Here is a 576716-nt window from a genome sequence, read left to right on the forward strand (position 1 = left end):
GATGCGTATTTTATTTTATTCAAATTAAAACAATGTTTCTATATGAACTCTCGTTCTTTGGCGATATATATATATATATATATATATATATATATATATATATATATATATATATATATATATATATATATATAGTGGCGTAAAAAAGAAGTCCACACTTGTCATTTTTTCAAAAACCGCAAATTTAATCTAAATTGAAGGTAACTGTCTAAACAAACAATACCTCATTTGATTCGCCTTTTATTCCTCTATAACTTTACCTGTTCATATTTGACTTTTAATGGAAGTATCCTAGTGTTCATGTCAATTAAAAAAATTAGCTTTATATATATATATATATATATATATGATTGCAACGTCTTATCAGACGAGTGCCACTCCCACAGACATTTAAAATCCATGAGCCCAAATGTCTGAGGGAGTATCTATACAAATATGATGTTACAGAGTCTTAGCTTTGTACGACAGCTAAGTCTCTCCCTCGGTTCAAAATGCTGAGATCCAGCAACAAGCAAGAGCAAGATAGCCAGCAACAAATTAAACTGAAGACCAGCTTAATGCGGGTACTGGTCTTCCGCTTTATAGTTTTTTAAATCAGAGATTTGCTTCTCCTGGAAAGGTTGCCTTCACCACGGCTTACGGGAGCCCTCTCTACCCCAAATATATATATATATATATATATATATATATATATATATATATATATATATATATATATATATATTCGGTTCAAATAATTTTGAACTACATACTGGTTTTGGAGATTAGATTTTCAGACTTTGTAGTATTTCTTGTCGATTAAACGTCAAAAAAAAAAAAAGAAAAGAAAAAAGTCCTCAATTTCAATAATGGCTTTTCCCCCAGTGCTATTAAACCCCTTTATATATATATATATATATATATATATATATATATATATATATATATATATATATATATATATATATATATACCAGGTTTATCATGTACGAATATATATACCAGGTTTATCATGTACGAAATTAACTTTTTGTTGGTAACATCGGATTCAAATAGAGAAGTCAAAAAGAAACTCTGCAGCAACAAATGAGCTTAAAACCAGCTTAAAATATCCACCTTTTTGGCAATGAAACATCTCTAATCGCAATGTCGTTCCAGGTTACCATATGCCTTAATGATCAGGAGCTCATTAATCTCCACCGTTCTGGTTTATCCAATCGCGAAATCGGTCGCAGATTGAAATGTGATTAGAAAAAGACATGAATGACTGAGCAAAAGCACCAAAACACCCGCAGTATTCGTGATGCTCCTAAATCTGGTCGTAATAGAGTTACTTTTTACAGGGAAGACAATGCTATCAAGATCCGCAGTCCCAGAACCAGATTTGAAGCGGCTCTCCAAATTCAATAGCAGTGTAATCTTGTTAAAAAGTGTTATCCTTCTACAGCTAAGAACATATTGAATTGAATTTAATTTGCAAAGCTGTTTTACGAGAACACAGGCCATTATTTTTGTAAAGAACAGAAAACACTGTCTGGACTTCGTCAGAAGAAATGTAGTTCATGAGCCTTCATATTGGTCGAAAGTGATTTTTAACGACGAATAGGCTAGGCAGTAATGGGAGGCAGTTACGTCAGTTGAATGAAGAACGAAGAATTAATCCCAAGTGCACAGTTTCAACGATGCAAGGTGGTGGAGGTTCAGTTTTTGTGTGGGGCATTATTGGTGCCAATGGTCCAGGGCCTATAGTTCGCTTGCAAATTCGAATTAATTCGACCAAATACATTAATATGGGGTTTGAGCATTTTCTACCCTACTTTGGGCGGAGTTTAGATGATAACCCCATCTTCATGCATGATAATGATCCCATTCACACAGTTGGCAATGTCAAGAGGTTCCTCGGAGAGCATGATATTCTCCTGCACTATCTCCAAACCTCAATCCTATCGAAAACGTATAATATTACATCAAACAACAGTTACGCAAAATTTGGAAGAACTTTGGACAAAAATTAAAGAGAAGTGGGATGTCCTTTCACCGGAATATGCTCAAAATATTGCAGGCTGTCAAATTGCAGAAGGGCAATTCCACGAAATAATAACTAGTCCATTGAGTTCCTGATGAATTTGTGTTGTATTAATGTTCAAAAGTAGCATTTGATTAACAATTTTTTATTCTGCGGAGATTCGTTTTGTCTTCTTCATTTGAAGTTAATTTTTTAAACTGACGTGAACACCAGGATACTTCAATTAAAAGTCAAATATGAACAGGTAAAATTATAGAGGAATGAAAGGTGAATCAAATAAAGTATACGTTGTTTAAACAGTTATATTCAATTTAGCTTAAACTTGCGGTTTTTGAAAAATGAGAAGTGCGGACTGTCTTTGTGGCGCCACTATATATATATATATATATATATATATATATATATATATATATATATATATATATATATATATATTTATGTATATATATCCCATATATACATGTATACATATATATATCCCATATATATATGTATACATATATCCCATATATACATGTATACATATATATATATATCCCATATATACATGTATACATATATATATATTTATGTATATATATATCCCATATATACATGTATAAATATATATATATATTTATGCATATATATATCCCATATATACATGTATAAATATATATATATATATTTATGTATATATATCCCATATATACATGTATATATATATTTATGTATATATATCCCATATATATATGTATACATATATATATTTATGTATATATATCCCATATATACATGTATACATATATATATATATATATATATATATATATATATATATATTTATGTATATATATCCCATATATACATGTATACATATATATATATATTTATGTATATATATCCAATATATTCATGTATACATGTATATATACATATATATATTTCTCATATATACATGTATACATACATACACATATATATATATCCCATATATACATGTATACATATATATATTTATGTATATATATCCAATATATACATGTATAGATATATATATACATATATATATTTCTCATATATATATGTATACATACATACATACATATATATCCCATATATACATATATACATATATATATACATATATATATTTCTTATATATACATGTATACATACATACATATATATATATCCCATATATACATATATATGTATATATATATCCCATATAAAAATGTATATATATATATATATCCAATATATACATGTATACATATATATATATATATATATATATATATATATATATATATATATATCCCATATATACAGGTATACTACATATATGTAACCAAGTTATGGGGTTGATATGGCGTTTTAGTGAAAAAGCCAAAAGAACGAAAAAATAGGCCGATCAAATGACTCTTTGGTTAGAACAGACAAAGGAAAAAGTATGTCAAGAGATACTTATTGTTGTAACGGTCAGAGTTTTGAGTGAGCTGGCTGTTTATTTTGAAACACAGAATTCGAGATGAAATGACAGGCGGTTGTTTATTTTAGAAAACAAGGTTTGAAAGCTGATAACAGGCAAGTTTTCTTGTTGTAAACAAATACAAATTCGTGATGTTTAAAGGGCATTGATGGATATGTATATATTCCTCGAACACAGAGAAAAGAACAGAGGAGGGGAAGAAGGAGAAGAGAGAAGGAGAAGAAAGGAGGGGAGAAGAGAAGGAGAAGAGAGAAAAAGAGAGAATTCGATTTTGGCGAATTCAGATGGTGTTAAAGTCGGGCAGAGATGGCTTTTGACTTAAAACACGTATCTCCAATGGCCGAAAAACTTATCTGAACTCGAGTCACAAGCTACCGTTTTAAAATAGCTACAGCCAACTTCCTTCAAACCCTGAAATATTATTAGACCATTATTATTGTGAATACACCCAGATTAATTGTTTATTCGTGTGTGGAATCGTTTTTATTTCCTTTTTTCACCACACTAAAATCAACAGCTCTCTTATCGGCGATGTTCGCCGGTAAGTGAGTACACAACGTCAGGTCCGGAGTATAAATTTAGACGACCAACTGATAATTCTGTCACTACCAATACCAGCAACATTAAAACGGCTAAGAATTATCACCGGCAGTGGTCACTGGAAGGACGAAAATAGTGAGCTGCAAACCACCAGAGTCGGGTCGTTTTCAGGCTGCCGTATTTGGAGTGGAAGAGTTCTGAGGTCGACGATCGTCTCAACCGACCGGCTGAAGGGGGTGACATATATATATATCCCATATATACATGTATACATATATATATATATATATATATATATATATATATATATATATATATATATATATATCCCATATATACATGTATACATACATATATATATATATCCCATATATACATTTATACATACATATATATATATATATATATATATCTCCCATATATACATATATATATGTATATATATATATATCCCATATATACATGTATATATACATATATATATCCCATATATACATGTATATATACATATATATATCCCATATATACATGTATATATATATATCCCATATATACATGTATATATATATCCCATATATACATGTATATATATATATCCCATATATACATGTATATATATATCCCATATATACATGTATATATATATCCCATATATACATATATATATATCCCATATATACATATATATATCCCATATATACATATATATATATCCCATATATACATACATATATATATATATCCCATATATACATATATATATACATCCCATATATACATATATATACATCCCATATATACATATATATATATATATCCCATATATACATATATATATATCCCATACTTACATATATATATATATATATATATATATATATCCCATATATACATATATATATATCCCATATATACATATATATATATATCCCATATATACATATATATATATATATATCCCATATATACATGTATATATATCCCATATATACATGTATATATATATATCCCATATATACATGTATATATATCCCATATATACATGTATATATATCCCATATATACATGTATATATATCCCACATATATATGTATATATATATCCCATATATACATGTATATATATATATATCCCATATATACATGTATATATATATCCCATATATACATGTATATATATCCCATATATACATGTATATATATATATATATATATATATCCCATATATACATGTATATATATCCCATATATACATGTATATATATATCCCATATATACATGTATACATATATATATATATATCCCATATATACATATATATATCCCATATATACATGTATACATATATATATATATCCCATATATACATGCATACATATATATATATATCCCATATATACATGTATACATATATATATATATCCCATATATACATGTATACATATATATACATATATATATCCCATATATACATGTATGCATATATATATATCCCATATATACATGTATACATATATATATATATATCCCATATATACATGTACATATATATATATATATATATATATATATATATATATATCCCATATATACATATATACATATATATATATCCCATATATACATATATATATATATCCCATATATACATGCATACATATATATATATCCCATATATACATGCATACATATATATATATATCCCATATATATATGTATATATATATATCCCATATATACATGTATATATATCCCATATATACATGTATATATATCCCATATATACATGTATATATATCTCCCATATATACATGTATATATATATATCCCATATATACATGTATATATATATATCCCATATATACATGTATATATATATCCCATATATACATGTATATATATATATCCCATATATACATGCATATATATATCCCATATATACATGTATATATATGTATATATATATATATATATATATATATATATATATATATATATATATATCCCATATGAGTGTGGATTAAATAAAGGTTTCATTCTAAATCGCGTGCAGATTCCCGAGTTCAACAGAAAGATTTCCGAGTTTGACAACATAAACCGGGAGAAGTGAAACGTTGAGAAAATGAAAATTACACTCACGATGACAGTAGTAGTCCGCAGAATCCAAATAAGACCAATAATCAATCCTTCTCTCAAAAATTCAGAAACGTACATTAATCTAGATTATCATTAACTTATCGGCCAACAAGTTCAGGTCCTGGCATACATATAGAGAGAAGATCTACAGGCAGTATCTACGAACGTTAAAACGTGCCCAGAAATACATAGATGTGAACGGTGAGATCTTCCAGCACCTTTTATAGCACTACATGTAATTTAAACAATGCTACAGGTAATTTAAAACATAAAAGAATGTTTCTCCTCTACTAAATCTTTTTTTATGGCTTATATAAGTGGTTCACCCTGTACTTATTAGTGAATTTCTGTACAAAGCATATCTAAGATTATTGCCAGACATATAAATTAGATTTGTGTTTCTTTTTTTTATTTTTTTTACAAAGGAGTCCAAATTTATCACAGCCCAGAGGCCACTCGAGGATAAGGGTTAATCAGTGTACAGTGGTCAATGGGACAGTGACGTAGTAATTTTTAGTAGTGGAAATTTGGTAAATTGGATTACTTAATGGGAACGACTCGTCAAGAACTTGTTTACATTGGACTTGAAGAGGACTATATCTTAGTCAGCCGGAAAGCAAGCAAATTGAAGAGAGTTCCACAGATGTGCAGTTCTAAGAAAAAAAAAACTTTGTTCATGGAATCTAGGTTTAGGTACGGATAAAGTGTGGGGTAAATTATTGATAGTGCTTTCAGCTAGACGAGTGTTTCTTGTGAATGTTTGGCGAGGAGGGACCATAGATTGGAGCTCAGACGAGCACTTGTCATGAAAATAACGATAAAGCAGAGACAGGCTCGCAGCGTCTCTTCTGTGATAAAGAGGTTGCAGGGAAGGGAAAAGGGCATCCCTCACTAGACTACGAAGTCTATTTTGAACTATTTCAAGGCAGGATAAGATCTTTCTAGCAGCTCTTGCCCAGATGTGGCAACAGTACTCCATCCTTGGACGTACCTGGCTCTTATATGTTAAATGTTCTAAAGATACGCTCAGCCGTTTCGGAACCTATAAGGAAGGAACTCACACACACATACATACATACATACATACATACATACATACACAAAGTTATTTTTATATGATAGAAAAGATATATTCTCCAGGCGCCATCACCTTTAGTTAGTTAGATAGTTCAATATCCTCCACTGCTTTCAGTTTTCCATTTTCAAGACCAGCAGTGTACAATTTCCATTCCACATTCCATTTGAAGATTATACTTGTGTTTATCAGATTTCCCAGTTTCCTTTTTTGCTTTATTTTATTTTAATTAATTTATTTATTTTGCAAATGGCTTCAGGCTGTTTATTCTTTCTCATCTGTTGGTGAACCTGAAAATCTGTCCATGTGAAAACTCTCTGAATAGTAATGAAAACAGTAGTCTTTTATTTCTATGAACATGTGCGCGTTCATCGCACCGTGATTAACTGTTAAGAGCAAATAATTACTTTGCCCAACAAACTTTCAAACCCAAATAAAAATCTTCTTAGTTTGTAAAGTAATTATACATATTGAAAACATTATATATATATATATATATATATATATATATATATATATATATATATATATATATATATATATATATATAAACTAGCTGATGCACCTGGCGTTTCCTGGTATTAAATGTAACGTTAAATTCCTTTAAAAAAATAAGTAAAAACAAAAAAGCTGAAAGGAACTGAGGCATGTGCATGCGAGTATTATGTTTTTTCTAAACATTTCAATTCTTGTAAGTAAAAAAAAAATATTTGAGCTGAGATCGAAACCAAAACCTAAAGACAGTGGGTCAAGTACAATGACCATGATGTCAGTTTATAGTGGTGAAGGTTTTTTTGCAGAACAAACCCCACTTTTTGGTACAACTACTAATCCCTCCCGGCTGTCACACGACAAGATCTCAGGTTTTACATCAGAGTTTTCCTTCTCCTAGATGTACGTCTTAACGAACACTGAGGGTGCATATTTTCAAGTGAATTAAACGCGCCCCTTAGACACCAACCTGGAAATTTCTATGTCACCAGCTCGCTACATACAGCACCTAGCTATATACAGGGGGATGCAGAAGTAGGTATACAGTGGTCAAAAAAAGAAAAAACGTATAAAGTTTAAGGCATTTATTATACAGACAAACAAATGTTGCATAAACAAGTAATAATTAGCACGTATAATAAGAAACACGTGTAATAGGAAGCCCTATTTCCGCAGGTATTCAAATTGCTTGCCGTCAGCGTTAACACATTCCTCTAATCGAGAACGAACACTCATGCACACTCTAGAGCAAAGATCTTCATCAGCATCAATTTCCTGACAAGCTTCCAAAATTAACTGAATCATGTTTTCGACGGTGCGAGGCTTGCGTGCAACAACCTTATCTTTTACTGTGCCCCCAAAAAAGAAATCCATAGGAGTTAAATCTGGCGAGCGTGGTGGCCAGTCGATGGCGCCACGGCGTCCAATCCATCTGTTGGGAAATTTTAAGTCAAGTAGTGCTCGCACAGTGAGTGTAAAATGAGGTGGGGCCCCGTCTTGTTGAAAATAAAAGTCATCATTTTGGTATTGTTCACGTACTTGGGGTATTATTGTATCCTGCAACATGTTTTAGTACACAGTTTGATCAATGCTTGTGTGAAGAATAATGGGGCCAACAACACCTTTGCAAGAAAGCCCGGCCCATACTGTTACCCCGGGTTGATTGAGTTGTTTTTCTATAGTGATGCTAGGGTTTTCGGTTGCATAATAAACGCAATTGTGTCGATTAACGGCATCTGTTAATTTAAAGTTTGCTTCGTCAGACCATACAATTTTATTTAGAATACCGTTACCTTTAAGTTCCTCGCTCAGGATGTTTTCAGAAAATTGTAAACGACGATCCGAGTCATCTTCCAATAAACCATGTATCAATCGAGGCGTGTACATCTTTAGACCGGCACGATTCATCAGGCGCCCCAATGATCTACACTCAATACCAAGTTCAGATGAAGCTCTGTATTTCGATTTCTGTGAGCTCTGAGTGAATGCCTGAGCAACTTTGAATTCATTTTCTTGTGTGGTGACAGTAATTGGTCGACCACTTCTCGGTGCATTGTGGATACTCCCTGTCTGTTCAAATTTGTCACGCAGTCGATAAACCGTGAGCCTTGTTGAGGAGGTGTTGCAAAGGTTTTGACCCACTGTTCTCTTACGCGTTCACTATTTTCTGTCTTCCAGTATTGTTTTAATATCCATTTTCGCTGTTCGTCAGTCAAATTACCGGCCATGGTTAAATTGCCAATTTAACTGAAAAAATAAAAATAAATGATTCAAAGTACATGCACTTTAATTGAAAGGAAATTTAATTAATAAAAACAAAAGACTAAAAGTATATGCATTTTTACTTTAAGGTATGTAGCTTTCAGTTCAATAAAATGTCAATAATTTCAATAGTGTATACCTACTTTTGACCCCCCCCTATATATATATATATATATATATATATATATATATATATATATATATATATATACTTGTAGTCATCGACATACAGTCCTGTTTCGTTGTATCACAACTCATCAGTGCCGCTAGACTAGCATCGCTCCCTAGCCAAGGATTGAACCTAGAACCGTCGTGTTATGTGTATATATATATATATATATATATATATATAACTACTTCATTTACTCACATAAAATTAATATAGGAAAGTATAGATTTATGCGTGAACTTTAAGTATTTACTTCAAAGGTGCTCAATACGTAGGTAGAGCTAGTTAGTAATTTATAAAATATATATGGCGATTAAGCTACACTGAATATTCGGCGTTTCATCCACTCTAGGATTCCTTAGCCTGAGGAATCCTAGAGTGGATGAAACGCCGGATATTCAGTGTAGCTTAATCGCCATATATATTTTATAAATTACTATATATATATATATATATATATATATATATATATATATATATATATATATATATATATATATATATATATATATATAGCGCCGGAAAGAAGGTCCGCACTTGCATTTTTTTCAAAAAACTGCAAATTTAAGCTTAATTTAATGTAACTGTTTAAACAACCAATACCTCGTTTGATTCGCTTTTTATTCCTCTATAATCTAATCTGTTCATATTTGACTTTTAATTGAAATATTCTAGGGTTCACGTCAATTTAAAAAATAACTTCAAATTGAGGAGGTAAAAAGAAAGTCCGCAGCAACAAATTTGCTTAAAACCAGCTTAGATTATCGCCTCTAAATCAGTTAAAAATCAACCAACAGTCAACAAAGCATCTCTAATCGTGATTGTTGTTGTTCCAGGTTATAAAACGTAACATTTAGTCCATATGCCACGACTTTCTCTTTGTAATCGTCAGGAGCTCATTAATCTCCACCTTTCTGGTTTATTCAATCGAGAAATCGGCTGCAGATTGAAATGAGATGAGAAAACGTTACGAATGACTGTGCAAAACCACCAAATCACCGGCAGTGTTCGTGATGCTCCTAAATCTGGTCGTACTAGAGTTACTTCTAACAGGGAAGACAATGCTATCAAGATCCGCAGCCTAAGAAACAGATTTGAAACGGCTCCCCAAATCCAACAACAGTGCAATCTTGTAAAAAGTGCTCTCTTTCTACTGTCAAGAACAGATTAAAGGAATTTAATTTGCGAGGATATGTTGCAAGACGCAAGCCAATGATTTCTGTAGAGAACAGAAAGCGCCGTCTGGACTTCGTCAGATGCAATGAAGATCATGACTCTTCATATTGGTCAAAAGTGCTTCTTAGCGACGAAAGCAAGTTCAATAGGCTAGGCAGGGATGTTAGGCAGTATGTCCGTCGGAGGAAAGACGAAGAAGTTAATCCTAGGTGCAGAGTTTCAACTCTGCAAGGTGGTTGAGGTTCAGTTTTTTGTGTGGGGTATTATTAATACCAATGGTCCAGGGCTTATAGTTCGCTTGCAAGGTCGAATTAATTCGACCAAGTACATTAATATGTTGACTGAGCATTTTCTACCTTTGGTCGGAATTTGGATGATAATCCCATCTTCATGCAGAATAATGCTCCCATTTACACAGCTGGCAATGTCAAGAGGTTCCGTGATATTCCGTGTTTGGATTGGCCTGCACAATCTCCAGACCTCAATCCTATCGAAAACGTATTGCATTACATCAAGCAACAGTTATGCAATGATAAAATTTCAAATTTGGAAGAAGTTTGGACAAAGAAAAGCGGGATGCCTTTTCCTCTGAGTAGTAGCTGCAGTCTAATTTAAGGAATTCCCAAAAGATTGCAGGCTGTCAAATTGCAGAAGGGTTATGCTACTAAATATTAACAAGTTCATTGTGTTCCTTTTGTATTTGTGTTGCATTAATGTCCTAAAGTTACATTTAAATAACAATTTTCCATTGTGCAGACTTTCTTTTTGCCTCATCAATTTGAAGTTATTTTTTTAAATTGACGTGAACACTAGAATATTTCAATTTAAAGTCAAATATGAACAGGTAAAATTGTAGAAGAACAAAAGGCGAATCAAATAAGGTATAGATTGTTTAAACAGTTACATTAAATTTAGCTTAAATTTGCGTTTTTGAAAAAATTACAAGTGCGGACTTTCATTTTGCCGCCTGTATACACACACACACACACACACTTTTTGAAGTCTTGATTGATTATTAAATAAAATGCTATTTTCAAATAGTAAACTCCTAAATTAACCCTCTTAGGGAGGCAAGTAAATTTCAAAGTTTCTTTTTTTGTTTTTTTTTAAGTAAGTTATTAAAAAATTGTTAATAAAATGTATTTTTAAAAATGTTTTTCGTTTGTTTGCAAAAAAAAACGCAAACTTTTATTTAATTTGAAAAATTTAAAAGGCATAAATGTATATATTATTTTTATTATTCTGTAAAGTGTACACAATCAAAAAAATATTTTTAATAAAAAAGTTTTTGCGTATTATCCATTTTTGATTGATCATTTGTCTTTGTTATATATTTGATATTTATTTAAATGCTTGTTTATTATTTGATTAAATATTTATTTCTATATTCGAATTTCTTGTACACGATATTAAAACAATACGTAAAAGTTTTGAAGCAGCACCCCCACTAATCTCAGGCACGAGCCGCCACTGAAAGTAACTACTGTTTATTTTGTTGTTTGATTCAATATGACCGACATGTAACAACATGGTCATGGAATTTTTCTCCTAAAAAAAGTGCACCAGGTTTTATGATGTACAAACGACATTTTTTTTGTTAATAATATCGGAAGAATCGCATCTGATGAGTTGATAGGCTGGAAAATCTCGGTGAAAACATAAGATCATGGACTTGACTACTTGTTAACGAAACAGCTGTAATGGGAAAATCCACAATGGAATAAAAGAAAGTTATGAAAAATTGTAAGTCTTCGAGTTTTAGCAACATTTTATACTATATATATACTAGCAGGGGTGCCCGGCGTTGCTCGGGTGTTTGGAGGTGTATGCTGTGCAAAAAAAGCAAAAAAAACAAAAAATGTTTTTTAATTTTTTAAAACTTTGACCCCTATTATGACCCCTTAAAGTTTATAGTTTCGGGCTCAAATCACTTTATTAAGTTAGATCCAGGTTCAAGGAACCTATATCTAAAATTTCAAGTGTCTAGACCCAAAATTGTCGGAGGAGTTTGGTAGAGTTCTTAAAGGTCAAATCGTTGAAATTCGACCCCTTAACAGCCAAATTTCTGGCTGACACCCGTCACATCGATTTTCCCAAATCTCAGTACCCGGTATTTCAAATTTCGAGTCTATAGACTAAAAATTGACAGAGTTATTGCGTAGGGAAATGTACACAGACAGACAGACACACAGACACACAGACAGACAGACAGACACGTTCACTTTTATATATATATATATATATATATATATATATATATATTATTGTTGGGATGATTAATCGGAATCGGGAATCAGAAAAATCGACAAATTTGGGGGTATCGGAATCGGTATTGGAATCGGAAAAATTTATTCCTATTTTCCGATTCCAAATCGATTCTTTTAATTGTCTTTTTTATTTGATTTTGTTTCAAATAAAATCTTCCATCGCTCGTAATAATGATAAAATAATAAATATGCTTTTTATTTTAAAATTCTAGTAAAGCTAAAGTCTATAGAACCTCCATCCACAAATGTATTTTTACGCTTACGAAAATATCTGCATATTTAACGTGTGCTTTTTATAGAAATCGAGGAAAATAACAAATCTATTGGTCAATATTTACAGATTTATCAAGAATCGGAATCGGGAATTGTATCGAAATAGTGTTTGCCCCCCCCCAAAAAAAACGGGCCCCAACTCTAATTAGGCCCCGTTTCTTAGTGTTTTGTCTGAATGAAATGAAAGTTTGGTCATAACTAGTTTATTATATTCAAAACATCACATCAAAACACTAGGGTCTTTGACCTTTTTTTTCTCCGTTCTACAGCATATGTTCTAGATGGCCTCCATTTAGCTTTTGTTGTTTTTTTTGGGGGGGGGGGTCACCCTGTATATATATATATATATATATATATATATATATATATATATATATACATATATATATATATATATATATATATGTGTGTGTGTCTGTATGTATATATATATATATATATATATATATATATATATATATGTATATATATATATATATATATATATATATATATATATATATATATATATATATATATATATATATATATATGTATATATATATATATATATATATATATATATATATATATATATATATATATATATATATATATATATATATATATATATGGTCAGGTCATGTCATATGCTGTACCATGTAACTCAATACTACCTGCCTCATGGCCGGGTCACCGGTGATTAAACTGGTTCCCCCACAAAACTTGTTTGGTGAGGAGGGTGGCTAGTCTCCCTGAAGGATTAAAGACAAGACCCTCCAAAGGGTGAATGAACCCTTTTTCGGGGTCAACCGCCAACTAGCACTGTATATATATATATATATATATATATATATATATATATATATATATATATATATATATATGTGTGTGTGTGTGTGTGTGTGTGTGTGTGTGTGTGTGTGTGTGTGTGTGTGTGTGTGTGTGTGTGTGTTGGGGTAGAGAGGGCTCCCGTAAGCCGTGGTGAAGGCAACCTTTCTAGAAGTAAATCTCTGATTAAAATAAAAACACAAAGCGGGAGACCAGTACCCGCATTAAGCTGATCTACAGTTTAACTTGTTGCTGGCTATCTTGCTCTTGCTTGTTGCTGAATCTCAAAGTTTTGAACCGAGAGAGAGACTCAGCTGTCGTACAAAGCTAAAACTCTGTAACATCATCTTTGTATAGATACTCCCTCATGCATTTTGGCTCATGTCTGAGGGAGTGGCACTCGTATGACAAGACGTTACAATCGTCATATATATATATATGCTATGATGTCATTGTGAGCAAACAAACGGACAGGGTACGGATTTATTGGGATAGATAAAGATACATAATTTTTTAAATGCCATTTATTTGCTTATTTGTTATGCTTTAATTTGTCATGCCCTCATTTGTCGTGCCTAAATTTCACACGTATAGATAATCACCAAGAGCCATTGGCCATACTTTAATTTGTCGTGGTTTAATTTGTCGTACCTTCATTTGTTGTGTCTAAATTCCACACGTATAGATAATTATCGGAACCATTTGTCATGCCTTAATTCCGCGTTTTGATTTGGGTTGCCTTAATTTGTTGTGTCTTAATTTTCATGTCTTAATTTCATACGAATAAATAATTATCAGGAGACATTTGTCGTAGTTTCATTTGTCGTACCTTAATTTGTCATACATTAATTTGTCGTACATTAATTTTCTGTTTTAACTTATTTTAACGTGTTTTTTTCTTGCAAATAAATCTAATTTAATCATGTTGAGTTAAAAAACTGATTTAAATCTCTCTCTCTCTCTCTCTCTCTCTCTCTCTCTCTCTCTCTCTCTCTCTCTCTCTCTCTCTCTCTCTCTCAAATATAAATACAAATACAAAATACTATTTTCCTGGATGCCATAATACAAATACAAATACAAATTACTTTTTCTTGTGATGTTAAAATACAAATACAAATACATTAAAATTGTATTTAAATACAATTGAAATACAAATACGATTGTATTTGATCCAACCCTATCTATAACATGCGTATACTAGCATGGATATGTCTTATCAGTAGCAAGTATATGTGAAAAGTTTACTGGCAGTCAGAAGTTTTAATTTTAAGGATGATTAAGGAAAAGAAACAGTGATAAATTGAATATTTAAATGTCTAAATCAGGAATCTCTCTCTCTCTCTCTCTCTCTCTCTCTGTCTCTCTCCCTCTCTCTCTCTCTCTCATATATATATATATATATATATATATATATATATATATATATATATATATATATAAACTCAAATCGTCTTGCTTGAGCATTTAAACTGTCTATTCGGTTTGTGACTTCAGGTTGTAAAAAATTGTCTTCTTACCTATTTCATGACCGCCTTATCTTAAGTCCGATATTAAAAGCATACACAAGGTCAACAGTATTTTTCTGTTTTAACTTATTTTAACGTGTTTTCCTTACAAATAAATGTAATTTAACCACGTTGAATTAAAAAAAAACTGATTCAAATAACCATAATCATATTTATAACTATATTTAGCGCTTTTAGTAGCACTCTTATGGATTCTGACAATTTATTTTTTTAGGCCTTACTTAAAAATATTTTCTCTTCAAGGAGGGGGGAGGCAGGAACTTGGTTTTAGTAGTGCCTTCAGTATGGTCTCCTTAATTGTAATTAGTACTTGCAGTAGTGCTCTGGGGGCTTCCTGAGTTTTATTTTTTTCACTCGTCACATAAAAATGTTTTCTCAAGACAATAAAAGACAATATAATCTCAAGATCACTTTTTATTTTGAACGTCTTTCATCTTACCCTTTAAAGGCCAACGGGTAGACTAAATAAAAATAATGACGAAGGAGGAGCAGACCAAACTTTTCTCAAAGTGAAAAGTCGTAAAAAAAAAAAAATAAATAAAATAATAATGGCGGGGGAGGGGCTGAAGGAGCCAACGTCAAATCGGGGTTGTAAATCGGTTCTGAAAATTGGGGATCGATTTACTAGAACGTTGTATGTGCAACTGAATCTCCTTCACAATCTTTGAATATTGATTTCTTTCCATTATTTTATAATCTGATAGCCTGGTGCCCAATAGTCCACAGAAATAATTGAAAAAAGACAAAAAATTGTAAGTAGGGTGCCGATTGTTCAGGTGCACCTACATATTTTAAAAAATATTTTCTGTACCCAAGTTCTGCGTGATTAAAACTAGAACTTGATTTAAAGAAAATAAGTTTTTCGTGTCCAAAATTATTTATTTACTATTATTTTATTTGCAGTTTTTATTGCAAGTTGGAATTGTTTAAAAAATAAAACAAAACAAAAAACAAACAAAGCAAATATGTTTTTCTAATATAAAAAGAAAACTACTTAATCAATTTACATACTTAAAAAACTATTTTTTTTTACGACACAACCCAGCGTAGTTTACCTCTTAAAAAGAAATTAAAATCTACTTTTTGTGCCTAATACGTTTGAACGCCCTTTAATCTAATATAAAAGAAGAAGTTGTTTTTTTTAATAATTAAAAATTAAATTAATTTTAGTGTTGAGATCACTTCCCTATATAAATAAATGTAAAATTAAACCCCACTTCTTGGCGACGTAGCGAGACATATAATCGTTAGCATTTTTTCAAGTTTGATGGCAAGGGTTGGGCAAAAAAGGGAAATAGAATGGGGGCGGTGTCATAAGTTCCAAACATTTTAAAAATATGTAGAAACGTGTGTGTGTGTGTGTGTGTGTGTGTGTGTGTGTGTGTGTGTGTGTGTGTGTGTGTGTGTGTGTGTGGAGGGAGTTTTCACGTTTTTAAAGATTTGTTTTGAAAAGGTCTCATTATATATATATATATATATATATATATATATATATATATATATATATATATATATATATATATACTTAATCAGTTAATTATTATTTCCTGATATTTTAAGGCTGTTAACATACACAGGCGCACAAAAAACTTGGGTGAAACTATACAATGCACACTCTCTCACTGTATTTTTTGTTTTCGTTTTTTTTTTTTCAATTTTTAAAAAAATATTTTTTAATAATTTTTAATAATTTTTAATTAATTTTAATTTAATTAAATTTTAATTAATTTTTAATAATTTTTTAAAAATTAATTTTAATTTAATTTTTAAAATTGATTTTAATTCAATTAAATTTTAATTAATTTTTTATAATTTTTAAAAAATATTTTTTAATAATTTGTAATAATTTTTTTCTTATATAATAGATCTTTCATTTAAGCTAAGAGCAATAATGTATGTTAAGATATTTATTATCAAATATATTCCGTATTGTTTTCACTGGTGGCTATGTTTGTTTACGTGCGCATGTTATGTGCATTCAATTTTTGCACGTGCATGCGAAATTGCGTATTGTGTTCACTGGTCGCCACGTTTGTTTTCGCGTGCGCGCGTATTCATATTTTTGCGCGTTTATACATTAATTCTGTATACTCACTATTCCATAGCTAGCTATAACGTATACTGAGCAAACGGGTCACGGACAGTGTAGTATTATTATAGAGTCGTGATTTCAAAAATAAAATAAAAAGTATTTGGGTGTCAACATTTAGATTCGAAACCGAAACTGTAACATTCAAAGCTGGTAACGTTACCACTGTACAAATATGACACGCACGAACTAATTAAAAATTAAAAATTTTAAATAATTTAAGATGAATATACAAAATGTATAACTATTTTTTCGATTTTGAACCCCTTTTTAATCCTTTAAAAACTATTTTAATCGGCTAAAGACCCATAAAAGAATGTCCGTAAAATTCCAATCAGTTGAGACCCTTATTGCTGCTCTGCGACTATAAGTTCCGGGGGAGATAGAGTTTGAAAATATGGATAAAGACAGACAGACATACAGACAGACATATAACCTTTTATATATTAGATTAATAAAATTGGGTTTAATTACTTCCTGGGTCTATTATGTACTCCTTTCTATACTCCTTTCTGGTTTCACTTTCTTTATGTAGGATTTCCTAAAAATGAACTTTGCTAACGACCCCCACAATTTCGTCACTTTGCTTTTGTGGCTTTTGCCAGAGCATGTAAAGTGTCTTAATTTTCCATGCCTAAATATCACAAGAATCAACAGGAACAATTTGTTGTGTCTTAAGTTGTCGTGCCTAATTATCACATGAACAGAGAATCAACAGGGATTATTTGTCGTGCCTTAATTTGTCGTGCACAAATAGCAAAAGCGTAGACAAAATAAATGAATAGACAACTAACTAACTAAATAAATAAATAAAAATAACGAATAAAAAACGCGCGAAAGATCATGTTTCTCTCGTTCGTTTCTATAATGCGCTTTGCAAATGACACCAGATAAAAACTTCCCAAAATCGAATAAACAATGTATAAGGAGAAGATTTAAAAAACTGACAAAAAAAAAAAAAAAAAAATCGGTGAATCCGATTAAATATTTCAGTTGAGAAATTACAAATAACGAGACAATTTTAATGTCGCCGTAAACCGATCATTTTTGAGCGACATTAATCCGTTATATAACAAGTCGTTTTATTTTTATTTTGAAATCTGATTCTGTAATCACAACTAATTAATCTTTTGAACTAAATAATGTGAAAAAAAAAATAATAACACGGGATTAATAGGTTCTTTATTACAATTGACTCGATTAGCGAAAACAAAAAAAAATCGGTTAATTTACACAAAGTTACGTTAATTTTAAACTCAGCTATTGATAATGCGTCTACAAATGTCGCAGACAGAACATTTTGAAAGTTATATATCTACCTCACACGACGGGATGATGTGACACAAAGTTTGGAAAGTGGGATTGATTAGTCAACAGAGGAAGGACCCTCTGACTCGCAAAAAAAAAAAAAAGAATGTCTGAGAATCCCCGTCGGCATTCCCCGACAGGAGCGCTTCAGGCGATTAGCAATAAGGTGAGTAGAAAGTGAACCGTGTGTTAACTTTTCGGCGGCATCCTAACCCTCACTTCCCTTATTTTGTTTTTTAGTCCATGAGCGAAGTTTCTGACGAAGGGGGAAGAATTGCTGTTTTCTGGGTTGGAATCTATAAAACTTGTCGGTGGCTAGTTTTTGACTTTAAGTAGTATTTTTCTTTGCTCCTTTCATCAAGTGGTTTTATGCCTTGTCCGAAGTAATTTCCATAAAAAAATTAACCCATTCTCAAAGAGAGAAGACAAAGCCCGGGACGATGAACTTCTAAGGACTGCTTAGGACTAGCAATATACCTCAGTCAACAAGGAAAAAAAAACATTTAAGATATTGCTTAAACTCTGTTGGCTTTGGCGACGTGAGAAAATTTGAAAACTGACCAAATTCGCCACACTCAAAATAAATTAATTAGACAATATATATATATATATATATATATATATATATATATATATATATATATATATATATATATATATATATATATATATATATATAAATATATATACATTTTTAAATCTTTAAGAAATTATGAATACATTATTATTTTGTTGACAAGAGATTTGGAAACATTTGTTTCAACCCTTTTCACCCGAATCCTAACCTTAACCCTAACCTTAACCACTCCACCTTTCCTGCAAAAAATGTAAGAGCGACAATAGACTTTTTTTTGGGGGGGGGGAGAAAAGTAAAGATATTCAAGATTAAAAGATATTCAAATTTAAATTCAAGCATTGAAAGAGCCGGACGATAACTTTTTTCCCCCAGCCAAGGAGGTTATGTATTCGGTCGAGTTTGTCACTATGGTTGATTGCATAGAGCCCAGCATCCACATGGCACGCCTTTGCTGTTGACGATTCTCGTTTGGTATTTTAATACAACAATATTTAATCCATATTCGATTAATATTCAATTAGTATTCGATCAGTATGAGAAATAGTGTGGCTATGACAACGCATTTTTGTAGAAAAATATCAAACACAAAATACAGCTCAGACTTCAACAACAACTAAACGGTTTCTGTAACGGACATTGCAAGGGACATTGTAACGGACATTGCAACGGACATTGTAATGGACATTGAAACGGACATTGTAACGGGCATTGCAACGGACATTGTAACGGACATTGCAACGGACATTGCAACGGACATTGCATAATTTCCGGTTTTGACCTCTGAGTATCTATTTTTACAGGCTAAAACCAAATCGAACGTTTTCCCGATGTCCAAATACTCTATACATAACGTTGTAGACCAAATATTCAGGGAGAAGTTTGGTAGAGATACATTGCACACACATCGATAAGGTCACTTTTTTATATATGCTAGCAGGTCCGGTTGTAAAATACGGATAAATATTATGTATTAATTCATGCAAATTTTATTTATTTATTTATTTATTAATAGCAGGACTCGTGTACCGGCGTTGCCCAGTGGAAGCATGGCTTCCAGCCCACCTGAAAAGAAAAAAGAAAAAAAAAAACAATTAAACTACGGTTGTTAGTGGGGGACACTTAGGTCCATGAAATAGCGGGCACTGGCGCCCGTGGCCAAAATAAAAGTAGGTGGCGAAGTACCGACGCATTTCATATAGATATATTTATATATTGAAGTGTTTAGCTTCCAAATAATAGCGTCTTTTATGTTATGATTTGTTCCGGAAAAAATACGGAATGTTATAAAAAGAAATATGTTGTAGAAATAAAATTGAAGGCAACAAATAAGTTCGTTTTATTTAGTTCAATAAACTTTTATATTTGTTTCTTTTTCCGTATAATAATTTTTAAAAAAACGCAATTGTTTGGGAGCTAACCTCTTCAATTTAGTCACGAGTTAACATGTTCAATATAGCCATATTAGACTTCCGTATTTTTTCTACATCGGCATAATAATAAAAAACGCAAATATGCAGGAGCTAACCTCTTCAATTTAGTCACGAGTTAACATTCTCAACTCTCTATTTACCATGAATGTAGGTAATGTTCAAGGTTAAAAAAAAAATTTAAATTAGTTGTTTCTCGCCGCCTTTCACATTCCTCCTAATTTGGCAACATTTATAACTTTTCTGGTAATCTGTAAACGAATAACACATGTAAAATTGTCGCTGATAAATAGTCTTGCCATGAGTCAAACCAAGTGCGCACGTGCGTTGTTTGGCTGGACGTCGGAAAGCAAAACGTTTTATTTTTTTGCGACAATTGTAGATGCGGTATTCAGTATTATAATACGATAGAGAGAGAGAGAGAGAGAGAGAGAGAGAGAGAGAGAGAGAGAGAGAGAGAGAGAGAGAGAGAGCATATAAAATATCGTAAAATCGCATGGAAAAGAGAAAATAATTTACAAATTACACTTCCGCAGTTTGTTAATTGTTTTCTGTTATTTTTTTTTTTATTTTTTAGGAGAAATATTGATACAAAAGACGAAAATATTTGGAAGCTTAACTCTTCAAATGCATAAAATGCGACAGTTTTAAACAGCACTAATGTACACTTAGTGTGTTTGATAGTGAAAAAAATTCGAGAAACTGTAATTTTGTTGAGGTTTTGACGAAGTCGTCGTAGTGGTAGTCGTCGTCGTCGTAGTCGTAGTCGTCGTCGTAGTCGTCGTCGTCGTAGTCGTAGTCGTCGTCGTAGTCGTCGTCGTAGTCGTCGTCGTCGTAGTCGTAGTCGTCGTCGTAGTCGTAGTCGTAGTCGTCGTCGTAGTCGTCGTCGTAGTCGTCGTCGTAGTCGCGATAAAATTGTGATTGTTTGTTCTTTTATCAGAGAAATCTTAAAATAAAAACGCAAAAATCTTGGAGCCAAACTTTTCAATATATGAATATATATGAAATGCGACGGTTTGAAACATCACCAATACACATGTAGTGTGTTTAATGGTAAAAAGAACTCGAGAAAGTGTAATTTTGTTGATGTTTTGACGAAGGGGATTCTTATAGTGGGTAGGGTGTTTTAAACTTTGTATAAGAAAGCAAATAAATGGTTTATTTAACGTTCGTTTAATGATTTTCTCTCTCTTGTAATTTTCGAGCTTACATGCCTGAAATGGCCTATGCAATAAATGAACTTGACATCGGACGCAATGATGTCTGTTAGTGACGCCATATTTTAATTTTAGTAAGCTTCTCGAACGGCTGTGCTTTTACTGTTGTCAAAGTGCCATTTTTACCTATTTATTCACAGTTGCCATTTTTACCGGTGCCATTTTTACAATGCCATTTCTACCGTGTTATTTTTCCGATGCCATTTTTACCGGTGCCATTATTACCGAGCACCCATAAATATCAATATCATAAATGTCAAAAAGACACCATTTATAGAAATGTAAATAATAAAAATTCTCGGCACTTCTGCAGATCAGCAGCATGCCAGCAACGGGTACGAATTATCGACACCTGTTCTTTGAATGAGAAACGACCTCTATCGGCCGTTCTGTGAACCTCAAATATAAACAAGCTTCTCTGATAACAAAAAAAATATAAAATAACGAAATAAATAACACAAAAATATATGAAAATCGAAACATTTATTGTATAAAAATGTATCAAAATATAATTTTGATGTTTTAATATTATCGCTTTTTAATGAGGGATTTATAACTGAAAATAAATATGATAAAATCATGAAACATTTATAGATTGTTTTTAGATTTTTGGGGGGGTCCCCCGGCAAAAGGAGGGTGGACCTGTAAATTCACCCTTCTCCGTTCGTTCGTTCGTCCGTTCGTCTGTCCACACTATTCTCTTGGAATATTTTTAAATTTTGCACAAACATTAAACATGATATGAGTAAAAAAAAAGTAACAGAACGGATTTAAAAAAAAAATTGATGCCTTGGGTTTTTATAAAACTATAGAATAAAAGATAACGAACTGGAGTTTCATTCTATATTCAAAAGCAACTTTATTTGTCATCCTCGTTAGTAGCATTAGTAGAAGACAGGAACGGGTTAGTAGGTTGAAGTGTTCTTGTGTAAAGATAGAATTAATATATTGCCGGCTTGTTGAGGAGAGAACAGTTCAGTCAACACGTGCTTGCAGTTAGCAGTCGTTGGGAGGAAGAAGGCTGGTTAACGGAGAAAGAAAGAGCAAAGTCTTCAGTGTATTTAACTGTTGTAGTGTGTGTGTGTGTGTGTGTGTGTGTGTGTGTGTGTGTGTGTGTGTGTGTGTGTGCGTGCGTGCGTGTGTGTGTGTGTGTCGGTGTATCGACAAAGGCAGTTCTACAGCATGATAAAGAATGCTCGTTTAGGTACCGCACGTGGAAACAAATTGGAGTTAGAAGGTCGCCATGTTAATCTGTTGTACTAACGTTGGGCCTGGGGCCAAAGGCCCAGGCTTATGTCTGCTGCCAGCTGAAGCCAGTGAGAAAGAGGAGTAAGAGTTTCAGATTTCGCCTTTTATGTACTCGGTCACGTGATTGAGAGCTGGTTTGTGATTGGGTAAGCCAGGGAGAAAATGGATTTTAAATCTCGAGCCACGAGAATTAGCTCCTGCCTGTGTTTGTAGCAAGTTTTGGCTGCTACAAAACTTTCTGAAAAGTTGCAAATAACTGATTTCTATATAATTTTGTTTGTCTATACTTCGCGATAACTCTTGGGTGTACCCCAGGGGTTCTTTTAGGGCAAATAAAAACACTCAATTTTTGGGACTATTTTACCATATTTGTCCCAATTTTTCTGTGTATGTCTATTTAGCAGTTTTGCATGGTGCTGAACTCAAATTTAAATATGTTAAGGCCTTCGGGACTTTTGGGGCTAAATCGGGGGTGGGTGTAAATGATTGAATTAGTTATTTCTTTTTTTGCATGATGCAGAACTCAAATTTACAGATGTTAAAGCCTGAAACTGCACCATTTGTTTATTTTCACTAGGATTTGACATCACCTGGGAGCTTTTGGGGCTAAATGGGGGTGGTAATTTTTTATGCCTCGTTCACTGTGCACTCACGGGGGGCCATGTATGCTTCACTTGCTTTTGTTTTTACGGTAAGTTTGAATATAAATATAGCAAAATATAATTTAAAAAACATTAAACATTTACAGAGCTTTAAGTTTTTTTTTTGTATAGTAAGATTGTATACAAACGTATCAAAATATTTTAGCGTATAAAAATGTATCAAAATGTATTTTCAATTTTTTAATATTTTTTTTTCAATGAGTGATTTTCATTGAAAACTTTTTGGAATATATTGTCATTTATTACATTTGCACAGTTATAAGGGATATAGTCCCCTTATTTGTCCAAAAAACCCTTTTCACCACCTACTTTAAAATGTTTTTTCTTTTTTTTATCTAGTATGGGTTATATGTTAGAAGCTTAGTTTTAGTAGTTGTCTGGAATCTCCCTTAATTTTATTGAGTGCTTTCAATAGAGCTCTGGATTCATCCTGAGTTTTCTTTTCATTGATAACTTCTGAAATTGTTTTTGTTTTATCTACTATATAATAAAATGATTACAGAAATTCCCCTCAGGACCAAATTATCTTAGATTTGCAGCAAATTTATTATGTGTAGACTATTAGCCACAATCTTATGTAACTTTAGAATTTCATTATAGACACATTTACTTGTTATAAAATCCGACATTTCATCCGAGAAGAAACATCACGATTACATCTATAAACGAAACAACATCACGATCGCAACATCTACAAAGGAAGCAGTTCCGATTTTCCCTTCTATTTCTAAAGTAATCCTACCGCCACCTCTCTATACTGAAAGGAAATATACGCATTGGGCAGATATTGTGTTGCGCCCTTATAAGCTGGTTTGCAAAATCACAGAAATAACATATCAATTCCCTTCTCCGATCTATATATAATACTGTCTCCCCACACTAATTCCGCTTAATCTGATTGGCTGAACTAGGAACATTCTTATATTCCAGATTAACGGTATTAGAATGTTAACACTATTTCCCGAATCTAACATGGCGTGCCAATGATACCTATTTTCTCCTATGCGAAATTTGCTGCTTCATATTACGAATTATGAAAAAAAAAAGTTACGAACGAAAGACAGAGATAGAGAGAGAGATAGAGAGAGAGAGAGAGGTGAGAGAGAGGTGAGAGAGAGATAGAAAGGGATAGAGATAGAGAGATAAATATACTACTAACTGGGGTGTTGATATTTTCCGGCATGCTCTGCATATTCGCACACACACACACACACTCTCTCTCTCTCTCTCTCTCTCTCTCTCTCTCTCTCAGTAGATAATATTCAGCTGTGAAATGTTTATTTATATGCCTTCGACATAATAAAAACTGAAACGACCGATACAGCGAGAGAACGAGTAAGAGAGAGATAAATTGACAAATAGAAAGCGAGAGAGAACAAAAATTACCAACCAAGAGAGAGAGAGAGAGAGAGAGAGAGAGAGCGTGTGCAAATTACAAAAGGATATATATATATACAAAAGGATATCTATCTCTCTCTATCTCTCTCTCTCTCTCTCTCTCTATATATATATATATATATATATATATATATATATATATATATATATATATATATATATATATATATATATTCTTCAGAATAAAATTACCTAACAATCAACTGGTATGGAAACCTGTGATTATGTCTTAAAAAATATTATTGGCAGTAATATTCTATAAGTACTATCCCATCTAAATAAAAATTGCTTGATATACAAGATAGAAATTTTTTTACCGGATTCATTATATAAGCAAAGAAAATTTCTCCATGAAAATGCCTACTTCGGACTATTACCTTGTGATGTGGATAACTAAAAATACAGATTGGATCATTTTACCACACTACTATCAAAGACATTCACTTCGAATTTTACCATGCAATTTGGATGTGTATTATTCTCATTAACTTCCCTTACTCTATGATATTTAGATACTTAAAAAAAAACTTTTAATCGTGATTTTCCATGTCTCACTGACTTTAACAAATAAGGTTTAAACCATTATAATTATTTGCTAATATTTTCTCCTCTGAAGAGATGGTAGACATCGAAATCCTATAGGATAAGGAGTTATAATATTTCAAATGTATTCTTTGCTTACATAGAATAATAAAACATCTTTTGATTTGAAATTTAACCATTTCACGTCATAGATTTTAAAATTTATTGAATGACTAAAATTTATATAATATATATATATATATATATATATATATATATATATATATATATATATATGTGTGTGTGTGTGTGTGTGATCTAATTATTTCCACAATCAAACAATGCCGCAATTCGCAAAAACTATGAAGGCGCAGATCAGAAGTCAAAGACTCTAGTTTCACCTTCGTTTGGGCTCATCAGCTGAACATATTTGAACTCAGGATCTGAAACTAAAATCACCTGCAGTGAGGCGAGCACCTTGCCACCTGAGTCCAGATATATTCAACTGATGATCCCAAAGGAGAGCGAAACTTAGATTTTAAATTTGAAACTAGTTTTTAAATTTATTTAATTTTTTATTGTTATTCCAATTAGATTTACTTTTACATTTTTTTGCTGATTAACTACGCTTCAATCACATTATACTTTTTTAGGGGGTGGGGAATAAATTTTTACATTAGGTCCACCTCCATTAATTTTTTTTATATGACGCTTTTTATACCTTTACGACTATTAGAAGTTGGGAGGTTGGTAGTGTCTATTCCGAAAGCCTGTTTATTCCGAAAGCCGTTCTTAACATGACATTTGGTTGAAGATTGAAGAAGTGGGAAGTAATATTGTTAGTACTCGTACCATACACCGCACTCTACATCAAATTGGTGTGCATGGCTGTCAACCCAGGGGAAAGCCTCTTCTGAAGACGATACACAAGAAAGCTGTGAACAGTTTGCTGAAGACATGTCAACAAAGTACATGGATTACTGGAATCATATCCTATGGTCTGATAAGATGAAGATTCATTTGTTTGGTGTCAATGGCTTTAAACATGTGTGGCCGCGACCAGATGAGGAGTAAAATGATAAGTGAGTCGTGCCTACAGTCAATCATGATAGAGGGAATGTCAGGGCTTGGGGCTATGTGAGTGCTGAAGATGCTGGAAAGTTACATTTCATTGAGAGAAACATGAACTCCAACATGTATTGTGAAATAATGTAGTAGAGTATGATCCCCTCCCCCAGAAATTGGATCGGAGAGCAGTGTTCCAGCATGACAATGACCCAAAACAAACATCCAAGACAACCACTGCTTTACTGAAGAGGCTGAGGGTAAAGGTGATGGACTGGCTAAGCATGTCTCCAGACTTGAACCCAATAGAATATCGGTTGAGGGATCCTCAAGTAGGAGATATTGATAGCTGACACAGTGTACGTTACTACTGACAACTTTCCCTAATGGTGTGTACTCACTTTTGTTGGAAGGAGTTTAAATTTTTATGAGTTATTTTGTGGGGAAAATAAATTAACTCTGCTATGTTAGACAGGCTATTTTTCTCTGTATCAAAGTGTCATTTCTTCAGTGTTTTCCCATGAAGAGATATACTTAAACAGCTGCAGACATGTGAGGGGTGTACTCACTTTTGGGATACACAGTATATATATATATATATATATATATATATATATATATATATATATATATATATATATATATATATATATATATATTGATTGATTGATTGATTGATTGTTGGAGAGCTATTGGCTACACATTAGCAAACGTGTTTCAATGACCCCCTAGCAGGGAAAATCACCTCATCAGGCCAAAAACCGTCCACCTTTTTTTTCCCTGCTAGGGGGTCATTGAAACACGTTTGCTAATGTGTAGCCAATAGCTCTCCAACAATCAATATATTGCTCTGTTTCATGCATTGAGCACTCTTTGGAATGACATATTGTGTTGTTGTTATGAGTTACTGAAAAATTCTACCAAGAGTATAAGCACATATATATATATATATATATATATATATATATATATATATGCTTATATCTTGAGATGTCTGATCGTTAAAAGCACATTCATAATATCCATAACGTTTTTATAGATTTAAAAACTGAGCAGAAAACGAACTCTAAAGCATCAAACGTTTTTACGAGTGTGTTATTACCTCTCCACGTGTCATTAACGTTTCGAAAGCATAAAGTAACAATATTTATGAAAAACTGGTTTCATTTTAGATTTTATCTGATTTCGAACATTTGATTTTTTGTATAGTTTTAAAGGTTAAAAACTTCAAAGACTATATATTGAGTATTTGAATATGTATGGCTAGGTTCCCTTCCTCTCATTTGGATACTTTTCTGGTACCAAAGGTACGAAAGTTTTTTTTCTGATAAAATACAAAAATAATCATAAAATAACTTTAAATATGGTCACTAAAACTAGATTGCAAGCTAGGTCTTGGCAGTCCTCAGAAATAGTGAGTTCCCCTAGGGCTTACCACCCAAGGAGGTCGGATATATCTCGACAGGGTCAAGTCGTTGTCATGAGTAATATAGAAGTAGGAACTCCTTCTTTCGAAGTGGTAAATGGGACTTGTTCGTCCGAAAATAATTTTAAGGTTGCTCCTTGTGGAGCACCCTTATGTAAAACTTGTAATATTCTTATAACATCGAATGAATATAAGTAAAATGTGACTAATAAAATTTATTCTGTTATAAATCATTCTAAAGAAGATTTGTTATGTAGGTCCCAAAATTTAGTCTACCTGTTTTCCTGTAAAAACTGTAATTTACAATACGTAGGAGAAACTGTAATGCCTCTAAATAAACGCATGAATTTGCATAGGACTAGCACTAAGGGATGTATTCATGTTGTTAAACATTTTAAAGAAACCTGTAGTCAGTCGTCTTTTTCCGTACAAATAATTGAAAAATTTAAATGTGATGGATATAATAGTCTAGGTAATGTAGATAACGATATCCTAAGGATGCGCCAGGATAAGGAAGACGAAATAATTAAAAGAAATGCGAGAAATTTACGCATATGGGTTGAATATTAAAGTTAAAAAAATAACCTACAAGATTCTGAAATTATAGGTAGATTATATCCAGTTTTGCCTCGCTACGGTATTAGAGATAGAACTTATGTTAATAGAAATAATAGAGAATCGGCTATTTCATGCGAGGACTTTTTTTTTAGTAAAATTAAAGATATTATTATTAATCAAATTTCTGAGTCGTTCAATTATTTAAAAAAACTTCTTAATCAAACAAAAGGTTTTGAAGGAAATAGCATCGAAAATATTATTACAACCGGATACGATATATAAGAAGGACTATTTCATTCAATGGTATGGTTATATTCTCGATATAATCGACACTAAATTATATAAGTCACCTGAAGACGGTATAAAAAAGAAATTTAGAAATGTTTGTGTAGTTGTGTATGAAAATAAAGGTTTTGATGATGTAAATTTACCTAAAATATTTAATAAACAAACAAAAATACAATTACTACCTAACGGGTTACAGATAAAAGATCAAAAACCAATAGTTACATATAAACTAGGGCCAACAATACGCAATAAGGTTTTCGATTATAAAAAAACGGCAGAACATATGAATATAAATGATAATATTATAAATATTCCAGAATGTGAATTCAATTCCTCTCCTTTCTGTAATAATGAGTTAAAACGTGTAATTACAGGAGATTTAAAGATAGTAAATAATTCTAAATTAAGGAAACTCCTTAGTAAGGGTCCGAATTATAGAGAGCCTAAATTACACTAAATGCGTTAAAGAAGTAACTAAAACACTAGAAGGTTTTAGTTTAGCTATGGTAAAGAAATATAAATTAGCACAGTCTACGTTTGAAGCATGGAAAAATAGTATACTTGAATGCGTAAATGAAAAGGTTAAACATATAAAAAAAATTTAAACACTCGAGAAAACGCAATCCTCTTTTAAAAATTCAGAAATACTGGAGGAACTTAAAATACTTCAAGACAAGTTTGTAATAGTTCCGATTGATAAAACGGCAAATGATATAGCTTTTATATGTAAAAAATATTATATACAACGTTTATTGATAGAAGTAGGAATTATAGGTAACGTTTCAGATACCTATAAATTTAGTAATATTAATTTAGATAGCATTATTATGAATAATAGTATTATTAGTGAAAAAGTAGGATTAAAGTTAGATGAAAAAAAAACAACAAAAATCTTCCATGTATGTATTGGATACCTAAAATGCACAAGAATCCAGTTAGTGCTAGATTTATTGTAGAATCAAAGACGTGCATTACTAAACCTTTAAGTAAAGCTATATCTAAAATATTTAAATTAATTATAAATCAAATAAATAATTTTCACATGAAAAGAAAATTCTATAGTAATATAAATCTATTTTGGGTAGTAAATAATTCCCAACTAGTGAAAGAAAAATTAGATAAAATAAATTCCGGAATAAAAGCAAAATCTATAGCTACTTATGATTTTAGTACGCTATATACTAAAATTCCGCACGAAAAACTTATAAAAGGATTAAATGATACTGTAGATTTAGCTTTTGAAGGTGGCAAAGGTAAATATATAGACTTTTCTAACTCTAAAGCTTTCTGGTGTAAAAATAAAAATAGCAAAACGAGTGTTTCTAAAGGTATTTTAAAAATACTTATAAGTCATTTTATTAAAGAATGCTATTTTCAAATAGGGAATAAAATATTACTCCAAACGATAGGTATCCCAATGGGATTGGATCCTGCACCATTTTGGGCAAATTTTTATTTACATAGACTCGAGTATATGTTATCACTAATAAAAACTGATATATCTAAAACATAATTTTCATGGGTGTAGGAGATTTATAGATTACCTTATATGTATAAACGATAATGATGAATTCGAAAAAAGATAAGCATCTTATATATCCAGATGAATTAGAATTAAATTGTGAACTCTATGACAACAGGCTACATTTCTGGATTTAGATATAAAAATTGAGGATGGGAGGTTTCTTTATAAAATATTTGATAAAAGAAACGCTTTCCCCTTCCAAATAGTACGTATGCCCCATAAAGATAGTACCTGCCCTGTTTTTATGTTTTATGGAACCATTATGTCTGAGTTTTTGAGAATAGCTCGCGTTACTTTAAAATTAATAGATTTTATACCCCCAGTTTCTAGTTTTGTAATAAGGATGATAAAACAAGGTGGGATAAAACTAAAATATTTTAACAGTTAAAGAAAGCATTTTTTCGTTTTCCTGATGCTTTTGAATCGTTTAAGATTAATCAGAATATATTAATAAAGGAAATCCAAAATTATACTAGTAATGTATAAAATGTATTTATAATTACATTAAAAAAATGTATATATGTATAAATATTTTTAACCTTTATATATTTAATTTTCAATAAATAAGAATGTAAATATACAAAACACTAATCATAGTGGGGGCGATAAATAGTCAAATCGATTAATCCTAATCTTATAAATACAAGACTGGTAAATTAAAAAATATATCCATTTTAAAATTTGGAAACAGGTAAGAAATTCATTTTTATAGCATGAAAAGGTTAGATAATGCAATTAAGAATAGGAAATTAGATTAAATATTTGTAACATGTCTTCTTCCTAAGATTAAGGGAGGTGGTGTTTGATCAACACTGCTGGGGAGCCATGATGTAATATGCTGTTTTGTTTTTAAATCCCCGAAACAGTGTTTCATGGAAAGCAACTGATGATCCTTTAAAAAAATAAAATTATTAGTGCTATGATAAATTCTAGAGCCGTCTGATCCAGTGATTGCAGGTGATTGAATGACTTACTGACGAGATGGTTTTCTAACGAATGATAAAAAATTATATTTTTTGTATAGTTTTAAAGGTTAAAAACTTCAAAGACTATATATATATATATATATATATATATATATATATATATATATATATATATATATATATATATATATATATCAAACAAAAAATAAATGAGGATAAATATTAGTATTTAATATATTGAATTTTTAAATTTATTTTTGTTTAATATATATATATATATATATATATATATATATATATGCCCTAGTGATGGAGCGATTCCAATATATCTTCCGATTCCGATTCTTTATCTTCTATATTTCTATACTTTTTTGTGTATTGATATTTGTATTAAAACCCCTGTTTTCTTTTTATTTAAAAAGAAAATACAACTTTTTTATATATGGGTCGCGGAGTTGCATTCACTAGCAAAAGTATTAGCTAATTTGCATATTCTTTTAAACATTCATTTTAATTAATTTCTATTAGTTTTTTCGGGTTTCTTATGAGATGATCGTCTTTAGTTAACTATTACGTGTAATTATATTCATGCAGATATTCTACATGAGTTATACTTGCGTAATATTTGCGTAAAAACGTTATAGTTAACACAAAACTCTTTCCGTATATATTTATGTATACGTATATATTTTTGTTTAAAAAATTTTGACTACTAAACTCCTCCTAGAGATTTTGGTCTACAGACATGAAACTTTATATATAGGTCTTTAAACCCACGCGAAAGATTATGTGTTTTAAGCAAAATATCATATTTAAGCGTATTTTACGACCGGGCAATGCTGGGCACCCTGCTAGTAAATTTCTAAATATTTAACTACTAGAAGTACCTGCTTATCGGCATTGCCCGATGGAAGCGTGACCCCTCCTCTTCGAAAAAAATTAAAGTACTGTTGTTGTTGTTGTTGTTGTTGTTGTTGTTGTTGTTGTTCTTGCTTCCCAACCTCCTCATGCTGCGAACGGCTTTCGGAATAGACACCCCCAACTCCTTATGGTAAGAACGGCTATTGGAATTTCAAGAACGGGTGGAGAGAGGAGGTGTAGTAAGGGTAATGAGCAACATCCGGCCGTAAAAAAAAAAGTAATTAAAAAATAGACGCAGTAGGTAGCCCGGATGGAGAGGGGTGAAAACACTCCTGTCCAGTTAGCCGTTGAAACTGGTAATATTGACTAGTTACTTACCGACCGTGACTAAATATAGTTCGTCTCTATGTTTTACTAAGAAGCAGAAATTTATATAAGAAAGAAAACAGGGAATCCTATCCTGAGGAAATGAAACGAGACTTCTTTTGTGTATTTATCATTTATTATATTTTTTTTATTAATTACTACAGTACTTGGTTTCAATTATTTCACTTATCATCGTTAAAAAAATCATAATAAATAAAACCAAAATAAAAATAAAACCCAAAAAACAAATGAAGGTGTATCGTTTCATTTCGATACTAATAAAAAAACAAATAAAAAGGAAAACAAAAACAAACAATAAAACTGTTTGAATTCGATTATAAAAATAACTAAGAAAAATGGAGAAAAAAAGAGAGAGGGCCTACATGAGAGAATGGAGGCTGTCGACAGGAAGAATTTGTCAAGTCATTAAACTTATTTGGGGATATATTTTAACTCTCTCCTTTGTCCCGACGTGCACATATATTTTATATAATAGTAAATATTTTATTTTATTCGTATTCCCACCCGTCTCGCTCTTTTTTCTCTCTCGATAAAATTTACACGCACACCCAACTAAGTCTCTGCTCTTACGTATACGGCATAATTGCATTGAAACACCGATTCTCATTAGGTTATCGAAGTGATGTGGAGCCTAGCCAGTGCCAGATGAGTGACCATTTGGGAATGCTGGGCGCTGTATGCCATTTTCCGTTGACCAGGATATACATGCGATTGGAGACCACTTGTGAATTTGATGTTCCTAGAAACTTCCTTATTCGAAGGAAGCCGGTATAGCTTTCCAGGACTATGTATAATGGGTTCGGTATTGGTAACACTACTATGTAAAAGTCTTTCTACTTAAAATGCAGTTTTTGATTCAGCCCCCTGAATTTAGTTAATTTCTGCGACGCTAATTGGTTGGAAGATTTCATATATATATATATATATATATATATATATAGTAATTTATAAAATATATATATAAATTACTAACTAGCTCTACCTACGTATTGAGCACTTTTGAAGTAAATACTTAAAGTTTACGCATAAATCTATACTTTCGTATATTAAATTTATATGAGTAAATGAAGTAGTTATATATATATATATATATATATATATATATATATATATATATATATTACATTTTTTTTTTTGCCGCTTACGTTCGCGAAAGTGTTTAGTTTTCCAGAAGCTTCATAATATGCTTTATAAGAACGCACGAGTTGTAAATGTATCGTTTAATTGTATGTTTAAGGTGTAGGCTATATATGTATATAATTGGTTAATAAATATTTTGAAGACGCGTTATATATATATATATATATATATATATATATATATATATATATATATATACTAGCAAGACTCGTTAACCGGCATTGTCCGGTGGAAGCCCCCCCCCCCCGCAAAAAAGTAAACTACGGTTGTTGATAACCCGCAGGTACTATTTGAATCTGAAAAAAGCAAATAAGGTAATGCTTAAATTCGTATGCAATAATAAAATCAGGAAAAATGTTCCATTAGAATAAGAAGAGAAAGTGTAAACAGATTTAGAATCTAGGGATTCTCAGTGTATATGAATTGTTTAGATTGATAGAAACTCCCCATGTTAAGAACGGCTTTCGGAATAGGCACCACCAACCTTCCCTTCGAATAGACACCCCCTACATGCCCATATAAAGAACGTATATCGGAGCAAAGCACCTCTTTTTATTTGGGAGTGGTAGATAAATAAATCCTCCAAATTTAACCATGAAAATCGTAGGCAGCATACTCACCCGCCATTGATATGGTTGTGACATATCGATAAGAGAGAAGTGGATTTTTGTATCGCGCAGGGGAGTACAAATCTGGCAGACATTAAATTAAAGTGCAGAATACATGTGTTTATATCTCTAGAAGTACTTGTCTGCGCAAGATTTTCGTAATCAGAATAGACGAAAACATCTAAAAGTGATCATTGTAACGAAAAATGTGGAGGTGGACGAAATGTAAAAATTTAGCCTCGCAAAAATGTTAAACAAATGTTAAACGCATGTAAAACAAATGTAACCATCAATCTAGTAAATGGCAAAAGGCAAAAGTCGTGATTGTAACGAAAAATGTGGAGGTGGACGTAATGTTTTAATTACCCCCCCCAACAAATGTTAACTTGTGTACGTGTAAAGAAATGTAACCGTCAACCTTACTAGTAAATGATAAAATCAAAAAACAAAAATAAACAAAGGTGAACATGTTTTAGTTGATTGTGCACCTTTGCAACTTCGTTATTTATATAGGTTAAATTCAAACCTCATGATCTCTTTTTTTATATTAAATTATTAGGTGGAAGCACAGAATAGTTACCAAACACCCCCTTCTCCCCATGTTACGAATGGCTTTCAAAATGATAATGTTATTATTTCAGCACGGTTAAAAGAGCACAAGTACCCATGTTTATTTTCTATGGCAGGTTTTTATTTGAGGGGGTAGGGTCGGTACCGCTGTGTCGGTAGTTCGAACATCTTTACATTTTTAAATGATGCTGCCCGTGCACTTTTGCCCCGCGCTATTTCTAAATTTTTTATTCAGGTTAAATTTAAGCTTGCTTCACGATATATATATATTTTTTTATTGAATTTAGGTGAAAGCACAGAATAGTTACCAAACACCCTCCCCTCCCCATGTTAAGAATGGTTTTCAAAATAATAATGTTGTTATTTCAGTAAGGAGAAGAAGAGCACAAGTACCCATGTATTTGTTTCATGGCATGTTTTTATTGAGGGGGTTTGGTCGATACTGCCACCTCGCTATTTTGAAATATTTTATTCAGGTTAAATTCAAGCTTCACGATATCTTTTTTGTTTTTGTTATGAAATTGTTAGGTGGAAGAACAGAATAGTTACCAAACACTTTGCCCTCTTTGAAGAGGTGAGGCGATATTACCGTGTCGGTAGTTCGAAAACGTAGATTCCATGAACAAAGCTTCTTTCTTAGAACTGCACTCCTGTGGAATTGTCTTTCGTTTTCCTGCTTTCCAGCTGACTACAATATGGTTGTCTACAAGTCCAACGTAAACAAGTTCTTGATTTGCCGTTCCACTTAAGTTTATCGAATTTCCATTACTAACGATTACTATATTGTCCAATTGACTACTGCACACTCTTAACCCTTATCCTCGAGTGGTCTCTGGGCCTTGATAAGCCTTTGTAAAAAAAAATGTGTACTTTTACCACCTCGCTATTTTTCGATATTTCATTCAGGTTAAATGCAAACTTCACGATATCTTTTTTTTTTTTTTTATGAAATTGTTAGGTGGAAAAACATTTACAAAACACTCTCCCCTCCCCATTTTTTTTCTTCATGACAGGTTTTTATCTGAAGAGGTGAAAGCGATATCGCATGGGTAAATGTCGATATCGGAATACCCTGGCCAAAATCATCGCTAAAAAATCGTCCACATCCATCAAACTTAAACATCGAATTGGAAACTCAAAAACAAAATGAAACAAACTTTATTTTATTATTACCAGAAAAGATGTATTTCTCCTGTTATTATTTTAGTAAGAACGAATTACTAATTCATTATCTTTCTTACTAAAGTGAAATAAAATTATTAATTCTTTTATTTTTTCCCGTGCGCACTTGAATACAATTCACTGAAAATAAAATAAATAAATAACATGACGTTATTTGTCAACTAACACGACAAGTAAACAAGATTATATGATTTTGGCCCGAAAGCCAATGAATGAAAAGCTCTCAAAACTTTCAATCTTTTAATTAAATGAGAATTTGCTAAGAATTTTAAAGTCGTGAATTTTTAATCGACAGTTCACAGGCTTTTCCTATTTCGCTTAATTTTTGTAAACAAAGCAATTTTAATTGTTTCTAATAGTTATTTCGTGACTACTCAAAAACATTTGAACTGTCGAATAAAAAGCCATGGCCTTAAAATTCTTAAAAAATTCTCATAATATAAAGTTTGTTTCATTTTGTTTTCGAGTTTCCGATTCGATGTTTAAGTTTGATGGACGTGGACGATTTTTTAGTGCTGATTTGGCCAGGGTCTCGAGATTTAGGCGAACATGTTTTGTAAACCAGGTATATGTTTAAATTTGTTTTGAGATTTCCTGACGTGCAAGGATAGACGGAGAAGACTGTGTTTGTATATAAATTATTTTCCTTACGCACGTTAGTTCCATGAAGTAAGGCTATCAGTAGTTAACTGTGTGTTTATGAGCGGCTAATAGTTTTTATTTTCTTTTTAGCGCGCGCTAGTGTGTCCTGTGGCTAGCGGCAGAAGTGAGGTAATCGATATAAGAAAATCCGACCGTAATTATGACAGTTTTTACCTGTGAATGTCTGTGTTATATGAGGTTAGCAATATGTAAATGTCGGTTTTTGAGTAGTTAATATCCTTTAAATGTTGTTCTTTTTAGCGTTAGTATCTCTTGTGGAGGGCGATGCCATGTTTGTTAATTTTTAGAAGTGTTCGTTAAGGTAGGAATTCGTTTCATTTTAGAATATGAGAATGTCCGGTTTCAGCCAATCGTAAGCGCCGGAACATGTCGGGGAGAAGTTATTTATTTGGATTCGGAAATCAGAAAGTATATGTTATCATCCAGTTATGGAGAGTGTAATCTCACTGTACTGTGATAACTGGTCGCTGTGGTAGGACTAAATATATAAAGAGGAAAGTAGTGACCCCTTCCTCTTATAATGTCGCGAATGTGATGGTGGTTCTCTACGGATGAAACGTAACATTTTGATATCACGACTGAATGTGTATGTAACAGTGTTCAAGAGTTACATAAGGTGGTCGGTAATAGTTTAGATATAATAGGATTGTATGTGGCATCTGTTAATGCAAATCTATGGTAATTTGGTTTCTATTATATACAGGATATATATATATATATATATATATATATATATATATATATATATATATATATATATAGTCTGAGTAGGATTATCCATTAAAGGCATTGAGTGAAATTTGAAAATAAAATAAGAAACGTGTTACATTTAACACTTCACAGCCAAATAACAACGCGATTTTTTAAAAACTTTATAAAATAAACGGATGTTTATTTTTAAAGAGAGATATATTTCGGAGATATACACTCCTTTTTCAATCTGTATATATATATATATATATATATATATATATATATATATATATATATATATATATTATTCTTCGTCATGATGTTGAATGGAAGAATTTTAAGTTAAGTTCACTTGATGTTAGCTGTGTTTTTTTTTCTGTAGTCGGATAATTACGCGTGGTCGCGCGTGATTTGAAAGTCTGGGTAGGTTTATCCATTAAAGGCGTTGAGTGAAATTTGAAAATCAAATAAGAGACGTGTTACATTTAACAAATAACAACGCGATTTTTTTTTTAACTTTAAAAATAAACGTTTCTTATTTGATTTTCAAATTTCACTCAACGCCTTTAATGGATAAACCTACCCAGACTTTCAAATCACGCGCGACCACGCGTAATTATCCGGCTACAGAAAAAAAACCCACAGCTACCATCAAGTGGAGTTAACTTAAAATTCTTCCATTCAACATCATGATGAATAATAAGAAATATATATATATATATATATATATATATATATATATATATATATATATGTATATATATATGTATATATATATATATGTATATATATATGTATATATATGTATATATATGTATATATATGTATATGTATATATATATATGTATATATATATATATGTATATATATGTATATATATATATATATATATATATATATATATATATATATAAACTATATGTACCCGGCCACGCGTTGCTGTGGCTCAGTTTGTTAAAATGGAACACATGTGAAAGTAGAGAAAAGTGTGATTCTTTTTTTTCAAGAGAATGTACAAATTATTTTTTTAACAGATGTTAAGAAAATAAACAGAAAAATACTTCCATCATTAATTATGCAAAAAAGTAAATAAAATGTTGATTTAGTGTTTCAATATGCTTATAAATTACGATAAAACTTGCTGAGTATGCACTGTTTTACGGTTGTTGTAAAAATGGAACGGAAACTTCAATTTTGCTTCCTTTTAATCTTTCTTAATTTTTTAATTGTGCCCCCCCAAACGAATATAATGAAAACAGTAACATTCAACAATTGTACTTTATGTATATAAAACACAAAATATTTATTAAAAAAAAATTTTTTTAAAAGTTAATAACGAAAGGGAAATAATTCCATTTTTAAACGAAAAAGTCAGTTTACCTAATTTACTGTATTAATGCTATTTTTTTTTAAGCAAGAAAAAAAAAGGTAAATATCCAGATACGCTACTACAGAACACCGACCACTCTAATTTGTTTTTTATAGGTAATTGAGGTCGCTGACAACGAATCTGATAGTCAAATTTGGGGCAAATTTACCGTTTGCATGGTATTTACCCCTGAACCCACGAACTTCTTTCCACCATTTTGCAGCATCCGTTTATGCTACGCGCATGCACGCTGTAGCATAAACGATGGCTTCACCAAGCAAACTATGTTGGGGGAGGGGATTTTTTTTTCCAGGACATAGAATTTTCTAATTTTCAAAAATACATTATAGCGCTTTTTGGGTGGAAAATTTAAAATTAGCTGAAAAAGAAATAAAATAAGAAAAGGAAAGGACGCCAAGTTGGAGTAGGGGGGTAATTTATCTGTTTTTTTTTTACCTGGAACATCGAATTTTCAAATTTTCCGTAAGTAACGCACCGACATTTACCAATTAGAACACCATTTAACATTTTCCAAAGATTTTACTTTGTACATTGGGGGCGCGAGCGGGGGGGGGGGAGCGGATGTGATGTTTGCGCGCGCGCGCCCCAACATCACATCCCCCCAAACAAATTAGAGTGGTCGGTGTTCTGTAGTAGCGTATCTGGATATTTACCAAAAAAAAAATATTTAGGTTTGGCTATAAATTCCTAAACTCATTTCACCCTAAATAATTTAGGTGACTGAAATAGGAATCTAATTGAATCTTTAATTTCCTGAATAGTATCCGATAATTCATTTTTCTTCGAGTTATATCGAATACATTAATACGGACTTTAGGGGCTTTTTTCGTAATGTTACTGTAAAAATTATTTTTTATTGTTACAAATTACTATGCTTTAAAAAAAGCAAAAATAAATTCTTGCGTTTTTTATTCACTACTGAAAACCATAACTTTAGTAAAGGTATTTTTTGTTTGAACAAAATAAAACATTTTCACCGAGAGTTAAGTAAAAATAATTAGTTCATTATATTCTGCGATCATTATTTGAAAAATACTGCAATTTTCATTAAAATTCGTTAATTTCCTGATTTTTGGTGAATTTTTAAGTAAAGGGAGGAATCAAAATGTGTATACACTTTGAGCGTCGGCATTCATTTTGCGACCACGTGTGGTTAATTTAAATTAAAGTTCAATCACATGGTTACATTATCAATAAACCCATTGAAAATTTACCGATATTGTAAACACATTCTGTTTACATTAAGCCTGTGGTGTTTTTTTAGTGATGCAATGTTGTCAACTGAGATTTTTAAAAAACTGCGAGATCAGGAGAAAGAAATGTCCAGAAAATCGCTAGCCAGTTTGGCAGAAAAGTAACTTGTCTTGCCTTTGATAACATTTATTTGTTATATATTTGTTTTTTGACAACTTTTTCGAATCTATGTGTACAGTAATACAAACCCGTGTACAGTAATACAGACCCCTTCGGGGAGATTGGAATGCCCCCCCCCACCTAAAATGTACTTGGAAAAATCGATTTTATAGTGAGATTTAAGAATGGTTAGTCGAAAAAAAGGTGAAAAACAAAACAAATAATCAATAAATAATTGTTACCAAAGGCAATAAATGCTACTTTTTTTTACTTACATGAATGAGTTTATTTTATGTTTTAAAGTATTTTCAAGCAATCTAATGCGGGTATCTGGGTGCTAAATACCTCCAGATTTTCTAGAATTTCCCGCTAGATTGTAAACGAAATCTCCAGATCTAGCAGGAAAACCGCTAAATTGTAACACTGATCACGTGACAGGAAGCGGTAATAAATAATTGTCCCTAAATAAAAAAAATGGCCTCTCCGTACAAAGAAATCCAGCTATTTATCATAGAAAAATTAAGTATAATGTTATAATTAAAAAGGAATATATAAAAACACACATGGATATAGTAAACATATTATATCAAAACATGGAAGCCATCCGTCCAGTGGTTTTTTAGACAATTAACTCCGAACGAACCAACATTTACATTTTTATATATATAGATAAGTCGATAAGCTAATATATAATAGTTCTCATTCCTGCATAATTACTTTGAAGGAAGGATAAAATTCACTTACATCAGTTATCTCCAAGAGTTGTCGGAATCCTCTTGAAAATTCTGAGATTTGCTAAAATTCTATTTGTTCGATGATGGATGAATGAATTTATATAAATAAGTCTGGTATTGCCAAAAGTTTAATGTGAACTGCTTTGCTCCTTGCCATGTGTATATTTTATATATAATCGCTTCTTTCTAAAGTATAGCGCATGTAACCAGTTCTCTTTATAAGATTGTCAATATTTTGCTTTCTTAATAAAGTAAATAACTTTTTCCTTTCCATTTCTGTATTCTAACCCATTTTTAGTCATTACACATAGTTTAAAGTCAACGGTAAAAACTTTAGATAACCTAGGATTTGATGGGTTAACAGCAACTCTGTCATATGGAGCATTCCTGCTCAGCACTGCCTTCAATAGCAGCAGTTAATCCGAAGTGAACTATCTACTATGTATGAAGCACTCAAAATCATACAGTACCAAGCGCTAAGAAAACACACACACACACACACACACACACACACACACACACACACATATATATATATATTATTTTTATTTATTTATATAGACAGGTATTAGATACTTGTTACACTGAACATGCTAATGTTTAGGAGAAAATTGGTTTATTAAAAAACCAACTGTTCCTCATCAGGCGAGAGAAATAAAGTTTATATTTGCTATTCAGAGCATCTTGTCCTCAAATGATGAAGTGAAATATATATATATATATATAATAAAAAATAAAATATTAAAACGCTATGAGAGGTGTGCAATAAGTAATGCCCCTGATCCACTTCCCATAGCAGTAGAGCAACGAAACTTGGCACAGTTATTAGTCTTTCTCTACATAGGAACCACCCAGAGTTATGCATTTCTCCCATCGTTTGATGCAGTTTTGGAGACCGTTTTTGTAAAACACCCCAGGTTGGTCCTCCAACCACGACGTGACTTCAGAAATCAAGGCTGCATCATCTGGATAACTCTTTCCTTTCATGGCTGGGAAGAGGTGAAAGTCAAAGGGTGTAAGGCCAGGAGAGTAGTGAGGATGGGGGAGACTTCATAACCACACGCCCGTGCTTCTGATCTCGTGACATGCGAGTTGTGGACCGGAGCGTTGTCCTGCAGGAGGAGGGTACTTTTGCTGATCTTGCCCCGCCTCTTGATTTTGATAGCTTCCCTTAATTTCCTCAAAAGTGAAGCATAATAGGCTCCTGTAATTGTGGTACCCTTTGCCAGGAAATCTGTCATCACTACTCCGGCCTTGTCCCAGAAGACTGTGAGCACCTTGCCAGCGGAGGGCAGCACCCTTGCCTTCTTTGGAGGTGGTGAATCCAAGTGCTTCCACTGCATTGACTGGGCTTTGGTCTCTAGATCACAGTGATGGACCCAGATTTCATCCTGTGTAATCAGTCTTTTGAAAAACTTTGACTCATCTTCTTGACACATCTCTGTGCACTCGAGCACTCGACACGTTCTCGCTTCTGGAATGGTGTGAGCGACCTGGGAATCCATCTGGCAAACACCTTATGCATATACAAATGGCCATGAATGATAGTTTCTACAGACCCTGTACTAATCTTGACATCTTGGGCTATTTGGCGAATAGTAATGCGCCGAGCTCCAAAATGGCAGCCTCAATTTGACGGACAGATGCCTAATCAATGGCAGAAGGGGGGCGACCAGGTGTGGAAGCTGTTTTCACAGACTTCCGGCCATGTTTGAATTCACGATGCCAGCGTTTTACAAGGCCATATGATGGGGCATTATCACCATAAGTTTCTTTCATTTCATCAAAAGTCTCCTGTGGTGTGCGTCCTTTCAAATACAAAAATCGGATCACTGTTCGACATTCAACAAGATCTATTTCACACCTGACTCAGTTCAAACACCTGTAAAACAGAAACCACAATTAGTTCAGAGCTGCAATTTGCCATATAACCCGTAGAGATATAAATCATTGTACATGCAAAATTTCAGCTTGATCAGACAACTGGAAGTGGGTCGGGGGAATTACTTATTGCACGCCCCTCGTAACTTGGAGTGGGGACATTTTAGACTTAAAAATAGATGGTGGTGTGGGGAAAGAGGATGCTAAAACTTAATAAGATAAAGAAGAAGGGTGTAAAGATATTAGAAGGAAGAGTAAGTGGCAGCTAAAAAAGAAGAAGAAAAAGGGGGAAAAAGAAAGAAAGAAAGAAGAAAAGGAAAAGAAAAGAAAAAAGGAAAACGAGAGGAACCGAAATGCGTAAGGGATACGTGTATATATATATATATATATATATATATATATATATATATATATATATATATATATATATATATATATATGACAACGAGACGAATGCGGATGCTTTTTTTGTGTCCCTCAATAATGTTCATACAGCCCTTAAGTTTACGGTAGACAAAAAAAAACGAATTCTACTCTTCCGTTTTTTGGATGTTCTTGTGTCCAAAACATCTTCGTGTTTTCTTACTTCTGTTTATCGTAAACCAACCTTTACCGGTCTCTATACGCGGTGGGACTCTTTTTGTCCTACAAACCAAAAATATAATTTAATTAAGACATAGGATCTTGATGATTCGTTCTAAAGTTAATCTGGATGACGAGTTTAAATTTATTACTAAGACCCTTTGTAATAATGGTTACCCCTTATATATTGTTGAAACTACAATTAATAAGAAAGTTTCCAATTTTTATAAACCTAAAGAAATCATAGTTAATACATGTTCTGTTTACCTACGTCTACTTTGGCTAGGTAACATCAGTGACCGCTTTGTTAAGCAAATCTCTTTGTCTGTGCAACGGTGTTATTTTATAATATATATATATATATATTTTATATATTATAGAATTCACATATTGTTTTTTCAACTAGACCTATGTTGTCATCCATTTGCAAAGATCTTCTCCCCTCCCCCATAATAATTCTGTTATTTATTTATTTAAATGTAGTTGCAGTGCGCACTATCTTGGGCGAACATCGCAAAGATTAGATTTCCGTTTGAACCATGTTCCATCAAAGATTCGTGATGCAAATTTTTCACCATCGGATGTTCTGAATGATACGTATGGTTCTGCGATTTGCGACCACCTTATAAATAACCATACGCGTGCGACGAATTTCAGTGCCGACATGTTTACGATCTTGAGTAAGTCGCACTCCTCATTTCATTTAAAAATTCTAGAGACTCTTTTTATTATGTCTTTGAGACCTCTTTGCAAGCAAAAAGAAAATCTTTTAGGACTTAATTTAGTCTATGTAATTTTTCCCCCGTTTATTTTTCGCCCCCTCCCGCCATATTCCTGAAGTTTTTTTTAAATCGTATTGTCCTCGATTTAGTTCTGATGAGCGAGGAACGAAACCTTTATTTTCATTTTTTTTCTTTTTTAAATCATTATGTTGATTGGTCTGTATTACGCCATTATTAAATTCTGTACCTCCCGAAAAGCTTCCATATATATATATATATATATATATATATATATATATATATATATATATATATATATATATATATATATATATATATATATATATATATTCTTTTTAAATCAATTTTCACCCCAAACAAGCCACAGTGCCACTTTGAAGGTATTGGGCTACTATCGGAGGCGTACGTTGCAGGGATATTATGAAGGGAGATGAGTAGCAAGATGTCTGTTCACATTACACTTTAACTTCTGCATGTATACTGCAACTATGTAATTTTTGTCTATATAAATAAAAACATTATATATATATATATATACATATATATATACATATATATATATATGTATATATATACATATATATATATATATACATATATATATATACATATATACATATATACATATATATATACATATATACATATATACATATATATATACATATATATATACATATATATATATATATATATATATATATATATATATATGTATGCATGCAGAAAAAATAGTCAAAAGTAAAGAAAACAACAAACTGAAGTACGAAATTTTCTACAGCTCAGATGACCAAATTGTCTTTTCATATTTATATTATTTTGGGAGTTATATATTGTTGTCTTTCTAGCCGAATGCTTCCATAACTTAACGACTCCCTATAAGCCCAGAAATTGGCTGTCCTGTCTTCTCGTTCCAATACGTAAGCTCAAAATTCAGGGACTAACTCCTCAAAAACCTACGTGCATTTCGAAACATTTCAATGTTCCCTTAAAGTCGATTTTCAATTCTTTCAATATTAAAATATGTTGGAATTTTTAATCTACAATGATCGAAAATCGCTGACAGTGGATCATTTCAAATGCTTTATTTTTATCGTAGGGTTACAATCTCCAGAAGACGCGGACATACACACACGTCTACTGTCTATGGTTTAAAAAGACAAGAAAATAACAGTACAAATTTTGACCAAAAAATGTCAACGACTAATGAATTTAAAACGAGACACAACAATGGTGCAACAACAGAGCTCATCGGTTTCAAACAGCATCAAATCGGTAGAGAAACTCCCGACTAGAAATAGAAAGAAGCCTACAACACTCTATTTGGCTTGTGGAGAGATGCACTATGTTCGTTTTTGCCCATTTAAAAGACAAACATGTCAAAATTGTTCACGTCGTGGGCACAAGAATGCAAGAATGTATTTTGTGGTAAAAAGTACTGCAACACGTCCAGAATGAATACTGCATAGCCAAGAGGCAAAAAAGCACAGAAAAATGCCGGGACATTTCCAGAAAGCCACATCGAATTCGATTTTTGACACTTTCAATGTAAATTTCTAAACTACATGCATTTCGTTACGTCATTAATTTTAAGCGACTAAAGATACAAATCGGATGATCTTCATTTGTCATGTATTTTGTTAGTTAACATTCTTTTCCACCAAGTTAACATTTTTGGAAACCATTTTAACATAAATAGTTTTATCTTTAAATATTTATTTCGATATTATTAGTTTCGATAACATTCTTTCTATTATTCAAAGATTTTCTTTGTTATCAAAATATTTGTAACCTAAATACTGACAATCAGCCATGAGCAGGCTAACTGGCATTTTCCGGGGGTCAATAACATAACAGGAACACCAGCATCTGTAAAACCACCCAGGGCGGAGTCCTTGTCGTATACACGGGCAAGAAAACGTACACTAACCCTACGCTTTGATCTCTGTATGTCGGTCTCTCTCTTTCTCTTCGTTTCTGTTTTTTTTTTTTTTTTCTTAACAAAAAAAAAAAAAAATTTTATCGGCTTTTTATTTTCCTTTCTAATCTCTTTTTTGCCGCGTAAGGAATTTCTTCTAATCGACTATTTTTTTCTAGATAATTTCAGACATGAAAAGTTCCTTACAACCGAAATAAACACGATAAATGCCCCTTTTATTTACCATTGAGAAAAAAATTTGGACTCCTCCTCCCCACACACACAAAAAAAGAGAAAACATTTCCTTTAACTCGATACACACGATCAGACATTTTGTCTCCTCTTGCCACCAACGATTACGGTTGAGGAAATCATCCTTTTCTCAATATTTTCTCAAAAAGAACATAGACTGTTCGCTGTCGTTCGGGATGCAGAATATTTGCATATTTCGACTATAACACTCCATTACCATATATTACCGGATTACTATTGGAAACTGTAGCAAAACCCACTCAGCTACTTCAAACGATGCATATCCCTTTTGATCATATCAAAGGCAATCAAACGTTTCGCGCAATTATTATCAAGCTATTCAGATCAATGAAATCCGGCGAATCTCATTTAGCTTCATAAGTCATATAAAACAATCGCTGTAAACCACAAGTAAATGCTCTATGCATATAGACAATGTTATTTAAAGCAAAGAAAAGAAAGAACGAGTACGAGGCAACCAAACGTTTCACTCAATTGCCCCACAGTCACAATTACGTGAAAGGGACTCAACGCCGACCATGAAAATGATCACAAAGAGATGCGGCATCCGCATGCAATAAACATGAGACTTGCATAAATTGCGACATACTATGTGAGTACACGATACTCCAGGAAAATACCGGGTTAATCTCCTGGTTGTAAATCAATTGAATTGAATGTAAGATTAAAAAAAAAAAAAAAAATGGAGCAATTTTTAAGCGATTACCGACAATGGAAATATTATTGCATGAAAACCGCTAGAAGTCAGTTCACACAAACCTGTCGCTTTCATCGACAGATTTTATTAAACGTCTTTATCCATAATGAATAAGGCTTTCATTCTTTTTCGGTCGGTTCAGATTTGAGGCCCTTCATCCTAATTGTTTTGAGAACCAATCTCCAATCTCTCAGTTCGTCGTTGTCCCTTGATCGATATGTCACGCTTTTCTATGAGATAGCATTTTCAGCATAAATTTTTTTTTTTTACAAGGGAGTCACCACTTATCAAAGCCCAAAGGCCACTCGAAGATAAGGTTTAATGAATATAATGGTGTTAGTGTAGCAATCGTTAATGATGTAAGTTGAGTAGAATTTTATTATTTAAGGGTACGATACAACAAGCACTTGTTTACATTGGACTTGAAGCCTACGATATTGTAGTCGGTCAGGGAGCAGGCCAGCGGAACAGTGTTCCACAGGCGGACAGTTCTAGGAAAAAAACTTTGTTCATGGAATCTGCGTTTTAAGATACGGACTGAGATTGGGGAAATTGTTGATGGTAGTTGTAGAAAGTCGAGTGCTCTTTGTGAAAATCCAGCAGGGAGGGGGTAGGAGCTCAGACGAGCACTTGCCATGAGAATAGCGATAGAGTAGATACAGGTTTGCAACGGTTTTTATGTGTGAAAGAGGTGGGAGGAAAGAGAAAAGAACATCACCTATTAGATTTTGAATTCTGTCAAGGCATGATAGGGCGCGCCGCACAGCTCTTGTCGAGATGTAGCAACAGTACTCCATTCTAAGGCGTTTCTTGGCTCTTATATCGATAGAGGATTGCATCAGCAGTGAGATACCTACTAGAGCAGTAGAATGATTCAACCATTTTCCAGCGATCTTGGCAACAGATTTGATGTGTGTGTTTCATTTCAGATCAGGAATGAAGATCAGTGCCAGAATCTTGTCAAGACATGTTCAGAGCAATTATAATGAAAAGAAAGAAACTGGGGTTTAGCTGCATTCAAATTAACCAGCCACCTTTTTCCTCATTTCACCACGTGCTCAAGATCAGAAGAGTTAGAATGACTCTAAGAAGCGCTGTCCGTCAGTCGGTCGGTCGGTCTGTTATACTCACATTTGAAATAGGCGCTTCGTTAATCCGTCATGCTAACGTCCGAATCACATTTTTTCATCCCTCATAGAAAAAGACAAAAAAAAAGCAATAAAAACAAATTGCATACTCTTCTCAGAGAGCTTCGCCACATGATCAAGAACAGAATTTCTGGGCAGTGGACAGTTTATCTACTACTACTACTACTACTACCACCACCACCACCACCAAGCGGAAGAATTCATGTTTAGTAGATTGCCTTGCTGCATGCTATGAATGACCGGCATGAGAGTGGGAAATAGTTAGTAGAGGGAAGACAAACTGAGAAATGGTTTTACTGCCCCAATTTTGATTTCTCCAATTAGAAAAGGTATTAACTCTTGATATGAGGGAGATATTTAGAAATTAAACTAATTGAAGTCCTTGAAAAAATTATGCTCTTTTAGATATGAGGCTCTATGTTATGATTATTGCCACTTGAGATTTTCTGAAATTAATGTGCATATCATAAAGTGAACACCGTGGTCAGTTAGTTTTTATGTCCACAGATGAACAACTAACAATCTTAAGATATCTTTTTTATATATATACTAGCAGTTCAGCCCGGCTTTCCTCGGGCCCTATGTACTATTCATAACTTTATGTGTATATGTATATATATTCAAAAGCTTGACTCATGTCCAGGTAACCTACATCTAAAATTTCAAGTGTTTAGACACAAAATTGGTGGAGGACTTTAGTAGAGTCTGCAAAGGTCAACTCTTTCAACTTTGACCTTTTGGCAGCCAAAATTTCGCCCAAAAACTGATTAAAAAGATTGCTGTATATCTTAAATACTATTTATGCAAAATTTCAAATGTTTAGACCAAAAATAAGCTGAATAGTTTGCTAGAGACCGCAAAGATAAAATCTTTTGACCTTTGACCCCTTGACAGTCAAATTTTCAGCCAAAACCCGATTAAAAAGCTTGCCCTATGTCTGTACACTTTATGTAAAATCTCAAATGTTTAGACCAAAAATTGGCCAAATAATTTGGTAAAGACCGAAGAGGTCAACTTTTTAAATTTTGACCCAAAATTTGAACCCTTTAACATGTATTGTTTTGGGCTCAAATTAAAATCTCAAATTTCAAATGTTTAGACACAAAATTGACGGAGGAGTTTGGTAGATTTTAAAGGTTAAATAGTTGAACTTTGACCCTTTGACAGCTAAAGTTTTTTCAATAAGAATTGATTATATAATGTTATAAATTGAATTAAAAAATCTTAATGCTGCAATATTTTAAGTTATAAATTTAATATATTTCTACTAGAATATCTTGTCTTTTTCTTTTCCAGTTTTAACAACTAGTCCTTTACTTTTTCATGTTTAAGCTTAACCATATTACTTTTCATGCTCGCATTTTTCTATTATAATCCATAATTTTTCCAGGCTTCCAGTAAATTCACTTGTTCTTTGTTTAATTTTCAGTCTTAATTTTTAGCCCCCATGAACATAACATACACATATGTAATAACAATGTAAGGAGCTCGTTTGCTTTCAAGAAAATCCCCCAACTATCTCCCTTCCATGCTCTCATTCTCTCCATTTCACTTGTTATATCTCTTTTTGCGAGAGCGGTGAATTGGTAGCAACAGTAGTCGCTGAAAAGACGTGGTTGCTATGGAAACCAGTCATAAAAAATGTCGCTCAGCTCCTTACGTCTTTTTACGATTTTGAACACCAGTAAATTCATCATAACGTTTGTTTTACTGAACGAAATTGATTTTTTTTTCACAATATAGCTGAGAAAGTGGTCTATAAAATGTAATACCTGTTTGAAATGTGGTCGAAAAATGAGTGAGCAGTGGAGCTTTAAAGCAGTTCTAGATGACTAAAACTGCTACTTAACCAAAGATAGATAGATAGTTACAAGCGTATTAATATATAGATATATATATATGCATATATATGCATATATATATGTATATATATGTATATATATATGTATATATATATATGTATATATATATGTATATATATATATATATATGTATATATATATATATATGTATATATGTATATATATATATATATATATATATGTATATATATATATATATATGTATATATATATATATATATGTATATATATATATATATATATATATATATATATATATATATATATATATATATAGACCTTCCAAAGGGCGAATGAACTCTTTCTCAGGGTCAACGGCCAACTAGCACCGTGTATATTTGTGTATGTATATGTGTATATGGTTAACCAGTGTTGCCCGGATCGACATGAAGTTCCATTTGGACATACTTGCTATGCTAAGGATATTGAGCATTTTCATCGTGGGCAACGTTGTTACCCCCGCAACAATTTCAAAAATAAAACAACGGATTATAGCACTAAAATGTAATTAGCCACCAAAAAGGAAGAAGTACGTGACAACCTCACCACCAGATATTTCGGCAGAAGGAATACGAAGAGAAGAAGATATTCTCCGGACATTGAGCACTTTTTGTTGTCCGTGCACCGGGCCTCACCTGCCCCCTAAAAAACAATAAAATAAAAAAATGAATTAAAACAACTTTTCCTTCAATCAAAATAGCGAGGAGTGCCCGTGCGACCGAAAAAAGAAAAAATATGAGCCAATGATGTCGGGTTGTTTAATAAGGGAATAGACGGGGTAAGTTTGAAGATTTATCGTTTAATTAAATCGAGAATAGTGTCCTTTTCAGTAAAAAAAAAAAAATACCGACAAACTTCCAGGTATTAGGTTGGTGCCAAAATAATGTTGTTTTTTTTTTTTTCATACATAAAAAAGCGACATTATTTTTGCACCAACCTAATAGTATCAATACAATTGCTATATTTGATCTTGCAATAACATCATGATTCAATAATTAATAGACATCAAATGTAGGTAATAAGCCTTAATTTGCAATTTTAACAAACAGATTAGAAGGGCACCTTTATTTTCAAAGAGGTTAATGGTCTCTACCAAAGTCAGGGATCGTTCACCAAGGTAAATAAATAAATTGATAACTATTTATGCAACGTTTCGGTCAGCGTAGCTTTCGACCTTCGTCAGACATGTTTTCCAAGATGGGGCCAACATGTATGACGAAAGTCGAAGGCTACATCGACAGAAACGTTACACAAATAACACTCAAGATGAAAACAATAGTCCGATCAAAACAAATGATACAAACAATCCGAATTCAAATGTTTTCATCTGAATTTTCTGTTGCACAAGTGAATTTTCTGTTGCACAAGTGAAACCTCGCAACGAGTTTATCAAAATCCGATACATAAAAAAAGGAAAACATTTTTAAAAATTTAAATTATATCTTGATTTAAAAGGAGAAGTGAACTCTCCGATACCACTCTCCAAATGAAATTCTACCTTTTAAGGCGATATTAGAATCGAAATCCGAATCCATAATTGTATTGAAATTGTTAATTTAGAACAAAATCGATAATTGTATTGGAATTGTAAATTTAGAGCAAAATCGATAATTGTATTGGAATGAGAAAATTTAGAACAAAATTGATAATTGTATTGGAATGGGGAATTTAGAACAAATCGATAATTGTATTGGAATTGGGAATTTAGAAAAAAAATCGATAATTGTATTGGTATTGTTAATTTAGAACAAAATCGAAAATTGTATTGGAATTGGGAATTTGGAACAAAATCGATAATTGTATTGGAATTGTTGATTTAGAACAAAATCGATAATTATATTAGAATTGTATATATAGAGCAAAATCGATAATTGTATTGAAATTGTTAATTTAGAACAAATTCGATGATTGTGTTGGAATTGGGAATTTAGAGCAAAATCGATAATTGTATTGCAATTGTTAATTTAGAACAAAATCGATAATTGTATTGGAATTTAGAACAAAACCGATAATTTTATTGGAATTAGGAATTTAGAAAAAAATCGATAATTGTATTGGAATTGGGAATTTATAACTAAATCGATAATTGTATTGGAATTTTTAATTCAGAACAAAATCGATAATTGTATTGGAATTTGGAATTCAAAACAAAATCTATAATTGTATTGGAATTGTTGATTTAGAATAAAAATCGATAATTGTATTGGAATTGTTAATTTAGAACAAAATCAATAATTGTATTGGAATTGGGAATTTATAACTAAATCGATAATTTTATTGGAATTGCTAATTTTGAACAAAATCGTTAGTTGTATTGGAATTTTTAATTTAGAAAAAATCGATAATTGTATTTGAATTGTTAATTTAGAACAAAATCGATAATTGTATTGGAATTGTTAATTTAGAACAAAATCGATAATTGTATTGGAATTGTTAATTTAGAACAAAATCGATAATTGTATTGGAATTTTTAATTAAGAACAAAATCGATAATTGTATTGGAATTGTTTATTTAGAAAAATTCGATGATTGTATTGGAATTGTTTATTTAGAAAAAATCGATAATTGTATGGAAATTAGAATTTAGAACAGAATCGATAATTGTATCGGAATCAGAAAAAGTCCTCCTATCACTAGTGATTAATAAAATATACTAATGTAAAAACGTTATAAAAAGACATTTTCCGTCACAATTGACTAAAAACATTTAATTATTAAAACAATAATATCAGAAGCCGACTTCGATTTTTAAATATAAAATAAATAAAAGCGTTATGAAATTTCGAAGTAGATTTTATTATTTATGGTACAAATGTTGGCGTTTGTCCAGAACTCCGTACCCCCATGAAAAAAGAAAGAAAAATTCGTACGATATACTGACTCGCGACGGAAATAAAATATCGTGCACCAAAAATTGACGAAAATTGATCAAGTAGTTTTATTTTTATAAATAAAACAAGTTTAAAGCAAATTTGAGATTTTTCGATGCCCCACGCCCTATATTTAAATTGGCTTTTTAAAATCTCGCAAGTTTAAATTATTTTGAATTGTTTTCTTTGTCCCTTCATCCTGTTTTCAAGATGGCATCACAATATCGTCGCTGTTCATTTAGCCACAAATTTGTTGGTTTTTTTTATTTAAAAAAAACTACTTCATAAATTTATGTGATATTTAGTGTACGCTATTTTCTTTCCTTCATAGGTACTTACATCATAAAAAATTTCCTGTTTATATATATATATATATATATATATATATATATATATATATATATATATATATATATATATATATATACAATACACACACACATATATATACATATACATATATATACCCATACATATATATATATACATACACACACATATATATACACACACATATATAATATATATATATATATTAAGTTTATTTATACAAATATTAATGGCTACATATGTGCATACATGTTTCTGTAATTACCCGTGCTAAGGGAGATTATGTCTTTAGGCCATGAATTATCTTCGAAAACTGACATTTCAAGGCACAAAAAAAAAACTTTTCTTCATTTCGTTTACAAATCTTCTTATCTAATATTGGTGGGGGTTATGTGTAGGAGGATGAGCAAATACTTGAACAATCCATTCATCACAGGTTTTTATCTTACTAATATCCTAACCCTTTATTTTTATTATTCTTTTTATCATTCTCGTTCCTTGGTCACTCGTATTAACGTGCTCGAGGGACTCGACATTTTGTCTCGCTTGGCCTGTGGTCAAAAGAGTTTAGATATTTCCGGTTGTTACACATTGGGATTTAGCCGGCATTCTTCGTTTTACACACACATTCTATTTTAGAAGCAAAACAATCTATTTTATTTCACACACATTCTAAACTATTTTGTTTCTTTCCCTTGACAAGAGAGTATATCTCGGAAAATTTGTGAACTTGTGACACAACTAAATACAGCCAGGGTAACTTATACTACCATCAACAATAATAAAATACAGCGTTCACACCGGTTAATAAATATTTTAATTGAAAATTAGTGAAATTGTCAATTATTAATTTACCCATTTTGTATTCAACATTTATCCCACCCTCTGCATAATAAAGCCTTCGAACACACGTTCTTAATATATATATAACCAGACTATCCATTCGTGTGTAATCACTTTTTTCTTTACCATATTCCCTCTGCTTCACTTTTTTTTGTTTTCAAGTAAGATCTTTGACTTACTTGTTGTTTCATCAAATACTTCTGCATGGAACATCAGATCCTACATTTTGCTAATTCCTACCCTCTGATGAGAAGGAAAGTATTTCTTCGAAACTCCGCGGATTAAGGACTATCCATTTATCTAGTGTTTCCTTTTCAGATTAAATATGTTTTAACTCATTTCAAAGTGTTTTTTAACATATTTTATTAACTGTTTGCTCATATATATATATATATATATATATATATATTAATTTTATTTATACAAACATTAATGGCTACATATGTGCATACATGTTTCTGTAATCACCCACGTTGGGGGATTACGTTTGACGGTAATTCTTGGCCTGAAGACGTAATCCCCCAACGTGGGTGATTACAGAAACATGTATGCACATATGTAGCCTTTAATGTTTGTATAAATAAAATTAATATACCTGCTCTGTTCACTCATTGAGCACTATTTTGGTAGACACATGTTGTTTCATTGGATGTACTTCTAGGAAACTAAACTCTACTGGTTATATATATATATATATATATATATATATATATATATATATATATATATATATATATATTGTTTGTTTGGGTTTTAGCGATATGTTTTGAATGAATTCAATTATTTACGAAAGCGCATTTTTACCTAAATGCGAGCTGGGAATAATTTTCCCTTTAACCAATTTTGTACCCCCACATGGGGAGCGGTATATATATTATTTAAAAAAAAATTTTTAAGTGGATAATTACATTTTATATATATATATATATATATATATATATATATATATATATATATATATATATATATAAACACTCGTGTTTCATGCTTACGCAATCATCAGTGTAAGGTAATAATTCCTGCCGTGTAAGGTAATAATATTCGAACCCAGCCACGAAGCCACCTTTTGCTACATTTAACCGCAAACCGCTAAATGTGTTCAGTTACTGAAATGCAATTTCAAAGATGCAACCATATACTTTCGGGAAACGCCGAAACGGGTCAGCTAGTTTTATATACAAGAAGTTGTTGGGTTGTTTATCAAACAGAGGAGTAGGTGGTAAATTGCCTTGTGTGGGTTTGCACTTTTCTCATTTTATTGTGAAGGGATTAATATGACGATAGTGAGGAGACAAAACAATAAAACAGAGGCGCCACTCCCATTGCCCAAGCGTGTCAGGCTATTTTTATTTAAGATGCGCCCATCTAACTGGGTTACGTACTGTTTTTTTTTTTTTTTTTTTTTTTTCATTTACTTATTTCTCATAACCTTTACAACAATATTAAATAACTATTGAGATACACAGATATTTCCATGCTCATATGTGCGCTCGTGTATGTGTATGTTTGGTTGCACATATGCATACAAATACACGCATGTATTCACATTTCATAATTTTATCAATAGAAAGTAACATGGTCTTCTATTTACACAATTTGTTAGAGTTTCTGTTGTAGGTGAACCAAACCACCCTCCAAATGGACTAACCCATCGTCCATATAAACTTTACGTAGGACGGTTCCAGGCGGGGGTCTAATTCCAGAGTGACGTTCGTATGCGCGGTGAATTACATACACTGTTCGTTTTCCTTTGTAACTTTTCCGTTTTTTTTTTTTCATGTAATACATGTTTAAACTGTTTCCCATTGTTTTGTTCTTCTTGGTGGCTACTTGCGAGCCATAACACTGGCGACACTGGATTCGAGATACATACTCACGTCTAAAATAATGTTCTGAAAACATTAACGACATTGAACTCGTGTGTATCGATCGCGCTTAAGAAAGTGCAGCATAACACTTGCGACTGAAGGACTCGCGGGGATTTTAAAAAAAATACAATTGACCTTAAAAAAACAGACAATTACGGAACGAAAAGGAGTTGGGGAAAAAGTTCGTTGTTTTTCTCTACTGAAAAGTAAATCATTGCTTTTTCTTTTCAGAGGGAAATATACACTTGATTTTGGGGGGGGGTGATTAACTGTTTCCTTGGATTAATATATTTGTTCTGAGAGGAAAAATCAAAACGTTTTAAGTCCAATCAGACAAACGTTTTTTTCTAGCCAGACAATAAACGTTTTAAAATTGTTAAACCCAAATAAATAAAATTAGCGTTAGCACATTTGACTAAGTTGCAAATAAGAGTCGAACGTCAACAACGAACAGACGACCAGCAAAAGGAATTTCAAAAACAAGCAGTCGAACATTAATTGCGAACAGTTCCTATTTGCAGAACGTCAAGAACAAAATTACTTGCAGAAATCGCAAAGAATAACGCGCACTCTGAAAGCGATTCAGCTTTTTCTCAAAATACAATATGGTCCGCAATAGATAATTTTAAGTACGAGGAAGATGAAAAATCATTTGCAGATTATTTCAAGAGATATGAACACTTTTTCAATATCGACTGCGGTAACTGGTCTAACCAGAAGACCAGACTGCTGCTGCGTAAACTTTAAACCGCTGAACATAACGAATTCGTGGGTTACATCTTGCCACGGAAAACTGGATTTATCGTTCAATGAGACGGTAAATCTGTTAACAGTTCTCCCCGAAAACTTCTCTTTTTCATAAGTGATGGAGCTGTTTGAATGTGACCAAATACGATAATGACGACTTTGCCACGTACACAGCAGTAGTGAACAAACATTGTGATGACTGTAAGTTGTCTGAATTAACAGCAGACAATTTTAAATGCCTTGTTTTGCACAAGGTTTAACCTCGAAGATGCGGAAATCATGCGCAGAGTTCTTACGAAGTTAGAAAACAAACCGAACTTAACACTGCAAAAATTGACTGAGGATTGTCAAACTTGAAATAATAAAAAGATGCGAGAAATATCGAAGCAGGCATCGCAAATAGAAAAAAAAAATAACGAAGAAAAAACCGTCGAGACTATACACAGAATTACCCCCCCCCCAAGTCGGAAAAATCAAACGCATCGAGCCCTTGCTTCAGATGTGGTGGGAAACATTGGGTAAAGTATTTCCCATTTTTAACAAAGATGCCTGATATGTAATAAAATCGGATATAAAAGCTCGCACTGCAGAAAAAATCGGAACAAAAGCGGGGTACGTCAAATAATAATTAGAGATGTAGATGAAAACATACGCAAATACATAACGAGCAACACTATCGGCAAGGATATCAAATTTCAATTAGACAGTGGGTCGGATCTTTCAATTATAAATTTCAAAACATGGAAGAAATTACGAAAACCGACTATGCTAAGAACCAACAGAACGGCGACGGCCGTCAATGGTACAAAAATTAATTTTGATGGTGAATTAATCACCAATGTCACCTTGCTAGGAAAAACGAAAAAAACTAAATGTATGTCTTAAAAAATAGTGAGAACCTGTTTGGTTCCGATAGCATGGATGAATTTCATTTGTGAGATCTTCCTATATCCACATTTTGCAAAAAAAAAAAAATAAATAAAAACCCATCCAGATGAAACTGAGAAACTTATAACCAGTTTTAAAAAAGAATTCAAATATTTTTCTCCTGGCCTTGGGAAATGCACAAAAATGGTCGCTGATTTTAAGCTAAAACCAAGCGCACAACCGGTGTTTAAAAGAAAAAAAAAACGTAATGTCCCGTTCGCATCTCTGAACAAGATAAATCAGGAACTGGATATATTAGAAAACATCGGTATACTGGCTAAAATTGAATATAGTGAGTGGGCTGCTCCATCAGACTACGTAAAAAAAAATAAAATAAAATAAAATAAATAAAAAAGGTCCGGAGAAATCCCCGTTTGCGCTGACTGCTCGACCGGACTCAAGGGGAATTTAGAAGACTTTCACTATCCATGACCCATCCCAGAGGAAGTGTTCACGGAATTAAATGGCGGCAAGTTTTCTCTAAGATAGACCTGAGCGACGCTTACTTACAAATTCCTGTCGATGACAAAAGCGCTAACCTCCTCTGTATTAATACTCATTGGGTTTGTACAGATACCAAAGGCTCGCGTTTGTAGTCAAGATAGCACCCGCGATATTCCAGCAAGTCATGGATACCATGCTGAGCGACCTGAACAATGCCATCGCATATCTAGACGACATCATTATAACGAGCAAAAGCAGGGAGGAACACGCAAACCATTTCGGGCCATATTCAGTCGAATACAAAAGTATAGGTTTAAGATCAAAGAAGACAAGTGTAAATTCTTTTTACAAAAAAGCAAGTACCTAGGACATATCATTGATAAAGATGGCAGATGCCCAGATCCGGACAGGGCGACCGCCATTAGAGAAATGCCGGCTCCAGAAAAGAGAAAAAAATATGTTCAACCTCAGTATAAAACAAAGGGTTGTTTTTATAAAAAGAAAAATGAAAATGGCAAACTAACGTCAAAACTGTTCCAAACATGGCCGAAAAAAAATTTTTTAAATAATCATGTAGACAATATTTACCGAAAAGATGAGAATTTATGCAAAGACAAAAAAATTGTAAAGTTGTCACGTACAGTGACTGGAAATAAAATTGATTTTATTGTGCAAATATTTTTGTCAGTAAGATTTAAACGGGATTATTAAAGTTAAGGGCGTATGTTATAAAAATCTAGAAATCTACTTAGTTTGAATTGAATAAACTGCTGCCCAAAAGGAAAAGATACTGATTTCACACCCGGAGAAATCGGCTTGGGGGGGGTAACTACCCTCCAAATGGACTAATCTATCACCCATATAAACTTTACGCATGACGGTCCCGGTGGGGGGGGGGGGTTCTAATTCCAGAGTGACACTCGCCTATTCGATGAAGTACCTACACGGTTCGTTTGTAACCTTTCCGTTTTTCATGTAATACATGTTTAAACTGTTCTCCGTTGTTTTGTTCTCCTTTGTGGCTACTTGCGAGCCATAACGATTGAGTTCAATTAATAATTTAATGATCAAACGATAATGTAATGATATTTAACTGTGACAATACTATTTAAACAGGTGGAGTCTGCATGGTCCCCCGTGAATGCACAGTGAACGAGGCATGAAAGAAACTAAGTTCAGTATTTGCCACCTCCTCATTTAGCCCCAAAAGTCTCCCAGGGGGCGTCAAATCCTTTTGAAAATGAACAAATGGGGCAGTTTTAGGCTTTAGCATGTGTAAATTTGAGTTCTGTATCATGCAAAAAAAAAAAAAAAAAAAAAAAAAAAAATGACTAAGTCCATCATTTGCAACCCCTCTCATTTAGCTCCAAAATCCCCAAGGTCTTAACATATTTGAATTCAGCACCATGCAAAACTTCTAAATGGACATACACAGAACATTTTGGACAGATATGGTAAAATAGACCCAAAATACTGTTTTTATTTGCCTTAAAAGAACCCTAGTGCACGCCCAAGTGTTATCGCGAAGTATAGACAAACACAATTATATAGAAGGCAGTTAGTTACAACTTTTCAGAAAGTTTTATAAGAATCCAAGACCTCAATTTTTTTTTTTTTTTTTTTAATTTTTTTTTTTTAATAAGCACAAAAGTATCAATTTTATCCATTTTTAACCCGAAAGGCACCCTAGGAGGTCAACCGGAGTTTTCCTGGAAAATCTGTTCTGTTACTTTTTTTACTCGTTTAATGTTTGTGCAATTTTTTAAAAAAATTCAAAAGCGTAGTTATCGAGAAAATTGCGGACAGACGAACGAAGGGACAGATAAGGGTGAATTTACAGGTCCACTTTTTTGTCGGGGGACCAAAAAATAGATAATTTGTTTAAAAAGCACACTTTTAAAAGCTTCAAAACGAAATAAATTAAACAAAAAAAAAAAAAAAAAAAAAAAATTGGGCAACGCCGGATCGGAACAGCTAGTATTAAATAAAAACCGGTCAATGAGTGACATTAAGTTATAGCCCGTTGAAGAGTTAGCTCCTCATGTTTCCTCAATAATAACAAATAAAAAATGTGGAAAGCATGAAGTATAATTATTTAAAACTTGATTAGAAATAATATTTGTAAGAGGATACTCGTAAAGAAACTCGCATGTTTATATGGAAACCGAATTAAATATTGCAGTTGTATGCGCAATTCAATTAAGGACTATAAAATGAGATAGCGGCTGGCTTTATTTTATATATAAGTTGTCGAGTTATTTATCTAACAGAAGAGCTGGGGTGGCGCATCGCGAGGCACGGTTGGGTACATTGTGGATGAGTTTGCAGTTTTTGCTAGTTCTGTTGTTCCTATTTACAATGCCTCCCCACGGGACAGTTAGACACCAGTGTCGTTTTTTAACGTGGAGAAAAGGAACAAAAATAAAAATTGTCTCAGTCGTGAAGGATTTCTCCTCCACTGACAGAACAAGAAATTAATTGATTAAAATGACAATAAGGGAATAAAGCTACAAAATGAAGGCACCACACTACCCAACCAAGTGTGCCAGGTGATTTTTCTCTGAGGTACGTCTGGGTTTCATTGCCCGAAAAACAACGTGAGGAGGGGGGGGGCAGGAAGTGATGGTTGGAGTGGGGCAAAATAAGAGAAAAAAAAAAGCGAGGTATTGATCGATTGAACACAAACTTTTGCTTTTCAAAAAAATCCAGTAGTGGATATAAAAAATGAAAGCTTAGATCCAAATACCGTTAAGATATTCTGTTCGTCCTTCATGTTAAACAAGCCTGGGTGCCCGGCGTTCCCCAAGTGTCTGAAGGTGTGTGTCGATCAAAAATTTTTAGAAAGTGGTAGTAGGCAGGCTCGAACCTGTGCTGCGAAGAAGGAAAAGAACGTGAAAAAACAAAAACGTGACGTCTTTGCCGTTGCGTCCATCGCCAAATCAGAAGTGGCGAAGATGTAAATTAAGGCTAGTCAATCGAAAAGGGAAGATGACTTTCTAAAATATTTGTCGTCCGAAGGATCGGGCTTCAAAACGATACCGATCTTGATAAAATCCGTCGCCTCTGTCGAAAGTTTTAAGCAGACATACAAGCATACAAACATACATTTAAACAGAGAGATGAGATTTATATTATAGATAAAAAAAAAAAAAAACGGACGAGGAGAGCAACCTAACTCCCTTTCCCGGTAATTTTCCTAAATGTTTTTATAAAAATATTTTCAGTTAGTGAAAAATAAAGCTGTAACAGTCATTAATAAAATAAAGACTTATTTTCTTTCGCGAATCAATGTCCCAGTCAAGTGATTTGGCCACACATTGACCAATCGGCTTGCAGTGCGTATTGATTTAAATATATTCCCTGCGGAACTTCTTTAGTCCCCTTTGGAATCACGGTCGGTCAGCAGTTTAGTGGTGGATGCCCTTTTCTCTTCCCTGCAACCTCTCTCCCACAGAAAGACATTGCGAGCCTGTCTTTGTTTTATCGTTATTTCCATGGCAGGTGCTCGTATGAGCTCCAATCCCTTGTCCCCCCTCGCCAATCTTTCACGAGAAACACCCGTCTGGCTGAAACTACTGTCAATGATTTTTCTCACTATTTATCTGTGCCTAAATTCAAACGTAGATTCCATAAGCAAAGCTTCTTTCTTAGAACTGCACGCCAGTGGAACTCTCTGCCGCTTGCCTGTTTCCCACCTAACTACAACTTGGACGTCTTCAAGTCCAACATAAACAAACTCCTGACAAACTGCCCCCTTAAGTAAGACCCTATCAAACCCCCCAATACTAATGATTACTACAATACTATCTCATTGATTACTGTACACGCAATAACCCTTATCCCTGAGTGGCCTTCGGGCCTTGATAAGTGGTGACCCCCATGTAAAACAAAAAAAAAAAAACACAGAAAGCATAAAAACGAACATCACTTCTGTAGCAGTCACAAATAAAGATCTTTTTTCTCTTGTAGATCAATGCCCCCTTCCTCCGGATGAGTGATTTAACAACACATTGACCAATCAACTTGTACAGCGCATTGATTACATTTATCCCCTAGGAACTTTCTTTAGCCCCTTTGGGTTAGCAAAGAGAATCCGGCAAGCATGGAAGAAAGACTTTTCTCTCTCTCTCTCTCTTTCTTTCTTTCTTTTGTTTCTGTCCACTGGACGCATCCAGCATAGACGATCTTCGCCTGAAGATAACTGCTGGCCGACCTGCGATCACTTAAAGAACTTTCATCTCTTTCCTTTTCTCATTGTCCAACTTTCTGCTGTCGAAATAAACCTTTCGTTGTTTTGTTTTAAAAGAATTTATTTTTGTTTTTATTTCGTGCTACGTTCTCGACTACTAAATAGTCCATAGAGGTGCAATCTTGCATCCCTAAAAAAAATAATCGGGGATTTAGTAGAGAATCCAACAAACAGCTAAGGGAGAAAAGTAAATATACAAAAGAAAAAAAAATGTTACCATAGAAAAGTTACTTTAGTATCTGGATTATTTTTTGGATGTTTTAAAGTAGTTTTAAATGCTATTTTTAAATCTCAAATATTCGGTTTTTACGAACGGTTTTGCAAACAAGATGGCGGCCTTCAGTTTTCTTTATGGGAAACAAACCTGCCGCCATCTTGTTTGCAAAAACCGAATATTTGAGATTTAAAAATAGCATTTAAAACTACTTTAAAACGCAAAATAACAAAAAACAAAAAACAAATGAGCCAGGCAGGTACTAAAGTAACTTTTATTGACTGTGGTAACGTTTATTTATTTATTTATTTATTTATTTATTGTATATTTGAATTTCTTACCATCTTCTTCGTTTGTTGGCTTCTCTGCTAAATCCCCCCCCCAAATCAAAATGAGAGTTATCATTATATGGATCCGAGAATTCTATTGTTAGCATTGGTTTCACCGATATTTTTCTTGTCATAATTCTTTCTAACAAGACATCGGGTACTTACGGGAGGAGCCACGTGCAGGTTGCCAACATCATACGTGCAAATGATTTATGTGGAACGAACTGAATTCGAACTAAGAACAACCAGGCTTACAGTCCGTGTCATTAATCACTAGACCACTGTTACCTCTCAAAATGGGCGTTATTTGATAAGTATGAATCCGTCATCTTTCGCTTACTCTTTCACTTTTAAATTAAATTGAATTGCTTTTGTGAAAGTCAAACATGGATACCTGCATGTCTAGCATTTCGCATGTGCTTTAAAGCATGTCAAAAATATTACACCACGCATGTGTTGATCAACGGTATTCGCATCTAAAATTTCATCCTTGATCTATACCTTCGGATTCTTTGAAAAGCAAATGTTTATTTTCACTCGATCAATTTCTCGCCTCCCCCCTACTATATTTTGTTACTTTTATCCTGTTGTTTGGGCCGTCTCCAACCATCATTTCTTGTTCCTCTTTATTGCGTTATTTGTTAAGCCATGAAATCCAGATGCACCTGCGAAAAAAAAAAAATCGCCTGATACACTCGGTCGAAGAGGGTGGCGCTTTCGTTTCGTGGTTCTTGTTCCCTTCTTGTCAGCATTTTAATCAATTAACAATGAAACAAGAAAAGTGCAAATTCACCCCAGAGTACTTCACTATATCCCACCGTACCTCACGATACCTCACGTCTCTTTACCCGGTAGATAAACATCATAACATCTTCTTATATATAAAACTAGCCTGGGTGCCCGGCGTTGCCCAGGTGTTTAGAGGTGTGTGTTGAGCGAAAAAAAAAAACGTGGTAGTAGGCAGGCATGCTTGAACCCGTACTGTAAAGGAAGAAAAGAACGTGAAAAAAAAACGTGACGTCTTTGTTGTTGCGTCCATCGCCAACCGAAAATGGCGAATTTTAAAATTAGGGCTAGTCAATCGAAAAGAGGGGATGACTTTCGAAAATATTGGCGAAAAAAAGCAACCCCCTCCTTGTATAAAATGCCCAGTTGAGAGTGAAGGAATTAATGTTTTTGACAATTTTTTTATATTTGTCGTCCGAAGGGTCGAGCTTTAAAACGATGCGGATCTTGTGAAAATCTGTCGCTTCTGTCGAAAGTTTTAGGCATACATACATGCATACATACATACATTTAAACAGACATTATAGAAGATAAAGCCAACTGCGATATTGAGTTGTGTTTCCATGTCGAGTATCTTTTGATGATAGCCTTCGTTCTATTACCAGAGACAATGGATACACCCTGTAAGAGTGCCTGTTCGTATAATTGTGAAACAAGGGTTACGCAATCATCAACTACACTTTTCCTGAGTCATCACTGCCCGATTCCAGTAGCAAGGAAAAGTCCAAAACAGCCAGAAACAGCGCCGAGATAAGTGAATAACATTTTAAGCGCCTAGAATTCCCAAATCGTCACCCATTTTAGTACTGACCAGGCTCCACGATGCTTAACTTCGATTATCCAACAGGAACCGGTGTGTCAACGTGATGATACTGTATATAAATCGATTTTAAGATTCTAATATGTAATGTCATCGACATTTAGTTTTATTAGTGTTATTATTGGGTATGTAAGGGGAGATAACTCTCCAACAGTCTATAATCTATAATGATGGTGCGCTGATATACAAAAATATAATATTTATTGTCGGTGGCGGTGAAGGAGTGTGGATTAGTAAAAAGGGAAGATGTATGAGCGTATATGTTTTTGTTTTTGTTTTTTTGTTTTTTTGTTTTGTTTTGTTTTGTTTTTGTTCGGACCCAAATCGCCAAACAACATATATCTATTTGGGGTAATTATTGTTATTATAAGAATTTGAAATCACCTGCAAACGCCCAATGTGGGACTTTACTGTCAATGTAGCCACCCCCAGAGCATTATATTCGGCAACAGGGTGTTTCTTCTATCATTAACTTTGTGAAGATGGTTCCAATAGAGAGAACATTGGGTTCATTTTTTGGCATCCTCGTAATTCTCGCGTCCCTTGTTTTGCCCTTAAGTCTTCACATTCCATGGGCGATGTTTTTGACAAAGGAAGAAGAATTGCTGTTTTCTAGGTTGGGATCTAACACTTATCTTTGACAAGTTTTTAAACTTCTTACATCAAGTGGTGTCATGCCTTGTCAAAAGCGATTTAAAAAAAAATAATAATAAATAAAATAAAATAAAACAAAACAAAAATAAAACATTATTTAATTATTGGAATTCTTTTTTAGATGAGTAATTTGTATATTTTATTTATTTGCCGACTATTATCTTCATGGTTGCTATTTCACATCGTTTCGGCCAACTACTCCTCCAACAACCTGACGAAGGCCAGAGGAATTGTTGACCGAAACCTCGTGAAACAGCAACTATGAAGATAAGGATAATAGTCCGCAAATAAATAAATAAATAAATAAAACAATTATTGTTTATTTGTTTGTTTTTATTTATTTATTTATTTATTTATTTATTTATTTATTTATTGACAATCCACTATAATTGTGAGAAAGGAAAACGCACGCATAGGAATTCGATGGATGTTTTTTTTTCTTGGCCCCAAATTGTGAACCAACTGAAGATAGTAACTTCAGGCTGTAACTATATACCATCCACCATATTTGATTTATCCCAATTTCAAACAACGATTATATTATTTTTGACAATCAATCCTATTATATTGTTTATTGAGTTTATTATGTGGTGTGACTTCAAGCAACGATTATTTAAATAATTGCTAGTCTATCATGTTATTTTCTTATGGCTAGTTCGTGTGAAGAACAACAGCAACAACAATAACAACAGCAACAACAACAGCTGCAGTGGCAGGGAAATGACAGTGGTCCAGTGGTTAACGACGCAGGCTGACAACCTTACAGCATCAAGTTCGGACCCAGTCCGTTCCACAGAAACACTGTCACTTAGTAACGTTGGCAACCTTCACGTGGTCCCTGTGGAAAGTACCCGATATCCTTCTAAAACGACTTCCTAATAGAGAATATATTGGGGAAACGAATGCCAACGTATTTATGGATAACGCTCGACAACAACAAAAACAACAGCCACAACAACAAAAACAACAAGAACAACAACAACAAACAATAGTAACAACAAAAAACAACACCAACAACAGCAACAAAAACAACAACAACAAAAAACAACAGCAACAACAACAAAAACAACAACAACAACAAACAACAGCAACAACAACAAAAACAACAACAGTAACAACAAAACAACAACAACAAAAAACAACAGCAACAACAACAAAAATAACAAAAAACAACAACAAAAACAAAAACAGCAACAAAAAACAACAGCAACAACAAAAAAAACATTGCAACAACAAAAACAACAAAAACAACAACAACAACAACAACAACAACAACAACAAACAACAACAACAGCAACAACAAAACAAACAGCAACGACAAAAACAGCATCAACAACAACAACAACAACAACAGCGAAACGATATCGGTGAAATAGGCAATGCTCATTGGTGGATACACTTAATACTGATCGAACTAAAATACTCAGTAGGGAAAGGTTTATTAGGGATGAAAAAAATTACAACAAATAATTTGTACCAAATGCAAGAAAATTTAATTTTCTACTAATTTATATAGCTTTTCAGTTTTGTTTTGTTTTTTTGTTTTTTTTGTTTTTTTTCCAGGTGTTGCATTATTGCCTCGGATGCTTATAAACATAAAGATTTAAGATGGTGTCGTATTTGATGTAAAGGTTTGAGGTTGCATGTTTAACAACTGAAAAATCACAAATGAAACAAAAATAAAACTCATAATTCTCATTAATCGGCTGAAAATTCAATTTTCGACCGATCTGTATATTTTTAATTCACTGAAATGTTTAAGTTTTTTTTTTTTTTAATTATTTTGCATTGTACCGAAGATTTCTACCTCTCGTGATCTCGCCATCTTGAATCAATATTTTACAAGCCTTCCAAGAAACAATACAGAATCTGAAAAAAATTAAAAAAAAACAAAAAAACACTTACAAAAAGTATAAAAACTGAAGAACTAGGCAAGTCGATAAAAGATGAAATTTTCTTGCGTTTGGTAAAAGTTATTTGTTGCAAATTGTTTTTCTTTTCACCCGTATTGTTATTGTTAACTATAAAGGAGAGTAGAAAGTGTGCTGTGTGTTTACTTTCGGCAGCTTCGAAACTCTCGCTTCCCTTATTTTATCATTTTCTACCTCACATTCCATGAGGGATATTTCTGACAAGGGAGGAAGAATTACTGTTTTCTGAGTCAGCATATATCCATATAATATTTATCGTTGGCTAGTTTTTTTTTATTGTTATTATTATTATTATTATTATTATTATTAAAGTATTGAAGTAGCATTTTAGCCCTTTACATGAAGTGGCTTCATACTCTGTCTGGAGCGATTTCCATGAAAAATAATTTAATAATGACTCATTGCTCAATAATGCTCGAAAGAAGCATAAAGCGCTGGAAATATATGGAGACTTGTTGTCACTCAGACTCCAGGGAAAAGGACCCTATTTGTCTTGTCAATGATTTTTTTAAGTATTTTTAACAAGTGTCCACAAAACGAAAAGTGGTGAAAAAGAAAATATACATGCAACAAATGAAAAATCGAAAATTAAACAAAATTATGGTAAAAATTGATCCAATAGATGTCACCAATCCTACGAAAATGTAATGTTCTGCCAGCATTTTGTTTAATTTTTTATTTTTCAGCGATTACCCAGGGTTGTAAAGAAACTTCCATTATTTTTTCCTTCCAACTTAACAGACCTAACACTATTTTTTTTGTTGTTTGAAAGTAAATAAACACTTTAAAATAAGTGAAAACACACAAACTGATCCATGTAGGTAGAAGAGTAAAACTATTCGGAATTTTAATCTATTGTTCTAAGGGAGCTAACTCTATTTTACTAAGAATTGTAAGAAAAATGTTTGGGCTTTTGTTCAACTACTTTATTTAATTATTTTTATTGGAATCCTTTGAGATGAGTAATTATTGTAATTCATTTTTTTTTCGGGGCCCATGGCGCAGTAGATAGAGGTGTTGAATCTACGGTTCCATGTAAGCATTGTCTGAAAATAGTGGTTTCAGTCCTACTCAGGCAGGCCAAAGGATTAGTTGGCCAACATGTGGTGAGACAACAACAACTATGGAAGGCAGTAATTACTGCGGATACAGTTACGAGTCTCAGAATTCCTATACCGTTGCAGTAGGTGTATCAGAATGTTTGTAAGAATTTTTGACACCCCTAACACGAAACTGCGAATAAAATATAAAAATCTCGTAATTTCTCTTTTAAAAGTAGGTTATTTATTTTCTTTATGGATCATACTTCCAGAATAAACTATTAAAGTTGTTTTAAAAGTAATAGAAATATTTTTTTAAAAGCAGTAATGAATTTTCCGAACTCAATATTTTTCAATTTTTAAACTTTAAAAATCTATCAAAATTTTTCTATTGATTCTATTTTTACGATATTTTCAGTGTCAATGTGAAATTTTATGTTCTTTCCAATAAATCGAATATAATATTTTAGACAAACGTTTTTTTTTAATTCACCCCCCCCATTTTCAAGTTTCTATTAAAAAGTAAATAATTAATTTACTCACCGAAAAGTAAATAATTAATTTACTCACAAATTGAAGAGAAAAGGTCAATAAATAATATATTCAAATTTAAAACAAAAAAAAAAAAAACGTAGTGTTTTTTAGAAATTTACCTGTAAAGTTTGAAGTTTAAGTTTTTTTAACCACGTTATTTGTTTTTTCTTTCTTTTTTAATGGAACCTAGGTCCTTGCTCCTTTAATTGAAAAAAAATTAGGGCTTGAATTACATTTTTCGATGAGTTATAAGCTTGGAAAGACAGGGGGTCAAATAATTCACGCCTCCCATTTTGAAATGTCTATTAAAAAGTAAATAATTAATTTATGTACCAAAGTCTTATATATCACAAATTGAAGAGAAAAGGTCAATAAATAATATATTCAAATTTAAAACAAAAAAAAAGAACAGTTTTTTAGAAATTTACCTGTAAAGTCCGAAGTTTAAAACAAATAAAAAAAAACGTTGTTTTTTTTATTTGTTTTTTTTTAATGAAACTTTGGTCCTTGCTCCTTTAATTGAAAAAAATAATTAGGGCTTGAATTACATTTTTCGAGGAGTTATAAGCTTGGAAAGATGGGGTGGAATTATTCACTATTTTTACGAAATTTCTGACACACCTACCGTTGTGGTTAATCACCTGAAGAAGGCCAGAGGACGAATAGGCTGAAACAACAATAACTATGAAGATGAAGATAACAGTCCGCAAAAAAAGTATGAATAAGTTTATAACATTAATATTTTTTAAATGTAAAATACGACGATATTATAATTTTTCTTAAATAAAATATTCCAGTTATTGCAAAAAAAAATGATTTTTTTTCAACTACTTTAGTAAACTAGAGTTACCTCCCTTATAATTCCAATAACAAAGAGTAACATTTGTTGTAGTCCCCCCCCCCGTCCATTTTTGTTTTGTTAGCTATTGTAAAAGAAAAATGGCCGATTTGTGTGCTAACTTCCAGAGAATTATGTAGACTAATTGTGTGTTGATATTATTTTATTTTAAGCTTAAAATGATTTCTACACAATCGCACGACGACAGAGAGTCTCAGATGTCCTCGTATTTGGTAAAAAAAAAAAATGTCCTTGTAAAGTGGAGACACGAGAGAGACAAAACTGGATCCGCCCCTTCGTATTGTCACGAAATATTAAACCCTATAATCATGAAGTATATACAGGTCAACCGTAGCAAACCAATGGGTTTTGCTGTACGCTAAAACCTGCAACAACAACTCCAAACAAAAATAACAATGAACATGTAACATTTGAATAGTTTTTATGTACGATAAATGTTTGGTTAAAATTTGAATGTTAAAAAGTTCAGTTTTATACTTGGAAGGAAAGATAAAGCAAGGAATTGAAATACGAATGTTTTTAAGAGTATTTATTTCTTTTTACCGGGGAAGTATCTTTTCTTCAGTTTGTAGTGGTTTTGTAGTAAGCCTTAGCAGAGAGGTGTTGTCAGCTTTAATTTCGAAAGCGGATCTTTTTCTCGTTTGATGCTGTGTGTCTCTTGTTTGCTGGGTCCCTCTTCTCTCCTCTCTCCCCGGTTCTCAAAACCTCGGTTATTCATCTCCTTCCAACAGGCTTCCACAACATGCCGGCTGTTCGTACTTTATTTTAGATGCGCACACTTCCCATTGGTCAGATTAATTTCTACTATTTTTCCTTTTCTCAACGGAAAGGTGCGTAGAGCCGATGCGCAGAGACGCTTTTGTGCACTTTGTTTGTAACCGCCAACGAGTCAACATCCGGTTGGTAGTTTTACTATTTTATCCATAGATCCCCACAAACCTCTACATGTAAGAGTTGCTAATAGTAGCGATTTTAGGAACACGCTCACGCACCCTGATATAATTCTACTGTAAATGTGAAATGTATATCTTTTAATGATTAATAATTTATCAACGTTGTTATTTATGCACGAAAATTAAGGCACGACAAATGTACGAAAAAGCACAACTGCTTCTGCTGATTTTCTATTCGTGTGATATTTAGACCCGACGAATTTAGAAGAGAGAGAAAGAGAAAGAGGCAGGAGAGTTCGATTCGTAACGATTTATGCCGATTTAGCAAACTCAATTTTCGCTCATTGTATTTTTTTTTTTTTTTTTTTTTACATTTTCACCCCAAACAAGGCACATTGTCACTTTGTTGTAGGGGGCTACTATCAGGGACATAAGCATCAGAGGTACTGTGTAAGGAGTTGGGCAGCAAGATGTCGGTTTACGTTACACTTGAACTTCTGCATGTCAGTATAGTCGCGGAAGCAGGAACCAGGAAGGAAATTCCAAAGTCTAGCTGTTCTGGGAAGAAACTACTGGAGTAGAAGGCTCTCTTGAATCTAGGGATCTCTACTGTGAAGAGGTGGGATTTAGCTGCTTGTCGGGTTTGTCGGGTTTGTCGGGTTTGTCGGGAGTATTTACGTCGAGGGGCACAAGTGCTTGCAGTTCGTCAGAGCATTCACCGTTAAAGTACTTGTAGAACAGGCAGAGGGATGCAACATTTCGTCGACGTGACAGAGGCTGAAGTTTAGCTGACAGTTCAGGGCCTATTAAATTGGCGACTTTCTTTTGAACCTTGTCTCGGAGCGAGAGACTAATTGCAGATGCACCAGCCCAAATATGACAACAATACTCCATACATGGGCGAATGGTGGCCTTATAGAGGTATAGGATACTATCAGGCGTTAATAGCTTTCTAGCACGGTAGAGAGAACCCACCTTCTTCGCAGCGGTCTTCGCAATGTTCTCAATGTAATTGTTCCAAATCATGTTTCCTGTGAACGTTAGGCCGAGGAGTTTAAAAGATCTACATTCAGATAAAGAGTCTTTGACCATTGCTGTTGGCGGTAGGGAAGGTTTCTTATAATTATATTTGTATTTGAAAACTGTTTTCATTCATAATTCATTTTCTATCTCACCGTTTTTTTCCGGAACTTTTTTAATATGTTCATTACTGTAACATGATGATAATTAAGTAGATACAATTAGTTTTACATGAAATTTAATATTTCGATGTTCGCGTTTTGCAAAAATAATGAAGAAGCACCCAAGTTTTTCCCCAGACTATTAATTATTAATTATTTATTTAAAAAAAAAAAAAAAAAAGAAATGGGGGGGGTCACATGTAAAAAGAAAATGTTCTCTTAAGTTTTAATAGAAAAAAAAAAGATTGTTTAAAATCGTTATATATATATATATATATATATATATATATATATATATATATATATATATATATATGGAATCACGCCACAAACAACACTAAATACAAGCAAGTTCCCCTGCCTCCTCTGTGAACGATTTTGCAAGAGTGATATATATATATATATATATATATATATATATATATATATATATATATATATATATATATATATATATATATAGTGGAGATGGTAATTAATAAATCCTGAAGAAAGTGCTCAATACTGTTGTAGAGCAAATATGTGTTTTATTTTTTATTACCGTATCTTTCTGTTAAGTTACATTATTGTTTCGGCTACACAGCCGTTTTTTTTTTTGCCGTCTGTAGCGTCCTCAGACTTTTACAGAAATGTTCGCTATTTTGGGATGAAAGAGTGGAAGAGTGAATGAGGTCAGGGGGTGCGAGGAGGGCGGAAGAGGAAGAGATTACGGGAACAAGGAGGGAAGGTGGGGGGCGTTTGGTATGTCGATAATGTTTTAGTTTTGGGATTAAAGGGACTTGTGGGGGAGGGTCTGGGGGGTTCATTTCTGGTGTGGTTGAGGGCATAGGGATACATGAGGTGAAGGGGAATATATAGGGGTGGGAGGAGGGGTGTTACTTTAAAATTCGAGTCTTAGTGTTAAAGTTTTTAGCGTCTCGTTGGTGAGGTGATTTCTTGGTAAGTATGTCTTGAGTTGTTGGGTGTTCGCTTATGTTTGGAGGCGAGGGGCTATGATTCGGTTTATTTATTTTTAGTTTTTATTTTGTTGTTAATTGTTTGGAGAGGGTCAGCGAGCGGTCGCGGCCAGTACACGGATGCGCACGTACACACATATATACTTAAAAGAAACGGTCACAGGTACACATACATGCCCGCTCTGGCGTGTAAATATATGTGCATATGTGCGCCTGCATGCATAGACACCTGCGTTGTTCTCGCTTGCGTCAAATTTCCTTTAAGGTGCTAAGATTGGGTGCGCGTGCGTAGGCATGGATGCGCACATACACAGATACATACATACATCGACGCCCCCGCCCCCAAGGAGGCGATTATACGGGCTCATATGCGCATATTGAGTCAGGCATACTATTGGTATCTGCATGCGCGCACACGCTTGAACGTATGCGTGGGGTGCTAGTATCCCTGAATCAGTATGCGTATATGAGCCCGTATAATCGAGTATTAAAGCGAGTTAAGTCCAAACCACAGCTTTTTTAATCACTAACTTCGCATCAACTTTTAAAAACCTGACAAAATACATAATATGAAAATACAGAGTAAATTGTCTAAATATTTCATCAGATAGACCCCGCAAATGTTCGTGTATATGTCATCATTATTTTTTAATTCATTTAGTTTATTCTTAAAATGGTTTCTTTTGGAAATTTCCACTATTATATAAAAGTCATTTTGTGTGTGAGTTCCTTCCTAATAGGTTCCGAAACGGCTGAGCCTATCTTTTGCAAATTTCACACAAAGCTAATTTATATATCTGACAGTGTTCTCAGATATGTTTTGTACAAAAATTCATCCCATAGGTATCGAAAATCGAAAAAATTCGATCTTAAAAATAGTCTTTCTCTCTTATAGATAAAAATGAATTTTTACAGGGGAAATAATAACATCTCAGCAAATCGTTTTCGAAAATCGAAAAAATTCGATCTAAAAAATAGCCTTTCTCTTATATAGAGAAAAGGAATTTTTACAGGGGAATATTTTACGTTACACCGATCAAGGGAAATAATAAAACTTTAGCAAATCATTTTCGAAAATCGAAAAAATCCGATCTTAAGAATAGTATTTCTCTCATACAGAACGAAGAATTTTTACAGGGGGAATATTTTACGTTACATCGGCCAAGGGAAATAATAAAATCTCAGCAAATCGTTTCTTTTTTTTATTTGGAGATATAGCTTAGTGGTAGAGCATTCGACTACAGATCAAATTATTCCCTGTACAAGCCTGGGTGTACCTCACCATTTTATTTCAATTTTTTCTTATTAATGAGTTCAATTTACGATAAAAGAAGAGGTGGCATTTAAAATCGCTGCAAATCATTTCTTCGTTTGCATATTTAAAAACTAAACATTAATCAGAAGTGACTTTTCCAGGGCATTCATCGTCAAGCCCAAATATCAGCTGACATGATATTGTAAACAAACACAGAAGGAATTTGATGAACGACATTATCATTATTATTATTATTATTTATTTATTTATTTATTTACTTTTATTGCAAATTAGTCAACCGGGCAAATTATTCTTTGTAATATATAATATTCAATAGAGGATTGAGTCTATAATAATACATATGCAATCTATATAAATTAAAGTGTCATGTTTAAGCGTATTGTATGACCTGGCAACGCCGGGCGACCAGCTAATATTTTATAAATTTTTGAGGCAATTTGTAACAAAATTATATTACTCGTTTAGAAAAAAAAAAAGTTATTGTTTTGTGAATTTTGTTTTTGAACTCTTTCTTTCCAATCCTTGGAGGAAAGATTTAAAAAAAAAAAAAAAAAAAAAAAAAAAAAAAAGGAAAAAAAAAAAAAAAAAAAAAAAAAAAAAAAAAGCGTTTCATATTTTGAAATGCAATTTAAAATTTTAATTTAAAAGTCCCAATTTAGTTACTGTCATCTTTCCCTCTAGCAAAGTAGTTAAACATAAGGATTCAAACAGACTCCCTGTAATTGAGATCACTTCAACCTTTTATTATTTACTAGCAGATATACCCGGCGTTTCCCGGTATTAAACGTAAAGTTAAATTCCTTTAACAAAATGAAGTAAAAATTAAAAAAAACGGTAAGAAACTGACACATGTGTTCGTGAGTATTATATTTTTCTGAATAGTTCACTTCTTGTAAGTAAAATAAGTAAATACTCAAGCTGAGATCGAAAACAAAACCTAAAGACAGTGATCAAGTACGATAACCATTAAACCATCTTGCCACACTCTTTAAAAAGTGTTTTCAAAACTACTTATTCTTAAAATAAGTAAGCTGTCTTGTCAATGATTCGCGCATGCGCAGTCGTCAAACAGTTAACAAACAGATAAAAATCCGATGTACCCACCCAAGTACCAATTCTTCAATTTTGACCCCCTTAGCAGCCCTTTTTTTCTGATGAAAACCGACTAAAAAGTTTTTCACATGTCTGAATACCATATACACTAAATTTCAAGTCTGTAGATAAAAAATTCGTTGAGTATATAGGTTGAGAAGTGTTCTCACACACACATTCTCGCTTTTATAGATATATAGATAAGCAATTCTTTTAGTACATCTTTCAAGTTTAATCTTATTTCCTTACTAGCAAGGAGACTCAACGTCGCCCGGGATTGAATGATGATCAACTAATGTTTCACACTCCCATATTTTGTTGCCATCGAAATCGGTGATTTTTTCAGTCAAATCGATTGAATGCCTACTCTAGCCAGGGACCCACAGCGGTGAACTGGGAGGAAGCTTCACATGCCTCGCCTGCAGTGACTTAGACCACATTACATTGTAGTCTAGATTGTTGATTTTATAAAATTATTTTCACATAATGGTTTGAATTAAACTTTAAAATGCTAAAGTCAAGTATCATGGTTCAATTGTGCTCTAAACAGAAACATTCCTTTAGAACGCACCTCTATCATATCAAAAAACCTACAGTTGATTTTATATGCGGGGCTTTTGTGCGGTAATAAAACTTCTCAACTACACTTGTGATGTTAGGCTGTATAAGGCGTTAACTGTAGTCAAAATCGCCTGTTCCTTTTTTTCATCGATTTTTCTATTATCGATTATCGATAGTTATCAAAGACATTCCGATACAAAACTTATCTAAAAACACTGTCAGGCACATAAAGTACATTTGTGTGAAAATTCAAAATAAAAAATAGCCCAGCCGTTTAGGAGTCCATATGGAGCAAACTTTCTCTTTCACACACACACGCACGCGCGCACGCACGCACATACATACACACACACACACATACACAGACACATACATACACGCACACAAAAGTTCCCTTTATATAATAGATAGATAGATAGATAGATAGATAGATAGATAGATAGATAGATAGGTTTGTAACGATGTCGTTACAAACAAAAGCAAAAAAATAAATAAATAAAAATCTGGGTCAGTACTTTTTTCTTTTTCAGCAAAAATTTTTTATTACCTTTATAATCATTTTGTCACCACTTAAAAAATCTCTTGCTGCCACGCGTCCATTTTATCTGGCCGCGTTTCTATTTCTTCCGACCGCACGCCGGTATTAGCCAGCCACTTTTCGCCTTCGCATTTACACGTCCATTCTCTTCGACGTTTACTTTGCTTCTTCCAGAGTACGTGTTGCATTGTTTCTCCTTTTTTATTTGTTCTTCTTCTTTTCGCGCACACTTTCTAATTTGCAGATGCAGTTCTTCGACCACTGCTGCTGCTGCTAATCTCTTGACATGCTGGCCATCCTTCGCTGCCGCTGATATTTCCATCGCGTTCATACGCACTCTGTTACAGATTCTCAATTTCGATTGTTCTTTTTTCCCCCGTTTTGTACTTAACGGCGTTTTTCTTTATAGTGTTCAAACACAAAATATTTGTGTTCCAATTTGTAAAACTTTCTGTATCAAATTTCCATTTCCACATATCTTATACCACAGCTTCCATATCTAGCTATTAATGCCAAGGATCCTAATAGGATCTTATTAAAGCAATAACATTTGCTTCCTTTAAGATATAATTTCTAGTTATTTTATTTTCCTTTGTGACAAAAGATAAAATATGTTTATTAGATTCATTACGCAAATACAGTTAAATGGAATATTCCACGTTTTGCGATTAACTCCCATATTCCTTGCTCCCTTATACGCCGAATTATGCCTCTTGGAATTTACATTGACCTTAATTAACTCTACCGTTCTTTGTTCCTTTGTTTGGTTTTTGTGTGTTTGTTTTTGGTTGTTTTTTTTTATTTGTTTTGTTTGTTTGTTTTGTTTTTTTGTGTTACTTTGTAATTCAGCCTCTCTCAATTTCAACAAACCCTTTTAAATCATCTGGCGCGTACTAGACAATTTACTCTTAAGTGCATATCAATTCGATGTATGGACGTAAGGAACCTATTCAGATTCTCATCCAAGTTCTCGTAACATCGCGTTGGCAGCTTTCGGCATAGTTACGGAAGCAGCCGGAAGATGCCGACGCGATCAGCCAATCAGCAATCATCAGGCCACTAATTTCAATGAGTTCGTGAAGTTCATTTAAACGAAGTTTTGCGTTAAAGTCGAAAATGAATTACAGCACGCTGTGCAAACGCATTCATTTTCACTAGCAGGACCCGTGGAAATTCCACGGAATTAAAAAATGTATTGAATCACCAAATATGTTTCGATAAAGCTTTTTTTTTTTTATGGAACAAAAACAGCTTTTTTGGACAGAAAATTAATAAAATGCAACAAATAAGATTTCTATGAAAATAGTGTCGATTGTATTTTAAATATAGAACTGACCCAAATGAGATGAATTAATAAGTAATAATAAATGTTCAGAGAGTAATATTATGCTACATAGTTCAATACAAATGATAAAATCACATTGAAAGAGACAATATTTAATTAACTCTTTCAGGTCAGCATCTCTTGGCAAACAATGTTCTTTTTTACTTTCTGTTTCTTTTGAATGTTCCCTTGTTTACGTAACGTTTAGCTGACTTCTTTCTTTGATGAAGAACTGATGCGCGTCTAAATTACTACACGTTCCTTTCTCACGCCATTTCAACAATGAATATATATGAAAATATATTCGAAAATTAAACGATATCAAAGGGAGGTCACTCTCATATTTTTGTTTAGGGTTGCCAAATTGGATTTTTTTAAAGCCAAATTTCGCCAATTTGGCATCTTTTGAAGCAGTTTGGCCGTCAAACATTGTATTTGGCCTTTTTCAAAACGTAGCGTACAAACTAACAAAGTAAAAAGCAAACAGAATGTTAGATTGTTATATTAATGTTTCATAAAAGTATACAACTAAATGTTGAAAATGAGTCAAAGACTGAGATATAGATAAAGAGAGAGTTAAAGAGAGAAATATAGATAGAGAGTATAAGAGAATTAAAGAGAGTGGTATAGATAAGCAGAGAGTTAAAGAGGGACATAAATAGATAGATAGATAGATAGATAGATAGATAGATAGATAGATAGATGGATAGATAGATAGATAGATAGATAGATAGATAGATAGATAGATAAAAAGAGATACGGATATATAGAGAGGGTTAAAGAGAGTCATCATATTACAGTCACCAGCTGGTTCAAAGAATTACAATACAGTAACCGGATGCTTAAAAATCTCGTTTATAAAAACTTTCAGCATAAGTTTTGGTAGAACAAAAAAACCTATACGCTCCGAATCAGTGGTCTAAAATATCTATCTATCTATCTATTTATCTATCTATCTATCTATAAAAGTGAAAATGCCTGTGCCTGCCTGTCTGTCTGTATACACTTCCCTACCAAATAACTCTGTCAATTTTCGGTCTACAGACTCGAGATTTGACATAAAGGGTATTAAGATTTGGGAAAATCTTTTTAATCAACTTTCGGCCAGAAATTTGGCTGTTAACGATTTGACCTTTGAGAACTCTACCAAACTCCTCCGCCATTTTTGGGTCTAAACACTTGAAATTTTAGATATAGGTTACTTGGACATGGATCTAACTTTATAATTTGCTTTGAGCCCAAAACAATAAATGTTAAGGGGTCAAAGTTTTTAAAAAATTGACCTCAGCGGTCCCTACCAAATTGCTCAGTCAATTTTGGGTCTAAACATTTGAAATTTTACATAAAGAGTATTCAGACATAGGGCAAGCTTTTTAATCAGTTTTTGTGCGAAAATTTGGCTGCCAAGAGGTCAAAGTTGAAAGAGTTGACCTTTGCAGACTCTACCAAACTCCTCCGCTAATTTTGGGTCTAAACACTTGAAATTTTAGATGTAGGTTACTTGGACATGGGTCAAACATCTTAATTTAATTAGAGCTCAAAACAATAAATGTTAAGGGGTCAAAATTAAAAAAATTACCTCTTCGGTTTTTACCAAATTACTCAGGCAAATCTTGGTCTAAACATTTGAAATCTTGCATAAAGTGTATTCACACGTAGGGCAAGTTATGAAAAGTACATAGGGCCCGAGCAAAGCCAGGCTGAACTGCTAGTATATATATAAAGTTAAGCTTTTTCTCTCTTTGAGATTGAAAATAAATTTTGCTATTTATAAATGATTAAAATATCTTTTTAATATAGTCAGTCATGTGAATCCGAGTGACTACATGAAGGCTAACTAATTTGCACATTTATTTTAAAAAACGAGGGTTAATTAATTACTTATTTATGTTTATGGTTTCTCATTAAATGATTATTTTCATATCACCATTACGCTGAATTCTTTAGTCTACACAGTTGAAATTGGATATACAGGGTATTTGAACCTATAGCACACTTTCAATATGTTTTAAGAGGTCAAAAGTGAAAACAAGACATTGAGCTTGGCATAGCGTAAATCGACTACACACGTTTTTTATCTGCGCATGCGCTAATAATAAAAATTATAGGTTAAACAACATTCATTTTGCAGCTTTTGTATAGGTATAAATTTAGGTTATCGTTAACGGCTAAGGCTGGAGAGCTACATGCTTTGGTTTCGATTCTAGCTGATGGCACACAAGTCATTTTTTTTTTTTTTTTACTTTTGAAATCACTACTATATATTAGGCACAATATAATAATCAATAGAGGATTTGCTCTATAATAATAAATATGAAATCTGCATGAATGAAAATATAAGTGTATTTTATGACCAGGCAACGCCGGGTGGCCTCCTCATAAGTCATATCTGGTGAGTAGCACTATAAATGTATTGGGTGAGCTTGGCATCTCATAAACCAATGTCATTCCACATCTTCACAACCTCATGGAGTTCATGGGAAAAATAATGAATTAATTTAAAGGTCAACGTAACAGAGGCGCATAAAAAAACAAGCAGACAAATTAGAAGCGCTCTCTTTCCCCTCGGGTTAAATTTGTGTAGTAAATTTATCATTGAACTTTACTGATGAGTTGTGATACAACGAAACAATACTGTATGTGGATGACTATTAAAGCCCCCCCCCTCTTTGGGTTGAGCACTGTCGCAAATGTACTTTCACCCGATACTTCATTTGGCTATTACGCTAATTTCACTGTCCGTTTGTTTGTAAACAAACTAGCAATGTGAGCACTGTGGAGCGGTGAGCGAGTGCTTTTTTAATAGGCACTTGATGAGAGACATTTGCAGGTTCTGATTCGTAGCCTTGTGTGTAGAGCTGCCGGCTGTCAACTGGTTGTAGGGTCGATCTACGGCTGGGGAAAGGTGCTTGTCTAGCCACACTGATGAGTTGCGATACAACGAAACACTACTGTATATGAATGACTATCTATCTATCTATCTATCTATAAAAGTGAAAGTGTCTGTCTGTGTGTGTATCTGTGTGTCTGTGTGTATACATTTCCCTACGCAATAACTCTGTCAATTTTTAGTCTACAGACTCGAAATTTGATATACAGCGTACTGAGATTTGGGAAAATCTATGTGATTGGGTTTCGGCCAGAAATTTCGCCAGTAAGAGGTCAAAGTTCAACGATTCGACCTTTGAGAACTCTACACACTCCTCCGATAATTTTGGGTCTAAACACTTGAAATTTTAGATGTATGTTCCTTGGGGATGGATATAACTAAATAACTTGATTTGAGCCCAAAACAATAAATTTTAAGGGGTCATAATAGGGGTCAAAGTTTAAAAAATTGACCGCTTTCTTTTTCTTTTTTGCTCAACATACACCTCCAAATACCCGGGCAACGTCGGGCACCCATGCTAGTATATATATATATATATATATATATATATATATATATATATATATATATATATATATATATGTATGTATATATATGTATGTATATATATGTATGTATATGTATGTATATATATGTATGTATATATATGTATATATATGTATGTATATATATATATGTATATATATGTATGTATATATATGTATGTATGTATATATATATATGTATGTATATATATGTATGTATATATATGTATGTATGCATATATATATGTATATATATGTATATATATATGTATATATATATGTATATATATATACTGCGTATATGAAATATGAATATGTGCACATGTATTTATAAGTTGTATTAATAAATTTCTTACCTGCTTCAGCTTGTGTCTTTCCGTTACTTCTGCATTGTACCGCCTTCTACAATTCCATTTAACTACATACTATACAATGCTTCAAGCAAACTACACCCACCTTTTATCCCTTAGTCTGAGCCAGACAGAGTTTGCCATAACCAAAAAATTATTTCGACTTTCTGAAAAACGTGCTACAGTCGGCTGCCAAATTAATTTCCTCAAACGTTGCCTAAAACAAAACACAATTCCAAACACAATCAGAAACATGCATCTGCCCACTTGTTTCCAACTCTCGAAAATAATTTAGAAATATGAAATAAGAATTGAGAAAAAAAAACCTAACCATATACTACCCACAAGTCCCGAGCAATGATTTGCTGCGATATAGTCACTGCTTACAACAACACGTTTGTCAAAGTCAAGTAAATATCTGACGAAGAGATCTTTCTCGAAGTATTATATTACACGGACATACCACCAGACCGACTTTCACAGGTAACCACTGTGCAAATATAAATATACTGCGTATATGAAATATGAATATGTACACATGTATTTATAAGTTGTATTAATAAATGTCTCACCTGCTTCAGCTTGTCTTTCCGTTGCTCCTGCATTGGACCGCCTTCTACAATTCCATTTAACTATATATATTTTTTTTTTTTTTTTTTTTTTTTATTACATTTTCACCCCAAACAAGGCAAATTGCCACTTTGGTGTAGGGGGCTACTATCAGGGGCAACAACTACTGGGGTACTATGTAGGGATTTGGGCAGCAAGGTGTCGGTTCACGTTACACTTGAACTTCTGCACGTCAGTACTGTTGGGGAAGCAGGGACCTGGAATGGAATTCCAGAGTCTTGCGGTTCTGGGGAAGAAACTATTGGAGTAAAAAGATCTTTTACATCTAGGGACCTCTACAGTGTGGGGGTGGGATCTAGTAGCCTGTCGGGTTTGTCGAGGGTGCTCGCGTCGTGGGGGCACAAGTGATTGCAGTTCATCAGAGCATTCACCACTAAAATACTTGTAGAACAGGCAGAGGGATGCAACATTTCGTCGATGGGACAGAGGCTGAAGCTTAGATGCCAGTTCAGGGCCTATCAGATTTGCGACTCTCTTTTGAACCTTGTCAAGGAGCGAGAGACTAGTAGCAGATGCACCAGCCCAGATGTGGCAGCAATACTCCATACATGGGCGAATGGTGGCCTTATAGAGGTACAGGATACTTTCGGGTGTTAGTAGTTTTCTAGCACGGTAGAGAGAGCCCACCTTTCTTGCAGCGGCCCTGGCAATGCCTTCAATGTAATTGTTCCAACTCATGTTTCCTGTGAACGTTAGGCCAAGGAGTTTGAAAGATGGACTCTCAGATAAAGAGTCGTTGGCCATTGCTATTGGTGGTAGAGAGGGTTTCTTGTAATTATTGAATGAAACTAGTTTAGTCTTGGCAGCATTGAACGCGACCAACCACTTTTGTCCCCATTCCACTACAGATTGGAGGTCTTCCTCTAGTGTTTCTGCCATTTCTTTAGAAATGTGTTCATTCGTCTTCCTGTCGTGTCTGCCATAGAGTGTAGTGTCATCAGCATATATACCCATCTCAGAGGCAATGTTGTCGGGGAGGTCATTTATGAATATCAGGAACAATAGAGGTCCAAGGATAGAACCCTGGGGCACTCCCGCATTTATATCATATTGTTTAGATGTGCGACCGTCGAGGACTACCTGGATTTTTCTCTTATCTAAGAAGGATTTAATTATGTTAAGTATTCTACCAGTGATACCGTATGATCTGATTTTACTGAGGAGACCCTCATGCCATACCCTGTCAAAAGCCTTAGATATATCTAGAGCTACCGCTCTGCCTTCCCCCGCTTTGTCCAGTGATTGGTATATACGTTCAGAGATCACGGTGAGGATGTCTGCTGTGGAACGGGCTTGTCTAAATCCATATTGTTTGTCAGTCAGTAGTTTAGCATCTGTAAGATGATGGATTAGAGCGTGGTTAATTATGGTCTCAAATATTTTGGCAAAAAGTGGAAGGAGGCTAATGGGGCGATAATTTGATGGGTCTGTCCTTTCACCAGAATTCTTGAATACTGGTACAACAGAAGCAGTTTTCCAACAGCCCGGAAAGCAAGCTTCATTAAGACATTTGTTGTAGAGTTTGGAGAGAACTGGAGCTACTTCGGCTGAGCACTTTTTTAATAGCACAGCTGGGATAAGATCGGGTCCACATGCTTTTGAGGTGTCAAGGTTTTTTATGATAGCATGCACCTGAGCAGGGGTGGTTTTCAGATCGTCTAGTGTGGCGTCTGTCCGCATAGGAAAGTCAGGTAGGGGGTGGTTGGAAGGGTCCAGTGTGGAGTTTGAGGCAAACCGACTGGCAAGCATGTTAGCCTTGTCGGTTGCTGAGGAGACAACCTCGTGATTGTTGGTTAGTGGGGGAATTGTCGATTGCCCATTATTTACTACACTGTTGTAGATTTTCCAGAAGTCTCGAGTTCCTAGTTTTTGTGCTTCGATGCGCTTTTTAGTGGTTTCCGTAAATTCTCTCTTAGCTGTCGCTATTTCTTTCTTAACGTTATTTCTAGCTTCTATATACTTCAGTCTGTTTGAACTGGACTTATGTCGGTTAAACCTACGGTATGCATGCTGCTTTTGAGTAATGGCAGTTGCACAAGTCGACGTAAACCATTGGGGAGAGTGGGGCTTACTATAAAATTTCCGCATGGGAACATGCGCTTCGATTGCAGTTTTGAACCAGTCAGTGGTCTCGTTTGCACACTGTTCAGCAGGGAGAGAGAAAATATTTTTCCATGGAGCATCTCTAATTAGTTCCCTGATGGCTTCCCAGTCAGCCTTATTATAATATCTCGTTGTTTTGAGCACTGGCTCTTCAGTTTTGGGTCTAGTGTTTAGGGCGATTTCAACCATTATCACTGCATGATCAGCGTTCCCGAGTGGGCTGTGGGCCTTCGCTATGCAGTCATCGGGAACTGTGGTCAAAAACAGATCTAGAAGTGATGCGTGTTGTTCTTCCTGGTCAGGGAAACGGGTTGGAAACGTAACAATTTGTGATAGGGAGTGAGATATAGCGAAGCTATGGGTTGTGCTGCCCGCTGCATCTGTGTGAGTAGAGAATCCAAGCCAGTTTTTGTGGTGGACATTAAAGTCACCAAACACATGTATTTGTGCGCTAGTGTCGAGGGACAGTGCCGTGTCTATGCTGTCAGATACTTTGTTTATTATGGAGCAGTCCTGAGTCGAGGGAGAGCGGTAGAGAAAATAATAGTAGCTAATACTGTGTTGCACGTTTAGTCTAAAGCACATAAAGGCTTGATCATCTGTTTCTAGGTTTGTTTCTCTAGTCAAGGGAAGGGTATTACGAATGTAAACTCCAAGTCCGTGCATATGTCTGTCAGAGTCCTTACGGCAGAGTGGGAGATATCCAGGCATGTTAAAGTGGTTAGAGGGAATGGAGGAGTGTAGGTTAGTCTCACTTAGTGCTAAGATATCCGGGGTATTTGTTAAGAGAAATGCTTCAACATCAGCTAAGTTAGTTCTAAGCCCACGGATATTTGTGAATGAGAGCCTCAAGGGAGGAGGCAAGTTGAATTTGTTTGTCCCTAATCCTGGTTTAAGCTTATTTTTAGATTGTACTGTCGTCATATTTTTTTTTTTTGAGTTTCGGTAAGGGGGAGCTAAGCAAGAGGTTATGCGGAGCTTCAGACATGCATCACAAGTAGACCATCAGCTGACCTTTCTCCAATTAGGATTGTGGCCTCAGGAAAGCCCACCGGGGATGAGTGCAGGGTCCCTTTCCATGCGCGTCATGGCACTGCAAACAACCCGATATTATTCAACTGTTGATGGAGCAGCCGCTCTAAGCGCTACCAAAGAGTTAGGGCTCCTGTACTACCAGTCGGGAACAGCAGCCAGGAACTGTCAATCCGGTACCCTCAACCCTTTAGGAGAAGGTCAACCCAATCTAACTGCTCAGGCATATCTTATACTCAAGCACTCCCAAATGTTCAGTTTTAGGGGTGGGGCATGCTGGGAATGGGGAAGAACGGCGTTCATTGCCCTAGCCAGGAAACAAGATCTACCGCTGGGTGTTTCTGTCGAATCACTGAGATAGTGTCTCTGCGCTTGACTAATAGGCAAAGAAGGAGTATGGAAGCCGGGCGATAAACAGAGCCTATCTACTCCTTAAGCAATTTAGGTTTGCAAACCGGTGAATTTGTTTGAGTCACCAGCTCTAGGAAGGTTGTCATCCAAGACTGAAGAGGCCTCTCTCCCCTTTGGTTTAGTTTCAGAGTTTTCCTTCTCCTAGACGGATGATCTGGGAAGATCTACTGGGTCCGTCAGCCCTGAGAGGGTTTTCTCCGCGCCTAGGTTCTAATCCAGGTATTTCTGCGACCCCGCGTTGTTAGTGTTACTGGGTTAGTTTGTTGGGGATTATATCTACTGATTAGTTACACTCCTCAAAGTGATTTAGGGACATGCTATTTACTTGTTAATGGATAAAGGGGGTGGGTGAAGTTCATGCAGTAAGGACTCTGTAAATTGTTTTTTGGAGTATTCAGTCGAACAATAAATTTTGATTGTAAAGTTCAACTTACAGTTTTAATTTTCTTTCTCTTATATTGCGTATTGAGCTTTTTCATTTCGTTGGGATTAAACTATCTATACATAAATACTGGTATATATGTTAAATTATAGTTTACCATTGCGTATATCACGTAAACACTATATCCTTTTGATTTTATTACTTGTGTGTGTGTGATTTTTTTTTATTTACTTCAGTCGAAGTACTCAGAAATCAACAGGCCTACTACCTACCTAGGGCTAACACTTGAACTCTATATGAGATACATAGATATTCGAATGTTTCATTAAATTTCTTTATCTCTCAAACACTATGTTACTAAAGAAATTGAGAACATAATTTTCCTCTCCCCAATTAACCATTTTCATATGTTGTAGTATATCTTTCGTTTTGGTCTGTTGGTCTTACTGGATTCCAGGATTAGAATTTATCTAGTCTGGTGGAGTATCCAGCTTCGTGTTATTACTTGAGGTAACATCACTTGGAGAAGGTGCAACATTCCTCGTAAAAACTAATGTGAGTTAGCCATAGTGAGAAGATCTTATTTGGGCAGCGAATACTGAATGTGATTTTGAATATTTGGTCAGTTTACTTCTATGGAAAAAGTATCCTCATGCCAGGTTGTTTTGACAAACCCCTATACAGAAAGATCTTAGACACTCGAGGATAGTGTCTAGTAGGTGTGTGTGTGTGTGTGTGTGTGTGTGTGTGTGTGTGTGTGTGTGTGTGTGTGTGTGTGTGTGTGTGTGTTTTATAAATGCATGTTCGATTGAACAAGAGAGACAGGGAGGTGACGGTGGCTAAGTGGTTAACAATGCGGGCTGATCACCTAGGTGTGCCAAGTTCGTCTCACAGAAACATCGTCACTTAAGGACGTTGGTAAGCTTCATGTGGTACCTCCCGTAAGTACCCGATATCTTTCTATAAATAATTCTTCATAGAAAGATATTAGGAAAAATGATGCTCCTCGATAGCAGCAGCAGCAACAACAATAACAACAACAAGTGACAATTCGTGTTTGTTTCTTTTCTAATATATGCGTTTGAGTTAGCAGACCAGTGATTTAACGTTGATGCTCCTTAGTCTGATGAAGTGGATCTCTCTGAATTGGGATTCCACTGAAACATGTATGCACATACGTAATCAATAATGGTTGTATGATAAATATATTATATATTAGTGTTGGGAAGATTAATCGGAATCGGGAATTGAAAAATCGGAACTTTTTGTGGTATCAGAATCGGTATCGGAATCGGAAAAAAATGTGTGCCAAAAAAACGATTCTTTTAATTAGCTTTTTTATTTGATTTTCTATAAAGAAAAATATTCTCCCGTTTATAGTAATACTAAAATAATAACTATATATTAATTTTAAACTATTAGCAAACAAAAATCGATAGATCATCCCTCACGAGGGTATCCTTACGTTTGAGAAAAGATCTACACATTTCACATGTGTTTTACGGTAATCGTGAAAAATAACAACTTTATAGTTAAATATTCAGAGATTTATAAAGAATCGGAATCCGAATCGGTAATTATATCGGAATCGGCAATTTAATACGGAATCAGTATTTGCATAGGAATCAGAAAAAATATTGGAATCGTCCTATCCATATATATATATATATATATATATATATATATATATATATATATATATTATACAAACACACACATATATATATATTATACAAACACACACACATATATATATATATATATATATATATATATTATACAAACACACACACATATATATATATTATACAAACACACACACACACATATATATATTATACAAAAACACACACACACACATATATATATATTATACAAACATATGTATATATATATATATATATTATAGAAACACACACATATATATATATTATACAGACATATATATATATATATATATATATATATATATTATACAGACATATATATATATATATATATTAGTATATTTATATAACAATACAGCTCAATTCCAAATTCCAAAGTTTTATTCATCTTACTTTTTATTTCTTTCAACAAGTCAAAAAAATTCTATATAGTTTTACAACAATTCGTTATGAAGAATCTATCAGTTATTACTATGTCAATACTGAATATAATCACCGTAGACTCTTCAGAAAACATTAATTTATTTACCTTATATTGTACAGACCGAAGAATCCTATCAGAAATTCCTTGTAGTCGGACCTTCTTTTATCTCTTTTATGCTATTGTTATTTTTGACATTCGAGATGAGAACAGTAGTCCGAATAATGTTAATAATACAAATGAACTTTCATTAGATCTCGCTGTTCCATCTTCAAGCTTATATCTTTCATACTGTGGCAACTTAATTGTGAAGCGATTCAAACGAACGCTAAAAAGCAAACAGCTATAATTGCTATCCTCTTTCTTTCTATTTCGTTGGAATTCGCTTTCATCCTCACTCCTCATAAACGTGTGAACTATTTTTTCTCATAAACGTGTGAACTATTTTTTGTGAAGTATTTCTAATCAATGGAAATCTTTCCAAACCTCAAAAAGTAACACGTACATGTGAAATTAGTAAGCCAATAAGAACTTTGAAATTCCTATACGAACAAATCAACAAAACCAGTTTTCTCCAGACTTCACCAGTCACACCTAAAAGACACAAGACGTACACTCTCCACCCTCGTCTTCTAGGACGCGGGGGGTGCAAGTCGGGAACGGAAAGTACCTAATGACTCATATACTAGCTTCATCAACTCGCGCGTATCGGTACACTCACTAAGAAGAACGCGTTAAACGCACACACATATACACAAAGCCACGCTGACAAACACTCACACACCCATATATACACATTATGAACATTTTGATTTGTGACTACTGTATTAACTAAACACGTGTTTGTATAAATGATTTTAAAATAACTTTCATATTCTTATCTCGTGTACAGAAATATTTTCTTATAAAAGTTCGTATTACTCCAATTTTTTATTTATAAAACTTATTAAAAATTGTTAAACATCTACATAAATCTCCTAAGAATGAACAAACCCTCTTCAACCTATAATATCTACACTTACATTTTTTTTTTCACCAGCAGAACTTTCAATCTAATACCCTAAAGAACTATACATCTATACGATTTAAATATTCTTACTCCAAGTCTACGGATGTACGTACCCGTAATGGATTTACGAATTTTACCAGTTTTCAACCAGCTTCATTGATTGGATCTTCTTGTTTTCTAACTGCATCTTCATACGTGGACATCAGTTTAAATATCCTTTTTGCACGAGTTTTACTAAAAATTGTACGATCAAAAATTATGCCCGATCAAAGTACGACTGATTGCTCCTGCTGTTTGTCATATAGAAACAACTTGTAAAGTTGCTTGAATCAGCAGCAGCTGAATCGGACATTTAGTTAAGGGGATTTACTAAAATTGCACGACTAAATTATGTACGATTATTTGCTCCTGCTACCGTTTTGCTATTAAAGCAGCTTCGACACGAACGAACAACTAGGTTTATCAGCGCAAAATATTGTAAAAATCTGTTGTGGTATTATTAAAATGAACAGTAAAAACAATTTACTCACAAGTTTCAGTCGAGAGGTTATTTTTTGGCGAATATATTTCTAGATTCGGAACTTCTGCAATATTCGGTCGAGCGCCATGTTTTTTGCGTGTTTCACTAAACTGTCGCCAGGTGGCGCTTTTCGATCAAAGTACATTAACATTTATTAAGGAAACAATAACTCGTACTTTTGGGAATTTGTTCAAAACATAAAATATTTATTTCATAAAAATCCACTGTTGCTTTAGTTTCAAATATTTTTGTGTTCGGAAAAAAAAATCTTGTTTGTTACTTATTTGCCGTATAATTTGACCAAGAAGAAATTGGAGTTATCGCCCCCTAACAATGGCGCTCGCCCGAATACTGCAGAAGTGCCCTAGATTCATATAAAAGGTATTTACAAAAAATAAATTATCTTTTACAATATTCTCTCTTACGGCGTTAGTAAATAGATACATAGGCATTTATTTACATAATGAACTCCTTAAAAACTGAAACAATTTTTTTTCTAATTCTTTGTCCCACTTTTTTTCGTTTTTTTTTTTTTCGTTAAAAATATTTGTAAAAAAAAATAAACAAGTTTATTTTTTATATTAGTCGTACCTTGATTTTACTAATTATGCCCGACTAAAACATAAACGCGATTTTATGTAATTAAATCATAAAAGACTGAGACAATTATTTGGCACACTGTATTGGAAAACAATAATTCTCAGTCGTTAAGGGTTTAATTAGTCAAAGCAACTTCGACAGTTTCAAGTTTAATTTTTTAAAAAATCAGATAAAAAAAAAATCAAGCAACAGTTGATAATAATAAGAATTTCTTCTGCTTTTTACAAAGATTTTCTAGATTTATATTGTTATTGTGTTACAAAATTCAAATTTTAAAGAAAACGGTCACTTGTAAAATTTCATTTACCAAAAAGATCTCTCGGCTGAAAGTCTCTCAACTATATGTCCGAGATCTCCTAGCCAGCATTGACAAACCTTAAAAGGGGCGGTAAAAAAAAAAAAGTTTGGAAAAAAAAACTAGCAATTCTAATAAAGTGGTCATTAAGAAAAAAAAACGACCGCTACTTGTAACAAATTTGAAATTTGAGTGTCTAATTTTGCAATAAAAAGCGTCATAATTCAATTATTTGTAAATTGGTTGTCTAAATTTACAGAGTATTTGTCGTAATGCAAAATTTGAATGTCTTATTTTAAGTTAATATTGTTGTAACTTCAAAAACGTATGTCAAATACTGTCAAGTTCCCTAGGTGCACGGCAGTGCCAAGTTTTCAAAATAAGCATGCATTTCATTTATTTTCAGAACCGAAACCTGGATAACCATGAAACGACTGAACCGTCCCAGCGGCTATCAGCAACGTCAAGCTAAAAAATCAAAAGAGGCATCGCTAAACGACATTAAAGGTTCTTTGCTGAAGTGGATACAGAAACCAGAAACTGTCAAAAGTTCTGATTTTATTGAAGCTGAAAGAACGACGCATGGAAAACAATTCAAAAGCCATTTTTCAAGTGATAGCGAGCAACTGAGAAACAGCAACACGGAACAAACTTCTATTGAAGAACATTATGATACAGTAATTGTTGTTCGATCAAAAGAAGAGTTTGAAGACATTGCCGCCAGCACTGCCAGTAATTTGTCAACATTCAACGATGTATCATCGTGGCAAATTTCTGTGCTTGATAGTGTCAGAATTGATATCATCAAAAGGGAGAACGAGCCATTTCAGAATACGCACCTTTCAAGTCGGTTAAAAGAGCAGGTGCAAAGATTGAAGGTGAATTGCGGCAACTTTCTACAACCTGGTTTTATTCCTCACTGTCAAATGGCGACAGGGTGCTACGATCGTGGATGACTTACTCGCTACGTGGCAGAATGTTGTACTGCTTTTGCTGTCGGTTGTTTATGACAAGGCTCCTGCAACGTTTACTTTCGTCACTAGTTTTAAAGCCTGATGGAAGCTTGTAGAAATTTTATTTTTTATTTTTCTTTATTTACCTCCCCTTCCTTTCCCCCCTCTAATTGGTATATTTTATTCTCTCTTTCTCCCCTTCTTTTCTCCCCTCTCTCGGTGAATCTGGTGCTACTACTTCTGGCTGTGTCTCGCGATATTCGATAAAAGGAAGAAGAAAAAAAAACACAACAGACTGGCAGAAGAAAAGGAAAACACCAGAGCGGTGTTAGGCTTTTTGAAAACGCCAGAGCGGTGTTGCGACTGTTGCGATTTTGGAATTACGACAGAGTAGATTTGCGGCCTCTGCTTTACATCAGAACGGTGTTGCGACCTTCGAACTAAAGCACCAAAGCGGTTTTGCGAACTTTGATATGCCAAAAGAAAAAAAAGCAAGTAAAAAGTATATTTGTTATAAGTGTTCTTTAAGAACCGCCAGAGGGACTGATTTGGCAGCCCAGCCGAACTATAAATTTCCTTCCTTTCCTATTTTTCTTTCTGATAAAATTTATACCGGTTTACCTTGGCCCTTTTTTTTCTTCATTAAATTTCTTTAGAACACTTAGTCTCGTGCAACGGGATAAAATTTGTTGAACGTGACGATAAAATTCCCGTTAAGCTAAATCCCAAAATTATTGAGTATGAACAATTAAAGGGCCATTTGTCGTGCTATGAGAATTGGACTTCAACTGCAAAAAACTATCGATGCAGCGCACATTTCCCTGATGAAGAAAAAGAAAAGGAAATTCAGAGACATTCTGCACAGAGTTTAAGACGTGATACTTTTATTGCACGACAGAACCTGTCATTTAAAGGACATCGTGAGAATACGTCCTCATTAAACAAATTAACTTCTTGGAGCTTGTTGAATTGTTATCTCATTTCGATGTAGTGTTAAAGGAACATATTTTCAGCCTCCAGCAAAGGGTCGACAGTCAGGTAATATGGCCATACATGTTGCCTGAACCACAGTACGAGTTTATTTCCCTTTTAGGAAAACATGTGATTGGAAAACTCGTTGCTGACATAAAGAGTGCAAAGTACATTGGTATACTTTTGATAGAACACCAGACGTTTCGCATGCAGATCCAATGTCAACAATAATTAGATATGTACATATCAGCGATGGTGCAGTTAAAGTGCGTGAGTCATCTAAGGGATTTTTATTTTTGAAAGTAAAACAGTTACTGCATTGATTTATGATATCCTCGATAAATTAGAAAAACAAAGGACTAGATATTCTGTTCTGTCATGGTTAAGGGTGCAATAATGCTGCAAGCATTGCCGGAATCCACGGTGTTGTGCAAAAAACAGATCAAGGACATTAATCCAAGAGCCGTTTTTGTACGTTGTTCTAATCATTCTTTGAACCTTTGTGGGAAACATTCGTTTTCTAACAATCCTTCTTGTGTAACATTTTTTGTGCAGTCTTGAGGCATTGTACACTTTTTTGCTCTGTCAATACATCGCTGAGATGTGTTAGTAAAGTACACAGGTCTTACAGTGAACAGATTATCCACAACTCGCTGGAGTGCACATGCTGATGAAGTGAAGCCGGTGATACAGAGATTTAACCAGTTTGTGAAAGTTATTGAAGCTCTGTGTGATGTCGAAGAAAGCGACGAGACAAGAGGCGCTGCGCACAATCCGTTGCCAGCATATGCGACTTTTCTTTCATTGCTTCCTTGTTATTCTGGAGTGATGTTTTACAAGACGTAAACGAAGATCAGAAAGACATGCAAATACCAGGTATTATCGTGGACATGGTTGCTACCAAACTAAGGGCTCTCAGGGTCTTTTTGGAAGAGCAGCGTATGTTGTTGACAATTCCGTCCAGCAATCACTTGCAAAATGTGAAGAACTTGATATCTCTACAGAGAGGAGAATCAGAAGAACAAAATTTCAGGAGAGGAGGCAAGAGATGCTGGATTGTCATTGCAGTAGGAGACTAAGAAAGCAATGTTAGAGTGTCTGGGTCATTTCCATATCGAGTTGGATACCAGAGTGCAAACAGTGAATGACATTTTGTTGACCCTTTTCTGCCGCTCAGCCAGATCAAATTATTTGTGTCGGCGAGGAAGAAATACAGTTGTCTGTTGCCAAGCCACAGCTCTGAATGATGAGCTATCTGAAGACCTTTTTGTAGAAATTCCACGTTTAAGGCTACACCTACAAGCAGCCGAAATAAACTTGGGGAAGCCAAGCAAAGGACTGAACTGCAATTCCTACAGTTTATCATCAAGTGGGACTTTGTTAAGTCATTGCCATATTTTACGCTGGATCTAAAATTCCTTCTGACATGTGTTTCTGTGGCATCGTGTGAAAGAAGTTTCTCCAAAATTAAACTTATGAAAAATTACCTCCGGTCAACCATGAGTCAGTCGAGACTGTCAGATCTGGCTTATCTGTCCATTGAAAACGAACTTACAAGACAAATAGATTTTGACAATGTCATTGACTGACCATTTTACCACAAGGAAAGCAAGAAAACTATATTTATGTAATGTTACGATATTTATGTAATGTTACGATATTTATGTCATGTTACGATATTTATGTCATGTTACGATATTTATGTCATGTTATGATATTTATGTAATGTTACGATATTTATGTAATGTTACGATATTTATGTAATGTTATGATATTTATCTAATGTTATGATATTTATGTCATGTTACGATATTTATGTCATGTTACGATATTTATGTCATGTTATGATATTTATGTAATGTTACGATATTTATGTAATGTTATGATATTTATGTAATGTTATGATATTTATGTCATGTTACGATATTTATGTAATGTTATGATATTTATGTAATGTTACGATATTTATGTAATGTTATGATATTTATGTAATGTTATGATATTTATGTCATGTTACGATATTTATGTAATGTTATGATATTTATGTAATGTTACGATATTTATGTAATGTTATGATATTTATGTAATGTTATGATATTTATGTAATGTTATGATATTTATGTAATGTTATGATATTTATGTCATGTTACGATATTTATGTAATGTTATGATATTTATGTCATGTTACGATATTTATGCCATGTTACGATATTTATGTCATGTTATGATATTTATGTAATGTTACGATATTTATGTAATGTTACAATATTTATGTAATGTTACGATATTTATGTAATGTTATGATATTTATCTAATGTTATGATATTTATGTCATGTTACGATATTTATGTAATGTTACGATATTTATGTCATGTTATGATATTTATGTAATGTTACGATATTTATGTCATGTTATGATATTTATGTAATGTTACGATATTTATGTAATGTTACGATATTTATGTAATGTTATGATATTTATCTAATGTTATGATATTTATGTCATGTTACGATATTTATGTCATGTTACGATATTTATGTCATGTTATGATATTTATGTAATGTTACGATATTTATGTAATGTTATGATATTTATGTAATGTTATGATATTTATGTCATGTTACGATATTTATGTCATGTTATGATATTTATGTAATGTTACGATATTTATGTAATGTTATGATATTTATGTAATGTTATGATATTTATGTCATGTTACGATATTTATGTAATGTTATGATATTTATGTCATGTTACGATATTTATGCCATGTTACGATATTTATGTCATGTTATGATATTTATGTAATGTTACGATATTTATGTAATGTTACAATATTTATGTAATGTTACGATATTTATGTAATGTTATGATATTTATCTAATGTTATGATATTTATGTCATGTTACGATATTTATGTAATGTTACGATATTTATGTCATGTTATGATATTTATGTAATGTTACGATATTTATGTCATGTTATGATATTTATGTAATGTTATGATATTTATGTAATGTTACGATATTTATGTCATGTTACGATATTTATGTAATGTTATGATATTTATGTAATGTTACGATATTTATGTCATGTTACGATATTTATGTAATGTTACGATATTTATGTAATGTTACGATATTTATGTCATGTTACGATATTTATGTAATGTTATGATATTTATGTAATGTTACGATATTTATGTCATGTTACGATATTTATGTAATGTTACGATATTTATGTAATGTTACGATATTTATGTAATGTTACGATATTTATGACGTTACGATATTTATGTAATGTTACGATATTTATGTAATGTTACGATATTTATGTAATGTTATGATATTTATATCATATTACGATATTTATATAATGTTACGATATTTATGTAATGTTACGATATTTATGTAATGTTTCGATATTTATGTAATGTTATGATATTTATATCATATTACGATATTTATGTAATGTTATGATATTTATGTAATGTTATGATATTTATGTAATGTTACGTTATTTATGTAATGTTACGATATTTATGTAATGTTATGATATTTATGTAATGTTATGATATTTATATAATGTTACGATATTTATGTAATGTTACGATATTTATGTAATGTTACGTTATTTATGTAATGTTACGATTTTTATGTAATGTTACGATATTTAGGTAATGTTAGATATTTATGTAATGTTACGATATTTATGTAATGTTACGATATTTATGTAATGTTATGATATTTATGTCATGTTACGATATTTATGTCATGTTACGATATTTATGTAATGTTACGATATTTATATACTGTTACGATATTTATGTCATGTTACGATATTTATGTCATGTTACGATTTTTATGTCATGTTACGATATTTATGTAATGTTACGATATTTATGTCATGTTACGATATTTATGTCATGTTACGATATTTATGTAATGTTACGATATTTATGTAATGTTACGATATTTATGTAATGTTACGATATTTATGTCATGTTATGATATTTATGTCATGTTACGATATTTATGTAATGTTACGATATTTATGTAATGTTACGATATTTAGCTAATGCTACGATTTTTATGTAATGTTACGATATTTATGTAATGTTACGATATTTATGTCATGTTACGATATTTATGTCATGTTACGATATTTATGTAATGTTATGATTTTTATGTAATGTTACGATATTTATGTCATGTTACGATATTTATGTAATGTTACGATATTTATGTAATGTTACGATATTTATGTCATGTTACGATATTTATGTCATGTTACTATATTTATGTAATGTTACGATATTTATGTAATGTTACGATTTTTAATAAAAAATATCTTTTTGGATTTGTTTTTCTCCCGCTTTGTAACACTCTATTCTATATATTTTTTGTTTTTGTTTTATATAAATACAGCTACAAACCACAATGAAAAATGGGAGAAACGAAAATTTCTTTTTCTTTTGCACATGTCTATTTCAAATTTGATATGTTGCAACAAAACTGTAAAAATAGCATGAAAGTACTTCCGGTACTTATGCAGTTTTGGTACCGCGATTTTTCCAAACGTTCATGCGCGTTTTCGAGCAGATATCGTGAAGAATCTGGACATGCCGATGCAGAGACGCGATGAAGACCCAAAACCCAAATAACGCAAAAATAGTTGCTAATATATCTTAAAGAGAAAATAATCAAAACACCACTAGTAATGTTAAACTTTAATTTTAACAAGAAAAGAAAAACGAAGTAAAAGAATTTAAACAAGATATGAAAAAGAAATTGTAGATGTCTTTTTATGAAACATTTAATAAAAAAAAATATTTTTCGATTTATTGTTGTTTGGCGGCCATTGTTTTTCTTTTCTTTTTTTTTTTGCTTTTTTTTCTGGAGAGACATCATTGTCATAGATTTTTTTCTTGTCAGTTATTAAATTTTTGCCGATGGTTAGTGGTCATGTTTATGTTTTTTGTTTGTATTGTTTTTATTTTTTTATGATTTTTTTTTTCAATGTAGAGGGTAGGGTGGTTGGAAATTTTTCTTTTGTTGCAAAAGCAGAACTAGAGAAAAGGACGTAGAGAAAGTGGAAGGAAGCTGAGGGTAATATTGAGCTACCTGGTTCATTATGCAGGCGAAATGATCTTGGAATTTTTGTCTTCACATGAACTCTCTCAGGTAGCTTTCTAATAGTTCCCTATTGATCCCACATCCGATTTTGTTTCTTTGCTTTGTTTGCCTCCACATTTTCTCTACGTGGTTTATTGTCGCGTGTGTAGTAGGGTCAACAAAGTTTATAGATTCATTATCCTCATCATTTGGAAACTTTGGCAAAAAAGAATTGAATAAAAAAATTTATTGAATTTTTCTAGCGTCTGTTAACTTGAATTCGATTGGCTAAGCGGTTTCGCATATTTCGGTTCTTCTTGATATCTGGCCAGAAACACTCCTGAAGGTTCGAAAAAAAATCACAGGCGGACAGATCTAGGAAAGAAACTTTACTTGGGCAATTTTCATTTAGTTTTAAAAATAAAGTAAGAAATCACTTTTACTGTTTTTGTTTGTTTTATTTTGTTTTTGTTTTTGTTTTTTTAATATCCGGCGTGAATGTTGATCCCATAATTTTCTTTAAAAAATAATAATATACAAAATTATTACCATCATTGTATTATTCATAACATTGTACTGAAGAAAACGTTTGTGCATGATCTTGGTATAGGTCCTTGTTCTTCTTTGTTGTTGTTTTTTGTTTTTTTTTGTTTTTTGCTTTTTTGTTTTTTGTTTCTTTTTACAAAGGAGTCACCACTTATCAGAATCCGGAGGCCACTCGAGGCTAAGGGTTAATGAGTGTACAGTAGTCAATGGGAAAATGTCGTAGTAATCGTTAGTAGCAGGAATTGGATAAATTGGATCACTTAAGGGAATGGCTCATCAAGAACTGGATTTATTTTCAACTGCATCCTTAATAAATCTCTTTTTTGTTTGTTTGTTTTTATTTTAGATATTATACATCCAGAGTTACGCCGTTTAAACAAATACCAACTTTGTGGGTGTTTGTTGCGTATTTTTCAAGTTTAAGCTAACATGCAAACATGCATTTGCCCTTTATATAATAGATATAGAGTTTTACGTTGGAGATGATTTGAGGAATTCAATGCGTTGTGTACTTGCTATAACATGAGAACTGCATGGAAATTTAAGACAAATCTGTCAGGGAACTTTGCAGCTGGACAACGCCAGGTGCATCAGCTGCTGTGTGAAAAGAAGCGACACTTGTTTTGTTCCTTTGGATATTTGAAACCACGACTGAAACACAAAGGGAAACGAATATAATTAAATGCTTGTTTTCTTTTGCGTCCGCCCCCTACTACCCCCCCTTGTCCACGGGTCACACCTGCAATCCAACCCGAAATACACACGCATGCTGCGCACACATAACTATATCTATATTACATTTCTTTTAGTCTGTCTGTCTGTCTGCCTGTCTTTTCCATTTTTTTTATTAGAAACTACCGATCAATCTGACTAATATTTTATATGGACATTTTTATGCTAAGGTGCAGCAAACTTAGTATTATAGTATCCGTTCAATGCAAAGTTAAGGATTAACAGGGATTAGTCACCAAAATACCATTTTTATCTAAAAGTTTGGCATAAAGCACTCATTCTATAAATTTATAAATTTTGTCCTGTTTTTGAACAGGTTTAAAAGTCTAGTCTATTTTTAATTCTCGGTCTGTCTGTCTGTCTGTCTGTCCATATCACTTTTACTTGTAAACTACTGGGCCGATCTGGCTGAAATTTTGTATGAACTTTTGGTATGATAAGGTGCAGCGAACTAAGTATCATGGTATCTTTTCGATTCACAGTCAGGGATTCGTAGGGATTAGTCACCACAAAGCCACATTTATTTTTACTTTTTCTCAGAAAAGACTGTGCTGATCTGGGTGAAATTTTGTATGGACCCTTGTTATAATAAATTCCAGCAAGTCAACTATTATGGCATCCGTTTGATGCATAGTTTGTTAATAATACGAATTAATAGTGAGTAATATTTAATGCAAAAATGAATACAGTGTGGAACGATAAAATTGCCGCCATAGAAAAGACATGATTCCATTTCCGTTTGATAAAAACACGTTTTCTTTTTTTGTTGCAGACCATCTATTAGTTGGCCAGTTGTGCACAAATCCCAAGAGTGATAGGAGCTTTCTATCATGTCTGAAAGTATCACAATGTTCAACAAGCAAGATCCGAGATGCACTGATGTACAACTCATGCTTTCTATGTTACATGAAAAGGGCTGTCCCGTTTTCATGTAAGTAAAAAAAGAGAATTAGTTAAATGAAAATGATATCAGATAAAACGAGAATCGAACCCTGTAAATAAGTTTTAAAAGACAATAGGTTTTAAATGGAATGTCCAGTTAAATTGTTAATTCTTTTCAAATATTTTATAAATAAAATTTGGCTGGAAAATCTATTAACATTCTTAGAAAGAATGCATAATAAAAATATCGGTTAGAGAATTAACAAGTAGGTTAAATTCCTTTGTAAAACAAAGAGAATGGGAAATTTCCTGATCGTCAGAAATGGTTTCAAAACGTGCAAATCGCGCATGTTTGAAACACGTGAGTTATGGTCACGTTTGCCAGACATACGTGTGACGTCATGGCAGAAATAATTTCTCAATATAGAAAAGGGTTCGAAGAGTTAACAAGGAGAATCAGATTCAGATCAGAGAGAAGCAGAGAGGATCAGACCGATTCTCAGTTAAAGTCAGGGGATAAGAGAGGAGTCAGAGACAGAACTGATATTGAACCTTGGAAGCGGAGGTTAGAAGAAGAAAGAATTATGTAAAGACTTGAATTCCTTAATGCAAAGCCATTAACCGGTCGAAATGGAATAAACAAACAACTTCATCTTTTTGTATCTGCGTCTTCGTGTTATGTTATTCAACAGAAAATGTATTGTCAATTTATATTATAAGAACTTTGTGAAAAATCATCATTTCAAAAATAGGTAAACAAATATGTGTCAATGTTTATAGAAACACTTCTATTCACAGAACTGTCAAAGGTATAAATGCCAAACGCACTATCGGTCTATCTATATATCATAAATCTCCTCTCATTGTGTATACATGTTCTCGACTCTCTTGTGTTAACATGTACCTTGTCTCTTTATATATACAGAACTCTCTCTACCCCCACAACACGAACACTCTAAGACTCTCTTCCTAAGACGAACAACAACAATATATTACATCAGCCCTCTTCTAAACTATGCAACATACTTCTCATAATTTTGTGTCGTGTACCAGACCACTCATACAAGGGTGGGTTTGAAAAAAGTTCTCCGGTTACCACGGATAATCACAACGTTTTAGGGTCCATTATATAAATACCACGAAAATAAATACTAGATGATCTGAAAAAATAATTAAGAAAAAAAGAGAAAAGAAAAACGCACACAGATAAAAAAAAAGTATACAAGAAAAAATAAAAAGGCCGATATGCTGCAAAAGAAAAAGTTGTAATGAATGGAAAAAGATATATACGTTTCAAAACAAACCATGCATAATTCATTCATAAAGGATAAATTGTTTGACGTGTGCTTTCAAAAACAAACCATAAATAGTATTCATTGTTTTATATATATGTTGAAAAATGCAGTTCGCAAACGCACACAAAAAAGATGTCAGTGTGTTGAAATCGGACCGAGATGTGTGTCAGGTCGAATTGTTGACATTTTTCAAGGTCGCTGTACTTTAATGATGATCAAAACAAAAATACGTATATCGTCAAAAAAAGATGCTAAAAGAATTGTCTGTTAATGTGTTTTAATTGTTTTGTTTTTGAACAAAAGGGATAAATTGTTTTGTTGTTAACAGACTTTGTGTTACAAAAAATAATTTTTTTCTTTTCTTGAGAAAAGTTACAACTGTTTTGTGAAAATCACAGTTTAAATGTATAATGTAACATTTTTTTAAATATTTTATTCATTGTAAAATGTCTTGAATATATATAAATGTTATTGTACTTTTACGAAAGGAATTCAAGTCATTATTAGATATATACATTAGAATTGAAATGATTTAGGAAAAATAAGATGATAATGGTAGAATGGTTGGTCTAGAAAAAAAATTAGAATTTTAGGAGTGGCATAAAATAACAATTACGTAAACGGGTATTTTGAGTGTTTTCAGATGTGATAAGCCGAAAGAAAGAAATTTTTTTTTTGAAAATTGATTTTTGTTTTGTTTTTTTATGATGCCCATAACATTTTTCGCAAGAAGAGTAACTTGCTAGGGAGATTATAAGCACTAAAGGTACCCCTATTAGAAAAATACAGATGGGAACCTGCGATATTGTGTGTTTTTTAAAGCATGCTGCATGTAACGGCTTCGAGCAGAGGATAAGTCTCGGCAAAATAAATTAAAAAGGCAGGCGTTGGAAGAATACGAGATTTCATTATGAAAAAAATGGCTACGAGAGTCAAAAGGTCAATCACATATAGTATAATGAAGTGAGACAAAAGTAAAATATACCGTAAGTACTAGGAAGATATAACTTTGTATTTTTTAGAGATGTATGAACGCGAGATATCTCTGCTGGATCTTGGAAGCCCTGATGAGAGAAAAGAAAAATCACAAAAATCGGGCCATAGCGAGAATTTAAAGGATGGGGGTTAATTAGTTAAGGATGATTTTCTCTAAAATCTTCATCAAGATTCCAAGAGTCCGAGCAAGGAAATCCAAGTGAATCAGTGGATGGAAGGTATATCTTAAAATTTGGAAGCCAACCACGAAGATTAATAATGAGCTTTGAGATGTCCCGGATAAGATAGTTACAAAATGAAAACAAAGCCATACTTAATAGAACAACCGGGCAAAGATCAGGATACTTTTGGGACGAAAGGAGTCGTCAATTTCGTAAAGAGGTAAAATGAGACCTCAGTTTACGGCATAAGGGTACTGGATGAAGCAGCTGACGTGAGTTATAGGAGGTACTACCCTACACCCAAAAGGAACATTCCAGGGAGATCAGATAGAGATTCTGGTCTAAAAAATAAAATTATGAAGTCAGTTGGAAAAGGGCTGACTTGAGAAAAAAAAGTTTCGTTTTTTTTTTTATGGTGTCTGATCTTTCTTAACTAAGTGGTTATATAGATATAGAAAAAAAAAATGTACTAAAATTTAAAAATGCGTACATTTTTTTTTTTTTTTTGAAAAATGGGACGAAGGAATGTTACATCAAAAGGCTGAGAATTAGTTAAATGAAAATGATATCAGATAAAATGAGAATCGAACCCTGTAAGTAAGTTTTAAAGAACAATATGTTTTAAATGGAATGTCCAGTTAAATTGTTAATTCTTTTCAAATATTTTGGAAAATCTATTCACATTCTTAGAAAGAATGCATAATAAAAATATCGGTTAGAGAATTAACAAGTAGGTTAAATTCCTTTGTAAAACAAAGAGAATGGGAGATTTCCTGGTCGTCAGAAATGGTTTAAAAACGTGCAACTCGCGTATGTTTGAAACATGTGAGTTGTGGTCACGTTTGCCAGACATACGTATGACGTCATGGCAGAAATGATTTCTCAATATAGGAAAGGGTTCGAAGAGTAAACAAGGAGAATCAGATTCATATCAGAGAAGCAGAGAAGCAGAGAGAATCCGACCGATTCTCAGTTAGAGTCAGGGAGCCCTCTTGGGAGCGGGAGGCTTAGAAGGAACCATGTAACGACTTTGAATTCCTGAAGTACAGAATCATTTCCGACAGGTCGAAGAATAAACTATCATCATATTTTTTATAACTGGCGTCTTTCTGTGTTCATCATTCCAACGAGAAAAGGTAATGTGTTTAATCATTCCAGTATGTATCAATGTATACAAATTCATCCTCTCCTCGAAGTATATGTCTTGTGAATATCAACTCTCTCCGTATAAATGTCTTCAACATGTACCTACTGTCACTCTGTCTCCTCTCTAAATGAACATTTTAAAATATGTGTGTTGTCAACTACAAGGAACATTTAATAATATATGTACAGGCCGTCACGTAAATAATATGTACCCCATCTAAAACGATATCATAACATCTACTGATCCAAGTTATGACAACAGGACCATTGCCAGCACCCTCAAAATACAAATCCAGATGGTTCAATTCTTAAGGGCACTGCTCAATGAAGTTTTCAGCCATGGTTATGGTCTTTGGTGTGATTTCCAGTAAAGGCCACATCATACATCCTCACATCTTCGAAGTTGGCTTGAAAGTCAACACCAAAGTTTACCTGGATGTGCTGAGGAGTGTGGTGATCCCCTGATACAATCAGGTGGCTGCTGGCACCCCTGACTGTAGGAGTAGGACTCGGCACCAACCCACACGTCCAAATAGACTTAGGCTTGGCTTCAAAAGGAGTGCTATGACTTAATACCCTTCTCTCACTGGCCCCCCTCCTCCCTGACCTGAATTCGTTGGACCATTCTGCTGGTCATATGTCAGAACATCACCAACATGACCTCCCACAACACCAAAGCCAGCCTGATTGTCGCCATCTGCTGAGTATTTGCCGAGCTCCCACCAATGCTTGTGGAAAAAGCATGCTCCCAGTTCCAGACCCGTATCGAAGTGGTGAATGAGGCTGAAGACGGCTACATTGAATAGATGTCAGCTCTACTACATAATCAAGTAACCAGAATTTATTTTAAAACTTTTATTGAAAAAAATCAAGCTGTAGTGTTGCTTTCTTTACAGCGACACTTTTATCGTTCCACCCTGTATATATTATAGTCCTCTAGTCTACCTATTCATTCCACTTTTGGGGGGGAAACTACTTGGCAGATCTGGCTCAGATTTTGAAATAACCTTTATTATGATAAGGTTCAACGAACCAAGTATTATAGTCTCTATTCGAGGCACAGTTAGGAATTTATAGAGCTGAGCCAACGCAATACCATATTTACTCTAAAATTTTGGCACAAAGACTTAATTCTAGATCAACGGGCTATAATTTTTGTCCGTTTTAATGGACTAAAAAGTATAGTCTATATTATATTTCTCTTTGTCTATTTGTCAGCCTGGCCGTTCCATTTTTTCTCCGAAACTACTTGGTTGATCTGGCTGAAAGTGTGTACGGATCTTTTTTATAATAAGATAAAGCCAACTAAGTATTATGGTATCCGTTCGATACACAGTTATAGATTTATAGAATATGTAGTGCAAAATAATCATATATTTAAGTATATTCAGCCAACAACTTAATATTGAGCACTCTTCTTAAGTCAACGGGCTATAACTTTTGCCCTTTTTTTACAGGCTAAAATGTCTGGCACAATATAATAAAGTTGTATTCCTGTCTATTTGTTCACAATATACATCATATATGACGTCATAGCAGATGATTCAAACCCGGGCAATGTCTGACCTCACTGATGGTATATATATATATATATATATATATATATATATATATATATATATATATATATATATATATATATATAATTATAAGACTAAAATGACCTTGTAACGAGTGATGTAACCCACTTTCCGATTTACGACATCCGATTGCGCATGCGCGCAATAAACATTAACCCATAACAACGTAAACAAATAAACACAAGTCGCTTCTTTTGCAGATTTTGACCTGCGCACTGAAATATTAACGTTATTATTTCGGAATTATTATTTAACATGGGAAGAGTGGGGGTGTTTTGCAACTATTCTTTATTACAACTACACTGCCGCTATTTTCTTACAACTAAACACCTTTAACCCGTTGACAAACATAAGAACAATTGTAGTAAAGCCAAGACTACTACTACTACTACTACTACTACTACTATTACTACTACTACTCTATATCCGTCCCTTTTCCTCCCTTCCTTCCTTCCTTCCTTTCTTCGTTCTTCTTTTTATTTTTTGTTTACATTTCTAGATACAAAATAGTTGTGTGAGAACGGTAAATTTGTTGACACATTTACTGATCTGTTTCAATATTAGTTTTATTTTATTTTATTTTATTTTATTTATTCAGGTTTTTATTTTTTTGCTTCAGGTTTTATTAATTATATTTTTTTTAGATTTTAAGTTTCTATAACTGCCAGGTGATGGTTGAATGCCGGCATTATGAATGCATAACGTATTTGCTATTGGTTCATGTTTTAATTTTTAGCCTTGCTGCATGTTTTCATAGCCCAGTCATTTACGGCAGAGGCAAAATAAATCGGGAGCTGAAAATTTTGGTTTCGATTCTCGGTGGTGGCGCATGAGTCTTTTTTTATACTTTTTAAATCATTACTATATATTACATCCAATCTATCTAACTATCTATATCTATAAAAGTGAAAATGTATGTCTGTCTTTTCTCTATGGTAGTTAAGGAAGACTATTATAGAGAAAAACATTACTTTACATATTCACACTTTTAAACATATACATATGCACATAACCTTATGAACAGTATATAGGGCCCGAGCAAAGCCGGGCGGAACTGCTACTATTTTTGAATTTTAGTATAGGGATTAATTTCGTGTAAAATGATATCTCGTTTCTGGACCATTCTACTTTTTTAAGGAAACTAACTAATCTTTTTACAACTAACCCTAAGTCTGAGTGGCAAGGACATAAAATAATATGTAATAGCCTAAAAAAAGGTAGTACTTCCCAAAAAACAACACGCATAATTTATCTGACATAGTAAAAAAAAAAAAAAAAGAATGGTTATCTACTTTAACAGGCAAGAACGATTTGAAAATGAGGCACCATTGTACGATTTTAACGAATTGAAAATGAAGGATCATTGTACGATTTGAACGATTTGAAAATGAGGGATCATTGTACGATTTGAACAATTTGAAAATGAGGGATTATTGTACGATTTGGACGATTTGAACATGAGAGATTATTGTACGATTTGAACAATTTGAAAATGAGGCACCATTGTACGATTTGAACAATTTGAAAATGAGGGATCATTGTACGATTTGAACAATTTGAAAGTGAGGGATAATTGTACCATTTGAACAATTTTAAAATGAGGCATCATTGTACGATTTGAACAATTTGAAAATGAGGCATCATTGTACCATTTGAACAATTTTAAAATGAGGCATCATTGTACGATTTGGACAATTTGAAAATGAGTGATCATTGTATGATTTGAACGATATGAAAATGAGGCACCATTGTACGATTTGAACGATTTGAAAATGAGGGATCATTGTACGATTTGAACGATATTAAAATGAGGCACCATTGTACGATTTGAACGATTTGAAAATGAGGGATCATTGTACGATTTGAACAATTTGAAAATGAGGCATCATTGTACGATTTGAATAATTTTAAAATGAGTGATTATTGTACGATTTGAACGATTTGAAAATGAGGGATCATTGTGCGATTTGAACAATTTAAAAGTGAGGCATAATAGTACGATTTGAACGATTTGAAAATGAGTGATCATTGTACGATTTGGACGATTTCAATATGAGTGATTATTGTACGATTTGAACGATTTGAAAATGAGGGATCATTGTACGATTTGAAAATGAGGGATCATTGTACGATTTGAAAAATTTAAAAGTGAGGCATAATTGTACGATTTGAACAATTTGAACATGAGGGATTATTGTACGATTTGAACAATTTGAAAATGAGGCATAATTGTTCGATTTGAACGATTTGAAGATGAGGGATCACTGTACGATTTGAAAGAGTGTAAAATGAGTGATCATTGTACGATTTGAACAATTTTAAAATGTGGCATAATTGTTCGATTTAAACGATTTTAAGATGAGGGATCACTGTACGACTTGAAGGATTTGAAAATGAGGGATCATTGTACGATTTGAATGATTTTAAAATGAGGCATCAGTGTACGATTTGAACGATTTGAAAATGAGGGCTCATTGTACGATTTGAACGATTTGAAAATGAGGGATCATTTTATGATTTGAACAATTTGAAAATGAGGGATCATTGTACGATTTGAACGATTTGACAATGAGGCATCATTGGACGATTTGGACGATTTGAACATGAGGGATTATTGTATGATTTGAACGATTTTAAAATGAGTGATCATTGAACGATTTGAACGATTTGTAAATGAGTGATCATTGTACGATTTGAACAATTTGAAAATGAAGAATCATTGTACGATTTGAATGATTTGAAAATGAGTGATCATTGTACGATTTGAACAATTTGAAAATGAGGGATTATTGTAGGATGTGAATAATTTGAAAATGAGGCATCATTGTACGATTTGAACGATTTGAAAATGAGGCATCATTGTACGCTAAATTTATATGCAATACTGAAGAAAATCCTAAATTGTCTTTTTGTTGTTTTTTCTTTCTGTCCACTTTTTCAAGACATTCACACATAATCGCCTAAAAATAAAATCTCAAATCTTTCGGGAAGGGGAGCAGACAGTGCTAACCCACAATATTGCTCAACAATTATATTATCTATTTGATTCTAATATACAAATTTGTTTATTTTTAATATACGGCAACAGTTTAAAGAGTTTTCATAATCAAAATCTTGCTGATTCTCTCATTTCTGACCCGGAGCATTAGGTGCAATGGGGAAAATTTTTAATTTTAACCAAAGTTCTCGGCTTTCACTACCAATGCTCAGACCCTTTTTTCAGTTCCAGTTAAAATTCTAGGACTTCATACCAGACCTAAAATAAAAGACCTGTATTCAATCTATTTCTAAGGTTGCTGAAAAAAATGGATGGATCTTTTTACTGGTTCAAAAGTATAAACTCCTGATGCAATAAGCTAGCTTTACAAAACTCAGAAACCTCCTAAGTTAGAGTGCCGTTTCCAAATTTTCATCTGTGAAACATGTTACCACAGATATACTTCTCTTTGGGTTACAACTTAGTCGTCTTTAATTTCAATATCAACAGATATATTGTCAAAAATAACCTAATTTTATTCAATTTATTTATCATTTTCAATCCACACGCAATATCTTTTAACTGAGAATTTATTCATTTCACTACACCTTATCTTGAACAGCATTTAGGTTTGATAAGTACTGACTCATCATTAACAAATAAATGCGTTACACATTGAGTTTTCTAATTTCATGTATGATTATATAAATATTCATTGGTTTCATTAATAATGAGATCGGAGAGGTCTAATTTTTTAACTTTGACCCCAATTTTAACCCCTTAACATTTATTGTTTTGGGCTCAAATCAAATTAAAAGTTTGACCCATGTCCAAGTAACCTACATCTAAAATTTCAAGTGTTTAGACCCAAAATTGGTAGTGGAGTTTGGTAGAGTTTTCAAAGGTCAAATCGTTGAACTTTGACCCCTTGACAGCCAAATTTCTGTCCGAAAACCGATTAAAAAGATTTTACCAAATCTCAATACCCCTTATGTGAAATCTCAAGTCTGTAGCCTTGAAATTGACTGAGTAGTTTTGTAAGTAAATGTACACACACAGACACACAATTTCACTTTCATAGAGGATTTAATTGTAGAATGTAAACCAAGAAATCCAATTTTCTTTTTTTTTTTCAACATTATAGTCATTTTGTGCTCCTACTGGCGTCAGTGCATACATTTTGAAAAGATCTACATGCCATAGAGTCTTTCAACTAAATGTGTAGCATGTTTCTACGCCTAAATACGAACCATTGTCAAAGGATAAAATAAAAAAAATTTGAAAACCATGCTTAGGTATGTGAGATTATTTATTATCGATGAAATAAGAATGGTTAGCCACTTGCAATTAGCATTTATTCACCAACGTTTGCAAGATGGTTTTAGTGATATTAGAAAGCAAATGTATCCATTAACAAAGATGTCTATTGTTGCATTTGGTGATTTATTTCAGCTTTCACCTGTTAATAAAGAAGCCTGTATTTTTCAAAATATCTATTTAGGATGCTAGAAAATCAAATTTGGGAATATTTCGATTATGATGAATTGACTGCAAATATGTGGCAAAAATACGACAATGAAAACTTTGTTAACATTCTAAACAGAATCAGACTTGGATCACCAACTGATCAGGATATTGAAATCTTGAATAGGCATCGAATCAATCCTCAACAAAAAGCAAATATCGATCAAATTACTGATTTTTGCAAAAATTTGCAAAAAGAAATACATTTTTTTTTATCGTACCAACAAATGAATCTGCTGAGGAAGTGAATGATAAAATAATATTAAAAAAAAAATAATATTCATGTAATTGAAATTTCAGCTACTGATTCCAACTTTAGACAAAAATCAGGTAGCAAAAAAGCCCCAAAATACACCAAAATCTTCTAAACTTAGAAAGGTTTCTGACACAGCTGGACTTGAAACTGTGCTAAAAATTGGAGTTGGTGTTAGATACATGTTGCGTCGAAATATTAATGTTGAAAAAGGACTTTGCAATGCTAAAGAAATCACTGAAATACAAATGAAAAATGGCAAAGTTGTTTTGATTGTAAAATTTGATCATATGGATCATGCAGTCAATGTTGAATTTGTGCAAGCTGACTATGAGCTTGCACGTTAACTCTTTGTGAATAGATCTTAAATACCTTTGTCACTCAGTTACACTTTGACTGTCCACAAAATCCAAGGTATTTCAGTCAATTGTATTATTGTTAACTTGGGACATGATATATTTGAATCTATTTGGGATCTGGTCTATTTGATTGACTTTGAACTTCATAAATTGACCATGTGTGACAAAAGTGCATGGAATGAATATAATTGATTGAGAGCCAAAGAAGACAGAGTTGATTTGCCGCCACTTCCTCCTTGCTCTGTCAAGGCTCCCAGTTTGTCATTGTACAAACAGACTTATAAACAAAACAAAAGTCATTATAGATCATGATTTGAGGCAAAAAAATAATAGTTCAAACAGAAAATGGCCAAAAATTGACAATTTCAATGCTCAAAATAATTTGGACCTGAAATTGATCAATGAAAGAAGTCCTTGTTTTGCTAACAACATTGCTCAGGCAAATTAAAATCTTCCTTTGTTGTCTAAAATTATTAAAATCACTCCAAATATTGATTTGCCAATTCAGCAATTAAAAAAATTACTTGTTCCTGGCACTCATAGTGTTGCTAACCTTAGAGAATCAATTGAAGGTGTTTTTAATAATGGCCAACAAGAAGATGCCATTACATTTTGGGAATGTTTGATAAATAATTGTTATTCAATTTTGAAGAAAGGAAAACACTGAAATGCCTTAAAATACATGAAAAGCACCACCAAAGACTACAATATAGAGAATGCAATTGCATCTTTAAAGCTGGCTGTGCTGATTAATAAAATTCAACTGAGAATAGTTATTCAACTCCATCCTACTGATAGTCGCCAATAATTTAAAAGTAATTTAAAATTTTGCTCAAAACTGACTGTTTAGTGCTCAAATATTGTAATGAATGTCAGCAAAATACTGAGTACTTGGGAAAAGTGACCAGAACTTTTCCTACCGAAATGAAATGTTCGTATGTTCAAATAAATAGATTTTTATTTGAACACTACACTCCTCGATGAATTATTTCCAAAATTATGAATTTCAAACAAAAAAATATATATCTTTGGCACAAATTTCAGTGTAAAAACAGCTTTTGTGCTCACTTTGATTAGACTCGATTTTGGGCATTATATTTGTATTATTGTAAATAATAATGCCAACTAGAATATTGTGACTGATATTTCCCATAATGTTAATTTTCCTTTGAAAATATCCAACAATATTGGCATTTCCTTTGAAAAAATATCAAAGAAACAAATAATTGACAAAAACCAGGCCATATATCCAATATAAATATCAAAAACATTAGTGAAAGCCTTCTCTCTTGAAAGTTAACCGTCACATCAGCGTGGCGTGGTATGGGGTTGTAATTGTATCCCTGCAGGCGAAGGATAACACTGTTATGAATCATTATAACTCAGAAATTTATAATTTTTTTTTTTTGTAAATATTGCATTATTTGATGCGTTTCATGTGATTCTTAGCATGTTTTAAATAAATATAATAAATATAATTTGATTATTTTTGTTGTTGTTAATGTTGTTGATAAATATAATTTAAAAAATGTAGGTATTTTCTTGCAAAAAGATTTCTGCCTCAACAGAAAAATGTTTAACAAAATGTTTAACCGGAAAATTATTTTACCAAAACATATTGATTAATATAAAACTATAAAAAGGAAGATACTAGAATTTAAAAAATATATTTTTTTTACCCGCAATCAGATGTGCCTTATGCACTAAGAAAAATGTAATTAGCATTTGGTTGCACTTTTAAAGATTTTTAATATTTATAAAATTTCTCATTAAAAAAACGATTATTATATTCAATTATTTTACGGCACATCAGCCCTTGGTGGGGGGAGGGGGGGGTTAAAATAAAAGCAGAATGTTCCTTTTTATATCTTCTTCACATCTCTTGCCGTGTCCTCGAGTGGTTTGTGTCCCAACGTCAGCTCCTGGAACAAAAGCTCTCTCATGCATAACAACAACACAAGCTTCATTTCTCTGGACAATTGAAACTTTATTCGTTTCACGGTCGAATGTCACATCCCTGTTCTCTGCCTATCCCCAGAAGGGTGGGGGGGGGGATATCTCTATCGATTCATCTGCTATACATCGCAACCTCTCATTGCTTCCAGAATAACTAATGACTGTGTCTCTCAGACTCAAACTGAATTCTAACTCAAACTGGTTAAAAAAATATCTCATGTACGTTTCTATATATTTTAGGGGTAGAGAAGGGATATGGGCCCCTACGTCACTGACACATCATTATGCACTCAACACTCGTCCTACTCAAAATTGTTCCAATTTTAAGCTCGAGTCAACAAGTTTAATTTGGCTTGATCCCATCTGCACTAGGAAGCCTGTTTAACCTTTATCAGCTTGCTCTTCATTACATTGACCCGGGATCCATTGCGTTCAAAATTTCCTTCTAAATATTTCTATGTTTCATAAACACGCCGTGTTTGTTAGGTTCGCTATTTAAAAAAGCAAATACCAAATGATCTTTTTAACCAATAGTAGTTATTCCCCTTAAGCTGATTTTTCTTTTCAAGCAGTTATGCACGTCTGCATATTAGAAACTGCCAAACCCCATCACATATTAAAAATATAAATTGTAGTTTATTGCCAATAACATTGTATAGCAATATCAAATAAAAATTGGCGATTCATAGTTCAAAATATCGTTTCTGGTGTAGTGAGGTGAGCTTGTGACGTGCCTGATGCCCCAGGATTTAATGAAACTTTGAAAAGTCTGTCCAGATTACTGTCGGCCATTGTTCACCAAGATTTTGTCTAGACAACCAAAAAGCAAGGTATAATATTTCATTTTATCTGCCACTGCTTTGTCAGTTACTGGTGTTGGCATTTCAGCGACAATTGAATACTTTAAGTTCCTGTTGACAGTGAGCAAGAATTTCTGCCTATCAATCTCGTATAGATCTGATGCAATAAACGTCCAAAGCTGAGATGAACTGTCGTATGGGTGCAGTAGTTCGTACCTGTGCACATCAGTGTTCTCAGCAAAGTGTGCACGATTTGCACATCTTTTCAGTATCCTTGTTGATATTTACCCAGTGCACACTTTCCTTTGCAAATCGACTTGTTATCTGTATGCCTTGATAGGTTTGGTAGAGCTAGTATGGGATGCCCTTCCACATGGAGTGTCCAGGATGAGTACTTGTCAGCTCTTGAATAGGATTCCAGATTCAATAGCAGGTCCGTCACAGAAAGACCAATATAATCGAAGCTCAGCAGGTAATTACCTGGCCATTCCTGATATATGTTCTCCATAATGAGATTCATGGTTGGGTTTTTCGCTGTTTCATTTTGTAGAATTTTCTGATTTTTCAATGAAAAGTTGATGGTTGAGATAGTCTGATCCCCATCAACTGCAGTGTTTATACTATTCATTCTCTCATCTAACTGTATCATTTTCGGAGTAAGGTAATCATTTTAGGATGTCGGCAAGAATCATTTTGCTATCTGGTTTTATGTTACTTGGTATAGGTGTTATGTAGTAGGTTGAACACAAGAAAGTGTTGATCCATCTATTTATCTATCTATTTCTGTATCTATCCACCTTGATCTATCTATCCACCTTGATCTATCTATCTATCTATCTATCTATCTATCTATCTATCTAACTGGAGAGATGGATGTGAGATGAATATGAAGAATATTGATAAAAACTGTCAAAATATGGTAAAATCATATCATAGACAAGTTTACCGGGAGGTCTGGTCAGCTGATTGAATCTACGTGTATGTTACCACGTAATCAGGTTAGCTGAACATCAGTTAGAGTTGGAATTTGGGCGTTGAGCAGAGCAGACAGTTTAACAGGTCGTCCCTACCCCCTTCACTGGGAAAAGGGCTAACGTGTCTCAGAATGGAGATCTAGAAGTAACCACTCAATCAAAGATATTCACTTTCCATTCTTCTGCGATCGACACCGGGAAAGTGAATAAAAACTAAACCCAACCAGTGTTCTTGGAAGTGAATGAATATTCGTCCGAACACGTTCTAGCCTCCCCTCCAAGAACAAGATGAATTCCAGGTAGACCAAGATCAACGACGCATGAAGTTAAGGTAAGTCCAAAATACATGTATGACACACACACACACACACACACACACACACACACACACACACACACACACACACACACACACATATGCATATGAACAATTAGATATGAATATATCATAAACAGACAGCAACAACATAATTCTAGGGTTCATATAGCATAGAATCAACAATAGATATTTAGTGACACATATACACATCATGATGAACCCTTTGTTCCAAGTACACATATCGACATATGGTACTATGGTACACATCACACAACAGACCCCTTTTTGGTACGCCATCATACAACATAGGTAGCCCTTGATCTTGAATAGCATTCACTGTAGCCAGTGACTTCTGTTCCATGATGATGGAAAAAGCTTTCCTGTAGAGGTAGATGTGATATCACTGAATACCATACACGATTGCTAACATTTCTTGCTCAATGTTGCTATATTTGGTTTGTGTGTCAGTTAATGTTTTGGATCCAAATGCAACTGGTTTGCCATCTTGAATCAGTGCCACTCCCAAACCCTTCTGCGAGGCATCTACCTCCTGTGATGTGAGTTTAGTCTGATCATAGTATGAAAGGCATACGTCATCGGAAATCATTTCCTTGAGCTTGTCGTAACTTTTGGTTGTCAGGGTGCCAAATTCATGGTGATTGGGATTTAAGAAAACAACACAATGGCTGAATCTTTTCAGCAAAGTTCAGAATATATGGAGAAAGGTAATTTTGCACTCCTAGAAAACGTTGTAGTTTCCTTTTGTTTTGTTGGTTTTGCATTTTCTTAATATCATTCCAGTAGAGGTGTATATGTTTCCAAAAAAGATATGCTAGATTGCTTTATGAAACACTTTTTGCTGTTGATTACAAGTCCAGTGTTGGCTGCTCGGTTTGTACAAGAATATGTGATGGTCCTCATAGTTTGAGCCAAAATGGCTATATCGTGGGCAATGCAGACATTGACATCTAAGCTGTCTAAGATTTGGTCCATTTTTGCTTGGAAGATATCTTACAATACATTGAGACCAAACAGTAGAAGCTTCCGGCATATTTGTCCAAATAGCATCCTATAGGTTGCAGACAGTTGTGATTCCTCGACCAGCTGGATTGACCAATATTCTGCTTTGGTATCAAGTTTACTGAACACTTTGGCTTTTGCAAAGGCTGGGTTTAGTTCTTCTATTGTTGATATTTTGTCTAGATATCTATTGAGACTGGCCTTGAGTTTCTATGGGTCCATGCATATTCGGAGAAATCCGTCTTTCTTCATGCTGTGTGCCAAATTGGAGCACCAGTCTGTGTGTTCCTCAATTTTCTGGAGTACATCTTTCTCAAGAAGCCTGTTAGTTTCCTTATTCAGTTTGTCTTTTAGGTGGATATTGCATGTACATGAAAGGTCGATGCATCTTGCTTTAGTAAGAGTTTGGTGGTCCCATAAAAATTCCCAATCCTAGAAAACTGCTTGGGGTATTTTGACATATGTTGGCTGATAGAAAAGATAGACGTATTTAAACATTTTTTAAAGGTGTCCACATGTACGGTCATTAGCTTCAGCTTTTCCCATGTTGGAAGCCCTACGACTGCAAGTCATAATACTTCAACAATATAAAATGTATTTGTCCATTCTGAGTCCCTATGCTGACATGGAAAGCTGATGGTTCCAAGACATCAAATCTGATCGCCTTTGTATGACGTGTTTGTTTCACATATGGGAAGGGTTGCAGAATTGAGAGGGCTTTTAGTGATGTTCCATACATCTGTGGGAACATTCTCAGTGGGAGTATGTTGCCGGATGCCTGAAATCGATTTCATGTGGAGTGTGAGGTGTGTTCTGCATTTCAGGTGGGGGTGCTCTGATATTCAGAGTTGTGTAGGCTTTGTCCCTGGGTTTCCTGGTTATGCAGGGTGTTCCAAAAAATTTGACGTCATTTCACAGGCCAATAAATTTGGCGCTTTTTGTTGAAATTACCTCAAATTTTCGCAGCTTGTATAGAAACAGTTAAATATTTTATGTTTAATGTTTGACATTTATCTTTTTTCAGATAATGCCATTCACTTCAAAAGAAAAAATCATTTTGCATGTTGGAATATGCTCGAACAGTCACCACAGACCATGCAGCGTGCTTTCTTTAAGATATACTGAGAAGTTTCCAAGATATTGGCATTTAAAATGAGGTTACATTTTTTGGAGACCCTGTACTATGCATGCATTTAGCGGTACTTGTACAGTTTAATCAAGACATGAAAAAATGAAAATATTGAAAAAAGTTATATTGTACATACACGTCATGGAATGAACTTCTCCGAAAAAAAATTTCACTTAATTTGATCAAGTAGTTTTTTTATCTTTTTTTTTACAGAGGAAAATCAAATTTTCATTAAAATTCTATCATCGACATTTGTATGTTTACGGACACGAGGAGGGGGGTACCTTTACACGAAAAATTGATTAACAAAGGACAAAATGAAAAAAAGGATTAAAAAAAGGACACAGAAATTCTGTAAAATAAGTGAAAAAAAACACTAAAATATTTATCTAAGTATTTTTCTGCTTACATCTCAAAATAATCTCGTCAAATTTTGACAAACTTTAAGCGGTGATTGGAGTAATCTCCCCTTGATGTTCCCTTCTCCTAAGCGAAAAAAAAAAAAAAAAAAATGGCCGCTACGTGATTGATCTCATCAAAATCTGATTTTCCTCGGTAAAAAAAAAAACACAGAAAAAAAACTGCTTGATCAAATTAAGTGATTTTTTTTTTTTTTTTTGCATGAAAACTTTTATTCCATAACGAGTATGTACAATATAATTTTTTTTCTCCTGTATCTTCATTTTTTGATGTCTTGATTAAACTGTACAAGTACTCATTTAGTACTTATAGTTAGAGAGTAGAAATGCTGTAGCTAATCATCTTTGTCATTGTGATCGATATTTCCTTTTGTCTCCTGTGCGAGCCTTTTCTAGTCTCACACAAAAACACGCATTCACATCTCGAGCTATATTACTTGTCACATACATACGCACACACAAACATACGCGCGCACGTCCACACACGTACATATAATCACGTTCGTGTACATACACTCACATTCACGTGTATACACACACACGGTAACGTATGCACATGTACACACACATGGACAACATCACTTCCCCTTTCAGAGGAAATCCACACATGCGCAAAAGACCACTGGAAACAAGTATAAAAGCAAGAGACAAGCTGTTTCCAACCCTTTTCCAGACCAGCTTCCTAGCTGGGCGGTCTACGGACCGACAGCGTGCCTTTTCGGTAGGCGCGCACACGCGCGTGCCTCACGCCACTTGCTACTATGTGGGACAAAAAGCCAACAGACAGTACATACACTTTATACGCTTTCTCTCTCCATGAACTGGATTTGACATTCTCACTCTCTCTCTTTCTCTTTCTACATGCCGGACGGCCATTTCTTGTTCCACTACATTACTCACTTCTCTTCCCACGCACAAACAAATGATCGTGAGATGAACACACATTTCCTTTTCTTTCTACACTACCGGTCCCGCAACAAACGATGGTTACACCCGCACGGACATGAACACGTGTTACATTTAAAACATTCATTCTTTCAAAAGTAAATAAACGACATGTTTATCTATTCCAGCAATTGAGTCTTTGTTTCCTTCATTCCATTCATTTCATTATTTTTCTTTTGTAACGGGATTAGGATTTATATATCCTAGTCCTCTACACTCCTGTGTTCAGCTCTCCTTGGCATTTGAATTTCTGTATTTTCATAAGTTTTTGTTAAGGCTCGACCAGCAGCTGACACAAACCAATGGAGTATGCCGAGTGCTGATCAAGTTGATCAACCAATAAAAAAGTAATAACACTATCGAAGCAGACGACTTTTAATACATTGGAAGAAGAAAAAATAGTTCTAAGTCCTAAAAATTTAGTGCTAAAAATTTTAACAATTTTTCTTGAAAAAAAAAAAACATAAATTAAAAGAAATTCAAAAGTTTTTCTAATAAATATAAACATTTAAAACTTACAAAAACTAATTAAATTTTGGCCCTCTTGCAGTGATGTCACACCGGTAGAAAGAATGCCACCTGATTGGATAGGGAAATTGGCGTCATTTTATAAATTAGGTACGGGCAAAATGCTCAAAATGTATAAATATTTTGACCCCTCCCTTTATTTAAAAATTCACAAAAAATCAGGAAATCAACAAATTTTAATGAAATTTTCAGTATTTATCAAATAATGATTGCGGAATATAATGAACAAATTATTTTTATTTAAATCTTAATGGAAATGTATTATTTTGTTTAAACAAAAAATACCTTTACTAAAGTTATGGTTTTCAGTAGTAAATAAAAAACGCAAGAATTTGTTTTTGATTTTTTATATATAAATAAAGCATCGTAATTTGTAACAAGAAAAAAAAAATAATGATTTTTACAGGAACATTACGAAAAAATCCCTAAAGTCCGTATTAATGAATTCGATATAACTCGAAGAAAAATGAATTTCTTGAACTACCGATATTACCATTGTTTATTTAATATTTTCGCACAAAAAAAATTATAATAGCAAAATTATTTCTACTTTTTTTCTAATTTTTTTTTTTGTAATTACAGATTTCACACAATTTGTATATGTAAGATTTTAATCATTTCTTTGCTCGCAAGAATGTGAAACTTTCGGCGTAACATAATTTTTATATAATCTCGAACAATAATTAAAAAAAAATAATTTGAAAACAGGACATTAAAAATAATTAAATTAAAAATGATAAAAATTGATACAAACGTTTAAGATAGGAATGTATGGATGCACATTGCACGTGTGGAAAAAAGAAGAAGAAGAAGAAGAAGAAGAAGAAGAAATCTGACACGCCTACCTCCTTTTACTATCATAACTTCATGTTGAAACAGCGTTTTGAGTGGCTAAAATGTTGGGCTTCCGTACATTCGTGCTTACAAACTTTTATCGGTTGCGTTTTGCCGAACGGCATAATTACTTGCTTTTTGAGGGCTAATTAAGCTGTATTTTGTATAAACAAGGTATTTTTGTTTTATTTAATTCAATATCTTAGGACTTTACTAATTATCTTTGAAATAGACCCAGAAAACTAATATTTAAAGGATTTTTACTGTTCGAACATGTTTTTCCTCACAAATACACACCCACATGTATGCACGCACATACGCACACACACGCATATACACATCCTCACACACATACACACATGTACGCACACATACGCGCACAAGTACGCACACATGGGAAACGTCACTTCCCCTAAAAGGAATTCTAGACATGTGCAGTCAGAACACTCACCCCGATATAAAAGTCCACAACACTATTCAACTTCCTCTTTTCTTCCCTTTCGCCTGGTTTCGTCAACCAGGCAAGTTCGGCGTCCATAGCTCTTGGTTTGAAGACTTTTCCACGTGGACGACTGCTATCATGAACGCACGGGTTTGCTGAGGCAAACACTCCCTTGTTATTTTCCTTTTTACGTGCGGGACGGCCATTTCTCGCCCTCGACTTCATCCCTTTCTTTCCCACGCATGTAGTCATCAACGCCTGAATGAACACGTGTTGTTACACCTAAACCCTTTATTTTCGACAGAAAATAAACGACATGTTTATTCCATCCAGCAATTGAGTTTTTGTTTCCCCCATCCCATTCGTTTCATTATTTTCTTTTGTAGCGAGTTAGGGTATTTATATCCTGGTCCGCAACATTACAATGAATTTCTTTAACTTCAAAATTTAGGTGAATTTGGTTATCTCGCCGTGAAAACATTTTCATAACTTTTTTTTTTTTTTTCACGTATACAAATATTTTGGGTTTGTTTTACTGTACACATAGATTCGAAAAAGTTGTCAAAAAACAAATATATAACAAATAAATGTTATCAAAGGCAAGATAAGTTACTTTTCTACCCAACTGATATGTCTTTAGTGTTTATATTTAATGTAACATGTTTATTCAGCTCGAAAAACATACAGTGTTTACCGATGTATTGGAAAATTTAAAATGGCAGCCGACTCTCTTTGAGGCGGTAAGTTTGAGAAAATGAGTTATAAATAAAAAAAAAAAACAGACAAAATATTGTTAGAAACTCGCTCAATATATGTTACCGTGACATAGGTTGACATATATTCGGCGGGTTTTTAACAGTATTTTGACTGTTGTTTTTTTATTTATAACTCCTTTCCCCAAACTTACCGTCTCCGAGAGAGAGTCGGCCGCCATTTTGAATTTTCCAATACATCGGTAAACACTGCATGTTTTTCGAGCTGAATAAATATGTTACACTAAATATAAACACTAAAAACATATTTAGTTTGGTAGAAAAGTAACTTATCTTGCCTTTGATAACATTTATTTGTTATATATTTGTTTTTTGACAACTTTTTCGAATCTATGTGTACAGTAAAACAAACCCAATTTTTTTTTTCCTTTAGGAAATTAACTTTAGTCTCTAATCTTTCAAATACAATTCAAAAAATAGTCGGAAACCTACAAAAACATTATGATAAATCAGCTTTCAAAACTAGGTCCCCTTATTTTTACTCGTACCTATTCTAAATAAAATGAAATTTTGAAATTGACAATATTAAAATACAATATTTTTTTTTATTACATAATTTTTATTAAATACAGGAATTAAAAAAAAAATGATTTTTTTAGCAGTTTAGATCTTTTTTATAGAATTACTCTCGCGTGATTTTATAAATAAAATGACAATTAAATAAAGATAATTAGAAATGATATTGAAATATATATAAAAAGAATTATTGTAAAGTCATATTTAATAACACCATTCGATTGGCTATAAAAAGTGAAACATTTTAGTTAATTTTTAAAATTAAAAAAAAATTGGAAATAGAATTTGTTTGTAAAAAATAAATAAATGAACTGTTTACTATTGTCAGTTTCAATATCGTTTCATTATCATTTCTAATTATGTTTGTTGTAAAAAAAAAAAATGTTTTCTGATATTCTTTATTTCAATACCGTTTCGTTTCATTATTATCATTTCTAATTATCTTTATGTTTTATTTATAAAATTACGCGGGGGTGATCCAATAAATAAGATCTAAACTGCTAAAATATCATTTTTTTTTTTTTTTTTTTTTAATTCCATTCCTGTATTTAATAAAAATCATTGGTCGACCTAGACGAGAGGATCCAAAATGGCCGACCAGGACTGAGATATGACACGTGCCGTTGTTTCCTTAATAAATTATTTCAGTTAGGAAGAAATATCTCATGTATTAATAAATGTTAAATAATAATGAAACCTTACCAAAACAAAACGAAGTAAAAAAAAAAAATATCTGACAATTCATCGGCTCTAGCTGAAATAATTTATTAAGGAAACAACGGCTCGAGCTTATACTAATAAATAGCAACTTACACACAATTCATCGGCTCTAGCTGAAATAATTTATTAAGGAAACAACGGCTCGAGCTTATACTAATAAATAGCAACTTACACACAAATAAATGTTAAATAATAATGAAACCTTACCAAAACAAAACGAAGTAAAAAAAAAAAAAAAATATCTGACAATTCATCGGCTCTAACTGAAATAATTTATTAAGGAAACAACGGCACGTGTCATATCTCAGTCCTGGTCGGCCATTTTGGATCCTCTCGTCTAGGTCGACCAAATCATTTAATAAAAAAAAAATGTTTTCTAATATTGTCAATTTCTTTATTTAATTTTATTTATAAAATGACGCCAATTTCACTATCCAAGTAGGTGGCATTCTTTCCACCGGTGTTACACGACTTATGTCCCATTTACTTTCTCCATATTTTAGTTTCCTTAAACTGCAAGAGGGGACTACAGTTTTCCTTTAAATTCTCTTGAAGAAAAAAAAACATAAACAAAAAATATAAAAATATTTATTCATGAAAATTATGGTAGGTTCTTGTTATATTTTATTTTATTGTTTATCTTTTTATTTCTTCTTTTTTTTTTGTAATTTATCGGATAAATTTTGTTATTTTTGTTTACTACTGTTTTTAAACTTGATCAGCACTCGGTATATTCCGGCGGTTTACGTCAGTTGTCGGTCGAGCCTGAGCCAACATCATGGAAATCTGGTACGCAAAATGCAAAAGTGACACTTTTTTTAATTGAATAAAAGTTAATTATTACGACACTTATTCCCTCTGGTGGCAAATTGCGTGAATAGTAATCAAATAAATTGACAGAAAAACAACCAGGTGATCAAACAGATGAGGAGACGGGGAGGGGGTGGGGAGTAAAATTAACAAACAAGTTTCGGTGGTTTGAGTGGAGGGAGGTGAGAAAGTGTCTGGGGTTTCGTGACCCCGTCGGCGACCACAGTCTGATAACTTAATCCCATTGTACAGATCATTAACACATTAGACACGGGTTTCCCCCCCCCTCTCTCTCTCTCTCTCTCTCTCTCTCTCTCTCTCTCTCTCTCTGTATATATATTTCTCTTTTTTCTTTTTCTCTTTTTTGTTTTTTCGCTCTCTTTCTGTTGTTTCTCTCTCTATCTCTCTTTTTGCGCGTTCTGCCCCCCCCCTCTCTCTCTCTCTCTCTCTCTCTCTCTCTCTCTCTCTCTCTCTCTCTCTATTTGTTTCATGTGTTCTCGTATCTCTACGTTTACTTCCCTTCAACAAATCTCAAACTACATGGCCAATCTTTATGAAAAGTTGTCATTGTAACAGACGACCTGAATATATGCGTCCATTTTGGGTCAAACGTCTTGAAGTTATTTTTTTCTATGATTTGTCGGTCTTCTTTAAAAACAGTCAATAAAACAAAAAAAGTGTGTAGGGGGTTGGGAATAATAAACATACAACAAATAAATGTTACCAAAGGAAGGATAAGTTACTTTTTTTTAATACCTGGCTTTTTAAACTTATTTTTGTTTGTTTGTTTGATTGGTTGATTGATTGATTGGTTTTGAAAACAAAAGTAGCGTCACGTCTATTGAGTAAGAAAACAAAACAAACAAAAAAAACAATGGCGGTCTAATTACAGCTATGTCAAGCCTCAATAATCTCTCAAAATCGAAAATTAAACAAAATACTGATAGAACATTACATTTTCGCACTATTAGAAACATTTATTGGATGTGTTTTTTGGCTAGTATTTTGATTCATTTTCGATGTTTGAGAAATTATCAAGATTCGATTTGGCAGTAACGAGATTGCCATATATTTAGCTTTTCTGTGTTCTGCGTTATGTATATTTCTATTTTTATGTATTCATTTATTTATTTTGCATAATTTATACAGTTTTCTCTTGCCTTTCCTTTGCACATACGGCCCTGTCGGTGGGGCATTAGAATACACCGACTGCACCCCTGCAGAGGGTAAAAGTCTCTCAATGGGGGTCCTGGATATGACCTTAAACTATATCCAGTGGTGAGGCCCCAGTTTGTGGGCTTTGGGGAGTGTGGGGCCACTCTTTAATTACCATTGCTCCCAGGTCCACTCTGACCCGGAGTGGTAGTACCTGTTAGGGTTCCAACTATGGGTTAAATAGAAACCGACTTGAAAACAACAAATATATTCTATTAAAATTTTTTTCTTCAAAATCTTTGGATTCGGCATTAAATAACCCGAAAAGGGTTGATATGCCGTAAAACAAAAACAACCAACCAACCTTTTTAGATAGGGTCGGTCAACATCATCCTTTGGGTGTAGTGTATTATGCATGGTCATAATTTTCCTGGTTTTCGATGCCTCAGCTTTTCTTTTGTCCAGCCTATGAACTGTCCAGAGTATCTGACTAGTGATACTCAGTATACTGTCATTTCGGTTTCTATTATATAGTTTAGTTTTTAGAGTTTTTTTTTGTTTTTTTTCTATCGTGTATTCTTTTCCAATTTTCCCTTTAATCTCTGCTGCTTTGATGTTGTTTGCTTGTTTAACTCCCAAATATTTATAAGTGTCATGTTTGCGTAGTATCCTCACCCTCGCTTGGTTGGGTTAGGGTTAAGCAGTGAGCACGTTACCATTCAAAATTCCATTTCAGTATCCTAATTGAAGATTTTGGTTGCGTCTATAAGCGTCTCAAGTTCGTTTTTGTTTCCTGCGAAAAGTTTCAGATCGCCCATGTACATTAAATGGTTCATTCTTTAATTTATTATTATTAATGTTATTATAAATGTTATTATGATTGTGATTATTTTTTTACTATTGTTGCTATATTAATGTTATTATTATTATTGTGATTATTGATGCTATTATTAATGTTATTACTATTGTTATTATAAATGCTAATATTATTGTTATTATTTTTGTGATTATGATTATAATTATTAATAATAATATTATTTTTGTTATTATTAATGTATTATAAATGATATTATTTTTGTTGTTATTAATGGTATTATTTATTGTTATTATTAATGGTATTATTATTACTTTTGTTATTGCTATTATTATTTTTGTTATTATTAATGTTAATGTTTTTGTTATTATTAATAGTATTATTTTTGTTATTATTAGTGTTAATGTTTTTGTTATTATTAATGTTAATATTTTTGTTATTATTAATGGTATTGTTATTACTTTTGTTATTGATATTATTATTATTTTTGTTATTATCAATGTTATTATGAATGTTATTATTAATGTTATTATTAATATTATTATTTCTGTTATTATAAATATTAATATTAATGTTATTATTAATGTTATTATTATTATTATTATTATTGTTATTAAAATTGATATTTATTTTTGCTATGATTAATGCATTACTAATGTTTTTAATTATGTTATTAATCATATTAATTACGTTATTATAATTGTTATTATTAATTGTATTGTAAATGTAATTATTTATGTTATCATTATTGCCTTTATTAATGTTGTTAATAATGTTATTGTTAATGTTATTAATAATATTATTAATGTCTTATTATTCTCTTATTAATGTTATTATTATTGTCATTATTAATGTTATTATTTATGATATTATTACTGTTATGATTATTGTTATTATTAATGTTGTTGTTATTATTATTGCCATTATTATTATTATTATTATTATTATTATTATTATTATTATTATTATAGAAGTTATTCAGAAGTTAAGAGAGGTTCTTCTTAGAGATGATATCATAGAGATTCCAAGTATGAAGAGTAGTGATAGGCAGAAAGTGAAAAGCGAGGTAGAAATAATTCAAGGAGTAATTCACAACATCATAAGAAAGAACATATCGATTACGGAAATTAAAAGACATCTGTATGCAGCGTCATACGTTATTGCGAATCGTCTTGGCTTAATACAGAAAAAAAAGGGAAAAATGAAGGATAGAAGGCTACACTGACAGAGGCGGCTTGAAGAAAGTATTAAACGGTGGCGAAAAGACATTGGTAAAATCGAAGAAATAAGAAAAGGAGTTAAACTAGGACAGAAAGTCAAGGATGAGCTTGAAAGGACGGATAGATTGCTGGAAAAGGGAATGATAAACGTTCTAACAATGTAGAAAGAGAAGGTCCACACTGGTGGTATGAAAATTAGGAACTTTGTTGGAAAAAATGTTGCATTTCGGCAGAACAACCTTTTCCGGAACAATCAGTCTCAGCTGTATAAAGAATTAAATGGTAGTAAACAGGCGGGAAATAACAATACTCCAAATGCAAAAGATGCAACGAAGTTCTGGAGTGTAATTTGGTCTGTCGAAGGGCGATATAATGAGAAGGCTAGTTGGTTGGGAGAGGCCAGAGAAAGGCTATCAGAAATGCAGCAGATGAAGAACATTGAGATAACCATCGATGACATTAAGGCTGGCATACAAAGGATGACAAACTGGAAGACACCTGGTCCAGATGGAGTGATGGGCTTCTGGTTTAAACAGTTTTCATGCCTTTATCCACCTATAGCTGCTGCTCTGCAAAGAGTTGTAGAGTCGAGAGATGTCCCTGATTGGCTTGTGAAGGGAAGACCAACACTGATTAGGAAATATCCTGCAAAAGGAACAGATGCCAATAATTATAGACCAATTACATGTCTGCCATTGATGTGGAAACTGTTGACTGAAATATTTGCTGAGAAAATTTATGAACATCTAGAGAGTAATGATGTTTTTCCTGATGAACAAAAGGGGTGCCGGAAAGGCTCGAGAGATACTAAAGAGCAACTACTAATTGATAAAACAATAATGCAGTATGAGAAGAAGAAGAAGAAGAAGAAGAAGAAGAAGAAGAAGAAGAAGAAGAAGAAGAAGAAGAAGAAGAAGAAGAAGAAGAGGAGGAATCTGAGCGTAGCATGGATCAATTACAGAAAGGCTTATGACATGATTCCTCATTCATGGATACGTGAAACATCATTGATGATGAAGGTTGCTGAGAATGTGGTAGGGCTTTTGGAGACAAGTATGGCTCAATGGAAACCAGTGCTGACAGCAAACAGAGAGGAGATGGGGCAGGTTGGAATTAAACGTGGGATATTTGAATATTATTGTTATTATTATTGCTATTATTAATGTTATTAATGCTATTATTAATGTTTTTAATTATATTGTTATGAATGTTATTATTTTTGTTATTCTTTATGTGATTATTAATGTTATTATTAATATTAATATGATTCTTTTTTATTTTTCTTGTTATTAATGCTATTTTTAATGTAACCATTTATTTTATTTTTTGTTATTATAAATGTTATTATTAATGTTATCATTAATATTATCATTAATCTTATTACTTTTATTATAATAATTAATTTTGATATATTGTTATTATTAATGTTATCATTTATAGTAATTGTCTGTATTATCATTTATGTTATTAAATTTATTATTATAAATGTTATTATTTTTTGTTATTAATGTTAATTATAATATTATTATTATTTTTTGTTATTATTAATGCTATTATTGTTATTTTCAATGTTATTATTGTCATTATTCATGTTATGATTTATGTTATGATTATTGTTATTATTGTTTCTATTAATGTTATTATTATTGTTATTATTATTATTTTTGTTTTAATGTTAATATAAATTTCATTATTATTGTTATTTTCGTTTTTATTAATGTTAATTATGTTGTTATTCTTAATGCTATTAATATTGTTATTATTTATGTGATTATTATGGTTATTATTATTGTTATTATTTTAGTTATCATTAACGTTATTTTAATTGTTTTTATTTTAGTATAATTAATGTAATTGTTTTTGTTATTAGTTATGTTATGATTTATGTTGCTATTAATTTTTTTTTAATATTAATGTTATTATTAATGTAATTATTATTATTATTATTATTATTATTATTATTATTTGTAGTAATTATTAATGTTTTTATTATTACTATTATTTATGCTATTAATCATGTTTTTATTAATGCTATTATTATTTTATTATTAATGTTGTTTTTTTGTTAATTATTAATGTTATTATTAATGTTATTATTTGTGTTATTTTAATGTTATTATTAATTTTTTATAGTAATTATAAATGGTATTATTAATGTTATTATAATTGTTATTTTTGTTTTTTTATGGTTGTTAATCTACTTATTATTGTTGTTTTTAATGTTATTATTTTTGTCATCATTAATAGTTTCATTTTTATTATTTTAATGTTAATATTGATGCTATTACTATTTCATTATTGTTATTATTATTATTATTATTATTATTATTAATGGTATTATTATTATTATTATTATTATTATTATTATTATTATTATTATTTGTTATCATTTTGTTTTTCTTAATGTTTATTATTATTGCATTAGTAGTGAGATATCTTCTCGTTGTTATTGTTGCTATTATTTTTGTTATCATCATTGTTTTATTCTTCTAATTATTAATGTTATTATTATTGTCAGTATTGTGCTATTTTTATTGTTATTATCAATGTTACTATTTTTATTATTATTAATTTTATTGTTGTTACTATTTTGTTATTTTTTTGTTATTTTTATCTTAGTATTATTTTTATAGTTAATATTGTTGTTTTTTATTATTAATGTTATTATTTTTAATATCAATAATGTTATTATTATTGTTGCTATTATTATTATTGTTATTATTATTGTTTTTATTATTATTATTGTTATTATTATTATTGTTATCAATAATGTTATTTTTTATTATTAATGTTATTTATATTGCTTTTATTGTTATTATTAATGTTATTATTATTGTTTTTATTATTTTTATATTTATGTTATTATTTTTATTAGTATTCTTATTATTAATGTTATTGTTTTTGTTATTTTTGTTATACATAATCTTGTTATATTTGTTATTATTAAATTTATTATTTTATTATTTGTTATTATTTTTTGTTGTTATTCATGTATTATTTTTTTATAAATAATCTTGTTATATTTGTTATTATTAATGTCATAATTGTTTTTATTTGAATAATCTTGTTAGATTTGTTATTATTATTGTTATTATTGTTGTTGTTATTTATGTTATTATTTTTTATTGATATTGTTTTTATTAATCTTATTATTTTGTGATTATTTTTTTGTTATTCATGTTATTATTTTCGTAATCCCACCACTGACTAAAGAGATTTAATCCCACTTTAAACCTCTGCACCCCTACAACATTGACCAAAGTTTCATTAAAGTATTATTATCTGTGTTGTTTGCAAATTTTCCTAAAAGATTCTTTGCATAAGTTACCTATTGACTGGCAATTCTTAGCGCTAGTTCCGCTAGTTTGAATTACGAGTTTTATCAAAGGAAGAAAACTAAAAACCCATTTTTATCTTTGAAAACTGTTTTCATTAATAAATAATTCTTTTCATAATTTGTAATATTTTAATTAATGCGACATGACAATTAAGTAGATATCACTGTTTTTTTCTTGAAATTCAATATTTCGCTTTTTATTAATGAAAATAATTTTCGAAGATAATAAGCGAAACTTAAGTTTTTATTTATCTCCCCTAGATTAAACCTCTGGTTCAAATTAGCGCCCAATTACTTTGACAAGTGTAAAAATTTATTTGTCAAGTCTAAACAAAATTGAAAATAATAAGTTATCTCCCTTATTTTGTTAACACAATAACGTAAACTAAATCAAGTCAAGGTTATCTCCCTTGGTATGAAAAGTTGAATCTAAAAATGTCCGTTTTAACTATATTTTATAAGACAGTTAAATGTACTTTATAATTTGAGATTAATAATAGCCTGTGATTATTATTAAATTATGATTCTTCTATAGTTTAAAGATCGTGCTGAAGTAATAGCAGATTCTTAATATCAGGAGGAAGGAAAGTATTTGTTAACTATGCTGTATTTTCAGCTAATAATTTAATAAACAAAATATGCTGTAAAAATTGAATTTAACTTGGAAATCCTAACGAAATAGCACGAACCGTAAACTGCAGGAGTATCAATTTCATTACTTATAAATTTGAGATAAGTCATGACCTATGATAATGAAAAAAAATTGAAGGAAGATACGTAAGAGAGTGCCGAAAGGGTATTTCTTTGCATCGATGATCTTTTTAATCAACACATTACATGTAAAAACATTATTACGTACTTACGTGATCTGGCGAAATTAGTATACAATCCAAAAATTACGAAAAATGATCCAGTAGAAGATGTGCTTTGTATTTCAAACAAAATAAATCAGCCACAATTACGTTCTACAATGTGTTGATTTAGAAATGGCATACCCTGAATTTGTCAATTTAAGTTGTTTGTCATGCAAAATTGATCGCATAACTCTTTCGATAAAACTTGATAATTCAATAAATTCTATTTTTACTTGTAGTTATTTTTCGATTCGATCATTCTTCGTAATTTTTTAAATTTATGTTAATTGCGCTATAACACGTAAGTACGTAATAATGGTTCCACCTGAAATGCGTTGGTTTAAAAAGATCACCAATTTGTAAACCAAGTACTAATTTTCGCATTATAAAACTGAATTATTTCCCCTGATCGTTGATTTTTTTTTTTTTTTTTTTTTTTTTTTTTTAAGAGACGTCCACGCATTTCATTATGAGCTTGAATTTTTAAATACGGGATATACTGATGAGGTTTTCCAGGGTGTTTGGCAAACAATTCTCCTTAAGACAACACTTAAACAGCTTTGTAAGTATGGGAGCTAGTTTTTGAGCTCTGCAATAGAAATGCCATCAAAGCCAGTTGCATTACTGGATTCAAGGTTTCTGATTAACTTGTCAACATCACGCACAGATATTTATTTGTCGCATAGCATATTTTCAGACACAGAAGAAAATACGTATGGCTGGCTGGCTGGCTGGCTGCCTTCATCGCATGGTAGAATTAGCTTCAAAATATTCAGATACAAGGGAAATAACTCAAACCCTGGAAGATAAACCAATACTGAGTTACTCCCCTTTAATTTGATTAATGTCAGGATTGTTTCGAATTTGTATTTTTTATTTCACACACACACACACACACACACACACACACACACACACACACAACAATTGGGTTTGCTTTCTGTTATTTTATAGTTTCTTGAAGGAGACAAAAAACTTTGTGAATGTAAAACTACGTTTTTCTTTTTAAGTTTAGTTAAGTGAGGTATTCTTCGATGGGGACCTGAGAGATGCTTCGGACACTGACCGATGCTTTAATAACCGACACGATGGGTTACAGTTATCCGTAATAAAAGAAATATACACGGATGGTCAGTATAAAATATAAAATATTTTCTCAATTTTAAATAGACGAAAGCAATCCATGCCAGACAAAAGAAAATGGTTGAGACTAATTTTTAAACAAATACAATGTCATTCTTGCATGTGTTTTAAAGGTAAGCATTTTTCTCTGTTGATTTTTATTATTTCGTGATTTTTAAAAAAGGTGACAGAAGTTGCCGAAAATTTCACTCCTGTAATAAGGGGAAAAGGGGGAGGTATATATACGATACTTCTTTAAAAAAGTCAAAACACAAAAAGGACGGATTTAATAAGCAAAACTAAGTAACTTGTTTTCGTTATTTATTGCCTATAACAACATTTTCAAACAAAAGTATGCGTAGACAACAACAACAATCATAATAATAATTATATATATATATATTATATATATATTATATATATATATATGTCCTCACACACATACATTGTCACTTTACACGCACACACACACACACACACACACACACACACACACACACACACACACACACACACTTCTCCCCACTCTTTATCTGTGCCTAAACCTAAACGTAGATTCCATGAAAAAAGCTTTCTTTCTTAGAACTGCACGCCTGTGGAATTGTCTTACGTTTTCCTGCTTTCCGGCTGACTACAATATGGTTATCTTCAAGTCTAACGTAAACAAGTTCTTGATGAGCCGTTCCATATAAGTTAACAAATTTACCGGATTTCCATTAGTAATCATTACTATATTGTCCAATTTCTACTGTACACTCTTTAACCTTTATCCTCGAGTGGCCTCTTGACCTTGATAATGTGGTGATGCCTGTGTAAAAAAAGAAAAAAAAAGTTACTATATTTCATTTGAGAAAACATTTTTTTACCGTCTTTAGATTTGAAAAAAATCAGACAGGTTTAAAATAAAAATGAAGCCAAATAAAAGAATGAACTGAGCTTACAGAAAAAATCTAACTTTTTATTTAAAAAGATTTGCTTCTTAGAATAAATTTTAATATAAAAATAAATATAAAAATTTTTTTAAAAATTATTTGTTTCACCACGAAAGCAAATTAGACGCAAGATCATTTTTAATGTGGGGGGAAACCAGCCCCCTCCAAAAAAAAAGGGGGGCACTCTGGCAGTATCAAAAAAAAAAAAAAATAGTAATTGTTTCAGTATGAAGGGTTTCCCCTACATTGACCGAGGATGAGCCGATCCACTTAAGTTAACAAATTTACCGAATTTCCATTACTAACGATTACTATATTGTCCAATTAATTGACTACTGTACACTTTTAACCCTTATCCTCGAGTGGTCGATGGCCCTGATAAGTGGTTATGCCTATGTAAAAGAAAGAAAAGAAAAAAAAGTGAAGTGCAGACTGCAGCAATCAGCCCGGCCCGAAGTCCAAGAGCAGAAGGTAAACCAAATTGAAAAAAATATATATTCAGATACAAGGGAAATAACTCAAATCATGGACGATAACCCAAATACTGAATTATTTCCCTTTAAGTTGATTAAGGTCAGGATTGTTTGAATCCGTATATTTATTTATTTGTTTATCTCCAATTCATTTTGCTTTCTGTTATTTTACAGATAAAACTTTGTGATGTTAATGATATGAAATGGAGAGTTAAAAAACGAAAGTTTGGAAGTTTCATTTTTAATCCTAGCAGCCATCAAGCCAAGCCGTGCCAGGTGGTAGGGTTGGGTGCTGCCTTTTTTTTTTTTTTTTTTTGTGCCTTTGTAGTATGGGAAGCCTACATTTCTTGACCTGGTGTAGCTGGTGGTGGCGCTAGAATCCTTTGCCTCATCATCATCATCATCATCATCATCATCATCATCATCATCGTTACTATACAGCAGTCACTTTCCTCTCTACAGCAGCCACCTTCCTTGCCCTGGCAGCGGTGAGAGGGTGAGAAAGGGCTTTTGCTCATTCACATTAGTTTCGAGTTAGCTGGCATCAGCAGAAGACGCTGGACTTCGAGCTCTGTCAAAAACCTTTCTTTTGACGTTAAAAATAAAGTTCCAGGTTTTCTCCTTTCATGAAAGACCTTATAATTCCATTCCCAGTTAATTACAAGGCAAACAAAGCCTTATCAATTGGGAAACTATTAGTCTAAACAAAAAATCCGACGAAGACTCTGGGACATTTTTCTGTAAGAGACAGAAATTAAATTTGCCGACCTGTCAGACACTAAGACAGGCAAATTATCAGCACACATGTTCTTCAGGAAAGAGACTGTCTTGGAAGACAATTTAGCCGAAATTCCCTTCTTATAAGGGCATTTTTATTTTAAAAGAAAAATAGAACAACATTAGCGCCAGAAAGTTCTAGAAGATTGAGAGAGTGCCTCTTAAACAAAGACTGAAAGAAAGAGAACATTTTTTAAAGACCGTTTTTTGCATGTTTCTTTCCTTTCAGGTTTTACATATAAAGTAAGACTGTTTTTGTATTATTTTAAAAGAGACAAAGTATATTTCCCCGTTTTTAATTTGTTATTATTGTTTGGATGATAAATTTAATTTTGTCATTCCATTCGATAGAATTAATTCTAGAATCAGTCTCTAAATTAGAGACTCCTTTTTGTATTATCTATTTTTAAATCTTTTTGCAATTGCTACTTAAGGTTAATTGTTAACCCTTGCTTTGGGAAATAAAAGCAATTAACATTTTATTTCTTTTATAAAAAATAAAACATTGTAAATTGTAATAATTACAAAAAAAAATAATGTTTTTAGGAACATTACGAAAAAAAGAAAGCCCCTAAAGTCCGTATTAATGAAATCAATATAACTCAAAGAAAAATTAATTTCTCGAACTAACGATATTACCATTGAATTAAGCATTGTTTATTTAATATTTTCGCATAAAAAGTTATAATTTTTTTTTTAAGTTTACATAATTTTTATATGTAAGATTCTAATATTTTCATTGCATGGATGATCCTGTAATCTCCAGCATAACAATTTTTATATAATCTTTAAAAAAAAATGAAATAAATTTAAAAAAATTTAAAGCAGGGACACAGAAAAATAATCAAATTAAAAAATGGTGAAAATTATACAAACGTATAGCATTGTAAATTGTAATAATGTAGGTTCTTTTCAGATTTGTGATAAGATTTTTCACATATTTTTTTTTTATTTCATACATTTTTTTTTTGAAAGATAACAGTAGGCTATAATCTTTCAAATACAGTCCAAATATAATCGAAAATAATAAAAAAAAAAAAAAATTTATAATAAGTTGGTGTTCAAAACCATGTCTTCTACTGAACCAGCCATTAAAAAGCACATACTTCAAAAAAAAAAAAAAAAAAAAAAACAACGACCAAGGCTGGAGTGTTAAACGTTTCGGTTTCGATTCTAGCAGATAGTACCTAAATCATATTTTTTATAACTTTGTATTTATTATTTTTAAAAATATTTTGTATTATTACAATTTCCCCCCAAACAAGGCACATTGCCACTTTGATGTAGGGGGCTACTATCAGGGACCTAAGTTGCAGGGGTACTATGTTGTAGGGAGTTTAGCAGCAAGATGTCTGTTCACATTACACTTGAACTTCTGCATGTCAGTACAGTTGGAGAAGCAGGAAACCAGAAGAGAATTCCAAAGTCTAGCAGTTCTGGAGAAGAAGCTATTAGAGTAGAAGGCCTTCCTACATCTAGGGATCTCTACTGTGTAAGGTGGGACTTTGCTGCCTGTCGGGTTTGTCAGGGGTATTTTTGTCGAGGAGACACAAGGGCTTGTTGTTTGTCAGAGCATCCACCATTAAAATACTTGTAAAACAGGCAGAGGGATGCAACATTTCGTCGAGGGGACAGGGGCTGAAGCTTAGATGACAGTTCAGGACCTATCAGGTTGGTGACTCTCTTTTGAACCTTGTTTAGGAGCGAGAGACTAGTAGCAGATGCACCAGCCCAAATGTGACAACAGTACTCCATACATGGGCGAATGGTGGCTTTGTAGAGATACAGGATACTTTCAGGCATAAGTAACTTTCTAGCACAATAGAGAGAGCCCATCTTCTTTGCAGCAGACTTGGCAATGATCTCGATGTATCTATTCCAACTCATGTTTCCTGTGAACGTTAAGCCAAGGAGCTTGAACGAAGTACTTTCAGGTAATGTATCATTAGCCATGGCTATTGGTGGTTGGGAAGGTTTCATGTAATTATTAAAGGAAACGAGCTTTGTCTTAGCAGCGTTGAATGTTACCATCCATTTTTGACCCCACTCCATTACAGACTGAAGGTCTTCCTCTAGGGTTTCTGCCATTACCTTAGATATGTGCTCATTAGTTTTACCCACGTGCCTGCTATAGAGCGTGGTGTTGTCAGCAAATATACCCATCTCAGAGACAATTTTATCAGGTAAGTCATTTATGAATATCAGAAATAACAAAGGTCCAAGAATCGATCCCTGAGGTTCACCCACATTTATATAAAAATTTTTGGGCGTACGCCTATCGAGGACAACCTGGATTCTTCTTTCATTTAAGAAGGATCTAATTATGCTAAGCATTCGTCCAGTAATACCATAGGATTTTATTTTCATGAGAAGACCATTGTGCCATACCCTGTCGAAAGCCTTAAATATATCTAATGTGTGTGTGTGTGTGTGTGTGTGTGTGTGTGCGTATACACACACATGTGTGTGTGTGCGTGTGTGTGTGTGCGCGCGCGCGCGTGTGTGTGCGTGCGTGTTTCTACATGTGTGTTTGTTTTCATGAAATTGTTTTTTTTAAAGAATATCGTTTTTTCAATTCGAATTTTTTTAATGAATTCATTTTTTGGTAATTTAGCAGAGAAGCCAACAAACAACAAACAACTACAATGAAAAAAAATAAATAAAAAAATATATACAAGAAATAAATTTCACCGTAACCAATAAAATTTAATTTTATATCAATACCTGATTCATTTGTTTTGTTTTTCAAGTAGTTTTTATTGCTCTTTATTTAATCTCAAAAATTCAGTTTTTCCGAGCAGATTTGTAAAAAGAACAAAAAAAAATGGCGGCATCATCTTTTTTAGAAGAAATAAGCCTAGCTTTGACTTCACGGTTTACAGGTGCTTTGAATTTTTCCTGTATTTTTTTATGAGAGTTCCCGGCATAGTATAAACACCCCAACCTCCCCATGTTAAGAACGGCTTTAGGAATAAACACCCCCAACCTCGAAAGCCGTTCTTAACATGGTAAGGTTGGGGTATTTATTTCGAAAGCCGTTCTTAACATGAGGAGGGTGGGGTATTTATAAACTGAATTTTATTTATTTATTTTTTCGTATAGTCAGTTGTTGGTTTCTCTGCTAAATACCCCATTTTTTCACTATAGATTCTCAAATTTTTGCATATTTTTCTTAAAAAATTTTTTTTTCGCTGTAAATTTTTTCCTATTAATGTATACATTATCTATTCCTAAACTATTGATACTATTTCCCCTTATCTTTATATGGTCGGTTTCATTGCTTTCTAAGCTATTTAGAAGTAGATTGTAATTATCATATCCCTCCCCCCCTTTCTTCTCATACCACAGAGAGTAAGCTAGTTTTAATGCTATACTTTAACTTCAAACTTAAATGTCTATACCCTGTGCTGGTGAATAGACTTGATATCAATAAAAATCCTTATCACTGAAACAAGTGTACACGAAACCATTGTTTATGTTGAATTTTTGGAATGCTGTTAAATATATCATAAATCTGTTTACCCCCGGAACTATACATACACACACACACACACACCTAATATATATATACATACTTCTTTCTTAGAAGTGCACACCCGTGGAACTATCAGTCAATTCACTAATTGATATAATAATTAAGTGATTGATTTTGTGCTGTGAAACAGATGCTGTCAAGAATTGTAAATGTCAACTGAATTAAAGGAATAAATTATAAGATGGTAAACATCATGAACTTTGGAATATAGTCTTTTGTCATTCATTCACGATATTGCTCTGTAATTACATTGAGCTTCTTAAATAAGGATTGGTATATAAGAAAATATATTTCCACAAAAATATATCTATCTATCTATATATATATATATATATATATATATATATATATATATATATATATAAGTGAATGTGTCTGTGTGTGTGTCTGTGTGTCTCTCTGTCTGTCTGTGTACATTTCTCTACGCAATAACTCTGTCAATTTTTAGTCTACAGACTCGAAATTTGATATACAGGGTACTGAGATTTGGGAAAATCGACGGGATCGGGTTTCGGCCAGAAATTTGGCTGTTAAAGGGTCAAAGTTCAACGAATTAACCTTTGAGAACTCTACCGAACTCCTCCGACAATTTTGGGTCTAAACACTTGACATTTTAGACATTGGTTCCTTGGACATGGATCTAACTTAATAACTTGATTTGAACCCGAAACAATAAATGTTAAGGAGTCATAATAGGGGTCAAAGTTTAAAAAATTACGTTTTTTTTTTGTTTTTTTGTTTTTTGCTCAGCATACACCTCCAAACACCCGGTCAACGCCGGGCCGAAATGCTAGTATATCTATAAAAGTGAACGTGTGTGTGTGTCTGTGTGTGCGTGTCTGTGTCTGTCTGTCTGTCTGTGTACATTTTTCTTCGCAATAACTCTGCCAATTTTTAGTCTACAGACTCGAAATTTGATATACAGGGTACTGAGATTTGGGAAAATATTTGTGATTGATTTTCGGCCAGAAATTTGGCTGTTAAGGGGTCAAAGTTCAACGATTTGACATTTGAGAACTCTACTAAACTCCTCCGACAATTTTGGGTCTAAACACTTGACATTTTAGATATAGATTCCTTCGAATGGATCTAACTTAATAACTAAATTTGAGCCTAAAACAATAAATGTTAAGGGGTCATAATAGAGGTCAAAGTTTTAAACAATTGACCGCTTTTTTTCCTTTTTTTTTTATTTGCTCACCATACACCTCCAAACACCCGGGCAACGCCGGTCACCCACGCTAGTCTATCTATAAAAGTAAAAATGTGTCTGTGTATCTGTGTGTCTGTGTACATTTCCCTACGCAATAACTCTGTCAATTTTTAGTCTACAGACTCGAAATTTGATATACAGTGTACTGAGATTTGGGAAAATCGACGAGATCAGGTTTCGGCCAGAAATTTGTCTGTTAAGGGGTCAAAGTTCAACGATTTGACCTTTGAGAACTCTACCAAACTCCTCCGACAATTTTGGGTCTACGCACTTGAAATTTTAGATATAGGTTCCTTGGACATGGATCTAACTTAATAACTTGATTTGAGCCCAAAACAATAAATTTTAAGGGGTCATAATAGGGGTCAAAGTTAAAAAAATATTGACCTCTTCGGTCTCTCCCAAATTACTCAGACAATTTCTGGTCTAATTATTTGAAATTTTACATAAAGGGTATTCAGAGATAGGGCAAGCTTTTTCATCAGTTTGGGTCGAAAATTTTTAGTTACCAATATATAAACGTATGTATGTATGTCTGTTTACATGTCTGCTTTAAACTTTCAATAGAGGCGACGGATTTTACCAACATCAGTGTCGTTTTAAAGTTCGACCTTTCATACGACAAATATCGAAAAATTGGTTAAAATATTAATATCTTCCCCTTCAACTAGGCACTTTTCTACAGGGGGGGGGGCACTTTTTTTGCTGATATTTTTTAAAGTTATCCTCTCCTTTAGATTGTCTAACCTTACTTTTAAAAAATGTCGCTTCCGGATTGGCGGTGGTCGTGACAGCATAAACATTAGGTTTTACCCCGTTCTTTTCCTCCTTTGCGGTACGGGTTCGAGCCTGCTTTCCTACTACCACTTTTTTTTTTTTTTTTTTTGCTCAACATACACATCCAAACACCCGGACAACGCCGGGCTGAAATGCTAGTATGTCTATAAAAGTGAAAGTGTCTGTCTGTCTGTGTATCTGTGTATCTGTGTGTGTACATTTCCCTACGCAATAACTCTGTCAATTTTAAGTCTACAGACTCAAAATTTGATATACAGTGTACTGAGATTTGGGAAAATCTTTGGGATCGGTTTTCGGTCAGAAATTTGGCTGTTAAGGGGTCAAAGTTCAACGATTTGACCTTCAAGAACTCTACCAAACTGCTCCGACAATTTTGAGTCAAAACACTTGAAATTTTAGATATAGGTTCCTTGGACATGGATCTAACTTAATAACTTGATTTGAGCCAAACACAATAAATGTTAAGGGGTCATAATAGAGGTCAAAGTTTTAAAAAATTGACCGCTTTTTTTCCTTTTTTTTTCTTTGCTCAGCGTACACCTCCAAACACCCGGGCAACGCCGGGCACCCATGCTAGTATATCTACAAAGGTGAACGTGCCTGTGTGTGTGTGTGTGTGTGTGTGTGTGTGTGTGTGTGTGTCTGTCTGTCTGTGTCTGTCTGTGTGTCTGTGTACATTTCCCTATGCAATAACTCTCTCAATTTTTAGTCTACAGACTCGAAATTTAATATACAGTGTACTGAGATTTGGGAAAATTTATGTGATTGGTTTCAGCCAGAAATTTGGCTGTTAAGGGGTCAAAGTTCAACGAATTGACCTTTGAGAACTCTAACAAACTCCTCCGACAATTTTGGGTTTAAAAACTTGAAATTTTAGATATAGGTTCCTTGGACATGGATCTAACTTAATAACTTGATTTGAGCCTAAAACAATAAATGTTAAGGGGTCATAATAGGGGTCAAAGTTTTAAAAAATTTGACCTCTGTGGTCTCTACCAAATTACTCAGACAATTTCTGGTCTAAACTTTGAAATTTTGCATAAAGGGTATTTAGAGATAGTGCGAGCTTTTTAATCGGTTTGGGTCGAAAATTTGAGCTACCAATATATTAATGTATATATGTCTGTTTACATGTCTGCTTTAAACTTTCGACAGAGGCGACAGATTTTACCAAGATCAGTATCATTTTGAAGTTTGACCCTTCAGACGAAAAATACCGAAAAATTGGCTAAAAACATTAATTTCTTCACCCTCAACTCAAAGCTTTTTTCGCCAATATTTTTGGAAGTCATCCCCTCTTTTCGATTGTCTAGCCTTAATTTAAACCTACGTCACTTCTGGTTTGACGGTGGTCGTAACAGCAAAGACGTCACGTTTTTTGCCCGTTCTTTTCCTCCTTCACGGTACAGGTTCGAGCCTGCCTTCCTACTACCACTTTTTTTTTGTTTTTTTTTGTTTTTTTTTGTTTTTTTTTGCTCAACACACACCTCCAAACACCCGGGCAACGCCGGGCTGAAATGCTAGTATATATATATATATATATATATATATATATATGTACAAGGTATCTAAAAATGAAACAAAAAATGTACTCACACTTCAAATGACGATAAAACATTTCCAAACATAGGGTGAAATGGAATAACTTCGAATACAAACGATGTAATTCAAGAATCATGTAAGCAAATGTTCAAATTGATGACCATTATTGTCCTGATAACAGTTAAAGTGTGAGTATATTTTGGGGACACTCATTCACATGAAATCACCTTTTTCTTCACCATATTCCCTCTCCTTCACTATTTGTTACCAAGTAAGATCTATGACTTACTTGTAGTTTCATCAAATACTTTTGCAAGCAAAATCCGATCCTGCATTTTGCTAAATCCTACCCTCTGATGAGAAGGAAAGTATTTTTTCAAAACTCCGCAGATTAAGGACTATCCACTTATTTTGTGCTTCCTTTTTAAAATTAAATGTTTTTAACTCTTTTTCAAAGTGTTTTTTTAACATCTTTCATTAACTACTTGTTCTTATATATACAGGGTGTCCATAAAGTCCGTGTGCAATTTTAAAATGAATTGTTCCAAAATCAAATCCTTTTTGCAATCACAAATAAAATTATAAATATTTTAAGGCGCACACAGACTTTATGGACACCCTGTATGTGTATATATATATATATATATATATATATATATATATATATATATATATATATATAGTGCTGAAGAAAGCAGAGGAATTTCATTGGAAAAAGAAAACCATACAAACCTGTTCTGATAATGCTGATGCTGTGGCTAAAGAAAGAAAGAAAGAAAGGAAAAAAAAAGCTTTACAAAAAGAGCAAGTCAAAAGTTTTGCAATATTTGTGTACGTTTTTGTTTGTGGTTCATATATTCTGTGACCGAAGAAACAGCTCAAACCCAAGAAAGTACCCATTATGTTTGATAGTATTGTCGTAATTGGTGTGTGGACACATTGTGTACGATAAAAACGCATAAGTGAATGTGCAACAGTCTCGTTCAGTAACTTCTATTTACGAGTTCAAGCTCAGCAATAACATAAGAACAAACAAAAACATCTGTGTGCGAAAAGTCATGGTGGAGTCGATCGCAATAACATTGTAACATCTTTACTACTTCTTAGTCGATGCAATCTACATGCAACAAGCTAAGATGAAGCAGGACCTGCTAAAAACAGCCTATCCTGCCTTGACAGAGTACAAAATAGACTTCGTGGCTTAGTGGGGGATGCCCTTTTCTCTTCCCTGCAACCTTTCTCCCACAGAAGAGACGTAGCGAGCCTGTCTTTGTTTCATCGTTACTTCCATGGCAAGTGCTCGTCTGAGCTCCAATCCCTGGTCCCTCCTTGCCGATTTTTCACGATAAACACCCATCTAGCTGAAACCACTGTCAAAAATTTTCCCCACTCTTTAACTGTGCCAAAACCAAAACGTAGATTCCATGAACAAAGCTTCTTTTTTAGAAGTGTACGCCAGTGGAACTCTGTTCCGTCTGCCTGTTTCCCACCTGACTACAACTTAGATGTCTTCAAGTCCAACATAAACAAATTCCTGATGAACCGCCCTGCTCAAATCTCCAATACTAACGATTACTATGATACTATCCCATTGATTACTGTACACGCAATAACTCTTATCCCCAAGTGGCTTCCAGGTCTTGATAAGTGGTGACTTCCATGTAAAAAAAAAAAGTACTGTGGCCACATTGCTGGAAGTGTTGCGCAGAGCACTCTTTCTTGCTTTGCTAGAGGACAAAACGGACTTTGCAATCTAGTGGGTGATGCCCTTTTCTCCTCCCTACTACCTCTTTCTCTACCCTTATTTTCATAGCAGCTGCTTTACTGAGCTTAAATCTATGGTCTTCCCCTCCGTAAAACATTAACAAATACTCCTCTAGCTACAACCACTGTCAATAGTTTCCCCGTTTTTTCTCTCTACTTAAAACTTCCATGAGCAAAATGTCTTTTCTTAGAACTGTGGAACACAATATTACTAGGTTGCTTCCCAGCTGACTACAACATTGTTGTTTTCAAGTCCAATGTAAATAAATACTTGTTCAGCCGTTTGCTTAAATAATTAACTTCTGTCCAATCACCACTATCATTAATCATCGCAATGTTGTCTCACCATCCGCCTAACACTCCTTTATCCTTTAAGTGTATTACAGTGTGATAGCAGTCCAGCATCGTAAATATCAGGCAACACTAATTCATAATTCACGTTTATTATTTTTTCTTGAATCCATAAAATTATTTGTTATTTAGATGTACCAAAACTTATAAGGGGTTATGCCTTATAAACAGTCCAAGGCCGCCTTATTTATCTAAAATGTGTTGGAACCTCCCACATGACAGCCGCACAAAATTGCCTCTGCATGTGTCATTCAACATACAACATATCAAAGTTCAGCACACCTCTTCACTGTTGAGGTCCTTAAATGCCAGAAAGCTGTCTACTCTACTTTAATAGTTTCTTCCCTCAAACAGCTAAACTTTGAAATTCTCTTCCTGCTACCCTGACTGTATTGCTATGCAGAAGTTTAAATGTAATGTAAACTAATATCTTGTTAATCTTTCTAAGGCATGGTCTGAATTAGTAGCCCCTTACGTTCAAGTGGCAATATGCCTTGTTAGGGGTGAATGCAAGAAAAAAAAATCTATTCAGTAAAGGAAGCAGTTTTAGCCATGAAAGGTACGCAGTGTGTTAGTAGCATTGAGGTAGTTGGTGTTTGGATATGTTGTGCATTAAAAGTCGCATACGTAAATGTACAAAACTATTTCGAAATTTTTTTTTTTTTTTGACAAGTTCAGCAGTAGCAACCAAAATATTTGTTGTCCAACATCTAACGATACTGCCTATCACAGTAAACACAGGGTTAAAGAAAATTTGTTTAGCTTGCAAAAATGCAAAAACCTTGGCGATTTGACCATCTAGATAGGATTCCATGGAAAATATATGCGTACAAATTATTTATTTAAATACTATACATTACATATTCCAGAAACACAAATAAACCTTTACTGCCAAGAAAAGGCTTTCACAGTCAAGTTCTAACTGCTTCCATTTTGTGAATCAATGAAGATTTGAAATGGATTGTGAGAGCCTTTTCTAAACAAAGGTCTATGCATTTCAATGAAACTATGGTATGTCTCTGGAATATGTAACAGTTTTTAGTTAAATATTTTTATTTAAGCTTTCACCTTCTCACGATTGAGCAATTCTTTGATTACTTTTTTTATACTCAGAAACACACATACATACATATATAAGTAATTATCGGAGCAATGGGACTCCTGGAAAAGAATTTTAAAAACTACCTGGCAAATATACCTGGTGAACCAAGTGCAGGAGAGATTCAAACAATTGCATTTAAAAGGGCCGTTAGAATCTTAAAAAGATCTCTTCGATGGAATATACAAGATAGTGGATGTTCCATCCCCAGCTTGAACAAAATAAGAAAATTAAAAAATATATATATCTTTATCTGGAGCTGGTCCAGCTAGCCACAAGTGATCACATGGAAATCAGTTTTTCTTTGACAGGGAAAACATTGCGGAGCACAGATGTTCTATAATAATTGCTCGATGGTCTGCAAATTGAATGGAGAATTGAAGCATCATATGAATGTCCACAGTAAAGCAGTACCAATTGGCGTCCCTCAATCTCAGCATGTGTGACCTCTACAACAAACTGTGTAAGAGCAGAGGAAGTCTGAAGAGTTACCTTCCTTCCCACAGAAGATAGAAACTGCATCTTGATCACATCTCCACATGTGTGTATATATATATATATATATATATATATATATATATATATATATATATATATATATGCATGTATATATGTGTGTATAAATGTATAAAATAAATTTTAAAAATAAAATAAATAATTAAATAAATAATTAAATAAATAAAAATTATAAAACGAATAAAATCAAATAACCAGAACAAAATATAAAAAAAAAATACATGGAAATGGATAAATAATCTATAAACCTCACCTGTCTGTTTGTATGTATGTAGGTCTACAAAAAACTTTCCACAGAGGCGACGGATTTTTACAAGATCGGTATCATTTTGAAGCTCAACCCTTCGGATGACAAATATCGAAAAAATTTCTAAAAACATTAATTCCTTCACCCTCAACTGGGCCTTTTTCTACAAAGATAGGTCACTTTTTTCGCTGATATTTTTTAAAGTCATCTTTTTTCAACTACCTAGCCTTAATTTAAGTCTTTGCCACTTCCGGTTTAGTGATGAACGTAATGGCAAAGATGTCACTTTTTTTTTTTCATATTCTTTTCCTCTTTTGTGGTACAGGTTCAAACCTACCTGCCTGCCTACCACCACTTTTTTTTTTTGCTCAACACACACCTCCAAACACCCGGACAATGCTAGGCACCCAGACTAATCAACAATAAAGCAAAGGAAAGATGGTCTTCTGTCAAGAAGTGACGATCACCATATATACTTTATTTATTTTTTTATTTTTACACAGGAATCACCACTTATCAAGGCCTGTAGGCCACTCGAGGATAAGGGTTAATGAGTATACATTAGTCAATGTTATTATAGCGTAGTAAACACAGGCAGTGAGAATTTTGTAAATTGGATTACTTAGGGGGACGGTTCATCAAAAACTTGTTTACGTTGGACTTGAAGACAATCAGATTGCAGTCAGCTGGAAAGCAGGCAATCGGAAGAGTGTTCCACATGCGTGCAGTTCTAAGATAGAAGCTTTGTTCATGGAATCAACATTTAGGTTCAGGCACAGATAAAGAGTGTGGGAAATTATTGATATAGATATATATTTTTGTATCCTTATTTAAAAGCAGAGTCATGACAAGTTGCTACAGAGAGCCCTTTTTTACAATAATAAAGATCATCAGATGCTAGGATTAAATTTAAATGTAGAGTTAAATAGCTAGAATTGTTACAATCTAAATGAATGATCCAAATCCTACATGCGAATAAAACTTCCATTCTTCTTAACCAGATAGCAAACATAAATAAGGTATAGAGCTCATCTAAGAATGGTTTTTTCTCCATAACGGTGAGCATCCTTGTATTCAATCATAGCAGTATGGACGGTGAAATAAGGGTTACCCTCTTCAAATAAAAAAAAACAACTTAGCAATTAAACCAGTTATTATTTAAAAATAAAAATTAAATTAGCAATTTGGGGGTTGCAAAATTTATATAAATATAATTTCATCAGATTTTGTCATCCATACATCCCAAGTTGGTAAAATCCATACTGACTTACTTATTTACCTACAGCAATCCCTGTTCTAAATGTTTTTACCCATAAATGCAGGAGTAGACATCCTCCCACAGGAGTGAAACACACTTGTAACCATGGGTGGTTTTGCTGTCAGAATAATAACTAGAGGATATATATTTTATTTATTTAGACACCCCAAAAATACAACGCATAAATTAAGTGACTAGTAACAGAGGCGGGTTAAACCCATGGGCTAAGACCATTCTTTGAGATCAAAACAAAATTTATATACTTAATTGGTTAAGTAAGCCATCATAGCAAGTTCTGAATATGTCTGATTAAGTTAAATCAATTATTAAATTAATTATTAAATCATAGACGCCTTCTAGTAATCAATGAACAAAAACACCAAACGGTCTAAATTACCTCCCTTTGACCATTATAGGATACAAACCGACCCAATTTCAAACAAAATTAACTAACAATACTTAACAATATAATTGGATTATCTCCCTTCATTTTATCCTACTTAACGATATGAAAACTTTTTCAAGTAGAATAACAATGAATCTTAAAACATTAAATAACAATAAATAGATTAGAATACTTTACCCGTAATATTATACAAGGATTTTTATATATATCTTTAATACACCCATTTTATTTACTCTTGTATTCAATTAAACTTTGAAACTAAAAGGATCTTAAATCCGAGCACAAATATAACGATAATCTATAAACATTACCTGCCACTAATACGAAACTAAAACTAACCGTAACATTTTTGCAAGGCTGTTACAGCCATAATATTGAAACAAAAATTTAAAAAATTAAGTATTGGGTAACAAAGAAATAACAAGATCTAATTTAGGAACCCAACGAATGGGATATATATTAAAAAAAATTTTTTTAATGGCTTAGGGCTCTCTGTAGCAACTTTTCATGACTCTGCTCTTAAATAAGGATACGAAAATTAGGCGATATATTAATATTTAAATGGGATTTTCCGTAACCACAACAAAGTTAGATGTTTCTCGCATGCCTTTCTAACTAGGGATTCCCCCTTCCTTCTTTCTCTTCAAAAAATGCTCCATTGCCAAAAGTGTGCTTATTCATAAAGTCTGAAGAAATGCTGGTTTTGAAAAGTTTCAAACGACATAACGCTTGATATTTTCGAACTGGACATGGAAACAATTGTAATGTAAATTGAAATACAGTTTTAGTTGCCACCAACACCTTGTTTTGAAGTCTTGTTTTTGCTTACACAGTATATATATGTATGTATATATATATATATATATATATATATATATATATATATATATATAAGTAGTAATAAGACTACACAACTAAAACAAGAATAGGCTTAAAGGTTACTAAAATTGTCTGCATATACCCATGGCGCAACACGTGTTAAGTAATAATCACTTCTTAGTCTTTTGGAGGTTGAAGGTTCAATCCTCAGTGCAGGCGATACTAAAAATACGATTGTGAATTACTTTATAAAGCTGACAGAACAAAAGCTGAAGAGCTTCATTTAAAATTCTGTAGTGATTTCCAGAATTAGACAAGACACATGTGAAGAAGGCCTGAGGTTAGATTGGCCAAAAGAATGAACATCCAAGATGAGAACAGCAGTTTGAATTATCCAGGATTCCAAAGACTCACACAATAAGGTGATCATCACTTATCAAGGCCCGGAAGCCACTCAGTGATAAGGGTTCTTGCATGTACAGTATGTTAGTGTGGGGGTTTAATAAAAATGTCTACTTAAGGAGGCGGTTCATCAGGAATTTGTTTACATTGGACTTGAAGACATCCAGGTTGTAGTCAGGTGGGAAGCAAGCAGACGGAACAGAGTTCCACAGGCGTGCAGTTCTAAGAAAGAAGCTTTGTTCATGGAATCTACGTTTTGATTTAGGCACAGATAAAGAGTGGGGAAAAATTTTTGACAGTGGTTTCAGCTAGAGTCAATTTTCTATCGATTCTTACATATTATAAAGTTGTATCGATTCTTACATATTATAAATATATTTATATATATATATATAACTTGAGCTCCTTCAGCTATAATCAAAACCTAAACCAAAACATATGAAGAATTCCATTAGAAGTGTCATCAGAAGAAGCATCACCTGTTCGCATGCTCTCTCTCCAACTGTCACAAATCTTTCACTTGCATTCTCTAAAGACATGTCAGAACTAAAGATATGGTAAAGACATGTCAGAACTAAAGACATGTCAGAACTACAGTCATGTTATAGACATGTCAGAACTAAAGATGTCAGAACTAAAGACATGTCAAAGACGTCAGAACTAAAGACATGTTAAAGACATGTCAGAACTAAAGACATGTTAAAGACATGTCAGAACTAAAGACATGTTAAAGACATGTCAGAACTAAAGACATGTTAAAGACATGTCAGAACTAAAGACATGTTAAAGACATGTCAGAACTAAAGACATGTTAAAGACATGTCAGAACTGAAGACATGTTAAAGACATGTCAGAACTGAAGACATGTTAAAGACATGTCAGAACTAAAGACATGTTAAAGACATGTCAGAACTAAAGACATATTAAAGCCTGTGGAACTCTGTTCCGTCTGCCTGCTTCCCACCTGAGTGCAACTTGGATGTCTCTAAGTCCAACATTAACAAATTCCTAATGAACTGCCCCTTTAAGTAAACACTTCATCAAATCTCCAAACTAACGTAATGTACTTGCAATAACCCTTATCCCTGAGTGGCTTCTGGGCCTTGATAAGTGGTGACTACTGTGTTAAAAAAAAAAAAAGAAGATATGTCAGAACTAAAGACATGTCAGAACTAAAGACATATTAAAGACATGTCAGAACTAAAAACATGTCAGAACTAAAAACATATTAAAGACATGTCAGAACTAAAGACATGTCAGAACTAAAAACATGTCAGAACTAAAGACATGTCAGAACTAAAAACATGTCAGAACTAAAAACATATTAAAGACATGTCAGAACTAAAGACATGTCAGAACTAAAAACATGTCAGAACTAAAGACATGTCAGAATTAAAAACATGTCAGAACTAAAGACATATTAAAGACATGTCAGAACTATATAAGCCTAGTTCTACTATCAGTTGCAGATCTTTTACATCGCATGGTATTTCGTCCACTCATATGCTCTGTGCACTGGTAATTAGGGTCACACATTCCCCTCCATATTTCGTCATACACCATCCATGTGGAGCCTTTGCCCACACCTGGTCACCCATTTTGAAGATGGGTCTGCTATTAATTGTGTCGGCGCTGATGTTGCACTGATTCTTTACAGCCATATGCTGTACCAATAAATCACATTGATAGGTGCTGTAAAAGATAACAAGTCATCCTTTGGCGTGATGTTGTACCAATATACTGCTTCCGGTATAGTATACCATTTTATGACAGCGAGCGTTTTTACACTTGCGTTACGTCACCTGATCATGACATTGCCAGAGATGCAGCCAGACTCTCCACTCATCTACGAAGGTTTTAAACAAGCTGCTCCGAAAGGCAGTGTCATTATCTTTCAGAAACTTGACAGGCCTTGCTCATAAGAAGAGCATCTTTAGCTGGTTGATAACACTTGTCGCATCTTACTGAGGAAGGCATCATCAAAGAATAAACCGAGTGAGCCACAGTCAATCAATGGGCCTGTTACAATGGGTAATCTCTGTGGCTAACAGTATCATGTTTGGTTAACATTTATAGCATCATCTGATCAGAAACCCCAGGGCTAATCAATTTCACAAAATAGAGTGTCCATCTCACACTAGGATGACCGCTTTGGCAGTGGACAATCTGGATCTGGTCAAACCCAACTAAGCTCATGGACGCAGTGCAAGTAGGTTGCACAAGTCCAGTGTCTGTCTTAATTGCATCAACCACCTCTGAAGCACTCGTCAATCGATCTACCAAAGGAGACATCCTTTAACAGCACATATTTCTTCAATTTTATTATTCTCAAGACATTGTCAAATGAGCATCTCACTTGCAGCCTTGGTTCGTATTCTGGTCCTGCCAGTATGGGCACCTTTGATCCATTTATGGACACAAGCAGAATCAGTAAACAAATGCAAGGGGATCATCTACCAGAGGATTGCCAAGTTTATTCCTCTAATAATAGCATAGAGTTCCGTGAGATTAGTATGTTGAATCTTTTTCTGGATGTAACCAGCAAACATCCTCTACTACAGCTTCATCATATAACGACATGGCAGTGAGAGAACTTGTGTCAACCTAGATGCTAAGGTTTTGGTTGTCAATGGGTTTTCTTTGTGCACTCTGATGAGAACCTCCTTAATCATGGTGTTGAGAGGGGCGTTGTCAATTTTGTTATCCCATCCAGTATGGATATCAGATGCTCTCTGCTTGATTAACACCACGGCAACATGAAGCCAATCACACCGGAGAAAGTGCTCAACCAATTTGCCACATAATGAAAACATTCTGCCGCATAACGACACAAAGTATTCTGGGATTTTGTTCCCTCATCTCAAATACAGTTATCTTCTATCCAGACTTGCAAACTAAACATTCATGCACCATCCTGTAGCTTCGCTATAGAGATGCTCCTTGACATGTGCTGTGGGCAAAACACTTTTTCATATACACATAATCAATATAGACAAACATTGCACACTGTATGCGTTCATCCTTCATCAAAGCAGCATCAATAATTGTTTGCATGATGCATGGTGCCACATGGAGTCTGAACCTCATGCAATATCTTCATCCCTTAATTAGTAGTTGTACGGCCACAGTGATTAGTGCACATGTACTTAAAAGTATGCCTTGACAAGCTCTAACGCCAATACATTCAGTCCTGTTCGCCGCCATTCTCTCCACTTTTAGTGCATATGTCCGTGTGAATCATAAATGGGTTCACGTACTCATTTAACTCCAGATAGTCGAGCACTGCCCTTACCTATTTTTTGTTCAGACCCTTGCGGTAAAGAACCAACCACTCGTTATCAATCTAGGCTTGTAGCTCTTTATGATATTCTGCACGATCTCATGCAGGGATGTTATGCTCTGGTACTCTATTGTGTAACTTTTCTGATGGTTGATCACCAGACAATTCCCATGACACTCCAAAATTTGGTGCATTGGTCACTCAGCACAAAAATCAGGCTTTTCCAGCTCTATCATCACACCCAGAGCGAGAGCCATCTCAGCAAAGTGTACCTTGCCTCCTCTGCTGGATGCACACCATCAAATTTCTTGACAACGTCCAGTAAGAGATCAAATCACAATGGCTTGCTGTTGACCACCAGTATGTTAGTTTCTAGGGTATTCCTGTTTATTACTGTTAAAGTTATGTTGCCAACACCGTGGCTTAGGAGGCATTTCTCGTTTGCTGTCAGAATTGTGGTACGTTTCCGTACTTCGGGTTGGCATAACAACCCACTCACAATGGATGAGGAGCAGCCAGAATTCACCAACACTATCCGATTTAGCCTATTGATTTTTACCTTTATTACAGGGGAAGCACTTCTAATTTATGGGGAGAGAGTAGTGCTAATCTCTCGCCCCTTGTCTCATTTCCTGGATAACTTCATGTGACATGTCTTTGATGCTGGCATTGATAATAGTGCATTTTTGAGAGTGCTCTTCTGACTTTGTCCCCATGCTGCATCAGTCACTCGCTAAGTGATTGGGGCCTTCACAATTGTGACACTGCAGCTGCATCCTGCTAGTCAAGGGTTAAAGGTGAGTTCACAGGAACATGAAGAACTGTGGTGGCTGCTGCAGCAACAGGCTCCTTCACCTCTACCTCTTCTGTCATGAGAGTTCAAATACAAGCAAGATCTGTTTCAGGGTCATGAGTAGGGCTATGACAAGAGAATATTCTTATTGTTTTAACTCTCTAGTATATATCCAACACAGTTCATCAATCGAGAACCACATCACTATTTAAAGACATAAGATATTAACTGATATATACTTGAGAGTCCAAATAATGAAAAGAATATTCTTTTGTCATAGCCCCAGTCACGAGCTCCATCCTTGAGAAATCATGCAATTGTTACCTAACCAAACCGTGGAGCCCAGACACAAAGGCACAACTGAGCCATTGGTTAGAGAGATTTTCTTTGATTAGATGTGCCAGGTGCTGTTGGTCATCCAAATATTCATTTAATTTCCCCCCGATGGGCAAACAACAGGAGACAAACTTGTCAAATGCAACACAACGATTCAGCACAAAATCCACGATGACGGCATATTTCAACTCTTTTAAATACTCCCTCTGATTGTAGGTTAATCATCAGAATATCAACCTGAGTGGTAGAACATGCTTGATGTTATCAAAATTCAGACACTATGTGATCGGATGAGACATGATGAAATTCATGAATGAGCAAAATGTCAAACGCTTTACCCGCCATTTGCATTTGGTTATTTGTTAGCTAAAATAGTTTGTTCTGTAGGGCTTATAATTTTTGTGGACAGTGGTCAAGTTTTCATACACGCAAATGAACAGATAGATGTTTGCCGATCAGACATAAGCAAAATATTTCAAATTTGGTTTCTTTTATACTCATTATATCTTGCCATTCCTAGTTTTTCATCTAGATTCCATGAACAAAGCTTCTTTCTTAGAACAGCACGGCTGTGGAACTCTCTGCCGCTTGCTTTAAGATTCTGACTGTCCCTTTAAGTGCAAGTGTTTTAATCTCTTGCACTTGGTTCACTAAGTATATTGGCCAGGTAGTTTTTGAAGTTCATTTTTAAGAGTTTAATTGTTTCTACAATAACTGGGAGTTGGGTTCCTATTTATGTTTATTAAATTTCGCCACCTTACGTGGGTTTACGTGCGTTTATGTGGGTTTATCACATTCTTTTCCATAAAACAAGTCACACATTTTGTGTCTTCTGGTTTCCATGCGCCGATAGCAGAGAGTACATCTGTTTCTTTGAGGTAAAATTGTGGCATTGCTACTACACTATTCTACTCGAATTATAAAAGAAAACTTTAAAATCTTATTAAAAAAATAATAATTAAGTTATGAAATTAAATCCACCAGAATGCATTTGGGTTTCAGCCTATCTTTGGTTTAGGTTATCACTTTTTTTTTTTTTTTTTTTAACATGGGGGTCACCACTTATCAAGGCCCAAAGGCCACTCAGGGATAAGGGTTATTGCGTGTACAGTACTCAATGAGATAGTATTGTAGTAATCATTAGTATTGGTGGTTTTGATAGAGTGTCTTACTTAAGGGGGTGGTTTGTCAGGAGTTTGTTTATGTTGGACTTGAAGACGTCCAAGTTGTAGTCAGGTGGGAAACAGGCAAGCAGCAGAGAGTTCCACTGGCGTGCAGTTCTAAGAAAGAAGCTTTGCTCATGGAATCTACGTTTAGATTTAGGCACAGATAAAGAGTGGGGAAATTATTGACAGTAGTTTCAGCCAGACGGGCGTTTCTTGTGAAAGATTGGCAAGGGTTGGGGGGGCGAGAGATTGGAGCTCAGACGAGCACCCGCCATGGCAATAACGATAAAACAAAGACAGGCTCGCAACGTCTCTTCTGTGGGAGAGAGGTTGCAGGGAAGAGAAAAGGGCATCTCCCACTAAACCACGAAGTCTATTTTGAACTCTGTCAAGGCAGGATAGGCTGTTTTTAGCAGCTCCTGCCCAGATGTGGCAGCAGTACTCCATCTTTGGACGTACTTGGCTTTTATACATATAGAGAATTGCATCAGTAGTGAGATATCTTCTGGAGCGGTAGAAGGATCCCACCATTTTCCCAACGTCCCTGGCAATATGTTCCATTTCAGATCAGGAGTAAAGGTCAAACCCAGAAGCTTGTCAAAACATGGAGCCTCCCCAAGACGAGAGCCATCTATTTCAATTGATGCCAGATAGGGATCAGAGCATTGATGATGTAAAGATAGAAGCTTGGTTTTGGATGCATTAAAAGTGACCAGCCACCTCTTCCCCCATTGTACCATGCGCTCAAGATCAGAGGAGAGAGAATTAGAGAGAGCTTTGTCATTTACGGCCTTTGATGTGTTGCCATAGATGGTCGTGTCATCAGCATAGATGTCAACGAATGATTTAAGTATGTATTTTGGGAGATCATTGATGTAGATCAGGAAGAGAGTTGGGCCCAGGATAAAACAAGTCACACTGCTTGTGTCGTCTTGTTTTCACACACTGTACCTTCTGTGTTACTGCAACCTGGCAAAATAAAATTAAAATATTGCAAAGATTTTAACCTTACCGATTTTTTTTTTTTTTTTTAAATGAAGAAAACTTTTGAAATTAAAAATTGCCTAAATCCCAGTATTTATTCCCACATTGAATAACAAATTTGGTTAACAGAAACCCTAACAGTTTTGTGTGACTGGAAAATTACTGACAGTTCATCCATCTGTATTTTATTTTTTGTTCTTGTTTTTGGCAGGCAATTTAGAAAAGTTTTTTTTTTTTTTTTTTTTTTTAGTCAAATTTAAAAATGACCAAAAAACGTTCATAAAAAAAAAAAAATAGTTTTTGTTTTTTTTTAATTTATATATTTTTTGTCTCCAAAAGTATTCATTTTTTAAATTTTTATTTTTTACAAATCTGATTATCAAGATATATTTAAAAAAAAAAAAAAAAAAAAAAATGTTAAAAGAAAATTTAGGTTGATAAAATCATCACAACCAGTCCTTTTTTTTTTTAAGAGGGGGGGGGGGAGTTACATAGTTTGTTTGTTTTTTGTCAATATTTTGTTGCTGCTATTGCTGATTCTGCCTGTGTGTATATGTAGAGCTTGAATACAAAATCCTTCAAGTAAAAATAAAGTGGTCAACCATGGTCGTGGACAATCCAAAGGCTCATTTTTCATCAGCTACTGCTTAAGATGTAGGGGAGAACGTCACCTTCATCAGGATTACTCCTCGTATCCTTAATCCTCACCTCATAATACTGTTTAGCAAGGAGGTAGCAAATGCCATTTTTGAGTCTACAAAGAATTGAACCCTGATCTTCTGAGTCATTAGCAGACGTACTTACCATTATGCTGCAAGAGCAAAAAAAACATTTTTGCACATCCAATTTTCCTGGTTTAAAGAAATTGGATTTATTGGATTTTGTATTCAAACTCCTCATATATTTAAGTGGTGTGTACTGCATAGATCTTTTTTTTAATGCAGATGAAACAAATAATCTTATTTGTTTATGTGACATAATCCACAGATAAAAAAAATACAACCATCCTTGCTCTCTCTCTCTCATATATATATAAAAACTTATAAAATTCAAGATCGGTCAGAAAGCTAAATGTCAAACCTTATGAAGTACTAAAAGCCTGATGATTTCTCTTTGGAATGACACAAACGATTTTCTGTGTAGCTTACTTAATATTATATATATATATATATATATATATATATATATATATATATATATATATATATATATATATATATATATATATATTATGTAAATTAAAGTTTTAGCAGCAAATGATTCTATATAAATGTTTGGTTAAAGATAAAGAACAAGGATCTGAGCCTATCACCAGATGAGTGATTCATACTTTTGAACAAGCAAGACTTTCATTGGATATGTCAGTAACAACTGGCAATGTTACATTTTTTTTTTCTTTTAAATCCTAACATAATTGCTCATATCACCTTGCGCTTGACTGTTCATAATTTGAAAATTAACATTAGAATGATTAGTTAACTGGATTTAAATACAAATGAAAATAATAAAGAATAGCCACTCCTTGACGATTTCGGCTACCATTCAAATTTGCGGTAACTTCAATGTCCATTATGTGGAATGGCTGACCCACTCAAATAAGACAGATGATGAGGAGAGGTTCTGTCATGATTTTGCCATTGCCTATGACCTCACTCAGATTGTTCACGAACCCACCTGTGTGCCCGATACTACTGGTCAGTATGCAAGCCTTCTAGACCTTTTCCTCACAACTTGCCCGGCGCTATGTTCATGTTCCATTCTATCTTCCCTGGGATCCTCCGATCAAACAGTTGTATCAGTTAAGATAAAAATGAAATACAATACATCTTTAGATGTACCTCTCCACCGTACAGTATATTGATACTCTATGGCTGACTGGGATAGCTTCCGTACATTCATATCTGATCTACCTCTGCATTCCATGTTTAAAAAGGAGGTATACTCTATAGTATCAGACCTGACCAAATGGTTAATTGTAGGCATAGACCGATTCATACCATCCAAAAAATTCCACCAAAAACCTAACAGTCAGCCATGGTTCTCCCCAAAATGTGCTGCTGCCACTGTGCACAGAAATCACTTTTTCCATAGCTACCAACGTAATAGATGTACTGAGACTAAAGCTGCCTTCAGATCTTCCAGCAACCACTGTAAAAGAGGAATAAAAAATGCAAGAGACCTATATGCTCAGTCCGTTAAATCCAAAGTAGCTGAGCAGCGGCTTGGTTCACACCAGTTCTGGCAAATAGCAAACAGGATCTTGAACAGAAGCGTGCATTCTATCCCAACTATCACCAATGGACCTGAGGTCATCTCATCAGCATCAGACAAGGCCAAACTATTTGCCAAGAACTTTGCAGCTAACTCTACCCTCTGCGACAAAGGTCATGACCTCCCCGTATTTCCTCCTATAACAGATAACACACTATCCAACATACAAATATCTGTGCACAAAGTCGCCAAACTAATCAAGAACCTTGATTCCAGTAAAGCAACTGGCCCAGACGGCATTCCAATTTAGTGTTGAAAAAGCTTCGACCAGAACTTGTTCCCATACTTACAAAACTGTTTAAGCATTGCCTTAAGGAGAAGTGCTTTCCAACACCCTGGAAAACCTCATCAGTATGCCCTGTATTTAAGAACTCAGGTGATAAGTCATCTCCCTCTCAGTACAGACCAATAAGTCTCTTGTGTGTCATGAGTAAGTTACTGGAATCCATATTAAATAAAGAAGTAGTCAACCACCTCAGCAGAAATAACCTCCTTAGTGACATGCAATATGGTTTCCGTTCTGCTAGATCTACAGCTGATGTGTTAACAGTTATATCCCATAGGATTAGTGAATCTCTCGACAAAGGCTTCCTTTCTAGGGCAATTGCTCGACATATCAAAGGCCTTCGATAAGGTTTGGCATAAGGGTCTACTTCACAAGATTTCCAGCTACGGTATAACTGGAAATGTTTTCTCAATAATTAAATCATTTCTCTCTGATAGGTTCATAAGAGTAGTGGTTAATGGGCAGCAATCAGAGGCCCACAGTATTAATGCTGGAGTCCCCCAGGCGTCCATCCTGGGCCCAACTCTCTTCCTGATCTACATCAATGATCTCTCAAAACACATACTTAAACCATTCGTTGACATCTATGCTGATGACACGACCATCTATGGCAACACATCAAAGGTCATAAATGACAAAGCTCTCTCTGATTCCCTCTCCTCTGATCTAGAGCGCGTGGTTCAGTGGAGGAAGAGATGGCTGGTTACTTTTAATGCATCTAAGACCAAGCTCCTAATGTTACATCATCAATGCTCGGTTCCTCATCTAGCATCAATTGAAATGGATGGCTCTCGACTTGGGGAGGCTTCATGTTTCGACAAGCTCCTGGGTTTAACCTTTACTCTTGATCTGAAATGGAACACTTATATCAAGTCTGTTACCCGGGCTGCTGGGAAAATGGTGGGATCCTTCTACCGCTCCAGATATCTCACTACTGATGCAATTCTCTATCTCAATAAAAGCCAAAAGCCAAGTACATCCAAAGATGGAGTACTGCTGCCACATCTGGGCTGGAGCTTCAAAAAACAGCCTATCCTGCCTTGACAGAGTACAAAATAAACTTTATGGCCTGGTGGGGGATGCTCTCTTCTCTTCCCTGCAACCTCTCTCCCACAGAAGAGACGCTGCGAGCCTGTCTTTGTTTTATCGTTATTTCCATGGCAAGTGTTCGTCCGAGCTCCAATCTCTGGTCCCCCCCTCGCCAATCCTTCATGATAAACATCCGTCTAGCTAAAACCACTGTCAGTAATTTCCCCCCACACTTTATCTGTGCCTAAATTAAAACGTAGATTCCATGAACATAGCTTTTTTTCCGAGAAGTACACGCCTGTGGAATTCTCTTCCGTTTGCCTGTTTCCCACCTGGCTACAACTTGGACGTCTTCAAGTCCAACATAAACAAATTCCTGATTAATGGCCCCCTCAAGTAAGACACTTTAGCAAATCTCCAATACCAACTATTACAATATTATCCCATTGATTATTGTACACAAAATAACCCTTATCCCCGAGTGGCTTCCGGGCCTTGATAAGTGGTGATCCCCATGTAAAAAAAAAAAATTAAAAAAAAAAAAAAAAAAAAAAGAAATCTGGTTCTTGCATAACATCAACCACCCAAAAGCGCTGCTCATTCAAAAATATAAAACAAACGATGATCTCATGATGATCTTTGTCCGTCATCTTTAACGAAATGTGTATATTTTTGAAAACTAACTTTTTCACCCATTGAAAGTCTTTGTATTTAAAGTGATTTCTTGCTAGGAAGAGAAAGGATGATCATCATTATTATTACCAGCATTATTTAAAAGGAAATACAGTTGAGAAATTAATTTTAAAAAATCATTTTGCTGTACATACTATTTGTGACCTATTCAACGCACAATATATATATATATATATATATATATATTATATATATATATATATATATATATACACACACACACACTAGCAGGCCTCCCGGTGTTGCCTGGTCATATAATACACTTAAATATGATATTTGAATTCATATAGATTTCATATTAATTATTATAAAGCAATTGTACCCAATACAAATAGTAATTGTTGCAATATTTTGGTTCTATAATGGGATATAATCCCACACAGTCGGACGATTCTATTTATAAACGATGCTGCTAAGAACTGACGAATCAAATTAATTCACGTTCTGCTACCAACCAATCAGAAACCAGAATTGCTTCATAAATATTAAACCTTTTCTGGAGCAATTTCACATGTTCTTTTCCGTCTCGACACGGTAAGAATATTTTGTTCTGTGGAACTGTCTACTACAAACAAGTCACCTCCCAGGACTTGTGTGTAACAGCGAACCATCTGAAACTGTTCTGAAACTAAAAATAGCTTACACTTCTAAAGTAATGATTTCCAAAATTTAAAAAACTGTCTTTGGTGCCGTTAGTTGGAATCAAAACCAAAACCTTCAACATTCCAACCTTAGTCATTATTCAGCATTTCAAATGTGTATGTACACATGCTCTGAAGTTAGTTGATTTACTCCTCTTGAGATCAACTGCTTTTTCTTTTTCAGTTTTGACCCCATAGCATCTATTTTTACAGGCTAAAAACCAAATCAAGTGCTCCCAGGTCCAAAATACCCTATATATCAAATTTCAAGTGTTGACCAAATATTCAGAAGAGTTTGGTAGAGAATTTTCATACAGAGACAAGATCACACACACACACGTGTGTGTGTGGATGAAAACATTTCCATGGGCTAAAACCTTTTTATCCTAAATTCTACGCAATTATCTAGAATGTAGAAAAATTATACAAAAACTTCAGCGTAATAGTTAAATGAAATCGACATCTAACTAACCATAACATATGAATGATTAATGAACATTCATTTTTCAAAGGAATATGCAAATTAGTTAACCTTTATGTAGGTTGGAGGATCTGACCACTGGATTAAGATCCGAGTGTAGTATCTGTTCTGATGTTACACTTAATTTGTCCTCAGTCAATGTAGAGGAAGCCCTAACTAAGTAGGCAAAAATGAAGCTTGCCTATCAGATTGCCCTATTTGGGGAGTTGACATTCCCCACATTAAAAACGACCTTGTGTCAAATATTGCTCTCGTGGGAGAAGCAATTAAATACCAATAGAAAAAGTAGGTCTGGCCTCTGACCCAAGATCATAGTGTAGTATCTGTTCTGATCTGACACTCAGGTTAATTTGTCCCAAGTCAATGGAGAGGAAACCCTTCTATACAAAAGCAATTGTTATTTTTACCTACTTCCAAAGTGCCCCTTTTTGGGGGGGGGGGGAGTTAGTTTTCCTGACACATTAAAAACGACCTTGAGTCATATTTTACTTTTGTGGGTAAGCAAATAAATAGAAAAAATAGGCTTTTAATATCAATGTCAAAGCAAGGAAAAAAAAACCCTCAATTTTATATATAGGTGCAAGTTTTAAACAATTTAACTTATCGTAAATAAAAATCATGAGTAAAATAATTTAATTATGTACTTTCTGTAATGGCTGACCTCTGATATTTCATTCAATCATTTATGATAAATTAAATTACTTTAAACTCGTTTTAAATATTAAAAAATATAACAAACATGTCACAAATGAGTAGGTAAAGACAAAAAAATTGTTTTTACCTAATTTTCCAACAATAATTCTTTCAAAATAATTTATGTCAGTAACAGTAATAATTATTGGAAAAAGATACGATAAAATCAAAAATGAAAATATGAAAACCAAACAAATAATTTTTATTTAAAATAAAAGCAGTAACCAAGAAACTGGATATAGAATAGCTAACAGCAAAGGAAATGGAGAAAAAAAATTAAAAAAAAAAAAATAAAAAAAAAATAAAAAAATTATCGAATAAATAGGTTTTTGTAAAAACGCAAATTTAAAGAAAAACTACATAAAAAAAAAGTCGAAGAAATGTATTAACGTTAGATTTCCTCAATTTTACAATATTTACAAAAATAAAATAAAAACAAAATTTTACGGAGTATATAAAGTTGTAGATTATTCTAGCCTTAACTTTGTAATAGCATCTTCTAGCATAAAGAATCTGATTTTTGTTTCGTATTTCAGGTCATGAAAGTGGTCAAGAATTTCAATTCCACTGAATGTTACACTTCTTAGAAACTTGATTCAAGTTGTCAAGAGAAATAAACAAAACAAAAAAAAAATTTGGAAAAAAAATACCAAGAAACAAACATTTATTTGAAATACCCATCCATATGTTTTACTTATAGGAGAAAAATAAAGCGCAAAATAAATTTCCTTTCAAAGCATAATGACTAAAAAACGGTACTTAATCCTCATTTTTATAGCATTACGCAGAATGGGTAGTTTGAACCACTCCTGTGACAGGACCTTAGTCTGTCACTGGTTTACAATCTCAGCAAGGAGAGTACCCATTTATATTGCTGGATAGAGCGTTTTTGCTTACAACACCTGGTATTCACCCAAATGATTATTCATCTAAGTACTTACCAGCTTTAATGTCATTTAATTTTGAACTGATGGGAACTGGTGTGTCATCCACATGATTTTTTGTCATAAAACATCCACACATTTTATGGGGGTGGTGAGGCGGGAAAATTATAAAAAGAAATAACAGAATCCTTCCCTGGGCATTAGAGAAAAAAAAAAAAAAAAATGGTTCCAAACAAACAATTGCTATACGTATTTGGTAGGTACGGGCAAAATGAATGCCGATGCTCAAAATGTATAAACATTTTGACCCCTCCCTTTACTTAAAAATTCAAAAATCAGGAAATTAACCAATTTTTATGAAATTTTCAGTATTTATCAAATAATGATTGAGGAATATAATTAACTGATTATTTTTATTTAAATCTGAGTGGAAATATACTTCGTTTAAACAAAAAATACCTTTACTAAAGTTATAATTTTCGGTAGTAAATAATTTATTTTTGCTTTTTTTATATAAATAAAGCATCATAATTTGTAACAAAAAAAAAAAAAAAAAAAAAAAAAAATTTTTTTACAGGAACATTATAAAAAAAACCCTAAAGTCCGTATTAATGAATTCGATATAACTCTAAGAAAAATGAATTTCTCGAACTATCGATATTACCATTGAATTAAGCATTGTTTATTTAGTATTTTCACACACAAAAAAAATTATAATAACAAAAATATTTCTACTTTTTTTTTTAATTACAGATTTCGCATAATTTTTATATGCAAGATTTTAATAATTTCCTTGCTCGCAAGAATGTGAAACTTTCGGTGTAACATAATTTTTATATAATCTCGAACAATAATTTTAAAAAATTAATTTAAAAACAGGAACATAAAAAATAATTAAATTAAAAAATGATAAAAATTGATACAAACGTTCAGAATAGGAATGTATGGATGCACGTCTGGGGGAAAAAAAAAGAAAAAAAAAAAGAAGAAATCTGACACCCCTACCTCCTTTTACTATCATAACTTCATTTTGAAACAGCGTTTCAATTGGCTGAAATTTTGGGCCTCCTTATAATCATGTTTACATTTTTTTTTTTTTTTTTTTAGTTTGTTGGATTTTTGGTGAACGGTAAATTACTTGCTTTTTGAGGGCTAATTAAGTTTTTTTTTTGCACAAACAAGGTTTTTTTTGTTTTTTTTTTAATTCAATATCTTAGGACTTTACTAATTATCTTTGAAATAGACCCAGAAAACTAATATTTATCTTTTAAAGGATTTTACAATGAATTTATTTAACTTCAAAATTTAGCTGAATTGGTTAGCTCACCGTGAAAACATTTTTCATAACTTTTTTTCTTTTTCACGAGTACAAATATTTTTTATCTTTTAGGAAATTAACTTTATTCTCTAATCTTTCAAATACAATCAAAAAGTAGTCGCACACCTACAAAAAAAATTATGATAAATCGGCTTTCAAAACTAGGTCCCCTTATTTTTACCTGCTCATTTTTGCCCGTACCTAGTATTTGGGATCATTTTTTTTTTTTTAATCCCTCTTTAGAAACAAAATGGAAGAACAAATACAGGAGCAATTTTGAAATGTAAAATTGGATTAAAACTTCTCAGACAATTTTTTTTTCGATTAGGGATGGAGGGGGGGTATCTATTTTATTACAGGGTAAATATCAAAAGTATTTGCTTCTTTAAAACGATTTTGGTTTGAATATAATGTATGACAATACAACTTGCCTTGCATCAATCCGAAAGAAAAAGAGCAGAGAAACTATATATATATATTATATATATATATTAAATGAAGCTATGATACAAGTCTATCGAATTCTTGGGAACTGGCTCATCCCATCTAAGTGTGATAACCATGACATAACAGATTATATATATAATAACAGATTATATATATATATATATATATATAATTTCAAATGTATAAACATATAAGGTAATACAATATATCGCATATATATTTATTTTCAGTATTCAATTCAACAATTGTCAATATTTGAGTAGAATTTAGTAGTAGTATGAAAATATATTCATTGTAAGCTACAGAGAAACATTGTATATTATCATATATATAAGGAGGAACATATTAAAAAAAAAAAAAAAAATTCAATAAAATTATACCACAAAGATGAAATGAAAGATTTTCATACTTTGGATTAAGCTGATAAAATAGAGTGAAATAGATAAAAGAAAATGCTGTAAAAAGATTTATACACTTTTTTTAGGCATTTTTCTTACACCTCCACTATATATATATATATATATATATATATATATATATATATATAAAATGAAAGGAAGTTAGAAATGTGATTTCAACTAATCTATCTCATAGGTTGCAATGAAATAATTAGTTTAAATAAACTAAATACAAAATTAAACTGAAAACTAACACTAAGCATAAGAATGTCTAGGATCCACAATTTCTTTCCTATTTTTTTTAGAAAAATAGAAAGAAATTTTAAAAAGTGGCAAACCAAACAGATCAGAAAAAAGGCGCACTTCATCATCCAGAGAGCAAATCAGCAGTTTCAGGATATTTTTTTTTAAATGGCACAAAACAATGAAATGAGAAATGACTTATTCTTGTGTTTTGTTAAATCTAATTTGTGTCATGATGAAGCACAATGGAATATGATGCGAAAATGTAAAATGCCCTAATCCCAACTAAACAGAAATACATTATATATATATATATATATAATTGGGTAAACAGAGTATGATGTTCAAACAGTCCGCATTATCATACCTAGATATAAGAGGTGTGTGTGTGTGTATATATATATATATATATATATATATATATATATATATATATATATATATATAAACACACACACGATAGAAGTCTCAATTAAAGAAAATTTATGGTTTATTTTTGTTGCTCAATTTAAATAATAAAAATAATAAACTAAGAATCTGTCCTGGAATGCTCAAATCTGGACTTGAGAAGGAAAAAGATAAGAGGGGGAGTAGGAGAACAAAAAGAATAGTTATAAACTGACATTTTTTTTAACACTCAGTGTCCCAAGTTTTTATTCCAACACTCCTCATCATCAAATGTTCACACACAAATGCCCAGTGAATGATCTTAAAGATGATGATGGAACCGGAGAGGTAAGAGGGGGTGGGGAGGCAGGCAGCAAATATCCAATGGTCGGTGTTATTATAACAACATTACAATAGTAGTGGTAATATTAGCTTAGAATAGTAAAATCATATCATAATGTTATCAACATTATCTATGTAGTGTCCATTGTCTTGTGTGTGACACTGTTGCTCCAGTAGAGTTAATGTCAGCATAATTATTAATCATTGTAATAAAATCCCTTCGAGTAGATCAGTTATTGTTGTTGTCATCCCAATTTGTTATGTACAGAGGGTGGGGGGGAAATTTAACCAAAAGATTAAAAAAAAAAAAAAGTTGTGAATAGTGAACAAACCGGTCCTTCCCCCAATCTGAAAGGAGCCATGTTGGAAAAACCCAGCAGACTCTGCGCAAAAATAAAAAAAACAAAAATGAAGAGTTCCTCAGACTGATCACACTCAAAGTATACACACTTTCAAGACATTTTAGATGAGACTGTTCTGGGGTATGTGTGTGTGTATATATATGTATTTGTGTGTGTGTGTGTGTGTGTGTGTGCGTATGCATATGTGAGAGGGTAGGAGCTGGGGCTCACTTGCTGAAAGCCGCTATGACTGCCCACATCATTTCATTTGACCCTTCCTTCATGCTCTCAACATCAAACTCAAGGTCCAGTAGCTCACGCACACGTTTCATGGCGACCTCATAGTCGTCGTCAGAGAGTGGGGCAAAGGCATTTTCCAGCACATCAGAGGCATGAGCAAGGTATATCAGAGCCAGAAGACGTTTGTCCATTCTTTGCGGATTGTTAGTCCATCGACTCAGAACGGCATCCTGTACTCGTTTGATCACCTTCTGTTTCACGATTGTGTCTGTTAGCGGATGAGTCGTCATGTCAAAGAGGAGGAAGTTCTGTTTTTCAGTCGTGCAAACTCCTTTCTCCACTAAATTTTTAGCCAATCGTTCACGGACATTACGAAGTTGGTATTTCAGTTTCAATGGATTCCAAGTCTCGCCTAAAAAAAAAAAAAAAAAAAAAGTAATGTTAATCAATGATGAAAAACCAAGCACATGAGAAATAAGATAAACATTAAAAGGTGTGTGTGTGTTTTTAATGTCATGTAGCAAAAGTTATCAGCTTTGAACATTGCAGCAAGCATTTGTTGATCGTGTCAAAGTCTTGGTTATCTCCCTTGATCTAAAATTCAAGCCTTAATTATACATAACCACCATCTTAGAGGAGCTAGTTCTTATGTGCATTTATTTCAATCTCATAGTTGCCTCTCCCCTCTTTCACTTATTTTTCTATGCAATTACTTTCCAAAACTGCTGCTTCTACTACTAATAATATTACAACTATTACTACTACTAATAATAATAATAATAATAATGATAATAAAGACAGGTTATTTTAGGATTGGTTGGTTGGTTGTTTTTATTTTACGGCATATATCAACACTTTTCGGGTTATTTAATGCCGAATCCAAAGATTTTGAAGAAAAATTTTTAATAAAATATATTTGTTGTTTTCAAGTCGGTTTCTATTTAACCCATAGTTGGGACCCTAACAGGTACTACCACTCCGGGTCAGAGTGGACCTGGGAGCAATGGTAATTAAAGGGTGGCTCCACACTCCCCAAAAGCCCGCAAGTTGGGGCCTCACCACTGGATATAGTTTAAGGTTATATCCAGGACCGTTATTTTAGGAAGATATATCCTTCAATTAGTATGTCCAGATAAACCCCTAGACAGTTTTGTTAACCTGAACATATACATTGATAGAAGTAATTGCTTCCCAGGCTGGAAGACAAGTTTTATTTTAAATTGTAAACTGTTGGTTCAACATCTCACTGTATATGGCTTTTAAGTTTTCACTTTCATTGTTGATTAATATATACGATTGAATTTCTGATATTACTAACCAGCAGAGCATTATCACTGCCAACAAAAGGAAGAGTGTTTCAAGCATGCATACACACTGATGATGTATGGAAATGACACCTGGCCAGTGAGGGTTGAGGACAGGCATTGCATGAAGAGAAATATTGGAATGACATGATGGATGTGTAATGCTGGGCTTAGATCTGACAACTTCAAAGGAAGATTAAATGAACAGTATAGGGAGATATTTGTAGAAAAGGTGACATTGAAAAAAAAAAAAATGGATGGATTTTGGGGTTATTAGATGTAAAACAGTTGAGGTAGCAGGTTCAGTTCACAGAGGAAGGCCACAGAAAATACATGAGGCAGTGATAAGGATGGAGTTGAAAGAAAGATGGATATTCAAAAACCTGACCAAGAATAGGCTTGGAGGTGAATTTCTTAAAGCCATCCAACTCATGCCAACATGTAAAACCGACATTAAACTCAATATGATGAAAAACATGTTAATCCGATGTTTTCCTAAAGAAAGTTATGAATTGTAAATTTCTTGGTAATCTTTTGATCTATAAGTCTGAGAAGCAATTTCTTTTGATGAATATTGGTCAAAAGATGACCATAAGAATGAATATACTAAAGAAAAAATTATGATAGAGGCTCAACTGAGCGCCAATCCTTAGTTCCTCTTTGTCAGACATTCTTAACAAGAATTCTTACCAGAACAAAACAAGTTTCCTTTTTTCCTCCTATATGACAGAATTTCCATGAACAGAGTTTCTTTCCAAAATCTCTACTTCTGCGGAACATTACCATTGGACTGCTTCCTTGTAAACTACAATAGTGTCATCTTCAAATCCAATGTCAACAAACACTTGTCATTAATCACCTCCATAAGTAATCAAACTTCATTCCATTCATTATTTTCAATCCTTTCATAACATTCTTCATCATTCAACTGATAATCTACTTATTTCATGAATCCTTGTTCTTGAGTTGATTTTGGCCTTAATAAAAATTAAATTTCATCTCCGCTATTTTAAAAAATTTGTACTCATTTATCTGGACCATTTTCAAAAAGTTCAAAGAAAACCGTAAATGGCAGCTTTTTAATGAAAATAAAAAATAAAACCCCAAAATAATTGCATCTCTAATTTTGTTTTCAAGTTTTACAAATTTAAATATGAAGAAAACTACAAAATCTATTAAAACTAAGGAAATTTCAAAGCATTTCCTACTTTAAAAAATTCCAATATCGGATTTAAAAAAAAAAAGGGGAAAGAAATTACAATGTGCTACATTACATTTGCCCAGCCTGGAGGTTATCCTAAGGACGAATTCATTATGCTATCAGGTTGACAAAGTTCTTGTGGTTTTTAACTTCTAAATTCAGATTAACATCTCAGCTCAAATAAAAATTTATTGATCGAAATAAGCATCATCAGGATCAACACACTTTTGCCAACGCAAAACAAGTGTTTTTATGCCAGTAACATAAAAATCTTGTGTTCTGGTGGCGATTATATTGCTTTGGTTTTGGAAGCATTTCTCACACAAAGTTGTTGATATACTTAAAAAAGTGATAGTCGGTAGGTGAGAGGTCCAGAGAGTATGGCGTATTAAGGCAAACTTTCATAGTTCAATTTGTTCAACTTCTGCAGGGTCATTTTAGCAATGTGGGGTCAAGCATTGGGTCTTTTCTGTTGACTAATGCTGGGTGTTGTTATCCAAGTTATGCATTTCATCTTTTGTTGACAGTACTTCGCCGCCATAATCGTTTCGCCTACATTAAAAAAACAAACTAATGTATAAGACTGGTTGCAGACCACCAAACAGCATAACCTTTTGGTGCAACTCTGGCTTCAGGAAGTGTCATGGAGCTTCGTCTGCGTTTAACCACTAAGACGAGAACCGCCGGCTGTCGTAAAGAACCCACTTTTCATCGCAAGTCACAAGCCAGTTGGGAGGTCATTTTTGTTGTGTAAAAGGGAAGATGACACTTTATAATGGCACGTCTTTTGATTGCTGTTCAGTTTTAGCAGCAACTATTTATCAAGTTTTTTGTATTTCCAATCTCTCAAGTGGTTGAAAAGTGTGTATACGTAATTTTTTTTTTTTTTTTTTTTTACATAGGCATCACCACTTATCAAGGCCAAGAGGCCACTCGAGGATAAGTGTTAAAGAGTGTACAGTAGAAATTGGACAATATAGTAATTGTTAGTAATGGAAATTTGGTAAATTTGTTAACTTTTATGATCAACTTGTTTACGTTATACTTGAAGACAACCATATTGTAGTCAGCTGGAAAGCGGAAGACAATTCCATAGGCGTGCAGTTCTAATGGAATCTACGTTTAGGTTCAGGCACAGATAAAGAGTGGGGGAAATTAGTGATAGTGTTTTCTACTAGACGGGTGTTTCTTGTGAAAGTTTTGTGAGGGAGGACCATAGATTGGAGCTCAGCCGAGCACTTGCCATGAAAATAACGATAAAGGAGAGACAAACTCGCACCATCTCTTCTGTGAGAAAGAGGTTGCAGGGAAGAGAAAAAGACATCCCCTACAAGGCTACGAAGTCTATTTTGAGCTCTATCAAGGCAGGATAAGTCCTTTCTAGCAGCTTCTGCCCAGATGTGGCAACAGTACTCCCATCCTTGGACGTACCTTGGACATGTCTAATTCAGAAGCAAGTTTGAACAGTTGTGCATGGATTAGCTTCGACTAAATTGATCATTGTCAACATTCGATGGACAACCACTATGCTCATCGTCTTCAAGACTCTTGTCACCGCCACAAAGATTCCTGGGTAAAACACTTCGCTGATATCGCAAGCGGTTTCAGCAGCTTTTCAGGCTAACTTGAAATAAAAAAATTGTGCAAATTTGCTTTTTTTCATATTCAACGTTCAGAAAAGACAATTGCTTTACAAAACGATTATAATTTAAAGGATTAGATAGAGCAAAAACACTCTTTAAAATGATAAAGTAAAGGTATCATGATAAAAACTCGTTTGAAAGTACATTTGAAATGAAAACTTAAAATTCCACAAGAACTTTCTTCTCAACCTAATAATATGGTAATGTGAAGTAGTTATCTTTAATTGCAGGAAAATTGGCCGACCAAGGAAAACTTGGAAGCAAGTGATTAGACAAGACCTAGCTGGAAATAGCTGACCCACTGAACCGTGATAACTGGAGAATGAGCTTGCAGCATATAGACAAAAAATAAAGAACAAGCCGAGCATGCAAGGTCCTTCCTCCAGGAGTGGAAAATTTACTTTCACCATGACTAATGTTTGTAAAAAAAATTTTTTTTTTTTTTTTTTTTTTTTTTTTTTTTTTTTTAAATCTAAGGCGTGGTTATTGAGAAAAGTGCAAACAAATGAATGATTTGGGGGAAATTTTACCCCTATAATGCCTCCTAGAAGGGGGGGGGGCCCCGTTCTGTTACTGGTTTTACTCATATCATGTTTAATGTTTGTGCAAAATTTTTAAAAATTCCAAGGCGTAGTTATTGAGAAAAGTGCAGACAGACGAAGGGTGAATTTACGGGTCCACCCTCCTTTTGTCGGGGGTGGGGGTGGAGAACAAAAAACATTACCTATACTTTAAATCAATATTTCAATTTTAATCCATTAGATCTTTAATTAAATTAAAAATTGATGACAAAATGGCTTGGTGATTTTGGTTGCTTGAATTCTCAATCTGGAGCTAAATATGAAAATGAAGACAGAGAAATAAAGCGCCATTAAAATAAGACGCCATTAAACTAAAGCTGCTTATTTCAAGTTAATTTGTAAGCTTGAACATTTTTATGTGAAACTTTTTCTCAAGGTTAGATTTTATTGCTTCTTAATTTCTGTTTTTCTTTTCATCTAACACTTCTTGCTGGCAAGTTTTTGACCTTGAAGTTGTATTTTTTAGCTCCTTACATCAAGTGGATTCATACCCTGTCGAGCAATTTCCATAAGAAAAAAATATTTGAGCTGTAAAACTGTTGACTGACACAAACGTTAGTTTCAAAGGTTAGTTCGAAAAAGACCTAAGAAAAAAAAAAAGAAAAAAAAAAAAAAAGAAAAAAGAGCATTCTTATTTGACAGAGTTGAGCGATTGGCAATGACTCCTGCAACTGATGATGGCAACATAATGAGGGAGAGTAACAAGTTATAAGAAGGCAGAAAAAATATTCCAATGTACCCTAAACATTTAATGCTCACATTTGCGAAAAATATTCAGATTTCAGTCCATTAAAAATTAGCAAAATTTATAGCCCATCGACTTAGAATGAGTGCTTTATGTCAAATTTTTAAAGTACATGTGGTATTGTGGTAAGTAATCTCTTAATCCCTGATCAATCAAATGGATACCATTTTACTGCACCTTATAATTAAGGTCCATACAAATTTCCAACCAGATTGACCCAGTAATTTCCGAAAAAGAATGGACAGACAAGCAGAAATGTATAACTATATACATTTATTAAATTTATTTTTTAATTATGCCCCCCCCCCCAAAGTGTGTGCTAGTTTATTCATTGATCTGCTTAACTAGAGAAAGATCATGTTAATCCATAGCCACTAAAACTAAGGCATTTAACCTTTATCTGTTCCTCCCCCTTACAATAAATTCCTTTTAAATCCATTCAATCATCGAAAAGTGATTGAGAGACAAGCCCAAAAAGAATCGATGCATAATACAAATGTATGATCACCCAACAACTTGTCAGGAAGATATGAAGTTAATCTTTGAATACGTTTTGAAAATAAACCATTGGAAATAAGTTATAACTATTAATATATTGTCATTTTTTTTTAAGGCTTCATAGGGGGACAATTAAGGTTTTTATCAATTTTTCTTTACACATTTTATAGTAAGGTTAAAAAGTCCAGAACTTGAATTAAGATTTTCAGAAGAGATTTGTTTTTTATTTCACAGAATTATACGAAAAAGAATTATTTTATATCAAAATATATTTTGTGTGGTGTGAGAGTATGAGTAAAGGACAGAAAATGGAGGAAAAACAAAGGAGACACAAGACATGGGCAAAAAAAACAAACAAAGGAGACACAAAAGCGGGGAAAAACAAAGGAGACACAAAAGCGGGGAAAAACAAAGGAGACACAACAGAGGGGAAAAACAAAGGAGACACAACAGAGGGGAAAAACAAAGGAGACACAACAGAGGGGAAAAACAAAGGAGACACAACAGAGGGGAAAAACAAAGGAGACACAACAGAGGGGAAAAACAAAGGAGACACAACAGAGGGGAAAAACAAAGGAGACACAACAGAGGGGAAAAACAAAGGAGACACAACAGAGGGGAAAAACAAAGGAGACACAACAGAGGGGAAAAACAAAGGAGACACAACAGAGGGGAAAAACAAAGGAGACACAACAGAGGGGAAAAACAAAGGAGACACAACAGAGGGGAAAAACAAAGGAGACACAACAGAGGGGAAAAACAAAGGAGACACAACAGAGGGGAAAAACAAAGGAGACACAAAAGAGGGGAAAAACAAAGGAGACACAAAAGAGGGGAAAAACAAAGGAGACACAACAGAGGGGAAAAACAAAGGAGACACAAAAGAGGGGAAAAACAAAGGAGACACAAAAGAGGGGAAAAACAAAGGAGACACAAAAGAGGGGAAAAACAAAGGAGACACAAAAGAGGGGAAAAACAAAGGAGACACAAAAGAGGGGAAAAACAAAGGAGACACAAAAGAGGGGAAAAACAAAGGAGACACAAAAGAGGGGAAAAACAAAGGAGACACAAAAGAGGGGAAAAACAAAGGAGACACAAAAGAGGGGAAAAACAAAGGAGACACAAAAGAGGGGAAAAACAAAGGAGACACAAAAGAGGGGAAAAACAAAGGAGACACAAAAGAGGGGAAAAACAAAGGAGACACAAAAGAGGGGAAAAACAAAGGAGACACAAAAGAGGGGAAAAACAAAGGAGAGACAAAAGAGGGGAAAAACAAAGGAGACACAAAAGAGGGGGAAACAAACAGACACAGAAGAGAAAACCAAATCTATTTTTTTAGCCATGAAGATGCTATTTCAAGCTGAAGAGTGACCATCTGACAAAGTCTGTCATTATGAGACAAAGATAGATTCAAACCAAGACTAAAATGCAAAAGAGTTGACGTACGAAGAAGAAAAGTATTAAATTCACTTCTAAACTTATAGTACTGTATAATCCCAAGTGATGATCAAGCTAAGTGATGATCAAGCTAAACAATTTCAGTGGTGTAATGAGAATTAGTTTTTCAATACACAGCTTAAAAATTAAGTCCAAATAACATTAGTTAAAAAAAATGATTTCATAAAATTCAAAGAAATTCATCAATAAACTAGAATACCTGACTCAGAACAAATAAAATTCCCAGAACAGAACAGTTCTGCACCACTTATGCCCCCTGATTAAGATTATAATCAAGATATGATTGTACTAAACCTCATGTCTCGAATCCTTATTCTAATCTTGATCAAAATCCAAGACAACCACTTTAATTCTATAAAATGTCTACAATTTAAGCTTAAAAACTCTTAAGGAATTGAAGCTCATAGAATCTTGCTCAATTTGTGTCTAATAAGTCAAATTTAATGCAAATCTGAAATATTTTGATTTTAAAAATGGAAGATTATGTCCAAATTTAAATTCCATTAAAAATATCAAAAAAATAAAATTTTATAAACATTTATTAATTGATGTCTAATACCTACAGTAAAAATTTCACAAAAATCTGAGATATTTAAATTTTCAGAAGCTTAAATTAACCTAAATATAGCCCATATTCTAATCTCTTTACACCTAGCAGCCATCTTCCATAATTCACGATTGGTTGATTTAGGAGTAAATCCTATTAATAGAAATCCATCAACATATACACATACGTATCTTTATAGAAATGGAGATAAATGAAATTTACTATAGTTTCTCTTTGCTTAATTAAATCTTAAAAGCTTCATGCATTTTACTTTTACAATTGACAGATGAAAATTTTGATTCTTACTGTTAAAACTTTTCGGCTTAACATTTACAGGCAACATGAACTGAAATACATTGAGGGCATTGCCAAGGCTGCTGAGAAGATAGGGATTTCTCTATTATACTAGAAATAGTTTCTCACCCGAGAGTACCCTGTATTTCTACAAAGCCACTATTCAATTATGCATTGTGCATCTGCTACTAACCTCTTGTTCTTAGAGTTAAAAAAAAAAAAAAAGTCTCCACCCTAATAGGACACTTTCAACCAAACTCCAACCTGTCTCATTGGTGAAATGTTGCATCCTTGTTCTTGTTTTTCAAGTACTTTAATGGAATGTACTTTGTACCCCCCATGACATAAATACCTTCCAACTAACTCGACAAGTAGCAAAATCCCACCCCTATACTGTAGAGATCTCTAGATGTCAAAAAGCCTTCTACTCTAATAGTTGATTCCCTCAAAACTGTTAGACTTTGGAATTCTCTCCCGGCTCAGTGCTTCCCTGACTGTACAGACATGCAAAAGTTCAAAATATAATGTGAACAGACATCTTGCTGTTCAATTCCCTACACATAGTATCCCTGTGGATTCAAAGCGACACTGTGCCGTGTTTGAGGTGAATTAACAGTAAAAATAATAAAATATAAAAAAAGATATCTTTTAACTTGACTAAAAACAAATTTTTTTGTCCTCTATTTTTGATATTGATAAGCACGTGTCTTTCCATCAGAGTCTTTAACAGATGACAATGAAGAGGAAATGGGGTTAGGAAAATAAATGTAAAGAAATGTATTAAACACAAATTCTAATAATCAATAATTAAGGTTGAGAATCAATCCCTTGGATAGGACAGTAACACAATTTTTTTTTTTTGAATTTCTCTCTAATCATGGCCAAAAGTAAATTTCATTAAACAATACCTGTTAAGAAACTGGTGATATAAATAATTCATTATTTCAAGGCAAATACAGTTTTATTGTGATTATAAAAACCAACATAAAATACACACCTGAAAATTCCCAGACAAAATATACACCTGAGAATATTGAAATACATATATAAACCAGATTTGGAAAGCATTGACAGCTAGTAAAATATACGGAGATGGAGGAGGAGGAGGTGCAAATCATCAACAACAATGATTATGAATCATGAAATTTGGGTGGGGGTGGGGACTGAAGAAGATTAAAGTAAGCATAAGAGAACAGAATAGTGATTTTTTTTTATAGGTCAGTCTATATGATTACCTAAAACACAATAACTTGAAAGTCAAGTGGAATATATATATATATGTATATATATATGATTAGTTTTTTTGGAAAAAGAATTCCAGCAGAGTGCTCAATTAAAAGGAAAATCCAAATTTTAAGAGCGTACTTATATTTTGTGTACAGAAAGTTGTTAGTTGAGACAGGTCATTGGTACCGTCGGTTTCAAGCCCGATAATAAGGCCCGTTTAAGGTATCCTTATCAAGCTCTCTTCAGCCAATATTCGTCTATCTTATAACCGGAAGTGTGAAGTATATATACCTCGCGAATCCACGTTCAAATCTCGTTTTGTTTAATCCCCCCCCCCTTTTTTTTTTTTTTTTTTTTTTATATCTATCTATATATATATATATATATATATATATATATCGGGTAATGTAATACCTAATTTTCAACTTTGAATTATTTAAATTTAAGATCTAATTTCGAAAAAATGTTTTTTTTTATATGAATCGATTTTAATTTGAACCCCATTTAATTTTAAAATCTCTTTCCTTATGTATAAAAACTTTAAAATCTGTATTGGTATCGGTTAAAAACTTAAAAATTCGTTTAATTATATCGAACATTTAAAAATTTCCAAAAATATGTTTAAAGTTTTAAAAAATATATTTTTAATTATATCGAATCACGTTTAAAAATTTCGAAATACGTTTAAAAATTATTTTTTAAAAACCCAAATCTTTCAAGGTTTGGAGAAGTGAGCATTTATCTATCCTAAGTGATTTCCCTAGTTTATTAACATTATTATATTTTTCTATAGTTTTAAATTCGAAATAGATTATAAATTACATTTATAAAATATAATTTTATATATATATATATATATATATATGACATTAATTAAAAATCTATAATATAATTGCGATTAAAATCCAAGTTTACCGACTAATTATTTATGTATTTACAATTTTTTTTCCTTATATATATATATATATATATATATAAAAACAACATCTAAGTGTTGTTCTTTTCATTGATCCAATTTATTAGGAGCCCCTTCCTTCTATGTATGCAACTTTTCAAAGCTTCACTCCTCACATTTAAACATTTTATTTTTGGGTCATGAATGGACCGGAGGATGTAGTATTTCTCTGCGTTACAGAGTGAGCATTGACTTAATTCCGGGACGTATGCTGGTCTATGCTCTATTTTTCTCCATTTTATGGAAAAGGGTGTATTTTTTTCTTTAAGCTCCCACACGCGGGTAGCTAATGCTGTATTCATCCTTGTTTTAGCTCTAAAGGAGCTCATATGTGCATAATATCTTTGTTTAAATTGGCCTTTTGTCATACCTATATATATTTCCGGTATATTTGTGGATTGTTCCGTTACTGTGGCCTCATAGACAAGGGATTCAGCTTTACAATTACCCTCCAATGGACAGCTATTTTTGGTCCTGCAAGAGCAGCCTGCGTTATCTATCTTTTTTGGTTCTTTGGATATTATCGACTTTATTGATGGAGCTGTCGAGTAACTAACTTTCACCGTGTTTCTATTAAAAAGTTTATGTAGTCTATGTGTTCTTGGAAAATGTTTGTCTAGAAGGCTAAGAAAACAATGCCCCACTCTAGTTTTAATGTTCAATGAAAACGGAGGTAAGAACCAGATTATTTTCCGTTTCCTCTTTCGTTTTATATTTTCTTTATTCTGGGTTTGTTGAAATTTTATGTTTTCATTGAACCCACTTTGATGCAGTGCGTCATTATAATATGGTGCTGCTTTCTCGAACACTTCAGCGTTCGAAGAAAGCCGTGAAATCCTTTGGCTAATGTTCGCTACCATATTTTTAAACACTGTGGGTGGGTGGCATGAACCCTTATTTATATACATGAGTTTTTCATTTAGTTTGTGAAAGGGTTTGTGTATTTTCTTCTCGAGATCTAGAGTGGCATCTAAAAAATCTACTCTATCTAAATTTGTCTGTATTATTATTTTAAAGGCTAGTTCCTTAAAAATTCAGCTAGGTCTTTTCTAAGCCTGTCTAGTGCACATCCATTGTAGTCACGCGATAGGCAAAGTCCATCATCTCTATATAATCCAAAAAAGTGATCTGGGAATTTATATTTCATGGTCTCCAGTAGAAAAAGTCCAACCAGATCGCAGATATCAGCACTGTCATACGCCCCCATCGCGACGTCAAAGGGGTCTTCGGGGTTTGATTTTTTGACCCACGTTTTATCGTCAAAAAATAAAAGGGTCTGTCGAGCTTGCATGATTGTTTCCTTATCGAGCTCACTTATCTTTCTATATTTTGATGCGAAGATCAACGATTTTTCTAGGATTTCCTTAGTGATTGAAGGGTAAAAATCGACGATATCCAGTTGTGTAAACTTACATTTGTGTGGTTCAGTTATGTTTTTAAACCAGTCCAGTACCGCGCTAGTGTCTGCCCACAAATTAAGATTTGATTTTCTTTTTATCTCTTTTACTATTTCTCTAAGTATAGACTTGCTAGCTAGACCGATTTCGCTTTTAGCCGGGTTTATTAACCTGCAGGTTGGCCTATTATTAAAATTTTCCTTGTGGTCTTTTAAAGTTATAAACACATTTTTCTTTGCTAACCTATTTACTCTGTATTCTATACCTAATTTTGTGGCAACTTCTGTAGCCTCTTGGTTAATAGATTTATAAGTATCTTTTCTTGCTACCTGGTATTTTTCTGTAATTGAGTTTAGTACAAGTTGTTTTTTCTGTTCCTTTTCCATTTTATATAAATTTTTCGTTTTATCTGAGAAAACAATCGTCTCATTTTCTCTTTTTATTTTGGATTCTTGTATACAGCTGGTTACTTGGTGTTGGTATATTTTTAGTGGAGTAATTTAAGGTATATTGTTCCATCTCCGGTTGTTTTTAAAGAAGGTGGTCTTTACTTCCTGTTTTGTGGTGTTCTTTCCCGATAGTGCTCAACCACTAGGCTATTGGTATTTACCGTAAATTCCTGGTGGGGGCGAATATGATTAGTTTTTTTGGAAAAAGAATTCCAGCAGAGTGCTCAATTAAAAGGAAAATCCAAATTTTAAGAGCGTACTTATATTTTGTGTACAGAAAGTTGTTAGTTGAGACAGGTCATTGGTACCGTCGGTTTCAAGCCCGATAATAAGGCCCGTTTAAGGTATCCTTATCAAGCTCTCTTCAGCCAATATTCGTCTATCTTATAACCGGAAGTGTGAAGTATATATACCTCGCGAATCCACGTTCAAATCTCGTTTTGTTTAATCCCCCCCCCCCTTTTTTTTTTTTTTTTTATATCTATCTATATATATATATATATATATATATATATCGGGTAATGTAATACCTAATTTTCAACTTTGAATTATTTATTTTAAATTAAATTTTGAAAAAGATTTACTAGACATTATCGCTAAGCTTGAATTTAAACATAGATCAAATCAATTTCAAAAAACAATGACAGCTGATATCAAAAAAATAAAAAGAGAAAATGAGACGATTGTTTTCTCAGATAAAACGAAAAATTTATATAAAATGGAAAAGGAACAGAAAAAACAACTTGTACTAAACTCAATTACAGAAAAATACCAGGTAGCAAGAAAAGATACTTATAAATCTATTAACCAAGAGGCTACAGAAGTTGCCACAAAATTAGGTATAGAATACAGAGTAAATAGGTTAGCAAAGAAAAATGTGTTTATAACTTTAAAAGACCACAAGGAAAATTTTAATAATAGGCCAACCTGCAGGTTAATAAACCCGGCTAAAAGCGAAATCGGTCTAGCTAGCAAGTCTATACTTAGAGAAATAGTAAAAGAGATAAAAAGAAAATCAAATCTTAATTTGTGGGCAGACACTAGCGCGGTACTGGACTGGTTTAAAAACATAACTGAACCACACAAATGTAAGTTTACACAACTGGATATCGTCGATTTTTACCCTTCAATCACTAAGGAAATCCTAGAAAAATCGTTGATCTTCGCATCAAAATATAGAAAGATAAGTGAGCTCGATAAGGAAACAATCATGCAAGCTCGACAGACCCTTTTATTTTTTGACGATAAAACGTGGGTCAAAAAATCAAACCCCGAAGACCCCTTTGACGTCGCGATGGGGGCGTATGACAGTGCGGATATCTGCGATCTGGTTGGACTTTTTCTACTGGAGACCATGAAATATAAATTCCCAGATCACTTTTTTGGATTATATAGAGATGATGGACTTTGCCTATCGCGTGACTACAATGGATGTGCACTAGACAGGCTTAGAAAAGACCTAGCTGAATTTTTTAAGGAACTAGGCTTTAAAATAATAATACAGACAAATTTAGATAGAGTAGATTTTTTAGATGCCACTCTAGATCTCGAGAAGAAAATACACAAACCCTTTCACAAACTAAATGAAAAACTCATGTATATAAATAAGGGTTCATGCCACCCACCCACAGTGTTTAAAAATATGGTAGCGAACATTAGCCAAAGGATTTCACGGCTTTCTTCGAACGCTGAAGTGTTCGAGAAAGCAGCACCATATTATAATGACGCACTGCATCAAAGTGGGTTCAATGAAAACATAAAATTTCAACAAACCCAGAATAAAGAAAATATAAAACGAAAGAGGAAACGGAAAATAATCTGGTTCTTACCTCCGTTTTCATTGAACATTAAAACTAGAGTGGGGCATTGTTTTCTTAGCCTTCTAGACAAACATTTTCCAAGAACACATAGACTACATAAACTTTTTAATAGAAACACGGTGAAAGTTAGTTACTCGACAGCTCCATCAATAAAGTCGATAATATCCAAAGAACCAAAAAAGATAGATAACGCAGGCTGCTCTTGCAGGACCAAAAATAGCTGTCCATTGGAGGGTAATTGTAAAGCTGAATCCCTTGTCTATGAGGCCACAGTAACGGAACAATCCACAAATATACCGGAAATATATATAGGTATGACAAAAGGCCAATTTAAACAAAGATATTATGCACATATGAGCTCCTTTAGAGCTAAAACAAGGATGAATACAGCATTAGCTACCCGCGTGTGGGAGCTTAAAGAAAAAAATACACCCTTTTCCATAAAATGGAGAAAAATAGAGCATAGACCAGCATACGTCCCGGAATTAAGTCAATGCTCACTCTGTAACGCAGAGAAATACTACATCCTCCGGTCCATTCATGACCCAAAAATAAAATGTTTAAATGTGAGGAGTGAAGCTTTGAAAAGTTGCATACATAGAAGGAAGGGGCTCCTAATAAATTGGATCAATGAAAAGAACAACACTTAGATGTTGTTTTTATATATATATATATAAGGAAAAAAAATTGTAAATACATAAATAATTAGTCGGTAAACTTGGATTTTAATCGCAATTATATTATAGATTTTTAATTAATGTCATATATATATATATATATATATATATATAAAATCATATTTTATAAATGTAATTTATAATCTATTTCGAATTTAAAACTATAGAAAAATATAATAATGTTAATAAACTAGGGAAATCACTTAGGATAGATAAATGCTCACTTCTCCAAACCTTGAAAGATTTGGGTTTTTAAAAAATAATTTTTAAACGTATTTCGAAATTTTTAAACGTGATTCGATATAATTAAAAATATATTTTTTAAAACTTTAAACGTATTTTTGGAAATTTTTAAATGTTCGATATAATTAAACGAATTTTTAAGTTTTTAACCGATACCAATACAGATTTTAAAGTTTTTATACATAAGGAAAGAGATTTTAAAATTAAATGGGGTTCAAATTAAAATCGATTCATATAAAAAAAACATTTTTTCGAAATTAGATCTTAAATTTAAATAATTCAAAGTTGAAAATTAGGTATTACATTACCCGATATATATATATATATATATATATATAGATAGATATAAAAAAAAAAAAAAAAAAAAAAAAAAAAGGGGGGGGGGCGGATTAAACAAAACGAGATTTGAACGTGGATTCGCGAGGTATATATACTTCACACTTCCGGTTATAAGATAGACGAATATTGGCTGAAGAGAGCTTGATAAGGATACCTTAAACGGGCCTTATTATCGGGCTTGAAACCGACGGTACCAATGACCTGTCTCAACTAACAACTTTCTGTACACAAAATATATGTATATATATATATATATATATATATATATATGTATATATCTATATATATATATATATATATATATATATATACATACATACATATACATACACACACACACACAAGTAGGCCACTCAGCATTGCCTGATCATAAATTATGCTTAAATATATTTTAATTCATGCAGATTTATTATCATAGAGCCAATTCTCTATCAATTGTTATATTGTATCCAATATATAGTAGTGATTTCAAAAGTGAAGAAAAACAAAAAAAAAAAAATTAAAAAAATGACGGGTGCAATCAGCTAGAATTGAAACCAAAACATAGTTCTCCAGCTTTAGTCGTACCATCCAAGTCCATATGCATATCAAAAATGGATATTTGCACTTGTGTAAAAGATAGGTTTAGTCGACTTACACCTAACAAGTTTACATTTTTACTCATTAGCAGCTATTTTTACCAATTAAACACCAAATTGAATTTATTCCACAGGTCCGAATCTCCTATATATCAAGTTTGAAGTCTGTAGTAAAATATGCTGAAATACTGTATTTTAATTCATGTAGATTTCGTATTTAGAGCCAATTCTTTATCGATTATTATATAAAGAAAATTAGAAAGGAACAAAACCAAAATATGTAGACAGGAATTATTTCTATTATTTAATGAAACCTGCCTAAAAGAAAAAATTCTGCCCATACACCCAAGAGTAAAAATGTATAAAAAAATAAAAAGTCAAACATGCAGAGTCCCCCTGCACAAGTGGAAAATTTACTTTTAACATAACTAATGTTTGTGTAATATTTAAAAAAAAAAAAAAAAAAATCCAAGGAGTGGTTATTAGGTCAAATCCCTTTGTCTGAGAGCTAGAAAAAGACACACGTTTTATTCGCTAATTTTTGTGTGGCGGTTGGATGTACACATATTTACATATAAATAAATACACAATTTTTTTTTTTTTTTTTATAAAGTGGAGGATATCCCCCCCCCCCTATTTTAGTGACACAAAATACATGTTAAAATGTTCCTCAATTTGGGTATCGGGTTATGTTTCAATAAACTTCCATTTGAATTATTTTAATTGGCTATAATTTGCAATTAACCCACCAAGAGATTAATCCTTAACTAAATCACTAGCATTCATCTTATAACTGTTTGACATCCCACTTTCATTTTATGTACTGTATACTATCCTCGCTTATATCACTGTTCGTTAAGTTAAAAAGTAATAAAACTAACTACAAAACACTGGATTATAATAGTTTATTAGAAATAAAAAGAAATATCAGTAGTGATACTATTGAACCTGTCACTGAAGAAAGAGTGAAAAAGAGAAATATAGCAAGCAGAAAGAGACTAATTTTGGATAGTCTTTTTATTCTAATAATTTTACTGACTACAAAAAACACCACCCTATCCCAAATTGAAACAATCTAGCCCAAGTGTAAGGAGTAGCCCAACAGGTCACATTTTTATCTAATATATATATATACACACACACACACACACACACACACACACACACACACACACACACACACACACACACACACACACACATGCACAAAGCAATTGAATCGCATACATTCAGTCCCTGCCAGTTACTTTTCAGGTAAAATAGTGCAGTCTTGTAGATATCCCATCAAAAAAAACGTCTGGTGCGTTAGGTTTCGTAAAAGTGGAGGGCATTCAATCAAACTCCTTCCAATCCATTCGTTTGATAAAAAAAAAAAGGGATCTAATACCACGATGGTAGTGTGGATTCTCTATTTTGCTGAAAATGAAACTCGGCAACGTTAAAGTCATCTCTTGTGCGTAAAACGACAACTTACTGCAACAAGTTCACATGCATACGATCAGTTACAATGGCATAAAAAAATAATGGTTTTAAGTCACACCACATTGTTTAGTTTGTACCATATCAACCCATCTAGGTTTTATTTAATAGTGAATGGGTTTCAAATATTCTATAGGTAGGATAAATATATTCTCAGAATACATGGATTCTTGAAGCATTGCTCCTTAGCATTGGTAATCTTTGTTCTCAATACGATCAACTCTCAGCCACAGCCTTCTAGTATCTATGATAGATTCCATGAGCAAAGCTTCTTTCTTAGAACTGCATGCCAGTGGAACTCTCTGCCGCTTGCCTGTTTCCCACCTGACTACAACTTAGTCTTCAAGTCCAACATAAACAAACTCTTGACAAACCGCCCCCTTAAGTAAGAGACTATGAAAACCCCCAATACTAATGATTACTACAATACTATCTCATTGATTACTGTACACGCAATAACCCTCATCCCTGAGTGGCCTTCGGGCCTTGATAAGTGGTGACCCCCATGTAAAAAAAAAAAAAAAAAAATCTATTTGAGAACATAAAAAGGAAAAAAAGGTTTTGAGGTTTTGTTTTTTTGAAGAATTAAACTGAATAATATATAGTTGCAGATGAACTTTGAAATATTGATTGATTGGATTGGGCCTCTTTGATCTCCCATCTAGCCAAAGTAAAGGCTGAAATAGAAAAATGGTTCACCACTACGATCTCATTCTAGTGCATCACTGATCACCATCCACAGCCTACAGAAAGCCCCTCTGTATAGGGTTACAGTCGGCAAATATGTGCGAGACACAGTTGCCTGGGTGACACACCACATTGTAATTCTTGGTAAGTTATGTTGGTCAAGAGTAACATGCGTATTCTTAGCTTCTCATTACAGGTACAATTATGTAGATGAATTGATCCATTTCATTTGAATGTAACCTCGCCACTTCATACAATCTTTGTTCGAAAGTGTGCATTTTCAGTACATGGTTTCAAGTACGAGCCACAAAACTGCACTGTTGAATTTGAATAAGAAACTAAATTCATTAACAGAGCACCTGTTAGCATAGCTACCATATCAATAGAGAGTGCTGTCAAACCTCGTGAATGGAGATATAAAAGGGGCCAAGTGAAATCTCCCCCACTAAACCACTCCCCAGTGGAAAGGAAAAGTCTTATGTGAATACTGTCACTGAAAGTGAATGTTCTCAATTACAGCCAACACAAACTCCTTCGGCCAATAACACTGGATAATGATTGTAAACATTATGACAAACTCAACGATTTTATTTTAACGTAAAAAATTTAAAACTTGTGTGATCCATGTAACTATAAGAGTTTGCATTCTCGTCTACTCTAGATTTATCAAGAAAGACGGCATTCGTTCAGATTTTCAATGTCCATTTTCAAGGTTTTTCAAACCTTTCTCCAGACAAATTTCAAGTTTTCAAAACAAAATTAAATATAATAAACCAAAAAACTTAATCGAGAGGAAAATTCATTTTCATTTATCTCTTTATTTCATGAAGTAGTTTTAAAAGGTCACACAGTTATTTACATGAAGTTCTCTAACACGCTGGTCAGCTATTTACAGCTTTCATTCGAATTGTGTTTAGTGCCAGTCAGGTGAGATTTCATGAAACTTTCACCCATTTTTCTAAAATAAAATGTCATTTCACATACACAACAATATGCTTGCTGACAATCATATTTACATTCCCTGACCCACTTATATTTGACTAACTAAGCATGATTAAATGTTATTTTCCCCACTGTCGATTGGTCTAAGCAGTGTTCGTTTTACTTTTAAATTTTAAATTTCCGGTATTGTGGATACAAAAGGTACATCCCTTTATCATGAAACTACCTGATGTTGTTATATGGAAAGCACCAGGTAGTTTCATGATAAAGGGACATAACTCTTGTATTCACAATAATACGATACAATTTCAGAACAATATATTTCTATTTTATTTTTAATATTTAATAAAATAATGGTATTTTTATTGATACTTTTAAAAATCTAATAGTATTTATTTTGATTTCATTTTTAATATTTTGATACCTTAATACTATTTTCAATATTTTCAAGGTAATAGAAATAAGTCCTTTTCAAAGCAAAAGTAAAAATTCAAGGACTTTTCAAGTCTATGCAAACCCAGGAAGATTAGAAGGATAGAAGATGGTAACAAATGTATTAACACCCTCTTTTTTTGAATGGGTTTGTCTGATGACAAACTTGAGATCGAGAATGACCACTTGCCATGTTAAAGGCAAATATATTCAAAAAGTTAACACCCCCGAGTGAGCAGTGGTCGACAAAATTTTAAGCTTTTTGTAAAAGTATTAGCAGCAAGGCATTGGATTTTACAAGCAAAACGAATTGTCATACCACTACAGGAAAAAAAAGGAGGGGGGCTGATACATTTGAAATGTAATTATAGGGTAGTTTCACTAACGTATTATGTGAAAATTTTGAAAAATTAAAAGCAGATGAAATTTATAAGAAAAGAACATAACAGTTTAGAAATTAGTAATATTAGAAATGAATATTTGATGGAGGGTGTAGATATGTTTGGATATGTATGCAAATTTGATACAGGATTTCATTATTTGTGAAATTGAAAAGTTATGGTATTTAAAAATAATATTAAACAGTTTTCGATTTAACTATGAAAATGGTAAGAATTATTCTGAATATATTCTTCAGGGTTTCTCAGGGTTTAGTACTGACATCTTAGTTATTATTTGATATTCATAAATAAAGGACTTACAACACCAACGTTCTCTCCTGACATTCAGATTTTACGCAGTCATTAGGACATGTATATTGATGACTCACATGCCGAGTTAATGTTGCGTCAGCATTTTAAGGAGTGGCGGGTTGGTTGGTTGGTTGTTTTTGTTTTACGGCATATCAACCCTTTTAAGGTTATTTAATGCCGAATCCAAAGATTTTGAAGAAAAATTTTTTAATAGAATATATTTGTTGTTTTCAAGTCAGTTTCTATTTAACCCATAGTTGGGACCCTAACAGGTACTACCACTCCGGGTCAGAGTGGACCTGGGAGCAATGGCAATTAAAGGGTGGCTCCACACTCCCCAAAGCCCACAAGCTAGGGCCTCACCACTGGATATAGTTTAAGGTCATATCCAGGATCAGGAGTGGCGGGAGTATGACATCACAGAATGGAATTCATATATAGCAGTACTTTTCAACCAGGGTTCCGCAGAACCTTAGTCCAGAGGTTCTGGAATTTCTAAATTAGAACAAGGAACAAATAAACAACGTTAAATTTAATTTTGAAAATCTATTTTATTATTATATGCATATTTTAAAAAATATTGTTTAAATATACTAAATTTTACATAATTAAATTTGCTACATTTGAAAAATTACTTTGTCTTGCCACTATTGGGTTTACTTTTATATATTCTTATAACTAACATTTCTGATAATGGTCATTTCATCTGGCTCATTTCAAGTTTGGCATAAGATTAAGTTATACTTTAATATAAAGAATTTGATGGAAGAATATCTTTAATCATTGGTAATATTGTGTCCCCACTTTTTTCCAAGTGAAATTCGTTTATTAAAAAGAATTTTCTTAATCATATTTTGCATCACATTTATTTATTGACCATTTGTTTTTTTAAAAATTATTTTGACAAAAATATTTATTATTCAAACATTAGTCTCATTCTTCATCTTTTATAAAAAAGTGATTATCATTTAAGGATATAAATTTGCACTTTCATTCTTTTTAAATAATTAAAAAACAATTTCAATTCATTTACGAAGTACACAAGTGGATTTTATTTCTAAGTAGCTGCACTTTTATTTATATAAAAACTAGCCTGAGTGTCCAGTGTTTCCTCGGGTGTTTGGAGGTGTGTTGAGAAAAAAAAAAAGAAAGAAAAGTGGTAGTAGGCAGGCAAGCTCAAACCCGTACCACGAAGGCAGAAAAGTGAAAAAAAAAAAAAAGTAACACGTTAGCTGTTGCACCCATTGCCAAACCAGAAATGATGTAGGTTTAAATTAAGGCTAGTCAATCGAAAAGCGATGACGACTTTCAAAAATACTGACAAAATAAGCGGCCCCTCCCTGTAGAAAAGTGCCCAGTTGATTGTGAAGGAATTAATGTTTTTGGCCAATTTTTCGATATTTGTCGTCTGAAGGGTCGAGCTTCAAAATGATACCGATGTCGTGAAAATCAGTTGCCTCTGCGATACATACATACATTTAAACAGCTAGGTGCAAAGGAAGATATTCTCACAGCAAACATTACACATAAACAAATAAATAATAAAGCAGTCACGCCAGTTGCAGAAATTGTTTTGCTGAATCATCATGGTAAACAAAACAAAAAATTTTGAAAACGCATCTTGAATAATTAATGGAGAACTTTCAAGTATTCTTTCTAAATGAAAGAATTAATTTCAAGGGTGGAAAATATACTAATGAGTCACGACTTATCAAGGCCAAAAGTCACATAAGGCCAAAAGGGTTAATAGATTGTCAGTTGAATGATCCACAATGAATTTAACAAAATTTGATCACTTAAGGATGGCTCGAAAAGTATTTGTTGACATTGGATTTGAAAGCAACTATGTTGTACTCTGCTGGAAAGCATTCCATGACAATGTTCTTCAAAGTCTTTGGAAAGAAACTTTGTTGATGGAAATTTTTGTTTTAGATACAGAAGAAAAAATTTCTTGCAGTCGAGGTTTTGGATTGCAGCAAGTGCTTGGGGGTGGTACTCGAGTACGAGAAATTCACAGTAATATGAACCTATTCTGATACAGGTATTTTAGCTACTGCACACTAGGGTAGGTCGATTTTGGCATTATGACTAGGTCTATGCGGAGAAAGATGTTAAATAACATTGAGAATAACAACACAAAATATTTTTTTCTAAAACTCCATCGTTTTTTGCTAAAATGAATTTAAACATTGAAAAACTCAATATGTTGCATCTATGTCGCCGGGTGCCGGTGTTAAATCAAAGAATAAGCATGTCATATTAATGCCGGTTTTGAAGAAAAAATACGAAGGGAGTATAAACAATAGGTTTTTTTTTTTTTTGTAATATCTATTTTATTTTTAGAAAACTAATTGAGTGTCGATATAAAAAGACACCCTGCAAAATATTTCATTTAAAATGAAGTAAACGACTAATAAACCAGGGCTTTATTTTATCTGGTTAAATTTACGTCTACACCGCCAAGTAATCGGTTTCATTTTCGTGTTCACACGTTTGTTTACTTTATTAATCGGAGCTTAATTCAAATTTAGAAATTATTACATTTTGCATTTTATATCTTATCAAACCTTAATTATTTATTAATTTATTTTAAACCTTTGTGTTATTTAATTTAATAATTCTTTATTTAAAAAAAAACAAACAAAACATTTTTCTTCGCAAAGCTATTTCGGTGTGATTTGACTTGTTTTCATACTATTCGGTAAGTAAAACCATTATTATTTATTTTTTGATATTTACCAATTTTTCCAAATTTTATTTTTAATTCATGATTTCCATTGTTTAATTTCTTACAATATCATAAAATATTATTTTGCAGATATTTTTCTAACCATGAGTCGGAAACGAACTCTTTCTACACGTAGTACTGATTCTACAAAATTTGCGGGCCCACCTTCTCCATTAAATACAACAGAACCCCCTACTTTCCATCAGGTTATTAAATATGGCTATTACATGGAGAATTCTCACCCAAAGTTAAATAAATTTGCCCTTTCAAAATTAATGGCAACTGATGTTAAAAATATTTGGAAGGCAGTAAATCCCAGTTTGCCACTATTAACTGACAAATGGATTCTGCATAAATTGCAGGACACCTGCTTTAAAAAAGCTAAGCAAATAAATAGAAACGTTTTATCCGCATATGCCAAAAGTCTGCTGGTCAATAAACTTGACAAATTATTTGACATTTCATCTTGTTCGTGTGACCTGCCAATTGCAAGTTGTCATGACAAAAATATTAAATGCAAAAAAGAAAATTGTCAGTCAAAGCATATAGTCTGTACCTGTCCTATAAAAAAAAAAAAGGTAAGTTTATTCTATTTTTTTTTTTTTAATTTCTCTTGTTTGTTTGAAAAAAATATTTTTAATGAAAATCATAGACATCTTAAATTAAATGAATTTCTATACTTGTATTTTATGTAAACCAATGAGATAAGAAATTACAATTTTTGACATGAAATAGAATTTATTTCTAAGATCAGCGTAGATTAGAATAAAAATTTGTCAAATTTTCTAATTCAGGTTCCTGTTGAGGAGAGAGAGTATTTGAAGGACCAAAGAAATAAAATAGGACCCAAAGGCAATTTTCAACTCGGACCTGTTGATAAAGCTGCCGTAGCAAAATGTAAAAAGTTAACTGTGTTAGGAGAAAAGCAAGTTGATTCATCCCCCCCCCGCCTATTGTTTCAACATCCCATGACCAAAATATCATTCTGACATCAGAAAATAGTGATGGAACAGATGAAAGTTTTGAATCAGAGGAAGAGTATAAGAGTATTTACAGCCTGATAAAAATTCCTCGTTATGCCATTGAACTCATCAGAGGTGATGTCTCATCAAACCTAGGTGCAAGTCTTGCAAATGCTTTTCTTTTGGATCTACAGGCTGCAGGCCTTCTAAAATCAAATATTGATTTTAAAAAATTTTTTCTTGATAAGTTCAAAATTGACAGAAAAAGATCAAAAAACAATGCCTATCAAAAACATTATCAAAAAATTAGAAATCTTGTCTGCATTGGTGATGATGGGAAACACGACAAAGACACTTTATTTTACATGGAAACTGTCGATGAAAAAGGAAACAAAAATCGAAGAAAAGCTAAAGGACAAGAGCATCACTTGACATTTACAAAGGAGATGGGTTGTGGAAGTAAGGAGGAGTATCTTGCACATAGAGTGATCCCTACTGTTGGAGCAACTGGTGCTGTTCTGGCGGATGAAGTTCACAAAGTTCTAGAACAGTATGAGAGTGTCAATACTTTAAAGGCTGTCCTTTTAGACAACATAAGCACCAATACTGGATGGAAATCCGGACTAGTTTCCTCACTAGAAAACAAGCTTCATAGAAAAATACATACCATTGGCTGTTCTCTACACCAAAATGAGCTTCCTTTTAGGGCATTATTTAAATCCCTTGATGGAAGTGCACGAAGCCCAACATCATTTACGGGTCAACTCGGAAAATTATGTGCCAACAATTACCATCATTTACCCCAAGTTGACTTTTTACCTGTGAGTAGTCCTCTAGAGGGCAGGTATTCTGAACTAACAGAAAATGATCTCACTGGTGACCAAAGACTACTTTTAGAGTATGCTGTTGGTATTTCAAGGGGTAAAGTAGACCCTCAGTATGCAGCATGGAGGATCGGACCTTTAAATCAGGCAAGATGGCTTACTCTGGCAATCCGATTAATGTGTATGTGGACCCGTAAAATTTATCCATCTGAATTGACCAGAAAAATGCACCAGCTGATTAGTTTTATTGTAGAAGTTTATGCAGTTAACTGGTTTGAAATTAAACTGGATAATAAATTTCATAACCAGCAAATGTATATTTTTAAAATGATTGGGCAAATAAAAAAGCAGCCTCAAGAAATTCAGGAAATTGCTTTAAGCAATCTTCAGTTTAATGCTTTTGCCCTTTTGCCAGAGAATATTCTGTTCTCTATGTTAGAATCAGATGAAATGGAAGTGAGAGAAGAAGCTATCAGAAGAATTTTAACCATTAGGTAAGTAAACAGTCATATAAAACTGATCAAATTGTTTATTTCGATTTATACATTCATTTTCAATTATTAAATTAAAAAAAAAATTAATTGAAATAAAAGTTGTGTTCATTTGTTCAAGTTAATAAAATTATTTGACTTCTCTTTTCTTTTTCAGGAGTGAGGAACCAGTGAAAAAGCGTTTAAAAAAAATATCAACAATAAATTTTGACGCTTTATATTGGTCAAATTTGATAGACCTTTTTCAAAGTGGAGTTTCAGAGCCAGCACTAACTGAAGAATTATCAGATGATGACCTTCAGGAATTATTGATGAGCGGCAGAAAGCCAGAGTTACCTGATTTGCCTGCACATTCACAAAGTGTGGAAAGGGCTGTAAAATTGACATCAGAAGCCGGCCAATCAGTCTATGGACTTGAAGTAAGACATAGACATATAATTGCTAAGATTTTATGCCATGAAATGAGGCCATTTTTTGCTTCAAAAGGATCCTATAGGGAGAATTTTGATATCATGGTAAAAAAATAGCTTTTTACTTGCCAATTGTTTTGTGTTTTTTATACAAGCATAGATAACTGCCTAGAGATAGGTAAATAATTTGTTTTAGGTTTTATTAAGACTTTTTTCAGACAGAATAAAAACTTCTTTTTTTCATTGATAGTAAAAAGAATTGAATCTTGCAGTTATAAAACAAAGTAAAATGCAGCATTTATATAATTTTGTAATTGCCGCCACCTCAAAGGGGGGGGGGAATTATAATTTTGTTTAATATTTAGCACATCAGTCATAATATAGTTTATTTAAATATATAAAACAACTTGTTATGATTGAAACTGCAAAATGCTAAATAATTTCATACAAATCTTTCACAGATAAGGGGTTTTCCGTGTCTCAAAATAGACGATCTTTAAAATCAAATTAGCATCCGATGCCTGATGTTAGAAACCTAGTTTTTTTTTTATATTTGTACTCCCCATATGTTTGTGCAACTTTCTATGCTTCAACCTTTTACATTTTCCCAAAAAAGTTGAAAATCGACCTACCCGACTGCACACATACACACACAAGACCAGAGAGACCAAGATGCTCAACGTTTCACGAGTCGTATGCGGACTTTTTCAAGAGGGATTGAGAAAGCCCACAAGACAGGCGAAACGTTGAGCCTCTAGGTCTCTCTGCCTCCATTTTGAATTTCATATCGTTGGATTGTATCCATTTTAATAATCATACACCTGTGTGTGTGTGCGCACGTGTATGAAGGGAGTGACCAATTATTTTTACATCTACATAAAAAAAAGGGGGGCGCTGCCATTAGAGGTGCAGGATGATTATGATTGTCGTTAAATGGAAAAATTCACTGTGAATCTTCAGCAATTAAAGTTCTTTCATTTCCAGCAGAAACTTACAGATTAGACACCGCAGCACATATCATCCTATTTTGAATCAGCAAAGTAAAAAAGAACGCAGCCTTTCATCAGACTCACTTAAAATGGACATCTAACCCAAACATTCACTTTCAAGCTGAATAAGCATTATGAAAATAAACTTTTTAAAAAAATAGTGAACTAACAATGCCTATCATACTCAATTCAGAGTCAAAAATTGAAGAATATTGTTGCTGTCTTTGAAAGACTCATTCTACCAGCATAAGCAGATTGAATTCCTAAAGGAAACCCAAGATACTGAATTCGCGGAGCCTTGAAAAGCATGCCCATTTGCTTTAAGGCGATTGTGTAACATAGTTAATAATAAAAAAAAGGGGGGGGGGTAAAAAAAAATATATGTATATATATATTATATTATATATAGGAACAGATTTCTGCTGCCACCCTCTCCACTCCACCCTTGATAACAATGGGCAGCAAAAGTACAGTCATTTAAATTGAGTCAGAATCTCTTTTCAAAAACATGTGGGGCAACATATGGCCTTCACTGAAAACATACCTAAAGACCATCAGTTCAGAGAACTTTGTCTTTATGACTTGCGGGATATTGTGCAAACTTTTTAATGTTACAGAAGTATATAGTAAGAGAAAATGAAATTTTATCAAGCCAAGAAAAAAATATTCAAGAGTTTGTATCAGTGATGAGACTATTTAGTTGTTGAAAGTGATGAAATTAGTAGAAATGGTTCCTATTTAATTGCTACCCCATGAGTGCAGAGTTAGACACAAGTTTAGTTTTTTTTATTGTAAGGAAAATCCATCTCCTAAAAAGAGGGGTTACTCTGGATCAAGACAAATATTAAAATTGCCTCACTCTAGAAGAATTTCACCTTCACTGATTGAAGACAGAAAATATGAAGAGTAGTATCAGAACAGATACTACACTTTGCTCCTAAGTAAAAGGTCAGATATATCAAAGTACGAGTGTAAAGAAAAGTGTAAAGTGCAGACAATTGCAAATTAATTGACTTCTATCCAGTCATGGCTGACGGAATGAGAGCTTGCTAGTGCCGTGAAGTTATTAAAGGATTGTTTGAAATTCCGTCCAGAATACAGAGGTCAATAAGATACGCCCGAGAAAGGCAAAACATTACGGAAGGCCGAATAGCTGCAAGAAGAATATTCCAGCTGAAAAGTCTGAATAATCCAAATTACTTAGCAAAAATATATGCTTTATTCAAACACTCTTAACAAGCCCCGTTTCAAACGTAAGATCCTCGTACATCTACCAGAAATAAAATGAACATTATATACATTCAAATGATTTTTATAGCTTATCTCAAAGTATGGTTCTGGTTCAGTCTTGAATAATTCTCCCAGGCATCATCGCCTCTTTATAGAGGGGATAGTATCATAGCCAGAAGTGCCCCTACTAGGGAATGCCAACAGGTTTGATTCTAGAATACTTTGCCTCCATCTAGAGAGCTGCATTCCCTCAGATTAAACCAACTTCTTGTCAAATTTTTCTGCAATGGATAATTATCAGCAGATAAGTATACTTAATTTGACTGGTCTTCTCATTATGCCCCTGAGCCGAACCCTAAACGTGTTTTGTTTTCGCCAAAAAATCTGGACACCTTTACTGACAGAGTAAATATTATAAATATTTAATGATTATATTCTTTTTTTCTTTTTAATGGTTTCATCAAAAAATATGGATACTTCTACGAATGGCTATATTAACCCGTTTGTGTCACTGGCAAAGGACGAATTTGTTAACCTGTTGGTATTTGTGAGTGTCGACAACCATTGGCGACAGCTGGATGAGCAAATTTCAAGCTGAATAAGCATTATGAAAATAAACTTATATTTAACAAAAAAAACTAACAATGCCTATCATATTCAGTTCAGAGTCAAAAATTGAAAAAAAATAATCATTACAATAACGAGTTGGTTCTTATCCAGAATTCCACCTAAAGATCTTTATGTACATACTCATCACAGAACAAAAATGTCATATTCCAAATCTATATATATAAATTTGTATTATGTTTGTTTGTTCACAATTTGATTAATATATACAAAACGTCTCTTACTTTAATTTTTTTATTTCTATATATAGTCTGATATATGCAAAAATATACAATTAAGAGATTACCTTATTTGCATATGACATTAAGAAAAATCGATTTTACTAAATAGCAGTATCTTAGTTAATGTTTTTAGTGAGAGAATTATTTGAAGTATTCTATTTAAAATTGCTATTTAATAAATATTAAACAATAATTATATTGATAATATATTTAATTTTTTTTAGAATTAATATTTCCAACAGCGACCTTTTTTTAAAACTTTTTTTTTTTAGAGTTAGTTGCCCCTAGATGCTATGCATGAAAAAAAATAAAAAAAAACAAACGTTTACCAAATATCTTTTGGTAATTTCATTAAGTTTCTGGCTGGAAATATATTCCATGTAGATAGAAAAGTGTTTGACTTGTTTTGTTTTTTTTTTAAATTAAAAAAAAAAAAAAAAAACTTACAAAAAAAACTGAAAAGATTTAATTTGTTTGTTTTATTTTATTGCTTAATAAACGGCAATACAGAAATCGGTAATTTTTTTACCATGTAATCCAGCGTCGTTTATTACCTAAAAAAAAAAAAAAAAAAAAAAAAAAAAAATGAAGCTCTACTGCCCCCCCTCTCCAAATTCCACAATTTACACCTTTTCTTTTTTCGCATTAATTTCATCGATTACAAACTTAATTTTCTAATTAAAAAGGTAACTTTATACAACGTGATCTAGCAGCGTTTAACCCCCTTAAAAAAAAAAAAAACTTTTATAAATATTATAAGAAATTTTGAAAAAAGAAATAACATGTTAGAGTGGGGGATAACTTTTCTATATAAATTTAACGTAAAATGAACACCAAACGTTCAATGAGCCATGTCACCTCTAGCATTTTTTCAAGTTTGGTGATTGAGGGGGAGGGCAAAATCTGACAAATACAATTTATTTTTTTCTAGTGGGGGAGGGGGAACTTACATTGGAAACATAAAATAACGATAAATTTAATTATTTTTTATGAGACCATTTTCTACTTTCACCTAACAATTTAATAAAAACAAACCTCAAAATATGACAAAGTCAATTTTTTTTGGTGGGGGGAGATTACATTAGAAACAGAAAAACGACAAATAAAAAGCAAATCAAAAAGCCCCCCCCCCCCATAAAAGGCAAATCGAAAATTTCCTTTATTTACAAAAAAAGCCAGTAAAAAAAGTGTCCTTACAAAAAATAAAGGTAAATGTGTAGTTTAGCGGCGTAAATTATTTGACAGAAAAAAAATTATAAAAACTATTTATTTTTATATAAAACATTCTTAGACCCAAACGCTGAAATAAAACAAAAACAATTCATTTTTTTGTTTTTTTATCATTTTTTATTGGACTAAATGTGCACGCCTTACACGTTTAAAATTTAGTCTTTAGGTTTGACAGATTGACTTTTTTAAGGCCAAATTTGGCCTTTTTTACGCTCTTTCATTACAAAAAAAATATGGCAGCCAAAAACATAGTTCATGAAAGAGCTTAAAAAGGCCAATCTGCCAAACCTTAGAAAGGCCAAATTTTAAAAGCAATATAGCGGCCTCAAATAATAAATATAAATGATAAAAAAATAATAAATTTTTTCTGGTTTTATTTCAGCCTTTTGATCTAGCAATGTTTTTTATATAAAAATAGTTTTTATATATTTTTTGTCTGGCAAATAATTTATGCCGCTAAACTACACATTTACCAAAATAAAAAAATAAACACACGCATTAATGTTTATAAACAATATTTTTTTAGGTTCACAAAATCGTGAGTTTTCTTAGGACAGTGATCCCTTCTGCCGAAATATCTGGTGGAGAGAGTATCAGATACTTCTTTTTGGAGGCGATTACATTTACATGTTTTTATACGATCTTTTATTTTTGAAATTGTTGTAGGGGTATCCACGTTACCTATGATGAAAATGATTAGTATAGCATGTGTGTTTCAAACTGAACTTTGTGTCAACCCAGGCAATACCGGGTACCCATGCTAGTATTATATAAATCGATAAGTTTTTTTATATATATATATATATATATATATATATATATATATATAGAGAGAGAGAGAGAGAGAGAGAAAATTTGATTTTTTTGTGATTAATAGTATACAGTAGCCATTACAAGACTAATTTTAAAGTCTAATTCAAATTAAGTTGTTTCCCTTTATTAAATGATGGGTCAATACAGTTCTCGCTTCCTTATAAAATTTAATTTTCTTGATTAAAGAAAAAAATTAACTATTCAATCAGTTTTAGAATATGACATTTTTGTTTCATGGCGGGGATGTACTGAATAAAAGATTTTTCTATATATATTTGTACTTGTTGAATTCTGGACTTGCACCAATAAGTTGAACATTATGTGAAAAATATCAATGTTATTAAGTTAATCATTTTTTTTTTTTTTTTTTTTAAACAATATATAATACATCAATCAATTTTATTAAAAAAATTGTTTCAATGTAATAGTCAGCATTAATAAGATTCCGAGACATGGCTAGTCCGTTGACTTTCAAGAATAGACTGAATGTTGACTGGGAGTAGACCAGCAAAAACTAGAAAGAGAGGGGACCTTGAGAAAGATCAAATACACTAGTTAGGTCAGCAATCCAGAGTTCATATATGCTACTGACAATACAGAAAAATGCTCTAAATATCCACCGAAAGGGGAGGAGGAGGATGGATAAAAAAAAAAACAATTAGAAAATGACACAGAGCAGATAACGAGTAAAGAATAACACGTAGATTTCCCATGCGTCTGTGGAGAGTAATTGAATTCCAAAAAAAGGAATGAACATTCACTGGAACAAAACGGTATGTGCTGCTCATTTAATGATCCATACACAGAATTCTTTCGAGGACAGTCGATACATAGAAAAGCTGAAGAGAGGTAGGTCCTGAAATTGTATTCTCTCCTGATGACCTAACATTATCTGGACACTGTGATGGTATACCCACGAATGAAAAACAGCCAATAAACTTAATTATATACAAGTTTACAAGGTAAGCTGTTTCTTCCAAACAACATCTGTTGGTTGCTCGCTTCATTGCGAGTTTCTGCTATTGTTCTGATAGCAGATATCATTCAACGTCAAGAACATGTTCACAGATATGTCCCACTGATATTTATGAATCCTGGATTTTAACATTTTGTACGGTTTTTATACTGTGATCCTCTGCAAAAATAGGTAGATTTAAAACTTTGGTGATTTTATGAAAAGTCTCCAATGTCTTTAAGGTATTTTTAGGTATATGGACACAAAATTGGAACGTCTATATAGATTAGAGTCAAAGAATACACAATGTAGAGTTCAAAATGATTTCAACTTTGTAAATAGTTTCTGTTCACTGCATTTTTCAGTTTTCTCTGATGCGGTTCATTTCTTTATACTTTAAAGTAGAAACAATGAAAATTTCAACAATTATTCATTTTATATGCAATAAATTTTTCAACCTTAATGAAACGTTGCAAGCAATCTTTGGAATTTGTGAATATTTGCTTATTCTTATAGTAAGTCAAATTCAGTTTTCACTTCACCCGTGAACAAAATACAATTTTCCATGAAATATACAATTCTTCAGAAACTTTCACATAATTCTCCAAAGTTGAAGGCTAAAGAGAAAAGGAATATTTTCATCAGTTATAAACAATAATCATTGTAGTAGTAACTTTTCTCAATGTGTAAATGTTAAAAATCAGAACTGCAATTGTCAAATTTTTTTTTTTTTTTTTTTTTACATAGGCATCACCACTTATCAAGGTCAAGAGGCCACTCGAGGATAAGGGTTAAAGAGTGTACAGTAGAAATTGGACAATATAGTAATCGTTAGTAATGGAAATTCGATAAATTTGTTAAGTGGGACGGCTCATCAAGAACTTGTTTACATTAGACTCTGATTTTGATCACGTTGTACAATGGGGAAAGGAGTGGCTGGTTACTTTTAATGCATCTAAAACCAAGCTTCTCTCTTTACATCATCAACGTTCTGATCCCGATCTGGCATCAATTAAAATGAATGGCTCTCGTCTTGGGGAGGCCTCAAGTTTTGACAGGCTTCTGGGCTTGACCTTTACTCCTGATCTTAAATGGAATACGTACATAAAATCTGTTGCCAAGGCCGCTGGAAAAATGGTCGGATCTTTCTATCGATCCAGTAGATATCTCACTGCTGATGCAATTCTCTATATAAGAGCCAGATACGTCCAAGGATGGAGTACTGTTGCCACATATGGGCAGGAGCTGCTAGAAAAGACTTGTCCTGCCTTGATAGGAAAGAGAATCGGAGAGAACTTGGTCGTTTACTGACTTAGATGTGCTACCATAGATGGTAGTATCATCAGCATAAATGTCTACAAATGATGTAAGGATGTGATTTGGAAGATCATTAATGTAGATCAGGAAAAGAGTTGGGCCCAGGATGGACCCCTGAGGGACTCCAGCATTAATACTGTGAGTTTCTGATTTTTGCCCATCAACTACTACTCTTATGAACCTATCAGAAAGAAATGATTTAATAGTTGAGAAGACATTTCCAGCAAAGCATAGCTAGAGATCTTGTGAAGTAAACCTTTATGCCATACCCTATCAAAGGCCTTTGATATGTCAAGAGCAATTGCCCTGGAAAGGTTGCCTCCGTCGAGAGATTCGCTAATCCTATGAGATATAACTGTAAGCACATCTGCTGTAGATCTAGCATAACGGAAACCATATTGTGTGTCACTAAGGTTATTTTTGCTGAGATATGTGCAAAGTTCACATTTATTTAAGAAATTGCAAATATTCTTAAAAAAAATATGTCGATTCCTGGCTTTTTGGTCTGGAATGAAAGTGTAGAATTTCTGTACTCAGTCAGAGAAAAAAAATTTTTGTAATGCATTGTAGTTTCGGTCATTTCAAAGAATTACTTTGTAAAATTAAAATCATATTCAGGAACAATTTAAAAAATTATTGATAAAAATCAATTAGAAAGCATTTGGGTTCAGTGAAAAACAAGTCAGCCCTTTTACTCAAGTTTTAATCACGCACAACTTTGGTAAAGAATATTTTTTAAAAATACATAGGTGCACCTTAACAATCGGCACCCCTCTTACAATTTTTTCCTTATTTTTTTCAATTATTTGTGTAGATTATTAAACCCTCAGCTATCAAATTATAAAAATAATAAAAAAAAAAAAAAATCAATATTTTCGGGTAATGTATTCTTGGCCATTGCTATTGGTGGTAGAGAAGGTTTCTTGTAATTATTGAAGGAAACAAGCTTAGTCTTGGCAGCATTGAATGTGACCATCCATTTTTGTCCCCATTCCACAAGAATAATAAAGGTCCAAAGATAGACCCCTGAGGTACTCCCGCATTTATATCATTGTTTAGATGTATGACCGTCGTGCACAATCTGGATTTTTCTCTTAAGGATTTAATTACATTATGTATTCTTCCAGTGACACCATATGATCTAATTTTCCTTAGAAGACCATCATGCCATACCCTGTCAAAAGCCTTAGATATATCCAGGGCTACTGCTCTACCCTCCCGTTTTGTCCAGTGAACAGTATACTTTCAGAGATTACAGTTAGGATATCTGCTATGGAACGGGCTTGATTAAATCCATATTGATTGTCGGTCAGGAGTTTAGCAGCTGTAAGATGATGGACTAGAGCTTGATTAATTAAAGACTCAAATATTTTGGTGAAAAGCAGAAGGCTAATGAGGTGATAATTTAATGGGTCAGTTCTTTCGCCAGAATTCTTGAAAACTGGTACCACAGAAGCAGTTTTCCAGCAGTCAGGAAAGCAAGATTTGTTGAGGCATTTGTTGTAAAGTTTGGAGAGAACTGGAGCAACCTCAGAAGAGCAATTTTTTTAATAGCCCAGCCGGGATGAGATCGGGTCCACATGCTTTTGAGGTGTCTAGGTTTTTTTATGATACCATGTACCTGAGAAGGAGTGATTTTCAAATCATCTAGTGTGGCGTCTGTCCACAAAGGAAAATTAGGGAGGGTGTGGTGTGCCAGGTCCGATGTGGAATTAGAGGCAAACTGACTGGCAAGTACGTTAGCCTTCTCGGTTGCCATGCAAACAACCTCATGATTGTTTGATAGTGGGAGAATCGTTGACTGCCTATTATTTACTACACTGTTGTAGATTTTCCGAAAGTCGTGGGTTCCTAATTTCTGTGCTTTGATGCGTTTTCTGGTGGTTTCAGTATATTCTATCTTAGCTGTCGCTATTTTTCTCTTACAATTGCTTCTAGCTTCTATATACTTCTGTCTGTTTGAACTGAACTTATGTCAGTTGAATCTGCAGTACGCATGCTGCCTTTGAGCAATGGAAGCTGCACAAGTAGAAATAAACCATTGAGGAGAGTGGGGCTTGCTATAGAATTTCCATGTGAGAACATGTGTTTCAATTGCAGTTTTGAACCATTCAGTGGTCTCATTTGCGCACTGTTCAGCTGGAAGAGAAAAGATATTTCCCCATGGAGCATCTCTAATGAGATCCCTGATGGCTTCCCCATCAGCCTTTTTGTAATACCTCGTTTTGAGCAGTGGGTCTTCAGTTTTGGGTTGAGAATTTAGGGCGATTTCTACCATTATCACAGCATGATCAGCATTCCCGAGTGAGCTGTGGGCATTCGTTGTACAATCATCGGAAACTATGATCAGAAATAGATCTACAAGTGAGGCATGTTGATCTTGCTGGTCTGGGAAACGTGTCGGAAATGTAACCGTCTGTGATAGGGAATGAGAAGCTATGTGTTGTGCTACCAGCAGCATCTGTGTAGGTTGAGAACCCAAGCCAGTTACTGTGGTGAACATTAAAGCCATCAAATACATGTACTTGTGCACTAGTATTGAGGGAGAGTGCTATACCTATGCTGTCAAAGACTTTATTAGGGTACAGTCTTGGGTCGAGGAAGAGCGGTAAAGAAAATACAAGTAGCTAATATGTTGCATGTTTAGTCTGAAGCACATAAAGGCCTAGTCGTCTAATTCTAGTTTTGTTTCTCTAGTCAGGGAGAGGGTATTACGAATATAGACTCCAAGCCCGTGCATATGTCCAAGTCCTTATGGCAGAGTGGGAGATAACCAGGTATGTTAAGATGGTTAGGGAATTGAGGAGTGCAGGTTAGTTTCACTTAACGCTAAGATATCACGGGTGTTTACTAAGAGAAATGATTGAACATTATCTAAGTTCTAAGCCCGCAGACATTCGTAAATGCAAGCCTCAAGGGAAGAGGCTGGATGTCTTTTTTGGAGTTTGGTCCTGGTTTAGACGTGTTGGCATTCCCCTAGTATGGACGCTTCAGACTTAATAACCTAACCCTTTCTCAAACAAGGTAGAGCCTTGGAGGATGGACTTCATAAGACTAAAACGGATTATACCTTATCCCAACAGCAACAAAGTCAACAAACTGATTGCTAAGAACGTATCAGTAATGTGTCTGAAAGTTGAGGCAACAACTTTTCTAAAATTTTCTTTGTTCGGTATAAGTTCACTCAGGTCAAAATTATAATTCCAAAGACAAATATCTTTAATTCCTTATTGCAAAATTAACATTGCAAAGATTAAAGCTTGTACCGCCAATGGATACTTTAATTTCAGTAACATACTTTTTGAGTTTCCTTTTCTCTTTTAAATTGTTTTTTTTATCATGAAATCAAATTGTTTTCTCTCCTCAATTTTTACATGGTTCATTGAACTATAAACCGTAAAAAGTTTTTATATGGTTCATCAAAGCGTAAAAAGGAAAAATTTATCTGGATACCGAATGTGCTATGAAGCATTGAAAATATTCAAAGCATTATTAGCAGTTGAATAGAAACTTATTGAAAGCAAAGTCGACCCTCCAAGTCATTTTTGCCATTTTCCTGGGTGCAATGGGATTTTGTCTAGTGTTTAGCTTAATCTGGCACTTGCTTCCATTATTAGCATTAATTTTCATTTATCACAAGATAATACATTTGTAAAGATTTTACACTTGTTTTAATTTCCTATTATACACTGGTAAAATTGGCTTATGAACTATGCCACACAAGATGCCATTTTTCTCATTTCGAATCAACTTTAAATGGGCATATTGTTTAATTTACATGTTCACATATTGGAAAATAAATTTTACTTTGGAATGCTAACATAAATACTAGTGGTGGGACGATTAATCAGAATTGGAATCGTTAATCGTAAGAATCGTGTATTTTGGGAGGTATTGGAATTGCATCGTTAAAAAATACCTTAATTTTCCGATTCCTTCATTACGATTCTTTTAGTCTGATGTTGAAAAAAAGAAAAGAATTTCCTGATATTTCTAACCGCAAGAGAGAAATGTAGCATGTTATAAAAAGAAACCAAAGAAATTCATTATTAACAGGGCAATGCTTAGTGCCCCTCCCTTACAAGGTTCATTCATTCATATCTATTGTAATCAAAACTACAAAAGAGTTAACTTGAAAAGAAGTATGCAGGGCTCTACATTGCGAGTAAAAATAAAAAAAAAACGCTTATCTTTTTGGTGACTGTTTTTTTTACTGACAAATCTAATAGTGAATGAAAATGCTTTTTCAACTTATATTTTCTTAAAATAAAACGAGCAAAGTCAAATTATTTAAACAGTATAAGGTTTAATAGAACAATATACTTTTTTTTCTTTTTAAAAGAAGGCTTTTGAAAGAAATATCTCTAAAATGAAATTGATCACTATTATTTCGCAAAATTTTGACAGTAGTCGGCTTCTTTTGAAGTTTCAAAAAGAATATCATTGGAATAACATTAGAACTACACATGCTAAGTGATGGTTTGCGGTTAAGGTCTTCAGAAAATGAAAAAACAAAAACAATTATTTTGCTATCTCTTAAATACAGCTTTATATTTAATTTAAGCTACTACTGGGTAAGTCAATTTTCAAATATTTTTTTTTTTAAATTTACATTCTATTAAAATATTCAACTCATGAAGCAATTAGATATATTTTTTGGAACTTCTTTGCAGACCCCCCCCCCTCCCAAAAAATAAAATAAAATATTGGTTTTAATTTAGATTAGATAACATTTTTGGTATTATTTTACTTTAGGGTTCGTCTCACGTTTGTAAAGAAAAATATATTTTTTAAAGTAGATTTAGGTGTGCTAAAAACGCCACCCCATTCTCGAGTAACTCTTAATAAAATACCTATTTCGAATTTTCTTTTTATCCCGAAAAAATAAAAAAACTTATTCTAAAAAAGACATGGGGCCTATGTTTTTTGTACCCCCCCCCAAAAAAAAACACCATGAACTTTATAAACAAACAAAAACACGTGTTAGATGCTTCCTTCCATATTTTAAAAACTATTTGCCGGCCCCAATTTTTAATGCAATATTTGTTTATAACACACCCGAAATTATATGAAAATTAAGATTTTAAAGGAAAGTTCTGTGGTAGTGTATTATCGACATTTACAAAAAAAAACAAAAAAACAATTGCCTTTCCAAAATTATCCGCAATTTAAAAAAATTAAGCCAATGGTAACAAAGTGTGAAAAAATCTAACAATTTCAAAGTGTTAGCGACAAGTGAACATTAAAGGGATTAGTGAATTCAAAAGTTTTCACACCTTTATGCAAAAACACGTATTGGCCCAAACTACAGATAGAAATTATTTCTGCTAATTGGTATCTTTCATATCGTTTGACAATTTAGTTTTCTTCATGTTTCTCAGCTACTGACAAGACACACAAAAGACAGTGTAAATTTTCCAAGATAAAAATGTAAGTGTATACTTTTAAACTATTTTAAAGACAGTCAAAATGTGTTTCATGAATTGAAAATTAATTTAATTTTACCTAGTCTGTGCTTGTAATGAATATGGCTAATTATGAAATGAAATAACTAAGAAATTGTTTTTGTGGTTTCAACTATATTCTAGTTCTAATAACTTTTTAATTTTCAAATATAAAAATATATTTATTGAATAAATAAGATAGTTTCTTATAGTAATTGCACAATACCTTCACGTTTCTTTTCAATAATCTTTGAGAATAATAATGCAAAAAAAAATGTGTGAAACAATAAATAAACAAAAAAGCAAATATTATTAAAGACAAACTAAGTTACTTTTTTACACAATTAGATACATTTTTGAAGTATACCCGAACGAGCATCACACCGTCTATATTTTTCAGTTTGTTTTTTTGCAATTTTGAAAAATTGTAAGAAAACGAACAGAACAGTGGATTATTATTGATTGGACACTTACCAGATTATCTCACAAAAAACAAGCAAAAATATTTTGACATTTGAAAGGGGCGCTAGTTTTTAGTTACGTTATAGCAAACCGATCGCATATTGGAACCACTCGATAAGAATTGGGATTTTATTTTGGTGCTTGTGCAGTGTACGTACCGTGTTATATTTTAGATGGGATTTCCAAGTTGAATTAAATTTTTATAGTATGTTTTTTCATTAAATTGTTAGGTGAAAGTGCAGAACAGTTAAAGAATAGCTTTTTCACTAATAACATAACTTAGCAAAATTACCAACTAGTCACTCAGAGCAGTTTTATTAGTGAGGGGTCGAAATCGCAGTGTCTTTTTTTTTTTTTTTTTGTCTAAGTCACCATCTAGGTGTCACCAATTTTTTTAACCCTCCTTAACTTCAAAGAGTAAATACAATATATACAACTAAAAAAATAATTTTTTTAAAAATGCTGATTCTATTCATGAAAAATTCTTTTAACTAGAAATTAAAACTTAGGTAAAGATAGCCGACTGACAGCAACAGGAGCACTGGTTAACTATTGAACCACGTGGAAAGGTGTGGGGGGAGGAAAAAAGGAAATTAAATGATGATAATAAATTATGATAACCGTCTTTGAAAGGCACTAAACTCCTAAAATTTACTTCTTTAAAATTTTAGGCGGCATTCCCCGGCGATTTTAAAGCACACTCTCGCAAAAAAAAAGATTTCATTTTTAAGTTTGGGAAAGATATATTTATTATAACCGAATTCCTGTATGAAGACTGGATCTACTTTATTGGACGTTAATTTGTGAGATAAATAATTTTTCAATGTTTAATATGTTTTTAAAGTTTCAATTATCAATTAAATTTTTTTAATTGCGTTTTTTTTTTCAATTTATTTAAAAAAAATAAAATAAAATAAAACAGGGATTAAAATGTATTTTTCAAGATAACAAGCTTCGAAAGAAGTCTAATTAAAAAAAATCACTTAATTTTTAATTTCAACAACCCTGAGAATTTAATTAAAAAAATATTGAAATGTGACATTTTTTTTATTTAACATTTCTATTAGTTCAATTAATTTTCTTTCAATAATTCATTTCACTCAACAAACTTCACCATTTTTTGTTTTGTTTAATCTTTTTCTGTAATTTTGGTAATTATTTTTGCTCAAATTTATCTAGTATTTCATTTTTTTTTTATAGTGGTATGATTTTTATGTGTCCTTTGATATTTCAAAATTAGTTTGGCTAAACTTATTCTTCACATTAGAAACAATGTGTAAAAGCAATGAAAAAGTAAGAAAAAACAATAGAACTACTCTTTGTGAATTATGGAGGTCTGAAGAACTGCCGTCACAAATACAACTATCAATAGCCAAACAAAAAATCGTTTTTGAAATTCCTTTAATTGTAACTTTTCGCTATACCTACCTTTTGGTATAAAACACAAACTTTCGATTAATGGTATTTCTCAAATAGGGTTGTTAACTTTGGAAGGGTTATTTTGTATCTACAGCGCCATGTCACGTGGTATATTGTTTTTTTCATTACGCACGTTCATTTATAAATTATTAAATTAAATATTTAACTTTTTTTATATTTAATTAGTATATATTTTCTTTCTCTTCCGCTATATTTTTTTTTTATTTAATTCATTAAATCTGTTAATTATGAGGACCAAAATAATGAATCGTGTTAATTTATTCTCTAATTTTCTTGTTTTTGTTCTGTTATATGAATTCTATTTTATTTGTTTTTGCTCTGAAGGATAAATTCTGTTTTCTTTGGGTTTTTTTCTGTATTCCAATTAAGTAAAATAAATTTTGCTAATTTTGCCGTTTAGTTTACTATATAATAATTTTATTTAAACCAAAACACGACGGTGTAGACATAAAATATCTCTTCCAAAGTTAGGGAACATATTTGGGAACTACCCGACCATAAGTATAAAACTACCTGGTATATTTCAAAACAATAATTCCCTAGGAATCGGAATCGTACTTGGTATCGGAATCGTTAATCAATATTTTCCTGGAATCGGAATCGTATAAAAATTAGGAATCGTCCCAACACTAATATATATATATATGTATGTGTAGGAAAACATTTTTTTTTTTATTAAAGTTATTTAAAAGATGCAATTTTCATTGATTTGTAAAAATTAAGTTTAAAATAGAATTTTTGTGACTAAAACCTCAAATTAAATAAACACATAATAGATTATTTATTTAAATAATTCATCAATATAAAATTTCATTATTAAGTAATTTATGAACCTATTAGCAGGGTTACCTAATATTGCCCAGGAGCATGGATAACTAGCAAAATTGTTTTTATTTTTATTTATTTAAAAAAAAAAAAAAAAAAAAAAAACAAGCTGAACATGTGGGGTTCCCCTCCACAAGTGAAAAATTTACTTTCACCATGATTAATGTTCGTGCAAAATTTCCAAAAAAAAAAAAAATCCAAGGCCTAGTTATTGAAAAAAGTGTGAACAAACTAACAATTTACAGTCAATTTTACCCCCCCTCCCAGACACACATACCAGGAAGTAACTAGAGTTGTGCAAAATTTCCAAAAAAATCCAAGGCATAGTTATTGAGAAAAGTGAATAACTAGGTCCAATCCATCTTGTCAGGGGACAAGAGTGTAACATCTTATGAATCTTATAAAATTTCTCTCTACAGATATCAGTCATTACCGTCTGAAGCCCCATATTTTTTTTGGTAAATAGTTCAATAGTATAAAAAAGAAAAATCTGACTGAGAGTTTGACCTAATTTTAATGCAATTTTAAAATCTATCAGTAAGAATGAAAAATAAAAATAAAATGAAAAAAGGGCAATGCCTATCCCCACACCTTAGCATTAATTTGATTCCTAGTGACTCAAATGGAATTTTTAAAAGTAACACTGAATCCAATGATTCATATTTATAAGTGCATCTTGTGTAGACTTTACTGAGACAGAATCATGAACTTTTCATGACATAACAGAGTAAGTATAATAGTAGTAATCTATGGTTGTTTTTTAATGGAAGTGAAAGGCTTACCACTCAAATACTCAATCCACGTTTGAATGGATTCAGTTGGATCTGTCTCTTTAATGTGTTTTAAAGCTTCGTCCAGTAAAACATCACCGGTTGGGGTGTCAGACTTGCAGACAATTTTTCGGGTAAGCAAACTGCGCCTTCTCATGCCAGCTTTTTCGAGTTCTATTCGCCCTCGGAGACCAAGTTCTACAAGAATACAGCCTCTGAGACCAGACGATATGCAATCGTTCCAAAATGATGTATAACCCTGGAAATAGAGAAAAAGAACTTTTAGAAATAAAAAAAATTAGATAAAAAAAATATATATAACACTTGAGCAATAGTTCTTTATGGGTAATTTGCTTTCTTCAATTCTTTAAAGAATTTGACACTAATCTATGAAAGAGTAAATATGAATTGGCAATTTTTAAGTCCTATCAGATTTGCCACAAGTTTTTTCGTTTTTTGGAAAATGCACATAACGTTTATGCCATGATTGGCATAAACGTTATGTGCAAAATTCACACCTAAAAATCTGCATTTCACAAACCTATTCTGTTGGTCCTGACATGTTAAGGGGCAAAAAATATGGTAATTATCCTCATTGTAAAATGATTAAAGAAAAAAAAAAAAGTTTTTCCTTTAAGGATTAGAAATTCACATAAAATAATGGCTTGTTTTTTTCTGGAGAGCTCAATATTATCCCTATCATTATAAGGATGATAGACTATGTTTGAAATGGTTAGTAGAGATGATAATTTTCTCTCTAAAAAAAAAAAAAAAAAAAAAAGAAGGTAAACTGTTGAAAACCGAAGCCAATTATTCTGGGATTAATTTGTAGCCCCTGTCCCCGCAGATAAAAACTGTATAAAATAAAACATACCTGAAGAGTAGAATAAAAAATTCTACTTTCAACAGAAGATTAATCAAATTACCGGCACCAACTAGAGGTTTTGTATATGCAATCCCTCCCACCCAGAAAAAGAGGAATTGTTTCGCATGAGAGAATCCAATTTTTTTTTTACTCCAATAGTTTAAATCAAATTTTTTCTTTAACTACATGAAAATTTGAATTGCAAAAATGTTATTGAAAATTAAAATTTTATGAACCAACAAACAAAACCATTTTCAGAGATGTAAAAAGATTGCAAAGTGAAAATGTGTGTGTGTGTGTGTACATTTCCCTACACAATAACTGTCAATTTTCAGTGTACAGACTCGAGATTTGACATAAGGGGTATTGAGATTTGGGAAAATCTTTGATTGGTTGTCGGTCAGAAATTTGGCTGTTAAGGGGTCAAAGTTCAATGATTTGATCTTTGAAAACTCTACCAAACTCCTCCGCCAATTTTGGGTCTAAACACTTGAAAGATACAGGTTCTTTGGACATTGATCAAACTTTATAATTTGATTTGAGCCCATAATAATAAAAGCTTAAGGGTCAAAATTGGGGTCAAAGCTTTAAAAAATTGACCTCTGCAGTCTCTTCCAAATTACTCAGTCAATTTTTTGTCTAAATATTTGAAATTTTACATAAAGTGTATTCAGACATAGGGCAAGCTATTTAATCGGTTTGTGGCTGAAAATTTGGCTTCCAAGGGGTTATGGTTCAAAAGATTTTACCTTTGTGGTCTCTAGCAAACTATTAAGCTAATTTTGGGTCTAAACATTTGAAATTTTACATAAATGGTACTCAGACATGCAGCAAGCTTTTTAATTAGGTTTTGGGCGAAAGTTTCACTGCCAAAAGGTCATGGTTGAAACAGTTGACCATTGCAGACTACCAAACTCCGTCAATTTTGTGTTTAAAGACTTGAAATTTTAGATGTAGGTTACCTGGACATGGGTCAAACATTTTATTTGATTTGAGCCCAAAATAATAAATGTTAAGGAGTCAAAATTGGGGTCAAAGTTTTTAAAATTTTTACCTCTGCAGTCTAACTTTTCTCTATAATAGTTAAGGAAGTCTATTATATAGAAAGGCATTACTGTATGTATGCACACTTTAATATATACATATGCACATCAAGTTATTAATAGTACATAGGACCCGAGCAAAGTCGGGCTAAACTGCTAGTAATAAATAAAATAAAACTTATTTTGTACATCAACATTTTTGTAATTATAGAGAAAATCTGGAGAATTAAGAAATAGTGAAATCTCTGAATGGTGGGAGCAGAATACATTACCTTGAGTAAATTTAAGTTTTTATTTTACAAAAACAAAAATTTGATTTGTGAAGGAATCATAGAATTTCTTTTAACACACACACATACTGTTTACAAGATTACCACGAATGACAAAAAATTAAAAAAAATTTTTTTTAGATTTATACATCAAATTCAGGTAATTTTGTTTTCATGAATTGTTCTGTAAGTTTCATTCTATGGCAGCTTTGAGCCAGCCTAGAAACCAGCCACAGGCTTTTGTCACAGTTTCCCCAGAGGCTCTGGTGATTTTACTCTTTAGTTAACCTGCTTGGTTAATTATCGACGATCTCAACTTCAGCAGTGAAAAGAAACATGCTAACTGCATCAGCTTGTCATTCATGTATTATTCTTTCTTTTTCTAGTAGGTAAATATGGAAGCTCAAAATTATCGATAATTATTCTGGAGAAAGAAAAATGGGTAAACCTAATAATTGTTTTCAAACAGTTAAAAAAAAAAAAAAAAAGTTAGCAGTTGAAAATTGAACGAATTATCTTCACTGTAATGGTATTCAATATACTTGTACTGTATTATATGCAGTTAACATCTGGGCAATAACAGAAGAGAAATAAATGACTGGTTTGACACAATAAATGTTTTATATAATGACTGGCAAAGTTTATAAAACAAACTTGTGGAACTCGTCTTGTTATCTCTGGATGTGTCTACCTCAATGCGGATGTGATTGACAGAGTGATACCAGATTGACTGCATAAGACTTGATACCAACGTCCCAATAATAGTGACCTCAGTCAGTCTAGTTTAAACTTTGAAAATACCATGGGCAAAAATAAAGCCTCAAGCGTCAAACTCCTACAAATGATAGAAACAACAATAAAGAATTTTTTTTTTTAATATTTGGATGAAGTTATTTGGCAAGAAAATATCCAATTCCATAGTTTGCCAATAATGCAACTGAAGTTATAAATTTCATTCATTGCTTTTAGTGATCTATTAGTTCACCCCCCCCCCCTCCAAAAAAAAAAAAAAAAAAAAAAAAAGAATATTGATAATTTGTGGGGGTTTTTTTTCCTTAATTATTTTTATTCATAACATGGTTATTTTCATATTTTGGTCAGTGTAGCCTCCAACTTTCATATGGCAAAACGGATAAAGGTGTTGATTAATAATCTGTTCTAACAGTCTTCTGAAAGTTAATGGTTAAATCTGTATTGGAAATCATAACTAACAAAGAGTAACACTTCTACACACTCATAGCTGATGGAAAGAGAATCTACCCTCGTGAATTAAATGAAGATTCTCAAATGTGAAAAGATATCTGAAGGAGGGTTGAGAAGAAAGAGAGGAAGAAGAAAGCAAGAGAAAAAAAAAAAGGAAAGTCCGGGTCAGCATTAGTTTATCTATAATATAAATCTCACCTGTCTGTTTAAATGTATGTATGTCGACAGAGGCAAGGGATTTTCATGAGATCGGTATCAAAGCTCGACCCTTCGGACAACAAATATCGAAAAACTGGCTAAAAGCATTAATTCCTTCACCCTCAACTTGGCAGTTTTTTTACAAGGAGAGGTCACTTTTTTCGCCGATATTTTTAAAAGTCATCCCCTCTTTTCGACTGACCAGCCTTAATTTTAACCTTTGTCACTTTCAATTTGGCAAGTGATGCAACGGCAAAAACGTCACTTTTTTTCATGTTCTTTTCCTCCTCCGCGGTACGGGTTCGAGCTTGCCTGCCTACTAGCACTTTTTTTTTTTTTTGCTCAACACAAACCTCCGGAAAACGCCGGGCACTCAGGCTAGTTGTAGAATAAATAGAATCAAAAATTCACATTTTAACACATTCCTTTTAATTGATAGTTGAAGTAACAGTTTTCTTTTAAACTTTAAAATTCTGATTTTTCTGAAACAAAATCAACAACCTAAAAGTCACAGGTCACCACATGCTACGTTACGAAAGGTTTTGTAGTCATCGACTAAAAAAGTTTTAAACTATTTATACTAAGCTATTGTTTACATCAAGTGGCTTCACATCTTGTCTGGAGCGATTTACATAAAAAAAAAGAAAAAAGAGGCCACACCCATACACACAGCAGAGAAAATGCTGATCATAAGCATCTTGACTTATAATAAACATATTTCCAGTAACATGTAATTCTCCCTCTTTCTCTAAAGTTAGGTCAAGGTTTATTATGCTTATACATTTGTATGTATGTGATTCACTCTTAAACTAATTAACAGATCATTATAATTTTGGGAAACAGCTGCTAAGCGTCCAAACGTGGGCTATATTTAGCTTTATGTAAAATTAGTTAAGAGAGTGGAAGCCAGTCATGAAAATTCAGATGCCTGTGATATTTTTGCAAAATTTTAAATTTTAGTAAGCATAACAGGAGTACCTCATTTGAAAATTTAAATATTTATTGAATTCGATCCATAGTCATTAAGTAAAATTCCTTGAATTTCAATTTCTTCTGAAGATCCCTTAAATTTAAACTTTAGATATTTTCTGGAATGAAAAACGTGATTTTGATCAAAATTGGAATAAGGATACTGAACATAAGGTTTAGTATTATATCTTGAATTTATGACTAGTAAAGTGACAAAAGTGGTGCAAAACTTCTGTTCAGGGAATTTGTTTTATCTGTTAGAATGGGTATTCTTCCAGATATACATAAAAAGCAGAAAATTTGTTTTATCTGTTAGAATGGCTATTCTTCCAGATATACATAAAAAGCAGAAAATTTGTTTTATCTGTTAGAATGGCTATTCTTCCAGATATACATAAAAAGCAGAAAATTTGTTTTATCTGTTAGAATGGCTATTCTTCCAGATATACATAAAAAGCAGAAAATTTGTTTTATCTGTTAGAATGGCTATTCTTCCAGATATACATAAAAAGCAGAAAATTTGTTTTATCTGTTAGAATGGCTATTCTTCCAGATATACATAAAAAGCATAAAACTGGTCCAAGAAAAACAAACTCCTTTGTAACTGGCTTCTCCACAGATGAAAAACAATGCATTGGATTTGTCAAGGTATTTAATAAATTTTCTGCAAGCTCAACCATTAAAGTAGTGTTATGAACAACCTTGGAATGTGGCCAGACTCTCACTATGAATAGCACCTTGTATACTCCATGTCTGAACAGATACAAAGGGAATCTACATGCTATTTCTAAATGGTTCATGTACATTAAAAATATGTGCATGAATTAATAATAAAAAAAAAATAAAATAAAATAAAAGTTCAAAATGATATATAAAACGTTTGTATAGAACAAAAATAAAAAATTAAATTCCATTTTATTGTAAAACATGCATTGGGTTGCATGTTTTAGTGATGCATTTGAATGGCAGATGTTGCAGATAATATAACAATGTCGTTATATATATATATATATTAGTTGAATATAAAAAAAAATTGCATTTTTGCACCAACCTAATAGTTGCTTGGCCAAAGGGGGGGGGAGGAGGGAGGAGCCACAGAATTGAAAATATCTGGTTGGAGTTGAATGCGTTTTAAATTGGCTGGAATAGAAACCTCAGTCTGTAAGTCTGCCATTCAAACAAGAGTTCTACTGTAATACCCCCCCCCTTCCCCAAAAAAGATAAACATCTGTTATCTATATATATCTATAAAAGTGAGAATATGTGAGGACACTTTTCAATCTATATACTCAACGAATTTTGGATCTACCATCTTAAAATTTGGTATATAGGGTATTCAGACATGGAAAACTAGTCAGTTTTCATCAAGAAAAAAAGGGCTGCTACAGGGTCAAAATTTTAAAAAATTTGATTGGGGGCGGGGGGTCGAATTCTTCTGTTTGTCAACTGTTTCTTGAATGCATATACGTGAACTGTTCATATGACAGATTCCTTATGTTAACAATAAGTAGATTTGAGAACATTTTTTTAAAGATAGTGTCAAGCTGGTCTAATGGTTATTGTACTTGACTCACTGTCTTTAGGTTTTGATTTACGATCTCAGCTCGAATATTTTTTTTTTTTACTTACAAAAAGTGAACTGTTTAGAAAAAACAATACTCGCACATGCATACATGTCAGTTTCTGTATGAATTGAAATATTTATGCATATTTTACAACCAGGCAACGCCGGGGCAGCCTACCAGTTTGTTTATAAATTGAACTTGTGATTTTACTTGGGATGCAAATTTTCTGTTGCAAAACTGACAGAATCAAACAGCAACAACCTTGGCCCAATACAATGAACGAGACGATCATGGCATATGTAGTAAATGCAAAATTGGATGTTCATATTGTGATATAGAAAATTTAAGAGGTGGAATAGAACCATAGAGGAAATAGTCTTACTACAAAACAGGGGGGGGGATTGCAAAAAGAAAAGTACAAAATGAATTTAACAATAGGATTTCTTATCTACAGAGAAAGATTGGTGATGAAAGGGGTAAGAGATTAGACAAAGTTAACCTTGAGTTTGCACTGCAAAAGTAATATCAAAGTTTTGCATTCAAGTACATTGAACCATTTAACATAATAGAGTATTCACTAGCGGATCAGAAGATCAAAGTTCACTCCTTGGCCGAGTCATACCAAAGATTTAAAGAAAATAATACTTGATATCTTCTTCCTAATCACTCAGCATTACAAGACAAAGGATCAAGACTTAGTGGAGTAATCCTGGAAAAAGAGCCACTCGTCTATACGTAGCTAATAAAAAGGAAGCTTCTGGGTTGCCCATGACCACAGGGATATAGTAATAATCCTAATCTAAGAAACAGTTGTATATTCATTCATCAATGTCTTATTGTCCAAGTCCACATTTGCAAAGGCTTAGATAAACAAAACACTCCATAGATGGCGCAGGAATGAATTCAGTCTTATGACAACATAGGTCATCTCAGCTTTGTTGCAACGTTCTGCATCAAAGTTTTTGGTGTTATTTTGTGATAGCATTCCATTCTGCTTCAATGAACTCAGAAATTTCACACTAACATTTTTATTGATCTACACCACAGTCCACGCAGGATCTTGCGGCAAATATAAATGACCTGTCAGCTGTGATAATTGTACTCAGGTACGAGAAATGATCAACTACCTCCCTCCATCCAAAGTGAACTGGATGTCACCTTGGCTGAACCAATTTTCATTTGCATTGTATTAATCTATATGCTAATTTGCAAAATAAAATGATAGATACAATCCTGGATAGCCTGAACATTGAAAAGTGATTCAAAGTCATACAATATCATGTGTGGTCAACACCTATGAAAGTAATAATTTGGTCAATGGAGAGAGAGAAATACACACAAAAAAATTAGACAGATTGCAGTTTCTTTCTGTTCAAGCAGTGCCTATACAGGGCGATGGTCTTGGCCATTGTACCCAGAGGTATCTTCTGCTCAGCACAATATTTCATCAGTCACCTGCTTTCCATGACCTCATGTTACCAATTGCGGTGGGGGTTGTCATGCTCAGGAAAAATAAAAATTGAAATTTGGTAAGCATATGTCTACTAAATGTGTTATTTGTACGCATGTGCAAATATACAACTATACATTCAAGTCGATTCATTTTTAATGATTTCTTATCCATCTGATGATGGCTCAAACGCTAACGACTAACAATTCTAGTTGATGGTGCTCAAGTCTTTTACTTTTGAAAAAATTACTATATATTGGGTACAGTGGAATATATAATAATCAATAGGGAATATAATACAAATCTGCATAAATTAAAATATATTTAAGCATATTTTAACACAGAGATACGGCGGGCTGCCAGCTACTAATTTATCTATCTTATATATATAATCAAGTCAGTTTCTCTTCCACCTCCTCCAATGATTTGATCACATTCAATAAATGATTGCCATCTTCCATTTTTGAGCTGAATTAGTTCTTTTGAAAGAATAAATAAGTTTCAATTACAGGACGATATTTCCTCAAACTGAAAGGATGATGCAGAAGCGTGTATATGAAGAATCTCTTGCAACCAAGACATGGACATTAATTTCTGAACTCTAATCATTGCAGTAACTTGATTGCTACACGTATGACAAGGCTGAGAATGCAACAGAACTTTTCATTGCTAAAATCAATAATTAAAATCAAAACCGGGATGTATGCTCTTGCATAGACATTTGATGCAAAAAGGAAAAGTAATTCACAACCAGATTTCAATAAAAGAATATTTAAAGATGTTTCTAAAAAAAAATTTTTTTTTTTGTTTTAGGATGACACATAGCAACAGATAAATGACTAGGTAAAATTCAATTGTAAGCTACACTCCTCTGGAGGTTGAAAGTTCAATCCTCAATACAGGAATGCAATCGCAAATTACTTAAAACTTATACCCGGTCACAGTTGGCAGAATGAGAGCATGTTATCCCCAAGTATTAAATAGAGTTCTGTTTAAAATTTTGTCCAGATTGTGAAGTTCAGAGCTCTTTTTTTTTTTTTTTTTTACTTGGGATTCAATTACCAAGGCCCAAAGACTACTCGAGGATAACAGTTAATGAATGTAAGATAGTAGTATAGTAATTGTTAATGGTGTAAACTGGGTAGAATTTGATTATTTTGGTGGATGACTCAACAAGAACTTGTTTACATTGGATTTGAAGGCTACCATGTTGTATTCAATCGGAAAGCAGGCCAGCAAAACAGTGTTCCACAGGCGGGCAGTTCTGGGAAAGAAGCTTTGTTCATGGAATCTGTGTTTAGATTTAGGCACAGGAGTGGGGGAAATTTTATGTAGTGGTTGTAACTAGTCGATTGCTTACATTGGCTGAAGTGTTGTGAAAATAACATTCACTGTGAGAACAGTAGTACAAATTATTCAATTACAAATTTTATGTTAAAAAAAAAAAAAAAAAAAACTTTAATTTCTTCCTCTTACAGTTTAGAGTCTTTTAAAAATCTCATCTGAAAGCTTCCAACAATGTCCATGAAAATCCATACTTTATTCCATAATTATAAAATTGAAACAATCGAAATATTAAAAGCTATTTATACAAGATGTAATCTCAACAAGCTCTGACAACTTGCTCCTGGAATCACTTGCTCTTAATTAAAGAGCAAGTGATTCATTAAATATTTCAAATAAGTTTTTAGTTTTGGAAATTTACATACATAAAAACAGTTAACACATAGAAACAGGTTTTTAGTGTGAGAAAATAAAATGTGAATATTAAATCGAATTGCTTTAAAAATTGTAAAATCCTCTGTAAACAAAACCGGAACCAAGTCAAAAAAAGTACCATCTGTTTCCTAATTAAGGTTATAAAAACTAGAACATGAAAGTTTTCAGCTGTTGCTGTGACAAACAAAAATGAATGCAACATTAATCCTGCCTTTTATAACAGGAAGGAAGAAGGATAATGGTGCAGTATAATCAACTACGCCCACCCCTCAATTCATAGAAACCTAAGATTGAATGTTGAAATATAGAAAATAACCAACATTTGAATTACAAATTTTTATTATATATATATATTACAATAGAAAAATGCGAACATGAAAAGTATTATGGTTAAGTTTAAACATTGAAAAGTAAAGGACTAGTTAAAACTGGAAAAGAAAAGGACAAGATATTTTAGTAAATATAATAAATGTATAACTTAAAATATTGCAGCATTAAGAAATGATTATATAATGTTATAAATTGAATTAAAAAAAAAAATTCTTAATGCTGCAATGTTTTAAGACACTCCATCCGAAAAAGTGTTGCAACAATTTCTTCAGATGTACTGCATAACGTCTAATGAGAATACACCATCCCAGATGTCTCTAGCAGAAATAATATTCGCAAGAAAAATATGGCCAGTCTTTGACGAACTATTGTCAAAACAGGTAAAACTTGCGAAGACAACTGTTCCCAAGAAAAATTATGTGCCCGGAGAAAAAAATATTCCAGATGCACAAAGATAATACTTTCTGGGAGCAGAGAACAATTAACAGGATCGGTCGTATGGTCTACATGGCGGAAGGACCACATTCAATGCATAAGAAACACTTGAACCAGATACACAAACGAACTTCGAACGAGTTAAGTGAGACTCCGCTAGAAGATAACTACTGTATAATGCATTTGACTCGGAACCCCCTCAAACTAGTACCAAAATACGTCATTCCGCCAGAAAAAAAAGGAAACTGACAAACTCTTTGGAGGTAAACTCGAGAAAGAAAAACTATATTTTGGAAAAAAATAAATCTTCGGAGGGGGGTTTCTGAGGTAGTTAACATCCCTATATCTATGATGTTATGGATTTGTCTGGCACTATGTAAGCCAGACAATTCTGTCAAGCAGAGAGCACACGTGCATAACCACTCGCAGTGAACACCAGGACTCTTTCAGCTTAATATCATGACCCCTTAAACAGGACTACAACAATAGGAAAGCATTCTTAATGTGCTTCATCATAGTTTGTTAATAAAAAATAATTAAGGAAATAAAAACAAAAGTTTAACAGTTTTAATAAATAACTTATTGTGATGGCTATTCAAAAATTAAGTGCCCAGTACTAGTTGAACTTTTACAGTGGAATAAAGTTAAAACAAACATTCAAATGGCTTTTATTTCCGATTTTTGCTAATTTTTTGCTGGCCGTTTAAAAATTGAGTGTCTACTTTTAGCGAAACATAAATGATGTGTTAGGTCTAATGTAAATAGGTTAGTGATTGTTCTTGATAGATCACAAATGTGATTCAAAAAATAATTGTACAAATGTCTTTAAAAAGACACTTCTAGAAGTAATCGCAAGATGAATAGTAAATTCAAATGTTAAGGTACTGAAATCATTTAAAAAAAAAAAAAAAAAAAAAGAAGATCATTTATCTCAAAGAAAGCGATAGGTTTTTAATGTCCTTCGATCAATACATAAACAAACAGATGTAATTGTATGGATGAACATAATTGCAATAACATTGCGTTTTAGTCTTTGTAACTTCATATGGAAGAATAGTTTGATAGTAGCTTTAAGCAATGGAAAAGTTATGTCTGGTTATGGCAATATTGGAGATCCATACAATCAGTACACATATACGAAACTGATCACAGAATTAAATAATTGTAAGCATTTTTTTTTTTTTTTTTTTTTTTTTTACACAGGTATCACCACTTATCAAGGCCCGGAGACCACTCGAGGATAAGGGTTAATGGGTATACATTAGTCACTGATTATCGCGTAGTAAACACAAGTAGTGGGAGTTTTGTAAATTGGATTACTTAGGAAGATGGTTCATTAAGCACTTGTTTACGTTGGACTTGAAGACAATCAGATTGTAGTCAGCTGGAAAGCAGGAAATCCGAAGAGAGTTCCACAAGTGTGCAGTTCTAAGAAAAGCTTTATTCATGGAATCTACATTTAGGCACAGATAACGAGTGTGGGAAATTATTGATAGTGGTTTTGGCTAGACGAGTGTTTTTTGTGAAAGTTTGGTGAGGGGGGGAGCATAGATTGAAGCTCAGATGAGCACTTGCCATGAAAATAACGATAAAGCAGAAACAGGCTTGCAACGTCTCTTCGGTGGGAAAGATGCCAGGGAAGAGAAAAGGGGCATGCCCCCGCTACATCTTGTGTGTATTGTAAGCAAGCAATTTTAACATGCGTTTCGTAATTCTTAGGAAAAAAAAAAAAAAAAGTAACAAAAATAATGTTAATGCATAACATTGAAAAATAACTTACTGGTGGTGGTTATTTGTATGCAGAGACGCTTATTTGTAAATGACACGGAGGTGTTTGTTAATTCAATTTAGCATTCTGAAGAGCAATTTTATGTTTTTAAATGTACATAGTGCACCGAATCTGAATCATTCGGTTATTCCAGTATTCCTTGATTACATTCAACATTCACAGAATGTAACTCAACACCAGGAAGCAATTATTTCATTTTTAAGTCAAATATAATATGTAGAAAATAGTATTAGTTACAGAATTAAACAATGATCAGTGCCATGGTGAAAATTGTCGATGAATAAATTCATAGGGCCTTTGAGTTTCATGGGAGGATCTAATTGCAGAAGTGTGAAAGTCTTTGCTACTTTCTTTGTGGGATTACATATTTGAGAGAGTAAGTTTAGTCAGATTAAATGTAATAATTTGTAAACGGGGACAAAATATATGCATACTTTTCTAGAAACATGCTTTAGTTGCTGAAACAGATAAGTGTTAAGAATGCGCATATGAAGTGGTGTTCTATTTTCTTATAATTGCTGAAGTTGCACAATAAAAATCTAAATCATTTTATTATATATATATAGACATTCAAATTAATTCGTTTTTTTCCATGTATTCTAACTATATTAACACTAAAATCGGTTATGCTATTTAATTCTGTGATACAAATATATTTGTAATACTATAAAAAAAACAAAAAAAAAACAACAATAAGCGATAAAAATAAACAGTATAATTAATCTAGGGATTATGGCCTAACGGTTAAGGCACCGGACTGTGGTAAACATGGTCTGAGGTTCGATCCCTAGAAACAGTTGAACTACGCTGACGAGAGGTAACGACCTTGAAACACGCGTGTACGTAGATTACTGTTTTTAAAAATAAATAAATAAATAAATAAATAAATAAAAATATTATATATGTCCAAATTAAAAAGGGCGACTTTCTAAGTAAATAAAAAAATGAGCTCCGAGGCGGAGCCAATATTAACCGAATGTATCGCTTGAAAAAAAAAATAAATAAATAAAATAAAAATATATATATATATATATATATATATATATATATATATATATATAGATTTAAAGATTATGAGGGTTTTTTGAAACATGAAAAACGATGTTACTTTTTGTATTTAATATTTTTTATTGTTATTTTTTATGTTTCAAGCAGACCTCCGCTCTTGGTCACAAAAAAGTACCGAAATCTATAATATAAAGCTGAATGTCTGGTCACGAATAGGCTCCTATATGGTTGACTGCTTTAAAAAACTGATTACATATGATAGATATATCAAGACACAGGAATGGGTATGTTTGATCTGGCAGAACGGTGGTTCATTAAAATTGTGGGGTCTGCGTTCGCGCCTAGTCCACAAAGTATGGAAATAAAAAAAAAAAAAAAAAAACGTTTGCAAGTGTTTTTGATATAGATGTACATAATAATAATTTGATAAGTATGTTTTAACTTAAATAGGGATGGTATGATAAAATTGTGGGGTCTGCATTCGCGTCTGGCCTTCATAGAATAGAAATAGGCACAAACTTTAATAAAGACTTCATATCTATCTGCGTAAGTATACTTTGATAATTATGTTTCAGTTTAAAAAAAATATGGTATATAAAAAAAATGGAAATATGTCACAAAGTTTAACAAGGTTTTTTTTTTTTAATATAGATCCACAGAATATTGTGATAAGTGTTTCAGTGTGAACAGGTATGGTATAATAAATTATGGGTTTATCCATTTTATTTTTACTTTCATCATGTTTTGCTTTGGTTTTGATACCCCCAAATTCGAAGCTATCTCTTTACAACCCTTCCTTTCATAACCTATCATACTTTCATAAATCAGAGTCCATTTTCTGTAGGCTGTTTTTGAACCCAGTCAACGACGGGTACTTTTGCTTATATATATATATATATATATATATATATATATATATATATATATATTAGTGCTGTGAAGATTCCAATATTTTTCCAGATTTTTATACAATTATCAATTCCGTACTAAATTCTCAATTTCAATACAATTACCGATCTAAATTCTTTGTAAATCTCTAAATATTTAACAATACAGTGGTTATTCCCCCGCCCCCAATTACTGTAAAAACACATGTTAAATGTGCAGATATTTTCCTAAACGTAAAAGTACATTTGTGGGGGAGGGAGGAGGAGGAGGTGATCTATAGATTTTAGTCTTATTGGTAGTTTAAAATCAATAAATCTTTATTTTATCATTCATTACGAATAGTAAGATTTTGCTTTAAACAAACTCAAACAAAAAAAATACAATTAAAAGAATCCTTTGGCCTCGAAAAATAGGCACAGATTTTTCCAATTCTGATATCCCTCCAAATTTCAGATTCATCGTTCGCACACATATCCACACACACACCATCTGGCATTGTCCAGTCGTAAAATACGCTTAAACACAGTATTATAATTTATGCAGATTTTGTATTTATTATCATAGAGCGAATACTCTATTGATTATTATAATACATAGTAGCGAGTTCAAAAGTTAAAGAAAAAAATGACCTTCGTGTCATTCGATAAAATCGAAATCAAAACATTTAGCTCTCTTGCAACATTCACTAACATATGACCTAAGGACGCATATCAAAACTTTAAAAAATAAACGTATGTGTCCATGGGTAGAAGATACACATTAAGTTGACATATCTGTCAAGTTCCAATTTTTCAATTTTGACCTTAGCAGCTACTTTTTTTTCCAGCTAAAAACCAAATCGACTTTATTCCACAGGTCCAAATACCCCATATATCAAGTTTAAAGTCTGTAAGCCTAAAATTGACAGTAGTTTAGTAGAGACTGTTCCACACACATGATAAGCCAAATTCAGTGCCAAGAGATTTTTGGGCCCTCAACAAAAGGAGGGTGGACCTGTAAATTCACCCTTGTCTGTTCATCTGCCCGCACTTCTCTCAACTATGCCTTGGAATTTTTTGAAACTTTGCACAAACATTAAACATGATACAAGTAAAAATAACAATGGATTTTTCTGGGAAAACTCCGGTTGCTCCCTAGTGGTGCCTTTCGGGTTAAAATAGTTAAAATTGACACTTTGTGCTTATTAAAAAAATTAATGCCTTGGATTTTTTTGAAAAATTTTCTCAAAAGTTGTAACTAACTGATTTCTATATAATTAAATAATAATATGTCGCAAATATAATAATACTTCGCAATAACTCTTGGGTGTGTCCCAGGGGCTCTTTTAGGGCTAATAAAAACATTCCATTTTTGGGACTATTTTACCATATTTGTCCAAAATTTTCTGTGCATGTCTATGTAGCAGTTTTGCATGGTGCTGAACTCAAATTTAAATATGTTATGGCCTTAGGGACTTTTGGGCTAAAGGGAAGGGGGGGGCGCAAATGGACTTAGTCATTTCTTTTTTTGCATGGTGCAGAACTCAAATTTACATATGTTAAGGTCTAAAACTGCACTGTTTGTTCATTTTCACCAAGATTTAATGTCCCCTGGGGACTTTTGGAACTAAGTGGGGGGGGGGGGAATGTGGAACATTTTTTTTTATGCCTCGCCCATCATGCATGCTTCACTTGTTTTTTCAATAAATGAAAACCTAAATCCAATATTTCAGTTGATTCCCGATCATCTTCATTGATTAGATATTTACTCCTCATTGTTGATCTGTACTGATGAATGCTAAGAACAGCCAAGCTCTCCTGTTGTGAAATAGAAACTTGTTTTATTCCATGTGTAATTGTAACAGATACATACATTTCTACATTTAACTGGAGAGAATTAGATGTTGCAAAATAAATTGAATTTATATAAAGTATTTTAAAATATTATAACGTATTTCATACATAATGTTATTGTATGTTGATGGGTTTTTAATGAAGATAGTATTGAGTATAGATGTGCTGCCTATTAAAACTTAAGATTTTTAAAGATAAGCACAAGAAAGTTGAAAACATAAAACTTTTTTTTAAGCCAAACTGAATTATCCAGAAAGAAGGGAGGAGATAGAATTGAGATGAGGAGGGAGAAGAGCGTTCATATAAAAAGAGAAAGTTTGGTTCTCCTTCCATCTCATTTAAAACTTAGGGGTGTTAAGTCTCAATCCAAAGAGATAGAAAGATAGACAAGGTTGATAATACTAATCTTAGTTTTCAACATGATTGATCATCTTCAGCCATCATTTTCCAGTATCTACTTGGAAGGGAATAAAAAATAGTTTTTATTTTTAGAATAATCAAACTGCATATGATGATGGGGGATGAAGTTAGAGATACTATGGCATGATGTGACCAACCAATTAATTGGATCGGGTCTCTCTGATCTCCTGCATAGCTAAAGTAAGGGCCGAAGCGGAGTGTTACAAGTTACTCCACTACAGATTGTTCAGCCTCCAGGATCCCGTCCTAAGGTATCACGAATCGCCACCAAGGCCTACAGGTGGCTCTGTTTTCAGAAGGGGGAAGGGTACCTGTAAAATGTTTTTGACTCCTAATGGGGGTATGAGCTGAATAGATTCAACAATCATTTTTATAACCAACGGCTGTGCTAAACAACCAATAAAAACGTTTCAAAATTATAAAAATTGTTGAATTTTGGATTCAATCAGTTCGCCGTTAACTACGCCACGGACCGCATTTGATTCTTGACCGCCATCTTGGTTACTGATCTGAACTACGCCGCCATCTTTGTTCAACACAATGTCTCAAAACTTAACAGGTTATGGGCCCAGCCATCGTCTTTTCTTTGACAGATCGGAATCTAAATTCGAATTGTGTCAGGTAAAATTTCTGGGATATCTAAGGATTCGAAAACTACACAGTCATACAATCTCCAACAGAGAATCCAAACGACCCCAAATTTCTCGAAAAGAACGCGACTTTTTGCAGAACTGATTCAATGTTTAGACGATAGAAGTCTGTCTCTGATTTTATAAGAGACGCATTGGATGATGGAAGAAAAACATTGAACATATTAAGAGAACATTATTTATCAAAAGGGAAACCGAAAATTATATCACTATATACAGAACTAACGTCTCTGAAACGTAACGAGGATGAAACGATCACTGACTATGTTATAAGGCCAGAAACAACCGCCAATGCCTTAAAACTTTCAGGTGAAATAATAAGCGATAGCTTGTTGATATCAATGACCCTCAAGGGACTTCCAGCCGATTTTAAACCATTTACAACTGTTATAACTCAGAAAGACAAACCCATAAATTCCAGCGAATTTAAAGTGGCATTGCATAATTACGAAGAGACTAATAGTATGCTCGTGGACAATAACTCTAGCAATATTATGAAGTTCAAAAATGCTTCTCGAAAGCAGACACCAGCAAATTACGCACCTCACCACAATGTATTCTCCAAAAGTAATTTTCCCAAGAAAAAGAATAAAATTATCTGCTATAATTGTGGACGACCCAACCACAAAAGTTTCCAATGTCGATATAAATGGACTCCATAAAAAACGTTGAGAACTTTGAGGAAGAACATACATTTCTATTCACATGTAACTTTGACAATACCACAAACAGTAAAAATCTCCTTGTAGACTGTGGTGCTACAGCGCACGTTATCACCAAGGAATCTGATTTTATTAATTTAGATTCAAACTTTAATCCTCAAAGTCATTTTGTTGAACTTGTCGACGGTAGTCAAATAAATGATATAGTCTTGAAAAGAGGCGATGCTAAAATATCCCTAAAAAATAATAAAGGTGAAATCTAACTATATTCTAAAAAATGCTCTGTTCATACCTACATTTAAGCAAGACATTTTCTGTGCAGGCTGCAATTAAAGAAAGTGCGAATATACAATTTGGCCAAAATAAATCAAAATTGATATATCCCAAGGGAACTGTATTTGACATTAAAGAAAATGGCCAACTATATTATTTAAAAAGTATGGTTCCCTCAAAAACTGCCTGTCACGACTTGGAAACCTGACATAAAATTCTAGAACACTGCAATACAGCTGATATTAAAAAATTACCAAATGTAGTCGAAGGCATGAAAATAATACCTTCAGACGATCTCCCAAATTGTGATGTGTGTGTACAGGGGAAAATGACAAAAGACATATGCCGAACGCCAGACAAAAAAGCTACGAAAATTCTCTCACTTGTGCATTGTGACTTGGCAGGTCCAATCAGCCCGATGGGGAGAAATAATCTAAGGTACGTTTTGAACTTTATTGATTTTTCCGGTTCAATTATGGTTTATTTTCTAAAAAACAAATCTGACACTATCCTCGCCACTAAGAAATATTTAGCTGATATTGCCCCATATGGTTCAGTAAAATGTATTCGCTCAGACAATGGGACTGAATTTACTAGTAAAGACTTTGAACTTCTTTTAATTAACCACCGTATTAAACACGAAAAATCAGCGCCGTATTCCTCCCCCTTCCAAAATGGCACCGCTGAAAGAGCATGGCGAACCCTTTTTGAGATGACAAGATGCCTACTTACCGAATCAAAATTAGCGCATAGTTTATGGACATACGCTTTAATGGCAACAGCATATATCAGAAATAGATCGTTCCATAAGAGGCTAGGAAAAACGCTTTATGAAGCGTTTTGCAGTGTAAAACCTAAAATGAACAGAATGCATATATTTGGTTCTGATTGTTTTGCATTTATAGAAAACACCAGTAAACTAAATACTAAAAGCGAAAAAGGTACTTTCGTAGGTTACGATAAAAATAGTTCGGCATACTTAATCTACTTCCCAAACCAAAATGCCATAAAAAGGGTTAGTAAAATTCAGAGATACATTAAATTTAAAAAATGGCAATCCAGTGGATGAAAACATGAAATATTACCTAGCATCTTAATCGATCACAATGAAAATATTAATAACGACGACAATATTAACCAGACACATTGATACCCAATAAGGGAGCAAGAAAGGGCAGACTTCTTACAAATTGAAAAGATACAAGATTACGCCATGGATTACTGTTATTCATTGAACAGCGCACCGGAAAGTTATGAGGTGATTAATTCAGAAAATCACCAAGAATGGGAACAAGCTATGGCATCCGAATTGAAAGCTTTATCTGAAAATAACACATACAAAATAGTGGCAAAACCAACAGATAAAAATATAATTTCTTCACGCTGGGTTTTTTCTAAAAAAAAAAAAAAAAAAAAAAAAAAATCACAGCTTCTGGCAGTGAAACTTTTAAAGCAAGATTTGTTGCAAAAGGTTTTTCACAAATTTCTGGAGTGGAATATTTTGCAACATTTTCACCAACGACAAATTTAACGACAATTAGAATTTTATTACAACTTGCCGCTCAATACAATTTAAAAATACATCAAATGGATGTAAAAAATGCTTATGCTCCGATTGACTGAAATCTACATTTAATCTCCAGAGGGATTTAAAATGAAAAATAAAAATTGGATGTGGAAATTAAATAAATCGTTATATGAACTAAAACAAAGTGCACACAATTGGAATTTAATACTCCATAATTATTTAATAGAACAGGAATTCAAACAATGTCCCGTAGACGCGTGCATGTATACCAAAAATGTAGATAATAAATTATTGATTTTGTTTTTTTTGGGTTGAAGATATATTACTCGCCTCAAACTGTGACAACACTTTAAAAGATGTTCAAAATGAATTAAATAAAAAATTTAAAATGGCCGATCTTGGATGACTGCCATGGTTCATGGGTATAAAATTTACCTGTGAAAATGAACTATGAACCAATCACGATACATTGAAAAAATTCTGCTCAAGTTCGGAATGCAAGATTATAAGCCGCGTTCAACTCCCGTTGAAATGGACATAAATAAAAATATAGAGACCAAAACAAAATCCATAGATAACCGAATATACAGGAGGGAAATGGTAGGGAGCTTCATCTACTTGATGACCGCAACAAGGCCCGACATATGTTACACTGTAACAAAGCTATCTCAAAACTTATCGAAACCGACAATTAAGGACCTTAATCGTGCAAAACAAATCCTTCATTACCTAAAAGGAGCCAAGAAACAATCTTCAATATTTAAAAAGTCTACATATCCTCTAAATTTAGAAGGCTTTTCGGATTCAGATTGGAGTAACTGAGGATAGAAAAAGTATAGCGGGGTATTGTTTTAGACTGTAAAGACTGGACCTATGATGTCTTGGAAAACTAAAAAGCAACAAATTGTTGCCCTTTCTACTTGTGAAGCAGAATATGTGGTTCTTACTCATTCCGTGCAGGAGGCAATTTTTCTGAACACCTTCCTAAAATCTATTTTAAAACCAGATCTAAGTAAAAAACCTATAGTAATTCATTGTGATAATCAGAGCAGTATCTTATTAGCAAATAATTCTATGATTCATCAAAGGTCGAAGCATATTGACATCAGATATCATTTTATAAGGGATGAAATAAGGAAAAAAATCTATTACTCTTACTTATGTGACGTCTGAAAATAATATAGCCGACATTTTCACTAAACCTATAAAAAGAATAAAATTAAGACATTTTATAACCAAACTTTTTGGAATCTAATTATGAATAAATCTCTTTTCAGAAACCTAAAAAGAGAAGCATGAACAGTCAAAATCACACACACACACAAAAAAAAAAAAAAAAAATTGTAAATAACTGCGACCATTTCTACCTTACTAACCAAATTAACCAACTAATAACTAACATAATGTTTCCAGTTTTTGTATAAAAAAAAAAAAAAAAAAAAAAAAAAAAAACAGTAACTTGTTAAAACCTTTTCTTTGTAAATTTCCTATTTGTCAAATAATTCTTTTTTTGTATCTATTTGTTTTGGCAAACATTTGTTAAAAAAAAATTTAAAAAAAAAAAAAAATCTATATTTGTGAATTTTTGTGCATATGTTTATATGTACTTGAAAAGTATTCTATTTGTATGTTTATATATATATTTGAAAAATGTTTATTTTTATGTATCAAAAAATAAATAAATAAACTCCATGTAAAAAAAATGGCTTCTTTTTGCACACATTATACCAATATATTAATTCTTTTGGACCAATGAGAATAAAGACAAATTCCCCCAAAACCAGAAGAAAAAAAATTATTTTATTGGTTTATTTTTCTTTGTTCATTTATTTGTTTATTTTTATTTATTTATTTATTTTTCTTTCCTTTTCTCAAGTCAAACCAAAATTGAATCCAAAAGGATTTTTCCATTATATCAAAAAAGGGTGTGTGTAAAATGTTTGACTCCTAATGAAGGTAGGAGATGAATGGATTCGCCAATCATTTGTATAACCAAAGGCTGTGCTAAACAACCAATGAAAACGTTTCAAAATCATAAAAATGGTTGAAGTTTGGATTCAATCAGTTCGCCGTTAACTACACCACGGACCGCATTTGATTCTTGCCCGCCATCTTGGTTACTGATCTGAACTACGCTGCCATCTTTGTTCAACACAATGTCTCAAAACTTAACACATCTTTTACACATCTAACCCTTTTTATGGCATTTTGGTTTGGGAAGTAAATTAACTTTTAGAATAATCAAACTGCATAGGATGATGGGAGATGAAATTAGAGATACTATGGCATGATGTGACCAACCAATTAATTGGATCGGGTCTCTCTGATCTCCTGCATAGCTAAAGTAAGGGCCGAAGCGGAGTGTTACAAGTTACTCCACTACAGACGGTTCAGCCTCCAAGATCCCGTCCTAAGGTATCACGAATCGCCACCAAGGCCTACAGGTGGCTCTGTTTTCAGAAGGGGGAAGGGTACCTTTCTGTATGGAGTTGCAATTGGTGAATTTGAGGCTTCACCGACAGGGCAAAATTAAGTTTAGTATAATGTATTCATTCTACTTATGACACAAAAAGTCTTATTTTTGGCTACAAATTTATTTAAATTTAATATAATAAAATGACTGCAGAGGTTTGCAACAACAAATGATACATAAAAATTCAATACATCTAGGCTAACAGTCAATATCTTATACACATTCAGTCATGATAATATAATGCTACATTGCATCCGACGAGCAACACCATCACGATATCTTTAGAGGAAGGAGTGCCTACTTTTTTTTCTAACTACTTAGTCCTAACACTGCTACCAGTTGTCACCAGGATCAATTCCACATTTCCCACAGATACTGTGAATACACCCATCGTAATTCATGCACATTGACATAACAATCTTTCCAATCCAATATATATAGTAGTGATTTCAAAAGTTAAAAATGATTTGAGTGCCATCAACTAGAATTATAACCAAAACATGTAGTGTAGAATTATAACCAAAACATGTAGTGCTCCAGCCTTAGTCATTACAGATTTAGCTAACCTCAAAAAATGTTAAAATTCAACCGATTTTAATGTATAAATATATATTTGCACATAAGAGGAATTATGCCTGCCAAGTTCCAATTTTTTTTAAATGTTGACACTGTAGCAGCTATTTTTACTGGCTAAAAAACTAATCGAATTCCACAGGTTCGAATCCCCTATATATCAAGTTTTAAGTCTAACTAAAAATTAACAGAGTAGTTTGATTGAGACTGTTCCTCAGACACAAATTATATATATATATATATATATATATATATGATACTGATCCAATATGAAATGATAAATTGTTTTTAACTATTAAAAAATATCGACATTAATAATTGATTTAAAAAAAAAAAAAAAAAAAAAAAAAAAAAAAAATTACAACCAAGAAAAAAGAAAAACAAAAAATTAAAAATCAGCAAACAGATTGGAGAAATAATCATTTCAGATAATTATTGATGATGATAAATTTACAAAAAAAAAAAAAAAAAAAAAAAAAAAAAAAAAAAAAAAAAACTAGATAAACATTGGGGTGAAATCAGCCTAAATTGAGTAAATTTGAGAATTGTGACATCACAAACTATATCAGTACCAGAGGGAAGGTATATAGCAACTGTTGTTAGGAGTATGGTGCTGTATGGAGGTTTGCGCCGAGTCCTCCACCCTTTTCTCACTCGTGCACCTTTCGTGTAACAGAGCAACGATCAAATAAATATGAAAATGCAAAGTTTTATCAGACATTGAGACATCAGCTTTGATAGCTAGTTCAAATATACAAAAGCTTTGACATAATCAGTCGCCTACGTTGGTCTGGCCATGATGAGAGGAACAATTCTTGAATAAGAAAATGCAGATTTTGAGATTGAAGACCAAAGGAAAGTAAGAGGATACACGAAAACTTGAAGGCAAACCATTAACAAGCATCTTAGACAATGGCATTTTGAACCGAATAGCGTTTGAGATTGGGGTTGCAGACTGCGAGAAAACATCAGAGTTCTGACCAAAGGAAATATAATATGATACTGAATGAATTTTTAAGAGTTTATAATATAAGGCCACGTTTTGGAATAGGTCATCGTTTTATTTTCAGGGTATGTTGTTACAGTAGCGATTTTACAACTGAAAACTGATTATATGCTATTACCACTTTTAGAGGGCAATCATCCGAAAGTTTTATTATAAGGTTTTCAAGAATGAAAATGTACTTAACAGTTTAAGTTTAGTTTTTTTTTTTACACAAAGGAGTTAAAACTTATCAAGTTCTGAAGGTCACTCAAGAATAAGGGTAAATAAGTACATGGTGGTCAGCAGGACAACAGTGTAGTAATTGCTAGTGGGGGAAATTGGGTATGATTTGATTATTTAAGGGGCCCCGACTCCAAAACTTGTTTGCATTGGACTTGACAAAGACCATGAGCAAAACAGAGTTCCACAGAGAGGCAGTTCTAGGAAAGAAACTTTGTTCATGAAGTTTGTGCTTAGATTTAGGCACAGATACGGAGCAGGGAAAACTGTTGATAGTGGTTGTAGCTAGACAAGTTTTTTTTGTGAAGGTTTGGCAAGAGGGGGACTATGGATTGGAGCTCTGACGAGCACTTACTATGAAAATAATGATAGAGCAGAGACAGGCTCACAAGATTTATTCTATGGGAAAGAGGTTGTCGGGAAGTAAAAAAGAGCATCACCTACTAGGTTTTGAACTGTCAAAGCAAGATAGGGTGCTCCGAGAGGCTCCTGCTCAGATGTGGCAGCAGTACTCTATTTTAGGACTATCTGACTCTTATACTGATAGAGAATTGCGTCGGGAGCGAGATACTTTCTGGGACGGTAGAATGGCGCAACCATTTTTCTGGCAACCTTGGCAACAGATTTATACATTTAAAAATGTATACATGTTTTTGACAAGATAAAAACAAAAAAACAGTAGAGATTCACAGCCCCCACGCCTCTTCCTCCTACCAATACCTAAAAGCTATCAGCGTTACCTAGATAAAATGTGTATAGATATCTAAAAAAAATAAAATATGGACATAACCTAATCTAAAAATACTGGACGTCTTGGCAAAGTATCGCAAATTTATTTATTTATATTCCTTGTCATTAAATTTTGCCAGGTCTTTACAAAATGTGTTTTTTTAAAAATCTCCAAATCCCTTAACTATGCAAATTTAGTTCCCTCTCAGGCCACACGACACCATGAAAAAGGGATCTATCTCCAAACTTCCCTTTCAAGTAGTAGTTATAACTTATACAAAAAAAATATTAGAAGTAAAAGTGTGTAAGCACAATTTATCCATTTGTATTATTTAGACTACTGTTCACATCATGGATGCTATTTTCACATTTCAGATGATGTAACCTTTGACCTTTTCAAAGTTTATCTTTTTCAACTGAAATCTATGCAAAAGTTCAGATAAAAGTCTTTATTTAATCCACAAGGGTAGGCTTGCACTCCTTCCATCAGCCATGCACAAATAGAAGTAATTCATAATTGTATTATTGAGCATACTGAGGATTGAACCTTCAAAAGACTGTCACTTGGATTAAACTTACTATTAATACTTTTATCTGTTGTGCCCCAAGTCCTAATGACCACTAGTTTGAATTTTAATAGTCAAAAACATATTCTTGTTCATTTTAGATACGTAATCTTATTTACAACTAATTGTGAAAATAACATCCAAGATGAGAACAGTAGCCCAAATAATCAATCCACATCTAAAACAAAAAACAAAACTTTAAAACAACTGTATTAATATATAGATTTATTTTCCTATTTGCTAAAATGTCAAATATTTGTGTAATTATATTATGCTAACGAGACCTGTGGAAATTCCATTCATTCATGTTGGCATTCTGTAGATGTTCAGCATAAATGAAGATGCTCTGATATTATTGAAGCTCTTTTGTTAAAACTGCAGAAGTATTTATCTAAGCTAGCAGGGACGCCTGGTGTAGCCGGGTCGTAAACTATGCTTAAATATGATATTTTGATTCTTGCAGATTTCATATATATTATTACGATTCTTATATATTATAAAGTTGCAATTTCAAAAATAAAATATATCCATATGATTTGGGTGCATCAGCTGGAATTGAAACCAAAACCAAAACTTATGAAAAGAATATATCTATATATATATAAACTTGAGTTCCTTTAGCTATAATTGAAATCAAAACCAAAACTTGTGAAGAATTCTCGGTAAAATTATTTATTACAAGAAATGTAAGTCCATAACAATTAAACGACAGTCACTCTGATGCAAGTGTGGCATACAAAATAAAACACACACGTTGTCTTAATAATATGTAGATTATGCAATGCAGTTATATGTGCCATCTCTCAAAGAAATGTACTTTATCTGATCTGATTTAACAGTTTGAACATCCTACCCCATAAATAGAATTAACACAAGTTTAATCAGTCAAGGATCTTCAAAAATGATTTGTATAATTGTAAAGATAAAATACAAAGCCGCACAAGCAAAATTTTGTAAGCTGTTGCCTTTGATAACGAGTTCTGTCCATAGTTACATCTGGACTAAGTTCTATAGCAGTTGCGCCAGGACACCAGGTTGTATGGCAGTGAATGCCAAGCCATCACCTAGTCTTTTCTCGCTCAACTGCAGCGCAATGATTCAACCCCCACCCCCATACCAAAGTGGCACTCATTCTAGATAGGTTGAACCAGCTTCCTATGAAGGAAGAAGTTTCATGGGAGTATTAAATTCACAAACTATGCCGAGTCGCATGTATATCCTAGTTAGGGGAGATGACAATGTTAGGTTTTTGCACTCTTGCATGGCGGTATCAACATCTTACATACAGCACCTGGTATTCCCAAATGGTCACCACCTGGCACTGACTATACTTAACGGTTAACTTTAATGATCTAATGAGAATAAGCGTGCCAATGTGATTAGTCCATATATGCAATAACAGATCCATAATTAGATCTGCAATGTGAAATCTGACCAAAGTAAACATCTAAGGCTGAAGGATTTTACCAGTATAAAGGTTATCCGAAAGACAAATTGATTACACTATAGTTATGCGAAGCATTCATTCACCTCAAACTGTTGCAGAAACATGGTTGTCTTAATCACAGGAAGATTTGCTGGCCAAGGAAAATTTGGAAGCAGAGTGGAAGATGGAGATAGTTGACCCTTTGAACAATAAAAAGTAAGCTTTGGGTGGGAGAGGAGGAGAAACGTTTGCCCTCAGATAAGAAAATGAATAACAAAACATTTGGTCATTTTTTTGCGCCCCCCCCCCCATATACACATCTTGATAGAAACAAAATTATCACTATGATGCTCAGAGTTCTATCATTCATCAATAGTTTAGATGAAATCGAACAGAAAAATCAAAAAATTTCAGTTACATGAAGAAAAAAAAAAATTGCAACCATCTTCAATATTTATTTGCAAGATTTAGGTTTTTTTTGTGTCGGTAGATATTTTACTAGAAAAAGTTCTGTAGATTTAGGAGTTACATAAAACTCAATCTATAGTCTCGCTTTATTTTGGATGAAATTATTGCTATAATAGTGAAATTGAAGCTTAGGGTCATGAAATGAATCATAATACTCTGCATACACTTTATAAATGTTCGTATTAGCCAGAAATCAAATTGACAGTTTAAACACTTTGAAATCACTTTCAAATTTGTAATCCTGTAGAAATCAGCATGTAGTTCCGAAAACATTTTGAAAGTGTGAATTTGGAAGTCGGAAGTGATTTCTGACTAGTATTAAAGTTTAATTTTGTTTTACAACATGTGAACAAACGATGGGTTATTTAATTACAAATAAGAGTTGTCAAATGTAATTCTAATTATTGCATTTAGAATACATTGTTCTAGAATAGATTTCATTAACTCTTTAGAAGAAATTTTACAGAGGATACCACCATTATTCCGTAGCAGTGGTAATCTCCTTGGTTCTCAACATGATTGACCATCAGCTTTCGCCTTATAATGTCAAATTGGGAAGAAGAAAAATAAAGTTTGATTTTTGGAAATATCAGATTGAACATGGTTGGAGGATGAAAGTTAGAGATACTAGAACATGACATGACCAGCTAATTAATTGGATCCATAGTCTACATGTGGCCTTGTTTTCAGGAAATGGGGGGTACCTTTCTGCATGGGGTTGCAATCTGAATTTGTGGTCTATGCTGATGACATGACCATCCATGGCAACACATCAAAGGTCGTAAATGACAAAGTTCTGATTCTCTCTTATCTGTGCCTAAATCAAAACGTAGATTCCATGAACAAAGAAGTGCACGCCTGTGGAACTCTTCCGTTTGTTTCCCACCTGACTACAACTTGGATGTCTTCAAGTCCAACATAAACAAGTTCCTGATAAACTGCCCCCTTAAGCAAGACACTTTATCAAATCTCCATTACTAGCGATTACGACGATATTACCCCATTGATTACTGTACACGCAGTAACCCTTATCCCCGAATGGTCTCCGGGCCTTGATAAAAACTGATATTGGATAAGTATCTTTTTTATCTCTGCAAAGCCACCATTCACTTATGCAATTGAGTATCGTTGCTACATCTGGGCTGGTGCATCTACTGCTAGTCTCTCCCACTTAGAACCTCAGAAAAAAAAAAAAAAAAATTGAAATCTAATATGTCCCACACTATAAATCAAGCTCCAACACCTGTCTCATTGTTACAATGCTTCATCCATGTGTCCATTTTATAAATACTTCAATACAATGTGCTCTGATTAATTTATGGCACTTGTACTCCCCACCCCATCCCCACTCGAGATGCATAATCATGATTAATCCATCAAACAGCAAAATTCCACACTGTCGAGGTCCCTAGATGCTGGAAAGCTTTTTACACTAAAAGTTAGACTGATAGATTTTGGAATTCCCTCTCTGCTTTCTACTTCCAATGGAGTTTAAATGTAAAAAATAGATGCCGCACTGCTCATCTCCTCATAAACTGTTGATATGATCCCGAATGCAAGGTGCCTTAAATAAGTTTCCAAACTTTTTTCATATGGGCACTTTTATTGAAAGTACACACATGAAACTCTAGTCTCCTCTGAAGTAATCTCCTCTTGCTGTAATGCACTTGTACTGTTCCAACAACTTCCAGAACGCCCCATGAAAATCTTATGCGAGCATGTTAATGACCTTCATCACAGTCTCTTTCATCTCAACTGTCTCATAATGACAGCCTCTAAGGTTTTCCTTAAGCTTAGGGAATGATCAAAAATCACAAGGAGCAAGGTTTGAACTATAATGAGGAAATGTCTTGATGCTCATCTTGATCAAATAGTTTGTGACATTGTTGGAGCACCCTTGGGACAAACTTTGTGCAAATCTTCCGCATCTTCAGTTCCTCATGAATAATTTTGTACAGTTCCCACACTGACATCAAAATGCACTAATTGTCTGTATAGACTCACGATAATTCTTTATTTGTCCAATCAACTCTGGTGTTCTGACTTCCTTACTCTTCCTGCACCTCTTATAATTCAGATTCCCTGCTTTCCTTGAATCTCGTATGCCATTCACAAACTGATGCTTGATTCATGCAAGATAGCTCAAAAGCAGTCGGAAGCATTCCATACGTTTCTGTGGCATTTTTCCAAGTTTAAAACATAATTTTATTGCATATAGTTCTTCTAAAGTGTTCTCACATCCAGATTGCATTTTTGAAATTCACCAGCTTTGACAATCAGGCTTTAGTAGGGTGTATTCCAATTCCTTCTCTAGCTGTTCATTTGACCCTGAAATCATAAAAATTGGTCAGTCATCTAATAAGATGTGTAGCAATAACATAATGGATTTCCAAGAGTCTACAACAGTTTTAAATGCCCGTACAAGTCTGGAAACTTATTGAAGGCACTTCCCCTTACATTCAAGTGGCAATATACCTTATTTGGGATGAATAAGGGTTATATTAAAAAAGGAATGATAAATTTTCTTTAAATATTAAAACATATTGATGTCAATAAAGTTATACAAAAAGAATGAACAAAAATGCTTTTAAAAAAAAAAAAAAAAAACCATATAGCAGACAATAGAAATTGCAGCTTTTTGTAATAAATGGCAGAGAAAGTTCAAGTGCATAGCACATTATTCCAGACATTTGACCACCAACTCTAGTTACTAATTTATCCAGAGATTGTTCTTCAAAGCTGCTGGAATTATTTGAAATCTTCAGCAGATTCACTGAATAACTTCTTTGTTCTTTGATTGCTTTAGGGGTGAAGATGACTGACTTGCTTTTATTCTTGTCAAGTAGTCACAAAGAACAGTTTTTTTTTAAAGCTAAACTTTATTTCCACTAGTGTTGATCTTGACACTTAAGACAGCATTGAGATGTCTCTCAGCACTTCCAAGTCATTTCCTGAAGCCAGTTGCATCTGTAACAGACTTCATAGCATCATACTTAATAGAGTTGATAATTCTGCTTGTCAGCAGCAGTTTCACACCTTTTTTTTTTTTTTTAATTCCACTTTTGCTTTTTATTTTGTATAGTTTTTTTTGATACAAAGCTCCGCAAAAACTTCTTATTGAGCATGTCTTTATCGCAAATGTTTTGCAAGTTTCCTTGAGATGCTGAGAACAGATTGCTGTTGCTGCTGATATTCCTCCCCTTCCAAGCTGCCATTTTGTACTTGAGCACATTTGAGAGATTGTGTAGCGATCTAGTTTTGTTTGCATGCTAAAATCTAAATTTCAAAAAGGTATGATCACTCGACAGGAACTTGCCGAATATCTTATGTAACTATTCCAAAACAAATTCAGAGTCTTTGAGAACCAGCAGAGAGATGCATTACCTTCTTCAAAGAATGCACCACTAAATGTTTAAGATTGTGCTGTGCATTGTTGATCCAACGCTTCAAATTCAGAGCCATTTGCTTGATATTTTAAGACTCTGCACACCAATAATGGTGGGTAGTACACTCCAAAAGAAATGCAAAATTACATAAAGAAGAATATACAACATGGACTGTTCCCAAAACAGAATAGCTGAAATAATGAACCCAACATTGATAGAAACAGTACGAGTAATGTTATCGGATTTGAATGTCTAAGAAATTTTGAGCAGAAGCTTTATCCACTGTTTTATATGTTCAAAACCGGACCACAACATGATATATTAATGAAAGTCATTAAATAATAAAAAAAAAAAGCACTATTAGTTTTTTAGGCTATCATTCCATTTAATTCACATTTTAATTTCTTTTTTGCCTCTTTTTAAGGTTGATAAATATTTTCGCCATAATTGGACGATAATGTGTCATTCAAAATGGTAGGTATTGATGTCCCTAATTTTCGAGCTACAATAATTCTTAATACTCGATATCTAGCGCAACTCTTATCCTGGAAATTGATTTGACAGTCAGGCTCTGACACTGACTTCTGAAAATAAAGAAATAAAAAGAAGACGGACAAAAGGAAAGCCTTCCCAAATAGCTGTATACGTTTCTTTTTCCTTTTCCTCCCCTAAGAGATACTACTCTTGAAAATAAAGGATATCAAGTACTACCATCTCGTACGGCACATTATGTTGGTAAATAAACTTAAAATTGAAAAATTCCTTTTAATATTCTTTTATATACTAACTCGTGTCCAGTGTTTCCCACGGACCGCATTGATATAGCCTTCAAACAACTCTTTACCTAAAACATTTAGCTTTCCAGCAGTATTTACTACCATATGACCCAAGGGCAGATGGATATCTAACTTTTAAAAAATTAAGTGTATTTGAGCATGCTTAAAGTAGCACCAAGTCTACTTCAATCTGCAAAGTTCCAATTTTTACCTCTAAGTTATTTTTACTAGCTAAAAACCAAATCTAATTTGTTCCACAAGTCTGAATCACTATATCAATTTCCAAATCTATAGACTAAAAATTGACAAGTTTGAAAGAGACCATTCCATTTGATGAAAACCGTTTTTTTGTGTTGCAGATCATCTACTAGTTGGCAAGTTGTGTATAAATCCCAAGAGCAATAGGGGCTTTCTATCATGTCTGAAAGTGACAATGTTCAATGAGCAAGATTGTAAATGTGCCGCTGTACAACTCCTCTCTACCGATCCAAATTATGACAACAGGACCATTGCCAGCACCTTCAAAATGCATCGCTGGATTGCTATGAATAACAGGGACATGCCCAGAGTGATGAAAACAAAGTTTCTGGCCACGGTTATGGTTTTTGGTGTAGTTTCATGCCACTTCATATCTTTGAAGTCGGTTTGAAAGTCAACACCAAAGTGTACCTGGATGTGCTGAAAAGTGTGGTGATTCCCTGGTGCAATCAGGTGGCCACTGGCAGACCCTGAATATGGCAGCAGGACTCAGCAACAGCCCAAAGAGACCCAGGCTTGGCTTCAGAAGGAGTGCTATGACTTTGTACTCTTCTCTCACTGGCTCTCTTCCTCCACTGACCTAAATCCACTTAACAACTTTGTTTGGTCATATGTCTTATTGATTTTTTTAATAAAAGTTTTAAAATATAGTCATTGTTTTGTTTTCTTTAGGGTGACACTTTTATCGTTCCACCCTCTCCGTGTATATATATATATATATATATATATATATATATATATACACACACATACACACACACTCTAACAGTTTAACTAAATGTCCAAGTTAATAATACCCATTAGAATACATTCGGTTTGTTGACGTTCTTTGCAACTTACATATGCCAAGTTTAGTTTGATAATGTTTTATTTGTGTGAAGTTGTAAATCTCAAATATATTTTAATCAGTGTGTATGTTTTATTAGCATATGATGCCAAGATATTAAAGACAGGATATTTCGTTATATAAAAAATGTAATTTTTAAATTTAAAAAATTAAACTAATTTAGTATTTAACTCGCGTAAGATTTTCAACTTTTTTTTTTTTTTTGCATGAAAGACAAAAAGTTAACAGTGCATCATATTGGTTCTTTTTTAAGATAGGACTATTTTTATATGCATAGAAAAAACATGTGCACAAAATTTGAAAAACAAACATTTTCTTTTCACATAAAAATAAATCACTTGTCACCGAAAATAGTAACTTCATTAGAAGTAGTTTAGGAGGGAAAAAAAAAAAGCCATTTATCACACAAGAAAAGAAATATATCTCTCTCTCACTCACTCTCACTCACTCACTCACTCTCTCACACACACACACACACACACACACGAGAGGAATAGTTAAATTTTGTTTGCATCTAAATTTTTATCAAAATAACCCTGAAAATAAATGAAATATCGCAAGTTAAAATAGAAGGTAATTTCACTATATTTACCAGGTTTTGCATGCTAAACTAACTAATAGTAACTTCACTTGAAGTAGTTTAGGAGGAAAAAAAAAGCCATATATCACACAAGAAAAGAAATTATATATATATATATATATATATATATATATATATATATATACACACACGAGAGGAATAGTTAAATTTTGTTTGCATCTAAATTTTTATCAAAATAATAACCCTGAAAATAAATGAAATATCACAAGTTAAAATAGAAAGTAATTTCACTATATTTACCAGGTTTTGCATGCTAAACTAGACTGGTCTGCGATACCTATGAAACTCGGAACCAAGAAAACTAATCAAAAGCAAATTTTTCAAATTATGTGTTCTGTATAGAAAAGATTAAGAGAATAAAAAAAAAATACAATAGCGTTTACATTTTTATGTGTTGGATTTATTTCTTTCCCATAAAATAGCTTAAATAGATCTGCTATATTGAGAGAATGACAATAATATTTGACCTATTCATGGACTGTGGTAATGCTACAGATTGCCCCACCCCCTTACAGCCAGGACCACAAAGGAAGTGAATGTGAGCTCAACAGACCAATGACATCATGACAGTTACTTTATAACTCACTGTTAACAAGTAGCAGTGGCAAGGATAGGCTGGAGGGGGGGGGGTAGATAAATTCAGAGAACATCTAGGAGGAGAAGGATCTCTACATAGATCATTGAGGCCTGAACAGTAGCTAGGAACACTATAAAACATGTTCAACAAGTCTGACTTTTTTTTATGGCATTTACCTAGGATAGGTTGGACCAACTCCTCTCACAAAACACAAAGCATCCCAAATAGATGCAGACCACACATGATGAGATGCAGAGGCCAAGATGGACAGCCAATCCTGGGACCAGCAGCAAACACTGAATGTGAGATAGGTTCAACCGTCAGCTTTGATGATATGCAATCACATTCTCAGCTCGCCTCTCAGGGGTCTTCGCCTACCTTGTAGTGGTTCTGGAGTTACTGCTTCATGGATGAACTGTGTGTTGCGGCCCGCAGCATGGGCGAACTAACAAAGTCTAAAGTCTCCTCTTTAATCAAGTCAAAAATCTCTTTACCCTGAATAAATTCCAATAAAGTGTTTTATGATTTTTTTTTTTTTTTTTATTACTATTATATGTGAGGAACAACATACTAAAAGTTTACCAAAATCTGATCACCACAAACGTGCTAACTGACGTCTGCTGGTCAAACTGTATTTTGACTGGACTTCTTCAAAAATGCTTGGTTAAGAGTTCAACAAGTCATTTGTATAAAATGCCAGCGCTTGTTTTTATAATTTACACTTAGTGTTCAGTGACTGCTATCACTAGAAAATTCAACACAGCCAAAATAAGAAAACTAAGAAAAACCACAGGATGTGCATTTGGAGTATGGTGGTTGTTCAAGTGGGGGGGGGGTGCATGGACAGTTATACAGACACTTCTACTTATGAATATTGTTGCATATTTAATATATTTTCAAAATATACAATTCAGATCAATTTAACATGGAATGGGATTATTAAATCAGTCATCATTTTCTTTTCTATTATGACAATGGTAAATAGCTATTTATAAAAAGGTCAATGGATTTTGATAAATTCTCACTAAACTTGAATTGCAACAGTGTTTAATGGTGTATGCATACTAAATTTAAACTATGATTGTAGAAACGCAAGATGTGCATGTGAACACCATTCAGTGATGATAACACCCAAAAATATTAAAAAACTTTTAGAGAATAAATTATCTGTAAAAGAAGACTTGCAAAAAATAAAATCATTTATCTAAATTAGAAGAGGGAGGAAGATTACATGTATTTTCAATTTTTTATTTGAACTATGGGTCTATTTTTTTTTTTTTGGTCGATTGTTTTACGGCATATCAACCCTTTTTGGGTTATTTAATGCCGAATCCAAAGATTTGGAAGAAAAATATTTTAATAGAATATCTTTGTTTACAAGTCGGTTTCTATTTAACCTATAGTTAGGACCCTAACAGGTACTACCACTCCGGGTCAGAGTGGACCTGGGAGCAATGGTAATTAAAGGGTGGCTCCACACTCCCCAAAGCCCGCAAGCTGAGGCCTCACCACTGGATATAGTTTAAGGTCATATCTAGGAACGTTTTTTTTGGGGGGGGGGGATTTCTTCATAGTGAATGATGGTTAATAAGGAGCCACTGTTAATATGGTTATTTCTATATCACATCTGGTTATTCCTGGATAATAATAGTTCCAGTTGCACTCAATGACAAACTGATGATCTAGTTCTGAGAACAGCATGGCTTTACATTATATAATTATTTTCTTTATGTAAATAAAGAAATTTCTAGCTATGATTTGCAGACCGTTTCGACCATTATTGATCTCATCAGGCAAGAAAAAAATTTGAAAATAAAAAAGTTTAAGAACCTAAGAACATTACACACATGGTAAAATATTTTTCTCTTCTAAAATTAAGTTCTTAAAAACTTATTTTCAGATTTTTTTTTTCCCTGATGAGATCAATAATGATTAAAACTGTCTGCATATCGTAGCAAGATACGAACGACTATATCTACATAAAGAAAATAAAAAATTATAAGTTTGTTCTCTTCGACCCTTGTTGGAATTCAATAATTCTAATCTTTTGAATATGTTTCAGCCTGGAATATACACATCTAGAAAAGTGAAATTGTGTGTGTGTGTGTGTGTGCATTTCCCTACCAAATTACTGTCAATTTTCAGTCTACAGACTCTAGATTTGATATAAGAGGTATTAAAATTTGTAAAAATCTTTTAAATTGGTTTTTCAGCCAGAAATTTGGCTGTCAAGGGGTCAAAGTTCAATGATTTGACCTTTGAAAACTCTACCAAACTCCTGACAATTTTGGTTCTAAACACTTGAAATTTTAGATGTAGGTTCCTTGGACATGAATCAAATTTTTAACTTGATTTGAGCCCAAAATAAATGTTAAGGGGTCAAAATTGGGATCAAAGTTTAAAAAAGTTTGACCTCCCAGCCAATTTTTAATCTAAACTTTTGAAATTTTACATCAATGGTATTCAGACATGTAAGCTTTTTAATCAGTTTTGGGGCAAAAATTTGGCTGCGAAAAGGTCAAAGTTGAAAGAGTTGACCTTTGCAGACCACTAAACTCCTACGCACAATTTTGGGTCTAAACACTTGAAATTTTAGATGTAGGTTACCTGGACACGAGTGTATATATATTATATATACATATACACAGTTCTGAACAGTACATAGGGCTCGAGCAAAACTGGGTTGTATATATATATATATATATGCATATTAGTGGCTTGACAAGGTCATTGGGGAGACAACAGAAGCAGCAAAACTAAAGCTGGCCTGCTAAGACACATATATATATATATATATATATATATATATATATACATACAGGGTATCCGTAAAGTTACTATACAGTCTTATTGTTTTATTGTATTATCTTTGTATTAATAGTTAATATTTATTTTTAAAGGTTTATTTAATCAAGCATGCCACGCAAGTTAACTTTGGAAGAGCGCAAATTTATTTTGGAGCGATATTGGAAAACAGAAAACGCATAGGATGTAATTCGACTGTATAGTAACTTTACGGACACCTTGTATATACACACAAATGTGGGCATATTTTACTGGTTTGAAAATATAGGGTTTTTTAACAATCGTCATAAATTTTAACCACAGGATAGTATTTTAATCTTTAAAAAGCATGCAAATTTTCATGTAGTTTCGTCTTATAGAACTAAAGATATCAGCATTTCAATATGGCTGCGAATAAATATATATACATATATATATATACACACACACACACATACATATACATATATGTTATTTGTTTTTGCGATATGAATTCAATTATTCACGAAAGTGCATTCCTACCCAAATGCGAGTCGGGAACAACAAGGGGTAAGAGTTTAGGCTTCTTACCATGGGGTCCCGATTTCGAATCTTGCTAGATTCAGCCACTCTGGTGGGTTGTAGACGGCGAAGCACGTGTCAGTGGATAGTTGTATTTTAGAAATATATATGCCGCTCCCCATGTGGGGGTGCCAGATTGGTTGGAGGGAGAGTTGTTCCAGACTCGGATTTGTGTAGGAATGCACTTTCGTGAATAATTGAATTCATTCAAGACATATCACAAAAACAAATAACATACGTAAATCGCAATATATCCGAACATTCAGCAAGGTGTAAGGTTTCTTACTGTGGGGTCCCGATTTCAAATTTCGCTAGATTCGGCCACTCTGGTGGGTCGTAGACGGCGAAGCGCACGTCAGTGGATAGTTGTATTTTATAAATAATATATATATATATAAATACACACACACACATATACTTTTTTGACAATTTTATGAGTTTGAAATATCAGCGACTATTGATTAGAATTTAACAAATGAAGGTTTGTTGGAAAAATAATGACCTGAATTGTGTAGTGGGCTATATGACATTTGCCCTTAAGGTCACACTTTACTGTTCAAACAAGTGGGGGATCACTTTTCTATATTAATTTAATGTAAAAGGAGCACACATTTTATGGCGATCTTGACCATAGTGGGTGTTTATTTCACATTCAATTAATATAGGAAATTTTTTTTCTTTTTTACATGGTAGTCACCACTTATCAAGGCCCAGAGGCCACTCGGGAATAAAGATTATTGTGTGTACAGTAAACTATAAGATAATATCGTAGTAATCGTTAGTAATGGAGATTTGATAAAGTGCCTTACTTAAGGGGGCAGTTTATCAGGAATTTTTTTATGTTAGACTTGAAGACATCCAAGTTGTAGTCAGGTGGGAAACAGGCAAATAGAAGAGAGTTCCACAGGTGTGCACTTCTAAGAAAGAAGCTTTGTTCATGGAATCTACGCTTTGATTTAGGCACAGATAAAGACTGGGGAAAATTATTGACAGTGGTTTCAGCTAGACAGGTGTTTATGGTAAAAGATTGATGAGGGGGGACCAGAGATTGGAGCTGAGACGAGCACTTGCCATGGAAATAATGATAAAACAGACAGGCTTGCAACGTCTCTTCTGTAGGAGAGAGGTTGCAGGGAAGAGAAAAGGGCATCCCCCACTATGCTACTAAGTCTATTTTGTACTCTGTCAAGGCAGGATAGGCTGTTTTTAGCAGCTCCTGCCCAGATGTGGCAGCATTACTCCATTCTTGGACATACTTGGCTTTTATATAGATAGAGATCCCCACTTTTTAAAAGTATAATTTATTAATATCATTGAAATTACTTGTTTCCAGGGATTTTAACTGTTTTCATTTTTAGCACCCTCGAAAACCTATAATAGTGGTCATTTTAAAGGATTTTTTTGTGGATGGAAAGATACACCACTTTTACCAATATTTCAATCATAGTCATTTATTTTTCTAGTTTTGCATATGAATTACAAAATATCTGATATTTCTCCAAAACCTCTGGCCTTGATTGGAGGAGAGACTAAAACTTGCTATAGTTTCAAATGATCCAAAATAACAGCAAGGGGAGACTTGATTCCAAATTCTCACGTTATATCTCCCCTCTTTGGTTTTCATAAAGTAAATTTAACAGTGTATGAAGATTATTTAATACTATAGATATTCAGAATTGTACACTATTTCCAAAAGAAGAGAGATATAACATATGAAGTATTTGGAATTAAGTCTCTCCTTGCTCTTATATCAGATCATTTGAAACCATAGCAGTAAGTTTTAGTCTCCCCTCCATCAAGGTCAGAGGTTTTGGGGAAATACATACAGTAGCGTCCAAAATTAAGGGACAATTTTAAAACCTAATAATTGTTAGAAATAACTGAAAAGCTGAAATTTTGACAACTGGTAGTCATTATCATCCATATTAACATACTAAAATTTGAATCATTTGCAAAGGATAGAAAAAGAATTATAACATTTATTGATTTTCAAAATAGGTATGTCCAAAAGTAAGGGACAAAATTGAGAAAAACAATATAAACAGCCAAAAAAAACAATACAAAAAATAGATGTACAATCAATATTTAGTAAATGAGTCCTTGTTCTCAATGACAGCTGCACATCTACTACAAGAACAAACTAATTTTAGACCATTCTTCTTGAAGCTTCACCCACAAATCCGTGTTAGTGGGATTTCTTTCCATAACTTTCACTCCTAAGGTCTTCCAAAGATTTTCTATTGGATTTAAGTCAGGACTTTGCGGTGGCCAATCCATAATTTCAAAATCTTGCTCACTAAGGTAACTCATTATCACCTCTGCTTTGTGACATAGGGCATTATCATGCATAAAGGTAGCCCTATCGAAACCTGAATTCTGTACGATTGGCACAACATGATCTTGAACAATGTTTTTTTATAGATCTGCGCGTTTACACAAGTTTGTAACCGGACAAGAGGCGTTGTACCTTGGCTAGAAAACATTCCAAATACCATGACGCTTCCGTTTTGTCACGTCTCTTTACATTGTTTTTTCATCATTTCCAAATAAATTAAACTTGCTTTCATCACTGAAAAACACTTTTGCCCAATTTTCATATATCCAAATTACATACCCGTTTGCAAACTATTCTCTTATTCTTCGAACTAACTAGTGGTTTCTTTCCTGGGGTTCGATTAAACAACCCTATTTCTTGCAGTTATCTAGAAACAGTCTTTCTTGACACATTAACATATGAGGTACTATTCATAACCTTTTTAATTTCTGTGCAAAACTTAAAACGGTCCTTTAATGACATATGCTACATTATTTGATCTTCTCTTGCCAAAGTTTTGCAGTATTTGTTGGTTTTAAAAGCACTATTTTGCCCGCATCATTGTAGGATGTAACAACACTGCCTACAACACTCTTGGAACGTTTCACTTTCTCTAAAAATCTCTCTAATAGTGTGCTTTTCCTTGTGTAGCTCACAATAGCTTGTCTCACCGAGTAATCAAGTTTATGGCATTTCACTGATGCAACGTTTACAAATGATCAAGTAAGACTTATCCTTTAGAGGAAAAAAAAAAAAAAATTTGAATATAGCATACTCTTTACATGGCTTTTTATCAATTTTGTCCCTTACTTTTGGACGTTCCTATTTTGAAAATAAATAATTGTTATAATTCTTTTTCTATCCTTTGCAAATGATTCAAATTTTAGTATGTTATTATGGATGATAATGACTACCAGTTGTCAAAATTTCAGCTTTTCACAATTGTTATTTCTAACAAATATTAGGTTTTAAAATTTTGTCCATTAGTTTTGGATGCTACTATATATATATCTATAATATAAAGCTGAACGTTTCTGTGTGTATCTGGTCACGAATAGGCTCCTATATGGTTGACTATTATAGAAAACTGATCACATATAACGATAGATGTATCGAGACACAGGAATGGGTATGTTTGATCTGGTATAATGAGGATTCATTAAAATTGTGGGGTCTGTGTACGTGCCTGGTCCACAAAGTATGGAAATAAAAAATTTAAAAAAACGTTTACAAGTGTTTTTGATATAGATGTACATAATAATACTTTGATAAATATGTTTTAACTTAAATAGGGATGGTATAATAAAATTGTGGGGTCTGCATTTGCACCTGGTCTCCATAGAATGGAAATATGAAAAATCTTTATTAAAGTTTGTGCCTATCTATCTGGGTAAGTATACTTTGATAATTATGTTTCAGTTTGAAGAAATATGGTATAATAAAATTATGGGGTGTTCATTCGCACCTGACCTCCATAGAATGGAAATATATCACAAAGTTTAACAAGGTTTTTTAATATAGATCCACAGAATATTGTGATAAGTGTTTCAGTGTGAACAGGTATGGTATAATAAATTATGGGGTTTATCAATTTTATTTTTACTTTCATCATATTTTGCTTTGGTTTTGATACCCCCAAATTCGAAGCTCTCTCTTTACAACCCTTCCTTTTCATAACCTATCATACTTTCATAAATCAGAGTCCATTTTCTGTGGGCTGTTTTTGAACCCAGTCAACGACGGGTACTTTTGCTAGTATATATATATATATATATATATAAATAAAAGTGAACGTGTGTGTGTGTGTGTGTGTGTGTGTACATTTCCCTACACAATAACTCAATTTTAAGTCTACAGACTCGAAATTTGATATACAGAGTACTAAGATTTGGGAAAATCTTTGGGATCGGTTTTCGGCCAGAAATTTGGTTGTTAAGGGGTCAAAGTTCAACGATTTGACCTTTGAGAACGCTACCAAACTCCAACAATTCTGGGTCTAAACACTTGAAATTTTAGATATAGGTTCCTTGGACATGGATCTAACTTAATAACTTGATTTGAGCCCAAAACAATAAATGTTAAGGAGTCAACATTAAAAAAAAATGACCTCTGCAGTCTCTACCAAATTACTCAGACAATTTCTGGTCTAAATATTTGAAATTTGACATAAAGGGTATTCAGAGATAGGGCAAGCTTTTTAATCGGTTTGGATCAAAAACTTTTAGTTACCAATATGTATGCATGTTTGCATATCTACCTAAAACTTGACAGAGGCGGCGGATTTTACCAAGATCAGTATCGTTTTAAAGTCCGACCTTTCAGACGGCAAATATCGAAAAATTGGTTAGGACATTAATATCTTTACCTTCAACTGCAAACTTTTCTGCTGGGGGGGGGGGGGGGGGCGCTTTTTTCGCCGATATTTTTGAAAGTCATTCTCTCCTTTCAGTTGTCTAGCCTTAATTTTTAAAATGTCACTTCCGGTTTGGCGGTGGTCGTAACAGCATAGACGTCAGGTTTTTTCCCCCATTCTTTTCCTCCTTCGCGGTACAGGCTCGAGCCTGCCTTCCTACTACGACTTTTTTTTTTTTTTTTTGCTCAGACACATTCAAACACCTGGGCAACGCCGGGCTGAAATGCTAGTATATATATATATATATATATATATATATATATATATATGTTTGTTTTACAGTCATGCTGATGAAACAAGAGCATGTTACCCCAATAGATTAAATAAAAAGTCTTTCATTCAAACTTTTATGTTGATTCATAAGTTCAGCAAGATACATTGAAGATGAGAACAGTAGTTCAAAAATCCAAAATATATGAAAAAAGAAAAAAAAAAAAGAAAAAAAAAAAAATGGATTGTTTGTTTAGATATTTTGGAAACACGTTTATTTTTTCTGTGTCTAATGTTTTAACCTTGATCCGGAAGGTCCCCACATAATAGCCATTGTTTAAATATAGGATAAGATAATACATAGGATAAGATAAGTTATATTGATAAAAGCACTCGCAACTTTTGAATCAGATTAAACGAAGAATATTTTTTTTTTATGCAATAAACAAACTATTTATCAGATTAATAAAACCTAAGAAGTTTCCTTTAAAAAGAAAAAATACATAGGTAATAAAAAAAAAAAAAAATTAAGTTGAAATTTAGACAACAACTAATATAAGGCAGCAGATAAGATTTTTTTCACAATCACTCTTAGTTAATTTGATCTGTCAATGATCTAAAAATGGACTGCTGGATTTTTTAAATCGATCACTCTTTGAAAGAATTTCTTGTAGAAAAATTTTATTTTGCAATTTTACAGTAAAAAAATATTTTTAAACATTTTTTTCATGTTAATTTAATTCATTACAGATGAAGTAGTTAATATTTATTAATTTGTTACATATGTCCATTTCTATTGGACTAAAGCAAAAAAAAAAAAAAAAAAAAAAAAAAAAAAGAAAAAAAAAGGTACACTGTGACATGTACAATTTTTTATGAATTCTTCAATATTTTCAGTTAACCTTGTATCATATGGATTTATTCTACCGATTGACCTAACGAACATAGTTAAAATGGTAAATTACAATCAGAACTAAGAGGACTGAATGGTATATGAAGACATAAAACTAAAGTGATACAACGACACTGATTTTTTTTCTTGTAAATTTGTTCAGATTGCAAGAAATAGTTTTATTTTCAAGTTAGAAAATAAAACTATTTCTATCAATTTTTTTCAAACATTACAAAGTCTGGTCAAAGGAATAAAACATACTTTAAATTGTTTTTCATTCTTGGATTATTTTTCTTGACATTAATGTGGATCACAAAACTGAACTAAAAGGTTTTATTTATTTACCTATAAAATGTTTTTAAAACATGAGCAAGCACACTAACCTCAAGTAAATAAATCAATTTAAAAAAATAAAAATAAAGTTAATTTTAATGAAATTTTTTATGCCAAATTTAATTATTTTTAGGGGGTTAATAAAATAGTACAATAAAATAAATATAAAGAAAAATGTATGTTTAATTTGCGGACCGCTATCCTCATCTTCATAGTTGTTGTTTCACCACGTTTCAGCCATTAATGATTGGAGATACAGTTATGAGACACAGCATTCCTATCCAGTCGCGGTTAATCTCCTGAAGAAGGCTTGAGGAAGAGTTCGCCTAAATATGGTAAAACAACTATGAAAATGAGGATAACAGTCCGCAAGTAATAAATACACAAATTACTCATCTCAAAGGATTCCAATAAAAAATAAAATCTAAGAAAAATCTAGTTGGAAATTTAGTAAAATTCCAAACCAGGTTTTTGTTAAGTCTGGTTTTAGTGCACTAGTGTCCAACAATACTTTCTGAATGAAAACAAGTATTACTCAGTGAAGCATAAATAAGTCATAACACAATAATTCAAACACTTTTAGTCCGTCCTTTCTCTATTTCAATAGTTTTATTTTTAGAAAAGTTTTATTAGCTTGGTGATAACATTGGAGCACAGGGAGGAGCAAGTGCTAATTGTAAGAGTTAGAAGTGAATTGAGTAATTTTATTGAACTTTTGCCATTACTAACAAGCAGAGCATTATGACCATCGACTAAGGAAAGAGTCTAACAGGCACGCAGTGTGATCATGTATGGAAGTGAAACCTGGCCAGCAAGTGTTCAGGGCACACACTTGAGAAATAAAATGAAAATAATACAATGGATGTGTAATACAAGTATTAAAGACAGGCTTAGATCTGATGACCTCAGAGGAAGATTAAATCTGAATAGTAGAGAGATTTGTGTGAACAGGAGACTTTGATGATATGGCCACATTGAGAATGGATAAGATTTTACAGGTTAGTAGATGTGGAAGAGCTGAGGTAGCAAGTTCACAGAAAGTTTAAAGACAAAAGAAAACATGGAAGAAATTGATAAGGATGCACTTGAAAGACAGAGGGATAAATAAAGACCTGGCCAAAGATAAAAAGCTGTCCACCACATGCCAGCATGTAAAATGAATATTAAACTGAACATGATGGTATATTAAAATTTATATTGTATGTTACATACAATGTGTAGAATATGTTTTTTCATTACAGCGTTGCATTGCTTTTAATTGTATTACAGCAGTTTTCTTTTTATGTTATTGAAGAAACATTTTTGTAGGCCAGCATAGTTAAAATTACAAGAAAAATATGAAAACCCCACTTTTATGACTACATAAAAGTATCACAATTTTGTATATATAGTAAATAAATGAGAGAGGGAGAACGTGAAAGCGAGAGAGACGGACAAATACTGGAATGTGATATCCTGGTTCCTCATCATTTTCTTTAGGGTGGAAGATGCAGTCAGACAAGTCAGTTTTAATTAAAAGTTTAACAGGAGAAATGTTCCAGTCAAAAATAAAAGTCTATATTGAAAATAAGAAAAATAATTAAAGCTTTTTTCTTTCGAAAGCTCTAGGAATATTCATAAACAGAAATCTTTTGTCATTTATCTTCATTATTAGTAAAAATTTCAGCTGATGTCCTATTTATCTTCACAAAAAAATAGGAAAGGAAAGTAACCAAATGAGTGTAAAAAAGAAAAAAAACGCTAAGTACTATTAAAAAAAAAAAAAAAATGGTGTAGATTTTGATTCGCACATTCTTAGGAGGAAGCAAAAAAAGATTTTTGATAATTCCTATTCATTTACACTTTTTTTTATATGAATAAAAATATTTAAGTGTGAGTAATGATTGAAAGACTGTATTATTCATAATAGTATTTAGTATTAGCAGTAAAATTTGCTGTCAAGAAGAAAAATTACATCTTTCAATTTATATTTGCTGCGAATAATAAAAATGAATTCCTCTAAAAATTATTCCAGTTGGATTTCTGAAAGAAACGAAATTGCAATTCATTATTCTAAAGAAAATGGTGGTATGAAACATTTTAAAAGAAAAAAAAATGGCTAGCTAGAATCAAATATTGATTTGTCAGCTGCAACATTCTTGCTGTCTTATTTAAATAGATTAATTTAATCTTCCACTCTATAACCAATATATATATATATACATATATATGTTAATGTCAGATCTAATTATTTCCACACTCAAACAATGTCGCAGTTCACAAAACTATGAACGCACAGATCAGAAATCCAAGACTTGAGTTTCACCTTCATTTGGGCTCATCAGTTAAACATATTCGAACTCAGGATTTGAAACCGAGTGAGGCGAGCACCCTGCCACCCGAGTTCAGATATATTCAACTGATGAGCCCAAAGGAGGGCGAAAAAGATTTTTGATTTGAAACGAGTTTTAAATCTCACTAGGTTCAGCTATGTTGAGTCGTCAGATAGTGAAACAGGTGTCTGGATAATTATGGTTCAAAAATCTGTCACTCCACATAAGGCATCACATTAATGAAAGGAAGAATTATTCCTACCAAAGTATTTACATAAAATGCTTTTCCATATAAATAGTCGAGTTTGTTCAAAGTATTACAAATAAATGAATGTCACACTAAGTTGGAGTAAAATGGGAAAGCAAATAGCAAGTCAGACAACCACCTCAGAATTAACCTGGTGCCTGAAATAAATTTGGAAAGAAATTCTTCACTTTATAATACAAAGTCAATATTTAGTCCATCAGAAATGATAATTTATATATAGAAAAATAAAAATCATTGATGCAATTCTATTGAGTTTATATATTTTAGTAATATATTCAGATAAGTAACAAGTACAAACGGTGATAAGTTTTATTTTTTTGTTCATGTTTGACAGAAGACGCACACCAATTTTATATATTGGATAAAACACACATTTTAATCGTAATTTTTCAGTATATCATTGCATGGCGTTACACTTTACTTTAGTAATTCGTAAAAATAAAACTAGAAATAAAAATTCGGGTCACCATTTTTTTTCTCTTAAAAGTTTATCACTGTTACTTTTGACACCCCCTCACAAAAAAAAAAAAAGTCTCTTAATAACAAAATTGGAATGAAAATTCAGTGAAGGAATATATTTTTAAAAAATAAATAAATAAAGTAAAAAAAATAAAGTTTCGCAATAATTAATCGATTGGGCATTTTGTACTTGCATCAGCATTAACCCTGCATTGGTGGGACCGGTTCCATCCAAAGAATTTTTCACACCTGAAAGAATGCTAATCGGGTGAGACAGTCCACCTGTATTAGTCAATATGGTTTGATGGTTTCAGGCAGATACATAAAAGGCAAAACCAAACTAGATATTGTAATATGGAATAAATATGAAAGGACTATGCTCATTATTGATGTAACTATACCAACTATGGCCTCAATGGAGTTGAATGAGAAAAGATACCAAAACAAGCCAAAAACTATATGCCCCCCCCTTTGAATTTTAGGAGAAAAATAGAAATTAGCCCCCCAAAAGTGTTTTTCACCACTAAAACACCCTTGGGCTCAAGCCCCAAAATTTTCCCAGGGTCAAATATTATGTTTCCAGATGTATATCTATGTGATCTTGCTTTTGGTTAATTTTCAGCAAAATCTAATGGTCAGAAAAGATTCTATGTCCCCAAAAGTGATATTTTTGGCACCTTTTAACACCCTGCGAAACGCAATCAAAGTTTTTATCAAAAATCCGAGAATGTTACATTTCTTCCCTTGGGTAGTTGTAACTTCATGCAAAATTTTCAGAAAAATGTAATGAGTAGTTAATGAGAATTTTGGAAACGAACGGACGAGGATGAATTCTAAGGTTCAAATCCGACTGAGTTGGTGGACCAATAATAAGACCTCAAAAATGATTTAAAATAATTTTCTGAAAGAAGTAAACATTGTACAGGTTTAATGAAAAAAATCTTTGAAAGTCTAAGCTGTAGCAAAATACAGATAGCAGCCATAAATAGCACAATCTTAAAAAAATCCTCAAATATAAATTTAAAATCATAATTCAAGTGGAAACCCATGATCAGGATTATGGTTTTGGAATTCACCATCGGTTAGTTCGGCTGGTTCTATCCAACAAGTTCATCACGATATAAAGGCCACTTGGGTTACGCGTGCAAGGCAGTTCCAGTAAAGGTGAGGGCCCAGAATCAGCTCAGCATCCTACTTTATTGTCCTCGTGTAGGTTTTGAGTTGGCCACTGCAACGTTTCTTTCAATCTTGTGATTGTGCTGCAGGGGTCGATGACTTCACGGATGAAATCACCTGGGTATCAATGAAGGATGTAACTGAACCAATGAAGGCATTTGGCAATCCCTTAATCACTCAACTAACAAAAGTAAAAAATACATTTCCCTGTTCAAAATTTTGGTCAGAACAAAGTCAAGCAGTTTTAAGATCTTGGTGTATGGTATCCAACCGCCTTTTATTTCTATCATTTCAGACTTTCCTCATGGGCCTTCATCTTGAAGCCCATTTTTGCATTGTTGCTATCATTTGCACAGAGTTCATATTAGTGCATACGATTTCTCTTCATTTTCTCAGAGGTTTGTGTAATGGCAGCAAATATTGACATTTCTGACATGGTCAAGTCTAATCAGACTTGACAAAATATCTTCAGAACCATTAATCTTCTTTCTGTCTCCTTTGTCAACAGACAGGATTAATGATAGTAAAGATTGTTTGCTCTTTTTGACTTTTGGTTTCTGCTGTCAAGCAAACAAGAAAGCCATTTTTAGCATGTTATCCAATAGGAAGATAATCACTAATCAGAAGGGACCTTATCTTGCTTGTGACTGTTGTCCCATTTGCAGAGTAGAAACAATAAGTCACAAAGAGTAGCGACAATTTTCACATTAACCATAAGATCTTCTCTGCAATCATTTGATTGTACAGCAATGCCAATCATGAAGCAGGATGACAATGTGTCGACTACTACACCTACAAGTCAGAGATTGCTCAACAGCATCACATCTGTGATCTGATAAATAGGTTCTGCAAGTAGAGCTCAACTGTAGGGCAATTCCTCAGCTGATATCTTAAAGCATTGTTGGCATTCCATAACTTAGAGAATTTACATTATTTTACAAATCATTTTGCAAGTGTCATCCAAAACATAAAACAAATCCTTGAAGATATTCAAATAACTCCTAAGGAGAAATTACAGTTTTTTTATCTAGTCTTGTTCATAGCAATCTTGGCAAATACTTGGATGCGAAGCAGAGCATTCTAACAAGAGTTAGAGACTAAACTAATCTTCGCACATCTAGCCTTCTGCTCAGAGATTTTTGCCTGAATAAGATTTCTTTATAATCTCTAAAGAGTCTCTTGCTACCTTGAACAGGATTCATTAAAAAAGGTTGATATCACAATTAAGGAATCATCATCCATTTTATCATTTCCTTTAAACAGGAAAATGAGGTTTTCTGACAGCCTGCAATCTCAGTCTCCAAACTTGATAGCCTGTAGGATCAAGTCAATTCCAATGTATAAAATCCTTTTTTGATGGTTTGCATCCAAGGTTTCTTGGGTTGTTCCACTTTCCTCTGCAGTTTCTTATCCAAAAGTTTCTTCTTTCAATATGGCTAAATTAATGCAACTCACGATGGAGTTGATCAAGCTTTAGTATATTCAGCCTCACCAATCTGATATCAGAGTTCATATGCAGGGTCTAATTTGAACAAACATTGCATATCCAACTGATCATTGCTCTATAATCTGGTGGTCCAGTACTCTGCTCCATACAGTATCACACACCTAACAGCTGCTATATACCCCACCCCCTGGTAATCAGAGGGATAACTTGTGATGTCAACCTTGCCCCCCCCCCTTTTTTTTTTAAGTTTCTCATTTTGTTTTAGCTGGGGATAGGGCATCCTACCAGATGTCAGACATTCACTCACTTTCTCATGCATTCCAACAAAGAGATCTTTTTAAGATTCTGATTGGCTTTTTAAGTGGAATTGTATCTCTTGCACTTGGTCCACTGGGTATATTTGCCAGATAGTTTTTGAAATTCGTTTTAATGGGTCTGATTGCTCTTCTAATTATTGGAATGATGGAGATCGCCCTAAGATCCCAGTTTCTTTTCATGTACATAAAAGTTTGGTATTTCATCATCTTTTTTCTTTTAGTTGTTTAAGCCAGCATCATTGGAGACACTAACTTTTACTATTGTTGCTTCTTTCTTCTTGGGCAAAATCACTATGTCCGGTTCAATAGCTCAGTTTTCTAACTACATAGCTGTAACAATTGCATAGTTATTAGTGGATAGTGTATAACTTATTTCTAACTATTCTTTCTAAATATTTTTGCTGCTACATTTGACATTCAATTTTTTACCAATCGTCTAGTAGACACATTTACATACTCCATCGTGCTGCATTGTATATTCCAGCAGGACATTACAGCTGGAGGTCAGGTGATTCACACTACTTCCATGTGGCAGAATGTGCACTTGTCATTGCTGAGACCACTCATTTTAAAAGCATTAGTCATTAAACCTTGATGCTGGGCAGCTATTATAATCCTCTCCTGATCACAGTGGAATAAGCCTCGTTTTAGTCAACCTATAGAAGGTTCTTTATCAATATAGTCTGTGGTAAATTTATCCAGAAAATATTTGGCACGCTGTTTATTGGTCCATTCTTCCATATTTTTTTTTTTTGTACACAATAGAAGGCGTTGGTGTATTTTTGGCAACTCTTTTAGGCTATTTCCATAGCAGGCTTATTTTATGATTAACTCATAAAAAAAAATCTTGTCCGAAATGTTTGGCCAATCTCGTGATGAAGGTTGTTCTCCTAAGTTTTTTTTTTCTCAACATACAATCACGAGGTTTGGATTCTAGAAGCTTGTCACATATTGCTCAATAGTGGTACAATAAGAACGGCAACAAATGTGCACATTTAATCATAAATTTTGATGACACAGGCTGAAAAAACTGAAGATGCCTTTTAATTTGAGTTTCATTAATAGAAGTTCTCTTCTAATTACAAATATATGAGAATCATCCCGATATTCAAACAAGGATACAATATCAGCACTTTCCACCCCACAAATATACAGCATAATCACGTTGACACAACAGTTCTCATTAGATCACCAAAGTTAAGAAACATTAAGCTTGGTCAGTACCAGATGGGTGAACATGGGAATATTAGCCGTTGTATGCCAGAGAATGTCAGCACTTTCCTACAAAAACTGCAAAAATCTAACGTTCTCTATATGCATGGAACTTCAGACCGCTTGTGAATTTGATATTCCTATATTTCCTCAGTTCAATCTGCTTAGTGTAAGTACTACTGCTTTATTTTTCCCCTACAATAAGTAAAAAAAATAAAATTTTAAATGTTAAAAACAAAATGCAATGCTAATTTACTTATGACTTTCTAGATGAGCAGAACTCAATGTCCATCCTTATAATTTCCATCCATGTTCCCTTGTCTTTTCCTGTCAAAATTGAACCTGCTACCTTAACTGTTCTACATCTAGTGATCCAAAACTAATCCATTCTTTCAATGTGATTATACTATCTAAGTTTACTGTTCTGCACGCATCTCCCTTATATAAATCTCACCTGTTTAAATGCATGCATGTGTGCCTAAAACTTTCGACAGAGGCGAGGATTTTCACAAGATCAGTATCGTTTTGACGCTCAACTCTTCGAATGACAAATATTGAAAAATTGGCCAAAAACATTAATTCCTTCACCCTTAACTGGGCATTTTTCTACAAGGAAAGGGGTCGTTTTTTTCACGAATATTTTCAAAAGCCATCCCCTCTTTTCGATTGACTTGCCTTAATAACCTTTGCCACTTCCGATTTGGCGATGGATGCAACAGCAAAGATGTCACTTTCAAGTCTGCCTGCCATCATTTTTTTTTTTGCACAACACGCACCTCCAAAAACCTGGGCAATGCCGGGCACCTAGGCTAGTCTCCCTATAATGTCCAGATTTAATCTTCCCCTGATATCATCAGAACTAAGCCTATCTCTAAGATAAACATTACACATCTGCTATATCATCTCTTTCCATGCAACTGTTATCTTCAAACCTCACTTGTCCAAGTTTCACTTTCATAGATTCCTAATAGACTCTTCACTTTCATAGATACCTAATAGACTCTTCCTTTGGTTTGTAAATAATTACTTTCTGTAAGTAATATTTGCAAGAACAGTGTTTAAGTAAAAAAGGGAATATAATATGCAAAAATAACTGTATAGCTTTGAATAAGTAAAAGGTGAATTAGGTTTAAATGAGAAAAATCGAAATTAAATAAAATGTAAACACTTTGTCATAGGAGCAATGAGTTCAGTTTCTATGACAACAGATTTGTTCGATCTTTCACTTTATCATGTAACGATAACATAACCCAGTTTTTAGGTAATCAGATATATCGAAACGTTCTTTTATCCACCATTTAACTGGTTGAAACCATGTTATTTTGTTTTGGATGAAAATAGTATATATTTTTGCAGAGATTGTTTTGCTGTTGGATTGAATTACAAGCATGTTTCTCCATATACAAACACAACATTAATTACACTGGAAAACGAATTGCTTGCGTGACGAACTGAAGTGAAGAATTAGTTAGTCTTTAGTAAGAAATGTAGGGCCTAGTTTGTTATGCATATTCCAAGAATGTCCACAGGAAGAAGTTGAGTACAAGATTTATAAAAAAAAAAAAAAAAAAAAAATGTTTAGTTTTTTATTTAGCTAATCAGTATAGTAATAAACATTCAGTTGTCTAACTCACGGTGCAATATGGAAAAGTTACTAATTAGATTTATACTATATCTCTTTTATTTTGTCATGTTACTGTGTTGAGATTGAATTAGTTACTCCTACTCCCATGATAAAATTAGTAAGCAAAGAGGATATTTATCCAACTTACAACCCAATCTCCAGCAACTTCATGTTAGCATCTTTGTGCAGGTTATGTAAGTAGTTAGATGCTGAAGCGATTATCCAATCAGCTGTCAGAAGACAAGTTTCAATGGAAGCATGAAATTCATAAAATCAAGAAAAAAATTTTAAACTGAAAGTGACATTAACACCCTGTCAACGCAAATTCCCTCTCCTCATGTTAAGAAAGGCTTTCTAAATATGAAGTTATTCTTAACACGAGAAAAGATACTTCTACCGCTCCAGAAGATATCTCACTAATGATGCAATTCTCTATCTATATAAAAGCCTAGTACGTCCAAGGATGGAGTACTGCTGCCACATCTGGACAGGAGCTGCTAAAAGCAGCCTATCCTGCCTTGACAGAGTACAAAATAGACTTCGTGGCTTGGTGGGGGATGCCCTTTTCTCTTCCCTGCAACCTCTTTCCCACAGAAGAGACGTAGCGAGCCTATTTTTGTTCTATCATTATTTCCATGGCAAGTGCTCGTCTGAGCTCCATTCTCTGGTCCCCCCCTCGCCAATCTTTTTCAAAAAACACCCGACTAGCTGAAACCACCGTCAATAATTTCTCCCACTCCTTATCTGTGCCTAAATCAAAACGTAGATTCTATGAACAAAGCTTCTTTCTTAGAACTGCACGCCTGTGGAACTGTTCCACTTGCCTGTTTCCCTCCCGGCTTCAACCTGGATGTTTTCAAGTCCAACACAAACAAATTCCTGATGAACCGCCCCCTTAAATAATGACACTTTATCAATTCTCCAATACTATTACTACACTATCCCATTGATTACTGTACACACAATAACCCTTATTCTCGAGTGGCCCTTGGGCCTTGATAAGTGGTTTACTCCATGTAAAAAAAAAAAAAAAAAAAACACATCTGGGAGTTTTCACTTTCAGTTTCTTCTGCTCAAGATGCAAATGCAAAGTTTCTGGAGATTATTGGGTTGTAAACTAGACAAGTACCAAAAGAAAATGTCTGATAGGATTAAAAAAAAAAAATCATTGAATTCCAAACGAAATTAAAACTTTTGTGTGTGAAAACATACGATTACTAATAATTAGACTGAGTAAACATTTTTTATATGTAGTTTTCATTTAATATTCAAATGGAGGAAAAATATCTCACTTTACAACAAAAGAATAAAGATATAATTCGATGAAATTTGAAATTGATTTTTAAGCCTTTAAACTGACAAAGAAAATTGTTTAACATTAAAAATCTATTAACGTTCATTTGTGCGAAATTGAAAATTTGGTGCTTATGCAAAGAAGTTATCGAGCTATTTTTTTTATATAGTATTTTCAAATTGGATTCAAGTTTTATTAAATTGTTACAAAACATACTACCCTCCTCTTGTTAATAATGGATTTCTAAATAACGTTATCATTTTAGCACGGTAACATAAGTTCATAAGTACCTCTCAGTACAGGCCAATAAGTCTCCTGTGCGTCATGAGTAAGTTGCTAGAATCTGTGTTAAATACAGAAGTAATCAAACATCTCAACAAAAATAACCTTCTTAGTGACACTCAATATGGTTTCCGTTCTGCTAGATCTACAGCAGATGTCCTTACAGTTATATCGCATAGGATTAGCAAATCTCTCGACGGTGGCAATCTTTCTAGGGCAATTGCTCTTGACATATCTAAAGCCTTTGATAGGGTATGGCATAAAGGTTTACTTCATAAGATCGCTAGCTATGGTATAGCTGGAAAAGTCTTCTCAATTATTAAATCATTTCTTTCTGATAGGTTCATAAGAGTAGTAGTTGAGGGGCAAAAATCAGAAGCTCACAGTATTAATGCCGGTGTCCCTCAGGGATCCATCCTTGGCCCAACTCTTTTCCTGATCTACATTAATGATCTTCCAAATCATATCCTTACATCATTTGTAGACATTTATGCTGACGACACTACCATTTATGGTACCACATCTAAGACAGTAAATGAGCAAGTTCTCTCCAATTCTCTCTCCTCTGATCTTGAGCACGTAGTACAATGGGGAAAGGAGTGGCTGGTTACTTTTAATGCATCTAAAACCAAGCTTCTATCTTTACATCATCAACATTCTAATCCACATTTGTCATCAATTGAAATGAATGGCTCTCGTCTTCAGGAGGCCTCAAGTTTTGACAAGCTTCTGGGCTTGACCATTACTCCTGATCTTAAATGGAACACGTATATCAAATCTGTTGCCAAGGCCGCTGGAAAAATGGTGGGATCTTTCTATCGATCCAGTAGATATCTCACTGCTGATGCTATTCTCTATCTATATAAGAGCCAGGTACGTCCAAGGATGGAATACTGTTGCCACATCTGGGCAGGAGCTGCTAGAAAGGACTTGTCCTGCCTTGATAGAGTTCAAAATAGACTTCGTAGCCTCGTAGGAGATGTCCTTTTCTCCTCCTTACAACCTCTATCTCACAGAAGAGATGTTGCGAGTTTGTCTCTGATGTATCGTTATTTTCATGGAAAGTGTTCAACTGAGCTTCAATCTATGGTCCCCCCTCGCCAAACTTTCACAAGAAACACTCGTCTAGCTGTAAACACTATCAATAATTTCCCCCACTCTTTATCTGTGCCTAAACCTAAACGTAGATTCCATGAACAAAGCTTCTTTCTTAGAACTGCACGCCTGTGGAATTGTCTTCCGTTTTCCTGCTTTCCGGCTGACTACAATATGGTTGTGTTCAAGTCTAAAGTAAATAAGTTCTTGATGAGCCGTTCCATATAAGTTATTAAATTTACCAAAATTTCATTACTAATGATTACTATATTGACCAACTTCTACCGTACACTCTTTAACCCTTATCCTTGAGTGGCCTCTGGGCCTTGATAATGTGGTGATGCCTTTGTAAAAAAAAAAAAAAAAAAAAAAAAAGTACCGCAAATTTATCTCACCATCTTGTATAAAAAACAAACTTATTGTTATACAATATGTTTCTTTAATGTTCATTTATATTTTGTAACAAGATAAGTGTTTCAAAAAAATACAACGAAACAAACGTTACTATCACTAATGTTTGGGAGGCCATGAAATTCTACAAGGCTACTGTTCGAATTTCTTGGGAAGGGGTGTAAATGGGATTTAAAGTAAATTACAATTGGCGGACCTGTACGAAAGTACCCACCCCCTAAAAACTCGTGTTTTTCACCTTTTTAAAAGCCTTTCTTTGGGGCGATTATCATGGATTACAAACATAAGTATCATATTAGCAGAAAACATTTTGAAAAAAGTAAATTTGATAACTTTTAAGAAGAGGGTTCACTTTCTCGTTATAACGTTTACTTCATTGTTACCTGATTTACTGTCCATTTCTTTACCGACGTGTCACGTGATTAGAAAGAACCCTTCTTAAAATAATTTTTTTTTCAAATTTTTTTTTCTGTTAATATGGTTATTAAGTCTATAATCTATGATAATCGCCCGAAAAAGAAAAAAAAAACTTAAAAGTGAAAACACGGCATTTTCAGAGGGGGGGGGTTGCAACCTCGTACAGGTCCGCCTTACAATTTTATTTAAAATCATAGTTCAAAATTAATAATCAATTTTATAAACCCATTTTCAGATAAAGCCCCCCCCCCCAAAAAAAAAACCCAAAAAAAAACATTCAACCAAAACGCGTCAATATGTAAACAAGACACAGCCATCTTGAAAAATGTCCTCCAGTGGTCAGTCAAAAATAGTAATGTTTATTAAATTATATTGTTTTTTGTTTGTTTTTGTTTTTTTAAAATGAAAAAAAAAAAAACTATTTTATACAATAAGGTGTTTTAAAATATTGCCGAATGCATTTTAAATTCTGTTTATCATACGAAGCCTAATAAAGAAAAAAGTTTAACAGGATGAAATAATTAAAATTGTAATGATTACGATGGCGACATGTGGCGAATTCAACAACACCAAAACTAGTGACGAGACAAAAAAACTAATGACGACACGAAAACTATGGAACAACATATTTTACTGCAGAGTGTTTATTGTAACTGACTATGAAATGGGGGATTAATACATAATCATGGCTTACTATTGGAATATCCTCCTAATACACAGCAGACGATCTTTTCATAGATTTAGATTTATAAAAACATTTATTTAATTAGAAAATTAATTTTTTTGTGTAGTTTTTAAGTTTTGTATAAAATAAAACAAAGAGAAAATATATACTGATCCCTCACTTCATAACCAACAGCTGGGTTGCTTCGTAAAGGAAAAAAAAAAAAGCAATAACAAACTAGTGTCCAAAATCTCCCCACCCAACAAATAAGTGCAGAAATAAAATAGAAACTAAAAAAAATAAAGATAACATTCATTTATTATTTACGTCCTTCCATAGTTTTTTTTTTTGTTTTTGTTTTATACTAAAACTTGGCATTCTTTAATCAAACAGGTTATACGGAAGAAGCATTTAATGTTCAAACTTTTAGTTGCTACGGATGAACAAAAAGATAATATTTTGCAGAATATATTTATATCAAGGCAATCCTTAAATATCTCAATATTACGAAAAATGAATCAAATAAAAAATAAAGGGCCTACTTATAACTTATATAAGTAAATAAATATACAAACATATTTAAACTCGTAAACTTTCAACCGAAACGGATTCGCTTTTTTCGTGTAATTATTCCATTTTGGTCATCCATAAAAAGAAATGGGTCAATACAGTATTTAGTATAAATCGGATACAATTTTTTTTTTTTTTTTTTTTTTAATGAATATAAATAAGTGTTTGTCCTTTGAATAAGATTTGCCAGCTTTGCTTTAATTATAAGACTGAGAAGAAAAAAAAATAGATCTTTTCGAAATTCGTTAACAAAAAATACATTTTAAAATGATAAATCGGTATTAATTTGGTGGGAAAAAGAAAATGCTGAAAGTCGAAAAACAATTTTTTTTTTTTTTTTTGAAACAAATTTTGCCTTTTAAAAACGACATTTTTTCTGTTCCATTTACAAGTTTATTGCAAAGGAAATGAAGTACTAAAATTATATATTTTTAAATTTCGTTGTAAGCAAAACTAATTCGTAAATATTTTTATTAAAGTGACACGCCCTAAAGAGATTTTGTTTTGTTAAAAAAGAAAGGAGGATCGGTATTATTTTCTATATCCCAGAGAATAAACAAGATTAAACGTAAAATTGATATAAATACAATTCACTACACAACAAAAACAAAACCCCTGATCAATAGAGAAAAAAACCCTCCAAAACACGGTTATGATAGAAGCCCTGAAACATGTCTATTTGATGATGCAAACACCTGTTTGCCATTTTGAAAGTAAAAATAATGGTTATTCGTTCTGTCCTACTCCTACACACTAAGTTGTCCAGAAATGCATGACCAATACTGCTTTATGGCCAGGAAGTGGGTGATCACTTTACTTTACCGAATATTTATATAGTAACGTGAACCTCCAATTCCTCTTTTTTTTTAACCGCAACTGACTTCTTTTACTTGTAAGATAAAAAAAAATTAATCTTTGTTGCACTCGTACTTACGTACTATTACCGAAAAAATAAAACTAAAGTTCCTTTACACGTCAGCAGCACTCTGGAAATACTTTGATTTTGTTATATTTATACTCTACAATATTCTATCATTTTGATGTTTCTAAAAATCAGTCACTATTATTAAAAAAAAAAAAAAAAAAAACGGTTACTCGTTCTGTCTTATGCTATTTGGCCAAAACCCGAGTGATCACTTTTCTTTATAAATTTATGGTAAACTGATCACTGATCTAAATGTATAAAAGAAAAATGCAAGAAACCTCAATCTAAAATATTTTATCTTTTTATGTATTTCTCACAAAAAAGAAAATGTTTATTTTTCGTTGACAGCATGAAGGTGAAAACTAACAAAGTGTGCAAGAAACAAATGTTACCAAAGGTAAGATAAGTTACTTCTGCCTAAATTGATAAGTTAGATCGGCAACAAGATGGGGGGGGGGTCTCGATAATCGCTTAAAAATCGAAAATGGAACAAAATACTGACAGAATACACCAAATGACATTTATTGGGTGGATTTTTATCATTGTTCTATTTTTTAGCGATTATCGACAACCATCTTATTCTAACTTAAATGCTCTGAACTTAAATAAACGCTTTAAAATAAGCACCAAAAACGCATCCAGATAGGCAGAAGAGTAACTTATCTTGCCTTTGGTAATATTTATTGATCGGTTTGTTGACTATACCAATAAATATTCGAGAAATTAATATACACCCTTTCTCAAAAACAATTTAAAATTAACGTACCTTCAAAATCCATTTAAACTTTGAAAAATTTGAGTAAAAGAAATCTTTAAATGAAACATCAGAAAATTGTTAAATCTAAATCGGTTTTAATTTTTAAATTATTTTATTAAAAGTTAACGTGGTTTTTATTTTGTGAGGAAATACATTTAACGAGAGGTTTAGAGTGAAATAAAAATTGTAAAGTAAAACTAATTTCAAATGACGAATTTATGTGGAGAAAATTTTTAAAATAGAAGTTGAGTTGCACACAATTCTTTTTACACGTCAATGAAATTGACATGTTGACTTTAAAGGTTTGTTTGTTTTTTTATTTATTTATTTAAAGAACATCGATGTTCGTCAAAAGAATTATTTACTTTTAATTAAAGGAAGGGGGGTGCATTATTTAAAATTGAGGACGATAAATTTAGTTGCTTTCTTATTAACATTTGTACCTATTTCGTTCGTTTGGACAGAAATTTAGATTCAGACCGATGGCTGCCAATATTGGCTCGGTAACGAACGTGTTAGATAAACAACCGAAATGCAACCATACAAAATTAAACTCGGGTTCATGAAACTGAAAAAAATAAGATAAAATACCAATTTATTTACATTGAGTTTTTTTTTTGTTTTTGTTTTTTCAATCGTCTAAACATTGTTGCGTTGGATTTTTTGTAAATTGGATTTTTTTGGTGCTAGTGCAGAGAGTGATCCGCGCTATTTTTTAAATCGTATTTCCAAGTTTAAAGTTTTATGTTTTTTTATTCAATTGAAAATAATTACAAAGCAATAATAAAAGAGTGATTATGCAGAGAAGGTACCGTAACCGTACGTACCGACCGTGCTATTTTCAGGTTTTGCGGTATCTTTTGTTTTATTAGACTGTTAGGTGAAAGTACAGAATAGTTACAAAACATCCTCGCCTCCCCCATGTTAAGGAATGGGTTTCTAATTAATAACATTATTTCAGCACGGTACCTTCTCTGCATAAGTACAAAAAATAAAGGTGAAATGCACTGGGGGAGTGGAGGACCACCCGAAGAGTAAGACTTACCATTAAGAAGTTGATTACGGGGTGGTTGAAAATAAGAAAATGCCTTTCGGAATAAGGATTCCCCCAACCTACCAATGTTAAGAATGGCTTTCGGAATAAACATCCTTTGCAGGTTGAATAACCAGTGCACATTGACGGTCTTCGAGTGGTCCCCCAGTGCACTTTTCACCAAAATAAAAAGCAACAATGTATATAAATGTCTTTCTTTGTTTCAGGAACCCAAGTTTAATTTTGGGTGGTCGCCATTATTCGGTTGTTGTAACTTGTTACCAAATATTTTCGAATTAATATCGTCCGCCATGGGGGGGGGGGTTAATCTTTAAACACTAACATTAAAATGGAAAATTGGAATAAAAAAAAAAAATTCTCATAAATTTAAAAAGTGAATTTCAGTGTCTATTTAAATATTTTTTAAATTCAATTATACAACAGAGGCGAGGCGCGGTCGAAAAATAGGTTGTGTATGTGTACATTTTTAACGTACATCAAATCCATTTTTTGAAAATCTATACTATCATTAGATTTATAGTTTTTAAAAATCCAAATTAAAATTTAAGATGTAACAGATATGAATATTAAAAGTTGCCATTCATTAAAAGAACTAAGTATTTAGATTTTTCTAACTTTAATATTAAAAAAAAAAAAAAAGACTCAATAGCAGACAACAAAAAAATGTTTAACAACTAAAGGAAAGGATAAAAACTGTAGCAAATAAATATATAAAGTTGTATTAAATATTATGAATATTTTTTATTACACCTTAAATTGCAATATAATTTTTTTTAAACTATAAATTGAATAAAATAACGTATTTGAAAAAAAAATGAATTTGGGACGCTGAAAACGTACACAAATAAAAATACTATTTTATTAACTATTTTTATTTACTTATCTTTGCCCTTAAACTTAATTCTAACTCGAAATTATGTTCGATTTAACAGTTGAAAAGGATTTAAAGTCAGTTTCGAATTTCATAATTGGATCAATTTATTTCCTAAAAACAAATCAAGTGAAGATTGATTTATTTTTTTTAAGGGAGTAAAAACGCTATTTTTTTAACAAATTGTTAAAAAAATAAATAAATACGTCAAGGTTAATGGGTATTGTTTGAACTACTGTCCTCATCTTGATTTTTATATAATCACAACGTTTCGGCCGATGTAACCTCCGATCTTCAGCGCTATCTTTTTGAACTTGGAAACCTTCGTCGAACCGTTTCTAACGAATTACACATAAATATTGCGTGTTTTTTTTGTTTTGTTTATCTTATTTTTGGATTTTTTTTTTTTTTTCTGAAACAATTGTAATGCTGTTGGCATTTAAAATGAAATATATTAAATAGACTGGATAGGTTCTATACAAAGTAAGGGATTATTTTGATAGTTGTGCAGAATACGGACATTGGTAACTATAACCTAACAATTTAATAAAAAGTAGATACTGTAAATCTTGAATTTAACTTAAATCATAAAAAGGTACTTCTGCAGTGCAGTGCACTTACCATGCTGAAATAACGTTTAGAAAGCCATTCTTAACATTGAAAGGGTGTTTTGTAACTATACTTTCAGCTAACAATTTATCAAAGATATAGTAAAACTTTAAAATACGATTTTAAAAAAAAAATAGCACGGTAACATAAGTGCAAAAGCACCTAAATAAATAAACATAGATTTAGAAAAAAAAAAGAAACGGTTCGTATTATTCTGCATAAATACCATTTTTTAAATCTTGTAGTTATATTATAATATACAGGTTCTAAAGTTCGAAAAAGAAAAAATATGGGTGCAAGTCCAGAATTCAACCCAATTTAAAAAAAAAAAAAAAAAAAAAAAAAAAACGGTAAATTTTTACGATGTTCTCCAGCGTATTATAAACACCTCAACCTCCCATGTTAATAACGACTTTCGGAATAAACACTCACCAACCTCAAAAGCCGTTCTTAACATGGGGAAGTCGGAGGGGGGGTATTCCGGAAGCCGTTCTTAACATGGGGTGGTTGGGGGTGTTTATACTACGCTGGGGCAGATCGTCAAAAAATACGAAAAAAAAAAAAAATCTTTCTGATGCAGATACACCTGCAGAAGGTCGGAGGATACATCGGTCGAAGTTTGGGAGAATAATCTAAATATCTATGTTTTTATTTTTTATTTTTTTATTTTTTTTTTTTAGATCAAACCAGTGTTCCCATGTATATGTATGTATTTACCTCTCTATCTTTTAAGCCGAGCAAAAGTACTTCCTCCATCAAAGTGAGTCGAGTCTCTTTTGAGTCGTGGTCGATCTCATCGTCTTCTATGTGACGTTGGTCGGCATTTTGGACGTCTGGGTCGAAATTTTCAGAACCGACGATATTTTTCCGTTGTACCAGGCCGATATTTCTCTGTGTCACCGAAGTCATTGCTCGTGTCGGGGAGTCGGCTTGATCAAAAAAAGGGGTGTGAGCTCCACTGTTTCTCTACAGTCTTTCTACTTTTTTTTTTTTTCTTTTTTTAACTTCTCTCTCACACAATAAACACAGTCACTATGGCCGACGAGGCAACGACGACGACACTCACTCAACACAAAGTGACGTAGTAACACGTCGCACTCTCTATGCACATAAAACAACAATCATTTTTAAAAACAACCGCATAGTTACTTAATCAAAAGAAAGAAAACAAACGATGATTAAAAAATAAGCCTATGTAATCTGATTCTGTATGGAAAAAGCCACACGAACGTTGCATAAACGCAAAAATGTTATGGCCGCCTTTAGTCGCCTCGTGTATTCCTGTTTTTTCGGGCAACCCAAACTCTACATTGTAAACGTGCATATTTACGCTTTCCGTACTAAATTTCGTTTCGTTTCGTTTCATATTTCGTTTCGTTTCGTATACTCATTTTGCAAATCATATTCACTCAAAATTCCAGCAGTGAATGACGTAAGTAAAAATTTAAAAGAAAATTAAAATATATAATCTTTTTAATTTTACATAATAAAAATATTTATTTTGCTGAAATAAAAAATTAAAAAAACTTAATATCATTGATTTCATATTTGATTTAAAATTTATTTTGTACCTTGGTAGAGAGAAGCGTTCAGCAGTCGGTTGCTATGGAGACAGCATCGTGTTAAAGAATTATTAGTTTTTCCAAGTTTAAAATAAACAATTGTTTTTATAATATTGTGATTTTTCGCTTATTATCAGTAAATTTGAGAATGATTGGCAAGAATACATACCAACCCTCAGTTCGAATAGCTAACTGGTTTGAAGACCTCCAACTTGAAGAGGTGAGTTCTTTTTGTAGTTAACTGTAGAGAATTTGTTAAAGAGAAATCCTTCTAGATTGAGGCAATGCTTGGTACCGCGTTATTTCTTTCAAGTTAAATTCAAGCTTCCTGATATCTTTTATTGCTATTATTATTATTATTATTATTATTATTATTATTATTATTAAATTGTTGGGTGGAAGCACAGTATAGTTACGAAACAGTAAACACCCTTCCCTCCCCATGTTAAGAAAGGCTTTCAAAATAATAACGTTATTATTTCTGCACGGTACCAAAAATGCACAAGTACCCAATTGTAGTTTTTATCTCAATCTAGAGTGACTCGTTTGGAGGAGCTGGATTTTGTAAAATTGCCTGCATAAAAAAAATGAGTTTCTACTTTTTAGGCGATTACGTGTGACCACTCTCTAAAACCTGGCAAGGAGAAGAAGAAACAAATGGTGCTTATGCATTTATGTTAGCGTGCTATTTTTTAAAATAGTATTTTCAAATTAAATTCAAGTTTTACAATTGTTTTTTTTTTTTTGTTAAAAGTAAGGTGAAAGTATAGAATAATTACAAAACACCCTCCCCATGTTAAGAATGTCTTTCTAAATAATAACGTTATTCATAAGTGCCAAACAAATAAACAAACAAAAAAGAAACCTTTTATTTTAAAATTTAGAGTGGGGATTAATTTCGTATATGAATTTAACACTTAATCGTCACCCCGTTTTCAGCCCATTCTAATCTTTTAGAGCAGTTTTTTTTTTTTTTTGTTTTTTTACATAGGCGTCACCACTTATTAAGGCCGATAGGCACTCAAGGATAAGGGTTAAAGATTGTACAGTAGTCAAAAGGACAATATAGTAATCGATAGTAATGGAAGTTCGGTAAATTTGTTAACTTAAGTGGAACGGCTCATCAGAAACTTGTTCACGTTGGACTTGAAGACAACCATATTATAGACAGCTGGAAAGCAGGAAAACGGAAGGCAATTCCACACGTGTGCAGTTAAGCTTTGATCATGGAATCTATGTTTAGGTTTAGGCACAGATAAAGAGTGGGGAGAATTATTGATAGTGTTTTCAGCTAGATGAGTGTTTCTTATGAAAGTTTGGTGAGGGGGGACCATAGATTGAAGCTCAGTCGAACACTTTCCATGAAAATAACGATAAAGCAGAGACAAATTCGCAACATCTCTTCTGTGAGATAGAGGTTGCAGGTTATATAGATAGAGAATTGCATCAGCAGTGAGATATTTACTGGATCGATAGAAGGATCCCACCATTTTTCCAGCAGCCTTGGCAACAGATTTGATGCACGTATTCCATTTAAGATCAGGAGCAACAGTCAAGTCCAGAAGCCTGTTAAAACTTGAGGCCTCCCCAAGATGAGAGCCATTCATTTTAATTGATGCCAGATGGGGATCAGAACGTTGATGATGTAAAGATAGAAGCTTGGTTTTAGATGCATTAAAAGTAACCAGCCACTCCTTTCCCCATTGTACTACGTGCTCAAGATCAGAGGAGAGACAATCGGAGAGAACTTGATCGTTTACTATCTTAGATGTGCTACCATAGATGGTAGTGTCGTCAGCAAAAATGTCTACGAATGATGTAAGGATGTGATTTGGAAGATCATTAATGTAGATCAGGAAAAGAGTTGGGCCCAGGATGGACCCCTGAGGGACTCCAGCATTAATACTGTGAGCTTCTGATTTTTGCCCATCAACTGCTACTCTTATGAACCTATCAGAGAGAAATGATTTAATAACTGAGAAGACATTTCCAGCTATATCATAGCTGGAGATCTTGTGAGTAAACCTTTATGCCATACCCTATCAAAGGCCTTTGATATGTCAATAGCAATTGCCCTAGAAAGCTTTCCTCTGTCAAGAGATTCGATAATCCTATGAGATATAACTGTAAGCACATCTGCTGTAGATCTAGCAGAACGGAAACCATATTGTGTGTCACTAAGAAGGTTATTTTTGCTGAGATGGTTGATTACTTCTCTATTTAACACAGATTCTAGCAACTTACTCATGACGCACAGGAGACTTATTGGCCTGTACTGAGAGGGGGATGAACGATCACCTGAATTCTTAAATACAGAGCATACTGATGAGATTTTCCAGGGTGATGGGAAGCTATTCTCCTTAAAACAACGTTTAAACAGTTTTGTAAGTATGGGTGCTGGTTCTGGTTTAAGTTTTTTGAGTACTATAATTGGAATACCGTCAGGGCCGGTTGCTTTATTGGAATCAAGGTTTTGATTAGCTTGGCAACATCACATACAGATATTTGTATATCCCATAGCATGTTTTCTGATACAGGAGGAAATATTGGGGGTTGGCGGCCTTGGTCGCAAAGGGTAGAATTAGCTGCAAAGTTCTTGGCAAAAAGTTTGGCTTTGTCTAATGCTGACGAGATTAACTCAGGTCCCTTGATGATAGTTGGGATAGAGCACACGCTTCTGTTCAGGATTCTGTTAGCTATTTGCCAAAACTGGTGGGAACCAAGCCGCTGCTCAGCTACTTTGGACTTGACGGACTGAGCATATAACTCTCTTGCATTCTTTATTACTTTCTTACAATGGTTGCTGGCAGTCCTGAAAGCGGCTTTAGTTTCCATACATCTATTACGTTGGAAGCAGTGGAAAAAGTGATTTCTGTGTGCAATAGTAGCAGCACATTCTGGAGAAAACTATGGCTGGCTGTTAGGTTTTTGCTGGAACTTTTTCGAGGGTATGAAACGGTCTATACCTACAATTAACCATTCCGTCAGGTCTGATACTATAGAGGAAACATCCTTTTTTTTAAACATGGAACGCAGAAGTAGATCCGATATAAATGTACAGAAACTATCCCAGTCAGCCATAGTGTATCGATATATTGTACGATGGAGAGGTATGTCTGAGGACTTATTACATTTCATTTTTATCTTAATTGATACAACCAAGAGGAGACAGAATGGAAACTGAACATAGTTCAGGGCAAGTTGTGAGAAAAAGGTCTAGGAGACTCGTATACTGGCCATCATTGTCGGGCACACAGGTGGGTTCGTGAACAATCTGAGTGAGGTCATAAGCAATGGAGAAATCATGACAGAACCTCCCCTCATCATCGGTCTTGTTTGAGTGGGTCAACCACTCCACATTATGAACATTGAAGTCTCCACATACGTGAATGTTAGCTGAAGGATATGCTGATAGAACTTGGTCAATTTTCTCAGATATGCTTTTAAAGATAGTAACTCCAATGTTATGGGGGCGATAGAGAGTAACTATAAATGTGGTAGTGTAAGCTAGTGCAACATGGAAGCACATTTAGGGTAAGTTACGATCTTCTCTGGAGATGTCCCTACCACATGGAAAGCCATCTTTAATATAGGCACATATTCTATGCCCATGGCGATCTTGAGGGTCAGATTTGGAAGTTAAGTTAGAGTATCATTTAATTATGAACTAATTTAGGGAAATAGTCTGTCCAATTCCGGTTTCGCTTAAAAATAAAAGGTCTGGTTTAGAAACAGAAAATTTCTGCCATCTCTGTCGACTGTTCACGCAAAATACTGCCAACCTAGAATACAGCTAACTAAGTCTTTTTGCCACTACCCCTATGTCTGCTGGGCAAGGTCGTAAAACCACACATATTAGCCTTAAACAGTAGACTCCCTCCCCCGAAGAAAAAACTTACAGAATTTACCTCCCATAGCCAAAACAAAAAAACAAAAGGTGTAAGTAATTGCTTTAAAATATGGACCATTTTGCACCTTATATAATAACCTAAAAAAAAGTAGAATCTCTTTTTAAAGGGGTGAGGTTAGCTGAGGGTATTAATTGAGAATAATACAGAGTTGTATTTATTTGGTGTGATTCAGGTGGAGACATATTGCTGGGTGGGGACATTACTGGGTGGAGATTATGGCGTGGAGGGGATGATTAGTGACTCAGGGCATCTAATATGGGGGGGGGGTCAAATCATCTTCCTATCATCTCCCTTTCTCATAATATTTCTCCTCGCTACTAGGACTTATATTTGAGTTTTTGGAGCATACAATTAAGGAATTGGCTCCAGGCATTACGAGGGCACCAACAGTCCACTGCACACCATTGGGTGGAGGGCTGAGAGAAAAAGAAAAAGAATTCAAAATCACACCCTATTACAGGATACAGAACACTTCAACTTTTTAACCCCGTTACCATCTCCCAAGATGTGAAATAGAGGTTTGATGTGGCTGGGTGGGGCATAAATATTTGTAGCAGTAATTCTTCTAACGCACTCAACTCTAAAAGACAGAATGTCTGCTCTGTCTGCTGTCAATATGCGAGGACTGGGAGAGGAAGAAGAAGAGGAAGCAGTAAGTGTGGTTGGTTTTATTGGGAAAAAGACGGACTAACCGTGAAAATTCCTAGAGAAAGACCAAACTCGGATGAATAGACAGCTGTGCTTTTGACCAAAACAGAAAACTGAAAAGGAGAGTTCTGAGGGGTGAATCTGAAGGACCTAGTAGTTTTCAAACTATTTCGGCTTACAAATGGCAGGCAAAGCATTCCATATTCGTCTGATTCCTGAATTTCATGGCGTCTCATGTGATCAAATAGTGTCTGAATGGTTGAAACAAGTGTGCAAAATGTATGGGTTGGCAACATTGAGCATATTCTTCGACTCAGACTGAGAGGCGGCACGCTGTCTGTATATGGGAGATTAACCCATGACCAGAGGGTGGATTTGAAGCAAATAAAACGAGCCCTCCTTGTGGCTTTTATGTCGGGCCCCTTTGTGACATATGAGAATTTTGTCTCTCATTATTTGTGCCCATGGGAAACTGTTGACAAATACCTAGGTGACCTACAGGATCTTGTATGGTTAATAGAAAAGAACCCCTCTGATTGATGGCTCAGTTGTGCTTTCGTGTCAGGACTCCCCATTTCCGTTAGGCAACAATTGTGGGGATCCTCCAGAATGTAATGGATGATCCTGGAGCAGATTCTTGCGACTGCCCAGGCTCCCTTGATGGAGGAGGCAGAAGTAGAGGAGCCTGTTGCTGCAGCAGTCAGGAGATGCAGAATTTTTCCTTATGTGCTTGTGGACCAGCATTCAACCTCTGACCAGCAGAATGCAGTTGCAATGCAACAGTAAAGCAACAGTAGAGCTGGAACAGCCTGACTTTTGTGTGGTGTTCGACCAATGCACCAGAACCTGGGCTATGTTGTGGAAGTGGTCTGGTAATCAGCTGCCACAAAAATTATGCAACAGAGTACCAGAGCATAACATTCCTGCAAACAAAAAAAAGCCTGCACAGACTATGATACCGAGCTACAAGTCTGGATTAATAATGGGTGGTTGGTTCCGTACTCAGAGAAGGATCCTACTAATGGCAGTCATTCGGCAGAACCAACAAAAGGTGAGGCTGGTGCTTGGCTATCAGGAATTAAATGAGCATGTGTACCCATTTACAGCCCACGCTGACATATGCACCGGAAAATTAAGAGAATGGTGGCAAGTGGGATCGAATGTGTCGGTGTTAGATCTTCATAAGGCATACCTTCAAGTAAGCATGCACAAGTCACTATGGCTCTATCAAACTGTATTAATCAAGGGACAGAGGTATTGCCTGACCCACATGGTGGCACCATTCATTATGCAAACAATTATTGATGCTATCCTAACAAAGTACAAGTTCATACAGTGGGCAACATCCACTTATATTGATGATATGTATGTCGATGAGAGTATTGTACCTGTAATACATGTGAAGGAGTATCTCTATAACTTCGGACTTCCTAGCAAAGAACCAGAGAGACTGCAGGATGGTGCGCGAGTACTTGGTTTGCAGGTTTGGGGAAGGATAATGCTCTGCATTGGAGAAGTCATATATTTTCACTATGTGGCAAGTTGGTTGGACACCTTCCTGTGGGTGGTTGGTTTTGTGTTGCTGTGGCATTCATCAAGAGGAGAGCACCTGATGTCACTACAGGGTGGGATGACAAAGTAAATCAGGCCCCTCTCAACACCATGATGAAGGAGGTCCTAACCAGACTCTACAAAGAAGAGCCGGCACAAGGCAAATAGCGCATCAAAGGCAAAGATCTTAACGTCTGGGTCAATGCAAGCTCTCTCGCTACTGGTGTGTGATTGATATATAATGGGACTGTGATAGAGGATGTATACTTGTTACATCCAGAAAAGAACTCCCAACATATCAACCTAGCAGAACTCGATGCCATCATCAAAGGAATTAACGACGATCCTCTGGAAGATGACCACTTTGCACTTATTCACCGATTAAGCATGTGGCCATAAATGGGTCTCGAATATCCTTACCGGCAGAGCCAGGATATGAATCAAAGCTACGAGTGAGATGCTCATCTGACAATGTCTTGATACAATAATGAAATTGGGGAAGGAATATGCACCATCGAGGGATGTATTCTTGGTCAAATCTAGCCCAAACAAGGCAGAGAGTACTTCAGTGGTGGCTTGATGGAATTAAGAGGAACACTGAGTCTGTGTAGCCTGCCTGCACTGCATCCATGAACTCGGTCAGGTTGGGCCAGATCAAAATTGTTCACCAATAAAGCGGTCATCCTGGCGTGAAACGGACACTCTACTTTGTGAAACAAATTAACTATGGGGTTTCCAAAGCCATCATGAGAACCATCATCAAAGAATGCGAAGAGTGTCAGTCGATCAATCCGTCACTCATACACTGATCAAAGGGAACTTTAAATGTTAAACAAACATGGTATAGAATAGTGATGGATATCACTCATTACGATGGAGCCCATTTTTTGACATTGATTGGCTGCAACCCCGCTAGGTTTACCACCTGGCGACGCCTTGCTTGACAAGATGCAAAAAGTATAATCAACAGCTAAAGACTCTTTTTTTATGAACGAGGTCCATTGTCAGAAATTCTAATGGATAATGACACTGCCTTTTGGAGCAGTTTGCTTAAAGCCTTCATGGATGAATGAAGAATCAGACTTTGATTTTGTTGTGCATATGTCCCCACCAGTAACGGAATCATTGAGCGATGTGACAGAAGTGTAAAAAAGATTGCAACCAGAAAACAGTGTACTATATTGAAGGCTGGTACAACATTATGCCGAAGGATGACTTGTCCTCTGCTATAGCACCTGCCAAGATGGTCTATCAGTACTGTATATGGCTTAAACGAATTGATGAAACAGCAGCATCGATAGACAATCAACAGCAAATTGTCTATAAAACAGGTGACCAAGTGTGAGTAAAGGCTCCATACAAACAATGTACGACAAAGTATGGAGTACCAGTATACAGAATATATCAGTTGATGGAGTGCCACGCAATGTGAGAGACCTGCGACCTATGGTGGGATCGAGCCCGCCAATGGCCTGCTCTGATACTCTTTCGGAGAGTAGAAGTGAGATTTGTAACCATCAATAAGATGCTGAGTGAGTAGACACCCAGTGTGGATGAAGATGATGCCTCATCTGATGACATTCTGATGTTTGTGTTGCAGCAAAGAAGCACACAGTGCAAAGGATTCCCCCCCCCCCACTGTTCCATGTGTGATCATAGGATCAGTGGGGAGTGTAGTAGTAATTCTTCTAACACACTCATCTCTAAAAGACAGAACGTCTGCTCTGTCTACTGTCGATATATGGGGACTGGGAGAAGGAGGAGGAGAAGAAGAAGAAGGAGAAGAAGAAGCGGTAGGCATGGTTAGTTTTATTGGAAAAAAGGCAGACTAACTGCAAGAATTCTCAAAACTTTTTTTTTTTTTACACTGGTCACCACTTATCAAAGCCCAGAAGCCACTCAGGGATAAGGGTTATTGCAAGTACATTACGTTAGTGTGGAGATTTGATGAAGTGTTTAATTAAGGGAGCGGTTCATTAGGAATTTGTTAACGTTGGACTTGAACATATCCAAGTTGTAGTCCGGTGGGAAGCAGGCAGACGGAACAGAGTTCCACAGGCGTGCAGTTCTTAGAAAGAAGCTTTGTTCATGGAATCCACGTTTTGATTTAGGCACAGATAAAGAGTGGGGGAAATTTTTCACAGTGGATTCGGCTAGACGGGTGTTTCTCGTGAAAGATTGGCGAGGGGGGACCAGAGATTGGAGTTCAGACGAGCACTTGCCATGGAAATAACGATAAAACAAGGATAGGCTCGCAACATCTCTTCTGTGGGAGAGAGGTTCCAAGGTAGAGAAAAGGGCATCCCCCACTAAGCTACGAAGTCTATTTTGTACTCTGTCAAGGCAGGATAGGTTGTTTTTAGCAGCTCCTGCCCAGATATGGCAGCAGTATTCCATCCTTGGACATACTTGGCTTTTATATAGGTAGAGAATTGCAACAGTAGTGAGATATCTTCTGGAGCGGTAGAAGGATCCCACCATCTTTCCAGCGACCTTGGCAACAGACTTGATGTACATGTTCCATTTCAGATCAGGAGTAAAGGTCAAACCCAGAAGCTTGTCAAAACATGGAGCCTCTCCCAGACGAGAGCCATCCATCCCAATTGATGCCAGATGGGGATCAGAGCGTTGATGATGTAAGGATAGGAGTTTGGTTTTAGATGCATTAAAGATAACCAGCCACATCTTCCCCCACTGAACCACGTGCTCGAGATCAAAGGAGAGAGAATCAGAGAAAACTTTGTCATTTACAGCCTTTGATGTGTTGCCGTAGATGGTCGTGTCATCAGCATAGATGTCAACGAATGATTTAAGTATGTGTTTAGGGAGGTCATTAATGCAGATCAGAAAGAGAGTTGGGCCCAGGATGGACCCCTGAGGGACTCCAGCATTAATAGTGCAGGCCTCTGATTTTTGTCCATCGACCACTACTCTTATGAGCCCATCGGAGAGAAATGATTTGAGAAAACATTTCCAGTTATACTGTAGCTGGAAATCTTGTGAAGTAGACCCTTATGCCATACCTTGTCGAAGGCCTTTGATATGTCAAGAGCAATTGCCCTAGAAAGGAAGCCTTTGTCAAGAGATTCACTAATCCTGTGAGATAAAACCGTCAGCACATCTGCGGTAGATCTTGCAGAGCGGAAACCATATTGTGTGTCACTAAGAAGGTTGTTTCTGCTGAGGTGGTTGACTATAACTTCACAGGGATAAAAGACCAAACTCGAATGGATGGGCAGCTGTGTTTTTGTTCAAAACAGAAAACCGGTGATAAAAGAGAAAAGTTCTTTTCAAAAGAGAATTCTGGAGGCTGAAAGACCCAGCAGTTTTCAATATTGTATTGGTTAAGATTGTAATGTAGAAAAAACCCAGTTCTTTGGAAGTGCATTAGAAACCAGTAATTATTATTTTCTATCTATTTCTGAATGAACATAAACCACATACAATGGTCCACAGCATCTAAGATAGTTATGGACAGCAACTCTAAAACTGTGAATAAGAGAAAGATTAGACGTTCTCCAGAATCATTAGAAAATGTCCTCCAGACCATTGTGGAATGGGGTCGCAAATGGATGATAACATTTAATGCTAGTAAGACTAAGCTGCTCTCCTTTAACAAGATGCCTCTCCAAGCACAGATATCCATGATAAATACACCCTACCTGAGAATTCTTCCTTCAAACACCTCGGCTTAACATTCACGAGCAATATGAATTAGAACAAATACATTGAGGACATTGCAAAGGCTGCTGCAAAAAAGGTGGGTTCCTTTTATCGAGCTAGAAAACTAATTACACCTGAGAGTAGCCTGTACCACTAAAAGGCCACTATTCACCTATGCATGAAGTATTGTTGCCACATCTGGGCTGCTGCATCTACCACTAGACTCTCCTCCCTCTTGGATAGGGTTCAAAAAAGAGTTTTCAATCTAATAGGTCCCACTTTGTCAACTAAGCTTCAACCCCTGTCCCATCGCTGCAATGTTGCATCTCTGTACCTGTTTTATAAATATTTTAATGAAATGTGCTCTGATGAACTCATTATGCATATACCTAACAAACCTGCTTAGCAACAAAATCTCACTCCTTCACTGTTGAGGTTCTTAAACGCCAGAAAACTTTTTACTCTAATTGTTTCTTTCCTTGAACAACTAGACTTTGGAATTCCCTTCCTGCTACATGCTTCCCTGACTGTACTAATATGCAGACGTTTAAATGTAACGTAAACCAACATCTTGTTAATCTTTTCTAGGCATGGTCTCAAATAGTAGCCCCTTATGTCCAAGCGGCCATATATGCTTTGTTAGGGGTAAATGTGAGTTAAAAAAAAATAGCCTTGCCAATCAAGTATACTTTTTCCACATCTGAATTTTCATTCATCTTACATTTCTTTCACACAAACCGATAATCATCTCTTAACCTACTCATAATTCTTCTAAATTTGTGTACCCAATCCTTGCAATTTCTTTTCATTGTCTGTCTTGACTTTGTACTTCGCACCTCTGTTGATATACACAACACACTAGGCTTCACCCTAAATGAATCCAGAAACAGACGTCATCAATCAGCACACATAACTGATGCAGATTACACAGACAATATTGCTTTGTTCGTGAACAACACTGCTGATGCGCAAACACTGTTACGTAAGCTAGAAAAGTCTGCAAATGACATTGGTTTCCACATAAATGCGGATAAGACAAAGTTTATGACTTTCAATGTGAAAGGAGAGATCAGGGCTCTGGTTGGATCAACACTGAAGGAAGTCGCTGAGTTTATGTATCTGGGCAGCAACATAGCTTCTCAAAAGCATGGGCCACATTGGATGGGCTGTGTTCAATATGGACTTCGGGACTAACTAACAAACTGAAAAGCAGTTCTTCAGGGCAGTGGTAGAGTCTGTCCTTGTTTACGGTTCTACAACCTGGACACTCACCAAAAGATTAGAAAGAAAACTAGACGGCACATACACCTGTATGCTACGAACAGTATTAAATATATCTTGGCAAAATCATCCCACGAAGCAGCAACTTTATGGCAACCTACCTGCCATATCTAATACCATCAGAGAAAGACGCCTACGATTTGCTGGTCATTGTCTGAGGAGTAAGAATGAATTGGTGAGTGATGTATTGCTATGGACTCCACGACACGGACGTGCAAGCAAAGGACGACCTAGATCCACGTACATCCAACAAATAGCACACGACGCCAACTGCGAACCTGAAGATCTGAGGCAGCTGATCGAAGAAGAAACTCTGGAGAGGAAGAGTCACATTGGTCCGGGCAAGGAGCCCGTCATGATGATGAATCCTTGCAACTACCAGGAAAAATTAAATTGCACACAATTCCCTATCGGTATTTATTTGTTTCCCCACGAAAGCAATATGTGACACAAGGTCATTTTCAGTGTGGGGGAAAACCAGCTTCCCAAAAAGGGGTGCTCTAAAAGTAGGCAAAAATAAAAATTTTCTTAGTATAGAAGGGTTTCCCTACTTTGATTAAGGACAAATTAACTTAAGTGTAGTATCAGAATAGATACTACACTGTATGCTCTGGCATTATCTACTACCAGAGCCTCATTTGGGATCCAACACACTTAGGCACAATGCCAGTAGGGAGAAGTGGGAGTCGGGGGATCATCTAACTACTCTAATTGTCTTTTATTCAAAATCTTTATTGCTCCTAAACTAATCACTATCACCAAAATACCGCATTCTCTCCATGGCATTTACGTACTTAAAATATCCCCAGATGCTGTGATGTTCATGTACAATTCTGTAGAAAAAGAAAGAAAAAAGTATGTCTTTATAGCAAAACAAAACCTAACATTTATGTACAAACTGAAAGTATAAAATATGAGATGATGGGAATGAGGCAAACTAGAAGACACTCAAAAAAGAAAGAAAAAGAAAACAACTAAATAGTTACTAAGGCCTTTCCTACCTACTTCTATATGTAGAATGCCCATTGTTTTCCAACAAAAAGTCGAAAACAAGCAGATTGTTCCCTAGTGGGGAGTGGGGGACCTAAGGGTAATCATTCAAAAAACAGATTAGTCGAGATGGGAACATAGTGAATGGACGGTATCTTCCAAGATAAATGTACCTATAGGGGCAATAGACCGGGAACAAAACAAAGGATGGAGTGGGCATCTTTGGAAGCTCTCCTAGTACCGATAGAAAACTAAAGACGAAGACAGAAACAACATTCATATTTACCTTAGCCTAGAACCTATAAAGTTTCCCCTCTAAGTGGTTATCCTGTCTATTCTAATCTAAAATTACTTTTGATCGGGCTGGGTTCCATATAACTTAGCACTACCTGTCCAATACATTAAGGAGGGAACACAAATTCGAACCTAGCTCTTCGTTGGATGCACAAACTAGTGTTGTGCACCCATCTCCTATCGGAATACATGCGATGTAATCTTTTCCAATCACATCTGATTTTTACTTTAAACTGATGCTTAAAGTAAGCAACCAGATTCCGATCAGAAACAGATCCAACCCCATGAATTGCGTCAAGACATCACTAACCTAGCTACTGCTAGGATCGCGAGAAACACTATTCGTTTCTCCATAGTAAACGGTGGGTCCATGTTGTTGAGAATGTATGCCAAATCAGGGGGCACCAACCACTCAGGGTTCATGCGAGCTGTTATTTCTCCGATATACTCTCACAGACTCCAAAGTCAACTGTAAAGGAAGAATGCATGATCCGTTGTTTCATCTTGATTATCGTTGTAACATGGACAGAAGGGTAGCTCATCTTCTCTTCCTTCATCTCTGGTGAGTCTGTTGTAGAGTGACAGTGCATCCTGGACAAGTCGCTAGGTGATTGAGAATTCTGAGTTGTTTAAATAGCTTTGACCTGGTGTCCAATTCCAATGCAAGCGGACATCCTCCTCCAAAATATGTAACCACTCCATTAGTGGATCCTTTGTGGTGGCCACCACTAAATCCCGATATAATCTCTTCCTAGACCGAGCAAAGGTCATTGAACCCTGACAATGCTTGAAGGGTGGCCCGGCATTCGATGAAAAATGGCATCTTCCCATGCGGTTTTTGACGACCTTCAGTGGCATGGTTGAGTATGACATGAGGAAACGAGCACTCAACTGCAGGGACCCATGGAGAATCTTCGAATGATATCTGACTGAGGAAAGCCAACCTTTCAGCATGTCGATGACACTCAGATTGGGCATCCCCAAGCCTCTCTTGCTAAGATTTTGCATACAGACATGTCTACAGACAAAAGGCTTTCCCCTCTTCCAAAGAAGCAAGAAGAGGAGCTGCTCAAAAGCCTTTAGTCCAAACAAAACTCCAAGAATATGAACCGGGCTATCAGACCAACTGAAATTACCTGAAGGTGTCAAAACCCCCGACCAGGCTCACAACCACAGGCCAACGGACTTGCTACAGCCTTGCAACAGCCCCTGTGATGTTTTCATACTTGGCAAGTGCCTGAGTCACCGCTTTGATGTCATTATGGCTCAACATGTACATGGTGATATCATCAGTGTACGTGGACACTGTGGAACGTTTTTCGCCAGGAATAGCAATGCCGCACAGGACTGGTCTCGTCGTCTTGTCACTGAATTTGTGAAGGAAGGGCTCCAACACCAGTACATAAAGCTGAAGCGATAGCGGATAACCCTGACGCCCCAACCGAGACACCTTCAAATGACTCTGAGAGCCTACCATTATCTGCACCGCAGTTTCCATAACAGATTCCAAGAAACTGTGGTCGACCTATCGAAAGCTTTCAACTGATCTAAATTAATCAGCACGGCTTCTGTGTCATCTTCTATCCCCTCTAAGACCGTGTGTACCAAGTACAAGTCGTTTTAAATCGATCTCCCCTTTGACAAAGTCACCAATAACAACCTGCAGTCGGTTTGCAAGAACTCATATCAAAATTTTCAACTCTGTATTTAGCAGAGTGATGGGCCTATAGTCAGTAAAGTCCTCCCCACCATGCTGATCTCGTTTCTTCAGTAATGTGACCATTCCTTTGGTAACCTGCCCAGGGATGGATCTCTGAACAAACTAGTGGTTAAACAGATCCTTCAGAAGAGGAACAAACATGGGCGACAGCCTTAAATACATTTTGTCGAGCAGACCATCGAGCCTTGGAGATTTGTTATAGCTAACCTGCTTCAACACAGTAATGATCTCACGCTCCGTAGCCATCCAATCACGAGTAGTAAGGCGGGGCGAGCCAACTAAATAGCTTCCAGACTCCTGGCCACAGAGTCTGGTTGGTTGGGTGAAGCATTCCTCCAATTGCTCACGAAACCCCTTGCAAATCTTGCGAGTCAATAAAAGAGTTGCAAGTTTTTCACTTCTCGAATTTTCCCATCTGAGCCACAGCATAAGGCTGCCTTGCGCTCAGCAGTGTCAATGCTAACAGCTCCATTAGAGACTCTATTTAACCTAGCTCTAACTACTTAACCTTTATATCGCTTGTTAGCCAAGCAATTGAGGTCCTCCTTGACTAAAGCTATTTCTAGGGGATTCTCCCAGCCACCACCCGTTAGCTTATCTTCTACATGCTTTTTCATTCTTTGTACAGCAAGGCATTGGCTACATTGGACACAAAAGCATCTACTTATCACCTTAAGCTTAACCCACCAGCTACTCCTGATAACTGCCTCCCCCCACTAACTTCTGCTGAATTAGTGACATTAGCTATTCTCAGAAGTCGACCATCTCCAGCAACGAGGTTGTTCAACTTCAAGTACCCAGCCAACCTTGGTCTATCACTTAACTTAAAATGACCCATAATCAATTTATGGTCCGAATGACCTAGCCAATGGAATGAGGGACAAAATAGAAAATCTACATCAGCCCTTCTAACTAACATTCTGTCCAGGTAAGTACTCAGACAGAAGGCCGCACTAGTATGTCACATCTACATCTCCCTCACTATCCCCTCCCCCGACCTTATTTATCTTGGGTTCTAGGATGGCATTCCAGTCCCCCATTAACACTACCCGCTCTGGACCCGAGAGAAACACCTCCACACGCTGAAAAAAGGAAACCCTCTCGCTAGCGACATTGGGCACATAAACTGCAACAATCCGGAACTTACCACTTTTAACGGCAACATTGACCATGAGCATCTACTTGAACTATGTTTACCGTTGCAGATAGGATGAGACTTACTAGCACAGATGCCCCACAACTTTGAAGATTGCCATAAGCTGAGTAGATGTCATAGTCGTCTGTCAGCACACTGGAATCCCTGCATGAAATGAAGTTTACCTCAAGGGCCACAAGATCCCTCAGCATGCAAGCAGCCTTGCTTTGGGATCTGATACCCCTCGTATTCAAACTAGCTAGGTTCAGATTCATGATTTCTTACCTAATAATATTTGTCGCACACGGGTCTATAGTTCTCGGGGATAAGGATGTCAAAGGCCTTACCGATACTGTCAGTCAATAACGTAGTTGTAAACTGACCATTTCAAACCAGACCCCTCACATCCAAGGGAAACGTTAATTTTAAGGCTTTTTATAGGGAGGGGTGAATATAAAGCAGGCCCTTTTTATCACATTTGGTAGGTATATTTAGCCCTGGAATTGTCCACTTAACCTCTCTGATCATCCTCCAGAGTGCCTTCATCCTTGCCCCTTTGTCTTTCCTCATGAAGGTGATGAACATTGCAGCCTCCGGGAAATCGGTGAGCCTTTGCACCTCCTGTGCTTTGACGTGCGTGAAGTTTGCCAGCTACGCAATGTAATTGACCTATTATTTAATCAAAATACTTTGTGTTGGATGTACGCCCACTGAATTGTTTAAACAGTTTTTTCCTGACTTTTTAAAGATGTCAATCTGACTGCAGTGTGCATGGACAGTTGAATTTAAAACGTCAACCAGAACTGTTGTGCATGCATTCATTCTGAATCTGAGTGCCATGGAACGTTTCCTTAACTTTTAGCTTCAAACTTGTTCATAACCTCTTACTGTTGTTGAAGGAGTGAAGAAATAAGTAAACCTGATTAAAAAATGTAAACAAACTGTGTTGTAATATGTTGTGATTTGAACATGTGACTACAATTCACATATATTTAAGGAGAGCAAAACTGGTAGATGAAAGTTGAAAATGAAAACTCGTAGCGAACTTGCCAACTCAGTTATCAGTTGCTACCTTACACGGACGTCTATTATTGTACCTATTAGAATAAATCTATGCTATATTATTATATCTGTATTGTTTTTCATTTGACGATACAACAAACTGTTTGCCCTTCAAATTTAGTTAAACAATATTTATTTTACAAATGAAGTAGATTAAATATGAAAAAAAACATAATTTTATTGTAATATTGCCAAACTTAATTATGAAACGTCTTCTAAAACTATTTCAAACCACCGCATAAATGGAACTGGAGCTAATTTTAGTGAAGGTGTCATGCACAGTAAAACGTAGGTCAGATGTAGACATAATCAAACTGTTATCAAGCTACTCTCTCTCTCTCTCTCTCTCTCTCTCTCTCTCTCTCTCTCTCTCTCTCTCTCTGTTGTGGTCTGGCTGACCGTTAGAGCATCAAAGATGACATGGCAATTAGTTTTCTCCAGCTCTCTCGGTTTTCAGCCTTCCTGGGTGTTCTACTTAACAAAAACCCTGCCCAGATCAGTAAATCCTCATATGGTTCAACTGAAGTGGAAGAATGATAGAAGTTGAAGAATTCACCGTTTGAAGTAATAGATCAGAATTGTGGATGAATGAAAGGGCTTACAAGACATATGATAACTTCTACTTCTTGACAGAAGCTTGCCACCTCTTCAGGTTGATGTCGGGCGTTCATGTGCACATATAGTTCTTCTACCCAGCTACACCCTTGCATAATCATTCACAAATGTGGTAGGGGAATTTGCTAGTACTTCCTGTAGAGGGACTATATTATACACCTTTGAGTGTCATGTCAAACCACTTGCAGACTTACATACCCGTCCACATATAATACAACAATACAAGTACTTGGGTGTTCTGGGTGGCAGCACATTTTAGGGGTTTGATGCTTTTAGGGCACAACCTAAGAAAATAAATAATTCCATACAAGCTTCTGAAATGACGAACGCAACAACTTCATAAAGTGTAACACATAAGAGAATTGGTACTGGGTAATATGTTCCTAGTCAAAAGCTGGACTCCGACTACCTAGTGCTATATGGTAGTTATTCCAGTGGAATAATATCGGTTGAAATAACACTGAGGTGGATAGAGTGAAGAAAAAGGGTCCGTTCCGTTTGGTGTCTCTCTTCGTAAGGAAGAGTTCTTATTCTTCAAACCGGATGCTGGCCAAATTCTTTAGGGGATAGAAAGGATCAATGCGCCGTACCCCTGATTGGTCAGTGTGTGGCCAAATAGCACAGGGGAGAGGCATTGGTTCGTGAAAGAAAAAAGTTTCATTTGTTTCTGCTACACATCCTCATAAAATTGTTGGTCGCGTCTTACCTTGTTTGACTTTATGCAGTTCACTAAGCTAGCTTTAGACAGAAGGAATTTGCCACAGATTGTAGTTTTCAGTTTTTGTTGAAAGTCTGCAGGAACTGCAAATTCATCCTGCTTTCTGAGAGCAAGTTTTAATACTGCATACTTAACCCGCTTTTCCTCAAATTTTCTGCATCCTTCAATAATTAATTTTCTCCACTTGTTTGTAGAAACAGTTCGAATTTCCCAATTATTTACATCGATTTCAACCAGCCTATAGTTATTCAAAGGCATATAATAGACTTACTACTACAAAGGGACGATCAGAAGAATAAAATACAGTAGAACCCCAGGATATAGCATTAAAAATTAGTAAAAATACAGTACAGTATATAATAGACATATATAATATATAATATAATATATATAATATATATAATAGACATGTATATAATCAAATCCATATATCTATAAAAGTGAAAGTGTTTGTCTGTCTGTCTGTGTACATTTCCCTACACAATAACAGTCAATTTTCAGTCTACAGACTCGAAATTTGATATACAGGGTACTGAGATTTGGGAAAATCTTTGTCATCAGTTTTCGGCCAGAAATTTGGCTGTTAAGGAGTCAAAGTTCAACGATTTGACCTTTGAGAACTCTACCAAACTCCTCCACCAATTTTGGGTCTAAACACTTGAAACTTTAGATATAGGTTCCTTGGGCATGGATCTAACTTAATAACTTGATTTGAGCCCAAAACAATAAATGTTAAAGGGTCATAATAGGGGTCAAATTTTTTATTTTTAATTTGACCTCTGTGGTCTCTACCAAATTACTCAGACAATTTCTGTTCTAAACATTTGAATTTTTACATAAAGGGTATTCAGAAATAGGGCAAGCTTTTTAATCGGTTTGGGTCGAAAATTTGAGCTAGAAATATATAAATCTATGTATGTATGTTTGCATGTCTGCCTAAAACTTTCGACAGAGGCGACAGATTTTCACAAGATCAGTATCATTTTGAAGTTCGATCCTTCAGGTGACAAATATGGAAAAATTGGCTAAAAATATTAATTTCTTCACCCTCAACTGGGCACTTTTCTACAGAGAGGGGTCGCTTTTTTCGCCAATATTTTCGAAAGTCATCCCGTCTTTTCGATTGTCTAGCCTTAATTAAAACCTACGTCACTTCCGGTTTGGCGGTGGTCGTAACAGCAAAGACGTCACGTTTTTTCCCCATTCTTTTCCTCCTTTGTGGTACAGGTTCGAACCTGCCTTCCTACTACCACTTTTTTCTTTTTTTTTACTCAACACACACCTCCAAACAACGCCAGGCACCCATGCGAGTAACATTATAAATAACACTGTAAGGTGGGGCAAAAGTAACTAGGGGCCGGAAAAACACTGTATTCCACATTGTAACCTGAAAAAAACATATCCTGGTGCCACCGTATCCCGGGGTTCTACTGTATATACTTTTGACACCTGCCTTTCAACCTTTATGCTGTTAGATTGTTTGTTTTTTTTTTGTAAATTACCATTCATACTTTATGACGTCATCCATTTCCAAGTAAATATATTTCTTTCTTGATAATTGTGATTTGACAAACAAACAAAATAAGATAACAAGCATGGTCCACAGATTGTATGTAGTATACTAGGCGCACAAGGATCTAAAGAATTTGTCAGTTTCTTAAAGCTGTCCAACACATGCCAGTATGGAAAAATTGGCATTAAATCGATGATGATGAGTATCATGATATTGTATGAATTGGAAGATTTTATTGTTGGCATTGGTTTCCCAGATATTTTTGTAGTCATTGTTTCTAGAACGACATTGAGTACTTACAGGGGGGATCATGACAGTTGTCATATCAATGGCAAGCAAGAAAACATGGGTTTCTAAATAAAACATCAAAATGGATGTTTTTTTTCACCGCTTTATCTCATTTGTTGGATGATGTCATCATTTTGTGACAACCTTCATTGTGCACATCATCATCATCATCATCATCATCATCAACAACAACAACAACAACAACAACAGCAGCAGCAGCAGCAGCAGCAGCAGTTTAACATCCGTTTTACATGCTGGCAGACATTGGACGGTTTTAAGAAATTGATTTCCAAACTATCCTATTTCTGACCAGGTCTTTATTTAGGCTTCATTATTTTGTGACATCATTCATTTAAAAGAGGGGGAGAACTGCCATTACCAATCAGTAGAGTATTACCACTGTTGACCAAAGGAAGAGTTTATTAGGTGTATGCAGGGTGAAGTATAGAAAAGAAAACTAATCAGCAAGGGTTGAGGACATGTGTTGCATGGAGAGAAATGATATGAGAATGATATGGTTGATGTGTAATGTGAGTACTAAAGGTACTCACAATACAATAAAAGTACTAATTCCATGAACAAAGCTTCTTTCTTAGAACTGCACACCTGTGGAATTGTCTTCCATTTTCCTGCTTTCCAGCTGACTACAATATGGTTGTCTTCAAGTCCAATGTAAACAAGTTCTTGATGAGCCGTTCCACTTAAGTTAAAAAATTTATCAAATTTCTCTTACTAACGATCACTATATTGTTCAACTGACTACTGTACACTCTTAACCCTTATCCTCGAGGTGTCACTCCGTCGGTCGGTCTGTCCGTAACACTTTTTTGCTTGGCCTTTTTGGTTAAGATCAAAGGTCTGTTGTTAATAGATGCTGTTCTTAGCTTATTAAGCTTTTCTTGGCCTTTTGGCCAATGCTGTACTTATGTTTGTTACTTTGTGATATGAAGTGGGGGATCACTTTTCTGTATTAATTTAATGTAAAATGATCACCTACTTTATAACCAGTCAGTCTCAAAGCCATTCAAGTCATTCTCTAGATCATTCAAGTTGTTTTTGAAGGATTCCAGTTATTTTTTAAGCATTCAAGTCATTCTTAAGGTCATTCAATTCATCCTTTATTCATTAAAGTCATTCTAAGTCATTTATTTTTTATTTATTTAAGTCATTTCAGCCCATTTTTCGGTCATTTTAGTTTATCTTTAAGAGTTTCATGTCAATCCTACATTCACGTATTCATTCATTACATGAGAGCACGCGACTAATGGCTATCGGCCTTGTTTTAATACACAGATGAATAAAGAAATCAAAAGTGGAATTTCCAATAATCGTCTCTGGGTAAGTCCATTTTTTCTGAAATAGGTATATCCATTTAACTCATATTATATATGAATGGTAGGATGAATATCCTGTTTGTAACGAAAAGCTAATAGTTTATACTAGCAGGGAGACCCGATGTTTCCCCGGATTAAATAATGATCAATGAATGTTTTACACTCCCTATTTTTATTGTCATTAAAATCTGTGAAATCGCCTATTTTTCAATCAAATTGATTGATTGCCTGGGAATGTAACATAATGCAACAGGAAGAAGCTTCACATGCCTCCTCACAGTGACTTGGTTCACAATACATTGCATTCTCTCTACATTGCACTGTAGAGAACCTACTCTTGATGTTATAAATTATTTTTATATATCGTAGCTTGAATTAAATTTTAAAATGCAAAAGTCAAGTATCATGCTTCAATTGTGCTCTAAACAGAAACATTAATTTCAAAACGCGCACCTGTCATATAAAAAAACTTACTTTTGAATTTATATGCCTGGCCTTACTGCTTGTGCAAGGTATAATTGCTTGAAATTAAGTTTAAAAGTCAAGTATCATTATTCAATTTTCAATTGTACTTTAAACAGAAACATTCTTTTTGAATGTGTCTCTGTCATATAAAAGAACCTACTACTGATTTTATATGTCGGACCTTTCGCCTTGTGTAATAATAAAACTTCTTAAATGCGCTTGTGCCGTTCGGCTGTGTAAGGTGTTAATTTTGGTCAAAATTACCTATTCCTTCTTTCATCAGATTATTTTGATTATTGGCTATCGATACTTATCAAAGACATTCCGATACTAAACCTATCTAATAAAGCTGCCAGGACATAAAGTACCTTTGTGTGAAATTTCATAAAAATAGGTCCAGCCGTTTTCAAGTCCATAGGGAACAAACTCACACACACACACACACACACACACACACACACACACACAAACTCACAAACTCACACACGCACTTATAAAGTTCCTTTTATATAATGGTAGAGATATGAGAATGTTGGTAATGTATACGTCAGGCTGTGCGTAAGAAGTTATATAACTTTACATAGATGCTATACTTAAAAATGTAAGCGCCGTAATTATCACTGGCCCTTCAAAGATTAGATGACACACGGTCATGTGATAATATGTACAGAGAGAAAGAATTAGTTTGGTTTGGTTTGGTTTGGTTTGGTTGCTTTATAGCATATCAACCCTTTTCGAGTTATTTAATGTTGAATACAGTTATTTTGGAAATAGATTTTATGCTCCAAGTTTTTTTATATCTTCAAATATTTATTTGTAGATTTTGGTTTTGTTGTTTTACAGCATATCAACCCTTTTCGGGTTATTTAATGCCGACTCCAGTTATTTTGGAATAGTATTCCTGTTGCATCCAGTTATTTTGTAGAAAGTTTTTATTCTTCAAGCTCTTTGTATCTTCAATCGCTAGTTTGTAGTGTTTGTTTTGGTTGTTTTATAGTGGATTTTGTCGCTTTTGTTCCTTGCCCTGCAGAACATGAATGAGTTTTGCAATGGGAGAGGGAAAAGGGTTACAGTATTAATGTTTGGTGCATTTGGTACATTGGGCAGAAATCAGAAGCCCACAGTATTAATGCTGTTGTCCCTCAGGGGTCCATCCTGGGCCAAGCTCTCTTTCCCATCTACATCAATGATCTCCCAAAACATATACTTAAATCATTCATTGACATCTATGCTGATGACACGACCATCTATGGCAACACATCAAAGGCTGTAAATGACAAAGTTTTCTCTGATTCTCTCTCCTTTGATCTCGAGCGCGTGGTTCAGTGGAGGAAGACGTGGCTGGTTACTTTTAATGCATCTAAAACCAAGCTTCTATCTTTACATCATCAACGCTCTGATCCCCATCTGGAATCAATTGAAATGGATGGCTCTCGTCTTGGGGAGGCTCCATGTTTTGACAAGCTTCTGAGATTGACCTTTACTCCTGGTCTGAAATGGAACATGTACATCAAATCTGTTGCCAAGGTCGCTGGAAAGATGGTGGGATACTTCTACTGCTTCAATAGATATTTCACTGCTGATGCAATTCTCTATCTATATAAAAGCCAAGTACGTTCAAGGATGGAATACTGCTGCCATATCTGGGCAGGAGCTGCAAAAAACAGTCTATCCTACCTTGAAAGAGTTCAAAATAGACTTCGTAGCCTAGTGAGGGATGCCCTTTTATCTTCCCTGCAACCTCTCTCTCACTGAAGAGACGTTGCAAGCATGTCTTTGTTTTATTGTTACTTCTATGGCAAGTGCTCGTCTGAGCTCCAATCTCTGGTCTCCCCTCACCAATCTTTCACAAAAAACACTAGTCTAGCTGAAACCACTGTCAGTAATTTTCCCCACTCTTTATCTGTTCCTAAATCAAAACGTAGATTTCATGAACAAAGCTTCTTTCTTTGAAGTGCACGTCTGTGGAACTCTCTTCTATTTGCCTGTTTTCCACCTGACTACAACTTGGATGTCTTCAAGTCCAACATAAACAAGTTCCTGATAAACCGCCCCCTTAAGTAAGACACTTTATCAGATCTCCATTACTAGCGACTAATACGATATTATCCCATTGATTACTGTACACGCAATAACCCTTATCCTCGAGTGGCTTCCAGGCCTTTATAAGTGGTTAAAATATCTAAAATAGATTTATCAATCTATTTTTTTTTTTTTACTTTCATTCACCCCCAAACAAGGCATATTGCCACTTGGGCGGAAGAGGCAATTATTTGGGACTGTGACTGCATGGGAACTATGTAGGGAGTCGAGAAGTGAGATGTCTGTTCACATTACATTTAAATTTCAACATGCTAGTACAGTCAGGGAAGCAGGAAACAGTGAAGGAATTTGAAAGCTTAGCAATTCGATGGGAAAAAGAAACTATTAGAGTAGAAGGCTTTCCAACATCTACAGTGAAGAGGTGGGATTTTGCTGTTTGTTGGGCTTGTCTGGGGTATTTATATCGAGGGGGCACAGGTGTTATGAGCTCATCAGAGCACATTCCATTAAAGTACTTGTAAAACAGGCGTAGGGATGCAACATTGTGGTGATGGGACAGCGATTGGAGCCTGGCTGATAGTTTGAGACTCTTTGTTTGGACCCTGTAGTAGAGTGAGAAACTAGTGGTAGATGAATAAGGATTAAAATTTCTTTTAAACAAATCTTTTAAAAATAAATTTTTGGGAGGAAATATTGTTTTCGCAAACCAAAGCCTTTTAAAAAGTATGCCTTGGCCTTCTGGCCAAGATCTAAGTGTAGTATCTATTCTTCAGATGCTGCACTTCAGTTCCTTGTTCTCTCTCAGTCGAGGAGAAATCCTTCACGACTGAGACTACTTTTTTTATTTTTGTTTCTTTTTGCCAAGTTAAAAAATCACCCTGGTGTTTAACTCTGTCCCGTGGGGAGGCATTGTAAATAGGAACACTAATATTCGGGCTGAGATCAAAGTGTAGTATCTGTTCCGGCAGATACTGCAAAGCTATGACTAGCAAAGACCAGCTATGACTAGCAAAGACCATATGTGGGGGTAACCCCACATATCTGACCTTGGTCACTGAAGGGGCAACCCTTCATACCAACAGTTTCTAATCCAGCTCCCACTTCCCTCCTCTCGGGAGCTGGATCCCCATTTCCCTCCCCCTTCCCCCTATCTCCACATTAAAAAACGGCCTCCTGCCTAATTTGCTGAGTGGGGAAGCAAATAAATAAAAATCAAAGTGTAGTATCTGTTCTGGTGCTGCACTTCATCTTTTCTGTTCTCAGTCAGTGGAGGAGAGTTCCTCATGACTGAGACAATTTTTTTTTATTTTTGTTCCTATCCAGAGTGCACCTTTTTGAGGGAGCTGGATTTTTCCCACATTAAAAACCAACCTTGTGTCTAACTCTGCATTTGTGGTCCATCCATCCATAGCCCTTGAGCCCCTGGAGGGGCATAGGCCATCTACAACTTTGTAGATGTTTTTGTAGCGAGAAGTTCTTTTTACAGGGTGAGGGTGCTGGCCCCATGCCCAACTTTCCCAGAAGGTACATACAGCACCTAGCCTTCCCAAATGGTCACCCATCTGGTACTGGCCAGGCTCAATGTTGCTTTACTTCGGTGGTCTGGCGAGAACCGGTGTGGCAACGTGATTGTGCCGTACATTCTGCATTTGTGGGGAGGCAAGTAAATAGGAACACTAATATCATATAGCAGTTGTACTAATAACACTAATAGTACTTAATGACATTAATAACACTAATTGTAAATAATAACACTAATGATGTTAATCGCACTAATATGGCAAGTGGATAACTTTTCAACTGATTTGGTCTCTTTAAAGATTTATGCCTTCACAAATCATGAATATTTTTTTACCCACATTTACAATTATTTGTAGGACTCTTGGGAATTCCACAGTTTTGTAGCAACGGATTTATTTGCATTGGCAGTGAGGCGATAGTGGCTCAGCGATTAGCGATACAGGATGACAACCTAGATGTGTCAAGTTCGAATCCTGTTCGTTCCACAAAGAAACCTTTTACCTAGAAACGTTGGCAACCTACACGTGGTCCCTCCCCATAAGTATCCAGTTTCGTTCTAGAAAGAATTCTTAACAGAAAGATATCAGGGAAACGAATGCAAACAAAATCATCATTGCTAAACAACTACAACCACAACAACAAGGAGGTGATGATGGCTTAGTGATTAATGACACGGACTGACAACCTGGGATTTTTAATTTCAAAGATATCAGGGAAACGAATGCCAACCATAATCATCTGATTCATCCGAAATGAATGAATGACGATCAACAACAGTAACGACAAACATAAAAACAACAAAATTTACAAATATATATCTTATTTATATAAATAAATTCGTATTCCTGTCTATTTGTTTGAAGGTTATTTAGGGTTTAGAATGCTTTTAGGACACAACTTAATAAAATAAATAATTCAATACAAGCTTCTGAAATGACGAACGCAACAACTTCATAAAATGTAACACAACAAAGGTTTATTAAGGAGAATGTGATATGTTCCTTGTCAAAAGCTGGACTCCGGTAGTTATTCCCCGTGAAATCGTCGATACCATTAGAATTCACCGAGGTGGAGAGAGAGAAGAAAAGGGAGGTCCTTTCTGTTTGGTGTCTCTCTCAGTGAGAACGAGTTGTTCTTCTTCAAACCGGACGCTGGCCGATTTCCTTAGGGGATAGGAAGGATCAATGCGCTGTACCCCTGATTGGTCAGTATGTGGCCAAATAGTATAGGGGGGAAGCATTGATTCGAGGAAGAAAAAAGTTCCATTTGTTTCTGCTACAGTTCCTTACTTCACTCTTTCATCCATTTCTATATATAGTATGATTCTTGCAAACTATATACAATTAAGAGATCATCTCATTTGCATATTACATTAAGAAAAATCGATTTTATTAAATAGCAGTATCTTAGTTAATGTTTCTAGTGAGTTAATTGTTTTAAGTGTTCTATTTAAAATTATTATTTTCTAAATTTTAAACAATAATTATATAGATAACATATTTAATTTAATTTATTTGGAATTATTATTCCAACATCGATTTTTTAAAAAACATTTTTTTAGAGTTATTTGTCCCTAGAAACTTCGGAACATGAATAGTTTGTTTAAGCAAACTAATTACCAAATAAAATAATTTGATAATCTCAGTAAGTTTCTAGCTTCAAAAAATAATTCTGTGTAGATAGAAAAATGTTTGGCTTTTATTGTTTTTTTAAATATTCAAACAACAATAAAAAAACACTTACTGAAAACTGAAAAGCTTTCATTTGTTTGTTTTCAACTTCAAAGCAAAAAATAAAAATAAATACTACTTCAAAGCAAAAAAAAAAAAATAAAAATAAATACTACTTCAAAGCAAAAACAAAAATACTACTTCAAAGCAAAAAAAAAATAAATACTACTTCAAAGCAAAAAAAAAATAAAAATAAATACTACTTCAAAGCAAAAAAAAAAAAAAATACTACTTCAAAGCAAAAAAAAAAAGAAATACTACTTCAAAGCAAAAAAGAAAAAAGAAAAAGAAATACTACTTCAAGGTAAAAAAAAAAAAAACTAAAATAGAGAACAATGTATGTTATATGGATAGATTCCGACCCAGAAAACAGCAATTCTTTTAATATTACTATCCGTCGTTCATGGAATGTGAGGACTAAAGGAGAAAAATAAGGAAAGCGTGAGTAAATAGTTCTGTCGAAAGTAAAACTGAGATCCATTTTCTTCTCTCTAGTTAGTGAATTTGTAATCTTTCAAAACTAAAAGCTTCCTGGACGAAACGCTTGTGGTATTGATTTTAACAAAATCATTGTTGGCTTGTGAAATCGATTTTGTCATCACATCTGTTTCACAGACCCTTGATAATACAATTTCTTGCTTTTATTTGCTAAGTGTCTGTGACAAGGGACAGTTTTAGTAGAGTTGAACGACTTTGGATAGCAAAGGATCACGGATTTGTATTCGTTCCTCTTTATGATTCTTATCTCATCAATTGTATGAACTGAATTTGTTTAATACAAGATGCTTCGGATGTGTAAATACATTCAAAGGTGGAGTATTGCTGCCACATCTTGGAAAGCTTTGTTGCATAAACAGAGTTCAAAATCGCTTTAATCATTCTGGCCTCTACCGCATTGCAAACAGCCTTATATATAAGACTAACAAGTCATAAAATACGCATAACTATTATATTTTATTTTATACAGAAAATAAGATATGTGTATGCAAGTATTATGTTTTGTTTTTTTTTCTAAATTGTTCACTTCTTGTAAGTAAAACAACAACAAAAAAAAATAATCGAGCTGAGATCAAAACCAAAACTTAAAGATAGTGAGTCAAGTACGATAACCATTAAACCAGCTTGACACGTTTCCAAAATGTTTTCAAACCTTCTTATTCTTAACATAAAGAAACTGTCATGTTCCACGACTGCACGCATGCACATTCGTGAAACAGTTGAAAAACAGATAAAAATCTGATGACTCCCCCTTACAAATTTTTCAATTTTGACCTCTTAGCAGCCTTTTTTTTTTCTGGATGAAAACTGATTAAAAGTTTCCATATGTCTGATTATCCTATATACTAAATTGCAAGTCTATAGATCAAAACTTCGTTGAGTATATAGGTTGAGAAGTGTCCTCACACACATACACATTCTCACTTTTATAGATAGACAGATAAGTATATACTTATTTGCAATGCTTCAAACAAACTACTATACTGTTTTCTTTTCATTGGTTAATTGTTAAGTGTTGAGATATTATGTTGAACAAAGATGGCAGCGTAGTTTAGATAAGATCCTGAGTGTAATTGGCAGTAACCAAGATGGCGGCCAAGAATCAAATGCGGTCCGTGACGTAGTTAATGGCGAACTGATTGAATCCAAAATTCGACAATTTTTATAGTAACTTTGAAAGATTTCATTAGTTGGTTTAGCACAGCCAGTGGTTATAAAAACGATTGGCGAATTCATTGGTCTCCTACCCGCCACCAGATGTCAAAAACAGTTTGCATTAATACATCCTTATTTTCTCTTAATCGCTAATTAAAGTGAGTGCAGACATTTTCCTTAAGCAGCTTGGTTGATAGTGTGGGACCTATCTGATTGGAGACTCATTTTTGGATCTTGTTTAAAAGCAAGAGACTAGTGGTAGATGCATCAGCCCAAATGTGATAACAATACTCCATACACGGGCAAATAATATAGGATACTCTCTGGTGTGAGTAATTTTTAGCACGGTAGAGGGGACCCACCTATCAATTATTATACTAAATAGAGTTAATCAACGCTTGTTTCACTACAGTTTTTTTTTTTTTATACATATTATGTTGACCAAAAATTTTGTTCATAATTTGTATGTTATCTTTCTGGCCTAATTGAGATCGTTTTATATTCCTATTCTTCAACTCCCATATTTGGTGTAATAAGCCTTTGAGTTAGGAAGTTCTTACATTTTTACTCGTACTTCAAACTTTGAGATAGAAGATTAAGCAGAGCACTACTGACATCTTATGCTTTTTTTTACTACAAAAATAGAAAAAATAAGCCAAGCATACAGGGTCCCCTTCCATAAGTGAAAAATTTACTTTCATGTTTGTGCAAAATTTTTAAAAAAAATCCAAGGCTTGGTTATTGAGAAAAGTGCAAACAAACAAACGGATGAATGATTTGGGGCAATTCTACCCCTATAATGGACCCTAGGGTGAGGGCAACCAGAGTTATCCCAGAAAATCCGTTCTGCCAAAAATTTACTTTCACCATTTTTTTTTTTTTTTTTTACAAGGAAGTCACCACTTATCAAGGCTGGAGGCTACTCGGGGATAAAGATGGAGTACTGCTGCCATATCTGGGCAAGAGCTGCTAAAAACAGCCTATCCTGCCTTGACAGAGTACAAAATAGACTTCGTAGCCTAGTGGGAGATGCCCTTTTCTCTTACCTGCAATCTCTCTCCCACAGAAGAGACATTGCAAGCCTGTCGTTGTTTTATCGTTATTTCCATGGGAAGTGCTCGTCTGAGCTCCAATCTCTGGTCCCCCTTGCCAATTTTTCACAAAAAACACTCGTATAGCTGAAACCACTGTCAATAATTTTCCCCCTCTTTATCTGTGAACGGATGAACAGGAGTGATTTCAGAGCACCAAAAAGTTATGCCATGCTACAGAATGGAGTGTATTAGAAATGGTTTACTCGAGTTTGAAGAGGAAATTTTTCAGTGAGAGATACTCTTTATTCTTGCTAGCCAAAGATGATCGAAAGTGACTAAGTTAAAGCTGTAGTTAAACAAGATTGTCGTTTGACAACCAGACAAATCACAGACATTTTCAAGATTTCCAATTCAGATGTGGAATTGCATCAACTCGGTTGTAATATCTGCTTAAAAAAATTTTTTTTGACCAATGCAATGCTTTACACAAAATGTATGTTACAAATACTTCAGTTTTGGGATTGAGTTACGTTTGTAAAAGTTCTGTTTTAATTATTCTGATTGTAACGTTACATACGTTTACACACATAGACCTAACACATTGTAGCAGAGTACGCCACAAGAAACATAGAACAAAAAATAACTCAAGTCTTTTTCTTTTGTTTTTGTAACAACAACAATTATTTCCTTATTCTCCCACCATGCATAACTTCTCGTTATGGTTGTGACGTCACCCACTAACTTCAATTCGGAAAACAACTTCCAAATAACAAGTAATCAACTTCAAATTGAGAATTAATAATATAAAGCAAATAAATTTAATATTTATTCTTTTATTTTTACTTCAAAGGGATACAAAATAATATAAACGTTCCAAAGAAATTTATTTGAAATTAAATATCATCTGTTGCTTCTACATCTTCTTTTGTAGAGGTTTATCCAATTGGAAATTGATTGTTCCATTTAGAAATGGATTATTTCTCGTTTTGAGGTTGTTTTCCAATTTGAAATTGATTAAACCATTTTGAAGTTGATTGATCCATTTTGAAGTAGATTAATCCATTTTGAAGTTGACTATTTCTCATTTTGATTTTGAAGTTGTTTTTCAATTTGAAATTGATTAAACCATTTTGAAGTTGATTAATTTTTTCACTTGAAAATAAGTTCATTTGAAGTTGATTATTATCATTTTGAACTTGAAATGGTATGATGTGACTTAGGGAAATTCCACGGTTGCTTTCTTCATTTGTAGAAAAATTCATATATAACTTTTTGAACGGCTTGATTCTGTTGTTGGCATTGTTTTTCCCAATTCTTTTGTAAAATGGGTACTTATAGGAAGTATGGGATGAAGGTTACCAACATCCATAAGTAAAAATACTTATTAGTTCTCATATTCTATGTGCAATATTTCTGACAAAGGGTGAAGAATTTTTGATGTCTGAGTTGGAATCTATTGACCTATCAATTATCATTGGCTAATTTTTTACATTAAAGTAGTATTCTTTTTTTTCTTAGCTTCTTACATCAAGTGGCTTCATGCCTTGTCTAACTTTGTCCTCGTATGGATACAAGTAAATAAGGACTCTATATAATGTTTTGCAAACATTTTAAAGGGACAAAAAGTAAAATTATTGAAACCTCCAGAGCACTACTGAACTGAAACCACCTTTTATAGGGCCTTCATCATACTTGGGGCCACCAAGATCGATGAGTGGGGTGTAATATTTATGTTTTATTTTTATTTCGCTGAAATACAAAACAAAAAAGCGTAGTATCTGTTCTGACAACACACTTTATCTTTTGTCTTTGGACAGTGAAAGAAGAATCCTTCTAGATTGAGTCAATTTTAATTTTTGTTCCTATCTAGAGGGCTCCTTTTTGGTGGACTGGATTTTCTCCACATTAAAATCGACCTTATATCTAACTCTGTCCTTGTGGAGAGGCAAGTAAATATGAACAAAAAACATGTCGATTTTTTTTTTTTTTTTTTTTTTGCTTCTGTTTGATTTCTTTCTTTTTTTTTTGTTTTTTTTTTGGGGGGGTGGTGTTTATGTTCAAACATTACTGACTATTTTTGTTCCGCTTTCAGAGCAACGTGAAAGATTTTTTGCTGAAAAAAGAAAATGGCCAGCTTCTTATGCAAAAGAGACCCATTGTTAATGAGAATATTTTGAAAAGGGTAAGCAAAGAATTCCATTTTGACACTCATTCAGTATAAGGACCGTATTATCGTCAAAATCGTCTGGGTGGTTTACAAAAAAACGCCGGAAGTTGCTGAAACGGCGGTGAAACGCTGTGTGTGCGCCTTCAAAAAATCATAAAACATTTGTTTGCTATGATTAGTTTATTATAAAAAAATCCAAATATTTATCTCGATTTGAAAAAAATTTTAAAATCATTAAATTTAACGGTTAGAAAGACCAGACGAGTGTAAAATTGCTTTTAATAAATATTCTTATTTATTAAAAATAAAATTGAAAATTTTTTTCTTTCAAATTTTTCAAAAATTCATCTTCATTTTTTCCTTTGTCTTTTTCTTCCTCTGATATGCCACGATGGTGCTAAGTCCTAGGATGGCTTGAGGTGTGAAGTTAAGTCGAGAATGAAGAGGAAGAAAAAGAAAAAGAAGAAAAAACAAAAGAATAAATTGTCCAATTTCCTGAAGATTAATATTTTACTGTTCGAAAATTTGAAAGAAAAATATCAATTTTATTTTTAATAAATAGCAATATTTGGTACTTGTTTAGTTTAATCAAGACATTAAAAATTGAAAATATTGAAAAAAAAAATATATTATAGGTACGCGTTATCGAATTAAGTTCTCATAAAAAAATTAATTTGATCAAGTAGTTTTTTGGGGAGTTTTTTTACAGAAAAAAAATCAAATTTTAATGAGATTGATCATATCCCGGCTATCTTGCCTATTTCGCAGACGACGAGGAGGGGGAGGGCGCCAAAGGAGATAACTCCATCACCGCTTGAAGTTTGTCAAAATTTGACGAGATTATTTTGAAACATGGGCAGAAAAAATACCAAGATAAATGTTTTAGTTGCTGTCATTTATTTTACAGAGTTTTTCTGTCCTTTTTTAATCCCCTTTTTATTTTGTCCGTCGTTAATAACTTTTTCATTTAAAGGCACCCTCTCTTCGTCCGCAAAATAGGCAAGGTGGTTGTGAAACGATCGATCTCATTAAAATTTGACTTTCCTCAGTAAAAAGAAAATGATCAAATTAAGTGAAAAATTGTTTTATGAAAACTTAATTCCATAATGGGTATGCACAATATATATATATTTTTTCTCCATATTTTCATGTTTTAATGTCTTGATTAAACTAAACAAATACCCAATATTTATGGAAAAAAACAATATAGCACTTGCCTGGTCTTTCTAACCATTAAACCTTAAATTATTATCGAGTGTTTCAAACAGTAAATTCTTTTTATCAAAAAAAAAAAAAAAAATTGTTCATTATCCGTTGTTTGTTATTCAAAAAATATCATTTGTTTGTTATTCAAAAAATATCATTTGTTTGTTATTCAAAAAATATTTGTTTGTTATCCAAAAAATATAATTTGTTTGTTATTCAAAAAATATCATTTGTTTGTTATTCAAAAAATATTTGTTTGTTATCCAAAAAATATAATTTGTTTGTTATTCAAAAATATAATTTGTTTGTTATTCAAAAAATATTTGTTTGTTATCCAAAAAATATAATTTGTTTGTTATTCAAAAAATATAATTTGTTTGTTATTCAAAAAATATCATTTGTTTGTTATTCAAAAAATATAATTTGTTTGTTATTAAAAAAATATCATTTGTTTGTTATCCAAAAAATATCATTTGTTTGTTATTCAAAAAATATCATTTGTTTGTTATTCAAAAAATATCATTTGTCTGTTATTCAAAAAATATCATTTGTTTGTTATCCAAAAAATATCATTTGTTTGTTATTCAAAAAATATAATTTGTTTGTTATCCAAAAAATATCATTTGTTTGTTATTCAAAAAATAAAATTGGTTTGTCATCCAAAAAATATCATTTGTTTGTTATCCAAAAAATATAATTTGTTTGTCATCCAAAAAATATAATTTGTTTGTTATTCACAAAATATCATTTGTTTGTTATCCAAAAAATATCATTTGTTTGTTATTCAAAAAATATAATTTGTTTGTTATTCAAAAAATATCATTTGTTTGTTATTCAAAAATTATAATTTGTTTGTTATTAAAAAAATATAATTTTTTTGTTATTCAAAAAATATCATTTGTTTGTTATTCAAAAAATATAATTTGTTTGTTATTCAAAAAATATCATGTGTTTTTTATTCAAAAAATATAATTTGTTTGTTATTCAAAAAATATAATTTGTTTGTTATTCAAAAAATATCATTTGTTTGTTATTCAAAAAATATCATTTGTTTGTTATTCAAAAAATATAATTTTTTTGTTATTCAAAAAATATCATTTGTTTGTTATTAAAAAAATATAATTTGTTTGTTATTCAAAAAGTATCATTTGTCTGTTATTCAAAAAATATCATTTGTTTGTTATTCAAAAAATATAATTTGTTTGTTATTCAAAAAATATCATTTGTTTGTTATTCAAAAAATATAATTTGTTTGTTATTCAAAAAATATCATTTGTCTGTTATTCAAAAATATCATTTGTTTGTTATTCAAAAATATAATTTGTTTGTTATTCAAAAAATATCATTTGTTTGTTATTCAAAAAATATCATTTGTCTGTTATTCAAAAAATATCATTTGTTTGTTATTCAAAAAATATAATTTGTTTGTTATTCAAAAAATATCATTTGTTTGTTATTCAAAAAATATAATTTGTTTGTTATTCAAAAAATATTTGTTTGTTATTCAAAAAATATAATTTGTTTGTTATTCAAAAATTATAATTTGTTTGTGATTCAAAAAATATCATTTGTCTGTTATCCAAAAAATATAATTTGTTTGTTATCCAAAAAATATAATTTGTTTGTTATTCAAAAAATATCATTTGTTTGTTATTCAAAAAATATCATTTGTTTGTTATCCAAAAAATATCTTTTGTTTGTTATTCAAAAAATAAAATTTGTTTGTCATCCAAAAAATATCATTTGTTTGTTATTCAAAAAATAAAATTTGTTTGTCATCCAAAAAATATAATTTGTTTGTTATCCAAAAAATATAATTTGTTTGTCATCCAAAAAATATAATTTGTTTGTTATTCAAAAAATATCATTTGTTTGTTATTCAAAAAATATAATTTGTTTGTTATTCAAAAAATATAATTTGTTTGTTATTCAAAAAATATAATTTGTTTGTTATTCAAAAAATATCATTTGTTTGTTATTCAAAAAATATCATTTGTTTGTTATTCAAAAAATATCATTTGTTTGTTATTCAAAAAATATAATTTGTTTGTTATTCAAAAAATATCATTTGTTTGTTATTCAAAAAATATAATTTTTTTGTTATTCAAAAAATATCATTTGTTTGTTATTCAAAAAATATAATTTGTTTGTTATTCAAAAAATATCATTTGTTTGTTATTCAAAAAATATTTGTTTGTTATTAAAAAAATATAATTTGTTTGTTATTCAAAAAATATAATTTGTTTGTTATTCAAAAAATATCATTTGTCTGTTATTCAAAAAATATCATTTGTTTGTTATTCAAAAAATATCATTTGTTTGTTATTCAAAAAATATCATTTGTTTGTTATTCAAAAAATATAATTTGTCTGTTATTCAAAAAATATCATTTGTTTGTTATTCAAAAAATATAATTTGTTTGTTATTCAAAAAATATCATTTGTTTGTTATTCAAAAAATATAATTTGTTTGTTATTCAAAAAATATTTGTTTGTTATTCAAAAAATATAATTTGTTTGTTATTCAAAAATTATAATTTGTTTGTGATTCAAAAAATATCATTTGTCTGTTATCCAAAAAATATAATTTGTTTGTTATTCAAAAAATATAATTTGTTTGTTATTCAAAAAATATCATTTGTTTGTTATTCAAAAAATATCATTTGTTTGTTATCCAAAAAATATCTTTTGTTTGTTATTCAAAAAATAAAATTTGTTTGTCATCCAAAAAATATCATTTGTTTGTTATTTAAAAAAATAAAATTTGTTTGTCATCCAAAAAATATAATTTGTTTGTTATCCAAAAAATATAATTTGTTTGTCATCCAAAAAATATAATTTGTTTGTTATTCAAAAAATATCATTTGTTTGTTATTCAAAAAATATCATTTGTTTGTTATTCAAAAAATATAATTTGTTTGTTATTCAAAAAATATAATTTGTTTGTTATTCAAAAAATATCATTTGTTTGTTATTCAAAAAATATAATTTGTTTGTTATTCAAAAAATATCATTTGTTTGTTATTCAAAAAATATCATTTGTTTGTTATTCAAAAAATATCATTTGTTTGTTATTCAAAAAATATAATTTGTTTGTTATTCAAAAAATATCATTTGTTTGTTATTCAAAAAATATAATTTGTTTGTTATTCAAAAAATATCATTTGTTTGTTATTCAAAAAATATCATTTGTTTGTTATTAAAAAAATATAATTTGTTTGTTATTCAAAAAATATAATTTGTTTGTTATTCAAAAAATATCATTTGTCTGTTATTCAAAAAATATCATTTGTTTGTTATTCAAAAAATATCATTTGTTTGTTATTCAAAAAATATCATTTGTTTGTTATTCAAAAAATATAATTTGTCTGTTATTCAAAAAATATCATTTGTTTGTTATTCAAAAAATATAATTTGTTTGTTATTCAAAAAATATAATTTGTTTGTTATTCAAAAATTATAATTTGTTTGTGATTCAAAAAATATCATTTGTTTGTTATCCAAAAAATATAATTTGTTTGTTATTCAAAAACATCAGTTATTTGTTATCAAAAAAAATAAATTTTTATTCATGAAACTTACTTTACAATATTTTTTTTTGTTTTTCTTGATGTGAATTTCAATTTTCTAAAAGTTTCATAAAAATTGTCCAATAATTTTTTTTTTTTACAAAGGTGTCACTGCTTGTAAAGGCCACTCGAGGATAAAGGCTAATGAGTGCATGGTAGTCATAGGGACAATAGCATAGTAATTGTTAATAATGGAAATTTGTTAAAATTTGATTATTTAAGGGGACGGTTCAACAACAACTTGTTTACATTGGACTTAGAGAGGACCATATTGTAGTGAGCTGGAAAGCAGGCCAGTGGAACAGAGTTCTACAGGCAGGCAATTCTAAGAAAGAAGCTTTGTTTATATAATCTGCTTTTAGATTTAATCACAGATGAAAGTTTGGCAAGTGGGTGAGGGGGACATAGATTATTCAAAAATATTGTTTTTATTTTTTAATAATTTTCATTGAATTAGCTTCCTACTGACAGAAATAATATATTTCTCATTGAAAAATTGGCCAGTGTTTGTGCAAAAAAAAATAAAATCACAAAAATTTTATTTAGCATTTTCTGTAAACCATCCAGACAACTCCTTATGCACTCATGCTTTCTACCAATCCAAGTTATGACAACAGAACCATTGCCAGCACTCTCGAAATGTAAATCCGGATGGTACAATGCTTGAGGATACAGCTCAACACATTGGATGAATCACGATTATGGTCTTTGGTGTCGTTTCAAGTGAGGGCCACATAATGTCACCTCACATTTTCAAAGTTGGCTTGAAAATCAACAGCAAAGTGTACCTGGATGTGTTGAAAACTGTGGTGATCCCCTGGTGCAATCAGGTGGCCACTGACAGACCCTGGGTGTGGCAACAGGACTTGGTGTTGGCCCACAAGTCCAAAGAGACCCAGGCTTGGCTTCAGAAAGAGTGCTACAAATTTGTACCCTCTTTCTCTGCCCGCCCCCCTTCTCCCCCAACCTGAATCCGCTGGACTACTTCGTTTGGTTGTTTGTCGAGAACATCACCAACATGACCTCCCACAACACCAAAGCCAGCCTGATCGCCACCATCTGTTGAGTATTTGCTGAGATCCCACTGGTGCTGGAAAAAGCCAGTTCCAGACCTGTATCGGCGATGATTGAGGTTGAGGCAGTTACATTGAATCGATGACAGCTCTACTACAAAATCAAGTTACCTGAATTGATTTTTTCAATAAAAGTTTTAAAATAAAGCTGTAGTGTTGTTTTTATTAGGACGACAATTTTATCGTTCTACCTTGTACAAGTATAAGGATGACTGAATTGTGCAAGTATTGTGCTAACCTTAAGATGGTTCTGAAGTATGTCGCTGGATCAATTGATGTTCACTGTAGACAACAAAAGTAGCTTCAGTACTTTGAGGGGAAATGACCAACAAAGCTATCTCCTTCTTGAGAAGAGTTCTCTAAAGTACTGAATTACTTTTCTTTAACTAAACAGATTTTCAGCTGAGAGGGTATGGAATTGTTCCAGGTTACTCTAGGCTTCCTCTACCTTGCTAGAAAAATACTCACACTAGAGAGCATCCTAAATCTTTACAAAGCCACAATTCGCTCATGCATGGAGTATTGTTGACACATCTTGGCTGGAGCATCTACCACTAGTACCTCACTCTTAGACAGGATCCAAAAAACAGTCTAAAATCTAATAGATTCCACATTATCAGCCAAGCTCCAACCTCTGTCCCATCGCCACAATGTTACATCCCTGTGTCTGTTTTACAAGTACTTTAATGGAATGTACTCTGATGAACTCATAGCACTTGTGCTCCCTCGACATACATACTTAAGTGCTCGCCTTAGCTCCAATCTATGAGCTCCCCCTTTGCCAAACTTTCAGGAAAAACACTTGTCTAGCTGAAACCATTATCAATAATTTTCCCCACACTTTATCTGTGCCTAAATCTAAACGTGGATTCCATGAACAAAGCTTTTTTTCTTAGAACTGTACACCTATAGAACTCTCTTTCACTTGTCTGCTTTCCAGCTAACTACAATATGGTCATCTTCAAGTTCAACATAAACAAGTTCTTGATGAGCCGTCCCCTTAAGTAATCCAATTTACCAAATTTCCACTACTAACGATAGCTATGATATTGTCGCATTGACTAGTGTACACTCATTAACCCTTATCCTCGAGTGGCCTCTGGGCTTTGAAAAGTTGTGACTCCTTTGTAAAAAAATAAATAAAAATAAAAATAATCCGATAACCAGCCTGATCTTCACTGAATAGGTGCCTAGATCTATTATTAATTTTATTACTCTGAGCAATGTCGAGTAGGCTTGCTAGTTTCTACTAAAAGCAAACTATTCTTTCTTTTTTTTTTTCTTTTTATAACTTTTATTTTATTTTTCTTCTTTTTATAGGTTGATTTGACAGTGGTGAATGATGGCCTGATTCACTTTGGGGATATAATTCAACTGACGTGTCCTGGAGAAGAAGTTTCCAAAATTATCGGAAGGAGTCGTCAATGTTCTACCTTGGCCGCTCACTGCAGTCTTGACTTAATGTGTCAGAATGCTAAACTGACTGAACCTTGCACTGTGACTGGTTCTCATGATTTAACTCCCAATGTCAGAACCAGTTTTATTGTCACCAGGTAAGGTTAAATATTTTTACCGTTATACCATTTCCGGAGAGCGTATGTTTATGTGTGAATTTCATAAGCATCTGCCAGAAAGGACTTGGCCTGCCTTGATAGAGTTCAAAATAGACTTCGTAGCCTCGTAGGAGATGTCCTTTTCTCTTCCTTGCAACCTCTATCTCACAGAAGAGATGTTGCGAGTTTGTCTCTGATGTATCGTTATTTTCATGGAAAGTGTTTGACTGAGCTTCAATCTATGGTCCCCCCTCGCCAAACTTTCACAAGAAACACTCGTCTAGCTGTAAACACTATCAATAATTCCCCCCACTCTTTATCTGTGCCTAAACCTAAACGTAGAGTCCATGAACAAAGCTTTTTTCTTAGAACTGCACGCCTGTGGAATTGTCTTCCGTTTTCCTGCTTTCCGGCTGACTACAATATGGTTGTCTTCAAGTTCAACATAAATAAGTTCTTGATGAGCCGTTCCATATAAGTTATCAACTTTACCAAATTTTCATTACCTATAATGTCCAATTTCTACTGTACACTCTTTAACCCTTATCCTTGAGTGGCCTCTTGGCCTTGATAATGTGGTGATGCCTATGTAAAAAAAAAAAAAAAAAAAACCTCTGAGGCACGGTATATTTTAAATACGTTTACTGATCATCGACACAGATAAAATTACAAAGGAATAAAAAAAAAAATATTGTTTGTTTTACCCGTTACTACCCCTCCCCCCACAAAAAATTAAAGGAACCAGTATTTTATTTGATTTTCTATTTTTGAGTGATTATCAAGACTTCAAAGATGTGACCCTATCATGTTGACACTTCTTGTTTTTCGCACTGAATAAACACTTTAAAATAAGTTAAAACACAACAAACTTATCCAGCTAGGTAGAAGAGTAAATTATAAATGACAGTAAAAAAGAGGATGCTTTGAATCCCTCCCCCCCCCCAACATAAGATGCTAAATAAAAATGACCCCCACTTAAAAAAACTCTTTCCTTGCACGGACGGAACTTTCCTAATGGTGAATTCACCCCTTCTCCAAGAAAAAAAAAGTTTGTGAAAAACAGCACAACAAATCGAAAACAAGTCTGCCTAAAGAATGGACAAGACGACAGTCATCTTGTTTTCACAATTCGAAAGCTTGTAAAACTGATTAATATTTGAAATGGAATAAAAAGCATTTAAAACTACTTAAAGACAGGAAACAATGATGCAGATAGGTTGCAAAGTAGCTTTTATTGGCTGTGGTAATATTTGTTTGTTGTATATTTAATTTATATATTTGATTTTGGACCACTTTTTCGAATCTCTGTGGATTGTAAAACAAACCTAAAAAATTGTTTCAGAAACATCTATGTATATAAAGGGCAAAAGTGGTACACATGTTTTTGTATGTCCAGCAAAGGCTGGTGAAGGGGGGTGCGCTCGGGGGGAGGTACTTTAGAACTTTTTATATACTCCCTAGATTAGAATATCTCCGATTTACAAAAGGAGGTCGTCTCTATCTTTTATTTGAGCGACTTTCACAAAATTTGTGCTATTTCTTCCTCTCCTCTTCCTCTTCTATTTTTTTTATTTTTTCACATTCTTTTTCTCCTTCACTTTTGCCTTATACCAATTTTTTTCCCCTACACACACACACACCTACAAACACACAGGCAACGCGGGCACCCCCGCTAGTCTATATATATAAAAGGCAAAATATGTGTGTATGTTTGTGTGTTTGTATGTCTTGCAAAAACTTTTGACAGAGGTAATGGTACCTCACTAAACCAGTATAGTTTTAAACCTCGACCCTTCAGACAACAAATATCGAAAAATTGCCCCAAAACACTAATTCCTTTACCCTCAACTGGCCAGTTTCCTACAGGGAGGGGTCTTTTTTTTTGCATTGTCATTTTTTGCAAGTCATTGTATCGTCGTATTGGTTTGATTGACTTTTCTTAATTTCAACGTTGCGAACTTCCGGTCGGTTGATGGAGCATTGGTAACATGTCAGATTTTCTTACATTTTCTTTTCCGCCTTCGCGTCACGGGTTCGGGCCTACCTGCATACCACCACTTTTTTTTTTTTGTTGTTTTTAACACCTCTCTCCATCTTGCCCCCCCCCTTCGCTACTATGATTTTTTAAAACACCTTCGCCTTCTTTTTTTCTTTTTTCACACACCTACAAACACCCGCGCAACGCAGGGCACCTCTACTAATCTATATATATATAAAGGGCAAAATGTGTGTGTGTGTGTGTGTGTGTGTGTGTGTGCCCAAAATTTTCAACATGCACAACAGATGCTCATGAGATCAGTATCGTTTTGAAGCTAGATCCTTCAGACAACAAATATCGAAAAATCGGCTAAAAACATTAATTCCTTCACTCTCAACTGGACAGTTTTTTTTACAAGGAGGGATCGGATTTTGCACCAACATTTTCACAAGTCATCGTTTTCGTCGGATTGACTACGCTTAATTTCACCGCTTGCAACTTTCGGTTGCATGATGGAGACGTTAGGTTTTTTTTTCCTCCTCCACGTAAAGGGTTAGAGCCTGCCTGCCTGCATGCCTGCCTACTATCACTTTTTTTCTAAAACACTCTCTTCACCCAAACTGCCTACTGTTGTTTTGATCCCCCTCCCCACTACTACCACTTATTATTCCCCCCACCCCCACCTTGGGTTCCTTACTACACCTCCACACACCCGGGCAATGCCAAGTAAGCCCGTTAGTGTAAATATAAAATGAAGACAAGGTGAAGACGAGGAGCTTAATAAAATTTGAAGAGAATGTAAGCTTAATAAAATCTGAAGAGAACTGTAAGCTTAATAAAATCTGAAGAGAACTGTAAGCTTAATAAAATCTGAAGAGAACTGTAAGCTTAATAAAATCTGAAGAGAACTGTAAGCTTAATAAAATCTGAAGAGAACTGTAAACTTAATAAAATCTGAAGAGAATGTAAGCTTAATAAAATCTGAAGAGAACTTTAAACTTAATAAAATCTGAAGAGAATGTAAGCTTAATAAAATTTGAAGAGAATGTAAGCTTAATAAAATCTGAAGAGAACTGTAAGCTTAATAAAATCTGAAGAGAACTGTAAGCTTAATAAAATCTGAAGAGAATGTAAGCTTAATAAAATTTGAAGAGAATGTAAGCTTAATAAAATCTGAAGAGAACTGTAAGCTTAATAAAATCTGAAGAGAACTGTAAGCTTAATAAAATCTGAAGAGAACTGTAAGCTTAATAAAATCTGAAGAGAACTGTAAGCTTAATAAAATCAGAAGAGAATGTAAGCTTAATAAAATCTGAAGAGAACTGTAAGCTTAATAAAATCTGAAGAGAACTGTAAGCTTAATAAAATCTGAAGAGAACTGTAAGCTTAATAAAATCTGAAGAGAACTGTAAGCTTAATAAAATCTGAAGAGAACTGTAAGCTTAATAAAATCTGAAGAGAACTGTAAGCTTAATAAAATTTGAAGAGAACTGTAAGCTTAATAAAATTTGAAGAGAACTGTAAGCTTAATAAAATCAGGAGAGAACTGTAAGCTTAATAAAATTACCAAATAATTTTGAGCATAAAAATATATCTAAAAAGAAAAACACAAAAATTATGCTCGGAGATCGGCAAGCTACAAGGGAGGAGAAATATAAATTAACACCTGGAGATAAGTTAAACAAATTTTGTTCGATAAAATAAATAATACTAAAAAAAATAATAACAGAACTATTTAATTCTTTACTTAGAGAAAGGCAATACTGTCTACCGGCGATGTTCAAATACTTAAAGAGGGAGAAAATTACACGACAAGGGTCATGAAATAGGTGGCTAATTAGATCAGGAAAAAGAATCGGAAACCTCTGCCAGGGACCAGTCTGGTGGAATACCCTGGAAAAAAAAAGGTTGGTTTTGAATTGAAAGTCATGTTTAATTTTAGAAGAGTCTCTGATGGGTGGCTAATCTATCTAAGTCCTGGAGATTAAAAAGAGTTTTCAGTTGGTAGCTAATCTGTTTAAGCCTTGAAGATGAAAAAGAGTTTTTGGTGAGTAACTAATCTGCAATAAGTCCACAAATTTTAATAAGGCACAAATTTTTTCGATTCCAATACCTATTCTGATACCGCGAAATCATTTTTTCGGTTCCCGATTCGATTCCGATTAATTGTCTCAGCACAAATATCCATATACTGTTGAGATTTTATATCTTTCTGATTTAATCCTGCCTGTAAGACTCATATTACACATGTATATTCTTATATTATTTCTATCCATGAAACGCATGTCCTCAACACTCACTGTGTTTTCATCTTTTTGGTTTAGTAAGCCAACATAACCAGTGAAACATACGATGGGCGTTCAATAAGTAATGCTCCTGGCCTATTTTTCCTAGCAGTAGAGAAACGATACTTGGCACGGTTATTAGTCTTTCTCTACTTGGGAACGACCCAGAGATACACATTTCACCCATCGTTTAATACAGTTCTGGAGACCATAATTGTAGAACACTATAGATTGGTTCTTTAACTATGATGCGATTAAAAAAAATTAGGTTGCATCACCCAGAAAAAAGTGGATCACTGTGTGACACTCAATAGGCTCCATTTCACACTTGACTCTGTTCAAACACCTGTAAATCAGAAACCATAATAAGTTAAGAGTTGTAATTTGCCACATAACAAATAGAGATATAAATCATTGCACATGTAAAATTTCACAGACAAAAGGAAGTGGATCAGAGGTATTAGTTATTGAATGTTCCTCTTATTGTCTGCCCACTTCCTTTATTTTTCCTTCACAGCTTTTCATTTAAGTGCGTGATACTTAAAATTTAGATATTATACAAGCCCCCCCCCCCGCCCGATAACCTTTTTTACTTAAAAAAAAAGCATGAATTTAAAATGTTTTCAGTTGAACTCATGTAAAATATTTCTCACAACCGTAAAAGGAATACTCCTCATGCTCTGATAAGCAAAGGTGTTTCCTCACTGCAATCATACGTTTCTTCTCAGAAAATGTACTTTTATATTTTTAGAATATGTTTTGTGCTTTGTTTGCTTTTTTTTTTTTTTTGCTTTTTTTTTTTTTCAGGTAGTGAACCTGAATAATTCCTAATTTTTTATACATGAAATAAGCGCGAACAAGAACTATTAAGATTCGTTCTTCCTTTCCTAGTTTTTTTTTTTTTACTTGGGAGTCACGACTTATCAAAGCTCGCAGGTCACTCGAGGATAATGATTAATGAACGTAAGGTGGTAGTGTAGTAATCGTTAATGGTCTAGATCAGGTAGAATTTGATTATTTATGAGGGACGGCTCAACAAGAACTTGTTTACATTGGATTTGAAGGCTACCATGTTGTATTCAACCGGGAAGCAACTATACAAACTCAATACTTACATTACATATACAAACTCAATACTTATATATACAAACTGAATAATACTTTATATATACACACTCAATACTACATTATATATATAAACACAACACTTATATACAAACTCAATATTTACATTATATATACACACTCAATACCTACTTGATATATACAAACTCAACACACATTATATATATATAAACTCAACACATATTATATATATATAAACCAAACACACGTTATATATATAACCTAAACACTTACAATATATATACAAACTCAATACTTACATTATATATACAAATACAAACTGAACACTGACATTATATATATAAACTCAACACTAACATTATATATATAAACTCAACACTAACATTATATATATAAACTCAATACCTACCTGATATGTAAAAATACTAACTCAACACACATTGTATATATAAACTCAACACACATTATATATATAAATTCAACGCATACATGATATATACAAACTCAATACTTACATTATATATAAACACTCAATACCCACATGATATATATAGACTCAATACTTACATTATATATAGACACTCAATACCCACATGATATATACAGACTCAATACTTACGTTATATATAGACACTCAATACCCACATGATATATACAGACTCAATACTTACATTATATATAGACACTCAATACCCACATGATATATACAGACTCAATACTTACGTTATATATAGACACTCAATACCCACATGATATATACAGACTCAATACTTACATTATATATAGACACTCAATACCCACATGATATATACAGACTCAATACTTACGTTATATATAGACACTCAATACCCACATGATATATACAGACTCAATACTTACGTTATATATAGACACTCAATACCCACATGATATATACAGACTCAATACTTACATTATATATAGACACTCAATACCCACATGATATATACAGACTCAATACTTACATTATATATAGACACTCAATACCCACATGATATATACAGACTCAATACTTACGTTATATATAGACACTCAATACCCACATGATATATACAGACTCAATACTTACGTTATATATAGACACTCAATACCCACATGATATATACAGACTCAATACTTACATTATATATAGACACTCAATACCCACATGATATATACAGACTCAATACTTACATTATATATAGACACTCAATACCCACATGATATATACAGACTCAATACTTACATTACGTATATAAACTCAACATTTACATTACTGTGGAGGACAAAAGAGTTTGCAGATCTATTTTTTCCTCATTTCATTATTTATTTTGCTTTATTTTTTTGTTTCACCTCTTTCATCGTTTGCTACTTGTTATTCTGTTTATTTTCATTTCTAAATTTTACAAAAAAAAAAAACCCCAGAATTTAATTATTGTTAAACATTTTTCTCTTTTTAGGTGAGCCAAAATTTATGCAGGTAACCTAAATTTATTAATGATAGCTAAAAGAAAGATGTTGACAGATAGTGCGAAGGGTGACATTGTTAAATTACTTGCTGCAGAGAAGTCTACATTAGAAATTTCAAAGCTTTTGAAGCAAGATCATCGAACTGTGAAACGTTTCGTCATTGACGGCAAAGATAGAAATAAAAAGTGGCAGACCAAAGGTGACTTCACCACGAGATTTTAGAAAAATCAAGAGGAGTGTGCTAGCAAATCCACACAGCACAAGCAAAGATATTTTCGACCATGCAGGAGTGTCTGGCATCTCTAAAAGGACCCGAAATCGGATTTTGAAACAAATAACGGACCGGAGAACACCAAAAAATGTCGTCGTTTGAGTGATATCAACTGTCAGAAGCGACTAGCATGAGCCACTAAATATTTGAAAACCAATTTTCAAAATGTTCTCTGAATTGATGAGGCTAGAGCAACCCTCGATGGCCCCAACGGTTGGACCAAAAGATGGTTTCTTAAAGGCAATAGCCCACACTTGCGATTCAGACGTCAACAGGGAGAAGGGGGAGTGATGATTTGGACTGGGATTATTGATAGTGAGATTTTTGGCATTTTTCTTGTCCTTGAAGGTGTCAAAATGAATTCTGTGAACTACTGCAAGTTTTTGGAACAGAATTTATTGCCCTGATTGAAATGATGCTGTCAACCAGAATCTCATTATTCAATAAGACTAAGCTCCAAGCCATGCCTCTCGGTTAATAAAAGCTTGGCTTTCAGCACAGGGGATCTCTGGTGAACGTCTGATATATTGGCCACCTCAGAGCCCAGCTTTGAATCTGATAGAGAATCTCTGGTGGATTCTGAAGAGGAAAGTTTACAAAAACGAGCATCAATTCAGCAGTAAAAAAGACCTTTGGGAGAGAATTAAGGGGGGTATCTTCTAAAATCACATCTCTGCAAGTGCATAAATTAATATCCTCTGTTGATAGGAGGCTGATGGATTTAATTAAGAATGGAAGAAAGCGCATAAAAGGTTAAATTGTTTTAAAAATTGTATTGTTCTGTTAATTGTTATTTGAGCAATAACTGTGGTTTTCTTGTAATATGTTATCAATATATGGTACTATTATCATAATGACACAATGTTTCAAATTAAATTATGTTTAAAAATATTTATTTTGAAATAAATGAGTCTTGCAAACTTTTATGGCCCATATTTCTTCCTGAAATTTTTTTAAAAATCCATGTTTTTCCCCAGAATATGATTATTTGGTTTCCGTTTTTAGGAATTTCTTTTATATATTTACATATCAAAAATAGAGTAACATAGCTATTATATCGGAAAACATTGAAGCATAAATTTATCAGTATATACGTTTTGCAAACACTTTTGATCCCCCCCACAGTATATATGCACACTCAATACCTACATTATAAGTATAAACACAACACTTATATTATATACAAACTCAATATTTACATTATATATACACACTCAATACCTACTTGATATATACAAACTCAACACACATTATATATATATAAACTCAACACACATTATATATAAAAACTCAACACATAAATTAATATACAAACTCAATACTTACATTAATATACAAATACAAACTGAACACACCTTATATATATAAACTCAACACTAACATTATATATATAAACTCAATACCTACCTGATATATACAAATACTAACTCAACACACATATATATATAAACTCATCAAACATTATATATATAAACTCATCAAACATTATATATATAAACTCAACACACATTATACATATAAACTCAACACTTACATTATATTACAAACTCAATAGTTAAATTATATACACACACTCAATACCCACATGATATATACAGACTCAATTATTACATTATTATATATAAACTCATTATTTACATTATATATACCGATGGGGCATTAGAATACGCCGACTGCCCCCCTGCCGAGGGTAAAAGTCCCTCAATGGGGGTCCTGGATATGACCTTAAACTATATCCAGTGGTGAGGCCCCAGCTTGTGGGCTTTGGGGAATGTGGAGCCACCCTTTAATTACCATTGCTCCCAGGTCCACTCTGACCCGGAGTGGTAGTATCTGTTAGGGTCACAACTATGGGTTAAATAGAAACCGACGTGAAAACAACAAATATATTCTATTAAAAAAAATTTTCTTCAAAATCTTTGGATTCGGCATTAAATAACCGTAAAAGGGTTGATATGCCGTAAAACAAAAACAATCAACCAACTAACCAACATTATATATACACACTCAATACCTACATTATATATACAAACTCAACATATATTATACAGTACGTATATACTAGCTGGTATAATATATAATGTATTTTGTAATAAATTGATGAAACGAATCTAATATTTTTATTGCACATAAACGTATAATTTCTGCAAAACTCTTTTCTCTCTTTTTTCTTTTCGTTTCTTGTTCAGTAAATTTCTCGCAGATCTACTTTTCTTTCTTTTTGACTTTTCTCAATTCAATTTTCCTTCCATGTTTTTTTTTTTCAGTGAAACTGCAGCTTGTCTTCACATTCTCAGCTGAACTTCGTAATCATCGTTTGACTTTCTGCAGATTGACGGATCTAATTCTGCTGATCTTATTACATCAAAATCCTTTTCACTTTTTTTTCTTGATTATTCTGTTGTCTGCGATTTTTTTTTCTTTTGCCAATTCTATTCTTCTCGCTAATTCCATGCAAAATCTTCCCTGTTTGTCCGTTTCACTCTTTTTCTCTTCTTACGCATCATCATTTAATCGATAGTAAAATTCCTACCATTTCTGGAATCATTAGAAAAGTATATAGCAAAGAATACTAACTCTTCTTCTTCTGTAACGTAGTAAGGAAACCCCAACACGTTGTAGCCTCAGTCGCAAAGGTTTAAAAGTATAGCTCCCTGAAAAAGGGGTTATCTTTTCTTCAGATACCCCAGAAATAATTTTTCCTTTCTCTGAAAGGGTAGGTTTCTTTGTCTTTCTTTCCTTTTCTTTTCCCTCTCTCTGAAAGGGTTGGTTTCTTTTTCTTTCTTTCTTTTTCTTTTGCTTTTCCCTTTCTCTGAAAGGGTTTAACTTCTTCAATAAATGGTGTATTTTGAAACACCAATTATGTCTCTTAGTTTTGTCCCTTAAACAGTTATCTCCCTTGGCCGGACATTTTTCTTATAGAGTTTCCCCTGACTCAACACCGGCAGGTTGACCAGTGTTTTGTCCCCTATTCTAGCTGCCTTTCTAGCCGCATGGCTCGGTTTTTTATCTCCCATTATCCTTCGCTGTTTTAAGCCATCTCCGGTAAGAAAGTAGACAAAGAAAAGCATCTGTATAAGTTTTGGTGATGAAGATGAGTTTTTGGTGGGTAGCTAATCTGTAAAAGAACTTCAACTCACTTTTTTATAACAACGGCATTTATCTCCTCATTCTCCCGCCATATGTGACTTCACGTTACAGCTGTGACGTCTCTCACGTGATTGTCTTCACGAACGTGCACTTGAAAGTCATCCACATCTCTAATGAGATCATCTTCTTGAACGTGCTCTCTTCTTTTTAACGTCTTCTTTTTCCTTACTGGGACGTCATTTCGCTCACAGCTCGGTACTTACATATAACCATCCGTACTGTGTTAAGCATCTACTAATGAGTTATCATTTATTGAAGCTAAGAAACACTCGAGGATAATACTAAAGAACAAAATAGAGGAAGTAAGAGTCACGAGGCTTCTAAAAGTAACTTTCTACTTCCCATTGGCAAACACTCCGCAGATTCCTGCTTTGATTTTCTTATTAATTTCATTCAAAGTTTTCTCTTTTACCACGTTCGCTTTAGAAAAATATGTTTTCAGCATAATTTCTGTGGAATTTTTGTTTATCATATGCATTGCGTATACTTGTACATTTTTATATTAACTCTATCTGTGTGTGTGTGTGTATGTCTGTGTGTGGTGTGTGCATGCGAATCTGTCTGTGAATTTGTTCCCTATGGAATCGGAATCGGCTGGGCCGATTTTAAAAAAATTTCACAAGAACTTGATGTGTTTGTAAGTGTTCTTATGCATCAGTATGCATCTAGCGGAACCCTGGGATACGGTAGCTCTAGGATACGTTTTTGTTCAGGTTACAATGTGGAATACAATATTTTTTTGGCCCCGGTTACGGGATTTGCCCCACCTTACGGTGTTATTCATAATGTTATTTGATTATATACATGTGTATCATATATACTGTACTGTATTTTGTTACTAATTTTTAATGCCATATTCCGGGATTCTACTGTATCGAAAATCTGATTAATGAAGTAAGTCCAATTTTTACCAAAAATTAACACTTTTATACAACCTAACATCACAAGTACAATTGAGAAGTTTTATCCAAAAAGAAAAAAAAAGAAGAAAATATATAGAAATATGGTTAAATAGCAAAATATCTATTAAAAAACATTAAAAAAATATGCCATGGATTTAATAAAGAAAATGATGAGTTAGTGATCTGTAATTTGTTGTGAAGTCTCATTCCACAAAAAATCACTTTCACTTAGGATGTTGGCAACCTTCACCTGGTCCTTCTCGTAAGTACCCAATGTCCTTATAGAAAACTCTGACTACAAAAATATCAGGGAAACTAATGCCAACAATATAATTTTCGGATTCATACTATATGATGATGATCACTTATATTAATTGTCGGCATGGTTTTTGGTAATATTCAAGTAACTGTAGAAGCAGTTTACAGGGTGGAACGATAAAATTGTCTTCTCTCTCTTTACTGTCTCTGTCCACTGGACGCTCCAGCATTGCCGATATTCACCGGAACATAACTGCCGGCCTACCTTTGACAGCCCAAATAACTTTCAACTCATCATTTTCCTTACTCTGACACTGTCCAACTTTCTGCAACTGAAATAAACCTTTTTCATTATTGTTTTAAAAGAGGGTTTTTTTTTTTTGTTTCGTGCTACGTTTTCGTTTACTATTAATTTATAGAGGTTCATTTCACATCTCCAAAAGTCTATCTGTGTAGCATTTTCAACTGTCCCTATTAAATTGTAACCCATGCATAAATATCCTTTTTAATCATCATACTTATAAATTCCGTACAGACACCAAACAGATTTACATTATTTCTTGTACAGGGAGGAACGATAAAATTGTTGCCCTCGAAAAGATGACATGATTCCATTTCCATTTGATGAAAACTGATTTTCTTTTTTGTTGCAGACCATCTACTAGTTGGCCAGTTATGTACAAACAACCCCAAGAGCAATAGAAGCCTTCTTTCATGTCAAAGTGACACAATGTTCAACGAGTGAGATCAGAGAGGCATTGTTGTACCAATCATGCTCTCTACCGATCCAAGTTATAACAACAGGACCATTGCCAGCACCCTCAAAATGCATTACTGGATTGCCACAAATAACAGGGACGTGCTCAGGTGATGAAAACAAAGTTTCCAGCCACAGTTATGGTTTTTGGTGTGATTTCAAGCGAGGGTCACATCATGCCACCTGACATCTTCCAAATCAGTTTGAAAGTTAACACAAAATTGTACCTGGATGTGCTGAAGAGTGTAACCCCCTGGTGTAATCAGGTGGCCGCTGGCAGACCCTGGGTATGGCAGCAGGACTCAGCGCCAGCCCACAGGTCAAAAGAGAGCTTCAGAAAGAGTGCTACGTCTTTGTACCCTTCTCTCACTGGCCATTATCCTCCTCTGACCTGAACCTGCTGGACTACTTTGTTTGATCATATGTCAAAAACATCACCAACAGCACCAAAGCCAATTTGATCGTCACCATCTGGCGAGTATTCGCCAAGCTCCTGCCAGCACTTGTGGAAAAGGTATGCTCTCAGTTCCGGATCTGTATCGAGGCAGTGATTGAGGCTGAAGGTGGCTACATTGAATAGATGTCAGCTCTACTACATAATCAAACTACCTGAATTGATTTTTTCAATAAAATTTAAAAAATAAAGCTGTAGTGTTGTTTTCTTTAGGGCGACTGTTTTATCGTTCCACCCTGTATTGTTAATCAATTATAATGCTGTTTTCCCAGAGTTAGCCAGTGAGGACAGCGTCTGAAACCTTCTTACCGGTGGTTGAGGATGCCGATTTTTGATTTGCACCTTAGTCCAAAGATGCAGCAAATATGGTATCTCTTAGTGTAAGCTGATACATACATACTCTCCTCAGTACAATCACTAAAGTGCTCAGCTTCAAAACTCTATGGTATGTCTCTTGCCAAGATCCTGGCTGGGTTTGATTTCTGATGAAAAATGCTATTTTTATCATTAGACGAAACAATCTCCACCTTGAAAAGAAACCAATTATCGAAGCACAGAAAAAAAGTGAAGTAGACATTCGTTTTCATTTCTGACAAGAGTAATTAATTTTCAACCAACAATTTAGAAATATTTCAGAGAGACCTCTATTAAACTTATTATTGCACTTGTGATGTGATGTTAGATTGTATAAAAGTGTTAATTTTGGTCAAAATCGAACACTCCCAGACACATAAAGTACATTTGTTTGAAATTTCATAAAAATCGGCCCAGCTGTTTTGGAGTCTATAGAGAACGAGCTTACACATTGTTTTAATTCACTATTGAACGAAAAAAAACACTTCTTAAGTTAGCTGGTGTCATTCAGCACAATGAACAGAAATTGCATGAATACTTATTGAAATGATTTTAAACAATTAAATTTGATATTTTCAAGAAATAAAATTTATTAATGATTTAAGAAAATCTATTAATTTATTAACATAATTTTAACCCATTTTTTAAATGTTTTTTTTTTTATTTACAAACAAAACAAACCATATTATGTTTCTCATTTTTTAGATGAAAATTGATAATTCGCATTATTTGGATTATTTAGACTACTGTTCTCATCTTGAGTGTTATTTGCACAACGCTTTAGACAATGTAACCTCTGATTTTCTTCAGGTGCATATTTTCGAACTCCGGAATATTTCTGTCAAACTTAGGAATCTTCAACGATCTGTAGTGTAGTGGATAAAGTACTTGGTAAAATTCAGTTGTCTTCTAAAGGTTGAAGGTTCAATCCTCACCACAGGTAACACTCAAAATACAATTGTAAATTACTTAGTACGTCTACCCAATCATGACTAATAGATTTATCTTACTGTGTGTTTCTAACTGCTTATTTAACGGACTATTGTCCGTGTGTCCTAAATGTCTTAACAGCTCACAACTTGTCTAGTGATTGTGGGTGCGTGTGAGTATTACATGTAATTCACAGTACATTTATAATGATATACCTGTTGCTGCATGGCCGTTGCCTGGGGTATTCGCCAACGTCTTGGGGAGCCGGGTTCTGCTATAACACGCCGCATGCAAGACAGACACAAGACGATGTATGTTTTTATATATTGGTATATTTCACTTCTAGGCATCTCGTCTTCTGCAGTTTCTCGTCTTACCTCAGCTTAAAACAATACAATTGTGAATTACATAGTACGTCTACCCAGTCATGACTTATAGAATAAAAGCATGCTACTCCTGTGGATTAAATAAAGAGTTCTGTTTTAAATTCTGTGCCGATCCCAAGTTAGAGAGAAAGATTCCAGAGTTCAGCAAGATACACCTGAAGAAGGTCGGAGGTTGCCAATTAAAATGAAGAGAGTAGTTAAAAAAAAGATCCAAATAATACAAGCTATATTATGAAGATTGGATTTTTCGAACTACTATTGCTATCTTGGAAGTTACTTGGATTATTTAATCCACTGAGGTAGATTGTTCTCGTTTCGTCAACCATGACAGGATAGAAATCTTAATTTGAACCTTCAACGTCCACTACCCATTGCACCACTTTGTTTTTATCTCGTCTGACAATAAAACATTACGTTTTACTTATTTTGGTTAGGATTCAACCTTCGGTGACCTGTGTCTGTGGAGGTAATTCTTCTTGCTTAACCCTCTTAGCACAGCTGTCACAAAATTGCAACAAGTCTACCACCTCTAATAGCAGACAATACTATACATGCAGAACTGGTTTTATTTGCAATATAAGACACACTAGCACAAATATGCACAAATAGATTTAACAATTGACTAATATATGCATGAGAAGTGACAATTTTTTATCAGCAGATGTTCAAACTCATTGTAAATTCAAGATGGCCGCCATCACAATGTGCAAATTAATCAAAGTTTATAATGTATTTTGATAGTTCTACTTTTTTTATTTTTTTTTTTTTTTTACACAGTGATCACCACTTATCAAGGCCCGGAAGCCACTCAGGGATAAGGGTTATTGCAAGTATATTACGTTAGTGTGGAGATTTGATGAATGTTTACTTAAGGGGCCGGTTCATTAGGAATTTGTTAACGTTGGACTTGAAGACATCCAAGTTGTAGTCTGGTGGGAAGCAGGCAGACGGAACAGAGTTCCACAGGCGTGCAGTTCTAAGAAAGAAGCTTTTTTCATGGAATCCACGTTTTGATTTAGGCACAGATATAGAGTGGGGGAAATTTTTCACAGTGGATTCAGCTAGACGGGTGTTTTTCGTGAAAGATTGGCGAGGGGGGACGAGAGATTGGAGTTCAGACGAGCACTTGCCATGGAAATAACAATAAGACAAAGACAGGCTCGCAACGTTTCTTCTGTGGGAGAGAGGCTGCAGGGTAGAGAAAAGAGCATCCCCCACTAAGCCACGAAGTCCATTTTGTACTCTGTCAAGGCAGGATAGGCTGTTTTTAGCAGCTCCTGTCCAGATATGGCAACAGTATTCCATCCTTGGACGTACTTGGCTTTTATATAGATAGAGAATTGCATCAGTAGTGAGATATCTTCTGGAGCAGTAGAAGGATCCCACCATCTTTCCAGCGACCTTGGCATGTTACGCATGTCATATACTTTGTTTCGGGTATACAATGAAAGGTTAAGCTTATAGAGTCATTTTAAAAATAGGTTTTAAAAATAATTTTTCTCCAAAAAATAATTCAGTGCTCAGATGTTGTGTGGCGACAGAATCAAGTAATTCCAACAAATGCTTAAAAAGCAAATGGTTTTAACTACTACCTTTTTTCTTTTTTAGATTTATTGAGATTCGCTCTCTTCATCAAGTTGGTTTTCACAGGAACGTGTGAACTAAAAATATTTTCTAACCAATGAAAATCGTTTCAAACCCCAAGAAGTAACGTTTCGATGTGAAAAAGGATAGTGTAGTTTTCTTGAAGCATTGTGCATAGTGTGAAAGTCACTGCAGTTTGTGGAAAATACCATAGACTTGAGTTAGTATATAAAAAAACTAGCTGGTCGCCCAGTGTTGCCTGGTCAGTGTAATTTATGCAGATTGCATATGTAGTATAGAATTAATTCTCTATTTATTCTTATATATTATGAGAAAAAATTTGCTCGGTGGATTAATTCGCAAAAAAATTTTTTTTAAAATATTAATGATAATGTCGTCCATCAAATTCTGTCTGTGTTTGTTTATAATATCACGTCAGCTGATATTTGGGCTTGACAATCTCAAAATAATCTTTTTTCTGTTATAAATAAAATATAAGAATTTTTAAAGGAGAATATTTTTCATAACACCGACCGATCCAACTTAAAATATTTCCCTGTAAACATTCTTCTTATTTATCTATAAGAGAAAAACAACAACAAAAAAGAAACGTCTTCAACTGTTTGAAATTTCCCACAAACTGCATTGACATAGCCTCCAAACACAACTCCTTTCACGTCTATGTGAAAATGGTAAGCCGGTGCAAATTTAGAAACTTCTATAAGAACGGGACAACAAAATCTTTTTATCTTTCTTTACCCAAACGCGTGTCTGCATTATGAACGTTTTCATTATTGAAAGTAACTTTTAGATTCTTATCTCTTTTATAAAAGTGCTTTTTTATAAAATGTCCTTTTTCTCAATTTTTCCTTTATAAAACTCTGTTTATGTTTTAGGTAGTAAGTGTGTAGCAAGCTGCTACTACTACGAGACTAGGCTGTATTCTCACCTTTGTTCTCTCTTTCTCCCTACTCTTTTCTCTTTTCCTTCCTTTCTTCTTATGCGTCATCAGAGGTTCCAGCCAATGAAAAGCGAGAACGATTTACGTGGGACATTCGAGTGAAGGAAACGTCCTTACTTCCACGGCGACTAGAGACAGAACACACGCCTCACTCCTCAGCTCCCGTTAGGTAGCCAAGAGGAGCATTGAACATTAATACAGACTTTACAAAATGCACTGTCTTTCTTTGTAACCCGAGTTTCGGAAAACACACATATATATTGGATATATAAAACCTCATGAATTCATAACAAAGTCGCGTTACACATCCTCATTTTTATAAGAAGACAATGTCTTCTTTTACCAGTATTTCTTTCTATTTCAGCGCTCCAGTTCTCCCTGTTATCGGAGGCGCCCCAAAGTGAGAGCCTTCCGAAATGGTGACCTCTAATTAGTACCCCTGTTAATGTATGGTAATAATACCATAAGTGTTACCTGTGTAACGCTACACAGCCTTTCTAACAGTTCCAAATAATATGTAGGGTTTCACAAAAGAACAAACGGAAAAAATTTTTTTTTTTAGCTATTTATTAACGGTTGTTTCATCACTAGACTATTGACACGTATTTTTCAAGCCAGCAACAATATAGTAGCATCCTTGCTCTTCCTCTCAGTTTCCTAGTCTGCAGTTATAACCAGCTGTTATGTCTGCAGCTCATCCCATGGCACACGATAGTTCGATAATTTTTATTAAAAGTTTGGATTGTATCTTGTTTTTTAAAAGTTCCCCTTGCACCAACTCATGCTTAAAAGTCCTGTCATGCCACCATGTGACTAAGTGTCTTGCGCCAGCATATGCTTTAAAGCCGCTGTCACCATCATGTCTTTTTTTCCTCTCTTCCTTCTTCTCCCTCCTCTGCTATGACGTAACCTCATGCTACGGCTTGGTCATTTGCATACATGTCATGCCGCTGCTCCCACATAGTGTTACACCTGGTGACCCTTCTATTCTCTCTGTTTTATTTATTTCCAATTTTTTATATGCATGCATACCTGTCTATATATATATATATATATATATATATATATATATATATATATATATATATATATATATATATCTTTCATTTTATTCTTTGCTAAAACATAACTTTTATACCCAACTCATATTAATTGTTGGTGTGGTTCTTGGCACTATTCAAAGATGCTATAATAAGAATAAGAAACAACAAAATGGAGTTTCATTCTATATTAATAAATAACTTTATTTGTCATCTTCGTTAGTAGCGTGTACAAGAGAGAAACGGGTTAGTAGGTGGAAATGTTCAGTGTTAGTGTGCGTTTGTATTTATAGTAGTTGTGAAAAGAGTTCCTGATGTGGAGATGAAAACTAGATATCTGACAATTAGATATAGGTCAGGCCTGTTAAAAGAGAGAGAGAAAAGTGTTTAATGGGTTTACGTATGTAGGAGCGTGCGTCTGATAGTAGAGACAGGGCAAAGGGTTGGTATCTCCTGGTAAGAAAGAGTGTGTGTGTGTGTGTGTGTGTGTGTGTGTGTGTGTGTGTGTGTGTGTGTGTGTGTGTGTGTGTGTGTGGACAAGAGCAGTTCTTTAGCATGATAAAAAATGTTTGTTTGGGTACCGCACGTGGAAATAAATGTGAATTTGAAGAGAGCCATTGTTAGCTTGTTGTACTCACGTTCAGCCTGGGGCCAAATCTCCAGGCTAAGTCTGCTGCCATCTGGAGCCAGTGACAAAGAGTGATTTCACCTTCTATGTATTCAGTCACGTGATTGAGAGCTGGCTTGTGATTGGATAAACCAGAAAGAAAATATCTTTTCAATTGGTTTTCATCTTTTTTTGCATTATTTACATTATTTACAGTTTGTTGTACTTGAACAATATTATTGCATATTAAAAAAAAAAGAGTGATAATATGTTAGATGACAAATGAGTTACTTCCCTTGAATCAATACAGGAAGTGGAAACCATCTTTCAATTCGGTGTCAAGTTTTGGATTGTGAAGCCTATGGAAATTACTGGAGTGGGAGAGTGCTGATAAGTTTGACTGCTCCAAAAAAAAAAAAAAACAATGATGAAAATGATAAGAAATCTGACCACTGTTCACCTCGAAAATCAAGACAAAGTTCTTTGCGAAGTTCTAAAAATTATAAGCCTACTGACACTGAGAAAAAAGAGGATAACAAAGTGGTATTTGTTTTTTAGATCTTTACATCAAGTGGCTTCATACATTGTCTGGAGCGGTTTCCGTTAAGCAAAACACATTTTGCCTACCGTGATAGAGTGAAAATGCCCAATAATCACATTCTTCACAATGCTTTATTGGTTCAAAGTTCATTACGATTTTTTATTAAAACATGTCGCTATTTTGACACGAATAGGTCCTCATATAATGTAGTCACACGTTTACATGTGTTAACACGTAGACATAGGACCCAACACGTTGTAGACTCCGTTGCAAGGAACATAAAAAGGAATAGGAAAGAACTTCAACTCGTTGTTTTAGGGTTTAACAAAAGACCTTTATTCTTCCTATTGTTGATGAGACAATCCGTTCATGTATTCATTTATTTCTGCTTTCAGCTGTGATGGTACACCTACAGGTCAACCTCTTCGATATATTCAGCCATTTTATTTGAAGACAATGGATGGCAGTGGTGGGAATGTGAGTAGAAATACACCATTTTTTTTTTTTTTTGTCTAGCATTTGTCAATCGAAGGGAAAATAGCAAATTTTGGGGATATGTTACTCATATCTCATGAGAAGTTTTTTGGTGCTTGTAGGGCGATAACATGTTCAAAGGCAGGGTTAGGGTTAGGGTTAACATGTTCAAAGGCAGGGTTACCTCTCATGCTTTAACTCTGATATAATAGTTATCATGTCTTCACATGAGAATAATAAAATATCACATGCCAGTGGGCATCTTAAGAGAGAGCAGTGGAGGCATCGACAAGCCATGTATTTGTCTGTCACGCTTGAGTTTGTTTTTTCACATTTTTAATAAGTTTTAAGAATTACGTGATCATGCTTTATAAAAATGTGGGTGATTTTTGAGACGATGGACATTTGCTTTCAATTTGAGTTGGATTGATTCAAGTGTTTTGAAGTTATTTAATAAATGCAATTTGCATAACATATCCAAGCACAATATATCTTTATATGTTTATATTTTGCCTTAATTAAAACATGAGGATATAAATTACAATTTTTTTAGGTGAGTTCAAAATTCCAATCGATTTCATTGATTACATATTTTATCCAGCGAGGTAATTTTTACCGGTAACCTACAATGCACCAGTTTCGCATTTCTTAAAAAATCTTAAATTCAAATTGATGTCTAGATTTGTTGGCTACATACTCATTTACTTTTTTATTATATTTATACTATGACCATGTAGGAAGAATTAAATTCAAATACTCAATATATATATATATATATATATATATGTTTGTTGTTGTTGTTTTTTCTTTTTAACAATAAATACGGTTAAATAGTGGCTTCGCCTTGGAGCTCATTTTTATTTACTTAGAAAGTTGTCCATAATTTATTTGGACGTATATAACATTGTTATTTATTTTTATTATTTTTTAAAACAGTAATCTACGTACATGCATGTTTCAAGGTAACTAACTCTTGTCAGATTAGCTTGACTGTTTCTAGGAATCAAACTCCCGACCATTTGTATCACAGTTCCGACTATACTATTATATAAAAGTCACTTTGTGTGTGTGTGTGTGTGTGTGTGTGTGTGTGTGTGTGTGTGTGTGTGTGTGTGTGTGTGTGTGTGTGTGTGTGTGTGTGTGTGCAAGTTCCTTCCTCACAGGTTCTGAAACGGCTGAGCCTATCTTTTGCACATTTCACACAAAGGTAATTTATATTTCTGGCAGTGTTCTTAGAAATGTTTTGCACTGAAATTCATTTGATAAGTATGGAAAATCGAAAAAAATCCGGTTTTAAAAATAGTCTTTCTTTGTTATAGATAAAAAGAATTGTTACAGGGAATATTTTACACTGCACCGGCCAAGGGAGATAATTCTCAATAGCTCAGTGATAGAGTATTCAACTACAGATCCAATGGTCCCCTGTACAAGCTTAGGGTGTACGTCACCATTTTATTTCAATTTTTTCTTATTAATGAGTTCAATTTATGAGGTACCATTTAAAATTGCAGCAATTCATTTCTCCGTTTGCATATTTTAAAACTAAACATTAATCAGAAATTACTTTCCCAGGGCATTCATCGTCAATATCACGTCAGCTGACTTATTATTTTTTTTTTAGTTGTTTATAATTATGTGGATTAGTCCACCAGGCAAATTATTCCTCGTAATATATAATAATCAATAGAGGTTGGTTCTCTAATAATACATACGCAATCTACATAAATTGAAATATCATGTTTAAGCATATTGTACGACCGGGCAGATGTTCAGCTAGAATATATAATTATAGAATATATATATTATTATTATTATTATTATTATTATTATTATTTCTACTAGTTACATATGTGTCTTTTGTGTTAGTTTCATTTTTGTCATGCTGTCCACATTTTTATTTATTTTGTTGTTGTTTTCATTGCTTTTATTTAATATTTTGTTATTATGTGCTTTAATTATCATCTCTAAATTTTTGCAGCAGCTGTAGGATCTTTAGGTTATTTTTATTGAAAATTTGTGTAAGGGATTGGTTGCGGGAAAGTGCTTTTCGATGATCTAGAAATTTCTTGCCAAGTTTTGTTTTTAACATTTGATTTATATATATATTTATATATATATTTATAAGTGGCGATATGCTTTGTTAGGGGTGAATGTGACATAAAAAACAAAAAAAACAAAGAAAAAACAACTCTCACCGTCTCTGTTCTCTCTCTCTCTTCCTCTCTCAGCTCTCTAAAACTCTGCTGACTCTTCTCTCCAACTTGTCCCTTTTATCGTCACTATTCCCCTTATATGCAAATTGCTACCACATGCATATAAAGAATCTATTTGTAAAATTAAGATTTTCATTTTTTTTTAAATTTTTTCTTCCTCGATCCTGTCACCTGACAAGCGAAACAGAGGCGCGGTCGCTTACGTTAATAACAATTATGAGCTGTAAAAAGTTAGAAAAATTCAAATGTATCAATTTCCAGTCAGGTTAGTATGTCAAAATAACTCTCTGGAATAGCCAATCAAAACTCCGTTAAAAGCAAAAGTAAATGTTAGAGTTGGTGAACCGTATTTAATTAATAATAATAACTAGCAGAACCCGTGGCAATTACACGGTAGTTGAAAATTTTTAAAACACATTATAAATGCAATGAATATAAAATAAAACAAATAACGACGAATTTAAAACAAATTCTTTTTTAACCTTTTAAAGCTAAACAGAATTAATTTTAAAAATTTACTTTTTTCAACGAAAATTCAACACACAATACAGTGGGTTTTTTTTTTTTTAATATTTTTTATATAAATTATAAAGGAACAGATGTCAATTCATGTGGATATTTTCTTTGAATTTTAAAAATATCTATAATAAAAAAAATTACAGTCTCCTCTCAATATGACTTTTTTTTTTAAATATAAAATAAAATAGGCAATTTGAAACCATAAACAGACAGCCATGTTTTTTTTGTTTTGAAAATTTTTGGAGAGGAAATGGTTTTAATAATTTTTAACTGATAAAGAGCGACTATAAAGAGAGGTAATTCGTTTCTTATTAATTAATGTTTGTGATGATGATGGGTTTTTTTGTGACACTGGATGTTGGACAAATAAATTAATATTTAGATAATAGGTAAAAGACAATATGTGGAGAAAAAAAAGGAGAGGGTAATTGTCTTAGCAGGATACATTTATTGAACAGTGCGCTCTGGTGAGTTAATTTGCAGACGTGTAACGAATTAGTGCCCATATGTTGTAAGAGGGTGTAGTTCGTAGTGCCGCTACTGGTTTTGGATAATGTATTTTGACTACAATAACGCCTTTCACATGCGCCAAGAACAGCACTAACAATTAACATACATGTAGTTAAATTGACGAATGAAAAAGATGGATAAAAGCATGTTATGAATGGGTCACCAGTTAGCAAGAGCTAACTTGACAACAAGAATTTTAGAATGAAAGCAAGAAAACATGAATTAACAAACAAAATATATCTATATATTATTTTGTTTTTTGGAATCCGTTAAGATGAGGCTTCATAATGTGTGGATTCATTTTTTTGTGGACTGTTATCTTTATCTCCATTGTTGTTGCCGTTTCACCACGTTTCAAACAATTATTCCCCTGGCTTTCATCTTGATCGCTCTTTAGAGCCTGTTGCACAGTGGATAAAGGCATTGAGTCTCTACAGTTTCAGATGAGCATTGTCTGAAGATAGCGGTTTCAATCCTACCTAAAGCAGGCCAGAGGATAAGTTGACATGGTGTGACAACAACAACAACAACTAATAGAAAGCAGTAATTACTGGGAATACAGTTAAAAGTCTCAGCATTCTTATTCTGTCATGGTTAACCACCTAAAGAAGGCAGGAGGAATAATCAGCCGAAATGTGGTAAAACAACAACTATGAAGTTAGGGATAATAGTCCACAAAAAATCAATACACAAAATATATTTGTATCAACAATCTAAGAGAAATGTAAAACACATTTTGAAAGATTAAAGTTTGTTGAGAAGTTTTAAAGTTCTTGAATAGGAAGTAAACAAAAGCGCCAGAAAGTTCATTTCAACATTCTCTTCCCTTGTGTGTGTATGTGTGTGAGTATGTGTGTATGTGTGTGCATGTGTATGTGTGTGTGAGTGTGTGTGTGTATGTGTGCGTATGCGTGTGAGTGTGTGTGTCTGTATGTGTATGTGTGTCTGTGTGTGTGTATGTGTGTGAGTGTGTGTGTATGTGTGTGCATGTGTGTGAGTGTGTATGTGTGTGAGTGTGTGTGCATGTGTATGTGTGTGTATGTGTGGGTGAATGTGTGCATGTGTATGTGTGAGAAAGACACAGAGAGAGATAGATAGAGAGAGAGAGAGAGAGAGAGGGAGAAAGAGAGAGAGAGTTTACCTCCTCTGTAGCTGAATTCACTGGAGATATACCAGCAGATTTTAAAAGAATTTCAACATATATTCAACGTATATACCATTCACTGGACAAAGCAGCAGAGGGTAGAGCGGTAGCTCTAGATATGTCTAAGGCTTTTGACAGGGTATGGCAGGAAGGTCTTCTCAGTAAAATCAGATCATACGGTATCACTGGTAGAATACTTAACATAATTAAATCCTTCTTAGATAAGAGAAAATCCAGGTTGTCCACGACGGTTGCACATCGAAACAATATGATATAAATGCGGGAGTGCCTCAGACCTTTATTATTCCTAATATTCATAAATGAGCTTCATGACAAAATTTCCTCTGAGATGGGTATATATGCTAATGACACCACGCTCTATAACAGGCACGATAGGAAAACAAATGAACACATATCTAAGGAAATGGCAGAACCACTAGAGGATGACCTCCAATCTGTAGTGGAATGGGGACAAAAATCGATGGTCACATTTAATGCTGCCAAGACTAAACTTGTTTCCTTCAATAATTACAAGAAACCTTCTCTAGCACTAATAGCAATGGCCAAAGATTCATTATCTGAAAGTACTTCTTTTAAACTCCTCAGCCTAACTTTCACAGGAAACATGAGTTGGAACAATTACATTGAGAACATTGCCAGGACCGCTACGAAGAAGGTAGGCTCTCTCTACGTGCTAGAAAGCTACTAACGCCCGAAAGAATCCTGTACCTCTATAAGGCCACCATTCGCCCATGTATGGAGTATTGTTGTCATATTTGGGCTGGTGTATCTGCTACTAGTCTCTCGCTCCTAGACAAGGTTATAAAAAAGAGTCGCCAACCTGATAGGTCCTGAACTGTCATCTAAGCTGCAGCCTCTGTCCCACCGACGAAACGTTGCATCTCTCTGCCTGTTCTATAAGTATTTTAATGGTGAATGCTCTGATGAACTGCAAGCACTTGTGCCCCCCACAATGTAAATACCCTCGACAAACCCGACAAGCAGCTAAATCCCACCCCTACACAGTGGAGATCCCTAGATGTAGGAAAGCTTTTTACTCCAGTATTTTCTTCCCCAGAATCGCTAGACTTTGGAATTCCATTCAAGCTCCCTGCTTCCCCAACTGTACTGACATGCAGAAGTTCAAGTGTAACGTGAACCGACATCTTACTGCCCAACTCCCTACATAGTACCCCGGTAGCTTATGTCCCTGATAGTACCCCCCTACACCAAAGTGACAATGTGCCTTGTTTGGAGTGAAAATGTAATAAAAAACACAAAAACATGGGGCACTCCTGTCAGTCATTTATAGGATGCGCGTTGTTGGCACTGACGGCTGAAGCATGTTGCAGGTGTCATCCCTGTAAGAACTCTAGTTTCGGTTCACCAAGTAACTATTTTATAGGACTTTTCCAGTTCACATCGGCCTGTTACTTTGATTTGGAAAATATTCTGAGTTCACATGTTTCTGTGAAAACTTACTAAATGAAGCAGAGAAAGAAAAAGAATGACAATTCTAGCTATTTTCTTTTCAGCATTCGTCCATATCGTATCTTGATTCAGTCACTAAAGCTGGATGCAACGTTCTGAATTAACAGTAACAGAATTTCCAGCATTATCTTAAAAAATGTAAGGTCCAATTAGTTCAATATCTCCTATAGCATATCATACTGTTACATTTTGGCTATGCAGTTCTTTAGGAATTTCTCCAGTTCAAATATAATAACGAAAGTTCTATTAATTAACTGTTCCATCCAGATGAAAATGGGCTCCATCACTCATTAAAAAATGAGGTTGTCATTTGTTCAAAAAATCTCTTATCTGACGTGCAAAGTAAAACCGCTTCTCATAGTCCACTTGCTGAAGCTGACAGAAATTGAGCTCTTTATGTTAATGCACCTTGTAGAGCAAACACTAATTCCAAGAGCACAGAATGTTTCCAAGCAAATTGCTTCAAATTTCTGAGAATAGCTTCTCAAATGTGCTCCACATTATGTGGGTTTTTTACTGTTCTTGGTGCCCCACGATGCTTTTTATTCTCCATTAGGCCTTCTGTGCGAAGAGAATGAACTCAGTTTGGTCCTGGATATGACCTTAAACTATATCCGTTTTAAGGCCCCAGCTTGTGGGCTTTGGGGAGTGTGGAGCTACCCCTTAATTGCCATTGCTCCCAGGTCAACTCTGACCTGGAGTGATACTACCTGTTAGGGTCCCAACTATGGGTTAAATAAAAACTGACTTGAAAAAAAAAAAAACAAATATATTCTATTAAAAAATTTTTCTTCAAAATCAATGGATTTGGCATTAAATAACCTGAAAAGGGTTGATATGCCGTAAAACGAAAACAACCAACCAACCTGAACTCAGTTTAGAATTGTGTCTCTTTTAAGAACTGCTTGATGTCGAGTTAGGTTAAGATGCAGAAGAAATTATCTCTGAACAACTCGTTACTTTCACATAGCTCTTGTATGCAAAAATCTTATGTTTAATTGTCCACATTTTGAAATTTTATCTGAAAGAAATAAAATATTTTATTAGTCAATTATAAAATGGCACGGTACCTATTTTATGTATTTCTCATAATATGCAGTAGATTAATAGCATTTTCAAAAACACTTGTTATTTCTGCCCACCTTGTATAATCTATACGTTCAGTTTGTATATATAATGTAAGTGCTGAATTTATATATATAATGTAAATATTGAGTTTGTATATATAATGTAAGTGTTGACTTTGTATAGATAATGTAAATATTGAGGTTGCATGTATAATGTAAGTGTTGAGTTTGTATTTATACAGTATATGTGTTTAGTTTGTATGTATAATGTAAGTGTTTAGTTTGTATATATAATGTAAGTGCTGAATTTATATATATAATGTAAATATTGAGTTTGTATGTATAATGTAAGTGTTGACTTTGTATAGATAATGTAAATATTGAGGTTGCATGTATAATGTAAGTGTTGAGTTTGTATTTATAATGTAAGTGTTAAGCTTGTATATATACAGTATATGTGTTTAGTTTGTATGTATAATGTAAGTGTTTAGTTTGTATGTATAATGTAAGTGTTGAGTTTGTATAGATAATGTATGTGTTCAGTTTGTATATATAATGCAAGTTCTGAGTTTGTATATATAATGTAAATATTGAATTTGTATAGATAATGTATTGTTCAGTTTGTATATACTGTATAATGTAAATATTGAGTTTCTATTAATTCCCTGAATAGAATAGTTTACACCACTCCTATGTCCATTACAAAGATTAAATAAAGATATATCGATACTAAATCATTTGTCTTGAATATTTACTCCAATTTTGAACAAATCTATGAAATGATATTTATACATAAAAATGCCTTTAATTTAAAGCAAGCTAAAATGGCCTTAAGAGGAAATTTAAATTCAGGATGCATAATTTTGTTAGTCTATATAAGGTGAAAAGTTGAGTTTGTATATATAATGGAGGTGTTGGTTTTATATATACAATGTAAGTGCTGATTTTGTATATATAATGCAAGTGTGTTTAGTTTCTATATATAATATAAATGTTGAGCTTGTATATACAATGGATATTTTGCGTTTATATATATATAATGTATGTGTTCAGTTTGTATATGTATGTCTCAAAAACACCTGTTATTTCTGCCTCACCCTGTATATGTGTAACGAATCAGTGTCTGTATTTGATGTATTTCTAATAATATAGGTTAGAGTAATAGCAATTAAAAAAAAACATCTGTTATTTCAGCACTACCTTGTATTTAGATTCAGTCACTAGAGCCAAATATGGTTATCGAACAGTTGGCCCTGGTGAGTTAAATTACATATATGTAATTAATCAGTGTCCCATATTGTGAGAGCGTGGCGCTTATAAAAACTTCTTTATCGCTTTCAATCAACTTTATTACTAAACGAAGACATTAACATGTCGTTTTAATCCCAGTTATTTAAAAGGAACGTTACTTACAGCTGATATAGGAATAGATAGGCACATTCGCAATCCATGTTACCAGTGGCGACATCTAGTCTTCTCAGCCAGACAGCGAGTGTTCTCTGTTATTTGATCCTTTTGCAACGCATTCTTCTGACTTGGACCCTCTTTTCCTTGTTGAGAAAAATAGTAAAAAATCTCAACAAATATCAATAACTAAAAAAAAAATGAAATAATAATGGTGTAAATATACTATGAAGAATACTTCCCTCTGTAAGGTGGTTTCAGCGGAAGTAGACGTAAGTATATAAGTGAAAATTAGTCCGACTTCCGGTATGCATGACTATTTTTGGAGCAGCAGTCAAACCGGGAAAAAATGTAGAAATTACTGAAATCAAATGAAAAATGCATAGTTTCCAAAAAAATTCACTGATACTTGGCATAAAGTGTGACCCTAGCAAAATTCTTTTTTTTTTTTTATTACATTTTCACCCCAAGCAAGGCACATTGCCACTTTGGTGTAGGGGGCTACTATCAGGGGCAACAACTACTGGGGTACTATGTAGGGATTTGGGCAACAAGATGTCAGTTCACATTGCACTTGAACTTCTGCACGTCAGTACAGTTGGGGAAGCAGGGACCTGGAATGGAATTCCAAAGTCTATCGGTTCTGGGGAAGAAACTACTGGAGTAGAAAGATCTTTTACATCTAAGGATCTCTACAGTGTGGGGGTGGGATTTAGCAACCTGTCGGGTTTGTCGAGGGTGTTCACGTCGTGGGGGCACAAATGCTTGCAGTTCATCAGAGCATTCACCATTACTTGTAGAACAGGCAGAGGGATGCAACGTTTCATCAATGGGACAGAGGCTGAAGCTTAGATGCCAGTTCAGGGCCTATCAGATTTGCGACTCTCTTTTGAACCTTGTCTAGGAGCGAGAGACTAGTGGCAGATGCACCAGCCCAAATATGACAGCAATACTCCATACATGGGCAAATGGTGGCCTTATAGAGGTACAAGATACTTTCGAGTGTTAGTAGTTTTCTAGCACGGTAGAGAATCCACCTTCCTTGCAGCAGCCCTGGCGATGCCTTCAATGTAATTGTTCCAACTCATGTTTCCTGTGAATTTTAGGCCAAGCAGTTTGAAAGATGTACTCTCAAATAAAGAGTCGTTGGTCATTACTATAGGTGGTAGAGAAGGTTTCTTGAATGAAACTAGTTCAGTCTTGGCGGCATTGAACATGACCATCCATTTTTGTCCCCCATTCCACTACAGATTGGAGGTCATCCTCTAGTGTTTCTGCCATTTCCTTAGATATGTGTTCATTTGTTTTCCTGTCATGCCTGTTATACAGTGTGGTGTCATCAGCATATATACCCATCTCAGAGGCAATTTTGTTGGGGAGGTCATTTATGAATATCAGGAACAGTAGAGGTCCAAGGATAGATCCCTCAGGAACTCCTGCATTTATATCATATTGTTTCAATGTACGACCGTCGAGGACAACCTGGATTTTTCTCTTGTCTAAGAAGGATTTAATTATGTTAAGTATTCTACCAGTGATACTGTATGATTTAATTTTCCTGAGGAGACCCTCATGCCATACCCTGTCAAAAGCCTTAGATATATCTAGAGCTACTGCTCTGCCCTTCCCCGCTTTGTCCAGTGAATGGTATATACGTTCAGAGATTACAGTTAGTATGTCTGCTGTGGAACGGGCTTGTCTAAATCCATATTGTTGCTCAGTCAGAAGTTTAGCATCTGTAAGGTGATGAACTAGAGAATGGTTAATTAAGGTCTCAAATATTTTGGCAAAAAGTGGGAGGAGGCTAATGGGGCGATAATTTAATGGGTCAGTTCTTTCACCAGAATTCTTGAATACTGGTACCACAAAAGCAGTTTTCCAACAGTCCGGAAAGCAAGATTCATTAAGGCATTTGTTCTAGAGTTTAGAGAGAACTGGAGCTACTTCGGCTGAGCACTTTTTTAATAGCACAGCTGGGATGAGATCATGTCCACATGCTTTTGAAGTGTCAAGGTTTTTTATGATAGCATGCACCTGAGCAGGGGTGATTTTCAGATCATCTAGCGTGGCGTCTGTCCGCATAGGAAAGTCAGGTAGGGGGTAGTTGGAAAGGTCCAGTATGGAGTTTGAGGCAAACCAACTGGCAAGCATGTTAGCCTTGTCGGTTGCTGAGGAGACAACCTCATGATTGTTGGTTAGTGGGGGAATTGTTGATTACCCATTATTTACTACACTGTTGTAGATTTTCCAGAAGTCTCGAGTTCCTAGTTTTTGTGCTTCGATGCGTTTTTTTTTTTTTTTGTTCTTTTTTTTACACAGTGGTCATTATGTTTTTTAGTGGTTTCCGTAAATTCTCTCTTAGCTGTCGGTATTTCTTTCTTAACGTTATTTCTAGCTTCTATATACTTCAGTCTGTTTGAACTGGACTTATGTCGGTTAAATCTGCGGTATGCATGCTGCCTTTGAGCAATGGCAGTAGCATAAGTCGAAGTAAACCATTGGGAAGAGTGTGGCTTGCTATAAAATTTCCACATGGGAACATGTGCTTCGATTGCAGTTTTGAACAATTTGGTGGTCTCGTTTGCGCACTGTTCAGCAGGAAGAGACAAAATATTTCCCCATGGGGCATCTCTGATAAGATCTCTGATGGCTTCCCAGTCAGCCTTTTTTTGAGCACTGGCTCTTCAGTTTTGGCTGTAGAGTTTAGGGCGATTTCAACCATTATCACTGCATGATCAGTGTTCCCAAGTGGGCTGTCAGCATTCATTATACAATCATCGGGAACTGTGGTCAAAAATAGATCTAGAAGTGATGCATGTTGTTCTTGCTGGTCAGGGAAACGGGTTGGAAACGTAACAATTTGTGATAGGGAATGAGATATAGAGAAGCTATAAGTTGTGCTACTCACTGCATCTGTGTAAGTAGAGAATTCAAGCCAGTTTTTGTGGTGGACATTAAAGTCACCAAATACATGTATTTGTGCGCTAGTGTCGAGGGACAGTGCCGTGTCTATGCTGTCAGATACTTTGTTTATTATGGAGCAGTCCTGAGTCGAGGGAGAGCGGTAGAGAAAATAATAGTAGCTAATATTGTGTTGCATGTTTAGTCTAAAGCACATAAAGGCTTGATCATCTGTTTCTAGGTTTGTTTCTCTAGTCAAGGGAAGGGTATTACGAATGTAAACTCCAAGTCCGTGCATATGTCTGTCAGCGTCCTTACGGCAGAGTGGGAGATATCCAGGCATGTTAAAGTGGTTAGAGGGAATGGAGGAGTGTAGGTTAGTCTCACTTAGTGCTAAGATATCCGGGGTATTTGTTAAGAGAAATGCTTCAACATCAGCTAAATTAGTTCTAAGCCCACGGATATTTGTGAATGCAAGCCTCAAGGGAGGAAGCAAGTTGGATTTGTTTGGCCCTAAGCCTGGTTTAAGCTTATTTTTAGATTGTACTGTCGTCATATTTTTTTAAGAGTTTCAGTTTTGGTAAGGGGAAGCTGAACAAGAGGTTATACAGAGCATCAGACATGCATCACAAGTAGACCATCAGCTGACCTTTCTACAATTAGGATTGTGGCCTCAGGAAAGCCCACCGGGGATGAGTGCAGGGTCCCTTTCCATGCGCAACATGGCACTACAAACATCCCAATATTTTACAACTGTTGATGGAGCAGCCGCTCTGAGCGCTACCAAAGAGTTAGGGCGCCTGTACTACCAGTCGCAAACAGCAGCCAGGAACTGTCAATCCGGTACCCTCAACCCATCAGAGGAAGGTCAACCCAACTATATATTGCTTGCATTTGTAACATGGTCGTTACTTTTTATCTGTGTCGTTACATTTTAAACCTCTCGGACTCACATGCTGTCTGGTACTGTCGCAAAGGAAGAAACAAATAAAAAGAGGAAAGCAATAAAAATCCCTCCCAGCATTTTTTTTAAATACAAATGAAATGCATTTATTCATGGTTCTTCCAAAACAATGCATTTCATTATATTTCCAAAGTATTTTTGCATATACATGGGCTTTCTATCTCTGTTATTATCACCTCATGCTGGCACTAGCCAGCACTTTCTCGGCCCCGACTTTCACACGTCCGTCTTGCCCAGCATATGATTTGTTTTTCTCTTTGACCATGTGGTGTATTTTTTAAATTCCTTCTCTTTTGACGCAAGCTCGCACACACTTGCTAATTTGCATACGTAATTTAACGGCTGCTGCTGCTGTTAATATTTTTGCTAGCCAACTATCCTACAATTGCTGCTGACTTTTTCACATCTACTTATCCGCGCTCTGTTACAGTGTTTACAAGGTTCTGATATCCGAAGAAATAGGGAAAATCGATTTTACTTTATTATAGATAGAAAAAAAGAATAAGTGTTTCCAGTTACAAGTAAAAAAAAAAAAAAAAAAAAAAAAAAAGGAAAAGAAATAATATTTTTTAACCGATCAAATATAACTTTATGGATTACATACAGGATTCAGTTTAAAATTTCATAGATTTCCCGAGCTTAACAAGTTGCATTCGAAGAAAGTCAAAGGTTACATTGCTGTGCAAATTACGTTCAAGATGGGAAACAGTAGTCGAAATAATACAAACAATCTTATCATTTATTATTTCTCATCTCCAAATTTCTGAAACATTATAAATTAATCTTAAGATATATATTATTCCACGTATGCTTCTAGAATACGAATTCCAAGGTTATGGGGGGGGGGTTATGAAGCATAAAAACGATGCTGTTGTTTTTTATATTTAATATTTTATTTTTAATATTTCAAGCGTCCTCAGTTTGTGATCATTTATTTTGTGATCAAGAGCGGAGGACCGCTTGAAATATAAAAAAATACAAAATATTAAATATCAAAAACAACATCGTTTAACCACCCATAACCCTGAAAATAAGTGCCATACAAAGGGGAAATGTATGCTTATATGTCCAGCTAAAACTTGAATAATACACAACAAACACCCACAAAGTTCGTATTTGAAAAATACACAACAAACAGAGGAATGGGCTGATTGAAGACGAAAGAAGAGTAAGGAGGGGGAGTAGAAAAGTGGCTAATTTATAAAGATCACAGTCATGGACGCGAGAAAAATTTGTTTAGGCACGAAAAATAGTTTCATGTTGTTTTCATTATATATTAGTAAATGAAAAATAATTTTCAATAAAAATCCAGTTAATATTATGCATCTAAAATTGAGAAAAGCACGATTGAAAATTGTCAACGTTATGTGAAAGAAGCTGAAGTAAAAATAAAAAAAAGTGACTACCGAATTTCGCCTGATGTGTTTATCTAACAGCGTAACTAGAATTTTAACTCGAAATTATTCCTTATTCAATAATATTTATTAATAATAAAATAAATTAATAGCATTTAACGAAAACTAGATACGGGCAAAATGAATGCCGCTGCTCAAAATGTATAAACATTTTGACCCCCTCCCTTTATTTAAAAATTCACCAAAAATCAGGAAATTAACCAATTTTAATGAAATTTTCAGATAATTATCAAATAATGATCGCGGAATATAATGAACTAATTATTTTTTTTTTTATCTAAATTTGAGTAGAAATGTATTATTTTGTTTAAACAAAAAATATCTTTACTAAAGTTATAATTTTCAGTAGTAAATAAAAAACGCAAGAATTTATTTTTGCTATATATATATATATATATATATATATATATAGAATTTAGGAAAACTCGTCCCGGGAAAACTCGTCTCGGGAAAACTCGTCTCCGGAAAACTCGTCTCCGGAAAACTCGTCTCGGGAAAACTCGTCCCCTTTCGCTAAGTAGGAAAACTGGTCCCGTATTGAATAAATATCGATTGAAAACACATTTTATAATCGTTCTTGAAGGAGATATTGTTTTTTAAAATAAACTATAACCCCCCCCAATGTTTTTTTTAAAAATATTTTTACTTGTTTAATTTTTTTTTTTTTTTTAATATAAAATCGATTTTCTAAGTGTCCGTTTTCTAAGTTCTTAGTGGTTTAACTTATTTTAAAGCGTTTATTATGTTCATACAAAGTTTATTACAAGTTTTTTTTTGTTCTTATTTTAACGATGTTTTTTGGAGTCATAAAAACAATAATAAAAAACAAAACCCAAAAATTAAAAAGAGCGATTCGATTCTTCGTTACGCTTTTGGTTTTGTTTTTTAATTATGATAGTTTTTTGTTGTTATGTTTTTGTTTTCTGTCATACCAAATGCACTCATGCGTTATTTAAAATTATGATTTTATCAATTATCAACATTTATTGTCGTCCTGTCAAATTTTGCAAAAATTAACTAATAAATTAAAAGCGAAATATTTTTTTGGCGCGAGAGATGCCATGTGCTAACAATCTCTCGTTAACTCATTTTTAATTTTTTTAATTTTTACTTCAAAATTCTAAAATCAATCATTAAGAGAGAAAGTAATCACTAAATAAATTTATTAATCAATTTTATTGAAAACTCCGCTATCGTTTATCAAGAATCTTTTTAATTTCATTTTTTGTTGGTTGCTTTTCGAAGGGAGATATAGGTTTTATCCCCCCCTCTCTCTCTAAATTATATTTTAAAAAATATTAAAATTTATTATTTTCTTTTTAAAACCAAATCTCCCTCAGTAATTTCTTTAATTTTCTATTTTTTAGCGATTATCAAGACCTCCTAAGATGTGATATACCGGGCATTATTTCTCGTTCTCCCGTAACACTCGACATGTTTTTTGTTTGTTTTTTGTTTTTTTTTTCTTTACCAAATAAACGATTCCAAACAAATTAAATAAACAACATAGTCGGCGAGGTAGAAAAATCGATTTTACCCTTTTATAAACAACAGTATATAAGTAAATTCTTTTTATATTGATATAAAAAAATATGCGGTCTCGTTTATGAACATAATAAACGCTTTTATTAAAAACACAAAAAAAAAAAACATTAAACAAGTAAAAATATTTTTTTTTAAATATTATGGGGGGGTATAGTTTATTTTAAAAAACAATATCTCCTTCAAGAACGATCATAAAATGTGTTTTCAATCGATATTTATTCAATACGGGACCAGTTTTCCTACCTAGCGAAAGGGGACGAGTTTTCCCGAGACGAGTTTTCCGGAGACGAGTTTTCCCGAGACGAGTTTTCCCGAGACGAGTTTTCCCGGGACGAGTTTTCCCGGCACCATATATATATATATATATATATATATATATATATATATATATATATATATATATATATATAAAACAATAAACGTAATGCTCCTGTAAAAATTATTATTTTTGTATTGTTACAAATTACGATGCTTTATTTTTATATATATATATATATATATATATATATATATATATATATATATATATATATATATATATATATATATATATATATATATATATATATATATATATAAATAAAGCATCGTAATTTGTAACAATACAAAAATAATAATTTTTACAGGAGCATTACGTTTATTGTTTTTTTATTTAATTCAATATCTTAGGACTTTACTAATTATCTTTGAAATAGTCCCAGAAAATTAATATTTATCTTTTAAAGGATTTTTACAATAACTTCAAAATTTAGCTGAATTGGTTAGCTCGCCGTGAAAACATTTGTCATAACTTTTTTTTTTTTTTTTTTCACGTGTCCAAATATATCTTTTTTCCCTTTAGGAAATTAACTTTAGTCTCTAATCTTTCAAATACAATAAAAAAAGTAGCCGGAAACCTACAAAAAAATTATGATAAATGGGCGTTCAAAACTAGGTCCCCCTATTTTTGCCCGCTGATTTTTGCCTGTACCTAACGAAAACAAGAGCATAAAGGCTACTTTTAATGCATAAACAGGTTAATTTTTTTTTTTTTTTTGTCGTGTTCTTTCGCGGCCGCGATCTTTATAAATTGCCGAAAAGTATTATAAACATGTCTTACAATAGTTTCAATTAAAAGACTATCAGCAAAGTAAACGAAGCCAAAAGCAGAAACAGCTGTGGCCATTTTCAATATTTAATGACCCTCCACAAAAAAAAAAAAAAATAAGTCAGTAATCAACATTTTATATAAGTGTATTCTCGGTAGTAGTTTAAACGGTACTTGTACAGTTTAGTCAAGACATTAAAAAAATGAAAATATCGAAAAAAGTTTAAATTGTATGTATTCATTATGGAACGAAGTTCTCCGAAAAAAAATCTAGTAGTTTTTGTTGTTTGTTTGTTTTTTTACAGCAGAAAAAAAAAACACGTTTTTATGAGAGCGCGTTGAAGGCAGCCATCTTGGATTAAAAAAAAAATTGTTTGACTTTTAGAAACGCCAAAGAGAGATAACTTCAGTTAAAGCGCTGACACTCCTTCCCATCTTTAATAATAGCTTTTCTTCCTAAAAATCGAGCATTTTGCTCGGTATCACGACAAATTGTTTTTTTGCTGTAAAAAAAACAAAAAAAAACTACTTGATGAAATTAAGTGAATTTTTTTTTCGGAGAACTTCATTCCATAACGGATACATACAATTTAAACATTTTTCGATATTTTCATTTTTTTAATGTCTTGACTAAACTGTACATGTACCGTTTAAACTTAATACCGTATTTTACGTAGCAAATCTTTCCATTTTTGTCGCGTGTAAGTTTCTTTATTAATGTATAGAATACAATGGAAAGCGTTAATTATTATTAATATTAAATTCACTGAACATTTTGAGTCAGTTTCCACACCTATAAATCAAGTAATGTGCGGTAATCTGGAAGAAAGAGAGAGAGAGCCTGTTTCCTTCGTTTGACGGTATGTGGCGTTACTGTCTGTCCACCCTACGGAAGCACAAAATGTATATAATGGCACCATTGAAATAAAACTAAATGTTTTTGTTATATTTTATTTTTAAACATGTTTTTTTGTTTGTTTTTTTTGCAAACATATTTAAGTTTTTTTTTTTTTTCAAACATATTTACGTTTTTTTTGTTTTTGCAAACATATTTAAGTTTTATTTTTCCAAACATGTACGTGTTGTTGTTTGTTTATTTTCAAACATTTACGCTTTTTTGTTTTTTGTTGTTTTTACGTCTTTAAGAGAACATCATTTAAAGAATAGTACTCAAGAAAACACGAATTTAGGAAAACTCGTCCCCAGAAAACTCGTCTCCGGAAAACTCGTACCCGGAAAACTCGTACCCAGAAAACTCGACACCGGAAAACTCGTCCGCTTTTGCTAGGTAGGAAAACTGGTCCCTTATTGAATAAACATCGATTGAAAACACATTTTATGACCGTTCTTCAAGAAGATATTGTCTTTAAAAGAGAATACACATCCCATAATATTAAAAAAAAAAAAATGTTTTTACTTGTTTTAAAACTATATCTACCTCAGTATTTTTTTAATTTTCGGACATTTTTTGTTAAAAATTATTTACTAAGTAATGTCGAGTGAACACTGCAACAGTGCAACACTGCAACACTGCAACATTACTTGTTATTTCTTTTTAACTAAATAAACTCTTTAAAATAAGTTTAAACGCCAAAAACTTACAAAGCTAGGTAGAAAACGAAAACTTAGAATATTACCTAAAAATATATAAATTTATTTTCTTTTGGAAGGGGAGTCATTTTAAAACTATATCTAGCTTAATATTTCTTTAATTTTCTATTTTTGAGCAATTATCCCCCTAAGACGTGATCCTCTTATGCCCGACATTTTTTCTTCATAAGTAACACTCGACATTACTTTTTTTCTTTTTTTTTTACTAAATAAACTCTTTAAAATAAGTTAAAAGACCCCAAACTTTCAAAGCTAGGTAGAAAACGAAAACTTAGAAAAATTAATTTAATTTTTTTTTAAACAACAGTAAACAAGTAAAAATATTTTTAAAAAAATATTATGGTATGTGTATTCGCTTTTAAAGACAATATCTTCTTGAAGAACGGTCATAAAATGTGTTTTCAATCGATATTTATTCAATAAGGGACCAGTTTTCCTACCTACCAAAAGGGATCGAGTTTTCCGGGGACAAGTTTTCCTAAAATCATAGGCAAATGTGTAATTCAGTGGCGTAAATTATTTAACTGACAAAAATTTATAAAAATTATTTATTTTTCTATGAAACACATTATTAGACTCTAAAGCTGAAATAAAACCCGAAAAATTTAATGTTTATTATTTTTTCAACATTTTTTTTTATTAGACTAAATTTGATATGGGCAATTAATTGCTGCTTATTGCTTCGGTAGGGGGGCATTGTTTTTAACGCCGGTTAATCATAATAATTTTTTACATTTTCGAGTACTTTTTTACTGTGTTTAAGAAATTATAGTTTAAAGTTATTTTCTCAAAGAAAAAAAGTGTGTGAAATAAAAAATACATTGAATAATTTTATCTCAAATCTGAAAAACCCTAGATTTCATGTAAAAATTCATTATGAAAAAAATCGCGTTTACATTTTTTTTGGCAAGTTTTCTGGAATTGTTTCCAAGTTAAGTATTAAGTTAAAGTCTTAAGATAATGAATTAATACAATAAATGTACTTAACTTTTGCTAAAAAAAAATAGTAATAATAATTATCTAAAAATGTATCATTGGTAGGAATGAGTAGTGTTTATCGTATGCATAAAACCTCTGGCGACAAAATTCAAATATGTATGAAAGGACAAATTAGACATAATTTATGTCTTTATTTAACATTATTTCGGCATACAGAGCGACTTTTTTTTTTTTTTTTTTTTTTTTTTTAGTCGCAGACCCTCCTTCCTTCATTTAAAAATGCATAAAAGTTAATTAAATTCATTAATTATACTACTGACAATTTATTCTTTGAAAAAAAAAAGTTAGTACCATTATTTATTAATATTAATACAGAATTACAAGTGGTTAAAAAAACAATTTATAATCATTGAAAAAATTACACACTGAAAAAGTACAGACTTACGTTAAAATTTATCATAATGGTTACGTGAAATTTAAAGTTGATTAACACAAAAAGGCGTGTAGTTGAAAAGAGAAGGAGGGTGGGCAAAACAGACTGGTTTTCTTTTCAACTCTGTACATCCGTACTTACCAACATGGAACGTTCGTATATTTTTTGCCATTTTTTAGTTAAATTATTTTTCTATGTTCCTTTTTTCAATTTCATTTTTTTTTTTACTTTATTTTCCAAGATTATATGAACATTATTTTACGTTGATAATTATACGTTTTGCGTGCGATGGAAATATTAGAATCTTACATGTAAAGATTACGTTAAAAATGTAAGCGTAAAAAAAAAGTAGAAATAAATTTTGCAATTATAAGTTTTTTTGTGTGAAAATATTAAATAAACAATGCTTAATTCAATGATAATATCGGTAGTTCGAAAAAATAATTTTTTCTTCGAGTTTTATCGCATTCATTAATACGGACTTCAGGGGATTTTTCCGTAATGTTCCTGTAAAAATTATTGTATTTTATTTTATTGTTACAAATTACGATGCTTTATTTATATAAAAAAAGCAAAAATAAATTCTTGCGTTTTTTATTTACCACTGAAAACCATAACTTTAGTAAAGGTATTTTTTGTTTAAACAAAATAATACATTTTCAATAAGATTTAAATAAAAATAATGAGTTCAATATATTCCGCGATCATTATTTGATAATTATCTGAAAATTTAATTAAAATTGGCTAATTTCCTGATTTTTGGTAAATTTTTAAATAAAGGGAGAGGGTCAAAATGTTTATACATTTTGAGCAGCGGCATTCATTTTGCCCATACCGGAACTAAATGTACGAAAATCGAGGCTGCCATCTTGTTTTGAAAATTTGGCCTTTCTAAGTACAGGTTGGCTTTTTTGAGACCAAATTTGGCCTTTTTTATGCTCTTGCATGGAACCATGATTTTGGCCGCCGTTTTTTTTGGGTGTCTTTTTCTAAATGTGCACTTCAAGTGCGTAAATTATTGTTAAGACATTCGTCATTTTTTTTTTTTTTTCATAATGAAATTCTTTTTTTAACAAATTATTATGTTTTTTTTTAATTAATTATTTTGGAGGAAGTATTTGGTCAGGCTTAACGTTACTTAACTTTGGTGAGCTGACGGGAACCAGTGTATCAAACGTGATTATGCCGTATATATATATCATCATTATTCAAGGTTATAAGTATGCAAAAAGTATATAATAAAACAACAACGACAGGAAAAAGCAAGATATTTTATTAAAGTATAGTGTGAGAAATTCCATATACAACCGCCATCTTTCTTGTTTAGGCCGGCCACACAGTTCTATTAGCCGGTCTGTGATTGGTTTAAATTTGAATGTGTCAGGTGATTTGACTTGGCGCGCTTTTTGTATCATGCTATTATTTTTCTGTCTAGCAGAAACACGGCATCGGGATAGACTCAAACACAGCGGCTCTCACTGAAGGGAGCCAAGACAATTCCTTCATGGACACCAAACAGTCGGTGAATGAAGGACACATCTCTACAAGCAGAGACAACTTATATTGCTGAATTTATCCTAATTGAGGATGACATTCAATAACTGTTCTGCCTGTTTATTTTCCAAATATTGGATCTTATCTCGTTTCATCTTGAGTCCCAAGGGACTCACATTATGTCTGATTATAGGCGTCATCATTCCCGCCGTGTTCACCATGAACATCATGGATCCTTCCAAAGGAACAATGAACTAACATTCCAACAATAGGAATTCAAACTAAAGGCTCCATGCGTATGGGGACAAATCAGATCACCGTTTTGCAAAGGACATTACCAGAACCAAAGAACTTTCATTGCTGTTATTTGTGAATAAATTTTGAGTTTAAAGGTATGGCTTTTCTTTGTGGAAAGGGAGGAAATTGAGTTGTGTGAGAAATTTCTTACAATAGGTAAACAAATTACATAGTTACAACAATAACAAAGCTACCGTTTCGGTCAAATGTTTATCTATAATTTATATATATATATATAAAAGCAAATAGTTAATAAAACATTTTTTATTTTATTTTATATATATATATATATATATATATATATATATATATATATATATATGCACACACACACACACACACACACACACACACACAGAGGGCGGAACGATTAAGTTGTCACCCTTAGGAAAGCAATACTACAGCTTTATTTTAAAACTTTTATTGAAAAAATCAATTCAGGTAACTTGATTATGTAGTAGAGTGTACATCTATTCTGTGTAGCCGCCTTCAATCTCAATCACCGCCTTGATACAGGTCCAGAATTGGGAGCATGCCTTTTCCACAAGTGCTGGTGGGAGCTTGGCGAATACTGTATATATATATATATATATATATATATATATATATAGTAAGTTATAAAATATATATGGCGGTTAAGCTACACTGAATATTCCACGTTTCATCCACTCTAGGACTCTTCAGGCTTATGTGCATAAGAGTCCTAGAGTGGATGAAACGCGGAATATTCAGTGTAGCTTGATCACCATATATATTTTATAATTTACTAACTAGCTCTACCTACGTATTGAGCACTTTTGAAGTAAATACTTAAAGTTTACACATAAATTTATACTTTCATATAACAATTTTATGTGAGTAAATGAAGTAATTATATATATATATATATATATATATATATATATATATATATATATATACCCTCTGATATAAAAAATATACCTTCTGATGAGAAGGAACGTATTTCTTTCGAAACCCTGCAGATTAAGAATAATCCACTTAATTTGTGTTTCCTTTTTGAAAATTAAATATGTTTTTAACTCTTGTTAAAGTGTTTTTTTTTTTTAGCATATTATTTTATTAATGTATTATTTTTTTAGCAGGTGTATCTGAGACTACAACAGCACTTATAAGAGAAATATATTATTGGGCGTAATATTATGATACTTAAAGTGTTGGGGGTGAATTATAGGGGATGCAGCAGTATAAAAAGTAGGGGAATAAGATTGAAGAAAAGTGGATTAAAAAAATAAAATCTATATAATTATAAAACTCAAATGACCTTGTAACGAGTAATGTAACCCACTTCCCGGTTTACGACATCCGGTTGTGCATGCGCGCATAAACATTAACCCATAACAACGTAAACAAATAAACACAAATCGCTTCTTTTGCAGATTTTGACCTGCGCACTGAAATATTAACGTTATTATTTCGAAATTATTATTTAGCATAGGAAGACTAGGGGTGTTTTGCAAATATTCTTTATTACAACTATACTGTCGCTATTTTCTTACAACTAAACAACTTTAACCCGTTGACAAACATAAGAACAATTGTAGTAAAGCCAAGACTACTACTACTACTACTACTACTACTACTAATACTACTACTACTACTCTCTATCCGTCCCTTTTCCTTCCTTCCTTCCTTCCTTCCTTCTTTTTTTATTTTTTGTTTACATATCTAGATACAAAATAGTTGTGTGAGAACGGTGAATTTGTTGACACATTTACTAATCTGTTTCAATATTAGTTTTATTTTATTTTTATTTATTTAGGTTTTATTTTTTCGCTTCAGGTTTTATTAATTATCTTTTTAGATTTTAAGTTTCTATAACTTGGTTGAAGGATTCCAATATGCGTTTTTCATTCTTATATTTCTCATCGGTAGGTTCATGTGCGTTTTTGCTGCTAAATGACTTTCGTCGGCATTCGATTCGTAGGAAAATAATGTTTAATTTTCGATTTTTGAGTGATTATTCGGAATAATAGGTATCTTTACACGAATAGGGAGGGGTTTTTTTTCATGTTTGAGTGAGTTTTCATTTTAATATACTTTCATAGAAATGTTTCTTTACGTCACAAGTGTCACGCTCATACATGAATTTCATAGCTAATATAACATACTGACCCAACAGGTCACGGGTAGTCTAGTAAAAAACAATAAAACAAAACTAATTAGGATGTAACGAGTCAAGTGATAGAAAGTAAAAATGAAAATGGATGAAGAGATATGAAGAAATAAAATAAAGAAAGAAAAATATAGAGCATACAAAATAAAAATAAAATTATATTGAAGGATATTAAATCAAATGAAAATTCGATGAATAAGAGGTTATCCAGTTGGGTACAGTTCACTAAGGTCAGATGTGGGAATGCAAGTGGTCAAGCCTTTAAAACAGGTCCTTATTGGATGCTGAACCAGTGACGAAATATTTTTAAAGTCCAATGCCGATATAGCAGCAGTCGAATAGCGCTATGATTAGAAGCTCCGACTGTCATTTAGGCGGTTGGGTTTCAATCCTGGCTTGAGGTAGTTGCTTGTCTAGTTGCACTGACTGACGAGCTGTGAAACAGCGAAACAGTACTCTCTCTCTCTCTCTCTCTCTCTATATATATATATATATATATATATATATATATATATATCACTTTTGAATAACACCGAACGTATTGCCATAATTAATTGCTATGTATCAAACGGGGGGACATGTTGGGAAATTCTAACCTCCAAACGCATATATAGAAAACCCACATTTACAGCGCAATGCATTAGCTGGGTTTCGTTCTCCCCTAAAATCAGAAAATTAAATCTGGTTAAAACTCTAGTGCATCAGGCTTTGATGATCTGCTCTAGTACTAAACTAGATACGAAACTCCAAAACATAACTCACATCCTTACATCATTTGTAGACATTTATGCTGACAACACTACCATTTATGGTAGCACATCTAAGACAGTAAACGACCAAGTTCTCTCCAATTCTCTCTCCTCTGATCTTGATCACGTAGTACAATGGGGAAAGGAGTGGCTGGTTACTTTTAATGCATCTAAAACCAAGCTTCTCTCTTTACATCATCAACATTCTAATCCACATTTGGCATCAATTGAAATGAATGGCTCTCGTCTTCAGGAGGCCTCAAGTTTTGACAAACTTCTGGGTTTGACCATTACTCCTGATCTTAAATGGAACACGTACATCAAATCTGTTGCCAAGGCCGCTGGAAAAATGGTGGGATCTTTCTATCGATCCGGTAGATATCTCACTGCTGATGCTATTCTCTATCTATATAAGAGCCAGGTACGTCCAAGGATGGAATACTGTTGCCACATCTGGGCAGGAGCTGCTAGAAAGGACTTGGCCTGCCTTGATAGAGTTCAAAATAGACTTCGTAGCCTCGTAGGAGATGTCCTTTTCTCCTCCTTGCAACCTCTATCTCACAGAAGAGATGTTGCGAGTTTGTCTCTGATGTACCGTTATTTTCATGGAAAGTGTTCGACTGAGCTTCAATCTATGGTCCCCCCTCGCCAAACTTTCACAAGAAACACTCGTCTAGCTGTAAACACTATCAATAATTCCCCCCACTCTTTATCTATGCCTAAACCTAAACGTAGATTCCATGAACAAAGCTTCTTTCTTAGAACTGCACGCCTGTGGAATTGTCTTCCGATTTCCTGCTTTCCGGCTGACTACAATATGGTTTTGTTCAAGTCTAAAGTAAATAAGTTCTTGATGAGCCGTTCCATATAAGTTATCAAATTTACCAAATTTTCATTACTAATGATTACTATATTGTCCAATTTCTACTGTATACTCTTTAACCCTTATCCTTGAGTGACCTCTGGGCCTTGATAATGTGGTGATGCCTTTGTAAAAAAAAACAAAAAAAAACTGAGATCCTTTTTGGCTTAAGGTTATCCTTTACACATAATTCAAAAATGTGTTTGGTATAAAATCTGGGCATTTAAAGTTGGAACGTTTGTGAGCCCTCAAAAATGTCCCATATATGTGAAACTGCCGTGGAGTGGTGTCAATAGCCAGGAGTTTTTGCATAAAATTTCTACAGCCGTTTCACATTGCTATTTTGCAATGAAAGTTTGAATGGTGTTTTGGACGAGAAATGCTTTCCCCTCCTTTCGAAAGGATGGTATCCCTACCACTCAATATAATATGGTTGTTTATCGGTTTAACGGTCATACCATTTAACATTTGGAGGTTAGAATTTCCAAACATATATCCCCCCTTCGATATGTAGGCACAAAAAAAGGCCAACAACCAGGCGTTTACCAGCTCATAAGTCTGCCATTGGTGAACATTTATTACAGTGCCAACTTTGCACTGACGGATACACGGATGAAACTTTCTCAGTTTTACACAGAGGGCGCTCGAGAATTAACTTAAAAATTCTCGAGGCTGTATCCATTAATTTGCGCCAACCATCTCTGTGTAAGCAAAGAGAGTATATCTATAATGTAGAACTTATGGGTATTTGCTGAGATTGTTTCTTTTTTTTTTTTTCTCCTATTCCCTATACAATTTCTTTTTCTTTTTTTTTACCCTCGCTATTAATTTATGGTTTTTAAACGATGCTTTCTCCCCGGTTGTCAACGTTAATCTTGAAAAGGGTTGGCTGAAAGACGTCTCGATAGGGTTTTTTTCTGCCCTGCCCCTTATTTATTCCTTTTATCTAATTTATGCATAGGAGAAATATACTTTAGAAATGTATTTTGGTCTTCTTTTTGAAAGTTTCTTTTTAATGGTTTATGTTTAAACTATAGAAAAAAAAACAAAAAAAAATTAAACTCTCAACAATTAATTATGGCACTACGTTCGGTGTTCTTCAAAAGTGTTATAAAATTATGTACCCATAAAAATCTTATATATGATGATTGCTGCATCTTTCCAGATGATCGCCTTCACATTGAGTTCTCCCAATCTTGTCGTCCATGCCATCTCAGATGACTCTACACTCCCGCCGCAGATTTGCACATCTTGAAGCAGATGTGACATACAAATTGAGCAATTTCCATCGAGTTGACTTCCTCTGGAGGTTTGAAGGGTATTCCTATGAGCAATCACATGTCTTCTTAAACCAGCAGTAGACTTGCAAACTTTGCTGCATGCTAAACAAATCGTTTGGTTCGGATGACCTGAACAGGAGTTTTGTGCAACTTAGGGTGGTTGATGTAGCCAGCTTTTGACAAAAGCACTCGTTCACAAGTGTTGCATTTCCAGCTCTGTGTGTCATGGTTAAGACCGTCAATTAAACATTTACGAAGCTCTCGCTTCAGATTGCTATGAGCCTGCTTTCCTTTCTCTAGAGCATCACAACTTTCACGTACAAGCTTTCGCCACTTCAGCCTTTGCAGAGTAAGTTCTTCCCATGTGTTGATGTCGATTTGTAAGACTTTCAAATTATTCTTTGTAGAGTCCCTGAATCTCTTCCTAGGCTTGTGTTGAGGGCGCTTGCCATTTTCCAGCTTCCTGTAAAAAAATTTGTTTTGGCAGCCTACAATCTTTCATTCGAACCAAATGGCCCACCCAACGCATGTGAGATCTGATTACAAGGCTTTCAACACTAGAACAACATGCTCTCACAAGTACTTCAGTATCGAGTATTTGTGCTTCATCCACACACACACACACACACACACACACACACACACACACACACACACACACACACACACACACACATACATATATATATTTGTGAGGAAATTGTCTTTGTACAGTTTAGATAGTGATTCAAAGAAGCGCTTTACTGTTGGTTGTACAACGTCTGCAAATTATTGGGTAATCGAATTTGGACAAAAGTTTACTTCTTTTATTTTATGAGGATAAAAGGTTTGGAGTGTCCGTTAATTCCCCGATGTGTATTGATGTTTCTGCATTTGTCAATCCCTGAAACTGAAATGAGTTAACTCTCTGATATATATATATATATATATATATATATATATATATATATATATATATATATATATATATATATATAATTTTAAGTTTTTAATTCGACCGTGTTTGGATTTTACCATTCTTGGATTTTTTACCCTTCACCGGACTATCCATTTATGTGAAATCTTTTTATCAATTTTCTTTTACGTCCTATTCCCCTTACCTCACCCTTTTTTAACTAAATAAGATGTGTGACTTACTTGTGGTTTCATTAAATACTTTTACACGCAAAATCCGATCCTGCATTTTGCTAATTCCTGCCCTCTGATGAGAAGGAGAGAATTTCTTTGAAACTCTGCGGATTAAGGACTATCCACTTATCTTGTGCTTCCTTTTTAAAATTAAATATGTTTTTAACTCTTTTTCAAGATGTTTTTTAACATGTTTTATTTATCATTTGTTCATATATATATATATATATATCTTCTATAATATAAAGCTGAACGTCTGTGTGTGTGTGTGTGTGTGTGTGTGTGTGTGTGTGTGTGTGTGTGTGTGTGTGTGTGTGTGTCTGGTCACGAATAGGCTCCTCCATGGTTGACTATTTTAAAAAACTGATTACATATAATGGTAGAAGATGTATCGAGGATCAGGAATGGGTATGTTTGATCTGGCAGAACGATGATTCATTAAAATTGTGGGGTCTGCGTTCACGCCTGGCCCCCAAAGTATGGAAATAAAAATGAAAAAAAAAAAACGTTTACAAGGGTGTTTGATATAGATGTACATAAGAATACTTTGATAAGTATGTTTCAACTTAAATAGGGATGGTATCATAAAATTGTGGGGTCTGCGTTCACGCCTGTACTCTATGGAAATATGGCACAAACTTTAACAAAGACTTTTCATATCTATTTGCGTAAGTATATTTTGATAATTATGTTTGAAGAAATATGGTATAATAAAATTATTGGATATAGAATATAAATATGTCACAAAGTTTAACAAGGTTTTTTTAAAAGGGGTTAGGGTTAGGGTTAGGCTTCTTACATGCAATCATAAACGTTGGTTTAAATTTAATAAATATAAACCACCTTAAATCATTAAAAATTACTCATTAGTAAAAATAGATTACAATTTTTTTTTTTTTTTTTTAATAAATTAAGTTAGACCAATTACCGCCCTTAGACCCATAAATCAAATAATAAATAAAGCCAATAACACATGACAATTATCTCCCCTTAAAAACTTGCAAAATAAATATTCTCTCTATATATATTAACTGTAGCGTCTTTAAATCAAAATACGCTAACGGAAACAATTTAGTGCACGAGCGTCGCCCTTTTAAAATTCATCATTCAATAAAATAAAAAGCTATAGCAAACATCTAAATGACTACTTAAACACAGTTCATGATTTCAAAAAAAGAAAAACTAAAAGGTAACTATCTCTATATATTTTTAAATCAAATTTATTATGTAAATTCAAAAAATATATATTTTTTTACTACTCATTTCTATCTCTAACCTATACTAATTTTCTTATAAATTTTAAATCCAAACCTTTTATTTCAATTTTTCAGATTCATCTGCCTTACTTTTAATGCTAGGTTTATTTATGGTGTCTTTTAAATTCAATAATAATCCTCCTAAATTTGCTGATGAGGAGACCGTGCTTACCAAAAAAACTATGTATAATTGTTCTACATAACTTCATGTATACCACAAATAAAAAGCACGGATTTCCGAAACGATCGTACAGATAATTGACTTTGTTGTTGTTCCTTCTTATGAAACTGATTTTTAATTTAATTAAAATTTGATTTTTAAATTTAAAATTTTTTTTTTTAATTTTTAAATTATAAATCACATTACTTTATATTAAATTAGCTCTAGGACATTTAACTATCGAGCTTATTATATATCTAAATTACAACGAGCATTTCCTGTATTTTAATTAAACTAGTAATTTCACTATTACATTAAAATACACTTAGCTCTTTAGACTATTAGTCTAATCTCCTTTAAATTATATATATATATATATATATATATATATATATATATAAAAGCCGAGTTAACCCAACTTTACTCTTACATAATCGTTCACAGACGGACCAATCAACAGATATTACACACAATACGTGAGTGGTTTGGGTGATACCACATTCTCATAAAATTGTTGATTTTGTCTGACATTGTGTGATTTCACACGGTTAACCAAATCAGCTTTAGACAGGAGAAATCTGAGTCCTTGTTGAAAGTTGGCAGGAATTGCAGATTCATTCTGCTTTCTGAGAGCACCTTTCAATACTGCGAGTTTAAGTCTTTTCAGAAGTAGTTTGTACTCTTCCTCAACTGGTATTTTTCTACCCAAGTCTTTTTTTAGTCTTCTTTTTCCTTATCGTGGCGTCATTTCACTCACAGCTCAGTATTTGCTTATATGCCGTCCGCATTGTTGTTATATCTCTAGCATGAAAACCAAATATCTCCAAGGGACATAACTGGTTCAATAACAATGAACTTAACAGGTTCTCAAACATGAAACAAATCGTTGGTGTAATGACACACAAAAGCAGAAAAAGTGGGAATAACTTGTGCATTCAAAGGAAACAATAAAAATCTATTTATGTAAAAATCAGGTACATCCAAAGATGGAATATTGCTGTTGTATTGTACTGTACTAAAGTGGTACTCACTCTATGTAGGTTGAACCGGCTTCCTCCGAAAGAGCAAGTTTCAAGGGAATATGAAATTCACAAACGTATGTATAACACCATTAGAGGAGATAACAATATTAGGTTTTTGCAGCTCTTTCAAGATCTCAACGTCCTCCTACATACAACACCTGCTTTCCTAAATGGTCACCTATCTTGTGCTGATCAGACTTAACGTTGCTTAACTTGGTGATCCAACAAGAACGGGTGTGTCAACGAGATTATGCTGCATCTATAGGTGCCACACACAGCACTCTTTTCTTTTCTGATATCGACTTTGCAATCTAGTGGGGATAATCTCATCTCTTCCCTACAAATCCTTTCATCAGAAAAGAGACATTGCTAGTTTCTTTTTACTCAATCGTTATTTCCGTGGAAAATGCTCGGCTGAGATCCAGTCTCTGCTTCCTCCCTGTAAGACATTCACAGCAAGAACTCGTTTTCTACCTCAAAGAAAAAAAAAACCTTTCCTTTCTCCCTCCATGTCAGGTAAAATTTCCATGGACTGAGCGTTTTTGCAAAGACTTCTCACTTGTGGAACACATTGGTATGGGACTGCTTTTTACTGTTTAGTTTTTGTTATGGACCGCTGCCAAAATAATCAAATACAGTTCATACCATTGATCAACATAAGTATGCTTAGGGTGTTACTCATCTTCCTTATAGCAATCATCCCTATCTCATTAACTCTTATCCTAGAGTTGCTTTTAGTATTTGATTAGAGGTAAATCTTATGCATATATACTATACATACATAATTATGACTTTATATTTCGGTATGTGACATAAATAACTAAATAATTAGCTAGCAGAACGTTAGTCTCTCTCTCTCTCTCTCTCTCTCTCTCTCTCCTGAGTCAGTTCTCTGCAAAAACCTTCAGAAAACTCTCAGCAAACGTCTCCTTGTGTCTTCTATTATATAAGTCTCACCTGTCTGTTTAAATGTATGTATGTAGGCGACATATTTTTAATTGCGATGGTTATATTAAGTTGCTGTCCGCTGTTATCAAGATTCCAGTTGTGACTCTCTGGGCACTTCTCGTGCTTCACTATTCCAGAAACCGAGAACACTGATTCGTCTGCTTTATCGTTTTAAAGCTCGACCCGTTGGGTGACAAATATCGGAAAATTGGCTAAAAACATTAATTCCTTCACCCCAACTTTTTTTTTTTGCATGGTGGGCGCCACTTATCAAGGCCCAGAAGCCACTCGGGGATAAGGGTTATTGTGTGTACAGTAATCAATGGGATAGCATCATAGTAATAGTATTGGAGATTTAAAGTCTCATTACTTAAGGGGGCGGTTCATCAGGAATTTGTTTGTGTTGAACTTGAAGACATCCAAGTTGAAGTCAGGAGAGAAACAGGCAAGCGTCAGAGTGTTCCACATGCATGCAGTTCTAAGAAAGAAGCTTTGTTCATGGAATCTACGTTTTGATTTAGGCACAAATAAAGAGTGGGGAAAATTATTGACAGTGGTTTCAGCTAGATGGGTGTTTTTCGTGAAAGATTAGCGAGGGGGAGACCAGAGAATGGAGCTCAGACGAGCACTTGCTATGGAAATAACGATAAAACAAAGACAGGCTCACAATGTCTCTTCTGTGGGAGAGAGGCTGCAGGGAAGAGAAAAGGGCATCCCTTACTAAGCGACAAAGTCTATTTTGTACTCTGTCAAGGCAGGATAGGCTGTTTTTAGCAGCTCCTGCCCAGATGTGGTATCAGTACTCAATCCTTGGAGGTACTTGGCTTTTATATAGATAGAGAATTGCATCAGTAGTGAGATATCTTCTGGAGCGGTAGAAGGATCCCACCATTTTCCCAGCGACCTTGGCCACAGACTTGATGTATGTGTTCCATTTCAGATCAGGAGTAAAGGTCAAACCCAGAAGCTTATCAGAACATGGGGCCTCTCCTAGACGAGAGCCATCAATTTCGATTGATGCCAGATCGGGATCAGAGCATTTATGATGTAAAGATAGGAGCTTGGTTTTAGATGCATTGAAGGTGACCAGCCACCTCTTCCCCCACTGTACCATATGCTCAAGATCAGAGGAGAGAGAATCAGAGAGAACTTTGTCATTTACGTCCTTTGATGTGTTGCCATAGATGGTCGTGTCATCAGCATAGATGTCAACGAATGATTTAAGTATGTGTTTTGGGAGATCATTAATGTAGATCAGGAAGAGAGTTGGGCCCAGGATGGACCCCTGAGGGACTTCAACATTAATACTGTGGGCCTCTGATTTCTGCCCATCAACCACTACTCTTATGAGCCTATCAGAGAGAAATGATTTAATGATTGAGAAAACATTTCCAGTTATACCATAGCTGAAAATCTTGTGAAGTAGGCCCTTATGCCATACCTTATCCTTTGATATGTCAAGAGCAATTGCCCTAGAAATGAAGCCTTTGTCAAGAGATTCGCTAATCCTATGAGATATAACCGTTAGCACATCTGCTGTAGATCTAGCAGAGCGGAAACCATATTGCGTGTCACTAAGAAGGTTATTTCTGCTGAGGTGGTTGACTCCTTCTCTATTTAATATGGATTCCAGCAACTTACTCATGACACACAAGAGACTTATTGGTCTGTACTGAGAGGGAGATGACTTATCACCTAAATTCTTAAATACAGGGCATACTGAGGAGGTTTTCCATGGTGTTGGAAAGCACTTCTCCTTAAGGCAGCGCTTAAACAGTTTTGTAAGTATGGGGGCAAGTTCAGGTTTAAGCTTTTTTAACACTATAATTGGAATACCGTCAGGATCAGTTGCTTTACTGGAATCAAGGTTCTTTATTAACTTGGCGACCACACGCACAGATATTTGTATGTTACCTAGCGTGTTGTGTGTTATAGGAGGAAATATGGGGAGTTGATGGCCTTCGTCGCATAGGGTAGAATCTGCTGCAAAGTTCTTGGCAAATAGTTTGGCCTTGTCTGATGCTGACAAGATGACCTCTGGTCCAGTGATAATTGTTGGGATAGAATGCACGTTTCTGTTCAGGATCCTATTTGCTATTTGCCAGAACTAGTGGGAACCAAACCGCTGATCAGCTACTTTGGATTTAACAGACTGGGCATATAGCTCTCTTATATTTTTTATTACTCTTTTACAGTGGTTGCTGACGGTTCTGAAAGCAGCTTTAGCTTCAGTGCATCTATTACGTTGGTAGCTATGGAAAAAGTGATTTCTGTGTGCAATGGCAGCAGCACATTCTGGGGAGAACCATGGCTGGCTGTTAGGGTTTTGTTGGAATTTTTTGGATGCTATGAATCGGTCTACAATTAACCATTCGGTCAGGTCTGATACTATAGAGGACATATCCTTTTTAAACATGGAATGCAGAGGTAGGTCAGATATGAATGTACGGAAGCTATCCCAGTCAGCCATAGAGTATCGATATACAGTACGGTGGAGAGGTACGTCTGAAGACTTATTACATTTCATTTTTATCTTAACTGATACAGTGGAGTGGTTGGCGGATCCCAGAGGAGATAGAATGGAACATGAGCATAGATCAGGAGAAGTTGTGAGAAAAAGGTCTAGAAGACTTGCGAACTGACCGGTAGTATCAGGCACACGGGTGGGCTCATGAACAACCTAAGTGAGATCATAGGCAGTGGCAAAATCATGACAGAACCTCCCCTCATCATCTATCTTATTTGAGTGGGTCAGCCATTCCACGTTATGGACATTGAAGTCACCACAAATGTGAATGTTAGCCGAGGGATGAGCAGACAGGATGTGGTCAATATGATTGCATGACCCCCCCCCACTAGTTGGATGCATGGGACATCTTACTGTCTGGAGAATTTCGAAAAGATCCCCCCCCCCTTCCATCGTCTTATTTTTCCTTCCATTGTCTGGAGGGGGAAGGAGGGGTCTTGGCTGAGGACGGAGGAGGGTGGAACGTCTATAGTATCACCCTCCCCTATTTAGATATATGGGACCATTAATCCATTCTATTTAAAATACTTACAGTGATGTCAGGAGACAATTTCTTGAATATATGTCCCAAAGACTGAAGTATAAGTCCTAGTACTGGAAAATATGATAAGAAAAGGAAAATAGTTTGCATATGATTGGATGACTCCTTCCCACTAGTTGGATGCAAGAGGCATCTTCCTGAATTCCGAAAAGATCTCCCCCCTCCCCACACTTCCAGTGTCTTTTTACTCATTTCATTTTTTATACTCTTGTTCTGCTAATAAATCATTTTCTTCCATTGTCGAGAGGGGGAGGAGGGGTCGGTTCAGGACGGATGGGGGGGGGACGTCCCCAGTATCAACCTCTTCTATTTAGATACATAGGACCATCAATCCATCCCCTTCTTCTGTACAGTATTGCCCTAAACCAATCAGCATATATATAGGGGATCATTCCTATCAAATCTCATGTTCTTAGGTCTAATAGTCCAAAACTAGTTAACGTAAAAACAGATGTTTTTCATAATCAGCATCGATTATTGGAAAATCGGGATTTTCTTGCAGATTCTCATTTGTTCGGCAATAACTTACGAACCACCCCTACCTGCGACAACGACCAATTACCTTTTGTATCACTCCTATGTAGTTGGGTTTCGTGTTTGACCATTTCTCAAGCTGTGATATATAAGCGCCACCTGTTGGCCAGCTGTTTCCAGTATCAATATAAAACACTTTGACTACTGTACATCTCAACTGACCAAAAAAATAGTAACGAAATCAGTTCCACAAAATGCCAACTGTTTCAACAGTGGCCTATCACAGCATTTAACGGCTTTTGAATTTTATAACATGCAACGACTATTACTAAAAGCAAAAATTGGGAAGCGATGTTTCTGACAAAGGTAAGCACCACTTATTAAGGCCCAAAGGCCACTCGAGGATAAAGGTTAATGAATGTAAGGTGGCAGTGTAGTAATCGTTAATGTTGTAAGTTGGGCACAATTTGATTATTTAAGGGGATGGTTCAATAAGAACTTGTATACATTGGACTTGAAGGATATTATATTGTAGTTGGCCAGGAAGCAGGCCAATGGAACAGTGTCCCACAGAGGGGCAGTTCTATGAAGGAAAGCTTTGTTTATGGAATCTGCGTTTAGATTTAGGCACAGATAGAGAGTGGGGGAAATTGTTGATAATGGTTGTAGCTAGTTGAGAGTTTTTGTGATAGTCTGGCAAGGGGGGGGGCATAGATTGGAGCTCAGGTGAGCACTTACTATGAAAATAACGATAGAGCAGACAGGCTTGCAACGTCTCTTCTGTTAGAGAGGAGTTGCAGGGAAGAGAAAAGGAGCATCTCTCATTAGGTTTTGAACTCTATCAAGGCAGGATAGAGCACACTGAGCAGTTCCTGCCTAGATGTGGCAACAGTACTCCATTTTAGGACATACTTGGCTCTTGTACAGATAGAGGATTGCATCGGCAGTGAGATACCCATTGGATCCAACCATTTTTCCAGCAATCTTGGCCACTGACTTCTAATTGGAATAAGTATATTTGAGAAAAAAAAAGAAGTTAAATACATTTTCTTTAGTATAAAAAACATGGTGGAATGAAGAATAAAAAAAATTGGCTAAGTAGAATAAAATATCGATTTGTCTGATTCAAGACTATTGATGACAAATTTTGAGAATCCAATTATTACCATAAGATGAAGAGATGTCTATTTTAATCCATGATCACATTTCGATTTTTAAAGTAAAAAAAAATTTATACATGATTAGATAGAATCTCACATATAATATACTAGCTAGCAGCCCAGCATTGCCCAGTTGTACAATACAATGATATTTTAATTTATGCAGATTGTGTATGTATTTATTGATTATCATATATTATGAAGAATAATTTGCCCGGTTGGTTAATTCACAAAAAAAATTTTTTTTAATAATAATGATAATGTTGTTCATCAAATTCCGTCTGTGTTAATTTACAATATCACGTCAGGTGATATTTAGGTTTGATGATGAATGTCCTGGAAAAGTCACTTCTGATTAATGTTTACTTTTAAAATATGCAGATGGAGAAATGATTTGTGACGATTTTAAATGGTATTTCTTCTTTTATCGTAAGTTGAACTCATTAATAAGAAAAAATTAAAATAAAATGGGGCTTGAACAGAGGATCATACGATCTGTAATAAAATGCTCTACAACTAAGCTATACCTCCAGATTATTATAAATCTGGGTTTTTTTTAAGAAGAAATGATTTGCTGAAATTTTATTATCTCCCTTGGCCAATGTAACATTTTTTTTTCCACTGTAAAAATTATTCTTTTTTTTATATATAAGAGAGAAAAGCTATTTCTAAGATCAAACTTTTTTATTTCCGATACTTATCAGATGAATTTCTGTACAAAACATACCTAAGAACACTGCCAGACATATAAATTAGGTTTGTGTGAAATTTTCAAAAGATAGGCTCAGCTGTTTCAGAACACATGAGGAAGGAACACACACACACACACACACACACACATACACAAACTGACTTTTATATAATAGTGTATATATATATATATACTAGCAGGGAGACTCAATGTTGCCCGAGATTGAAGGATGATCAACAAATATTTCACACTCCTATATTTTTATTGTTATCTGTGAAATCGCCCGGGAGGAAGCTTCACATGCTTCCATGCTGTAACTTAGTCCATAATATATGTTATTCTACATTGCACTCTAGAGAACATACTGTTTCTTTTATAAAATTATTTTATATAAACTTCTTTCCAGTTAACGAAAAAAGAAAACATTAAGAAATTTATGTGTGGAGTTGGAACCTACTGACCACATCATGCAAAAAAAACAAAACAAAAAACAAAAAGAAAACATGTAAAGTCTTGTAAAATTTTTTGCAGTTAATGAAAAAAAAAAAGAAAGAAATTTACGTGAAGAGTTGTAACCTACAGACCACGTGATGCAGAAAAACACCCCCCAAAAAAACACGCTATCAACTTACCCACAGTAGAATTTTCATGGCTTGTTGTTCTCTCATTGTTGCTAAGCGACGACATGGAAAAATGGCTTTACCGATGATAGATAAATTAAAATAACGGTTTCGATTATCGGTAATTATTGGGTGTATTCTGAGACAAAACTTAACTAAGATCACTCCCAGTCTTATACACTAAAGTTCTGTAAATTGTAAAGAAAATCTGTTCAACCGTTTCGGAGTAAGGAACGAATTCACACACACACACACACACACACACACACACACACACACACACACACACACACACACACACACACAAAGCTGCATTTATATAATTGTAGAGGTATAATAGGAAAATATAGTTCAAAGCCTAAGATCCGAGTGTAATATCTGTTCTAATGAAACACTTAATTTATCCAATGTAGGGGTAACCCTTCTATACTATAGCAATTTTTATTTTTGCCTACTGCCAGAGTGCCCCTTTTTGTGGAGCTGGTTTTCCTCCACATTAAAAACGCCTTGTGTCACATTTTGCTCTCATGGGGAACAATTAAATACCAATAATATTAACCTTTCGCTTACTGAATGTGTACAAAATCCTGACATGTCATTGAATCCAGGTTGTTGATCCTCTGCGCACACAAAACCACTTGGAGGCCAATGTACAGTTTTTAAAAAGGTGTATTTAAAATAGTCACAGAGACAGGTCATTTTCGTATGCATGGCAAAAAAAAAAGATAAAGAGAGATGGATAGCCACCTGTATGCACTGGCCCCCATTAGGACATGGCAACCGGATGTGTATTTCATTCCTCCTCAAAATCTTGTCAGCTCAAAAAGAGAAAAGCTTTGCCCAGTAATCACATGGTTTTGTTGTCTTTTCTAGGGTGACGATTTTATCCTTTCACGCTGTATAATGCTGGGATTTATTATTAGTAATGCTTTATTCTCTAAATTCTGCGAATATATTGATTAAAACCTCTCAGCTAAAATTTTATGTGTTGCAAAATTTTCGTTGTACAAAAATCTGTCAAAATAAAGAAAAAGCAGTGACAGTGGTTAAGTGGTTAACAACACGGACTGAAAACATGTGAGGTGCCTTCAATACGTTTCCAGACCTGTTTTTGTACGGACATTTAAAATTGTTGTAGACTCTTGAAAATTCAGTATGTTATTGCCACACATCTTATGAGATGACTGACCAATTTTTATGATTTCAGGGTCAAATGAACAGCTACAGAAGGAATTGGAATACACCCTACTAAAGTCTGATTGTCACAGCTGGTGAATTTCAAAAATGCAATCTGGATGTGAGGACACTTTAGAAGAACCATATGCAATAAAATTCTGTTTTAAACTTGGAAAAATGCCACAGAAACGTATGGAATGCTTCAGACTGCTTTTGGACCATCTTGCATGAATCGAGCATCAGTTTTTGAGTGGCACATAAGAGATTCAAGGAAAGCAAGGAGTCTGTGAGGGATGATGAATGGTGTGGGAGAAATAAGGAAGTCAGAACACCAAAGTTGATTGTCCTAATAAAGAATTTCATGGATAAGGACCGTCGTGTTTCTGTAGAGACAATAAGTGCACAGTTTCATGTCAGTGTGGGAACTGTATACACAATTATTTGCGAAGAACTGAAAATGTGGAAGATTTGTGCAAAATTTGTCCCAAGGGTGCTCAGAAAAGATCACAGACTATTTGACCAAGATGGGCATCAAGACAGTTCCTCACCCTCCCTATAGTCAAACCTTGCTCTCTGTGACTTTTGGTTATTCTCTAAGCCCAAGGAAAACCTTAGAGGCTGTTGTTATGGCACAATTGATGAGAAGAAAGAGGCTGTGATGAAGGTCATTGACATGCTCACATAAGAGGACTTAAGAAGTTGTTGGAATGGTACAAATGCATTACAGCCAGAGGAGATTACTTCGAAGGGGACTAGAGTTTCACGTATGTACCATCAATAAAAGTGCCCATACGAAAATGTCTGGAAACTTATTAAAGGCACTTCGTTTCTCAGAAACACTTTCATCGAACCGACACTTGCCCTTGTGTATAACCTACTGAAAAAGGAAATAATTAAAGAGAAATATAATTTTAAAGGAGAAAAAAATAAAAATTTTCCAGTTTTTTTTAAGTCAGACTTTATTATTTTACAGTTGTTTGAAACGGTTATGGGTTGACTTTATTATATGCATAAATTAATGACAACAAATAATTCAACATTTTACAAAATATAGATTTCAATTTGATATTTATGTATATTATTCTAAATTTATTTGAATTATTTAGCCTACAATTTCTATAGTTCCTAAAATTATCACGAAAATTTAAAGAGGTCAATGGTGTGCCGCCATATTAAAAAGTTGTAAATGTTGCTTTGGTAGAGTTTCTATCCTTTTTCAGAAACTTTCGTCTACGAAAATGGCTATAGTTTTGCAAAGCAGTAAATGTTTTTATGCCATTATTCAAAGTGCACAGCAAACTGATAATTTAATGAAATTATTTTGTTTTAAATTTTAGTTAAAAATCTTTTTTAAACTTGGTTGCTGCAGTGTTCACAAGGAAGTTATAGGTAGAAGTTACAAGTTGTTATCGATGAAAAACAGCTTTCATATCGATCGGAGTTGTTTGCATTAATTTTCATACATTATTACGTACATAATATTGATGTTTAAATATAAAATAAATAAATAAATAAATAAAATCCATAATAAATCGTTTGTTTGAATTGTTAGATATTTTGAACTTACCAATGGCAATCGTTGTGATGTTTTTTTGTTTGTTTGTTTGTTTTTACAAAGGAGTCACCACCACTTATCAAGGCCCGGGGGCCACTCGAGGATAAGGGTTAATGAGTGTACAGTGATCAAGGGAACATATCTTATACCATCTGTCTATCTCATTTATAATATTAACAGATTTGTTTATCTGATCTATCTATATATCTGTGTGTGCGTGTGTGTGTGTCTGTGTGTGTGTGTGTGTGTGTGAGGTGTGTGTGTGTGTGTCTGTGTGTGTGTGAGGTGGATGTGTGTGTGGGTGTGGGTGTGTGTGTGTGTGTGTGTGTGTGTGTGTGTGTGTGTGTGTGTGTGTGTGTGTGAGGACACTTTATCTATGCACTTGAAATTTGGTATATAGGATATTCAAACACGTGGAAAACTTTTTAACCTGCGTTGATCCGGAAAAAGGGCTGCTAAGGGATTAAAATAGAAAAATTGGTACATGTGAGTCAACATATTTTTATCTGTTTGCTAACTGTTTCACGAATGTGCATACGTGAATAGTTCACATTACAAATTACTTATATTGAGAATGAGTTGTTTGAAAACACCGTTTAAAGATCATCTCACACTGGTCCAATGGTTATTGTACTTGAATCACTGTCCTTAGGTTTTGGTTTCAATCTCAGCTCCATTACTTTTTTTTTTTTACTTACATGAAGTGAATTGTTTAAAAAAAAACAAACCCCACAATACTCGCATGCACATATCTTAGTTTCTGTATTAATTAAAATATAATATTTATATGTATTTTACGACCGGAAAACGCCAGGCGGTCTGCTAGTATATCTATAAAAGTGAGAATATGTGTGTGTGTGTGTGTGTGTGTGTGTGTGTGTGTGTGTGTGTGTGTGTGTGTGTGTGTGTTAAGGAGATATCTCAAACATATATACTCTATATATTTTTGATTTACAAACTTGAAATTCGATATAAAGGCTATTCAGATATGTGGAAAACTTTTTAAACGGTTTTCATCCGGAAAAAGGGCTACTAAGGGGTCAAAATTAGCAAATTGATACGTGCTGATCGTTGGATTTTTACTGTTTGTCAACTGTTTTATGACTGCGCATGTAATGGTTAGCGTACTTGACTCACTGTCTTTAGGTTTTGGTTTCGATTTCAGTTAGAGTATTTTTTTTTTCTTATAAGAAGTGAACTGGTTATGAAAAATATAATACTGTCATTTACATGCCTCAGTTGCTGTATTAATTAAAATATAATAATAATAATATGTGTATTTTACGACCAGGCAACGCTAGGCGGCCTGCTAGTATTTATCTATCTCATTTATAATATTAATAGATTTATTTATCTAATTACTATGTAGTAAGAATTAACGTTTCAATGGGAGAAAATTGGATTATGAAAGAATACTGAATACCTGATATGACTTTTTTATATGAAGAAAAGTTTTTCCTTAAATGATCATTATTATTATTTTTTTTTAATTTTATTTTATTGCAACAAGGTTTTATTAGTAGAATATATATTTTTTTTTGTGATGGGTGTGCCACGAAAATTCAGAGAACTCAATAGTGTGCTGCCATGAAAATAGAAATAAAATCCAGAATAAATCGTTTGTTTAAATTTTTAGATATTTTGAACTTACCAATATTTATAAACATTGGTAAGCGTTGTTATGCTTTGTATCATGTATTAATTTTGCTAACAATGTTCACAGATTCTTTGAAACAAGATTCCTTGAATTCCAAAGTCATTTTCTTTTTCAGGCTCATTAAGCTTAAGTCTTAAATTTTAGACATTTTCTAGTGTCAAAACAATGCAATGGATTCTGGTCAAAACTGAAAAAAAAAAAAAAAAAAAAAAAGAACGATCAAGTATAAAAATTCTAGAAATGTGAGAAAGAAAGGGATTGTAGAGAAAAAAAGATATCATCACCAACTTATTGAGAAGCAGGTTTTGTAATCTGTCAAGGCAAGAAAGTGTACTATAAGTGGCATCAGGTGTCAATATACATAATGCGTGGTCTTTAAATGTGGTCTTTTATTTCTCTGTCCTTATTGCTAAATGGGGGTTGTACTCTGAACGGCATCAGGTGCCAGGTAGTTTTTTGGAGCAAAAATTGATCCAACTATTTTTTTTCTAGCAACTTTAGCAACGAATTCGATGTTTTCCATTTTTATATCTCAAGTGAAGATCAGTTCAAAAAAAGAGAGTCATTTATTTCAAATGGGATAAAATAAGGATCTGAGCATTGGCAGTGAAAGAGAAGCTTTGTTTTAGCGTTGTTAAAACTAAAAGGATATTTTTTTTCCTATTGCACCATATGTTGCAGGGAATATGAAAGAAAATTGAACATTAAATAAAATTTCAATAAAAATTAAACATAAATAGATTAAAAAAAATTGATTGTATAGATTTTCAAAAAATTAAACATTATATAGATTTTCAAAAATATTAGGCATTAAATAGATGTACAAAAAAATTCAACATTATATAGATTTACAAAAAATGGAACATTATATACATTTTTAAACATTGAACATTAAATATATTTTCAATAAATTAAACATTAAATAGATTTTTAAAAAAATTTAATATTAAATATATTTTCAAAAATTTGTACGTTAAATAGATTTTCAATAAAAATTGAAAATTAAATAGATTTTTTAAATTAGAATATTGAATAGAGTTTCCTAAACCTGAACATTATATAAACTTTCAAAAAATTAAATACATAAATTTATTTAAAAAAAAATCAAATATATTTTCATGGAATTAAACATTAAAATGTTTTCCCAAAATTGAACATTAATTAGATTTTTTTTAAATGTTTAACATTAAATAGATTTAAAAAAATAAAAAAATAACATCATATACATTTTTAAAATAATTGAACATTATATATGGTTTCAAAATTTTTTACAATTATTAGATTTTCTAAAAAAAGTGGACATTAAATAGATTAAAAAAATGAAATATTATATAGATTTAAAAAATATTAAACATTAAATAAATTTAAAAATATTTAATATTAAATAGATTTTTTAAAAATTGAACATTAAATAAATTTTCAACAAATTAAACATTTAATAGATTTAAAACAAAAATAAACACTAAATATATTTTTAAAAAATATAAAATTAAATAGATTTTAAAAAATTAAACATTGAATACATTTTTTTAAAATTGAACATTAAAAAGATTTTTTAAAATTAATCATTAAAAAGATTTTTTTTTAAATGGAACATTAAATATATTTTCAAAAAAAGTAAACATTATATAGATTTTTCAAAAATTATATATTAAATAGATTTTTAAAAAATTAAACAATAAATAGTTTTCCAAAAAATGGAACATTAAATAGTTTTTCAAAAAATTAAACATAAAATAGATAAAAAAAAAACTGAACATTAAATATATTTTCAACAAAAATTGCACATTACATAGAGTTTCAAAAAATTAAACATTTGATATTCAAACAATTGAACATTTTATAGAATTAAAAAAAAATGAAAATTATATAAATTTTCCAAAAAAATTAACATTATACAGGTTTTCAAAAAAATTAATCATTATATAGATTTTCAAAAAAATTAAATATTATATAGATTTTCAAAAAAATTAAATATTATATAGATTTTCAAAAAAATTAAATATTATATAGATTTTCAAAAAAATTAAATATTATATAGATTTTCAAAAACTGAAATATTATATAGATTTGCAAAAAATTAAATATACAGGTTTTCAAAAAATAAAATATTATATAAATTTGCAAAATTCGAACACTATATATTTTCCAAAAATTAAACAATATGTATATTTTAACCAAATTTTTAACATCGTATAGATTTTCAAAAATAATTGAACATTATATAGATTTTCTTATAAAATTAAACATTATATATATATTTTTAAAAAGTTAAACATTAAATAGTTTCCATAAAAAATTGAAAATCACATAGATTTTTAAATAAAAATTAAACATTATATAGATTTTTAAGAAATTGAAGTTTGACAGAATTTGATGTGTAGTAACTGTTTTTATTTGCTGTCTTATTTTAATTATGTTATTGTTAAAAGCGACCGTATAAACTTTTTTTCTGATGACAGATGATAAAAAATAAAACAATCCCTTAATCTAAAACAGCGCTGGAACCATTGAATCCACTGTTTTGACACCTTTAGTCCTCACATTCCATGGGTGATGTTTCTGGCAAAGGGAAAAGAATTGCTGTTTTATGGGTCAAAATCTATCTAACACTTATCATTGGCTAGTTTTTGAAGTGTTATTTTTTAGATTCTTACATCAAGTGATGTCATGCGTTGTCTGGAGTGATTTCCATAAAAAATAGAGCTTCCTATTCTAGTAGCTTCTTTCTAAGAACTGTGGGATTGTGGAACTTTCTTTCAGCTGACTGTTTTCCTCCTACATATAGCCTTGGTCTTTTTAAGAATAAAGTCAATAGGCATCCCCTTTCTTTAGTATAGTCATTTTTCGTTTTTGTTTGGCTTCATGCCTTGTCTGGAGTGATTTTAAAAGAATTTACACCCCACCCCTTCTGCTTCAGAGTTTCGGTGGTTGTCGAAAATTCCCTCTACATTAAAAAAACAAAACTACTGAAAATCTTTATGCTGTACGTACACGTGACAGAATGAAAATATCATGTTCCAAAAATCACATAAATTGATCAAGTAGTATTATTTTTATAAAGAAAATCATTTTAAGCCATTAATGGGAAATTATAGGCATAACAAGATTGATCTGGCAAGTTTGAATTATTGTAGAGTTATCTGTACTTCTTTTTTTAAGATGGCAATGCGAGACTGTTTATTTTTTATTTTTTTTTTTTTTGCTCACTCATAGAATTCGCTTTTCTTAGTTAAAAAATAAAACTATGATACAATTTATGTAATTTTTGGAATATAACATTTTCGTCACGGAACGTTATACAGATTTTTTTTTTTTTTTTTTTTTTTTTTATGTAGGAGGAATTCTGGACAAGAACCAGAGTTTCTAATGTAGGTAGTCCCTCCTTTCTGGATGGAATGAAGCCAGTGTTTTTAATGAGATATGTTTATTATGAGAAGAATTGAAAAAGTCATGTGTGACTCTTCTACCTACGAGCCAGCTGGATGTTGTGTGTGGGTGCAATAGGAAGGTCAGTACTACAAAGCCTCTTTACCCTTATCCCCCCGCATGCACTCTTCTTTTTATATTGTTTCTTCTGTCTGTAATGTTTATTGTTTTATACAATTAAAACACTAGCAGTCAATCAATCAACAGAATTATGTATCAGCTGTGTAATATTATTTGTGAGACTTTTCTTGCTTCTCGTGTTTAAAAAAAAACAAAATAATAATAATTATTAATCTTCTCAAAGGGAGATCACTCTTACACAGGGTGGAACGATAAAATTGTCGCCTTAGAAATAGATGACATGATTCCATTTCCGTTTGATCAAAACCGATTTTCTTTTTTTGTTGCAAGCCATCTACTAGTTGGCCAGTTGTATACAAATCTCAAGAGCGATAGGAACCTTCTATCATGTCTGAAAGTGACATATTGTTCAACAAGCGAGATCGGAGATGAGCCACTGTACAACTCATGCTCTATATCCATTCAAGATCAACAGAATTATGTACCAGCTGTGGAATATTATTTGTGAGACTTTCTTTGCTCCTTGTGTTTGAAAAGGCATAGCATGATTAATCTCCGCAAAGGGAGATCACTCTTCTATTCAAGATGTAAAACATCCTCCACTTTTATTTTCTATAAAGAGACCAACATATCTCTACTATTATATAAAGGGAACTTTGTCTGTGTGTCTGAAAGTTCGTTCCCTATGGACTCAAAAACGGCTAGGTTGATTTTTACAAAATTTCACACAAAGGTAATTTATGTGCCTGGCTGTGTTCTTAGATAGGTTTTGTATCAGAATGTCTTTAATAAATATCGATAATCATAATAATTCGATGAAAGCAGGAAAAGGCAATTTTGATCAAAGTTAACATTTTACACAGCATAATCCCACAAATGTATCTGAGAAGTTTTATTACCACACAAGCCAAAAGGCCCGACATATAAAATCAACAGTAGATTCTTTGATATGACAGGGATGCATTCGAAATCAATGTTTCTGTTTAAGGCACAGTTTTAACATGATACTTGACTTTTTCATTTTAAACTTAAATTCAAGCCATTATTACCGCACAACCAGTAAGGCCAGACATATAAAATCAACATTAGGTTCTTTGATATAACAGGGATGCATTCGAAATGAATTTTTATGTTTAGACCACAATTGAATTATGATACTTGACTTTTGCATTTTAAACTTTGATTCAAGTCATTATATCTAATAAAAATAATTTTGTAAAATCAACAGTAGGTTCTCTACAGTGCAATCTAGATTACAGTGTATTGTGGACCAATCATCACAGGGAGGCATGTGAAACTTCCTCCCAGTTCATTATGATTTGATTGAAAAAAAAAAGGGTGATTTCTTTGATTTCGCTAACAATAAAAATATGGTAGAGTGAAACATTTGTTGATGATCATTCTATCCTGGGCAACACCGTTAGAACACCAAATAATGTTATATATATATGTATATACTAGCAGGTCGCCCGGCATTGCCCGGTTGTAAAATATGCTTAATATATTTTGATTAATGCAGATTTCATATTTATTATTATATTATATTGGACCCAACATATAGTAATGATTTAAAAAGTTAAAAAAAAAAATGACTCGTGTGCCACTACCGACAATCAAAACCAAAACATTTAGCTTATAATTTACATTTTCCTTTGACATTAATACCTGAGCTATAAAGATATGTTTGCTGCAAGGCTAAAAATTAAAACATGAAGCAATAACTATTACGTCACGCATGTATATATATCGTTCGACCTTCACCTGATAAATTTCATTTTTTTTTAATTTTCACATTGTTCCACCGATTTTCTCTGGCTAAAATCCGAGTATAAAGTTGTACATGGTTTCGAATACTCTGTAAATATAATTTTTTGTCATTTATTCTCTCTCTCTCTCTCTCTCTTTCTCTTTCTCTCTCTCTCTCTCTCTATATATATATATATATATATATATATATATAAGTTCACCTGTCACCTCTTTTTTAAAAGATGGAATCATCGAAGACAAGATTCAAGCAAGCAAGCAAGAAAAAACAGCCGAATGGCCCACAAATTTATACAACTATATAGATTAATAGTGTTTACAATTAGCAGTAAAATTTGCTACAGCGAGGCCAAATGGCAATTATATTAATTTACGTTTGCTGCTGATAACAAAGATGGTTTTCTTTTGAATAATAGTGTGAGCAAATCTTATTTGAAAACACTGTTACTATATGAATAAAAGATAAAATGTGAATAATATGGTGACGCGATCCATGTGAAAAACTGTTCTATTCAGAATTAAATTTTAGTTTAGTAAATGAGAACGTATCCATGTGAAACTAAATCATCATCATCAACATCATCATCATCATCATCATCATCATCATCCGTTTAACAGCGTTGGCGACCATGGCTCTCCAATGCAGGCGACTCTCGACAGCCTCAAACAACTCAGCTTTTGACAATAATCCTGTTCAATCGATCAAGTTGTTCATCAAAGTACATCTTGATCGACCTTGCCTTTTGATCCTGGCATTCTACCAGTCAGTACCAGATGTTCTGTGCCTCTTTGACGGCAAATATGTCCTAAGAACACTATTTGCCTTTTTATGATAATTTCTGATTTGTTATGTTTTTATCGGTAAAATCAGGACAAGACAAATCATCAGTGAGACCAAAATGGCTGACTTTTCGGATCTCCTTTATTCACGTTTTGCTGCGAGAGTTTACATTTACAACATTAAAGAAACAAAGAGACGCAACTCCCACGGATGCAGACGACTCCTATCATAAAATCTTTCCCTTTTATTTCATAACTAGCTTGGGTACCCGGCGTTGCCCAGGTGTTTGGAGGTGTTTGTTGAGCAAAAAAAAAAAAAAAGAAAACAAACAAAAACAAAAACACAAAGTGGTAGTAGGCAGGCAGGCAGACTCGAATCCGTGACACGAAGCGGAAAAAAGTGAAAAAAAATCTGACGTCTTACCCCTACTCGATGCACTGGAAGTTCGGAACATTCAAATTAGGCAAAGTCAATCCAACCGATACGATGACTTGCAAAAATGGCTCACAAAAAATCGACCTCTCCTTGTAGAAAATTGTTCAGTTGAGGGTGAAGGAATTAACGATTTGGCCAATTTATTGATATTTGTTGTCCGAGACGTCGATCTTCAAAATGATACCAATCTCATGAAAATCCGTCACCTCTGTCGGAAGTTTTAGGCAGACATAAAAACATATATATATATACATACATTTAAACAAACAGGTAATATTTATATTATAGATGTTTGATATTCTTTAGTGTTCAAGCTATATGATCTCTCTTTTTTTTTTTTTTTTGATATATTGTTATCTTTCTTATTATTATTTCGTTTTTTAATTCATTTATATATATAACTAGCCTGGGTACCCGGCGTTGCCCGGGTGTTTGGAGGTGTGTGTTGAGCAAATAAAAAAAAGTGGTAGTAGGCAGGCAGGCAGGCTCGAACCGATACTGCGAAGGAGGAAAAGAATGTGAAAAAAAAAATGTGACATCTTTGCTGTTGCGCCCATCGCCAAACCGGAAGTGACGAATGTTTAAATTAGGGAATGACTTTCGAAAATATGGACAAAAAAGCGACCTCCACCTGTAGAAAAGTGCCCAGTTGAGGGTGGAGGAATTAATGTTTTTAGTCAGTTTTTCAATATTTGCTGTCCGAAGGGTCGTGCTTGAAACGATACCGATCTCATGAAAATCCGTCGCCTCTGTCGAAAGTTTGAGACATACATACATACATACATATATTTAAATAGACAAGTGAGATTTATATTATAGATAATAATAATAATAATAATATATATATATGTATATACATACATATATATATATACATATATACATACATATATATATATATATATATATATATATATATATATATATATATATATATACTTCAGAATAATTTTATTTACCAATCAGTTGGTATGGAAACCTGTGATTATAAGATTTACAAAATATTACTGGCAGTAATATTCTATAAGTATTATCCCATCTAAATAAGAATTGCTCGATATGCAAGATAGAGCAAATAAATTGATTGTAGTGATTCAATGAATTTAAAAAAAACTTTTTGAAATGAAATGTTTGAGTTTCATATCAAAGAATTTTTATTATTCTTAGCAAGACAAAGAATACTTTAGAAATTTAATCTCCTTAACCTATGTCTACTATCTCATCAGAGGAGAAAATATTAGCAAATATTTATAAAGGTATGTACTCTATTTACTAAACTCAGTGAGACATGGAAAATCAAAGTCAAAATAAATGATTAATCAGAAGTCATATAGCAAGAGAATTTGAAGAAAAGGATATGAAAATTGTAGATCCAAATTGCATAGCAGTTTGGATCTACAATTTTTATATCCTTTTCTTTAAATTCTCTTCCTATATGATAGGTGGTCTTGACTAACGTCCAGATCTGGTTGTAGTATAATCTTGAGAAGTGATGGTTAGGAATGCTGTTCTCACTGTTTCTTTCTTTGGTGGATGACTGTTTTCATGGGACTCCGATTTGTGAGTCTCGGCTATTTTGGGTGGTTTGGGTACAATGTGTTATCGATTGCATCAGATTATTGTCCCTTCATCTTTGGTCTGTAGAATATAAGAACGTGGTGTGGATGCTGTTCCAACAATGACGCTTTCTTGGTTTGAACGGTTGGAGCGTCTAACCCATTTTCGAGTGGTTGTAGCTCTTTAGCTTTATGTGATAGGCAGTGCGTGAGTCATTGTTGGGCCTTTTGATACTTTTCCCTCTGTCTGAAGCTTTCAAAGCCATCTGGGGTTTAGTAGATCCGGGTGGATCGGGACATTTGTCCTCAGGAGTCGACCCATTAACAGCTCATTGAGGCTAAACCCACAGTCCATTGGTGTCGCTCTGTGTGCAAGCAAAGAAAGATATGGGTCTTTTCATTGTTTTTACACAGGCTTCTGCAGCTCCATTGCTTCGAGAATAGCAAGGGTTGTTTGTAACATGCTGAAATCCCCAGTTATTTGCAAATTTGGCTAAGTATTTTGAAGTGTATTGGCTTCCTGGGTCTCTTCTTAAGATGACAGGGACTCCGTGTCTGGCAAAAAAACCTTAAAGCTCTTTATTATTGCACTGGGAGTCATTTATGTAACCATAGCATCCTCTGCATATCAAGAGAAGAAGTCGATAATTATGACATAGATGCTGCCTTTCAACTCAAATAGATCAGAAGTTAGAGTGTGATATGGTCTTGTCGGAAACTCAGTTGGTGTCTTAGGTCAGCGCATTTTGGGCAGTTTTCTACAGTCCTTTTGATTTGGTTAGAAAGTCCTGGCGATCATATTGATTGGTGAGCTTTTTGTCTGCACCTCGTAATTCCCTGATGACTAGAGTGGATTTTGGCAATGATGGTCGGTCTCAGCAGTGATGGGATTATGATCCGTGTGCCATACATCAGTAGACCATTCTTGCACAGGATGCTTCTGCATTAGGCCCAATAGGGTTTTATCAATGCTGAAACATGGTCCTTTGATGGCCAGCTGTTTCTTCCATATTGTAATATGTAGTTTTTTTTCTGGTTTTATCAGTTTTAGTGGCTTCCTCCAACTCTTTTAGATGTTTTTCTGTGGCAGGTAAAGATTCCATCATGGTGTGGACGAATGCTGTTGCTAACTCTTCTAGGTCTTGTTTCGTGGGGGCATTGCTGGATACCGCTCTTGACAAAGCATCACCTGTATATAGTTCCTTACCAGGAATGTAGCAAATTGCATATCATGTATCATTAAACATATCCAAAACCTCTGCATCCTTGATGGAAGTACGCTGTAATGGTACCAGTGTTTTGTGATGTCTCCACTGTGAAGTGTCGTCCAACAAGATAGTCAGAAAAGCGTTCACAATCCCATGTTATTGCTAGACGCTCCTTTTCTATTTGGGCATAACGAGTTCCAGTCTCTGACATGGCTCGTGAAGCGTAGGCAATGAGGTGTAATTTTGTGTTATCCTTTCAGTATAATAATACTGCTCTTAGCCCATTAATTTAAGCATTGCTAGAAACCACAGTCTCATTTGATGGGTTGTACAGGCCTAGCACAGGTACTTTTTGTTGTGCAATGGTGAATGCATCCTGTTGCACATTGCCCCAAACGAACACGTATTTCTGACTTAATAAATCCCTTAATGGCTTAGTCATGTCTGCCAGGTTTGGGATGAATTTTCCCAATTGATTCACCATCCATAGGAATCGGCAGGTTTCTGTCATATTCGTTGATATTAGGAATTTGAAGACACTAGTGAGCCTTTCCGGATCTGGTCACAGACCATCAGCACTAAGTATATGTTATACTGGCCTTTCTATGCATAAGGGAAATTATACCGGTTCTCACTATATATATATATATATATATATATATATATATATATATATATATATATATATATATATATATATAGTGCTAGTAATGTCTACACCGATGAGAAGGAGCGACAGTACTCCACTGTCTAACTGAGTGCTAGTCAGTTATACCTGTATTCCTACCTTTGTACCTTTGATGTTAATACACTTCGTTTGTTAAACCAACCTCGACTTGATTTTCTTCTTTTCCTGTTGTGTTACGACACAGCAGTATATGTTAAAAAAATTTGGATATTTCACATTTTTCTGAGGTGAGTGTAATGCTGGCAGCCTGAAGTTTTTTAGTTGGGCATCATGTTCTTGTTGATATTTTGCGATATACTAACATGTCATCTTGCATACATATTGCTCTGATTTCATTCTCTAGTACTTCTGACATGCGCCTTTGGTAGATCTCACTGGCTGATGAAATACCAAATGGGAGGTGGTTGAATTGGTACCGTCCGAATGGAGTTATGAAGGTCGTCAGCGCACGGGATTCTGATGAGAGTGGAATCTGCCAATATCTGCTGTTGTTCGTGTCCAATTTGGTCATAATTTTCACTTCCCCTAATTGAGCCAAAAGGTGGTCACTTATGGGGAGCATGTAGAATTCACGTTTATGCACTTATTGAGCTTTGTGAGATCTGCATATATCCTAATTTTTCCATTTGCTTTTGGTACTACCACCATGGGGGAACACTATTCGGTGGGTTTGTCAATCTTACTTATGACCCCCAGCTTTCCTATTCTCTGGAGTTCACTAACAGAATTGACAGCAATATTACAATCAGCTGGTTCTTCACCATCGATGTGTTCTGGAGATCGCAGGAGATTGTTGTGACTTTATCATCTCACTCTGTTGTGCACGTCTGATGGCCCCGTCCAAGGTGAGGTCTGGAATAATTTTCAGATTTAGTGATAGCTTAGGATCCGTGCACCCGACTACAATTCTGTCACTAATTAATTTCTCATGTAGGTCTTGAAAATTGCAGTTTTTAGTCAGTGTGTGGAGATCTGTGATGAAAGAATCAATGGACTCACCTTCTTCTTGACGTCTTTGATTGAATCTGGCCCGTTCATAAATTATATTTGTGTCGTCTTTGTAGTGGTCATTGAACTTTGATACTACTATATCGAAGTTTTGGGCTTCACTGGGTGAAAGTTTAAATATGGTAAAAATGTCTTTGGCTTTATTGCCCCTGCAATATATCAAGGTGTCCACCTGACAAGGACTTGGCTTCTCATCAAGGCTGGACACTGTCCAGTAACGGCTGAGCCGTCAAATCCATTTTTCCCTATAATTCGAGTTGGTTGAATGGAAGGGGTTCTGGTGGGCTCGTGTGGTTGTTCATACTGGGGTTTTTATGGAATTTCATTTTTTCTTCCTATGGCTCTTGGGCTCGGTTTTTAGTTTCACTCCCTCCTTTTATTTCGCTCACGCTGGTTCGTAAATCCTTTGTTCTGACACCATGTTTTGTTATGTTTTTATCGGTAAAATCAGGACAAGACAAATCATCATTGAGAGCGAAATGGCTGACTTTTCGCGTCTCCTTTCTTCACGTTTTGCTGCGAGAGTTTACAATTACAACTTTAAACAAAGGGACGCAACTCCCACGGATGCAGGTGACTCCTAACATAACAGTTTCCATCTGCATTCCTTTAGTGCATCCATATTTCCTCGTTAGAAATGTGATCATTCCAAACGACCCCTAACATTTGTCTCCCAAACCAAATTTATGTGCTATCAATGCATTTATGCATTTTGGGGCAAATAGTCCAGCTTTTACAACCATGTAATAAGACAGACCTTAAGAATGCATTATCTAGTCTTGAGTGTGATCATAATATTTAGTTAAGTTTGATAAATGCTTGTTTACTCTGAACTATACGTGATCTTATATGACACCACGATCATGCTGTAGATGTAATCCATGATCCAAGGTAACTGAACTTATTCATCTGAGTAACAAACTAAATGGACTGGTGTAATTTTATATATTGAATTTAAAAAGAAAAATTCGCTGAAGTTTAGACTAATTAAAAATTAATAAGATCTTCTAATCAGAGGAAGAGAAACAGGTTAGCATAAATTTGAAAATTTGTAAAATAGCAAGCAGAATTTATTTACTATCTGTTTAAAGAAGTAAATATTCAAGGAATTTTTCAAATTTGGGTAGAATTAGTGTTAATACAAATAATCAAAGAAGCAACTTTATAATGGCGGACAAAAATTTGAACAGCAAGGTGCAAAAATCCAACAGAATCCAATGTCAATAGTCTGTGAATAATTAAATGGATTGATTTACAATAAATCTAAAGCTAGAAATCAGAGAATAGTGACGTGAATGATTATAATAACATTAGAATTCGAAAGTCTGTAGAAGGTCAGTATATGGATATGAACACAAATAAAGCGTCCTAGGTATAAATATTCATATATGAGAGGTGGGATCTGGTATTTTTAGCGATATATATAAGCTGTTTTTGTTTTTTTTTTTGTTTTTTTTAACCATTGCCTTTTTTTTTTTTGTATTTTAATGTTCGTTTTCCTAAGCAGTGAAGAGAGAGAAGTAACCTCCCTTTTATTTTCGTTTTTTATGTTGCCCCCCCCCCCTCCTCACTTTTTTGATGGGACGATGATTTGATCACCACTTATGAAGGCCTAGAGGCCACTCGAGGACAAGGGTTAAAGAGTGTACAGTAGTCAATTGGACAAATATAGTAATCGATAGTGATTGAAATTCAGTAACTTTGTTAACTTAAGTGGAATGGCTCATCAAAAACTTGTTTACATTGAACTTGAAGACAACCATATTGTAGTTAGCTGGAAAGCAGGAAACAGAAAACAGTTCCACAGGCATGCAGTTCTAAGAAAGAAGCTTTGTTCATAAAATCTACGTTTAGGTTTACGCACAGATAAAGAGTGGGGGGATTTATTGATAGTGTTTTCAGCTAGACAAGTGTTTCTTGTGAAAGTTTGGCAAGGGGGGATCATAGATTGAAGCTCAGCTGAAAATAATGATAAAGCAAAGACCAGCTCGCAACATGTCTTCTGTGAGAAAGAGTATTTTTATTTATTTAAATATTTTTATTTGTGAAATATTTAAATATTTTATTAAAATTTTTTATTATTTCTTTTCTCCAACCTTTCTTTTTCAGCACTCTTGTTCTTTCTAATTTCAGAGGTGCCCTAAAAAGGGGACCGACCGAAATGGTGACCCTTTTTTTAAACGTCGTTAAAACCTATGGTAATCGCCATACCACTACAAACTTTTCCAGATAGGTAGAAAAGTAACTTATCTTGCCTTTGATTTGTTATATTTTTTATTGTTTGACAACTTTTTCGTACGTGTGTAGATTTTAATACAGACCCTAATACTTTTCCTCTGAAATGCCCGAAAGAGCAAAACGAAATTGGATAATCATATAGAATGAACTCATTTGAAAGCGAGAAATTATTCGATTGACACCACCTCTGTGTTCGTTTATTGAAAAGATTTGTTCAATAAAAGAAAGAAAGTCCCCCTCCTGAAAAAAAACGCACTCTACATAAAAAAAAATATATTCCCCCACCTCACTATTCTTTTGAATCTTTCTTTAATATTTAAATTCAACGAATAAAAAACAAACAACTCAGGTTGTGTATATTTGTTTACAACTAACATGCCGTTGGCGGTCAACCGGGGTCAATTGAAATGTGTACCATTTAAGTCTCTCGGTTTCCAGGGGGGAGGGGTCATTATTTATACTTCATACATTAAAACATATTTGCTGATTAAATGTATTTCTAATTCCGTGGAATTCCCACGGGTCCTGCTAGCAAAAAAATAAAACATTGTATTATTTTGAACCGATCAGACTGGCCGAATTTATTCTCTGCGAAGCGTTGCGCTTTCGCAGGCATTTTGTATTTTGTGTGTTTGCTTTTCAGTTTTAGCAAAGGAACTGAACTGGACGGATGGACGGAATCTGCTCCAGTCACATCAAGCAGCCAAATCCTAGAAGAAGGACGATTGAAACTCACCCCCCCCCCCCCGCAGGAGGCATGGAGCCTCCAACTTTCACCTCTTTGATTAAAAAACGGCCTTGTGCCTAATTTGCTCCGTGGGGAAGCAAATAAATACACCACTTTTATCTCTTTGAGAGAGTTTATCTTATGCCTTAATAATTAGGCTCATTACCATAAGTCCGCTAGAGACTTTGAAACAATTTATTTTATGCCTAAATATAGGTGCATCTCCATTACGTCCGTTAAGAAACTATCATTGGTATGAATTACCGCACTAACATTTTCATGTACTTCTGCACTATGCTATCAGTGCAAATATTGGATCCTTTACATCAGAAGGCATTTTATCGACTCCTTCTACGACTGCAAACTCATATGTTTGAGTTCCGTCGAAAAATCAAAGACTATTACCTTTCGGGGTTGTTAACAGCTCTGTTTACAGAGGCAAAAGATGGGCGTTCCTTTTTTTGCGACTGAAGATCAATAAAATTTGTATTGAATTTTAAATGTAGGCCTTTGTTGTGATTGTCTTGTTTTACCACTGTTAAAGGAACTGTAGAGGGACTAGGGCATATAATAATACCCTAACTCGCTACAAGAAAATAATGAAACAAATGGAATTGAAGGAAACAAAAACTCAATTGATGGATAAGATAAACGTGTCGTTTATTTACTGTTGAAAGAATGAATGTTTTAGATATAACATGTGTTCATGTCCGCGCGGGTGTAACCATCGTTCGTTGCGGGACGGGTGTTGTAGAAAGGAAAGGAAATGTGTGTTCATCTCAAGTTCGGGTCACTATCATTTATTCCCGCGTGGGAAGAGAAGTGAGTAATGTAATAGAACGAGAAATGGCAGCCCATCGTGTAGACAAAGAAAAGGATAGAGGGTTGACGTCAGTTAGCAGTCAGCTACGCGAAGGTGTTCTCAGGGACCAGTAGTAGATAGAGAAAGAGTGAGAATATGTACGTACGGTCTGTTAGCTTTTTGTCCCACATAGTAGCAAGTGGTGTGAGGTACGCGTGTGCGCGCGCCTGCCAAAACGGTGGTGGTTGGTGCGCCGACCAACCACCTCGGAGGCTAGTCTGAAAAGAGTTAGAAACAGCTTGTCTCTTCCTTTTATACATATTTCCGGTGGTCTTTTGCGCATGTGTGGATTTCCTTTGAAAGAAAGTGACGTCGTCCATCTGTGTGCGTACGTGTGCGCGTGTGTGAGTACATGTGTGTAAGTTAGCGTGTGTGTATATACACGTGAATGTGAGTGTATGTACGCGAACGTGAATATATGTACGTGTGTGGACGTGGGCGCGTATGTTTGTGTGCGCGTATGTATATGACAAGTAATATAGCTTGAGATGTGAACGTGTTTTTTTGTGTGAGACTTGAAAAGGCTCGCGCAGAACAAACAAAAACGGTTAGAAAGATTTCTTACAATTTGTTTCAATCTAATTAAATATCAATGGATATGTTTGTGTTTTTTTTTTTGTTTTTTCTTTCTACAAAGGAGTCACTACTTATAAAGTCCCGCAGGCCACTCGAGGATAAGGGTTAAGGTGTGTACATCTTGTAGTAATCGTTAGTAGTAAAACTTAGTAAATAGGATTACTTAAGGGGATGGCTCATCAAGGATTTGTTTACGTTAGACTTGAAGACAACCATATTGTAGTCAGTTGGAAAGCAGGAAAACGTAACAGAGTTCCACAGGCGTGCAGTTCTAAGAAAGAAGCTTTGTTCATGGAATCTACGTCTAGGTTTAGGCTCAGATAAAAAATGGGGGAAATTATTGATAGTGGTTTCTTTATATATTATATTTATAATATATTATATTTAATATATTATTATATTTGTATGTGAATAGAATTAATTAAATGTGTTTCCATTGTTTTCAACTTTTCAGCTCTTCCTCGAAAGTGATAAATTTGACTTCATGAAATGTGCCTATCAAACCCGTCACCAGGAAGTGCGCCTCGTTTCAAATCCATCTTATCTTACAGAATGGAGAATCGTCTACTTCAACCCTTTACTGAGAATGGAATATGAATTCATGCCGGTTTCAGTAAGTGGACAAATTTATAAGATTTATCACTAATCAGGGTTCTACAGACAAATTTATCTTTAGTTGACCTTCGACAACTAAATATTTTCGTGTACTAGCCAAATAGCAAAGTTACTAGTCAAACTCACATGATTTTTCTGTATATTTTTTAATAAATATATAACAAATTTAATGTTGATACTTGAAGGTGTAAACATTCTGATTTCTTCCGATGATTTTTTTTTTAAACAGCCTTCGTTAAAAAAGAGAGAATGTTTAAATAATTTTACTTTGTTCATTTTATTAAAAAAAAGTTGAAAAAATATTTTTCACTCAGTAGTGAGCTTTGGAAGATTGTCAGTGAAAGAAATGCAATCGCTAAAAGATAAGCGTTTCATTATTTCTAGTCGCCACTTTGAAAAATCACTTGCAAATGCGACTGTTTCACTCGCAATGTAGAGCCCTGCTAATATTAGTAACATTGCCCGGGAGAGAAGTAAACAATTTATTTTTTATCAATAACAATTGATTTCCTACTGTTATAACTTGCGAGGTAAATCTTACCGTAAAAACAGAAACAATTAATCGAAGAATTGGGCCTGTAAACTTTCGTTGTTACATATATACGATTATTCATCACAATAACATCAGGGCAAACTTTTTATCAAGTACAATTTCTGATAATCAGTGTTTTATTACACTAGCGAGGGTGCCCGCCGTTGCCCGGGTGTTTAGGTGGTGTAGTAAGGAGCCTCCCCAGGGAGGGGGTCCAAACAATACTAGCGGGGGTGTCCGAGTGTTTGTAGGTGGTGTAGTAAGGAACCATGAGGGGAGGGGGTAAAAAAGTGGAAGTAGCGGAGTGGGGGGATCAAAACAACAGTAGGCAGAAGTATTTAAAAAAAAAAAATAAGTGGTAGTAGACAGGCAGGCTTGAACCCTAATCCAAAGGAAAAAAAAAAAAAAAAAAAACCTGACGTCTTAGTCGATATCTCCATGACCGGAAGTCACAAATGTCAGAATTAACCGTAGTCAATTGAAAAGGGAATGATGACTTGCTGAAATGGCGACGCAAAAATCGACCCCTCCTTGTACAAAACGGTCGAGTTTAGTGTGAAGGAATTAATGTTTTCGGCCAATTTTTCGATATTTGTCGTCCGAAGGTTCGAGGTTTAAAACGATATTGGTTTGGTCAGGTTCTGTCACCTCTGTCAAAAGTTTTTGTGAGACGCACACACACGCACACACACACACACACACACACACACACATTTCGCCCTTTATATATATATAGACTAGCGGGGGTACCCGGCATTGCCCGGGTGTTTGTAGGTGTGTGCTGAGCTGAAAAAAAAAACAAATGAATAAATAAAATGGCAGTAGGCAGTCAGGCTCGAACCCATGATGCGAAGGAAGAAAAGAAAGTGAAAGAAAACCTCACATCTTACTGCTACGCCATGACGCGGCAGGAAGTGTAAAGCGTTCAAAGTTAGCGATGACAATCAAAAAGTTGACTTACAGAAATAAACAGTTGAGTGAATGAGTTCATACAGGCGCAGAAATGAACGTCTGGCTGTAGGCCAGTCAAGCTTCCCGCTTTCTGCAGTATTTGTTTCCCGACAATGTTGAGGAAAACCAGCTCCCCTCAAAAAGGGAGGAATTCTGGCAGTGTCTTAATGAATAGCAACTGTCTGATATGAAGAGTTTCTCCACACCGATCAAAGCTAATTGCCTTCAAGATGTTCCGGCGAGAAGGCCAGGCAGGTGTTATTTATTTACTTCCCCACTGAGCAAAGTAGACATAAGGTCGTTTTTATCTGGGGAGAGGAGGAAGGAGACCAGCTCTCCCGAGGGAGAATTTTATAGTGACAATTGGTATGAAGGGTTTCTCCTATATTGACCAAAACTGATTGCTTCAAGAGCAATGCTCGGATATGTGGGGTTGCCCCCGCATTCTTCTGCTCCCGGGCCAAGAAGGTCGCAAAGAGGCGGATGCACTTGCTTCGATCTAGTTTCGCTTTATTTATACGAGAAAGAAAACAAACACGGGAAACCAGGTATTTTTTTAAAAAAACTCGATCAACATAAAAATAGAGGCGAAGTCCGTTTTTGAATCTGAAATATAATCTAGGGAGTATAAGGAAAGTTTTCCAAAATAGTAATCTTATCGAGAAGCCCGGCGAAAAAAGCCTTTCATGGGCATACAAAAACGCGTGCGGCCATTTTGCCTTTTATACATATAGAAGAGGAAAGAAGAAGATAGAAGATGGACGCCATTTTCATTTTTATTGACTCAAGACAGTGATATAGAAAGTAAGAGAGAGAAAGATTGAGGAATGGTGCGTTCTAATCGTGTAAGAACATTAACTTCTGGGGGTTTTATTTTTTATTTTCCTTTGCATAACACTGGGTATTTGGGCCTATAAAATTTCTTTACAACTAGAAATGACGTTTAATAATTCTAAAATAAGTTTTCTCGTGTCTGTGTATGTGTGTTTTTCGTCAAATACGTTACTTGTAATTAGTTTTTACTATATTTATTTATTTAGGTGATTTCAAGTCTTTTGAACTCCTGTTTCCATCTTGCGTATTATTCGCACAACATTTCAGCCAATGTAACCTCTGACCTTCTTCAGATGTATCTTGTCAAACTTGGGAATCTTTGTCAAACTCGGGAATCTTTCTGTTGAACTCAAGAATCTACATGGAATTTTGAACAGAATGCTTTATTTATTCCAGAAACGCATGGCATAACAGATAAAGTACGATTCAGTCGTAAGTGACACTCTTCTGGAGGTTGACAGTTCAATCCTTAGTGTGGGTGATATTAAGAATACAATTACGAATTTTACTGCCATGGCTGATGGAATGAGAGCATGCTACCCCTGCAGGTTAAATAAAGAGTTCCGTTCAAAAAGAGTTTGATAAGATACACCTGAAGAATGGAAAAATACGAATGTTTATAAGAAAACATTTTTATATAAGGAATCTATTATATAAAAGGCAAAATATGTGTGTGTTTGTATGTCCCTCAAAAACTTCCGACAGATGCGTCGGAATGTGAGAAAATTGATATTGTTTTAAAGCTTGGTCTCTCGGACAACAAATATCGAAAAATTAGCTAAAAACATTAATTCCTTCACCGTCAATTGGGCAGTTTGCTACAAAGTGGGGTAGTTTTTTCGTCCACATTTTCACAAGTCATCGTCTCCTTAATTCCAACACTTGTGACTTCCGGTTTTGTGATGGACGCATCAGCTAAGACGTTAGTTTTTTTTTCACCTTCTTTTCCTCTTTCATATTACAGGTCCGTGCCTGCCTGCCTGCCTACTACCACTTTTTTAACACCTCCTTCCACCCGGGCTGTCTACTGTTGTTTTGATCCCCTACCCCCACCCATCTCTCTACACTCGGAAACGGCCGCTACTTTTTTTAACACCTCTCTCCACCTACCGGGGTTCTTTACTACTTCACCTTTCCACACCCGGGCAACGCCGGGCACCCCTGCTAGTAAGAATATAAAAGTTACTTTCATGCTAATAAAGGATTATATTACAACATGTGTTTATGTAAAGAAGTTAAGTGAATGGTAATCGCATCAAAATGTTCATTGTATGAAGATGTGTGTATTTGAATATTTGGCAGCGTGGTACTGTGTATGCATGTGCGTTTACCTTTGTTCCTGCTAGTGCGTGTATAGCTGTGCACGAGTTGGTAAAATTGGATACGTGAGTCACTGAGTTTTTTTGTTTTTTTTCACTATGCCCTCCCTAGCAAAGACCAGGGTGGGATGGAGTAGACCTTCTTTAGTTCCTTTTGTTTGGCTGGCTGGTGGAGTCTGTCTAAACTTATTTTCTTAACAAGGTCTTCTAGGATTTTTTCAGTTCGCACTAGTTTACTACATTAACTTATAAGTGTTACTTTATGATGTTTGAAAAGATTTTCATTGGTTGAGAATTCTTTGATTAAACACCTTCATGTTAAACGTTGTTAGCTTTATGAAATGAGGAGGAAAACAAATTCAAATATAGTATATATATGTGTGTATATGTGTATAGGTGTATATACATATATGTGTATAGGTGTATATACATATATGTGTATAGGTGTATATACATATATGTGTATAGGTGTATATACATATATGCATGTTCATGAATTAAAATGTGGCATGCGTCTGCGGATGAAATGTCAGAAATTGACAAGCTAAACTGGAATTGTTTCAATATTTCTCACAAATATAAACAAACGTTGTTATTGTTATGAAAAATGTAACAGAAAGGAATCTAGTTATGTGGATGTTTTGAAAAGATTGACAGGAAAAAAGGTGACAGAAGGAAAAAGATTGCAGTTGGAGATTTGATTGTCAACCGAGTGGACGCCACGATAATTCTCTCTGTCGCTCCCCCACTCTCTCTCTCTCTATCTACCATAAGCAAGAACAACAGGAGAAATAAAAAAAACGGACTGTTGCTTACACCAATGGTTGTTGTGTTTTGAATTCTTAAAAAGGGTTTATAATATAATAAGAGTATGTTGCAAGGAACATAATACAAGTAATAACTCAACCCAATCACCACGATACTAAGCTAGTTCTAGGAGGTCCACTCTCCTAGGCTTTACTTTCTCCCTTTGACAAAGGGTTAATTTATTGCTAATCGCCTGAGGTGCCCTTAACGGAGAATGCCGATAGGGTTGCACAGTCACTTTTTGCAGGCCAGCGTGCCCCTTTTCAGGAGGCGTTAACTTCTCAATCCCACTTTCTGATTCTGGTGGAAAGAATTAAATACCTTCTCAATCACCACAGTACAATAACCATATTTTGAATTATTTTCTCTAAGCCCTCTGATAAAAAAGAAGGGAAAACCATAACGATTTTTTTTTCAACTTTGGTTTAGTGGTAAAAATGTAGAGTGATAGAAAAAGAATGAGAGAGAGAGAGAGAGAGAGAAAGGGAGAGAAAGGGGGGGTGAAACAGTGAGTTCGACAATGTTGCTTTCTGATTGGATAAAACCGTTTACCGCTAAAGACATTCCAAAAAATTCGATTTCCTGCTAAAAAATATACATTATAAAAAAAAAGATGCTAAAAACATTACTATGTTAAATATAAATAATAATTTTTTTGCTTTTGTTTTTCGTTACTTACTTTCTTTTTGACACGCTTGAAACTAATATTCTTACTTAAACACTTAAACTTTTCTGATGTTTTGTTTTTATGTTTTGACTTTGACCGTAACAAGAAAGGAAGAGCGGGGAGAAAACGGAGTTTTTGTTCGTACATTAACAGTGACGTACTTTGCTATTTGCCGTTGACAACAAAAAGGAGCTGTGATACAGCGAAACAGTACTGTATGTGGATGATTATAATGCTCCTTATCTTGAGTTGAACATATTGGGAAGTGATACACGATATACCATTGGCGTATTAAGTGATGCTCTTTGTGTAAACAAATCAAGCTTAGGTATTCGGACGATGTCAAAAACATTGTTAATTCACTTCCCGCACAGCAGCTGCTAATTGGCGTAATGGTTCAAAGCCTTGACTGTCGTATGGGCAGTCGGGTCTCGATCCTGGCTTGAGGTATGTGGATGGGAGGGCAAGATGGTCTGCTTGTGTGATAGACGATCCCGTCCCCATGTGTGTAGTTAAATGTATTGAATAGTAGAAGGACCTAAAAGCATACAGTCGCATAATGACGACGAAAACACACCGGTATATATCAGCAAAGGAATGCAGATTTATTTACATGAGAAATATTAAGAATACAGGTAGAAGGAATGAGAGTTTGTTGAGAATAAAAGTTTGTTACTTGCGATTGATAGCCGCGAGAGGCTGACGGTTAGTCAGGACCGCTGTTGGTGGCATCGGTCACCAACAGGAGCGACTCTTCATTACATGTTGGCTGCTCGAGAGTTCAGCGGAAAAAGGGAAGAGAAAAGAAAGAAACAGGAAGTCACGTGGCTGTGTCACTCTCTGAGTTAGAGAGCGACAATCGAATTAGCCTGGGAATTTCCATCCCCACAGGTAGTTGCCTGTCTAGCCTCACTGATGAGCTGTGATGCAGCGAAACAGTACTGTATGTGGATGACTATAATGCTCCTTATCTTGAGTTGAGCATATTGGGAAGTGATACATGATATACCATTGGCATATTAAGCGATGCTCTTTGTGTAAACAAATCGAGCTTAGATATTTCGGACAATGTGAAAAACAATGTTAATTCACTGCCCGCACAGCAATTCTGATTGGCGTAATGGTTAAAGCCTTGACTGTCGTATGAGCGGTCGGGTCTCGATCCTGGTTTGAGGTAGCTGCCTGTCTAGCTGCACTAATGAGCTGTGATACAGCGAAACAGTACTCTGTGGATTACTATATATATATATATATGTATGTGTATATATATATATATATATATGATGATTGCTGTATCTTTCCAGATGATCGCCGTCACATTGAGTTCTCCCAATCTTGTCGCCCATGCCATCTCAGATGACTCTGTACTCCCGCTGCAGATTTGCACATCTTGAAGCAGATGTGACATACAAATTGAGCAATTTTCATCGAGTTGACTTCCTCTGGAGGTTGAAGGGTATTCCTATGAACAATCACATGTCTTCTCAGACCAGCAGTAGACTTGCAAACTTTGCTGCATGCTAAACAGATCGTTTGGTTCGGGCTAACAGGTGCAAAGTTGCCCTGAACAGGTGGTTGACATAGCCAGCTTTTGACAAAAGCACTCGTTCACAAGTGTTGCATTTCCAGCTCTGTGTGTCATTATTAAGACCGTCAATTAAACCTTTGCGAAACTCTCACTTCAGACTGCTATGGGCCTGCTTTCTTTTCTCTAGAGCATAACAACTTTCACGTACAAGCTTTCATCACTTCGGCCTTTGCAGAGTAAGTTCTTCCCATATGTCGATGTCGATTTGTAAGACTTTCAAATTATTCTTTGTAGAGTCCATGAGCCTCTTCCTAGGCTGCATATATATATATATATATATATATATATATATATATATATATATATATATATATATAGTAGTTCCAGCATCACAATGGACAATGATTCAAAACACACATATCCAAGACAACCACTGCTTTACTGAAGAGCCTGAGGGTAAAGGTGATGGACTGGCCAAGCATGTTTCCAGGCTTGAACCAATCTACTAGAACATCTTTTAAGGTGGAAGTCCGCAAAGTCTCAAGTATCTGCCAGCTCCGTAACATCGTAATTAAAAAGTGGAAGGACATCCTAGTGGCTACATGTGAAGCTCTGGTAAACTCCATGCCTAGGAGAGTGAAGGCAGTTTTGGATAATGATGATGGAAGATTTGCAAGAGGGACCATAAATTAGAGTTCAGTCAAACACTTGCCATGAAAATAACGACAGAGCAGAGACAAACTCGCAATATCACTTCTGTCGGAAAGAGGTTGCAGAGAAAAGAAAAGAGCATCACCTACTAGATTACGAAGTCGGTTTTGAACTTTAAACAGAGAGGGACTGCTATTTTTTTTCAAAGGTTTTATGAGTTTCTTTTCGAGACTAATTACTCTCCTAGGGCTTGAGAGTCTAATCTGCTCTACTATAGCTGTAATGCTGTTATTACTTTTAAAATGGACCAAACAATTGTATTTAGAGTGTTACAAAGAAAATAAAACTTTAACACAAACTTTGTATATGAAAGAACAGTTATTTATTTCATTCGGTTTCACACGCAAGTCACCGACACGTATTTACAACACGAGATAATAAGTTCACTCATTTTTTCTCTTTCTTGGTCTAATAGCAGTCTTTTACTTTTAGCTACAATCAGCTGTTGTGTTCCAGTAATTCTCTCTAGGACCCACAGGTCAGTTGGCTTGTTTTCGTAGGAGGAGGAAACTCATGTGCTGTCAAGCACACCTTCCAAATTACCACGCGTCTTTACCGTTTTGTTCTCCCTTCTCTTTTCTTTCCATCTTGATTCCTATATACACATTTCATTACATGCCGTCACGCTCATGCCACACCTTAAAATGCTGATACAACATAAACTCGGCACGTGAGTCATCAATATGCATATATTTCCTGGCTTAGTCATTTAAATGACCGAGCCAGCAACTACATAGCTAAAGAGAGGAGAGATGAATTTTCCTTTCCAAAGAGAATAAGAAGAAATTATTATAGCCATTTCTTTCAGACTTATGTCACGTTTATATGTAGCTTTCTTTTTTTGTGTGTGAAAATCACTCCAGACAATACACAAAGCTAAAAAAAACCAAACTACTACTTAAAGGTCAAAAAACTAACCAATGATAGGTATTTTATCGATAGATTCTGACCGAGAAAACAGCAATTCTTCCCTCTTTGTCGAAAACATCGTTCATGGATAATCAAGATTAAAGAGCAAAATAAGGATACTAGGCTGCCCAAAATAAACCCCACATCCACTTTCTATTTGTCTTGATTAGTTTAGAGGAACCTATTGTCAGAGAGGACGATTCAAGAAATATTTGTTTACATTAGACTCGAAAACGATCATGCTATAGTCTGTTGGGAAACAGACTCGTGGTATCGTGTTCCACAGATGGAATGTTCTAAGAAAAGAATGTTTGTCCATGAAAGCTTCGTTTTTTCCTTTTCCTTTTTTTTTTGTAAGTAAATAAGAGAGAGAGAGAGAGAGAGAGAGAGAGAGAGAGAGAGAGAGAGAGAGAGAGAGAGAGAGAGAGAGAAGAGTTATTTGATTTGTTTGTAGCTAGGCGAGTTCTTACTGTAAATGTTTTATAGGTGGATACTTTGGGTCTATTAGAGCTGTTGATCATCATTATTTTAAACATTCAAACCAACTTATGTACGTTAGAATGTAAATCATTTTTTGAAGTCGTCTTGTTTTCAAGTGAACAGAAAATTTGAATTGCATGAGTGATGTGATCACGATGGGCAATAGCATTATCGTTTATTATATACAAAGTGAAATATATATAGATATAGTAGATCGAAGATCTGTCCAGATCAAATAACTTTGTAGCCAATCATTAACATATTGATTTTGTAACACCTAAAAAAAATAAAAATAAATAAATAAAGGAACGCTTATAGATAAGAATAAACTACCACATTCCCCCAAAGACAAATGCTACCAAAAGTTCCTAGCTAAAACGAGCAATCAAACGCACGTACAAAAAAAAAAAAGAATCATTTGCTACTAGACATCACCAACTGTGAGGTTATTACGTGCATCTTAGCGTCTATTATTTAAGCAAAAAGCAGGTAACACAGAACGAATTTTTGTACATATATTTGTAAAGTTACACACATTTACACACGTAGACCCAACACGTTGTAGCAGAGTACGTCGCAAGAAACACAGGACAAGTAATAACTCGACTACTTTTATTTTCTCATTCTCCTGCGATGTGTGATTGACTTCTCATTACGGCTGTGACGTCACCCACATCTCTAACATGATCGTCTCCTCTAATGTACTCTCTCTCTCCTTTTTATAGTCTTTTTCTTTTTCTTTACCGTGACGTCATTTCTTACTTGGATTCGTATTTGCATATAGCCACCATACGTGAGTTCGCACTCTGTTACACATTTAGAGAACATCTGAATAGTGCTCAACCAACGATCACTCAATATATTCAATGGTAAAAACAAAACAAAAATCTGCTCATTAGTAAAATTATATGAGCGATGTTTCTGACAAGGGGGAAAGAATTGTTGTTTTCTAGGCCAGAATCTATCCATCTAAAACTTATCATTGGCAAGATTTTGACATTGAAGTAGTATTTGTTTTTGTTTTTTTTTCCTCTTTACATCAAGTGGCTTCATATCTTATCAGGAGCGATATCCTTGAAAAAAATAACATATTGATTTATTAAAACATACTTTAAATCTATGTACATATAAAATTGAGTCTTCGTCTCACTCTGTCATTGATATTAAAAGCCTACTTTTCCTATTTAAAAATAGTTTAAAAACAAACTGTTTTTCCCCTGAGCTATGTTCAAGTTTCGTTCTGTCTCCTCTGGGATCTTCCGACCACTCGGTTGTATCTGTTAAGATAAAAACGAAATGCAATAAGTCTTCAGATGTACCCCTCCACTGTACTGTATATCGATACTCTACCGCTGACTGGGATAGCTTCCGTACACTTATATCTGATCTACCCCTGCATTCCATGTTTAAAAAGGATGTGTCCTCCATAGTATCAGACCTGACCGAATGGCTAATTGTAGGCATAGACTGATTCATACCATCCAAAAAATTTCAACAAAAACCTAACAGCCAGCCATGGTTCTCCCGAGAATGTGCTGCTGCCATCACACACAGAAATCACTTTTTCCATAGCTACCAACGTAATAGATGCACTGAGACTAAAACTGCTTTCAGGACTGCCAGCAACCACTGCAAAAGAGTAATAAAAAATGCAAGAGAGTATATGCTCAATCTGTTAAATCCAAAGTAGCTGAGCAGCAGCTTGGTTCCCACCAGTTTTGGCAAAAAGCAAACAGGATCCTGAACAGAAGCATGCGTTCTATGCCAACCATCATCAATGGATCTGAGGTCATCTCGTCAGCATCAGATAAGGCCAAACTATTTTCCAAGAACTTTGCAGCTAATTCTACCCTGTGCGACGAAGGCCATCAACTCCCCGTATTTCCTCCTATAACGGACAACACGCTCTGCAGCATACAAATATCTGTGCATGAGGTCTCCAAGCTAATCAAGAACCTTGATTCTAGTAAAGCAACTGGCCCTGATGGCATTCCAATCATTGTGTTGAAAAAGCTTCAACCAGAACTTGCCCCCATACTTACAAAGCTCTTTAAGCGTTACCTTAAAGAGAAGTGCTTCCCAACACCCTGGAAAACCTCATCAGTATGTCCTGTATTTAAGAATTCAGGTGAAAAGTCATCTCCCTCTCAGTACAAACCAATAAGTCTCCTGTGTGTTATGGGTAAGCTGCTGGAATCCATATTAAATAGAGAAGTAGTCAACCACCTCAGCAGAAATAACATTCTTAGTGACATGCAATATGGTTTCCGTTCTGCCAGATCTACAGCAGATGTGCTAACTGTTATATCTCGTAAGATTAGCGAATCTTTCGACAAAGGCTTCCTCTCTAGGGCAATTGCTCTTGACATATTGAAGGCCTTCGATAAGATATGGCATAAGGGCCTACTTCACAAGATTTCCAGCTACCGTATAACTGGAAATGTTTTCTCGATCATTAAATCATTTCTCTCTGATAGGCTCATAAGAGTAGTGGTTGATGGGCAGAAATCAGAGGCCCACAGTATTAATGCTGGAGTCCCTCAAGGGTCCATCCTAGGCCCAACTCTCTTCCTGATCTACATCAATGATCTCCCAAAACACATACTTAAATCATTTGTTGACATCTATGCTGATGACACGACCATCTATGGCAACACATCAAAGGCCGTAAATGACAAAGTTCTCTCTGATTCTCTCTCCTGTGATCTTGAGCACGTGGTACAGTGGGGGAGGTGGTGGCTGGTTACTTTTTATCCATCTAAAACCAAGCTCCTATCTTTACATCATCAACGCTCTGATCCCCATCTGGCATCAATTGAAATGGGTGGCTCTCGTCTAGGGGAAGCTCCATGTTTTGATAAGCTTCTGGGCTTGACCTTTACTCCTGACCTGAAATGGAACACGTACATCAAGTCAGTTGCCAAGGTTGCTGGAAAAATGGTAGGATCCTTCTACTGCTCTTATGCAATCTATCTGTATAAAAGCCAAGTACGTCCAAGGATAGAGTACTGCTGCCACATCTGGGCAGGAGCTGCTAAAAATAGCCTATCCTACCTTGACAGAGTACAAAATAGACTTCGTGGCCTAGTGGGGGATGCCCTTTTCTCTTCCCTGCAATCTCTCTCTCACAGGAGAGATGTTGTGAGCCTGTCTTTGTTTTATCGTTACTACCATGGGAAGTGCTCGTCTGAGCTCCAATCTCTGATCCCCCCTCGCCAATCTTTCACGATAAACACCCGCCTAGCTGAAACCACTGTCAAAAATTTTCCCCACTCTTCATCTGTGCCAAAATCAAAACGTAGTTTCCATGAACGAAGCTTCTTTCTTAGAAGTGCACGCCTGTGGAACTCTGTTCCGGTTGCCTGTTTCCCACATGACTACAACCTGGATGTATTCAAGTCCAATGTAAACAAATGCCTGATGAACCGCCCCCTTAAGTAAGACACTTTATCAACTCTCAACACTAACGTACTGTACACACAATAACCCTTATCCCTGAGTGGCTTCCGGGCCTTGATAAGTGGTGACTTCTTTGTAAAAAAAAGAAATATATACTCGCGCGACTACATGATGGGTAACTAATTTGCATATTCCGTTGAAAGCTGAGCTTTAATAAATTATTTATTCATTTTTTAATGGTTTTATCATAGATGATTGGTTCTATTTCACTATTATGCTGAATTCTATTTATGCATAGTTTCTACATTTAGCATAATTGCATAGAATTTAAGATGAAAACGTTCTAGCACATGGAAATATATGTATATATTTATAAGTGACCTCATCAGTGTATGTGCGAATAATCTCTACCAAACTCCTCTCTGAATATTTGGTCTCCAAACTTGAAATTTGATCTATAGTGTATTTGGACCTGTAGCACACTTTCAATTTGGTTGTTTGCTGGCAAAAATTGCTGCTAAGGGGTTAAAATTGATAACAAAATAGTTGACCATTGCAAGGTAAGTCGACTAAGACATTAGGTCTATTGCTGTTTGTTTTGCACCTGTGCAAAATTAAGCATTTATAGTTACAAGGCACTTAATTTTTAACCTTTCGTATTCATCTGTCAGTAGCTCAGAGGGTAATGATGCTGGAGTACTAGATGTTCTGGTTTTAATTCTAGTAGATGGTACCCAAGTCATTTATTTTATAAGTTTTGAAATCATTTTTATATATTGGATAATAATCAATAATAGTCTATAATATATCTCACCTGTCTGTTTAAATGTATGTATTTATGTGTGTATGTATGTATGTCTTACAAAAACTTTCGATACAGGCCACGGATTTTCACGAGATCAGTATTGTTTTGAAGCTCGACCCTTCAGACGACAAATATCGAAAAAAACTTTCCCCACTCTTTATCTATGCCTAAATCAAAACGTAGATTCCATGAACAAAGCTTCTTTCTTAGAACTGCCGCCTGTGGAACTCTGTTCCGTCTGCCTGCTTCTCTCCTGACTACAACTTGGATGTTTTCAAGTCCAATGTAAACAAATTCCTGATGAACCATCCCCTTAAGTAGACACTCTAAAATATCCACACTAACGTACTGTACTTACAATAACCCTTATCCCTGAGTGGCTTCCAGGCCTTGATAAGTGGTGACCACCTTGTAAAAAAAAAAAAAAATTAGCTAAAAACATTAATTCGATCACCCTCAACTGGGCACTTTTCTATTTGGGAGGAGTCGCTTTTTTTGCCGATATTTTCAAAAGTCATCCCCTCTTTTCGATTGTCTAGCCTTAATTTAAACCTACGTCACTTCCGGTTTGGCGATTGGCACAACAGCAAAGACGTCACATATTTTTTTCACGTTCTTTTCCTCCTTTGCGGTACGAGTTCGAGCCTGTCTGCTTACTACTACTTTTTTCTTTCTTTTTTTGCTCAACACCCACCTCCAAACATCCGGACAACGCCGGGCACCCAGGCTAGTATATCTATAAAAGTGGAAATGTGAGTGTGTGTGAGGGCACTATATACTCAACGAATTTTTTATCTACAGACTTGAAATTTGGTATATAGGTTATTCAGACATGTAGAAAACTTTTTAATTGGGTTTCATCCGGGGAAAAAATGTTGCTAAGGGGTCAAAATTGAAAAATTGATACTTTGGAATCGTCTGATTTTTATCTGTTTGTCAACTGTTTCACGAATGCGCATACGCGGCCATGAAATATGACAGCTTCTTTATGTTAAGAATAAGTAGGTTTGAAAACACTTTTTAAAGATTATGTAAAGCTCATTGTCTTTAGGTTTTGGTTTCGATCTCAGCTCAATTTTTTTATTTTTTTTTTACTTACAAGAAGTGAACTGTTTAGAAAAGAAAACATTATACTTCCATGTACATGTCTCAGTTTCTGTATGAATTAAAATATAATATTTACGCGTATTTTACGGCCGGGCGGCCTGCTAGTAAATAAATAAACAGAATATCGGTGTAAAGATATCAAAGCAAAACCCAAAAGACAGATACTACCAAAAGTTTCCGGTTAAAATAAGAAATCGGACATAAAAAGAGCAAATATCATATGCTATTAGACACCACCATCTACAGAGTTGTTAGGTGCCATTACTGATGACGTAGAAGGTTTTTTTGTGCACACATTTAGAGAACACCTGTGCAGTTTTCGTCAATAATAAATTCACGTTGGTGAATACGACAGTGTGATAATGGAATGATCGATGAGGTAGAGTTCAATCCATCTTGATTATATTATAATTAAATAATTATATTTATATAATACATACAATTATATATAATATGTAATTAATTATTATAATGTTAATTATATAATTATAATTAAATAATTATAATTATATAATAAATACAATTATATATAATATGTAATTAATTATTATATTATATAATTATAATTAAATAATTATAATTAAATAATTATATTTATATAATACATACAATTATATATGATATGTAATTAATTATTATAATGTTAATTATATAATTATAATTAAATAATTATGATTAAATAATTATATTTATATAATACATACAATTATATATAATATGTAATTAATTATTATAATATTAATTATATAATTATAATTAAATAATTATAATTAAATAATTATATTTATATAATAAATACAATTATATATAATATGTAATTAATTATTATAATATTAATTATATAATTATAATTAAATAATTATAATCAAATAATTATATTTATATAATACATACAATTATATATAATATGTAATTAATTATTATAATATTAATTATATAATTATAATTAAATAATTATAATTAAATAATTATATTTATACAATACATACAATTATATAATATGTAATTAATTATTATAATATTAATTATATAATTATAATTAAATAATTATATTTATATAATACATGCAATTATATGTAATATGTAATTAATTATTATAATATTAATTATATAATTATAATTAAATAATTATAATTATATAATTATATTTATATAATACATACAATTATATATAATACGTAATTAATTAATATTATATTAATTATTGGATTATAATTAAATAATTATAATTAAATAATTATATTTATGTAATATATACAATTATATATAATATGTAATTAATTATTATAATATTAATTATTTAATTATAATTAAATAATTATAATTAAATAATTATATTTATATAATAAATACAATTACTAGTGTCGGAACGATTAATCGGAGTTGGAAATCGGAAAAATCGGAAGATTTGGGGGTATCTGTATCGGAATCAGAAAAATTGATGCCAATTTTCCGATGCCAAAACGATTCTTCTAATTGTTGTTTTTTATTTTATTTTGTTTAAAGCAAAATCTTCCATTGCTGCTAATAAATGATAAAATAATAAATATTTATTGATTTTAAAATACCAGTAAGGCTAAAATCGATAGATCATCCTCCATATTTTTTTATTTTGACGTTTACGAAAATATCTGCATATTTAGCATGTGTTTTTTACGAAAATTGCGAGGAAATAACGATCTTATAGTTAAATAATTAGAGATTTATAAAGAATCGGAATCAAAATCGGAAATTGTATTGGAATCGGGAATTTAATACAGAATCGGTAATTGTATTTGGAATCGAGAAAAATATTGGAATCGAGAAAAATATTGGAATCGTCCCATCACTAATAATTACATATAATATGTAATTAGTTATTATAATATTAATTGTATAATTATAATTAAATAATTATAATTCAATAATTAAACTTTAATCGTGATAGAAATTCCATTTGATTTGATAGTTGAAACAATTAGATAAAATGTTAATAAGTAGGCGCCATTGAAGGTTAACAGACAATATTTGTGGTAGATTTAATGAGCCTGAACCTAGACCGAGCTGTGGAAGTGGGCCCGGCCCGTCTTGCCTTTATCCCTGCCATAAAAGGGGCCTGTTTTAGAGTTTGAAAATTAATGAAATGTCGAAATAATGGTTCACTAGTGAGGATTGAACTCACGACCTAGAAGAAACGGAACAACTGGTTATAGCACGGCAATAAGCAAATCTATCTCAATAAGAAAAGACTGAACTCATGAATTATCTGTTTTCTTATTAGTTAAAAAGAATTAACTGAGATTATTTTAATGTCTGAAATCTGCAGAATTAAGACTAGAAAGTGAAGCAGAATTAGAGAAAACGCCTCGTGATTGTGAACTGCATTATTTTATTAATCGTGTGTCCAGACGTGACCTACATAAAGATGGCCCTTGCACTAAAGTCATATAATCTGCTGACGTCAGGGAATAAAGTCTGAAGACACGACTTGAAGTCCTTTCATTGTATCAGATTGCAGAAGGAAATTACCAAAATCGTTCAAAAGTGACTATTTTCTTTTCCTAAAGATAAGGAATTATTTTTCATTTGAGCACGTGCAACTAAACGTAACGATTTTTTTCCGGGAAAATACAGTAAAGGATATTTATACTTTTTAAAAGTTTATTTATTATTAGAATTTGCCACTTGAGAAAGCTAAAACGATATGTGCTTTTCTTTTCTTTAAAATAAATATTCATTTACCTTTTAAAGATTAATAAATACTCAATTATTCTTTAAATAAATCTTTAAATGATATTTTTTTAAAATTATTTTATTATGGTGAATTATTTATTTCTTTAGCGCTTCAGGGTAATATATTTGAACCACGTTTTAGTGAAAAAAACCAACAAAAAACAAACACACAAATCTCGTGGACGTACACGTGAAAAGCATGTGCAAGTGGAATCTATGCCGGAAAAATGAAGTAGCCATCTTTATAAGCAAGTAGATGCTAGCTATAAAAAAAAAAAAAAAAAAAAAAAACTGTAGTTCAAGTTCATAATTCCTATACCATTCTCTTTCCTGATAAACTTCTTTTTTCATACATAATTTTTCCGGTTTCTTTTTTCTTTCTTACACTTGGGGGAGGGGGTAAAGGGCAACATCCATAGAATTACACAAGGAACTCTGTTGATCCGGCACTCATCCTGTTTGTCTGCCACGTTTCGGCTGAATGTAATCTCCGACCTTCTTCAGGTCAAACTCAGGAATCTTTTTTATTAAACTCTGGAATCTTTTTGTTAAACTCGGGAATCTTTTTGTCAAACTCGGGAATCTTTTTGTCAACTCAGGAATCTTTTTGTCAAACACAGGAATCTGCACGGAATTTTGAACAGACCCTTTATTAAATCCATGGGGATAGCATGCTCTCATTCCATCAGGCATGACCGGGTAGAAATCTTAAGTAATTAACAATTGTATTCCAAATATCATCCATACTGAGGATTAAAACTTCAATCTCCAAAAATGCATTGTTTACAACTGAATTTTATCAAGTACTTTATCCGTTATACCACAGGTCCTTGAAGAAGGTCAAATGAACTTGAATTGATAAATAGCAATTGGCTTGTCGCCATAAAGGTGTGAATAGAAGTCATCATCTAAAATAATTCCGAACTTTCTAGATAAGAGAAAAATTCAGGTTGTCCTCGACGGTTGTACATCTAAACAATATGATATAAATGCAGGAGTGCCTCAGGGGTCTATCCTTGAACCTTTATTATTTCTAATATTCATAAATGACCTCCCTGACAAAATTGCTCTGAAATGGGTATATATGCTGATGACACCATGCTCTATAACAGGCACGACAGGAAAACAAATGAACACATATCTAAGGAAATGGCAGAAACACTCGAGGATGATCTCCAATCTGTAGTGGAATGGGGACAAAAATGAATGGTCACATTCACAGGAAACATGAGTTGGAACAATTACGTTGAGAGCATTGCTAGAACCGCTGCGAAGAAGGTAGGCTGTCTCTACTGTGCTAGAAAGCTACTAACACCTGAAAACATACTGTACCTCTATAAGGCCACGATTTTCCCATGTATGGAGTATTGTTGTCATATTTGGGCTGGTGCATCTGCTATTAGTCTCTTGTTCCTAGACAAGGTTCAAAAGAGAGTCGCCAAACTGATAGGTCCTGAACTGTCATCGACGAAATGTTGCATCTCTCTGCCTGTTCTACAAGTATTTTAATGGTGAATGCTCTGACGAACTGCAATCACTTGTACCCCCTCGATGTAAATACCCCCGACAAACCCGGCAAGCAGCTAAATCCCATCCCTTTACAGTAGAGATCCCTAGATGTAAGAGAGCTTTCTACTCAAGTAGTTTCTTCCCCAGAATTGCTAAACTTTGGAACTCCCTTCCGGGTCTCTGCTTCCCCGACTTTACTGTCATGCAGAAGTTCAAGTGTAACGTGAACAGACATCTTTCTGCCCAACTCAGTACATAGTACCTCTGTAGCTTAGGTTCCTGATAGTATCCCTCTACATCAAAGTGGCAATGTGCCTTGTTTGGGATGAAAATGTAAAAAAAAAAAAAAAAAGAACCATAAGTGCTAAAAATTTGTATTTGCAAACATTATTTTAACAGTCAGCAGTCTCAGGAAGGTGACGGTTGTTAAATGGTTAATGACACGGACTGACAATGTAGGTGTGCCACGTGTGAGTCCAGTTCGTTCCACAGAAACATTTTCACTTAGGTACATTGGCAACCTTCACGTGATCTCTTCTGTAGGTACCTGATATTCTTTTAGAAAGAATTCTTAATAGAAAGATATCAGGGAAACGAATGCCAACAAAATCATCATCATGAATAACGCTCAACAAACAACAAAATAATCAGCAGTTTTAAAATCATAACAACGCAATATGTTCAATGATATGTACTCAACTGTATTTTCTAAACAAAATTATTCACAAAACTATGGCTCAAATTCTCTCCCAATAAGGAGCTAAAAGTTCTTTTTTTTTTTTTTTAATTTTTTAATAAAATTATTAACGGTATGTGGCTGACATAATGATCCTGAACACGGACCAAACAATGGAAGTGGCCACGACATACACCATCCCCCACAATAAAATAATTCGTTTTTGCCTGGCGTGTAGTTTGAAAATCAATGAAACATCAAAATCACAGGTTACTAGTGAGGATCGAACACACGACCTAGAAGAAACAAATTGACAGTTTCATTGCACTGCAATAAGCAAAGCTGCCTCGATAGGATGAAGGTGAAACCACGAATTATCCGTATTTTCATTGGGTGAAAAGAATTAACTGAGATGATAGCCAACAATTTTATAATCGATAGCGGAGTGAAAGGAATATATAGTCATTATGAGATACCTAATCTTACAACGTTTCAGTCGATGTAATCGCCAATCTTCTTGGGGTGCATCTTGTCAAATTTGGGAATCTATATAAAATGTCGAACAGAATGTTTTATTTAATTCAGGGAAGTAGCTTGTTCTTGTTCCATCAGCTATGACTGAATAGAAGTCTTAAGTAATTCATAATTGTATTTTTAGTATCGCTTTAGATATGCCATAAAATGGAGGACTGTTGCCACTATATACGATTTCTCTCACTCTCTATCTGTGCCTAAATCTAAATGCATATTCCATGAACATAGCTTCTTTCCCAGAACTGCCCGTCTGTGGAACACTGTTCTGCTGACCTGCTTCCTGGTTGAATGCAACATGGTAGCCTTCAAATCCAATGTAAACAAGTTCTTGTTGAGCCATCCCCATAAATAATCAAATTCTACCCAACTTACACTATTAACGATTACTACACTGCCACCTTACATTCATTAACTCTTATCCTCGAGTGGTCTTTGAGCCTTAATAAGTGGTGACTCACAAGTAAAAATAAAATACTAATATTCAACTTCTAAATGGCTGTCACTCAGAACTATTACTTTGGACTTGTATCTGTTGCGTCACAGGACCTTGCAGACAATACTAGTATGAATTTCAATAGCCTTAAACCTGTTCTTGTTTTTAAGTGTGTAGTCCTACTTCTTATTACTATACTAGCGTTATATACCCGGCGTTGCCCGGTTGAAACATATTTCCGGGCAGAAGATTTAGTCACATACAATTTAAGATACACCAAATGTTCTAACTTGTTGGATTTAGGGAAGCATGATACACATCCATCTTTGTCTATGACAATCAAACGTAAAATCACTCTTGTAGTTTAAAAGGGAAATAGCTCTCATAGCTTTAATCCGGTTTTAAACGCAACTGTTGCCAGCCATTAATAATAATAATAAAAAAAACTTAAATTAAATATAAATTGAATCAAAAATAAATTAAATAAATTAACTTTGAATAATATTTCTAAATAGAACAATTAAAACGGTTCTATTATAGCAAATAATTAATAACATCGAGCCAATTATTAAAATATATTTTCGTTAATATAACATGCAAATGAGGTTACTGATTGAATGTAGATTTGCTTAAAATAAATAGCATATATATTATATATATATATATATAGAGAAATCATGCTGGAACAAAAGTGTATATAATTCTGTTTTCATTATGCCATTTGTATATATTAATTAAATTATAAACAAATAAACAGTCAGGAGAACGATTTTTTTTATAATATGTATATATATATATTATAATACAAATTAACGACCTTCATTTCCAAAATTCCCAAAAAAAGAAAAGAAAAAAATTCGGATTTCTCAAGAAGGATTTCTATTGCAGACAAATGAATCTTTGAAAATGGAAGATTTCTGGTGACTTTGCAAGCAAATCTCATTTGACTGATCTATTATCTGGCATTTGACACTTGGATTAACAAAAGAGTTCGTCTTCCTTCTTCCTTTAGATTAGATTAAGACCTGAGCCAATTACCATCGATATCCTCTCCAGTTAATGAACTGAAAGACATGATCGCTCAAGCTGATTCATGGCTGATGCGGATATATAAATTAACCCTCGTACTTGTCAATTTGCATGTGTACACACACGCACGCACACACTCACACACACACACACACACACACACACACACACACACACACACACACACACACATGTATGTATGTGTGTGTGTGTAGATCGATGGGTGGAACTGCCGACTATCAACACAATGGTTCTAGGTTCAATCCTTAGCTAGAGAGAGAGGTGTTAGTCTAGCTGCACCGATGAGTTGTGATACAACGAAACAGTACTGTATGTGAATGACTATATATACATATATATATATAAAAGTGAACGTGTCTGTGTGTCTGTGTACATTTCCCTACGCAATAACTCTATCAATTTTTGGTCTACAGACTCGAAATTTGATATACATGGTACTGAGATTTGGGAAAATCTATGTGATCGGTATGTATGTTTGCATGTCTGCCTAAAGCTTTCGACAGAGGCGACGGATTTTTACTAGCTCAGTATCGTTTTGAAGTTCGACCCTTCAGGCGACAAATATAAAAAAAATTGCTAAAAACATTAATATCTTCACCTTCAGCTCGGCACTTTTTTACAGGTGCGGGGTCGCTTTTTTCGCTGATATATTCGAAAGTCATTCTCTCCTTTCGATTGTCTAGCCTTAATTAAAACCTACATCACCTCCGATTTGGCGGTGGTCATAGCAGCAAAGACGTTAGTTTTTTCCCCCGTTCTTTTCCCCCCTTTGCGGTACGGGTTCGAGCCTGCCTTCTTACTACCACAATTTTTTTTTTTTTTTTGCTCAACACACACCTCCAAAAACTCGAGCAACGCCGGGCTGAAATGCTATATATATATATATATATATATATATATATATATATATATATATATATATATATATATATATATATATATATCATGTTGACAAGAAAGTTCTTGTGGTTTTTAACTTTTAAATTCAGATGAAAGAATCTCGGCTCAAACAAAAACTTTTTGATCAAAATCAACACACTTTATAACAAGTGTATTTATGCCAGTAACATAAAAATCTCGCGTTTTAGCAATAATGAAGTCGCTGAAGGCGTTTTTTTATATTGCTTAACTTTTTGAAGCATTTGTCATGCAGAAAATTGTCGAGATGCTTGAAAAAGTGGTAATCAGTAGGTAAGAATTCTGGAGAGTATGGCGACTGAGGCAATTTTGTAGTCCAATTCACTCAACTTTTGCAGAGTCGGTTTAGCAACATACGGTTGGGCATTGTTATGGAGGAGAATCGAGCCTTTTCTGTTGACTATGCTGTGTGTTGTTGTCGAAGTTTCTGATGCATTTCATCCTTTTGCTGATAGTACTTCTTCTGCCGTAATGGTTTCGCTTGCCTTAAAAAAAACTGTAATGAATGAGACTGGTCACAGACCACCAAACAGGCAGCATAACATTCTTAAGATGCAAATTTGGCTTTGGGAAATGTCGTGGTGCTTCATCAGCGTCTAATCATTAAGTTGAGTGTCACTAGTTGTCGTAAAAACACACACTTTTCATCACACATCACAACCCAGTCGAGAAACGAGCCATTCTTGTTGCGTAAAAGAAGGGTAGATGACACTTTATAATGGGGTTGCTTTTGGTTGTGAGGCACTCAATTATCAATTTTTTTGTCTTTTCAATCTCTCTCAAGTGGTTGGAAATCGTCGTATACGTTATGTTTAATTCAGAAACAAGTTCTTGAACAGTTGTGCATAGATTGGCTTCGACTAGGGCTCTTAATTAATCATTGTCAACATCCGATGGTTGACAACAATGCGCATCATCTTCAAGACTTTCGTAACCATCACCAAATTTCTTAAACCACCGTTTCCTGGACCAAAATTCATTGATATCGCGAGTTGTTTCGGCAGCTTTTCGGCCTAGCTTGACTTGAAATAAGAAAATTGTGCTAATTTTCTTTTTTTCCATCTTGTATTAAACGTTCTGAAAAGAAGACATAATTGTTTTAAAACGATTGTAATTTAAACGATTAGATGGAACGAAAAACGCTCTTTAAAATGATAAAGTAAAGGTATTATAACAAAAACTTATATGAAAATACATTATTTGAAATCAAAATTAAATATATATATATATATATATATATATATATATATATATATTGTTCCGTCCTGTAAAGACCACATGCTCCATTGTCTAGAGTGTTTTAAGTCTTACGATGGAAAGTATAAAGACTTCTCCAAAATCAAAACTCTGAAGACAGTTTGTCATCAATCAACAGGTTTATTGAAAATGAAGAAGGTAAAAACTGAAAACAGAAAGAAAGAATAAAACAGAATTAGCATGAAGCTTGGTGTGGAAAGGGAAAGCAGTAAATGCTTAAAAATACATTGAAATTGAAGTCCAAAATACTAACAAAATAGAATAGAAATAGAAAGTAAGAAATTAATCAAAGTCCCAATGTGGAAACAAAATGAAGGAAAAACCTACAGTAAAGGTCTGACGTTGAGGAAGGGAAGGTGGAGGCGATAGCAGCTAAACCCTTGTGGCCGTCAACCCATGGAAAGCGAAAAAGGCAAGCCCTGGTGTTAGAGGTGAAGGGTCAGAAGTTTCCCCTCCAAAGAAAGGGAAAGACGAGGGGTCATAAAAGAAAGATTGTGAGTCACAACATATATATTATAGATAACATAGTTATCCATAGACATATGTTTTTCCATATCTACGGCTCATCATCATGGATACCTATTTTATCTATAATTAGTCCTCGTGCGAAAGAGCAGGACACAAAATGTTTTAAATAATAATAATAGAATAACAATAACAAAGACTTTCGCTGGCGAGGACTACTATTGACCGTAATGAGTTATACATTCCTTTTGAAATTTTCATCTCTATTTTTCTCATGATGTACTGAATATTTGTTAATGAAACCTATATGAAATATGTTCCTTATTAAATTTTAAAGATTTTCTATTATGAAAGAAGTTTTTAAAAATTTAATCTAAAAAAGTTATCTTAAATTTCTTGTTAAAAAAATTCAGATTTTTTTCATTATTCAGACCTGTATTACAAAGAGGGGGTTGCAAAAAATGAGTTGTGGTGTGAGGAGAAATACAAACTGAAACAGAGAGACTATTCAGACCTGTAATAATACAAGGAGGGAGTTGCAAAAATAAGTTGTGGTGTGAGGAGAAATACAAACTGAAACAGAGAGAATATTCAATCTCTCTTCTGTAAGAAAGAGGCTAGATTTCAAAGTCAATTTTGCAAAGAGGGGGTTGCAAAAATGAGTTGTGGTGTGAGGAGAAATACAAACTGAAATAGAGAGAAGGAGGGTTTAAAAATATAATATTAAAAAGATAAGATACAAGTTAGAAAAGCATTTCATCCGAGGCATGAAAATTGTTAAACAAAATGCTTTTACTATAGGCTTTAAAAATAAAGGTACAAGATTCAATTTGAAATTTATTTATCTTCAAAGTGCACTTTTATAAATTTTACAAAGTAAGGTATAAAAATTTAATTTAAATTGAATCAAAAAATTACCTTGGATTTATTTTATGTAATGTACATTTTGTTGCAATTTAAAAACATTATCTTTCATCTAGCAATTAATGATATAAATATAAAATTTTCAATGATTTTTTTAAAAACCTGTGCAATTCAAAGATCATAGGGTGAACCTCCTAGGACTACTCAGGACTAATGCCACAGTTCAGCAGATAAAAGCTATCACAATGGCCCGGCCTCTAGCGGATTAATTATCAAGCACAGATCCTTGACTGATATATTGTTTGCTACTTGACTCAAGTGCTAGCACTGACTCGGTATCATGCAGGAAGGGATGGGGTCAAATTAGGAGAAGAGATTCAATCCTATTCAAATTATCTCCCCTTTTTCTATAATATTTCTTAGTACTAGGACTACTAGTTGCATGGTTGGGGTATAGAATCAAAGAGTTGGTCCCAAGCATTAGCAGGGCACCATCAGCCCTTTACACTCCGTCACTGTATAGACTACTATGAGTTTAAGAATATATAAGTTAATGTTATTGATTTTATACTTGATCACGTGATCAGTTATACCGAGATAAACTTTTATCTTTTTTTTTCTCTTTCTACTGCTGTTCATTGTTTGCTTATCACTTGGCTCTATTCATGTGTGAATGGACAAACATATACAAACTTTCACAAAAAAAAAAAAATGGATTATTACATTTAAACACTTATAAAACCAAGCTTATCTACCCCCCTTCTCTCTCTCTCTCTCTCTCTCTCTCTCTCTGACCCCCCCCCCCTCTTTCTCACTAATCAACCTACCTGGAAAAATGGTTCGATTATTCTAACGCTCCAGAAGGTTTCTCACTCCTGACCCAATTCTCTACCTGTTAAGAGTCAAATGCACCCTAAGATGGAGTACTGTTGCTGTTGCATAGCCGGGTTCATATTGGAAGACATATATCGAGTACATATATACGATGGTGATGAGGGAGAGACAGAAGTGACATTTATACATATTACAGTTCTGGGGATGTTTCTTCTTAACACATATATTAGTGAGGAGGGAAGGTGATCAGTTCTTTTAACACAGGAGGGGACAGTCATTACTCATGATGAAGAGAGACATTACTTAGGAAGGGGGTGGGGTATACAAAATTCATTAAGATGATTATTCACATTACTTTTTGCTGTTGAATGACGAACACGACACAGTTTTACAAAATCATGATGATAACTTATTTATTATCAGATCGACCAGTCGAATGATAATGACGTCAAAGAATTCAAAGTCGTTTCTACGTGATTAAACCATTCTCCCTCCGCTTCTAAAGGGATCCTCCTCTGATCATGTCAGCTCTTTCCGCCCGATCCTGATGGTTCTTCGATCCGGACTCGACTGCCTCCTGTCTCCATTTCCGATCTGACTAAAACTAGCTCCTATATTGAGAAATTCCCTTTCTGCTATGACGTCATATGTATGGCTCCACACGTGATCGTCTCGCGTGACTTAGCATGCGTGGCTCAGCACATGGTCCCAACACACTTCTGCAGACAAAGAATTCTCACTAACCTATTTTTCCCCTAACCTATTTTTCAACATATTTAAATTGCATTGTTCATTATTTTCTAGCTGAGCTTATTTTAATTCAGTTTTTATAAAAAGAATTGAACAATGAAATTCTTTTTACAAACAAACATATCTAAACTATTTTATAGGAAACTGAACAATGCGGAATTCTATTTCTGAACCTTGCTTACCAGGTTCGAATCTCGGTCTATCCTAATCTCATTTTCACTTATCTAATGTTTTTCTTACTTATAAGAAAAGGGGACCCTTTTCTTATAACATTGCCACATCCGGGGAGGTGCTGCTCAAAGCATCCTTTACTGACTTGAAGTTCAAAATTGATTTTGAAATCTAGCCTCTTTCCTACAGAAGAGAGATTGCTTATCTCTCTCTACATTATTTTCATTATAGCTGCTCGACTGAGCTCCAGTCTATGGTTCTCCTCTATAAAATATTCACAGCAAAAACTCGTCTTCCAACAACCATTGTAAATAATTTCCTTTCTTCCTCTGTGTATCTAAATATAAACAGAGCCTCAATAAACAAAGTTTCTTCCCAAGAGCTACCCATGTATGGGACACATTACCACAGGCAGCTTCCCAGATGATTACAACATTATCGTTTTCAAGTCCAATAGTATATAAATTCTTGTTACGCCGCCATCTTTGAGGATTGGTTTCAATCATCATTGTCCTCACAGTGTTGTCTGACTGCCCATCTGACATTTATAAACTCTTCTTCTCGAGAGGCCTGTGGGTCTTTATAAGTGGTGACTTGTTATTCATAAAAACATTGTTAGTCTTTCACTTAAATAAACGTCTCATTATTTCATGTAACATGGATGGCTAACACTGTGCAACACTCGAACAAAGTAGAGGACATCTGTGGTCATTTTTATATGCACAATGGTATGGTAAATCCATTTCTGGCCATCTTTTTGTCAAATGAGGTACATTTTTTTTTTTTTTTTCAAAATTGTCACTTTCAAGAATTTCACGGATAATTTTAGTGATGAACATGATGAGAAATTCCATCAGGGTATTTCAGTGATGGAGAAATGTTTTCAAGGAAAATGGATACCTGGCATGTTGGCTTATTGGCATCTTGGCAGACTAGTGCTGGAATATAAAAAGGGAGGATAAAATTCAACAAAAGAGGATTAAGAAAACGAATTTTGTTTAAACTGACAATTCTGTTTTTCATTCATAACCAATAATAATCATAACCAAAAATAATAACCAATAATAATAAAATATGGTTTATAATACATAAAAACGATGCCTAATCTAGAGAAATAAAGGTCAGATTTAGTATCAGGATATTTTTTTTTACACCGAAACAGGTCTTATGTGGCCATGTGCATTTTTTAATCTGAAGTTTATCGCCCAGTGTTATTCACTTAGTATACTACTGTATATTCATGAACCCTTATCCTCGAGTGGCCTCTGGGCCTTGATAAGTGGTGGCTCATTTGTAAATAAATAAATAAATGAAATAAAACACTAAAAAAGTACAAGACATCTGCAGCTATTTTTATATGCACAATGAGATAGTGCTCGTCTGAGCTCCAATCTTTGATCCCTCCCCCGGTCTGACTTTCACGAAAAACACTCGTCTAACTGAAACCACTACCAATAATTTTCCCCACTTTTATCTGTGCCTGAACCTAATCATAGATTCCATGAACAAAGCTTCTTAGAACTGCATGCCTGGGGAACTCAGTTCCATTTTCTTGCTTTCCAACTGACTACAATTTGGTCGTCTTCAAGTCCAACGTAAACAAGTTCTTGATGAGCCAGCTCCTTAAATAATCCAATTTACCCAATTCCCACTACTAACGATTACTACAACATTTTCTCATTGACTACTGTATATTCATGAACCCTTATCCTCGAGTGGTCTCTGGGCCTTGATAAGTGGCGACTCCTTGTAAAAAAAAATAAATAAAATAAAACACTAAACAAGTACAAGACATCTGCAGCTATTTTCATATGCACAATGGCATAGAAAATCGATTTCTGACTTTTCATCAAAGTAGGTACAGTTTTTTGCAAAATTATTATTTTCAAGAATTTTTGCGGAGAATCTTAGTGCTGTGTGTGATGAACATGGCAAGAGATTCCATCAAGATATTTCAGTGATTGAGAAGCAGTTTAAAGGAAAACAAAACCGTGGCATGTTAGCAGACTATTGTTACAATATAAAAAGGGAGGATGAAATTCAAGACAAAAGGATTAAGAGAACGAATATTGTTTAAACTGACAATTCTGTGTTTTTCATTCATAAATAATAATAAAATATGATTTATTGTACATAAAAACGGTGGCTAATCTAAAGAAATAAAGGTTAGATTTAGTATCAGGATATTTTTCTTACACCGAAACAGGTCTTATAGGGCAATGGTCTTTGATTGCAGCATCTGCCGGACACACATACTACACTTTGATCTTGGTCAAAAGGCCACAATAGTCTTATATGGCTATGTACTCATTTTTAACCTGAAATTTGTTGTAAATTCTTAATCACTTAGTAAATTTAGTTATCTCCCTTGCCTTTTTTAAACTGAAATTTGTTGCACACTGTAATTGACTATTTTGAAACTCTACAGATCCACTATGTTGAAAAAGACACATTAAAAATCCTCAGTTCATAGAATTTAAGTTGGCAAGAAACAGTGATTAAGGTAGTATAGGACGATATATATAACTTTAATCAGTTTAATTCTTCAGCTTTCCTCCCTTCATATTTATACTGCTTAACCTCTACCTTAGACAACCCACTATTTCATTCCCAATATATTTAACACACGATATCACATTTCTAACATGTTACCTAGCACCTTCTCTCCTCTTCTGATAAGAAACATTAAGCTTTGAAATATCTAGGTATAAAAACCATATGAATCCAGTACCCCTAATTTATGTAATCTTTCTATTGAATGAACGATTAAATGTATGCGCATTGGTGTATTTGTGCATTCATTTTCCTTATCCTCATCTTCTTAGTTATTGTTTCATCACGTTTCGGTCAACTTATCCTCGGGCCTTTTTCAAGAGATTAATCTCAAAGGATTCCAAAAGATAAAAATAAAATAATAAATAAAGCAATAAAGATATATATCTTTATAATGTTTTTTTCGTTTTTCCTTCTGTATATAAGCTTGGGGGGGGCAGTCAACATTAACCGATGCCTGGTATCACGGTCGTGATGTGAGCATCTGTAATATGTATAAATGTCACTTCTATCTCTCCCTCATCACCATGTTTCCCAATCCCCAACAAGAATAAAAAAAATGGTTGTCATAAATGGCATTAAGACAAAGACGAATTTTAAAAGTTCAACATGACTTTTATTTAACAATAGAAAAATGGCGAATGATGTTTTTGTATTGATGTATTTTTATGTGTGCATGTGTTGATTCAGCACGAGAGTCAAGAAGGTAATAAAGTTAAAATGTTCAGGAAAGGAATATTACTTCTCACTGCTCTCGTATTTCCATGTGGAGAAGTTTGATAAGTGATGCGCACGAAGGTGGTTGTTTAATGTCGGGGGAAAAAACCGACAGAGTCGATGATTATACCATGCTAGTTGACTGTCTGTGACCCTGGGCTCGACTGACTGGTTTTGGCGCATTTGCCCCTTTTTATCGTGGACAGACCGGCTCCCAGAGAACCGTTAGGGAAAATATTTTTAAATTATCTTTCCTTGCAATGCGATTGGCTGAAAACACAACATCCCTGTGACGTCAGGTGCTTACAGCTACGTCGGCGCACAGAGGCAGAGTTTTAGTTTTTACGATCGCGAAAATTGCGTGGGTGTATACAGCAACTGTACACGCCACTGAAACGTTGCTTGTAAAATCACTTAATATTTGTAGCAAGTCGCTACATGCTCAACCTCGATTGCTGAGTGTTGTATCATCCCGATTTTAAAGAATTTCTCTAATTGTTCTTGGTTTCATCTCTGTCTGTCTGTCTGTCTGTCTCTCTCTCTCTCTCTCTCTCTCTCTCTCTGTCTATATATATATATATATATATATATATATATATATATATATATATATATATATATATATATATATAAAGGTGTTTTTGAAGGCTTATAATGCAAGAATGTACAGTCGTGAGCAAATAACTCAACAAATAATAAATCATTTAAGAATATTTTTTTATTTACCTGATTGGTTTGTGTTTTCTTTCTTTTTTTCAACTGTGGATGGTATTTTAGATATATATATATGTATATATATATATATATATATATATATATATTTTTTTTTTTTTTTTTCGGTGGGAAGGTATCCAAAAATTGAAAATAATTAAATTTCAACAATGGTTGTTGATAGTGCTCAATCGTAAGAGAGCAAGTTATATATATATATATATTTTTTAATGTAAATACAGTCATATCTTGCTACGATGTGCTGACCGTTCCAATCATATTAGATATCATCAGGCAAGAAAAATTAAGGTACAAAAACTGAAAAGGTTTAAGACCTTTTCAAATTTTGAAGAGAGAGAATTCACCATGAATGGTGATGGATGAAATTTTAGTAAGAACTCAATAAGAACTCAAATTTCATCCATCGCCATTCATAGCGAATTCTCTCTTTTCAAAATTTGAAAAGGTCTTAAACCTTTTCAGTTTTTGCACCTTAATTTTTCTTGCCTGATGCTATCTAATATGATTGAAATGGTCTGCACATCGTAGCGAGATATGACTGTATTTACATAAACAAAAATAAAAAAAATGTTTTTTTTAATTTAATATATATATATATATATATATTTATATATATATATATATATATATATATATATATAATACCTTTTCTGTTCCTGTTAAACACTGTGTCAATGAAACAACTAGCATTGAAGCACATGTTTGCACAGAGAGGAACTATAAAAAGCCCCACTCTTCCCAGTAGTTCACTCCAAATTGTACAACTTCCATTGTACAAAGCCAGCATACATTTCACTGGTTCGTCCATCATAAGTCAAGTACAAATAGGCAAAAATATATTGATGCTAGAAATCAGTGTAAGAGTTAAATAGCAACAGGCAAAATAAGGCATGCCGAAGTAGCCAGAAAGCGCATAGTCACAGAAAATAGGAAAATTGACAACACAGAGTAGAATTATGTAGTAGAGCTGTCACCTATTCAATGTAACCACCTTCAGCCTCAATCACCGCCTCGATATTGGTCTGGAACTGGGAGCATCCCTTTTCCACAAGTGCCAGTGGGAGCTTGGCAATTACTCGGTAGATGGCGGCAATCAGGCTGGCTTTGGTGTTGTCGGAGGTCATGTTGGTGATGTTCTCAACGTATGACCAAACAAAGTAATCCAACGGGTTCAGGTCGGTGGAGGAGGAGGGTCAATAAGAGAAGGGTACAAAATCAGAGCACTCCTTCCGAAGCCAAGCCTGGGTGTCTTTGGACTTGTGGGCAGGCGCTGAGTCTGCCAGCGGCCACCTCGTTGCATCAGGGAATCATCACATTTTTCAGCACATCTGGGTATACGTTGGTGTTGACTTTCAAGCCGACTTCAAAGATGTGAGGTGGTATGATGTGGTCATCACTTGAAACCACACCAAAGACCATAACCATGGCTGGAAACTTTGTTTCCATCACCTTGGATACATCCCTGTTATTTGTGGCAATCCAGCGATGCATTTTGAGGGTGCTGGCAATGGTCCTGTTTGTATAGCTTGGATTGGTAGAGAGTATGAGTAGTACAGTGGTGCACCTCCGATATCACTCATTGAACAGACGTGATAGAAGACTCCTATCACTCTTGGGATTTGTACACAACTGGTCAACTAGCAGATTGTCTACAACAACAAAAAAGGAAACTGGTTTTCATCAAACGGAAATAGAATCATGTCGTCTTTTCTAGGGTGACAATTTTATCGTTCCATTCTGTAACTATTCTGTACGTTCAACTAACAAATTAATAAGCAAAAGGTATTGTCAAAATTGAATTTAACATGCAAAAAAGCATGATTAAAAAGAAGTTGTACAGTTTGTATTCTGGAAGTCTCATAAAAAAGAACAGAAAACAAATAAATTTGGAGCGAATTCTGTCAACAGTCTATAATTTAATGTGATAAATTGTTCGCTGGCTATTTTATGCTTTTCGGTAAATACAATGTCGCATTCTTTGTTTAACTTTATTGTGTGCCTGTTTTTTTTTGTGTGTGTGTTTTGGTATCTGAAGAGTAGCTGTTTTGGAATATTTTTTAATGATATAATATTTAAAATGTGTCCAAACAATTGTAACGCATAAGAAAACACACAATATGATGTTCTCATTTTATATTTTGTTGTCTTGATTTTTGCAAAAATATTATATTAGGGGTAGGCTATAGAAACAAAATTTTTCAAATAAATGACAAAAGTGGCTTATTACCTTCATTTATATGTAAATAGATGGGAACAAGTGATTTTTTTCAAAACGGGTCAAAATTGGAGGGTCGCTGGCCCCAAACGTGATTTGACCGCGTTGACGCGTGAAAATGGCCCAAATTTCGCCCCCGAACACACTTAATCACTTATTAAAAGCCACAGGGTGCATTTTTTGACTATAAATGCATTTGTATCATTAAATCTAACATTCCCATTGGCTATCCCACAAGTATAGGGTTTTTTAGGGTATCTCAGAGTCCAAAATGGGTCAAAATTACCCCAAAATTAGCCAAAAATGGTCGGAAATCAAGGATTTTCCAAAATGCACCTCCCATGGGCCCAAAGACACCTCTACATGGCAGAAACTGTTGGGAAATGCTTGAAGCAGGCACTCTCCTAACTTTTGCACTGTTAATGAGGGGTATAAGGACCTTTAAAAGGGGCTAAATATGACCGATTTAGCCAAAGAGAGTCAAAAAGTACCTAAGAATCAACATAGGTTGTCAAAAAGGGGCTTAATTTGAGTTATAGATGGAAAATTACCAAATAAGGAAATGTTTTCTTTCTGTAACAATGCATTGGCATCTTTAAATAGACACGATAACATTGCATTGCATTAATTGTGAATTTGATTGAACTTTGCTTTCTTTTTCAGTTAGTAAAATGCAATGAACATGGCTGGTATAGCAGGGCAGATTGACGAAGATTATAATTACGACGATTGGACTTATCTTCTGCTTGATTCTCTTCCAACTGAGGCTGAATGTGTTCAAGCTGTGCAACATCATGCTGCCAAATATGGTACCACGACACAGAAAAATCATATTCACCAGTTCTCCTTGCGATTACTATAATTGTGGCAGAAAGCCTTTGGAAGTGATGTTCGTTATGTTACAATACCTGGGATAAAACATAAACTTGATCGATCGCTAAAAATTTACGACAAAGATGTCTACAAAGCAAAGGGTTCCAGACGTGTGAATATGATTAAATGGAAACGAGAGCACCATGTCCTTCTCAATATACTTTCAAAAGATGTGAATCCTGATGAATTTGATGTACATGAACGAAGATTCTTTGTCGATCAAAAGTCTCTCTCGCAAATGGCTCATTGACACTTTCACGTTGATATGGAACATAAATGGTTTCTGGCAGAGCAAGAACTGCACAATCGTTTGGATTTGGACGATGATCAATTTGAAGTGGAGGATATGTGCTAGAGAATAATGATGTGATTGACGAGCTCTTTAATGCATTATATTGATATTTTACTGTTGAATGATTTTAAAGTAATGTGAAGTGAAGCTGTGTCTTGAAATAACAAAATAATTCCTTTGCTAATTACTCATACCTTTTATCAAGTTATTCAATATATTGGTTACAAATCGAGAAATAGCGAATCGAGGGCCATTTTCATCAATTTTGGGGTAACTATGAGAACAATATAAATTCAGACTCTTCTTGGACAGCATTTTATTGACATTCAATGTTCAATTTACAATTAATTACTTTCTGAGAAGTTGATGTAGTAAAGTTACGATGTTTCTTAAAAGTATCATTGATGAATGAACTAATGATTCATATGTTATGTACCGTAAAGCGTAATTTTGTCATTTTTGGATTGTTTTGACCCTTTTTACATCACCCAAAGATCTCTAAATACCCTAAATACAAATGGATAAGATAACAGAGTGGTTATTTCAGTCTTCCACCTGTAGAAAGCCATACAGGAGTGTTTATAGGAGCCCGATGAGATATAATACCTGCATTTTGGGGATTATCCGTGATTTTTGTTCATTTTTGGCTAATTTTTGGGTAAATTTGACCCATTTTGGACCCTTAAGATACCTTGAAAAGCCCTATATAGGTGGGATAGCCAGTGAGAATGTTAGATTTAATGATATAGAGCCATTTATGGTCAAAAATTGCACCCTGTGTGGCTTGGGAGGTGCATTTTGGAAAATCCATGATTTCCGACCATTTTTGGCTAATTTTGGGGTAATTTTGACCCATTTTGGACTCTGAGATACCCTAAAAAACCCTATACTTGTGGGATAGCCAATGGGAATGTTAGATTTAATGATACAAATGCATTTATAGTCAAAAAATGCACCCTGTGGCTTTCAATAAATGATTAAGTGTGTTCGGGGGCGAAATTTGGGCCATTTTCACGCGTCGACGCGGTCAAATCACGTTTGGGGCCAGCGACCCTCCAATTTTGACCCGTTTTGAAAAAAATCACTTGTTCCCATCTATTTACATATAAATGAAGGTAATAAGCCACTTTTGTCATTTATTTGAAAAATTTTGTTTCTATAGCCTACCCCTAATTATATGCATGTTCGATTCTTAAAACCGATAATCATGGATCCTAATTAATTGAGTCAATTAATTTTGACTTATTTTATTGGTATATGAACATTACCGGAATTTTGATATACAAAAATTTTGTTTAAAAAAATCTCAAAAGATATATATGTCTGTTTTTTCCTTCCTTAGTTAGTCTGTACATTACACTTTGAAAAAGGTCAAATACAATTTTTGAAGGTCAAACTACTTTTAAAAAAAGACCAAATTCACAGAATAGCCTTTTAAAATTCCAATCCGGCAACCCTGGACAAGAATACGAGAGTGACTTCCCTTTTGATGTAGGCTCGTTTTCGAATATCATTATAATAACATATGATCATTGTTGTAATGCTATGAGAAAGATGTACAGTAGTTCACCACCGAAAAATGAAGTCTGTGAAGTGTTATGTAAAAAACGGGAGCATTTGAAAGAAACAGGGGGAAAAAAAACGAGAACAACATTGTAAAGAGATGCTGGACTGAAGGAGTAAATTAAAGATTGTCTCTTTCAATGTGATTTCATTATTTGTATTGAACTATGTAGCACAATATTACTTTCTGGGTATTTATTAGTATTTATTAATTTATCTCATTTGGGTCAGTTCTGAATTTGCTTCTGCTTTAGAGGGTCTGAACGATACAGAGGCTTGCATGATATTCATCGCAGGTAATTAAAAGCAAGGTAAGCACTCAGCGAGGTGTTCTTATATGTTTTTACTGCTGTTAAAAAATTTTGTAAGATTTTTTATCTATCCTAGTATAATGTAAATGCCTGAGGAACCAATCATTTTCTAGCTGAGATGGACCTTACAAAAACAGACAAACCTACAGCCTAAATGAAAATATATTTAAATGAGTGAGTCATTCTAATTGGTGCTGTTGAGCCTTTTTTTACTGGAGCAATTTCACTTTGCTTTTTTTTCTTCAGTTCTGCATTGTTTCCTCTAATCGATGTGAAATCAATTTTGTACCAGATATTAACTCGTTCATTCATTTTTTGTAGGTCTTGGATATGACCTTAAACTATATCCGACGGTGAGGCCCCAGCTTACGGGCTTTGGGGAGCCTGGAGCCACTATTTAATTGCCATTGCTCTCAGATCCACTCTAACCCGGAGTGGTAGTACCTGTTAGGGTCCCAACTATGGGTTGAATAGAAACCGACTTGAAAAAAAAAATCAAATATATTCTATTAAAAAGTTTTCTTCAAAACCACTAGATCCAGCATTAAATAACCTGAAAAGGGTTGATATGCTGTAAAACAAAAACAACCAACCAAATCATTTTTTGTTTTTTTTTATTTACAGTGATACAGCTGCATTTCACTATATTTTTTTTTCTTTCAAAACATTCCTTACTTCTAAACAACTTTAATCTAACCCTAACTGGCAGTCACTCAGACTTGGGGTGGTTATAAAAAAAGTTTTGTTAACTGACCTAAAAATGCTAAAATGGCCCAGAAACTGGGGAATCATTTTATATTAAATTTATATATGAAACTGACTTTGAATGGGGAACTCTCACTTCTTTTGACGCATGAGTCAAAGTATAACCATCACTTTCAATCAAACTGTAATGTTCTTCCAACTTCTTCCCATTGCGATCAAATCTCTCTCAATTGTTTGGGTCTATTTCATTATTGGCCTTCCTCTTCTACTTTTTCCATTAGGAGTCCAGTGTAGCACTTGGTTAGCAATTCTCTCTGGGTTCAATCTTGGGGCATGTCCGAGCTAGCTTAGACATCGTTTGCAGATTATTAACAATACCACCTGTTTGTTATTGCAGTCTCTGACCTCTTAGTTGTTCCCGTTTAATCCCTAAAATCTGTCTAAGGTACATGGAATCAAATGGGTCTAATTTTCTCTCAGCTGATTTTGAAATGTCAAGTTTCACTTCCATGTAGCAGAAACGAAGCATAGCCCCACTCTAAATTCTAAATTAATAAAATAAAATGGCCGCCTGCCTAAAACAGTAGAATCTCATTATTGTTTTTTTTTAGAGGGGGTCGTAGTATTCAGTGGAGGATGCTAATCTACAAATGTATCACGAAAACATCTTCATATTTTTTTTTCAGGGTAAAGAAAATTAAAATCGTAGTAATAAGCAATGCAAAAATGTAAATTGTTCCAGTCAAGAAAATTCCAAAGTACCAACTTCTTTTCTATTTTTTTTTTTTTTTGTACTTGATTGTTCTTTTTGTTTGTTTCAGGCCAACATCCAAGTAATAGTCAACCATGTTTATACGAATCAAAACCTTTGTGTTGAGGATGGCGCCACTTTGATCAGGTGAATGATGTTGACTTTTTTTTTTTCTTTTTTTTAAATCATCATAATCATCATCATCATCATCATCATCATCATTTGGATCTGTGGAAATCACACAATGCCATCTTTCATATGTAACATATTGCTGCTGAGCATTCTGTGGACGTTCAGCGTGAATGGAGACCCCACAGTATTATTGTAGCCCTTTTGTTAAAACTGTAAAAGTATTTATCTAAGTAATCTGGTTAATGTAGTGTCAGAATATATCTGGTTATCTCGGTTTATCTTTATTTCTTATAGGAATCTGTGACATTTTTCCATCGTATGGACGCCCAGTGCGAATGGAAACCCCACGATATCATTATAACATCTTTAGAGTAGAACAAATACTACCCTTGGATCCTAGGCAGAAGACCAAGAAGGTATATTTTAGTTTCACGTACAACCCATAAGCGACATCATTTTTTTTTTTACATTGTGTCTTCGGTGATCTGGGAGATTCTATTGATTAAAAAGGAGGATAGAAGGTGATAGCGTATCTATATACTAATAATTTTTAATAAATAGGATCTCCCGATCGAATAATTTATAATCTGGAAACCGTGGCACACATATGTACGTTAAGGGTATAAAAGTATTAATATATAGATGATGATGATGATGATGATGATTGTTGTTGTTCTTCTTCTTCTTTTTCTTCTTCTTTTTCTTCTTTTTCTTCTTCTTCTTCTCGTCATCAGTGATTACTCACTGATATATAACCGATGGTGTTCCCAGGAGCCTGGGTGACAACAAGTCTTCCCAGATTTCTAGTACTCTCCACCTCTTTCTATAATAACTTTGCATTATTGCAACAGCCACTTACCATAGATTTCTCGCTGGTAATGACTATTGGTCTTCTCTAGGATTTGTGTGGCAAGAAGCCTTCCCAAGGTCTCGGTACTCTCTGCAGTTTTCTAGTGGAGGTCTCGTTAGTTCTCTCCCTCCTCGGTCTTTCCATTCTCCTTGACCCTTCACAATTGTTTTGTGTGCTATTAATCGAGACTAATGCCTTATATTTTGAAACTGCACTTTCAGTGTGGCTAATTAGTATTCGTTACTTGTGTAGGTTGGTTTCTGCATTCAATGATTTTTCTTCAGATTTCAGCTGTTGCCATCATTGCTGTCATGGGCATTGTGTAGTTGTGGTCTTCCCTTTGATTTCAATTTCTAAACTCACTATATCTCAAACTGATGATGATCGGTAGTGTTCTCTGGAATCTGACTGACAACAAGTCTCTACAGATTTGTTGTAATCTCCCCCTCTTTTGATTACCATTGCAAATGAGTTTGCATTATTGCAACACCCCCTTACCATCAATTACTTGTTGTCAGCAACTATTGTTTTGTTTTATTTCTGGGGGTTTGGGGGCTAGATCCTAATGATCTATGAATCTTTTCAGTAGAGGTCTGATGAGAGCTTTCCCTCCTCTGTCTTTCCATCTTCCTTGAATATTCATGACTATTTTGTACCATATCAGCCGAGGTTGATGTCATTACAATGTGTGTTTTTTAGGGAAGGTACAGTTTGTCAAATTTCTTGCAGTTTTAGTTCCTTCCATGTTTCTATAATCTTCCCTGTGATTCCAATTTCTCCTTTTGTGTTTTATTTCTGTTGCAATTTCCATGTGGATGGTTTGTGTCTATAGTTTATGTTAGTTTTCGCATTCAAGGTTTTCCCCATAAGATTTCAGCGGTTTTCATCATTGTTATCTGTTGTATAATCTTCCTTTGATTCCAATTTCTCCTCATTCTTTTTCTAGTTTTTTATTTTTCATGACTTTTCTTAGTACTCCTACGATTATTGGTATTCTATTAAAATCCTCTATGTTCAATATTCTTTTTAATACTCTGGCAAGTTCCATGTACGTGGGTTGTTTTTCTGTCTTCTTGATTATTACTGTTTGCCGGTACAGCAAAATCTACAATTTGGCATTTGTTTTTCTTCTTGTTTTTTATTATCATATCCAGTTTCCTTGCTTGAATGAGTTTATCTGTTTGTATTTCCATGTCCCAGAGGATTTTATGAGTTTTGTCTTCTTGGCCTTTCACAATTGTTTTGTATGGTATTAACCATTTGTTTACAATGCCATGTGCTTTCCCCCACACAGTCATGGTTGTTTTTGTATTATTTTGGAGCTAGTTTACTCCATCCAGTTATTATACGATTTGCTGTAGTATATCTTTGTCCACATTTACTGTTTTCCTGTGTTTTGTCTATTTTACCATTGGTGTAGTTTGTTTTAATTGCATTATTCTGTGTAGCTGTCAGTAGTGATTCTGTTTCTGGATTATTATGTATTTTTCCAAATCTTTTTTGTGCATTCCACAGTCTTCTATACTTACTAGTCTTTCCTCCTTTCTTCCTTTTCCCACAGAGTTTGTCTATATCATCTTTCAAGTAGAATTCATTGTGCATGGCCATTAGTTTTCTAGTCTTCTGATCAAGATGGCTAAGTTATATTTTATTCAGCCTATGAAAGGCCCAGAGTATCTTATTAATATTATTAATATTGTTAAATTATATACGCAGATGTTTATTCTAGTTACTAGATTTCTAGTATAGAATTTAGTTCTTAAGTTTTTTTTCTTATTCTTCTCATGTATTTTTTTCCAATCTTCTCTTTCATTTCTCTTGATTTGATGTCTGCTTCCAGAGTTCCCAAATATTTGCAGGTATCATATTCGCCAAGTGTTCTAATATCCTCTTGGTTGCGCAGTTCCATGTCCTCTGCTGCCTCTAGTTTCCCCCTTTTCATCTCTAGCAGTGCACACTCTATTCCTAATTCCATTCGGATATCCTGGCTGAAGATTCTGGTCGTGTTTATCAGATTTTACAGTCCCTCTTTGCCTTTTTCAAATAGTTTCAGTTTATCCATATACATAAGATGGTTTATTCTTTGTTCTGTGTCTGAATACTTATATCTACCATCACCTTTGTGGTGATAATAGAGAATCTCATTGAAAGATAATTCTTATCTCAGTTAGGTGTTATCCTCTAGCTGTCAGTTCCAGCCATTTATATCCCCATTGCTTTGTTAAAGAGATTAATAATCTTATTGGATATCATGTACATTCTTAAGCATTCTATTATCTATGTTTGATGGATTATGTTGCAGGCTTTCTTGTAGTCGATCTATGCCATGGCTATGTTCTTTTATTTACTGCTTTTTATTTCCTTCAGGATCTTTCGATCTATGTATGACAGGCCATACATCCCTATTTTCACTTTCCTGCATCCTTTATGTTTCTCTGAATGCAGTTCACGATTGTTAAAAGAGTTGTATATTTGTTCTCCTTCACCTGTTTTGTCAAAATTTTCCACATGCTTGTGAAACAAGTTATTGGTCTGTAGTTTCCCACCCAGGTTCATTTCCTTTTCGGCATCTTTTTGTATTAATGCACTTCTATAGGTCATCCATATTTATGTGTTAATTTTGTGGATATATCTTTTCAGGTTTTGCGTTAGTCTTTTATGTATGGCTGTGAATTTTTTTAAACCAATATGCATCTATTCTGTTGTGATCTGGCGCTTTATAGTTTGCAAGTTTTCTTAGAATTGTCTTGAGCTCCCTTTCATCAATTTCAATATTTGTTCTGTCTTCAATTCCTGAAGTTCTTTCATGTTTTTCAACCATTAGGTATTTCTGCTGCAGTTTTGTGGTTTTCATCATATCTTGCTCCAGAAGTGCTTTGTTTCTGCCAGGTTCGGTTGTCTTCTTCTTCTTCTTCTTCTTCTGTTTTGATAAAATTGTCTTTATTTTCAAAAGTCATATTTTGTTTGTATTATTCTGATTTGTGTCTGTATCGTCTCAATCTTCTAACTTTAGCTGCTATATTTTGCTTTAGTTCTTCATGTTTCTTGTTTAGTCTTTCTTTGTGAGTCACATTCTTCTTCCATCGTTTTCTTTTATCTTTCATCATATTTACGATTTTAGCTTCTTTTCAAAGTTTGCTGATCTGTTTTTATTTTTAGTTTGATTTCCCATCCAGACTTTGTCGCTTCATTCTTTTGACCAGTTTTTATGTCTACTTTTAGTTTCAGTTTCCCGTTGACATCTGTAAACTCATAAAAACTTATTCTCCGGGCCTTGATAATTGGTGATCCTTTGTAAAAAATAGAAGAAAAAAAAACTTACTGATTTAATTCATGAATAAATTATTTAGGTCTGTGACAGCATCTTTTCAGGTGCATGAGAAGAATCTGTTCACTTTTCTGTTTCTAATTTTAATTTCTTCCAATCTCCATTCCTTGGGGACTAGAGTTTCATTCTCAGTGAGTTCTGTGGTTTCTTAGTTATCGGTCTCTTCAGCTTTAGTATTTATGTTTTTCCAGTTTTCTGCCTGATCTGTTACATCATTTTATTGTTTTGAAACATTACACTACCAGGACAAAAACGGCACGAGTGCACTTTAACTTGCTGAAGGTAGTTTTTGTTTCATTTTCGGAAGAGTTATACTAGCAGAAAAGGAAGACAATCCAAAATTTAATTATTCCAAAAATTAATGTAAATAAATTCAATTTAGAAGACATTTTTCTTTTTTAGATCTGAGAAAACAATTTTCACAGGCCCACCAATTACTGTATTAAGCGAAGTTATGTGAGAAACACAAAATTTTTCAAGCCCTGTCTCAAGTAAAAAAAAAAATAATTAAAAAAATATCAAAATATTCTAAAATCATCGTTACAATTCTTAAGACTTATTTTATTTATTCGACAAATTTCTATTAATTCCAGCTGTAAGAACCAACCTTTTTTGAGGATATATTTTGCTTGATCTTTTGTGCCGTTGTATGGTGGCCGATAGAACTGTCACATAGATTTTTCATTTGCTTTTGATAGTCTTTTTCTTCAGAGTTTTTCTATAGTAGCACTCCATTGCCGTTTTATTACCATTGGTCTGTCTTAATGTTCACCTTTACTTTTCTGTGTTTGATCTGTGTTATTGTGGTACCCAAATTAAAGAGATTACTTAAACGTTAAAATGTTTTTGATCCGTGAAATTCTTATACCATAAATTAGAGGATTACTTTATTATTTTAATGTGAGATAAACTAATATAAATGTTTTGTTCTTGATACGTGATCAAGGCTGTTGAATCGATCATTCCTCTCTACCAGTTCGTTTTAAAGAGATTTCACTGGTGAAATTCAGAAGTGTTCATCCACAAAGCAATAGCATCATCAGAAGGTTGATGAAGATATCCAGGAGGCTAGCAAAACTGACATCAAACCTGGTTCATAGGTCTACAGTGTTCGTTGCTGGTTCCTGGACTGGCTGTTTATCACTATCTTGACCACTGCAGACTGTTGTGTATGGTGTGTGTTCATCCGGGATGCTATGCGTTCTATGGGAGGAGCCAGATCAACCCATCTTGGGTGAATGTTGTTTCAGTTTAAGCTAACTCTGTGGATTCGATCGTAACATCTAAAAAAGTTTGACTCTGAATTCAGAGCAATCCAGATCTGAAGTGGAAGACTTTCATCAAGTCTTTTGCTAAAATCTCTGCAAAAAATGGTTGGATCATTCTGTCACTCTAGAAAGTTCTTGACTCCCAATACAATCCTCTGCCTGTATAAGATTCGGATCAAGATGGAGTAATACTGCCACATTTGAAAAGGTGCTGCTTAGAGCACTTTTTCTTGTATTAAGAGAGAACAAAATCAACTTCACAATCTAGTGGGAGGTGATCTTTTCGCTTCTCTACAGCACCTTTTTTAGAAGAGATGGTTTTCCATACTCTATCGATATTTCCGTGGTAAGTGCTCAAATCAGCTTCAAGCTCTGAACATCTACTCCGCAAAACTTTCCCAGCAAAAACTCATTTTCCTACCAACATTGCAAAGAACTCTCCTTTCTTCCTTTTTGTACCTTAAATTAAAAGAAACTTCCATGAACAGAGTTTCTTACAAAGAACTTCCCATCTGTGGAACATGTTACTGTTAGAATATCTCCTTAGCAATTAAAAGAAGGCTGTTTTTAACTGACTAGTTTGGACTTTCTTATAAATAGAGCTTAAAGTGTTACCTTAGCAAAATAATTATAGCTTTGGTGTGACATCGTAGATGTATGTCTTTCAAAATATGAATTCGAACATAAGCGATAACAAAATAAAAAAAATAAATGGTAAAAATTATCAATAGTGTTGGAAATTATTTTAATCGTCTAAAACAATTTTTTTTACTGTCACTACATATTGTTTATAGTCCTTTCATGATTATAAAAATTTTTCCAGCCTAGCAAAAAATATGCGACAGAAGGAAATATATTTACTAGTAATGTAAATTTTTAATAATAAAATTCAATTATCTAGATTCATCGGACTACTGTTCTCATCTTGAGTGTGATTTTTCACAATGTTCTGGTCGATGTAACCTCCGATCTTCTTCAGGTGTATCTTGTAGAACTCGGGAATTTGGACAGAATTCGTGTTCAACAGAAACATTCCCAAGTTCGACAAGATACACCTGAAAAAGGTCGGAGGTTATGTCGACCAAAATATTGAGAAAATCATACTCAAGATGAGAACAGTAGTCCGATGAATCCAAATGATCGAATAACCAATCCTCATCTCAAAATTTCAGAACCGTAATAAAATTCAAGTTAATAATATAGGGTAGCATATATATATATATATATATATATATATATATATATATATATATATATATATATATATATATATATATATAACATTTGACAATAAGCATTGGACTAGGAAGGAGACCCCTGATAGTTTTGATATCCTCATGGGAATTCAGACTAGGCATTGTACTTATGTATGTATAAATGTGGGTAAGTACGTGCATGCATTTTTGTGTATATGTGCGTGTGTATATATATATATATATATATATATATATATATATATATATATATATATATATATATATATGTATATATGTATGTATATATATGTATATTTAATTTTATCAATATCGGTATATAATTGACATAATCATTCGTGTGACTATCTCTGCTGCTGCTATTATAAATATTTTTATCGACATCTTTATTCATTTTTTTTATAGAATATATATATATATATAATAATTTTTTTTCATCATTATTACTAAATTTTTTATACTTATTACTAATTTTGTTACTATAATTACTAAATTATTATTATTATTATTATTATTATTATTATTATTATTATTATTAACCATAATCATAATCTATTCTATTATTAGAATTATTTTGCATTTATTATTATTATTATTATTATTATTATTATTATTATTATTATTATTATTATTATTATTATTATCATGCCTTTTTGAACGCCTTAATTAGCTATGATTCTGCAACACTTAATACATTATAATCATCACTCTTACAATTTTTTTTAATAATGACATCGGATTTAACATTTATAGAAAGATCTGTTTCATTCTGCCTAGACAATTTCCAATCAAAGTAATACGAGCTTTCACGGACTGATTTTTTTCCATGCTTGAAATCACTTTTTCTAATTAAGCTGATGATGAGGGTTCTCATATTGGATTTCTCTCTTTTTACCATTAGGTTCCATTTGACTAGGGACAGACTTCTCTTTGGGCTACTGCACTGCTCGGAAAAAAAACAATTTTCATTATTTCAGTTGTTTTGAAAACTTTCCAATCGGATTATATGCATCGTCACGCTGGACTTATTTTGGAATACATTCTCTTTAAAGAACTATTTTGCATTTTGGATCAACTTAAGAGGAGTTTCATGCAAGTTGAAATATTATGCACGGTTTGTTTTTTATATATAGTTTTTTACATATCCAACATTTTTTCATTTTTTTTATTTAGCAATTTTTAACTACAATAAATTGTGGTTTCACTTAATGCCTTAACTAGCAAATTCTAACATTGCTACAAATATAATTTGCTGATTTCTTTATGTCCTCTGATGAGAAGAATAATAAGAATAGCATTCTTTGAAACTCCGTGGAATAAGGACTTTGTAAATTGTTTTCTTGGAGTATTCAGTCGGACAATAAATTCTGATTCTAAAGTTCCACTTACAGTTTTAACTTTCTTTCTCTTATATATATATATATATATATATATATATATATATATATATATATATATATATATATATACATACATATAAAATTCCAACAAAACGTGAGAAAGTAGAACTTTTCTTTTGAAATGAAAATGTACATTCTGCTCGTTTAATGAATGAATGGCAATGTTCCCTTCGAAATTTATATGTAACATTTGTTTCCTATGCTCATTAAAGAAACACAAAAATATTCAACGCCCCCCCCCAAAAAAAAATGGAGTAAGAGGAAAATTAACTTTAACTGTAACCAATAGCAGTCCTAACTGTGGTTTTAAATTATTCCCAGATTTACTCTGACCCAAAGTGGTAGAACCTGTTAGGGTTGTCGATGATAAGCCATTAAAGTATTTATCTCCAGTTGACTGGAGAAAAAAAAACACAGTATATTTGACTGCACTGAATATTATTCAACACACTATCATGTTGGTGCAAAAGATTTTGCCGATTTAAAATTTCATCTTAAAAATAAAAAAACTGTTTTTTAAAATCTTTATTCATGACAATAACATTTGCTCTTTATAACTTGATCCAATCTGTCAACGAGCTTATAAATGCCTTACTTTTAAAACTCTTTAAACTTTGATGTGAAATATGAATCTAATTCATGTTCAATCTCTTCGCGTGATGTCAACCTGAGGCCATCTAAATAGTTTTGTAATCCTCGTAATAAGGGAGCTAGGTTAGGAGAATATTCAGGATGGAGCAAGATTTTCTAATCAAATTCTCCTGGAAGATCTTTCGTCAGTAGTGCTGTATGAGGACGAGCATTATCATGATGGAAGATGACTTCCTTTTTGTTGATTAAAGAAGTTGTTTTCGATTCAACATTGGTAAGAATATTGCAGAAAAATTTGAATGATGCTTTAATAATCCGAAAGAAAAAGTTATAAATTAATCATGGTGATATATTTAAGTAATAAAATATGCATGAAATAAATTACAATTACAATGACTTAAAATTACCCTTCTATAAACCGGGAAAAACTCGATATATAATTAACATCAATCCGGTCAGAGCCTGATTAATAAATCGCGAAAATTATTCAGTTTAAGCAAAGTGAGCAATAAAATGTTCGTTTTTTAAGCACACACACACACACACACACACACACACACACACACACACACACACACACACACACACACAAATAACAAATGAGTCTTATTCAAGATGACTTCCGGAATCCCCATCTTTGTAAAGAAGTTTAATAATTCTTCCACCACCTTCTTGGCAGATATGGTGTATAATGGAATAGCCTCTGGAAATCTGGAGCTAGCACACATTACTGTCAACAAATACTTATGGCCTGATTTCGTTTTTGGCAAGGGTCCAACGCAATCTATCAGTACCTTGTCAAAAGGTTTTTCACTAACGGTTATTGGTCTTAACGGTGCTGGTGGTATGGCTGCCTGAGGTTTTCCTGCCTTCTGGCATGTTTCACACGAATTATAGAATCTTTTAACACTGGTCTTCACTCCAGGCCAATAGAAATGTCGAGTCAACTTTTCGTGGGTCTTGTTAATTCCCAGATGTCCTGCTAACGGGACGTCATGAGCTAATCTAAGCACTTCTTCGCGATATTTATTTGGCATAATCAGTGGGCAGTGTTGTTCTTTTCTACCATTTTTCTGCTTCGCAGAATAATTTATTTTTAATATCCTCTTTTGCAGGAAATATTGCTGTGTATGGCTTCTGTCAGTCGGCGTGTTTATTTGCTTAACAGATTCCCTTAGACTATCGTCGTTCTTCTGAGCTTTTATTAATTCAATACATGACTTCCCCAATAGCGCGATTTTCTCCTCACCAGATGAGTCTAATGGCGTTATCTTCTCATCACGCGATTTGATTGACAATGTTTTTTTTTATCATTGTCTATTGTCAGTCTGTCGCTACGCAAGTTGTACATGTATACACTTCTCACTTTTTCTTTAGACTGGATTTCATCTATGTCGGTCAGTTCAATATTGGCTTCATTTCCTATGATGAAATCTATATCCTTCATTGGGAGTTTTTCCACGATTCCGCCTATTATTGTCTTTCTTACTCTTACTGTCTGTCTTACCCATTCTCAGGTCTACCTTTATCACGAGTATATTCATTACTCCTCTTCCTACTCCCTCGCTCGATACATGCCCCATTATTCGACTTCTTGGCACCTTCTTTCTCAGGATTAATGCCTGAGCGACCCCCTGTGTCTCTCAGTATTTTCACTGGTATTTCGCTTCCCTTTCCGTTGATAATTCTCCCTCCCTTGTGAAAGGTTTATAAATTTTGCTATCCTGTGTTGACGCTATTACTCCTTGTAGCTTTGTGCACTTTCTTCCAATCGGGCCCTCGGGTTAGTCGGCATTGTATTGCTATATTGCCTGCCTTCCCACACTTATAGCATGTAAATCGATTTGCCTTCTGTAATGGCTTCCATTGGCTTTTGTTCCAGTTATCTCTCTTTGTAGTTACTTCTTTCAATTCATTCACTCGACTTGCTATGTTTGGTTCTCTTCCAGGTGATTATATCGCTGCTAACCCTAAGCCTGATTCGATCCTTTTCTAGTTTAGATGACTTTGCATTCCTTTAGGCAACTAGTTGGGGATTTCTTCTATCAACACGAGTTGCTAAATTTTTTCTGCATCTCCATTAATTTCTTTGATGTCACAATTCCTTAAATGATTATGTCTCATTTTTACTTAGCGTCCGAAATTTTTATCTGTAGACCTCCAGGACTAATTGAAAACTCTTCACACTTTTTCGTTTCTCTATATCGCAATCATCACACTCCTTTATCAACAAAGTGGTGAATGTTTTTTGTGCTTTCCCCATGGGTGTGGTTTGCAGTAAAATTGCCCACTTCTCACGTGGCCACCCAAGGTTAACTGCAGTGCTTTCGAAGTGTGGAAAATATTCATCCACGTTGTCTTCAGTGAATTTGGGTACCAGCCTCACTTGTTTGGTCGAGTCTAAGCTATTTCACTTGGTTTCATATGCTGATTCGGCTAAGCTTATGTCTCTTAATCGAATTTCTTGTTCGATCTTTTCTTTTTCTAATTCTACCTTCGCTTGTAATTTATATTTTTCTACCTTCGCTTGTAATTTATATTTTTCTAACTCCATTTGCTCCCGCAATAAATTAGCTCGTTCATCGCTTAACTCGTTTAATATTCCTGGCTTGAAAATCTTCTCATCCACCATGTGTTTGACTGTGGCTTGGATGATCTTATCTTTCCCCATCGCCTTCTTCGTTTCCAGTTTCAATTTGTCCCCTGTTTCTATTAACTCTCTTTTCTTCATCTCCTCCAGTTTATTGAAAGACGGTTCAACAAAGAACCTTTTCACTCTCCATTGTCATTTTTTCTTCCTCTGCGCACAGCTTGCAAACTTTTATTTGAATTGGCTATCGAGCCCCAGTGTGGTTTGTCTGCACGTTTTTTTTAATTTAATTTTTTTTTTTTTCGCTGTCTAGTGTTGATTCTCGCTTTAGGGTGTTTCCTCCCAAATTTTCATTAGTCCAATTTTATATTATTTTGTCTTGAGGATAAAAAAAAATTCTCCAGACGAGCCCCCATGTTAGATCTTCCCTTGCGGTCCTATTTCTACATATTTCAGGAAATCAGAAATAATCCGTTTGTCGGGAGGGTTAGTGACAGAAGCATGTGCTAGACAACATTTCGACCTTCCTAGCCGTCAAATTTTTTATAACGTATAAGTTATCACGCTTTTAATTTAGAAATGCTACCTATAAGCTTCGGAAGGGGTTACGTCAATTATCGGTGCATTTAAACCGAGTTCGCATGACAATGTCTACCTAGTGAAAGGTAAGGACGACACCTTTGGTAAAAAAAAAAAAAAAAATGAAAACATTAACATAATCCTTTCTTTTTTTTTTTTTTTTTGAAAACTCATAATATATACGAGTCAACGACAATTTAAATTCCAAAGTCAAACAATAGAAAAAAATGAAGAAGTTGACAGTTTATTTCAAGATGGTTCATGTAATGTAGATGAATGAGCACACCAAAGCTGAGTCATTCGAGGAATTTCGTAATTTCTCTTCTTTTTTCTACGTGTCCATTTGCTTGTTGATAATGGAGTCCCAAAATCATTCAACAAGTGTGAACTGGACGGGATCTTAACAGTAACTGACTGACTGACTCATACCCAAAATAATGGCTGCTTTTATCTTTAGCGCTAGGGTTTGGTTAGTTTTTGTTTGTTTTTTCAATCTAACCTGATTGGCCTCTGGTCTTCTTTTATTAGAATGCTCTGCTGTTGGCTATTTTTGGTAATAACGATATTGGATCATCATGCGCATTTGTAAACAGCTAGCAAATAGATGAAAATCTGATGACCCCCCCCCCCACATACCCATTTTTCAATTTTAATCTGTTTGCAGCCCTTTTTCTGGAAAAAAACTGATTAAAAAGTTTCCCATATGTCTGAATACCGTGAATACCAAATTTCAAGTCTGTAGATCAAAAATTCGTTGAGTATATAGGTTGAGAAGTGTCCACACGCGCACACACGCACACACACACACACACACATTCTCACTTTTATAGATATACTAGCAAGCCGCCCGGCTTTGCCCAGTCATAAAATATGCATAAATATTATATTTTAATTAATACAGAAACTGAGACATATGCATGCGAGTGTTAGATTTTTTTCTAAACTGTTTATTTCTTGTAAGTAAAAAAGAAGAAAAAAATACTCGAACTGAGATCGAAATCAAAACCTAAAGAGAGTGAGCCCAGTATAATAACCATTAAACCAACGTGACACGATTTTTAAAAGGTGTTTTCAAATTACTTATCCTTAACATAAGTAACCTGTCATATGAACCATTCGTGCATGTAAATTCGTGAAACAATTAGCAAACAGATAAAAATTCGATCACTCCCAAGTATCAATTTTAACTCCTTAGCAGCCCTTTTTTCTGGATGAAAACAGATTAAAAGTTTTGTACATGTCTGAATATCCTATATACCGAATTTCAAGACTGTAGATAAAAAATTCGTTGAGTATATAGGTTGAGAAGTGTCCTCACACACACACACACACACACACATTCTCACTTTTACAGGTATATTTACATATAGATTTGGGCCGATGGTGGATAAGTGGTTAACAACACACTGAAACCCCGGGTGTGCCAAGTTCGAATTCAGTTTGTTCCACAGAAACACTTTCATCAAAACCAACGCTTGACCTTTTGTCAAACCTCCTCAAAAGGAGGTAAATGAAATAACTAAAGAAAAGTCTGTTTGAATTCTTTGAAGTAATAATTCTTTGACGGCCATGTTGTGTCTTGGTACCATTGCATCGCAGATGGTATCGTCTTTCTTGTTTGAATATATTCCTCAGCATTCTCCTTCATCTCTTCCCGCTCCCCGCCTTGTAAATTCACCTGTGATCGCGTTTGAACTTGTTTTATTCAGTTTCTCAAAGTTAGATGACTAGAAAATCTATGGTGTAGTCCCTGGTTTTGGTCGAGGCTATCTTGGAACGATATATTTGGGTTAGCCAAAGAACCGCACCCCAATTTAATATAAATTGGGATATAGATGCTACTGTTTCAGCTAAGGAATAGAGTGAAATATATATACGAAGCATACATATGTGATAAAAATGATAAATTAAAAGATGATGAGAGGAAAAAAAGGGGTCACCAGGCAGCAAGTGCTACCTAAAACATTTTTATGCAAGAGATAAGCATATAAAAGTTATAACGAAGAAAGTAATTAGTCACAAGTCAAAGCATTCATTGTGTGCATATACATGTGTAAATAATGTACTTATATGATTATTTGGCAGCGTGGCATTGTGTATGCATGTGTATTGGTTTACCTTGTTACAAGGTCAAACTATTTGCCAAGAACTTTGAAGCTAATTCTACCCTACACGACGAAGGCAACCAACTCCCCATATTTCCTCCTATAACAGACAACACACTATGCAACATACAAATATCTGTGCGTGAGGTCCAGTAAAGTAACTGGCCCTGACAGCATTCCAATTATAGTGCTGAAAAAGATTCAACCAGAACCCATATTTACAAAACTGTTTAAGCGTTGCCTTAAAGAGAAGTGCTTCCCAACACATGAGACATGAGGGTCTCCTTAGGAAAATTAGATCATACGGTATCACTGGTAGAATACTTAACATAATTAAATCCTTCTTAGATAAGAGAAAAATCCAGGTTGTCCTCGACGGTCGTATATCTAAACAGTGTAATATAAATGCGGGAGTGCCTCAGGGGTCTATCCTTGGATCTCTATTGTTCCTAATATCTATTAATGACCTCCCCGACAAAACTGCCTCTGAGATGGGTATATATGCTGATGAGACCACACTCTATAACAGGCATGACAGGAAAACAAATGAACACATAACTAAAGAAATGACAAAAGCACTAGAGGATGACCTCCATCTGTAGTGGAATGGGGACAAAAATGGATGGTCACATTCAATGCTGCCAAGACTAAACTGGTTTCCTTCAATAATTACAAGAAAACTTCTCTGCCACCTATAGCAATGGCCAGTGACTACCTGTCTGAGAGTACATCTTTCAAACTGCTTGGCCTAACGTTCACAGGAAACTTGAGTTGGAACAATTATATTGAAAACATTGCCAGGGCCGAAGCAAAGAAGGTAGGCTCTCTTTACCGTGCTAGAAAATTACTGACACCTGAAAGTATCCTGTACCTTTATAAGGCCACCATTCGCCCATGTATGGAGTATTGCTGTCACATCTGGGCTGGTGCATCTGCTGCTAGTCTCTCGCTCCTAGACAAGGTTCAAAAGAGAGTCGCCAATCTGATAGGCCCTGAACTGGCATCTAAGCTTCAGCCTCTGTCCCATCGATGAAACATTGCATCCCTCTGCCTGTTCTACAAGTATTTTAATGGTGAATGCTCTGAGGAACTGCAGACACTTGTGCCCCCACGACGTAGACACCCTCCACAAACCCGACAGGCAGCTAAATCCCACCCCCACACAGTAGAGACCCCTAGATGTAGAAGATCTTTCTACTCCAGTAGTTTCTTCCCCAGAACCACTAGACTCTGGAATTCCATTCCAGGTCCCTGCTGTACTGTACTGACATGCAGAAGTTCAAGTGTAACGTGAACCGACATCTTGCTGCCCAAATCCCAACATAGTGCCCCAGTAGCTGCTGCCCCTGATAGTAGCCCCCTACACCACAGTGGCAATGTGCCTTGTTTGGGGTGAAAAAAAAAAACACCCTGGAAAACCTCATCAGTATGCCCTGTATTTAAGAATTCAAGTGATAAGTCGTTCCCCTCTCAGTACATACCAATAAGTCTCCTGTGTGTCATGAGTAAGTTGCTGGAATCCATATTAAATAGAGAAGTAGTCAACCACCTAAGCAAAAATAACCTTCTTAGTGACATACAATATGGTTTCCGTTCTGCTAAATCTACAGCAGATGTGCTAATGGTTATATTTCATAGGATTAGCGAATCTCTTGACAAAGGCTTCCTCTCTAGGGCAATTGCTCTTGACATATCAAAAGCCTTTGATAAGGTATGACATAAGGGCCTACTTCACAAGATTTCCAGCTACGGTATAACTGGAAATGTTTTCTCAATCATTAAATCATTTCTCTCTGATAGGCTCATAAGAGTAGTGGTTGATGGGCAGAAATCAGAGGCCTTCAGTATTAATGCTGGAGTCCCTCAGGGGTCCATCCTGGACCCAACTCTCTTCCTGATCTACATCAATGATCTCCCAAAACACATACTTAAATCATTTGTTGACATCTATGCTGATGACACGGCCATCTATGGCAACACATCTATGGTGATAAATGACAAAGTTCTCTCTGATTCTTTCTCCTCTGACCTTGAGCGCGTGGTACAGTGGGGGAAGAGATGGCTGGTTACTTTTAATGCATCTAAAACCAAGCTCCTATCTTTACATCATCAACGCTCTGATCCCCATCTGGCATCAATTGAAATGGACGGCTCTCGACTAGGGGAAGCTCCATGCTTTGATAAGCTTCTGGGCTTGACCTTTACTCCTGACCTGAAATGGAACACGTACATCAAATCTATTGCCAAGGTCACTGGAAAAATGGTGGGATCCTTCTACCGCTCCAGAAGATATCTCACTGCTGACGCAATTCTCTACTTATATAAAAGCCAAGTATGTCCAAGGATGGAGTATTGTTGCCACATCTGGGCAGGTGCTACTAAAAACACTCTATCCTGTCTTGATAGAGTACAAAATAGGCTTCGTGACTTAGTGGAGGATGCCCTTTTCTCTTCCCTGCAACCTTTCTCCCACAAGAGAGATGTTGCGAGCCTGTCTTTGTTTTATCGTTACTTCCATAGCGGGTGCTCGTCTGAGCTCCAATCCCTGGTTCCCCCTCGCCGATCTTTCACAAAAAACACCTGACTAGCTGAAACCACTATCAAAATTTTCCCCACTCTTTATCTGTGCCAAAACCAAAACGTAGATTCCATGAACAAAGCTTCTTTCTTAGAAGTGCACGCCTGTGGAACTCTGTTCCGGTTGCCTGTTTTCCACCTGACTACAACCTGGATGTCTTCAAGTCCAACATAAACAAATTCCTGATAAACCGCCCCCTTAAGTAGACACTTTATCAAATCTCAACACTAACATACTGTACGTGCAATAACCCTTATCTCTGAGTGGCTTCTGGGCCTTGATATGTGGTGACCATCTTGTAAAAAATTTAAAAAAATGTATGTGTGCGTCATTGAGTCGTTTTCTTTTGCTCCCTCGGCCCAAAGGACATGAGGAGATGTTGCTAAGCAATGTTCTTGGGTGCCTTCAAGTGTGCCCGGTTAGTGTCATCTCCATGTGTCCAGCTTTGCATTTTTTAAATATCCAGTTATAATGCGCAAACACCCTATTTTTCTAGCAACCTCAACAAAAGATTTTATATATCTGCTTCATTTTAGATATGGAGTGAACTCTAAGTTGCCTCTATCTAGCAGGATCTTATAGTACTTGCATATTCATTAAGATTAAAACTGCAACTAACAATCTTACTTCAAATCCTTCCATCTCACATGAGTATAATAACCATTCAGATCTTTCCGCCCTAATATTGAACGCCAGGTCAACCTGAGCTCATACCTTGTTAGACACATCTACTAACTGTCTCCATTTCCCAAATCATAAATCTGTACTCAATTCCAAAAGCACAGTACTGCTAAGTTATGTACAAGAAAATAATTCACAAAAAAGTCGCATCATTTTTACAGTAAAACTTGAAAACAAAGTCAATAAATTCTTTCAATAAATTCTGGATATCTCATCTTTCTTATTGAATTTCTTTAAGAAATAAATGTCAGTCGTCATTTTTGTCTCTCTTCTTTCGATTCTATAACGATTTATATTGAAATGCCAGTTTAAACATGACTGAAATTGGTTATTTCTATAAGGATCAAATGACGAACATAACGTTCGTGTGAGATGACCTAGTTCTACAAATACAACAGCTGGGCAAAAAATGATTATGCAGTACAAAGTGATTATCACTTTACATGAATTTTGTTGACTTCAAAAAAGAAGAGTTCTTATTTTTTTTATCTTTTTAAATTTTAAATTCACTTGTCTTTCTTTTAGAATTGGCTGCTTTTATAAAAATAGATAAAACTGTGTTTTTCTTACACCAGAGATTATTCTATATCTTTAAAAAGTCACAATTCGCCCATGCATGCAGTATTGTTGGCACGTCTGGGCTGGTATATCTACCACTTGTCTCTGACTTTTAAGCAGGGTCAAAAAAAAAAAAAAGTCTCAAATCTAATAAATCCTGCACTATCCACCAAACTCCAACGTCTCTCCCATCAATGAAATGTTGCATTCCTGTACCTGTTTTGCAAGTACTATGCTGTATGCAAATAAGCCTCGAACCATCCAAGAACTTAAGGCAAACATACGACAAGGAAATTTTTCCCTACAACCCCTGATGTTAAGAACTGTCATGGAGAATAGCTTAGAAAAAAACTCGACTTTGCGAAACCGAGAATGGAGGCTACTTAAGAGACATTATTTTTCATAATTAAGTCAGAAGAAATTTCCACACTATAAACTGTGTAATAAAAAAAGAATTAATTAAATAGAGTGATTTAAGAAAAAGTTGTTTCATTTTCAAACTGTAACGTGACTTATGGGCCACCCTGTATATATACTTTTTAACTTTTGTTCATTTCAAACAAACAAGCCATATTGCTATTTGGACATAAAGTGGGGTGCTATTTATGACTATGTCTATAGGGAACTATATAAGGAAATGAGTGAGATGTGTGTTCAGATTATATTTAAACTTCTTCATGTTAGTACAGTCAGGAAATAAGGTAGCAGGGAGGAAATTCTAAAGGGATTAAGCTATTAAAATAGAAGGCTTTCTGGCATCTATGAACTTCTACAGTGAAGGTATAGAATTTTGCTGCTTGATGGTTTTGTTGGTGGTATTTACGTTGAGGGAAGTATAAGTGTAATGAGTTCATCAGAGCACATTCCATTGAAGCACTTGTAAAACAGACACAAGAATTCAACATTGCTGTGATGGGACAAAGGTTGGAGCTTTGCAGATAGTGCAGGACCGATTAGATTCGACATTCTTTTATGGACCCTTTAGAAAGTGAAAAACTAGTGGTAGATGCACCAGTTCAGATGTGGCAACAATACTCCATGCATGGGCGAATGGTGGCTTTGTAGAAATGCAGAGATACTCTCTGTTGTGAGTAATTTTCTAGCATGGTAGAGAGAGCCCACCTTCTTTGCAGCAACCTTTGCAATGTCCTCAATATATTTGTTCCAGTTCATGTTGCCTGTGAATGTTAAGCCGAGATTTGAACGATGGCCTCTCAGGAAGGGTTATCAACATTTCCATGACATAAATTTGGTAATACTTCATATAATATGAAGAACGTTTCAGACAGTGTAACTTCCAACCTTTTTTTAACTGTATCTTGTGTCGAACTTTGGAAACTTGCTATTAAACTCATAAATCTATAAGGAATTTTTACGGAACCCTTTATTCAATCCATAGGGGTAGCATTCTCTCGTTTTGTCAGCCATGACCCAGTACAAGTCTGAAATGATTTGCAATTGTATTCACAGTATCGCCCTTACTGAGGATTGAACCTTCAACTTCCAGAAGAGTGTTACTTAGAACTGAATTTCACTTAGTACTTGATCCATGGCTCTACCCAATGAGATTGGATGGGAGGAGCTAGTCTCTGTCTTCACCTAAGGGGTGGGGGGGGGAAACTGATAGAGAGAAATCAAAATCAAATAAGAAAAGTCCACCATTGGTTGTAAGAAAAGTTAATGAGATTTAGGTTGGGGAAAACTTGTAAAAGGACAAGAGAATTAACGAAGCCCACACTGATAATGCCCCATAGCAGTTCCGGATGTCATTTTACCAAACACTTGAGCAAATATTTGATACTAAAAAATAAATATTTGATACTAAAACATAAATATTTGATACTATATATTCATTTCTTTTGTAACAAATACATCTTCAATCCAGATACTGTTTTGAAAACACGCTCTCAAATCCACACAAATAAAAACTGCAATTGCCAGGAAGCAATGCACCATTACGGAGACCATGTATTGGTATAACATCACACCAAGGGATGGGAAGTCACCTACAACAGCGCCTGCCAATAGTATACACACATACCGTGTCAGAGTAAAGGGAATTGGCTCTACACAGCCAGTCGACAAGGACACACACAGCAGATATCAGTTTTCCTTTTTATCCTATTGAGTTATGTGGCGGTCATGATGAAGTGCACATTCTTTATTTCACCTATTAATTGTATGAATTTTTTTGCAACAGTTGTTTACCACATGAGCTATGAAACTGTTCGGGGTAATTAACACCCCTCTATCTAGGACAGTATGGATTCGTCTAGCACTATGTAAGCCAGACATTTCTACTATTCGAGCAGAGAGCACACGTGTAGTTCTCCTTTCAGTCGGCCTGGTGGCCAGGGTGTGGTGTCTGCTCTGACGTTGCACCCAAGTTAAATTGTTCTTAGTCAATGGAGGAGGAAATATTTCTATACTAAGACAATTTTATTTTTTGGCACACTGCCAGAGAACCCTCTTTTGGGGGAGCTGGTTTTCTCTCACATTTAAAACAACCTTGTGTCACATTTTGTTTTCGTGGGGAAACAAATATATATCGAGAGCATATGCATAGTTTAACCGCTCGCAGTGAACACCAGGACTCTTTCACCTTAATATTATGACCCCCTAAACAGGACCACAACAAAAACATAATTTTAAATTTTACAATGTACGTCTCCAACATCTCCTTATCAACAATTTTATAGGCATTTCTTGACATGTACCATTATCGCTAACAAAGATTAATAAGATTCTAATCTGAGTCAAGGCAAATTGTTTGTTTAATGCATCCAAAACCAAACTTCTATCATATCCCTACTTGACCACAGTTGAAATGAACGGCTACGTTTTTTTTGTTTTTTTTTTATTTACACAGTGATCACCACTTATCAAGACCCGGAAGCCACTCAGGGATAAGGGTTATTGCAAGTACATTACGTTAGTGTGGAGATTTGATGAAGTGTTTAATTAAGGGGGCGGTTCATTAGGAATTTGTTAACATTGGACGAAGACATCCAAATTGTAGTCCGGAGGGAAGCAGGCAGATGGAACAGAGTTCCACAGGCGTGCAGTTCTAAGAAAGAAGCTTTGTTCATGGAATTCGCGTTTTGATTTAGGCACAGATATAGAGTGGGGGAAATTTTTCACAGTGGATTCAGCTAGACGGGTGTTTTTCGTGAAAGATTGGCGAGGGGGGACCAGAGATTGGAGTTCAGACGAGCACCTGCCATGAAAATAACGATAAAACAAGGATAGGCTCGCAACGTCTCTTCTGTGGGAGAGAGGAAACACTTTGTTGAGTGGTGCATTTTAGGTGGAATTGAGATAGGAAATGGATTAAGATTCAAAGGAGGAAATATAAACACGTGTGGACGGATAGAGAGAAGAAAATTTTATTATGGGTCAAAAAAAGGGATTGTGGGATTTTTACAATTACGGGGAGACAATCATAGGAAGAGTTCCAACACCCCCGCTTGCTCTTGGACAAACGTTTGGGACTGATCTTCATAGTGTTCTTTTTTTTATGCATATTTTTTTTTCGATTTTTCAGGACGGCCTTTAGTATGGAATATGAAATTTCTGTGCACACCTATTTGAATAGTCATAAAGCCGAAGAACACAATAATCATTGGATTCTTGTAACAGCGCCTCCTGGCAAAGAGATTATAATGCCTCCACATTTAACAGATGATATGCCATTCCAAGAAGCATCAGAAGAAACCAGCGAAGAACTAACAATGGAGAAAAATGATTGTGTTTGTGAAAAAGACAATTAATGCAACATATTTTTTAGATGAGGATTTATTGTTCGTATTGTTTGGGTTCTTCAGATTACTGTTCTCATCTTGAGTGTTATTTTCACAAGCACCCGTGGCATAGTGTATAAAATACTTGGTAAAATTCAAAGATATACTCTTCTGGAAGTTGGAGGTTAAATCTTCAGTGCGAGCGACACTCAAAGTACCATTACAAATTTTTACCCAGTCATGGATGACAGAACAAGAGCATGCTACCCCTGTCAATTAAATAAAGAGTTCTGTTCGAAATTGAGGGCAAATTCACAAGTTTGACAGAAAGATTCCTGAGTTTGATAAAATATGCCCAAAGAAAATTGGAGGTTCCATCGACCGAAACGTTGTAAAAATAACCCTCAAAATGAGAACAGTAATCTAAAGATTCCAAATAATAATTCCACATAGTTAAGAAATCTGTTTTCCTATTCTTTTGTAGTTTTTCCTTTCGATTTTCAGAAATAAACTGTCTAGCATAACTGAAAAGAAACTGCCATGATTTGAAAAGAATAAAAATTCTATTTTCCAATCCTTGTTTGTATATTATTTGAAACCACAATTGAACAACTTATATTTTGAAGTTGATTTTTCATGATTGTTAGTTACTCATTGTAAACATGTGCTAGGCTGCATGTTTACAATGATGCATGGCAATTATTGTATCTCTGCTGTGTTTAAAACAATGACGACACCCTAATGTAAGTAGCAGGCCACCAACATTGCCTGCTCATAAAATACGCTTAATTATGATATTTTAATTCATGCAGATTTCATATCTATTACTACAGAGACAATTCTTTATTGATTATTATATTAAACCTAATAGATAGTAGTTAAATCAAAATAATAAATATATGTATGCCTTGGGTGCCATCAGCTAGAATTGAAACCAAAACATACAACTCTCTACACCCAGTCCTGAGCCACATCTATTCACACACACACACACACACATACACATCATCATCATCATCATCATCATCGGCAATCACTTGTCACGAGTATGATTGTGTTCCCGTTGGTGAGATTGGGTATGGTCATCTCTGAGTCTTCAGATGGCTATGGAGGCCAATCCTTGACCCACAGACTTTATTGCAGTGGGGGCATGTGTAGGTGGTCGACTGGGTAGTGGAAGAGTTGGAAGGAGCAGTGTTGGTAGTAGACCCCTCCTTTCTCTGCTTCCTCCTGTTTTCTGCAGCTATGTGGCGGTCCTTTTCTGAGTGAGCCGTGCCTTCATGGACCATCCTGCTCCATATGCCTCTCTGATGAACAGCATCCTTCCAGCTGGTGAGGCTGAAGTGACACTGTCTCAGGTGGGTCTTTATGTTGTCCTTATATCTCTTTTTCTGTCCTTCTTGGGTCTGCTTTCCCTCTTTTAGCTGACCATAGAGCATTTGCTTTGGAAGGCAGTTATCAGGCATGCGCATAACATAGCCTGTCCATCACAGCTGAAGTCGGATGATGGCTTTGGTGATGGAAGGTATGTTAGCCTCCTTAAGGACGCTTATGTTTGTTTGTCGATCCTCCCATCCAATCCTGAGGATCTTGCAGAGACAATGCTGGTGATACTGCTCCAAGGTCTTCAGATGTCTGCTGTAGGTGGTCCAACTGTCGGCCCCATAGGGAAAGACAAGCAGTTTGACCTTGTTCCATATGTTTCGATTCTCAAACACCCGTTTCCATAGCCTGGCAAAGGTTGCACTCATGCATCTGATGTGGTGATGAATCTCTGCGTCAATGATACATCTTGTGGAGAGAAGACTGCCAAGGTAGGAAAATTGATCCACATTTTCTAAGGTGTTGCCTTCCACAAAGATTGTGGGCAGCTGTGGGTTTGAGCCAGGAACTGGTTGGTGTAGGATCTGGGTCTTTTTGATGTTAAGGTCAAGTCTTAGGAGGCATCGAAAATGCTCTGGAGGTCCACTTCTGAGTGAGCAACCAGTGCATTGTCATCTGCATATTGAAGCTCTATGATGGACGATGCGAGGACCTTGCTTTTTGCCCTAAACCTGCTGATGTTAAAGAGTCTGCCATCTATCCTGTACCGGAGTTTGATTCCCTCAGGTAGGTTCTGGCTGGTAAGTATGGAGGATGGTGGAGATGTAGATGGCAAACAGGGTTGGGGCAATGAGGCAGCCCTGCTCGACACTAGCGTCAACTTTGAAGGGAGATGTTTCCAAGCCACTACTGCTGACCACAACTGCCGTCATGTCATCATGAAGAAATCTCAAGATTTTTAGATACTTGTCTGGACATCAAATCTTGGAGAGGACACACCAGAGAGCAGTTCTGTTCACAGTGGAAGGTGTTGCTCCCAACATTTCTCCTGCAGTTGACGAGCTGTAAAAAATCATATCAAGAGTTCCTCTGACAGGACGAAAGCCACACGGCAACTCTGGTAGGATGTTTTCTGACAGTGGCAGCAAGCAGTCGGCCAATATACAGGTTAGTACTTTGCCTGAAGTGGACAGGAGGGAGATACCTCTGTAGTTGCCACAGTCCGCTTTATCTCCCCTCTTGAAGATTGTAATGACCAAGGCATACCTGAGTTCTGCCAGTATTTCCTCCTTATCCCAGATTTTACTCATGAGGCTATGGATATGGCAATAGAGTTTTGATCTGCCTTGCTTGAGGATTTCGACATGGTTGTCATCGAACCAGTCTTGGTGTTTCCTGGTTTTATAGCCGATAGTGTCTTTGCTGTTCTCAAGAAGTGCTTTCTGGATATTCTTCAGGGAGCCTCTCAAGCAGAGTATCTTGAAAGTGTTGCACCCTGTTTGTGCCTCCCAGACTGTTGATGTTGAATTTGGGGAGGAGTTGTTTCCTCCTCCTCCTCCTCCTCCTCCTCTGCCGCCTCAGCTTGATGATAGAGTAGATGAGGCAGTGGTCAATCCAGGATTCGTCTGCACTGATCATGGCGTTGGTGATGTTGATATCTCTGCAATCTCAAACCCTGACAATCACATAGTCGATGAGATGCCAGCACTTCGATTGGGGATGCATCCAGGAGGTTTTGTGCCGGTTTCTCTGACAATAAGATGTTTGTGATCACAATCTCATGTTCGGCACATGAGGCATCCGTTGGTATTGACATTCCCCACACCCTCCCTGCCCAGAGTGCCTTTCCAGAGGTTGTGATCCCTGCTAACCCTGGCATTGAAATCTCTGAGTAGAAGGATCTTGTTTTCCTTTGGGATGTTTGATAGCACCTGGTAAAAGGTTGCATAAAAGGTCTCCTTTTCTTCATCCTGTGAGTCCAAAGTTGGAGCATAGGCACTCACAGCCATGGCCATCTTGTTGTTTGAGAGACTCAGTTGTAGAGTCATGAGATGATCATTGATGCCTACTGGAGATTCAGAAAGTAGGGAAATTTAAAAAAAAAATTTTTTTTACATAGGCATAACCACTTATCAAAGCCCAGAGACCACTCGAGGATAAGGGTTAAGAGTGTACAGTAGTCAATTGGACAATAGAGTAATCGTTAGTAATGGAAATTCGGTAAATTCAAGAACTTGTTTACGTTGAACTTGAAGACAACCATATTGTAGTCAGCTGGAAAGCAGGAAAACGGAAGACAATTCCACAGGCGTGCAGTTCTAAGAAATAAGCTTTGTTCATGGAATCTACGTTTAGGTTTAGGCACAGATAAAGAGTGGAGGAAATTATTGATAGTGTTTTCAGCTAGACGAGTGTTTCTTGTGAAAGTTTGGTGAGGGGGGACCATAGATTGAAGCTCAGTCGAGCACTTGCCATGAAAATAACGACAAAGCAGAGACAAACTTCTGTGAGATAGAGGTTGCAGGGAAGAGAAAAGGACATCTCCTATGAGGCTACAAAGTCTATTTTGAACTCTATCAAGGCAGGACAAGTCCTTTCTAGCAGCTCCTGCCCAGATGTGGCAACAGTACTCCATCCTTGGACTTACCTGGCTCTTATATAGATACAGAATTGCATCAGCAGTGAGATATCTACTAGATCGATGAGCTGGTTCTTGATGGCAGACCCCACTCCATGGGTTTTGGGTTCAATAGATGCTTTTCCCTTCCAGAAGAAATAGTATCCACCTTTCTCATCTTTTAGTTGCTCCTCCTCTGCCAGATGAGCCTCTGACAGGGCGGCGATATCGATTTTGAACTGCTTCAGCTCTCTGACAATGATCGCAATTCTTCTTTCTGGACAATTGCTAGATGCACTGTCCATGAGTGTTCTCACATTACATGCTCCAAAGTTCATTGTTTTCCATTTTCAACCGCAAAAAGGTGGATCCACTTGGCATGGTATTCCAGTCAGGTAATATGAGGCAGGCTATTTTTAGGGCGCTTTTCTAGCCCCTTTCCTATGTGGGGTGAGCAGAGCAGATCCTAAATAGGACTGCTCAGATGTGGGTGCTGTTGCCGAAATGCTCTTTCTGCCTCGGTCAGAGAGCAGGGCGACTGAATCAGACACTCACCGCCTATGTGCCAGTGCATAGCTAGAAGCTCCCAGGCCTCAATTCCCTTCTCCCGTCACCATTTCCTGGGTGCCATAGGACTTTATTTGGAGGGTGGGGTAATTGTTGACCCTTCAGGAGAATGCCTGTGCATGTAATCTTTTAGAGTGGGATAACTGGTGCACAGACAGTCACCATACTGTCCTTGGCAAAAGACCAGACCAGGATCCAATGGCATGGAGACCAAGACAATTGGGGGCCCATCTTTGCTGCAGCCTTCTTCCATCTTTGTGATCATTGTGGAGCTTGCCCTGCTACCATCATCTGCCCACTCTGCCGTTGAGATTTTTTGGACCGCTCTTAGTCTGGAACCTCTCCCTCAACCTTACCACAATGGATGGCCCTACCAGGAGCATTAAGCTCCAGACGGCATTGCTCTCAACTTCATTGGAGCACACAAGGCTCTTCACTTCGTCAAGGTGGCAGTCCAAGGTATGAGTATATATATATATACTAGCAGGCTGCTGTAAAATATACATAAATATGATATTTTAATTTATGCAGATTTCATATTTATTATTATAGAGCCAATTCTCTATTGATTATTATATTGTACCCAATATATAGTAGTGATTTCAAAACTTTAAAAAAAAATGACTTAGGTACCATAGGTTAGAATTGAAACCAAAACATTTAATGCCCCAGCCTTAGTCGCTAGTGTTTGAGTTATCATCAGGCGGATAAAAAATCATTAGAAATTAATCAACTTTTAAAGTATAGTTGTATATTTGCACATGCGTAGAAGAGCACGTAAAGTTGCTTACCAAGTTCTAATTCTTTTCAATTTTGACCCTTTAGCAGCTATTTTTACCGGCTAAAGATTATATATATACACACAGACATGAGAGAAAAGAATAGACACTACAATAAATATTCTTGCTAAGATTAATATATGCTTATTTATATTTACAGAAAAGAATAGTGCTGAAATAACTGAGTATCTCATTAAAATTGCATCTAACAGCATTAAAGCATGCCACAAACAAAAGGAGCATCAGATCTATCAGAATTTCTGCAAGGGCGAATTATGAGTCAACATGCACTGAGACTAAAGCTGCTTTCAGGACCGCCAGCAACCACTGTAAAAGAGTGATAAAACATGCAAGAGAGCTATATGCTCAATCCGTTAAATCCAAAGTAGCTGAGCAGCGGCTTGGTTCCCACCAGTTCTGGCAAATAGCAAATAGGATCCTGAACAGAAACGTGCGTTCTATCCCAACCATTATTAATCGACCAGAGGTCATCTCGTCAGCATCCGACAAGGCCAAACTATTTGTCAAGAACTTTGCAGCAAATTCTACCCTATGCGACGAAGGCCATCAACTCCCCGTATTTCCTCCTATAACACACAACATGCTAGGTAACAGACAATTATCTGTGCGTGAGCCGCCAAGCTAATCAAGAATCTTGATTCCAGAAAAGCAACTGGTCCTGACGGTATTCCAATTATAGTGTTTAAAAAGCTCCAACCAGAACTTGCCCCCATACTTACCAAACTGTTTAAGCGTTGCCTTAAGGAGAAGTGCTTTCCAACACCCTGGAAAACCTCATCAGTATGCCCTGTATTTAAGAATTCAGGTGATAAGTCATCTCCCTCTCAGTACAGACCAATAAGTCTCCTGTGTGTCATGAGTAAGTTGCTGGAATCCATATTAAATAGAGAAGTAGTCAACCACCTCAGCAGAAATAACATTCTTAGTGACACGCAATATGGTTTCCGTTCTGCTAGATCTACAGCAGATGTGCTAACGGTTATATCTCATAGGATTAGCGAATCTTTCGACAAAGGCTTCCTTTCTAGGGCAATTGCTCTTGACATATCAAAGGCCTTTGATAAGGTATGGCATAAAGGCCTACTTCATAAGATTTCCAGCTATGGTATAACTGGAAATGTTTTCTCAATCATTAAATCATTTCTCTCTGATAGGCTCATAAGAGTAGTGATTGATGGGCAGAAATCAGAGGCCTTCAGTATTAATGCTGGAGTCCCTCAGGGGTTCATCCTGGGCCCAACTCTCTTCTTGATCTACATTAATGATCTCCCAAAACACATACTTAAATCATTCGTTGACATCTATGCTGATGACATGACTATCTATGACAACACAGCAAAGGCTGTAAATGACAATGTTCTCTCTGATTCTCTCTCCTCAGATCTTGAGCGCATGGTACAGTGGGGGAAGAGGTGGCTGGTTACCTTTAATGCATCTAAAACCAAGCTCCTATCATAACGTCATAAACGCTCTGATCCCCATCTGGCATCAATTGAAATGGATGGCTTTCGTCTCGGGGAGGCCTCATGTTTTGATAAGCTTCTGGGTTTGACCTTTACTCCTGATCTGAAATGGAACACGTACATCAAGTCTGTGGCCAAGGTCGCGGGGAAAATGGTGGGATCCTTCTACTGTTCCAGAAGATATCTCACTACTGATGCAATTCTCTATCTGTATAAAAGCCAAGTACGTCCAAGCAAGAGCTGCTAAAAACACTCTATCCTGCCTTGACAGAGTACAAAATAGACTTCGTGGCTTGGTGAGGGATGCCCTTTTCTCTTCCCTGCAACCTCTCTCCCACAGAAGAGACATTGCGAGCCTGTCTTTGTTTTATCATTATTTCCATGGCAAGTGCTCGTCTGAGCTCCATTCTCTTGCCCCCCCCTCGCAAATCTTTCATGAAAAATACCCGACTAGCTGAAACCACTGTCAATAATTTTCCCCACTTTTCATCTGTGCCTAAATCAAAATGTAGATTCCATGAACAAAGCTTCTTTCTTAGAAGTGCACGCCTGTGGAACTCTTTGCCGCTTGCCTGTTTCCCTCCCGACTTCAACTTGGATGTCTTCAAGTCCAACACAAACAAATTCCTAATGAACCGCCCCTTAAGTAATCCACTTTATCAAATCTCCAATACTTACGATTACTACGATACTATCCCATTGATTAGTGTGCACACAATAACCCTTATCCCCAAGTGGCTTCACACAATAACCCTTATCCCCAAGTGGCTTCCAGGCCTTGATAAGTGGTAACCTTAATGTAAAAAAAAAAAAAAAAAAAAACGAGGTCTCAGTCAACACAAAATAGCAGGAAATCTTTCGATACTCCTTTCTACTGTTAATAGAGTGATCATATAATTCACAAGAGAGGACAAAAAGTGCGCAAAACCTCATTCAGGTCACCCTAGGCCCTCTGAAAGAACTTTGCATCTTGTCAAACAAAATGTTGAAGAAGATCCTCAGTGCAAAGCCTCTGACATTGCGACACAAGCTGGTGTCAGTCCCAGAACAGTTGTCAGACATCTTCACAAGCTGGGCTACTATGGTAGAGCTGCGAGAGGAAACTTCTTCTTTGTCCTGCCAATATCAAGCGCAGAAAAGGTTGGGCTTGTGAGATGGTGGAGAGACCTATGACCTTTTGGACCAATGTTATTTTCTCTTAGTCACAAAAGTGTAGGAGGATAGGTATGGAGGCTTCCTCAGCGAGAATTTGACTTAAAAAGACTGCAGCCAACGCTGAAATGTGGGGATTTCTCAATTTGGAGTGATGGTCACTTAGACATGATGGAGTGCGAAGGAAACATCAATTCTGCTAAATATATTTCAATATTACATGAAGGACTCCTACTGATATTCTCAAGTCGTAAAATGAACCAAGTTAACTCCCTATTTATGAAACACAGGAATCTATTTCAGTTTTCTATGGTGACACAACATTAGTTTAGCCAGATGGGATTAATAAATTTCCATGGCCAAGTCAGACTCCGGATATGAATCCAGTTGAAAACCTTTGTGACATATTAGACTGGAACCTCCACAAAAAGAAAAGTAAGAAGCCATCTTCTAAGCCTGAATTTTTAGCATTATTGCATCAGACATGGCAAGAAATTCCTGATGATGATATTCGTCAACTGATCAACGCCATTCCTAGATGGGTCCTAGCATTAAAAACAGCAAAGTGAATGTCAATCAAGTATTAGTTATTAAATTTGTGACCATTTATTTTTGATTTTGTTCTATAAATTATGTTTATTCAAATAAATTCTTTCTATGAATCTCTATTCTTCTCTGTCATGTGTGTGTGTGTGTGTGTGTGTGTGTGTGCATGTGTGTGTGCATGTGTGTGTGTGTATATATATATATATATATATATATATATACATATATATATATATATATATATATATATACATATATATATATATATATATATATATATATATATATATATATATAAATTCACCTGTCATCCCTTTTTTAAAAGATGGAATCACCCAATCTTCAAAGACAAAATGCAAGCTAGTAAGGTCCGCAGGGTTTTATAATTATATAGATATGACAATATATCTTTTTTATCAGTGACGATTATGGATAGTTGATTGTTAGGAGGGGAATACACACACAGAAATTCAACGAGTCGATTCTTATTACGCCCAAATCGTCAACCAATAATGATATCCTTTTCAGTTATCATTATATAACTATTTGTAACCACCTAAACCGTTGGAACGGTATTATCATTATAGAAATACCCCAAACACTTTTTATTCGGCCATTTCGTTTCACTGGATTGACTTTATTTTGATTACAGCCGTGTAACCTTTTGCTGCAAATGCCTTTTCAAACATCATACTTTTAACTTATCTTCTTTTTGACAGTTGATTAAGTTTGTTGCTTCTTCATAGCAAGTGCCTGTGCCATAGTTCATATTTTTTTAATTAAATGAACTTCTGGTACATTGGATAATTATTTTATTTTTTCTCGTATTTGGCCAGCTCACCTGCTTTTCTCAGTACTCATAGCCTAGATAACCAACAGAATTGCAAAAATTGTAGCTAATAGATATTCGGCCGGAGGAAAAGGAGGAGAAGCACATACAATTGAGAATATCTCTGGTCAAAGTCTGGCCACCCAAGAGATGTCTTTTGCTTGAAATATGAATGTTATTAAACAGTCTTCAGACTAAGAGCAGTCTACTTGATAAAAGTAATGTCCAAAATTATCTGCAGATAAGTTCTTTGAATGGATACTGTCTAACCGTTATCTCTAATGGATATTTTTGAGTAGTTAGCTTCTTGGTGGTTGAATGGTGACCACTGACAAAATCCAGAATCAAATATTGCAGAAGATTAGAAGGGAAGCAGTTGGAGTAGGGCACATGCAGCTTGTTTTTATGCTAGCTGGCGGTCAGTTAGGTTTGTGTGTGTCTTTGGGCAAGGTGGGCCATTGGGGCATTTTTTTAAAAAATTTTTACTGTTATTCATCTCAAACAAGGAGACGTAAAGGCTGCTATTTAGCACCTAATCTATAGAGACATCATACAGGGAGTTGAGCAGCAAGATGTCTGTTCACATTACACTTGAAATTCTGCATGTCAGTACATTCAAGGAAGCAAGGAACCAGGGGCAATTCCAAAGTCTAGAAGTTTGAGGGAATAAATTATTAGAGTAGAGGGTTTTCCAGCATCTAGAGATCTCTACAGTGAATGGGTGGGATTTTGCTGCTTGTCGGGTTTGTTGGGGATATTCACATCAAGAGGGCACAAGTTTATCAGAGCACATCCTATTAAAATACTAGTAAAACAGGCACAGGGATGCAACATTTCGCCAATGGGACAGGAGAGGGAGTTTTGGTGAAAGTGCAGGGCCTAAACGACTTTGATAATTATATTTATATTCCGGTTTGGTCAAGTAAAATATCTTATTTTGCAAATCGATTATTCAATCTCCTAAAACAAGTAAGATTTTAACCTCCAAATAAAAATAAACTTCTGTTAATTGTTTTTTCAACCTGGTTTTTGTTTAGAAGGAGAGTTTTTTTTGTTGGAGAACTGACAGAATCGGACAGGATGCCACGCAGATGAAAATGGAAAGTGAGTTTCTTTGCTCGTGGTCTTAATAGTCTACATTGAGAGACACGGCATCCCCTCCCAAGAGGGGAGGCGGGACAACCATAAAGCCCAACCGCTCTGCTTCAATTCCAAGTTCCAACTCTTTGATGATCTCCAGCTAACCTGATCCATGTGCCTCACACGTAACATACACGTAGATCCGATCAGCTGAGCAGACCTTCCGGTAAACTTGTCTATGATCTAACTTTGTCATATTTTGACAGGTTTTAAAAATATTCATCATATTCATCTCGTGTCTACTTCTCCAGTTAGATAGATAGATAGATCGAGATGAACAGATAGCTAGATCGATAGATAGATATTTTATTCTATTCTACATATTTCATAACAAATACACACATGTATGTTCATATTTATCTATATAATAATACACCCAGGCATTTCTTATCTGTACGTACATTATCAATTTTCACACAATTTAAAAAAAAAAAAAATAGATTATCCAATCAGCAAATGTGTTGCTTGGTGATTAATTTGATGTCAACTCCGAAGTTATCCATTTTAAAATGAATTGTTCCCAAATAAAATTGTAACCCAGTCGACTAAAATAATACAAATTTAAATATATTTTGGGGTTAGTGAAAAAATTAATTATGGTTATATAAACCAAATTTATTCTTTAAATATGATAAACTAGCAAGTAGGGGTGTCTGGCTTTGCCCGGGCGTAAAATACAATTAAATATGATATTTTAATTTGTCCAGATTTCGTATATATTATTATAGAGTCGTGATTTCAAAAGTAAAAAAAATGTACTTGAGTGCTATCAGCTAGAATCGAAACCGAAAGCAAAACTGTAGCATTCAAAGCTGGTGACGTTACCACTGTACCAATGTGACACACATATGAACAGATTAAAAATTAAAAATAAACTAAGATGAATGTACAAAATGTGTAACGATTTTTTAAATTTAGACCCATTTTTGACCCCTTAAAAACTATTTTAACCGGCTAATGACCCCTAAAAGAATGGTCCATAAAAATCCAACTATTTGAGGCCCCTAGAGTTGCCTTGCGACTTTTAGTTTTGAAAGAGATACAGTTTGAAAATATGGAGACAGACAGACAGATACAGCCTTTTATATATTAGATTAAAAGATAAAAAAAATGAAAAGGCTAGCTTACTGGTTTCGAACCTCGCTCAACAGAGTAAAATTTAAGGTTAATAATTATGATAAAAAAAAATAATACGGGAAATGGAGAATGCATCGAGGGAGAAAAATAGAAAGAAAGAAAAGAGAAGAAAATAATCAAATAGAAACTACAATAGAAACTAGTCCAAACAGTTGCAAATAGTTTCTAGGATCTTCATATTAAAGGACAAATGCGATTTACTTGGAATGGAAAATAAGTCGACACTCAACTTAGTGGCACGATTGATATGATGCTCGCCAATCTTTAAAAATAAATGTATAAGATATCTGCCAACGTTTACCACGGATGTTCGGATCCTTGTTTGGGGCAAACAAAAGTAAAAACTAAAAATATATTTTAATCTCTTTTTTTACAGGCAGGAAAATATTTTCTACTCATATGAATCCAAAGATTTTATTGTTGACACTGGTTTTCCCTGGCGTCGGATAATGGTCGAGGACAGAACAACTGCTTTATAGACAAGCAGTTTGACTCTGCTCTGTATGCCCCGATTCTCAAACACCCGCTTCAAAAAAATAGAAATGTCTTTCTAGAAACTAGATGTCCAGAAACTAGAAATGTCTTTCCAGAAACTAGATGTCTTTCTCGAAAAAGTCTAATCAGAATTCTTTCTGGAAAGACATCGGGTACATACCGAAGGGATCACGTGAAGGTTGCCAACATCCTAAGTGAAAGTGATTTTTATGGAATGTACTGGATTCGAACTTGGGACACTTATGTCGTCAGTCCGTCAACCACTGAACCATCATTACCTCCCCTTAGTCCAACAAAATAAATATATTAGGAATTGATTCCACAAAGAATATGTCAATTTCTTTGAAAAAAAAAAAAAAAAAACAATTCTTTCAGTCTGGAAGATTTAGATGTTTTGCTGATTTACCAAACTTAACAGAAAATCTCGTCACTCAAATCATCGGCTCTAACTTGCAAAAGCAACTACAGTAGAACCCCGGGCTACGGTGGTCCTGGGATATGTTTGGTTTTTTTTCAGGTTACGATGTGAAATATAATATTTTTCCAACTCCTGGTTACGGTATTTGTCTCACATAACAGTGTTATTTATAATGTTATTTGATTATATACATGTGTATTATATATATATTGTACTGGATTTTATTACTAATTTTTAATAGGTACTATATAAAATTTTGATTAGGCGCTGCCATATGGCGATTTCGCCTTATGATCTCAACCTCGGAACAAATTAATTGCCGTATCCCGGGGTTCTACTGTAATTTGTTTCTGCACATTCTTTTTTTTTTTTTTTTCAGTTTTTTTCACTTCAAACAAGGCATAACACCACTTGAAATGTAAGGGGCTACTATTTGGGATTGTGCTTAACAGAAGACTGTGGGAAGTTGAGCAGCGAGATGTCTGTTCACATTACATTTAAACTTCTGCAAATTAGTACAGAAAAGAAGTGGGGAACAGGGAGGGATTTCCAAAGTCTGGATGTCTGAAGGAAGAAACTATTAAAGTAGAAGTCATTCTGGCACCTAGTGATCTCAACAGTGAAGAGGTAGGATTTTGCTGCTGGACAGGTTAGTCTGAGGTATGTACTTTGAGGGGGGCTGTGTTATGAGTTCATCAGGGCACATTCCATTAAAGTGCTTGTAAAACAAGTACACAGATGTAACATTGTGGTGATGGGAAAAAGGTTAAAGTTTGGCCAATAGTGCGAAACTTATTAGATTTGAGATTCTTTTTTTTTATCCTGTCTAAGAGTGAGAGAAAAGTGGTAATTGTACCAGCCCTGATTTGGCAACAATATTCCATGCATAGACAAATAGTGGCATTGTAAAAATATAAAATACTCTATGGTGTGAGTCATTTTCTTGCATGATAAAGTGAGCCCATCTTCTTTACAGCAGCCTTGGCAATATCCTCAATGTATTTGTCCCAATTCATGTTGCCTATGAATGTTAAGCCAAGGAGTTTGAATGATGAGATCTCAGGTCGGTTGTTATTTGTCATGGCAATCAGTGGTTGTAAAGGTTGTTTGTAATTTTTGTAATAGGAGACTGAGAAGGTCAAATGAGGTCAAGAATGACCGGTGCTGATGTCTCCACTCACAAAAATAAGAGCATTGGTGATCAAGATTTTTTCTTTTCTGATCGTGGGAGAAAAACCAAGCTTCTCTCCTTTCACAAGCAATGCTCGGACCCTTGTTTTGGCCCAGCTGAAATGACTGGCTCTCTATTTGAAGAAGCCCATTGTATTGATAACCTCCTACAATTGATTTTCAACCCAAATCTAAAACGGAACACATGCATCAAATCTGTTGCTGAGATTGCTGAAAAAATTATTGGATCATTCTACCGCTCCAGAAAGTACCTGACTACTGGTACAATCCTCTGTCTGTATAAGAGCCAAATTTATCCTAAGATAATGTACCACTGTCATATCTGGTGTGGCCACACTCAGAGCACTATTTCTTGTGCAGAATTGATTTCCAAATCTAGTGGTGACAGGGATGATTCCTTCTTCCTACAGCTCCTTTCTCACAGAAAAGACATTGTTAGTCTCTTTCTACTCTATTATTATTTTCATAGAATATACTTGACTGAGGTCCAATCTGTGGTCCCTTCTTGTAAGACATTCACAGCAAGCACTCGTCTTTCAACCACAACAGATAAAGATTTCCCTTTCTCCTATATGTCTGATGTCAGGCATAATTTCCATGAACAGAGCTTCATTGCAAAGGCTTCTCGCCTGTGGAGCATATTACCATGGGGCTGCTTTCCTGCTAATTACTACTTAGTTGTCATCAAATCCAATGTGAACAAATTCTTGTCTTGAACCATTCCATAAGTAATAAAACAAATATTAAACCATTGTTCAATGTTTAGTACTCCAACAGTGTTCCTCATCTTTCAGCTGACAATCATCCCGTCTCATTAACCTTTATCCTCAAGTGCCTCTTGGCTTTGGTCAAATTTTTATAACCGTTGAAATGTGCTAGTTTCTTCCCATCCCTGTTCGTCAGAACCAATCATCAACTTAACATTCACAGTTAATATGAATTGAAATAAGAACATTGAGGACATTGCTAAGGCTGCTGCAAAGAAGGTGGGTTGCCTCTGCTGTACTAGGAAAATTACTCCTCATATTTGAGAGTATTCTGTATCACTGTTGAGTTCATGCCGACCCTTAAATGATCCATTGTGAACACAGACTGCACACTGCCAGAAATTTCTGTAATTGTTTGTCGACGCTATGTATTATTTCAACAGCTATTTGTACTTGTGCAGTTTATGCACATTGGTAAAATAATAACATCAATATTTAGATACCTATTATGAAAATGTGTATGGTGCGGGCTTGGTTAACTATGCTCTACCGTTTTGTACTATACTGTACTATAAACAGAAGATACTGTTAAAATTGAATTTAACAAGCCGCGCATCCGTGGTCCCCCTCTGGTGCTGCATATGAGATGACGCCACAAAAAATAGTGAAGAAATGATGAATGTGAGAAGTGTGAAGGGCCAACGTTGCCTTCACATTTTCACCAAGTTTCAAAAAAAATCTAATGGATGGAGCAAAAGTTATGGGGTAAAAAGTATCACTTTTTGCAATTTTGGAGGCATTTGTGACCCCTTTTGAGCTCCTAGGAACACCGAATCTAAGTGAAAATGGAGAAACGGTGCAATTTCACGTCTTAAGACATGTATATTTGAATTCAACAACATGGAAAACCACTATATAGACATACATATCAAGTTTTGAGTAATATGAAAAAAGAGCTTCAAAAGGCTTTTCTTTTTGTTTAGCCCTAAAAAGTCCCAGAGGGATGCGAACCAGAATTTTGCCAGGGTCACCCATACTGAATTTATATTAAGAACAATGTGTTCCACATTTTGGCTACGTTTCATGAAAATCTAATGGATAGATCAAACACTATGGGGCAAAAAGTGTAATTTTTGGCCATTTTGGGGCATTTTTGACCTCTTTTGTGCCCAGTATAAATGGATAATGGTGCAGTTTCATGCCTTAACACACGTATATTTCAGATGACCACCGTGAAAAACCACTATATAGTCAGACATATCAAGTTTTTATTGAGAAATATGAAAAAAGAGCCACAAAAAGGGGCGTTTTTAGCACTAAAATTCCCTGGGGACGCAAACCTGAATTTTGCCAAGGTAACCCATACTGGATTTATATTAAGAACAATGGGCTCCACATTTTGGCTAAGTTTCAGAAAAATCTAACGAATGGATCAAAAGTTATTGGGGCAAAACGTGTCATTTTTTGCCATTTTGGAGCATTTTTTTTTACCTCTTTTGAGCTCCTGGGAATGCAATTTTTTATTGTGCACATCTATTTGAGTAAATACAATTTGTGGCAAAATTTCAGGAAAAACTAATGGACGATTATCTGGCAATCGTCCGACACCACTGAAAGCATAGGTCCCTCTCCGATAAATCGGGGTCCAATATGAAAATAATATGCAAACAAATAGCATGTTCCCTAAACTGAAGAATACCAGATTAGTAATCGATTTTGTGTAAATCTCAATGGTGAATAACAGTTTTTGTTTTATAGACAGGATTGTTAATTTATATAAAAGAATTCACTGGGTAATATTTTTAGCCATCTATATATTGTAGTGAAACTTGAAGGAATTCATTGGGCTCAGCTGAGGAACTTAAGTGGTAGTGAACTAAAGTTTTAGTGGGGGAATTTAGGCAAAGAACACCGGTTTATATAGACACTGGGGAGTGATTTCCCTTGACACACAGACACAAGGAGAACGAGTTTGAGCATCAAGAAGGGAAGCCGCGTTAACACCCCGTGAGTGTTCTTTCCTACAGAAGAAACGTTGCAAACCTGTCTCTGCTCTATTGTTTTCAAGTGCTCGTCTGAGCTCCAATCTATGGTCCCCCTCCTTGCCAATTTTTCATGAAAAACATTCGTCTATCTGAAACCACTATCAATAATTTCCCCCACTCTTTATCTGTGCCTAAATCTAAATGTAGATTCCATGAACAAAGCTTCTTTCTTAGAACTGCACGCCGGTGAACTTCTCTTCCGCTTACCTGCTTTCCAGCTAACTACAATATGGTCATCTTCAAGTCCAACGTGAACAAGTTTTTGATGAGCCGTCCCCTTTAAATAATCCAATTTACCAAATTCCCACTACCACCGATTACTACAATACTGTCCCATACACTGATTCACCCTTATCCTCGAGTGGCTTCCGGGTCTTGTTAAGGACTCCTTTGTAAGAAAAAAAAGGAAACGTAAGCGATTTACTTTGTTCTATTTAGTTTAAGTCCGTAATTATTGGTATTATAATTTTCATCAAAAAAAAAAGAACAATCTTAATACTTGATTTATAAAAAAATGTATTCAATTTACTTTTTTTTTATTATAATCCAAACTAAACTGATTGTTTAAAATGAAATTTAAAAAATAATTTACTTACAATGCTAAGACGCCATTTTGAAAATGCGATTTGAGTTGTTCGGTATTTCATTCTAGTATTCTGAAGTGCGTTTCTATGTATAATGAATGAGTAGACGACAATTCCAATTTCCTAAAAAGTTTCGATTTTCCTGATACCTGATTCTGATTAATCGTCCCAACACTAACTCCTATCATCATTACTAATTTGCATTCATGTTTCAACATTCAAGCAATATTGAAGCTGAATGCGTTGCACTATTTTAATCTTTCTTAACTTTCTGGGTACTTCTGCATTAATGAACACGCAATCTCCACAAAGTTACTCTGGTGTTCCCGACAGATGACGGGAAGAACCGGAAACTGCCAACAAGTAGTTTTCTGGATATTAAGACATTTGAATGAAAAAAAAAAAAAAAAAAAGGAAATTAAATGAAGAAAAATATTTGTTCAAACTTCTGTTTTCTCACGACTAAATTCAACTGTAATTTCCACGGTCCGTTCTCTCTCTCTCTCTCTCTCTCTCTCTCTCTCTCTCTCTCTCTCTCTCTCTGCTGTCAAAAAACTAACTGCCGTCGTGTTTCCAACTCGTCCTTTTCATAACAGTTTCTGTCCTCTTCTGCAAATTAATGCCATATATATATATATATATATATATATATATATATATATATATATATATATATATATATATATATATATATATATATATTACGGAGCCTTCTACAAACGAAGATCATTTCTTTCTCTTTCCTCCCCTCATTCCGTCACCCGACAGGAAAAAGAGAGAGGCGCACCCGTTTGTGTAAGTCACTTTCCTCATTACTTTCACCACATAATCAATTTCTCTAATTTTTCCAATATGAATTTCAATGGTCGTCGCCATTCTTAATATGGGGAGAGGGGCTGTAACAATTTGTGTTTTTTGTAATAAAGCTAGCCCGGCTGTTTCCGGTTATTCTCATTACCTGCCAAGCAAACCCGAATAATTTTGTGAAAATCACGGGTTCATAAATGCAGCACTACAACGTTGTGGTGTTGTTTTTTGAAATTATTACGAATATTTCTGTTGCAAATCGCTCGTATTGGGGTTCATAATTTCAGTGTGCTAGAGAGGGGTGCGGCTATTTGCTGTTGCATCAAAGGACGTGCTTCCCTGTTATACATCTGATGTATTCAAAATTTATGACTATGGAATTTGCTAAATCACGTTTGTACCTTCTAATCACGTGTCTACCCTTTGGTGCTTGCAGGTAGAAATACACAGGTGAATCATGATAGTTCAAAATAAATCAACAGAAGAACTCTTATGTATCAGGCATATATATATATATATATATATATATATATATATATATATATATATATATATATATATATATATATATATATACTTGTGTTGGGACAATTAATCGGAATCGGGAATCGGAAAAATCGGAACTGTTGATGGTATTGGAATCGGAAAAATTTTGTGCCTATTTTCCGGTGCTAAAAACGATTCTTTTAATTGTCTTTTTTTATTTGATTTTGTTGAAAGCAAAATCTTCTTCCCGTGTATCTTGTCGCACACGGGAATCTTTCTGTTTGACTCGAGAATCTGCACGGATTTTCAAACGGAATCTTTTATTAAATCCACAGGGGTAGCATACTTTATTTCCAAATGAATGATAATATTTTCGTTGGTCAATCACACCAGTTTGAAATAACATTTTTACTGGTCTGTAAATCACACCAAAGTTTGTCACACTTTAAGGTTATTATAAGTAGTGTTAGGATGATTAATCAGAATCGGGAAAAATTTGTGCTTATTTTCCGATGCCAAAAATGATTCTTTTGTCTCTTTTTTATTTTATTTTGTTGAAAACAAAATCTTTCACTGCTGGTAGCTATGATGAAATAATAAATTTTTGCTGATTTTAAACAACCAATAAACAATATCTATTATTATGTTTAAGAAAATATCTGCAGATTTAACTTGTGTTTTTTACGGTAATCGGGGAAAATAACAACTTTATAAGTGAATATTTAGAGATTTATAAAGAATCAGAATCGAATTAATTGTATTAATTGTATTGGAATCGGGAATTTAGTACAGAATTGGTAATTGTATGGGAATCAGAAAAAATATTGAAATTATCTCATCACTAATATCTACACCAAAAATTACAAAGAAATTATTGAGTAGAATTGTACCAATGAGGAAAGTCATTTAATTGCCAAATTTTATTATTATTATTATTATTATTATTATTATTATTATTATTATTATTATTATTCACATTTTGTGTCTGGTTGTTGTTATTGTCGATTTTATACTGATATGTGGATCATAACAAATGAATATAGGCTATCAGCATCTTATTTGCTCAGTCTTCCAGCACTTTCTGCAAGAGTCTGGAGGTTCCAACAAGACAATCTTTTGAAGTACCTCAACATTGCAATGGATGCCAATTTTCTCAATCCACTTGTCAAATCATTTTGTAGCACTCTCCAGGGCTCCCATCACAATAGATACAACTCCTACCATCTTCAATTTCCATAATCTTTTTAACTCCCTTTTCAAGTCTGTACTTTTCGACCTTCTCATTTTCTTTATCCTCCACATTCACATCAGCTGGCACTGCTTACATCAATGATTACTGCATTGAGTTTCTTTTTTTCCAACAAGACTAGATCTGGTCTCCTTGCTTGAATCACCTTATCACATTGGATATTGATATTTCAGAATAATTACATGTTATCACTCTCCACAACCCCTTCTTGAACATGCTCGTACCATTTTTCATTGCATTCCAACCCTCTGTTCTTGTATATATCCTGATGAATCTTCTTCCCAATATTGTCATGCCGACATTATCATTTACTCACTAGGAGTAGTCACACAGACCATTATCAAAGATTTCTCTTTGAGAACAACTTATGGCATTCTCTGGAGTCTGAGTGACAACAAGTCTTCCCAAATTTCCTGTACTCTCCACCTTTTCATTTCTCCATTCCCATAGCATAGATTTAAATAATTTTCATTCACTATTTTATGTACAGGCCTAATTACAGACAATATTTATCGATAAGATTTAGTAATTTCTTACTTGGATTTTTAGCATCTGATTATATGGGGGAGTGAACCAAGTGTTGTTTCTCTTTTTTCTCTTATTGATATTTTTTTTTTTTTTTTTTTTTTTTTTACAAAGGCATCACCACATTATCAAGGCCCAGAGGCCACTCAAGGATAAGGGTTAAAGAGTGTACAGTAGAAATTGGTCAATATAGTAATCATTAGTAATGAAAATTTAGTAAATTTAATAACTTATATGGAACGGCTCATCAAGAACTTATTTACTTTAGACTTGAACACAACCATATTGTAGTCAGCTGGAAAGCAGGAAAACGGAAGACAATTCCACAGGCGTGCAGTTCTAAGAAAGAAGCTTTGTTCATGGAATCTACGTTTAGGTTTAGGCACAGATAAAGAGTGGGGGAAATTATTGATAGTGTTTACAGCTAGACGAGTGTATCTTGTGAAAGTTTGGCGAGGGGGGACCATAGATTGAAGCTCAGTTGAACACTTTCCATGAAAATAACGATACATCAGAGACAAAATCGCAACATCTCTTCTGTGAGATAGAGGTTGCAAGGAGGAGAAAAGGACATCTCCTACGAGGCTACGAAGTCTATTTTGAACTCTATCAAGGCAGGACAAGTCCTTTCTAGCAGCTCCTGCCCAGATGTGGCAACAGTATTCCATCCTTGGACGTACCTGTATTTAATTTTAATTTTAGTATGCCCATTAGTTTTAGAACTGTGTCACTTAAATGAAAAGATCTATTAATTAAAGAGTTATTGCTAAGTCTACATTCAAAATATTGCCTTCTTTATTTTGATTCTTATGAAGATAATTGATGAAGAGTGTGTGGGATTAGTATATGTGTTTAGTTTGATTGCGTTGTTATAAACAGACCGATGCCTTGGAACTGAACAGTCTTAATTAAAGACATTGTAGCAATGAATGGAATTCTGGTGCCATTCTGCCTGATTTTACCAATCACAAAGAATGCTTTTATTCGATATTGACTGTTAATCTGATTATTAAATGTTCCAGAGCTGATCACGTTTTTTTTTTCTAGAAAGTAAAAGAAGATCTTCCTCAGTGTTTGAAATCTTATGAATTCTTACTAGATAGAAAAAAAAATGACTTGAATATAAAAAGGTCAGACTATCCAGCTCCAGGAAGTTGATCTTTGCTGTACAGACAGAAAGTCCTTGGAAAGAAACTCATATTTTTTCTTTTTTACTCCTGTACACACCATACAAGGCATAATGGCATTTAGATGTAAAGAACTACAATTTAGGACCATGCCTACTGGGGACTATGTGAGGAGATGAGTGAGATGTTTGTTTACATTACATTTAAACTTCTGTATGTTAGTACAGTCTAGGAAGAAGGAAACAGAGAGGGAATACCAAAGTCTAGCAGTCTGAAGGCAGAGTAGAAAGCTTTCCAGCATCTAGGGTCCTCTACAGTAAAGGGGTGGGATTTTGCTGCTTGTTGGATTAGCCGGGGGTATGTACATCAAAGGGGCATAAGCACTATGAGTTCATCAGAGCACATTCCATTAAAGTACTTGTAAAACAGGCACAGGGATGCAACGTTTTGGAGATGGGACAGAGGTTGGAGCTTGGCTGATAGTGCAGGACTTATTAGATTGGAGACTTTTTTTTGGGGCCCTGTCTCAGAGGGAGAGACTAGTGGTAAATACACCATTCCAGAGGTTTGGCCAAAAACGTGGTGAGACGACAACAACTACGGATGGCAGTAATTGCTGAGAATGCAGTTAGGAGATTCAAAGTTCCTATCCCGTCGCAGTTACAACCTGACGAAGACCAGAGGAATAGTTGGCCGAAACGTTGTGAAACAACATTTAAGACAGATAAGAATAATAGTCCGCAATAAATAATTAATACACCATTCCAGATGTGGAAAGAATACTCCATGCATGGGCAAATGTTGGCTTTGTAGAAATACTGGATACTCTCCGGTGTTAGTAATTTTCTAGTACAGTAGAGAGCCTACTTTTTGCAGCAGTCTTAGCAATGTCTTCAATGTATTTGTTCCAAATGATGTTTCCTGTGAATGTTAAACCAAGGAGTTTGAACGATAAGCTTTTAGGTAGAGTGTTATTAACCATGAATCTTGGTGGTTGAAAAGATTTCTTGTAATCATTAAAGGAAACAAGCTTAATCTTTGCAGCATTTAATGTTACCATCCACTTATGACCCTATTCCACTACCGACTAGAGATCGTTTTATAGGGTTTCTAATTTCATGGAAATTCTGCCTGATACATGGCATAATAAGCAAGAAAGGGAAGGGTTTTTTTTCCATTCTGGTAAAAAGACGAGTTCTCACAATGAATTTTTTACAAGGAGGAGTCGAAGATTGGAGCTCAGTAGAGGTTTTTTTCGTTAAAACCATCTTATTTGGTTTTAATGTACATTTAACATGCTAGCATATGTTGTGTGGTTTGTAGAAATTAACTTCCAAACTAACCTATCTCTGGCCAGGTCTTTATTTAGCCTTCTTCCTCTCTGGTAAATCCTTCTCACTTTCTTACATGTTTACCTATGAACTAAAACTGATACCTCTATTGTTCTACATCTACTCGTGCAAGAACTCATATCAATTCTTACAACATAGACATACCAGCAAAGGTCTGCAGAATAATCACATTGACACACCAGTTCTCGTTAGATCACCAAAGTTAAGCAATGTTGAGCCTAGTCAGTACTAAATGGGTGACCGCTTGGGAATTCCAGGAACTCTATATAATAAGACATCGACACCTGCCTGAAAGAACTACAAAAACCTAACGTCAGCATGTCCCTTGACTGTCACATACATACAACTGGGGACCGTTTGTTGGTTCAATATTCCCTTGAAACTTTCTCATTTGAAAGAAGCCAGTTCAACCCGTCTACAGGGAATTGCATGTGAATTTTATACTCCCATGAAACTTCCTCCTTTGAAGGAAGCTAGTTTAAACCGCATGAGATGAGTACTATGTCAGTACAGTACACTTCAAATGATGTAAACAACCAAGTTCTCTCTGATTCTCTCTCCTCTGATCTTAAGCACGTGGTGCAATGAGTAAAACAGTTAATTTTAATGCATCTAAAGCCATGCTTCTATCTTTACATCATCAATGCTCTGATCCCTGTTTGGTATCAATTGAAATGAATGGCTCTCGTCCTAGGGAGGCTCCCTGTTTTGACAAGCTTCTCGGTCTGACCTTTACTCTTGGTCTGAAATGGAATATGTACATCAAATCCGTTGTCAAGACTTCTAGAAAAATGGTGGGATCATTCTATCACTCCATGCTGATGCAATTCTCTACCTGTATAAGAGCCAAGTACGTCCAGGGATGGAGTACTGTTGCCATATCTGGGCAAGAGCTGCTAGAAAGACCTTATCCTACCTTGAGTTCAAAATAGACCTCGTAGCCTAGTAGGGGATGCCCTTTTCTCTTCCCTGCCACCTCTTTCCCACAGAAGAGACATTGCGATCCTGTCTTTGTTTTATCGTTATTTTCATGGCAAGTACTCGTCTGAGCTTCAATCTATGGTCCTTCCATGCCTGACTCATGTAAAACACTCGTCTAATTGAAACCATTATCAATAATTTTCCCCACTCTTTATCTGTGCCTAAACCTAAACATAGACTCCATGAACAAAGTTTCTTTCTTAAAACTGCCTGCTTCCATTTCCCTGCTTTCCAGCTGATTACAATGTGGTTGTCTTCAAGTCCAACGTAAACAAGTTCTTGATGAGCTGTTCTCTTAAGTAATCCAATTTACCAAATTCCCACTACTAATGATTACTATGATATTGTCCCTTTGACTCTTATCCTCGAGTGGCCTCCAGGCCTTGATAAGAGATGGCTCCTTTGTAAAAAAGAAAAAAAAACTTTGCTTGTTTCTTGCTTTCTTGCACCTTGTTTTTGCCGATCGGGCGATTCCATATTTTAAAAAAGGGATAGGTGAATCTATATATGTGTGTGTGTGTGTGTGTGTGTGTGTGTGTGTGTGTGTGTGTGTGTGTGTGTGTGTGTGGCCATGGCTCAAAGGCTAAGGGTTGAGGGTGGAGAGTTGTATGTTTTGGTTTCGATTCTAGCTGATGACACCCAAGTCATATATATATATATATATATATTTTAGTTTTGATCTCACTACTATATAGTAGGTTCTATCTATATAATAATCGATAGAAAATTATCTCTATAATAATAAATACGTAATCTGCATGAATGAAAATATTATATTTAAATGTATCTTACGACTGGGCAACGCCGGCCAGCCTGTTAGTATATTATATATATAAAGTTACGAATGGCATAATCATGTGGACGCAACAGACAATTTCGAAATGGTTCAATGAATTTCCAAGCGTCGATTAATAGCAAATTCTTGGAGGTGTGAAATCTGTAATTTACCATGCAAATATAACTGTTATTTGCAGTCAATTGATGGTTGCAAATAAAAATATTCAAAAGATTGATTTCGTCATTCAATACAAAAAAATTTTTTTTGGAACAAAACAAAGTTTCCTTACTAAAATGTTTTAGCAAGGTGGTACTCCAATTCTCTCTTGCCGAACTTGGAATGCTGTAGAAAAAGTAGAGAAGACACACAGGACTAAGACAAGGATTATATATTTATTGAATTATTAAATTGAACAATAATAAAGAAAAGTCTTTGCAGAACTAATCGTGTTTGCGGCTTTAGAAGTCCAACTATAAAGTTCAGACGCCCCTCTGAATTAAGATAGTTGCATTCAAATCAAGGAGGAAGGGTTTCTTAATTCACATTCCGAAAGAGGAAGGATAAGGGCTTTTTGCATTCAACACGACAAATAAGGAGTCTGCTGATTGATTAAGGCGAATTGTTTTGACCAATCAGACAGTCCCTTCTTTAGAAAAAAGATTGGGTTGGGAAAAAAGAGAATTATTTTAGGGCGGGGAAGAATGATGAAGAGAGGTAAATCCCCCTTTTTTTTTTTCTTACAAACAATTGTCTTTATAATTTATATGTGTAGCAAGAGTTTCTTTCAATTTCAGTTTTTACATAAAACTGGAACTCAGCGGCCATTTTCTTTCTAGAGCGGTGTGTCTACACGGTGTCCAGGGAATATTTGGTGGGCTGTTCTCTCTAGTTTCTTGATTTAATACCGTTTTGCTTTCTTCTCTTTAACTGTTATTTTATCAATTCTTTCTGTGTTGGTTTCCACTGTCTTCCGTATTTAATTTCTCCGACCAGTGCAATAAAGCAAGGAAAGTAAAACAAATAAGTTAAAAGAAAATAAAAAAAAAAGAAAAGATGGCCGTCATGAGGTTTAATTGTTTTAATATGGCAATCCCCCCCACCCCACCCCGATAATTGCGTGCGGATTTTTTTTTGGGGGGGGGGGGTATTTAAACAAGCTGCTGCTACTGCTGCATGTTAATATGACACTTATATCATACCGTCTGTTTGCTTAAGTCAACTTAGAAAATGGTCCCAACGGAATGAAGGAGAAAGAGAGAAAGAGGGCAATAGATAAAGAGAAAACGAGAAAGAAAGAAATAATTTCGAAAGGAGAGAGAAGGATTTTGGTTGGTTGGTTGTTTTTGTTTTATGGCATATCAACCCTTTTCAGGTTATTTAATGCCGAATCCAAAGATTTTGAAGAAAAAATTTTTAATAGAATATATTTGTTGTTTTCAAGTCGGTTTCTATTTAACCCATAGTTGGAACCCTAACAGGTACTACCACTCCGGGTCAGAGTGGACCTGGGAGCAATGGCAATTAAAGGGTGACTCGACACTCACAAAAGCCCGCAAGCTGGGGCCTCACCACTGGATATAGTTTAAGGTCATATCCAGGACACCCATTGAGGAACTTTTACCCTCTGCAGGGAGACAGTCGGTGTATTCTAATGCCCCACCGACAGGGCTGGAGAGAGAAGGAAGAGGAAAAGTAAAAGTTTGTTTTTTAAAAAGTTACCTTACTTTTTCTGATTATATTTATTTTTAAAATTTCACATTGCCTTACTCCATCCCTCATTCATTCATTCATTCATTCTTCTTCTTCTTCTTCTTCTTCTTCTTCTTTTTCTTCTTCTTCTTCTTCTTCTTCTTCTTCTATAATAATAATAATAATAATAATAATAATAATAATCTCTCTATATAATAATCTCTCTATAATATAATAATAATAATAATAATCTCTCTCTCTCTCTCTCTCTCTCTCTCTCTCTCTCTCTCTCTCTCTCTATATATATATATATATATATATATATATATATATATATATATATATATATATTTCTTCTTTTCTTTTTATTTTATTTCTATTTCCACTATTCCTTCTGTCTCTGGCTTAATGGATACCGTCCAGACTATGAAAGCGGTCATGCCGAATTCAAGTCATTGAGCTCTTGATGTTTGATCATGCACTAATAACGTTGTGGGAAATGTAAAATTATTGGGGCAATTAAAATATACCCACTCTCAATAATTTCTCCCTCCCTTTCTCTCTCTCTCTCTCTCTCTCTCTCTCTCTCTCTCTCTCTCTACACACACACACACACACACACACACACACACACACACACACACACATATATATATATATATATATATATATATATATATATATATATATATATATATATATATATATATATATATATATATATACAGGGTTGCCCCCAAAAATAAACAGAGGACATTCAATTGTTTTTCTGAGCATTTTACAGTCAATGGAGAAAAAAGGCCAATGACCCTAGTGTTTTGATGTGATGTTTTGAATGTAATAAACTAGTTATGACTAAAGTTTCATTTCATTCAGACAAAACACTAAGGAACGGGACCTAATTAGAGGTAGGACCGGTTTTCTTTTTTTAAGTCACCCTGTATATATATATATATATATATATATATATATATATATATATATATATATATAATAGCGGGGTGGCGCCTGGCTTGCCTGCTCGTAAAATACGCTTAAATATGATGTTTTAATTTGCCCAGATTTCGTATATATCATTACAGAGGCTTGATTTCAAAAGTTAAAAACAAAAGTATTTGGGTGTCATCAGCTAGAATCGAAACCGAAAGCAAAACTGCAGCATTCAAAGCTTGTGACGTTACCACTGTACCAATGTGACATGCATATGAACAGATTAAAAATTAAAAATAAACTAAGAAAAATGTCCAAAATGTACAACGATTTTTTTCAGTTTTTGTCCCTCAGACCTCATTTTTTTTCAATGAGTGATTTTTCTGACAAAGGGAGAAGAAAAAGCTGTTTACTAGGTTGGCAGTATTTTGTGTGAACAGTTGCCAGAGATGTTGGAAATTCTGTTTCTTTGTCTATCCTTGTGGCAATGTCACTAGGAAGGGTGCTGGAGGTAAACGTTTTAACTGGGCTGATGTTATCCACCTGATAGTCAAGGACCCGAACCTTGGATTAACCACTAAGGAGGCTATCCTATCAGCAGATGCAAAGTACTAGGACTGATGTATTGCCATTTGGTGAGGCCTCTCGATGCCATATTAGTGGGTAATTGTTACGGCTTTACCTTATCATGTGCTACAAAAAAAAAATTCTTTGTTTCTTTTTCTCTTACTTTCCCTCTCTGCCCTGCTCTAAGCAAGTCTGTCGACCTAGTCCACAAACCCCAAATCTCAATTATAAAAGGTTTTCAGAAAAAATACTCGATTAAACTCAGATCTCCAACTTCCAGTATAGACCCCCCACTACCATATCTCCTTCTCCAACATCAGGGGTCTACGTTCCAACCTTTCAGAGGTTCAAACTCTATTACAGGAGACTAAACCAGATCTATTATTCCTAAGCGAAACTGACATTGGACCGACTACTTCTCTAGATGAGTTCGTAATTAAACAATACTCTAATTTAACCTCTAACTCCAACCCCCAAATTCGTCAGAATCTTGAACAGAAGCGTGTGTTCTATCCCAATTATCATCAATGGACCTGAGTTAATCTCGTCAGCATCAGACAACGCCAAACTCTTTGCCAAGATCTTTGTAGCTAATTCTACCTTTTATGACCAAAGCTGCCAACACCCAATATTTCCTCGTGTATCTGAAAACACATTATGCGACATACAAATATCTGTATGTGATGTTGCCAAACTAATCAAAAACCTTGATTCCAGTAAAGCAACTGGCCCTGACAGCATTCCAATTATAGTGCTCAAAAGGCTTCAACTAGAACTAGTACCCATACTTACAGAGTTATTTAAGCATGTCTTAAGGAGAAATGCTTCTCAACACCTGGGAAAATCTTATCAGCATGCCCTGTATTTAAGAATTCAGGTGATCACTCATATGCACAGACCAATGTGCGTCATAAGTAAGTTGCTAGAATCTGCGTTAAATAGAGTAGTCAACCATCTCAGCAAAAATAACCTTCTTAGTGATGGGCAATATGGTTTCCATCCTCCTAGATCTACAGCAGACGTGCTTACAGTTATATCTCATAGGATTAGCGAATCTCTCGATGGAGGCTTCCTCTCTAGGGCAATTGCTTTTGACATATCAAAGGCCTTTGATAAGGTACGGCATAAACGTCTACTTCACAAGATTTCTAGCTATGGTATAGCTGGAAATGTTTTCTCAATTATTAAATCATTTCTCTCTGATAGGCTCATAAGAGTAGTGGTTGATGCGCAGAAGTCAGAAGCCCTCACTATTAATGCAGGAGTCCCTCAGGGGCCCATCCTGTGCCCAACTCTCTTCCTGACCTACATTAATGATCTTTCAAATCACATCCTTACATCATTCATAGACATTTATGCTGACGACACTACCATCTATGGTAGTACATCAAAGACTGTAAACGATCAAGTTTTCTCTGATTCTTTCTCCTCTGATCTTGAGCACGTGGTACGATGGGGAAAGAGGTGGTTGGTTACTTTTAATGCATCAAAAAACAAGCTTCTATCTTTACATCATCAACGCTCTGATTCTCATCTGGCATTAATTCAAATGAATGGCTCTCATCTTGGGGAGGCTTCATGTTCTGACAAGTTCCTGGGCTTGACCTTCACTCCTGATCTGAAATGGAACACGTATATCAAATCCATTGCCAAGGTTACTAGATGGTGGGATCCTTCTACCGCTCCAGTAGATATCTCCTTCCTGATGCAATTCTCTACCTATATAAAAGCCAGGTATGGCCAACGATGGAGTACTGTGGCCACATCTGGACAGGAACTGCTAGAAGCAGCTTTTCCTGCCTTGACAGAGTTCAAAATAGACTTTGTAGCTCAGTGGGGAAAGCCCTTTTCACTTCTATGCAACCTCTTTCCCACAGAAGAGACGTTACAAGCCTGTCTTTGCTTTATCATTATTTTCATGGCAAGTGCTCATCTGAGCTTCAATCTGTGGGCCTTCCTCACTAAACTTTCACGAAAAACACTCGTCTGGCCAAAACCACTATCAATAATTTCCCACATTCTTTATCTGTGCCTAAACCTAAATATAGATTCCATGAACAAAGCTTCTTTCTTAGAACTTCACGCACGTGGAACTATCTTCCGATTGCCTGCTTTCCAGCTTACTACAATCTGATTGTCTTCAAGTCCAACGTAAACAAGTTCTTAAAAACCGTCCCCCCAAGTAATCCAATTTTCAAAATTTCCACTACTTATGTTTACTATGCTATAATCACAGTGACTAATGTATACCATTTAACCCTTATCCTCGAGTGGTCTCTGGGCCTTGATAAGTGGTAATTCCTTTGTAAAAAAATAAAAACTATTTTAACCGACTAAACATCCAAAAAGGACGATCCATAAAAAATTCAATTAATCTGCGACTTCTAGTTTTGGTAGAGATAGAGTTTGAAAATATGGAGACAGATAGACAGACAAACAGACATATAACCTTATATATATATATATATATATATATATATATATATATATATATATATATACTATTTTCATGGAGACATGAGATATATATAAATAGAGGGTGAAGAAAATCCGACATACCCGATCAGAGAATTCGATTTTAAACCGACTGTCTTGATGTTTTTCTAATCTGCTGTAACACACATACACACACACACACACACACATATATATATATATATATATATATATATATATATAACAAGTGTAGGGGCGCCCAGATTTGCCCGGTCATAAAATACGCTAAAGTATGATATTTTAATTTGTCCAGATTTCATTTCGTATTTATCATTATAGAGGCTTGCTTTCAAATGAGGAAAAAAGCATTTGGGTGCCGTCAGCTAGAATCAAAATCAAAAGCAGAACTGTAGCATTCAAAGCTGGTGACGTTACCACTATACCAACGTGACATGCATATGAACTGATTAAAAATAAACTAAGACAAATGTACAAATTGTATAACGATTTTTTCCAAATTGGACCCATTTTTGACCCCTCAAAAACTATTTTAACCGGCTAAAGTCCCATAAGAGAATTGTTCATAAAAAATCCAATAATTTGAGGCCCCTAGCGCCGCTCTTCGACTTTTCGTTTTTTTTTTTTGTTTTTTTTTTACATAGGCATCACCACATTATCAAGGCCCAGAGGCCACTCAAGGATAAGGGTTAAAGAGTGTACAGTAGAAATTGGACAATATAGTAATCATTAGTAATGAAAATTTGGTAAATTTGATAACTTATATGGAACGGCTCATCAAGAACTTATTTACTTTAGACTTGAACACAACCATATTGTAGTCAGCCGGAAAGCAGGAAAACGGAAGACAATTCCACAGGCGTGCAGTTCTAAGAAAGAAGCTTTGTTCATGGAATCTACGTTTAGGTTTAGGCACAGATAAAGAGTGGGGGGAATTATTGATAGTGTTTACAGCTAGACGAGTGTTTCTTGTGAAAGTTTGGCGAGGGGGGACCATAGATTGAAGCTCAGTCGAACACTTTCCATGAAAATAACGATACATCAGAGACAAACTCGCAACATCTCTTCTGTGAGATAGAGGTTGCAAGGAGGAGAAAAGGACATCTCCTACGAGGCTACGAAGTCTATTTTGAACTCTATCAAGGCAGGACAAGTCCTTTCTAGCAGCTCCTGCTAGTTTCGGGAGAAATAAAGTTTGAAAATATGGAGACAGACAGACATAACATATATTAGATTATAAAGAAATATATACTTTAATCTATATGTTCAATAACTTTTTTTTCAAATTGACACAATTAAGCTGTCTCTGATCATGTTTAGTGAATTTCTACCATTCAACGAAACACGTATAAGACATACTATATAAACACTAAAGCCCTATGAGTGTGGTATAAATACATCTGTAGATTTTAAATATATTAGTGTTGGGACGATTAATCGGAATCAGAATCAGGAATCGGAAAAATCAGAAGATTTGGGGGTATAGGAATTGGTATTGGAATCAGAAAAATTGATGCCTATTTTCCAATGCCAAACCGATTCTTTTAATTGTCTTTTTTATTTATTTATTTTTTTTTTAAGTAAAATCTTCCATTGCTGGTAATAATGATAAAATAATAAATATTCATTGATTTTAAATTACCAGTAAAGCTAAAATCGATAGATCATCCTCCACAAGTGTGTTTTGACGTTTACGAAAATATCTGCATATTTAACATGTGTTTTTATGAAAATCGGGGAAAATAACGATCTTATAGTTAAATAGAGATTTATAAAGAATATGAATCGGTAATTGTATCGGAATCGGGAAAAATACTGGAATCGTCTCATCCCTAATATATACATACGAGGAGTTTAGCCTGGCTTTGCTCGGGCCCTATGTACTGTTCATAACTTGCTCTATGTGTGAATGCACTTTATGTAATATTGCAGATATTTAGACCAAAATTTGTCCGAGTAATTTCATAGAGACCGTAGAGGTCATTTTTTTTTTACTTTGACCTCAATTTTGACCCCCTAACATTTATTATTTTGGTTTCAAATCAGAATGCAAAGTTTTACTCCATGTCCAAGTTACCTACATCTAAATTTCAAGTGTTTAGACCCAAAATTGATGGAGGAATTTGGTAGCATCTGCAAAGGTCAACTCTTTCAACTTTGACCTTTTGGTAGCCAAATTTCCGCCCCAAAACTGATTTTAATTGCCGCATGTCTGAATACCCGTTATGTATAAATTTCAAATGTTTAGACTCCAAATTTGCGGAGTAGTTTGCTAGACACCGCAAAGGTCAAATCTTTTGAACTTTGACCCCTTGGCAGCTCAAATTTTCGACCCAAACTGATTAAAAGCTTGTCCTGTCTCTGAATACCCTTTATGTAAAATTTCATATGTTTAGACCAGAAGTTGGCTGAGTAATTTGGTAGAGACCGCAGAGGTCAATTTTTTAACTTTGACCCCAATTTTGACCCCTTAACATTAATTTTTTGGGGCTCAAATCAAATTAAAAAGTTTGATCCATGTCCAAGTAACCTACATTTAAAATTTCAAGTGTTTAGACCCAAAATTGGCGGAGAAGTTATATCTATGCTGTCAACGACTTGGTTTATTAGGTTACAGTCCTGAGTCGAGGGAGAGCAGTAGAGAAAATAATGTTAATTAATGTTATGTAGCATGTTAAGTCTAAAGCACAAATTGCCTTAAATTCTCTACTTTGTACTTTCAAAACATAGATTGTTAACTATTCTGTACTTTCAAAACCTACATTGTTAACTATTCTGTATTCAGCACAAAGGCAGCAAAAAGTGCTTAATATCCGGAGAATAACTTCTTCTATTCATATTCCTTCTGCCAAAATATCTGGTGGGGAGGTTGTAACATACTTCTTTTTTGGGGGGCAATTACATTTTCGTGTTTTAATGCGTTCTTTTATTTTTGAAATTGTTGTAAGGGCATCAACGTTGCCCATGATGAAAGTGCTCAATATCTTTAGTACAGCAGAAGTGTCTAAACGGAACTTTGTCAACCAAGGCAACGCCAGGTACCCATGCTAGTCTATTATATAAAGGGCAAGCGTCTGTATGTTCGTGTGTGTGTTTGCATGTCTGCTAAAAATATTGTCATCTGCATTGCACAGGCACGAATGCAATGTCATTGAAAAGCGCGATCTCTCGGACACATAATATCGAAAAATTGGAAAAAAATCATTAATTATTCCATGTAGAAATGTCGTTTTGTTCGAGGGGACTCAGATAAAAACCTTGCTTTAAACATGGTTCACAAACCACGCATGTGTGAATCATTATTACGTTCTTTCATTTTTAATAGCTAAATTTGCAATGTTATGATATCTGTGTCCTTCTGGGCCCATCAATAACGTGTTTGCTTATTAACTTAAGTTATACGAGTTCATGTCCAGCAGGCCTCATTTTTTTTTTCTTTTTTGCTTTCAAAATTTTTTTTTGGTTTCACTTCTGGCTGATGGCACCCAAGTCCTGTTTTTTTTGTTTTTTTTTAACGACCAGGCAACCTGGATCCACCCCTGTCCCCATTGTCACAATATTTTTGCCCCCCTCCACTGCTGTCACAATTTTTTTATGACCGGACAACGCTGGGTGCCCCCCTCCGCTAGTTTGCCTATAAGTAACAAAATTTCAAATTATTTTATGAGACTCACCTGCATATAATCAAGCACTAACCTTAACCCTAACCCACCAGCATATAATCAGACATGGCAGCCATTTTTGCCTATAATCGAACCTTACATGTGTAGCAACGAAAGTTTAGCCTTTGCTGTTCAAAATGAAAATGCTTAAACTCATTTCTATGCAACCAAATTCATGCAGACATCCATTTGAATTAATAAAAACACATAACTATGTTTTGAATCATGTAGAGGATTTTCTAAATTTATTCAAAATAGCTTTTTCTGAAACCACTTCGACCCCATTTAAGGCCAGCTTTTTCTTAAATAAACCAGTTGAGCTGAAGTCCATGGATCGGCATCACCTGCTGCCATGTCTCCACTCACGCAAACAGTCATAACATTAATGAACACACACACACACACACACACACACACACACACACAAACACACACACACAACATTTAACTCTTTCATTATCGTCTGCCAATGTGTATAAACTTAGTCGTTTAAATATTCCCAACCTTCATCGTTGAACTTTCTTTCAAATATGAAAACAAATGAACATTGACTCTTATTAATAACTTTTAATGAAATTTGATTTGTATAATTGAGCGGAGAAGTTTGGAGTATGATTTTCAGACCTGTGTAATGCATGCCACTTAAACTATTGACTTTAACTTCTTTGATATCTCAGTTAAAGAATTTCCCTTGTTTTACAAAGATTCTACAATATTGATGAACATTTTATGTTTTTCCTATTGCTGTAAACATTTTAAACATCTTTTTGTGCATTTATGCCTCTGAACTCGTTATTTTGCTTGGATTTTCTATATAACATGTCTCTCTCTTTCTCACATCTATGTATATAAAAGCGAAAATGTATGTATGTATGTATGTGTGTTCGCTTTTTCTGTGTGTCTACAAAAGGCTTCTTTCAGAGAAGCAGTTGCTCGCTTCACAACTTTTAAAAACTTTTTATATCACATATAAATCGTAATATCTCACAGTTAACAACGAAGCTCGCCTGTCTATTTAATTTGCTTGATTTTGGGAAGATAAATATTCAATATTTGTCGCTCGCCGCATGTGGGTTAGTCTTTTTCCTATAACATCTTGGGGGGGAAAAAAAGCGTTCAGCAGTAAATGAAATCCTGCAGTCAAACTTGACCTCATTAACTCATTAAAACGAGCACCTGCTAAATCCAAGTAATTAAATAAATTCAAACGTGTTTCCATAAGCATGTCGCGGTGGGGCAATGGTTAACGTTTTTTTTTCACACTTTAATTTACAACTTTGCCTCAAGGGTTCGGGTTTGATCCTCATACTTACTTTTTTTTTTACCCCCCCCCCACACACCTCCAAACACCCGGGCAACGCCGGGTACCCCTCGCTAGTCTATAATATAAATCTCACCTGTCTGTTTAAATGCATGTATGTATGTTTGTATGTCTGCCTAAAACTTTCCACAGAGGCGACGGATTTTCAAAAGATTGGTACCATTTTGAAGCTCGATCCTTCGGACGACAAATATCAAAAAATTAGCTAAAAACATTAATTCCTTCACCGTCAACTGGGAACTTTTCTATAGGGAGAGGTCGCTTTTTTTGCTGATATTTTCGAAAGTCATCCCCTCTTTTCGATTGAGTAGCCTTAATTTAAATCTACGTCATTTCCGGTTTGGCGATGAGCACAACAGTAAAGACACCTCGTTTTTTTTTTTTTTTTTTTTTTTTTACGTTCTTTTTCTCCTTCGCAGTACGGGTTCGAGCTTGCCTGCCTACTACCACTTTTTTTTTTTTGCTCAACACACACATCCAAACATCCGGGTGGGCACCCAGACTAGTTTGATTATAAAGCTAAAAACAATGTTCACTGAAAATATTTATCGGAAACCAGCTAACTCAAAATACCTTGTCCAAATTGGAATCCCTAAAAGAAACCTTCTAAACTGGTGACTCCCTAAATTGGGACCTCGCCCCCCCCCCCACCATCAAAGTTTTATACCAGTTTTTAATTATAATTATTTACAACAAATCGCAATCTGGGATTTTATCAGATTCTCAAGTTATTTCTCGCATGCTCTCAACTCTCACTTCCCAGGTTTCACTTCCATACTGACTAAATATACTTAACTGACAACATCTTCCTTTGGTCAACAATAGTAACACTCTTCTGGTTAGCAAAAGCAACAAAAATATGACATGTACGTCCTAAGATAGAGTACTGCTACCACATTTGAAGAGGTATTGCTCAGAGCATTCTTACTTGCCTTGATCACAAAAAGTACAAAATCAATTTCTCTTTTCTTTTTAAATAGAAATAGCTCCAGAAAAGCATGAAGCCACTTGATGCAAGGAGCTAAAAAATAGTACTCCAAGTTCAAAAACAAACACCTGGCGACGATAGGTAAGAAATAACATAAAATAACAGTAGACAAAAAACAATTTGTTGTCTGCATTTTTTTAAATCTGATCTGAATCCAAAAATCACATTGGTTTTGCTCAAGCAGGTCAAGTTTTTTAGATATGGCTATATGTATTTTTTTACGTTTTTCCACAGAGGCGACGGATTTTTTTTCATATTTACACATGTGTAATTTTTGTTCATATTTACACATGTGTGAAGCATTCTAAAGGAAGTTGCTTGGGGTAAAATGCCATGTCGAATAATTGTTTTGATTGGAAATGATGATTTTAATGACAAGAAGTATTCAGGTCTGATAGTTCTGGGTGATTATATTGAAAAGACATCAGTTTCAAGTCATATAATCTCGAAATCTTCCAAAAATTGGTGCTTAGTATATACAAAGAAGGACTGGCTTGAGTGGGAGGAACTGGTGCCTCAAAGAAAGGAACATTATCAACGGCCTTCTGGTGGACAGAGGCAAAATACTCTTCCCACCACTGCACATCGGGTCCAGTTTAACCAAGCAGTTAACCAAGGCTCTGGACAAGGATGGTGACTGCTTCACTTACGTGTGCTAGGTTTTTCCAAGATTGATTATGAAGAAGTTGAAAGCTGGCATCTTTGACAGTCCTCAGATCCAGCAGCTCATCAGAGATTCAGAGTTCAAAAACTCAATGAACAAAGTGGAACTGGAAGCAGGGAAGGCATTTGTTCTTGTAGTGAAGAACTTCTTGGCAACAATAAAACCAGAAACTATGCAGAACTTGTCAACAACGTGCTGACTGCTTTCAGAAATCTGGGCTGCAACTTGAGCTAGAAGACTACTCACACCTGAGAGTATCCTGTACCTTTACAAGGCCACCATTCACCCATGCATGGAGTGTTGTTACCACATCTGGGCTGGTACATCTACCATTACTCTCTCCCTCTTAGATAAAATCCAAAAAAGAGTTGTCATTCTAATCAGTCCCACTTTATCAACTAAGCTCCAGCCCCTGTCTCATCACTGCAATGTTGCATCACTGTGTATGTTTTACAAATATTTTAATGGAATGATGAACTTGTTTCACTTAAACCCCCTCAATGTACATATCCCCGACAAACTCCCTTAGCAATAAGATCTCACCCCTTCACTGTTGTTGTCCCTAAATGCTAGAAAGCTTTCTATTCTAATAGTTTCTTCCCTCGAACAGCTAGACTTTGGAATTCCCTTCCTGCTGTCTGCTTCCCTGGCTGTACTTATATGCAGAAGTTTAAATGTAACGTAAACAAATATCTTGTTAATCTTTCCTAGACATGGCCCTAAATAGTAGCTCCTTGCATCCAAGTCGCGATATGCTTTGTAAGGGGTGAACATGAGTACAAAAAAAAGAAAGATGCATTACCTATTTTCATATATGGACCTACATTCAATGAGTAACAAGCAGAAGAAGAGATTCCATGAGGGTCACTGGAATACAGTCATGATGACTGACTACTGTTGTAATCTAAACAGAGACCTTCCTGCTGCTAAGCATTCTAGGAGTTTGGAGAAACAGAAGTTCAACCCTGAAGTTTGAACAATGATCAAGTAACATTCAATTTACATGTACTTACCTTTATCAAGGCCCACCTAAAGATCCTCCCTTTGAACCAACATCAGAGACCAAAGCTCCTGCTCCCCAGGAGGGAAACTCCCCTGCAGAGGGAGCGGAAAATATAAGGAAAGAAGCATCCTCGGAAATTGGAGGTGGACCACAGCCGGTGGCACCTCAGGATCCTCTAACCAAACCGGACGCGAATACCAAAACACCTGCTCCCCAGGAGGGCAACTCCACCAACGAGGGAACAGAAAAGAACAGAAAAGAAGAGGGAGAAGGATTCAGTGGACATTCAAGGTGGACCACAGCCGGTGGCACCTAAGGAGCCTTCATCCCTAACAACAACACCAAGAACAAATACCCCTGATCCCCAGGAAAGCGCCTCCCCACTAGAGGGAGCTACAAATAGTAACTCACCCGATGGCAAAGGGCCTAAGAATGTGTTTCTGTCAGGTAATCAATATATGTTGTTAACAGGACATTTTTTCTCTTAAAACATATTTAGAATGATATGTGTTGACAAAAATCAGCTGATAATACCATAAAAATATAATTGATTTTGTTACAAGATCTGATTTTTTTTTTTCAAATCAGCTCAGCACAAAAACCTGACCTGATGTAGAGAAACGGATGCCATTTTCTGATTCAGCAGCGCAAAATACCCTAAATCAGTTGTAGAAGTCTAAACAATATTAAAAAAGTAAGAAAATGTTGCCTAGTGCGGATGTATCAAACGGTCATTTGAATAAAAATTATGGACCTGCCACCAGGCACCTGCATGGGAAGAAACAACAAACATGATCAATTGTCAAAAAGATGAATTAAATACTGTATGTTTGAAAGGTCATTTTCAGCAAAAGGTATACACAGGTGTAATCAAGTCGAACCAAAGTGAAGTCAATCCATTGCCAAATAAAACGATCTTGGGGTGTAGCTACAGTGATCATGCGGTTCCAAGGGGGTGGTCACAAATGATTATATAATAACAACTTGAAATGGATATCGGAGGTGGTTGACGATTTAAGCCCAAGAAAAATCAACCTGTCGAATTCCTGGATGTGCATCTACCTCCTAACAACCAACCATCCATGAGCGTCATGATCAATAAAGATACATTGTTATATTTTCATATATCAGTGGGTCGCTATTCTTTTAAACACAGCAAAAATACAACACTGTTCCACATTTTTCATTCGATCTGATGTACATTTCAGTTTTGTTAATTAAGACTTCGTTGTTTTCCGTAAAGTGGGCACCACAACATTATCCCTTATCTTCGAGTTGCTTTTGGCCTTGGTGCATAAGCAATTAAAACGTTGTTCATTCTATTCATTATTTTCAATACTCCCATAATATTCTTCATCATTCAAATGACAATTTATCCACTTCACTATCCGTTATTCTCAAGTTGCTTTTGGCCTTGATTCTTAGTGACTCACTAGAAAAAAAAAAGATTTGTGCGTGAAACTGATACAAAAGTACGGAACAAACGGATGTGTTCATTGTCTTTTGATTGCATTTACTGTTCTCTATTTTCCATTCGATCTGGCATGCATCTCGGCCTCGTTAATTAGATTAGAATAAATGATTAAAACACGCCGATAATCAAGAAATCAATCAAACCAATGGTTTATGGTTACTGCGTCTTTTATACAATTATTTATTTCTAGGCTTTTATTTCTGTTTTTTTTTTTTTTTTTTAAAGATTCCACACAAACTTGATTTTACAAGGTGCGATAAAAAAAAATAAAAAAATTGCCATGAGATTTTGAACATCTTTATTTTTCCCATTCAGGAAAGCAAATTAAAAATCAATCAATGATTTACTGTGAACAAAAGCGAAAACATTCACTTTATGTATGCTTGTCGGAATTCATGCTCAGCTGAGTAATCAAGTGTGTTTGCTTAAGTGTATAAGAGAGAATGAAATTAAATTTCAGCATCTCTCATCGTCTCCTCTTCTTTCAAACTCTACCTACTACTCCTTCCCTGCAACTCACACACACACCCACCAACCTACGTCCAACTGTTTCTCTGCCTAGCATCTTCTCTCCACCTTCTCCTCTTCTTACGTGCCCAACCAATCACTCTTTCTACATACGACTCCCAATATACTCACCTATATTTCCGCTACTCTCTCTCTCTCTCTCTCTCTCTCTCTCTCTCTCTCTCTCTTCACATCCTTTCCTTTCCTTCCTTGATTAACTTCCACGTTTCTTTTCATAATTGTATAATGCTCCAGTTCTTTTCAATAAAGCTTATTTCTTATACATTGGAACCCTACACCAACTAAGTTAACTAGTATGAATTTTGGCGGAGGTCACATTAGTACATGTCAGGATAATCCAGACCTGTTAAACACGGTTTTCATGGTTGAACGGAACATGGGTGACAAGGCAGGGTCAACAGGTCAAACGTGCTAGGAAAGCAGGTGTTGAACAATATGACGATATGAGATGATGTCCCGTTTTCAAGTGAGGAAAAAAAAGTTGCTAGTCAGTTCTATCCAGAAAGGCAAGGTGTGCGGACGACATTCAATAATGTAGATAGTCTAAGCGAATGTTACCTTGAGACTCTGTCTGTTGTTACTCATTCATAAGTTAGTAATATGAGAAGTAAATAATTAATTAGTTGCGCAGTCTCTCCCTTTCTTTCTCTCTCTCTCTCTCCCTTTCTTTCTCTCTCTCTCTCTCTCCCTTTCTCTCCATGTATAAATTCTCTCTCCAAATAAAGCTTTTGAGTTTTTTTGTTTTTTTTTTACACAGGAATCACCGCTTATCAGGGCCTGGAGGCCACTCAAGGATAAGGGTTTACTAGGTATACATTAGGCAATGTGATTATAGCATAGTAAATATAAGTAGTGGGAATTTTGTAAATTGGATTACTTAGGGGGACGGCTCATCAAGAACTTGTTTACATTGGACTTGAAGACAATCAGATTGTAGTCAGCTGGAAAGCAGGCAATCGAAAAAGAGTTCCACAGGCGTACAGTTCTTAGAAAGAAGCTTTGTTCATGGAATCTACATTTAGGTTTAGGCACAGATAAAGAGTGGGGAAAATTATTGATAGTGGTTTTGGCTAGACGAGTGTTGTTGTAAGTCATTTTAGTTTTAGAAGCGAAGAAAAATGTTGCTTCAAACAAAATGGCAGTAACAATCAAGAGAAGCTTTGAATTTTAAAAGCTTCCAGATGAAAATGAAGAGTTTCTAGTAGGTAGCCAATCCCTAAAACTTTTGAATTATAAAAACTTGCAGACGAAGGACAAACTTCCTTCTTATGTGAAGACGGAAAGTTATATGTAGGAATTCTAAATGCAATACGTATAATAATGATTTCGGTTTCTGATTGGTCGATAGCAGAGTGTGTTTTCCATCTTATTAATCAGTTCTTATCATGCCTGTTTATAAATAGAACCTTCCAATCTTTTGTAATCATACCTTCCCCATTATTTTAAATATCAGAGGAAGAGTCTTCTCGCTGCTTTGGTTTCTTGGAGACTGGATAGAAAAGTACCAATCAAGAATCCATTCTGGAAAATCAGTTCAGCAGGTGCGGAGCCAGAAACTGGCCCAGTACCTAACAGACTGCGGTACCACCTAGGAGGTCCACCCTCCCAGGCCTTGCCACGCAGCTTTCCAGTGGGGTAAGTTTATTGTTTGCTGCCTGAGGTGCCTCGAACAGAGAATGCCGACATGGATACCCAGGCAATTTTGTTAGGCAAGAGTGTCCCTCCTTTAGGGAAACTTGTTTGACATCCCCACTATCTCGACCTTGTTGTCACATAATGCTGAAGTGGGCAGCACTTAAATCTCTACTCTCTAATTGTAGAGGATGAGTCTCCTGGCTGCTTCAGTAGCTTAGAGACTTGGGTAGAAAGTGTGAGTCAAAATCTGTTCTTGATAATCAGCCCGACAGGTGTGGGGCCAGGAAAATGGGTAGTAAATGAAAAAATCGTTATACATTTTTTACATTCATCTTAGTTTATTTTTAATCAGTTCATATGCGTGCCACATTGGTAGAGTGCTAACGTCACCAGCTTTGAATGCTACAGTTTTGCTTTCAGTTTCGATTCTAGCTGATGGCATCCAAATACATTTATTTTACTTTTGAAATCACGACTCTATAATAATATATACGAAATCTGGACAAATTAAAATATCATATTTAAGCATATTTTACGACCTTGCAAAGCACCCCTCCCCCGCTAGTGTATATATATATTTGCACATGCGTACAAAGGAATTTTAAGTCGACTTACACCTGTCAAGGTCCAACTTCTTAAATTTTGACCATTAGCAACTATTTTTACCGGCTACAGTCCCATAAAAATGGTCCACAAAAAATGCAATCATTTGACCTGCTTTGTGTCTCTCTGCGACCTCGTGTGTCAGAGGAGATGTATTTTAAAAATGTGGCGACAGACAGATAGACATAGTACGTTTTATATATAATACTTTTGATATTATTTTGGTGGCTTTGTACTCTTATAGGATACTGACAGGGGTGAAAAGATTTTTAGCACAATAAAGAGATCCCTCATTCTTTGATGAAGATATAACATATTTACACCAAAAGGTTGAGATCGTTTGAATTGACTGAAATATCTTGGTTCTACTTTGATGTTCTTATTTCTACTAGTATGGTGTCATACTTATCCACTATTCCATTAAGTGTATAATATAATATAAGTATTATTGCCGTCTGAACATACAAATAATCACGTTTGACACACCGGTTCCCGTCAGATCACCGAAAACAACAATGAACCTAGTCAGTACTAGATGGGTGTCCATTTGGGACTTTCAGGTGCTGTATGTGCTCTCTGCTTCTCTGGACATTGTTTCCAGTCGTCCTGGACGTCTTGCCACTGGACTCAAGCAGTGCTAATTCAGGAGAAGTGGGGTTGGAGATTGCGAAACTTTTGCCACACAATGACATGCACAGCTGACCCTATAGAGGGTATCCTTTGTCTTTCAAGACTGAATGGATACAAATATTTAGTTAGTATTGGGTTCACAGAATTCATGTTCAGTTGAGTAATCTTGGATCGTTACCAATGTGTTTAGTTATGTTGTGGTCCCATAAAGGTCCGGAAGAAAAACACAACTCGCTAGTGGAAACAAAATTTATATTCGTAATGTACTTGCAATAACCCTTATCCCTGAGTGGCTTCCGGGCCTTGATAAGTGGTGATCACTGTGTAAAATATATATATATATATATATATATATATATATATATATATATATATATATATATAAAATGGAAAGGAAACAAAACAAAAAAAAAAAACTGGCAGTGTCAAACTGTCCTCTTGTCGATACAACGCACGAAAGTCCTTTTTTTCCTTTCTTTCCTCAACTTGCAATAAATCCTCGTATATTCAATATTATCTTCTACCGTTCGTTCTTGTTCCAACAAAAAACTCAACTCAACTCTAATGTTTTAGAATTCGTCCCATTTAATAGTTTCCAATTCTGTACATATGCAAATTAATGGCATACATTCGACTCAAACATAACTCTACTAATGTCTAGAGAATTATTTTTCTCGCCTTTATAATAAGTGTAAGAGTTCACTATTATCCGTAAGGTGGGCACACCATAACAAGTTAATGGTTCAAAATGAATGCAAATGAGATTGTGGCATTCTATTTTTTGATCTTCAAACCCTTTTCGTGTTGAGACGTTTATAAAAATAATTCTAGTGTAGTTAGGAAAACAAAACAGAAGTGAAAAAAAAATATACAACAAATAAATGTTACCAAAGGCAAGAAAAGTTACTCTTCTATCTATGCGGCCACGCTTTTTAGTTTTAAGTCATTTAAAAGAGTTTTTTCCTACAATAAAAAATTGTTGTCGAAGATTGCACGTAAGAATGAAAAATAAAAGATAACGACAGGTGATCACGTTGAGGTCTCGAGGATCGCTAAAAAATCTAAAATTAAACAGAAATACATTTAATAAATATCACCAATCGAGCAAAAATTTTATGTTCAGCCGAACTGTATATTTTATTCACTACATTTCCGATTTTGGGGCCTTTTTATTTTCCGGCATCATGTGATCACTTGTCGCCATCTTAAAATATTCTAATGTGATATGTTCAACATCACTTTTTGACTGTAGTAACAAAACGCTTTAATATAAGTTAAAACACAAAAAAAAAAAAACTTATCCAGGTAGGTAGAAGAATAACTTATCTTGCGGCTGATAGCATTTATTATTTGCATGTTTGTTTTTGCTTGTTTTTTTACCCCTTTCTTGTTCTATAATTTACACTGCAGAATATCCCAATTTTCTATTATGCCATTCAGAGTTATTTCTCTTTGAACAGTCCCTGTTTGTAACGATGTCTATGGAAACTAATCACAGGAGTTTAACAAAAGCATTTCAGTTGATGAGCCATGTACCTTTGAAAAAATCGTTGTCATCCGTTCCTGGTTTTCATCAAATATTCAGCAACCTTCTGTCTGCTACTATAGGCGTTCACATTTATATTAGATTGCTGGTGAAAATTGATTTTATACCTCAAATAATATAAAATTTAAGACATTAGAGTTTAAGACTAAAACTATTTAAGACATTAGAGTCACCGTCCTTTGAGCAATCTCCACTTGTAACAATGTCTGTGGGATGTTGGGAAAGAACCAATCACAGGCCACTTTACAAAAGCAGTTCAGCCGATGACCTATGTGTGTTTACTATAGACATTCAGCATGTTCAGTTCAAAGACGGATGCAAGAAAAAGAACATCGGCCAACAGCAAGACATTTTCTCTTCATCCAGATAGAATTATATGAAAGAACGTTGAGACAAAAGTCCTACAACACCAACTAATTGCAAATTTTGTTGATTTCGTCTAAGTAGCTATATAGTTTTATTAGGAATGAGAGATAACGTGACAACGAGAGAAAGAAATTTTTGTTGCTCCAAATCAAAGGGTCTGTAAATACCAGGAATAAACGATTTCATGAAAGAGACTAAGACAACACCAACTATTAAAAGTATCATAGCTGCTGAGGGGTGAGGATATACGCTACATAGCGAGAAATGATACGAAAATGACATGATGGATGTGTAATATGAGTGTTAAAGACGGGCTTGATGATTTCAGAAGAAGCTTAAATTTGGACAATACAGGAATTAGTGATGGGACGATTCCAATATTTTTCTGATTCCGATACAATTACCGATTCCAATTCCGATTATTAATAAACCTCTAAATATTTAACTATAGAGTTGTTATTTTTACTGATTTCGTAAAAATACAAGTTAAAAGTGCATATATTTTTCAGACTTAAAAATACACTAATTGGGGGGGGGTATAGGTTTTAGCTTTATTGATAGTTTAAAATCAATAAATGTTTATTATTTTATCATTAGTACCAACAGTGGAAGATTTTTATTGATCGTCCCAACACTAATAGGAATATGTGTGTAGAACACGAGACTTCCAACATATGTTTTTCAAGATTGGATGAGAGTTCTTGGATGAGTAGATGTAGAACAGTTGAGATAACAGGTTTAATTCACAGGGATCGGCTACAGGAAACATGTGAGGAAGTGATGAAAATGGACCTCAGAGAAAGATGGATAAATGAAGACTTGGCCAGAGATTTTTTTTTTTTTTTTTTACATAGGCATAACCACTTACCAAGGCCCAGAGACCACTCGGGGATAAGGGTTAAGCGTGTACAGTAGTTAGCTGGACAATAAAGTAATCGTTAGTAAATGGAAATTCGGTAAATTTGTTAACAAGTGGAATGGCTCATCAAGAACTTGTTTACGTTGGACTTGAAGATAACCATATTGTAGTCAGCTAGAAAGCAGGAAAACGGAAGACAATTCCACAGGCATGCAGTTCTAAGAAAGAAGCTTTTTTCATGGAATCTAAGTTTAGGTTTAGGCAAAGATAAAGAGTGCAGGGAATTATAGTTATTAAGGGTTGAGACATGTGCAGTTAAAAATGAACAGGAGATTTTGATGGTATGGGCACGTTAAAAGAATGGGTGAGAGTTCTTGGAGATTAGTAGATGTACAATAGTTGAGATAGCAGTTTTAGTTCACAGATGACAACCACGAGAAACTTGTGGAGGAAATGATGAGTAAGGATTGGAGAGAAAGAAGGCTAAATAAAGAGACCTGGGTAGAGATAAGTTATTTTTTAAGTCAGCTTCTTAAAGCTTTCCAATGCATATTAGCATGTAAAAGGGACGTTAAACCAATGATGATGATAATGATGATGATGATGATTATGATGATGATGATATAGGTTAAAAGTTAATTGCTATAAAAAAACCATTAAGACATTAGAGTAGCCTCCCTTTGAAAGATCTCCATTTGCAACAATGTCTGTGGTTTGTCAGGAAAGAACCAATCATAGGCCACTTACCAAAAGCGGTTCATTTCAATAAATCACCCTTTTCTTGTCTTGATCTTCATTATAGTAACTTCCTGTCTGTTACTATAATGTTTACCACGTATACAGAAGTTTACAAAGTTTACAAACAGACATAAAAAAAAAATTTTAAAAAAACTTACATCAGGACATTTTCTCTTTACTCAGCAGCCCGAGATTTTTACCCTTTGCCCTCAAAATCAACAGAAATTAGACCATTCCTGTAATGATCTAGTCCCTGTGCAGTTCTAGGAGGTCCAGACACCAAGGCTTTCCCTTCTTGCTTTGAGAAGAGGTTAGTTTATTGCTTGAGGCGCCTTTACCAGGGAATACCGAGGCACTTTTTGCAGGCCAGAGTGCCCTTTCTTTGGGGCGCTGACTTTTCAATGCCACTTTCTGACCCTGATGCCACAGTTCTTGCAGTGGAAGAGAACTAAATATCTCCAGATATCTACACAGAATTATTTTTTTTTTCACCTAAAAGTCACCACTTATAAAGGTCCGGAGGCCACTCAAGGATGTAAGAACTTTGAGAACTTATTCAGACAAAAATATAAGCCGGTAAGTCCTACAAAATCAACTAATTGCATATTTTGGAGATTTTATCTTTAAATAGATAAGTAGTTTTATAATATTTCTACTCCGACAGCTTCTTTCCTTGAACCGCTTGCCTTTGGAATTACCTCTCTCCTCTCTGTTTCCCCAACTGAACTAACATACAGAAATCTAAATGTACGAGGGGCATTCCAAGAGTAATGCCTCCTATTTTTTATTCCGCCCAAAAGGACCAGAGGGGGATCTCAAATTGCATTGTTATGATGACTGAACTTATGCATTCATGACTTGAAAGTTTCATCTCTTTATTGCAGATATTGACGGCGTAAGATTCTAAGAAAGCAACCCTTGTCATGGACATGTGTGGCATTGAATTCTTAGCAAAAGTGCATTGAGAATGATAGTGATTATGGAGAAAAATAAATTCTGGAACACAAAAAGGTCGCTCGTTTTAATAGTACTACACTACTTCTGTCTTTGTAGTCCTTCAACTTTTTTAGTTAAAAAAATAGGAGGCTTTACTTTGGGAACGACCCTCATACATGATGATAACCACAGCTTTATAAAATTGACGTAAATGTAACAGTTAATTTAAACATAGTACATCGAGACGACCGTCCACATCAATAAAGTAGGAGAATAGAAAGTAGACTTGAAGTTTACTTTCAGCAGCCTAATAACTCTCGCTTCCCTTATTTTGTCCTTTACTCCTCACATTCCATGAGTGATATTTCTGGCAAAGGGTGAAGAATTGCTGTTTTCTGGGTCAGAATCTATCCATCTGATGCTTATTTTGGTTAGTTTTTTTCACCATTTTTAGTTCCTTACATTAAGTGGCTTCATGCCTTGTGTGGAGCGATTTCCATTAAAAAGAAAACCCCTGAACCATCTCACTTGCATTTCTTTGTCCAACCCGACTCATGTTTTTTTTTTTCTTTTTTAATTCTTCTCTCGTTCATATGTTTTAATTTTTTCTTAAACTTTTCTTAAATAAGAAATCATTAGAAGTTAAACATTTTCACTTCAAGTTAGAAAAAACAAGTGAATCATGCATGGTCCCCTATGAAGGCACAGTGAACGAGGCATAAAAGAATGACTAAGTTCAGCATTTGCCCCCTCTCACTCACACACATTTAGCCCTAAAAGTCACCAGAGGTCGTCAGACCATGGTGAAAATGAACAAACGGTGTAGCTTTAGGCCTTAACATATGTAAATTTGAGTTCTGTACCATGCAAAAAAAGAAATGACTAAGTTCATCATTTACTCACCCCACCCCGCCATTTAACCCCAAAAGTCCCAAAGGCCTTTACACATTTAAATTTGAGGCCAGCACCATGCCAAACTGCTAAATAGACATACACAGAAAATTTTGGACAAATATAGTAAAATAGTCCCAAAAATGGAGTGTTTTTATTAGCCCTAAAAGAGCCCCTGGGGCACACCCAACAGTTATCATGAAGTATAGACAAACAAAATTATATAGAAATCAGTTAGTTACAATTTTTCAGAAAGTTTTATAAAAATCCAAAGCATCAATTTTTTTTTTAATAAGCGCAAACGTGTCAATTTTAGCCATTTTAACCCGAAAGACACCCCTGGGGGGAGGGGGAAGGCAACTAGAGTTTTCTCGGAAAATCCATTCTGTTACTTTTTTACTCATGTCATGTTTAATATTTGCGCCAGATTTCCAAAAATTCCAAGGCGTAGTTATTGAGAAAAGTGCTGACAGACGAACGGACAAGGGTGAATTTATAGGTCAACCCTACTTTTGTCGAGGAACCAAAAAAACAGCGAATCTTTGTTGAAGATTAGCAATTGCATCACATGAATGGACAGAAGTAAACCCAAGAAATCATCTTCTTTCACTCTTTTTTTTTAGATATGTTCAAGCATTTATAAGAAAGATTCTGTTTCTTAGTAAATCGGTTTATCCATTGATTTCATTCATGGATGAATCTGTGGAGTTGTCCCTGACTTCAGTAGAGGCCATCTTAGAGCATCTTTGTGTACAACTAAGAACCGCAACGAAATTTAATATGAATAGAGGTACAAAAGTTATGTTTTATGTGCATGGTTTTCCCTGAGGCCTGGGTGACAGGTCTCCCCAGATTTCCAGTACTCTCCATCTCTTTCAATAATCTTTTCAAATGAATTTGTATCATTGCAACAGCCGCTTTCCATTAATTTCTCACTGGCAATGACCAACAGTACCATCTTTGTTTTGTTTTGTTTTTTTTTGGGGGGGGGGTTATATACCATTATACAGTTTCAGTTTTCTTGTTTCCATGTGGTGTTTCTCCATCTTTCCGTTTCACCTCTGTTGCAGTTTCCATACGGCCGGCTAACACTTGTAACTCACGTTAAGCAAGTAGACCAGATTTAATCTCGTTAAAAAAAAAAGGAACACAAGGCAATAATCGCTGATGTAAATGTGGAGGATTATTATGGAGTTTCTGCATTCAAGAGTTTTCCTTTATATTTCAGCCAGCATTTTCATTATTGTTATCCGTTGTATCTTCTCAGTCATCCCTCTGATTCCAATTTCTCCCATTCTTTTTTCAACATTTTTTAGGATTGTTCCTATTGACCCTATGACTATTGGTGTTATTTTGACTTTCTTTATCTTTCATATTCCTTTTCTGCTTTCTGTTTAGTTCTGTGTACTTTTTTTGCTTTTCAGTATCCTTGATGTTCACGCTGTGGTCTGCTGGAATGGCGAAATCTATGGGTTGGAAGGATATTTCCTTCTTGTTAACTATTATGACAAATATTCAGATTTTCTTATTTTTCTTCTTATTGCTATTATTTTTTTGTTGTTGTCACACTTTGTGTCTGGCTATTGGTGTTGCCGATTTTATGCTTAGAACAAATGCCCATATGGTATTACTATCTTCTTTTAACAGATCTCCAGTACTTCCTGCAAAATTCTAGTGGTCCCAAACAAGGTGGTCTTTTGAAACACTCCAACATTGCAATGGATCTCAATTTTCTCAATCCACTTGTCAACTCCTTTTATCACACTTTCCAGGGCTCCCATCAGAACAGGTACAACTTCCACGCTCTTCAACTACCACAATTTTTTATCTTCCTTTTCTAATCTTGGTATTTGTCAACCTTCTACTTTCCTTTTTCTTCCATATTAACATTAGCTGGCACTGCTATACCAATGGTTATTGCCTTGTGTTTCTTTTTTCTAATAAGACTAAATTGAGTCCCATTGCTCTAATCATATTATCACGTTGGATATACATATTCAACAATAATTTCACATTATCACATTGGATATTCATATTCTACAATAATTTCACATTATCACATTGGATATTCATATTCAACAATAATTTCACATTATCACATTGGATATTCATATTCTACAATAATTTCACATTATCACATTGGATATTCATATTCAACAATAATTTCACATTATCACATTGGATATTCATATTCTACAATAATTTCACATTATCACATTGGATATTCATATTCAACAATAATTTCACATTATCACATTGGATATTCATATTCTACAATAATTTCACATTATCACATTGGATATTCATATTCTACAATAATTTCACATTATCACATTGGATATTCATATTCAACAATAATTTCACATTATCACATTGGATATTCATATTCTACAATAATTTCACATTATCACATTGGATATTCATATTCAACAATAATTTCACATTATCACATTGGATATTCATATTCAACAATAATTTCACATTATCACATTGGATATTCATATTCAACAATAATTTCACATCATCACATTGGATATTCATATTCTACAATAATTTCACATTATCACATTGGATATTCATATTTTACAATAATTTCACATTATCACATTGGATATTCATATTCAACAATAATTTCACATTATCACATTGGATATTCATATTCAACAATAATTTCACATTATCACATTGGATATTCATATTCAACAATAATTTCACATTATCACATTGGATATTCATATTCTACAATAATTTCACATCATCACATTGGATATTCATATTCAACAATAATTTCACATTATCACATTGGATATTCATATTCTACAATAATTTCACATTATCACATTGGATATTCATATTAAACAATAATTTCACATTATCACATTGGATATTCATATTCTACAATAATTTCACATTATCACATTGGATATTCATATTCTACAATAATTTCACATTATCACATTGGATATTCATATTCAACAATAATTTCACATTATCACATTGGATATTCATATTCTACAATAATTTCACATTATCCCTCATCATTCCACCTTCTGAAATATGCTTGTGCCATTTTTTACTACATTCCAAGCCATCCAACCCTCTTCTCTTAAATATATATCCCAATGGACTTTTCTAGCAATCTTGTCATGATGCCTCTTGTACTCCTTCTTAGCTTACTTCTTACAACTATTGACATGATGCTGTACATTTATTCATTTATTTGCAGACTGTTATCCTGATCTTTATAGTTTGTGTTGCTTCACCACGTTTTGGCCAACTCATCCACTGGCCTTCTTCAGGTGGTTTACTGTGACGGAATAGAAACACTGAGCCTCATAACTGTATCCCCAGCAATTACTGACTTCCATAGTTGTTGTCGTTTCACCATGTTTTGGCCAACTAATCCTCCGGCCTACTTTGAGTAGGATTTAAGTTGCTATTTTCAGAAAAAGCTCACCCTCAAACTCCTTGGTCTAACCTTTGCGGACAATATGAACTGCAACAAATGCATTGAGGACATTGTGAAAGCTACTGCAAAGAAGGTGGTTCCCTCTGTCTAGCTAGAAAACTACTCACACCTGAGAGTATCCTGTACCTCTACAAGGCCACCATTCACTCATGCATGGAGTATTATTACTACATCTGGGCTGGTGCATCTACCACTAGTCTCTCTCTTTTGGATATGGTCCAAAAAAGAGTTTTCAATCTAATCGGTCCCACTTTGTCAACTAAGCTCCAACTCCTGTCCCATCGCTGTAATGTTGCATCTCTGTGCCTGTTTTACAAATATTTTAATGGAATGTGCTTTGATGAACTCTTTGCACTTGTGCCCCCTCAACGTTCTTATTCCCAACAAACCCGCTTAGCAACAAAATCTCACCCCTTCACCATTAAGGTTCCTAAATGCCAGTTTCCAATAGTTTCTTCCCTTTAACGGCTATATTTTGGAATTTCCTTCATACTACCTGCTTCCCTGAGCGATTGATCCTGTGCGGCACATGTTACAAAGAAAAAGAGTTATTTTCTATTCTTTGTTTCCTTTGCGACTGAAACTGCATACAACGTGTTAGTTCACGGACAACGTTACAATGGAACTGTCTTGCAATAATGCTATGACGCGTCTTGTATTCCTTTTGAGTTAATTTCTCACAACTGTTGACGATGTGTTGTACACTCTCACCTTTCTGCCACATAGTCGACGCAGAGGACTTTCGTTTTATCAATGTGATACTTGACATAATTTATCCTGAGCGATTGCTCCTGTGCGGCACATATTAAGGTTTCTGTCCCAACCTTCAAGTTACATTTTGACAACCATCGCCAGGTTTTTTCCTCGTCCACTTCCTCTGGTAGATCTCTACTAAATTGACCATCATTTTTTCTTCTCAAACCATTTGTCTTTTGCTTTTGTTCATTTATTGCCTTAAATTCTTTGCTCCTTACTAGATCGCTCTCTTGCAATTTTTGAAATTTTGATACATACTTCTCAAGCTTTTTTTTTCTTTTTTTTTCTTATTCAATTTTCACCCCAAACAAGGCACAGTGCCACTGTGAAGTAAGAGATTACTATCAGGGACATAAGTTGCAGGGGTATTATGAAGGGAGATGAGTAGCAAGATGTCTGTTCATATTACACTTGAACTTCTGCATGTCAGTACATTGGAAAAACAGAATCCCGGAAGGGAGTTCCAAAGTCTCGCAGTTCTGGGGAAGAAACTATTGGAGTAAAAAGTTTTCTTACACCTAGGGATTTCTACTGTGTATGGGTAGGATTTAGTTGCCTGTCAAGTTTGTCGGCGGTATTTAGGTCGGGGGGCGGGGTGCAGGTGCTTGTAGTTCATTAGAGCATTCAACATTAAAATACTTGTAGAACAGGCAGAGAGATGCTATATTTCATCGATGGGACAGAGGCTGAAGCTTATATAACAGTTCAAGCCCTATCAGATTGGCAACTCTTTTGAATCCTGTCCAAGAGTGAGAGACTATTAGCAGATGCACCAGCCCAGGCGTAAGTAGCTAGTAGCTTTTCCTTACAGATGGAGATGTAAGCTTTCAAACTGTTGTTGTTGTTGTTATTATTATTATTATTATTATTATTATTATAATGAATGAGACTAGAACATCTTGTGATGGTCTCACGTCAAGTAGGTGTCCCACTGGTCAACAGGGTGGGTCCTGTCATCATCTGTTCGAAATTCTGTGAATGTGGCTGGATATAGGAGGAGTGAGAATTGCCAGAGAGGGTCCCAAGACATGAAGGGAGTTGGAACAGGAAATGTAAAAAAACGGGGACGAATGAGGAAAGAAGAGTGCTGTGGGAATGCTTTCTAAGAAGTGGAAGTACCAAATCTGGTGGATATATCTGAAAAGTGAAGAAAGAATGGGAATTGAGAGGAGGAGGAGTTAGAAGTGTCGCGAGTTTGGTATCCCAGTTAAAACAAATTAAAAATAACAACCTACTTTCAGTGATTGCAAGAGAAGAGATTGAATGGATGGTTAGGAATGAAATGAATAACGAAAGTAAAATTGATGAAACTAGCTCTGATGAAAGAACTGAGAGAGTGGAAGTGCAGAAGGGAAATGTAAGTGATGATGGGAGGCGGACAACTGAGGAGGTATGGAATCCTATGGTTAGGGGAAGTAATGAGAAAGAGTTTGAAGGATCTAAGGCAGATGAGATCATTGACTCTGAGACAATGGAGCTAATGAAAGGAGCAGATGCATGGAGAAGTGGAGATGAAGTTCGAACTTTGACTTCTGTAGAAAAAGAAGTACTGCAGAAGTTAGAGATGATATCATAGAGATTCCAAGTATGAAGAGTAGTGATAGGCGGAAGGTGAAAAACGAGGTAAAAATAATTCAAGGAGTAATTCACAACATCATAAGAAAGAACATATCGATTACGGAACTTAATAGGCTGTATGCAGCGTCATAAGTTATTGCGAATCGTCTTGGCTTATTACAGAAGAAAAAGGGAGAAATGAAGGATAGAAGGCCACACTGGCAGAGGCGGCTTGAAGAAAGTATTAAACGGTGGTGGAAAGGCATTGGTAGAATCGAAGAAATAAGAAAAGGAGTTAAACTAGAACAGAAAGTCAATGACGAGCTTGAAAGGAGGTGTAGATTGCTGGAAAAAGGGACAATGAACGTTCTAACAATGTTGAAAGAGAAGGTCCACACTGGTGATATGAAAATTAGGAACTTTGTTGGAAAAAGTGTTGCATTTCGGCAGAACAACCTTTTCTGGAACAATCAGTCTCAGTTGTATAAAGAATTAAATGGTAATAAACAGGCGGGAAATAACAACACTCCAAATGCAAAAGATGCAAGGAAGTTCTGGAGTGGGATTTGGTTTGTCGAAGGGCAATATAATGAGAAGGCTAGCTGGTTGGGAGAGGTCAGAGAAAGGCTATCAGAAATGCAGCAGATGAAGAACGTTGAGATAACCATCGATGACGTTAAGGCTGGCATATGAAGGATGACAAACTGAAAGGCACCTGGTCCAGATGGAGTGATGGGCTTCTGGTTTAAACAGTTTCCATGCCTTTATCCACCTATAGCTGCTGCTCTGCAAAGGATTGTAGAGTCGGGAGATGTCCCTGATTGGCTTGTGAAGGGAAGAACAACACTGATTAGGAAAGATCTTACAAAAGGAACAGATGCCAATAATTATAGACCAATTACATGTCTGCCATTGATGTAGAAATTGTTGACTGGAATATTTGCGGAGAAAATTTATGAACATCTAGAGAGTAATGGTGTTTTTCCTGACGAACAAAAAGGGTGCCGGAAAGGCTCAAGAGGTACTAAAGAGCAACTACTAATTGATAAAACAATAATGCAGGATGCGAAGAAGAAAAAAAAGAGGAATCTGAGCGTAGCATGGATCGATTACAGAAAGGCTTATGACATGGTTCCTCATTCATGGATACGTGAAACACTATTGATGATGAAGGTTGCTGAGAATATGGTAGGGCTTTTTCAATGGAAAACGGTGCTGACAGAAAACAGAGAGGAGATGGGGCAGGTTGGCATTAAAAGTGGGATATTTCAAGGAGATTCATTATCACCACTTCTTTTTGTAATGATAATGATGCCACTGAGCATCCTCATGAAGAGAGAAAAAATGGGGTATAACTTTGGATCTGGTGACAGATGCCTCAACCATCTACTGTTTATGGATGATTTGAAAATATTCGTTAGAAATGAAAAGGAAATGGAGAGACTGGTAGAACTTGTGGGGACATACTCAGAAGACATTGGGATGGAGTTTGGGATTAAATGTGCGGTACTGGTGATGAAAAGAGGAGTAAAGGTTCATTCGAATGGAATAGTGCTGCCAAATGGAGAAATCATGAAAGAAATAGAAGATACAGGATATAAGTATTTGGGAGTGCTGGAGGATGTAGGCATCATGAACAGAGAAATGAAGGAAAAAGTCAGGAAGGAGTATCTTAGAAGAGTAAAACTAATTGCAAAGTCGAAACTGTATGGAGGAAACCTAATGAAAGCAGTAAATGCATGGGCAGTCAGTGTTTTGAGATACAGTGTGGGAATTTTAGAATGGTCTGACAAGGATTTGTGTGCCATGGATATCAAAACAAGAAAAGTTTTAACAATGTTTGGTATATTTCACATTCAAAGTAGCGTAGCAAGGCTGTAGCAAAATAAGAAAGATGGTGGGGGAGGATTGAAAAGTGTAAAAGATTGTGTTAGAACCGAGGAGATGTCGTTGAAGGAGCATGTGGTTAGAAGTGAGGAGTGGATGCTTAAGGTTGTGGCCAATAAAGTGGAGGTATGTGAAACCAAGTCTGATTATGTGAAACGTATAGATAGAGAAAGGGCAGAAGAACTGACTAGGAAGAAAATGCAAGGAAGGTTCTTCCAGGATATAGCAGAAGTGGCTGATCAAAGATCATAACAATGGCTTACAGCTGGCTATCTGATTAAGAGTACTGAAGCTTCTGTTTGTGCAGCACAAGAGCAGGCATTAGGAACACGATTGTTCAAAAAAGTGGTTCTAGGAGAGGAAGTTGCTGCAGAATGCCGGATTTGTGGTAAGACCTCAGAGTTAATTGCGCTCCTTGCAGCAGGGTATAGTGGACTGGCCCAGAGAGAGTACCACAAAAGACACAATCGCATGGGACTCCGGATATATTGGGAGGTGTGTAAGAGGATTGGGGTGAAGTTTGCTGGAAAATGGTTTGAGGAGGTGCCTGATGAAGTGAGGATGGCAAGGTAGAGGTATGGTGGGACAAAAGTGTCATAACAACCAAGCAATTGGAACATAATCGTCCAGATTTGGTCGTCATTGACAAAGTCTCAAAAAACTGGCAGATTGTAGACTTCTCAGTACCCTGGGACAGGAATGTGAGAGAGAAGGAGAATGAGAAGTGGAGCAATTATGTTCCATTGACCTTGGAGATAAGGCGTATACACGGGGTTAAAACACAAATAATCCCGGTCGTAGTACACTAGGAGTAGTATCAAGTCGTCTGGAAGGACAATTGAAAAAACTACAAATCCCCGATGTTTTAGGCGGCCTTCAAACCTCTGTAATTATAGGTACCACCAACATCCTTAGGAAAACCCTTGATCTTTGAAGCTCCTGGTTTGAAGCCGGGATTAAGGGAACTCCTCTGGAAATGAATTCCATCCCTTTCCAGAGAGACGTTCATAAACGAAATCAGAATTATTATTATTTATATCATGGTTATTATTATTTTTCTTATTATTTATATCATGGTTATTATTATTTTTCTTATTATTATTAGTCTATTTATTATCATTTTATTATTATTATTGTTATTGCTATTCTTCTTATTTCCTTTCTTCTTCTTTTCTTCTTCTTCTTTTTCTTCTTCTTCTTATACATGCTGGTTTTCTTTTCGTTCTTGTTTCTTGTTTTATTCTTTTATTCCTTTTTGGTTCTGATTTCTTCAACTATTTCTGCTAGAGAAAATATCGGCTTCTGCAGACAGACTGGAACCGTTTTTTTTTTTGTTTGTTTTTTTTCTTGATAATGCCAACATCAACAAATAAACTCTTTTTTTAAAGACATGACATCGATCCACATTTCACAATTTTCAATTTCGTTTTTACTCCTCAGATGAAGACATCGAAGCTGCAAAAAAAAAAAAAAAAAATTTAGTCATAAGAATTTTTTGTAAAGTTCTTGGTTGGTCAACAGACAATTTCATTGACTTATAGAATTTTCGATGGTTCGTCACGTCTCTGATAGACTTTATTGGACAACGGTTAATTATGTGTATGTTTGAAATAGCTTTTTAGCGATGAGTGCACTGAGTGACCGAAAACATCTAGAGAAAGTTTGTGGCAGCTAAATCGTAAAGAGATCTCCACAACACTAAAAAGCAAATGACTTTAATTATTCTTTTTTTTTTTTTTTATCTCTGCTTCGTTGGAATTTACTTTCTTCCTCACTTTCTAAAGCAAGTAAGTTTTCACAAGAAAGTGTGAATTCAAAATATTTTCCAACCAATGAAAATCGTTTCAAAGATCAAGAAGTAACATTTCTATGTGAAAATATAAACTAAAAAGCAAATTACTCTAATTGACAAGCCTTTTCTAACTCTGCCTCGTTTGAATTTGCTTTTTTTGTCACTTCCAAAGCAAGTAAATTTTACAGGAACGTGTTTACTCAAAGTATTTTCAACAAATACATACTCTCATGTAACAATTGCAGTTACTTTTTGCCTGTGTTTCCTTCCTTAGTTTTAAGACGACTCACCCAGATGATTGGCCTGCAACACACTTAAAAAAGGTGTGAAACACAATTTTTTTTTTACAAGGGAATTATCGCATTGACACAAACAAGGTAAACCAACACACCCACATACACAATGCCACGCTGCCAAATACAGACATGCTTTTTTTTTTTTTCACACGGTGGTCACCACTTATCAAGGCCAGGAAGCCACTCAGGGATAAGGGTTATTGCAAGTACAGTACGTTAGTGTGAAGATTTAGAGAAGTGTTTACTTAAGAGGGTGGTGCATTAGGAATTTGTTAACGTTGGACTTGAAGACATCTAAGTTGTAGTGAGGTGGGAAGCAGGCAGACTGAACAGAGTTCCACAGGCATGCAGTTCTAAGAAAGAAGCTTTGTTCATGGAATCCACGTATTGATTTAGGCACAGATAAAGAGTGGGGGAAATTTTTCACAGTGGATTCAGCTAGACGGGTGTTTTTCGTAAAAGATTGGCGAGGGGAGGGGACCAGAGATTGGAGTTCAGACGAGCACCAGCCATGGAAATAACGATAAAACAAGGATAGGCTCGCAACGTCTCTTTTGTGGGAGAGAGGTTGCAGCGTAGAGAAAAGGGCATCCCCCACTAAGCCACGAAGTCTATTTTGTACTCTGTCAAGGCAGGATAGGCTATTTTTAGCAGTTCCTGCCCAGATATGTATATTGCTTACATATGTACATTATGAAGAGTTTGACTTGTGACTACTAATGTAACTTTCTTTTGGACCCTTGGTATCTGCGGAAAAGAAGAGAGAATAACAGATCCACAATGATTGATAAGATGGTAAATTATCTGGAACTGGAAAAGGATAATGAAAAACGAAAACTGAAGTGGCAAAGAATTTGATATGACTAAAGGATTACGAATCCATTGAGGAAAAAAGTGCAAAAAGAAGGTATCTCTACAAAGCAGGTTATATGACCATGAGACATGTAGCCAGAACCTCCAGAAAACATACCACTGTGAGGAACAATCTACAGTTGAAAGAGAAAAGCAAAAACAGAGCCATCCAGACAAGAAAGCTAAGATAAATTGGCCAACCAGTAATGATAAAATCAGCTACAAAACCTTTGATGTTGAAATGGCAAAACCTTTAATGTAGAAATGGCGTAAAATATGCTCAAATATGATATTTTAATTTATGCAGATATTGTATTTATTATTATAGAGCCAATTCTTTATTGGCTATTATATTGTACCGAATACATAGAAGTAATTTAAAAAGTTAAACAAATAAAAATATGACGGGAGCGTGAGGGGGGGGGGCATCAGCTAGAATCGAAACCAAAACATATAACTCTCCACCATTATTCGTTACCATCTGAGGTAAGTTCATAAGCATATAAAAACTTTAAAAAATAACGTTATTAAATGTATATTTTCACATGCGTGGAAGTAACACGTTTAGTCGAGTTATACCTGCCTATTTTTTTTTTTTTTTTTTTCAATTTTGACTCCTTGGCAGCTATTTTTCCTGGATTTTTATCAAATTTGTTCTACAAGTCCAAAATCGCCTATATGTCAAGTTTTGAACACAATTAATATTAAATGTTAGTCTGGTTCTTGACACTATCTAAAAACACTGTTGTTGTCCAAAATGGCCTTTCCTAAAACGAGGGATCACTTCACAAGTTTGTTCATGATTTGTGTTTTCGGCATTGTTTAGTTATATTTTTTAATGCTGAACGGGAATAGATTTTAAGTCCAAGATAAGAGGAAAAACAAGGAAAAGCAAAACATTTTAAAGATGAAGAAATTATTGGCGCATTAATTTGAAATGGACACATTCCAGCAACAATACAAAAGTATGAAAAATATTAATTTCATAAGTGAATTATTAATGTGGTTTGGTCAGATATCAAATATCAAAACATTAAGGGGTCATTTTATGCTGAAACTCAACAGTCATCAAGTGACTGGCAAACACAAATATACGGTGCTGTCAAAAAGAAGGCAGAACTTGTCATTTTCTCAAAAACCGCAAATTTAAACTAAATTGAATGTAACTGTTTAAACAACCTATTCCTCATTTGATTTGTCTTTTATTCCTCTATAATATTTGACTTTTAATTGAAGTATCCTAGTGTTCACGTCAATTTTTAAAAAATAGCTTCAAAGTGAGAAGGTAAAAAGAAACTCTACAGCAACAAATGGGCTTAAAATATCCACCTTTTATCATCTCTAATCGTAATTGTTGTTGTTCCTAGGTTATACAACGAAACATTTAGTCCATATACTTCGAGTTCCTCTTAGTGATCGTCAGAAGTACATTAATCTTCACCTTTCTGGTTTATCCAATCGAGAAATCAGCCACAGATTGAAATGAGATGAGAAAATGGTACGAATGACTGTGCAAAATCACCAAAACACTGGCAGTGTTCGTGATGCCTCTAAATCTGGTCGTCCTAGAGTTACTTCTTACAGGGAAGACAATATTATCAAGATCGACAGCTTCAGAAACAGATTTGAAACGGCTCCCCAAATCCAACAACAATGTAATCTTGTTAAAAAGTGCTCTCTTTCTACAGTTAAGAACAGATTGAAGGAATTTAATTTGCGAGGCAAGCCAATGCTTTCTGTAAAGAAGACGGAATTTAATTTGCGACACAAACCAATGATTTCTGTAAAGAACAGAAAGTGCTGTCTGAACTTCGTTAAATGTAATATTGGTCGAAAGTGATTTTTTATTGACAAAAGCAAGTTCAATAGGCTTGGCAATGATGGTAGGAAGTATGTCCATCGAAGGGAGGGCGACTAATTTAATTCTAGGGGCACAGTTTCAATGCTGCAAGGTGATGGAGGTTCAGCTTTGGTGTTGGGCATTATTATTGCCAATGGTCCAAGGCATATACGTCGCTTGCAAGGTCGAATTAATTCAACCAAGAACATTAATACTTGACTGAGCATTTTCTACCCTACTTTGGTCGGAATTTGGATGATAATCTTCATCTTCATGCATGATAATGCTCCCATTCCCATAGCTGGCAATGTCAAAAGGTTCCTTGGAGAGCATGATAATCCGTGTTTGGATTGGCTTGCATAATCTCTAGACCTCAATTCTATCGAAAACATATGGCATTACACCAAGCAACAACTACGTAATGATAAAATTTCAAATCTAGAAGAAATTTGGACAAAAATTAAAGCGAAGTGGGATGCCCTTTCCCCGGAGTATTGCTGCAGAGTAATTCAAGAGAATGCGCTAAAATTTGAAGGCTGTCAACTTGCGAAAGGGCTATGCTACTAAATAATAACTAGTTCATTGTGTTCTTGTTGTATTTGTGTTGCATTAATGTTCTAAAGTTAAATTTAAATAACAATTTTCCATTGTGTAAATCTGTTTTTTAGGCTGCGAATCTTGATAGCATTGTCTTCCCTGTTAGAAGTAACTCTAGTACGACCAGATTTAGGGGCATCATGAACACTGCCGGTGTTTTGGTGCTTTTGCACAGTCTTTCGTACAATTTTCACATCATATTTCAATCTGCGGCCGATTTCTTGATTGGATAAACCAGAAAGATGGAGATTAATGAGCTCCTGACGATCACAAAGAGAAAGTCGTGACATATGGACTAGATGTTACATTGTATAACCTGGAACAACAACAATTATGATTAGAGATGCTTTGTTGCTTGTTGGTGGATATTTTAAACTGATTTAGGGGCGATAATTTAAGCTGGTTTTAAGTGAATTTGTTGCTGCAGAGTTTCTTTTTGCCTTTTCGGTTTGAAATTCATTTTTTAAATTGACGTGAACACTAGGATACTTTAATTAAAAGTCAAATATGAAAATTATAGAGGAATAAAAGGCGAATTAAATGAGGTCTAGGTTGGGTAAATAATTACAATTCATTTAGCTTATATTTTTGGCGGTTTTTGAAAAAATGACGAGTGCAGACTTTCTTTTTGGCGATACTGTACCTATTCATAACATGAGTTATATCAATCTGTAGGTGTAATAATGAAATTCTAAACTAAAGAAACTCTTACGGATAGATAGTAAGGCTAGTGTGACAGACCAAAGGAACTGATATTTCAAACGTAATTGTGACAAACAAAAAGAAAATGATGTTTCAAATATGTCACAGACCAAAAGAATATTATATTTTAAGCATTAGTGTGACAGACAAAAGAAAATTATATTTCAAACGTAAGTGTGACAGACCAATGAAAATTATAAATAGTTTTTTTTTTTTTTTGCATAGACATCACCACTTATTAAGGCCAATAGGTATAAAAAATATTAAGAAATTTATGGCTATATCAAAGAATACCACAAACCCAAAGATATATATATATATATATATATATATATATATATATTAAATAAAAATTAAAATTAAAAGACCTGGAAATTAAATAGCTTATATAAGATCTCTTAGAACTTGATACCAGATACATAGTAACCAAAGATAAAATAAAATAACAACATATGGGATACTGATTAATTATTCAAAATATAAGTGGAAAAAATATATATAATAAATAAAATTAAAAAAAAAAAAGGGATACATATATAAAAACGTATAAAAAATTAAAAAAATAAAATATAAAATATAATAAAATAGGGGAAACAAAGAATCACGAATTACCTCCCCTTAACTAAAATAAAAAAGGACAAAGCTTAAGGAATCAATAAGATAGATTAATTACCTCCTTTAAACCAATCAAGTCTTACCAATCAGACCGAAACCATACGGGACAGTAACAAGATAGAACAGCACAAAGTTACTAAAAATACATTAGATTAAATAAAATAAATGAAAAAAAATGTTTAAATTAGAAAATTGATATTAAAATAAAATAAAATGTATAGAGATAGGGGTAAGCTATAATAAAATAAAAATGAACATCATTAAAAACAATAAATGCGATCCTGCTTTTCCTCAAGCAGAAAGAACATGGCTGACGAGAGCCTAACATTATTTATGATTTACTATTAACTGGTCCCCCTTATGTTAGGCTTGAAACCAACGGTACCAATGTTTTTCTGACCTTCTATACGTTTATATATATATATATATATATATATATATATATATATATATATATATATATATATATATATATATATGTAAGTGACTTTGTGTGTGTAGAACTTTCTCTAACAAACTACTCTGTCAATTTTAGTCTAGATACTTGAAACTTTATATGTAGGGGATTCAGACCTGTTGAACAAATTCGGTTTGGTTTTTAAGCAGTAAAAATAGCTACTTAGGGGTCAAAATTAAAAATTGGAACTTTGTAGGCGTGATTGACTCAAGTGCTCCTTTATGTATTCGCATATATACATTTATTTTTTTAAATTGCGTTAATTTTTAAAGTTTTGCTATTTATCTATTCTTAGGTCAGATGTTAGTGAATAGCGCTGGAGAGCTAAATATTTTGGTTTAGATTCTAACTGATGGCACCCAAATCAGATATATATATTTTTTAACTGTTGTAATCATTACTATATATTAAGTACAATATAATAATCAATAGAGTATTGGTACTATAATAATAAATACGAAATCTGCATAAATTAAAATATCATATGTAAGCGTATTTTACATCTGGGTAACGCCAGGTGGCATGCTAGTTTAACATTCCCAAAAAGTGAGTAATGTGTCCAAGCATCTTTAACAGAAACTCCGTCTATAGGTTTGTCCGTCATGTGCAAACGTTTTTAAATAGCATTTTCATTGTTAAAAGCACAGATAGAATGGACGCAACTTAGGAATGGCTTCTTCTTGTTCATTTCCATATTATTGAAATATTTAAAAAAATAAAAAGTATTTGTAAGTGTATTTAAATGTTTATGCTGTATGTATTCAATCTTGATCTACTCGCTATATAACTTGTGTGTGCGTGTGTGTGTGTGTGTGTGTGTGTGTTTATATGTGTGTGATGTTTGTGTGCGAGTGTGTGTGAGCGCGTGTGCGTTTCTGTACATGTGTCTGTGTGTATGTATGTGTGAATGTGTGCGCACACGTCTGTGCGCCCATGTGTGTGACTGGATGTGGTGTGTGTCTGCGTATGTGTATGTGTGTGCGTGCGCTTCAAGATTCAGAAAGTTGTCATGAGTTGTCATTGATCAGATCCGCGATGAGTTTTTAATCTTTTCTCAGAGGCAGGAACAACACAATCGGTCAACAAGGTCTGAGACTCTTTGGTGCCAAGTTCTTGGAGTGGGCAGGAGAAAAGTCCGGTCAGAAATGTAGAAGAAAAATAAAAAGATCAGGAAGCAAGAAAAGAAAAGAAAGGAAAGAAGAAAAAAAAAAGATAGAAAAAGTGAAAAAAAAAACCCAAAAATATATATAAAAAGGAAAAAACATGCAAGAAAAAAAAGCACCAAAGACAAGTAAAAAAACAAAAACAAAACAAAACCGCCCCCCCCACTAATAAACAAAAAATCTAATAAAAAGAAAAAAAAAACAGACTAAAGGAAATGCAATGCAAAAAAAAAAAAAAATGTAACGTAAAAGTGAAGTTTCTGAACGTGATCATTTTATTATTAAGGCGATAAGCAATAGCTTGTGATGGCCAAAATCACAAAATGATTCAAACGAACACTAAAAAGCAAATGGCTTGAATAGCTTATCCTTTTTCCTTTTCCACTTCATTCGGATTCGCTCTTTCCATCACTTCCAAAAGCAAGTAAGTTTTCACAGGAACGAGTTAACTCAAAATATTTTGAACTAATAAAAATCGTTTCAAACCCCAAAAAGTAACAAGTCTATGTCAAAACAAAAAGCAAACGCGAGCTTAGAAACTCGTATAAGAACGGTGGACAAATGAGATTTTCTCCAGATTTATCCAGCTGACTGAGCCTCAAACAGGACCTTGCACTCAACTACCTATCCCACCTGCCTTTAACCAGAGGAGGGAATGTTGCAAAGGACTCAGTGATTCACATATCAACCTGCTTCATCTTGCGCACACATTCCTACACAGCAACAAAAGTTAGGCAAACAGAAACAAAACACTACTCAAAGCTATACATGCAATAACAGGAGCAAGGTAAATCAACTTACACACATACACGATGCCACGCTGCCAAATACTCACATACATATATTACTTACATACACATATTAGTAACACTATGAACATTTTGGCTTGTGACTACTTACTCAACTTTCTTCACCTAACACGAGTTATTTACCAACATTTATGAAAATTGAATGCATGCAAAAACAAACATGGCGACCAATGAAAACTATTAGTGAATACATTGGATAATGAAGGTCTTAATATAATGAAAAGTATTTGTCGGCGACAATTTTAAATGGGATATTCATTCAAAACAGCGCCGAACACTCCTAAAATCCACTTTTAAAAGGTAAGTGTTTAGCTGGTACTGTCAAAATAATAATAGAAAATTCACTGTTTTTAAGAAGTGCTTGATATTCAAAATTTAAATTTTAATCGTTGAAAAGACCATACAAGTGCAAAGTTTATTATAATATACGATATATGAGCACTGACTTTCAATTGTACTTTCAATCAAAACTTTTTAATGAGGCCGAGTAGTTTGCTCCTTGTTAATAGAGTGAGAAATGGCTTTGTGACTGGGTTTGAATCTCCCAGTCGGCAGTAATCGTGACTCCTTGCAATGATTATTCCTGAAAAGATGAAGCACTAGTGTCTGTAGGTATTAAAAAAAATAATAATTATATATATATACTAGCTGGCCAGACGGCGTTGCCCGGTCATACAATATGCTTGAACATGATATTTTAATTTATGCAGATTGCATATGTATTATTATAGAATTGATCTTCTATTGATTATTATATATACGAGGAATAATTTGCCCAGTGGACTAATTTGCAAAAAAAATAAAATAAAACAAAAAAATAATAATGATAATGTCGTTCATCAAATTCCATCTGTATTTGTTTACAATATCATGTCAGCTGATATTTGGGCTTAACGATCTTAAACATAGCCTTTCTTCTGTTATAGATAAAAAAAAAAAAGAAGAATTTTTACAGGGAAATATTTTACCCTACACTGGCCGGTGTAACGTAAAATATTCCCCTTTAAAAATTCTTCTTTTTTTTTTATCTATAAGAGAAAGACTATTTTTATTACCTTTGTGTGAAATTTGCAAAAGATAGGCTCAACCGTTTCGGAACCTGTGAGGAAGGAACTCCCACACACATACACACACAAAGTGGCTTTTATATAATAATAGAGAGAGAAGAGATGTATATATATATATATATATATATATATATATATATATATATATATATATATATATATATATATATATATAAAACACTCTATATAAAAATATAAATCTTAATCGAGAAAATCCAAACGCGTCTGTTATTTTATATTTGTTTACAGAGTTAAAGTGCATTTGCAAAGTCTGTGTCAAACCGGTGTCAATCGAAATCTGTTCTTTTGTTTTCCCTGGTCGATTAAGATCCTTATTTTTGACTTGATCCATATTCTTTTTTGAGGAACTCTACTCAGTGCTCATATATCGTATATTATAATAAATTTTGCACTTGTATGGTCATGCGTTTGTGCCTTGTCCACAAAGTATGGAAATAAAAAATTTAAAAATGAAAAAAAAAATAACTTTTACAAGTGTTTTTGATATAGATGTACATAAGAATACTTTGATAAGTACGTTTTAACTTAAATAGGGATGATATAATAAAATTGTGGGGTCTGCGTTCGCGCCTGGCCTCCATAGAATGGAAATAGGCACAAACTTTAATGAAGACTTTTCATATCTATCTGCGTAAGTATACTTTGATAATTATGTTTCAGTTTGAAGAAATATGGTATAATAAAATTATCGAGAAAATCCAAACGCGTCTGTTATTTTATATTTGTTTACAGAGTTAAAGTGCATTTGCAAAGTCTGTGTCAAACCGGTGTCAATCGAAATCTGTTCTTTTGTTTTCCCTGGTCGATTAAGATCCTTATTTTTGACTTGATCCATATTCTTTTTTGGGGAACTCTACTCAGTGCTCATATATCGTATATTATAATAAATTTTGCACTTGTATGGTCTTTTCAACGATTAAAATTTAAATTTTGAATGTCAAGCGCTTCTTAAACAGTGAATTTTCTATTATTATTTTGACACATTTCACGTTTCACAATGTTATTGGACATTTAAAGCTCATTCAATCTCAATTTCCAACCTCTGAGGACGTGCCAGGCTTTATCTCCAGAATGACACGAAAGAAGAAAAAAAAATGTATGTATTTTCTGGTAAACAATATTTTACCTTCGAAAATTCCCCCATTATATATATATATATATATATATATATATATATATATATATATATATAAAGCTGAATGTCTGTGTGTGTATGTGTGTGTGTGTGTGTATGTGTCTGGTCACGAATAGGCTCCTATATGGTTGACTACTTTCAAAAACTGATCACATATAATGATAGAAGATGTATTGAGACACAGGAATGGGTATGTTTTATCTGGCAGAACGGTGGTTCATTAAAATTGTGGGGTCTGCGTTTGTGCCTTGTCCACAAAGTATGGAAATAAAAAATTTAAAAATGAAAAAAAAAAACTTTTACACGTGTTTTTGATATAGATGTACATAAGAATACTTTGATAAGTACGTTTTAACTTAAATAGGGATGATATAATAAAATTGTGGGGTCTGCGTTCGTGCCTGGCCTCCATAGAATGGAAATAGGCACAAACTTTAATGAAGACTTTTCATATCTATCTGCGTAAGTATACTTTGATAATTATGTTTCAGTTTGAAGAAATATGGTATAATAAAATTATGGGGTGTTCGTTCGCGCCTGACCTCCATAGAATGGAAATATGTCACAAAGTTTAACAAGTTTTTTTTTAATATATATCCACATAATATTGTGATAAGTGTTTCAGTATGATCAGGTATGGTATAATAAATTATGGGGTTTATCTATTTTATTTTTACTTTCATGATATTTTGCTTTGGTTTTGAAACCCCCAAATTCGAAGCTATCTCTTTACAACCCTTCCTTTTCATAACCTATCATACTTTGATAAATCAGAGTCCATTTTCTGTAGGCTGTTTTTGAACCCAGTAAACGACGAGTACTTTTGCTAGTATATATAAAAAATTGAATTTTAATGAATTTACTAAAATAAATTTTTCAGCTGTCTGGTCTTTTAAATTTTTAATTCTAAATATCAAGTGCTTCTTAAACAGTAGATTTCCTATTGTTATTATAAAAAATATTTCTTTGGCAAAAATATTTGTATTCATGTGAAGAAGGTCCACACTCTCTTTAAATAATCTATATTTTGTATATTGATTGAAGACATTAAATAAATTAATCTATATACTAATAGTTTATAATCTATATAATATTCTGCTTATGCTTTGAAAAAGGCCAAATACAATATTTGAAGGCTAAACTACTTTTAAAAAAGGCCAAATTAATTTAATTTGGCTTTAAAAAGGCTAATCTGGCAACCATGGAAAGAATATAAGATTGATCTCCCTTTTGATGTATCCTCGTTTTTGAATATCATTATAATAACCTATGATTATTGTTGTACCTATTTACAATGCCTCCCCACGGGACAGAGTTAGACACTAGGGTCGTTTTTTAATGTGGAGAAAAGGTACAAAAATAAAAATTGTCTCAGTCGTGAAGAAAACGAGAAATGGGAGTGCCGCATCTGAAGAACAGATACTACACTTTGATCCTAGCGAAAAGGTAGTTCTTTGCTGAAGATAGCAGTCGGTGAAATGTTATGTAAAAAAAAAAAAGGAACATTCAAAAGAAACCGCAAAAAAAAAAAAAAAAAAAAAGTTGTGGACTAACGGAGTAACTTAAAAATTGTCTTTTACAATGAGATTTTATTTGTATTGAACTATGTAGCACTAATATACTATTTTTCAAAGCTCAATGCACAGAGAAGTTTAGCATTTGTTCTTGAAACCATCTTCCCAGGAATTACATTTGGACAGACAGCGTATGTCAACAAGAAATTCTCACAATCAGTTGTTCATGAGAAAGCAATTACATTATATACTACTACTACTACTACTACTACTACTAATAATAATTTTGATTTCGTTTATTAAAGTCTCCCTGAAAAGAGATATTATTAATTTCCAGAGGATTACCCTCAATCCCGGCTCCAGATTTGGAGCTTCAAAGATCAAAGGTTTTCCTAAGGATAATGATGATGATGATGATGATGATGATGATGATGATGATGATGATGATGATGATGATAACCACCACCTGATGTACATGGACGATCTGAAACTTTTTTGCAAGGACCGAAAAGGAGTTAGAGACACTAATTAACATTACCAGAATCTTCAGCCAAGATACCCAAATGGAATTTGGAATGGAAAAGTGCACACAACTAGTTATAAGAAAGGGAAAACTGGAAACGACAGAAGGCGTGGAACTACCCAACCAAACAGAAAGGAATACCTCAGGAGAACAAGAAAACTCATGGAAAAGAAATTATATAGCAGAAACCTAATAAAAGGTATAAATACATGGGTAGTATCACTAGTAAGATACTCTCGACCGTTTATAGGATGGACAAAACAAGAACTGAGACAAGTCGACTAGAAAACCCAGGAAACTCATAACCATGCATAATGCACTACACCCAAAGGACGATATTGACAGACTCTACGTGAAAAGGACAGACGACGGGAGAGGATTGATCTGTAGAGAAGACTGCGTGAAGGACACAACAAAAGAACTCGAAAGATACATAATGCAAAACACTGAAAGGATAATTATGGCAGCGAGAGACACTGGAAAAAACAACAAAACAGAAAACAGAGAGACAAATGACAAAACGAGAAAAGAGAAGTGGGAAGAGAAGCAACTCCATGGAAGATTCATAAGAATGACAAAAGATGAGAATAACGAAAACACCTGGACATGGCTGCGAAAAGGACATATAAACCAAGAAACTGAATCTCTAATAAGTGCAGCACAAGATAACTCGATAAGAACCAACCATATCAAAGCAAGGATTGATAAAACACAAGAAAACAGCAAATGCAGACTCTGTGGACAAAGAGACGAAACGATAAACCATATAGTAAGTGAATGCAGCAAACTGGCCCAAAAGGAATACAAAAACAGGCATGACCAAGTGGGGAGGGCAGTGCATTGGGAATTGTGCAAACGACTGCATTTTGAGCGTACAGACATGGTACAAGCATAAACCCGCAACAGCACTCGAAAACGAGAACCACAAAATCCTATGGGACATAGACATACACAGACAAACCCATCCAAGCAAGAAGACCAGATGTCGTAATAATTAACAAGAAAGAAAAATCCTGTCAAATCGTAGACTTTGCTGTCCCAGCTGACCACAGGGTGAGTATGAAAGAAAAGGAGAAACGAAGCAAATACAGAGCTAGCCAGAGAGTTAAAAGGAATTTGGATGATGAAGAAAATCAAAATAGTACCGATAATAGTAGGAGCACTAGGAACAATTCCGAAAAACTTCAAAAAAAGAATGTCAGAAATTGGAATCAGAGGAATAGCTGCAAAAATACAAAAACTAATGATAAGGAAAATGGCTGAAATATTCAGGAAAACCCTTGAATGTGGAGAATAATACAAGAAGACAATATAACGAAGAAGCATTACAGGGAATGAAGAACACCAAAGATGCATATCTACAAGTTCTACACCCCCATCATGCATCCCCCCCTCATTGTCTCATCACTGTTCCTCTCAATAGAAAAGTGATACCAAAGAGCCGAGAAGAGTCAAGAAGGATTGAAAGACCAAGGAGAGAGCGCTGGCCAGACCTCGGCTGGACAAACGTGAACAGAACTGGGACCTTGGGGAGGCTTAGTGCTACTCAAATTCTAGTATAAACCAATGGCCACTGCCAGCGAGAAATCAATGATAAGAGGCTGTTGCAATGACGTAAATTCATTTGCAAATGCTATCGAAGGAGGTGGAGAGAGCTGGACGTCTGGGGAGACTTGTAAGCTTCCAGAAAACACCACAGGTTTCCAATCAGATCGGTTGTTGACTTGTGTGAAAGCTCCATGTGAGCCAATAATAATAATAATAATAAGAAGAAGAAGAAGGTTCTTGATGAACCGTTCCCCTTAAGTAATCCAATTTACCAAATTTCCACTACTAACGATTACTACGATTTTCCCCGATTGACACTCATTAACCCTTATCCTCGAATGGCCGCCGGGCCTTGATAAGTGGTGACTCCTTTGTCAAAAAAAAAAAAAAAAAAGTTACATTTACATATTCTGTCCCCTATTTTAAAACAGCATAATATAAAGGACAGGAAATTCCTGACAAGAGGTGGAGGACATCTCATGAGTCAGCTCCTCATTTGAATTGACGATCATAGAGTAAGAAAAAAAAAACAAGTTAGACGTGAATCAGTTGAAACCGAGAAGCAGAATATTTGACGTTGTGACGTCAAACAATTCCTGTTTTGCAGATACATTATAAAAATGGAAATCAAGATTGGGTCCACCGAGCCCATGTACGTTGCATCATTCCACGATCGGTACGCCTGAATTATTATCCTTTGTGATCCATGACAGATACCAGGAGAATCAACTGGAGTCAGCCTCTAAAAGCACTCATAGTCCACTAAAACACACAACCCACAATTTTTTTTTTTTTTAGCATTTGTGGGTGGGTATGCTGAAAACGATAATCACGGTTAAATTTAGGGGAATTATTTTTCCACATACCCCCACCAATACAAAGGGAGGTTGTCTACTCCGAAAATCGTTCTTTACATGGGAATGTTTGGGGTGTCTATTTCGAATGCTGTTCTTAAGATAGGGAGGTTAATGGTGTCTATTCCGAAAGCCATTCTTAACATGGGAAGTTTGTGATACCTATTCCAAATGTCGTTCTTAACATGACAATACTTAAAGAAATAAAGTGAAAAACGTCGTAATTGTTTTGTTTTACACGTTAAAAAAAGACTGGAATTTACTTTAATATTATTCAGTGGAAGAGTTGAAAAGAAGAGGAAGACTTGAACAACGAACGGAAACAGCTAAGACTGCTACCACTGATTTTGATCACTCTAAACAGTTCATATACAGTGATAATCCCTAACCTCTAAAACTTTTCCATTATTAATTCTAATGGATCATTTTTTGTACTTTTATTAATTCATACTGATTTACACATTCCCTTAATTGTTTTTTTTTATCCAAACAGTATCCGCATGTTATCCCTCCATACATTTTGCTATCTTTTTTTAGGTGTGTGTGTGGGGGGGGGTAGGCTTCCACCGGACAGTGCTGGTTAAGGGTCCTGCTAGTAATAGAATACATGCAATGCAAGAAAGAAAAAACTGTATTGTTCTATCAAATATTAAAATATTATATATATATATATATATATATATATATATATATATATATATATATATATATAATATTATATATATATATATATATATTATATATATATAATATATATATTATATATATATATTATATATATATATATATATATATATATTAAGTAATGTGATTTATAATTTAAAATTTAAAAATTTTAAAAAATTTTTAAATTTAAAAATCAAATTTTAATTAAATTAAAAATCAGTTTCATAAGAAGGAAATATATATATATATATATATATATATATATATATATATATATATATATATATATATATATATATATATCAATTCAGGCAACAGGAATGAAAAGTTTACCAGACAAAAGCGAATGTAAACTTAAATCAAATAACAATATTTATATTTATATAGTAATTCCAAGCAAATAAAAAAGCTCAATACAACCAAAATAGAAAGTAGAGCTTGTCATAAGAAAAACAAATCAAGAATGTAAATTAAAATTTACAAGGAAATTTATTGTTCAACAGAATACTCAAAAAAAAAAAAGAACATTTTTTTTAGTATACTGTCGAACAATGAATTCCTTGTAAATTTTAATTTACAACCCTGACTTCTTTTCTCTTATATATATATATATATATATATATATATATATATATATATATATATATATATATATATATATATGTCAATGTGTGTGTATGTGTGTGTTCCCTATAGAAAGATATGTTAAAGAATTCATATAAAACTAAAAGTATACATAATTTACTAAGGAAGACAATGGAAGTGGTTCTGAATCTTTACATGCCCCCTCCCCCATTTCAAGGGGAGCTACGGGACAGAAATACCTTAAATACTTCAAATATATCCTATTTTGATAAAATTTAACTTGTATGTGTAAAATTTTCCAGGGAAGTCAATATGCTGTTTTAAATCTCTATGTACCACGCCAGGGAGCTATTGGGGAACAAAACCTAAAGTTTAAAACACGTTAATTACCGCGGAAACATACGGGTGTGCTTCAAGGGGATTAACCGCTATAATTTAACAGAAATGAAGATCTAAAAATAACAAAAAGTAATGTGGTCGTAAGGGCAGGGAGCAGGACATAGGATTACTTAGTTAAATCCTGGGCAACACAGGATCGTCCTGCTAGTATACAGCAATTGTAATATATAACCACTCTAAAAATGTAGCACATAAGATATATGTTTGATAAAAAAATGAAAATAAGAAGTATTTTTTCTTTTAAAATAAAGAAATGCTTAATCTGTGGCTTCTTATAATTAAAATACAATTATTAATCAACTTTAGTTTTCTCTCAGCATCGAAGCCAACCGAGTGTAGACCATTAATGAGATGGCTATTTCGCTGTGGGTTGAGTTATCGTTTTTGTTCTGTGCAGTTTTAGGAAGTCTACCCTTCCAGGTTTTGCTTATCCATTTGATAAAGGGGCAGTTTATTGCTAATGGCTTAAGGCGGTACCACCGAGGAATGATAATGGAGCTGCCCAGGCATTTCGATACGGGCCAGAATGCTCTTTCTCTCGGGCGTTAGCTCTTCAATTCCTCTTCTCGATCTTTGTGTCACATCATCTCGCTGTGGAGGTGGAAGATAAATAATTTCAACAGATGATATACTGGTTGGAATAATTAATTAATTAATTAATTAATTAATATTATTATTATTATTATTAATAATAATAATAATAATAATAATAAATGAATTAATATTCAAGGAAAAAGAGTATTATCCTAATTCTAACATCAATTCAACATAGTTCAAAATAAAATCTTAAGTAATTTTATTTTCCTAAAACATTTTTGCTGTGTTTTGCGAATATTGGTTAAGCGAATATTTTATTAACAGAAAAAGCAAAAGGTCAAAAAAAAAACTTTCTCCCATTTTTCGATAAATGAAAATGTTTAAAGGGGAATAATTCTAAAATAAAATATAAGAGTTATTTCCCTTTTACATTTCGGTTTTGATAATATTTTTAAGAATTATTACTTTCACTCCTTGACCTTCGGAATTAGATCAAATTGTTGTATTTGACCAGTCCATAAATAAACAAACGGAAGCAGAAGAAGCAGAAGAAGAAGAAGAAGAAGAAGAAGAAGAAGAAGAAGAAGAAGAAGAAGAAGATCTAACTTTTACCTTGTGGGAAGACATTTAAAAAGATTAACTTAGTAAAATGAAATATTTTCGAGCGTAAGTTAGTCATTCATTTTTGTAGGATCGATATAAAAAATCGATCTTAAATAAGCTTTTACGAATTATATTTTTATCTCTATACAAAGTTAAACGTTTTATGTTTATATATTAAAGTGATTTACTGCTCATTATGAATTTTGGAACACAGATATTAAGTGTAAGAGGTTGTGATGTGATCTATATTCACTTTGATTTACTTTTATGCAAACGAGAAGATAGAAGGATTAGAAACCCTTTGTGAAATTCCAGGTACCTCTGAGTTTTGTGAATCCTTAGCTATAGGTATTTCTGTTTATTTGGAGTATTTTAAAAGGATTTTTAGTGAGTATAATATCACATTTTAAATGTTTTTAGTTGGATATTATATGGGCACAATCTCACACTTGAAAATCCAAATCTTTCCAATTTATATTAAATTTGATCTTCGTTATTAGATACCAATTAAGTAAGATCTCATAAAGTTCAATTTCTTTTTAAGACCCCTTAAGCTTAAGTTTTAAATTTTATGCATTTTATAGAATTAATATCATGTAATTTCACACAGAAGAGACATTGCGAGCCGGTCTCTGCTCTATTGTTATTTTCATGGCAAGTGCTCAACTGAACTCCAATCTATGGTACCCCCCTCACTATACTCACAAAAACACTCGACTAGCTACAACCAATATATACGATTTCCCCTATTCTCTACCTGTGCCTAAATCTAAATACAGATTCCATGAACAAAGCTTCTTTCCCAGAACTGCCTGCTTGTTGAACATTGTTCCGTTGGTCTGCTTCTCGGTTGAATACAACATAGTAGCTTTCAAATCTAATATAAACAAAGACTTATTGAGCCTTCCCTATAAATGATCACATTCTACCCAATTTGCACCATTAATGATTACTATACTACCATTTTTTTTTTTACATAGGCATCACCACTTATCAAGGCTAAGAGGCCACTCGAGGATAAGGGTTAAAGAGTGTACAGTAGAAATTGGACAATATAGTAATCATTAGTAATGGAGATTCGGTAAATTTGTTAACTTATATGGAACGGCTCATCAAAAACTTTTTTACGTTAGACTTGAAAACAACCATATTGTAGTCAGCTGGAAAGCTGAAAAACGGAAGGCAATTCCATAGGCGTGCAGTTCTAAGAAAGAACCTTTGCTCATGGAATCTACGCTTAGGTTTAGGCACAAATAAAGAGTGGGGGAAACTAGTGATAGTGTTTTCTGCTAGACGAGTGTTTCTTGCGAAAGTTTGGCGAGGGGGGGGCCATAGAATGGAGCTCAGCCGATCACCTGCCATGAAAATAACGATAAAGCAGAGACAAACTCGCAACATCTCTTCTGTGAGAAAGAGGTTGCAGGGAAGAGAAAAGGACATCCCCCACAAGGCTACGAAGTCTATTTTGAACTCTATCAAGGCAGGATAAGTCCTTTCTAGCAGCTCCTGCCCAGATGTGGCAACAGTACTCCATCCTTGGACGTACCTGGCTCTTATATAGATAGAGAATTGCATCAGCAGTGAGATATCTACTGGATCGATAGAAGGATCCCACCATTTTCCAGCGGCCTTGGCAACGGATTTAATGTAATGGGAGGGGGGGGGGCGCTGACGTGTGTGGAAATAAGACCAAATTGTATTTGTTGTATAATTATCAAAGAAGGGGGACCGTGTGTGTGAATGTCTAAATATTCTGTCTATTAAATGATATGTTTATATGCAGTTGTGTGTGTGTGTTTGTGTGGTACATGTATTTTTAGACATACCTTCATGCGTCGTGGATGTTGGTCTACCTGGAATTCATCTCGTGTCTTGGAGGGGAGACGGGAACCTGTTTTGGACGAAGATTCATTCACTCCAAGACGATGAATTGGTTTTACAGTTTTTATTCACCTTCCAGATGTCGACCGCAGAAGGAGGGAAAGTGAATCTCTGGTCTGCGTGGTTTACGTCTAGGTCTTATTTCTACACACGTCATCATTCCCCCCCCCCAGTGAAGGGGAGGAGACGACTGTTAAGCTGTTCATCGTCTTCTATGTCCAAACCCAATCTCCTCGATTCCAGCTAACCTGATCATGTGACTCACACGTAAATCCGATCAGCTGACCCTCACTTCCGGTAAAAGGTGCCTACAATATAATTTACACACGTCCCTCTATTTCTCGATCCATTTCCTAACATATATACGCACATTATATATATATATATATATATATATATATATATATATATATATATATATATAATGGCTAAATAAAGACCAAAAAGCATAATGAATTTAAAAAATAAAAAATAAAGTTAGCTAACCAGGTTTCGTTCCTCACTTATCAAAGCTAAATCGAGGAAAATACGATTAAAACAAACAAAAAGAAAGTCATGAATATGGCGGGGTAGGAAAAGAAAAACAAAAATAAACGGGAGAAAAATTACATAGAGACTAAATTAAGTCCAAGAAGATTTTCTTTTTGCTTGCAAAGAGAAGGTCTCAAAGACTTAATAAAAAGAGTCTCTAAAATTTTCAAATGATAGGAAGAGTGCGACTTACTAAGGATCGTAAACATGTCAGCACTGAAATTCGTGGCACACATAGTTGCAGTGCGCAAGGGAGGGAGACTTACAGCATTCTTTTGCTGGATTCCACTTGACGGATACAGATCTGTTTGATTCCGCATTTCTATCCCCAGCCATCACAATCACATAAGACTTACACTCTCCTTACAACAAAGCAGTTGACTGAAATCAATGTTTATCGCATGCATAGATTAAATTGAGTTGCATCCTCGATGGATGGAGTGCTGTATCGTATGGATTCATTCGTTTTGTATGAATCAGATGATGCTATTATTCGCAATGCAAAAGTGCAACAACTTCTACCTCTCTTTTTTTTTTTTCACTCTCTTCCATTCTCCCTCTCCTCACACATCTTTTCCTTTGCCCAGACAATTGCTCTCTTTGGACACACACACACACACACACACACACACACACACACACACACACACACACACACATAAACTACCTGGCAAATATACCCGGTGAACTAAGTGCAAGAGAGATTTAATCAATTGCACTTAAAGGGACGGTAAAAATCTTTTTAAAAATATCTCAGTTGGAATATATGAGATAGTGGGTGAATGTCTGGCATCTGGTAGGATGCCGCATTTCCGGTTTGAAAATTGTAAAAAAAAAAAAATGTAAGGGAAATAATTCTGTAATAAAAAAAATCCAAGTTACCTCTCTTTATATAACATAAATGTTGTGTCTGTATCAATGACAACACGAACGCAGAAAGTAAAGGTAAAACAAATATATTAAGACGAAAATAAAATACATATTTACAAAGGTGCAGTTGTACTGCAGTTGGAAGATTGTCCGGCAGAGGGCGTGTTAAAGTCTTTCATGGAGCAACCGGCATATGCGTCTTGCCTATCCGGCGTTCGAACACAGCTTCCCGGTCTTGCTGACTTGATACCTTTATCTATATCTTGTTCACCCACGTATGCTAATTAGTGGGCGTCTCCACAACAATAAAAAACGGTGTTTATTTTTTGATAACATTAAATGGCAATTCGACTGCGTAAACAATGAATCTTTTCTTTTTCACATGCACATATGTTGATCTTAGCATTATCTCTAAGGCATGACAATTTAACAAGTTAGGGTTCACACTACTGCAGTTTATTAATTTTCTTCAAACCAATAAGATTTTTTTTTTTACTCATATTGCTACTGAGACATAAGGGGATACTGAAAATAAGGGACGATGCATGGGATATTCTAAGTAGGGTGTTGAGCAGCAAGATTTTTGTTCACATTACATTCAAATTTATGCATGTTAGTACAGTCAGGAAAGCAGAAAACATGGAGGGATTTCCAAAGTCTAGTGGTTCGAAAAAAAAGAAACTATCAAAGTAGAAGTCTTTCCTGCGTCTAGGGATCGCTACAGTGAGGACGTGGGGTTTTACTGCTTGTCACGTAAGTAAATGGTTTTTACATCGAGAAGCCACCGGTGCTGCAAGTTTTTCAGAGCACATTTAATCAAAGTACTTGTAAAACAAGTGCAGGGATGCAACATTGTGGTGATGCGCCAGGGGGGCTGAGCTTGGTTGACAGTGCGGAACCTATTAGTGTGGAGACTAATTTTTTGGATCGTATTCAATAGAAAGAGGCGACTATTGGTTGATGCACTAGCCCATATGTGGAAACAATATTCCATGTATGGCAAATGGTGACAGTGTAGAGATATAGCATACTGTCAGGTGTTAGTATTTTTTTTAAGTTGCTGAAATTTGTGTTAAAGAGGAGTAGTCAACCATCTCAGCAAAAATAATCTCCTCAGTGACATGCAATATGGTTTCCATTCTGCTAGATCTACAGCAGATGTGCTAACTCATATATCTCATAGGATTAGCGAATCTATTGATGGGGCTTTGTTTCTAGGGGACTTGCCCTTAACATAGCAAAGGCCTTTAATAGGGTATGGCATAAAGGCCTACATTACAAGATAGCCAGCTATCGCATAGCTGGAAATGTCTTTTCAATTATTAAATCATTTCTCTCTGATAGATTCATAAGAGTAGTGGTTGGTGGGCAGAAATCAGAAGCTCATAGTATTAATGATGGAGTCCCTTAGGAGTCCATCCTGGGCTCAACTCTCTTTCTGATCTATATAAATGATCTCCCAAATCACATCCTTAGATCATTCATAGACATTTATGCTTATGACACTATCATCTATGGCAGCACATTAAAGGTTGTAAACGACCAAGTTCTCTCTGATTCTCTCTCTCTTCTGATCTTGAGCACGTGGTACAATGGGAAAAGAGGTGGCTGGTTAATTTTAATGCATCTAAAATCAAGATTCTATCTTTACATCATCAACGCTCTGGTCCCCATCTGGCATCAATTGAAACAAATGACTCTCATCTTGAGGAGGCTCCATGTTTTGACAAGCTTCTGGGCTTGACCTTTACTCCTGATGGAACACATACATAAAATCCGCTGCCAAGGTCGCTGAAAAAATGGTGGGATCCTTCTATCGATCCAGTAGATATCCCACTGCTGATGCAATTCTTTATCTATATAAGAGCCAGGTACATCCAAGATGGAGTATTGTTGTCACATCTGGGCAGGAGCTACTAGAAGCACTTTATCCTGCCTTGACAGAGTTCAAAATAGACTTTGTAGCCTAGTGGGGGATTCCCTTTTCTCTTCCCTGCAACCTCTTTCCCACAGAAGAGACGCTGCGAGCCTGTCTCTGCTTTATCGTTATTTTCATGGCAAGTGCTCGTCTGAGCTCCAATCTATGCCCCCTCCTCACCAAACTTTCATGAGAAACACTTGTTTAGCTAAAAACACTATCAATAATTTCCCCCACTCTTTATCTGTGCCTAAACTTAAACGTAGATTCTATGAACAAAGTTTCTTTCTTAGAACTGCATGCTTGTGGAGCTGTTTTTCCGTTTGCTTGCTTTCCAGCTGAATATGGTCGTCTTCAAGTTCAATGTAAACAAGTTCTTGATGAGCCGTTCCCCTTAAGTAATTCAATTTACCAAATTTACACTACTAATGATTACTACGATATTGTCCCATTGACTACTGTACACTCTTTAACCCTTATCCTCAAGTGGCCTCTGGGCCTTGATAAACGGTTACTCCTATGTAAAAAAAAAAAAGCATATTTAAAGATAGCATAAATATTCAAAACACAGTTGCAACTATTCTTTCGATTTTTTTCGGATTTGGTTAATCATGCTCATATTTCTTGTATTTTCTTTTAAAGATGGTGAGTTCCTATTTTTCTGATGAGGCAGAGCAGGAAAGATTCAAATACTGACATAATAATTATATGAATGGTTCTGCACTACGAAACAGGTGCTGTCAAGAATTGAATGTTTTAACATTCTGAAAGAAATCAGTAAGATGGACAACATCTTGGAATTTGGAATACATACTTTTTATCATTTATTTGTATATGCACTGTAGATACCTCGAGCTTCATTAATTAAAAGATTAGTATAAATAAAAGGTGAAATATTATTGAATAAGTATATTTTTCTTATAAACATATATATATATATATATATATATATATATATATATATATATATGGTAAAACTGGTAATTAGTAAAAACCTGAAGAGAGTGCTCAATACTATTGCAGAGCAAATATGTGTTTTATTTTTTTATTACCGTTTTATCATCTGTTTGGTTACATATGTTTTGGATGTTGGACCGTGTTTACGATCTAACAGCCTCGTCAGCTGTTAGAGCGTAAACAAGGTCCAACATCCGAAATATATGTAACCAAACAGATAAAACGGTAGTAAAAAAAATAAAACATATATATATATATATATATATATATATATATATATATATATATATATATATATATATATGAGAGAGAAAGAAAATTAAAACTGTAAGTTGAACTTTACAATCAAAATTTATTGTTCGACTGAATACTCCAAAAACAATTTACAAAGTCCTTATTCCACGGAGTTTCAAAGAATGCTATTCTGGCTATTCTTCTCATCAGAGGACAGAAAGAAATCAGCAAATTATATTTGTAGCAATGCTAGAATTTGCTAGTTAAGACATTAAGGGAAACCGCAATTTATTGCAGTAATAGATTGACAAATAAAAAAGTGAAATAATGTTGGATATGTAAAAAAATATATATATATAAAAACAAACCGCGCATAATATTTCAGCTTTCATGAAAATCCTCTTAAGTTGATCCGAAATGAAAAATAGTTCTTTAGAGAGAATGGATTCCAAAATAAGTCCAGTATATATATATATAAAGTGAAAGTGTGTGTGTGTGTGTGTGTGTGTGTGTGTGTGTGTGTGTGTGTGTGTGTGTGTGTGTGTGTGTGTGTGTGTGTGTGTGTACATTTTCTTACACAATAACTCTGTCAATTTTCAGTCTACAGACTCGAAATTTGATATACAGGGTACTGAGATTTGGGAAAATCTTTGTAATCCGTTTTCGGCCAGAAATTTGGCTATTAAGGGGTCAAAGTTCAACGATTTGACCTTTGAGAACTCTACCAAACTCCTCTGACAATTTTGGGTATAAACATTTAAAATTTTAGATATAGGTTCCTTGGACATGGATCTAACTTAATAACTTAATTTGAGTCCAAAACAATAAATATTAAGAGGTCATAATAGGGGTCAAATTTTAAAAAAATTTTACCTCTGCGGTCTCTACCAAATTACTCAGACGATTTCTGGTCTAAACATTTGAAATTTTACATACAGGATATTCAGAGATAGTGAAAGCTTTTTAATCGGTTTGGGTCAAAAATTTGAGCTACCAATATATAAACATATGTATGTTTGCATGTCTGCCTAAACTGTCGACAGAGGTGACGGATTTTCACAAGATCAGTATCGTTTTGAAGCTCGACCCTTCACACGACAAATACCGAAAATTTAGCTAAAAACAGTAATTTCTTCACCCTCAACAGGGCACTTTTCTACAGGAAGGGGGGGGGTCGATTTTTTCGCCGATATTTTCGAAAGTCATCCCCTCTTTTCGATTGTTTAGCCTTTATTTAAACCTATGTCACTTCCGGTTTGGTGGTGGTCGTAACAGCAAAGACGTTATGTTTTTTCCCCATTCTTTTCCTCCTTTGCGGTATGGCCTTCTTACAACCACTTTTTTTTGCTCAAAAATACACCTCCAAACTTCCAGGCAACACTGAGCACCCATGCTCGTATATATATATATATATATATATATATATATATATATATATATATATATATATATATATATATGAAGCTGAATGTGTGTGTGTGTGTGTGTGTGTGTGTGTGTGTGTGTGTGTGTGTGTGTGTGGTCGCAAATAGGCTCCTATATGGTTGACTATTTTAAAAAACTGATTACATATAATGATAGAAGATGTATCGAAACACAGGAATGAGTATGTTTGATCTGGCAGAACGGTAGTTCATTAAAATTGTGGGGTCTGCGTTCGCACCTGGTCCATAAAGGATGGAAATAAAAATTAAAAAATTAAAAAAAAAAACGTTTACAAGTGTTTTTGATATAGATGTACATAATAATACTTTGATAAGTATGTTTTAACTTCAATAGGGATGGTATGATAAAATTGTGGGGTCTGCGTTCGCGCCTGGCCTCCATAGAATGGAAATGGGGACACATTTTAATAAAGACTTTTCATATCTATCTGCGTAAGTATACTTTGATAATTATGTTTCAGTTTGAAGAAATATGGTATAATAAAATTATGGGGTGTTCGTTCGCACCTGACCTTCATAGTATGGAAATATGTCACAAAGTTTAACAAGGTTTTTTTTAATATAGATCCACAGAACATTGTGATAAGTGTTTCAGTGTGAACAGGTATGGTATAATAAATTATGAGGTTTATCTATTTTATTTTTACTTTCATCATAGTTTGCTTTGGTTTTGATACCCCCAAATTCGAAGCTATCTCTTTACAACCCTTTCTTTTTATAACCTGTCATACTTTCATAAATCAGAGTTCATTTTCTGTAGGCTGTTTTTGAACCCAGTCAACGACGGGTACTTTTGCTAGTATATATATATATATATATATATATATTAGGCTTTCAAATCGTAAACTGCTTCGACCATTTCTGATCTATTCTGTAAATCAAAATCAGAAACAACGAGAAATATGCATATCGATATGAATTCTGTTCTGTAGAAATACAAGATTTTTTTTTTTTGGCACAAGTGCATTTTAACTTGCCGTTTTTTTTTGTTGTTTTTTTTGTCATTTGTTTTCATTTTCAGAAGAGTTATATATAACTTTTATATGATTAAAGAAATTTATCTTTTTCATAAAAAAAAAGAAAAGTCTTACAAAAATACATCGCATCCCTTTTATAATATTTTAAACTGTAGGTAATTTATTCATGATTGTTGTCTGACTCAATCTACTAATCTATATCTATAAAAGTGAGAATGTGTGTGTGTGTGTGTGTGTGTGTGTGTGTGTGTGCGTGTGCGTAAAAAAAAGACACTTTTCAACCTATATACTCAACAAATTTTTGATCTACAGACTTGAATTTTTGTATATAGAATATTCTAATATGTGGAAAACTTTTAATCGTTTTCATCCAGAAAAAATATCTAAAAAGGTCCAAATTTAAAAATTGCTATTTGGGAGGCCACCGGATTTTTATCTTTTTTCAACTGTTTCACTACTATGCATGCGCAATCATAAAATATGACAGCTTCCTTATGTTAAGTAAGAGTTGGTATGAAAACTTAGAAGTCATGTCAAGCTGGAATAATGATAACCATACTTGATTCACCTTCTTTAGGTTTTGGTTTACATCTCAGCTTGAGTATTTTTTTTTTTTTTTTTTTTTTTACTTACAAGAAGTGAATTATTTAGACAAACATAGGTAGGAGCAATACTGGCAGAAAAAAGATAGGGGGACATAGTTTTGAAAGTTGGGCTATCATAATTTTTTTTTTAGGTTTTCGACTACTTTTTGATTATATTTGAAAGATTAAAGCCTGAAGTTAATTTCCAATAGAAAAAAAAATATTTGTACACATGAAAAAAAAAAAAAAGTTTATAATGAAAAATGCTTTCACAAATATTTTGACAAATTCAACTAAATTTTGAAGTTAAATAAATTCACCGTAAAATTTTCATTGTTGATTTTTTGGTGAATTTTTAAGAAAAGGAAGAGGGTCAAAATGCTAATACATTTTGAGCATCGGCATTCATTTTGCATGTATCTAGTTTGGATGCTTGTTAACATTAGTGATCTTATTAAACCAACACATTTCAGGTGAAAACATTATCACGTACTTACACGTTATGACGAAATCAGCATTTATTATTATTATTTATATGAAGAATGATCCGGTAGAAAAATAATTACAAATAAAAATAAAATTTATCGAGTTTTATCGTATATTTTATTATGGACTAGCAGGTGTATTCGGCGTTGCCCGGGTGTGAAGAGGTGTATGTGTGAGAGAGGGGGAGGGTAAAATAACAGTAGGAAGTCTGGGTGGAGAGAAGTGTTAAAAAAAAAGTGGTAGTAGCGGTGTGGGGTAGGAAATCAAAGCAACAGTAGACAGACATGGAGAGAGGGATAAAAAAAAAAATAAATAGTAGCAGTGGGGGGGGGGTCCGGGTGTGTGTAGGTGGTGTATTAAGGAACCCTGGGTGAAGAGAGGTGTTAAAAAAAAAAGTGGTAGTAGGCAGGCAGACTAGTACCCGTGATGCGAAGGCGGAAAAGAAAATGAAAGAAAATCTGACGTCCTTCCGATGCTCCATGACGCGACCGAAAGTTCAGAACAATCAAATTAAGTGAAGTCAATCCAACCGATATGATGACTTGCAAAAATAGCGACTCAAAAACCCCATCCCTTCTTGCAGAAAACTGCCCAGTTTAGAGTGAAGGAATTAAGGTTTTTGGCCTATTTTTTGATATTTGTCGTCCGAGACATTGAGCTTCAAAACGATACTGATCTCGTGAAAATCCGTCGCCTCTGTCAAAAGTTTTTGGGACACACACACACGCACACACATACACATACACACACACACACACACACACACATTTTCCCCTTTATATATAGATAAAAGATAGAAGGAGATAGAAGACAGTATGACAAACAAGGGAGATAACCCTTGACTTAAATTAAGGACCTTTAAAGATAATATCTATGAACTTAATTGTGGCTGAGTTTTTATTTAAAATACTTCTAGCACATCATCTAATGGATCACTTTCGTAATTTTTGGATTTATATTAATTTTGCCACGACAGGTAAGTACGTAATAATGTTTGCACCTGAAATGCGTTGGTTTAAAAGATCACTAATGTAAACAAGCAGCATTTTCTGTTGTGGTACTGGTGTGCTTTTTGATTGTCTCCCCTTTCCGCTAATGTAACTCTTCCGAAAATGGAAACTAAAAAATATTTCCGGCGAGTTAAAGTGCACATTGTGTCTTTTTTTATGCGATCAAATCTCTCTCTCTCTCTCTCTCTCTCTCTCTCTCTCTCTCTCTCTCTCTCTCTCTGCCGGCATACTGCACTGCACCAGAACCCAAACTTCCCTTTTCCGTTCGCACAAATAAATTAAAGTGACATTTCAATCGATTCCACTGATAAAATAAAATCTAAAAGTAAAAAAATTTGAATTAAAATCATATCTGATAGTCATTTTCAACCACTCGATAGATTTTAAGTGTTGGATTTGAATCGGATTCTATCAGTCTGAACAATTGAAAGCAGGGACCATAAGATACAAAACAAAAAACAACAAATTTAAAAAAAATAGGGAGGGGATGAAAATCCGTCGATGAGTCACGACGTATGACTCATCCACTTAAAACGGACATCATTTAAAAGTCGTTGTTAAGAGAGAGTTGTCTCCCTTGAAATGTATTTATACCATTGACTTGCTAATCGAAATAATACGTCTCTCTCTCTCTCTCTCTCTCTCTCTCTCTCTCTCTCTCTCTCTCTCTCTCTCTCTCTCTCCTCCTCCTCCCTCCCCTACGTATCGATTATTTTCCATCCCTATTCGTCTACTTAATCTACTGTGCATAAATAAAGATGGGAACGTCTGTTTAAAAATAAATAAATAAATAAAAGGATTCAGTGTAGAGTTCGTATGACATTTGGGTACAATTTGTCAGACTCAAAATGTACATTCATACTAACAATAATAACTTATACTAACATAATAGCATTTATTTTTTTCTGAATTTTTTAGATGAGGATTTATAATTCATATTATTTGGATTATTTGGACTGCTATTTTCATCTTGAGCATTATTCACATAGCATTTCGCTCCATCTAACCTATGACTTTCTTCAAGTGTATCGTGTGCAACTCGGGAATCTTTCTGTCAAACTCGGAAATCTGCATGGAATTTCGAATGGAACCCTTTATTTAATCCACGGGGGTAGCATCTTCTTGTTCCATCAGCCATGATTGGTCAGTAGTTCTGAGTAATTCATGATTGTATTTTTAGTGCTGTTCAAACTGAGAATCAATCCTTCAATCTCAGAAGAGTGTAAGTTACAACTGAATTTTTATCAAGTACTTTATTCACTATGTGTGAAGAAGGTCGAAGGTTACATTGACGGAAATGTGCGAATAATACTCCAGATGAGAACAGTAGTCAGAATAATCCAAATAATATGTAATAGCATTTAATACAAACGCTAGGAGAAAAAAAAAGTGATGGGCGATGCACACTGTGCTTTGGAGGGGGAGGAGTCTAAATCAGGTTTGTGTCTACTATTCTATGAGGGCAATTCCTTTTTCTCTGAAACCCTGAAATTTAACACCGGGAGGAAGTCTTCCCTTGGTTGAGAACCACTGGCCAAGAACATGCAGTTACTTATTCATGTCTCAGTTGTATATTCATTTACTTTTTTCCATGCTACAAGTTCATAAAAGAGTATTGCATTATGCTAAGTGGAAACCGCTATTTACTAGAGAACTCAAGATATAAATAGAAAGCATATAATTATATATAATATAGTCATCCACATACTGTAACACAGCGCATATGGCACACGTGTGAGAAAGCTGACTAGCAAAAATATTAGCAACAGCAGCTGTCTTAGCACATATGCAAATTAAGTAAGTATGTATATGCTAACATCACGGAAAGAAGAAGTAACAAAAAAAGACAGAAAAAAGGACAGCGCGTAGTCAAAAAAATAAGAAGGAAATAGTGTGCCACGGAAGATGGACGTGAGAGGGCGAGAAAACACTGGCTAGGGCCGGTGTGAAGTGGCAGGGAGAGAGACTTTTAAAAAGCACATTTTAGATAGTTGTAAAATACATGTGTGAGTGAAAAGACTTTTGAAAAGATAATGAAATACGTTGTTTTGGCAGAACCACAAATAAATGCATTTCATTTTAAAAAGATGCTGAGTTGGATTCTTTTATTTTTCCTTTTTTGTTTGTTAGTTCCTGCGATAGTACCAGACAACGTGTGTGTCTGAGTGGTCGAAATGTAACAACACGGTTAAAGTGTAACAGCCATGTTATAAGACAGCTATTTCACATATATTTCTGCTTTTCAGTGTGGCTGGATATGACAAGTGTCTTCACACTGGCGTTAGAAATCTGAACACTAAATCGTTTCCAACAATGATCAACAATGTTCTAGATGTACTTTGTAAGTAACTGAACAAGTCGCCCATTTTTTACTTACCGACATATTTCTATCACCCTCTCTCATTGTGTGTTCATTCAACCACTCTCTCATAGTTTTTAATGCCTTTGTTGGCATTTAGAGAAAGAGTGGCTCTTCCTTTTCAACTAATTTACATCGTGTGTTTTGATTAAATTGGAATAAAAATTCTAGACATAAGGTTGAGTAGTATTTATTTTGATTTTAATCTTCATAAGGGAACATCAAAATGGTACAAAACTATTCTGTTTGGAAAATTAATTCTATCTGTCCTGGGACGGATATCCTTCTAATATATATATATATATATATATAGTCCTGGTCAAAATCATAAGACCACTTAAGAAAGTAAGCGTTTACGCATATTATCAAATTTTTAATCAAACAAATGGTTGAAACCATTGCCAAACGGGAAAATATGATGGAAAAAAAATGAAATCTGCTTCATTCAAAACCTTAACCCTGATCTAATAATTATTTTTTAAAAAACAAACATTTTCACCTGGTCAAAATGATAAGACCACTTTAATAAAATCGGCTAGTTTTGAAAAAATGAATACGAAAAGCTTTCTATGTTACTAAAAGTAACTTGTTAGTGGATAAAAAACATTTTACTAAATTATAAATGGCAAAAGGGAAACCATTATCAGAGTTTGAGAGAGGAAGGATCTTTGAGCTTAATGGGGGGGAGGACTCTCCCATAGATCCATTGCAAACGAAGTAAATCGTAGCAAAACGGTCATCACAAATTTTTTAAGAAATCCAGATCAATATGGGCACAAAAAGAGTCTAGGTTGACCAAAAAAAATAACCCCATCACTCGATCGCCGTATCAGAAGAAGTTTAAAAAAAAAACTCCAGTATGAGCTCAAGTCGATTGAAAAGTCAAACAGTAGCAGAATGTAGTCCTAAAACGATCAGAAGGCATCTGAAAATGAAGGGTTTCAATCATTTAAAGCGACTGCAGAAACCACGTTTTCTTGAACAGCACAAAACTAACCGTCTTAAATATGCCGCCAAATACCAGACTTGGGATGAAGAGAAGTGGGAAAATGTAATTTTCTCTGATGAGAAAAATTTTAATCTAGATGGTCCAAATGAATTTCAACACTATTGGCATGATAAAAATTTGCCCAAAGAGACTTTTTCAACTCGGCATAGTGGAGGAGGGTTTTTAATGATCTACGGTGCTTTCTTGTCAGCTGGAACCCTAAAGTTGCAAGTAGTGAAAAGCTGGCAAACATCATTGAAGTACATTTCAATGTTTGAAAATGCTTCTATCAGGAGTGAAGGTCCACGTCTGTGTGGAAGAAATTGGATTTTCCAGCAAGACAACGCTGTGATACACACTTCTCGACAAGCACGAGAATACTTTTCTTCAAATAATATAGAATTGTTAAATCATCCAGCATGTTCTCCGGACCTCAATCCCATTGAAAATCTTTGGGGATGGATGGCAAAAGAAGTGTTCAAGGATGGAACCCAGTATGATTCGATAAAGGAACTTTCTGATTCAGTTTTCAGTACATGGGATAAAATTCCTTCGCAACTGATAAAAAACTTAGTCACAAGCATGCCAAAGAGAATTTTTGAAGTAATTCGTAATAATGGAGGCTATACTAAATACTGAGACCCTTTTTAGTAATTTATAATTGCCTTTTGTTAGATAAATTATCAGTGGTCTTATCATTTTGACCAGGTGAAAATGTTTGTTTATTAAAAAATAATTATTAGATCAGGGTTAAGGTTTCGAATGAAGCAGATTTAATTTTTTTTCATCATATTTTCCCTTTTGGCAATGGTTTCAACCATTTGTTTGATTAAAACTTCGATAATATGCATAAACGCTTACTTTCTTAAGTGGTCTTATGATTTTGACCAGGACTGTATATATATACAAGGTGGAACGATAAAATTGTCGCCCTAAAGAAAACAACACTACAACTTTATTTTAAAACCTTTAAAAAATATCAATTTAACTAAATTGATTACGTAGTAGAGCTGACATCTATTCAATGTAGCCGCCTTCAGCCTCAATCACTGCCTCAATACAGGTCCAGAACTGGGAGTATGATTTTTCTACAAGCGCTGGCAGAAATTTAGCAAATACTCGGTGGATGGTGACGATCAGGCTGGCTCTGGTGTTGTGGGAGGTCATGTTGGTGATGTTCTCAACGCGTGACTAAACGAAGTAGTCCAACGGATTCAAGTCGAAGAAGAAGGGGATGGGGGCAATGAGAGAAGCGTACAAAGTCTGGGTCTCTTTTAACTTGTGGGCCACACCGAGTCCTACTACTATACCTTGGGTCAGCCAGTGGCTATCTAATTGCACCAGGGGATCACAACACTCTTCAGTACATCCAGGTACACTTTGGTGTTGACTTTCAAGTTGACTTTGAATATGTGAGGTGGTATGATGTGGCCATCACTTGAAACCACACCAAAGACCATAACCGTGACCAGAAACTTTGTTTTTATCACTCTGGGCACGTCCCTGTTATTTGTGGCAATCCAGGGATGCATTTTGAGGTGCTGGCAATGGTCCTTTTGTCATAATTTGAATCAGTAAAGAGCATGAGTTGTACAGCGGCGCATCTCCAATCTCACTCGCTGAACATTGTGTCACTTTCAGACATGATAGAAGGCTCCCACTGCCCTTGAGATCTGTACACAACTGACCAACAAAAAAGAAAACCGGTTTTCATCAAATGGAAATAGAATCATGTCGTCTTATCTTTTTTTCTTTTTTTTTTATATAGGCATCACCACTTATCAAGGCCAAGAGGCCACTCAAGGATAAGGGTTAAAGAGTGTACAGTAGACATTGGACAATATAGTAATCATTAGTAATGAAAATTTGGTAAATTTGATAACTTATATAGAACGGCTCATCAAGAACTTATTTACGTTAGACTTGAAAACAACCATATTGTAGTCAGCCGGAAAGCAGGAAAACGGAAGACAATTCCACAGGCGTGCAGTTCTAAGAAAGAAGCTTTGTTCATGGAATCTACGTTTAGGTTTAGGCACAGATAAAGAGTGGGGGGAATTATTGATAGTGTGTACAGCTAGACGAGTGTTTCTTGTGAAAGTTTGGCGAGGGGGGACCATAGATTGAAGCTCAGTTGAACACCTTCCATGAAAATAACGATAAAGCAGAGACAAACTCGCAACATCTCTTCTGTGAGATAGAGGTTGCAAGGAAGAGAAAAGGACATCTCCTACGAGGCTACGAAGTCTATTTTGAACTCTATCAAGGCAGGACAAGTCCTTTCTAGCACCTCCTGCTCAGATGTGGCAACAATATTCCATCCTTGGACGTACCTGGCTCTTATATAGATAGAGAATAGCATCAGCAGTGAGATATTTACCGGATCGATAGAAAGATTCCACCATTTTTCCAGCGGCCTTGGCAACAGATTTGATGTACGTGTTCCATTTAAGATCAGGAGTAATGGTCAAGCCCAGAAGCTTGTCAAAACTTGAGGCCTCCTGAAGACGAGAGCCATTCATTTCAATTGATGCCAGATGTGGATCAGAATGTTTATGATGTAAAGAGAGAAGCTTGGTTTTAGATGCGTTAAAAGTAACCAGCCACTCCTTTCCCCATTGTACTATGTGCTCAAGATCAGAGGAGAGAGAATTGGAGAGAACTTGGTCGCTTACTGTCCTAGATGTGCTACCATAAATGGTACAGATATACGTATATCACATAGCGTGTTTTCTTATACAAGAGGAAATATTGGGGGTTGGCGGCCTTGGTCGTAAAGGGTAGAATTAGCTGCAAAGTTCTTGACAAAGAGTTTGGCTTTGTCTGATGCTGACGAGATTACCTCAGGTCCATTGATAATAGTTGGGATGGAGCACACGCTGCTGTTCAGGATTCTGTTTGCTATTTGCCAAAACTGGTGGGAACCAAGCCACTGCTCAGCTACTTTGGACTTAACAGTTTGAGCATACAACTCTCTTGCGTTCTTTATTACTTTCTTACAATGGTTGCTGGCAGTCCTGAAAGCGACTTTAGTTTCCATACATCTATTACGTTGGAAGCAATGGAAAAAGTGATTTCTGTGCGCAATGGCAGCAGCACATTCTGGAGAGAACCATGGCTGGCTGTTAGATTTTTGCAGAAACTTTTTCGAGGGTATGAAACGGTCAATACCTACAATTAACCATTGCGTCAGGTCTAATACTATAGAGGACACATCCTTTTTAAACATGGAATGCAGAGGTAGATCAGATATAAATGTACGGAAGCTATCCCAGTCAGCCTTAGTGTATCGATATACTGTACGATGGGGAGGTACGTCTGGGGACATATTACATTTCATTTTTATCTTAATTGATACAACAGAGTGGTCGGAAGATCCAAGAGGCGACAGAACAGAAACTGAACATAGTTCAGGGCAGGTTGTGAGAAAAAGGTCTAGTAGGCTCGCATACTGGCCATCATTGTCGGGCACACGGGTGGGTTCCTGAACAATCTGAGTGAGGTCATAGGCAATGGAGAAATCATGACAGAACCTCCCCTTATCATCGGTCTTGTTTGAGTGGGTCAACCATTCGACGTTGTGAACATTGAAGTCTCCACATACGTGATAAGCAGATAGGACTTGGTCAATTTTCTCAGATATGCTTTGAAAGATAGTAACTCCGCTGTTGTGGGGGCGATAGAGAGTAAATATAAATTCAGTAGTGTGAGCTAAAGCAACCCGGAAGTACATATAGGGTAAGTTAGGATATTCCCTGCAGATGTCCCTACCACATGGAAAGCTATTTTTAATATAGGCACATATTCCATGCCCATGGCGATCTTGGGGGTCAGATTTAGAAGTTAAGTTAGAGTATCCTTTAATTGCGAACTCTTCTAGGGAAATAGCCTGTCCAATGCCAGTTTCACTTAAAAATAAAAGGTCTGATTTAGTCTCCTGTAATTGGGTTTCAACCTCTGGAAAGTTAGAACGTAGACCCCTGATGTTGGAGAAGGAGACATGGTAGTAGGGGTCTACGTTGGAAGTTGGAGAACCGGGTTTAATCGTGTATTTTTTCTTGAAACTTGTCATGATGAAATTTTGGAATTTGTGGACTAGGTCGTCAGATTTACTTAGAGCAGGACAGAGAGGGGAAACTAAGAGAGAAAAAGAAATGAGGAATTTTTTTTTTATTTGTAGCTAATGATAAGGTAAAGCCATAACAATTACCCACTAGTATGGCATCGAGAGGCCCCACCAGAAGCTACTGCATGATCCAGAATCCATTCACCAAAAGGCAATACAGCAGCCCCAGTACTTTGCACCTGCTGATAGGACAGCCTCCTTAGTGGTTAATCCAAGGTTCGGGTCCCTGACTATCAGGCGGATAACGTCAGCCCAGACAAAACGTTTACCTCCAGCACCCTTACTAGTGACATGGCTACAAGGATAGACATAGAAACAGAAAAATTCTGCTATCTCTGCCAACTGTTCGCGCAAAATACTGCCAACCTAGAAAACAGCTACTTCTTCTCCCTTTGCCAGAAAAATCACTCATTAAAAAATGAGGACTGAGGGACAAATAAGAAGAAGCGAGAGTAACAGGAGCTGCCGATAATGCATCCACAATGCGTTTTCTACTCTCCATTAAAAAAAAAAAAAATTATTAAGTATTCTACTTAAAAGTCCAACAGACGTGTTTAAGGGAAAGTATGGTGATAGATTCCCCTCTCACGAACTAAAAATGAGTACAATTTCGTAATCTATTTTTGCAATCAACTCGGTAGATAAATAAACATTTATGGACGAGAAAAAAAGCTAGCATTTAATAAAACAGAAATACATAAATTAAATACTGAAATAAAATGTAGTTATTAATATTTGAATCTAAAGATACTTATCTCAACAAAAACACTTCCATCTCCAAAATGCAAACTGTAGTGAAGAATTTAAGTTTAAACAGCGTTCAGAAGATTTTTTTTTTTAATTAACCGTTAAAAGAAAAGCGTGATTTTATTCCGAACTTTGGCTAGTCACGTTTTAAGAAACTTACGATATAAAAGAAAAGCGGATGGGGAGGGGGGTCCTCCGAAGTTAGTTGGTGACATTATAAGTAATTGCGAGATAAGATGGAAGCCGGAATTAAGGGGTGGAGACTGAAAAGGATAATATATTTCTATGGCGCCAGTTTTATCGTTCCACCCCATATAATATATATAAGCCCCCCCCCCTGACGCACCTTAATAGGTAGATCACTGTTGTAAGCGATTTCACTCATTGCTTACTTGGTGTAAGGCAAAGCTCTTTGTAAATTAACAAACACATTAAGTGCTATAAAAAGCAACGGTCAAATGTTTAAATAAAAAAACATTTGATGAAATTGCTAGCAATCACCGAACTGCTAATTATCAACTTGATGGTTCTAGGTTTGAACTCTGGTTTGGGATGGGTACTAGTCTATCACACTGAAGAGCTGTGATACAGCAAAACAGTCTGTCTGTAGATGACTATATATATATATATATATATATATACATATATCTATATCTATATATCTATAAAAGTGAACGTGTCTGTCTGTCTGTGTGTCTGTGTGTCTGTCTGTCTGTGTACATTTCCCTACGCAATAACTCTGTGAATTTTTAGTCTATAGACTCGAAATTTGAAATACCGGGTACTGAGATTTGGGAAAATCGATGTGACGGGTGTCAGCCAGAAATTTGGCTGTTAAGGGGTCAAATTTCAACGATTTGACCTTTAAGAACTCTACCAAACTCCTCCGACAATTTTGGGTCTAGACACTTGAAATTTTAGATATAGGTTCCTTGAACCTGGATCTAACTTAATAAAGTGATTTGAGCCCGACACTATAAATTTTAAGGGGTCATAATAGGGGTCTAAGTTTTTAAAAATTAACCATTTTTTTTTTGTTTTTTGCTTTTTTTGCATAGCATACACCTCCAAACACCCGAGCAACGCCGGGCACCCCTGCTAGTATATATATATATATATATATATATATATATATATATATATATATATATATATATATATAAAGCTGAACGTGTGTGTGTGTGTGTGTGTGTGTGTGTGTGTGTGTGTGGTCACGACTAGGCTCCTATATGGTTGACTATTTTAAAAAACTGATTACATATAATGATAGGAGATGTATCGAGGATCAGGAATGGGTATGTTTGATCTGGCAGAACGGTGGTTCATAAAAATTGTGGGGTCTGCATACGCACCTGGCCCTCAAAGTATGGAAAAAAAAATGAAAAAAAAAAACCGTTTACAAGGGTTTTTGATATAGATGTACTTAAGAATACTTTGATAAGTATGTTTCAACTTAAATAGGGATGGTATAATAAAATTGTGGGGTCTGCGTTCGTGCCTGTACTCTATGGGAATATGGCACAAACTTAACAAAGACTTTTCATATCTATATGCATACTTTGATAATTATGTTTCAGTTTGAAGAAATATGGTATAATAAAATTATTGGGTGTTCGTTCGCGCCTGACCTCCATAGAATGTAAATATGTCACAAAGTTTAACAAGGTTTTTTAAAAGACGTGAGGGTCCACAATAACACCTTAACTTTAATCTTAATTCACGTTAGCTTTCATTTATTATTTTGAGTTGAATCATATTGTGTCGAATAAATTCACCTCATAAATTCACCTTCTTATTAAAATGAAAACCAAAAAAAAGTCGGAAGTTGAAACAATTCTCGGCACAAATTTTACATAACTCTGTTTTTTTTCCTTCTCCACTTGCAACGTGGCACTCTTTCGAAAATAGATAAATAGATAAATAATAAAAACTAAGAACGTTACTTGTTATCGTGTCAAAAGAAGGAAAAAATCCTGCTCACGTTATTATGTGTCTTTTTAAAAGTATTTACATAACCTTTTTATTTTTATTAATATATCTGTTTAAGCTTTTTGTTGTCAGTGTACTAGAAGGAATTCAGTTGATTACAACTCTTTCTGCGTGTTCTTTACATTACAATAGTACAACCCTGAATCTGACGGAGCAATACTACACCGTTTAATACTGTAAAACTGAAACAAAGTTGTTCTGATTGAAAAGGGCGCCATTTTCTTCTAATTCATATTTATATCGATTCTTTGCTTTAAAAAACTAAAGTAATTACGTGTTTACTTTTTTAATATCCCATGTTACTGTTTCGGATTATTTTACTAAAGTAAGTAAAGCTTCATTATTTTTCAAAACTGTTTTTGTTTCTCTGTTTTTCGATATTTCGTCGATATTATTTAGTAAGAGTGTTTAGCAGAAAAGCCAACAAACGACTACCCGAAAAAATAAATATACAAGAAATAAATGTTACCATAGTCAATAAAAGTTCAGTTCATGTTTTTTTTTTATTTTGAAATAGTTTTTAATGTTCTTTACTTGAAATAATTTCAGTGAACTGAAATTAAAACGAAATTTGAGGCGATAACTACTTCAATGAATTTTTATATAAACTACCCATGCCATAATCGAATATTCCTCAAGCACAAAATAACGGAAAACATTAAAATATGTGTATAAATATTCTTTACGTTGACGGAACTCTCTTAAATTGTTAACACAGAATGCTCAGGTGCCCCTCCTTCAAATTGAAAACGGGGCTCTCCATTTCAAAGTCGCTGCCATTTTTATTTTTTTTTAAGCCGGTTCGTGAATTTAAAAAAAAATTTTTTTTTACAAACTACTTAAAAATACAAACCAATGAACTTTTCTACCATAAAAGTAACTTTCATTGACTATGGTAACATTTATTTCTTGTATATTTATATTATTATATATATATAACATTTTCTCTTTGTAAGGAAACATCATTTTGTTGGTCACTCTTGGCTACAAATGGAAACAAAGTTGATATAAAAAAATATATTTTCGCGAAAATTATCTTTACTTTCATCATAATTTGCTTAGGGTAAAATTTTTGAGTATCAAAACCTATCTCTTTACAACCCCCTCCTTCCCTCCTTTTCATAATCTATCATACTTTCATCAATCACAGTCCATTTTCTGTAGGCTGTTTTTGAACCCAGTCAACGACGGGTACTTCTGCTAGTTTATATATATATATATATATATATATATATATATATATATATATATATATATATATGAAGAATAAAACATGTATAAATACATTTGAAGCCAAAACTGCAACGCGGAATTTTTAATAAAATAAACAGGTGTTTATTTTTAAAGAAACATATTTCGGTGTAAGACTCCTTTATCAATCTTTTTTTCTCTCTTCTTCCTCGACATGATGTAGTGGAAGATAGTTCGATGTAGAGTCCACGTGATGTTGTTAACTGCAGGGTTTTTATGAAGCCAGATAGGTGACACGTGGTCGCGCATTTTTGAAAATCTGGGTAGTTATTTTTATGTGTATCCGTTAGAAGAGTTGAGTGAAATTTGAAGAATAAAACATGTATAAATACATTTGAAGCCAAAACTGCAACGCAAATTTTTTTATAAAATAAACAGGTGTTTTATTCTTCAAATTTCACTCAACGCTTACCTGATAAAATTGTCTATGAGATGGGTATATTTGCCAATGACACCACGCTGTATAGCAGGCACGTGGGGAAAACTAATGAGTACATATCTAAGGTAATGGCTGAACCCCTAGAGGAAGACCTTCAGTCTGTAGTGAAATGGGGTCAAAAATGGATGATAACGTTCAACGCTGCCAAGACAAAGCTTGTTTCTTTTATTAATTACATGAAACCTTACCAACCACCAATAGCTATGGCTAGAGATACTTTACCTGAAAGCACTTCGTTCAAGCTCCTTGGCTTAACGTTCACCAGAAACATGAGTTGGAATAGATACATCGAGATCATTGCCGAGGCTGCTGCGAAGAAGGTGGGCTCTCTCTATGTGCTAGAAAGTTACTTATGCCCAAAAGTATCCTGTAACTCTACAAAGCCACCATCCGCCCATGTATGGAGTACTGCTGTCACATTTGGGCTGGTGCATCTGCTACTAGTCTCTTGCTCCTGGACAGGGTCCAAAAGAGAGTCGCCAACCTGATAGGTCCCGAACTGTCATCTAAGCTTAAGCCCCTGCCCCATCGATGAAATGTTGCACCCCTCTGCCTGTTTTACGAGTATTTTAATGGTGGATGCTATGACGAACTACAGGCCCTTGTATCCCGTCGATGAAAATACCCCCGAAAAACCCGACAAGCAGCGAAGTTCCATCCCTACACAGTTGAGATCCCTAGATGTAAGAAAGCCTTCTACTCTGATAGCTTCTTCCCGACAACTTTTTTTTTTTTTTTTTACACAGTGATCACCACTTATCAAGGCTCGGAAGCCACTCAGGGATAAGGGTTATTGCAAGTACATTACGTTAGTGTGGAGATTTGATGAAGTGTTTACTTAAGGGGGCGTTCATTAGGAATTTGTTAACATTGGACTTGAAGACATCCAAGTTGTAGTCCAGTGGGAAGCAGGCAGACGGAACTGCAGGATTTTGGAATTCTCTTCCGGTTTCCTGCTTCCCCAACTGTACTGACATGCAGAAGTTCAAGCGTGATGTGAACAGACATCTTGCTGCTAAACTCCCTACATAGTACCCCTGCAACTTAGGTCCCTGATAGTAGCCATGTACATCAAAGTGGCAATGTGCCTTGTTTGGGGTGAAAATGTAATAATGATAAAAAACAACAAAAAAACTCCCACCTCTATCTTCCCTAGCACTCTCTCTCTCCTTTTTACATAACTTTTCTGTAAGAAGAGGAGGACTTCTCGTGGTAAGATGGCCGCTCAATAAAGCTGCGATTATACTTAGTTCTGTGTCGTTTTTATTCTGTTACTAACCTATGACCGTAAAAGAGCGGAAAGGGAGACAATCCAAAATTAATGCTTGTTTTTTAACCAAACTTTCCTGGTAATTGCAAACAAGTTCAATGAATTAATGAAATAGCACAAGAGAAAACATTAAATAACGAAACATTTATTGAATTTAATTGAAATTTTAAAAAATTTAAGCAACAATATTTCAAAATAAATTATATTTAAAACCTATAAATGAAATGTAATATTCTATATTTCAAAATAAATATTTTTTAATACACAAATAAAATATAACATTCAGTTTAGTAGATTATGAAATGGATGGAATTTTATTTATTTATTTATTTATTTTTCATATCACCTTTTTGGTGCTTATTCAGACTTATGGCGGCAATTACAATTAAAGAAAATGCAGAAATGTCTGTATGATGTACGTACGAGTCACGGGACAAAGATGAAAAATTCCAAAAATCACATAATTTGATCAAGATATTTTGATAATTTGAATTTTTTTTTTATCATTCAAGAAAATCATATTTTACTCTGTTTCGATGAGGGTAAAAAAAAGAAAAAGAAAAAAAAAAGTCCAATGAATCAGTGGACAAGGGCAGATAACCTGAATACACGTGAAAACTGTCAAAAGAATCACTGATTACCTCCCCTTCACTAGTAAAACATGGTATTGCCAGTCACTTATCTGTAAAAAAAAAAAAACGGCAAATTTATTTTTCATAAATAAAAAAAAAAAACTATTCGATCAATTTTTGTGATTTTTGGAATATAAAACCATCATTCTGTGACAAGTAGATTATGTAAATATAAAAGAGATTTTCTTCATTTTTCGTTATCGCTATAAGTAAATGCCATATGTCTCATTGTCTCACATGTGAACACGGTTACGTATTTCTCGTAGTTCTAAGATAGTTGTATCCAAAAATTACGAAAATCGATAGGGTAGAAAATTATTTATAAAAGAAAAGAAAAAATAGAATTTGATGAAAACATAAGACACAGGAGAGTTCAAAAGGGAGGTAATTTTCCGTTTCGATTTAAACAAGGTGGCCGCAATTTTTTGCTTGTTGACACGATTAAAGTTTTTTTTTTTTTCTTTAATAATTCAGTAATATTCAGGTAATTTCGACTGCATAATTTGGAAGCTACCATTGTAACTTATTAGAATTAAAAAAAAAAAAAAAAAGGTAGATGTTACCTTATGCTACAGCACAACACCGACCACTTTAATTTGTTTTTTTTTTTTTAGGGGTATTCAAGGTCGCTGACAACGAATCTGATAATCAAACCCGACGCAAATTTACCGTTTGCATGGTATTTACCCCTAAAACTTGGGACTATTTTGTGCCATTTCACCGCCTTCGGTAGTGTTTTTCTTACATGATACGTCACGATACGTATGCGTGCAAACGGGAGTAGTGGGATGTCTTATCACATCGCGTATGAATCTTGGTATGCCGGAATCTTTAAGCGGTCATTTCAAAGAAAGTTGGGGGTTTTTTGAAAAAAAAAAAAAAAAAAAAAGTGGTTTATTTATTTATTTATTTATTTATTTTGTTTTACGTAGTTTTAATGCTTTTTAATTGATCTAAAAAAAAGTTTTCACAAGAGGGTACAAAAACATAATCACCAAACATATTTTTATGTTTTTCTTTTTTTTTTTTATTTGTTGGGGGGTATTCAATTATAGGACTTGTGTAGTTTAACAGGTGCTTCTGCAGTTTAATTAACTGTTTTTCCGTAAGTAACGGCGAGTTACTAACTCGCCGACATTTACCATTTCACAAAAATTCTGCTTACATTGAGGAGGGGGCGACGGTGGTAGTGCACTTGCACTGCTGGGGCACGCGCGATTCAGATTCAGATTTTCAGATTCGTTGTCAGCGACCTTGAGTACCCCTAAAAAAACAAATTAGAGTAGAGTGGTCAGTGTTCTGTTGTAGCGTAAGGTAACATTTACAAAAAAAAAAAAAAAAAAAAAAAATCCGTCGAAACCATTGTTTTTTATCTGAAAACTCCATTTATCGACTACAAATTTTCGTCCTAATAGTGTAGAAGCGTTAAAAATATTTCCGGCGAATTAAAGTGCAGTACTGCACTACTGCAGTAGTACCGATCTATCTTTATCGTGGTATCAGAGTATACTATACTACTTATTCTATCCTCGCTGGGAGGACGAGAAATCTTTCTAGCTTAAGCCAATTACCTGTTTTGTAGAAGTTGCCCCCCCCCCACACACACATAACACATTAATAATAAACTTAATCTTAATTTTGTCTCGTGAAAAAACGGCATGTAAAGAATGATTTTACCAAATTCAAGGGAGATAACTCCTTCATTACTAGCGACGACGCACAAAGAAAAGAAAGAAAAAAATAAATAAATAAAGCTAAGCAAATCACAATCACATGACGAATTGTCGGTTCGGAAATAAGAAACCGGTGCTGAGAAATTGACAATATCAGCGTTTTTAGTGTTTTCATATTTACTTATACATCCTTACGATTGGGGGTGTGAAGGGAATATTATTTGAGCTCTGTATATTATGATTCTACTTTTTTTACGCGATGACATGTAAACAGCCTGAAAAACGTGGCGGTAAAAACAACAACAAAATATTTGGTCCTTTTGTCTAAAGAGTTTATATTTACTGTTTTTTGTTTGTTTGTTTGTTTGTTTGTTTTACACAGGAATCACCACTTATCAAGGCCCGGAGGCCACTCGAGGATAAGGGTTAATGAGTATACATTAGTCATTGTGACTATAGCGTACTAAACATAAGTAGTGGACATTTTGTAAATTGATTACTTCGGGAGACGGTTCATCAAGAACTTGTTTACGTTGGACTTGAAGACAATCAAATTGTAGTCAACTGGAAAACAGCCAAACAAATGAGAGTTCTCCTGGGTTTTGTGCATCTTCGCTATTATGCAGTGCATGTTCTGTGTGCCCTCTTCTCATCAGTTTACCAGTACTACTGGTGACAATGGTTTAGTGGTTAACGACATAGACTGACGATCTGAGTATCCCAAGTTCGATTCGTTCCAACTAAATCACTTTCACTTAGGATGGTGGCAACCTTCTCATAGTCCCTCCAGTAAATACTCACTGTCTTTCTAGAAAGAATTCTGACTAGAAAAATATCAGAGAAACCAATGCCAATAACAGAAGATTTGGATGATGATGATGATGATGAAGAAGAAGAAGAAGAAGAAGAAGAAGAAGAAGAAGAAGAAGAAGAAGAAGAAGAAGAAAGAAGAATCACCACTCACAAATAATGCCACAGTTTCGTAGGCTAAAGTGGTACTGCAACCCCTGGTGTTACGAACAGTTTTGACCACCAGACACAATACTAGTTTGTTTTATTTTTTTATCAAAATCACTCCAGACAAAGTATGAAGCCATTTGATGAAAAAAAAAAAATTTAAATACTACTTCAAATACAAAAACTAACCAACAATAAATGTTAGATGGATATATTCCAACCCAGAAAACAGCAATTTTCCCACCTTTGTCAGAAACATCACTCATGGAATATGAGGACAAAATAAAGGAACCGAGAATCACAAAACTTTGTAGTGTTGCGATACATCTTCTACACTTTTATTTCCGTTGTAAAAAATAACAACTTGTGTTTAATTAATCCTATACATTATATTCTTTACAATCTTTTCTGTGCAGAAATATTCTCCAAATGATTGATATGCCACAAAACAGACAACGCACATATTGTTATCCGGATTTGCGACATGTTTTTCTTATTTTACTTACGAATCAACACTTACCAAGGTCAAAGGTCACTGAAATGTAATGTTACATATTAGGTACCCTGTATCAATAGCGATTAGATCAGCTAGTATAGAGTTTGACATAGGCACATTAAGTGCATGTCATGATGATCCAAATGTAAAATAGAATAATTCACAGGGTTGAATCAAGGGTGGCTGACATCTGAGGTTAAAACAAAGCGAAAGATCAAATCAGTTAGACAAAACAAGAGGTATGAGTCGATATGACAAATGACGTCACGTTTTTCGACCTGAGAGAAAACAAAGGTTTTCATATAAGTCTGTCTGTGGAAGCTGAACTGGAGACATTATATAATGCAATTGGCTGTTAAATTATAAAGAAAACTTTGACAACCGCTAAGTGTGAAATGTTACACTGACTTAACATCTGTCTGCATGTCACCATTTCAGTTAAGTTAAGAAGCTAACTAAATAATTAGCTATGAAACCTTAGTCTCTCTCTCCAGTGTGAATCAATTATGCCATGGTAACATATATTGGTGACTTTTTAACAGTATTTTGTATATTTCTTTTATTTTTAAGTCATTGTAAAACTTTTACATGGTTAGGTGTCAGTTCGTGGCCATTTTTATTGTTCGCATTTGATTGACACTATATGTTTTTTGAATCGATGAAACGTTTTAAAGTGAGTAAAAACACTTCAAAATTTTCCACATAGGTAGAAAAGTAACATCTTGCCTTTGGTAACATTCATTTGTTATATATTTAAATTTTTACCATTTTTTCATACCTCTGTGAATTGTAAAACAAATCCCTAAAAACTTTGATAATCGCTAAGTGTGAAATGTTACACTGACCTAACATTAGTCCGCATGTCACGATTTCAGTTAAGATGCCAACTAAATAATTAGCTATGAAAACCTTACGCCCCCTCTCTCTCTCTCTCTCTCTCTCTCTCTCTCTATATATATATATATATATATATATATATATATATATATATATATATATATATATATATATATGACTTTATTTAATCACATAAATTAATATAAGAAGATAAGTAAATTTTTAGTATTTACTTCAACAGTGCTTAATACATAGGTAGAGCTAGGTAGTAAGTTATGAAAATATATATGGCAATTAAACTACACAGAATATTCCGCATTTCGCCCTCATAAGAATTCATCAGGCTTATGCGCATAAGCCTGATGAATTCTCACGAGGATGAAACGTGGAATATTCTGTGTAGCTTAATTGCCATATATATTTTCATAACTTATATATATATATATGTGTGTGTGTGTGTGTCAATTATTAATGTCAAAACATTGTTAATTCACTGCCCGCATAGCAGCAGCCAAATAGTGCAATGATTAGAAGCTCCAACTGCCGTTTGGGCAATTGGGCTTCGATCCTGGCTTGAGAGGTAGTTGCTTGCCTAGCAGCACTGATGAGCTGTGAAACAGCGAAACAGTACTGTATGTGAATGATTAAATATATATATATATATATATATATATATATATAGTAAGTATATATACAATCATGTAATTAATAGGGGGAGTTTACTACATAAATGCAAAAGTAAGCTTCAGTGCAATAAACATATTAATGTTTAAATTATCCCAACCAAGTAAATTACAAATTTTATATGAACATTTCTAAAAAAATTACGTTGCACAAACAATATATGCAAACATTATTTTATAAGCATAATTTATACATTTTATGACCACCAGCATTTCAGTTTCAGAAAGTGCTAAAACCAGCAGATTCTAGCTCTGCACTATATATATAATTTGCTAACCAGTTTTTATCCTCTGACGAGAAGAACATTACATTCTTTGAAACTCTGCGGAATAAGGATAGTTCACTGCCCCTTTTTTTATTGGAGGTATTGTGTAGAAAAATAAATTTGTACATGTAAATTTCTGATTTTCAGTTTTTATTTATACTTTTTGCTGTGGAAACGCCTACTAATTAACATAGGCGGGTGAGTGAGATATATAAAGGTATCAATCACCAATACCGGGGGAGTCCGGCAATGATTGCCAAATAGGCAAGACGCCTATGTTGCTTCCAGTAAGACATGCAACACGCCATCTGCCGGAATATCTCCAACTGAAGTATATCTGAAGACATGTAAATATGTATATAACTTTCTTCCTAATAAATTATTGTATACCTTTACTTTCATGTTCTTGTTAATTATTTGTGCAGACACAACACACACACACACATATATATATATATATATATATATATATATATATATATATATATATATATATATATATATACATAGATATATATATAATGTATATTTCCACAGCCAAACACGTCGCAGCTAATAAGAGCCATGACAAACAAACCGGAAGTCCAAGACTTGAGTTCATCAGTTAGACATATTCGAACTTGGGATTCGAAACCCAAGCCTCTTGCATGCGAGGCAAGCACTCTGCCAACTGAGCAAGCGCCCCACACACAAGTTTGATTGATCTGTGTTGGTTAATAAATTTTCTGGTGTGCGGGGTATTTGCTCAGTTGACAGATTGCTTGCCTTGCATGCAAGATGCTTGGGTTTCGAATCCCAAGTTCGGATATGTTTAACTGATGAGCCCAAATGAAGGCAAAACTCAAGTCTTAGACTTCTGGTTTGTTAACTGTCATGGCTCTTGTGAGCTGCGATGTGTTTGGCTGTAAAAAGAGGTAAAAATTAAAAAAACGATACAAAATACTGTTAAAAACCCACTGAATATATGTCAGCCTATGTCACGATAACATATATTGAGCGAGTTTCTAACAGTATTTTGTTTATTTTTTATTTTTAATCCTTTTCCCAAACTTACCGTGTCAAAGAGAGAGTCAGTCACCATTTTAAATTTTCCAATGCATCGGTAAACACTGTATGTTTTTCGAGCTGAATAAACATGTAACATTAAATAAAAACACTAAAAACATATCCAGTTAGGTAGAAAAGTAACTTATCTTGCCTTTGATAACATTTATTTGTTATATATTTGTTTTTTGACAACTTTTTCGAATCTATGTGTACAGTAATACAAACCCAAATGTCTTTTCCTTGAGTGCGTGCGTATGAAAAGGTAGCAATTTATCGCTAGCTTCTTGGTAAAACCCTTAGAGATAACCCAATATGAGGATGGGCAAAAAAAATTTTACTTTTTTTTTACTTGCGAAACAAAACAAGAAAAAAGTGTATGTGGTACACTACAAGTTGCAAAAGAATAAAAATAATTGTGGAATTATCTGGAGGTTAACCAAAATTTTTATTATATGTGTGTGCGTGGAGGGTGAGTTGTCCCCGCGTGGCAGAAAAAAAAGTTTTCACTTTAGAACCGACAGTTACAGATAGAAGATTTCAGAAAATTCCACTCAATGAAAAAACCGTATTTCCTTTAGCCCAAATTAAACAAAAAAGGAAAAAAAAGAAACATTTCTCTCTCGTTAAAATATGCATACGTTAGCAGCAAAAACAAAGGCAAAAAAAACTTTTCACTTCATTTGAAAGAAATGTTCAAATTTGTATACACCTAAACAGTCGACATTTTACGATAGAATTGTTCTTGCAGTGAAAATTAGGTCAGCATTTTTCTCTTTGTTCTTTCTTCTTTCAATAAGCAACCAGATTCATTTTTAAACATTACAAAATGCGTTTCGCCCAGTTTTTTCTTTTTCAATTTAAATATAGAGACAAGCAGAGTAACATCTTCGATAACTTTGCCATGAGTTCGTTTTCTTTTTTCTTTTTTTTTTAGGACATAATTACCAGTCGACTTCTTCGCTTGTAAACCTGTCGTTCTTTTGAAGTTAATTAGTATTTTGTTTTTTATTTTTTGTGGAGTTAACCCATGTGAAAGTCGAATCCTCGCCGCCAGTTGTTATGGGGTTAAAAATGGTAATAAACGAAAGGAACACATGGTCTTTAGGAACGAAACATGTATTCACATAATTTACAGGCAAAGTGAGTTGAGTATATCCATTCCTCAACGGGAGAAGTAGGTGCCAACCTGGACCTTCCTCCGCTCACAAAATGAATCAAAACAACTTTTGTTTCAATCAAAATAGCAGTGAGTGCCTGTGCAACCACAAAAAAAAAACGAAAAAGAAAAAATAGCTGTGCCTGTGCGACCACAAAAAAAAAAAAAAGAAAAAGAAAAAAGAGCTGTGGTAAGCAGACTCGAACCTGAAATGCAAAAGAAGAGAAAAACGTTACTTGGCAAATTCCTTTGGCCATTAGACCATTACGACTTACGACTCTTCAAAATAACGCTGTTAAGCATAGTTTCAGTTTTATATGCATATGCGACTTGCAAAAATGGTGTTGCAAAAAATGACCCTCCTTGCAAGAAATGGTCAAGTTGACCACCACAGAAGTCTTCTTTTTTCTAATTTTCACATATTATTTATCCAAGACATCGCTCTTTCAGATGGTATCGGTTTCGACCCGGTCCAATGCGGCTGACGAAAGTTTTTAGTGGACATATGAACAAACACACAAACTTACATTTGAGATTCATATATATAGATTATTTTCTACCCTATTGTTTTTCATAATTTTTGGATATGTTACCATTTGAGACCTTACAATTACATAGGCACCATTTGTTTCAATTGAAATTCAATATTTTTTTCGTTATTATAATACAGAAGCACCAGGATTTCGATTGGCACCAGCTACTTTTTGAAGAGGTTGAATGATTCAAACATTTTTCCAGCAACCTTAGCAACAAGTTAAGCCTTTTCACAGGATTTTTTTCCTTTGGCACCAAACCCAACAGTGTCTAGACTATTTCCAAAATATCCTTTTTCCTTGTTTATTGTGCTATGTTGCTGGTCCTGTGTTGTTCTAGGAGGTCCACCCTCTCAGTTTTCGCCTTCTACCTTTGAGAAGGACTTAGTTAATTGCTTATTGCCTGAGGCGCCCCTAGAGCTGTTCAAGCATTTTATGCAGATCAGAGTGATTTTCCTCTAGGGCAGCGGTTACGAAACTTATTTTTATTGTGGACTGGATAACTGAAAGAATGATAAACGCGGGCCGCATAATCATTCTATTCAATACTTGCAAGCCAGAGCGAAAACTCTGAGAAGAAGAAAAGACGTGTTACGTCTTCCCTGTTAATCATGGGTGATGCGCGTGCAATGAACAAAAACAAAAGCAACAGACATATTTATTTACTAAAAACTTATCAAAGAAAGCAACAACAACAAAAAGATAGTCACATCAGACATAATGTTCACAAATCCGAATCTTACAAACTAAGCAGCCATAAAGGTTAGTGAGATTGGTGAAACTTTTTTTTAATAATCATAATGAAGGGTGGTGGTGGTGGTGGTGGGGGGAACGGAATCTGAAAATGAAAAAACATTGAATAAGAAACGTAATCAAAATTCTGTTGAAACACAAAAAAAGCAGAGGATTTACGGGTCACTAGTGAAGCTCCGGCTCACCAAAGGTAGAGGAGAGCTGGGAAAAATGAAATTTAAATTTAAAATTTTAATTTTAATTTTAAATTTAAAGAACAAAGCAATCAGGAGGTCACCATAAGCATAAAAATCTTCTAGTATTCTAAAGATAATATTCAAATTGAAATTTTATCACAAAGTTTTGTGTTCCATACGTTTTATCAAGCAAATTCAAGTATCGTCACTGGGCTGGATGAACTGACATCACGGGCCGGATTCGGCCTGTGGGCCATAGTTTAGTGACCTCTGCTCTAGGGTGTTGGTTCTTCAATCCTACTTTCCGATCCTTGTGTCACATTATCCCGATAAGTATAAAGGAAAATAAATAACCCTTTCATTTCAGGTCTTTAGTAAAAGCCAGTGCTAACAGTTTATAAAAGCAAGAAAAGAGCCATTTATGTCAATTGAGGTAAAATAAGAATCCGAGTATTGGTGGTAAAACGCAACCCTCAATATTATTTCAATACATAAACGATTAGAAAATTGTTATTAAAATGTTGTGGGTAGCTGTTAGTTGCAGTTATGGCCCCAGAATCATGATGTGTACTTTTTTTTTCAAGAGAATCACCACTTATTAAGGCCCGAGGACCACTCAAGGATAAGGGAATGTAATCACGAGGTTCTTTGCTCAGCAACCGAGAAGGCTAACATGCTTGCCAGTCGGTTTGCCTCAACTCCACACTGGACCCTCTAAACCACCCCCTACCTCAATTTCCTATGCGGACAGACGCCACGCTAGACGATCTGATAATCACCCCTACTCAGGTGCATGCTATCATAAAAAACCTTGACACTTCCAAAGCATGTGGACCCGACCTCATCCCAGCTGTGCTATTAAAAAAGTGCTCAGCCGAAGTAGCTCCAGTTCTCTCCAAACTCTACAACAAATGCCTTAATGAATCTTGCTTTCCGGGCTGTTGGAAAACTGCTTCTGTGGTACCAGTATTCAAGAATTCTGGTGAAAGAACTGACCCATTAAATTATCGCCCTATTAGCCTCCTCCCACTTTTTGCCAAAATATTTGAGACCTTAATTAACCATGCTCTAGTCCAGCACCTTACAGATGCTAAACTTCTGACTGACCAACAATATGGATTTAGACAAGCCCGTTCCACGGCAGACATCCTCACTGTAATCTCTGAACGCATATACCATTCACTGGACAAAGCGGGAGAGGGCAGAGCGGTAGCTCTAGATATATCTAAGGCTTTTGACAGGGTATGGCATGAGGGTCTCCTCAGGAAGATTAGATCTTACGGTATCACTGGTAGAATACTTAACATAATTAAATCCTTCTTAGATAAGAGAAAAATCCAGGTTGTCCTCGACGGTCGTACATCTAAACAATATGATATAAATGCGGGAGTGCCCCAGGGATCTATCCTTGGACCTCTGCTGTTCCTGATATTCATAAATGACCTCCTCGACAAAATTGCCTCTGAGATGGGTATATATGCTGATGACACCACACTCTATAGCAGGCACGACAGGAAAACAAATGAACATGTATCTAAAGTAATGGCAGAAACACTAGAGGATGACCTCCAATCAGTAGTGGAATGGGGACAAAAATGGATGGTCACGTTCAATGCCGCCAAGACAAAACTGGTTTCATTCAATAATTACAAGAAACCTTCTCTTCCACCTATAGCAATGGCCAACGACTCTTTATCTGAGAGTACGTCTCTCAAGCTCCTTGGCCTAACGTTCACAGGAAACATGAGTTGGAACAATTACATCGAGGGCATTGCCAGGGCCGCTGCGAGGAAGGTGGGCTCTCTCTACCGTGCTAGAAAACTTCTAACACCCGAAAGTATCCTGTACCTCTATAAGGCCACTATTCGCCCATGTATGGAGTATTGCTGTCATATTTGGGCTGGTGCATCGGCTACTAGTCTCTCGCTCCTTGACAGGTTTCAAAAGAGAGTCGCAAATCTGATAGGCCCTAAACTGGCATCTAAGCTTCAGCCTCTGTCCCATCGTCGAAACGTTGCATCCCTCTGCCTGTTCTACAAGTATTATAATGGTGAATGCTCTGAAGAACTGCCTGCACTTGTGCCCCCACGACGTGAACACCCTCAACAGACCCGACAAGCTGCAAAATCCCACCCCCACACTGTAGAGATCCCTAGATGTAAAAGATCTTTCTACTCCAGTAGTTTCTTCCCCAGAACTGCTAGACTTTGGAATTCCATTCCAGGTCACTGCTTCCCCAACTGTACTGACATGCATAAGTTCAAGTGCAACGTGAACCAACATCTTGCTACCCTAATCCCTACATAGTACCCCAGTAGATGTTTCCCCTGATAGTAGCCCCCTACACCAAAGTGGCAATGTGCCTTGTTTGGGGTGAAAATGTAATAAAAAAAAAATTTTTAAAAAAAGTTGGGTAGAATTTGATTATTTAAGGGAATGGTTCAGCTAGAACTTGTTTAGATTGGACTTGAAGGCTACTATATTGTAGTCGGCCAGAAAGCAGGCCAGTGGAACAGTGTTCCACAGGTGGGCAGTTCTTGTCTTTTTTCATAACTAGTAGCAGTTCATTCCTTGCTTTTTTTTTTTTTAAGATTCCTCACCAGGTATTGAACTCCCAACCTGTTATGGGATAAGGTTATATAACTTTTTCAGGAATAATGGGCTTAACCAGAAACTCTAAGTATAGCTATATTTAACATGTTGTTGGCAGCAATTTGTTGCAGTTATGGCTCCAGAATAATGAGGTATACTGCTTTTACTAATGCACTTTTCGCCATCGGATTTGTTTTGATTGTTACCGGCCAGCAAGGCCACAACAAAAATGTAAAATGCAGATACAAACAGTACAAATTTTTGGAAATCTACACAATTTTCTCTCTTTTAAAATTTTTTTTTTTATCATTTCGTATTAGCTGGGGATGGGGCATCCTACCAGATGCCAAACATTCATCCGCTATATCAGACATTCTAACAAATATATCCTTTTAAGTTTCTGATCATTCCTTTAAGTGTAATTGTTTGTATCTTTCTTGCACTTGGTTCACCGGGTATATTTGTCAGGTAGTTTTTGAAAATGCCATAACAAAACTATAAAATACAAACGTCTTATATAAATTCAGACATACTCAATTTCCATAATGAGACATTTTATTTCTTTTTTCTTTTTATACAGATTGATACGTTCTTTCTATTTTTATTATTATTTTAAAAAAAAACAAAAAAAAAACTTTCCCGTTTGAAGCGTTTAATCTATTTACTAACAGGGTTACCTGGCATTGCCTGGGAGCATGAAAAATATGTAAACGGTGAAAAAGTGTGCGCAGCATCTTTATATTAATTCTTCTATCTCTTTACCTTTCTCAATCTTCTGTTTTCTCTTTCTTTCTTCGTTCTTTCTTTCTTTCTTTCTTTGATCGTTTTTTTAACATGCCTCTTAACTCCCCCCGTCTTTCACCCCCTCCCGCCCCATTTTTCTCTTGTTTTAATGCATTCAAAAAAATTAAAACAATTCAAGTCATTGAATCATTCATTATATAATAGAATAGCAGGCCGCCCAGTGTTGCCCGGTCAAAAATATGCATAAATATTATATTTTAATTAATACAGAAGCTGAGACATGTGCATGCAAGTATTATGTTTTTTTTTAACAGTTCACTTCTTGTAAGTAAAAAAAAAATTTAAATACTGGAGCTAAGATCAAAACCAAAACCTTAAGACAGTCAAGTATGATAACCATTAGACCAGCTTGACACGATATTACAAAGTGTTTTCAAACCTACTGATTCTTAACATAAAGAAACTGTTATGTATAGCTTGTTTTTATATTACAATATAAAAAAGCATGAAATAGAACTCCATTTAACACAAGACAAACTATGAGCATTTTAGGTTTGAATAATGTTTATCATCAACAAAAGTCTAGATTGAATGTGCGTCTTCAAAGAAAGTTTATTTTCATGCGCCGTCACTGTTCAAAATAATACAAAGTAAGACGTTGGAATAAACGGAGAAAAAAGGGAGAATGTTCATAAAGAATACTTATTCCTTGTTTCTTTTTGTTGGTTGAGAAGCAGCCACAAAGAGGAGTGTTTGCCAACTTTAACAGCGAAAGCAGGTAACTTCTCGCTTGAATGCACCTGTGCCTTGTTTCCCATCTCTCTCGTTTACAAAAAGTCTCTTCTTATCAGCACCCATGGACACGTTGATTGTTGAATTTTATTTATTTTGCATCCCGTTCCCATTGGCTAATTAATTTTTATTATTTTTCTCTTTTTGGCCGGATGGTGCATGAAGCCTAAGCTTAGTGGTGCGTTTACTGCAACAGTCGATGAGTAAACATCCGGTTGGGAGTTTATTACCTTTTTCACACATGTTTCACGACCGCGTATGCGCATTTGTGAAACAGTTGACAAACAGATAAAAATCCAATGACTCCCAAGTAAATTTCTTTTCAATTTTGACCCTTTTTTCCGAATGAAAACTGATTAAAAAGTTTTCCACATGTCTGAATACCCTATATGCCAAATTTCACATCTGTAGATCAAAACTTTGTTGAGTATATAGGTTGAAAAGTGTTTTCACACACATTTTCACTTTTATAGGTATATAGATAACATTGAAAATGGCTTAAAAATCTGCCCACCCCCACCCCACCCCTGCGACATAACCTGCCTCAGTTGATCCTCAAAGTATTAATAATTAATTTCAACTTTTAGGGATTCTTCACTCAGTGTAAGGCCAATCAAAGATAAACCAACATTGTAGGTGTTTGGTTTGTAGTTTTTACTTTTAGCTGGAGACACAAACACATGTACACACAAGCAACTGCCCTTTATATTTTAGATTATTTATTTCTATTAACTTCACTGATCGAAGTCTTTTTTTTTTATATGAATATGAATATTAGTGTGAACACTAGAGAAGCATAATTTTTATTTTTTTCATTTTTTTTTTTTTTAAAGGATGAACATTCGCAATAATTTTTTTATATATAAAAATGCGAGTTTTTCCTTAAATTATTCTAACATTATATAGAAAAAAAGTGTTTGTTAAGATAGAGTCGACGGATCAATTTTTTTTTATTAAAATATGTGGTTTTAAGTAAAAAGAACAGTACTTATTTTAATTGTCATATCGAAAATAGTAATATATACAAAAAAAAAATACGGAAAATTCATTGAGAAATAAAATTATTTATAGTTAAAAGTGATTTTATGGAAAATGGGGGTGGGGTGGGGTGCATTTTTTCATAAATGTGAACACCTTGAACATTGCGAATACATACTATATCCCTTTTCGCAATTGTAATGGCCGACGTGTTGTTAACCGATAGCGATAGATTTTGTTTTTATTTTTTGTTTTTTACTAAAGACAGAATAGCAATTGTTCTACTCAATGAATTTTCGTCATTTTGGGATATATTGCTATTTTCGACATGACAATTACAGTAAGTATTTTTTTTTTTTCTTAAAAACAGATATTTTAAACAAAATCGGTTTGTAACAAGCACAAAAAAATCACGAATGCATATTTAAAAGACATTTCTTTGTGTTCACGTGGAGGGGGGGGGCAAACAGTACACATGATGGCTGTTCGTTTTACAATTCATATTCGTCAGATTAGAAATGTATTTTCTTCCCTCCATTTTGATTCTTATTTTTTGCAACGAATCAGTCCAAGCAAGACAGCCATTTTGATCTGGCTTTTAAATGCCTTGGAAATAGATTTTTTAAAAAAATTAGAGAAAAAAAAAAAAATATATCAAAAGGAATCTCAGTTTTTTTTTTGTTTTGTTTTGTTTTCCAGCATTTTGCGGCTGTCAACAAAATGTTGTTTTGCATTGTTGGTGCATTTTAGTTTTTGAGGACAATTTTTTTTTTTTTTATTATTGAAGACTTCTACTATGAAAAGAGGGAGACAATTTATAGGACTATGGTCGAGAGACACTATTTTGTAAGAGTGTGTAGTCGGCGTCCATAAATTCATAATTGCGATGGGCACTTCTGCATGACAGTAACATGAGGCGAATGTGTGTATTTTAGTTTCAAGAACTGCCGATAGAGGGCGAGTGTCAGTCGAACAGGAGTCGATAACTCGTACCTTTCTAAAAGTTCGTGCAAAGACAATCTCTTGGAAGGGGGTTTTAAATAAATAAGGGAACTCTATCCTTGTAACTGCAAAAACATTATATTCCACAAAGGTTTCAATGAAAATAACTCATTGAAAAAACAAAAAACAAGCAAACAAAAAACAATATTTTAATATTCCTATAAATTTTTATATATGAATAAATAAAAACTTCTATAATATTTTGCTAGATTGACAAACAAATTATATTTTAATATATTTTTATACAATCTTATTGTGAAAAAAATTATCTTTGTATGAAAAAAAATATTCTTAAACCTCTATGTTTCATGTTTTTAAATTTTGATATATGTTTATACAATCTAATTGTGAAAAAAAAACAACAATCTTTCTGAAAAAAAAAAGAAAAGATTCTTAAACCTCTATAAACGTTTCATGTTTTTAAAATTCTGTTTTGCTACATTGACAAACTAAAATTATATTTTGATACGTTAAATTACTCATTAAAAAAAATATTATATTAATACATTAAAATTACACCAACAACAACATCTTCTGGCATGGCGAGTATCTACCCAATTTCAAGCAAGCACCAAGATAACATTGCTTCCTTGTGGTGATTGACCCTAATCATCCCGCTCTCCTCACCGGTAGCAAGCCCTGCGTTCAGGTCTATAAAAAGCTCTGCCGAGGCTAGTTCTCAACCAGCCCCGGGTTAATATCGTTCCTGTCAACTGTCTGCCATTTCCAGACTTCCGTCCAACATCTTGCGGGCAGAGTGAACTTACCTGCTGATTTTGTCAGCTCTAATGCTCCTGAGGGCAGGCATCCAACATGTCAGGTCTGCTCCTTCTTATGGGTACAGGAGGAGGTCACAGTGTTTAAGACTTCCTTTATGGAGATAGTTAAGGGTTTGCCAAACCTCCCATATACCAGCCGTCCTGCATGGAAGGAAATTCAAAATAAGTGCTCAGACCTTAGACGAACACGAGCACACCCGATGCAGGGAACTTGCCCATCAAAGCGACTTAATGGCATTAATCTTCTCCCACAACAGGATGCAATTATTGTCCCATGACATGCTCTACATGCCTTACTGACAGTGCTGCATATTAAACTGGGACACCCTACCAAACAGCAGATGCAACAGGTAGTGATCCAGTATTTCTATACCTTGGACCTGGCTTAAACCATGAAGAAAATTGTTTCCTCCTGTTATCATTGCACTCCATTGAGCGGCTCCCCACTCGTAGCTATTCCTCAGTCCTGTGAGGACATCCTGAATACGCTCGGGCTTAGGTTCGCTGCTAATATCATCAAGAGAAATAGACAACTGATTTTTGTCTTATAGGAGTACATCAGTTCTTATACTGTTGCACTCTTTATTCCAAGTGAGCAAAGGAACACATTGTGGGAGGCTATTCTAAAGACCTGTCTACCCATCAGACCCATCATTAATTCATCTGCTGTCGTAAGGACAGACTCCACCTCCAGCTTCAAATCCTTTAAAAATATTTGGTTTCTGCTCACTCTCCATATCTTAATAGACATAGGTAACCCTAAAAACCTCAATCATAACCCTGTTGCTGAAAAGATCGTTCAAGATGTCCAGCAAGAGCTCCTCAAGTTGGACCCAGCTGCTTCGCAGATCTCTACAGTCTCACTCTCTATAACATGTTGCACGTTGAACTGTAGGTTTGGGTCACTGGGTTTGTCCCCAGAGAAATCTTGTATCACAGGGACCAATTTACTAATGAATGCATCCACTTCAATGATATGGATCTTATAGAAGCATAGCAGCGTAGGTACAAGGCCAACCATGTTTACAGTGAGCTGTCTAGAGCTGCCAACCACTCGTGTGTGGAGGTGAAAGTTGGAGACATTGTGTAACTTCACAGTGACCTATCTAAGAATAAAGGACGTGAGCGATACTTAGTTTCATCCAAGCAAGATGAGTGGATGCACATTCAAAGGTTTGCTGGCTTGTACATACAAGGTCAACAAAGATGATTGCTTCAGGGACCCTTCCCATCCATGTAAGAGCCCAAGGACTAGTTTTGAACATCCAGATGACAGTGACAAGGACGATGGCGACCTGGCCTTGCATACCAAGCCTGCCATTCCTGAGATGATTAGCAGCATCGCCAGCAACAAGAGGTTACTACTAAGTAGTCAACCAACCAGCCAACCCTCTATTGTGACTAAGGAGAAGATTCCAGTCGACGCCTCCCACGGAACAGACACAACACACCCCATCTCATTGACAGTCGATAGACAAAGACATGCTCGTCCCCCACACGCAAAACTATCCTACCTGAAAAACTGTTCCTAATCTTTGTGACCGGCTCTATGAGCCCTTATCTTGAGAAAAGAGAAAAGGAAGAAGGAAAAAAAGGCGTCACGCCAGTATTGAATTATGATCGGCTATCGGTCAAGGGAGATAACTCAGCTTATTTTGAGTTGTTGTCCGTCTCTTCCATTTGTGTTTACTTTTTCAGTTTGTGTTTTGAGTTTCATTCTGTACGCTCGAGAATAAAGTCTCTTCGTCCCTTTCAAACGGCTTCATGTGATATACTATTATTTACTGGCGCTGGTTCTTATATTGAAAATGTCATATCAACGAAGGAATACAATATTAAAATTCAAATAGGAGTACTTCCTAATAATAACTCAAATACATTAATTTTAAGGAACGTACTCACAAATTGTGGTAGTCAGCACATGTACTTTTTTTCTCAATTTAAAGTCTTTTAAAATTACTCTCTTTCAATATACGTGCAAACCGGAGCCATGTAAATAAAGGTTTCAGAAGTTCGCCTCGTCGTAACCGGGTATTCTTTGCTGGGTTATACTTCTTTGAAGGAAAGGCTCAGGAAATTAAACCTCTGCGGCGGGCAATGAATTCACGTCCAATCTCCTCGCTGCTGGAATCCAAAAGAGGCCAATTTTCGTGCTGGGACTAGTGACGTCATTATCAGAGAGCTAGCACCGCCCTCCCATTCAAATTAAAGCGAGTTTCATACAAACCCAAAATATACAAACCTAAGATCAATAAAAGATATAAAATACAGAAAATCAAATATAAGAACTAGAATAAAAAGATAATAAATGTATACAGGGAGATGCACAATTATTGGTATAAAAAAATTCCAACAAAGCTTAAGATTATTGATTTTTATAAATAGAGTGGTCACACGTGGCTTGAAATGGAAAGAGGAAAACAGTCATTAAACCATGTAAGCAAAATGTGTGTGTTCACCACATAAGAAAACAGTAATTCGAAATAACATTGTTAAAAAAAGAAATAATTTTTGTTTGATGTGGTGATTTTCCACGATGAGTGTTGAAGAGAAAGACTGGTTTGGTTTTGTCTATAGTGTGTGTAAAGTCCAGACGGAGGACTTTAATGTCTCCCTTTTGACAGAGTTTCATTGACACATGCCGGGCTGCGGAAATCTGAAGAGAAACTGATTTGATTTTTGCGGGCGAATCTTTAGATAGAAACGTTCTGGAAGGTTCCAGCTTGTTTGCTGTATCACTACGCGCAGAGCATAACGTAGCTCCTTTATTAACATATATGTGGGTGGCCAAATCATGACGTTGTGTGCTTGTGCGTTCTTCATATGTGTGCGTGTTAAAAATGGTGATCGTTGTGAAATGTTCCTGCTGAAAATTTGTTCCGGCGGTACGTAGCAATCGCTGAAAATTCACAAAGTTTTTAAAGTTTTCCAATAATGACTGTTTAGAACTATTTATAAGTTTTAATGAATATTTGTATTTATTACGAAAGTTTAAATTTTGTAAAAGATAGGCTTTATTTAAAAAAAAAAAAAAAAAAGTCATACACTTTCCAATAATAATTGTTATTTAATAAATTTAATGATTATTTTTATTTATTTCGAATATTTAAATAAAAATTTCGTTTCTAAAAAAAATTAGAAATTAAAAAACAAAAAACACGTTACACACTTTCCAATAATAACTGTTCAAAATTGTTTATGAATTTAATGATTTTGTAAAAAATAAAAGTAAAAATAAAGGTTCATTTTCAAAAACAAAAACAAAAAAAAAACGTCACACACTTTCCAATAATGACCGTTTAAAATTATTTATAAATTTTTGTTTATTACGAAATTTTAATTTTGTAAAAAAACAGTTCATTTTTTTTTTTAAAGTCATACATTTTCATATAATGACAACTTTCTTTAAAATTTCTTGCATTATCTCCCCTATCTCAAGTAGAAGTCTTCAATAACGCAAAAAAAAAAAAAAAAAAAAGTCCTCAAAAGCTGAAATGCATAAGTGTCAAATGTAATTTCCTTGTTCGTTTCTGAAGATGACAAAGATTATAGACTAGCCTGGGTGCCCGGCGGTTCCCGGGTCTTTGGACGTGTGTGTTAAGTAATAAAAAAAAAGTGGTGGTAGGCAGGCAGGCTCGAACCTGCAATGCAAAGGCGGAAAAGAACGGGGAAAAAAGTGACGTCTTTGCTGTTGTGTCCATCATCAAACGGGAAGTGGCGAAGGTTTAAATTAATGCTAGTCAATCAAAAAGAGAGGATGACTTTTGAAAATATCAGTGAAAAAAGTGACCCCCCCTTGTAGAAAAGTGCCCAGTTGAGGGTGAAAGAATTTATATCTTTGGCCAATTTTTCAATTTCTCATCCAAAGGCTCAGACTTCAAAACGATGCCAATCTTGTGAAAATCCGTCGCCTCTGTCGAAAGTTTTAGACAGACATACATACATACATACATACATTTAAACAGACAGGTGGAATTTATATTATATATTACCTTTCCTCCTATTTTGGGTATAAAATTATGACTTTGTATTTAACATACACTTTAAGCATTAATTATTTTAGAGGGAAAAGATATTTAACTGTTGAAACTGATAACTGTCTTTTAAAGAAGGACCTGCAGCATAACGAATAATGTAGGTAAATCTCAGTTCTAAGTGACGCTCTTCTGGAAGTTGAAGGATCGATCCTCAGTGCAGACAATACTAAGAATATAATTGCAAATTACTCAGTCATGGCTGATGGAACGAGACCAGGTTACCTCTCCCCATGAATTAAACAAAGGGTTCGATTTGAAATCCCTGTATGGGTTCCCTAGTTCGACAGAAAAATTCCTGAGTTCGACAAAGATACACCTATGAAGGTCAGAGATCACATCAGCTGAAACATTGTGAAAATAATACTCAAGATGAGAATAGTAGTCCAAATAATACAAATAATATGAATAAGCAGTCTTCATCTCAAAACATTCAGAAATATGATACAAAAAGGCAGGGATCATCATCATCGTCGTCATCATTTTTGTTACAATTTTTTTTTTTTTATATATTTAGAGAATATGATCACCAAAAGTTGGCAGATTCTACTTATAGACACTATATAGGAACTGACTTATCAAATGGAGCCACGTAATGCAAGCAACCAATCAGAAACCAGAATTGACCCATAAAAAATATTGAATCTTTTAACATTCTAGCACATAATTTTTTCGTGTCAACACGAGAAAGATTTTTTACACTTTCCCTGCAAAATATAAAGTCCAAGACTTATGTAGAACAGCTACCCACCGAGAACTCTTCATCTCCAGGACTTGTACAGAATAGCTACCCATTGGAAACTCTTTAAATTGGACCTGCTACCTCAACTGTTCTACATCTACTCATCCAAGAACATTCCTCCATTCTTTCAGCATGACCATACCATAAAAGTCTCCTATTCTGCACACATTTCCCTGTACTGTCCAGGTTTAATCTTTTTTTGAGGTAATCAGAACTAAGCCTGTCTTTAAGACTCCAATTACACATCCATCGTATCATCTATGATATAATTCTTACCTGTCTGTTTAAATGTGTGTATGTTTGTATGTTTCACAAAAACTTTCGACAGAGGCGACAGATCTTGACAAGATCGGTATCATTTTGAAGCACAACATCTCGGACGACAAATATGCAAAAATTGTCCAAAACATTAATTACTTCACCCTAAACTCGGCCGTTTTACAAGAAGGGGTCGATTTTTTTCGTCGACATTTTAGCAGGTCATCGTCACCGTTGAATTTACTTTGGTTAATTTCAATGCTTTTAACTTCTGGTCGTGTCTTGGAGACATCGGCTCAGACGTCAGATTTTTTTTCACTTTCTTTTCCGCCTTTGTATCATGGGTTCGAACTTGTCTGCCTACTACCACTCCTTTTTTTTTTTTTAACACCTCTCTTCACCATGGCTGCCTACTGTTGTTTTGATATTCTCTCCACACGACTACTATTTTTATTTTTATACACCTCTCTCCACATTCACGGGTTCTAGCTTGCCTGCCTACTACCACTTTTTTTTTTTTTTTGGCTCAACACACACCTTCAAACACCTGGGCAAGGCCGGGCACCCAAGCTAGTTCTCATATAAATTTCTTCCCATGTAATTTACGTTCTCAACCCTCACTGGCCTGGTTTCACTTTTATACATTTGTCTGAATGACAACAAGTTTCTCTTTCTACTTCTTTGTATATCAGTCTTATTTAGCGCAATAGCCATTTACCATTAATTTCTTACTAAGAAGAATCGTTGGCTTTTTCTGAAATTCTCAAAAAGACTTCCTAAAGTTCCAGTATTCTCCATACCCTTCCAACGAAAGTCAGAACAATGCTCTCCCTTTGCAGTCTTTCCACCTACCTTGATGCTGCACAGCCAGTTTATGTGGTACCAGTCGATATAATTTATCATTTTGTCTCTTTGGCTAGAGAGTCTTCATTTATTGCTTTTCTGGGTTTTCTTCATCTTGGCCTTTGTATAGTTCATTCTGATTGCATTGTTTTGTGCAGCTGTCAGCCACGATTCTGTTTCTCTGTCCAAGTGTCCTTTTTATAGCTACGTTCATGTGTTTTCATGCTTCTCTTCATTGGTCAATCCTATAAATTGCCCATGTAGTGGCTTCTCTTCCCAGTTTATCCTCTCCCACCAAAGTTATTTTCATCTTCTAACCCTATTATCAGATATCCAGGTAGCAGTAAACTTTAAATCACAGGCTTACAGACATTCCACATTTCCATATTTTTCATTTGTCTAAATGTAAACCGAAAATGGAAGAGTTAGTTATCTCCTTTTATATTTATTGGGATCATGTGACACAAGAGTCAGAAAGTGGGATTGAAGAGTCAACTCCCTAGAACAAATGCATTCTGACCTATAAAAAAATAATGTCTGGACAACCCTGTCGGGATTCCTAGAACTGCTCGCCTGTGGAATTCTGTTCGGCATTCTGTTTTCCAGCTGACTACAATATGGTAATTTTCAAGTTTAATGTAAACAAGTTCTAGTTGAGCCGTCTCTTTAAATAATCAAATTATACCCAATTTCCATCATTAACTTATACTATGCTGTTGTCCCAGTGACCACTGTACACTCATTAATCCTCATCCTTGAGAGGCCTTCAGGCCTTGATAATTGGTGACTCACTTGTAAAAAAAAAATTATATATTATCTCAGTAATTAGTACCCAATTAAATTAATTCTTCACGTTTTCTTATGTTTTTTTTTTTTATTTGGGTTTTAATTTTCTTTTTACCTTTTTATTTTTCTCAATCGTCCACTTATCTTTTGATTGTGAACAGCTTCTTTACTTGTGACGTGATCTCCAGAAGAACAAGGAGAAGGCCTACTGCTGCCGATTCTACTACTTGACTCGGTTATCTTCCCTTTTCTCCAACTAGTTTTCTCTGCGTTTTCTTGGCTTCCATTATCTCCAATGGCTTCTTTCTCGTTTAATGCATTTTCTTTTCTTTTCTTTTTTTTTTTTTAACTATCTTTTATTTATTGTATTTTATTTCCAATATTTTTCTTTTTAATCAACTGTGTTTCATCGAATAAAACGAATGCTTAAGAAAATGAAGAGAATTGTTTTTTTGCATATTTTTTTTTTCTTTTGTGAGTTTGTGTCTATTGTTCACTGACATTGTTGAGCGTATGAGAAGAACAATAGGTTATAAAATGGATATTGGCAAAATATCTAATGAGAAAAAAACAAAAACAAAAAAAACAAAACGATAAAAAATATACATGACGGATTTTACGAGGAAATAAATGTAGAATACTTTTTTTTTACGTTTATCAAAGCCCAAAAACCACTCAAGGATAAGGGTTAATAAGTGTCAAGTTGCTTGAAAGACGACATAATGATTATCGGTCTTGGTGGAAATAGGGTAAAATTTGATTATTTAAGAGGACTGATTGAGATTGTCGGACTGACTTCCTCATCTTGGTTGTTATTGAACGAAGGCAGTGAAAAGTAGTATTCAAAACAGAGAATCAGCAACTATGTCCCAGAGCCTAGCTGGAGTCCGAACACGGTACCCCCGTAATAATAATAAAGGGTTGGGTTCGAGACTCCTAACAAACGGTTCCCCAGTTCGATACAAAAAAACCTGATGAAGGCCGGAGGGCAAAATGGCCGAAACGTTGTGACTCAAAACAACCAAGATGAGGAAGTCAGTCCGACAATCTCAATCAATGAAAACACCTCATCTCAAAAATACAGACAATTACTATTTAAGAGGACGCCTCTACAAAAACTTCTTTACATTGGACTTGGAAATGGCTATATTGTAATCAGCTGGAAAGCAGTCCCACAGTACAGAGTTCTACAGCCAGGCTGTTCTAGGAAAGAAATTTTGCTCATGGAATTTGCGTTTAGTTTTAGGCAGAGATAGAGAGTAAAGAAAATTGTTGACAGGTGTTGTTGTAGATGGACGAGTGTTTGCTGTGAATGTTTTGCAGGAAGGGAGGCCATAGATATAAACTCAGTCGAGCACCTGTCATGAAAATAATGATAGAGCAGAGAGAGACTAGCAACGTCTCTTCTGTATAAAAAGGATTGTGAAGAAGATAAAAAAACCCATCCCCATTAGACTTCAATGTTGGTTTTGAACTATGTCCAGGCAAAAAATTGAAAATTAAACAAAAATAAAGCCAATAATTGTCACCAATCGATTTAAAATTTAATTTTCAACCAATTCGTATATTTTTATTAGCTGTATTTTTGTTTAAATTTTCAATTTTTTTTTTTTTTCAATTTTTATACAACTTCAAAGTTTTACTTCGATTAACATCTGTCGCCATTTTGAATATGGCGAGTTTACAAAATTCAGCATGCATCGATTAATCGATGTAAATAAAAGTACTTAAAAATATTTTTAAAAAATAAATAAAAATATTAGGCAGGTAGGTAGAAAAGTAACTTCTTTTGCTTCTCTTGTTATGGTAACAGTTATTTTTTTACTACATTTTTGCACCCCCTTTTTTTCTGTTTGAAAATTGTTAATAATCGCCAAACTTAAAAAGGCTCCCTAGCTGCAGTTGAATTATTAATTGTTGACTATTCTGCACTTTCAACTAATAATGTCCAAACTTAAATTCAACACATTGCTGTCAAAGTTCGCTACTCTAAAATCTCAAACTACACCTGATGCACCAAGTGCAAGAGAGCTCCAAGCAACTGCACATAAAGGAAGTGTTAGAATCCTAAAACGATCTGTTGTAGTCTGAAATAGCAGGTGAATGTTTGGTATTTGATAGAATACTCTATCTGTAGCAAAAATAAGAGAAATTAAAATTATAAAGAAAACAAACTAAATCTACAAAACAATATTGGCATCTCACGTCAATGTGATTGTTATTATTGTCTGTCACAAAAAAAAAGAGGAGACGATCACGTTAGAAACGTGGATGACGTCACAGGTGTAACAAGAAGTCAGGCATGGCGGGAGAATGAAGAATAAAGAGTTTTTTCTTAAAACCTGAAACAGAAGTTGAAGTTCTTTCCTCTTTCCTATTCTTTGTTTCCTTTGCGACTGAGTCTGCAATGTGTGGGTCCCGGTTGTCTACATGCTAACCCGTGTGTAAAATGTTATAAAGGGTTTTTTTTGTTAGCTCCAAGACCAACAACCTAGGCAATTGCTGAGATGCCTTTTTCACTGTTGGCTGAGGTATAGCTATGGTCCTTTGCAGTTCCAGGAGGTCAATCCTACAAAGCTTTTGGAGAAGGGTTAGTCTATTGCTAATCGCCTGAGGCGCTTCTACTGGGGAATTCTAACAAGGCTGTCCAGACACTTTTTGCAGATCAGAGTGCTCTTCCTTTAGGTTGTTAGCTCTTCAAATTCCATTGTATCATATTATCACACTATGGGAAGGAGATAAATATCATCATGCAGTGAAACGAATATATATATATGTGTTTCCTTTTCAGATTAAATATGTTTTTAACTCATTTCAAAGTGTTTTTTAACATATTTTATTAACTGCTTGCTCATATTATAAGCTCTATTTCCTATTTGGTTTTATCGAGCTTTTATGTCTGGCTGAGATAATTTTATAAATATTAATTCTTTAATATTTATAATTTACTTTAATTTTACCATCTTGGATCATTTTGGTAAATTCAATTGTAATTTTCATTTATATATATATATATATATATATATATATATATATATATATATATACATGGAGAGTAGACAATGCATTGTGAATGCATTATCGGCAGCTCCTGTTACTCTTGCTTCTCCTTATTTGTCCCTCAGTCCTCATTTTTAATGAGTGATTTTTCTGACAAAAGGAGAAGAAAAAACTGTATTCTAGGTTGGTAGTATTTTCCGTGAACAGTCGCCAGAGATGTCGGAAATTTTCTGTTTCTATGTCTATCCTTGGGGCCATGTCACTAGTAAGGCTGCTGCAGGTAAACGTTTTATTTGGGCTGACATTATACGCCTGATAGTCAGGGACCTGAACCTTGGATTGACCACCGAAGAGGCTGTCCTATCGGTAGGTGCAAAGTACTTGGGCTGCTGTATTGCCATTTCGTGAATGGATTCTAGACCATCAAGTAGATTCTGGTGGAGCTTCTCGATGCCATATGAGTGGGTAATTTTTGCGGCTTTAACTTATCATGTGCTACAAAAAAATATATTTGTTTGTTTCTTTTTCTCTCTAACTTTCCCTCTCTGCCCTTCTCTAAGCAAGTATGTCGACCTATTCCACTAATCCCAAAACCCTATCATGAAAAGTTTCCAGAAAAAATACATGATTAAACCCAGATCTTCAACTTCCAACATAGACCCCCACTACCATGTCTCCTCTAACATCAGGGGTCTATGTTCCAACGTTCCAGAGGTTGAAATCCAATTAGAGGAGACTAAACCTGACCTTTTATTTTTAAGTGAAACTGGCATTGGACAGGTTATTTCCCTAGATGAGTTCGTAATTAAAGGATACTCTAAGCAAAACTGGCATTGAACCGACTATTTCACTAGAAAAGTTTGGAATTATTAAAGATATTCTAACTTAACATCCAAATCTGACTCCCAAGATCACCATAGACATGGAATATGTGCCTACATTAAAGATAGCTTTCCATGTGGTAGGGACATCTTCAGAGAAGATCCTAATTTACCCTATATGTGTTTCCGGGTTGCACTTGCTCACATGACTGCTTTTATATTTGCCCTCTATCGCCCCCACAACAGCTGAGTTACTATCTTCAAGAGTATATCTGAGAAAACTGACCACATCCTATCTGCTCATCCTTCGACTAACATTCACATCTGTAGAGACTTCAATGTTCACAATGTGGAATGGTTAACCTACTCAAACAAAACAGATGATGAGTCGAGGTTCTGTTACAATTTCTCCATTGCTTATGACCTCACTTAGATTGTCCGTGAACCCACCCATGTGCCCAATGCTGATGGTCAGTATGCAAGTCTCCTAGATCTTTTCCTCACGACTTGCCTTGTTCTGTTCTGTGCTTGCCATCTTCTGTTCTGTCTCCATTGGAATCTTCCGACCATTCTGTTGTATCAGTTAAAATAAAAATGAAATGTAATAAGTCTTCAGACATACCTCTCTACCGTACTGTATACCGATACTCTATGGCGGACTGGGATAGCTTCCGTACATTCATATCTGATCTACCTCTCCATTCCATGTTTAAAAAGGATGTGTCCTCTATAGTATCAGACCTGACAGAATGGTTAATTGTAGGTATAGACCGTTTCATACCCTCAAAAAAATTCCAGCAAAAACCGAACAGCCAACTGTGGTTCTCTCCGGAATGTGCTGCTGCCACTGCACACAGTAATCACTTTTTCCATTGTTTCCAATGTAATAGATGTACTGAGACTAAAGCCGCTTTCAGGACTGCCAGCAACCACTGTAAAAAAATAATGAAGAAAGCAAGAGAGTTGTATGCTCAGTCCATCAAGTTTAAAGTGGCTGAGCAGCGGCTTGGTTCCCATCAGTTTTGGCAAATAGCAAACAGGATTCTGAACAGAAGCATGCACTCTATCCCAACTATCATCAATGGACCTGAGGTAATCTTGTTAGCATCAGACAAAGCCAAACTCTTTGCCAAGAACTTTGCAGCTAATTCTATCCTCTGCGACCAAGGCCGCCAGCCCTCGTATTTCCTGCTGTATCAGAAAACACACTATGCAAAATACAAATATCTGTGTGTGATGTTCTCAAGCTAATCAAAAACCTTGATTCCAGTAAAGCAACTGGCTCTGACAGCATTCCAATTATAGTGCTGAAAAAGCTTCAACCAGAAGTAGCTCCCATACTCACAAAGTTGTTTAAGCATTGTCTTAAGAAGAATTGCTTCCCAACACCCTGGAAAATCTCATCAATATGGCCTGTATTTAAGAATTCGGTGATCGGTCATCTCCCTCTCAGTACAGACCAATAAGTCTCCTGTGAGTTATGACTAAGCTACTTGAATCTGTGTTAAATAGAGAAGTAGTCAACCATCTCAGCAAAAATAACCTTCTTAGTGACATGCAATATGGTTTCTGTTCTGCTAGATCTACAGCAGATGCGCTTACAGTTATATCTCATAGGATTAGTGAATCTCTCGATGGAGGCTTCCTTTCTAGGGCAGTTACTCTTGACATATCAAAGGCCTTTGATAGAGTATGGCATAAAGGTCTACTTCACAAGATCTTCAGCTACGGTATAGCTGGAAATGTCTTTTCAATTATTAAATCATTTCTCTCTGATAGGTTCATAAGAGTAGTGGTTGGTGGGCAGAAATCAGACACATAGTATTAATTCTGGAGTCCCTCAGGTGTCTATCCTAGATCCAACTCTCTTCCTGATCTACATCAATGGTCTTCCAAATCACATCCTTAGACCATTCATAGACATTTATGCCAGCACATCAAAAGCTCTCTCTCTGATTCTCTCTCCTCTAATCTTGAGTATGTGGTACAATGGGGAAAAAGTGGCTGGTTACTTTTAATGTATCTAAAACCAAGCTTCTATCTTTACATCATCAACGCTCTGATTCTCATCTGGCATCAATTGAAATGAATTGGGGGTGGGGACTCCATATTTTGATAAGCTTCTGGACTTGACCTTTACTCCTGATCTGAAATGGAACACGTATATCAAATCCGTTGCCAAGATTGCTGGAAAAATGGTGGGATCCTTCTATCAATCCAGTAGATATCTCACTATATAAGAGCCAGGTACGTCCAAGGATGGAGTATTGTCGCCACATCTGGGCAGGAGCTGCTAGAAACAGCTTATCCTGTCTTGACAGAGTTCAAAATAGACTTCCTAGCCTAATGGGGGATGCCCTTTTCTCTTCTTTGCAATGTCTTTCTCACAGAAGAGATGCTGCGAAACTGTCTCTGCTTTATCATTATTTTCATGGCAAGTGCTCGTCTGAGCTCCAATCTATGCCATCCTCTCACCAAACTTTTATGAAAAACACTCATCTAGCTGAAAACACTATCAATAATTTTCCCCATTCTTTATCTGTGCCTACACCTAAACGTAGATTCCATGAACAAAACTTCTTTCTTAGAACTGCACACTTGTGGAACTGTTTTCCGTTTGCTTGCTTTTCAGCTGACTACAATATGGTCGTCTTCAAGTCCAACATAAACAAGTTCTTGATGAGCCGTTCCTCTTAAGTAATCCACTTTATTTACCAAATTTTCTCTTCTAACGATTACTATATTGTCCCTTTGACTACTGTACACTCTTTAACCCTTATTCTCGAGTGGCCTCTGGGCCTTGATAAGTGGCGATTCCTTCATAAAAAAAAATATACATACTCTTCACTCTAATGAGTATGAGGAACAGGGAAGTATATGTACTTCTATCATGTCAGGAAAAACTTAGCAAATAAAGACCGTGCTGTTGAGATGAAATGAAAAAGCAAATAGCAAGTCAGACAACTGCCGCTTGAAATGAATCTGGAAGGAAATCCTCTGTTCAAAATAAAGTCAATGGTTTGAGTTTTTCTTTCTTTACGTTATCAAAAATTATATAATTATAATAATTATGATATAATATGTGAAATTGTGTGTGTCTGTATCTGTGTGTGTACATTTCCCTACCAAACTACTCTGTCAATTTTCTAGATTTGACCTAATAGGTATTGAGATTTGTGAAAATCTTTTTAATCGGTTTTTGGCTAGAAATTTGGCTGTCAAGGGATCAAAATTCAACGATTTGACCTTTGATAACTCTACCAAACTCCTCTGCTAATTTTGAGGCCTAAACACTTGAAATTTTAGATTTAGATTACTTGGACATGGATCAAACTTTTTAATTTGATTTGAGCCCAAAACAATAAATGTTAAGGGGTCAAAATTAATGTCAAAGTTAAAAAAAATTTAACCTCTGCGGTCTCTAACAAATTACTCAGTCCATTTTTGGTCTAAACATTTGAAATTTTACATAAAGGGCATTCAGACATAGGGCAAGCTTTTTAATCGTTTTTTGGTCGAAAATTTGGCTGCCAAGGGGTCCAAGTTCAAAAGATTTGACTATTTCGGTCTCTAGCAATCTATTCAGTCAATTTTGGGTCTAAACATTTTAAATTTTACATAAAGGGTATTCAGACATGCAGCAAGCTTTTTAATCAGTTTTTGGACGAAAATTTGGCTGCCAAGAGGCCAAATGTTAAACAGTTAACCATGTCAGACTCTACCAAACTCCTTTGCCAATTTTGGGTCCAAACACTTGAAATTTTAGATGTAGGTTACCTGGACATGAGTCAAACATTTTAATATATATATATATACCTATGCACATAAAATTATGAACAGTACATAGGGCCCGAGCAAAGCCGGGCTGAACTGCTAGTATATCTATAAAAGTGAGAATGTGTGTGCGTGAGGACACTTCTCAACCTATATATTCAATGAATTGTGGATCTACCGACTTGAAATTTCGTATATAGGGTATTCAGGCATGTGGAAAACTTTTTAATCCGTTTTCATTTGGAAAAAGGGTTGCTAAGGCGTCAAAATTAAAAATTGGTACTTGAGGGTCATCAGATTTTATCTATTTGTCAACTGTTTCATGACTGTGCATGCGCGAATTGTTCACATTATATTACAAATAAACATATTTAAAAACACTTTTTAAGGATTGTATCAAGTTGACCTAATGGTTATTGTACTTGACTCACTATCTTTAGATTTTGGTTTCGGTTTCAGCTCGAATATATTTTCCTACTTCCAACATCCTGGAAAACCGCATCAGTATGCCCTGTATTTAAGAACTCGGGTTAAAAGTTATCTCCCTTTCAGTACAGACCAATAAGTCTCCTGTGTATCATGAGTAAGTTGTTGGAATCCATATTAAATAAAGAAGTAGTCAACCACCTCAACAGAAACAACCTTCTTAGTGACATGCAATATGGCTTCCGCTCTGCAAGATCTACAGCAGATGTGCTAACGGTTATATCTCATAGGATTAGTGAATCTCTTGACAAAGGCTTCCTTTCCAGGGCAATTGCTCTTGAAATATCGAAGGCCTTCGATAAGGTATGGCATAAGGGCCTACTTCACAAGATTTCCAGCTACGGTATCACCGGAAATGTTTTCTCAATCATTAAATCATTTCTCTCTGATAGGTTCATAAGAGTAATGGTTGATGGGCAGAAATCAGAGGCCCACAGTATTAATGCTGGAGTCCCTCAGGGGTCCATCCTGGGCCCAACTCTCTTCCTGATCTACATCAATGATCTCCCAAAACACATACTTAAATCATTCGTTGACATCTATGCTGTTCCCTACAGCAGATACATGCCAACCGTGGCCACTAATTGTTATCTCTCCCCACACCATTATCATGGTTGCTTTTTTTCATTCAGAATGTTATTCAGATTCGCTAAAATAAGAAAAATTAAAATCGTAAAGAAAACAAACTAAATCTACAAAATGATATTGGCATCTCACATCAATGTGATTGTTATTATTGTCTGTCAAAAAAAAAAAAAAAAAAAGGAACAGGTTTAAATCCGCAAGGAAGTTTCTTTCATAGAAAGGTCATTTGCATTGAAATGGTTAAAATCTGATGCAGCACACGTCAACTTTTAAAAGGTTACATTTTTTCCATTCAGAATGTTATTCAGATTTGCTATTCCACTATTTCAGACAACCGAACAAATATTTTTGCTCAACTGATGGACATTTGTGTTTCTTTTGAATTTACTAAATATATCTGCACTTCGGCTTCATATTTGATACAAAGTCCAGACGGTGTTTTTCAGTTTGCTTTCGGGCCAACATAAATTAACATTTAAAATAACAATAAATAAGTGATTTGGTGTTATACACAGGAAGCAGAAGGACATAGGATTTCTTATTGAATTCTGGGCAACTCAGGGTGTTCCTGCTAGTGTACCAATTGTAACATTGAGCCAATGTAAAAATGCAGCGTATACGACATATGTGTGAAGAGCTTGTGTGAAAGCATCAAAAACTGTTAATGTCGGAGTCAGGCCTACCTACGGCAAAAATGATTTTGTCCAAGAGCTATAAAAAGCCGACGTGATTCAGGGACTGCTGAGGTTGCTCTTGTACCATGTCATTTCAATGAAGTTATTTGGGATTGTGTCAGGTCATTTCAGCGAAGTTGTTCGGGATTATGTCAGGTTGTGTTGGTGGAATTGTTCAGGATTGTGCCGGATCATGTGGATGGAATTGTTTGGGATTGTGCCAATGGAAGTGTTGGATACTATGTCAGGTCGTATTGACGATATTTTCCATGTTGAGTTGTAGATGGAAGCATTCAAATTACATTTATTAACTTGACGGTTGTCGCAGTCATACTGCTGTGCTTGATAACACATTTTTTTTTCTGTCTCTCTTGCCTTGTGAAGCCTCATTATGTTTAATAAAAATGAAAACCGGAATAATTTTTCTTTAAAAGTAAAATGAAAAGGGTCTCGGAGGTAACCAAAGGCAATAATTCATTATAGATCCTTAATCTTTGATTTCTTATAATGAAAATACAATCTTTATTTCATGGAAATCGTTCCAGACAAGGCATGAAGCCACTTGATGTAAGAAGTTCAAAACTAACTAACAATAAGTGTTAAGGGGATAGATTTTGACCTAATCAACTTTAGTTTCCCCACCAATGCCGACAAAGCCATTGTTGAGATGGCTTCTTTCTTATTGGCTGAAGTATCATTTTTGTCCTTTGCAGTTTTAAGGGGTCTATCCTCTCAGGTTATACCTATTCCTTTTCAAAAAGGGGTTACTATAATGCTAAGTGTGAGGCATCCCTACTGAGGAATACCGATAGTGCTGTTCAAGCATTTTTGTAGGTTAGAGTGCTTTTCCTCTAGGGCACTGGCTCTTCAAACCCCACTTTCCAACCCTTGTGTCCCATCATGATGCCATGGGAGGGAGATAAATATCTTCATACAGTAACAAGTTCAGGAAAATAGGAAATATGTATACACATTCACTCTACTCTAAAATAAAAACTAATGCGTATGGGAAGTTGTATATTTATGAAGAAAGAAATATATGTTCATCTATCGCGTCATGAAAAAGTTAGCAAATAAGATCCGTGCCATTGCCATTTTTTTTTTCCATAGGAGTCACCACTTATCAAGGCGTGGAGGCCACTCGAGTATAAGGGTTAATAGGTATACAATAGTCATTGTGATTATAGCGTAGTAAACATAAGTAGTGGGAATTTTGTAAATTGGATTACTTAGGGGGACGGTTCATCAAGAACTTGTTTATGTTTGACTTGAAGACAATCAGATTGTAGTCAGCTGGAAAGCAGGGAAAGAGAAGAGAATTCCACAGGTGTGCAGTTCTAAGAAAGAAGCTTTGTTCATGGAATCTACGTTTAGGTTTAAGCACAGATAAAGAGTGTGGGAAATTGTTGATAGTGGATTGGCTAGACGAGTGTTTTTCGTGAAAGTCTGGCGAGGGGGTGGGGGCATAGATTTAAGTTCAGATGAGCACTTGCCATGAAAATAACGATAAAGCCGATAGATTTCTTTCCGAATTCATTTCAAGCAGCAGGAGTTATCTGACTTGCTAATTGCTTTTTCATTTCATCTGCTTGAAATAAAAGGTCACTGGTTAGTGTTTTACTTTCTTTAAATTATCAGAAATGATAATAATAATTTATGCATGAAAAACTAAACTGCTGACGTAATTTTATGGTTTTAATAGGAATCTTGAAAGATTATCTATAATTACATAAATAGCATATTATCAGAAATGATATGAATCTACAATAGTATATAAAAGTCTATTTGTATGTGTGTGTGAGTTCCTTCCTCATAGGTTCCGAAACGGCTGAGCCTATCTTTTGCAAATTTTACACAAAGCTAATTTATATGTCTGGCAGTGTTCTTAGATATGTTTTGTAGAGAAATTCATCCAATAAGTATCAAAATTTAAAAAAATCCGATCTTAAAAATAGTCTTTTCTCTCTTATAGAAATAAAAATAATTTTACAGGGGAATATTTTACCTTACACCGCTCAAGGGAAATAATAAAATCGAAGCAAATTATTTCTTCTAAAAAAAAAAACCCAGATTTATTGTCATCTTGAGATATATCTCAGTGGTAGAGCATTCAACTACAGATCAAATGATCCCCTGTTTAAATCCAGGTGTACGTCATCATTTTATTTTCATTTTTTTTTTTCTTAATAAATGCAATTTACAATAAAAGAAGACGTACCATTTAAAATCGTTGCAAATCATTTCTTCATTTGCATATTTTAAAACTAAACATTAATCAGAAGTGACTTTTCCAGGGCATTCATCATCAAGCCCAAATATCAGCTGACATGATATTGTAAACAAACACGGACGGAATTTGATGAACGACATTATCATTATTATTTTTTTTTAATTTCTTTTGCAAATTAGTCCACTGGGCAAATTATTCCTTGTAAAATATAATAATCAATAGAAGCTTGCTTCTATAATAATACATACAAAATCTGCATAAATTAAAATATCACGTTTAAGCGTATTGTATGACCAGGCAATGCCGGGTGTCCAGCTAGTAATTTATACATGAAAAACTAAATGATTTTAATGAGAATCTTGAAAGACTATCTATGATTACGTAACCGAAAGATGTGTTTAGGCAATATTTCAATGATTTGAATCAGATTATTTTGTGTTCTTTCCTTTCCCTAGGACGAAGTTATTCGATTTTTCACTTAAGCAGCAGCAGCAGTCCTTTTTTTCTCTCTAACTAACAATAACATCATATGTGAACGGGGCAGTGCCTCAAAGCCAAAAGACTTCTGTCAAGCAAAACATCCGCCTTTTATGCTGCCACTTCAAACTCCCAACAGCACCTACATTTGAATAATCGTATTATTTTTGTATCTGAGGAATTCCAAGTTCTTTTTATTTTCAATTGTCAATTTACCCCAAACAAAGCGCAGAGCGACTTAGTCATGAGGGGCTACTATTTAGGACGAGATTTGCAGAGATATTATTTAGGGAGTTGGGGAGCGAGATGTCTGTGTACATTACACTTGAATTTCTGCATGTCAGTACAGTCAGAGGAAGCAGGGGCACGGGAGGAAATTTCAAAGTGCAGCAGCCTGAGGGAAAAAGCTATTTGAGTAGAAGGCTTTACTGCATCTAGGGATTTCTACAGTGTAGGGGTGGGATTTTGTCAGGTTTGTCGAGGATATTGTCGTCAAGGGGGTACTAATGCTTTAAGTTCGTCAGAGGACTTGCCATCGAAATACTTGTAATACAGACACAAGGCTGCTACATTTCGGTGATGGGACAGAGGTTGGAGTTTAGTTGATAGTGTGGGACCTGTTTATTAGGTTGACGACTCTTTTTTGAACCCTGTCAAGGAGCGAGAGACTAGTGGCAGATTGTTTTTTTCTTTTTTTACAAAAAAGTCACCACTCATCAAGGCCCAGAGACCACTTGAGGATAAGGGTTAAAGAGTGTACGGTCTCAATTGGGACAATATAGTAATCGTTAGTAGTGTAAATTTGGTAAAATGGATTACTTAAGGGGAAACGGCTCATCAAGAACTTGTTTACATTGGACTTGAAGATGACCATGTTGCAGTCAGCTGGAAAGCAGGAAAACGGAAGACAGTTCCACAGGTGTGCAGTTCTGAGAGAGAAGCTTTGTTCAAGGAATCTATGTCTAGGTTTAGGTATAGATAAAGAGTAGGGGACATTATTGATAGTGTTTTCAGCTAGACGAGTGATTCTCGTGAATGTTTGGCGAGGGAGGACCATACATTGGAGCTTAGAAAGTAGATGCACCCAGCAAAGTTTGCATGTCAGTGTTTTTATACAGTGGACACATGACAACTATGGGTGCTTATTGTTATGCCTTTTCACACTATTATCGCAAAACATAATTTTTATTTTATTCTATCACTTTTAATGAAGGTGTATACAAGTGTGTGTGTGTGTGTGTGTGTGTGTGTGTGTGTATGTGTGTGTGTGTGTGTGTGTGTGCGTGTGTATAAATTGCACTAGCAACCCATTACTGGTGTAACATAGTGTGTGGAAAGTATTAGGCGCAGTGAAGGATGGCTTTTCAGTTTGGTAAATTTTCAGACTCAGGAACAACAGGCATCAAAGACTATGCAAACTCTGATTTGGTCTTCTAATGATTTGACTGGCTTTGTAAAATATTTGTAACATTTGAAACCGTATTCTTGCACAACTAAGCTGAAACACTTCAACACTGCTTCATTGAAATTTAAAAAAAAAAAAAGAACATAAACTCTTGCTATTTAAACAGTTCACTGAGTTTTTCCTCTTTCAACTGTGAACCCTCGGTGATCACTAAAAGGGATCTCCTTCGTCACATACGAGTCAATCGCCGTCACAGACTCCAATGTAACCTGTGCTCGTCTTTCACAGGGGATTCAGTTGATCTGGTTGGAATCATTTCATCTTCGGGTTGATAGGCTGCTGCCTCATCAATCTGTCACTCTGGAAGTGAATCAATTTCATGCACATAAAAGAAAGATAGACTCGGATATATTTATTTTACTGGTTCAAGATAGATGTACAAAATATAACTTATATACAATTGTTCGGATGTTGATTTGACAAAACGCGAATCCCAATTTAATTGCTCTCAGTTTTGTGGTGGTGATGGTCGGGAAGAGAGAGGTGGCGACGACTCTTCAATTGTATTTGATTTCTCTCAAATCTCAGTTCCAACTGCCGAATTTGGCACGGGGACTCGGTTATGTATGGAGGTGATG

The 576716-nt window shown here is 34.3% G+C and overlaps 3 protein-coding genes across 3 annotated transcripts; 2 read left to right on the forward strand and 1 right to left on the reverse strand.

The window, feature by feature from the left end:
- Positions 1-19058: 19058 nt before the first annotated feature.
- Positions 19059-94438, forward strand: LOC145277088 (uncharacterized). The gene is made up of 2 exons (XM_080128754.1): positions 19059-19266; positions 91131-94438. The coding sequence occupies exon 2, from the start codon at positions 91150-91152 to the stop codon at positions 91678-91680; it is 531 nt and encodes a 176-aa protein (XP_079984880.1). The 5' UTR covers positions 19059-19266; positions 91131-91149; the 3' UTR covers positions 91681-94438.
- Positions 94439-153669: 59231 nt separating this feature from the next.
- Positions 153670-267834, reverse strand: LOC145276745 (Golgi phosphoprotein 3-like). Its single transcript, XM_080127976.1, has 3 exons — positions 267203-267834; positions 206226-206472; positions 153670-164699 (listed from the first exon to the last, which is right to left on the reverse strand). Exons 1-3 carry the CDS (start codon positions 267392-267394, stop codon positions 164275-164277), a joined length of 864 nt encoding a protein of 287 aa, XP_079984102.1. The 5' UTR covers positions 267395-267834; the 3' UTR covers positions 153670-164274.
- Positions 267835-268077: 243 nt separating this feature from the next.
- On the forward strand, positions 268078-442332 carry LOC145276746 (cilia- and flagella-associated protein 161-like). Its single transcript, XM_080127977.1, has 7 exons — positions 268078-268267; positions 299309-299398; positions 306551-306783; positions 326190-326271; positions 383050-383208; positions 420215-420291; positions 441563-442332. The coding sequence occupies exons 1-7, from the start codon at positions 268196-268198 to the stop codon at positions 441786-441788; spliced, it is 939 nt and encodes a 312-aa protein (XP_079984103.1). The 5' UTR covers positions 268078-268195; the 3' UTR covers positions 441789-442332.
- Positions 442333-576716: the final 134384 nt, after the last annotated feature.

The sequence above is a fragment of the Euprymna scolopes genome, chromosome 5 (genome assembly GCF_053919585.1).
Source record: "Euprymna scolopes isolate OS-2025 chromosome 5, ASM5391958v1, whole genome shotgun sequence".
Taxonomy (NCBI): domain Eukaryota; kingdom Metazoa; phylum Mollusca; class Cephalopoda; order Sepiida; family Sepiolidae; genus Euprymna; species Euprymna scolopes.

Bases quoted from the DNA above. Each gene is read 5' to 3' on its own strand.
- LOC145276746 (XM_080127977.1), top strand. From the start codon at position 268,196: ATGATTGGCAAGAATACATACCAACCCTCAGTTCGAATAGCTAACTGG. The intron at 306,784-326,189 runs GTAAGGTTAAAT...TTCTGCTTTCAG, and splicing joins ACCAGTTTTATTGTCACCAG to CTGTGATGGTACACCTACAG. The intron at 420,292-441,562 runs GTGAATGATGTT...TCGATTTTTCAG, and splicing joins GATGGCGCCACTTTGATCAG to GACGGCCTTTAGTATGGAAT.
- LOC145276745 (XM_080127976.1), bottom strand. From the start codon at position 267,394: ATGACTTCGGTGACACAGAGAAATATCGGCCTGGTACAACGGAAAAAT. The intron at 206,473-267,202 runs GTAAATACATAC...CTCTATTTCCAG, and splicing joins TCGGCTTAAAAGATAGAGAG to GGTTATACATCATTTTGGAA. The intron at 164,700-206,225 runs GTAAGCCTTTCA...TTTTTTTTTTAG, and splicing joins GTGGATTGAGTATTTGAGTG to GCGAGACTTGGAATCCATTG.
- LOC145277088 (XM_080128754.1), top strand. From the start codon at position 91,150: ATGAAACGACTGAACCGTCCCAGCGGCTATCAGCAACGTCAAGCTAAA.